This window comes from Vulpes vulpes, chromosome X (assembly GCF_048418805.1).
Source record: "Vulpes vulpes isolate BD-2025 chromosome X, VulVul3, whole genome shotgun sequence".
NCBI classification, from domain to species: Eukaryota; Metazoa; Chordata; class Mammalia; order Carnivora; family Canidae; genus Vulpes; species Vulpes vulpes.
In genome coordinates this window covers 65,076,393-65,619,702 of record NC_132796.1, presented here as the reverse complement: position 1 = coordinate 65,619,702, position 543,310 = coordinate 65,076,393, and the positions used below count along the sequence as shown (strand labels likewise).

At 37.5% G+C, this 543,310-nt stretch overlaps 1 protein-coding gene across 1 annotated transcript; it reads right to left on the bottom strand.

The window, feature by feature from the left end:
* Positions 1–155,310: 155,310 nt before the first annotated feature.
* PCDH11X (protocadherin 11 X-linked) lies at positions 155,311–491,143 on the bottom strand. Its single transcript, XM_072743505.1, is given in 11 exon segments — positions 155,311–155,383; positions 155,385–155,474; positions 155,476–155,947; positions 228,616–228,639; positions 286,443–286,638; positions 395,730–395,759; positions 452,082–452,162; positions 482,612–482,709; positions 482,712–483,722; positions 483,725–485,123; positions 491,099–491,143. Coding segments are annotated over 11 exon segments (3,519 nt in total).
* Positions 491,144–543,310: the final 52,167 nt, after the last annotated feature.

The window sequence follows — 543,310 nt, the reverse complement described above, 5'->3', positions numbered from 1 at the left end:
CGAATCCCACATCAGGCTCCCGGTGCATGGAGCCTGCTTCTCCCTCCGCCTGTGTCTCTGCCTCTCTCTTTCTCTCTCTGTGACTATCATAAATAAATAAAAAAAATTAAAAAAAATAAAAAAAATAAAAAAAATTAAATGCAGAATGATCTATTAAAGATTTCTTTTACCTTTCCAACTTCTTATATATTTATCATTCCCTGTCTGTTTTCCTGTAGTCAACAACAATAAAGATTCTTTTAAGTCAATAGATGTAAAAAGGGAAAAGTGATTTACTCTTCAGCATCCTTGAGCAGAACCCAAAGGGACATTTATAGGATCTGGCATTGTAGAGGATGAAAGTAGGGATTAGAAGTCTGTAATGGGAGGGTGACTGGGTGACGGGCACTGAGGGGGGCACTTGATGGGATGAGCACTGGGTGTTATGCTATATGTTGGCAAATTGAACTCCAATAAAAAAAAAAAAAGCAAGTCTGTATTAGGCCTTGTTTTGACTTCCAAGTTTTTTTTTAAGATTTTATTTATTCATGAGAAGCACAGATGTGTGAGAGAGAGGCAGAGACACTGACAGAGGGAGAAGCAGGCTCCATGCAGGAAGCCCGATGTGGGACTTGATCCCAGGACTCCAGGATCACGCCCTGGGCCGAAGGCAGGGGCTAAACCGCTGAGCCACCCAGGGATCCCCTTGACTTCCACTTTTATCACTTATTGGCTCTGTGACCTTACATGAATTGCTTAACCCCTCTCCTTTTTGTTTTTCATATCTATAAAATGAGGCTGTTATCTTCCTATTTCATGGAATTATTGTAAGGCTTCAATGAGATATTGTTTATCAAATACGTAGCATACCAATTGGCATGTAGTTACCATTTAAATAATATTATTGTTATTGTTATAATTAGGATAAGTGAGTTTTAGTTGGAATTCCAGGTAACGTATCACGATATTAAGATTTTACAATCGGTATTCACTCCTCCAAGTGTGTCCATCTTCAAGGAAAAAAAATGGATATCATGTAACTGCTCCTGTTCTTAGATTTTTCCTCCCTAAGTAAGTTCCTGGTAAATAATTACCTGCCTGCATCATTACTATATTTTCAGTCTTTCAAGATCATCTTTTTTATAAATTAATTTTTATTGGTGTTCAATTTACCAGTATACAGAAAAACACCCAGTGCTCATCCCGTCAAGTGTCCGCCTCAGTGCCCGTCACCCATTCCGCCCCCACCCCCCGCCCTCCTCCCCTTCCACCACGCCTAATTCGTTTCCCAGAGTTAGGAGTCTTTATGTTCTGTCTCCCTGATATTTCCCACACATTTCTTTTCCCTTCCTTTATATTCCCTTTCACGATTATTTATATTCCCCAAATGAATGAGAACATACACTGTTTATCCTTCTCCGATTGACTTACTTCACTCAGCATAATACCCTTCCAGTTCCATCCACGCTGAAGCAAATGGTGGCTATTTGTCGTTTCTAATGGCTGAGTAATATTCCATTGTATACATAAACCACATCTTATTTATCCATTCATCTTTCGATGGACACCGAGGCTTCTTCCACAGTTTGGCTATTGTGGACATTGCTGCTAGAAACATCGGGGTGCAGGTGTCTCGGTGTTTCATTGCATCTGAATCTTTGGGGTAAATCCCCAACAGTGCAATTGCTGGGTCATAGGGCAGGTCTATTTTTAACTCTTTGAGGAACCTCCAGACAATTTGCCAGTGTGGCTGCACCAGTTCACATTCCCACCAAAAGTGTAAGAGGGTTCCCTTTTCTCCGCATCCTCTCCAACATTTGTGGTTTCCTGCCTTGTTAATTTTCCCCATTCTCACTGGTGTGAGGTGGTATCTCATTGTGGTTTTGATTTGTATTTCCCTGATGGCAAGTGATGCAAAGCATTTTCTCATGTGCATGTTGGCCATGTCCATGCCTTCCTCTGTGAGATTTCTCTTCATGTCTTTTGCCCATTTCATGATTGGATTGTTTGTTTCCTTGATGTTGAGTTTAAGAAGTTCATTATAGATTTTGGAAACTAGCCCTTTATCTGATATGTCTTTTGCAAGTATCTTCTCCCATTCTGTAGGTTGTCTTTTAGTTTTGTTGACTGTATCCTTTGCTGTGCAAAAGCTTCTTATCTTGATGAAGTCCCAATAGTTCATTTTTGCTTTTGTTTCTTTTGCCTTTGTGGATGTATCTTGCAAGAAGTTACTGTGGCCAAGTTCAAAAAGGGTGTTGCCTGTGATCTCCTCAAGGATTTTGATGGAATGTTGTCTCACATTTAAATCCCTCATCCATTTTGAGTTTATCTTTGTGTATGGTGAAAGAGAGTGGTCCAGTTTCATTCTTCTGCATGTAGATGTCCAATTTTCCCAACACCATTTATTGAAGAGACTGTCTTTCTTCCAATGGATAGTCTTTCCTCCTTTATCGAATATTAGTTGACCATACATTTCAGGGTCCACTTCTGGGTTCTCAATTCTGTTCCATTGATCTGTGTGTCTGTTTTTGTGCCACTACCACACAGTCTTGATGACCATAGCTTTGTAGTACAACCTGAAATCTGGCATTGTGATGCCCCCAGCTATGGTTTTCTTTTTTAAAATTCCCCTGGCTATTCGGGGTCTTTTCTGATTCCACACAAATCTTAAAATAATTTGTTCTAACTCTCTGAAGAAAGTCCATGGTATTTTGATAGGGATTGCATTAAACATGTCAATTGCCCTGGGTAACATTGACATTTTTACAATATTAATTCTGCCAATCCATGAGCATGGAATATTTTTCCATCTCTTTGTGTCTTCCTCAATTTCTTTCAGAAGTGTTCTATACTTTTTAGGGTATAGATCCTTTACCTCTTTGGTTAGGTTTATTCCTAGGTATCTTATGATTTTGGGTGCAATTGTAAATGGGATGGAATCCTTAATTTCTCTTTCGTCAGGCTCATTGTTAGTGTATAGAAATGCCATTGATTTCTGGGCATTGATTTTGTATACTGCTATGCTACCAAATTGCTGTATGAGTTCTAGCAATCTTGGGATGGAGGCTTTTGGGTTTTCTATGTAGAGTACCATGTCATCAGCGAGAGGGAGAGTTTGACTTCTTCTTTGCCAATTTGAATGCCTTTAATGTCTTTTTGTTGTCTGATTGCTGAGGTGAGGACTTCCAATACTATGTTGAATAGGAGTGGTGAGAGTGGACATCCCTGTCTTGTTCCTGATCTTAGGGGAAAGGCTCCCAGTGCTTCCCCATTGAGAATGATATTTGCTGTGGGCTTTTCATAAATGGCCTTTAAGGTGTCGAGGAAAGTTCCCTCTATCCCAACACTCTGAAGTGTTTTGATCAGGAATGGATGCTGTATTTTGTCAAATGCTTTCTCTGCATCTAATGAGAGGATCATATGGTTCTTGGTTTTTCTCTTGCTGATATGATGAATCACATTGATGGTTTTACGAGTGTTGAACCAGCCTTGTGTCCCGGGGATAAATCCTACTTGGTCATGGTGAATAATTTTCTTAATGTGTTGTTGGATCCTATTGGCTAGTATCTTGTTGAGAATTTTTGCATCCATGTTCATCAGGGATATTGGTCTGTAATTCTCCTTTTTGGTGGGGTCTTTGTCTGTTTTCAGAATTAAGGTGATGCTGGCCTCATAGAACGAATTTGGAAGTACTCCATCTCTTTCTGTCTTTCCAAATAGCTTTAGTAGAATAGGTATGATTGCCTCTTTAAACGTTTGATAGAATTCCCCTGGGAAGCCATCTGGCCCTGGACTCTTGTCTTGGGAGGTTTTTGATGACTGCTTCAATTTCCTCCCTGGTTATTGGCCTGTTCAGGTTTTCTATTTCTTCCTGCTCCAGTTTTGGTAGTTTGTGGCTTTCCAGGAATGCATCCATTTCTTCTAGAATTCCTAATTTATTGGCGTATAGCTGTTCATAATATGTTTTTAAAATCGTTTGTATTTCCTTGGTGTTGGTAGTGATCTCTCCTTTCTCATTCATGATTTTATTAATCTGAGTCTTCTCTCTCTTCTTTTTAATAAGGTTGGCTAATGGTTTATCTATCTTATTAATTCTTTCAAAGAACCAACTCCTGGTTCTGTTGATCTGTTCCACAGTTCTTTTGGTCTCGATATCATTGAGTTCTGCTCGAATTTTAATTAACTGTCTTCTTCTGCTGGGGGTGGGGTCTATTTGTTGCTTTTTCTCTAGTTCCTTTATGTGTAAGGTGAGCTTTTGTATTTGAGTTCTTTCCAGTTTTTGAATGGATGCTTGTATTGCGATGTATTTCCCCCTCAGGCCGGCTTTTGCTGCATCCCAAAGATTTTGAACGGTTGTATCTTCATTCTCATTAGTTTCCATGAATCTTTTTAATTCTTCCTTAATTTCCTGGTTGACCTTTTCATCTTTGAGCAGGATGGTCCTTAACCTCCACGTGTTTGTGGTCCTTCCAAACTTCTTGTTGTGATTAAGTTCTAATTTCAAGGCATTATGGTCTGAGAATATACAGGGGACTATCCCGATTTTTGGTATCGGTTCAGACCCGATTTGTGACCCAGTATGTGGTCTATTCTGGAGAAAGTTCCATGTGCACTTGAGAAGAATGTGTATTCAGTTGAGTTTGGATGTAAATTCTGTAGATATCTGTGAAATCCATCTGGTCCAGTGTATCATTTAAAGCTCTCGTTTCTTTGTAGATGTTGTGCTTAGAAGACCTATCGAGGGTACAGAGAGCTAGATTGAAGTCACCAAGTATAAGTGTATTATTATCAAAGTATTTCTTCAGTTTGGTTATTAATTGGTTTAAATATTTGCAGCTCCCACATTCGGGGCATATATATTGAGGATTGTTAAGTCCTCTTGTTGGATAGATCCTTTGAGTATGAGACAGTGTCCCTCTTCATCTCTCACTATAGTCTTCGGGGTAAATTTTAATTTATCTGATATAAGGATGGCTACCCCTGCTTTCTCTTGAGGACCATTTGAATGGTAAATGGTTCTCCAACCTTTTATTTTCAGGTTGTATGTGTCCTTCTGTCTAAAATTAGTCTCTTGTAGACAGCAAATAGATGGGTCCTGTTTTTTTATCCAGTCTGAAACCCTGCACCTTTTGATGGGGTCATTAAGCCCGTTCACGTTCAGAGTTACTATTGACAGATATGAGTTTAGTGTCATCATGATATCTATTCAGTCCTTGTTTTTGTGGGTTGTTCCACTGAACTTCTTCTTAAAGGGGAATTTTAAGAGTTCCCCTTAAAATTTCTTGCAGAGCTGGTTTGGAGGTCACATATTCTTTTAGTTCCTGCCTGTCTTGGAAGCTCTTTATCTCTCCTTCCATTTTGAATGAGAGCCTTGCTGGATAAAGTATTCTTGGTTGCATGTTCTTCTCATTTAGGACCCTGAATATATCCTGCCAGCCCTTTCTGGCCTGCCAGGTCTCTGTGGAGAGGTCTGCTGTTACCCTAATATTCCTCCCCATAACAGTCAGGGCCTTTTTTTCTCTTGCTGCTTTAAGGATATGCTCTTTATCTTTGGAATTTGCAAGCTTCACTATTAAATGTCCAGGGGTTGAACGGTTTTTTTTTATTTTAGGGGGGATCTCTCTATTTCCTGGATCTGAATGCCTGTTTCCCTTCCCAGATTAGGAAAGTTTTCAGCTAGGATTTGTTCAAGTACATATTCTGGCCCTCTGTCCCTTTCGGCGCCCTCGGGAACCCCAATTAAACGTAGGTTTTTCTTCCTCAGGCTGTCATTTATTTCCCTTAATCTATCCTCATGGTCTTTTAATTGTCTGTCTCTTTTTTCCTCAGTTTCTCTCTTTGCCATCAACTTGTCTTCTATGTCACTCACTCGTTCTTCCACCTCGTTAAGCCTCGTCGTTAGGACTTCTAGCTTGGATTGCATCTCGTTCAATTGATTTTTAATTTCTGCCTGATTGGATCTAAATTCTGCAGTCATGAAGTCTCTTGAGTCCTTTATGGTTCTTTCTAGAGCCACCAGTAGCTGTATAATAGTGCTTCTGAATTGGCTTTCTGACATTGAATTGTAATCCAGATTTTGTAACTCTGTGGGAGAGAGGACTGTTTCTGATTCTTTCTTCGAGGTGAGGTTTTCCTTCTAGTCATTTTGCTCAGTGCAGAGTGGCCAAAAACAAGTTGTATTGGGAAAAGGAGAAAAAGAGAGGGAAGGAAAGAAAAGAGAAAAAAAAGAGAAAGATGAAAAAAAAAGGGAAAAAAGAAAAAGAGAAAGAAAAAGAAAGAAAGGAGAAAAAAAGGGGGTGGAGTGGGGAAGCAATCAGAAATCAAAAAGAAAGAAAGAAAAAAAACACAAAACAGAACAAGAAAAAAACAAAAAATCACGGGGGAGTATCTTCCGATTCTGTATACTTTAAGTCCCTTGACTTCCCCTGGAACTGGTCCGTGTCGCTGGTCTTCTGGGGGAGGGGCCTGCTGTGCTGATTCTCAGGTGTTAGCACTTGGGGGAGCTGCTCTGCCCCTGCCTGGTGCAGGGCTCAGTGGGCGTTGTTTACCCCGTGAGGCCCCAGGATGAACAGCCACAGTGGCTACGGCAGCTCTGGAATTCTGGATTCAGCCCCGCAGTAACTCCGGGGCTCTCAGTCTGCAGGGCCTGGAGGCTCCGGGGCGGGTCCGCTGATCTGCTCAGCTCCAGGCAGGAGCGTCCTTGTTGTCCTGGGCCCTCCCGATGTCTGCCTGTCCCGGGGGAAGGCCAGATCCTGGGCTGTGTCCCGGCGCCCTGTGCTCCGGAGCTTGCGCTTTTGGATTCAAGCTCCCGGCCGTGCAGCCGCCTCCGCGGAGCCGCCGCCCGAGTCCCTCCGAGCTGCTCCCGGAGCCGCGCCGCCCCCTCCACGTGGAGCTTCTTCCTCCGCCCGAGCCGCCGCCGCCGAGCTGCTCCCGGAGCCCCGCAGCCCCCTCCGCGGAGCCGCCGCCCGAGCCCCTCCGAGCTGCTCCGTGTCCCGCCAAGCGCTGCAGCCCTTAGGGAGCTCGGCGAACTCTCCTGCGCGCGCCGCAGGTGCCTGTTAGTGTCCCCGGGATCCCGAGAGCATCCCCGCCCTCCTGGGTCCTGCTCCAACTCCCTGCGAGCACCTTTCCGCCCGGGAAGATTGGTGCAGCTCCTGCTTTATTTCTTTTTTCCCCGCCTTCCTACCTTGATAGAAGCATGAACTCTTCTCACTGTAGCATTCCAGATGTTCTCTCTTTAAATCTCAGGCCGAATTCGTAGATTTTCAGGATGTTTTGAAGGTTATCTAGGTAATTTGTTGGGGACAGGTCATTTGGGGACCCCACTCTTCCACCATCTTGCCCCTCCCTCTCAAGATCATTTTTAATTTTTATCCATTTCTTTAGAGCCAGTACTCTACCCAATTGTTTCCTTTTGAAAAGTCTATGACATAAACTTTTTCTTTAGTAATATTGAATGCAAATGGATCATTTCCAGACCCCAGTTGCCTATTTCTATGTAAAATATGGATTTATAAACTATTTCCAGGTGAGATGCTTTCTATATAATCTCTTCTAGTTTTGCCATGGTTTCTAAAAATGTTCTTTTGGTCAGGAAGTTTATTTTTAAAAATTGCTTGCAAAAGTTTAAGAGAACATAAGAGGTGAGAAGTGAAAGGCAGTGAACATCATATCAGGTGGCATCTACTTAAAATATCTGCACCACACCCCATAAAGAATGAAATTTGAGGAAAGTAAATATACTTCATGTAATATTTCCTTTAACTATAAACACTATTTACAACTTCAGGTAAATATCATGATGTTAGATCCTAAGGCTGAAATTGGTGTTAACTTACACCAGCCTATCTTGCTTTAGGGAAAAATGTTTCCTTAAATCCAGTAACAAAGGATTATGGGAATAAGATGCAATGGTTATAATTATTTTAGTAGAATTCAAGTTTTAATAGACTTCTTCAGTTTTGGGGTTGAAAAACAAAACGGAAAAGCACTAGGACAAATGAGTCACTTAAAATTTTGGTTGTTATTTTTGGCTGGGTTCATGGTGCAAGGAAAACGTTTCAACAAATGTAATATACTTTCAAATATTGGAAGAATTGGAGTTCCATAACCTAATTACCATGTCAGCAGGTTGCCAATTAGTTGTTTGAAATTCCTTTATGCAAAGCCTGCAGCTGTATTTAATTAGGCTGAAGGGTTAGAGAAAGAACATAGCTATTTTTAAAAATCTGTAAGGAGGATGAGGCTTTAGGAAGATGAATCCTGACTTTTTGCAACTGACTCTATACTAAAGCAAGAATCCCTAAGCAGCACATAGTAATATATTAGAAATTTCTCTAGTTTGGGAAAATCCCTGGTTGATTTCTAGACAATGGTTTTAGAATTAAGTTAGGTCTTTTCAAATGTATTTACATTTAAGTTGTGTTGTTAAATATTCTCACAATTCTAATAGTGGGGAAAAACAACTTTACAAGACCCAACAAAACAAATGCAATGTCTTTTTTTTATTTATAATTTAATTTTTTTTGGTGTTCAATTTACCAATATACAGAAAAACACCCAGTGCTCATCCCGTCAAGTGTCCGCCTCAGTGCCCATCACCCAGTCCCCCTACCCCCCGCCCTCCTCCCCTTCCACCACCCCTAGTTCGTTTTCCAGAGTTAGGAGTCTTTATGTTCTGTCTCCCTTCCTGATATTTCCCAAACATTTCTTCTCCCTTCCCTTATATTCCCTTTCACTATTATTTATATTCCCCAAATGAATGAGAACATACACTGTTTATCCTTCTCCGATTGACTTACTTCACTCAGCATAATACCCTCCAGTTCCATCCACGCTGAAGCAAATGGTGGGTGTTTGTCGTTTCTAATGGCTGAGTAATATTCCATTGTATACATAAACCACATCTTATTTATCCATTCATCTTTCGATGGACACCGAGGCTCCTTCCACAGTTTGGCTATTGTGGACATTGCTGCTAGAAACATCGGGGTGCAGGTGTCTCGGCGTTTCATTGCATCTGAATCTTTGGGGTAAATGCCCAAGAGTGCAATTGCTGGGTCATAGGGCAGGTCTATTTTTAACTCTTTGAGGAACCTCCACACAGTTTTCCAGAGTGGTTGCACCAGTTCACATTCCCACCAACAGTGGAAGAGGGTTCCCTTTTCTCCGCATCCTCTCCAACATTTGTGGTTTCCTGCCTTGTTAATTTTCCCCATTCTCACTGGTGTGAGGTGGTATCTCATTGTGGTTTTGATTTGTATTTCGTGATGGCAAGTGATGCAGAGCATTTTCTCATGTGCATGTTGGCCATGTCAATGTCTTCCTCTGCGAGATTTCTCTTCATGTCTTTTGCCCATTTCATGATTGGATTGTTTGTTTCTTTGCTGTTGAGTTTAATAAGTTCTTTATAGATTTTGGAAACTAGCCCTTTATCTGATATGTCATTTGCAAATATCTTCTCCCATTCTGTAGGTTGTCTTTTAGTTTTATTGACTGTATCATTTGCTATGCAAAAGCTTCTTATCTCGATGAAGTCCCAATAGTTCATTTTTGCTTTTGTTTCTTTTGCCTTTGTGGATGTATCTTGCAAGAAGTTACTGTGGCCAAGTTCAAAAAGGGTGTTGCCTGTGTTCTCCTCTAGGATTTTGATGAAATCTTGTCTCACATTTAGATCTCTCATCCATTTTGACTTTATCTTTGTGTATGGTGAAAGAGAGTGGTCTAGTTTCATTCTTCTGCATGTGGATGTCCAATTTTCCCAGCACCATTTATTGAAGAGACTGTCTTCCAATGGATAGTCTTTCCTCCTTTATCGAATATTAGTTGACCGTACATTTCAGGGTCCACTTCTGGGTTCTCTATTCTGTTCCATTGATCTATGTGTCTGTTTTTGTGCCAGTACCAACACTGTCTTGATGACCACAGCTTTGTAGTACCAAATGCAATGTCTTAAACAACACATTCAAAGAAGTATCATCTCAGTAATTTGATTTTCATTTTAAGATAATTTTATGAGGAAGCAAGAGATCACAAATGGTATTGGCATGCCTCAATTACCATAATATTTATATGTGAAAAGAGAATATTTAGTTGTTTTATTTGATGCAGAAATTTATTTGATGTTAAATATGGCTAAAGTTCTGTATTTTCTTAAAATTTTTAGTAAATAAAAGGTGTGTATAGTAAAATGGAGTTGAGTTAAAGTTTTGTTAGAGTAGATTAACAAAATCTCCATCTACCAAGAATGTATTATGTGATATTTTTTAAAATGCCAGAATTTGTTGATGTTTAAGATCCTTTAATTGGCCTGTCTTCTCTGTCCAGCAACCTGCTCTGTGATAGTTGTTTTATGGACATCTTGCATCTAAGAGAAGGTAGAAGAGAGAATACTGGGTGACATTCCTCATCTAATGTTGGGATCTGTCTTGATATTCTCAATTTAAAACCAAACACTTTTATAAAACAATATATAAAATAAATGAACAAACTTAGGAGAAAACTACTTGTAAAAGAGTCAATTCAGAAAAATATTTTATATGTATATTAGCCTTTGGGCTAATAAATATAAAAAATCTTACCTGTACTACTAATAAAAAAGATGACAATTGAAATAACAGTGAGACACTGCTATTTGCCTGTTTTGTTGACAAAATTTAAAATTTCCCATCGTTGTTCTATAATGTGAAGAAAATTCCATGTCACATGCTGCAAGCAGAGAAGTTAGTACATATTTTCTGGAGTATCATTTGCCAGTACTTAAAACCTTTAAAATGTACCTACTCCTTGACCCAGAAAATCTTCAAGGAATTTATCTTAATTTGAAAATAATCGCAAAACCAATTATAAGAATGTTCAATTCAGTATTGCTTATAATACTGAAATGTCAGAAACAGGTGAAATATCCAAAAAGATGGGATTCAATTTATGTTATTATTTATTTATATAGTTGAATAATATAAAGGTATTTAAGGTAATAATGTAGATCTATACTGACATTGAAAGATAGCCAGGGTAAACTGTTTAATGAAAATGGTCCCAGAAATATGGAAATTTATGCATATATATGTAAATTATATATAGTACAAAAATGTTGATACTAGTTATCTATATTTAATGGGTTTTTCAGTAATTTCTTTTATAATTTTTTAAAATTTTATTTATTTATTCATGAGAGACACAGAGAGAGAGAGAGAATGAGAGATTGAGGCAGAGGGAGAAGCAGGCTCCATGCAGGGAGCCTGACGTGGGACTCAATCCCGGGTCTCCAGGAACATGTCCTGGGCTGAAGGCGGCACTAAACCACTGAGCCACCCGGGCTGCCCGTTTTTCAGTAATTTATAGTCATTTTGGGATTCTAAATTTTATATAATGACCGAAACTTAACTGTTGTGATCAGAAAAAGTATAGTGGGAGAAAGAGGAATAATTATAGACAATTATGTGCAGCTGTAGAGTCAGAAAACATAAAGAATTATGAAGGTGCTATATGGGTGCATATTTGAACTACACACTATTGGAGGCTAATCTTTAAAATAATGTATTAATATTAAGATCATTCGTGCAGTGTTTGGCTCTTCACAGTGGTTTCCTTAAGAACAAACCTGAATTCCAGTAATGTTGACACTAGCAAAATATTAAGTCAAGATTAATACTTTCTCATTTCATAGATAAGAAATCTTGGGCTCATTGTATGTAAGCAACTATCCAAGGTCACACGATAGGTCATAGTGGAAAGTTCACAAAACCATGCTGCTTTCCCTTTCGATTTTTTGGGTAATTAACAATTACTATAAAACTGAGGATTTTCTAACCTCTCTTACCTTCAGCCTTCATTCCCTCAAGTAACTTCACTAGTCTCTGCTAGTTTCCATTCCTAAGTATTACTGAGAAAACTAAAGAATGCTCTGTTCTTTGTTCCAAAAGTGTGTCTGCTTGTCACTTATCAGTGCTTTCTTAGGGCAAGTGCTTCAGACCTTTCCTCTGGTCATATTGTGCTGTCTCAAAACCACTTCTCTTTGTTGCTGCTACTTACACAAATCCACATTACATTAAAAATTAACATATCACACCAAAAAGTAAGCCCCTAAATCACAGCTAAGATCTGACTCATGCTTAACAAAATTTTACTGATGATTTGGGAATAGGAGAAGGAAATTATCAGATAGAAAAAGGAAATTTTAAAACTAGCTATCAGAGATCCATTGTCTATGTCTCTGCACAGGGATACCTTAATGACAGTCCTTCCTGATCACATATGTTGTGTCAACTTATTTCCCATTTGGAGAGTCCCCTTGACTCTTCCCTTCTTTATAGGTGACTAGAGTTTCCCATTTTTCTTGGAGATTAAAGAAAAAAAGAGTATCTTCTCTTCCTGTCAAAGGCCTATTGGAAGTCTCAGAAGGATTATTTTTAATTTTAAATTGGGTAAGATAAGTTTACCAATTAACCTAGTTCTAAAAATCCCTGCTGAGAAATGACTATCCCACAGAGATTACTGTTTTTATAGAGATACAAAATACATTAAGAGTAGCACCCGCAGTGGCAGACGATGCCTGAAAAAATTCAAACATACCCAATATAGACATCAGAATAAATTTTATTATTATTTTTTATAAATTTATTTTTTATTGGTGTTCAATTTGCCAACATATAGAATAACACCCAGTGCTCATCCTGTCAAGTGCTCATTTTAATGTTGAACATACTTAATGCCTTTTTTACATTCTTCAAGATTTCAAGTTCTCATGTTAGTAATCAGCAAGATACGTTTTCTGTAGTTGTTAAATCCTTCAGACAAGTCTATAACATTCTATTTTAAATAATAGTGAAATAAAAGGAACCCAGCATTTCTCCTGTCTACTCTCTCTCATTGCCCTCAAGATCCAATATGTCTTTACAGATTACAGCATACTTGACTATGCAACGACAAAAAAAAGGTAATAGAAAAGGAAAATTTTGTGTGATTTAGATTTCCACTGTTTTTTTTTTTAAAGATTTTATTTATTTATTCATGAGAGACACAGAGAGAGAGAGGCAGAGACACAGGCAGAGGGAGAAGCAGGCCCCATGCAGGGAGCCCGACGTGGGACTGGATCCCGGGTCTCCAGCCGAGCATCAGGCCCTGGGCTGAAGGTGGTGCTAAACCGCTGAGCCCTCCCCCCACCTGCCGCGGGGCTGCCCTGATAACTGTTTAGTCTCTTTAGAAAGTGCTAGATTGTTTTCTAAAGTGGCTGCTGAACCGTTTTATATTCCCACCAGCAAAATAGGAAGGCTCCATTTCTTATATATTTGCGAGTACTTATTGTCTGTCTTCCTGATTCTAGCCATTCTAGAGATTGTGATTTTATATAATTAAAAGTTGGGTATAATCAAGAGTCTGCACTCAGGACAAGTCAAATAACATTTGTTTTATTTTCCTCTGCACCATGTTCCTTCTCTTTCTTCCTCTACTTTCTACACACCACTGGTGTGCAATAGTTTTTTCTTGCTGTGGTAACAAATCACTATATATTTAGTAGCTTAATATATCACAAATTTATTATCTTACATTTCTGTAGGTCAGAAGTCCAGTATGGGTCTCATTAGGCATTAGCACAGCTGGGTTCCCTTCTGGAAGTGCTAGGAGAACATTGTTTCCTTGCCCATTGAAGTTGCAGGGTGATGTCTCCATGTCCTTGGCTGGCTGTCAGCTGAGGGCTGTTCCAGCTCCTAGAGCCACTCACATACCTTGGTTCATGAACCCCTTCTTCAAAGCTAGCAATTCTTCTGCCTTCCTTTTTCACTTTTGTTTTTATTTATTTTAAACCTTAGAATAGCCTTTATTTTTTAAAATTGTTTTTAAATTCAATTTGCCAACATATAGTATAACACCCAGTGCTCATACCATCAATGCCCTCCTTAGTGCCCATCACCCAGTCACCCCATCTCCCCCATCCCCTTCCACAACCCTTTGTTTGTTTCCCAGAGTTAGGCATCCCTCATGGTTTTTTACTTTTATTTTATTTTATTTTTTTAGCTTTATTGAAATACAATTGACAAAATTTTCAAATGTTTAAAACGTACATCATCGTAACTTGATATATGTATATATTATAAAAGGATTCCCACTTCTAGTAATTTATATATCCATTACCTCACATAATTATTTATTTATTTATTGTTTGGGGAAAATATTTAGGTTCTCTACTCTCAGCGAATTTCAATTCTATAATACAGTGTTATCAACACTTTTCATTTTTCTTGAAATTGTTTTTTTCTCTTTTTGTATAGGTCCTCTATTTAAATCTATCTTTTGTTTCTCTACCTTCTATTATTTTGTAGGCTTTATGTCTTATTTAAGGATCTGTATTTTTCCCTTAAAAAGTTAATTGGACACTTACTTCCTCTTGGACAGTGGTAGAGAGGAGAATGGGCTAAGCGTTTGTATTGTGGTTAGTGATAATTCTTTCAATGAGAATTCCCATTTCTATACAGGCCTTTAATTTAGGGGCATCACAGAAATTTCTGACTTCTGTGCTGCTTTAGATGACTTTTTTCCCTGTCAGTTGCTTAAGTAGTTCTGGACTATAGTAGAGGGAGGTCAGAGATTTACTATTTTTTGGTTAGTATCTTTCTAATATACAGTGTGAGGGTAAGACTCATTCTTAGAAGCAATGTTTAAGAAGTATTTACTCATACAATTCTACTGAGTCTACGACTCAGTTGGTTACTATAAGGAGCTCTGCTTCAGCAGTTCTTTATGGGAAAATATGCAGTGTCAGAGCCTTAATGGCCTTGCATCCATTATATTACTGTTCTATCAATTAGCGGTTGCAGTTTTTCCACATAACCATTTCCTACCTGGCCTAGGAGTGTTATGTTAGGAGGATTAGTTGTAGCAGCCACCACTTTAATGACTTATAACCAGTGTGATGGTTAATTTTATGTATCAACTTTACTGGATCATCAAGTGCCCATATATTTGGTCAAACATTATTCTGGCTGTGCCAGTGAGGGTGTTAGGGGATGAGATTCACATTTTAATTGGTAGATTGAGCAAAATAGATTATCTTTTCTAATGTGGGTGGGTCTCACCCAATTAGTTAAAGGATGAAAATAAAACAAAAAGGCCAACTGTGCAAGTAAGAGGGAACTCCTTCTGTCTTACTGCCTTGAAGCTGGGACATCATTTTTTTCTTGCCTTTGGGCTCAAACTAAAATATTGACTCTACCTAGGTCTCAAGACTGCTGGCCTTTGGACTGGAGTTATACCATAAGTTCTTCAAGTTCTCAGACCTTTGGACTTGGACTGAAACTATGCCATTGGCTCTTCTGGGTCTTCAGCTTGCTGACTGTAGGCCTTGGGTCTTGTCAGCCTCTAAATTGTATAAGACAATTCCTTATAATGATTTTTTGTATATATATATGTGTGTTTATAATACACACATACACATATACATGCATACACAAATATAAAATCTCCTATTGCTTCTATTTCTCTGGAGAACCCTGACTACTGCAGCCAGTATACTCATTTTTCTCTACAGTAACTCCTCTCCCCACCTCCACCTTGGGAAAACTTTTTTTTTCCCTCTCATGACTCTTATGCAACCTGTAACCACCCTTCTGATAGAGGCAAATTTCAGTGACTCTTGGAGGTCCAATATCCCCCACCCTTCTAAGGAAGGTTTTACTCTCTCTCTCTATAGAGAACTAGGGGTGGTGGAAGGGGAGGAGGGCGGGGGGGTGGGGGTGAATGGATGACGGGCACTGAGGGAGGCACTTGACGGGATGAGCACTGGGTGTTATTCTGTATGTTGGCAAATTGAACACCAATAAAAAATAAATTAATTATTTAAAAAAATTAAAAAATTCTGTGCTGGGCTCTGTTCTGAATAAAGAGACTTTTCCTCTTTCATTAGAGAACAGTGCAAAATCTTTGATGTCGCTTGGAAAACATGCATAAGCAAACAAAACATATGTCACCCTGCCTTACGTAGCCTATGTCATTATTTGTCTTAAAAAATAATACTCCAGTTCTTTTTTTTTTTTCTAATTTTTTTTTATTTATTTATGATAGTCACAGAGAGATAGAGAGAGAGGCAGAGACACAGGCAGAGGGAGAAGCAGGCTCCATGCACCGGGAGCCCGACGTGGGATTCGATCCCGGGTCTCCAGGATCGCGCCCTGGGCCAAAGGCAGGCGCCAAACCGCTGCGCCACCCAGGGATCCCAATACTCCAGTTCTAATATGCCCAGAATGTTTTGTGTTGAGCTAGTTGTTTCTGTCTCTCATTGACCTGCTCACCTGATCACCAGAGCATTTTCATCTAAGTCCTATAGCTGACTCTCCCCAAACTTCCTACTATCAGTTGATTAGCCTCTGGGGAGGATGAAAAACATAGATAGCATAAATTCCAGGGAGAGAAATTGGGATTATCTCATGTACTGAGTTAACTACTTTGATAGCTGATACAACAGAAATATTGTTATGATAAAAGAGGTGGGCAGAGGGTGCGGATGACTGGGTGATGGGCACTGAGGGGGGCACTTGATGGGATGAGCACTGGGTGTTATGCTATATGTTGGCAAATTAAACTACAATAAAAAAAGAAAATAAAAAGGAAAAAATATGTCCTAGCTAAGAATTTATTCATTTTATTTAATATCCCAGTGTGCTACAGATTTAAGATAGATAGAATGCAATTTCTTTTTTTTTGTTTTTTTTTTAATTATAAATTTATTTTTATTGGTGTTCAATTTGCCAACACAGAGAATAACACCCAGTGCTCATCCCATCAGGTGCCCACCTCAGTGCCCGCCACCCAGTGACCCCAACCCCCCGCCCTCCTCCCCTTCCACCACCCCTAGTTCGTTTCCCAGAGTTAGGAGTCTTTATGTTTTGTCTTCCTTCCTGATATTTCCCACACATTTCTTCTCCCTTCCCTTATATTCCCTTTCACTATTATTTATATTCCCCAAATGAATGAGAATATATAATGTTTGTCCTTCTCTGATTGACTTACTTCACTCAGCATAATACCCTCCAGTTCCATCCACATTGAAGCAAATGGTGGGTATTTGTCGTTTCTAATCGCTGAGTAATATTCCATTGTATACATAAACCACATCTTCTTGATCCATTCATCTTTCTATGGACACCGAGGCTCCTTCCACAGTTTGGCTATTGTGGACATTGCTGCTAGAAACATCGGGGTGCAGGTGTCCCGGAATTTCATTGCATCTGAATCTTTGGGGTAAATCCCCAACAGTGCAATTGATGGGTCGTAGGGCAGATCTATTTTTAACTCTTCGAGGAACCTCCACACAGTTTCCCAGAGTGCCTGCAACAGTTCACATTCCCACCAACAGTGCAAGAGGGTTCCCCTTTCTCCACATCCTCTCCAACATTTGTGTTTTCTTGCCTTGTTAATGTTCTCCATTCTCACTGGTGTGAGGTGGTATCTCATTGTGGTTTTGATTTGTATTTCCCTGATGGCAAGTGATGCAGAGCATTTTCTCATGTGTATGTTGGCCATGTCCATGTCTTCCTCTGCGAGATTTCTCTTCATGTCTTTTGCCCATTTCATGATTGGATTGTTTGTTTCTTTGCTGTTGAGTTTAATAAGTTCTTTATAGATCTTGGAAACTAGCCCTTTATCTGATATGTCATTTGCAAATATCTTCTCCCATTCTGTAGGTTGTCTTTTAGTTTTGTTGACTGTATCCTTCGCTGTGCAAAATCTTCTTATCTCGATGAAGTCCCAATTAGTTCATTTTCGCTATTGTATCTTTTGCCTTCATGGATGTATCTTGCAAGAAGTTACTTTGTCTGAGTTCAAAAAGGGTGTTGCCTGTGTTCTCCTCTAGATTTTGATGGAATCTTGTCTCACATTTAGATCTTTCATCCATTTTGAGTTTATCTTTGTTTATGGTGCAAGAGAGTGGTCTAGTTTCATTCTTCTTCATGTGAATGTCCAATTTTCCCAGCACCATTTATTGAAGAGACTGTCTTTCTTCCAGTGGATAGTCTTTCCTCCTTTGTTGAATATTAGTTGACCATAAAGTTCAGGATCCACTTCTGGATTCTCTATTCTGTTCCATTGATCTATGTGTCTGTTTTTGTGCCAGTACCACACTATTTTGATGACCACAGCTTAGTAGTACAACCTGAAATCTGGCATTGTGATGCCCCTGCTATAGTTTTCTTTTTTAAAATTACCCTGGCAAATATCAGGAAGGAAGACAGAACATAAAGACTCCTAACTCTGGGAAACAAACTAGGGGTGGTGGAAGGGGAGGAGGGCGGGGGGTGGAGGGGAATGGGTGACGGGCACTGAGGGGGACACTTGACGGGATGAGCACTGGGTGTTATTCTGTATGATGGTAAATTGAACACCAATAAAAATTAATTTATTAAAAAAATAAAATTCCCCTGGCTATTCGGGGTCTTTTTTGATTCCACACAAATCTTAAAATAATTTGTTCTAACTCTGAAGAAATTCCATGGTTTTTTGATAGGGATTGCATTAAAAGTGTAAATTGCCCTGGGTAACACTGACATTTTCACAGTATTAATTCTTCCAATCCATGAGCATGCAATATTTTCCATCTCTTTGTGTCTTCCTCAATTTCTTTCAGAAGTGTTCTATAGTTTTTAGGGTATAGATCCTTTACCTCTTTGGTTAGGTTTATTCCTAGGTATCTTATGCTTTTGGGTGCAATTGTAAATGGGATTGACTCCTTCATTTCTCTTTCTTCAGTTTCATTGTTAGTGTATAGAAATTCCACTGACTTCTGGGCATTGATTTTGTATCCTGCCACCTTGCCAAATTGCTGTGTGAGTTCTAGCAATCTTGGGGCGGAGTCTTTGGGGTTTTCTAAGTAGAGTATCATGTCATTGGCGAAGAGGGAGAGTTTGCCTTCTGCTGGTTTTAGGCTTCATTTGTTGTTCTTTTCTTAGCACCTTTACGTGTACAGTTAGATTTTTTATTTGATATATTTCTTGCTTCTTTAGGTAGGCCTGTATTACTATATACTTCCATCTTAGGACCACTTTTGCAGCATGTCAAAGGTTTTCGATGTTTTCATTTTCATTTGTTTCCCTGTATTTTACAAAATTTCTTCTTTAATTTACTGGTTGACACATTCACTGTTTAGTAGCATGTTGTTTAACCTCCATGTATTGTGATCTTTCCCAATCTTTTTATGTGGTTGACTTCAGGTTTAATACATTTGTGGTCACCTAGTATGCATGATATAATCTCAACTTTTTTGTATGTGTTGAGGCCTGATTTGTAGCTCAGTATGTGGATCTATTCTGGAGAATGTCCCATGTGTACTTGAAAGCAATGTGTATTCTGATGCTTTAGGATGAAATATTCTGAATATATCTGTTAAGTCCATCTGACCCAGTGTGTCATTCAAAGCGCTTGTTTCCTTGTTGATTTTCTGTTTGGATGATCTATCTATTGATGTAAGTGAGGTGTTAAAGTCCCAACTATTATTGTATTATCAATGAGTTTCTTTATTTTTGTTATTAATTTTTTATATATTTCAACACTCTCATGTTGGGTTCATAAGTATCTACAATTGTTATATCTTCTTGGATTTTACCCTCTATGTTTATATATTGCCCATATTTTTAAAAAGATTTTATTTATTTATTCACGAGAGGCAGAGAGAGAGAGAGACAGAGACATAGGCAGAGGGAGAAGCAGGCTCCACGCAGGGAGCCTGGCATGGGACTAGATCCCAGAACTCCAGGATCACACCCTGGGCTGAAGGCAGGTGCTAAACCGCAGAGCCACCCAGATGTCCCTGAAAGGAAATTTTTAAAAAGATTTTATTTATTTGTTTGAGAGAGAATGAAAGAGAGGAAGAGGGAGAGAGAGTCTGAAGCAAACTCCACACTGAGCACAGAGCTGGATGTGGAGCTTGATCCCAAAACTAGGAGATCATCACCTGAGCAAAAACCAGAATTAGATGCTTAAGTGACTGAGCCATCCAGACACCCCAACTGAAAGGAGATTTTTATTTCCTCTTTGGAATACTAAGTTTGTTCACGAATTTATTTTTTTTCACTTTAACACAATTTCAAAAACTTTAATTCCAGTATAGTTAACCTACTATGTTTATTAGTTTCAGGTATACTATATACTGATTTAACAATTCTCTACATTATTGAGTGTTCCTCATGATAAGTGTGCTTTTAAACCCCTTCACCTTTTCCACCCATTTTCACCCATTTTCCCATTTCCCCAAGATAATCCAACTACCCTCTGATTATCAACAGTTTGTTCTCTATAGTTAAGAGTCTGTTTTCTGGTTTGTCTCTGTTTTTGCTGTTGTTGTTGTTATTCACTTGTTTCTGTTTCTTAAATTCTACATATGAGTGAAATCACATAGCATTTGTCTTGCTCTGACCAACTTATTTCTCTTAGCATTACACCATCCACATCCACCCATGGTGTTGTAAGGGACAGATTTCATTCTTTTTTATGACTGCATAATATTCTAGATAGATAGATAGATAGATAGATAGATAGATAGATAGACACACCATATATTCTTTATCTATTTATTTATCAATGAACATTTGGGCTCCTTGCATATTTTCGATATTTGTGAATAATGCTGCAGTAAACAAGTGTGCATATATCTTTTCAAATTAATGTTTTCATATTCTTTGGTTAAATACCCCATGGTGGAATTACTAGATCATATGGTATTTTAATTTTTAATTTTTGAGGAACGTCCATACTGTTTTCCACAGTGGATGCACCAGCTTGCACTACCACCAACAGTGCACAAGGATTCCTTTATTTCCACATCCTCACCAACACTTGTTTCTTGTTTTTCTGATTTTAGCCATTCTGACAGGTGTGAGGTGATATCTCATTGTGGTTTTCATTTGCATTTACCTGATGATTAGTGATATTGAGCATCTTGTCATGTGTCTGTTGGCCATCTGTGTATCTTCTTTGGAGGAATGTTTATTCATGCCTTCTGCCTATTTATTTATTTATTTTTAAGTAGGCTCTATTTCCAGTGTGAATCTTGAACTCATGACCTGGAAGTCAAGAGTCACATACTCTACCAACTCAGCCAGCCAGATGTCCCTGCCCATTTTTAACTGGATTATCTGGAGAGCAGTTTGGTCTTGAGTTGTATACGTTCTTTGTACATTTTGGATACCAACCCTTCATTGGATATGTCTTTTGTAAGTATATTCTATCATTCACTAGCCTGTCTTTTAGTTCTGTTGATTGTTTCCTTCTTGTGTAGAAGCTTTTATTTTTATTTTCCTTGCCTCAGGAGATATAGCCATAAAAATGTTGCTTTGTCCACTATCAGAGAAATTACTTTCTGTGCTCTCTTCTAGGATTTTTATGACTTTAGGTATCACATTTAGGTATTTAATACATTTTGTTTTTGTCTATAGTGTAAGAAAGTGGTCCAGTTTCATTCTTTTGCATGTAGATATCCAGTTTTCCTAGCACCATTTGTTGAAGAGACTTTTCCCCATTGTATATTCTTGCTCCATCTGTCAAAGGTTAATTTACCATGTAAGTGTGGATTTATTTTTAGCCTCTCTATTCTGTTCCATTGATCTATGTGTCTATTTTTATATAGTACCATACAGTTTGGATGACTACAGCTTTGCAGTGCATCGATATGTGATTGTGATACCTCTAGTTTTGTTTTTCTGTTTCAAGATTACTTTAGCTATTTGAAATCTTTTGTGTTTCCATACAAATCTTAAGATTGATTGTTCTAGTTCTATGAAAGGGGCTACTGGCATTTACATAGGGGTTGCATTATAGCTGAAGAATGCTTTGGGTATTATGGACATTTTAACAATATTGGTTCTTCCAATCCATGGGTGAGGATTATCTTTCCATTTGTTTGTATCATTTTGAATTACATTCATTAGTGTTTTATAGTTTTTGGAGTACAGGTTTTTCACCTCCTTGGTTAAGTTTATCTCTAGGTATTTTATTCTTTTTAGTGCAATTGTAAATGCAACTATTTACTTAATTTCTTGCTCTGCTACTTCATTATTAGTGTATAGAAATGCAACAGATTCCTACATATTAATTTTGTATCCTGTGACTTTTCTGAATTCATTTATCAGTTCTAGTAATTTTTGGTGGTCTTTGGTGTTTTTTTATACATAGTATTATATCACCTGCAATTAGTGAAAGTTTTACTTTTTCCTTACCAGTTTAGATGCCTTTTATTTCTTTGTGTTGTCTATTTGCTGAGACTAGGACTTCCAGTACTATGTTGAGTAAAATTGCTAAGATGACACCCATATCTTATTCCTGACCTTAGGGGAAAAACTCTCAGTTTTTCCCTTTGAGTACGATGTTTGCCATGGGCTTTTCCTATAAGGCCTTTATTATTTTGAGGTATGTTTCCTCCAGATCTACTTTGTTGAGGGTTTTTTTTATCATGAATGAATATTGTACTTTGTCACATGCATTTATTGCATCTGTTAGAATGATCATAAGGTTTTTATTCTTTCTCTTGTTGATTTGATATATCATGTTGATTTATTTGCAAATATTAAACTACTTTCACATCTCATGAATAGATCCCACTTGATTGTGGTGAATGGTTTTTTAAATATATTGTTGGATTCAGTTTGCTAGCATTTTGTTGAAGATTTTTGCATCTACATTCATCAGTAATATTGACCTTGCTTCTCCTTTTTTTGTGGTGCCTTTATCTGGTTTTGGTACCAGGATAATGTTGTTCTCAGAACATATTTGGAAGTTTTACCTCCTCTTCTAGTATTTGGAATAGTTTGAGAATAATAGGTATTAATTCTTCCCTAAGCATTTGGTAGAATTCACTTGTGAAATGATCTTGTCCTGGACTTTACTTTGTTGGGATTTTTTTTCATTGCTAGTGAATTCCATTGCTGGAAATCAGTCTGCTAAAATTTTCTATTTCTTCCTACTTCAGTTTTGGTAGGCTGTATTTTTCTAGGAATGTATCCATTTCGTCTAAGTTGTCCCAATTGTTGACATAAAATTTTTCATAATCTTCTCTTACAATTGTTTCTACTTCTGTGGTGTTGTTTGTTATTTCCACTCTTTCTTTTGTGATTTTGCTTATTTGCATCTCTCTCTCTCTCTCTCTCTCCTTTTTGATGAGTGTGGAGGGAGGTTTATCAACTTTGTTGATCTTCTCAACTTTGGGAATTATGAGACACAATGAAAAGAAACAATATTCACATTATGGTAATTCCCAAAGTAGAGGAAAAGAGAAAGGAATAGAAAGTATATTTGAAGCAATAATGGCTGAAAACTTCCTGGACCTGGAGAGAGAAATGGACACTAAAACCCATGAGACCCAATGGACTCCAAATAAGTTGAGCCCAAATGGGGCTACACTGAGACAAATTATAACTAAGTTGTGAAAAAACACATACAAAGAAAGAATTTTAGGAGCAGCAAGAGAAAGGCAGAAGTTACCTCCAAGGAAACCCCCATAAGATTGTTAGTGGATTTCTCAAAAAAACTTTCAGGCTGGTATAGAATAGGATACCATATTCAAAATATTAAAGAAAATAACTGTCAAACAAGAATTCTATACCCGGTGAAGCTGGGCTTCAGAAATGAAAGAGGGATAAAAGCTTTTCCAAACAAACAAAATCTGAGGGAACTTATTACCAGCAGACATGCCTTACAAGTAATGCTCAAAGGAGCTCTTATACTGGAGATGAAATAATATAAAAACTTAAAAAGTTAGTTTATATCTCACTGGTAATGGTAAATCTATAGTCATAGATTCTGCAATATGATAATAATTTATAATTATGATATGCAATAAGATAATTTATAAATTATGTTGCAATATGATAATTATTCATAAGTATTATTCAAAATATTATAATTCATAATTCACTCATAAATCAAGATTAAAATAAGAACATAGTAATAACTATAATTATAATAATATGTTATTAGTTACACAATGTAAATAAAAATATGTAAATATAACAACAATAACCTAGAATGTGAGGGGGAAGAGAAGTAAAAGTGTGAAGTTTGTGAATTCAATTGAAGTTAATTTGCTATCAATGTATGTTTTTAAAATATTTATTTATTTATTTGAGAGAGAGAAAGAGCACATGTGTAAGATGGGGGAAGGACAGAGGGAGAGAATCTCAAGTAGACTCCCTCCTGAGCATGGAACCTACTGTGAGGCTCAATCCCAAAATCCATGAGATCATTTCCTGAGCCAAACCCAAGTGTCAGATGCTTAATTGACTAAGCCAAATGGGTGCCCCAAATTGCTATCAGTTTAAAATAGGATGGTATATGTTTAAGATATTTTATATAAGCCTCATATTAACCACAAGGGAAAATCCTGCAGTAATTACTGAAAGAACACAATAAAAAGTCAAATCATATTGATAGCAACAGACACCTAAAGACAGCAGGATAAGAAAAAAGTAACAACATGTCTACAAAACAACAAGGAAACAATGAATAAAATGGCAATAGTAAGTCCTTATCTATCAATAATTATTGTAAACAGATTAAATTATGCAATTAAAAGACATAGATTTGCTGAATAGACTTAAAAAATTCTAGGATATGGTGCCTGCCAAAGCTCAATTTAAACTTAAAGACACACAAAGACTAAAAGCAAAAGTAAGGGAAAAGACATTTCAAGCCAATGGTAACACAAAAAAGCAGAAGTAGCTATACTTAGACAAAATAGAGTTTAAATTAAAAATTGAAAAAGAGACAAAGAAGGTCATTATATGAGCATAAAGAGGTCAACACATCAAGAGGATGTAACATTTGTAAATACTTATACGCCCAACACTGGAGCACCTAAATATATAAAGTAAAACCTAATAGAGCTAAAATGACAAATAAATAGCAATACAATAATAGTTGGAACTTTTTAAAAAAAAGATTTATTTTATTTTAAAGAGGGGGGAAAGAAGCAAAGAAAAAGGGAGAGATTCTCAAGCAGCATATGAAAAGGATCATTCACTACGATCAAGTGGGATTTATCCCCTGGATGCAAGGATGATTCAATATATGCACTGTATAACATTAATGTGATACATCATAGTAGAATGAAAGAAAAATAATCACTGAGGGGGGCACTTGATGGGATGAGCACTAGGTGTTATGCTATATGTTGGCAAATAGAACTCCAATAAAAAACATACAAAATAATAAAAATTAAAAAAATCATCATGTGTTCATTTCAGTACATACAGGTAAAGCATTACACAAAATTCCATTTATGATAAATCCTCAGCAAATTAGGCATAGAAGAAACATACTTCCACATAACAAAGGTTATATATGACAAGCCCACAGCTAACATCATATTCATGGCAAAAAGTTGAAACATTTTCCAGAGTTCAGGACCAGGACAAGGGTGTCCACTTCTCACCACTCCTGTTCAACATAATAGAAGAGGCCCTAGATAGAACAATCAGGCAAGAAAAAAAGAAATAAAAGTTATGAGATTGGAAAGGAAGAAGTAAAATGATCTCTATTTGCAAATTACATGATTTTACACAAAGAAAATCCTAAAGGCTCAACCAAGAAACTGTTAGATGTAATCAATGACTTTAGTAAAGTTGCAGGATACAAAATTAAGATACAAAAATCAACATTTATATACACTAACAATGAATTTTTGATGAATAGATGAATGAAATGATGCAATTTACAATAGCATCAAAAACTATAAAATAGGAATAAATTTAAAAGGTAAAATATCTATATTATGAAAACTACAAGACATTGATTAAAGAAATTAAAAAAGACAGAAGTAGAAAAAGTGTCCTGTGTTCATGGATTGGAGGAAGCAATATTAAAATGTGAATACTAACAAAACCCATCTATAGATTCGATGCAATCTCTATCAAGATTCCAATGACATGTTTTATAGAAGTAGAAAAAAAACAATCCTAAAATTCATGTGGAAATACAAAATATCTTGAATAGCCAAAGAAATCCTAAGAAAGAAAAAACTGAGCAGGAGGCATCATATTCCTGATTTCAAGACATACTATTAAGCTATAGTCACAAAAACAATATGATAATGGCATTAAGCAAACAAATAGACCAATGGAACAGAATCAAGAGCACAGAAGTATGCTCTGTGGCCAACCATATATGGCCAGTTAATATTTGATAAGATAGCCAAGAATACACAATAGAGAAAGGACAGACTTTTAAATAAATGGTGTTGGTATAATTGGATGCTCACATGTAAAATAATGAAACTGAACACATGGTACATCACTCACAGAAATTAATCTGAAATAAATTAATACTTCAATGTAAGACCTGAAACTATGCAACTCCTAGAAGAAAGCATGGGAATGAAGCACGTTGACATGGATTCTGGTAATGAGTTTTTGGATATGATACCTATTATATCCAAATGACACCATCATATCCAAATAAGCAAATGGGATTACATCGAACTAAAAAGCTTTAACTGATGTGAGATACACACACACACACACACACACACACACACACACGTGCGCGTGCACCCCATGGAAAATTACTCAGCCATAGAAATGAATGAAATTTGCCACTTGCAAATTACACAGATTGAGATAGAGAGTATTATAATAAGTGAAATAAGTTAGGGAAAAACAAATATGATATGATTTCACTCATAGGTGGAATTTAAGAAATGAAACAAATGAGCAAAGGGGAAAAGAGAGAGAGTAGGAAACCAAGAAACAGACTCTTAACTATGGAGAACAAATTGATGGTTACCAGAGGGTAGGGAAGTGCAGGGATGGGTTAAATAGGTGACAGCGATTAAGGATGGCACTTGTTGTGATGAGCACTGGGTGTTATATTTAAATGATGAACCAATAGATTCTACACCTGAGACCAATGTTACACTGTATGTTAACTAGCTGGAATTTAAATAAAAACTTGAACAAATAAATAAAAATTTAAAAATTCTGCACAACAGAAGAAACTGTCAACAAAGTGAAAATAAGACAGCCTGTAAAATGGGAAATCATTTTTGCAACCCATATATCTGATAAGGGGTTAATCTCAAAAACATATAAAGAACTCCTAAACTCAATAGCAAAGAAAGTCCAAATAACCCAATTAAAAAATGAGTGAAGAACCTGAATAGACATTTCTCCAAAGAAGATACACAAAAGGCTAACAGGTACATGAAAAGATGCACAATCACACTCGTCATTAGGGAAATGCAAATTAAAACCATAATGAGATATTATCTCATACCTATTAGAATGTCAGTGATCAAAAATACAAGATATAACAAATGTTGGCATGGATACGGAGGAAAGGGAACCTTTGTGCACTATTGGTGAAAATGCAAATTGGTGCAGCCACAATGAAAAACAGTATGGAGGGGGGCAGGGCAAGACGGCAGAAGAGTAGGGTCCCCAGGTCACCTGTCCCCATCAACTTACCTAGATACCTTTCAAATCATCCTGAAAACCTACAAATTCGGGCAGAGATTTAAAGAGAACAGCTGGAATGCTGCAGAGAGAAGAGTTTGCACTTCTAACAACGTAGGAAGATGGAAAAATAAAATAAAAATGAAACCAGTGGGGGAGGGGCCCCCGGAAGGAGCCTGGCTAAGGCCAGGCTGCGATAGCCTCCAGGACAGGAAAGCCCAGTCCTGGAGAAGCAGGAACTTTAACAATATTCCCGGACGGAAAGGTGCTCGCAGGGAACTCAGGCAGGATCCTAGGAGGATTCCTGGAGCCTCCAGTCTCCCAGAGTCACTAACAGAGGAAGTGCGCCCCAGAGGAGAGCGCACCACACACCAGGGGCCTAGCACGGTAAAGTACTGGAGCGCCCGCCCTCAGGTGAAGCTCAGGCAGCGGCTCCAGGGAGTGGGAGCTACCCGGCCACAGGAGCGCAATTCCAATGGCGCAGGCCCTGGAGCCCAGAGCACGAGGGGACACAGCCCAGGATTCTGAGCTACCCCCAGGACAGGCGGACGCTGGGAGGGCACAAGACAGAGAGGATGCTCCTGTCCCCGGGTGGTCCCAAAGCTGTGCATATCAGCGTCCCCCACCCCCGTAGCTTCCAGGCCAGTGCAGACTGGGAGACTGTGGTAGTTACTGCAGGAGCTGACTCCAAGCTGAAGACCAGGCCGCCGCAAGTGGTGGTGTTCCTCCTTGTGTCACCCTGTGCCTGGACAGAGCAGGGCTGCCAGGGAACAAGAGCGACACAGGATAAACAGCTCCCACTGGGATCCCTGGGTGGCGCAGCGGTTTGGCGCCTGCCTTTGACCCAGGGCGCGATCCTGGAGACCCAGGATCGAATCCCACGTCAGGCTCCCGGTGCATGGAGCCTGCTTCTCCCTCTGCCTGTGTCTCTGCCTCTCTCTCTCTCTGTGTGTGTGACTATCATAAATAAATAAAAAATTAAAAAAAAAAACAGCTCCCACTGAGCCATGCACCTGGCATGGGGGCACGGCAGCTTCCCCAGGTGCACGCACCTGAGAATCAGCACAACAGGCCCCTCCCCCAGAAGACCAGCTGGAAGGACAGGGGAAGAGCAAGTTCTTGACCGAGCAGCGTGGGAAAGTTCCAGGGGAAGTCAAGGGACTTAGAGTATATAGAACCAGAGGATACCCCTCCTTGTTTGTTTGGTTTTTTTTGTTGTTGTTGTTTTTGGTTTTTGTTCTTTGTTTTTTGAGGGTTTTGTTTGTTTTTTCCCCTTTTTTCTCTCTTTTTTTCCCTTTCTTTTTCCAGTACAACTTGTTTTTAGCCACTCTGCACTGAGTAAAATTACTAGAAAGAAGAACTCACCACAAAAGAAAGAATCAGAAATAGTACTCTCTGCCACAGAGTTACAGAATTTGGATTACATTTCGATGTCAGAAAGCCAATTCAGAGACACAATTATAAAGCTACTAGTGGCTCCGGAAAAAAGCATAAAGGATTCAAGAGACTTCATGACTACAGAATTTAGATCTAATCAGGCCAAAATTAAAAATCAATTAAATGAGATGCAATTCAAACTGGAGGTCCTAACGATGAGGGTAAATGAGGTAGAAGAAAGAGTGAGCGACATATTTGGCAGTGTGGCAGGATACAAAATCAATGCCCAGAAATTGGTGGCATTTCTATACACTAACAATGAGACTGAAGAAAGAGAAATGAAGGAGTCAATCCCATTTATAATTGCGCCCAAAAGCATAAGATACCTAGGAATAAAACTAACCAAAGAGGTAAAGGATCTATACCCTAAAAACTATAGAACACTTCTGAAAGAAATTGATGAAGACACAAAGAGATGGAAAAATATTGCATGCTCATGGATTGGAAGAATTAATATTGTGAAAAGGCCAATGCTACCCAGGGCAATTTACACATTTAATGCAATCCCTATCAAAATACCATGGACTTTCTTCAGAGAGTTGGAACAAGTCCTCTTAAGATTTGTATGGAATCAAAAAAAAAAAAAAAAGATTTGTATGGAGTCAGAAAAGACCCTGAATAGCCAAGAGAATATTGAAAAAGAAAACCAGTGCTGGGGGCATCACCGTGCTAGATTTCCGGGTGTACTACAAAGGTGTGACCATCAAGACAGTGTGGTATTGGCACAAAAACAGACACATAGATCAATGGAAGAGAATAGAGAACCTAGAAATGGGCCCTCAACTCTGGTCAGCTAATATTCGACAAAGCAGGAAAGACTATACGCTGGAAAAAGGACAGTCTCTTCAATAAATGGTGCTGAGAAAATTGGACAGCCTTGTGCAGGAGAAGGAAACTAGACCACTGTCTTTCACCATACACAAAGATAAACTCAAAATGGATGAAAGATCTAAATGTGAGACAAGAATCCATCAAAATTCTGGAGGAGAACACAGGCAACACCCTTTTTGAACTTGGCCACATTAACTTCTTGCAAGATACATCCATGAAGGCAAGAGAAACCAAAGCAAAAATGAACTATTGGGACTTCATCAGGATAAGAAGCTTCTGCACAGTAAAAGAAACAGTCAACAAAACTAAAAGACAACCTACAGAATGGGAGAAGATATTTGCAAATGACCTATCAGATAAAGGACTAGTATCCAAGATCTATAAAGAACTTCGTAAACTCAACAGCAAAGAAGCAAACAATCCAATCATGAAATGGGCAAAAGACATGAACAGAAATCTCACAGAGGAAGGCATAGACATGGCCAACAAGCCCATGAGAAAATGCTCTGCATCACTTGCCATCAGGGAAATACAAATCAAAACCACAATGTGATACCACCTCACACCAGTGAGAATGGGGAAAATTAACAAGACAGGAAACCACAAATGTTGGAGAGGATGTGGAGAAAGGGGAACCCTCTTGCACTGTTGGTGGGAATGTGAACTGTTGCAGGCACTCTGGAAAACTGTGTGGAGTTTCCTCAAAGAGTTAAAAATAGACCTGCCCTACAACCCAGCAATGTCACCCCAATGATATAGATGCAGTGAACTGCACCCCGATGTTTATAGAGGCAATGTCCACAATAGCCAAACTGTGGAAGGAGACTCAGTGTCCATTGAAAGATGAATGGATAAAGAAGATGTGGTTTATGTATACAATGGAATATTACTCAGCCATTAGAAATAACAAATACCCACCATTTTCTTCGACATGGATGGAACTGGAGGGTATTATGCTGAGTGAAATATGTCAATCAGAGAAAGACAAACATTATATTCTCATTCATTTGGGGAAAAAATAGTGAAAGGGAATAAGGGGAAAGGAGAGAAAATGAGTGGGAAATATCAGAGAGAGTGACGGAACATGAGAGACACCTACCTCTGGGAAATGAACAAGGGGAAGTGGAAAGGGAGGTAGGTGGGGGGTTGGGGATTGGGGTGACTGGGTGACCGGCACTGAGGGGGGCACTTGATGGGATGAGCTCTGGGTGATATGCTATATGTGGCAGATTGAAGTCCAATAAAAAAAAGAAAAGAAAAACAGTATGGAGGATTATTAAAAAAAATTAAAAGTATGACTACCATATCATCCAGCAGTTTAACTTCTGGGAATATATTCAAAGTAAACAAACACACTAAGTCAGAAATATATCTGGACCTCCATGTTTATAGAATCATTATTTATAATCACCAAGTCATGGAAACAACCTAAGTGTTCACCAGTGAATGAATGGATGAAGAAGTTATGGTATATATTTATAATGAATATTATTCATCATAATAAAAAGCAGCAGGTAGTCCTATCATTTGCAACGACATGGATGGACCTTGAAGGCATTATGCTAAATGGAATAAGTCAGACAAAGGAGGACAAATACCATATAATCACACTTTTATATGGAACCTAATAGAAAAAGTAAGAGGAAAAAAAACTCATAAAAAGAGATCAGACTTGTGGTTACGGGAAGTGGTGGGTGGGGGAAGGGGGAATTAGAGGAAGGTTGTCAAAAGGTACAAATTTCAAGTTATAAGAAAAGTACTAAGATGAAATGTACAATTTGATGTCTATAGCTAACACTCCTGACTGATATAAAGTAAGCAAATCTTAAGAGTTCATATCATGAGAAGAATAATGTTTTCCCTTTTTTTCTCTTTCTTTTTATTCTATCTATATGAGAGTATGAATGTTAGCTGAACCTATTTTGGTAATCATTTCACAATATATGTAAATCAAACCATCATGCTGTACACTATACACACATACACAGACAAATATATATTCATAACAAAATAAGGAGGAAATAGTCATGAGATTTCTATTCCTCATTTCTGAAACCAGTCACTGGTCATAGCTGGTTTTTATAACTTCCTTCTTCCACCACCTATTCTGTATTCTATGTTCCTTCAGCAAGCACTTCAGTTGGTTGTTTTTCTTTACCTAGTGACTTGAGCTTTCATTCCTGAAGTATCTTGGCCATTTGTAGTTCTATCTTCTGGCACAAAGAAGGATTAAGTTGTTATAGTTTTCCATTGACTTTAATCATAGGACATGGTAATACTAAGACACTCTTTGATACCTCCTGTTTTCCAGACATAATTGTATTTATCTTTATTGTTTGCTAGTAAAGTCCAATCCCCTTGGTAGCCAGAATCAATTACCTAAACAGCACCATGACCCCCTTCTTTGCCTATTGATTCAGAAACATGAGGAGCCCAGAATGGTCAGGTCATAGTCATAACTTCCAGCTGAATGGTATCATTGTTATGTTTCTTTGTGGAAGCATTCTTCCCTCTGTAACTAAGACCTGTAGGCCATTGGAACATTAGGTCGCATGAATAGGAAGTAAATATTTTTGGTGGGTCATTTGGGGTCCTAATGGAGCTCTTATTTGCATTCCAAATTCCTCGATCCATGGATCCTGGCTGTGGGAGAAATAGCACCATATATTGGATGTTGATTGGGACTATATACAGCCGCTGGAGAACCTTTCCCCAACTCTGCAAAGTGTTTTCACCTAGCTGGTTCTGTAACTGAGTGTTAAGAAGGCCATTACATTGATCTGCTTTCCTGTCCTGGGGACACTCACCGCGTGGCTTTAACCCTGCTCCTCGCGGGGCCCCTCCCCCTTGGATGCTTTTTATTTATTTATTTTTTTTCTGTCTTCCTACCTTGATAGAAGTGAGAACTCCTCTCACTGTAGCATTTCAGCTGTTCTCTCTTTAAATCTCAAGCCGAATTCGTAGGTTTTCAGGATGATTTGAAAGTTATCTAGGTAAGTTGGTGGGGACGGGTGACTTGGAGAATCCTACTCTTCCGCCATCTTGCCCCTCCTCCCCTCTCTTCCCAATTCCTATTGCCTTTTTCCTCCCCAAGGATAACTACTACTTTGACTTGGGACACCATACTTCTGTACTGCCTGTTTTTGAACTTTTTTGAATTGAATCATGGAGTATCTACTTTTCTGTATCTGGCCTCTTTTATTCACTCCCATGTTTGTGAAAGTCATTCACAATTTTGAATGTAAGTGCAGTTTGTCATTTTATTCTATAGCCTGGGTCAGCAAACATCTACTGTAAATGGGCAGAGTAAATATTTTATGCTTTGCCCATTTTATACAAGCTGTCACAGCCCCTCCATTTGACTATTGATGCAAAACCAGTTATAGACAGTAAGTAAATAAGTGAATATGGTTGTGTTCCAATAAAACTTTATTTGTGAAAACAGGCTGACAGCTAGATTTGGCACATTGGCCATACTTTGCCACTCCCTGCTCTGTAGTGTTCCATTATATGAATATATCAAAATTAACTTACCTATTCAAATACTGACAAATATTTATGTTTTTGTTGTGAATACTGTTGTTTGTATATTTTTGTATATATATGTATGCATTTCTGTTTGGTATATAGAATTGCCGCATCATAGGTTACATACATAGGCTCACCTTCAATACTAATGCTAGGTGTTTTTCCAAAGTGATGATTAATTTATACCCCTAACAGTTGTTATGCTCATCAATTGTTGATAGATAGTCTTGTTAATAGATATTTTCTTTACTAACTTAAGTTAAAAATGTGATATTTTAGTTTTAAGAATATAAACATTAGAGACTTAATATATCAATTTATATTTAATCACAAGCTCCCAATAGAAAATTTGATATGTTCGCCTCTAAATTAGCCATTGATATTTTTCTTAATTCTAATATGCTAAAGGAGTTCCACAGCATACATTATGTAATTTTTGTATTGAACTGACTTTCATTCTCAACCAATGTTTATACTGCCATACTTTGGCCAACTCTAAGCCAAGGAGAGGGTGGGTGATGACCTAATAAGACCAAAGAAATGACCAGGAGACACAGATTGAGGGATAGGTTTATTGGGGGAACTTCCTTATCGGGAATCCAGGAGTGATGGATGGCAAGGCATCTGCTGCTAGAATCTACATTCAGGACACTTTTATAGTGTACCAAACAGCCTAGTAACTATCTGTAGCCTTTTCCCTCCTTGTGTAGTCAGTGTTCCAAGGAGATCAGGGCCTGCCATCCAGACATTACAAAAGAGACACTCTGGGTTGGCCATATCCAGAGCCCTTGAACCTGAACATTGAACAACAGGTTTTTTACAAATCCTGATAAAGGAAATTTAGAGGGAAAATAGGATCTGTACATTCTCAAGATAGCAATTAACAGGGGCATTCAGGGTGTGTTTGCCCAAACCAGTCATCCAGCATGTACCATATAATGTCTAATAATAGTATAGCCATGCCAAACAAAGGAGACTACTTCAATCCTAGATAACATAATTTCTGCACATGTACTCTAATTAATAGCCTTTCCAAGGGTATCTGTGACCCTTTTCTTAGAGTCCAATTGTGTAGTCCTTTTCTAAAATGTCTTCTTCTTCAAACTCTTTTTGGCATTTGATACCACCTCCTACCCATTCTTTCTTGAAACTCTTGTGCTTTTTATCTATCAGTACCCTGCTTCTATTTCCTAGTTTTCCAATTTCCTGACCCAATAATTTTGCCTAATCTGAGTTGTCATTTGAGGCGCTGTTTTTCTGCTAAAATTTGCTTCCCATATTGAATTCATATTATCAACCTTATGTGAGTACTCTTAAATTTATATCTTTGATCCAGACTTATCATCTGCCTTCTGGTCTTATTTTCCAGATACCTAGAAATTACCACTATTTCATCTCATCTTTTCAAATTTCATTATCTAAAATGAAACTCACAATACTTATATTTTATTCTCTCTTCTCTCCATCCCACAAATGTCTCAAATTCTCTCATATCTCACTTAGCAAACACATGTAGTAGAGAAAAGTATTTTATTAAGCTTTAATAAATAGCAAATAATAGAGTCCCTTCTCTTCTTGGTTAAATGAAAGGTAAGGGAAGGAATGAAAGTTTTATAAAACTCTTGTTAGGAAAGAAATTTGTAGCTGTGATAGAAATGATATGAGATGTGAATTTAAATATTTGTTCACCAAATATAAATCATTTTTCCAGTTATAATTGGTGAGAGTTAAGCAAGTTAATTTTGGAAAATAGTACAAAAGTAGTACTTGATCATTCTAACTGAACAAAGACCATAGTTCACTTCTCTCTGGCATCCTAGAGATAAAGCTATAAAATATGCTAAAATTTGAAAATAACTTATTCAGCATAAATAAGTGATAACTATCATCTTGAAAACAAAATTGCTTCTGGGTAGTAAGAAAAAGTATGTCTTTGCAGTGAAACACTAATATCTTCTGAATCTAAATGGAGTTAATTTAAAACTTTTGAGAAAAGCATATAATTTATCAGTATCATTTTCAAATGTGGAAGCCCTTAATCTCCTAGAGAATGAGAAGAATCACTGAAATTCTTTAATGTCCCTGACATATTGCCAAGTTGTAGGTAACACTGAAGTAGATTTCTTGATGATAATCATGGCAACATAGTAGAGTTTAATATAGTTAAAATAACATATATTTGGGTGTCTACTACACCCAAATTTGAGGCATTGTTGTAACATCTTATGAGTATATTCTAGTAAGGACACAGAGAAAAATATACATATGTATCCATATCCATACACACACATACACAGGCACATGCACACATATACACATATCACTAGCTAGCTAGCTAGAATTCGAAGTGTAAATGCTATGGTGAAGAGAACTGAAGTAGAGTAGGGATGAGGGTTGTAATTTAAAATAGGATGGTGAGAGTAAACCTTGTAGTGATATTTGAGCATAGGCAGGAATACGGTGGGGCACCTGGGTGTCTCAGTGGTTGAGCATCTGCCTTTGGCTCAGGTTGTGATCCTGGGGTCCGGGTATCAAGTCCTGCATCAGGCTCCCCACACAGAGCCTGCCTCTCTCTCTGCCTATGTATGTCTCTGCCTCTCTTTGTGTGTCTCTCATGAATAAATAAATACAATCTTTAAAAAAGGGAGGAATAAGGTAAGGGAGTGAGCCAAATAAACATCTCATATCATGTTTATTTAGTGGGTTTTTATTTCCCATTCCTGAAAGGATTTGGTGCCTAAATTACTTAGTAGATAAAAACTAGAGAAAAACATGATACATTGACATTTTCTGCCTTGGGTAACATCAAACAACCCTGGTATTATTATACCACATCTACACTGGTTGCTGACTTTCCCTATTATTTGCTATCACTATAATTCAGAAACTTGGAAAAACTGGAAAATGAAATTTGATTAGAGAGCTCTTTGTTATATTACCACTAAGTATCATTGGAATAAATACAGGTGTAATTTTATAGGATATTTGGTGATTATTCTATACAGAAACCTAATAGTTATATCATGAATTTAAATTTCAGTATTAAGAATTCTTAAATTTATTTGGGGGATTTTCCTTTTATTTTTATGTAATTTTACAGATAAATCCTCAGTTTTCCAATATGGCAGTGTATCACTGATACTCAAGTAAGAATATATGGGGCTTATAATTTAGAGAATTAAAAGTTATAAATTATATTTTATAGGTTCTAACTATATAAGTATTAACCAATATGTTTTTGCTTAGTTTCCTAACTTCTGGTTTCATTTAAACTGGGCTTGCCACTTTAACATTAAATGCATTCATATTTTTGGTTAGTTAGCTGATTTTATGTCTATCATATATATATCCAAATTATATATCTTATATATATCTAAGTTAAATATCTTATATATATCTAAATTATATGTCATATATGTATGACATCAATTTTTGTAACAGGAAAGGAGAAGTATAGACATAATGGAATCACTCGTGAAGGATACCAGGTCAGTAATAATCCAGTTAGATCAGTGGACAATGTTAAGTAAGAAGGAAATACAGGTTAATGTCATTGGTCTAGATACATCAGTTTCAGTGTTAAAGAGGAATCATTAATAGTGTACTACATTGAGAAACAGTCGGGGACCCAGAAGCATTGTCTGGGATAAGGAAAAAGTCCTAAATAGAGATGCCAGGTAGAGGACAAAGGATGCTACAAATTCATTAAACTTGATGTGGGGCTAAAGGTTTTATAAACCCTGGGCTTTCCTGCCCCAGAGCATATTAGCACGGTAGGGACACTTGGAGGAATCTAGCCCATGAAGCTCAGATTAGGTAAGAGGGTGCTCCTACATCTACTGTCCATCACAAAATGAGATTTGGTGTTGTAGAAAAACAATAATTAAAAATCTCCTGGGGACTGAAATGTATCTGCTGTTTTTGAGGTCTATTTTTTATATAATGAAAGATCACTAATTATATCTCAAAAAACAATTGATATAAAAAAATGTGCATTTTTGGCCCACTCATAATTGAGAAGATTTAGTTTCATGAACTATGCTGTTCAATTGATCTATTGGTCTGTGTTTATGCCAATACCATACTGTTTGAATTACTGTGTAGTATAGTTTCAAATCAGGGAGATACCTCCAGCTTTGTTCTTTCTTGGGATCACTTTAGCTATTCTGAGTCTTTTGTGGTTCCATACAAGAATTAGGATTGTTTGTTCCATTTGTATGAAAAATGTGATTGGAATTTTGATAGGGATTGCATTAAATTTGTAGATTTCTTTGGGTAGTGTAGACATTTTAACATTATTAATACTTCCAATCCATGAGCATGGACTATCTTTCCATTTATTTGTATTTTCTTCAATTTATTCATCAATGTCTTAAAGTTTTTAGTAGATAGGTCTTTCACCTCCTTGGTTAAATTTATTCCTGGATATTTTATTTGTTTTGATGCTAATGTAAATGAGATTGTCTTAATTTCTCTTCCTGATAGTTCCTTATTAGTGTATAGAAATGTAACAAATTTCTATATATTGATATTATATTTTGCCACTTCGCTCAATTGTTTATATATAATTATGTCATCTGCGAACAGTGATGGTTTTACATATTCTTTTGTATTTTAATGCTTTTTATTTTCTCGTAGTGAGGATTGCTGAATAAAAGTGGTTAGAGGGGATATTCCTGTCTTGTTCCTGATCTTAGAGGAAACACTTGGAGCTTTTCCCATTGACTATGATGTTTGCTATGTGCTTTTTCATATATGGTCTTTATTATGTTGAAGTATCTTCTGTCCATATACCACTTTTTTGAGAGTTTTTAAATTATAAATGGATACTGAATTTTGTCAAGTGCTTTTTCTGCATCTATCAAGATGATCATAAGATTTTTATCCTTCATTTTGTTAATATGATATATCCTGTTGATTGATTTGTAGACATTGAACCATCCTTTCATGCCTGAAATAAATCCCACTTGATCATGGTATATGATCTGCTTAATGTATTGCTGAATTTGGTTTGCTAATATTTTGTTAAGGTGTTTTGCATCTATATTCATGAGGGATATTGGACTATAATCTTCTTTTATTTTCCTTTATTTTTTGTGTCCTTGTCTGGTTTCAGTACCAGGGTAATACTGGCTTCATGAGTTTAGAAGTGTTTCCTCATTTTCTATATTTTGGAAGAGTTTGGGAAGGATAGGTATATGATTGGAAAAATGGACCAGTACAGCTGTTTGGTTTGGATTTTCATTTATTGGGAAGTTTTTGATTACTGATTCAATATTCTTGCTAGTAATTATTCTATTCACGTTTTCTATTTCTTCATGACTCAGTTTTTGGATGATTGTATGTTTTGTAGGAATTTATCCATTTCTACTGTTTTTTGCAGTTTGTTGGCATGTAAGAATTCATAATATTTTAAATCTTTACTATTTCTGTGGTATCATTTGTACCATCTCTTTCATTTTTGATTTCATTTATTTATCCCTTCTTTCTATTTTTCTTGGTGAGTCTAGCTATGGTTTGTGAATTTTATCATGTTATTTTTAATATATATATATATATATATATATATATATATATTTTTTTTTTAATTGGAGTTTAATTTGCCAACATATAGTATAACACCCAGTGCTCATCCCGTTAAGTGCCCCCCTCAGTGCCTGTCACCCAGTCACCCATCTCCCCCCCCACACCTCCCCTTCCACTACCCCTTGTTTGTTTCCTAGAGTTAGGAGACTCTCATGTTTTGTCATCCTCTCTAATTTTTCCCACTCATTTTCTCTCCTTTCCCTTTATTCCCTTCCACTAATTTTTGTATTCCTCAAATGAATGAGACCATGTAATGTTTGTCCTTCTCTAATTGACTTATTTCACTCATATTAATACCCTCAACTTCCATCCATGTCGAAGCAAAAGGTGGGTATTTGTTGTTCCTAATGGCTGAGTAATATTCCACTGTGTATACATACCACATCTTATTTATCCATTCATATTTTGATGGACACCGAAGCTCCTTCCACAGTTTGGCTATTGTGGACATTGCTGCTATAAACATCGGGATGCAGGTGTCCTGGCGATTCACTGCATCTGTATCTTCGGGGTAAATCCCCAGGAGTGCAATTGCTGGGTAATGGGCAGATCTATTTTTAACTCTTTGAGGAACCTCCACACAGTTTTCCAGAGTGGCTGCACCAGTTCACATTCCCACCAACAGTGCAGGAGGCTTCCTCTTTTTCCACATCCTCTCCAACATTTGTTATTTCCTGTCTTGTTAATTTTCCTCATTCTCACTGGTGTGAGGTGGTTTCTCATTGTGGTTTTGATTTGTATATCCCTGATGGCAAGTGATGTGGAGCATTTTCTCGTGCTTGTTGGTCATGTGTATGTCTTTTTTGGTGAAATTTCTGTTCATGTCTTTTACCCATTTCATGATTGGATTGTTTGTTTCTTTGCTGTTGAGTTTCATAAGTTCTTTATAGATCTCGGATACTAGCCCTTTATCTGATACGTCATTTGCAAATATCTTCTCCCATTCTGTAGGTTGCCTTTTAGTTTTGTGGACTGTTTCTTTTGCTGTGCAGAAGGCTGTTATTTTGGTGAGGTCCCAATAATTCATCTTTCCTTTTGTTTTTCTTGGCATCATGAATGTATATTGCAAGAAGTTGCTGTGGCCAAGTTCAAAAAGGGTGTTGCCTGTGTTGTCCTCTCTGATTTTGATGGATTCTTGTCTCACATTTAGATCTTTCATCCATTTTGGGTTTATTGTCGTGTATGGTGTAAGACAATGGTCTAGTTTCATTCTTCTGCATGTGGATGTCCAATTTTCCCAACACCATTTATTGAAGAGACTGTCCTTTTTTTCAGTGGATAATCTTTCCTGCTTTGTGGCATATTAGTTGACCATAGAGTTGAGGGCCCATTCCTGGATTCTCTATTCTGTTCCATTGATCTCTGTGTCTGTTTTTGTGCCAGTACCACATTGCCTTGATGATCACAGTTTTGTAGTACTGTTTGAAATCCAGCATTGTGATGCCCATGCCCTTGGTTTCCTTTTTCAATATTCCCTTGGCTATTCGGGTTTTTTTTCTGATTCCACACAAATCTTAAGATGATTTGTTCCAGTTCTGTGAAGAAAGTCCATTGTATTTTGATAGGGATTGCATTAAATATGTAAATTGCCCTGGGTAGCATAGACATTTTCACAAAATTAATTCTTCCAATCCATGAGCATGGAATATTTTTCCATGTCTTTGTGTCTTCCTCAACTGTAAGTCAACATAGTAATCCAAGTCCCAGCCTCAGTAATCAGACAACATAAAAGATAAAAGGCATTCACATTGGCCAAGAAGAAGTCAAACTCTCCCTCTTCGCAGATGACATGATACTGTACGTAGAAAACCCAAAAGACTTCACCTCAAAATTGCTAGAACTCATATATACCAATTCAACAATGATTTCATACAAATTCAATGCCTAGAAATCAGTGGCATTTCTATACAATAATAATGAGACTGAAGAAAGAGAAAGTAGGGAGTGAATCCCATTTACAATTGTACCCAAGAGCAGAACATACCTTGGAATAAACCTAACCAAAGAGGTAAAGGATTTATACCCTAAAAACTACAGAGCACTTCTGAAAGAAATTGTTTATCTTTTTAATGAAATAGCTCTTAGTTTCACTGTCCTTTTCTGCTGTTTTTCTTTAAGCTTTTATTTTATTTCCATTATGATCTTTCGTATTTCCTTTTTTTATTTTTTTATTTTTTAAATGTTTTTATTGGAATTCAATTTGCCAACATATAGCATGATACCCAGTGTTCATCCCATCAAGTGCCCCCCTCAGTGCTCGTCACCCAGTCACCCCCACCCCCCGCCCACCTCCTTTTCTGCCACCCCTTCTTCATTTCCCAGAGTTAGGAGTCTCTCATGTTCTGTCTCCCTTTCTGATATTTCCCACTCATTTTTCTCCTTTCCCCTTTATTCCCTTTCACTGTTTTTTATATTCCCCAAATGAATGAGACCATGTAATGTTTGTCCTTCTCCGATTGACGTATTTCACTCACCATAATACCCTCCAGTTCCATCTACGTTGAAGCAAAGTTTTGGCCTTTGTTCTTTTTTTCTAGTTCCTTTAATTATAAAATTAAATCATTTATTTTGGATTTTTCTTGTTTCTTGATGTAAGTATGTACTGCTATGAACTATGTTTACTGCATCTCATAGATTTTAGGTTGTTGCATTTCCATTTTGATTTTCTGAGTATTTTTTGATTTGCTCTTTGAATTCTTTGTTGAATCATTGGTTTTTCATTTGTGCTGTTTAATTTCCCTTTTTTGGGATTATTTTACAGTTTCCTTCTTTTAATTGATATCTAGTTCCATACCATTGTGGTTCCATACTATTGTGTGAAAAGATGCTTGATAGGATTTTGGCCTTTTTAAGTTTATTGATATTTGCTCTGTGCTAACATGTGATCTGTTCTGAAGAATGTTCCATGTACACTTGACAAGACTGTCCTTTGTGTATATTGGATGGAATGTTCTGTGTATATTAAGTCCATCTGGTCTAATGTGTTGTGTAAGACTGATATTTCCTTTATTTTTTGTCTGATTTATTCATTAAGTCAAGTGGGAAATATCTCATATTGGTATCAATTTCTCCCCTTTAGTCTGTTAAGATTTGCTTAATATATTTAGGTTCTCCTATATTGGGGGTGTGAATATTTACAGATGTTACTTCCGCTTGTTACATTGATCTTTTTAGCATTATGTAATGTCCTAATATGTCTTTATATTTCAGTTTTTGTTTTAAAGTCTATTTTGTCTGATACAAGTACAGCTATTGGAGCTTTCTTTTCATTTACATTTGCGTAGAAAATCTTTTTCTTTCTCTTCACTTTCGGTCTTTGTGTCCTTAGATCTGAAATGAATCTCTTGTAGTCAATATATAGACACTGTCCTTTTTAAAAATACATTCAGCCAGCCTATGTCTTTTGATTGGAGAATTTAGTTCATTTACATTTTACGCAATTATTGATTAGCATGTACCAATTGTAATTTCTTTATTTGTTTTTGGCTATTTTTGTAGTTTCTCTCTATCCCTTTCTTTTTTGTTCTTCTCCCTCATGGTTTGATGAATATACTTAGTGTTATGTTTAGATTCCTTTCTCCTCTTTTGTGTAACTGTTGTAGATTTTTCCTTGTGGTTAGCATGAGATTGACATAAGTTTGTGAGTGTATATTTCTGTGTGTATGTATATGTATGTGTGTACTTATGTATATGTTTATAGAGAGAGACTCTGTTTCTCTCTTTATCTCTTTCAAATTTGAATGCATTCTTAAAACCATTTAGTTATCTTCCCCAGTATGTATTTTTACATCCTATTTTACATTTTTCTTTTGTGTTTCCCTTATTATTGTAGTAATTGTTTATTTTACTGCTCTTTCTCTTTTAACTTTCATACTAGCTTTATAGCTGGTTAATCCTCTACCATTATCATGTGTTTGCATTACCAGCAAGATTTTACTTTTTGATGTTTTATATGTTAATCTTTTTTTTCAGATTAAAGAGGACCCCCTAGTATTTCTTTGAGGGCTGGCTTAGTGATGATCAACTCTTGGGTTTTTGCTTGTCTGGGAAAAAATAATTCTATTTAAATTCTGCATAATAACCTTGCCATAGAGTGTTCTTAGTTGGACATTCTTTCTCTTCACTACTTTGAATATATTATGCCACTTCTTTCTGCCCTGCATAGTTTCTGCTGAATAGTTGGCTTATCATCTTAAATGGTTCCTTTGTAAGTACCAACTTGTTTTCCTCTAGCTGCTTTTAAGATTCTTTCTTTGTCATTTGACATTTTTATTGTAATGTTTCTTGCTGTGGATATCTTTGGGTTCATCTTTTTTGGAACTGTTTGTCCTTCCTGGACCTGTATATCTATTTCCTTCTCCATGTTAGGAAAATTTTCAGCCATGATTTCTTCAAATAAGTTTTCTGCTCTTTTGTTCTTCTCTTTTCCTTCTGAGCCCCCTATAATGCAAATTTTATTTTGCTTGAGTTGTCCCATAGGTTTCTTAAGCTATTTTCATTTTGTAAAATTCTCTTCTCCTGTTTTTCTGTTCAGGTAAATTCTACTGCCTTCTCTTTCAGTCACTGATTAATTCTTCTATATCATCTAGTCTATTGGTGAGCCTTTTTTAGCATGTTTTTCATTTCAGTTATTGTATTCTTCAACTTTGTGATTTTTGTTTGGTACTTTTTACTATTTTCTGTGTCTTTGTTGAAGTTCCCACTGTGTTCTTTCACTCTATTCCTGAGTTTGTTGAGTATCTTATGCCCATTACTTTGATTTTTTATCAGGGAGATTATGTATGTCTATTTTTTAATGGTCTTTTTCTGAGTTTTTTTTGTCCTTTATTTGGGATCATATTCCTCTGCTTTCTCATTTTGCTTTATTCTCTTTATGTGTTTCCATGTATTAGGCAAAGCAAGTACCTCCCTCCCAGTGTTGAAGGAATGGAGATGGACCTTCTTTTTCAACTGAGCCCCAGCTCTTGATTGTCTCTTGAACTTTTGTGGTTGTCTAAGTAGTCTAATTTATTCTTGATAGTTCCCAGTTGTTGAGGGTGTGCCAGGACTTGTCAGTGTTCTAAAGGGAATTTTCTTAGTCAGTACATAGATTCAGATTGATTGAATGCCAAATTCTTAGGCAGTAGCTTTTAAAATATGCAAAAATTGACATTCTTGTGGGACTGCAGTTATGGACCCTGTTGATCTTCAGATCAGATCAGATCAGGGGTTCCCCTTGGTATCAGTAGCATGAACCAGGGCTTCAAGTGAGAATAGAAGGTCCTTTATTGGAGGTACCAGTGAGTTGTAGATAGATCGAGACAGGGTTTGCAGATGGTATCCTCTTGAGGTTTTCTCTAGACTTGGGATGTGTGACAAACCTGAAGTCAGTCCCTTAGAGTGATGCTCCAGGGCAAATAAATAGACCTCTTTCACATGCAGACTGGGAGGAGGACATTTTAGTTCACTGGGTAGTGCCTGTGTGTAGTGTTCGGTCCAGAATTGTGTTTGAGATTGTTACAGTCCTGTGAGGCCCAGGATTGCAAGCCTTTCTGGCCCCTAGAGACAGGCCCTTAAGAGGCATTCCCTGTCTACCCCGGGTCTGCCCACTGGTTTTAGTGAGTCTGTGGGAGAGCTTTGGGAGTGGGGCATGCTGGCAGTTTTAGTGAGGCCAGGAAAGATCCCTGGGGCCAGAGCACTCCTGTTGCTTTGTGAGAGTTTGGACAAGCACTGGGGGCCCTGCACATCATTTGTTTTAGCAAGGCCAGAAAAGAGTGTTGAGGAGGGGCATGCTCACAGTTGTAGCAAATTTGTGTCCACATGTGCCAATATGCACAAGTGAGGTAAAGGGAGAGTATAAAAAATGGTGCTCCACAGTGTCTCCATTCCTGAGTAAAACCCTAATTTATCCCAGCTCCCCTGGCAGATCCTTTAGGATTAGCAACTAAATGACATTTAAATATCCTGAATGATAGTAAGAAGCCAGCCATAGGAATATCAAGAATACCCTTTGATGCTGAGGGAAGAGGTAATACAAATGTCTTAGTTTTGAAAAGAAATTGTGGTGGAAAAACAGAAAGTTTGTGAAGTCTTGTGAGAGCTCAGTGAAGAGGAAGGCATCACAGAGTGAGGCAGGGGTATCTCAAGTAAAGTTGTTTATTTATATCAACTGTGTGAAAACTGCTATCTGTCTTTAAAAATAAAAGTAAATGCAATTCCTGAGTTGCCCTGAGAACTTTCCAGCTGCTTATAAGGCAGAAGGAAGTCATAATAATTTAGACTTCATTTAGAAGTGAACACAAGTAAACTCGTGTTCCAGTCTTATTTGTTTTATATTCTCCTTTGCTTTTTTTCTTTTTTGCATAAATAGCAGAACTCATGGACTTTTTCCTTTATGCTAGACTTCAATTTCTGATTTTCTTGAATGTGTGCACATAGAGGAGGTTGTTATAGTCCTTTATCCAGGGCAGGAGCAGGAGTATAGAGCTTTTCAATTTGCTGTGACTAATGATGATCACACTCATGTTCTCCAGGTGATGGAATCACATATTTAACTTTTTTGTTTTTTTCTTTTGGATGGATTTTTTTTTTAAGAAAGTAGACTTCATGCCTAGCATGGAGCCCAACGAAGGGCTTGAACTCACAACCTTGAGATCAAGACATGAGCTGAGATCAGGAGTTGGACTCTTAACCTACTGAGCCACCCAGGTGCCCTTTGGATGGATTTTTTAAATGCATTCTTAAAAAAGAAGTAATGAAAGATAAAATTTACATAAAACTTTTTATGTGCAAGATATTGTTTTAAGCTTTCCAAAATTAACTTTCTTTGAAGTTACAAAAACAATTGGAATTAAAGTAAATCCTTTAAGGGATGTACTTTAAAATAATGATGGTTTTGGTCCTTTTAAGTTATGTTTTGGCCAATGTGCGTGTTTTCATTCTTAAATCTGGCATCAGTCACCCACATAAAACATTAAAACTAGAGTATTTATTTCCTTCTATTATGAAGATTTTATTGCCTTTGAAACTGAGAAGCTGAATGTAACTGATGGTTTGCTGTCACTAATACTAGTATCAGGTCTGACTTTTAGCTCTTAAAAAATGTTATTTTCCCTTTGGAAACACTTTAAAAATGCATTCAAGTTTTTTTTTTCTAAGGCTTTATAATCCAGTTATGTACATAAGACATGGTGGCATAAGTCTGCTACATACAAGGTTCATAACATGCAAAATTCTATATGTGTGCTTTTGATTTTCCTGAAGAATAAATTGTTTTGGCTACTTTTAAAGCAACAAAGACATATCTGCTAGGTGTTGGTATTTTTGCCTTGACTTTTGGCAAATTTCGTTACTACCCTTTCTTAGGTTACATATAGATTATAAAGTATAGTTAAATGTTATGCACAATAATATTTTAGACATTATAAGCATACGAAGCCATTACATTTATGTTAAAGTCTACTTTCTTTTAAAAATTTTTGTACTGGGTTAATATTCTTCTAAGTATTAATCAGCAAGAAAAAATATATATATAAACAAAGGTAAATGAACACAATAAGTGCATAGTGTAAATTATATATATGATGTGCATGGTGTGTATGGTATATGGAGGTGGCCTTATGTGGGTATATATGAGTATATATGGGTGTGCATGGCTATGCATACGTTCAGGAAAAAAAAAATTGCCTGCTGAAAGCATGGGGCAATATATTAGAAAAAAAAAAGATCTAAAATAGGAGCACCTGTGTTGTTCAGTTGGTTAAGTGTCCAACTCTTGGTTTCAGCTTAGGTCATGATCTCATGGTTGTGGGATCAAGCCATGTATTGGGCTGTGCTCAGTGTGGAGCTTGCTTTGGATTCTCTCTCCCTCTCATTCACTCTCTCTCTAATTAAAAAAAAAAAAGATTTAAAATGATGATCTGATTGGTGAAGGTGCCAAGAACCATGGACTCTACTTTCTTGAAGTTTGATTTATAAAATGGTACAACATTCCCAGAAGGTAATTTAGGAGAATGAAACATATGCAATAAAGATGTTCATATTAATATCCAGCAATTCTACTTCTAGAAAAATTTACTCTTGAAGTAGATGTATAAAAATTATATTTCTACATTGACATTCACTTCATTGTTTCTAATAGCAAAAAATTAGACTGCAGATGCTCCCAAATAGCAATTTGTTAAGTAATTATTACATGATAATTAAAGCCAATCTTTTATATATTTAATTATCTTAAATATGTTCATAATATATTAAATTTTAGAAGCAGGACATGAAATATGTAAACATAATATGACATGGCTTTTTTTTTAAAGTATATACTATACATGGGAAAAAAGACAAAACTATATGCTAAAATACTAGTAATGTTTCTCAGTAAATTAAAATTATGGTGATGTTTTTGGTTAACTGTATTTTCCAAATTTCCAATGATGAGTTTGTCTTAGTTTTTGAATGAGACAAAAGGATAAAATGATTAAGAAGAGCAGGTTAAAGTCTATTTTTTCATAAAGAATGAAAGTATGTTTTATGTCTTTTCACATTGTGCGGGCAGAGGGTGAAGAAACAGTAATTCTTTTACTTACTATTTCTTACAGATATTAAAAAATATGTATAGGCTGTTGATTTGACTAAAGGAAACAAGAACATAGATATATAATATCTTTGCTTTTCCCTCTATACTCTGATCTGGTCACATCTGGATTTCAACCTTAGATGAGGCATCATATCAGTAATTTATTTTGATCATAATTGGAGGGGTTTACATTTGGGGAGATTATAATGATAATGGATTTAGTGAGAATTAATATTTACAGATAGATTCGCAGCTGAATTTTTTGTTTTCTTAAGAGTCTGGTAATCTAAAAAATGCCTTGTAAGGGAAAAAGATTACAAATAGATGAAATTTAACTGAGCACCAGACATTCAAAGTTGAAGAGCACACATGGGGAAAATTATATGTCCTTATTATCAGCTTATTGGAACAGAAGTGCTTTGGTACAGATGTGAAGTGTAAAATAAAAATGAGTCCGATAGTTGGTAACATCTTCCCATTTGCTCTATTACAAGTAGAAGTCTCAGTGTCCACACTTATGGCAATAAGCTATTACAAAACAAATGCTTCACAGTTTCAGTTTTGGATACTGTATTCAGAAAGATGATAACATCGTACGCATTTGTAAGGAAAAAATATATAGTTTAATTTACTTACAGATGTTCCTCGGGATGCTTTCCCTTGAAGTGTTTTCATTTTTTCAGAAAAGTGATCTCATGAGTTCTTTAAGAAAATGTCAACTTTTTTTGCATATGTAAACAGTTGGGTCAATGGAGTATATTATTTTATTCCTTTATTATGTATGTAACCATTTAAATTAAACACATACCACACGTTATAAATCTCTGCATATAAGCAAGGGCAATAGCTTTGCTTTCATTTATCTCTTAAGGTGACACATTTAATACTTTGTTAAGTGTATGTTTATATGTATCTTAAATAAGCTTTTTACTACTGAATAAGTATTAAATATTTTTCTAGTCAGAAAAAAATTTATTTCTTTTTTAAAAGATTTTATTTATTTATTTGAGTGAGAGTGAGAAAGAGAGAACATGAGAGGGGGAAAGAGCAGAAGGAGAGGGAGAAGTAGACTCCCCACTGAGGAAGGAGCCTCATGCAGGGCTCAATTCTAGGACCCTGGGATCATGACCTGAACCAAAGGCAGATGCTTAACTAACTGAGCCACCCAGGTGCCCCAATAAAATTTTATTTAAAAAGATGTACAATTTTGATATAAATTGTTTGATTACTATATTTCTTTATTTTTCTTCTTTCTTCTTTTACTGTTTTGCTAAAGAATATTGCGTGTTATAATTTGGTACCGTGTATATCTTCATGGAGATTTTTAAGAGTTTTTTTTAATTGACCCTGTTTGTATGGGTAGAAAATTATGCTAAATCATAAAGCTAGAAACAAGAGCTATTTCTTTCTATGTAAGCAGGTTTATTAGAATAAATCTGTATAGTTGTAATAGTCTCTTATTAAATTTCTTTATTTTTGTTTTCTTATTATATAAGAATGTGTAGTATTAGCTATACCATAATGGTTTCTTTAAGCTATGTTTGAATGGCACCTTATGATTAATGTATCTAATATAGATTCTGTCATTTTCCTTATTACCCACTCTAGCCTCCCCTAATCTGCTTTTTCTCCATGATCCTTGTCACAGTTAGTGATACCACCTTTTACTCTGTCAACCAGACCTAAGTTATCCTTCACTCATTCCTCTCCTTGTGTTTTCCAGAGTCAACCTCTCCCCAGAATCTGTTAGTTCCTGGCTGATTCTTGTATTTTCACCTTCATCTTCTTTATATTCCATCTCTGAACTCATGCTCCCAAAAGCCTTCAGAATAATTTTTATATAAAACGTGGTCTCCTCTCTATCACTTAATTTATAAAGAGTATTTAAAGAAATGTGTATGTAAATACGTTTCTTTAAATTTTGTCCAGTTTATAAATAAACTACTCTTAAAAGAGACTTGCTTTCTGAAGTCCTTTTCTCCATACCACTATTGACTTTTATTTTCATTGAAGTTTTGTATTCAAATTTACCTTAAAGTTAATATAAATTTAAAATATGGCTGTTTTAATGGTTAAAGGCCATTAAAAAATCCCTAATGGTGAAAACTGAATAATAATTATATTTGAGTTACATAGGAAGATGCACTTTACTATCAGTTACCTATATGTAGATTATCACCATTTCATAATAGCTGTGAGAGTCAAATACTGCCATTAAATTGCACATGTGTGTGTTTTGCTTCGGGGAGGGATTTTGGTGCTGACCTAGGTGAATTGTAACAAGCATGCCTAACTTGCAAAGACAGAGATGGTTGGGTCTGAAAGATATCATTTAGTCCAGTGCCCCTTCTTTGAAAGAAAGGGAAGTGACTTACTGAAGATTGTACAGTTTCTTATAGAGCTAAGTAGCTAGTATTATACTTGTTGAATGTAGCATGTGAAAGAGTTAATTTTTGTATTATTTGGAAAAATTAATGCTTAAATATTTGAAATAGAATTTTTTTTTTTACAAAATACATATTAAAAGTATAAAATATTTTCTAAAACCCATACCTTTGCTTGGACATGTTTTGTTGATTAAATATTGGTAAACCAATAGAATGTTTGATTAAAATGAAACATACTTAGAAAATAAAACTAAATAGTAGTCTATTTAATAATTGAAGACTATACTAGATCATAATTTTAATGCATTACTTTAATATTCCAAGATCTACCTATTATCTTTTATCTATATAACATTTAAAAAGATCGGAATTTGTTAACCTAAAGGAAGAGGAAAGAGCATAAAATTTGAGGAGAAAAAACAAAGGATTCCGTGAATGGCAAATAGACAGAGTTAAGTTGGCAAAGGAAAAGATGTTTATATATCTATTAAAGAGGAGTCCATGTGGAAAGGGCATGTTAAAAATGGCATTTAGGGGCACCTTGATGGCTGAATCAGTTAGGCATCTGCCTTTGGCTCGGGTGGCGATTGCAGCGCCCTGGGATCAAGCACCACATCAAGCTCCCTCTGCTTGTTGCTTCCCTTGCTTGTGCTCTCTGTCAGGTAAAAAAATAAAATCTTTAAAAAAATAAATATTAGGGAGGACATGGCAGCATAGTAGGAGGACGCTAGGGTCTCCTCATCTCATGGACATAAATAAATAACTATCAAATCATCCTAAATACCTCAGAAATATATCTGAAGACTGATTAAAAAGAACTCTACAACAAAAGAGGCCGAAGAGGGTACACTGAAGAAGATGAGAAGTGTGGAAGGGGGGCTTAAGGGAGAAACGAATCTCAGGTGCTATATAGTGGTAGAAGCTGTGGTCCCAGAGAAGGGTGAGTCAAAAAGGATCACACAGGGGATGCAGAAGGAAAACATTTCCCCAAAGCCATTGGAAAGCTTGGAAAAATGAGAGGGGCTAAGTTTCATGAGAGGAGCTGTTTTATGAATTCTTACAGTCTGCAGTTCTAAAAGCCTTTAGTTTTAAAGGTCAGTAGGTTTGGCTTGCATAGACTCCTGAGAGCACTGCCCTGTTCCTGGAGAGAAGGTAGGCAAACAACCTGGGGGCAGACAGTATGGAAACAGCTATCTGAAGTACAACTGGGGCACATAGTAGAGAGATTATTTTCTCAGAGTGCTTCCCTAAGAAGCAAATTTCATGGAGACACACCTTCAGGAATAAAGAATCTCGTTGGCACCATTTCCCTCTCATTCCCCTCTGCATAAAATCAGAGCCACCTGTGAGAATCAGTTCAATGCTGACACTGACAGCCCAGCTTGCTCATACCAAGTGCCATATCACTGCATTCCTTTGAAACTGCCTTTTTTTAGTTAGGCTTGTCTATAATCCCAGCATGGAAGGCCCCTTCCCCAGAAGACCAGCACAAACCCCTGGCCATACCCTGTCTCCTGACAACAGACTTCTGCAGGGCCTTGGTTCTGGTGGAGGTGGTAATAGGTGTCATTGGATAAGTAGACCAGAGCACACATATTTAAAACTCACCACAGTCAGTCCAGGGACTAAACACTTCCCACAGTAGGAGAGGAGAGCTTCTACATATGACTGGTCTGAAGGATAAAGCAGACAAGAGCACATGCGACACACACGAGATATTCCCTTAAACACCAGGCCCTGGACACTATATGACCTCTTTGTCATAAGGTCATTACTTTCAAGAACAGAATTCGCTTTTTTAACACAGAGAAATAGGCAGAGTCTTAGAGAAAATGAGAAGATGGAGGGATTTATTATAAATGAAAGAACAAGGTAAGGCCATGGCCAGAGATATAAGCCAAACAGGTATAAGTAATATGCCTGATGGAGAATTTAAAGCAACAATCATAAGGATAGTCACTGGACTACAGAAAGTAGAAGACATCACCACAGAGATAAATGTCTTAAAAGAATCATTCAGAAATGAGGAATGCAATAAACAAGATTGAAAATAGTCTTGATGTGGGGATCCCTGGATGGCTCAGTGGTGCCTGCCTTTGTCCCAGGGCGTGTTCCTGGAGTCCCGGGATCGAGTCCCACATCGGGCTCCCTGCGTGGAACCTGCTTCTCCCTCTGCCTGTGTCTCTGCCTCTCTCTCTCTCTCTCTCTCTCTCTCTCTCTGTCTCTGTCTCTGTCTCTCATGAATAAATAAATAAAATCTAAAAAAAAGAAAATAGGCTTGATGTAATAAACAGCATGCTGGAAGTAGAATAATAAATAAGTGATACAGAAGACAAAATAATGGAAAACAATGAAGGTGAACAAATGAGAAAAGGAAGAGTTATGCACCAGGATAATAGACTTAGGGAACTCAGTGACTTTACCATTTGTATCATAGGATTCTCAGAAGAAAAGAGAGAACATAGGGTAGAAGATTATTTGAAGAAATAATCTGAAAGTTGTTTAATCTGGGGAAGGAAATTGTCATTCAGATCTGGGAGGCACAGAGAACTCACATCAAAATCAAATAAAGAAGGCTAACATCAAGACATACTATAATTAAATTGGGAAAATATATTGATAAAAAATCTTAAAAGCAGCAAGAGAAAGGAAATCCATAATATACAAAGGAAGACCCATATGATTGGCTGTATATTTCTGAACAGAGATGCGGCAAGCTAGAAGGCAGTGGCATGATATATTCAAAGGGATGAATGAGGGAAATTTGCAGCCAGGAAGACTCTATCCAGGAAGGCTATCATTCAGAGTGGAAAGAGAGATAGGGAGTTTCCCAGACAGACAAAAGGTTATCATGACCACTAAGCCAGCACTGCAAGAAATATTAAAGGGGACTGACTCTTTGAGTCCAAAGGAGAGTTTGCTTCCCTTTGGAAGTGACAAAAAGAAGAAAGCATCAGAGAAAATCTCCAGAAACAACCGAAAAAACTTAATAAATGGCAATAAATACATATTCATTTATAATTATTTTGAATGTAAATGGACTAAATGGTCCATTAAAAACACATAGGGTGATAGAATGGATGAAATAAGAAGACCCATGTATATACTGCCTACAAGAGACTCATTTTAGACCTAAAGACACCTGCAGACTTCAAGACACCTGCAGATTGAAAGTGAGGAGATAGAGAAACATTTGTTACAGGTCAAATGAAAGCTGGAGTTGTTACACAGTTGATGTTAGCCTCCATTATTTGATTTTGATGTGAGTTCTCTGTGCCTCCCAGATCTGAATGGCGATTTCCTTCCCCAGATTAGACAACTTTCAGTTATTATTTCTTCAAATCAGTCTTCTACCCTATTTTCTCTCTTCTTCTCACTCTGCTGCTTCCCCTGATGTGTGCTCTCTCTCTCTTCCACTGTCAAATAAATAAATGAAATTTTTTTAAAAAAAGGAAATAAAAATTATGTGAAAACAAATGAAGATGAAAGCACAACAGTTCAAAACCTTTAGGATACAGCAAAAGTGGCCCTGAGAGGGAAGTATATAGCAATACAGACGTATGTTAAGAAGCATGAAAAATCTCAAATACACAACCTAAACATATACCTAAAGGAGCTAGCAAAAGAACAACAAAGAAACATAAAACCAATAGAAGGAAGGAAATAATGAAAATTAGAGCAGAAATAAATGATATAGAAATTAAAAAACAGTAGAACATACCAATGGAACCAGGCGCTGACTCTGAAAAAATTAATAAAATTGATAACCTCCTAGCCAGAGTTAATAAAAAGAGGAAGTACACAAATTAATAAAATCACAAATGAAAGAGAAGTAACAGCCAACACCACAGAAATAGAAATATTTTTAAGAGAATATTATGAAAAACTATATGTTAACAAAATGGACAATTGGGAAGAAATGGATAAATTCTTAGAAACATGTAACTTAAAACAATTAGAAAGGAAGAAACAGAAAACTTCAACAGACTGATAATCAACAAGGAAATAGAATCAGTTATCAAAAAATGCTCAACAATGCTCAAGACCAAATGACTTTATAGGGGATTTCTACCAAAAATTTAAAGAATTAATACCTATTCTTCTCAAAGTATTCCAAAAATAGAAAAGGAAGAAAAACTTTGAAATTCATCTTATAAGGCCACCATTACCCTGATGCAAAAACCAGATGGAGACATCTCTCTCTCTCTCTCTCTCTCGGCCTATACCCTGATGAATATAGATGCAGAAATTTTTGGTAAAATACTAGGAAACTGAATCCGACAATACACTAAATAAATCATACCATAATCCAGTGGTATTTATTTATTGGTTGCAAAGATGGTTCAGCAATTGCACATCAATCAATATGATATACCACATTAATATTTGGAAGATTAGAACTGTATCATTTCAATAGATATAGAAATATGATGTGACAAAGTGCAATATCCATTCCTGATCCAAACCCTCAACAAGATAGATATAGAAGGAAAATACTTCAACAAAATAAAAGCCATACATAAAAATTGCACCACTAATATTATGCTAAATGGGGAAAAACAGAGAAATTTTCCTGTTCAGTCAACAACAAGACGGGGATGTCCAGTCTCACCATTGTTATTTAACATAGTATTGGCAATCCTACCCTCAGCAATAAAACAACAAAAAGAAATAAAAGGCATCTAAATTGGCAAGGAAGAAGTAAAACTTCCACTATTTGCTGATGATATGGTACTGTGTATACAAAAACTGAAAGATGCCACCAAAAAACTGCTAGACCTGATACATGAATTCAGTAAAGTCGTAGGACACAAAATCAGTGTGCAGAAATGTGCATTTCTATACACCAATAGTAGAACAGCAGAAAGACATTATAAGGAATCCATCTCATTTACAACTGAAGCAAAAATAATAAGATACCTAAGAATAAACCTAACCAAAGAGGTGAAAGAACTGTACTCTGAAAACTATAAAAAAAACTTTAGAAAGAAATTGATGATGACAAAGAAATGGAAAGACATTCCATGTTCCTGTATTGGAAGGACAAATATATATATATATTTTTTGGAAGAACAAATATTTTTTAAATGTGTTTACTACTCTAAGCATTCTACACATTTAATGTAGTCCTTATCAAAATACGAACAGCATTTTTCACAGGGCTAGAACAAACCAAAAATTTGTATGAAACCTTAAAAGATCTCAAATAGCCAAAGCAACCTTGAAAATGAAAAGCAAAGCTGAAAGCATTACCAGTGCTGTACTTCAGGCTATATTACAAAACTGTAATGATCAAAACAGTATGGTAGTGACACAGAAATACACATAGAGATCAGTGGAATAGAAGAGAAAACCCAGAAATGAATCCACAGCTATATGGTCAATTAATGCTCAATCAAGCAAGACAGACTATTTAATGGGAAAAATACAGTGTCTTCTATACATGGTGTTTGGGAAACTGGACATCAACATGCAAAGGAGTGAAATCGGACCCCTCTTACATCATACATAAAAATAAATTCAAAATGGTTTAAATACCTTAAAGTGAGACCTGAAACCATAAAAATTTTAAAAGTGAACATAAGCAGTAACTTCTTTGACATTGGCCTTAGGAACTTTTATTCTAAGTATGTCTTCTGAGGTAAGGTAAAAAAAAAAAAAAAGCAGGAATAAATTATTGGAACTTCATCAAAATAAAAGGCTTCTGCCTTGGGAACACAGCAATCAACAAAACTTAAAAGGCAACCTACAGAATATGGGGAGATTTTTGCAAATGACATATCTGATGAAGGGTTAGTATGCAAAATACATAAAAAACTTATAAAATTCAAAATGCCGAAAGGAAAAAAATCCTGTTAGGAAATGGGCAGAAGACATTAATAGACATTTTTCCAAAGAAGATTTATAGATGGTCAACAGACACAGGAAAAGATGTTCAACATTACTTATTATCAGGGAGATGTAAATCAGAAGTACAATGAAATATCACTTCACAACTGTCCCAATGTCTACAGTCAACAACAGAAGATAGAACAGGTGTTGGCAAGGATGTGAATAAATGGGTACCCTGTTGCCCTGTGGTAGGAATGCAAAGTCGGGCAACCACTCTGGAAAACAGTATGTATGTTCCTCAAAAAGTGTAAAATAAAACTACCCTATAAGGGTATATACCCTATAAGGGTATACACATTTAAATACTAGGTATTTTTCAAACAATACCAAAATACTAATCAAAAGATATACATGCACCCTAATGTTTCTAGCGACATTATTTAAAATAGCCAAATTATGGAGACAGACCATGTGTCCATTGGGGAATTGATACACACACACACACACACACACACACACACACACACCCCGGAATATTACTCAGCCATAAAAATTAATGAAATCATGCTGTTTGCACTGAAATGGATCGAGCTAGAGTATATAATGCTAAGAAAAATAAGTGAGAGAAAGACAAATACCATATGGTTTTACTCACGTGGAATTTAAGAAACAAAACAAAGGAGCATATGGGAAATAGGGCAACTAAGAAATAGTCTTAACTATGGAGAACAAACTGATGGTTACTGGATGGGAGGTAGTTGAAGGGATATATATTTATTAAGTGATGGGAATTAAGAAGTGCAGTTGTTGTAATGAACATTGAGTGTTGTGTGGAAATGTTGAATATCTACATTGTACTCCTGAAACTAATATTATACTGTATGTTAACTATGAGGGTGTTCACAATCACCAGTAATTTGTAGTCCTTTCTTCTTTCTTAGAGTGGGGTTTAGGAAGGCAGTGTGATTTAGCCAATGCAATGAGACAAGAGAAAAAAAAAACATGAAGATTAGACAGAATATGTTAATTTTTTGCACCTTATATGACTGATAACAAAATAAATAGGTTCAAGTTAATAGCAATTCTATATTCAAATAATGAGCTAAATGATATTAATGGAAAGGAGTCCTATTATAGCAATAGGAAACATTCAGTAACATACCAATAAAAATTTCAAAAGCATTTTCTTTTGGATATTGTCAATATAATGTTAAATTTTATCTTGAAAAATAAGTATCTGGGAATAGCCATGAAAACATTTCATTGGTGCGGTGAAGGAGAACTAATCCTTCCAAATATGAAAAAAACTTTAAAGCTACAATAATTAAAATAGTTTGCTTCTGATTTCGGAATAGACAAATGGATTACTGGAACAGAATAGAGTGCAGCAATAGACTTTAAAACGTATGAGAATTTAATGTATGATGGAAGAGGCATTTGATCTCAATAAAGATTAGTTATCCAATTTCCAAACTTTGATATGATAAAAAGATCCTGCACAAAGTTAAGTACTACATCATAGTGAAATAAAACATATTTGCGACATGTGACAAAGGATTCATGCTCTTAATATTCAAAGAGTTTTTACAAAATAAGTACAAATAGATTAAAATCCCAATTTAAAATGACAAAACCCTTGAAGGGACACTTTACAGCTAAAGAGATAGATAACCAATAAATATATAAAAGTTAATTACAGCAGAATTAAACAAATGTAGATTACAGCCAGCAGTGATGTTTAAAAAAATCTAACAAATTAAAATTAATAAAGATTAAAATATCTGATAATATGATAATAGTACATGAGAGAGTATGGGAAAAAAGCACTTCTATTAACACCGCTTTTTTTCCTTTTTGGAGGGAAATTTCATGATATTTATCAATATTTGACTCAGCAATTTTAGTTTTCGGAATCGTAGGATTTGAAGTCCTACACTTAATCCTATTCAAATATGCAAAGATACATGTACAAAAATATTGGAGGCGATATGTCATAGGAGGACTGATAAAATAAATCCACTGTCCCTCTTTGTCTGGTTCACTGTGCTCCAACCACGGTTGCCTTCTGTTTCTTGAATTTACCCAGTCATTTCCACTTTGGGTCCTCTGCACTAGCTATTTATTCCCTCTGGTTTGAAAGCTTTTCATTCAGATTTTTTACATGACCTGTTTTCTTGTCATTCAGGTTTTAGCTTAAGTGTCAATTCTGAAGACATTTCTGAACTCCCGTCCGAAAGTGACTCCCACTCTCCATATTACTCTGTTTTATTTACATGATAGTAGCCATTTTACTATTTTCTATTTTATAGAATGTGTATGTATACCTTATTTCCTCGAGTATGGAGAGACTGTATAACTTGGTGATTAAAAGTGTTGACTCTGGAGAATTGTTCAGTTCAGATTCTGGCTCTGCCATTTACTACCTATCAGCACTTGAGGATACTTTTATTTTATTTATTTTATTTTATTTTATTTTATTTTATTTTATTTTATTTTATTTTTATTTATTTTTATTTTTTTTAAAGATTTTACTCATTTATTTATTTATGGTAGACAGACAGACAGACAGAGAGAGAGGGGCAGAGACACAGGAGGAGGGAGAAACAGGCTCCATGCCGGGAGCCCAACGTGGGACTTGATCCGGGACTCCAGGATATTGCCCTGGGCCAAAGGCAGGCGCTAAACTGCTGAGCCACCCAGAGATCCCCCTATTTTTAACTTCATCTCTATATGTTTGACTTTCCTCATTTGTAACAACTGTCATTGAAAACAGAATCTAGCTCACAGACTTACTGTGAGAATCAAATCAACTTTAACATCTAAAGCACTTAAAGCGGTATTTATGACATGGTAGACACCCACAAAATACTTGATATTCAAGTGTACTAAATTATCATTCATTCATGCAAAAGATTATAATGAAACCATTACAGTGAATGAGATAGTTTAGTGTGTATTGATTTGAATCTACTTCAAAATATAATATTAGGATAGATATTAATCTCAAAATCTTAGTATCTTTAAATAACAAGGCGTATTTTTAGCTCATACTACATGTTCATCATGTGTCAGGGAAGGTTTTTGATCCATGTTGTTCTCACTCTGGATTCTTGGCTCCAATATATGGCAAAAAGAAGTAGAAGATACATAATGGCATCTCAGATGCTTCCATCTAAAAGTACCACCCTTCACTCTAGTCACATTGTATTGGTCAATATAAGTCACATAGCCACACTTAAATTCAAGGAGTAGGAAAGTACAATCCTATCATTTTCCTTTAAGGAGAAGAACCTGCAATATCAGTGAAGAGTCATTACTAATGGCAACATCATAATTGAGGAAAAGTATATATGTAAAATACTTAGATTATATGAGAAAAATGGGTAGAACAACACACATAAACTCCTAACTGGGGTCTCTGAGAAGTGGAATGTCCACTTTTCACATTATACCTTTATGTATTATTTGATATATTTTTCAATGTGCACATATATTGATTTCATAACTAAAAAAATGTCTCCCAACTTCCCCTCACATATACTTTGACAATATGCCATGGCAAATACTATTAAAATTGAGTCAATATGGAATGAATTATATATCACATTGAGGAAGAAACTGATTTAGCAACAAGTGAAAATGGGTGGGAATAAATAATTTTCTGGATAAAGAAGTATTAGAATGGGGTTCCTCAAGAATGAGTGGCAATACTAAATTCCTATAAACTATCTGGTGGATGGAAATGCATGGTAGTCTTTCCAAACTTATTTGTAACTAAGTTTTCTCAGTAGTTAAGTGCCAAAGAAGTAGGAGCAAACCACAAAAAATTTTTACATCACATAGCACTTGAACAGAATTATGTCATAGGTATGTAATACATTTTTGACCTCTTAAAGTTGCTGTTGGCAGTCATTCCAGGGCTTCTCCCAGCTTGAAAATTTCTAATATTTATTGTTCTTTTAAAAAAGTAAGACAGTAGAGGATACACTTGTGCATGATTTACAAATAATGGAAAAAGTATTGACTTTAGGTAAACACTTCTCTTTAGATTTTTGTTACTTGTAACAACTTGCGTAGGTATAAATGCCTTATTATTTCCCTTGTTACTTATGTTGGCCTTCCTTGGAAATGCATACTGTTTGAGAGGGAGACACATATATTGGAAGTTCCAAAGGAAGTGCATATTTAGCTTTAACTATATGACGGTAAGTTGAAAGAATTTTGAAATTAAAAAGTTATTGAATGACTTGTAAAGTAAGAGATTTGTATACAGAAAAAACTGGGGGAGAATTTGAAGGAAAATTTTATTTTATCCTTATTTGCCTTTATAATATATTTTAGTGATTGCTGTTATACATTTATTTTAATGAATCTTTACTTAAAACCATACTTAAGGTAGGAGATTATAACTTAGTATATTTTGAATATACATTTTGTTACTTTTTTATAGCCTTCTGTTAAAATGAATTGTGAAATACTTATATTTTATATAGGAAGGGAAACACAGTCCGAATTAAGACTTGTCAAAATTTTTAAAGGATTAGATTCAGGAATGAAAGTAAGAAGTATATAAGAGGGGGTCCAGAAGAATTTGATAGGTCCACAGGTCTCTCACTTGCTTCACCTGATGATTTTTTCAAAGGGGCTTATCAGATATAATGATACACCTGAGATATACATGGTAAATCTACCTTTTGTGCTTAAATAATCTTACATGATCGTATTGAAAACAACAGGATTTTTCAGCATTACTTGCATATTCGGTATCAAGGAATGTTACAGTTTAAGTATTGCTAAAATCAGCTGCATTTAGATTGTGCTGTGCATCATATATTTCTTGGTTGGTGGTTTTTATTAATTAGTAACATGGGATTCTTGATGAAGAATTTGAGATATATCTTGAAGATGTATTTTGGAATAGGTGTCATATTCTCCCTTTCCTTAAATTTCTAGTATTTCCAAGCTTTTCCCTTTAATAATTACTCATGCATAATCAGTGAGTTTAAGAAAATCACCAGATATGGTATTCAAAAATGATATGAAAAGCAGTATGGTGGAAAATAGGAACATGTAATATACAAGCTTGCAGATCATTATATATGTAATGTAGATGAAAGGTTTCATTTAAATTTTAGTGGTATGCTACATTAGGAAAAAAGGGTGTATTTGGTAAACATTACTTTTTGATCATTATTTGCAAACTTAGTCATTCTTTTTTAAAATTTTTTTATTGGAGTTTGATTTGCCCACATATAGTGTAACACACAGTGCACATCCCATCAAGTGTCCCCCTTAGTGCCCGTCACCCCATCACCCCATCCCCCTGCCCAACTCCCCTTCCACTACCCCGTGTTCATGTCCCAGAGTTAGGAGTCTCTCATATTTTGTCACCCTCTCTGGTTTTTCCCACTCATTTTCTCTCCTTTCCCCTATGATCCCTTTCACTATTTTTTAATATTGTTGGAATGAATAAAACCATATAATGCTTGTCCTTCTCCAATTGACTTGATTTACTCAGCATAATAATCTCCAGTTCAATCCATGTGGTAGCAAATGGTGGGTATTCACCATTTTTAATCACTGCATAATATTCCAATGTATATATAAATCCACATGTTCTTTACTCATTCATCTGTCTATGGACATTGAGGTTTCTTCCACAGTTCAGTGACTGTGGACATTGCTGCTATAAACATTGGGGTGCAGGTGTCTTGGCTTTTCAATGAATCGGTATCTTTGGGGTAAATCCCCAGTAGTGAAATTGCTGGGTCATAGGGTAGGTCTGTTTTTAACTCTATGAACCTCTACACAGTTTTCCAGAGTGGCTGTACCAGTTTAATTTCCCACCAACTGTGCAAGAGGGTTCCCCTTTCACTACAACCTCTCCAACATTTGTTTCCTGTCTTGTTGATTTTCACCATTCTCACTGGTGTGACGTGGTACCTCATTGTGGTTTTGATTTGTATTTCCCTGATGGCAAGTTATGCGGAGCATTTTCTCATGTCCTTCTTGGCCATGTCTATGTCTTCCTCTGTGAAATTTCTGTTCATGTCTTTTGCCCATTTCATGATTGGATTGTTTGTTTCTTTGCTGTTGAGTTTCATAAGTTCTTTATTAATCTTGGATACTAGCCTTTTATTGGATATGTCATTTTCAAATATCTTCTCCCATTCTGTAGGTTGTCTTTTAGTTTTGTTGAACTGTTTCTTTTGCTGTGTAGAAGCTTTTTATCTTGATTAAGTCCCAATTTAATTTTGCTTTTGTTTCTCTTGTCTTCATAGATGTATCTTGCAAGAAGTTGCTGTGGCCAAGTTCAAAAAGGGTGTTGCCTCTGTTCTCCTCTAGGATTTTGATGGATTCTTGTCTCACATTTAGACCTTTCATCCATTTTGAGTTGCTCTTTGTGTATGGTGTAAAAGAATGGTCCAGTTTCATTCTTCTGCACGTAGCTGTCCAATTTTCCCAGTACCATTTATTGACTAGACTGTCTTTTTTCTAGTGGATACTCTTTCCTGGTTTGTGGCATATTTGTTGACCATAGAGTTGAGGGTCCATTCCTGGGTTCTCTATTCTGTTTCATTGATCTATGTGTCTGTTTTTGTGGCAGTACCACAGTGTCTTGATGAAAACAGCTTTGTAGTACAACTAGAAATCCAGCATTGTGATGCCCCCGGCTTTGGTTTTCTATTTCAATTTTCCCCTGGCTATTAGGGGTCTTTTCTGTTTCTACTCAAATCTTAAGATGATTTGTTCCAACTCTCTGAAGAAAGTCCATGGTATTTTTTATTTATTTATTTTTTTATTGGAGTTCAATTTTCCAACGTATAGCATAACACCCAATCCTCATCCCATCAATTCCCCTCCTCAGTGCCCCTCACCCAGTCACTCCCACCTCCTGCCCACCTCCCTTTCCACCACCTCTAGTCTTTTCCCAGAGTTAGGAATCTCTCATGTTTTGTCTTCCTCTCTGATATTTCCTACTCATTTTCTCTCCTTTCCACTTTATTCAGTTCCATGATTTTTTTATATTCCCCTAATGAATGAGACCATATAATGTTTGTCCTTCCCTGATTTACTTATTTCACTCAGCATAATACCCTCCAGTTCCATCCACGTCGAAGCAAATGGTAGGTATTTGTCATTTCTAATGGCTGAGTAATATTCCATTGTATACATAAACCACATCTTCTTTATCCATTCATCTTTCAATGGACACCGAGGCTCCTTCCACAGTTTGGCTATTGTGGACATTGCTGCTATAAACATCGGGGTGCAGGTGTCACGGCATTTCACTGCATCTGTATCTTTGGGGTAAATCGCCAGCAGTGCAATTGCTGGGTCGTAGGGCAGGTCTATTTTTAACTCTTTGAGAAACCTCCACATATTTTCCAGAGTGGCTGCACCAGTTCACATTCCCACCAACAGTACAAGAGGGTTCCCCTTTCTCCCCATCCTCTCCAACATTTGCGTTTTCCTGCCTTGTTAATTTTCCCCATTCTCACTGGTGTGAGGGTGGTATTTCAATGTGGTTTTGATTTGTATTTCCCTGATGGCAAGTGATGCAGAGCATTTTCTCATGTGCTTGTTGGCCATATCTATGCCTTCCTCTGTGAGATTTCTGTTCATGTCTTTTACCCATTTCATGATTGGATTGTTTGTTTCTTTGCTGTTGAGTTTAATAAGTTCTTTATCGATCTTGGAAACTAACCCTTTACCTGATATGTCATTTGCAAATATCTTCTCCCATTCTGTAGGTTGTCTTTTAGTTTTGTTGACTGTTTCTTTGTTGTGCAAAAGCTTCTTACCTTGATGAAGTCCCAATAATTCATTTTTGCTTTTGTTTCTCTTTCCTTCATTGATGTATCTTGCAAGAAGTTACTGTGGCCAAGTTCAAAAAGGGTGTTGCCTGGGTTGTCTTCTAGGATTTTGATGGAACCTTGTCTCATATTTAGATCTTTCATTCATTTTGAATTTATCTTTGTGTATGGTGTAAGAGAATGGTCCAGTTTCATTCTTTTGCATGTGGATGTCCAATTTTCCCAGCGCCATTTATTGAAGAGACTGTCTTTCTTCCAGTGGATAGTCTTTCCTTCTTTGTCGAATAAGTGGACCCTCAACTTTATGGTCCACTTCTGGATTCTCTATTCTGTTCCATTGATCTATGCATCTGTTTTTGTGCCAGTACCACACTGTCTTGATGACCACAGCTTTGTAGTACAACCTGAAATCTGGCATTGTGATGCCCCCAGCTATGGTTTTCTTTTTTAAAATTCCCCTGGCTTTTTGGGGTCTTTTCTGATTCCACACAAATCTTAAAATAATTTCTTCTAACTCTCTGAAGAAGTCCATCGTATTATGATAGGGATTGCAGTAAATGTGTAAATTGCCCTGAATAACATTTACATTTTCACAATATTAATTCTTCCAATCCATGAGCATGGACTATTTTTCTATCTCTTTGTGTCTTCCTCATTTCTTTCAGAAGTGTTCTATAGTTTTTAGGGTATAGATCTTTTACCTCTTTGGTTAGGTTTATTCCTAGGTATCTTCTGCTTTTGGGTGCAATTGTCAATGGGATTGACTCCTTAATTTCTCTTTCTTCAGTCTCATTGTTAGTGTATAGAAATGTCACTGATTTTGGGGCATTGATTTTGTATTGTGTCAGACTGCCAAATTGCTGTATGAGTTCTAGGAATCTTGGGGTGGAGTCTTTTGGTTTTATGTATTGTATCATATCATCCGCAAAGAGGGAGAGTTTGACTTCTTTGCCCATTTGAATGCCTTTAATTTTTTTTGTTGTTGTCTGATTGCTGAGGCTAGGACTTCTAGTACTATGTTGAATAGCAGTGGTGAGAGTGGACATCCCTGTCTTGTTCCTGATCTTAGGGGATAGGCTCCCAGTGCTTCCCCATTGAGAATGATATTTGCTGTGGGTTTTTCATAGATGGCTTTTAAGATGCTGAGGAATGTTCCCTCTATCCCTTCACTCTGAAGAGTTTTGATCCGGAACGGATGCTCTATATTGTCAAATGCTTTCTTTGCATCTATTGAGAGGATCCTAGGTTTCTTGTTTTTTCTCTTGTTGATATCATCTATCATGTTGATTGTTTTACAAGTGTTAAACCAATCTTGCATCCTGGGGATAAATCCCAGTTGGTCAGGGTGAATAATCTTCTTAATGTGCTGTTGGATCCTGTTGGTTAGTATCTTGTTGAGAATTTTTGCATCTGTGTTTATCAGGGTTATTGGTCTATAATTCTCCTTTTTATTGAAGTCTGTGCCTGGTTTTGGAATTAAGGTGATGCTGGCCTCATAAATGAGTTTGGATGTGTTCTATTCCTTTCTATCTTGTAACAGCTTTATTAGAATGGGTATTGTTTCTTCTTTAAACATTTAATAGAATTCCCCTGGGAAGCCATCTGGCCCTGGACTTTTGTTCCTTGGGAGAATTTTGCGGACTGTTCTAATATCCTCCCTGATTATTGGCCTGTATAGTTTTCTGTGTCTTCCTGTTCCAATTTTGGTAATTTGGGGTTTCCAGAAATGCATCCATTTCTTCTAGATTGCCTAATTTATTGGCGTATAAGGACTCAGAATACTTTTTAAAAATGATTTGTATTTCCTTGGTATTGGTTGTGATCTCTCCCTTTTCATTCGTGTTTTCATTAATTTGAGTCTTTTCTCTTTTGTCTTTAATAAGGCTGGCTAATTGTATATCTATCTTATTAATTCTTTCAAAGAAACAACTCCTGGTTTTGTTGATGTGTTCTACAGTTCTTCTGGTCTCTATTTCATTAAGTCTGCTCAAATCTTTATTAACTCTCTTCTTCTGCTTGGTTTAAATTTTTTTTGCTCTTCTTTCTCCAGTTCCTTCAGGTGCGAGGTTAGCTTGTGTATTTGAATTTTTTCCAATTTTTGAGGGATGCTTGTATTGCAATGTATTTCCCTCTTTGGACCGCTTTTTCTGTATCCCAACGATTTTGAATGGGTGTGTCTTCATTTTCATTAGTTATTTATGAATCTTTAATTCTTCTCTAATTTCCTGGTTGACTGATTCATCTTCTTGCAGGATGCTCTTTATCTTCCACGTGTTTGAGTTCCTTCCAAATTTCTTCTTGTGATTGAGTTCTATTCTCAAAGTATTGTGGTCTGAAAATATGCAGGGGATAATTCCTATTCTTTGGTATTGTTTAAGGTGTGATTTATGACCCAGTATGTGGTCTATTCTGGAGAAAGTTCCATGTGCACTTGAGAAGAATGTGTATTCAGTTGTGTTCGGATGTGTAGTTCTGTATATATCTGTGAAATCCTTCTGGTACAGTGCATTATTTATAGCCCTTGTTTCTTTGGTGATGTTGTGCTTAGAAGATGTGCCTTTTGCAGAAAGTGTTGTGTTGAAGTTTCCCAGTATTAGTGTATTATCTTCTAAGTATGTGTTTACTTTGGTCATAAGTTGATTGCTATGCTTGGCGGCTCCCATATTAGGGGCATCAATATTCATGATTGTTAGGTCTTCTCATTGGATAGACCCTTTAAGTATGATATGGTGTCCCTCTTCATATTTTACTACAGTGTTTACGATAAACTTTATTTTATCTGCTATGAGGATTGCTGCCCCTGCTTTCTTTTGAGAATCCTTTGAATGGTAAATGGCTCTCCCCTTTCATTTTTAGGCTGTAGGTGTCCTTAGTTCTAAAATGGGACTCTTGTAGGCAGCAAATAGATGTGTCTTGGTTTTTTATCCACTCTGAAGTCCTGCATCTTTTGATGGGATCATTCAGCACATTCATGTTCAGAGTTACTAATGAAAGATATGAATTTAGTGTCATTGTAATACCTATTCAGTCTCTATTTTAATGGATTATTTCCTTGTGATTTCTCTTTTTTTACAGTGTCCCCCTTAGTACTTTTTGCAGATCTGGTTTGTTGGTCCCATATTCTTTCAGTTTCTGCCTATCTTGGAAGCTCTTTTTCTCTATTATTCTGAATGAGAGGCTTGCTGGATATTTTATTCTTGGCTCCATGTTCTTCTCATTTATTACACGGAATATGTCCTTCCAGTCCATTCTAGCCTGGCAGGTCTCTGTGGAGAGTTCTGATCATCTAATATTTCTCCCCGTATATGTTATCTTTGGAATTTGCATGTTTCACTATTAAATGTCGAGTTGTTGAACTTTTTTTTTTTTTAATTTTCCGGGGTACCTCTCTATCTCTTGAGTCTGAATGCCTGTTTCCTTCCCCGAATTAGGGAAGTTCTCAGCTATGATTTGTTTGAATATGCTTTCTGACACTCTCTCCCTGTTGCCATTCTCTGGAACCCCAATTGTATGTAGATTCTTCCTTCTGAGGCTATTATTTATTTCCCTTAACCTTTCCTCAGGGTCCTTTAATTGTTTTTCTCATTGTTCCTCAGCTTACTTCGTGTCATCAACTTGTCTTCTGTGTTGCTCACTCTTTCTTCCACCTCATTAACTTTAGCCCTTAGGACCGCCAATTTGGAATTCATCTAATTTTTTTTAAAGATCTTATTTTTTTTTTATTTATGAGAGACACAGAGAGAGAGAGGGGCAGAGAGATAGGCAGAGTCACAGGCAGTGGGAGAAGCAGGCTCCATGCATGGAGCCCAATGTGGGACTCCATCCCGGGTCTCCAGGATTTTGCCCTGGGCTGAAGGCTACACTATACTGCTGAGCCTCCTGGGCTACCCTAAATTGTTTTTAGTTTCAAAGTGATTAGACCTACGTTCTGCAGTCATGAAGTCTCTTGAATCTTTTGTGCTATTTTCTCGAGCCACCAATAGCTTTATGATTGTGCTTCTGAATTGGCTTTCTGAAATTGAATTCTCATCCAAATTCTGTAACTCTGTGGTAGAGAGTATTTTTTCTGATTCTTTCTTTTATGGTGAGTTCTTCTTTCTAGTCATTTTGCTCAATGTAGAGTGGCTGTAGGAGTGGGCTGAGTCAAGAATATCAACCAGGACCTACGTTAATTTCACCCTAGAGTATTCTGACAAGGTCATAGACCAGAAATTGAAAACAAATTTCAGAATGAAACAAAAGGACCACTAAAGTGAAAAAGAAGTTGTAAAACAAAATAGGAAAAAAAAGATATGGCCAAGAATTCCAAAGAAGAGAAAAAAGAGAAGAGAAACAAAGAGAAAAGCAAAAGTAAAGAGAGGAAAAAAAGCAGAAGAAGGAGAAAAGGGGGGGGGGCGGGACTGGGAGTTGGTGGTGGTGACGACTTATTGACGGGATAATGTAGTCTACCTGAGGGGTCCTAGAGGGTGATTCTTTTGGAGCTGAGTATATTAGTTCTGTATATTAGAAGATATTCAGTCTGAAATTTATATAAATTAGAAATGCTTATAGAGAACCCTACCATTGACAACCAAAATATAAATGACATAAAATAGGGGTCAGAATGTGAATGAAGAGAGAATATAATCTCACTGAACGAACCAACACGGTATACCATTTGGTTCTGGGTGCAAGCGGGTCATGGTTTAGAAGTTATTAACTTCTGCTATTGTAGAGCAAAACGAGGCAGAGAAAACAAAACAAAACAAAAACACAAAAGAAGAAAAACATATCTTGTGTATCTCCCAAAATTAAGTTGAGTGTGTTGAAGGGCATTTAAAATTTGAAAATATGTCTAAGACCTGTAATTGCAGAATTATGAAATTCAAAAAGTAAGAAACTTAAAAATTAAGAGGTGGTAAAGTATTGTAGTTAAGATGGGAAAACATAAAAAAAAATTAGAAGTTTCTAGTCTGATTAAAAAAACAAGTTGTGCTGGAAGAAGGAAAAAGAAAAAAAGGAAGGGTAGCCTCTTGTTCTATATAATTTAAATCCCTTGGGGATCCCTGGGTGGCGCAGTGGTTTGGCGCCTGCCTTTGGCCCAGGGCGCGATCCAGGAGACCTGGGATCGAATCCCACATCAGGCTCCCGGTGCATGGAGCCTGCTTCTCCCTCTGCCTATGTCTCTGCCTCTCTCTCTCTCTCTGTGACTATCATAAAATAAATTAAAAAAAAAAAAAAGAAATCTTAAATCCCTTGAGTTCCCCAGGAGCTTTCCAGTTCTTCTTGGTCAATAACTTTCTCTTCCCCTTGAGAGATGCCCCTCCCCCTGCTGGGTGCCTGACTCAGTGTGAGCTATTTATCCTGTGAGGACTTTGTTCCCTGGCAGCCTAGCCTCTCTCTGGCCCAAGTTGAAACAAGGAAGAAAAAGAACAATGGCAGCAGCTAGATCCCCAGCTTTGGAGTGAGCTCTGTAGCAGCAACCAACTCAGTGTCCCAGTACGCACCGTCCAGGATGCTCCCAAGCTGGTGTGGGTGCGCTGATCTGCACAGCTTGTTGGGTGCCCAGTGGCAGGAGTGTCTCGCTTTTCTCTGTCCTCCCTGCCACTGACTGTACCGGGGGAGTGCAGGATTGTGCGCTTTGTTCGTTCGGTGTCCTAGGATCTGGGACCCTGTGATGCTAGAATTGCACTCACGGGGTGCATTGCTCCCGAAAGCAGCAGGGCACAGACCCCTCTATCTGTAGCCACCCCCCTAACCAACTGGCTTCTCCCAGATGCACCGCCGTGTTCACGCTCCAGCCCTTTACTGAGATTGGTTCAGTTTGTGGTGCACTTTCCCCTGGGCGCACTTCCTCTATTGGTGACTCAGGGTCACTGGAGGCTTCACAGCCCCTCCTGTGATTCTGCCTGATTTCCCTGCTAAGCACTTTCCTTTTGGGGAAGAATCTGGTGCAGATTTTTAAAGTTCCTGCTTCTCCTGGGCTGGGCTTTCCTGTCCTGGAGGCTTCCCTGCCCGCCCTTAGCCCTGCTCCTCGTGGTGCCCCTCCCCCACTTGATTTTTTTAAATTTAATTTTATTTTTTTACGCTTCTTACCTTGTTAGAAGAGAAAACCCTTCTCTCTGTAGCATTCCAGCCTTTTTCTCTTCAATCCTCAGGTCAAATTTGTATGTTTTCAGGATGGTTTGAAAGTTATATAGGTAAGTTGGTGGGACCAAGTGATTTGAGGACCCCTACTCCTCCACCATCTTGCCCCGCCTCCCATTTCCAAAACTTCGTCATTCTTAATAATTAAAATTTAGGTCATTGTCAACTTTTCTTGCATATTGTTTCATAGAGCAGGTAGAAAGAAACAACAAGCCTAGTATTCAAATCAATAGTTCTTTATTGAGCTCTTAATTTTTACTCAACACTACAATGTGAAGTATACAGGGGGAGGAAGTGTAAAATATCTTGATTTCAAGGAAGTTAAAATGTCCCTTCTTTGGGCGGGGGCGGGGGGCTGCTGAGAGAGGTTAAATAATATGTCTGAGTAGTTGCAGAGCTGAATTAGAGCCTTCCAACTCTAGAGGCATTTTTATTAATATGTTAAATTGCCTGTCTCAACAGCAGGAATGACTTCATGGAATAGATGACAGTGGAATCAGACTTCAAAGATGTTATTGGGAGAGGAGCAACAAAAATGGAATTTAAAAATGGTAATGAGGGAACTGGCTCAACCTAAGAATTCATGTGCTAGGAAGTAAGGAAATAAAAATAGAAATAAAATGATTATATAATGACAGATAATATTAATTTGATACTTATTTGCCAACGACTGTTGTAATTAATCTTTCAGAAAAGTTTTTATTTATTTATTATATATAGAGAGAGATTGCAAGTACGATCAGAGGGGAGAAACAAAGGAAGAGGGACAAGCAGGCTATGTGCTGAGCATGTGACCAGCACGGGGCTGGATCTGAAGACCTTAGGATTGTGACTATGGTTGAAATAAAGAGTCAGATGCTTAACTGAGTGAGCCATCCAGGTGCCCTGTAAGTGCTTTTAATCCCTGAACTAATTTCATTCTCATACCAACGACATGAGATAGGTACAATTATGATTTCCATTTTACAAATGGGAAAACTGAGGTCCGGAGGGGTTAAGTATCTTGCTCATAGTTTTGCATTTAGTTAGTGGTAGAGCCAATTTTTGAAGTTTAGGGTAGTCTGGCTTGGAGATTATACTCCAATTTTTTTGCTGTGTTGCTTCTGTGTACCTTAATAAGGAGTGATAAAACCAAGCCAGGGTAACCAGTCAGTACAGTGAGTCTGTTGGGTGTTAAGAGCCAAGAGGATTGAGAGTGAAAGCTAGGGTGAGCTCTAGTAAGGTCCTTCAGTTTCTACTGTTAATGTACTCAGAGCACTGGCATTACCTTCTATTCTATTCTCTACCTGTCACCTTCCAAATAGAGGAGAAAGTAATCTTTCCCTTCCTCCATGCCCACCTTAGCTATCCCCAAGAGGGCATTAAAAGCACCTTAAAGATTCTTGGGATGTATAGGATATCCATGTGTGGTGATTTTAAAACTTTTCCAAAAGAGAAGAGGCCAGGAACATTTTTCACCTTTCACCTTCCCCTACCCCATCAGACCAATGCCAAAGAAGATGGTAGATATGTCTATATTTTACAAATTTTAACTATTCATTTCCTTGGAAGTATGTTTTATCAAGTTTTCTTTAGGTTTTATGTTTAAAAGATTTTTTAAAATTTAGTAGATATTTGCTTTTATCCGAAAGAATGTTACTTTAGTTATAAATGCAGTTTTCTATATAGAAAATAAACTCTTTCTTTTTTTTACTGGGATGGTAGTGTCTGAGTATCACACTTAACACAAGCCTATTTTTTGCAGTTGTGCGATTGTGGTTAAGTATGGAGTCTTACTACAGTGATGTTAAGGGCCTTGAAAGCTAGGCAGGAATTTATGCCCAAAGTCTTATCTTACAGGATTCGATAATCTAATCATGCAGAGAACTTTTGTTATCTAGAGTTTAAGGTACTCATAAAATACTGTTTGGTTCTGGAATTTTTCTCTTGATAAATGACTGTTCTCAAAGGCATATTGATTTCCATATAATCATACAGCTAGTTATACTCCAGTTTATTAGGAAAACAGTTTTGGATTTTGCATAATTTAATGAATATAATTAATGAGTATTTTTTTCTGTGATAGCTTAAGTAATCAGGCTGACCTAAACTAATTATTTATACTCATTACAGATTTAAGAAAAATAGTTATAAAATACTATTTTGAAAAAAAAATACTATTTTGCATGATGCCTCTTTTTCTCAACTTCTAAACTTAGGCACTTGATTAATTTCATTTTAAAGTACAAGAATACTTACTAGAAAGGACAGAGACATTGTAGTCAAAAGAGTGGTAAAGTAAAATTCACATGTAACATAATCCTTGTGTACTTCAAAGTAAAATGATATCACTGTAAAGAACGGCACTAGTATTTTAGATATTATTTTATCATTTAACTATTAAAAAAAGTTATTTTGTGCAGTATTGATATAAAGATCTGAACTATAAGTCATATTAGATAATGGCCAGTTCCCAGAAGAATCTTATAAATAGCTTCATGGATGAATATGTTTATATCTTTTCTTATGAAGGTTACTTTGTAATTGTGTGTGTGTGTGTGTGTGTAGCTGAGAGAGTAGCTTATGAACTTCAAGGTGAGGTAGTGAAGCCTTCTGGTTCATCAAGTCAAAGTAAAGCAACTATTTAGTCAATTCTACTTCTAAAGAGCAAAAACTATACTTCCTTTTTCTATTTTCATGCCTAGAATAGTACCTGGAAATGGTTGGTGCTCAAAAATTTTGATTGTATATTGTAAGTAAAAGTGAAAATTAGATTTTAGTTATTAAAATGTAAATGCTACTTTCATGAATGTATATATTGTATCAAATACAATAATTCTGTGATTAAAATTGGAAAGACTTTTTGTACCATTGAAAACATATCAGAACCATTTTATTGAGTTTTTTCCATGTGTGGTTTCCAAAATTAATTTCCCACAGTAGAAATACAGTGTATTCATTTACTGATCCCTTACTTCTTTTTAGGCACTGTGTTAGTACTTTTACAGATTTCGTGTTATTTACTGGATATCCTCCTTATATGCCTGAAAATTGATATTACAATCTCCATTTTTCAAACTGTGAGATTCTGACTCAGAATTCAAGTAAGCTGCCCAATAAATTGCTTGGTAGTAAGTGCTAGAGCTTTTATTCAAACTCAAGTACTGCCTCTCCTGAATATCCTTGCTGATAGTAAATCTTCATCTTTTGAGTAGAAATAATTTTTCCTAAAGCAGCCAAAATTTTCTGCCTTAAATTTAATGAAAAGATAGGTGATTAATCAAATCCTCATCATAAAATATGAAGCAGTGAGACTTATTTTATTATTTGGTTGCAGACTGTCCTGAAGGTAATTCCTTCATCCAAAAACAATGTTCAGAAATGTTTTCACCAATGGCAGCATAATTATAGTGCATATATAACCCATAAGATAACTGTTATAGACAATGCACATTTGGAAGATTAAATTCTCTTTGTTAAAAAAAACCAGGATAGTTATTTTATAGTCACACTTTGCGATTTCAAACTATATCACTTTCATGGCATTATCTGATTTGTATACATTGTTTTAAGAGATGTAAAGAAATATCATATTAGAATACAAAATTATACCATTTATGTTACTCTGGGACATTTGATCGTTTCTCAGGGAAAATTTCAAAACTGTTTAGTTCATCTCAGTTTCTATAGTGTACCTCTAAAAGCCTCTAAAGTATCATTTCTTTTTTTTTTAAGTCTCATTTCTTTAACAGGGCCTTGTTGGTGTTCTAAAGGAATGATTGAAATGAAAAGAAATGAGAGAATCAAACAGCATACCATAATAGATGATATGCAAAGTAATTATGTTAATGTTGACTTATTATGAAGCTCCAGCCATTTTTACCTGTTCATTTTTGTGTGGAAACCTGTGCAGTTGAGATGCTGAATTAGAAATTCTTGTACAAATGAGCCTAGAGGCATGTTTCTAATATTAGAGCTAAGCCTGTGCAGAATTTCCCTAAGTTAGTTTTTAAAATGTTCTATCAGAGAAGGTAATTCTTCTGCCAGAAAATTTGGATTCTAATATATATATTATATATATAATATACGTATATGTATATATGTATTATATATATTTATTTATTTAAAAGATTTTTATTTATTTATTCATGAGAGACACAGAGAGAGAAAGGCAGAGACACAGGCAGAGGGAGAAGCAGGCTCCATGCAGGGAGCCCGACTTTGGACTCCAGGATCACACCCTGGGCCGAAGGGTGGGATTGTTTGTTTCTGTGCAGTTGAGATTAATAAGTCCTTTATAGATCTTGGATCCTAGCCCTTTATCTGATATGTCATTTGCAAGATCTTCTCCCATTCTGTACATTGTCTTTTAGATTTGTTGACTGTTTATTTTGCTGTGCACAAGCTTTGTATCTTGATTAAGTCCCAATAGTTCATTTTTGCTTTTGTTTCCCTTGCCTTCATAGATGCATCTTGCAAGAAGTTGCTGTCGCCAAGTTCAAAAGGGTGTTGCCTGGGATCTCCTCTAGGATTTTGATGGAATCTTGTTTCACATTTAGATCTTTCATCCATTTTGAGTTTATCATTGTGTATGGTGTAAGAGAACTGTCTAGTTTCATTCTTCTGCACGTGGCTGTCCAATTTTCCCAGCACCATTTATTGAAGACACTGTCCTTTTTCCAGCATATAGTCTTCCCTGCTTTGTCGAATATTCTTTGACCATAGAGTTGAGGGCCCATTTCTGAGTTCTCTATTCTGTTCCATTGATCTATGTGTCTGTTTTTGTGCCAGTACCACACTGTCTTGATGATCACAGCTTTGTAGTACAACTTTAAATCTGGCATTGTGATGCCCCCAGCTCCGGTTTTCTTTTTCAGTATTCTCCTGGCTATTCAGGGTCTTTTCTGATTCCACACAAATCTTAAGATTATTTGTTCCAACTCTCAGAAGAAAGTCCATAGTATTTTGATAGAGATTGCATTGAACGTGTAAATTGCCCTGATAATCCTACTTTTTAGTGACAAATAGTTAAAGTTTCTTTGTCCAGATACTATTGGAGTATTCAGTAGTCTTTAGAAAAATGTTTCGTGAACCTGAGAACAATTTTGAGTAAAATTTCCTACAAATGTAATTATTATGTTTAACTCTTACATTTTGAGGGGCTTGGATCATTGTTCTCCTAGTCATACAGGATCCATTTAAATAGGGCAGACATTCTGTTCTTTCTGCATGGATATTAGGATGCTGTGCCGAATGATTGCCTTAGTGTATTTCTTGGGTTGTCTGTTCCTTAAAGAATAATTCCCCTGGAATTATTATAAGTCGATCTACTGGTTTCTTTTAGAAACCCAACAATCATTTTTGACCAACACTACGGAAAAGTGTATCTAAGTGAGTCAGGGATGTGTATCTTACTTTTAGAGATCTAAACTGGAAGGGAATTCCTTTTAAGGTATACTCCCTTTGCTAAAAGTTAAAAACATTTCCACAGTGTGATAGTTCTTTGCAGTTTTCACGTAATGAATAACTTTTATGTTAACAGTAAGTTATGAAAATTATGCTATGCTCTCAGCCTCCTGAATGCTACATCATATAAAATATTCTGATTGTTATTCATCCATTTCTTCTATGAGTATAATCCTGTGATTCAATAGAGAACAAGATACTTATTTGTACATATTTATAGCATTGGTCGCTTTTTAAAGGAATTAGCAGATTCTTCTTATTTTGTAGTATTTCATTACTTATCATAAAAGACATATGAGGCTCAGTTGGTTCAGCAGCTGTCTTAGGCTCAAGTCATGATCCCAGGGTCCTAGGATTTGCACATTGGGTTTCCTGCTCAGTGGGGAATCTGCTTGTTCCTCTCACTCTGCCCCTGCCCCTGCTTGTGATCTCTCTCATGCTCTCTCTTTCAAATAATTAACATCTTTTAAAAAAATTAAAAAAATGGCATTGGGAAAGGATGGGGTGATAAAAAAAGATAGAAAGGTTGTGAATAAGTGGAATGTTCTCAGAGTTCTGGGACTTGGGAATTTTTTCTGTATCCAATATATCCTCTTTCCCAATTTATTCTTAATTTGGATATGATGGGTTGCCTAGATATAAAGAATCCTGATGCAGTTCCCTCCCTCTCTTTCTTTTCCTCCCTACCTCCTACCCTTTCTCTGTTTCCTCTTAGAACAGGCAATTCAGGCTTAATTGGCTGTTTTGAAATAAGTAAAGTGTTAGGATCGAACCCCATACTCCTTTCCAGGGGCAGAAAGTAGTTCTCTAAATTGTTTCTATTCAGTCCTTTGTCTTGCAATCCTAGTGAGAGGGAAAAAACTAGAGATCCATATTCAAATTACCCAGCTGCTAGGAGTGGATCCCAACTCTACAATTAGAGGAAGAGTGTAATATTTATCCCTGCAGAGATTAGGATTACAGATAGTTCTAAAATAAAATCTGTTTAATTCCTACCTGGTAGTCCCTCCATCATCTCCTTTAGCTTTACTCCAGGCTATAATGCAAAACTTACCAAATGTAGGCCTTCAAAAATGTTTACTAATTTACTATTTCCTTGGGAAAGACATAGTTTATGTTTAGAGGCTTTCTCCTTATGTACAGAGAAGAATGAAGTCTTGCTTCATTCTACTTTTAAACTAGCAAGATCTAATATAGAAGCCAAAATCGCCCATTTTTATTTTTATTATGGTTCTCCAGATCCAGGGAAATGAACTTACTGAATAACTGCTACCAAGCACACCTGCATCAAATATTCTGTATGAAAAAATAGTGAAAATGATTAAATATTTTTTCTAGGCATAAATAATTCTAAGGGCCAAAGCATGGTTCTCTCTCTGCTCTCTGTCAAACTTTACTACCAAGTAAAATGAGCTTTAGGTATATTTCTGGCTTTAAAAGTTCTAAAATCTGAAGTATTTCTGCATTACCAATAGGTGGCACTATAAGCTAAGGAACATAAACTAGTTGCTATACAAAAAATGAAGGAAGTTAATATAAATAAGGCAAATTCAGAACTATAAAGGTGATTTTTGTATTTAAATCTTATTCTCCTGCTAGATAAGGTGAAATTTTTTTCCAGAGAAAAATTCTAAGATATAAGGAAATGAGCATTTCCTTTCAGAAATTAACTGTAGTACTTGTCAAAACAAAATTTCCCTGTGCAGTGGATGTTACAACTTTGTATCTAGGACCATATTATTTATACATATCCAGAATTATATTACTTATATTATATATATAATTATATATGTAATTTCAGCAATTTGAAACACGTTGAGCTTTTGAAAATGTGGGACTATCAAATGAACACACAGAGAGACATACACAAACACACACTGTCAAAGACATTCAGAATGACTTACAAGGTAAGAAGTCCAGGTAGGAAAATGTATTGCTTAGTCATCCATTTCAGTAGAACATCTTTTCTTCCATTTATAAGAGTTCCGTTTAGAGAAAAGTTTTTGAAAAATCAGATTTGCCCACATTTATAGTCTACATCTCCTTCCTTTTCTACAAGTTTTCTTACTTGTAATCACTTTTTAACTAGTCAGCTTTGTTGATTAGTTTCAAGTTATTTCACAGAAATATTTAATCAATAGGGCTACATAGTTATAAAATTGTTTCTTGCAAATATTGTTAGAAATAATGCCATTTAACTGAAAATTATCTAAACAAAACATACTTCATGCTATAGGTGTAAGCAGGTAGCTTCTAAATAAACCAGCACTGAAAAAGAACATTCAAAACTCATTCATTGGGGATACTGATGGAAAAGTGAAGTGCTTTAGGTTAAAAACACTTTGTGTTTTTTGGTCCTGTGATCTCTTGGCTATAAGAACGATCCTTTTTAAAAGTTTTATGGGGCACCCCAGGTGGGTTAGCAGTTTAGCACCGCCTGCAGTCCAGGGCCTGATCCTGGAGACCTGGGATCGAGTCCCACATTGGGCTCCCTGCACGGAGCCTGCTTCTCCCTCTGCCTCTCTCTCTTTCTGCGTCTTTCATGAATAAATAAAATCTTTTTTAAAAATAAAAAATAAAAATGTTATGGTATGGCTTTTGAAATAGTTCTTTTTCTTTTATCTGTTGCATTCTGGAAAATTGGCATGAGAAAACAAATTAAGACTTAAATAATTAAGTGTTTAACCTTTTTAAACTCATAAAAATGCATGCAATCTATTTCTTTATATGAAGACACTGTTAAAGAGGGAAAATTTCATCCAGTTTTGGAAAGATGTGACAGAATGTTGAAAACTCAATGGTTTTATATTCCTAATCCTTCAGGTACTGGGTCATGGGAGATTACTCCCTTGGAAGTTTGAACTGAGTTGAATTAGGGTGACTAGTTTAGCTGGTTCCTTTTATCTAATGGCATCAGTCCTTGGATAAATCCTTTTATCTAATGGCATCAATCCCTGGAGGTACAATTCTGCTCTGAGAAGCAAGCAAGAAAAAGAAGTATCTTGTGTATAAATGGTGTCCCTTCTGCCTCACATTCACTAATGCAAGATACCTGTTTGAGGGCACATACTTTTATTTTATTTCCTTTTTTTAATAGAACTGTTTTTTTTTTTTAATCTTTGTACCCTCGCATTTAACACAGTGCATAGCACATAGAAGTGGTTAAGTAAATGTATGCTAAATAAAAGTGTAAATAAAATAATAAATATCTACCCATCCATAAGATCAATATTTCGTTTTAATTATTTATTTATTTATTTATTTATTTATTTATTTATTTATTTATTATAGTCACAGAGAGAGAGAGAGAGAGAGAGGCAGAGACACAGGCAGAGGGAGAAGCAGGCTCCATGCACCGGGAGCCCGACGTGGGATTCGATCCCGGGTCTCCAGGATCGTGCCCTGGGCCAAAGACAGGCGCTATACCGCTGCGCCACCCAGGGATCCCAAGATCAGTATTTCGTTGCAAAGAGCCGATGTTATAAAAATGTCCAGTGATAGCTGGACCACACAAGAAAATAAAATTAATCTGTGCACACTGAATATTTACTCAATGCGCATTGCCCTAAAACATATCCAGAAATATAAATGAAAACGGGTCATTAGAAATAGAAATGAAAACAGTGAAATTGTGAATTCTGTCAAATTGGTCTTTACCACTTCATCTTCCTTCTTAATATCAATTTCTTTCTACCTAAGGAACAAAGTGGTAGTGTGGGAAGATGTGTTGGCTTTGTGACCAAACAAGTCTGGGTTGGATTCCAGTGTTGAATTTGCCACTTACTACCCTCTAACCTTGAATAACTTAATTATCTCTAAACTTCAGATTCTTCATTTTTAAAACTAGGGAGGTTGAAATCTGTTTTATACTTTTTGTTTTTTTGTTGAGATAAAATTAGCATGTAACAGTATATTAGTTTCAGGTATACAATTTAATAATTCAATATTAGCCTACATTACCAGGTGATAACCACAATAAGTCTAGTTACCATCTCTTACAATACAACTGACTCTCTTCACCTTTTTTTGTCCACCACTCAACTCCCTTCCCTTCTGATAATAGCCATTCTGTTCTCTGTATCTATGGATATTGTTTTATCTTTAAAAAAAATCCACATATAAGTGAAATCACATGATATTTTTATTTCTTTTTGTGACTTATTTCACTTACCATAATACCTTCAAGGTCCAACTGTGTTGTCACAAATTTGAAAAAAGATTTCATTCTTTTTATGGTAAGTAGTATTCCATTGTGTATATATACAGGCATGGAAAATCTTGATCATTTGGTAGTTACATTTTTTATTTTTATTTTTCTAAGGAACCTCCATAATATTTCCTTGAGTGGCTGCACCAATTTACATTCTTACCAAAAGAGTATGAGGGTTCACTTTTCTTCACAACTTCTATAAAACATTATTTTTGTCACTTTCATAATAGCCATTCTGACAGTTGTGAAGTTATGTCTCATTGTATTTTCTTTGGCTTTTTAACTGTTTATTTTAGTCCCACTTAGTTAACATGCAGTGTTATATTCATTTCAGGTAGAAAATATAGTGATCAACAATTCAATACATCAACAAGTGCTCATCACAACAAATGCACTCCTTAATCTCCATCATCCTTATAACCATTCCTCTCCCCTTGCCCCTCTAGAAACCATCAGTTTGTTCTGTATAATAAAGAGTCTGTTTCTTAGTCTGTCTCTCTCACTTTCTCTTTTTTTTTACTTTATTTTTTTAGCTCCAACAGTGTTGTAGCAAGAGCAAGATTTCACTAATTTTCATGGCTGAATAATAATCCATTGTATACATATATACCACATCTTTATCTATTCATCAATCTATGGGCACTTGGGCTGCTTCCATATATTGTCTATTATAAATAATGCTGCTATAAACACAGTGGTGAATGTATCTCTTTCAATTAGTGTTTTTCTTTTCTATGGATAAATACCTAGTAGTGTTATTGCTGGACATAGGGTAGCCATGCTTAAACTTTGAGGAAACTCCATGCTTAAATTTTGAGGAAACTCCAAACTGTTTTCCAGAGTGGCTGTACCAGTTTCCATTTCCATAAACAGTGCAAGAGAGTTCCTTTTTCTCCTCATCCTCGCAAACCTGTTTATGCTTGTGTTGTTGGTTTTAGCCTTTCTGACAGCTGTGAGGTGGTATCTCCTTGCACTTTTGATTTGCATTTCCCTGATGATAAGTGATGAACAAATTTTCATGTATCTCTTGGCCTTCTGGGTATCTTCCTTGCAGAAATGCCTGTTCATGTGTTCTGCCCATTTTTAAACTGGATTCTCTGTTTTTTAGATGTTGAGTTAAACCATTTCTTTTTTTAAAAAGATTTTATTTATTTATTCACAAGAGACACACGCAGAAAAAGAGAGAGAGAGAGAGAGAGGCAGAGACACAGGCAGAGGGAGAAGCAGGCTCCATGCAGGGAGCCCGATGTAGGACTTGATCCTAGGATTCCAGGATCACACCCTGGGCTGAAGGCGGCACTAAACTGCTGAGCCACCTGGGCTGCCCTAGTTAAACCATTTCTTCACATATTTTGGGTCTTAACCCTTTATCAAATATGTCATTTCCAAATATCTTCCCCCATTCAGTAGGTTGACTTTTAGTTTTGTTTATTATTTCCATAGTGCAGAAACTTTTAATTTGCTGTAGTCCCAATAGTTTATCATTGCTTTTGTTTCCCTTGCCTCATGAGCCATATGCAGAAAAACGTTACTACCGCTGATGTCAAAGAAGTTACTCTCTGTGTTCTTCTCTAGGATTTTTATGGTTTCAGATACCACATTTAGGGCTTCTGTCCTTTTTGGATTTATTTTTGTGTATGGGGTAAGAAAGTGGTCCCATTTATTTCTTTTGCATGTTGATGTCCACTTTTCTCAGAATCATTTGTTGAAGAGTGTGTTTTTTTTCTTTTGGATATTCTTTCTTGCTTTGTTGAAGATTAGTTGACCATATAGTTATGGATTCATTTCCAGGTTTTCCATTTTTTCCATTGATCTATGTGCCTATTTTTGTGCCAGTACCATATTTAGATCCCTATAATTTCCTAATATAAATTTAAGTTTGGAATTGTGATACCTCCAGCTTTCTTTTCTTTTTCAAGATTGCTTTAGCTTGGGGAGGAGTCAAGATGGTGGAGGAGTAGAGGGCCCTAATTTTATCTGGTCCCTGGAATTCATCTAGTTATCAAATCATTCTGAACGCCTGTGAAATAAATTGGGGATCTGAGAAAAGAATTGCTGCAATTCTACATATAGAAAAGCGACCACTTTTTGGAAGGTAGGAGGTGCAGAGTTGTGGGTCTGGGGCAAAGTATCTGAAGATAGGGCAGATGGGCAAAAGCTTGCTTAAGGAAGCTACCACAAAGTATTATAAACAATGGAGCATAAAGCAGGAACTTTGTCTACATAGGGAGATATCCCGGGTTAAATGTGTTTAGGTGGTGAAGCAGGGCAGAATCCCAGGTGGGACAGCATGGCCTTAGGATCTCCAGGATCACAAGAAGAATGGGATTGCCTGAGTGCAGCAGAGCTTCCAGGCATCAGAGCAGGGAAGCTGGCTGAAAACAGTGACACTAGGCTCTGGCTTTCTGCTCAGTATTGTCATAAACAACTGCTGCGCAGGACGAAGTATTTTGAGATCTCTCTCCTTCCACTGGGAGGAACAGTGTGGGTCTGTGCTGCAGGAGTCCCTAAGTTTGAAGAATTGAAACTGGTCTGTGTGCCTATGATTTAACTACTCTGTCACAGAATATCATGGCTTCTCACACAGTTTGGCTATTGTGGAAATTGCTGCTACCAACATTGGGGTGCAGGTGTCCCATCATTTCACCACATCTGTATCTTTGAGAACAAAGAGATGCAGAAGGGGAAGAGAGTGAGGGAATAGGGTGACTGGGTAATGGGCACTAAGGAGGTCACTCGATGGGATGAGCACTGGATATTACGCTATACGTTGGCAAATAGAATTTAAATTAAAAAAAAACTACTCCATTACAGGCTGAGTGAACAGAGTTTGGATGGAAACCAGGGAGATAAGAGTGACTAACTACTTTTCTATGAGGAATCACTGAAGAGTGGTGTGTGGGAACTTTCACCTCTGGGGCTAGAGATTGGGGTGCCACAATTTTCACCTCCCTATTGGTGCCAAAAGCCTTCAGTGAGTAAAGTACCACCACATAGTGCAACTGGAGCCACTTACAGTGAGCCTGGACCCCTGGCAAGATGGATGCAACTCCACCAAGGCAAGGTCAACTGACAATCCGTGCAACAGGCCACTTCTCCAGAAAACCAGCAGAGAGAACTCACTAGAATCAAGTATACTGATCATAGAGAATTGGGAAATGTCAGCTCTTAGGGAAACAAATTATTTGCATTTTTTTCTTAAAGATTTTATTTATTTATTTATTCATGAGAGACACAGAGAGAGAAAAAGAGGCAGAGACACAGGCAGAGAGAGAAGCAGACGCCATGCAGGGAGCCTGATGGGGCACTTGATTCTGGGACTCCAGGACCATATCCAGGGCCGAAGGCAGGTGATAAACCACTGAGCCACCCGGGGATCCCCAATTTGTGGTTTTTAAAAAATTACTCTTTAGACTTTAAGTTTTATATTTTTAAAATTTTCTCAGCAATTTAATCATTTTTATTTTTTATTAATTTTTAATTTTTATTTATGTATAAACATGTATATATAAGCATATATATGTTTCCTTGTATTTTATTGTATTTTTGTATATATAAATGTTTTTATTTCCTTCCTATTATGGATCTAGTTTCTTTATCAAACAAAGCAAAACACACCCAGAATCTATTTTATTATTTTGTTCTGGTTTACTTCTTGTTTCATTTTTTCTTATTTTGTTTTTTTTTTTTTTTTCTGTTATATTCTGGTTAGTTGTGGGTTTGTTTGTTTTTCTACTTTTCTGGTGTTCTTGTCTTGTTTTCTCTTCTTTCTCTCTTCTATTTTCTGGACATAATGACAAGATGGAAAAACTCACCTAAAAATAATAAAAAAGAAAACAAACAGGAAGAAGTTCTTATAGTCAGGGGTTTAATTGATACTGATATAAATAAGATGACAGAACCAGAATTTAAAACAATGATTATAAAGATATCAGCTGGGCTTGAGAAAAGCATAGAAGACGTTAGAGAATCCCTTACTATAGAAATAAAATAACTAAAATATAATCAGGCCAAAATTAAAAATGGTATTACTGGGATGCAGTAAAAAAATGGAGGCTCTAACAACTAGGATAAATGAGGCAGAAGAGAAAGTGATATAGAAGACAAAATGATAGAAAACAAGGAAGCTGACAAAACAATAAAAACAACTGCTGGATAAGGAAGGGAGAATTCAATAAATCAGCAAAATCATAAAGCAAAATAATATTCAAATAATAGGAGTCCCAGAAGATAAAAATAAAGAGAGACTGATGGGCAGAAAGTTTATTTAAACAAGTTATAGCTGAGAATGTCCTGAATTTAGGGAAGGAAATAGGCATTCGAGTTCGGGAGGCACAGAGAAATCCCTTCAATATCAATGAAAATAGGCCAACACCTTGACATATAATAGGGAAACTTGCAAATTACAAAGATATATAGAAAAATCCTGAAAGCAGCTCACATCAAGAAGTCCTTAAGTTACAGTGGTAGAAACATAAAGCTGGTAGCAAACCTGTCCACAGAGATATGCTAGGCCAGAAATTAATGGAATGATATGTTCAATGTGCTAAGTGAGGGAAAATGCAGCCAAGAATACTTAATATGGCAATACTTCATCTGTCATTCAGAATGGAAGAAGACATAAAGAGTTCCCAGGACAAACAAAAACTAAAAGATTCATGAACGCTAAACCAACACTATAAGAAATACTACAAAGGATTCTTTGAATGAAGAGAGAGCCCAAAAGTAAAAAGATCAGAAAGGATCAGATAGTCTACAGAAACAGTGACTTTACAGATAATACAATGTCATGAAATTCATCTTTCAGTAATTATTCTGAATGAAAATGGACTAATGCTCCAATCAAAAGACACAGGATATCAGATTGGATAAAAAATAAGACCCATTGATATGATGTCACAAGAGGTTCATTTTAGACCCAAAGACACCTTCAGATTGAAAGTGAGAAAGTGAGGAGGTGGAGAACCATTTATCATGCAAATCAGACATCAAAAGAAAACTGAGGTAGTAATCCCTATATCAGACAAACTAGATTTCAAGCCAATGACTATAAGAGATAAAGGACAATATATCATAATAAATGTGTCTATCAGACAAAAAGATCTACCAAGTATTTATGCCCCTACCTTGGGAAAAGCAAACTATGTCAACCGATTAATAACACAATTAAAGAAACACATTGATAATAGTACAATATAGTAAAGTTCACAACCCACTCACAGCAATGGACAGATCATCTAAGCAGAAGACCAACAAGGAAGCAAGGGCTTTGAATGACACGCTGGACCAGTTGGACTTCACAGATATATACAGAGCATTTCATCCCAAAGCAATAGAATGCATGTTCTTCTCCAGTGCACATAGAACATTCTCCAGAGTAGATCACATGCTGCATTACAAATCCTGTCTCAACCAGTACCAGAAGATTGGGATTATTCCCTGCATATTCTCAGACCACAATGCTTTAAAACTTGCACTCAATCAAAAGAGAAAATTTGGAAAGAACATAAGTACATGCAGGTTAAAAATGAGTCAATCAGGAAATTAAAGAAGAATTAAAAATACATGGAAAAAATGAAAATAAAATAGGACATTTCAGAACCTTTGGGATGCAGCAAAGGTGGTCCTAAGAGGGAAGTATATAGCAATATAGGCCTTCCTCAAGAAACAAGAAAAGACTCAAATATACAATCTAACTTTCCACCTAAAGGAACTGGAAAAAGAAGAGCAGATATAGCCTAAATCCAGCAGGAGAAGAGAAATAATAAAGACTAGAGCAGAAATCAATGATACAGAAATTTTTTAAAAGTAGAATACATCAGCAAAAGTAGGAGCTGGTTCTTTGAAATAATTAATGGGATTGATAAAGCCATAGCCAGCCTTATCAAAAAGAAAAAAGAAAGGGCCCAAATAAATAAAAACATGAATGAAAGAGGAGAAATTATAACCAACACCGAAGAAATATAAACATTTATAAGAGAATATTAAGAGCAATTATATGCCAAGAAACTAGGCAATTTAGAAGAAATGGAAGCATTCCTAGAAACATATAAACTAACAAAACTGAGACAGGAAGAAATAGAAAACTTGAACAGACCCATAAGCAGCAAAGAAATGGAATCAGTCATTAAATCTCCCAAAAAACAAAAGTCCAGGACCAAATCACTTCACAGGTGAATTCTAACAGGAAAAGAAGAGTTAATACCTACTCTTCTTAAACTATTCCAAAAAAGAGAAATAGAAAGAAAACTTTGAAATTCATTCCATGAGGCCAGCATTACCTTGATCCCCGAAACAGAAAAAGATCCCAACAAAAAGAATTACAGGCCAGTAAAATCCCTGATGAACATGAATGCAAAAATTCTCAACAAACCACTAGCTAATGTGATGCAAGAGTAGATTAAAAGGATTATTCACCACAGCCATGTGGAATTTATTTTTGGGCTGCGAGGTGGTTCAGCATCTGAAAAATCAAACAATGTGAAACATTTCATAAACAAAAGAAAAACAAAAGAAAAAACATTTCAAAACAAAAAAAAAATTTCATAAAACAAAAGAACCATATGATCCTCTCAATAGATGCAGAAATAGCATTTGACAAAATGCAGCATCTTTCCTGACTAAAACTCTCTGCAGTGTAGAGATAGAAGGAACATATTTCAATATCATAAAAGCAATATAAAAGCCCACAGGGAATATCATCCTCAAGGAGGAAAAACTGAGAGCTTTTCCCCTAAGATCAGGAACACAACAGGGATGCCCACTCTCAGCACTGTTGATTTACATAGTACTAGAAGTCTTAGCCTCAGCAATCAGACAACAAAAAGAAAAAGAAGCACACAAATGGCAGAGAAGTAAGGCTTTCACTCTGAAAAAGAGAGCTGAAGGCAGATGCTTAACCAACTGTGTGTGTGTGTGTGTGTGTGTGTGTGTGTGTGTATTTAATTTGGTAGAAACTTAAATTAGAGTGCATTCTGGAAGCAACATTTTTACTTCCCCCAACATCTATTTTGTTTTTTTTTTTATGTCATGTTTTACATCTTTTTTATTTTTTGTATCCCTTGACTAATTACTGTAGAGATATTTAATTTTACAACTTTTGTTTTCTAAACTTAATACTAGCTTTATAATTGGTTATTTCACTAACTTTACTAAAACTCTGTCTTTACTAGTGAGATTTTTACTTTTTCATGTTTTCTCATTATTATTTAGTGCCTTTTCTTTTCAGTTTAAAGAAGACCTTTCACATTTCTTTTTTAATTCCAGAATACTTTATAGTTTTATATTAGTTTCAGGTGCCTAATGTAGTTATTCAACAATTCTATACATTACTTAGTGCTCATCATAAGTATACTCATAATCCCCTTCACAAATTTCACTTTTTCCCCAACAATCATCTCTCTGGTAACCAACAGTCTTCTATAGTAAGGAGTCACGTTTTTTGGTTTGTCTTTTTTTTGTCATTTTTCCTTTCTTCATTATTAATCACTTAAATTCCACATGAGTAAAATCATATTGTGTTTGTCTGTCTCTGACTTATTTCACTTAGCATTATATTCTCTAGATCCAACCATGTTGTTGTAAATGGCAAGATTTCTTTCTTCCTAATGGCTGAGTAAAATTCCATTCATCTATTGATGGACACTTGGGCTGCTTCCATAATTTGGCTATTGTCAATAATGTTGCAATAAGCAGGGGATGCACATATCTTTTTGAATTAGTCTTTTTGTGATCTTTATTTAAATACCCAGTAGTTGAAATACTGAATCATATGGTAATTCCATTTGTAATTTTTTGACTGGCCTCCATACTATTTTACAGAATGGCTACACCAGTGCACAAGTGCTCCTTTTTCTCCAAATCTTTACTAACACTTGTTTCTTGTATTTTGATTTTAGCCATGCTGGCAGGTGTGAATTAATATCTCATTGTAGTTTTGATTTGCATTTCCGCAATAATGAAAACTTATTTTATTGGCTACACTGTTTAAGTAATGTCATGAGGGTCAAGCAATGACTAGGACAATGTCAAGACTTTTTTTAAAAAGTGAAAATATTATAATTACAGGATATTAGTGCCATTATCAGGATTTATCTACTCATCTATTCTAATTTCTGCTGGATAAACCTGCTTCTGTCTCTCACCAAAATGTTATATTTCCCACCTCATTTTGTGACCTTACTTCTTTGTTTCTATGACTGATTTGTTAAAGACTAGGCGACCTCCATGAGTTCATCTAATGTCCTCTGTTAAGTGCCTTCTATCCCCTTATCCACTTGAGCCAAAGGTGGGGGCAGATCCCTATTTGCCCTAGTGTTAAATAGAATTGGGAACATGGGGAAGTGGTAACACAGCAGAAGTGAGTGATGACAGAGTGAAATATATATAGAGAGAAAGCATCATTAACAAGAATTCGATGGGGCTCCTGGGTGGCTCAGTTGGTTAAGCATCTGCCTTCAGCTCAGGTCATGATCCCAGAGTACTAGGATTGAACCTCACCCAGGACTCTCAGGGGTAATCTAACAAGAAGATATAACAATTGTAAATATTTATGTACCCAACTTGGGAGCACCCAAATACATAAAATAACTAAAAATAACTAAAAATAAACAAAAAGGAACTAACCAATAAGAATACATTCATAGTAGGTGTCTTTAACAACTCACAGCAGTGGATAGTCTAAACAAAACCAACAAGGAAAGGGCGACTTTGTTTTTTTTTTTTTTTAAATTTTATTTATGATAGTCACAGAGAGAGAGAGAGAGAGAGGCAGAGACACAGGCAGAGGGAGAAGCAGGCTCCATGCACCGGGAGCCCGATGTGGGATTCGATCCCGGGTCTCCAGGATCACGCCCTGGGCCAAAGGCAGGCGCCAAACTGCTGCGCCACCCAGGGATCCCGGAAAGGGCGACTTTGAATGGAACCCTGAACTTGATGGACTTAAGAGATATATCAGAACATTCCATCCTAAAACAGCAGAATATACATTCTTTTTCAAGTGCACATAGGACAATATTCAGAATAGATCACAATTAGTCCACAGTACTAGGCCACAAAACAGGCTTCAACAAATTCAAGAAAATCAAAGTTATACCATGTACTTTTTCTGACCACAATGCTATGAAAGTAAAAATCTACCATCAGAAAAAAATCTGGGAAGACCACAAATACATGGAGGTTATATAACATGTTAATAAAAGTGAATGAATTAACCAGGAAATAAAAGAAGAAATGAAAAAATATGTGGTAGCAAATGAAAATAAAAACACAAAAGTCCAATACCTGCAGAAAAGCAATTCTAGGAGGGAATTTAAAAGCAATAAGGCCTACCTCAAGAAGCAAGAAAAATATCAAATAAACATCTAACCATATACCTAAAGGAACTAGAAAAGCAACAAGAAATAAAGCATAAAGATAGCAAAAGAGAGGAAATAGCAGAAATAAATGATATAGAAACTAAAATAAAAAGAAAAACAAACAGAAAAAAAAACCAAGAGCTGATAAGTGAAACCAGCAGCTGGTTCTTTGAAATAATTAATGAAGTTGGTAAAACTATAGTAGACTTATCTAAAAGTAAACAGAAAGGACCCAAATAAATAAAATCACAAATGAGAGAGGAAAAATATCAACAAATCCACACAAATACAAACAAGAATATTATGGAAATATATATGCCAACCAATTGGACAACTGAGAAGAGATAAATTCCTAGGAAAATATAAACTACAAAAACTGAAAAAGGAAGAAATACAACATTTGAACAGACTTATAACAAGTAAAGAAATTGAATCAGTAATCAAAAAGCTCTCAACAAACAACAATCCAGTAGCAGAAGTCTGCACAGGCGAATTCTACTGAACATTTAAAGACTTAATACCTATTCTTCTCAAACTAATCCAAATAATAGAAAAAGGAAAACTTCCAAATTCATTTTATGAAGCCAGTGTTACCTTCATCACAAAACCAGATAAAGACCACCAAAAAGATATCTAGAGGCCAATATCTCTGATGAACATAGATGTAAAAATTCTCAACAAAATACTAGCAAACAAAATCCAACAGTACGTTAAAAAAAATTGTTCACCATGATCAAGTTGGATTAATTCCTGGGCTGCAAGTTTGTTTCAATATTCACAAATCAATCAACTTAGTATATCACATCAATAATCGAAAGGACAAAAATAATATCATCTTAATAGATTCAGAGGAAGTATTTGGCAAAGTACAATATCCATTTATTGAATAAAACAAGAACAAAGTAAGGTTAGAGGGAATATACCTCAACAAGATAAAGGCCTTATATGAAAATCCCACAGCTAATATCTTCAATCAGGAAAAATTGAGAGCTTTTCCTTTATGGTCAGGAACAAGATAAGGATGTCCACTCTCATCACTGTTATTCAACATACTACTGGAAGTCCTAGCTACAGCAGACAACAAACAGAACAGGTATTTACATCTACAAGGAAGAAGTAAAATTTTCACTACTTGCAGATGACATGATACTCTATCTAGGAAACCTAAAAGACTCCACCAGAAAACTATTAGAACTGATAAACAAATTCAGGAAATTGACAGGATACAAAATCAATATACAAAAATCTTTTGCATTTATATACACCAATAATGAAGCAGTAGAAAGAGAAATTAAGGAATCAATCCCATCTACGATTGCCTTAAAAATAATAGGATACTTAGGAATAAAATTATTCAAACAGGTAAAAACAAAACAAAATTCCTGTACTTTGCACAGTGCAAATCACTGATGAAAGAAATTTAAGATGACAGAAAGCAAAGAAAGACATTTCATGCTCGTGGATTGGAAGAACAAATAGAGTTAAAATGTCTATACTACCCAAAGTAATCTACATATTTAGTGCAAACTCTATCAAAATACCAACAGCATTTTTCACAGAGATAGAGAAAACAATCCTAAAATTTGTATGGAAAAAGCTACAGAAGACTTCAAAAAGCCAAATAATTTTTGAAAAAGCAAAGCAAAGCTTAAGACATCACAATTCTGGACTTCAAGTTGTGTTATAAAACTGTAGCGATGAAAAGAGCATGATACAGCACAAAAATAAATACATAGATCAATAGAATAGAAAACACAGAAATGAACCCACAATTATATGGTCAATTAATCTTCAATAAAGTGGGAAAGAATATCCAATGGGAAAAAAGACAGTCTCTTCAACAAATTGTGTTGGGAAACCTGGACAGCAATATACAAAAGAAAAAAAACTGGATCATTTTTTTATTCCATACACAAAAATAAATTTGGAATTGATTAAGGCCCTAAATTTGAGACCTGAAACTATGAAAATCCCAAAGGAGAAAACAGGCAGTAACCTCTTGGATGTCAGCCTTAGCAGCTTCTTTCTAGATGTCTTTTAAGGCAAGGGAAACAAGCAAAAACAAAGTCTTGAAGCTACATCAAAATAACAAGCTTCTGCACAGCGAAGGAAACAATCCACAAAACTTAAAGGCAACCTATGGAATGAGAGTAGATATATTTGCAAATGACGTACCCAATAAAGGATTAATATCCAAAATATACAAAGAACTTATAAAACTCAACACCCCAAAACCAAATAAACCACTTTAAAACAAATAGGCAGAAGACATGAATAGACATTTTTCCAAAGAAGACATCCTGATGGCCAACAGACACATAAAAAGATGATCAACATCACTAATCATCAGGGAAATGCAACTCAAAACTACAATGAGCTATCACTTCACATCTGTCAGAATGGCTAAAATTAGCAGTACATAAAACAACAGGGGTTGGTGTGGATGTGGAGAAAAGGGAACCCTCTTGCACTGTTTGTGGGAATGGAAACTGGTGCAGCCACTCTAGAAAACAGTATGGAGTTTCCTCAAAAAGTTAAAAATAGAACTACACTATGATCTAGCAATTGCACTACTAGGTATTTACCCAAAAAATACAAAAATACTAGTATGAAGTGATACATGCACCCAGATATTTATAGCTGCATTATCCTCAATATCCAAATTATGGATATAGCCCAAGTGTCCATCTCCTGATGAAAGAATAAAGATTTTGTTCATACATACCTTATGGTTTTACTGATATGTGGAGTCTAAGAAACAAATGAATAAAGGGAGAAAAAGAGAGGCAGATTAAGACAGTCTTAGCTATAGAGAACAATCTGATGGTTATGAGAGAGGATTGGAGTGAGGTTGGGATGGCTTAAATAGGTGACAGAGATTATGGAGTATCACTTGTAATCAGTACCAGGTATTGTATGGAAGTATTGAACCACTATATTGTACACCTGAAACTAATATTACACTGTATTTTAACTCACTGAAATTTAAATAAATACTTTTAAAAAGTAATTTCTAATCCATGCCATTGTAAAAAACTTGCCTGTGTTTTAAATTTAAGTTCCAGATCTCTAAAGTGTGATTCTGAGGAACAGCATCCCCATTTGCTTTCCCATATCCTTCCTGAGGTTATTCTTTTTGTTAAATACAGTGGTCAGGTCTTTACCTCCATAATTTGGTGATAGATTTGCATGAAGTTGAAGGTTTGCTTCCTTGAATCTTTGAATACTGCCCATTTTAAATAGCACTCCAGATCCCCTAGCACCATATTACAAATTATTTTTGCTACGGATTCTCCATATCTCCAAACAGTTCTGTGTGATCTCCAACCCATTCACTTCCAGCCAAGCCCTGGTTCAGACCAGTACATGGAAGAATTGATAGTCTATCCTTATTGTGCTTAAAAGTTTAGTTATACTCTATGTGTGCAAGTACATGTGTGTGTTTCTGTGTTTGTGTGTGTCTGAGGGTCTGTGTTTAGAGGCAGATGTTAATGTGTATGGGGAATAATTTTTTGACAGGCACTTTAAAAAAATCAGAGTTATCAACTATTGTCAAATGTATTCATTTTTGCTTTTCTATGCTCCCACTCATGGCTGTGCAGCAGGTGTGCCCTCCACATGCAGAAAGATATCGGGGAGTTCATAGACCTGTGCATGCTGTGGAAATGCTCTGCCAGCAGCTCCATCACAGGTACCAAGGACCATGTGTCCATCCAGATGAATGTGGCTTAAGTTGACAAGGAGACAGGAAAGTTCAACAGCCAGTTTAAAACCTACACTATCAAAAAAACAAAAAAACCTACAATATCTGTGGAGTCATTTGTAGGATGTATGAGTCAGATGATCCCATCCTCTGCCTGGCCAAACCAAAAGCATCATTTCAAAGAACTTTTGACTTGAGAAGATCGTGGAAGTAGAATATTTGTCATAAATAAACATCAAAGCCTCCCCCCAAAATGTGTTCAGTTTTACAGACTTGAAAATATATGTCCAGGTAATTCTCAGGATGCTTTTTTTCCCTGAAAAAGAATTATATTCTCTTTCAGCATCATAAATTGCTTTTTTTTTGTTTTTGAAATACCAACTATATATAGTCTTCTAATGCTCCATCTCACTTTGAGATGACAAACTAACTCATCCTTCTGAAAAGTCACATGGTTAGGTCAAATACATTGCCTAATAAAAATATTTCACTTTCTTATAGAGCACTGGGACAAAGATAAGAGGACTTAAAAAAAAAAAAAACACTGACACAGGGCATGGCGTGGATCTTCTAATTTGATTATCCAGAGTTTTAAGGATCAGAAATCTATTTTAAAAAATCAAACACTAATATTTTGGGGAAGACAGAGGAGAAACAACACAGCATTTAAGGTTGTAAACTCTGGCATCAGACAGAGCTATGTCTAAGTCACTTAACTTTTATGATTCAGTTTCTTTACCTGTAAAATGAATATAATAGTAGTATTTCACTTGCAGGGTTACTGTATTAAATAGTATAGTGCAATAAAATATCTAATTGTGTACCTGACACCTAGAAAGCAACCAATATATGCTACTTATCCCTATAAATATTATTTAGATCTGTAATCTTTTTTATTCTTTTTCATTCTTGGTTGCTTTTACTTTACCCTTGTAGCCATTTTACAATTCTGCTCCTTGCTTTCCTTGTAGGGAGATTGATGATTTCCATGCTGCACCCATTTCTGCTATGTTGCTTGAGTACATGTTACCGGTAGAGATTTATAGTTTATTCTAATATAATTCAGCTTGTGTCAAAAAAGATATCTGGTATTCGGAGGCACTGTATTGAGGCCCTAGTATGCATTTACTAGCTTCTCATATCTAACAGGATGTTAATGTGGTGAGAGGGACTCTCAATCATAATCCCATCCTTAACTACGTTAGCAAGCAGGTATCTCTCTTGTCTCTTCATTATTAACTATCTTCTTTTTAACATATGCAGCTTTTTGCTACTCCTGCCTCCCAAGTCACTGCTGATATTCTTTCTTCTTTCTTTATCTAATATTTTCTCTTTTTTTTGCATGAAATGTCTTTGGCTGATATTTTATATAAATCAGTCAACAGAATACTCCTTTCACACTGCATAGTGAATTCACTAATCATAATATAATAGTTGAAATATTTGGGTCTCTGGCACTTCTTTCCTTTGTCTATTTTTTTTTTTAAATTTTTTATTTATTTATGATAGTCACAGAGAGAGAGAGAGAGGCAGAGACACAGGCGGAGGGAGAAGCAGGCTCCATGCACCGGGAGCCTGATATGGGATTCGATCCCAGGTCTCCAGGATCGCGCCCTGGGCCAAAGGCAGGCGCCAAACCGCTGCGCCACCCAGGGATCCCTTTCCTTTGTCTATTTATTGATAGCATCTTAGAGGATATGCCTTTGATCTTAAATATGGCTTCTGTTTGTTTGGATAACTTTTAAGATATGTGATATTACAGTAGACTCAAGCATTGAGTAGACTCAAACATCTACTCTTTGGAGAGGTGAGGTCTTACCATGTTTTGAATCCAAAAAGTCTTTCCTATGATACAAATATATACTTTTAATATTCATTCATTCATTCATTCATTCATTCATTTTAATCGGGAGCTGCTCTTTCTAGGAAGATGCCAGGAAAAGGTAATATAGAATTTAAAAATGTAGCTTCTAGAGTTAGGCAGACTTGTCCTTGGAAAGGTACAGATAACATTCTTTTTATCCGTCTTCTTAATTTTTAATCTGTGATGGAATTAATCATATGGAAGCAAGGGCTTCTGAAATTATGTAGGGCTGTAGCAGCTTTATTTTCCTGTTCCTAAAAGAGCACAGAAATATTTTGAAATAAGGTTATCAAATTGGGTATAGGCACTGGTTTCTGCTTCTTTTGAATGCATAGAGAATCAGGTATATGCCTTAGTCATGCCTCAACATGAGAACTTAGAGAGGGCTTCATATAAAATAATGATTTTGATGGTGATGAAAAATAATAATGTTCCTAAAAAAGCAGCATTTATTGAGAGTTTATCACAACAAGCATTCATAAGCACATCTAGTTTTGTGAATGCTTTGAGTTATTATTATTGTCCTCATCTTTCCAAGTGAGCAAACTGAAGCCCAGATTGGTTTAACTTGTCCCAAGTCACAAAAGTAGAAAGTTGCAGTGCAAGATTCATATTTGCTGCTGTCTTACTCTAAAGCTTATGATTTTTATCACACTAGGCTGCTTATGAATCCTGCGTGAGTTTTGCATATTCTGTCCCAGTCTAGACTCACATGTGGAGAAGGAATCAGATTGGATCTCATTGCTGAAATAAGGTTCCAGATGTTTAGCAAAAAAAAAAAAAAAAAAAAAAGACACATATAGTATTCACCCACACTCAGAACCAATTGAAAAATGAACATACTGGCCAGAAGAGAGGATAAAACATTGTATTTATTACTAAGTTTTATTTTGGGGCTGTGGCTTAGCATCATACCCCCATCTTGGAATTGCCCACCTGAGGGTAAATTAGATTCTTCAGAGTATACCACTTATGTACATTGGCTGCTTTACACTGGTCTGATGTGAAGAGAGAAGGAGAATTCTTACAGATTTAGATTTTTGGCCAACTAACATGATTTTGGACCAATGACTATAACCCACTCATGAGGTAACTCACTGCACATCAGTGGAGATGGTTTAGGCATGGGGCAAGAGGCCTAGAGGTTTAATCCCTCCTCAGGAAAGCCAAATTATTGAAGAATAAACATTCCCTCTAATATCTATAAAGTTTAGAGATTTTACCCAGTGATTCATATGTTACAAAGACAGATCAAGTCTATAGTCAAACTGCAGCTTTGTTTGAAAAGAAAAATAAAGGCTACATGAAAAGATCCAAAGAATTTCTTCTTGCTAGAAATATAACACTTTCTGTGGCCCATGCAGACATGGCTTTGAGGTCAATTTCCTTTTCAAATCAATGAAACCTACATAAGTGCTTTTCTTCTAAATCCTTTAGGTGTGTATATTTCATGAATAATCCATTTTTCCAAGGAAGGCATATCCCAGAAATGCATTCTCTTGGTCTTCCAAAAGCATTTATGACCAAGCCCATGGGAATGTAGAGGAAAAACGGCAAACAGCAGAAAAGAAACCATGTGAATATGTATATACCTCTTTTGTCCATCATAGAAGTGAATGGATGCATCTGTACAAATAAATGAATACTGACCTCAATGAGTTTTAATGAATGATACTTTTTGTAAAATGGAAAAATAATGAACTTTATCTTATCTGTACATTATTAAAGAGTTTTCATAACTGTATCATTTGTATACTAAATCAGATATTGATACTAGAACAATAGTAATAATGATAATAATACTGCTAACAGTTACTGTGTGCTTTCTTGTATCAGGAACCATGCCAAGATTTTTACAAATATTATTTAACACAACATCCCTATCATGCATATACTACTGTTATTCGTATTATACATAGAAAACTAAGGGCCAGTGACTTTAAGTGGCTTGACTAAATTTACTCATCTAGGTGACCTACTAGTAAGTCATTCAAATCTCTCTCACTTTAAAGCCTTTACTCTAAATCACTATGCTGTCCTCATATGTTAAGATACATAATTCTAACTCTATAATGTTAATGTGCTTTAAAAACCTGGAGGATTTAGGTATAACTTGTTCATGTATATATTTATTATAGAGATTTATTCATATTTCCTTAAAGCTTACTATTCAAGTTCCCAGCAAATTCAGCACAATCCTTGCCTTCATGCAACTCACCATCTGGTACACTGTTGAGACTCATCTCATTCTGGTAGGACATCCTATATTACCTCTGGATTGTGGGAAGGGAGGGGCTTTGTAAAATACTACAGACTAATTCTTTAAGAGACATATATTCCCCTTATTCTTTGCTCAAATTTATATAAATTAGCTAGATTCTATTACTTTAAAGCAAATGCTGCTCTACAGGAAAGCCATTCCTAAATGATGTGGTGGGTGCAGTTGGATGATTAATTCTGAGGAAGAATGCCTGAAAATTCTGGTATAGCAAAGGAGGAAGAAGCACAGTGTATAATGACTTGATACATTTTGTCAGGGGGCACAGCCAGATTACTGACTACATCCCCAGGAATTTCCTTATATTGGTAGATGGTACACAGCCATGGTGTTCTTCAGTGTTGGACTGGAGAAGCATCTGAGCCAGCCCCAACAATGAGAGAGAATGGAGGCGAAGACGGTATTTGACTGTTGAGTGCTTTTTGTTGTTGTTATTTTTGTTAAGATTTAATTGGGCAGCCCCGGTGGCCCAGCAGTTTAGCGCCGCCTTCCACCCAGAGTGTGATCCTGGAGACCCGAGATCAAGTCCCACGTCGGGCTCCCTGCATGGAGCCTGCTTCTCCTTCTGCCTGTGTCTCTGCCTCTCTCTCTCTCTCTCTCATGAATAAATAAGTAAAAAATAAAGTCTTAAAATAGATTTAATTAATTTATTTGAGAGGGCAGGGAGAGGGAAAGGAAGAGAGAGAATCTCAAGCAGACTCCCAGCTGAGCACAGAGCCCAACACGGGGCTCAATCCCAACACCCTGAAATCATTACCTGAGCCCAAATCAAGGGTCAGCTGCTTATTGGCTGAGGCATCCAGGTGCCCTTGTTGGGTGCTGGTTTTGAGTGCCACAAGTGGAGGGGGCAAGTGGAACACAATAGATAAAGAGTTCATTTATTAACATAACTTAAATTTCAGTAGACTGTGGTTTCTATTCTGCCTTTGTCCCTCACTTAGACAAAACTGGATATATCTGCTTCTCAACTCATACCTTTGTTATAAACTTTATCTTATGGCTGGTACTACTAATCTTGTTTTCAATACTCTAATTTCAACACCAGTTCTAAAATTTTAATTTTGAATGATGGTTGAAAAGTATTGTAATATAAAGTGATTTTATATTAATTCATAGGCTATAACATTAAAGTCTATTCTTTTGGTAGATTTTAATAGTTCTGTTACCATAGAACATTTATTCCTTTAATTTCATATACACTTAAATTTTGTGGTGTTTTTTTCTCCAAAATTATATAATTCTTTTTTATCATTGAAAAGAATCACAACTATACAAATGATTATATCCAAGGAGACAAGCACAATTAACTTTGAAAGACAGGCTAATACTTTAAAAAAAGGTATTCACACTAAAGGGAATTGGACTTTTCTTAAACCTTTAATAAGAAAATTCAGTTGGTACAGATTTTAAAGGCAAGCATTTTGTTGAGACAAATTTGTATTCTCACCATAGTAGTTTTGCATTTTAATATTTATAGTTTTCTTTTTTTATCATTTTTAAAGGGATGTCTATTCAAACCTTTTGCCTATTTTTTGTATATTTTTTATTGGAGTTCGATTTGCCAACATATGGCATAACATCCAGAGCTTCTTCCATCAAGTGCCTCCCTCAGTCACTCAGTCACTCCAACCCCCCACCCACCTCTTTCCACCACCCCTTGTTCATTTCCCAGAGTTAGGAGTCTCTCATGTTCTGTCACTCTCACTGATATTTCCCACTCATTTTCTCTTTTTTCCCCTTTATTTCCTTTCACTATTTTTTTATATATGTTTGTCCTTCTCCAGTTGACTTATTTCACTCAGCATAATACCCTCCAGTTCCATCCACATTGAAGCAAATGCTGGGTATTTGTCATTTCTAATGGCTGAGTAATATTCCCTTGTATACATATACCACATCTTCTTTATCCATTCATCTTTTGATGGACACCGAGGCTCCTTCCACAGTTTGGCTATTGTGGACATTGCTGCTAGAAACATTGGGGTGCAGGTGTCCTGCTGTTTCACTGTATCTGTATCTTTGGGGTAAATCCCCAGCAGTATTTATAGTTTTCTTTGACTCTTAGTATGCTTTTTGCTCCTGGTTTCTGAAAGAAATGACTGCTTTAGCAAGTAAAAGTATGTGGGGAAAAAGTCTCATTTAGGTTTATATAACTTTGCTCAGTCTCATCATTAAGAAAACCAGGCATTAATAAAAGTTTTCAAGATATTTTAGAAAACTAAATGTGCTTATTTTTTATTCATAGCTTTTCTGAAATTAAAACTACTTTTCATTATGTTTCTTCCTGCTCCAGTTTTGGTAGTTTGTGGCTTTCCAGGAATGCATCCATTTCTTCTAGATTTCCTAATTTATTGGCATACAGCTGTTCATAATATGTTTTTAGAATCGTTTGTATTTCCTTGGTGTTGGTAGTGATCTCTCCTTTCTCATTCATGATTTTATTAATTTGAGTCTTCTCTCTCTTCTTTTTAATAAGGTTCGCTAATGGTTTATCTATCTTATTAATTCTTTCAAAGAACCAACTCCTGGTTCTGTTGATCTGTTCCACAGTTCTTTTGGTCTCGATATCATTGAGTTCTGCTCGAATTTTAATTAACTGTCTTCTTCTGCTGGGGGTGGGGTCCATTTGTTGCTTTTTCTCTAGTTCCTTTATGTGTAAGGTGAGCTTTTGAATTTGAGTTCTTTCCAGTTTTTGAATGGATGCTTGTATTGCGATGTATTTCCCCCTCAGGACTGCTTTTGCTGCATCCCAAAGATTTTGAACAGTTGTATCTTCATTCTCATTAGTTTCCATGAATCTTCTCAATTCTTCCTTAATTTCCTGGTTGACCTTTTCATCTTTTAGCAGGATGGTCCTTAACCTCCATGTGTTTGTGGTCCTTCCAAACTTCTTGTTGTGATTAAGTTCTAATTTCAAGGCATTATGGTCTGAGAATATACAGGGGACTATCCCGATCTTTTGGTATCGGTTCAGACCCGATTTGTGACCCAGTATGTGGTCTATTCTGGAGAAAGTTCCATGTGCACTTGAGAAGAATGTGTATTCAGTTGAGTTTGGATGTAAAGTTCTGTAGATATCTGTGAAATCCATCTGGTCCAGTGTATCATTTAAAGCTCTCGTTTCTTTGGATATGTTGTGCTTAGAAGACCTATCTAGTATAGAAAGAGCTAGATTGAAATCACCAAGTATAAGTGTATTATTATCAAAGTATTTCTTCAGTTTGGTTATTAATTGGTTTAAATATTTGGCAGCTCCCACATTTGGGGCATATATATTGAGAATTGTTAGGTCTTCTTGTTGGATAGATCCTTTGAGTATGAGATAGTGTCCCTCTTCATCTCTCACCATAGTCTTCAGGGTAAATTTTAATTTATCTGATATAAGGATGGCTACCCCTGCTTTCTTTTGAGGACCATTTGAATGGTAAATGGTTCTCCAACCTTTTATTTTCAGGTTGTAGGTGTCCTTCTGTCTAAAATGAGTCTCTTGTTTATGATTCTTCAGTGGGTATTGAACCAGAATTTCCCTTGGGCCTATTCTTTGGTTGCTAATTGTGCATAATGGGAAGGACTTTTACTGCTTTAAGTGGTGAAGCTCCTCCATTCACTGCATTTCTTTTGCTGCTGTTATCATTCACAAGGGCTCAAATAAGACTTTGAGGGGTATAGCACACTGCTTAAAAGCACAGATGACTTTAGAACCCAACAAACCTGGGTTCAAATCCTGCTGCTTCTGTTTATTAACTATGTGGCCTTAGGCAAATTACTTAACCTCTTTGAGTGTTAGTGTGCCAATTTACATAAAAGTTTTAATAATAGAACCTGCTTCATGAAAATTAAATGAGTTAATTTAGGTTTAGCAGGTAATAGGTACTCATTGTAATAACTGCTATTATTATCACTATCTACCCTACTAAGTACGGAGTACTCCTAAAAAAGTAACTTTCTAGTAGTTTTCTTTGGTAAAAAAGCAGAGATGGGGGATCCCTGGGTGGCTCAGCGGTTTAGCGCCTGCCTTTGGCCCAGGACGTGATCCTGGAGTCCCGCGATCGAGTCCCACATCAGGCTCCCTGCATGGGCCTGCTTCTCCCTCTGCCTGTGTCTCTGCCTCTCTCTCTCTCTCTCATAAATAAATAAAATCTTTAAGAAAAAGCAGAGATGGGATAAATTACCAAAGTTTGCACTCAGAGTGAACTTCTTAATCTGTTTGCTTACCTACAGACAGTAATTTCTGATGTTTTCAAGGGATGCAAGGAGAAAAAAAAAAGGCATGATGAAGAAATCTGTTAACAATTGCATCAAGTCATCCCAAGATAGACAAGATGCCTGCAAATGTTTATTAGTACAAGAAAATCATAAAGCACTAACCAACACACTTGAAGTGGTATTTAAATTCCCCCTGGACCTGGGCAGTTTAACTGGAAAGAATTGCGGAAGTAGACATATATGGTGGTAATTTGGCTTGGAGGCTTGATTTTAACTTGAGAGCTGTCAGGTTTTCATGGACTCTCAGGCTGGAAGATACCAGTTAAGAAAATCCAACCTGTTATTAGCCTGGGATCAGTGAGGTTGGATTCTAATTTGAAACATAAGATAAAAATTAGTGTGAGGACCAAGGGATTTAAAAGCCAGTATCAATTCTTCCAAACCACCAGTACTTCCACTAACACTTAAACAGCTCCCACTTATGCATGCCAAATCCCAGTTAACCACCATGGTACTTGGGGGTAGAGCAAATAATAAAGCAGAGGAAGTCACCGTGGGGCTGTACAACAGACTTTTCTATGGCACCAAAAATACCCTGATACCAAACCTAGATAAACACGCCAGTGAAAAAGGAACTACAGGCCAATATCCCTGATGAACATGGATACAAAAATTCTCAATAAAATTTGATGTTGTGTTTTGGCTGCTCTTTCCTTCAGGCCAGTCCTCTGCAAAGGCTCTCCTTGCCTGCATTGGGCCGTGCTTGGTTCTTGGCTAGAATGTGGTGAGCTTTAACTAGGTGTGCTCTGGTATGCTTGTTAAATGAAACCTGATAGTAATTTCATTAAAACTGAAGCCCTGCAGAATTCTCTGGTTGGAAGATGAGGTATAGCACAGATTTGTGCTGGTCTTCTGGGGAGGGGGGTCAGCTGTGCTGAGACTGAGGCAAACTTGACTGATAAGGGCATTCTCACCAGAGAGCAGATGTGTGGACTTGGTATAAGCAGGTTAGGCAGCCAATATTGGTGCTGCACTGCTTCCAGCAGGCTGTTCTGTGTTTATTCAGAGGGGTAGGGGAGGGAAATGGCATCAGCCAGCTCCTTTTTCCTGGAGAGGCATCTCCATGAATACTGCCTCTCAGGGAAGCACTCCAAGAAGATAAAACAATCTCCATGCAGTATGTCCCAGGTATTTTTGATTGCTGTCTACATGCTGTGTAACTTCAGGGTTTTTGCCTGTCTTCTCTCCGGAAGCAGTGCAATGCCTTCTGGGCTCTATCCCAGCCAAGCCTGCTGACCTTTAAAACTCCAGGCTTTAGAGACCTGGTGTGGGTAAGGGCTTGTGCTGGTGGTCTTTTGAGGGAGGGCTCGCTGCACTGGAACTTAGGCAAGATTGACTGAGAAGGGAAATTCCAGAGGTAAGAATCACAGTGTTACTATTGAACAGAACCATAAAGCTGTTTACTTGGTAGCTCTATGCTTTTATTTGTGAACTTGTTACAGTTAAGATAACCCATCTGGTGGAGTACACACCAAGGCCACACCTTTGGCTCTAACTCAATTTCAAAATAAATGACCATAAATCACTGGATATGGTGAGGATAAAAAATATGACACTCACAAACCCTAAAAGATATAAGGACAAATTCATATGAGAATTGATAAAGAATTTGAACTATCCTAGTTTGGAACCTAAATTCAGCCACTTCCAAACTGTGATTTTGGGGAAGTTAACATCTCTAGGACTCTTTTTCCTCTTCTATAAGGTGGATATGATAATAGGACCTAATTTATAATATTGTGAGGATTAAATAAAAATACATCAAATCTCTTGATAGTATATACACGTTTGTAATGTCTCACTCCTTAAATTGGATGTGTCTGACTAGTGCCACTAAAATAGCACTGCTTTGTTCTCACTCCAAATATCACTACCACATTATCTTAATATGCTCAATCACATGCTCTTTTGAGAATTTTAACTGCAAAGAGGAAGGGTATGGCAGGTGGCTCACAATCTTCAGTGTCTTGTGATAAAACTCAGGGAATGAAGGTGTGCTGAAGGCTACCCATATTATTCAGACATAATAACTCCTCATTTTAAAATATAAAATCTGCTTCTCCTAGGAATTTTTTCCCAATAAATATTCATTCTCAAGCTATCTGCATAATTCCTCATCATACCATCTCTTCATTTATATATTTGGTAATTATTTATTGAGCATATATTATATATAAGGAACAACTTCCCTCAAAGATTCTTTTTTTCCAAGTTTTTATTTAAATTCCAGCTAGTTAACATACACTGCAATATTACTTTCAGGTGTAGAATTTAGCGATTCTTACATACATATACCAGGTGCTATCACAAGTGGCCCATTACCATCACCAATTTAACCCATCCCTACATACATATATCCTCCAGTAAACAATACTTTGTTCTCTATAGTTAAGAGTCTGTTTCTTGTTTTGCCTCTTCTCCTCACCTATGATAAATTGTTTTGTTTCTGAAATTCCACATATGAGTGAAGTCAAATGGTATTTGTCTTTCTCTGATCTATTTCCTTTAGCATAATACACTCTAGCTCCATCTCATCACTACAAATGGGAAGATTTCACTGTCTTTGATGGCAGAATAATATTCTTTATCCGTTCATAAGTTGAATGGACACTTGGGTCCTTTCCATAATTTGACTATGGTTGATAATGCTGCTATGAACATTGGGATGCATTTATCCCTTCAAATCAGTATTTTTGTATCACTTGGGTAAATACCTAGTACTGCAATTGCTGGATCCTAGGCTAGTTCTTTTTTTAACTTTGTTAGAAACTTCCATACTGTTTCCAGAGTGACTGTACAAATCTTCATTCACACAAACAGTGTAAGAGAGTCCCCCTTTCTTCAAAACCTTGCACAAACCTACTATTTCCTGTGTTGTTAATTTTACCCTTCTGACTGCTTTGAGGTGATAGCTCATTGTAATTTTGATTTGTATTTCCCTGATGATGAGTGATATTGAACATCCTTTTCCGTGTGTTAGCTTTTCCCTGTCTTCTTTGAAGAAATGTATATTAATGTCTTCTTCCCATTTTTAATTGGATTATTTTACTTTTGGTTGTTGAGCTTTATAAGTTCTTTATATATTTTCGATACTAACCTTCTATCAGATATGTCATTTGCAGAAACCTTCACCCATTCTATAGGTTGCCTTTAGTTTTATTGATTGTTTTCTTCCCTGTGCAGAAGCTTTTTATTTTGATGAAGACCCAATAGTTTCTTTCTGCTTCTGTTTTCTTTGCCGCTGAATATATATCTAGTAAGAAGTTCCAACAGCTGATGACAAAGAGGTTACTGACTGTGTTCTCATCTAGGATTTTGATGGTTTCTCATCTCAAATCTAGGTATTTCATCCATTGTGAATTTTTAAAATTTGATTTAATTTAAAATCCTATTAAAATTCCAGTTAGTTAACATATAGTGTAATATTGATTTCAAGAATAGAATTTAGTGATTCATCACTTATATATAACACCTAGTGCACAACAAAATGGGTGCCCTCCTTAATATCCATCAACCATTTAGCCCATCCCTGTGTACCACACCTCCATGAGCCCTCAATTTGTTCTGTGTAGTTAAGAGTCCCTTATGTTTTTCTTCACTTTCTTTTCCCTTCCCTTATGTTCAGCTGTGTCATTTCTTAAATTCCACATATGCATGAAACCATATGGTATTTGTCTTTCTCTGACTGACTTATTTAGCTTATCATAATACATGCTAGTTCCATTCACATCATTGCAAAGGGCAACATTGCATCCCTTTTGACACCTGAGTAATATTCCATTGTATATATTTACCACATCTCTTTTTTTCTATTTTTAAATTTATTTTTATTGGAGTTCAATTTGCCAACATATAGCATAACACCCAGTGCTCATGCCATCAAGTGCCCCCTCAGTGCCCATCACCCAGACAACCCAACCCCCCGCTCAACTTCCATTCCACCACCCCTTGTTTGTTTCCCAGAGTTAGGAGTCTCTCATGTTCTGTCCCCCTCTCTGAAATTTCGCACTCATTTTCTCTCCTTTCCCCTTTATTCCCTTTCACTATTTTTTATATTGCCCAAATTAATGAGAACATATAATGTTTGTCCTTCTCCAGTTGACTTATTTCACTCAGCATAATATCCTCCGGTTCCATCCACGATGAAGCAAATGGTGGGTATTTGTCGTTTCTAATGGCTGAGTAATATTCCATTGTATACATAAACCATATCTTCTTTATACATTCATCTTTCAATGGACACCGAGGCTCCTTCCACAGTTTGGCTATTGTGGACATTGCTGCTAGAAACATCGGGGTGCAGGTATCCCGGCATTTCACTGCATCTGCATCTTTGGGGTAAATCCCCAGCAGTGCACTGGCTGGGTCGTAGGGCAGGTCTATTTTTAACTCTTTGAGGAACCTCCACAGTTTTGCAGAGTGGCTGCACCAGTTCACATTCCCACCAACAGTGCAAGAGGGTTCCCTTTTCTCCGCATCCTCTCCAACATTTGTGGTTTCCTGCCTTGTTAATTTTCCCCATTCTCACTGGAGTGAGGTGATATCTCATTGTGGTTTTGACTTGTATTTCTCTGATGGCAAGTGATGCAGAGCATTTTCTCATGTGCATGTTGGCCATGTCTAGGTCTTCCTCTGTGAGATTTCTGTTCATGTCTTCTGCCCATTTCATGATTGGATTGTTTGCTTCTTTGTTGTTGAGTTTAAGAAGTTCTTTATAGATTTTGGTAACTAGCCCTTTATCTGATAGGTCATTTGCAAATACCTTCTCCCATTCTGTAGGTTGTCTTTTAGTTTTGTTGACTGTATCCTTTGCTGTGCAAAAGCTTTTTATCTTGATGAAGTCTCAATAGTTTATTTTTGCTTTTGTTTCTTTTGCCTTATTTTTTTTTAAATTAATTTTTACTGGTGTTCAATTTACCAACATACAGAAAAACACCCAGTGCTCATCCCGTCAAGTGTCCACCTCAGTGCCCGTCACCCATTCCCCTCCAACACCCGCCCTCCTCCCCCCTTCCACCACCCCTAGTTCGTTTCCCCGAGTTTGGAGTCTTTATGTTCTGTCTCCCTTCCTGATATTTCCCAACATTTCTTCTCCCTTCCTTTATATCCCCTTTCACTATTATTTATATTCCCCAAATGAATGAGAACATACACTGCTTGTCCTTCTCCGATTGACTTATTTCACTCAGCATAATACCTTAATGGATGTATCTTGCAAGAAGTTACTGTGGCCGAGTTCAAAAAGTGTGTTGCCTGTGTTCTCCTCTAGGATTTTGATGGAATCTTGTCTCACATTTAGATCTTTCATCCATTTTGAGTTTATCTTTGTGTATGGTGCAAGGGAGTGGTCTAGCTTCATACTGCTGCATGTGGATGTCCAATTTTCCCAGCACCATTTACTGAAGAGGCTGTCTTTCTTCCTGTGGATAGTCTTTCCTCCTTTATCAACTATTAGTTGACCATAAAGTTGAGGGTCCACTTCTGGATTCTCTATTCTGTTCCTTTGATCTCTGTGTCTGTTTTTGTACCACAGCTTCTTTATCCATACATCTTTCGATGGACACTGAGGCTCCTTCCACAGTTTGGCTATTGTGGACATTGCTGCTATAAACATTGGGGTGCTCGTGTCCAGGCATTTAACTGTATCTGTATCTTTGGGGTAAATCCCCAGCAGTACAATTACTGGGTCGTAGAGGAGTTCTATTTTTAACTCTTTGAAGAAACTCCACAGAATTTTCCAGAGTGCCTGCAACAGTTCACATTCACACCAACAGTGCAAAAGGGTATCCCTTTCTCCACATCCTCTCCAACATTTGTTGTTTCCTGTCTTGTTAATGTTCCCCATTCTCACTGGTGTGAGGTGGTATCTCATTGTGGTCTTGATTTGTATTTCCCTGATGGCCAGTGTGCGGAGCATTTTTTCATGTGCTTGTGGGCCATGTCTATGTCTTCCTCTGTGAAATTTCTGTTCATGCCCATTTCAGGATTGGATTGTTTCTTTCTTTGCTGCTGAGTTTAATAAGTTCTTTATAGATCTTGGATACTAACCCTTTATCTGATAGGTCATTTGCAGATATCTTCTCCCATTCTGTAGGTTGTCTTTTAGTTTTGTTGACTGTATCGTTTGCTGTGCAAAAGCTTCTTATCTCGATGAAGTCCCAATAGTTCATTTTTGCTTTTATTTCTCTTGCCTTCACGGATGTATCTTCCAAGAAGTTGCTATGGCCGACTACAAAAAGGCTGCTACCTGTGTTTTCCTCTAGGATTTTGATGGAGGGATCCCTGGGTGGTGCAGCGGTTCGGCACCTGCCTTTGGCCCAGGGCGCGATCCTGGAGACCCGGGATCGAATCCCACGTCGGGCTCCCGGTGCATGGAGCCTGCTTCTCCCTCTGCCTGTGTCTCTGCCTCTCTCTCTCTCTGTGACTATCATAAATAAATAATAAATAAAAGAAATTAAAAACATTTAAAAAAAGGATTTTGATGGAATCTTGCCTCATATTTAGATCTTTCATCCATTTTGAGTTTCTCTTTGTGTATGGTGTAAGAAAATGGTCTAGTTCATTCTGCTGCATGTGAATGTCCAATTTTCCCAGCACCATTTATTGAAGTGACTGTCTTTTATTCAGTGGATAGTCTTTCCTGCTTGTCAGATATTAGTTGGCCATAAAGTTGGGGGTCCACTTCTGGATTCTCTATTCTGTTCCATTGATCTATGTGTCTGTTTTTGTGCCAGTACCACACTGTCTTGATGACCACAGCTCTGTAGTACAACCTTAAATATGGCATTGTGTTGCCCTCAGATATGGTTTTCTTTTTTTAAGATTCCCCTGGCTATTCGGGCTCTTTTCTGATTCCACACAAATCTTATGATTTGTTCCAACTCTCTGAAGAAAGTCCATGGTATTTTGATACGGATTGCATTAAATGTGTACCTTGCCCTGGGTAACATTGACATTTTCACAATATTCATTCTTCCAATCCATGAGCATGCAATACTTTTCCATCTCTTTGTTTCTTCCTCAATTTCTTTCAGAAGTGTTCTGTATTTTTTAGGGTATAGATCCTTTACCTCTTTGGTTAGGTTTATTTCTAGGTACCTTATGCTTTTGGGCGCAATTGTAAATGGGATTGACTCCTTCATTTCTTTCTTCATTCTCAGTGTTAGTGTATAGAAATGCCAGTGACTTCTGGGCATTGATTTTGTATCCTGCCACACTGCTGAATTGCTGTATGAGTTCTAGCAATATGGCGGTGGAGTCTTTTGGGTGTTCTATGTAGTGTATCATGTCATTGGTGAAGAGGGAGAGTTTGACTTCTTCTTTGCCAATTTGAATGTCTTGTTTCTTTTTATTGCCTGATTGCTGAGGCTACGACTTCTAGCACTATGTTGAACAGCAGTAGTGAGAGTGGACATCCCTGTCTTCTTCCTGATCTTAGGGGAAAGGCTCCCTGTGTTTCTCCATTGAGAATGGTATTTGCTGTGGGCTTTTCATAGATGGCTTTTAAGATGTTGAGGAATGTTCTCTCTATCCCTACACTCTGAAGAGATTTGATCAGGAATGGATGCTTATTTTGTCAAATGCGTTCTCTGCATCTAATGATAGGATCATATGGTTCTTGTTTTTTCTCTTGTTGATATGATCTATCCCATTGATGGCTTTACAAATGTTGAGCCAACCTTGCATCTCAGAGATAAATCCCACTTGGTCATGGTGAATAATCTTCTTATTGTATTGTTGGATCCTATTGGCTAGTATCTTGTGAGAATATTTGCATCTGTGTTCATCAGGGATATTAGTCTATAATTCTCCTTTCTGGTGGGGTCTTTGTCTGCTTTTGGAATTAAGGTGATGCTGGCCTCATAGAATGAGTTTGGAAGGACTCCATCTCTTTCTTTCCGAACATCTTTAGTAGAATAGGTATGGTGTCTTCTTCAACGTTTGATAGAATTCCCCTGGGAAGCCATCTTGCCCTGGACTTTTGTGTCTTGGGAGGTTTTTGATGACTGCTTCAATTTCCTCCCTGGTTATTGGCCTGTTCAGGTTTTCTATTTCTTCCTTTTCCAGGTTTGGGAGTCTGTGGTTTTCCAGAAATGCGTCCATTTCTTCTAGACTGCCTAATTTATTGGCGTATACCTGCTCATAATATGATTTTAAAATTGGTTGTATTTCCTTGATACGATTGTGATCTCTCCTTTCTTATTCGTGATTTTATTAATTTGAGTCTTCTCTCTCTTCTTTTTAATAAGGCTGCTAATGGTTTATCTATCTTATTAATTCTTTCAAAGAACCAACTCCTGGTTTTGTTGATCCCTTCCACAGTTCTTCTGGTCTCGATTACATTGAGTTCTGCTCGAATCTTTATTTATTGTCTTCCTCTGCTGGGTGAAGGCTTACTTTGCTGTTCCTTCTCCAGATTCTTAAGGTGCAAGGTTTGCTTTTGTATTTTGTATTTGAGGTCTTTCCAGTTTTTTTTTTTAATTTTTATTTATTTATGATAGTCACAGAGAGAGAGAGAGAGAGAGAGAGGCAGAGACACAGGCAGAGGGAGAAGCAGGCTCCATGCACCGGGAGCCCGACGTGGGATTCGATCCTGGGTCTCCAGGATCGCGCCCTGGGCCAAAGGCAGGCGCCAAACCGCTGCGCCACCCAGGGTTCCCATGTCTTTCCAGTTTTTGGATGGATGCTAGTATTGTGACATATTTCCCCCTCAGGACTGCTTTTGTTGTATCCCAAAGATTTTGAATGGTTGTATCTTCATTGTCATTAGTTTCCATGAATCTTTTTAATTCTTCCTTAATTTCCTGGTTGACCCTTTCATCTTTTAGCAGGATGGTCCTTAACCTCCACGTGTTTGAAATCCTTCCAAACTTCTCCTTGTGGTTAACTTCTAGTTTCAAAGCATTATGGTCTGAGAATATGCAGGGGACAATCCCAATCTTTTGGTATCTGTTAAGACCTGATTTGTGACCCAGTATGTGGTCTATTCTGGATAAAGTTCCATGTGTGCTTGAGAAGAATGTGTATTCAGTTGTATTTGGATGTGAACTTCTGTAAATATCTGTGAAATCCATCTGGTCCAGTGTATCATTTAGTGCTCTTGTTTCTTTGGAGATGTTCTTAGAAGATCTATCAATTGCCGAAAGTGCCATGTTCAAGTCTCCCAGAATAATGTGTTATTATCTAAGTATGTCTTAACTTAGGTTATTAACTGATTGATAAACTTGTCAGGTCCCACATATATTCATGATTGTTAGGTCCTCTTTTTAGATAGATCCGTTAAATATGATGTAGTGTCCCTCTTCATCTCTTACTACAGGCTTTGGGATAAATCCTAATTTATCGGATATGAGGATGTATACTCCTGCTTTCTTTTGAGTACCTTTGAATGGTAAATGGTTCCTCAACCCTTTATGTTCATGCTGTAGGTGCCCTTTGTCTAAAATGAGTCTCTTGTAGACAGCAAATAGATGTGTCTTGCTTTTTTTCCAGTCCGAAACCCTGCGCCTTTTGATGGGATCATTAAGCCCGTTCACGTTCAGAGTTACTATTGAAAGATATGCATTCAGTGTCTTCATGTTATCTATTCAGTCCCTGTTTTTGTGGATTATTTCCTTGTACTTCCTCTTTCTTTTACAGAGTCCCCCTTAATATTTCTTGCAGAGCTGGCTTCGTGGTCACATATTATTTCACTTTCTGCCTCTCTTGGAAGCACTTTATCTGTCGTTCTATTCTGAATGAGAGCCTTTTCTGGATAAAGTATTCTTGGCTGCATGTTCTTCTCATTTAGGACCCTGAATATATCCTGACAGCACTCTCTGGCCTGCCAGGTCTCTGTGGAGAGGTCTGCTGTTAACCTAATACATCTCCCCATAAAGTTAGGAATCTCTTGTCTCTTGCTGCTTTAAGGATCTTCTTTATATTTGGAATTTACAAATTTCAGTATTAAATGTCGAGGTGTTGAATGGTTTTTATTGATTTTAGGGGAGGTATCTCTCTATCTCCTGGATCTGAATTCCTGCTTCCCTTCCCAAGTTAGGGAAGTTCTCAGGTGTGATTTGTTCAAATACACTTTCTGGTCCTCTGTCTTTTTCGGCCACCTCTGGAACCCCTATTAAACGTAGATTTTTCCTTCTGAGGCTCTTATTTATTTCCCTTAACCTTTCCTCATGATCTTTTAATTGGTTTTCTCTTTTTTCCTCAGCTTTCCTCCTTGCTATGAACTTGTCTTCTATATGACTCACTCTTTCTTCTACCTTGTTAACCCTCATAGTTAGGTCCTCCAGTTTGGATTGCATCTCATTTAATTGATTTTAATTTCGGCCTGAGTAGATCTAAATTCTGCAGTCATGAAGTCTCTTGAATCCTTTATGCTTTTTTTCTAGAGTTACCAGTAGCTTTATAATTGTGCTTCTGAATTGGCTTTCTGACATTGAACTGTAATCCAGGTTTTGTAACTCTGTGAGAGAGAGGACTGTTTCTGATTCTTTCTTTTGTGGTGAGTTTTTACTTCTAGTCATTTTTCTCAGTGCAAAGTGGCCAAAAACGAGTTGTACTGCAAAAAGAAAGAAAAAAAAATACAAGGATGGGAGTCCTCTGATTCTACATACTCTAAATCCCTCCACTTCCCCTGGACCAGCGCTCCTCAGTCAAGAACGTGATTTTCCCCTGTCCTTCCTGCTTGTATTCTGTGTGAGGGGCCTACTGTGCTGATTCTCAGGTGTGTGCACCTGGAGGAGCTGCCCAGTCTCCTGCCTGGTGTACAGCTCTGTGGGAGCTGCTTATCCTGTATGGCCCCTGCTCCCTGGCAGCCCTGCTTAGTCCCAGGTACAAGGTGACACCAAGAGGAACAACAACAGTGGCTGCAGCCAGCTCTCCAGCCCTGGAGTCAGCTCCTGCAGTAACCACCACAGCTCCCAGTCCACAGGGGCCTGGATGCTCTGGGTGTGGGGAGCTCTGATCTGCACAGCTCCGGGTTGCCCTGTGTCATCCTGGCCTCCATCTGTCCTGGGGGTGGGTGCACTGGATCCTGGGCTGTGTCCTGGATCCCAGGGCTCCAGGGCTTGCACTGTTGGAATCACACTCCGGGGCGTAGCGCATCCTTCTCCATTCGGAGCCGCCACCTGAGCCGCCACCTGAGCTGCCCCGAGGCCCCACGCTGTGCACTCCAGCCCTTTAAGGATCTTGGCCCCCCATGTGTGGGGCGCTCTCCCCCAGGGCGCCGTTCCTCTGTTAGTGCTCCTGGGAGCCTGAGGTCATTACTGTACCTCCTGGGATCCTGCCCGAGTTCCCTGTGAGCACCTTTCCATCTGGGAAGATTGGTAAAGTTTCTGCTTCTCCTGGACTGGGCTTTCCTGTCCTGGGGGCAGTTGCTGCCTGGCCTTAGCCCGGCTCATTGCGGGGCCCCTCCCCCTTGGATGCTTTTTTATTTCTTTATTTTTTCCATCTTCCTACCTTGATAGAAGTGCAAACTCGGGATCCCTGGGTAGCACAGCGGTTTGGCGCCTGCCTTTGGCCCAGGGCGCGATCCTGGAGACCCGGGATCGAGTCCCACATCGGGCTCCCGGTGCATGGAGCCTGCTTCTCCCTCTTCCTATGTCTCTGCCTCTCTCTCTCTCTCTCTCTCTCTCTCTCTCTCTCTCTGTGAGTATCATAAATTTTAAAAAATAGAAGAAGTGCAAACTCTTCTCAGTGTAGCATTCCAACTGTTCTCTCTTTAAATCTCAGGCCAAATTCATAGGTTTTCAGGATGATTTGAAAGTTACCTAGGTAAGTTGGTGGGGACTGGTGACTTGGGTTCCCTACTCTTCTGCCATCTTGCCACCCCAGATGATCTGTACAAATTGAAGGGCTCCTAGTGGCAGGAGAATTTTCACCATCTTCAGCACTTCCCAGTCCTGCCTGTCCTGGAGGCAATGTAGAATAGCTGGCTTTGTCTCCTATGACACCCTGGGAGGAGAGCCTTGCACCATTGGACTTGTACTCTTGGGGTCACCTCTCATGGAGAGAATGGAGGACAGCCTGCTTCCACCTGTAGCTGGGCTCTAGGTAAAGAGAGCTCAGGTGCTGACCTGTGTACCTGGTCTGCTTCTCCCATATACACTAGGAGTGTTATGCATTCCAGCCTTTACCTCCATCCAACCATGGTTTGCAGTGAGCTTTCTCCTCAGCGCCCCTATTCTTACTGTGTCTCCTGGAATATTGAGACTTCACTGCCCTTCCTGTGATTCTGCCCTATTTCCCCCAGTGAGCACTTTTCACCAGGGAGGTCTCAGGTGCACATTTGTAAAGTTCCCAATTGTCCGCTGCCCTGCTTTCCTGCAGCAGCTTTCCATGGCTCACCACCCCACTGTTCATCTTCCAATATATCCCCTCTGTTTCTCTTCTCTGCCTCCCTACCTTGTTCAGAAGCTATCACTTTTCTCTCCATAGCATTCCAGCTGTTCTCTCTTTACATCTCAGGTTGAATTCATAGGTGTTCATGTTTTCAAACATGTTTTCATGTTTTGAGAGTTATCTAACTATGTTTGGGGGACCAGATGAATTGAGAAACACTATTCTTTCATTATTTTACCTCCCTCCTCCCAATAAGTTAATTTAAATACCAAAAATAAGATATTACTATTAATCCTAACAAAGACTTATATAATCTGTTCATAAAGTAATCCAAGTGTGTGTGTGTGTGTGTGTGTGTGTGTGTGTGTTGTGTGTGTGTGTAGAAAGAGAGAGAGAGATAAATTTTCTAGTAATGTAGGAACTAATCGTATGAGTTATTATCTCTGTGCTATATTATTAGGAGTTTGGGGAGAATTTGAAAGGGAATTTTACTTCAGTATTCTCTTCAGTATTTCCTCTTTTTTTCTTTCCTTCTTTTTTTTTACTATGAGCTTATATTACTCTTATTATTTAAAAAGTAGCAGAATTGAAAAAAAAGTAGCAGAAGTGGCATGCAAAATCAATGGGAAAGGAAGAATGATTCAATTACTAGTTTAGGAATAATTGACTCACTATTAAAGAAACTAACATTATTATATTGCACCAAACAAACAAAATAAAATTCTATATAAAGCCTTAATCATGTAAATAAAAATTCTCAAAATATTTGAAAGTAATATAAAAACAGTGATGGTTTCTAGGTAAGGGAGAATTATTTTTAAAACTAAAAAAAAAGCACACATTATAAAGGATAATAGTTAAACTTAACTACATAAAATTGAAAATATTAGAAAATCAAAAATGTAACAAAGATATATTTCAGGCATATTGGAGTAATAAGAACTAAATTTACCAAATTATCATAAGAAATTAGAAAACTGAGCTAAATATGTGAAACAGGTTTTAGTTTGGAGAAGGAGCAGCAAAAGACTGTAATTTCTGAGGAAAAACAAGAACTAATGAGGATAGTATTTTTGTTTCACTTTCTACTTGGATACACATTCTGGACCACTGTTCAAGGGGTAAGAACCCAAGGAGAGCCCTGTGGTCATGTTGAGTTGAGGAGATAGAGATCAGAATTGAGGAAGTTCTAACTATACAGACTGTAGAGTCCTTGCTGGAAAGCCAAGGCAATCAGTAAATATCACAGAAGTGTCATGTCTTAGTAGTAGGACTAACTAAGCTAAATAATCACCATAGCAAGACTTAAAATTATACAAGCCACAACAAGCAAGATTAAAAAAAAAATAAAAGGTATCTATGTTGGTAAAGAAGAAATTAAACTGTCACTCTTTATAGATAATTTAATAATATACATAAACCCTAAAGGCTTCACCAAAAACAACTGTCAGAAGTCATAAATGAATTCACTGAGTTTATAGAATATGAAATTAATACCCAGTAATCAGTAGCATTTCTATACACTAATAATGAATTGGCAGAAGGAGAAATTAAGAAAATAATCTCATGTTAAAAGGCACCTAAAAGAATACCTAAGAACAAACTTAACTAGAGAGGTGAAAGACCTGAACTCCATAGTATGGAAACCTGGAAAATCTATTCAAGAGTTTGTCACAGATCAGATAGTAGAAGGAGCTTTTTATTCTCTATCAAGTAGTTATAAATTAGTATGTTACTAAAATAATCTCATGCTAATTTAGTATCTTACCAAAATAATTTATTTGCATTTTATATTTATAAAATGGAATGCAGTTTGTTCAAAACTCTATGAACCAGGAATTAACTTTAACCCTGAGAAGACATAACTTAATAATATTATTTGCTAGTCTAAATTGCCTGTGTGCAAATCTGCCAAATTTATTTCATTCTTACTTGTGATTTCATCTGTAAAAACTTGGCATCTGGTTCCCTGTAACCACAAAGAAATGCATCCGTGTGTTCATATAAACAATTTGAAGCAAGGAATAAATTATCACAGAGAACACAGGCTGACATTGAAGCAGTAACATCTGTAAGAATATATGACACAAAAATAAACTATTGATTTCCCAAAAGAATTTTACAATTTTATTACTTTCAGTTGCTTTCAAAGTATTTCATATGGATTAATGTAAAACACATTTTTGACAAATGATTTCTATGCTTGAGTTCACTCTAAAAACATGAGAATCATTCTAAATTTAAGGCATTAATATACAGTTTCCACAGTAAAATGAAGCCTAACTAAATGAAGATAAAATACATATATAAAGGGTTTATTAAAATTATCCTTTGGTTTAGCTCATATATCAATCATATACTTATCTTGCATATCTATATTATTTTCATAAATATTAATTCCATCTACATATCAATATTAAAATATTTTATTTGATTAAAAAAAGACCCAACTGTAGAATTCACCAGTGACACCAATACTGGTAATAGTATTTTAAAATTCAGTGAACACAAGAAGTAATCGAAAGAAGGCCTGAAAAAATCACATTCTGGGATAAACCCAGAAGTAGTGCTACAGTTTTTTTAAGCTATGATTCTACACTTCCAGATATGCCATTATTATAACACTGACATAAGTATAATATTGATTTGTTGGATAAAATAGGAAAACTTCATTAAAATTTTAAAACTATTTTTATACTCCTTCATATTTAAGCTATTGTCCATTGTTTTTGGTTTAACACAAATGCAAGACCACTTTATTGGACATACGGCATAACAGAAGTTCGAGACTATTTACCCTGCAAGACTTTACAAGTCGTATTAAGTATCATGATCCAGAGTGTTTTATTATATATTACTTATTTATTTTTAAAGATTTTATTTATTTATTTGACAGAGAGAGGAAGCACAAGCAGAGGGACTGGCAGTAGGAGAGGGAGAAGCAGGTTCCCCACTGAACTGGGAGCCCAATGTAGGGCTCTATCCCAGGACCCTGGGATCATGACCCAAGCAAAAGGCAGACAATTTACTGAGCCACCCAGGCACCAGAAGAGTGTTTTAATTATAGAAATAATCCCTGTGTCCATAGAACTATCAGATTCTCTATTCATTAGAATTCTCAGATTGACTGGTGAGTAGAAGGGACTCTCCCAACCACACTACAAGCTGGGTGTAGTTAGGCTACATAACAGAACAGGAGAAGGTGAATCAGAAGAAGATATGATAAGGAGAGGGCCATGTGAATTATAGGGGTTATGAAATCTATTGGGCCATTGTCATGATAGTCAAAATTTGAAGAGAAGAAATGATACAGAGAGAAAATGTCTATGATGCGTAGTATAAGAAATTTTAGAGTAAATATCAACATATTTTCCATGTTTGCCAAACAAAGACGTATAAGTTATCATATAAGTTAAAGCAAGCTTGAAAGGAGGGCCAAGAATATTAGATGGAGCCGACTCCCTTGGTAAGTGAAACTACACATTTTTAAAATGCCATTCATTGACTACTTTCCCCAAATACTTCATGTCTAACTTCAATATTGTTTTATCAAGTAACTCTTCAGCAAAATTTTAGGAGTTAAACATATTTTAAACATTGTTGAAAATTCTAGGCAATTAACTCAGTGGGAGTGGATATTTCCTTTTTCCTACTGCTTACATATATGCATTATCTGTTCTGGAAGTTCCAGATATCCAAAAATAGTTCTCTTATGTAATTAAACTAGGCTGAAATGACAGACAGGCCTTGGATGGACTTGGAATGTGCAGCTCTCTTGATTCTCAGGTGTTCAGATTCAGACCAGAAACTATATCAATGGCTTGTTTGGGACTTCTGCTTACCAATGATAAGCCTCTTGATATACACATAGGGTCTCTCTCTCTCTCTCTCTCTCTCTCTCTCTATATATATATATATATATATATATATATATATATATATATACATATGTGCATACATACATATATACATACTCTAAGGTAGCCGAACAGTGTATTCAAGTAACTTACTTAAATTTGCAATAATGTAACCCTACTATCTTAGGTAGCTAAACGTTTTGCATTTTGCATACTATCATTATGTAAAGCTTTTATTCATATATCATACATATTTCTATCCCAAAACCACATCAACACAAACACACACACACACACACACACACACACACACACACACAGACACACGGATGATACTATAATAAGAGTTTTTATATGTATTTAATTCTCTATGCTGCACCCTTTCCTCAAAATCCTGGGATATTTAGAATAGTCTTAAAATAATTTTTTTATAAATTTATTTTTATTGGTGTTCAATTTGTCAACATATAGAATAACACCCTGTGCTCATCCTGTCGAGTGCCCACTTCAGTGCCCATCACCCAGTTACCCCCACACCCTGCCCACCTCCTCTTCCACCACCCCTAGTTCGTTTCCCAGAGTTAGCAGTCTTTCATGTTCTGCTCCCTTTCTGCTATTTCCCACTCGTTTTTTCTCCTTTCCCCTTCATTCCCTTTCGCTACTTTTTATATTCCCCAAATGAGTGAGACCATATAATGTTTGTCCTTCTCCAATTGACTTATTTCACTCAGCATAATACCCTCCAGTTCCATCCACCTCGAAGCAAATGGTGGGTATTTGTCATTTCTAATGGCTGAGTAATATTCCATTGTATACTTAAACCACATCTTCTTTATCCATTCATCTTTCTATGGACACCGAGGCTCCTTCCACAGTTTGGCTATTGTGGACATTGCTGCTAGAAACATGGGGGTGCAGGTGTCCCAGCGTTTCATTGCATCTGTATCTTTGGGGTAAATCCCAAGCAGTGCAATTGCTGGGTCATAGGGCAGATCTATTTTTAACTCGGGAACCTCCACAGTTTTCCAGAGTGGCTGTACCAGTTAACATTCCCACCAACAGTGTAAGAGGGTTCCCCTTTCTCCACAATCTCTCCAACATCCGTATTTTCCTGCCTTGTTAATTATCCCCATTCTCACTGGTGTGAGGTGGTATCTCATTGTGGTTTTGATTTGTATTTCCCTGATGACAAGTGATGCAGAGCATTTTCTCATGTGCATGTTGGCCATGTCTATGTCTTCCTCTGTGAGATTTCTCTTCATGTCTTTTGCCCATTTCAGGATTCAATTGTTTGTTTCTTTGCTGTTGAGTTTAATAAGTTCTTTATAGATCTTGGAAACTAGCCCTTTATCTGATAGGTCATTTGCAAATATCTTCTCCCATTCTGTAGGTTGTCTTTTAGTTTTGTTGACTGTATCCTTTGCTATGCAAACGCTTCTTATCTTGATGAAGTCCCAGTAGTTCATTTTTGCTTTTGTTTCTTTTGCCTTCATGGATGTATCTTGCAAGAAGTTACTGTGGCCGAGTTCAAAAAGTGTGTTGCCTGTGTTCTCCTCTAGGATTTTGATGGAATCTTGTCTCACATTTAGATCTCTCATCCATTTTGAGTTTATCATTGTGTATGGTGCAAGAAAGTGGACGAGTTTCATTCTTCTCCATGTGGATGTACAATTTTCCCAGCACCATTTATTGAAGAGACTGTCTTTTTTCCAATGGATAGTCTTTCCTCCTTTGTTGAATATTAGTTGACCATACAGTTCAGGGTCCACTTCTGGATTCTCTATTCTGTTCCATTGATCTATGTGTCTGTTTTTGTGCCAGTACCACACTGTCTTGATGACCACAGCTTTGTAGTACAACCTGAAATCTGGCAGTGTGATGCCCCCAGATATGGCTTTCTTTTTTAGTATTCCCTTGGATATTCGGGGTCTTTTCTGATTCCACACAAATCTTATGATGATTTGTTTCAACTCTCTGAATAAAGTCCATGGTATTTTGATAGGGATTGCATTAAACGTGTAAATTGCCCTGGGTAACACTGGCATTTTCACAATATAAATTCTTCCACTCCATGAGTATGGAATATTTTTCCATCTGTTGTTTCTTCCTCAATTTCTTTCAGAAGTGTTCTGTAGTTTTTAGGGTATAGATCCTTTACCTCTTGGTTAGGTTTATTCCTATGTATCTTATGCTTTTGGGTGCAATTGTCAATGGGATTGACTCTTTAATTTCTCTTTCTTCAGTCTCATTGTTAGTGTATAGAAATGCCACTGACTTCTGGGCATTGATTTTGTATCCTGCCATGCTGCCGAATTGCTGTATTAGTTATAGCAATCTTGGGGTGGAGTCTTTGGGGTGTTCTATGTAGAGTATCATGTCATTGGCGAAGAGGGAGAGTTTGACTTCTTTGCCAATTTGAATGCCTTTTATGTCTTTTTGTTGTCTGATAGCTGAGGCTAGGACTTCTAGTACTATGTTGAATAGCAGTGGTGAGAGTGGACACCCCTGTCTTGTTCCTGATCTTAGGGGAAAGGCTCCCAGTGCTTCCCCATTGAGAATGATATTTGTTATGGGCTTTTCATAGATGGCTTTTAAGATACTGAGGAATGTTCCCTCTATCGCTACACTCTGAAGGGTTTTGATCAGGAATGGATGCTGTATTTTGTCAAATGCTCTCTCTGCATCTATTGAGAGGATCATATGGTTTTTGTTTTTTCTCTTGCTGATATGATGAATCACATTGATTGTTTTACGAGTGTTTAACCAGCCTTGCATCCCGGGGTTAAATGCTACTTGGTCATGGTGAATAATCTTCTTAATGTATAGTTGGATCCTATTGGCTAGTATCTTGTTGAGAATTTTTGCATCCATGTTCATCATGGATATTGGTCTATAATTCTCATTTTGGTGGGGTCTTTGTCTGGTTTTGGAATTAAGGTGATGCTGGCCTCATAGAACGAGTTTGGAAGTACTCCATTTCTTTCTATATTTCTGAACAGCTTTAGTAGAATGGGTACGTTTCTTCTTTAAACGTTTGATAAAATTGCCCTGGGAAGCCATCTGGCCCTGGACTTTTGTGTCTTGGGAGGTTTGGGATGACTGCTTCAATTTCCTCCCTGGTTATTGGCCTGTTCAGGTTTTCTATTTCTTCCAGTTCCAATTTTGATAATTTGTGGCTTTCCAGAAATATGTCCATTTCTTCTAGATTGCCGAATTTATTGGCGTATAGCTGTTCATAATATGTCTTTAAATTCATTTGTATTTCCTTTCTGTTGGTAGTGATCTCTCCTTTCTTATTCATGATTTTATTAATTTGAGTCTTCTCTCTCTTCTTTTTAATAAGGCTGGCTAATGGTTTATCTAGCTTATTAATTCTTTCAAAGAACCAACTCCTGGTTTTGTTGATCTGTTACACAGTTCTTCTGGTCTTGATTTTGTTGAGTTCTGCTTGAATCGTTATTAAATCTCTTCTGCTGGGTGTAGGATCTATTTGCTGTTTTTTCTCCAGCTCCTTGAGTTGCATGGTTAGCTTTTGTATTTGAGTTCTTTCCAGTTTTTGGATGGATGCTTGTACTGCGATGTATTTCCCCCTCAAGACTGCTTTTGCTGCATCCCACAGATTTTGAATGGTTGTATCTTAATTTTCCTTAGTTTCCATGAATCTTTTTAATTCTTCTCTAATTTCCTGGTTGACCCTTTCATCTTTTAGCAAGATGGTCCTTAACCTGCATGTGTTTGAAATCCTTCCAGACTTCTTCTTGTGATTTAGTTCTAATTTCAAGGCATTATGGTCTGATAATATGCAGGGGACGATCCCAATCATTTGGTATTGGTTAAGACGTGATTTGTCACCCTGTATGTGGTCTATTCTGGAGAAAGTTCCATGTGCACTTGAGAAGAATGAGTGTTCAGTTGTGTTTGAATGTAAAGTTCTGTAGATATCTGTGAAATCCATCTGGTCCAGTGTATCATTTAAAGCTCTTGTTTCTTTGGAGATGTTGTGTTTAGAAGACCTATTGAGTGCAGAAAGCGCTAGATTGAAGTCACCAAGTATAAGAGTATTATTATCTAAGTATGTATTAACTTTGGTTATTAATTGATTTATATATTTGGTAGCTCCCACATTCGGGGCATATATATTGTTGATTGTTAAGTCCTCTCATTGCCTAGATCCTTTAAGTATGATATAGTGTCCCTCTTCATTTCTCGCTATCTCTTAGGGATAAATTTAAGTTTATCTGATATAAGGATGGCTACCCCTGCTTTCTTTTGAGGACCATTTGAATGGTAAATCCTTCTCCAAACATTTCTTTTCAGGCTGTCGGTGTCTTACGTCTAAAATGAGTCTGTTTTAGACAGCAAATAGATGGGTCCTGCTTTTTTATCCAGTCTGAAACCCTGTGCCTTTTGATGGGGTCATTAAGCCCATTCACATTCAGAGTTACCAGTGAAAGATATGAGTTTAGTGTCATCATGATACCTATTCAGTCCCTGTTTTTGTGGATTGTTCCATTGGACTTGCTCTTAATGAGGAATTTTAAGAGTCCCCCTTAATATTTCTTGCAGAGATGGTTTGGTGGTCACATATTCTTTCAGTTCCTTCCTGTCTTGGAAGCTCTTTATCTCTCCTTCTATTTTGAATGAGAGCCTTGCTGGATAAAGTATTCTTGGCTCCTTGTTCTTCTCATTTAAGACCCTGAATATATCCTGCCAGCCCTTTTGGCCTGCCTTGTCTCTGTGGAGAGGTCTGCTGTCAATCTGATATTTCTCCCCATATAAGTTAGGGATCTCTTGTCTCTTGCTGCTTTAAGGATCTTCTCTTTATCTTTGGAATTTGCAAGCTTAACTATTAAATGTCAGGGTGTTGAATGGTTTTTATTGATTTTAGGGCAGGATCTCTCTATTTCCTCCACCTGAATGCCTGTTTCCCTTCCCAGATTAGGAAAGTTTTCAGCTCTGACTTTTTGAAATGCATATTCTGGCCCTCTGTCCCTTTTGGCGCCCTTTGGAACCCCAATTAAACCTAGGTTTTTCTTCCTCAGTCTGTCGTTTATTTCCCTTAATCTATCCTCATGGTCTTTTAATTGTCTCTTTTTTCCTCTGTTTCCCTCTTTGCCATCAACTTGTCTTCTATGTCACTCACTCGTTCTTCCACCTCGTTAACCCTCATCGTTAGAGCCTCTAGTTTGGATTTCATCTCATTTAACTGATTTTTAATTTCTGCTTGATTGGATCTAAATTCTGCAGTCATGAAGTCTCTTGAGTCCTTTATGCTTTTTTCTAGAGCCACCAGTAGCCTTATAATAGTGCTTCTGAATTGGCTTTCTGACATTGAATTGTAATCCAAATTTTGTAACTCTGGGAGAGAGGACTTTTTCTGATTCTTTCTTTTGAGATGAGGTTTTCCTTCTAGTCATCTTGCTATGTGCAGAGTGGCCAAAATCAAGTTGTATTAGGAAAAGGAGAAAAGGGGGGGAGAGAAAGAAGAAAAGAAAAAAAAAAGAAAATAAGAAAATAGAAGAAAAGAAAAAAAAGAGAAGAAAAGAAAAAAGAAATAAAGGGGATGGGAAGCAAACAGAAATCAAAAAATAAAAAAACAAGTGGGAGCATCCTCTGATTCTGTATACTGTAAATCCTTTGAGTTCCCCTGGAACTTTCCAGTGTGGCTTGGTCAATAATTTGTTTTCCCCCTCATGGTCTAACTGGTCTTCTGGGGGAGGGGCCTGCTGTGCTGATTTTCAGGTGTTAGCACTTGGGGGAGCTGCTCAGCCCTCTGCCTGGTGCAGGGCTCAGTGAAAGTTGTTTAACCTGTTTATCCTGTGAGGCCACTGTGAGGTTCAGTGGGGGTTGTTTATCCTGTCAGGCCCCAGGAGGAACAACCACAGTGGCGGGGCCAGCTCTGGAGCCCTGCATTCATCTCCTGCAGTAACTACAGAGCTCTCAGTTTGCAGGGGCCTCGATGCTCCGGGGGTGGGGCCGCTGATCTGCTCAGCTTGGGGCAGGAGTGTCCTTGCTGTTCTGTGCCCTCCTGGCTTCTGCCTGTCCCGGGGGGAGCGCCGGATCTTGGACTGTGTCCCCGGCGCCCTGTGCTCTCCGGCCTGTGCTGTTGGAGTCGTGCTCCCCGCGAAGCTCCTTCTGTGTGGAGCCTCTGCCGGAGCCCCGGCGGAGCTGCTCCCCGTCCGCGCAGCTCCCTCCGTGGGGAGCCTCCGCCTGAGTCATCGCCGAGCTGCTCCTGGGTCCAGCGGCGCCCACTGCAGCCCTTTAGGAAGCTCGGCCCGGGGTGTGGTATTCTCTCCCCTGGGCACAGGTGCTCTGTTAGTGTCCCAGGGAGCCTGAGGGCATCCCCGCCCCTCCTGGAATCCTGCTCCAACTCCCTGCGAGTGCCTTTCTGTCTGGGAAGATTGGTTAAACTCCTGCTTCTCCAGGCGGGGCTTGCTTTCCTGTCCTGGGGACACTTGCCCCAGCCTTAGCCTGGCTCCTCACGGGGCTCCTCCCCCTTGGATGCCTTTTGTTTATTTCTTTTCCCCCCGTCTTCCTTCCTTGATAGAAGCGTGAACTCTTCTCACTGTAGCATTCCAGCTGTTCTCTCTTTAAATCTCAGGCCGAATTCATAGATTTTCAGGATGATTTGAAGGTTATATAGGTAATTTGGTGGGGACAGGTGACTTGGGGACCCTACTCTTCTGCCATCTTGCCCCGCCTCCCTTAAAATATTTTTTTCAACTTTTGTTATTTAATTACCTCAGACTGTGCTTTTTAATCTCAGGAACTCTCTTAGGGGGAGCTAAGAGGGCAGCATCGTAGGTGGACCATAGGCTTGCCTTGACACTGGAACATAGCTGGATAGCTATCAAATTATTCCGAATACTCAAGGAATCGACTTGATGACTGATAGAACAAATTGCCCAACTAGAAGAGAAAAGAGGTCACTTTGAGGAAGGTAGGAAGTGCAGAGACATGTTTTGGGAGAGAAATGGATCTCAGGTACTGCAGAGGAGAGGGAGCTCTGATCACAGAAAAGGATGAGGGAGAGTGGAGCACACAAGGATAGGCACAAGGAGAGAATATTTTCCCAAATCCATTGCTGGGAAGATGAGAGGGGCTGAATTTTGTGGTTTTGCAACCAGCAGAGCTCAAAGACTGGAGTTTTAGAGGTCCCAGGGCTTGGCTGTCCCTGAGGACATTGCCCTACTCCTAGAGCAGAGGCAGGCAATCAACCCCAGGACAGACCACGTAATCTGAGGATCACCTAAGGTACATGAGGAGAGACTGTTCATAATTTTGGAGTCCATCCAGAGGTGGCATGCCTCTCTAGGGACAAAAGAACTGGTGGGCACTAACTCCCTCCCCATCCCCACAGCCTAGGCACAGAGACACCTGTTGAGGCTAACTGGGACAGGGGTTATTAAGCCTACTGGCTCCAAATCCCACACTCCTGCTCTCTGGAATGACTGCCCTTCTGGGTCAAATCTGTATCAGTCCCAGTGTAGTGAGATAATTTCCCAGAGGACTACTGCAGATCTCTGCCACACTAGGTTCCTGAAGATTGAAATTTTAAGTCAGCAGGCCTAGCTATGGTAGAGTCCAAACTGTGCTATTTCTCCCCAGGCAGGCAAACAACCCAGAAACAATGTGAAATCAGTAACCTGTAAAACACTTGTGACATGCAAGAGGAAAATTTCATTCTTATGTAAGTGCTTCCCTAAGAGCAGCAAGCACAGAATCCCCTCTCCAGGGACAAAAGAGCATACTGACACCATTTCCCTTCCCCGTTCCTCAGCATAAGCCAACTTCTGTAAATAGCACACCACCAACACTGGCTGCTTAACCTGCTTACACCAAGTCCCAACCCTCTGTGCTCCTCTGGTACTGTTTTTCTCCCACAAGTGTGACTTAGAGCTAGCAAAGTAGACTTGTCTTCCAGAAGACCAGCACAAACCCTGTACACACCACATATACTAGCCATAGAGTTCTGCAAAGTTTCAGCTATAGTGGAAATATCTTCAGGTTTTTTAACAAATAGGCCAAAGCACACCAAGTTAAAATTTACCACACTCTGTTCAATGTCCAAACACTCCCCATGACAGACAAGGAGTAACTATGAAAGGACAAGTACAACTGATCTGAGGGATAAAGCAGCCAAAACTGCAGCAGAGGGCACACAGCACACAACAGAGACCCTTCCTGAAGTGCCAGATATGGACATTCTATGACCTCTTCTTCATAATGCTGTTAATCCCAGGAGCAGGAAACAAAAGTCTTTCCTAACATACAAAAGAAGACAGAGACCTAGACAAAATGCCAATATGGAAAAATTCATCCCAAAAGAAAGCATAAGAAAAAGTTATGGCCACAGATCTAATTGGCAGAGTAATAATATGCTTCATCCAGAATTTAAAACAACAATCATAAAGATACTAGCTGGGCTTGAGAAAAGCACAGAAGACATCAGGGAGACCCTTATTGCAGAGATAAAAGAGCTAAAAACCAATCAGGCCAAAATGAAAAATATAATCACCAAGTTTCAAAATCAAGTGGATGTAATGACAAGGAAAGAAGAAGCATAGGAACAAATAAGTGATATAGAAGACAGAATTACAGAAAATAATGAAGCTGAATGAAAGAGAGAAAGAAAAATATTGGATCACAAAGAATAGACTTAGGAAACTTAGTTACTCCACCAAAGATAATAACATTTGTAGCATAGGAGTCCCAAGAGAAGAAGAGAGGAGAAAAGGGTCAGAAGGTTTATTTGAAGAAATTACAGCTGAAAACCTCCTTAATCTAGGAAAGAAACCAGACTTCCAAATCCAGGAGGCACAAAGAACTCCAATAAAAATCAACAAAATCAGATCAACACCAAGACATATTATACTTAAATTTGCAAAATATAGAGAAAAGAAAAAAATTCTAATGCCCAAAAGACAAAATAAGTCACTAAAATAAAAAAAGATCAATAAGGTTAGCATCATATTTCTTCATAGAAAATTGGAAAGGCAGAAAGAGTGACATGATATACTTAACATGATGAATGTGAAAAATCTGCAGCCAAGAGTATTCAATTCATCAAGGCTATCATTTAGAATGGAAGGAAAGAATGTTTCCCCGAGAAACAAAAAATAAGAAGTTTGTGACCACTATACCAGCCCTGCAAGAAATACTAAAGGGGATTCTTTGAGTGGGAAAGACCAAAACCAACAAAAACTAGAAGGGAATAGAGAAAATCTTCAGAAACAACAAAACAAGCAATAAAATGGCATTAAACATATACATGTCAATCATTAGTCTGAATGTAGATGGACTAAATGCTTTAATCAAAGACATAGGATGTCAGAATGTACACACACACGCACACACACACAGACCTATCTATATGGTGCCTACAAGAGACTCATTTTAGATCTGAAGACATTTGCAGATGCTAATGGACATGAAAACAAAGCCAAAATCCCTGTATTTGTAGTAGACACACTGAAGATTGTTATAAGAGATGATGAAGGGAATCATATGATAATAAATGGATCATACAAGATCTAATGATTGCAAATATTTATATCCCCAACTAGGAAACACCCAAATATATAATTCAATAATAACAAACATAAAGGAACTAATTGATAATACAATAATAGTAAGGGACATTTACAACCCATTTACATTGATGGACAGATCATCTAAGCAGAAAATCAAGAAGGAAACAGTGGCTTTGAATGGCACACTGGTCCAGATGGCATAACAGATATGTTTAGAACATTTCATTCTGAGGCAGCCGAATAAACTTTCTTTTCATGTGTACATGGGACATTCTCCAGAATAGAACACATAGTAAGTCACAAACCAGGCCTCAACAAGAACAAAAAGATAGAGATCCTACCACGCATCATTTCTGACCACAAAACTATGAAATTTGAAGTCAACCACAAGAATAAGTTAGGAAAGAACACAAATACATGGAGGTTACCATACATTCTACTAAAGAATGAATGAGTAAACCAGGAAACGAAAGAAGAAATTCAAAAATGCATGGACAAATGAAAATTAAAACAAGAGGGTCTGAAACCTTTGAAATGTAGCAAAAGTACTCATAAGAGGGGCATTTCTGGCAATATAGGCCTATGTCAAGAAGCAAGAAAAATCTCAAATAACCTAACCTCAAGGCAATAGAAAAGTAACAACAAATGAAGCCTAAAGCTAGCAGTAAAACAAAATAATAAAAATTAGAAACAAAAAACCCAATAGAACAGTTCAATGAAGGCAGGAGCCTACTTTTTGGAAAAAAAATAAAATAAAATCAACAAGCCCTTGACAGACTTATCAAAAAGAAAAAGAGAAAGGAAAGAAATAAATAAAATCACAAATGAGAGAGAAGAAATAGCAACCAACAACCACAGAAATGCTATTAGAAGAACATATTATGGGATCCCTGGGTGGTGCAGCGGTTTGGCGCCTGCCTTTGGCCCAGGGCGTGATCCTGGAGACCCGGGATCGAATCCCACGTCGGGCTCCCGGTGCATGGAGCCTGCTTCTCCCTCTGCCTGTGTCTCTGGCTCTGTCTCTGCCTGTGTCTCTGGCTCTCTCTCTCCTTCTATCTCTCAAGAATAAAAAAAAAATCTAAAAAAAAAAAAAAGAAGAACATATTATGAAAACCTATATACCAGCATATCAGACAATCTGGAAGAAATGGATAAATTGCTAGAAATATATAAATTACCAAAAATGAATCAGGAAGAAATAGAAAACTTGAACAGACTAATAATGATCAAAGAAATTCAATCAGTAATCAAAAATTTCCCAACAAACAAAAGTCCAGGACCAGATGTCTTCCCAGGGGAATTATACCAAACATTTAAAAAAGAATTAATGTCTGCTCTTCTCAAAACACACACACACACACACACACACACACAGAGAGAGAGAGAGAGAGAGAGAGAGAGAGAGAAATGGAAGAAACTTCCCAACTCATTCTAGGAGGGCAGCATTACATTGATACCAAAACCATATAAAGACTTCATTAAAAAGGACTACAAAAAAAGACTACAGGCCAAAATATCACTGATGAACATGGATGAGAATATTGGAAAATATTCTCAACAAAAACTAGCAAATCAAATCCAACAATATATTAAATGAATCATTCAACACGATCAAGTGGGATATATTTCTGGGCTGCAAGAATGGTTCAATACTTGCAAATCAAACAATGTGATACAGCACATTAATAAAAGAAAGAATAAGAAATATATAATCCTCTCAATAGATGCAAAAAAAGCATTTGACAAGGTACAGCATCCATTCTGTATATAAACCCTCAACAAAGTAGGGATAGAGGGAACACACCTCAACATAGTAAAGGTCAAATATGAAAACCTGACAGCTAATACAATCTTCAATAGGGAAAATCTGAGATATTTTCCTCTAAGTTTAGGAAGAAGACAAGGATGTCCACCTTCACCACTTGCTTGACTAGTACTCCAAGTCCTAGCCTCAGCAATCAAACAACAAAAATAAATAAAAGACCTCCAAATCAGCAAGGAAGGAATCAAACTTTCACTATTTGCAGATGATATGATACTGTATGCAGAAAACCCAGAGGTCTGCACCAAAAATTGCTAGAACTGATACACAAATTCAGTAAAGTTGCAGGTTACTCAGTCAACATACAGAAATCTCTTGCATTATTATAAACCAATAATAAAGCAGAAGAAAGAGAAATCAAGGAATCAATTCCATTTACAATTGAAGCAAAAACCATAAGATACCTAGAAATAAACCTAACCAAAAAGGTAAAATATCTGTACTCTGAAAACTGGAACACCTAAGAATGAAATTGAAGATGACACAAAGAAGTGGGAAAACATTCCATGCTCGTGGATTGGAACAACAAATATTGTAAAATGTCTACACTACCCAAAGGAATCTACATATTTAATAATATCCCTATCAAAATACCACAAGCAGAGGCACCTGGGTGGCTCCGTCAGTTAAGGGTCGCCTTCCAGTCAGTCAGGTCATAGTTTCAGGGTCCTGAGCCTCACATCGGGCTCCCTGCTCAGCAGGAAGCATACTTTTCCCTCTGCTCCTCACCCAGCTTGTGCTCACTCTCTTAAATAAATAAATTAATGAAATCCTTTAAAAAAAAACAAAAGAATTTGTTACATATCTAGAATAAATAATCCCAGAATTTGTATAGAATGACAAAGACCTGGAATAACCAATGCAATCATTAAAATGAAAAGCCACACTGTAAGAATCACAATGCCAGTCTTCAAGCTATATTACAAAGCTGTAGTCATCAAGACAGTATGAGACTGGCATAAAAACAGGCACATAGATCAATGGAACAGAATAGAACCCTGAAATGGATCCACAACTATATGGTCAACTAATTTTTGACAAGGCAGGAAAGAATATCCAATGGAAAAAAACTTATTCAAAATTGGTGTTGGGAAAAATGGACAGCAACACACAGAAGAATAAAGTGGTACCATTTTCTGACAGCATACACAAAAATTAATTCAATACAGATGAAAGACCTAAATTTGATATAGGAAACCACCAAAATCCTGGAGGAGGACACAGGCAGTAACTTCTTTGACATCAGCCATAGCAACTTCTTACTAGACATGTGGCCAGAGGCAAGGGAAACCAAAGAAAAACTATTCATCAAAATATAAAGCTTCTGCTCAGTGAAGGAGACAATGAATAAACCTAAAAGGCAACCTACAGAATGGGTCAAGATATTGGCAAATGATATATCTGATAAAGGGTTGCTATCCAAAATAAATAAGGAACTTATCAAATTCAACTCCCCAAAATAAATAATCCAGTTAAAAACGAGCAGAAGAAATGAATAGACATTTTTCCAAATAACACATTCAGATGGCTAACAGACAAATGAAAATATGCTCAACATCACTAATTTTCCGTGAGATACAAATCAAGACTACAATGAGATATCACTTCACATCTGTCAGAATGGCTGACATTAACAACATAGCAAATGACACGTGTTTGGCAAGGATGTGGAAAAATGGGAACCATCTTACACTATTGATGAGAAAGTAAACTGGTGCAGCCACTCTGGAAAACATTATAGAGGTTCCTCAAAAAGTTAAAAATAGAACTACCCTATGACTCAGCAATTGCACTACTAGGTACTTATCCAAAGGATAAAAAAATACTCATTCAAATGGGCACATGTACCCCCTTGTGTATAATAGCACTATTAACAAAGCCAATTTATGGAGAAAGCCCAAATGTCCATTGACCAATGAATGGAAAAAGAAGAGGTGGTATATCTATATATCAATCTAGATATATAGATATAAAATGATATAGTACTCAGCCATAAAATAGGTCATCTGTGACCAAAAAGAATAACCAGATCCCAAAGAATAAGTAAGCCATTAAAGAGGTTATCACTAGTCCTTACACAATAGTGATATCAATAGATATGTTGAAAGATTTAGGTTCCCTGGCTGGCTTTCAGTAAAAGACCAACCCTACAAACCCTTGGTGGCAACCCAGTCGGGACCCCTCTCACTTCTGAGAGCTTTCTCCTTATCCTCACTTAATAAACTTCTATCCCCCCCTTTTTTAACCCTTTATTATTTTATTATTTTTTAAATAATAAATTTATTTTTTATTGGTGTTCAATTTACCAACATACAGAATAACACCCAGTGCTCATCCCGTCAAGTGCCCCCCTCAGTGCCCGTCACCCATTCACTCCCACCCCCGCCTTCCTCCCCTTCCACCACCCCTCGTTCGTTTCCCAGAGTTAGGAGTCTTTATGTTCTGTCTCCCTTTCTGATATTTCCCACACATTTCTTCTCCCTTCCCTTATATTCCCTTTCACTATTATTTATATTCCCCAAATGAATGAGAACATACAATGTTTGTCCTTCTCTGATTGACTTACTGCACTCAGCATAATACCCTCCAGTTCCATCCACGTTGAAGCAAATGGTGGGTATTTGTCGTTTCTAATCGCTGAGTAATATTCCATTGTATACATAAACCACATCTTCTTTATCCATTCATCTTTCGATGGACACCGAGGCTCCTTCCACAGTTTGGCTATTGTGGACATGACTGCTAGAAACATCGGGGTGCAGGTGTCCCGGCGTTTCATTGCATCTGAATCTTTGGGGTAAATCCCCAACAGTGCAATTGCTGGGTCGTAGGGCAAGTCTATTTTTAACTCTTTGAGAAACATCCACACAGTTCTCCTTGGCTATTGTGGACAGTGCTACCATAAACATTGCTAATTCTCAAACTCTTCTAAACTAAGTTAATTCTTTATATATTCTTCCCTTTCTCCTAATGTAGAGTTGTTTTTGTGTGGCAGTTAGAGAATTATTAATGCTATTGCAGTTTTTTCCTTACCCTCTCCCATATCCACACCAACCGATACCTCCTCCAGGAAAATTTGTGTTTGCCTGTATTGCTAAGTTTTGGAACAGCTTGCCCAAACAAGACAATGAGTGAAGTAAACAGATGAGTAAAGCCCACCAAGTACTACAGGTGCCGATAAAATAATAGGCTGAGGTACAATTGAGCAAAAGAGGAGTAGACTGGAATTTAAAAGTCTACTGCAGTTCTTAGAAAAGTTGAGATGATAGTGATCATAGAGTTTGAGAGATAGCATTGTGCAGAGTAAGATTTTGAGATGAGAGGTGAGTAATTTTAGCACAATTAGATGTGTGATGCTCATGCACTCCTCTGATGATATATATGATGATTTAAATTGTTTCTCAGAACTTTGCAGTGGTTGACATTGGGTTTCTGTTAAATGTTACATTATAGGGCTGACCACAGTGACTTAGACATATTTTAATTATAAATATTTTAATTTATTATTATTTTAAAATCTTTTTTCTAAGAATTAAGTCACACCTGAACATTGCACTACATGAAAATAATACAGAATTTAGAAAGTCAAAGTTAAAGGAAGTATATTACATACATATATATACATATGTATATACATACATATGTATATTATATACATACCATACAATTATGATAGCAATATAAAATGTTAAAACTATATTAGTAAAACTTCCCAGAATGATGAAAATGGTTACATAAATTGTATTATACAATATTTGAAGTGATTAAATAATGTATTGACATTGATAAATCTATAAAACTTGATAACCAAAATATGTGGCAGAAAAATATGGCTTATAAGAACTATGGTGGCAGCAGCCATTGAGATTGCCTCTAATGATTCCCACCTCCTGGTATTTATATCCTTGTATAATCCTCTCCCTATGAGTGTGGAATATACCTCGTAAATTCTTTATAATAAATAGAAAAATGGCAAAATTAATGAATTGTTACTTCTAGAGTAGATTACAAAAAGACCCTGGTTTTGGTCTTTCTTATCCTCTCTAGCTTTTTCACTTGGCATCTCTGATGTCAGCTTTTATGTTGTGAGCTGCCCTTTGGGAAGCCCATGTGGCTAGAAAACTAGGGAAGTGTGATGGTTAGTTTTATGAGTGGGCTAAAGGAGACCCTGATAGCTGGTAAAATGTTATTTCCAGTTGTGTTTGTGAGGATGTTTTCAGAAGAGTTAAGCATTTTAATTAGTAGAATCAGTAAATTAGATTGCCCTCACCAATGTAGGTGGGCATTATCTAATTTGTTGAGGGCCTAAATAGAACAAAAAAAGAAGAGGAAAATCCAATTTTCTCTCTTTGCCTCAGCTAGAACATTTTTTTTCTCTGGCCTTCAGACATCTGTATTTCTGGAAATCAGGCCTTTGGACATGGACTGAAAAACACCACTGGGTTTGCTTGTTCTCTACCTTGTGACAGCAAATCATAGACTTCATGATTCATGATCATGTGAGATTATCTATCTATCTATCTATCTATCTATCTATCTATCTATCTATATCACATGTGATATATCTTTGTTTTTCTGTTTTTCTAGATAACCTTAAAATAGTAGGCTTCTGGGCAACCAGCAATGAGGAACTGAAGCCCTTAGTTCAACAACTCACAAGGAATAAGATCCTACTAACAACTATGTGAATGAGCTTAGAAGCGTCTTTTCCCTCTGTTGAGCCTTCAGATGACACTGCAACCATGACCAATATCTTGATTACAGCCATATAAGAAGGCAGAAGCACTGGTCCATCCATGCCCAGATTCATGACCCACAGAAACCATGAAATGACACATATTTGTTCTTTTAAGTAACTAGGTTTTGAGGTAACCTGATATACAATAGAAAACTAACATAGCTGGGATCCCTGGGTGGCGCAGCGGTTTGGCGCCTGCCTTTGGCCCAGGGCGCGATCCTGGAGACCCGGGATCGAATCCCATGTCGGGCTCCCGGTGCATGGAGCCTGCTTCTCCCTCTGCCTTTATCTCTGCCTTGTCTCTGCCTCTCTCTATATATATGACTATCATAAATAAATAATAAAAAAATTAAAAAAAAAGAAAACTAACATAGCATTTATGTAAAATTTTAAAGCACATTAAATTACATTTGAGAAGCATATACTTATGTGTGATATGTAAAAACACATGAATAGGAAAAATAACACCAACTTATAAATAATGCATATTTCTTGGAATAGAGGAAGGGAAAGTGATGAGGGAGTTGTTAATGACAATGTATAGTGAGTTTCAAATCTACCTGTAACATTTTTTTCTTTTTTTGAAACATTTTATTTTTTTAAGATTTTATTTATTTATTCATGGAGATACAGAGAGAGAGAGAGAGACAGAGACAGAGACAGAGGGAGAAGTAGGCTCCGTGCAAGGAGCCCTATGTGGGACTCAATCCCAGATCCTGGGATCACGCCCTGAGCCAAAGGCAGATGCTTAACCACTGAGCCACTCAGGTGTCCCATAAACATTCTATTTCTTAGAAAGTGTTTCAGAAGGGAACATATTAAATCTACATTGCAACTAACTGGAGTGTTGTCTTTTTATTTAAAAAATCATTTTATTTTTATCTGCATTTTGAAAATATTTCATAGGTTAAATAACATAAATAACAATAATGCAAATATTATAGATATGTTTAGAAAGACATACGGTTATTTTTTGTTATTTGATTTTATACTTACAAATATAAACTGGACTAATTATAATGACATTCTGACTTAAAGTTGTAGAGTGGCCCAATATGTGGATATTGCATAATTTAGGCATGGAAATTGATAGGCATTTTAAGTGCTTGTAATATTTGATTAAGGTGTTTCTGAATATTTTTCACATTTGTACAAATGCTTTTTCATAAAAATGTTGAGAAATAAAATTAATCATTTAATGGTTTTTCAGAATTTATATTTTAATAATTCCATTGGTCTTCTGAATATTCACTACAAATTTATGCTTGTAACAACATTATATGAATATGTTCTTGCTAGCACTAGAGTTTTTAATTTTTTATTTAAATTCAATTTGCCAGCATATAGTATAACACCTAATGTTCATCTCATCATATGCCCTGCTTAATGCCTGACACCCAGTTACCCTATCCTCCCAAACACCTCCCCTTTTACAATGATTGTTTATTTCTCAGAGTTAGGAGTCTCTCATGGTTTGTCTTCCTCTCTAATTTTTTTGTCACTAAGTTTCCCTGCTTCCCTTATGATCCTTTTCATTATTTCTTATATTCCACATATGCATGACTGCTTTCACTCATCATAATACCCTCCAGTTCAATTCATGTCAATGTAAATGGTACATATCGATCCTTTCTGATGGCTGAGTAATATTCATATATACCTAATATATATATTTTTATATATTTTATATATATAAAGAAGATTATATATATGATACATATATCATATATATTTTATATAAAGAAGATATATATATGATACATATATATAAGATATATATATCTTCTTTATCCATGCATCTGTTGAAGGACACTATAGCTCCTTCCACAATTTGGACATTGCTGCTATGAACACTGGAGTGCAAGTGTCCCAGCATTTCACTACATCTGTATCTTTGGGGTAAATACCCAGTGTGCAGTTGCTGGGTCAAAAGGTAGCTCTATTTTTCACTTCTTGAGGAATGTCTACACTGTTATCATGAGTGGCTGAAAAAGCATGCATTCCCATCATATTGCAAGAGGGTTCCCCCTTTTCCATATCCTCACCAACATTTGTTGTTTCCTGTCTTGTTAAGTTTAGGTATTCTTATGGGTGTAAAGTGGTATCTCGTTGTGGTTTGATTTTCCCTGATGGCAAGTGATGTGGAGCATTTTTTCATGTGCTTGTTGGCCATATATAGGTCTTCTTTGGGAAAAAAATGTCTATTCATGTCTTCTACCCATTTTTTGCCTGGATTGTTTGTTTCTTGGGTGTTGAGATTGATAAGTTCTTTATAGATCTTGGATACTAACCCTTTCTCTGATGTGTCATTTACAAATAACTTCTCCCATTCTGCAGGTTGTCTTTTAGTTTTATTGGCTGTTTTATTTACTGTGTAGAAGATTTTTATCTTGATGAAGTCCCAATAGTTCATTTTTGCTTTTGTTTCCCTTGCCTTTAGAGATGTGTCTTGCAAGAAGATGCCATGGCAGAGGTCAAATAACTGTTGCCTGTGTCTTCCTCTAGAATTTTGATGGATTCCTGTCTCACATGTAGGTCTTTCATCCATTTTGAGTTTACTTTTTGTATGGTATAAGGAAATGGTCTAATTTCATTAATCTAAATGTGACTATCCAATTTTCCCAATACCAGTTATTGATGAGATTGGTTTTTTTCCAGTGGATATCCTCTCCTGCTTTGTCAAAGAGAAAGTGTCCAGAGTTGAGGGTCCATTTCTGGGTTCTCTATTCTGCTCCATTGATCTATGTATCTGTTTTTGTGCCAGTACCATGCTCTCTTGATTATCCCAACTTTGTATTATAGCTTGAAGTCAGGCATTGTGATGCTCCCAGTTTTGTTTATATTTTATTTTTTTTCAATGTTCTTCTCGCTATTTGGGACCTTTTCTGGTTCCACAAAAATCTTAGGATTATTTATTCCAAGTCTGTGAAAAATATCCATGTTATTTTGTTAGAGATTGCATTGTATGTGGAGCTTGGTCTGGGCAGCATAGACACTTTAACAATACCTTGATAACAGTTCATCTGAAATTATGGCTCTGACCCTTTGAGATACATCCTAGTAGTATAACTTTTAAAATATAAAGATAGCTACCATTTTAGTATTAATTAGATGCAAACTTTCCAATTTTTATGGCATTGTTTTCATTTTAATTTATAAAGAAGGTATTTTAAATGTTTCATGTAAGACCCGGACTAGTACTTAGTAAAACTATAGGTTAATATAAAGAATGATCTATTTTTTTAAATTCTGGAAAAATATTCAAAATATTTGAGTAAAATTTGTATATTTTCAGATTCTCTGAATAATTCAGATGCATTAATTTACTCTTGATTATTGTGAATCAAGATCTGAAAAAGAGTATATTTTACTTTATGATATGTGCCATGAATAATTCATTACTTCACTCACCAGTTTTTCTTTTGGGAAAGCAATAGGAAACATTCAGAGAAAGTAATTCTCAAAATTATAGATGAACAAATTCCAGGTAGACTCAGCATGGTATGAAAATCAATCTGTATGTATTTAATAAGAGAATTTAATGTTCTGACAATCACTTTTCCTATGAATTTATATTTTTTTTCCTCTGGGGTTATCTAGGTAACTGTATTTGGGTATAATTATTTTCTAGATTATGCTTTACCCTTATAGTACTCTCAGATTCAATTCAATGTTACTATGCTTCTCTAATAATTTAACACAGTTTTCATTTTATGACTCACCAGGTATACTAAATTAAAAATAAACAGTCAATTTTGTATTGTTAGGCACCTTAGTAAACAACCACAGGACATCTACAATAAACAAATTAAAAAAAAAATAAACAAATTATGTTGAATTCCACCATGAGGATATGACTCTCAACCAGTCATTTGTAACATAAACCCTTCCTAATGTGTTGCTAAATATTAATCAATGAGGAGCTTTCATTTTTGTTATAATTAACAATATATACTTCATGGTAAACTCTGTCACAAGATATACTGAGCTGACAGTTGTGAGATGTAACATGAAAGTGCTATAGCAGAACATCAAATAAATTTGGTGAAATAATTTTTTTAATAATAAATTTATTTTTTATTGGTGTTCAATTTGCCAACATACAGAATAACACCCAGTGCTCATCCCGTTAAGTGCCCCCCTCAGTGCCCGTCACCCATTCACCCCCACCCCCGCCCTCCTCCCCTTCCACCACCCCTAGTTCCTTTCCCAGTTAGGAGTCTTCATGTTCTGTCTCCCTTTCTGATATTTCCTACCCATTTCTTCTCCTTTCCCTTCTATTCCCTTTCACTATTATTTATATTCTCCAAATGAATGAGACCATAGAATGTTTGTCCTTCTCCTACTGAGTTATTTCTCTCAGCGTAATACCCTCCAGCTCCATCCACGTTGAAGCAAATGGTGGGTATTTGTCATTTCTAATGGCTGAGTAATATTCCATTGTATAATAAACCACATCTTTTTTTTAAATAATAAATTTATTTTTTATTGGTGTTCAATTTACCAACATACAGAATAACACCCAGTGCTCATGCCGTTAAGTGCCCCCCTCAGTGCCCGTCATCCATTCACCCCCGCCCCCCGCCCTCCTCCCCTTTCACCACCCCTAGTTCGTTTCCCAGAGTTAGGAGTCTATGTTCTGTCTCCCTTTCTGATATTTCCCACACATTTCTTCTCCCTTCCCTTATATTCCCTTTCTTTATCCATTCATCTTTCTTTTTTTTTTTAATTAATTTTTATTGGTGTTCAATTTACCAACATACAGAAAAACACCCAGTGCTCATCCCGTCAAGTGTCCACCTCAGTGCCCGTCACCCATTCCCCTCCAACACCCGCCCTCCTCCCCCCTTCCACCACCCCTAGTTCGTTTCCGCGAGTTAGGAGTCTTTATGTTCTGTCTCCCTTCCTGATATTTCTCAACATTTCTTCTCCCTTCCTTTATATTCCCTTTCACTATTATTTATATTCCCCAAATGAATGAGAACATACACTGCTTGTCCTTCTCCGATTGACTTATTTCATCTTTCAATGGACACCGAGGTGAAATAATTTTTTATTCAATGAAACACTAGTGAAATTTGCCTCGTGAGTATATAAGAAAGAAATGTCAAAAAAAAAGAAAGAAATGTCAAGTAAGTAAGAACTTTAATGATTGAAATGAAGCATACAGAAAAGTAAATAGAGCAATAAATGATACTGTAGACCTAATGAGGTAATATTATACTCTAGTAATCATTGCCTTAAAACTACTATTAATCTATTTAGTGTTTATTTTGACACTTTAGATTTTTGTAAACATGTCACCCATTTTTAAATGTTTAAATGTATTCTGTAAAATTTCTTAATCAAAATTGAGCACATAAGTTTGAATACTTCTACTCAGCAATTTACAATTGAAGGAAACATAGTTTCCCAAACAAAAGTTAAAGGATTTCATCACTATTAAACCAGCCTAATAAGACATATTAAAGGGACTTTCTTAAGTGTAAAATAAAAGGCTATAAATAGAGGTAAGAAAATTAAAAAAGGAAAAAATATGCATGCGTAAAGGCTAGTATAATGGCTAAAGATAAAAGTAGTAAAATCAATTACATCTAAAAAAATTATGTGATTCTCAAAACAAAATAATATAAATTATCACAACATATACATGAAATATGGAGGGGGGCAAGTAAAAATATAGAGCTTTGAGAATATATCTCAACTTAAGTCACCATCAATTAAATAAAGACTTCTGTATACTTAGTATGTTATATATGGACTACATGCTAAATGCCAACAAAACACTTATAATAAATACACAAAGAAAAAACACAAAGAAAACAAAACAGAAACTAGAAGAAAGCCATCAATCACAACAGAGAATAAGACAGAAAGTAACAGAGTAGAAATAAAAAAGAACAAGAAAATAATTAACAAAATGACAATAAGTATATACCTATTGATATCCCCTTTAAATGTAAATGGTCTAAGTGCTCCAATTAAAAGATATAGAGTGACAGAATGGATGAAAAACAAGACCCATCTATATGTTGCCTACAAGAGAGTCACTTCAGACCTAAAGACATATATACACTGAAAGTGAAGAAATGGGAAAAAACATTCCATGAAAATGAAAGTTAAAAAAAAAAGGCTAAGGTTGTAATACTTATATCAGACACAATAGACTTTGTAACAGGAGACAAACTCACATGTATGTGACCAAGTAACCTATATTAAAGGAGGCAAAATTGCACAATGGGAAAGACTGTGCAGTAAACAGTGCTGGGAAATCTGGATAGCTACATGCAAAGGCTGAAACTGGACTTTTTTTCTTACACAAAATGCAATAATAGATTTACAGAGAACAAACTTATGAAGAGGAGTGGAGGTTGGGCAAAGAGTAAAGGTAACAGAGCTCCTGTGTGGCTCAGTTGGTTAAGCACCTGACTCTTGGTTTCAGCTCAGGTCATGATCTCAGCATCATGGGATCAAGCCTGATGTTGGGTTCCACACTCATTGGGGAGTCTGCTCCTCTGCTTCTCCCTCTCTCTCCATTCCTCCCCCAACTTGCACTCTCTCCCTCTCTCTCTCTCATATAAAAGGCAAAGAAAAAAGGTAAAAAATGAGTGGAAAATGCAGGCTTCCATTTATAGAATAAGTCATGAGAACAAAAGACACAGCATTGGAAATTAGTCACTTTTATTGCAATAGCCTTGTATGCTGAGAGATGTTAGCTACACTGGTGGTGAGCATAGAATAATGTATAAAGATGTTGAATCATTCTTGCACATCTAAAACCAATGTAACATTGCTTATCAACTATACTCAAAGAAAATATTTTTTTAATTTTAAGGTGAAATTTTAAATTAGTGTATATATCATTTTATTTAATTCTATTTATTTTTAAAATTATTATATTCTGGCTATAGCTACTTATAAATAAAAACAAAGATTATAAATTACAGACTAACTTCATTTTACTAGAAGTAGAAAGAAAATTTCAGATATCTGTGCAATGAAGTAAAAATTTTAAAAAGGCAAAAAGTAAATTCAAATTGGATTAAAGCCTCCAAAGTAAAAACAACCAAAAATATATGTAGAAAAAATATAGGCATTATCCTGTAGGATATTATCTTGAGGAATACTTTTCTTTTTTTTTTTTTTGCTTTTCTTTTTATTTAAATTCAATTAGCCAACATATAATAACTCATTAGTTTATGATATAAAGTTTAATAATTATTCAGTTGGGTGTAAACCCCAGTGCTTATCACATCACATGCCCTCATTAATGCCCATCATTCAAGTATTCCATCCCTTCACCTATCTCCTTCCAAGAACCCTCAGTTTATGACCTATAGTTAAGAGTCTCTTGTGGTAGGGACGCTTGGGTGAATCAGTGGTTGGACATCTGCCTTTGGCTCAGGTCAGGATCGAGTCCCACATCAGGCTCCCCACAAGGATCCTGCTTCTCCCTCTGCCTATGTCTCTGCCTCTCTGTGTGTGTGTCTCTCATGAAAAATAAACAAAATCTTAAAAAAAAAAAAGAACCTCTCATGATTGTTCTCCCTCTCTGGTTAATTCAAATTCAGTTTTCCCTCCCTTCCCCTATGACCCTCTGTGGTGATTCTTATATTTTATATTCCATATTTTAGTGAAATCATATGATAATTATCTTCCTCTGATTGACTTATTTCCCTTATTCATCTTTTTGATGTCTGAGTAATATTCCATGGTGTGTGTGTGTGTGATATATTATATATATATATATATATATATATATATATATATATATATATATTGCATGTTCTTTATTCATTCATCTGTCACTGGGTCTCTCAGGTCTTTCCACATTTTGGCTCTTGTGGACATTGCTGCTACAAATATTGGGGTGTAGGTATCCCTTCACCCTTCAGTTTACAACATTTGTATCTTTGTGGTAAATGCCTAGTAGTGCAATTTCTAGGTCTACTGGGTTATAAGGTAGCTGTATTTTTATCTTCTTGAGAAACCTCCATACTGTTTTCCAGAGTATTTGTACCAGTTTGCATTCCCACCAACAGTGTAAGAGTTCCCCTTTCTCTGCATCGTTGCCAACATTTTTACCTGACCTGTTAATTTTTTTATTTTTTATTTTTATATTATATTTATTTATTCATGAGAGACAGAGAGAAACAGGCAGAGACAGAGGCAGAGGGAGAAGCAGGCTCCATACAGGGAGCCTGATGTGTGATTTGATCCTGGGCCACAGGACCATGGCCAAAGCCGAAAGCAGATGCTCAACCGCTGAGCCACATAGGCATTCCTGACCTGTTAATTTTAGTCATTCTGACTGGTGTGATATCCTATATCACTGTGGTTTTGATTTCTATTTTCCTGATGCCAAGGGACGTGGGACATTTTTTCATGTTTCTGTGGCACATTTTTTCAGGCTTTTAATGTTCAAACATTTAATTTCATATGTCCAAATCAATGAATCATTTTTAGATTATGTTTTATTTACTTATTTTATATTTTGTATATTTTTATTAGAGTTCGATTGGCCAACATATAGTATAATATACAGTTTAATTGGGGTTCCTGAGGGCGCCAAAAGGGACAGAGTTCCAGAATATGTACTTGAAAAATTCATAGCCAAAAACTTTCCTAATGTGGGAAGGGAAACAGACATTCAGATCCAGATCCCACGCTAAAATCAATAAAAAAGGCTCAACACATCGACATTTAATATTGAAGCTTGCAAATTCCAAAGATAAAGAGAAGATCCTTAAACAAGCAAGAGACAAGAGATCCCTAACTTATATGGGGAGAAAGATCAGATTGACAGCAGACCTCTCCACAGAGACCTGGCAGGCCAGAAACGGCTGGCAGGATATATTCAGGGTCTTAAATGAGAAGAACAAGGAGCCAAGAATAAGTTATCCAGCAAGGCTTTCTTTCAGAATGGAAGGAGAAATAAAGAGCTTCCAAGACAGGCAGGAACTGAAAGAATATGTGACCTCCAAACCAGCTCTGCAAGAAATTTTAAGGAGGACTCTTAAAATTCCCCTTTAAGAAGAAGTTCAGTGGAACAATCCACAAAAACTAGGACTGAATAGATATCATGATGACACTAAACTCATATCTGTCAATAGTAACTCTGAACGTGAATGGGCTTGATGACCCCATAAAGACACAGGGATGCAGACTGGATAAAAAAGCAGGACCCATCTATTTTCTGTCTACAAGAGACTCATTTTAGAAAGAAGGACACCTACAATCTGAAAATAAAAGGTTGGAGAAGGATTTACCATTCAAATGGTCCTCAAAAGAAAGCAGGGGTAGCCATCTTCATATCACATAAACTAAAATTTACCCCGAAGACTGTAGTGAGAGATGAAGAGGGACACTCTATCATACTTAAAGGATCTATCCAACAAGAGGAATTAACAATCCTCAATATATAGGCCCAAAAGTGGGAGCTGCCAAATATTTAAACCAATTAATAACCAAAGAGAAGAAATACTTAGATAATAATACACTTATACTTGGTTACTTCAATCTAGCTCTTTCTACCCTCGATAGGTCTTCTAACCACAACATCACCAAAGAAATGAGAGCTTTAAATGATACACTGGACCAGATGGATTTCACAGATATCTACAGAACTTTACATCCAAACTCAACTGAATACACATTCTTCTCAAGTGCACATGGAACTTTCTCCAGAATAGACCACATACTGGGTCACAAATCGGGTCTGAACCGATACCAAAAGATTGGGATTGTCCCCTGCATATTCTCAGACCATAATGCCTTGAAATTAGAACTAAATCACAACAAGAATTTTGGAAGGAACTCAAACACGTGGAGGTTAAGGACCATCCCGCTAAAAGATGAAAGGGTCAACCAGGAAATTAAGGAAGAATTAAAAAGATTCATGGAAACTAATGAGAATGAAGATACAACCGTTCAAAGTCTTTGGGATGCAGCAAAAGCAGTCCTATGGGGGAAATACATCACAATACAAGCATCCAATCAAAAACTGGAAAGAACTCAAATACAAAAGCTAACCTTACACATAAAGGAGCTAGAGAAAAAACAGCAGATAGATCCTACACCCAGGAGAAGAAGAGAGTTAATTAAAATTCGAGCAGAACTCAACGAAATCGAGACCAGAACTGTGGAACAGATCAACAGAACCTGGAGTTGGTTCTTTGAAAGAATTAATATGATAGATAAACCATTAGCCAACCTCATTAAAAAGAAGAGAGAAGACTCAAATTACTAAAATCATGAATGAGAAAGGAGAGATCACTACCAACACCAAGGAAATACAAACGATTTTAAAAACATATTATGAACAGCTATATGCCAATAAATTAGGCAATCTAGAAGAAATGGAAGCATTCCTGGAAAGCCACAAACTACCAAAACTGGCACAGGAAGAAATAGAAAACCTGAACAGGCCAGTAACCAGGGAGGAAATTGAAGCAGTCATGAAAAACCTCCCAAGACACAAAAGTCCAGGGCCAGATGGCTTCCCAGGGGAATTCTATCAACCGTTTAAAGAAGAAATCATACCTATTCTACTAAAACTGTTTGGAAGGATAGAAAGAGATGGAGTACTTCCAAATTCATTCTATGAGGCCAGCATTACCTTAATTCCAAACCAGATAAAGACCCCACCAAAAAGGAGAATTGCAGACCAATATCCCTGATGAACATGGTTGCAAAAATTCTCAACAAGATACTAGCCAATAGGATCCAAGAGTACATTAAGAAAATTATTCACCATGACCAAGTAGGATTTATCCCTGGGACACAAAGCTGGTTCAACACTTGTAAAACAATCATTGTGATTCATCGTATCAGCAAGAGAAAAGCCAAGAACCATATGATCCTCTCATTAGATGCAGAGAAAGCATTTGATAAAATACAGCATCCATTCCTGATCAAAACTCCTCAGAGTGTAGGGATAGAAGGAACATTCCTCGACATCTTAAAAGCCATCTACAAAAAGCCCACAGCAAATATCATTCTCAATGGGGAAGCACTGGGAGCCTTTCCCCTAAGATCAGGAACAAGACATGGATGTCCACTCTCACTACTGCTATTCAACATAGTTCTGGAAGTCCTCGCCTCAGCAGTCAGACAACAAAAAGACATTAAAGGCATTCAAATTGGCAAAGAAGAAGTCAAACTCTCCCTCTTCGCCGATGACATAATACTCTACTTAGAAAACCCAAAAGCCTCCACCCCAAGATTGCTAGAATTCATACAGCAATTTGGCAGTGTGGCAGGATACAAAATCAATGCCCAGAAATCAATGGCATTTTATACACTGAAAAAAGAGAAATGAAGGAGTCAATCCCATTTCCAATTGCACCCAAAAGCATAAGATACCTAGGAATAAACCTAACCAAAGAGGTAAAGGATCTACACCCTAAAAACTCTAGAACACTTCTGAAAGAAATTGAGGAAGACACAAAGAGATGGAAAAATATGCCATGCTCATGGATCGGCAGAATTAATATTGTGAAAATGTCAATGTTACCCAGGGCAATTTACACGTTTAATGCAATCCCAATCAAAATACCATGGACTTTCTTCAGAGAGTTGAACCAATTATTTTAAGATTTGTGTGGAATCAGAAAAGACCCCGAATAGCCAGGGGAATTTTAAAAAAACCATATCTGAGGGCATCAGAATGCCAGATTTCAGGTTGTACTACAAAGCTGTGGTCATCAAGACAGTGTGGTACTGCCACAAAAACAGACACATAGATCAATGGAACAGAATAGAGAACCCAGAAATGGACCCTGAACTTTATGGTCAACTAATATTCGATAAAGGAGGAAAGACTATCCATAGGAAGAAAGACAGTCTCTTCAATAAATGGTGCTGGGAAAATTGGACATCCACCTGCAGAAGAATGAAACTAGTCCACTCTCTTTCACCATACACAAAGATAAACTCAAAATGGATGAAAGATCTAAATGTGAGACAAGATTCCATCAAAATCCTAGAGGAGAACACAGGCAACACCCTTTTTGAACGTGGCCACAGTAACTTCTTGCAAGATACATCCACGAAGGCAAAAGAAACAAAAGCAAAAATGAACTATTGGGACTTCATCGAGATAAGAAGCTTTTGCACAGCAAACGATACAGTCAACAAAACTAAAAGACAACCTACAGAATGGGAGAAGATATTTGCAAATGACCTATCAGAAAAAGGGCTAGCTTCCAAGATCTATAAAGAACTTCTTAAACTCAACAGCAAAGAAACAAACAATCCAATCATGAAATGGGCAAAAGACATGAACAGAAGTCTCACCGAGTAAGACCTAGACATGGACAACATGCACATGAGAAAATGCTCTGCATCACTTGCCATCAGGGAAATACAAATCAAAACCACAATGAGATACCACCTCACACCAGTGAGAATGGGGAAAATTAACAAGGCAGGAAAGCACCAGTGTTGGAGAGGATGTGGAGAAAAGGGAACCCTCTTACTGTTGGTGGGAATGTGAACTGGTGCAGCCACTCTGGAAAACTGTGTGGAGGTTCCTCAGAGTTAAAAATAGACCTGCCCTACGACCCAGCAATTGCACTGTTGGGGATTTACCCCAAAGATACAGATGTAATGAAACGCCAGGACACCTGCCCCCGATGTTTATAGCAGCAATGTCCACAATAGCCAAACTGTGGAAGGAGCCTCTGTGTCCATTGAACGATGAGTGGATAAAAAGATGTGGTTTGTGTACACGATGGAATATTACTCAGCCATTATAAATGACAAATACCCACTATTTGTTTCAACGTGGATGGAACTGGAGTGTATTATGCTGAGTGAAATGAGTCAATCGGAGAAGGACAAACATATGTTCTCATTCATTTGGGGAATATAAATAATAGTGAAAGGGAATTTAAGGGAAGGGAGAAGAAATGGGTGGGAAATATCAGAAAGGGAGACAGAACATAAAGACTCCTAACTCTGGGAATCTAACTAGTGGTGGTGGAAGGGGAGGATGGCGGGGGGTGGGGGTGAATGGTTGACGGGCACTGAGGGGGGCACTTGACGGGATGAGCACTGGGTGTTATTCTGTATGTTGGTAAATTGAACACCAATAAAAAGTTAATTTATTAAATAAAGAAAACAAAAAAAAAGAATGAGTAAATTAATTTTACAATAATAGAAAGATAAGTGAGAAAAAAAGACAAAAATCACCAGATTATGTGCTCTATAATTTTTAATCAACTTCAGGACTAATAAAAGTGCCGAATACAATTATTTACTGATCCTGTGCAGCTTGACAGATTTTAGTGTACTAGGATTTTCTCCATTTAGCTAAGGTAAAAGTGAAGCCAAGAGTGAAGTTATGTTTTTAAATATTTTATTTATTTATTAGATAGAAGCGGAACAGTGAGCAAGGAGGAGGAGGAGAAGGAGAATGAGAAGCAGGTTCCCCACTGATCAGGGCGCCTAATATAGGGCCTGATCCCACGACTGTAGGATCATGACCTGAGCTGAAGGTGGACACTTAACTGACTGAGCCATCCAGAGGTCCCAGAAGTGAAGTTATTTAATTACACAAAGATTAGTGTCGTTCTCCAGAAATGTATTTCATTTGAATGCTCAAGGCTTGTACAAAGACATTCTTAGGTAGTTTTTTCCATTAAATGAGACAATAAGCCTATCCAGGAGTAAATAAATATCTCTTGTTTATCTTGGAAGATACAAAATAAATGTTCTAAAATATTACAATATCAATCACCAACTCTAAAAGGTAAATAAAATGATATTTAATTCAAAGAAGTATTTTGGAGTATTAGAATCAACAAAATGTAAGCTAATTCACATAAATATTCCAACAAAAGGTATATTTTACTTTATGTGAATAAAAAGAATAAACGAAATTAAAACATGAATTTTGAATGAACACACAATAAAATTTCACCTCTATTTCTCATAATTTTATTAATACCTATATCAGTGAATAAGGAAACACGCAATACAGAACCTGAAATAGAACAATTAATATACATTTGCTGCTGGACTACATACTACCAATCTGGGCCACACGATATCCAATCTTTTCACTTCCAGAGCAGGGCTAGAGCTGTTTTGGGATACTATTCACGTTCAATCATGTATGATGTCACATAGGAGAAATCTTCCCAAAATATAAAGATAAAATCATATTTCATAAAATTCTAAGTATTTTCAGCAAGGGTAGCATAAATTTCACACATTTTATTCTATAAGTATCACATACAATTGCTAAACAATTGACTTCATTTTTTTTATTTTTGCACAAACTCACATTTTTCTGAGTAGGTCTTTTATCACTAATTTTGCTATTATCAATTTACCATGATTTTAAAAATCACATTTATAGAAAGCACATGAATGGTTAGCATAAGAAAGCTACTATGGATAAATATTTTAAGGTTTCTGCATAAAAATGCTCTGATATGGTAATTGGTATATAATATCAAGAAGGTTCCCATCCAAATATAATTCAATTTCTCTAGCTCTCATATTTTCCATGGCAATTGTGCAAGTTGTAAATAGCCAAAACAATGTCTAATGCTTGTGATAAAAATTTATCTGAGATGTGGAGAAAGGGAAACACTCTTAAACTGTTGGTAGGAATGTAAACTTGTGTGACCACTCTGGAACACATTTTGGAAATTCCTCAAAAGATAAAAATAGAGCTACCCTATGACACAGCAATTGCACTACCAAGTATTTTTTTATAATTTTTTAAAATTTATTTATCAGAGACAGAGAGAGAGAGAGAGGCAGAGACACAGGCAGAGGGTGAAGCAGGCTCCATGGAGAGAGCCTGACGTGGGACTCGATCGTGGGTCTCCAGGATCACGCCCCGGGCTGAAGGCAGGTGCTAAACCGCTGAGCCACACGAGCTGCCCACTACCAAGTATTTATCCAAAGGACACAAACAGTGATTCTAGGGGGCACATGCACCCCAATATTTATAGAAGCAATGGACATAGTAGCCAAAATATGGGAAGAGCCCAGATATCCATCAACAGATGAATAGATAAAGAAGAAGTGGTATATATACTCAGCCATCAAAATGTCCATCCACTGATAAATGGATAAAGAAAAAGTGGTATACACATGTAATTGAATATTACTCAGCCTTCAAAATGAATGAAATCTTGCCATTTGAAGTGATGTGAATGGAACTAGAGTGTATAATGCTAAATGAAATAAGTCAGAGAAAGACAATTACCATATAATTTTTATGTATATGTATATTTTAAGAAACAAAACAGTTGCACATAGGGGAAGAGAAGGAAAAATAAAATAAGGTAAAAACAGAGAGGGAGGCAAACCATAAGACACTCTTAGAGAATGAACTGAGGGTTGCTGGAGTGGAGGTGGGTAGGGAAAAGGGATAATTGGGTGATGGGCATTGAGGACACTTTATGTAATGTGCATTGGATGTTATATGTAACTGATAAGTCACTATATTCTTCCTTTGAAATTAATAAAAAATAAATGAAAATTTTTAAAAAACCATCTCATTAGCTTTAAAAAAAGTTGATCTAAATGTAAGTTTATCCAAATATAACTATAAAATTGGTTTAGAACAAATATAAAAGAAGAAAGAAAAAAATGATAACCATACTGGAAAATGTAAGTCAGAAGAGTGTAAAAGAAGAATATAACCAACTAGATATTTATAAATATTAAGAGATATATAAACATTCAGTCTAAATATAAACAAAAAAATAATGTTGAAATATACATGTGGAGGGCACCTGGGTAGCTCAGTGAACGTCTGCCTTCAGCTCAGGTTGTGATCCCAGGGTCCTGGAATTGAGTCCCATATCAGGCTTCCCACGGGGAGCCTACCTCTCTCCCTCTGCCTCTCCCTCTGCCTGTGTCCCTGCCTCTTGGCCTCTCTCTGTGTGTCTCTCATGAATGAATGAATGAATGAATGAATGAATATTTTTTTAAAAAGAAATATACATGCGAATAAAGTGTACTTAGTTTTCCATTGAATGAAAGGGTTTCTTATTTTTACTTTTAAAGATTTTGTTTATTTATTTGTGAGAAAGGAGAGAGGGAAAGAGAAAGAGAGAGAGATGAGACTCAATCTCAGGACCTGAGCTGGAACCAAGAGTCGGATGCTCAACCAACTAAGCCACCCAAGCACTCTGAATAAAAGGATTTTTTTTTGGCCAGTGACATGATACATTTTTAGGATGGTACATTTTTAAATACTTTTTAAGTCTTTTTTTTTATCCATTTACATGAGAGCGTGTGTGACAAATATTAGTGCAGGAATGGAGAGACTCTTCATGACTGTCACCAGTACACAATAGCACTAGTCATTTAACAACCACATTTTCTAACCTATTTACATTAACAAAAAAAAGTTAAAAAACTAAATAGACTACACAAAATGTCGTCTCTAAATTTATTACACTGCATAATATATGTTTGTTTTTAAAATACTGGCACTGTATTAGCTGAAACTTGATAATGTTCAAGAAAATAATATGTATGCACTAGCATATAAGATACATAGTGTTTAAGTACATACTTACAAATGTAGTATATTAACTCTATGGCTATTAAATTAATAATCACATATATTTCAACATGACCACAAAATAGAATAACCAGTCTGGCTGAACATATTATTATCATACTTGTCATTCAATCTGAAACCCTAATTTCAAACTAAATCACATCTTTCTTTTTCCAAGGGAAATGTTTTTGACTGATGATAAGACTTTTAGTAGTTCTGAGACTAAACATTTTGCACATGAAAAGAGCCATGCTCTTTGAGCTTTGTCAAGCTATAGCTCTGTCCCTCCATTCAAGGAAAGAATTTGCAATGTGATAAAAAAGATCTCATCAGATCTGAAGGCTTCAAGTTACAGGTTACCAAAGGCAGACCTATTGGAAGCTTAGAAAGAAAATGCGTAGGAAAAAATAACTGGGCTCACACCCCTTGACTCTTTGACTACTCTAACCTGCTTCCATTCAAAGCCTCTCTAGTACAAACTCAGAGAAGGGTACCCAGTCATTTAATATTCTAAACAAAATCTAAGTCTGGGGCAGCCCTGGTGGCCCAGCGGTTTAACACTGCCTTCGGCCTGGGGTGTGATCCTGGAGACCAGGGATCGAGTCCCACGTCAGGCTCCCTGCATGGAGCCTGCTTCTCCCTCTGCCTGTGTCTCTGCCTCTCTCTCTCTCTCTTTCTCTGTGTCTGCCATTAATAAATAAAATCTTTTAAAAAAATCTAAGTCCAACTATAATCAGAGTTAGAAAAAGAATAAAAGCATATCTGCTCATTCCCATATTTCTAAGAAACGTATCATAATTTCATAAGTTTTTAGATATTATAATTTAAGGGCCACCCTTTATAACTCAATAAAACACACTGTATAAAAATATCACCAAATATTTAACTTATGTTCTTATTCTGATTTTCATTAAGATAGATGATAACCATTCATATTCTTGACATGGTATTTAATGATTTTTTGTTTCTACAATTTATCTCCTTTTTTATTTATTTGTTTTTCTGTAGGTAGATCTTCCCAAAAATATGGAGAAAAAAATGTGGAAATAACTACAACAGAATACAACATTTTCATTCGTATTATTTTTACAAGTTTTTAGACAAAAAATCTATTGGAAGCATTGATTTTGTCATTCTGGATTTCTTTATCTTCCTCAAGTTTAAAATTGCCATCATCAATAGCAACAATATCAATAAAAATACACAGCCTTATTTCAATACAGTTTGAAAAATCACCAGTCCTTCAGGATTCACATGCATCTGGAATATATTATGTTCCAAATTCCTTTGAACATTAACAAACACAGAGGGCAAAAAAATCTATAATACTAATCAATATGAAATTTAACTAATTCAACTCTAATAGTTAAAAGTTAAGAAGCTATTCTACACACCAAATCAAGGAGTATTTAAGAGCATCACGATGGGAACAATATACCTAAAATACTACATAACCTGCTGGGCACATGAAAAGAAGCATTCACAACATTCATTGGAAATCTTCACGAATTAAATTACACATTTACTAAAGTTTATGCTACAACATTTACACACAGTTTAAGCATAAATTAAATATCTTCAAGTTAGGGATCCCTGGGTGGCGCAGCGGTTTGGTGCCTGCCTTTGGCCCAGGGCGCGATCCTGGAGACCCGGGATCGAATCCCATATCAGGCTCCCGGTGCATGGAGCCTGCTTCTCCCTCCGCCTGTGTCTCTGCCTCTCTCTCTCTCTCTCTGTGACTATCATAAATAAATAAAAATTTAAAAAAAATATCTTCAAGTTACACATTACAAACTCACCATCTAATTTAACCAAGAAGAAATATTCACTCCCCCAACTGAACCATTAATTGTTTCTTGGCTTACTGTAATACTGAAATGAAACATTTTCCTGATTTTGCTATGGCAAAAAATTAAACTGGTGCTGTTTCTGTACATTGATGAAATATGCACATCATGGCCAAGTAAGAAGATGAAAATAGAGTACAGAAAATAGAAGCAAACCGATGTTCTCTAGGAATGCTACTATATCTTTCATTTAGAATGATATATTTTGTTTCACATATGAGATTTTGTTGTGTTTTCTTTTCTTTTCTTTTCTTTTCTTTTTTTTATTTTTTTTATTTATTTTTTTTTAATTAATTTTTATTGGTGTTCAATTTACCAACATACAGAAAAACACCCAGTGCTCATCCCGTCAAGTGTCCACCTCAGTGCCCATCACCCATTCCCCTCCAACACCCGCCCTCCTCCCCTTCCACCACCCCTAGTTCGTTTCCCCGAGTTAGGAGTCTTTATGTTCTGTCTCCCTTCCTGATATTTCCCAACATTTCTTTTCCCTTCCTTTATATTCCCTTTTCTTGAGTGTGTTATTGAGGCATTTCTTATCCATCCCAAAAAGCAGTCATGAATCTCATTTCTTCCTCTACACATCTCCTGAAAATTCTATATTGTAAAACATTTGATGTAGATTTATAATTACTTCCCTAACTTTATAGGGAATTTATAATTCCTTCCTAACTTCCATCTTCTTATCAGTGGTTTTCTTCAGTAAGTTGAACTAGAATGAAAAACATCCCCTAGTTTTACAGGCTTAGTATATAGTTTTATCTACAGTTATTATTTATTTGTTTATTTTTTTACTGAAAATATTTCTGTATCAGCGTATTCCTCTGTCAACATTTAAATCCTCCTGATATTCTCTAAGAATAGCAGTTTATGATCATAGCTGTAAAGTAATCATGCATTGAATGCATCTATATTCCTTGTGACTTTCTAGGCTGTTATATACAAACTCCAGAAGATAAAGATCCAATTAATAATGGAATCTAGGTTTATTCCTAGGTATCTTATGCTTTTGGGTGCAGTTGTAAATGGGATTGACTCCTTAATTTCTCTTTCTTCAGTCTCATTGTTAGTGTATAGAAATGCCATTGATTTCTGGGCATTGATTTTGTATCCTGCCACGCTACCAAATTGCTTTATGAGTTCTAGCAATCTTGGGGTGGAGGCTTTTGGGTTTTCTATGTAGAGTATCATGTCATCGGCGAAGAGGGAGAGTTTGACTTCTTCTTTGCCAATTTGAATGCCTTTAATGTCTTTTTGTTGTCTGATTGCTGAGGCGAGGACTTCCAGAACTATGTTGAACAGCAGTGGTGAGAGTGGTACTGGCACAAAAACAGACACATAGATCAATGGAACAGAATAGAGAACCCAGAAGTGGACCCTGAAATGTGCGGTCATCTAATATTCGATAAAGGAGGAAAGACTATCCATTGGAAGAAAGACAGTCCCTTCAATAAATGGTGCTGGGAAAATTGGACATCCACATGCAGAAGAATGAAACTGGACCACTCTCTTTCACCATTCACAAAGATAAACTCAAAATGGATGAGAGATCTAAATGTGAGACAAGATTCCATTAAAATCCTAGAGGAGAATACAGGCAACACCCTTTTTGAACTTGGCCACAGTAATTTCTTGCAAGATACATCCACAAAGGCAAAAGAAACAAAAGCAAAAATGAACTATTGGGACTTCATCAAGATAAGAAGCTTTTGCACAACAAAGGATACAGTCAACAAAACTAAAAGACAACCTACAGAATGGGAGAAGATATTTGCAAATGACATATCAGATAAAGGGCTAGTTTCCAAAATCTATAAAGAACTTATTAAACTCAACACCAAAGAAACAAACAATCCAATCATGAAATGGGCAAAAGACAGGAAGAGAAATCTCACAGAGGAAGACATGGACATGGCCAACAAGCACATGAGAAAATGCTCTGCATCACTTGCCATCAGGGAAATACAAATCAAAACCACAATGAAATACCACCTCACACCAGTGAGAATGGGGAAAATTAACAAGGCAGGAAACAACAAATGTTGGAGAGGATGCGGAGAAAAGGGAACCCTCTTACTGTTGGTGGGAATGTGAACTGGTGCAGCCACTCTGGAAAACTGTGTGGAGGTTCCTCAAAGAGTTAAAAATAGACCTGCCCTACGACCCAGCAATTGCACTGTTGGGGATTTACCCCAAAGATTCAGATGCAATGAAACGTCGGGACACCTGCACCCCGATGTTTCTATCAGCAATGGCCACAGTAGCCAAACTGTGGAAGGAGCCTCGGTGTCCATCGAAAGATGAATGGATAAATAAGATGTGGTTTATGTATACAATGGAATATTACTCAGCAATTAGAAACGACAAATACCCACCATTTGCTTCAACGTGGATGGAACTGGAGGGTATTATGCTGAGTGAAATAAGTCAATCGGAGAAGGACAAACAGTGTATGTTCTCATTCATTTGGGGAATATGAATAATAGTGAAAGGGAATATAAAGGAAGGGAAAAGAAATGTTGGGAAATATCAGGAAGGGAGACAGAACATAAAGACTCCTAACTCGGGGAAACGAACTAGGGGTGGTGGAAAGGGAGGAGGGCGGGTGTTGGAGGGGAATGGGTGACGGGCACTGAGGCGGACACTTGACGGGATGAGCACTGGGTGTTTTTCTGTATGTTGGTAAATTGAACACCAATAAAAATTAATTAAAAAAAATAATGGAATCTAGGCTTAAAATGGCAGATATAATATGGTTTGTGATGCACTTTATCCTAAACTACAAAAGCAAATTAAAACTCATACATGGGATATAAGAAATAGTGGGGAAGGAGGGGAAACTGAATGGAGAAAAATCAGAGAGGAAGACAAGCCATGAGAGACTCAACTCTGGTAAACAACCTGAGGGTTGCTAAGGGAGAGATGGGGGAGGATGGGGTAACTGGGTGATGGGCATTAAGGAGGGCATGTGAGGTGACGAGCACTGGGTGTTATGAACAACTGGTGAATTATTGAAAACTACATCTGAAACTAATGATGTAATATATGTTGGAAATTGAATTTAAATTAAAAAAAGAATAAAAAGAAAAGTAAGTTAAGTGAATAGTTGCCATTTCAGGTACAGTTATTGCACTTTATTGTCTCGAACTCTACTAAAGAGTAGAGAAGTATGTTATAGACATAAATCTGCATAGTTCATATGTTCCTTATTGAAAATGTATATACATTTTATTAAAAATGTACATATTTTCTTAAAGTAGAAAATATAAAAAACAGAAACAAAAATATCTAAGAAATATTTACACTCCCTACTATGAATTTCTGTAAAAACACTGGTAACAACAACAACAGCAACAACAACAAAACTGGAGACAAATAACAAATATCAAACAAAAAGACAAGAATTCTACCATGCTAATACTTCCTAATGATATCTGAATAAAGTTTTTTTTTAAAGATTTTACTTATTTATTTGAGAGAGAGAGCAAGAGCAAGAGGGATCACAGAGAGAGGAAGAAGCAGACTCCCCACTAAGCAGAATGTCAAATGTGGGGCTGGATCCCAGGATCCAGGGATCATGACCTGAGTTGAAGTCAAAGGCAAATGTTCAAACTGAGCTACCCAGGCACCCCTGAACAAAAGTTTAGATAAACTAAGTGTACTCTTGGAAAATAGGATATTTGCTATTTTTCTACTTGCTATGTACTTAGTCCACAAAAATAAAAATGGAAAAAACTCAATAATATTGCACATGGTAAAAATAAAATTTACAGTGCATCAGTAATAATATATACTACATGTTAATATCTGTCATGATAAGCCTTTCTGTGCAAGGGTGTGTGAATTTTTCAATTTCTTTTGTAATACACATTCTAAATTAAGAAAACTATTAATTTATTTTTAACTTCTAAGGGACTAGCTCTAGACGTTATTCTGGTATCTATTTACATAGCTACTTACAAACCTAACAATTTGAAATATTCGTTGAAATTGGATCTTAAACTTTGATTACACACATCCTATTGGAAAATGTGAAGTAACCATTTAGGTTTACAAAGGATTTCTTCCATAATGGGACAATCACCCCTAGAGTCTGGCCTATTGGCATGATGTGAATATTGTCAAGGGAATGGGTTTACTTGACTAATCACTAGTATGAAGTCCTTCAGACATGGTGTAAAGCAGATTGTACACTACCTTGCACTCCCTGATCAATAGAAAGCAGTCTATCAGGTCCAGCTCCTTGCCCCCAATCTTGCTGCAAAGTCATTGGAGGATTCATAGGGCTGTGATGGAAGGCAGCAGCCTGTGGCAAAGGAAGGCTGAAGTGGATTGCAGCAGTCTGTGCTGGGAGAGGGCTGTATTGGAGGACTGAGGCCTGAACTGGTGGAGGGCTGTGGAACAGTGTAATAACCTGAGTCACTGAAGGGCTTTGGCAGAGAGCAATGGTCTGTGCCACAGGAGGGCTACAGCAGCAAGCAGAGGTCTTTGACAGGGATGGGCTGTGGCATAGAGCAGAGATTTCTGCCTGTGAAGGGCTGGAATGGATCAGAGAAGCTGGCATCCAGCAGGTATCAGAATGGCCCAAGATGAGACATTCTTGAGTGCAGTTGTCAGAGGCTTCTTCCACAGTTGGTTGAACAGTTATCTCTGTAGCTGTTGGAATGGAAAATAAATGATAAAATTTATATTTCCAAGGCATATTTTTTTTGGCTACTTAAATCATATTGTTATAGGATAGTAAATTATATATAAATACATCAAAGACTTTCAATATTCTCACAGTTGGTACTTGATTTGCCAAGATAATTCCTAGGGAAACATAAATAACCAGAAATGGGGTAAATGGGGTCTCATTTTTATAATTAGAACTATAGACTTTGATCTAGTCTCCCAAATATAGGTATTTTTCATTGTGTTTGAATGAATCCAGGGGCATTGATCCATATACAAATCAGTTGAAATGTGGTTCCTAATTAACATGAAGAGAGGACATAAAAATAAAATGAGTGAGAAAAACAGTCATAGAAATACATAATAAATTAACCAATTATAGTTAATCATTTGGTTAAGAATATAATTAACATGAGAGCAAGCCTAAGAATAATTTGAAAACATATTTAACTGTAAGATATATATTTTAGTTTCAAGAAGGATATATAGCTATAATTATCTCAAAGATAATTGATTTCTGTATTTCTCATTTTCTGAAATCATGATAAACTACAGATCCATAGTACTTAAACTATACTACTTTCTAAAACTCTTTTATAAGGTTTCTGTAAAGTTTTCAGATACCAATAGGTAAGAAATATCAATAAGCATACCACAGAAAGACTAGCAAAATAAAGCTAGAATAGCTATATAAACATAAAATTTGACTTTAGAGTGAGGAATACCATCAGGTATAATGAAGGAAATTACATCATGACGAAAGGTCAATTTTCTAAGAAATAGAAATCCTAAAAGTTAGAAATAGAAATCCAACCTCCTACAAATCCTCAACAGGATAGAATCCAGATACTGTCATTTTCCCATCACATTTAAAATCAAAGAATATAGCATGAAATAACAGAATCATTAGAATTTACTCCATTAGATAATCACGGACTTTATTTATAGAAACTTAAAAATTGTCACTATCATATTGACATTTAAAATACCTTGTATTTTTGCACAATTATTTTTGAGAAGTAGTTGGAAAGATAGAGTTTTATGTATTTTGGGTGATATTTAATAGTAAAAGCAAGCATAGAGTATTTGAACACACATAACTATATAGTAAAACAAAATTTAAAGTCCTAGTCATCAGAAAACTACTCATCCGGTAGCCTTAAATTTTACAACAAAATAAGACATCATAGTTCCAGTAATATTTGCCTATATACGATTAGGAAATCGATACAAAGTCATTTTCACAGGAAGAAGCTATGATTTATGGACATTCTTTTTTTAAGTTTTAATTTATATTCGAGTTAGTTGACATACAGTGCAATGTTAATTTCAGGTGTACTTTATAGTGTTTTAACACTTTCATTCAACACCTGTTGCACATCACAAGGGCACTCCTTAATTCCCATCACTTATTTAACTGACACCCCATCCACTTCCCCTATGGTAACAGTTTGTAATCTATAATAAAGAGTATTTTTCTTGGTTTGCCTGCCTCTCTCTTTGCTTCACTTTCTTAAATTCCACATATGAGTGAAATCATATGGTATTTTTCTTACTCTGCCTGACTTATTTCATTTAGCATAATACTCTCTATCTCAATACATGTCATTATAAAAGGCAAGATTTCATTCTGTATAATGGCTGAGTAATATTCCATTGCATATATATATATATATATATATATATATATATATATATATATAATCACCTCATCTTTATTCATTCATCAGTCCAAGAACATTTGAGCTGTTTCCATAATTTGGCTATTGCAGATAATGCTGCTATAAACATCGGGATGCATGTGTAACTTTGAATTAGTATTTTTGAATTCTTTGGGTAATTACCTAGTATTTCAATTGCTGAATTGTGATGTAACTCAATTTTTAACTTTTTGAGGAACCTTCATACTGTTTTCCACAGTGGCTATGCCAGTTTGAATTCCCACAAAGGTACAGGAGTGTTCCCCTTTCTCTACATCTTCACCAACACTTGTTTCCTGTATTGTTGATTTTAGCCACTAACAGATGTGAATTGATAGCTTGTGGTTTTGATTTGCATTTTCCTAATGATCAGTGATGTTTAACATCTCATGTGTCTTTTGGCCATCTTTTTATCTTCTTTTTTTTAAATTTTTTATTTATTTATGATAGTCATAGAGAGAGAGAGAGAGGCAGAGACACAGGCAGAGGGAGAAGCAGGCTCCATGCACTGGGAGCCTGATGTGGGATTCGATCCCGGGTCTCCAGGATCGCGCCCTGGGCCAAAGGCAGGCGCCAAACTGCTGCGCCACCCAGGGATCCCCATCTTTTTATCTTCTTAAGAAAAATGTATACTCATGTCTTCTGCCCATTTTTACAATTAGATTATTTGATTTGGGGGTGTTGAATTTTAAGTTTTTTATATATTTTGGTTAACCCCTTATCAGATATGTAATTTGCAAATATCTTCTCCCATTTTGCAGGTTGCCTTTTAGTTTTGATTGTTTACTTCACTGAAGTTTTTTTTTTTATCATGATGACGTCCCAATACTTTAATGTTGCTTTAGTTTCCCTTGCCTTAAGAGACATATATAGAAAGAAGTTGCTACAGCTGATGTCAAAGAGGTTACTTACTGTTTCTTTCCTTCTTTAGAATTTTATGGTTTCAGATCTCACATTTAGTTCTTTAATCCATTTGTAATTTACTTTTGTATATGGTGTAAAAAAACTGGTGCAGTTTCATTGTTTGGAATGTAGCTAACAAGTTTTCCCAACACCATTTGTTGAAGAGACTGTCTTTCCCCCCTTGGATACTCTTTTCTGATTTGTATATTAATTGATCATACAATTGCGGGTTCATTTCTGGGATTTCTCTCCTGTTCCACTGATCTATGTGTATATTTTTGCGCCATACCATATTATTTTGTTTGTACTACAGCATTGAAATATAACTTAAACTGTAAAATTGGTATGTCTCCACCTTTGCTTTTCTTTTTCAAGGTTTCTTTGGGTATTACTGGATATTCCTAGCCTTAGCAATAAGACAACAAAAAGAAATAAATATCATCCAAATTGGTAAGGAGGTAAAACTATCACTATTTGCAAATGACTTGATCCTCAAATTTCAGGATAGCTTGTTCTAGCTATGTGAAAAATGCTGTTGGTATTTTGATAGAGATGGCACTACGTGTGCAGACTGCTTTGGGTACTATAGGCATTTCAACAATATTTCTTATTTCAATCCATAAACATGGGATTTTTTCCATTTCTTTGATTCATCTTCAGTTTCTTTCATCAGTGTTTTATACTTTTCAATGAATAGATCTTTCACATCTTTTGTTAGGTTTACTCCTAGATATCTTATGGTTTTGGTGCAATTGTAAATGAGATTCTCTGTTTGATTTCTCTTTCTGATACTTCATTATGGGTGTATAAAATGCACCAGATTTCTGCATGCTGATTTTGTATCCTATGACTTTACTGAATTCCTTTATCAATCTAGCAGCTTCTTGGTGGAGTATATGGGCTTTACTATGTCATGTGCAAATACTGATAGTTTGACTTCTTCCTTGCTAATTTAGATACCTTTTATTTACTTTTGTTATCTGATTGCTGAGGCTAGGACTTCCATGAGTATGTTAACACTGGTAAAAGTAGATATCCTTATCTTTTTTCCTGACCATAGAGGAAAATCTCTCAGGTTTTCCTCACTGGGGATGATATTAGCTGTGAGGTTTTCATATAAGGCCTTTATTAGGTTGAGATATGTTCCCTATAATCTACTTTGTTGAGCTTTTTATCATAAATGAATATTGTACTTTGTCAAATTATTTTTCGGAATCTATTGAAACAATCATATGGTTCTTCACTGTTCTTTTATTAATGTCATATATCATGTTGATTGAGTCTGAATATTGAACCAAAGTGCAACACAGGAATAAATCTTACTTGATCATGTGAATGATTTTTTCAATGTACAGTTGGATTCCACTCGTTAGTATTTTATTGAGAATTTTTTCATCAATGTCCATTAGGTATTATGGCCTCTAGTTCTTTTTCTAGGAGGGTTTTGTCTGATTTTGGATAATATTGACCTCATAGAATGAATTTGAAGGTTTTCCTTAGGTTTGTATTTTTTTAATATTTAAAAAGTATAGATATTCACTTTTCCTTAAATGCTGGATATAAACCACCTGTGAAGCCATCAGACCCTGGAGTTTTGTTTCTTGGGAGATCTTTTTTTTAAATTTATTTTTATTGGTGTTCATTTTCCAACATATAGAATAATACCCAGTGCTCATCCCATCAAGTACCCCCTCAGTGCCCATCACCCAGTAAACCCCACGTCCCGGCCAACTCCCTTTCTACCACCCCTAGTTCGTTTCCCAGAGTTAGGAGTATCTCAGGTTCTGGATAACTTTCTGATATTTCCCACTCATTTTTTCTCCTTTCCCCTTTATTCCCTTTCACTATTTTATATTTCCCAAATGAATGAGACCATATAATATTTGTCTTCTTGTTGGATAGATCCTTTAAGTATGATATAGTGTCCCTCTCCATTTCTCACTACAGTCTTTGAGATAAACTTTAGTTTCTCTGATATAAGGATGGCAACCCCTGCTTTCTTTTGAGGATGATTTGCATGGTACATGGTTCTCCAACCTTTTATTTTCAGGCTGTAGGTGTCCTTATGTCTAAAATGAGCCTCTTGTAGACAGCAAATAGATGGGTTCTGCTTTTTTATCCAGTCTGAAACCCTGCATCTTTTGATGGGGTCGTTAAACCCATTCACGTTCAGAGTTACTAGTGAAAGATATGAGTTTAGTGTCATCATGATACCTATTCAGTCCCTGTTTTTTTGGATTGTTTCCTTGGACTTCCTCTTTCTTTTACAGGGCCCCCCTTAATATTTCTTGCAGAGCTGGTTTGGTGGTCACATATTCTTTTAGTTTCTGCCTGTCTTGGAATCTCTTTATCTCTCCTTCTATTCTGAATGAGAGCCTTGCTGGATAAAGTATTCTTGGCTGCATGTTCTTCTCATTTAGGACCCTGATTATATCCTCCCAGCCCTTTCTGGCCTGCCAGGTCTCTGGGGAGAGGTTTGCTGTTACCCTAATACTCCTCCCCATTAAAGTCAAGGATTTCTTGTCTCTTGCTGCTTTAAGGATCTTCTCTTTATCTGGAATTTGCAAGCTTCACTATTAAATGTCGAGGTGTTGAGCATTTTTTTATTGATTTTTAAGGGGGGATCTATTTACTGGATCTCAATGTCTGTGTTCCTTCCCACCTTAGGAAAGTTTTCAGCTATGATATGTTCAAATATATATTCTGGAACTCTGTCCCTTTCGGCGCCCTCAGGAACCCCAATTAAACGTAGATTTTTCGTCATGAGGCTGTCATTTATTTCCCTTAACCTATCCTCACAATCTTTTAATTGTTTGTCTCTTTTTTCCTCAGTTTCCCTCCTTGCCATCAACTTGTCTCCTATGTCACTCACTTGTTCTTCTACCTCGTTAACCCTTGTCATTAGGACCTCCAGTTTGGTTTTCATCTCATTTAATTGTTTTTAATTTCTGCCTGATTAGATCTAAATTCTGCAGTCATAAAGTCTCTTGAGTCCTTCATGCTTTTTTTCTAGAGCCCCCAGTAGCTTTATTATTGTGCTTCTGTATTGGCTTTCTGACATTGAATTGTAATCCAAATTTTGTAACTCTGTGGGAGAGAGGACTGTTTCTGATTCTTTCTTTTGAGGTGAGGTTTTCCTTCTAGTCATTCTGCTCAGTGCAGAGTGGCCAAAAACGAGTTGTACTGGAAAAAGGAGAAAAAGAGAAAAGAGAAAGAAGAAAAGAAAAAGAAAAAAAGACCAAAAAAGAAGAGAAGAGGAGAAAAAAATGGTGAGAAGCAAACAGAAAACAAAAAACAAGGGGGAGTATCTTCTGATTCTGTATACTGTAAATCCCTCGACTTCTGGAACTTTTCAGTGCAGCTTGGTCAATAATTTGTTTTTCCCCTGTCCATCTAGCTGGTCTTCTGGAGGAGGGGCCTGCTGTGCTGATTCTCAAGGGTCAGTACTTGGGTGAGCTGCTCAGTCCCCTGCCTGTTGCATGGCTCAGTGAAAGATGTTTAACTTGTTTATCTGGTGAGGCCTCTGTGAAACTCAGTGGGGGTTGCTTTTCCTGTGAGGCCCCAGGAGGAACAACAACAGTGGCAGTGGCCTGCTCTGGAGCCCTGCAGGAAGAACAACATCAGTTGTAGCTAGCCGGCTCTCCAGCCCTGGATTCAGTTCCGGCAGTAACTACCGGAGCTCTTAGTCTGCAGGCGCCTGGATGCTCAGGGGTGGGGGTGGGGGGCGCTGATCTTCACAACTCATGGCCACCCAGTGGCAGGAGTGTCCTTGCTGTCCTGTGCCCCCCTGGCTTCTGCATGTCCCGGGGGTAGCACCGGATCTTGGGTTGTGTCCCCCGCGCCCTGGGCTCCCAGGCCTGCGCTGTTGGAATCCTGCTCCTGGCTGCGCAGACCCTCCCCGCGGAGCCTCTGCCGGAGCCACCTCTGAGCTGCTCCCGGTTCCACCCCCGCGCGTACTGCAGCCCTTTAGGGTGCTCCGCCTTGGGGTGTGGTGCGCTCTCCCCGGGACGGGACGCAGGTGCTCTGTTAGTGTCCCAGGGAGCCTGAGGGCATCCCTTCCCCTCCTGGGATCCTGTTCCAACTCCCTGCGAGTGCCTTTCTGTCCGGGAAGATTGGTGAAACTCCTGCTTCTCCAAGACGGGGCTTTCCTGTCCTCGGGGCGCTCGCCGGGGCCTTCGCCCGGCTCCTCGTGGGGCCCCTCCCCCTTGGATGCTTTTTGTTTCTTTCTTTTCTTCCCTGTCTTCCTACCTTGATAGAAGTGTGAACCCTTCTCACTGTAGCATTCCAGCTGTTCTCTCTTTAAATCTGAAGCCGAATTCGTAGTTTTTCAGGATGATTTGAAAGTTATCTAGGTAATTTGGTGGGGACAGGTGACTTGGGGACCCTACTCTTCCACCATCTTGCCCCGCACCTCTTTTTGTTATGATAGTCTCACACACACACACACACACAGAGGCAGAGACATAGGCAGAGGGAGAGGGAGAAGCAGGCTCCATGCACCAGGAGCCCAACGTGGGATTCGATCCCGGGTCTCCAAGATCACGCCCTGGGCCAAAGGCAGGCCCCAAACCGCTGTGCCACCCAGGGATCCCCTTGCCCCGACCCTCTTGGGAGATCTTTTGATTACTCTTTCAATTTCTTTGCTGGGCACTGGTCTGTTCAAGTTCTCTATCTTTTCCTGTTTCAGTTTTGGTAGTCTTTGTTTCTAGGAATTTATCCATTTCTTCTAGGTTGTCCAAAATATTGGCATATGATTTTTCATAATATTCTCTTACAACTACTTGTATTTCTGTGGTATTGGTTATTATCTATCCACTCTCATTTGTTACTTTATTATTTGCATCCTTTATTTTTTTTCTTTTTGATATGTCTGGATACAGGTTTATTAATAATTTTTTCAAAGAATCAGCTCCTAGTTTCATTGGTGTGTTGTTTTGTGTTTAGTTTCTATATCATTTATTTATGCTTTAATTTTTATTTATGTCCTACCTTCTTAGTTTTAGTCTTCTTATGTTGTAAATTTTCTAGATCCTTTTGGTGTAAGGTTGTTTATTACAGATATTTCTTGCTTTGTGAGGTAGGCTTGTATTGCTATGTAATTTGCTCCAAGGACAACTTCTGATGCTTATCAGAGATTTTGGAACATTGTGTTTGATTTTCATCTGTCTCCATGTATTTTTTTTTATTTCTCAATTGATTTTCTAATTGACCTATTCACTGTTTAATACCATGTTGTTTACCCTCTATATACTTATCCTTCCATATTTTTTCTTGTGGTTGAATACTAGTTTCAAAGTATCGAGCTCAGATATATTGCATGGTATGATTTCAATCTGTTTGTGTTTGTCCAAGCCTTATACGTGATCTAGTATGTGATCTTTTGTAGAGAATATCACATACTCACATGAAAACAATGTGTATTCTGATGTTTTAGGATGGAATATTCTGAAAATACCTATTAAGTCATTCTGGCCTAGGCTGTTATTCAAAGCCCTTACTTCCTTGTTTATATTCTGTTTAGAATCCATTGATGAGAATGAGGTCTTGAAGTTCCCTATTATTACTGTATTATTATCAATGAATTTCTTTATGTTATTAATTGTTGTATATATTTTGATGATCCATGTCTGGTGCAGAAATTTTACAATTGTTGTATCTTATTGTATTGTCTCCTTTATGATTATATAGTTCCCTCTTCATCTCTTGTTACACCCTCTGTTCTCAAATCTAGTTTGTGTAATATAATTTTTGCTACTCAGGTTTCCTTTTGACATCTGTTTGCAAGATAAATGCTTCTCCATCCCCTCAATTTTATTCAGCAGGTGTCTTTAGGTATAAATTGAGTCTCTAGTAGACAGCATATAAATGAGACTTTTGTTTTTTTAATACATTCTGAAATCCTATGTCTTTTGATTGTACCATTTAGTCAATTTACATTCACAGTAATTATTAATGTATATGTATTTATTGCCATTTTATGACTTGTTTTTCATTGTTTCCAGTGATTTTCTCTTTCTTGTCTTTATCACCTTTGGCATTTCTATTCCACTCAAAGAGATTCCATTAATATATCTTACAGGACTGATTTTTTGGTCACGAACTTCTTTAGTCTTTTTTTTCTCAGGAAAGCACTTTATCTCTTTTTCTATTCTGAATGATAGCCTTGCTGGATACAGTAATCTTGGTTAGAGAATGTTCTCATTCAACACTTTGAATATGTCATGCTACTTTCTTCTGACTTGGCCAAGTTTCTGTTGGGAAAACTCCAGCTAGCCTTATGGGTCTTCTTTGTAAGTTAATGATTTCATTTACCTTGATGCTTTTAAGATATTATTCTTTGTCCCTATGATTTTCAAATTAAATCATAATGTGTTTGATGTCTTGCTATTGTTGATTTTGATGGATATTTTCTGTAACTCTTGGATCTGGATGTTTGTTACCTTTCCCAGATTAAGGAAGTTTTCAGGGAGGGAGGGGCAAGATGGCGGAAGAGTAGGATCCCCAAGTCACCTGTCCCCACCAAATTACCTAGATAATCTTCAAATCATCCTGAAAACCTACGAATTCGGCTTGAGAGTTAAAGAGAGAACAGCTGGAATGCTACAGTGAGAAGAGTTCACACTTCTATCAAGGTAGGAAAACGGGGAAAAAAAAAAGAAAGAAACAAAAGGCATCCAAGGGGGAGGGCCCCCGCGAGGAGCCGGGTTAAGGCTGGGGCAAGTGCCCCCAGGGCAGGAGAGCCCCGTCCCGGAGAAGCAGGAGCTGCACCAATCTTCCCGGGGGAAAGGCGCCCGCAGGGAGTTAGAGCAGGACCCCAAGAGGGTGAGGATGCCCTCGGGCTCCCTGGGACACTAACAGACACCTGCGCGCCCAGGAAAGTGCGCCGAGTTCCCTAAGGGCTACAGCGCGCACGGCGGGACCCGGAGCAGCTCGGAGGGGCTCGGGCGGCGGCTCTTCGTGGAGGGGCCTGCGCGGTTCCGGGAGCAGCTCTGAGGGGCTCGGGCAGCAGCTCCGTGGAGGGGCGGCTGCACAGCCGGAAGCACAAATCCAACAGCGCAGGCCCCGGAGCACAGGGCACCGGGATACAGCCCAAGATCCGGCCTCCCCCTGGGACAGGCAGAGGCCGGGATGGCACAGGACAGCAAGGACACTCCTGCCCAGAGCTGAGCAGATCAGCGGCCCGCCCCGGAGCCTTCAGGCCCTGCAGACGGAGAGCTCCGTAGTTCCTGTGGGAGCTGAATCCAGGTTTCCAGAGCTGGCCTCCACCACTGGGGTTGTTCCTCCAGGGGCCTCACGGGCTAAACAAACCCCAATGAGCCCTGCACCAGGCAGGGGGCAGAGCAGTTCCCCCAAGTGCTAACACCTGAAAATCAGCACAACAGGCCCCTCGCCTAGAACCCAGCAGACAGACAAGTTCCAGGGGAAGTCAAGGGACTTAAAGTATACAGAATCGGAAGATACTCCCCCGGGTCTTTTTTTTTTTTCTTTTTGATTTCTGATTGCTTCCCCCACCCTTTTGCCACCTTTCTTTCTTTTTCTTTCTATTTTTGTTCTTTTTTCCTTTTTTTTCCTTTTTCCTTTTTCCTTTTTCTCTTTTCTTTCCTTCTTTCTCTTTTTCTCCTTTTTCCAAAACAACTCGTTTTTGGCCACTCTGCACTGAGCAAAATGACTAGAAGGAAAACCTCACCTCAAAAGAAAGAATCAGAAACAGTCCTCTCTCCCACAGAGTTACAAAATCTGGATTACAATTCAATGTCAGAAACCCAATTCAAAAGCACTATTATACAGCTACTGGTGGCTCTAGAAAAAAGCATAAAGGACTCAAGAGACATCATGACTGCAGAATTTAGATCCAATCAGGCAGAAATTAAAAATCAATACAATGAGACGCAATCCAAACTAGAAGTCCTAACAACAGGGGTTAACGAGGTGGAAGAACGAGTAAGTGACATAGAAGACAAGTTTATGGCAAAGAGGGAAACTGAGGAAAAAAGAGACAATTAAAAGACCATGAAGACAGATTAAAGGAAATAAACGACAGCCTGATGAAGAAAAACCTACGTTTAATTGGGGTTCCCGGGGACACCAAAAGGGACAGAGGGCCAGAATATGTATTTAAACAAATCCTAGCTGAAACCTTTCCTAATCTGGGAAGGGAAACAGGCTTTATAAAGAGAAGATCGTTAAAGCAGCAAGAGACAAGAAATCCCTGACTTTTATGGGGAGGAGTATTAGGGTAACAGCATACCTCTCCACAGAGACCTCGCAGGCCAGAAAGGGCTGGCAGGATATATTCAGGGTCCTAAATGAGAAGAACATGGAACCAAGAATACTTTATCCAGCAAGACTCTCGTTCAGAATGGAAGGAGAGATAAAGAGCTTCCAAGACAGGCAGGAACTGAAAGAATATGTGACCTCCAAACCAGCTCTGCAAGAAATTTTAAGGGGGAATCATAAAATTTCCCTTTAAGAAGAAGTTCAGTGGAACAATCCACAAAAACAAGGACTGAATAGATATCATGATGACACTAAACTCCTATCTTTCAATAGTAACTCTGAACGAGAAAGGGCTGAATGACTCCATCAAAAGGCACAGGGTTTCAGACTGGATAAAAAAGCAGGACCCATCTATTTGCTGTCTACAAGAGACTCATTTTAGACAAAAGGACACCTACAACCTGAAAATAAAAGGTTGGAGAACCATTTACCATTCAAATGGTCCTCAAAAGAAAGCAGGGGTAGCCATTCTTACATCAGATAAACTAAAATTTACCCCGAAGACTGTAGTGAGAGATGAAGAGGAATACTATCTCATACTTAAAGGATCGATCCAACAAGAGGACTGAAGAATCCTCAATATATATGCCCCGAATGTGGGAGCTGCCAAATATATCAATCCTGGTCTTCTGGGGGAGGGGCCTTCTGTGCGGATTCTCAGGTGTGTGCACCTGGGGGAGCTGCCCAGCCCCCTGCCAGGTGCAGGGCTTAGTGGGAGCTGTTTATCCTGTGAGGCCCCTGCTCGGTCCCAAGTACAATGTGACACCAGGAGGAACAACAGTGGCGGTGGCCAGCTCTCCATCTCTAGAGTCAGCTCCCGCAGTAACTATCACAGCTCCTAGTCTGCAGGGGCCTGGTTGTGCCAGGGGCGGGGTCGCTGACCTGCACAGCTCGGGGCCGCCTGTCCGCACTAGCGTCCTTGCTGTTCTATGTCCTCCCGGCCTCTGCCTGTCCCAGGGGAGTGCCAGATCTTGGGCTGTGTCCCCCTGTGCCCTTGACTCCAGGGCCTGAGCCACTGGAATTGCTCTCTCGGGCCACGCAGCCCTCTCTGCATGGAACTGCCGCCTGAGCCTCTGCCGGAGCTGCTCCCGGGGCCCGCTGGGTATGGGCTGAAGCCCTTTAGGGAGTTCGGCCAGCAGTGTGTGGTGCGCTTTCCCCAGGGGCGCAGGTCCTCTCTTAGTCCCTCTGGGAGCCTGAGGGCATCCCCGCCCCTCCTGGGATCCTGCTCCAACTCCCTGCCAGAGCCTTTCCATCAGGGAACTTTGGTAAACCTCCTGCTTCTCGAGTTCAGGGCTTTCGTGTCCTGGGGGCGCTCGCCAAGCAGCCTTAACCCGGCTCCTCGTATAGCCCCTCTGTCCTGAATGCCTTTTTATTTATTTATTTATTTTTCTGTCTTCCTACCTTGAAAGTGCAAACACTTCTCATTGTAGCATTCCAGCTGTCCTCCCTTTAAATCTCATATCGAATTCTTATGTTTTCAGGATGATTTGAAAGTTATCTATGTAAGTTGGTTGGGACAGGTGACTTGGGGACACTACTCTTCCACCATGTTGCCGGTTTTCCCCTTTTTCCCCTTTTTAAATTTAAATTAAATTAGCCAACATTTATTACATCATTAGTTTCAGATGTAAATTTCAATAATTTACCAGTTGCTCATCTTATTTTTTAATTTTCATTTATTTTTAATTCATGAATTTTAATTTACTAAAATATTAAACAGTAATTAAATAATTAATCAAAAATAATAACTTTTTATATTCTAACCAGAATACTAAACATACCAGCCACATCTTTTTCAATCTCTTCCCAGAAAGATCAATCTCTTCCCAGAAAGAACAGTCGTGGGAGTAGTGAAGCTGATGCACTTATTCTGTGTGCCACTCACTATATGTACCTGTGAATAAAGATTAAAGATGAGTTCTGGTTTTACAGAACCTGTGTATTAACTCTGATATTAATTTGAAAAAAATATATATAAAGTCATCTATTTACTTTATGCAAATTTGCCGAAAAATATTATTTACTCTCTTAACTATTCAGTTGATATATGCAAATTAAGAGGCCTTATACAGAGTGTTAAATATCTACTTGTTTATTATTTGTTCTGTACTCTTATTTATTTTCTAATCTGCCATCCCAAGAAAATGCCATTTATATTTCTATAGTTAATTTATTATAGCTCATTTCTTTTATTGAAGCTCATGTTAACAGAATATATTCATCAAAAATGATCAGACTCGAAAACAATCTAAATGTAGATTCTGAAAGAAAACCATGTATTATGGCTATGAATAAGCATCTTACCAACTAAGATGTTTGAAAGTTGGGAAAAAGGAATGTAATGTTGGAGGACTCTGTGGTAGGGGTGATTAGAAAATGGGGGGAAAGGAAGTTAAATTATGCAGGTTTCCTAATATTGAATTTGATTACATTTTTAAAATCTCCCCCTTTTCCCTGGTACCACAAGGCTAAAATGATCAGTAAGGCCACTGAATTACTTTCACACACAGGGAAGAATTGTAGTTCTTTTTTTCTAAAAATTTTATTTATTTATCCATGAGAGACACAGAGAGAGAGAGAGAGAGAGAGGCAGAGACACCGGCAGAGGGAGAAGTAGGCTCCATGCAGGGAGCCTGATGTGGAACTCGATCCCTGGTCTCCAGGATCAGGCCCTGGCCTGAAGGCGGTGCTAAACCACTGAGCTACCTGGGCTGCCTGAGAATTGTAGTTTTGTAGTAACATCTCAAAAGATTAGCTTGATTGACAATGAGTCATTTAGGTTTTCAGAAATACATTGATTCACAGATAATTACAAGCCACTAATCCATAGACTAACGCAGTCAAGTGATTCAAGTTAGACAATACATTTTTACTTTTGATATACTATCTATAATTGCATTTCATAAAATATGAATTAATACAGTTCTAAAATATGACAATAATAACTATTACCTAAGATGTTTTAGCAAGGTATGCAGATAAGAATGAACCTGTGCACCTCAATAGAGAAATCATTTTTATTGAATATGGTAAAACTTAAACTGCATTATTTAAGAATAGCAGGTATGTAATATGATTTCATTGTTATACTATAGTTCTTTCAAAACTTAAATGATTACTACTAGAGTTAAATTGATGTTGAACATGTAAAAATAGCATAATATATTGTGATATACTTCAATGAATATATAATTTTAAATGTTAATTAACTCAAAAGGAATAAAATAAAATGCACCACTAAAAATGAAATTTTACACCATAATTAATGACATTGGAAAAGCTACTGGAATAATGCTGTTTAAAAAATGGAAAAAAAGGTTTATGATCACAATGTTGTAAAACCAAACCATGAAAGCATATATTCATTTTTTCTGTTAAAAAAGATAATTTATTTCCATTTTGTTTGGTCTCCAAAAATAAAAAATTCAAGAGTCTTACACCAATTATCTCATATGACACCATGCAAAGCAATTTATAATGTACACAACAATCATTCCCCCTTCAGTTTTGCTGCTTTGTACAACTGTGATTGAGAGAAAATTCAATGGCATGTGTCTGGTTGGTAAATTTCACCTGTTTATAAAGACATACATACACACACACACACACAACTTCCTAAAAATAAATATGGAGGATAATTCCTGCTTTATGGTCGCAAGTCAATTTATAACATAATTGTTTCTTTTATTTAGGAAGCACATGGGATTGAAAAATTTAGCTGCCTAGTTTTATCCAAATGCCTCACAGAAAACACAAGTAAGTCCCAACAAAGAAATATTTGAAATAAATCATAGTATTATACCAATATTTTTATACCAATATTTTAACAGTAGTTAAGCCTAAGATTTTTCTCTTAATGTTTTAATGTTTTCTACATTTTTAATATTCCTTACAAATTTAAAGTATACACTAATGCATGGACAAAATAAATATAATTTAAATATACACATATACTTTGTGTGTGTGAGTGTGTGTGCTTTGAGACATGCTACTCAAAATACAGTCTTATCTTTCAGTAAAAGATTAATAATATTTATTGAGAATTTACTACATACCAAACCTCAGTATCTGGTATATTTTATGTGATATTTTATTTAATTATTACAGAAATCCTGGAAAGTATGTATTTTTTTCTAATGTAATGGATGAGGAAACTGAAAGTGAAGAGGTTAAATAAATAAATTCTGGGAGAAGCATAACATCTGAAGCATTATAACTATACAAAATATTTTATAATAAATGTGAGGAAGGGTAAAAAAATATTCAAAGAAAACTGGCCAGTTTTCTGAATTGGTGAATTAAACAGGATTTAAAACAAATTGCTCTTGACTTAAAGTCTTGTACTATTTCTGTTTCAGTACAATGGCTCCCCAATAACTACTGAATAAATTGTTTTAGCACTATGTAATATTTCATCACTTCTTTCCTTTAAACTAAAGATCAATAATAAGTCAGGAAGATAACTTTAACTAGTGAATAATCCATAAACAAAAGTTGAAGAAAGGCTTACACGCTCTATCTTCATTATCTTCTAATATGAGAAAAAGCGTAAGCAAATCACTGAAAATTGAATGAAATTTTAAAACTTTTCAATAATCTTATGTAGTCATTTAAATCGATAAAATGTTTTATAAATTTTACTTAGCTTCATATTGGGAATTTAGAAATTGGTAATCAGCCAGCAATATATTTAAAAGACAAGTAAATAACCAATCTTATAACACTCTAGGCTTCTTTGAATGAATCATTTTTATCCTTTCTCACTTTCATTATAAAGTATTTTGTACTGTTATAATGCTTTAGGTTGTATCTCTCTTCCAGAATTCATAATAAAATGGTGCTATCCATGATGAAATTTTATTTTAAGATTCTGACAACAGGTCCTTAAACTACAGGGGTAGACACATAAGACTGGCAGCAGATGTGTCCACAGAAACATGGCAGGGCAGAAAGGAGATGCATGATATAATCAACGTGATAAATGGGGAAAAAATATGCAGTCAAGCATATTTTATTCAGCAAGGCTATCATTCAGAATAGAAGGAGCCATAAAGAGTTTCCAAGGCAAACAAAAACTAAAGGAATTTGTTAACACTAAACAAGCCCTGCAAGAAATATTAAAGGGGACCCTTTGTTTTTTTGTTTTGTTTTGTTTTGTTTTGTTTTGTTTTGTTTTGTTTTGTTTTGTTTTGTTTTGTTTTAAAGAGGACCCTTTGAGTGGAGAGAGAGAGACCAAAAGAAACAAAGATCAGAAAGAAATAGAGACAATCCACAGGAAGAGTGACTTGACAGGTAATACAATGGCACTAAATTCATATCATTCAATAATTACTCTGAATGTAAATGATGTAAATGTTCTAATAAAAAGACATAAGGTGGGGATCCCTGGGTGTGGCTCAGTGGTTTAGCACCTGCCTTCAGTCCAGGGCCTGACCCTGGAGACCTGGGATCAAGTCCCACATTGGGCTCCCTGTATGGAGCCTGCTTCTCCCTCTGCCTGTGTCTCTGCCTCTTTCTGTGTGTGTCTCTCATAAATAAATAAATAAAATATTTTTAAAAAGACATAAGGTATCAGAATGGATAAAAAGCAAAACCCATCAATATGCTGCTTACAAGAGATACATTTTAGACACAAAGTGACCTCCAGATTAAAAGTGATGTAGTAGAGAACCATTTTCATGTTAATGGACATCAAAAAGAAGCTGGAGTAGCCATTCTTATACGATAAAAACAAGATTTGAAAACAGAAATTATGGTAGAAGGTTAAGAAAGAAACTATCATATTAAAGGGGTCTATCCAAAAAGAAGATCTAAAAATTGTAAGTATTTATGCCCCTAACTTGGGAGATGCCAAATATATAAATCAATTAATACAAACTTAAAGAAAGTCTTTGGTAATAATAAAATAATAGTAGGGGATATTAGCACCCCACTCACAACAATGCACAGATAATAAAGGCAGATCAACCAAGAAACAAAGACTTTTCATGACCCACGAATCAGATGAATTTCACAGATATATCCAAAGCATTTCATCTTAAAGCAGCAGAATATATATTCTTCTTGAGTTCACATGAAATATTCTCCAAAATAGACTACATACTAGGTCAAAAATTAAGTCTTACCTAAGTACAAAAAGATTGAGATCACACCATATGTATTTTCAAAACACAATGCTATGAAACTTGAAGTCAATCACAAGAAGAAATTTGGAAGGACAGCAAATGCTTGGAGGTTAAAGACCATCCTACTAAATAATGAATGGGTCAAAGAGGAAATTACAAAAGGATTTTAAAGAGTAAATGGAAGGAAATGAAAATAAAAATACAATGCAAAACCTTTGTGATACAGCAAAGGCAGTCCTAAGAGGGAAGTATAAAGCCATATAGACCTTCTTCAAGAAGCAAGAAAAGTCTCAAATACACAACCTAACCTTACATCTAAAGTAGTTGGAAAAAGAATAGTAAATAAAGCCTAAATACAGCAAAAGAAGAGAAATAATAATGATTACAGCATAAATAAATGATGTAAAAATTAAAAAAAAACAATAGAACAGATCGACAAAAGTAGGAGCTGTTTCCCTGAAAGAATTAATAACATTAATAAGTTCTTAGAATTATCAAAAAGAAAAGAGAGAGAACTCAAATTAGTGAAATCATGAATGAAAGTGGACAGATCATGACCAAAACAAAAGAAATACAAACAAATATAAGAGAATATTATAAACAACCATGAGCCCAAAAATTGAGCAATCTAGAAGAAATGGATAAATTTCTAGAAATATATAACCTATGACAACCGAAACAGAAAGAAATGTAAAACCTAAACAGACCTATAACTAGCAAAGAAATTGAATCAGTAATACAAAATCTCCAGCAAACAAGAGTCCAGGGCCAGATGGCTTTCCAGGGGTATTCTACCAAACATTTAAAGAAGAATTAATACCTATTCTTCTGGAGCTATTGCCAAAAGCAGAAATAGAAGCAGAGCTTCCAAACTCATACTATGAGGCCAGCATTACCTTTATTCCAAAAGCAGACAAAGACCTCTCTAAAAGGAAAATTACAGACCAATATACCTGATGAGCATGGATGCAAAAATTCTCAACAAGATACCAGCTAATTGATTCCAAAAGTGCATAAAAACAAAGTGCAATTTTTTTCCTGGGTTTCAGAGGTGGTACAATATCCGCAAAACTATTCATGTGATACATCACATTAGTAAAATAATGTATAAGAACCAAATCATCCTCTCAATAGATGCAGAAAAAAACATTTGAAAAATACATGTTTCCTTGATAAAAAAATGCTCCACCATGTAGGGATAGATAGAACATAACTTAACATCATAAAGGCAGTATATTAAAGACACACAGCTAATATCCTCAATGGGTAAAAAAAAATGAGAGATTTCCCTCTAAGGTCAGGAAAATGATAAGGATGTCCATTCTCATCACTGTTGTTTGATATAGTACTAGAAGTTCTGGCCTCATCAATTAGACACAAAAAGAAATAGATGACATTCAAATCCTTAAGCAAGAAGACAAACCTTCACTCTTCACAGATGACATGAAAACTCAAAGGGATACACAAAAAATTTGCCAGAACTGTTTCATGAATTCAGCAAAGTTACAGTTTATAAAATCAGGGTACAAAAATATTTTGCATTTCTCTACATAAATAATGAAGCAGCAGAGAGAAAAATCAAGGAATTGATCCTAAAACCATTTACATTTGTACCTAAAACCATTACATACCTAGGATTAAACCTAAGCAATGAGATAAAAGATCTGTATGCTAAAAACTATGGAAAACTATGAAATAAATTGAAGAATACACAAAGAAATGGAAAAATATCCCATGGTCATGGATTGGAACAACAAATATTGTTATAATGTCCATACTACCCAAAACAATCTACACATTCAATGCCATCTCAATCAAAATAACAGCATTTTTCACAGCAGATGAACAATTTTAAAATTAGTGTGGAACCAGAAAAGACCCAGAATAGCCGAAGGACTGTTGAAAAAGAAGAGGAAAGTTAAATGCATCACAATCCCAAATTTAAAGCTGTATTATTACAAAGCTGTAATCACAAGACAGTATAGTACTGGTACAAAAACAGATACATATATCAGTGTAACAGAATAGAGAACCCAGAAATTGACCCTCAACTCTATGGTCAACTAATATTTGACAGAGCAGGAAAGAATATCCAATGAAAAAAAGACAGTTTATTCAACAAATGTATTGGGACTATTGGACAGTCACTTGTAGAAGAATGAAACTGGACCATTTTCTTACACCATACACAAAAATAAACTAAAAAATGGATGAAAGACCTAAATGTGAGATAGGAATCCATCAAAATACTAGAGAAGAAATCCAGCAGCAATCTCTTTGACGTCAGCCACAGCTACTTTTTGTAGACACATCTCCAGAGACAGGTGAAACAACAGCAAAAATGAACTATTGGAGCTTCATCAGGATAAAATGATTTTGCACAGCAATGGAAACAATCAACAAAACTAAAAGGCAACCCTATGCATGAGAGGGTTCAAATCACTATTTTTGACGTTAAGTATTCATGAAGGTATTCATAAATGACGTACCACATAAAGGGTTAGTATCCAAAATATATAAAAAACTTATCAGACTGAACACCCCCCAAAAAAGACCCCAAATAATCCAGTCAATAAATGGGCAGAAGACTTGGAACAGACATTCCTCCAAAGAAGACATACATATAGCCAACAGATACATGAAAAAGTGCTCAATATCACTTGGCATCAGGGAAATACAAATCAAAACCACCTCACACCAGTCAGAATGGCTAAAATTAACAACTCAGGAAACAAAAGTTGTTGGTGAAAATGCAGAGAAAGGGGAACCCTATTACACTGCTGTTGGGAATGCAAACTGGTTCAGCCACTGTGGAAAATAATATGGAGGATCCACAAAAAGGTAAAAATACCTTACAAGCCAGCAATTGCACTGCTAGGTATTTCTCCAAAGGATACAAAAATAGTGATTTGAAGCATCTCATGAACTCCAATGTTTATAGCAACAGTATCCACAATAGCTCAAATATGAGAATAACTCAGATATACATCAATGGATGAATGGATAAGAAGATGTGATATATATTTTTATTGGACTATTACTCAACCAACAAAAGAATGAAATCTTGTCATTTGCAATGAAGTGGTTGGAAGTAGTAGGTATCATGCTAAGCAAAATTAGAGAAAAACAAATACCGTATGATTTCTCTCATATATAGAATATAGGAAACAAAACAGATGAACATAGAGGAACAGAGCATAGCACCTGGCCAAAATGTGTTAGCCATTATAATGATGATGATGATGATAATTATGTTAAAGGGAAAATGGGTATAATATGTTTCAAAATATATATAATGTGATTAGATCAGGAATATAAATGGTTAGCAGGAAACAACTTTACTTTGAAATAAAGACATTAAAAAAAAATCCCAGATGTCCATCGACAGATACATGGGTAAAGAGGATGTGGTATTTATGCAATGGAATATTAATCAACCATCAAAAAGTGTGAAATCTTGCCATTTGCAAATATGTGGATAGAACTAGAGGGTATTATGCTAAGTGAAATAAGTCAGAGAAAAACAAATACCATGATTTCATACATATATGAAATTTAAGAAACAAAACTGATACATAGGGGTAGGGAAGGAAGATTAAAATAAGATAAAAACAGAGAGGGAGGTAAATCATAAGAGACTCTTAACTATAGAGAACAAATTGAGGGTTGCTGGAAACGAGGTGGGAGGCTGGGTGGGGTATTTAGTTGAGGAGTATTAAGGACGGCACTTGATGTAATGAGTACTGGATATTATATGCAACTTATGAAACACTAAATTCTACCTCCAATACTAATAATACAGTGTATGTTATCTAAATTGAATTTATTTTATTTATTTTTTAAAGATTTTATTTATTTCTTCATGGAAGACACAGAGAGAGAGAGAGGAAGATACATAAGCAGAAAGAGAAGCAGACTCCATCCAGAGAGCATGATGTGGGACTCAATCCCAGGACTTGAGGTTCATGCCCTGAGCTGAAGGCAGGCGCTCAACTGCTGAGCCACCCAGGCATCCCCCTAAATTGAATTTAAATGGAAAATAAATAAATGAAAGTGAATTCAAGGAAAAGAAACAGAGTTTCAGACATTTAAAAGCATTAATATATCATTGAAGAAAGACACAGTTCTTGGATCTGACCTATGTTTTATTAATACTTGTGGCTATTTCTTAGTTCTGGTTAAGGTTGATTTCTAAGTCTAGCTTAAATATAGAATAATTCCAATAATTTTTGAAACATCATTTAAATATACAAAATACATGCTATTTTGAGAAACACCATGAAACCCAATATCAATGAAGTATAGCAACTCAACAAAAAGTTGAACTCATTTTTAAAATGGTAAAATAAAATAAATGTTTAAAGTAAAATGGAAATAATGCTCAGTTACCTAAAAATATGTAACAATAAAGTGAATTTCATTGTTTTAAATTTTTATACAGTTGAAATATAGGGACAGTTTGAAAGAAGTAAATAGGTATCATCAAGGATTAGTGTTACCCCATTCCTCTCAGTAAGAATGTATATTTTAAAGTGTAGGGAAATATTCAATCAGATTGTTATTCAGAGAGATGCCTGGGTGGCTCAGCGGTTAAGAGTCTGCCTTCAGCTCAAGTCATGTAAATGGAGTCCTGGAATCGAATCCCACATTGGGCTCCCTGCACAGAGTCTGCTTCTCCCTCTGCCTATGTCTCTGTCTCTAGGTTTCTGTGTCTCTCATGAATAAATAAATAAAATCATTGAAAAAAAACACACAACACATTGTTGCTTAAAGTCTGTGTTTCCAAATTTGGTATTCATTATTCTAAATATGATTAAACAGATGCATATGTATATGTTTGCTTAATAACAACACTTATTTGCAACTGTATTTTATATTTATTTTTTTATTGGTGTTCAATTTGCCAACATATAGCATAACACCCAGTGTTCATCCCATCAAGTGCCCCCCTCAGTGCCCATCACCCAGTCACCACCAACCCCCACCCACCTCCCTGTCTACCACCTCTTGTTCGTTTCCCATAGTTAGGAGTCTAGCATGTTCTGTCTCCCTCTCTGATATTTCCCACTCATTTTCTCTCCTTTCCCCTTTATTCCTTTTCACTATTTGTTATATTCCCCAAAAGAATGAGACGATATAATGTTTGTCCTTCTCCAATTGACTTATTTCACTCAGCATAATACCCTCCAGGTCCATCCATGTCAAAGCAAAGAGTGGGTATTTGTCGTTTCTAATGGTTGAGTAATGTTCCATTGTACACATAAACCACATCTTATTCCATTCATCTTTTGATGGACACCGAGGCTCCTTCGACAATTTAGCTATTGTGGACATTGCTGCTATAAACATCGGGGTGCAGGTGTCCCAGCTTTTTACTGCATCTGTATCTTTGGGGTAAATCCCCAGCAGTGAAATTGATGGGTCGTAAGGCAGGTCTATCTTTAACTCTTTGAGACAGTTTTCCAGAGTGGCTGCACCACTTCACATTCCCACCAACAGTGCAAGAGGGTTCCCCTTTCTCCACATCCCCTCCAACATTTGTTGTTTCCTGCCTTGTTAATTTTCCCCATTCTCACTGGTGTGAGGTGGTATCTCATTGTGGTTTCGATTTGTATTTTCCTGATGGCAAGGGATGTGGAGCATTTTCTCATGTGCTTGTTGGCCATGTCTATCACTTCCTCTGTGAGATTTATGTTCATATCTTTTGCTCATTTCATAATTGGACTGTTTGTTTTTTTGCTGTTGAGTTTAATAAGTTCTTTATAGATCTTGGATACTAATTCTTTATCTGATGTGTCATTTGCAAATATCTTCTCCGATTCTGTAGGTTGTCTTTCAGTTTTGTTGACTGTTTCTTTTTCTTTGCAAAATCTTCTTATCTTGAAGAAGTACCAATAGTTCATTTTTTCTTTTGTTTCTCTTGCCTTCATAGATGTATCTTGCAAGAAGTTACTGTGGCCCAGTTCAAAAAGGGTGTTGCCTGTGTTCTTCTCTGGGATTTTGATGGAATCTTGTCTCACATTTAGATCTTTCATACATTTTGAGTTTACCTTTGTGTATGGTGTAGGAGAATGGTCTAGTTATATTGTACTACACGTGGATGTCCAGTTATCCTTTTTTTTAACAATAAATTTATTTTTATTGGTGTTCAATGTGCCAACATACAGAATAACAACCAATTCTCATCCCATCAAGTGCCCCCCTCAGAGCCCGTCATCCATTCACACAGCCCCGCCCTCCTCCCCTTCTACCATCCCTAGTTCGTTTCCCAGAGTTCGGAGTCTTTATGTTCTGTCTCCCTTTCTGATAGTCCCTACTCATTTCTTCTCCCTTCCCTTCTATTCAATTTCACTATTATTGATATTCCCCAAATGAATGAGAACCTATAATGTTTGTCCTTCTCAGATTGACTTACTTCATTCAGCATAATACCCTCCAGTTCCATCCACTTGAAGCAAATGGTGAGTATTTGTCGTTTCTAATGGCTGAGTAATATTCCATTGTATACATAAACCACATCGTCTTTATCCATTCATCTTTTGATGGACACTGAGGCTTCTTCCACAGTTTGGCTATTGTGGACATTGCTGCTAGAAACATCAGGGTGCAGGTGTCCTGGAATTTCATTGCATTTGTATCTTTGGAATAAATCACCAACAGTGCAATACCTGGGTCGTAGGGCAGGTCTATTTTTAACTCTTTGAGGAACCTCCACACAGTTCTCCAGAGTGGCTGCACCAGTTCACAGTCCCACCAACAGTGTAAGAGGGTTCCCTTTTCTCCGCATCCTCTCCAACATTTGTGGTTTTCTGCCTTGTTAATTTTCTCCATTCTCACTGGTGTGAGGTGGTATCTCATTGTGGTTTCACTTTGTATTTCCCTGATGGCAAGTGATGCAGAGCATTTTCTCATGTGCATGTTCGCCATGTCTATGTCTTCCTCTGTGAGATTTCTGTTCATGTCTTTTGCCCATTTCAGGATTGGATTGTTTGTTTCTTTGGTGTTGAGTTTAATAAGTTCTTTATAGATCTTGGAAACTAGCCCTTTCTCTGGTACGTCATTTGCAAATATCTTCTCCCATTCTGTAGGTAGTCTTTTAGTTTTGTTGACTGTATTCTTTGCTGTGCAAAAGCTTCGCAAGAGCGAAACCCTCTTGCACTGTTGGTGAAAATGCAAACTGGTGCTGCCACTGTGGAAAACAGTATGGAATTTCCTCAAAAAGTTAAAAATAGACCTACCCTACAACCCAATGATTGCCCTATTGTACTTATCCAAAGAATACAAAAACACCAATTCAAAGTCATATATACATTCTGACGTTTTAGCAGCATAATCAACAATAGCCAAATTATGGAAACAATCCAAGTGGTCATCAACTGATGAATGGATGATGAGGAGATATATATATATATATATATATATATATATATATATATATATAATGGAAGAATCTAACTCTTAATGTCAATGAAAGAAATGAAGAAATTCAGTTTTACAAATATCCTTATCTGTTAGAGTAAATATATCTTCTGTGGTAAGATATTAGTTATCTTTGTAACCAATAATTGGTTCCGATAAAAGTGGAACAATGTACATATCAATACTCATATCATTATGACTTTTCTTTCCACTCTCATCCTTGGAGCATATCAAAAGGTTAATGGCCTTTTTATTCTAGGCTACCACAACAAAGCATGCTTTTAGATAACAGAATGGCAAATTATGCCGATACACACTTTATAGTATGCACTAAACTTTCTGTCCACTTCTAGGAGTCATGAAATATGGGTACAGTTAGTAGAAAGAGGTGACAGTATACTCTGTCTGGGCTTTGAGGAGTATGAGTCTGGATATGGACATTATAGTAGTCTGGGCTATCAGTAAAGACACATCATTTAAATTGATTCTAAAAATGTCTTTAATACACATTTCCCTTACTTTTAAAAATTGTTAGCATTATTAATTCACACCAACAAATTTTCCTCATTAAAGGCATTTGTGGAACATGATATTCAGGAAAGATTTGACTAAGGCCTTTAAAATGAGTTTCTGAAAATCTATTCTTTTTAACTGAATGTACCCAACCCTTTGAAATAAAATAAAATCATATGACTGGGTTAAACGTTAAGATTTCTCCAATGGTAACTGTTCACATAAGACAATTGCAAAATGGGGAAGAAAACATAAAACAAAGGAAAAAAATCAAAGCAAAATCTACATAGTGCTGAAATTTCAGTGTACTTTTTAGCTAACTAAATACAACATAGCTTAAACAGTTTTTCTAGACCACTATTTAGAGAAAATAAATCAAAGGCAAAGTATTTTTCCTTACTTTTTGTTAAACATAGCCAATCATTTTTCTTCTGTTCTCCAAGACCTGTGTTCTTCATAGAACTCATTTGGAGGAAATATAGTTTTATTTTCTCCAAGAGTAAATTACGCACCTACAAAAAGCTAATATCTTAAATTAATACACTCCTTTAAGACATTTTGCTATCTTAACTAACCAGTTTATAGGAAAAAATGAAATTTATGGAATCATGCCAAAAAAGGAATTTATACCAGCTTGAAAATCAAGGTTTTATTCTAATTACTTATGGAGGCCATAGTGAAGAAGGTGGTCCTCCAAACCTACTAGCTTTATACAAGAAATAAATAAAATTATCAGAAGACTGTTTCTTTTTAATTTTCCTTATTTATTTTCCTCTTTTATTCAATTTTTTGTTAACATGAAGACAGTGGGAGTTCTTGGAGGAATGACATACTCTGTCTGTCTCAGTATTTGTTATTGGGCTGCAAGTTGTAAGGAAATTTAATTTTATATACATTTGTTTTTGCCTTTATTCTGCAGGTCATTCCCTCCTGAACAATTTTGACCCTTAAATCTTTAAGGTTGTTGAGGGTGGAATTTCTTATCTTGTAACTTCTTCCTGCTGAATAGGGTCACAAAGATGTCTCTCCTTTAGAGGGTCAACATTGGTCAGTTTGGGAACTTATATAGAGGAATTAACAAAGGCAGAGGCAGCTGAATCCAAGATAGGCAATATAAATTAACATATTTGAGGAGAAAAGATCATCCATCAGTTTGAAGTTATGGCAGGAAAGGAGTCTTGGCACCAGGCGGGGAGATACAAAAAAAAATCTAAAAGTTACTATTATGAGAAAAATAAGCCCAATAAAAAAGGCCTTTGATGACTAAAATTTTCTTCCAGACCCTTTTTGTCGTTTGAAGATAAGTTTGAGGTCTTCCACAAGTTCACAGAAATAGGAAGTCACATTAGCTTCTATAATAGATTCTTGTGGGAAAAGTACAGGTTTAATTCTTGATATATGAATGATGTGCAATGTCCTAATTTTATGGCAGTGGAAGTACATAATAGAACATGGTACTGGCCCTTCCATTTTGTTTTTTTTGTTTTTTTTTAATTTTTTATTTATTTATGATAGTCACACACACACAGAGAGAGAGAGGCAGAGACACAGGCAGAGGGAGAAGCAGGCTCCATGCACCAGGAGCCCGATGTGGGATTCGATCCCGGGTCTCCAGGATCGCGCCCTGGGCCAAAGGCAGGCGCCAAACCGCTGCGCCACCCAGGGATCCCTGGCCCTTCCATTTTGGAGTTGAATCCCCTGCTGTGTTAGACTTCCAATCCTTTAAATAAACCATATCTCTTGGGTTTATGTAAGTTCAGCAAGAATAGTGGTTGATCATATAGATCTTTCAAAATCTGCTTTGCTGGAACTTTTTATAAGGAATATCTAGATTGAACTTTTAGTAGCCTCTCTAGGCCAGAAGCTAAGCCAAATACTTTCCATCAGACATTCCTGCAATACCTGTAGATTTTGGTGAATTCCTATTCTTGAGGTCCCTAAAATATTTTGAGGTTCTTTCACCTTCCAGGAAGTGAAATTCTTCATTCATCTGGTAAGACTGCTGGGAACTCTGTAAGCAAGGCATCAGGCAAATATTTCCAAGGGACTCTATTGGCTTCATGCTTCATAAAGTCAACCTTAGTTCCTTAAAGCTGTCTGGTAATATTAGAGTCTATGCATGTCTGTCAAATATGACAAGTCAAAAGCCTTGGTAAAATAACCAATGTTTTCAATGGTGTCCTGCTACAAGAAAAACAGATTCTTACTAAACTCAAGCAAACAATTGTAATTGACATGGAAGAAATAACACTGAGTTTTTGAATTTCAGAGGATTCAGGTAGAAAGAAAAATTAAATGCTTCCATTTGTTCACAAAGGAATATTTTATCATATTTTTGTAAATCATGGATATTTTAAGGGAAAATTTCCTTAATCTAGAAGAGCAAATATTAGAGAAACAGCAATGTTTCAAACATGACTCCCCAAAACTATAATCATCTTCCTTAGTTCACTTAGTTTTATATTACTAATTCTTGTTTAGTTTAAATGCAGATGTTTTTAGTTATTTCTGGAAATTCTTACCAATTTAGTTTTTTATTTTAGAGATATCAAAAACCTGTATTTTTCAAAAGCCCTTTTTTATAAATCTCCTTGAAGATGAAATATGTTTTATAAGACAATAAGAACAATAACTATAAAGGACAAAACACTCAAAAATGGACATGATTAAAGATTTGATATGAGAGTTCATTATAATATACCTAGCAAGGAAATCTGGTTATTTCTGTGACATGTAATACTTCAATAATCAGAATATCAAGTGATGGCCTTATAACAAAACATAGCATACCAAGTAAACAGGCCTAATAAGTCAAAGATACTTCATTTATAATTAAAATCTCGGAGAGGCTTGTTAAAAACCTCAAAACACCTTAGAAAGCACATGTCTAAATAGTATTACAGATCATTACAAAACTTAAAAATTAATAATTTATTTAACCAAGGTGGCAGTAAGAGTTTCCAAAGGTAAACAGGTAGGGTTATACAGTTGTTAGCAAAATTTAGTTCCTTTAAAATTGAGTTTTACCTATCTTAAGTAATCAAAAACCCAATGAAGACAAAACATAAGTTTTGGTTTCCAGGAAGACAAAAGAGAGAAAAAAGATAACTTTGTTTACATTATATTAACAAGAGCAGACGAACAATCCAAGAAAATTTTGTCTTTTTTTTTAACAGAGAGAAAAAGCAGAATTAGCATCTTATACCAGTGTACTTCCAGAATCCATTCATTTCAATATTAGTCCTGACCACATAGAAAATTCTGTTCCAAAGATCTCCATTTATAAACCTTCTACAACTTTTTCATTTCAGTTATTTCCATCAGTCTTAATTACATCTAACAGATGAATTTTAACTCTTAGAAACCTTAGTCTCCAGTGAAAACTAAGTATTAACCAATTGTGAACTGTTATACCAGAATTCTTTAGATTTGAAATTTATAAATACATTTCATAATTTAAGGAAAAATGTTTTCCTGTAGTACAATCTTGCAATAAAGCACAGAGCATGTTTACCAACAGAGCCAAGTATCCTCAGCTTCTCTGAAATATGAAGCCCAAAGCACAAACCTACATTCAGAAACCAATGTTCCAGTATCTCATCTAATTTAGAAAAGACTTAGATATCCAATCAATTAAACTCAATTTATTATCCAAGCAAAAATTTAAAGTTTCAGGTTATAAAAGTCTTTGAAAGCTATCTTAAAAGGTACCCATGATAACTTTGAGACAATTTTTTTTGTTTTGGGGTTTTTAAAATATTTTTATTATTTTTTATTATTTTTTTTATTGGAGTACAATTTGCCAACATATAGTGTAACACCCAGTGCTCATCCCATCAAGTGCCCCCCTCGGTGCCCGTTACCCAGTCACCCCCACCCCCCGCCCACCTCCCTTTCCACCAACCCTTGTTTGTTTCCCAGAGTTAGGAGTCTCTCATGTTCTGTCTCCCTCTCTGATATTTTCCACTCATTTTCTCTCCTTTATTCTCTTTCACTATTTTTTTATATTCTCCAAATGAATGAGACCATATAATGTTTGTCCTTCTCCAATTGACTTATTTCACTCAGCATAATGCCCTCCAGTTTTATATTTTTTTATTGGAGTTCAATGAGACAGACAAAATTAACCATCATTTTAAGTCATTTTGCTATCATATCGTAATAGAGATAACAGGAGCTAATTTGACCATTTAGTAAACCTTGGTAGAATAAAGTTTCATATTTAATGCTGATAACTCTAAAGACATGCGTATCTTAAAGAAGCCAAAGAACTTATATCAATTTAAATATAGAATATGTTTCACCTGGGTCCGCTTAAAAGTCAATCAATTTGTTCCCCATTGTTAATTTTTATCTGGAGAACTGATGGGGAAATCTGAAGTGAGTAGTATAAGTCCAGGGGAGTGCTCGTCACTTCGTGACAGCAAGGGTAGGAGGAGCCAATGGAGGAGCACCCAGGATGGTACAGGAGCCAGTTCTGCAGGCCACACCTAAGGTTGTGCAGAAACAAGAGGAGGGGGAGGCAGAAGAGGTGAGGTGCTGCCAGCAAGGCTGGAAGTAGACAAAAGCCTAGAGGGCAGAGAAAGAGGATTCCCAGTCCTAAAGGTTGTCATCTCAGATGAGCAGACACACGTTTATTTGTTTGTTTGTTTCCCACCAACAAATGAAAATAGGCAGTCCATGTTGAGACAGTGAAGACAGGGAACTTTCTCAAAACAAAAGGAATTTTGACAGCTGCTTGGAAATATTCCCTTAAGTCCCTGCCCCAAGGGAGACTAACCAGAGACAGTTAACTTCAATTATCACAGCTATTAAACATGAGGAATTATAGGTATGAGGGAGAAGTTCTCACATACAACAAAAATAACCTGGGTTTATTAGGAGGAGGAGCAGTGAAAGTCAGCATCTCCTTTGTTAGGGATAGTCTGTGTTTCCTCTGGCAACCTAGGTTTATTAGAAGGAGGGCTATTTAGGCAGTTATCATCCAGTATACCAGGAGGGGGTTTACTAGCCTGGTTAGCAGGCAAACACATTCTGCAACAGGCACTTAGGTTGGGGCCCTGATTTAGGGCCATGCAGAGCTGGACATGGGGTACTTCTGTCCATTTGTCAAGTTTACTGCAGAAGTGATCTGATATATCATATTGCAATTTAATGTTGCGTTAATGAGACATTTCCCCCATCTTATAAGGATTACTGAGGCCATGCAGTGTTATAGAAGATCAGTTGTCTTTTTAAATCTTGCAATCTGAATTGTTTCCAGTGGGTTAAAAGTCATCTCAAGGGAGAGTCATTATGAACCAAAGAAGCCTTAGAGAAACTCCATTTCCAAGAAAATCCACCCTCGACCCCACCCAAGCTGTGAAGTGGCATCCCACACAGGATATGCCAGAGGTATGCCAGAGGTTCCCAGTGTCAAAGCAACAGGAGGTGTCCCTCAAACAAAATCTCTATGATCATCACCCTTCCCTGTAGGAGGGATTCCAGTCTCCCCCAGCTTCCCCTTTGCATTCTAGACTATGAATGGGTGCCAGTGAATGGAACAAAGTACCATGTTGTGCTGTGCTGTGCCATGAAGAACCACTGTTTTAACCCATGGATAACACTAGTAAAGTGTATATGTATAGGTTGTCTTCAAATCATTTCTTTTTTTTTCTTTTTTAAAAAAATATTTTATTAATTTATTCATGAGAGACACACAGAGAGAGAGAGGCAGAGACACAGGCAGAGGTAGAAGCAGGCTCCATGAAGGAGCCTGATGTGGGACTTGATCCCGGGACTCCAAGATCACGCCCTGGGCCAAAGGCAGGCGCTAAACCACTGAGCCACCCAGGGATCCCCCCAAATCATTTCTTATAGATAATTTTTTTTATAAAACATATGTGGAGGGATCCCTGGGTGGCGCAGCGGTTTGGCGCCTGCCTTTGGCCCAGGGCGCGATCCTGGAGACCCGGGATCGAATCCCACATCAGGCTCCCGGCGCATGGAGCCTGCTTCTCCCTCTGCCTGTGTCTCTGCCTCTCTCTTTCTCTCTGTATGACTATCATAAATAAATAAAAAATTAAAAAAAAAATAAAACATATGTGGAGACACAATTTTGGCTCTGATGAGTTCTTAAAATATATAAAAACAATGTCTTGGGATCCCTGGGTGGCACAGTGGTTTGGCGCTTGCCTTTGGCCCAGGGCGCGATCCTGGAGACCCAGGATCGAATCCCACATCAGGCTCCCGGTGCATGGAGCCTGCTTCTCCCTCTGTCTCTGTCTCTGCCTCTCTCTCTCTCTCTCTGTGACTATCATAAATAAATAAAAATTTAAAAAAAATAAAAAAAAACAAAAAAAAACAATGTCTTTACTGTAATTTTATAATTTATTGGATACTTTCAAACATGCTTAAAATTTCTTTTTATCAAACAATGAAATATAGACTATGGTAATACAGAATATTTTTAAAGACAAGTACCTTGGGAGTCATTTGAATTAAGACTTATTTATAGCAAAATCACAAGCACCACAAAGAGCTTACATATCTCCTCATGAATCATTACTTATCAGGGTTGCCTAATATTAGTGTAAAAATATTTAATGAGTTCATTTCCTTTTGAAGTTTTTATTTAAACTCCAGTTAGTTAATATGCAAAGTAATATTACTTTCAGGTGTACAACATAGTAATTCAACAATTATATACAACACCTAATGTTCACCATAAGTGAAATCCTTCATCCTTATTACCTATTTCACCCATCCACTCACCAACCTCTCCTCTGATAGCCATTAGTTTGTTCTCTATAGTTAAGTGTCTGTTTCTTAGACTGCCTCTCTCTTTTTTATTCAGTTTGATCATTTGTTTTCTTTATTAAATTCTACATACTGGTGAAAATATATGGTTTTTGACTTTTCTCAAGCTGACTTATTTCACTTAGCATAACACTTTAGCTCCATCCATATACTTTCAAAAAGCATGATTTATTTTTTATGACTGAGTACTATTCAATTGTATATATACACCACTGTTTCTTATTCATTCATTAGTTGATGCACATTTGGGCTGTTTTGATCATTTGGCTATTTTAGATAATGCTGCCATAAACATGAGGATGTATGTATCACTTTGAATTAGTTTTTTTGTATTCTTTGGGTAAATACGTAATTGTGAAATTGCTAGATCATAGGGTACTTCTGTACTTACTTTTTAAAGAAACTTCCAAACTGTTTTCCACAATGGATGCACCAGTTTGCAATTTCACCAATAGTGAAAAAGTGTTCCCTTTACTCCACATCCTTGTCAACATCTGTTGTTTCCTGTGTTGTTGATTTTCACCATTCTGACAGGTGTGATGTCATATCTAATTGTAGTTTTGATTTGTATTTATTTGATGATGAATGATGTTGAGCATATTGGCATGTGTCTGTTGGTCATTGGGATGTCTTCTTTGGAAAAATATCTACTTATATCTTCTACTGATTTTGTTTTCTTATTCCATAGATTGCCTTTTAGTTTTGTTGATTTTTTTTCCTTTGTTATGCAGAAGTTTTTTATTTGTATTTTATTGTATTTTTTTAAAGATTTATTTATTTATTTTAGGGAGTGAGAGTATGGGGGAGGGTAGAGGTAAAGAATCTCAAGCAGACTCCCCATGGTTGTGGAGCCTGATTCAGGACTCTCTATCTCACAACACTGAAATCATGACCTGAGTCAAAATCAAGAGTCAGGCACTTAACCCAATGAGCCACCCAGGCATTCCAGACATTTTTGTTTTGATGAAGTCCTAATAGTTTATTTTTGTTTTCATTTCCCTTGCTTCTGAAGACATACCTAAAAGGAGTTGTTATGGCCAATGTCAAAGAGGTTACTTCCTGTGTTCTCCTTTAGGATTTTGATGGTTTCTTGTCTCATTTCCTTTAACCCATTGTGAATTTATTTTTGCATATGGTATAAGAAAGTGGTCCAGTTTTATTTTTTGCATGTTGCTGTTCAGTTTGCGTAACACCATTTGTTGAAAAGACTGTCTTTTTTCCCCATCGTATATTATTTCCTGCATGGTTGAAGATGAATTGATCATGTAATTGTGGGTTCCTTTCAAGGTTTTCTATTCTGTTCCATGGATCTCTGTGTCTATATTTGGGGCAGTACCATAGTCTCTTGATCACTACATCTTTGTGCTATAACTTGAAGTCTGGAATTGTGATGGCTCCAACTATGCTTTTCTTTTTCAAGATAGTTTGGCTAAATGAGGACTTTTGTGGTTCCATACAAATCTTAGGATTTTTTTTTTATAGCTCCATGAAAAAAGCTGTTGGCATTTTCATAGAGATTGAATTAAATATATAGATTGTGTTGGGTAGCATAGACTTTTAAATTTTGGGTAGTATAGACATTTTAATAATATCTATCCTTCCAATCCATAAGCATGGGGGGGAGGGGCAATATGTCCCCAAATCACCTGTCCCCACCAAATTACCTAGATAACCTTCAAATCATCCTGAAAATCTACGAATTCGGCCTGAGATTTAAAGAGAGAACAGCTGGAATGCTACAGTGAGAAGAGTTCATGCTTCTATCAAGGTAGGAAGACGGGGAAAAAAGAAATAAAGAAACAAAAGGCATCCAAGGGGGAGGGGCCCCGTGAGGAGCCAGGCTAAGGCCGGGGCGAGTGCCCCCAGGACAGGAGAGCTCCATCCCGGAGAAGCAGGAGCTGCACCAATCTTCCCGGGCGGAAAGGCGGATGCCCTCGGGCTCCCTGGAACACTAACAGACACCTGCACGTCCAGGAGAGTGCGCCGAGCTCCCTAAAGGGCTGCAGCGTGCACACATTGACCCGGGAGCAGATCGGAGGGGCTCGGGCGGCGGCTTTGCGGAGGGGGCTGCGCGGCCGGGAGCGCGAATCCAACAGCGCAGGCCCAGGAGCACAGGACGCCAGGACACAGCCCAGGATCCGGCCTCCCCCAGGACAGACAGATGCCGGGAGGGCCCAGGAGAGCAAGGACGTTCCTGCCCCGAGCTGAGCAGATCAGCGGCCCCGCCCCCAGAGCATCCAGGCCTCTGCAGACCAAGAGCTCCGGAGGTACTGCAGGGGCTGAATCCAGGGCTCCAGAGCTGGCCCCGCCACTGTGGTTTTTCCTCCTGGGGCCTCACGGGGTAAACAACCCCCACTGAGCCCTGCACCAGGCAGGGGGCAGAGCAGCTCCCCCAAGTGCTAACACCTGAAAATCAGCACAGCAGGCCCCTCCCGCAGAAGACCAGCTAGACAGACCAGTTCGAGGGGAAGTCAAGTGACTTAAAGTATACAGAAACAGAAGATACTCCCCCGTGGTCTTTTTTTTTTTTTTCTTTTTGATTTCTGATTGCTTCCCCCACCCTTTTTCCACCTTTCTTTCTTTTTCTTTCTATTTTTCTTCTCTTTTTTCCTTTTTTTCCTTTTTCCTTTTTTCTTTTTCTCCTTTCTTTCCTTCTTTCTCTCTCTTTTTCTCCTTTTGCCAATACAACTTGTTTTTGGCCACTCTGCACTGAGCAAAATGACTAGAAGGAAAACCTCACCTCAAAAGAAAGAATCAGAAACAGTCCTCTCTCCCACAGAGTTACAAAATCTGGATTACAATTCAATGTCAAAAAGCCAATTCAGAAGCACTATTATACAGCTACTGGTGGCTCTAGAAAAAAAGCATAAAGGACACAAGAGACTTCATGACTGCAGAATTTAGATCTAATCAGGCAGAGATTAAAAATCAATTAAATGAGATGAAATCCAAACTAGAAGCCCTAACGACGAGGGTTAATGAGGTGGAAGAATGAGTGAGTGACATAGAAGACAAGTTGATGGCAAAGAGGGAAACTGAGGAAAAAAGAGACAAACAATTAAAAGACCATGAAGACAGATTAAGGGGATCCCTGGGTGGCACAGCGGTTTGGCGCCTGCCTTTGGCCCAGGGCGCGATCCTGAAGACACGGGATCGAATCCCACGTCGGGCTCCCGGTGCTTGGAGCCCGCTTCTCCCTCTGCCTGTGTCTCTGCCTCTCTCTCTCTCTCTCTCTCTCTCTCTCTCTCTCTCTGTGACTATCATAAATAAATAAAAATTTAAAATAAAAAAAATAAATAAACAGGTGTTCTTGCCTTGGTTTTATCCTTGAGGAAAATGAAGTTCAAGACCAAAAAAAAAAAAAAAAAGACAGATTAAGGGAAATAAACGACAGCCTTAGGAAGAAAAACCTACGTTAAATTGGGGTTCCCGAGGGCGCCAAAAGGGCCAGAGGGCCAGAATATGTATTTGAACAAATCCTAGCTGAAAACGTTCCTAATCTGGGAAGGGAAACAGGCATTCAGATCCAGGAAATAGAGAGATCCCCCACTAAAATCAATAAAAACCATTCAACCACTCGACATTTAATAGTGAAGCTTGCAAATTCCAAAGATAAAGAGAAGATCCTTAAAGCAGCAAGAGACAAGAAATCCCTGACTTTTATGGGGAGGAATATTAGGGTAACAACAGAATTCTCCACAGAGACCTGGCAGGCCAGAAAGGGCTGGCAGGATATATTCAGGGTCCTAAATGAGAAGAACATGCAACCAAGAATACTTTATCCAGCAAGGCTCTCATTCAAAATGGAAGGAAAGATAAAGAGCTTCCGAGACAGGCAAGAACTGAAAGAATATGTGACCTCCAAACCAGCTCTGCAAGAAATTTTAAGGGGGACTCTCAAAATTCCCATTTAAGAAGAAGTCCAGTGGAACAATCCAAAAAAACAAGGACTGAATAGATATCATGATGACACTAAACTCATATCTGTCAGTAGTAACTCTGAACGCAAATGGGCTTAATGACCCCATCAAAAGGCGCAGGGTTTCAGACTGGATAAAAAAGCAGGACCCATCTATTTGCTGTCTACAAGAGACTCATTTTAGACAGGACACCTACAATCTGAAAATAAAAGGTTGGAGAACCATTTGCCATTCAAATGGTCCTCAAAAGAAAGCAGGGGTAGCCATCCTTATATCAGATAAACCAATCCATAAGCATGGAATATTTTTTTCCATTTCTTTGTATAATTTTCAAATTCCTTCATCTGAGTTTTATAGTTTTCAGAGTATAGGTCTTTCACCTCTTTGTTAGGTTTATTCTTAGGATATTATTTTTTTGATATAATTGTAATTGGGATTGATACCTTAATTTGCATTCCTCCTTCTTAATTATTGCTGTATAGTAATGCAATGGATTTCTGTACATTGATTTTGTATCCTGCAACATTACTGAAATCGTATATCACTTCTAGCAGTTTTTGGTGCAATCTTTCAGGTTTTCCTCTTCTTTAAAGATTTTATTTATTTGAGAGAGACAGATATAACAACAGAGATAGCAAGAGAATGTGAACAGGGAGGAGAAGGAGAATCAGGCTCCCCATTGAGCAGGGGGCCCAATGTGGGGCTTGATCTCAGGACACCAGGATCATGACCTGAGCTAAAGCCAGATACTTAATTGACTGAGACATCCAGGTACTTCAGGTTATTCATATAGAGTAACATGTAATCTGCAAATGGTAAAAATTTGACCTCTTCTTTGCTGATTTGGATGCCTTTTATTTCTTTTTGTTGTCTGATTGCTGAGTCTAGGACTAATAGTACTATGTTCAAATAACTGTGGTGAGAGCATACTTCCCTGTCTTGTTCCTTACTGAGGAAAAAATGTCATAGTTTTTCCCCATGGTAGATAAATAATATTAATTCTGAGTTGTTCATATATGGACTTTATTGAGACATGCATGTTCCTTCTAAAACTACTTGTTGAGTACTTTTATAATGAATGGATGCTATACTTTTTCCAATGCTTTTCTGCATCTATTGAAATGATTACATGGTTCTTATTTATTAATGTGTTGTATCACATTGATTGATTTGCAAATACTGAACCACACTTGCAGCCCAGAAATAAATACCACTTGATATGGTGAATGGAATTTTTAATGCATTTTTTTAATTCATTTGCTAGTGTTTTTTTTTTTTTTTTTTGAGAATTTTTCATCCATGCTTATCAGAGATATTGGCCTGTAGTTCACTTTTTTAGTGGAGTCGTTATCTGGTTTTTGTGTCAGGGTAATGCTTGTCTCATAGAATGAATTTGGTAGATTTACAACCTCTTCTATGTTTTTGGAATGCCTACTTCCACAGGTAGAATTCACCTGTGAAGCCATATGGCCCCGCACTTGTGTTTGTTGTGATTTTTTTGATTACTGATTCCATTTGTTTGCTGGTTATTAGTCTGTTCAAATTTCTTTTTCTTTCTGCTTCAATTTTGGTAGTTTATATGTTTCTAGAAATCTATGCACCTCTACGTTGTCCAAGTTGTTGGCATATAGTTTTTCATAATTAGTGAATGTATTTCTTTTTTAAAAAAAAGATTTTATTTATTTATTCAAGAGAAACACAAAGAGATAGGCAGAGGGAGAATCAGGCTCCATGCAGGGAGCCCGATGTGGGACTCCATCCCAGGACCCCGGGATCATGCCCTGAGCCAAAGGCAGATGCTTTAACTGCTGAGCCACTCAGGCATCCCTGAATGTATTTCTTGATTGTTATTTCTTTTCTCTCATTTTAAAATTTTATTTACTTGAGTCCTTCCCATTTTCTTTTTTATATGTCTGGCTAGAGTTATGTTTTCATATTTCAATGCTATCAAATTTATTAGTTTTAGAAAAATCAATTCCTGGTTTCATTTATCTTTTCTAGTGTATTTTGTTTTGTTTCTATATCATTTATTTCTGCTGTACTTTTTATTATTTCCTTCATTCTGCATTTTTGGTTTAGTCTGTTCTTTTTTAAGGCTCTTTTAAGTGTAAGGATAGGATGTTTATTTGAAATCTTTCTTGCTTCTTGAGGACGGCCTATATTGCTATATACTTCCATCTTTGGACTGATTTTGCTACATCCCAAAGGTTTTGCACTGTCATTTGTCCATTTTCATTTAAAAATATTTATTTATTTAGGGAAATGCCTGGGTGGCTCAGTGGTTGAGCACCTGCCTTCAGCTTGGGGCATGATCCCGGGGTCCAGGATGGAGTCCCACATCGGGCTCCACGGGAAGCCTGCTTCTCCCTCTGCCTGTGTCTCTGTCTCTCTCTCTTTGTGTCTCTCATGAATAAATAAATAAAATCTTTTTAAAAATTATTTATTTATTTGACAGAGAGAGTGAGAGAAAGAACACAAGTGGCTGGGAGGGGCAGAGGGAGAGGGAACAGGGAGCCTGATGTGGGGCTCGCTCCCAGAACCCTGAGAAGGTGTATGATATATTTCAATCTTTTTGTATTTGTTGAAGCTTGTTTTGTGACCTTATATGTGACCCCTTCTGGGGATGTCCCATTTTCAATTGAAAAGAATATGTATTCTTCTGTGTTAGAATTGAATGTTCTGAATATATCTGTTAAGTCCATCTGGTCCAAAATGTCATTGAAAGCCATTGTTTCCTTGTTGATTTTATGTTTAGCTCATCTGTTCCTTGACGTACATAGGTTGTTAAAGCCCACTACTATTATTGTTTTATTATCAATTAATTCCTTTATGTTTGTTATTGTTCCATATATTTAGGTTGTCCAGCGTGAGTTCATAACATTTACAATTGTTGTATCTTTTTCTTGAGTTGTCCCCTTCATGTTTATATAATACCCTTCTTTGTCGCTTTTTAAAGTGTTTGTTTTAAAGTCTGGATTTTCTAATATGCAGGATAAAGCAGTGACAGAAAAAAAATGCCAAGACAGAGTTATGTATCCTAAATGAAAGAACAGGATAAGGACACAGCCAGTGATGTACAAGAAACAGATATAACTAACATGCCTGGAGAATTCATTTTTAAGTTTTTATTTAAATTCTAGTTAGGTAACATATATTGCAGCATTGGCTTCAGGAATAGGTTTTAGTAATTCAACACTTACATATAATACCCAGTGCTCAGCAAAACAAGTCCCCTCCTTAAAACCCATCACCCATTTAGCTCCACACTTGCCCACCTCCCCTCCAGCAACTCTCAGTTTGTTCTCTATAGTTAAGAGTCTTTTATGGTGTTTCTCTATTTTTTCTCCCTTCCACTATGTTTATTTGTTTTCTTTCTAAATTTCACACATGAGTGAAATCATATGGTATTTGTCTCTCTCTGACTTACTTATTTCACTTAGCATAATACACTCTTCCTTCCACTATGTTCATCTGTTTTCTTTCTAAATTTCACATACGAGTGAAATCATATGGTATTTGTCTCTCTCTTACTTACTTATTTCACTTAGCATAATACACTCTAGCTCCACCCAGGTCATTGCAAATCACAAGATTTCACTTTGTGATGGCTGAGTAATTTACTCCATTATACATAATGGAGTGATATGAATATATCACTTCTTTATCCATTCATCTGTCCATGGACATCTCAGCTCTTGTCATAATATTTCCATAATTTGTCAATTGTAGATGATGCTGTTTAAACATCAGGGTGCACATGTCCCCTCAAATCACTATTTTTGTATCCTTTGGGTAAATACCTGGTAGTGCAATTGCTCGGTCATAGGGTATTTCTATTTTTAAATTCTTGAGGAAACTTCATACTATTTTACAAAGGGACTGCACCAGTTTGCATTCCCACCAAAGTGTAAGAGGGTTCCCCTTTCTCCACATCCTCACCTATACCTGTTGTTTCCTGTGTTGTTAATTTTAGCCATTCTGACAGATGTGAAGTGATATCACATTGTAATTTTGATTTGCATTTCCCTGATGATAAGTAATATTGAGCATCTTTTCATATGTTGGTGAGACATCTGTAGGTCTTTGGGAAAATGTCTTTTCATATCTTCTGCTCATATCTTAACTGGATTATAGGTTTTTAGGTGTTGAGTTTGATGAGTTCTTTATAGATCTTGGATACTAACCCTTTATCAGATATTCCATTTGAAAATATATTTTCCCATTCCATAGGTTATCTTTTTGTTTTGTTGATTGTTTCCTTCACTGTGTAGAAAGTTTTATCTTGATGAAGTCCCAATAGTGTGTTTCCGCTTTTGTTTCTCTTGCCTTAGATGTGTCTAGTAAGAACTTGCATTGGCTGATGTCAAAGAGGTTGCCTGTGTTTTCCTTTAGGATTTTGATAGCTTTGTGTCTTACTTTTCATTCATTTTTAGTTTATTTTGGTGTATAGTGTAAGAAAATGTTCCACTTTAGTTCTTTTTCATCTAGTTGTACAGATTTCCCAACACCATTTGTTAAAGAGACTATTTTCCATTGGGTATTCTTTCCTGCTTTTTTGGAGATAATTGACCATAGTTGTGGGTTCATTTCTGGATTTTCCTTCTATTCCATTGATCTATGTGTCTGTTTTGTGCCAGTACCATCCTATCTTGATTAATAAAGCTTTGTAATATAGCTTGAAGTCCAGAATTGTGATATCTCCAGCTTTGCTTTTCCTTTTCAAGATTGCTTTTGCTATTCAGGGTCTTTTCTGGTTCCATAAAAATTTCAGGATTGTTTCTTCTAACTATGTGAAACATCCTGTTGGTGTTTTGATATTAATTGCATTATATGTGTCAATTGCTTTGGGTAGGATACACATTTTAACAATATTTGTTCATCCAATCAATGGCCATGGAATATTTTTCCAATTTTTTTTCATCTTGAATTTCTTTCAAAGTTCTTCAATATATTTCAAAGTACAGATCTTTTATCTCTTTGGTTAGGTTTATTCCTAGATATCTTATCCAATTCAGAAGCACTAGTATACAGCTACTGGTGGCTCTAGCAAAAAGCATAAAGGACTCAAGAGACTTCATGATTGCAGAATTTAGATCCAATCAGGCAGAAATTAAAAATCAATTAAATGAGATGCAGTCCAAACCAGAAGTCCTAACGACGAGGGTTAACGAGGTGGAAGAATGAGTGAGTGACATAGAACACAAGTTGATGGCAAAGAGGGAAACTGAGGAAAAAAGAAACAAACAATTAAAAGACCATGAGGATAGATTAAGGGAAATAAACGACAGCCTGAGGAAGAAAAACCTACGTTAAATTGGGGTTCCCGAGGGCGCCGAAAGGGCCAGAGGGCCAGAATATGTATTTGAACAAATCCTAGCTGAAAACGTTCCGAATCTGGGAAGGGAAACAGGCATTCAAATCCAGGAAATAGAGAGATTCCCCCCCTAAAATCAATAAAAACCGTCCAACAACTCGACATTTAATAGTGAAGCTTGCAAATTCCAAAGATAAAGAGAAGATCCTTAAAGCAGCAAGAGACAAGAAATCCCTGACTTTAATGGGGATGAGTATTAGGGTAACAGCAAACCTCTCCCCAGAGACCTGGCAGGCCAGAAAGGGCTGGGAGGATATATTCAGGGTCCTAAATGAGAAGAACATGCAGCCAATAATACTTTATCCAGCAAGGCTTTCATTCAGAATGGAAGGAGAGATAAAGAGCTTCCAAGACAGGCAGGAACTGAAAGAATATGTGACCTCCAAACCAGCTCTGCAAGAAATTTTAAGGGGGACTCTCAAAATTCCCATTTAAGAAGAAGTCCAGTGGAACAATCCAAAAAAACAAGGACTGAATAGATATCATGATGACACTAAACTCATATCTGTCAATAGTAACTCTGAACGTGAACGGGCTTAATGACCCCATCAAAAGGCGCAGGGTTTCAGGCTGGATAATAAAGCAGGACCCATCTATTTGCTGTCTGCAAGAGACTCATGTTAGACAGAAGGACACCTACAACCTGAAAATAAAAGGTTGGAGAACCATTTACCACTCAAATAGTCCTCAAAAGAAAGCAGGGGTAGCCATCCTTATATCATATAAACTAGAATTTACCCCGAAGACTATAGTGAGAGATGAAGAGGGACACTATATCATACTTAAAGGATCTATCCAACAAGAGGACTTAACAATTCTCAATATATATGCCTGAATGTGGGAGCTGCCAAATATATCGGTCAATTAATAACCAAAGTGAAGAAATATTAGATAATAATAAACTTATAACGGTGACTTCAATCTAGCGCTTTCTATACTCGATAGGTCTTCTAAACACAACATATCCAAAGAAATGAGAGCTTTAAATGATACACTGGACCACATGGATTTCACAGATATTTTCAGAACTTTACATATAAACGCAACTGAATACACATTCTTCTCAAGTGTACATGGAACTTTCTCCAGAAGAGACGACATACAGGGTCACAAATCGGGTCTGAACCCATACCAAAAATGGGGATCATCCCCTGCATATTGTCAGACCATAATGCCTTGAAATTAGAACTAAATCACAACAAGAAGTTTGGAAGGACCTCAAACACGTGGAGGTTAAGGACCATCCTGCTAAAAGATGAATGGTTCAACCAGGAAATTAAGGAAGAATTAAAAAGATTCATGGAAACTAATGAGAATGAAGATACAACCATTCAAAATCTTTGGGATGCAGCAAAACAGTCCTAAGGGGGAAATACATCGCAATACAAGCATCCATTCAAGAACTGGAAAGAACTCAAATATAAAAGCTAACCTTACACTAAAAGGAGCTAGAGAAAAAACAGCAAATAGATCCTACACTCAGCAGAAAAGGGAGTTAATAAAGATTCGAGCAGAACTAAATGAAATCGAGACCAGAAGAACTGTGGAACAGATCAACAAAACCAGAAGTTGGATGTTTGAAAGAATTAACAAGCTAGATAAACCATTAGCCAGCCTTATTAAAAAGAAGAGAGAGAAGACTCAAATTAATAAAATCATGAATGAGAAAGGAGAGATCACTACCAACACCAAGGAAACACAAACGATTTAAAAAACATATTATGAACAGCTCTATGCCAATAAATTAGGCAATCTAGAAGAAATGGATGTATTTCTGGAAAGCTACAAACTACCAAAACTGGAACAGGAAGAAATGGAAAACCTGAACAGGCCAATAACCAGGGAGGAAATTGAAGCAGTCATCCAAAACCTCCCAAGACACAAAAGTCCAGGCCAGAAGGCTTCCCTTGGGAATTCTATCAAACGTTTAAAGAAGAAACCATACCTATTCTACTAAAGCTGTTTGGAAAGATAGAAAGAGATGGAGTACTTCCAAATTCTTTCTATGAGGCCCGCATCATCTTAATTCAAAAACGAGACAAAGACCCCACCAAAAAGGAGAATTACAGACCAATATCCCTGATGAACATGGATGCAAAAATTCTCAACAAGATATTAACCAATAAGATCCAACAATACATTAAGAAGACTATTCACCATGACAAAGTAGGATTTATCCCCGGGACACAAGGCTGGTTCAACACTCATAAAACCATCAAAGTGATTCATCATATCAGCAAAAGAAAAACCAAGAACCGTATGATCCTCTCATTAGATGCAGAGAAAACATTTGACAAAATACAGCATCCATTCCTGATCAAAACTCTTCAGAGTGTAGGGATAGAGGGAACATTCCTCAACATCTTAAAAGCCATCTACGAAAAGGCCACAGCAAATATCATTATCAATGGGGAATTACTGGGAGCCTTTGCCCGAAGATCAGGAACAAGACAGTGATGTCCACTCTCACCACTGCTATTCACCATAGTTCTGGAAGTCCTAGCCTCAGCGATCAGACAACAAAAAGACATTAAAGGCATTCAAATTGGCAAAGAAGAAGTCAAACTCTCCCTCTTCGTCAATGACATGATACTCTACATAGAAAACCCAAAATCATCCAACCCAAGATTGCTAGAACTCATACAGCAATTTGGTAGCGTGGCAAGATAAAAAATCAAGGCCCAGAAATCAGTAGCATTTTTATACACTAAGAATGAGACTGAAGAAAGAGAAATTAAGGAGTCCATCCTATTTAGAATTACACCCAAAAGCATAAGATACCTAGGAATAAACCTAACCAAACAGGTAAAGGATATATACCCTAAAAACTATAGAACACTTCTGAAGGAAATTGAGGAAGACACAAAGAGATGGAAAAATATTCCATGCTCATGGATTGGCAGAATTAAAATTGTGAAAATGTCAATGTTACCCAGAGCAATTTACACATTTCATGCAATCCCTATCTAAATACCATGGACTTTCTTCAGAGTGTTAGAACAAATTATATTAAGATTTGTGGGAAACCAGAAAAGACCCCAAATAGCCAGGGGAATTTTAAAAAAGAAATCCATAGCCGGGGGCATCACAATGCCAGATTTCAGGTTGCACTACAAAGCTGTGGTCATCAAGACAGTGTGGTACTGGCACAAAAACAGACACGTAGATCAATGGAATAGAATAGAGAATCCATAAGTGGACCCTGAACTTTATGGTCAACTTATATTCGATAAAGGAGGAAGGACTATCCATTGGAAGAAAGACAGTCTCTTCAATAAATGGTGCTGGGAAAATTGGACATCCACATGCAGAAGAATGAAACTAGACCACTCTCTTGCATCATACACAAATATAAACTCAAAATGGCTGAAAGATCTAAATGTGAGACAAGATTCCATCAAAATCCTAGAGGAGAACACAGGCAACACCCTTTTTGAACTCAGCCACAGTAACTTCTTGCAAGATACATCCACGAAGGCAAAAGAAACAAAAGCAAAAATGAACTATTGGGACTTCATCAAGATAAGAAGCTTTTGCACAACAAAGGATACAGTCAACAAAACTAAAAGACAACCTACAGAATGGGAGAAGATATTTGCAAATGACATATCAGATAAAGGGCTAGTTTCCAAGATCTATAAAGAACTTATTCAACTCAGCACCAAAGAAACAAACAATCCCATCCTGAAATGGGCAAAAGATGAGTAGAAATCTCACAGAGGAAGACATAGACATTGACAACATGCACATGAGGAAATGCTCTGCATCACTTGCCATCAGGGAAATACAAAGTGAAACCACAATGAGATACCACCTCACACCAGTGAGAATGGGGAAAATTAACAAGGCAGGAAACCACAAATGTTGGAGAGGATGCAGAGAAAAGGGAACCCTCTTACACTGTTGGTGGGAATGTGAACTGGTGCAGCCACTCTGAAAACTGTGTGGAGGTTCCTCAAAGATTTAAAAATAGACCTGCCCTATGACCCAGCAATTGCACTCTTGGGGATTTACCCCAGAGACTCAGATGCAATGAAACACCGGGACACCTGCACCCCGATGTTTCTAGCAGCAATATCCACAATAGCCAAACTGTGGAAGGAGCCTCGGTGTCTGTCGAAAGATGAATGCATAAAGATGTGGTCTATGTATACAATGGAATATTACTCCGCCATTAGAAATGACAAATACCCACCATTTGTTTCAACGTGGATGGAACTGGAGGGTATTATGCTGAGTGAAATAAGTCAATCCGAGAATGACAAACATTATATGTTCTCATTCAGTTGGGTAATACAAATAATAGTGAAAGGGAATAGAAGGGACGGGAGAAGAAATGTGTGGGAAATATCAGAAAGGGAGACTGAACATAAAGACTCCTAACTATTGGAAACGAACTAGGGGTGTTGGTAGGGGAGGAGGGCGGGGGGTGGCGGTGAATGGGTGATGGGCAATGAGGTGCCACTTGACGGGATGAGCAGTGGGTGTTATTCTGTATATTGTCAAATTGAACAGCAATAAAAAGTAAATTTATTACGTAAAAAAAGAGAGAACAGCTGGAACGCTACAGAGAGAAGGGTTTTCACTTCCAGCAAGGTGGAAAGGTGGGGAAAAAAATGAAAAAACCAAATAGGGGAGCTGCCCCTGTGAGGAGCCAGGCTAAGACCTGGCGGTGAAAGCCTCCCGGGACAGGAAAGCCCAGCCCCAGAGATGCAGGAGCTTTAAAAATCCGCACTGGATTCTTCCCAGACAGAGACATTAAGGCACTTAGCAGAGAACTCGGGCAGAATCGCAGGAGGGGCATTGGAGCCTCCAGTTTTCTGGAGTCACTAATAAACAAAGTGCACCCCAGGGGAGAGTGCACCACAGACTTTGGGCCAAGGGTCGTAAAGGGATCAAGCGTGTGCCTGGCAGGACCTCCGAGGAAGCTCAGGGGTGGCTCCAGGAAGAGGGGGCTGCGTCCTGCTGCCTTCTGGAGCTACCACCATGGGAGCTTGATTCCAGCAGTACAGGCCCTAGATCCCAGAGTGCTGAGTGCACACAGCCCAGAATCCTGTGTTCCCCAAACCACCCCCACCCCCGGACAGGCAGAGGCAGGGAGGGCACAGGACAGCGAGGACTCTCCTGCTGCCAGGCGCCCCAAGCTGTGCAGATAAGCACTCCCTGCCCCGGAGCATCTAGGCCAGTGAGGACTGGGAGCTGCAGTAGTTACAGTGGTTGCTGACTCCAGAGCTGGGGACATGGCCACCGCCAGTGTTACTCCTCCTTGTGTCACCATGTGCCTGGGATGAGCAGGGTCGCCAGGGAACAGGAGCCTCACAGGATAATCAGCTCCCACTGAGCCCAGCACCTGGCAGGGGGAGGGGCAACTCCCACAGGTGCACACACCTGAGAATCAGCACAACAGGCCCCTCCCCCAGAAGACCAGCTGGAAGGACAGGGGAAGAGCAAGTTCTTGACCAAGCACTGGTAGAAAGTTCCAGGGGAAGTGGAGGGATTTACACTATATAGAACAAGAGGGTATCCCTCCTTTTTCCCCCCTTTTTCCAGTACAACTCGTTTTAATATCAGACTGTAAATTTCCATTTTTCTCTTTTCCCTCCTTAATTACAATATTTTGCCACCTCTTCATTTTTAAGATTCTTCCTTTTTTACTTTCATATTTCTACAATTAGAGGTCCTAGATATATTTTCCACTTCTAGATTCCCTTCAACATACTCAACTTAATTGGGGGAAATATACAAGATATGTTTTTGTTTGTTTGTTTGTTTTGTCCTTTTTGTTTTCTTTGCCTCGTTTTGTTCTACAATGGCAGAAGTTAATACCTTCTAAAACATAACCAGCATGCATCCAGAACCAAGTGGTATACTGTGCTGGTTCATTTTGTGAGATTCCTCCTTCCCATTCTACCCCACTCTTTTATCTCATTTATATTTTGGTGGTCAATGTTGGGGGATCTCTACTAGTATTTCTGGTTTATATAAATTTGGGACTGAGCATCTTCTAACATACAGAACTTAATATCCTCAGAAACAAGAGTTTCACCCTCTAGAACCCCTCAGGTAGACTACATTCTCCCTCCACTACAATGTCTTTCCACAACCATCTCCCAGCACCCCCTTTTTTTCTTCTCCTTTCTTTTCTTTTTTCTTCCATTTTTAAATTCTCTCTTCCTCTTTAGGATTACTCCACTTTAATTTTTTACTACTTTGTTTTAATTTTTTTTCACTTTAGTGGTACTTTTGTTTTATTTTGTTCTGATTTTGTTTTCGATTTCTGGTCCGTGAATTCGGCAGAATCATCTAAGGTGAAATTTACTTAAGTCCGTGTTGGGATCCCTGGGTGGCGCAGCAGTTTGGCGCTTGCCTTTGGCCCAGGGCAGGATCCTGGAGACCCGGGATCGAATCCCACGTCGGGCTCCCAGTGCATGGAGCCGGCTTCTCCCTCTGCCTATGTCTCTGCCTCTCTCTGTGTGTGTGTGACTATCATAAATAAAAATTTTTAAAAAAAAGTCCGTGTTGATATTTTTGATGCAGCCTGCTAATACAGACACTCTACACTGAACAAAATGACTAGAAAGAAGTCTCCACAAAAGAATGAATCAGAAACAGTACTCTCTACATAGAGTTACAGAATTTGGATTAAATTTGATGTCAGAAATCCAATTCAGAAGCACAATTATAAAGCTACTGGTAGCTCTGGAAAAAAGTATAAAGGATTCAAGAGACTTCATGACTGCAGAATTGAAATCTAATCCAGCTGGAATTAAAAATCAATTAAATGAGATTGAATCCAACTTGCAGGTTCTAATGATGTGCATTAATGATGTAGAAGAAAGTGAGTGATATAGAACACCAGTTGATGGTAAAGAAGGAAGCTGAGGGAAAAAAAAGAAAAAAAGATTAAAAGACCACGAGGAAAGGTTAAGGGAAATAAATGACAGGCTCAGAAGGAAAAATCTATGTTTAATTGGGGATCCAGAGGGCACGAAGAGTAACAGAGGGCCAGAAAGCATATTTGAACAAATCATAGCTAAGAAATTTCCTAATTTGTCGAGAGAAACAGGCATTCAGATCCAGAAGATAGACAGATCTCCCACTAAAATCAATAAAAACTGTTGAACACCTCGACATTTAATAGTGAAACTTTCAAATTCAAAGATGAAGAGAAAATCCTTAAAGCAGCAAGAGACAAGAGATCCCTATCTTATATGGGGAGAAATATTAGATTAACAGCAGACTTCTCCACAGACACCTGGCAGGCCAAAAAAGGCTGGCAGAACATATTCAGGGTCCAAAATGAGAAGATGATGCAGCTAAGAATTCTTTATTCAGCAAGGCTCTCATTCAGAATAGGAGAGGTAAAGAGCTTCCAAGATAGGCAGAAACTGAAAGAATATGTGACCACCAAACCAGATCTCCAAGAAATATTAAGGGGGGCCTTGTAAAAGAAAGAGGAAGCCCAAAGAAATAATCCACAAAAACAGAGGCTGAGTAGGTATTATGATGACATTAAATTCATATCTTTCAATAATAAATAACTCTGAACGTGAATGGGCTTAATGATCCCATCAAAAAGTGCATGGTTTAGACTGGATAAAAGAGCAAGACCCATCTATTTTCTGTCTACAAGAAACTCATTTGAGACCTAAGAATACCTCCAGCCTGGAACCATTTAACATTCAAAGGGTCCTCCAAAGAGAGCAGAGATAGCAATCCTCATATAAGATAAATTAAAGTTTATCCCAAAGACTTTTGTAAGAGAAGAAGAGGGACACTATAACATACTTCAATGATATATCCAACAAGAGGACCTAACAATCATGAATATTTACGCCCCTAATGTGGGAGCTGCCATGTATATCAATCAATTAAAAAACAAAATAAAGAAATACTTAGATAATAATACACTAATACCCAGAGACTTCAACACAGCACTTTCTGCAAATGACAGATATCTTAAGCACAACATCTCCAAAGATAAAGAGCTTTAAATGATACACTGGACCAGATGGATTTCACAGATATTTACAGAACTTTACATCCAAATGCAACTGAATACACATTCTTCTCAAGTGTACATGGAACTTTTCCAGAAGAGACAACATACTGGGTCACAAATCAGGTCTTAACCGATACCAAAAGATTGGGATTGTCCCCTGCATATTTTCAGACCATAATGCTTTGAAATTAGAACTAATTCACAAGAAGAAGTTTGGAAGGATTTCAAACACGTAGAGGTTAAGGACCATCCTGCTAAAATATGAAAGGGTCAACCAGGAAATTAGAGAAAAATTAAAAAGATTCATGGAAACTAATAAGAATGAAGATACAACTGTTCAAAATCCTTGGGATACATCAAAAGCAGTCCTGAGGGGGAAATACATCACAATACAAGCATCCATCCAAAAACTGGAAATAACTCAAATGCAAAAGGTCACCTTGCACCTAAAAGAGCTGGAGAAAGAAAAACAGCAAATAGATCCTATACCTAGTAGAAGAAGAGAGTTAATAAAGATTCGAGCAGAACTCAATGAAATAGAGACCAGAGGAACTGTGGAACAGATTAACAAAACCAGGATTTGATTCTTTGAAAGAATTAATAAGATAGATAAACCATTAGCCAGGCTTATTAAAGAGAAGAGAGAAAAGACTCAAATTAATAAAATCCTGACTGAGAAAGGAGAGATCACCGCCAATACCAAGGAAATACAAATGATCTTAAAAACTTATTATGAGCATCTTTACGCCAAAAAAAAAATAGGCATTCTAGAAGAAAAGGACGAATTTCTGGAAAACCACAAACAACCAAAACTGGAACAGGAAGAAATAGAAAACCTGAACAGGCCAATAACCAGGGAGGAAATTGAAGCAGTCATCAAAAACCTCCCAAGACACAAAAATCCAGGGCCAGTTGGCCTCACAGGGGAATTCTATCAAACGTTTAAAGAAGCAATACCTATTCTACTAAAGCTGTTCTGACAGATATAAAAAGGGACAGAATACTTCCAAACTCATTCAATGAAGCCAGCATCACCTTAATTCCTAAAACAGGCAAAGACCCCACCAAAAAAGGAGAATTATAGACCAATATCCCTGATGAAAACAAATGCAAAAACCCTCAAAAGATACTAGCCAATGGGATCCAACAATACATTAAGATGATTATTCACCATGACCAAGTGGGACTTATCCCTGGGATACAAGGCTGCTTCAACACTCATAAAGCAATGAATGTGATTGATCATATCAGCAAGAGAAAAAATAAGAACCATATGATCCTCTCAAAAGATGCAGAGCAAGTGTTTGACAAAATACAGCATCCATTCCTGATCAAAACTCTTCAAAGTGTAGGGGTTGAGGGACCATTCCTCAGCATCTTAGAGGCCATATACAAAAAGCCTGCTGCAAATATCATTCTCAATGGGGAAACACTGGGAGCCTTTCCCCTAAGATCATGAATGAGACAGGGATGTCCACTCTCACCACTGCTATTCAACATAGTACTGGAAGTCCTAACCTCAGCAATCAGACAACAAAAAGACATTAAAGGCATTCAAATTGGCAAAGAAGGAAACTCTCCCTCTTCACAGATGACATGATACTGTACATAGAAAGCCTAAAAGAGTCCACCCCATGATTGCTAGAACTCATACAGCAATTTGGCAGTGTGGCAGGATACAAAATCAATGCCCAGAAGTCAGTGGCATTTCTATACACTAAGAATGAGACTGAAGAAAGAGAAATTAAGGAGTCCATCCCATTTACAATTGCACCCAAAAGCATAAGATACCTAGGAATAAACCTAACCAAAGAGGTAAAGGATCTATACCCTAAAAACTACAGAACACTTCTGAAAGAAATTGAGGAAGACACACAGAGATGGAAAAATATTCCTTGATCATGGATGGGAAGAATTAATTTTGTTAAAATGTCAATGCTACCCAGGACAATTTACACATTTAAGGCAACCCCTATCAAAATACCATGGACTTTCTTCAGAGAGCTGGAACAAATCATTTTAAGGTTTGTGTGGAATCAGAAAAGACCCTGAATACCCAGGAGGATAGTGAAAAAGAAAACCAGCGATGGAGTATCTATCACAAGGCCAGATTTCAAGTTGTACTACAAAGCTGTGATCATCCCAACGGTGTGGTACTGGCACAAACATAGACACTTAGATCAATGGAACAGAAAGAGAACCCAGAAATGGGCCTTCAACTCTATGCTCATCTAATCTTCGACAAAGCAGGAAAGACTAGCCACTGGAAAAAGGACAGTCTCTTCAATAAATGGTGCTGGGAAAATTGGACATCCACATGCAGAAGAAGGATACTGGACCATTACATTACTCCATACACAAAGATAAACTCAAAATGGATGAAAGATCTAAATGTGAGGTAAGAATCCATCAAAGTCCTAGAGGAGAACCTAGGCAACACCTTTTTTTTATTTTTAATTAATTTTTATTGGTGTTCAATTTACCAACATACAGAAAAACACCCAGTGCTCATCCCGTCAAGTGTCCACCTAAGTGCCCATCACCCATTCCCCTCCAACACCCACCCTCCTCCCCTTCCACCACCCCTAGTTCGTTTCCCCGAGTTAAGAGTCTTTATGTTCTGTCTCCCTTCCTGATATTTCCCAACATTTCTTTTCCCTTCCTTTATATTCCCTTTCACTATTATTCATATTCCCCAAATGAATGAGAACATACACTGTTTGCCCTTCTCCGATTGACTTATTTCACTTAGCATAATACCCTCCAGTTCCATCCACGTTGAAGCAAATGGTGGGTATTTGTCGTTTCTAATAGCTGAGTAATATTCCATTGTATACATAAACCACATCTTCTTTATCCATTCAACTTTCGATGGACACCGAGGCTCCTTCCACAGTTTGGCTATTGTGGCCATTGCTGATAGAAACATCAGGGTGCAGGTGTCCCGGCGTTTCATTGCATCTGAATCTTTGGGGTAAATCCCCAACAGTGCAATTGCTGGGTCGTAGGGCAGGTCTATTTTTAACTCTTTGAGGAACCTCCACACATTTTTCCAGAGTGGCTGCACCATTTCACATTCCCACCAACAAACAGTGTAAGAGGGTTCCCGTTTCTCCGCATCCTCTCCAACATTTGTGGTTTCCTGCCTTGTTAATTTTCCCCATTCTCACTGGTGTGAGGAGGTATCTCATTGTGGTTTTGATTTGTATTTCACTGATGGCAAGTGATGCAGAGCATTTTCTCATGTGTGTGTTGGCCATGTCTATGTCTTCCTCTGTGAGATTTCTCTTCATGTCTTTTGCCCATTTCATGATTGGATTGTTTGTTTCTTTGGTGTTGAGTTTAATAGTTCTTTATAGATTTTGGAAACTAGCCCTTTATCTGATATGTCATTTGCAAATGTCTTCTCCCATTCTGTAGGTTGTCTTTTAGTTTTGTTGACTGTATCCTTTGCTGTGCAAAAGCTTCTTATCTTGATGAAGTCCCAATAGTTCATTTTTGCTTTTGTTTCTTTTGCCTTTGTGGATGTATCTTGCAAGAAGTTACTGTGGCCGAGTTCAAAGAGGGTGTTGCCTGTGTTCTCTTCTATGATTTTGATGGATTCTTGTCTCACATTTAGATCTCTCATCCATTCTGAGTTTATCTTTGTGTATGGTGAAAGAGAGTGGTCCAGTTTCATTCTTCTGCATGTGGATGTCCAATTTTCCCAGCACCATTTATTGAAGAGACTGTCTTTCTTCCAATGGATAGTCTTTCCTCCTTTATCGAATATTAGATGACCATACATTTCAGGATCCACTTCTGGGTTCTCTATTCTGTTCCATTGATCTACGTGTCTGTTTTTGTGCCAGTACCACACTGTCTTGATGACCACAGCTTTGTAGTACAACCTGAAATCTGGCATTGTGATGCCCCCAGCTATGGTTTTCTTTTTTAAAATTCCCCTGGCTATTCGGGGTCTTTTCTGATTCCACACAAATCTTAAAATAATTTGTTCTAACTCTCTGAAGAAAGTCCATGGTATTTTGATAGGGATTGCATTAAACGTATAAATTGTCCTGGGTAACAGTGACATTTTTACAATATTAATTCTGCCAATCCATGAGCATGGAATATTTTTCCATCTCTTTGTGTCTTCCTCAATTTCGTTCAGAAGTGTTCTATAGTTTTTAGGATATAGATCTTTTACCTCTTTGGTTAGGTTTATTCCTAGGTATCTTATGCTTTTGGGTGCAATTGTCAGTGGGATTGACTCCTGAATTTCTCTTTCTTCAGTCTCATTGTTAGTGTATAGAAATGCCATTGATTTCTGGGCATTGATTTTGTATCCTGCCACACTACCAAATTGCTGTATGAGTTCTAGCAATCTTGGGGTGGAGGCTTTTGGGTTTCTATGTAGAGTATCATGTCATCGGCGAAGAGGGAGAGTTTGACTTCTTCTTTGCCAATTTGAATGCCTTTAATGTCTTTTTGTTGTCTGATTGCTGAGGCGAGGACTTCCAGAACTATGTTGAACAGCAGTGGTGAGAGTGGACATCCCTGTCTTGTTCCTGATCTTAGGGGAAAGGCTCCCAGTGCTTCCCCATTGAAAATGATATTTGCTGTGGGCTTTTCGTAAATGGCCTTTAAGATGTCGAGGAAAGTTCCCTCTATCCCAACACTCTGAAGGGTTTTGATCAGGAATGGATGCTGTATTTTGTCAAATGATTTCTCTGCATCTAATGAGAGTATCATATGGTTCTTGGTTTTTCTCTTGCTGATTTGATGAATGACATTGATTGTTTTACGAGTGTTGAACCAGCCTTGTGTCCTGGGGATAAATCCTACTTGGTCATGGTGAATAATTTTCTTAATGTGTTGTTGGATCCTATTGGCTAGTATCTTGTTGAGAATTTTTGCATCCATGTTCATCAGGGATATTGGTCTGTAATTCTCCTTTTTGGTGGGGTCTTTGTCTGGTTTCAGAATTAAGGTGATGCTGGCCTCATAGAACGAATTTGGAAGTACTCCATCTCTTTCTATCTTTCCAAACAGCTTTAGTAGAATAGGTATGATTTCTTCTTTTTTTTTTTTTTAAATTTTTATTTATTTATGATAGTCACAGAGAGATAGAGAGAGAGGCAGAGACACAGGCAGAGGGAGAAGCAGGCTCCATGCACCGGGAGCCTGACCTGGGATTCGATCCCGGGTCTCCAGGATCACGCCCTGGGCCAAAGGCAGGCGCCAAACCGCTGCGCCACCCAGGGATCCCGGTATGATTTCTTCTTTAAACGTTTGATAGAATTCCCCTGGGAAGCCATCTGGCCCTGGACTCTTGTGTCTTGGGAGGTTTTTGATGACTGCTTCAATTTCCTCCCTGGTTATTGGCCTGTTCAGGTTTTCTATTTCTTCCTGCTCCAGTTTTGATAGTTTGTGGCTTTCCAGGAATGCGTCCATTTCTTCTAGATTGCCTAATTTATTGGCGTACAGCTGTTCATAATATGTTTTTTAAATCGTTTGTATTTCCTTGGTGTTGGTAGTGATCTCTCCTTTCTCATTCATGATTTTATTAATTTGAGTCTTCTCTCTCTTCTTTTTAATAAGGTTGGCTAATGGTTTATCTATCTTATTAATTCTTTCAAAGAACCAACTCCTGGTTCTGTTGATCTGTTCCACAGTTCTTTTGGTCTCGATATCATTGAGTTCTGCTCGAATTTTAATTAACTGTCTCTTCTGCTGGGGGTGGGGTCTATTTGTTGCTTTTTCTCTAGTTCCTTTATGTGTAAGGTGAGCTTTTGAATTTGAGATCTTTCCAGTTTTTGAATGGATGCTTGTATTGCGATGTATTTCCCCCTCAGGACTGCTTTTGCTGCATCCCAAAGATTTTGAACGGTTGTATCTTCATTCTCATTAGTTTCCATGAATCTTTTTAATTCTTCCTTAATTTCCTGGTTGACCTTTTCATCTTTGAGCAGGATGGTCCTTAACCTCCACGTGTTTGTGGTCCTTCCAAACTTCTTGTTGTGATTAAGTTCTAATTTCAAGGCATTATGGTCTGAGAATATACAGAGGACTATCTCAATCTTTTGGTATCGGTTCAGACCCGATTTGTGACCCAGTATATGGTCTATTCTGGAGAAAGTTCCATGTGCACTTGAGAAGAATGTGTATTCAGTTGAGTTTGGATGTAAAGTTCTGTAGATATCTGTGAAATCCATCTGGTCCAGTGTATCATTTAAGGCTCTCGTTTCTTTGGATATGTCGTGGTTAGAAGACCTATCGAGGGTAGAAAGAGCTAGATTGAAGTCACCAAGTATAAGTGTATTATTATCAAGGTATTTCTTCAGTTTGGTTATTAATTGGTTTAAATATTTGGCAGCTCCCACATTCGGGGCATATATATTGAGGATTGTTAAGTCCTCTTGTTGGATAGATCCTTTGAGTATGAGATAGTGTCCCTCTTCATCTCTCGCTATAGTCTTTTGGGTAAATTTTAATTTATCTGATATAAGGATGGCAACCCCTGCTTTCTTTTGAGGACCATTTGAATGGTAAATGGTTCTCCAACCTTTTATTTTCAGGTAGTAGGTGTCCTTCTGTCTAAAATGAGTCTCTTGTAGACAGCAAATAGATGGGTCCTGCTTTTTTATCCAGTCTGAAACCCTGCGCCTTTTGATGGGGTCATTAAGCCCGTTTGCGTTCAGAGTTACTATTGATAGATATGAGTTTAGTGGCATCATATCTATTCAGTCCTTGTTTTTGTGGATTGTTCCACTGAACTTCTTCTTAAAGGGGAATTTTAAGAGTCCCCCTTAAAATTTCTTGCAGAGCTGGTTTGGAGGTTACATATTCTTTCAGTTCCTGCCTGTCTTGGAAGCTCTTTATCTCTCCTTCCATTTTGAATGAAAGCCTTGCTGGATATAGTATTCTTGGTTGCATGTTCTTTTCATTTAGGACCCTGAATATATCCTGCCAGCCCTTTCTGGCCTGCCAGGTCTCTGTGGAGAGGTCTGCTGTTACCCTAACATTCCTCCCCATAAAAGTCAGGGACTTTTTTTCTCTTGCTGCTTTAAGGATCTTCTCCTTATCTTTGGAATTTGCAAGCTTCACTATTAAATGTCGAGGTGTTGAACGGTTTTTGTTGATTTTAGGGGGGGATCTCTCTATTTCCTGGATCTGAATGCCTGTTTCCCTTCCCAGATTAGGAAAGTTTTCAGCTAGGATTTGTTCAAATACATATTCTGGCCCTCTGTCCCTTTCGGCGCCCTCGGGAACCCCAATTAAACGTAGGTTTTTCTTCCTCAGGCTGTCATTTATTTCCCTTAATCTATCCTCATGATCTTTTAATTGCTTGTCTCTTTTTCCTCAGTTTCCCTCTTTGCCATCAACTTGTCTTCTATGTCACTCACTCGTTCTTCCACCTCGTTAACCCTCGTCGTTAGGACTTCTAGCTTGGATTGCATCTCATTTAATTGATTTTTAATTTCTGCCTGATTGGATCTAAATTCTGCAATCATGAAGTCTCTTGAGTCCTTTATGGTTTTTTCTAGAGCCACCAGTAGCTGTAAAATAGTGCTTCTGAATTAGCTTTCTGACATTGAATTGTAATCCATATTTTGTAACTCTGTGGGAGAGAGGGCTGTTTCTGATTCTTTTGTTTGAGGTGAGTTTTTCCTTCTAGTCATTTTGCTCAGTGCAGAGTGGCCAAAAACAAGTTGTATTTGGAAAAGGAGAAAAAGAGAGAGAAGGAATGAAAAGAGAAAAAGAAAAAAGAGAAAGAAGAAAAAAAAGGGGGAAAAGAGAAAGAAAAAGAAAGAAAGGAGAAAAAAAAGGGGGGTGGGGTGGGGTGGGGGAAGCAATGAGAAATCAAGAAGAAAGAAAGAAAAAAAAGCACAAAACAAAAACAAAACAAAACAAAACAAAAAAACACGGGGGAGTATCTTCCGATTCTGTATACTTGAAGTCCCTTGACTTCCCCTGGAACTGGTCCGTCTCTCTGGTCTTCTGGGGGAGGGGCCTGCTGTGCTGATTCTCAGGTGTGAGCACTTGGGGGAGCTGCTCTGCCCCTGCCTGGTGCAGGGCTCAGTGGGGGTTGTTCACCCCGTGAGGCCCCGGGAGGAAGCCACAATGGCGGGGGCAGCTCTGGGACCCTGGAGTCAGCTCCCGCAGTAGCTCTGGGGCTCTCCGTCTGCAGGGCCTGGGGGCTCCCGGGCGCGGCCGCTGATCTGCTCAGCTCGGGGCAGGAGCGTCCTTGCTGTCCTGGGCCCTCCCGGCCTCTGCCTGTCCCTGAAGGAGGCCGGATCCTCGGCTGTGTCCCGGCGCCCTGTGCTCCTGGCCTGCACTGTTGGATTCGCGCTCCCGCCCCGCAGCCCCCTCCACGGAGCCGCCGCCCGAGCCCCTCCGAGCTGCTCCGGGTCCCGCCGAGCGCTGCAGCCCTTAGGGAGCTCAGCGCACTCTCCCGGGGCGCAGTTCCTCTGTTACTGTCCCAGGGAGCCCGAGGGCATCCCCGCCCTCCTGGGTCCTGCTCCAATTCCCCGGGAGGCCTTTCCCCGGGAAGGTTGGTGCAGCTCCTGCTCCTCCGGGACGGGGCTCTCCTGTCCTGGGGACACTCGCCCCGGCCTCAGCCCGGCTCCTCGCGGGGCCCCTCCCCCTTGGATGACTTTTGTTTCTTTATTTCTTTTTTCCCGACTTCCTACCTTGATAGAAGCGCGAACTCTTCTCACTGTAGCGTTCCAGCTGGTCTCTCTTTAAATCTCAGGCCGAATTCGTAAATTTTCAGGATGATTGGATGGTTTTCTAGGTAATTTGTTGAGGACAGGTGATTTGGAGACCCTGCTCTTCCGCCATCTTGCCCCTCCCCTAGGCAACACCTTTTTGAACGTGGCCACAGGAACTTCTTGTTGCTGTGAAGCCAAGGGAAACAAAAGCAGAAATGAGCTATTGGGACTTCAAGATAAGAAGCTTTTGCACAGCAAAGGATACAGTCAACAAAACTAAAAGACAACCTACAGAATGAAAGAAGGTATTTGAAAATGACGTATCAGATAAAGGGCTAGTATCCAAGATCTATAAAGAATTTATTCAACCCAACATCAAAGAAACAAACAATCCAATCCTGAAACGGGTAAAAGACAGGAACAGAAATTTCACCAAAGAAGACATAGACATGGACCACAAGCACATGTGAAAATGTTCCACCTCACTGGCCATCAGGGAAATACAAATCAAAACCACAATGAGATCCCACCTCACACGAGTGAGAATGGTGAAAACTAACAAGGCAGGAAACAACAAATGTTGGAGAATATGTGGCGAAAGGGGAACCCTCTTGCACTGTTGGTGGGCATGTGAACTGGTACAGCTACTGTGGTAAACTATATGGAGGTTCCTCCAAGAGTTAAATATAGAGCTACCCTATGACCCAGCAATTGCAGTGCTGGGGATTTACCCCAAAGATACAGATGTAGTGAAAAACCAAGACACCTCTACCCCCAATGTTTATAGCAGCAATGTCCAGAATACCCAAACTGTGGAAGGAGGCACGGTGTCCATAGAAAGTTGAATGGACAATGAAGATGTGGTCTACATATACAAAGGAATATTACTCAGCTATCAGAAGAGACGAATATCCACTATTTGCGTCAACGTAGATAGAACTGGAGGGTATTATGCTGAGTGAAATAAGTCAATTGGAGAAGGACATACAGTATATGGTTTCATTCATTCAGGGAATATAAAAAATAGTGAAAGGGATTATAGGGGAAAGGAGAGAAAATGAGTGGGAAATACCAGAATGGGTGACAGAACATGAGAGACTCTGAATTCTGGGAAATGAACAAGGGGTCGTGGACGGGGGAGGTGGGCGGCGGATGGGGTTACTGGGTGATGGGCACTGAGGGGGGCACTCGACGGGATGAGCACTGGGTGTTATAGTTTATGTTGGCAAATCCAACTCCATTAAAAAATATACAAAAAATATGATATGATATGCCAGATAGGATGGTTTAATTTTCATATTTCTGCATATTTTAAAATATAAACAATATCTTGATGGACATTAATAGATATATGCATATAAATCTATGTTTATAGTTTATCTCATTCGCACATATGCTTCATTAAAATTATAGGGGCATTCTTTTACTCTTGTTTTATTGTTTATCTTCAAGTTTTTATGTGTTGGCTACTTATAAATAATCTCAACCTACAGTTAGTTATAAGAAGTGATATCATTTTAAAAGTCAGGCAGCAACTTTGCATTTTAAAATCCATGAGTGTGTTTTATTGTCTGAAGTAAGTATCTGCTACTAAGTATTAAATATAGCATTTCCTTTCTTATCTCATCCTTTGATAATTTTTGGTGTATGAGGTATTTCAAAGAAAGATGTGAAACACTTAAATTTATTATTTTGCCCTAACAATTAGAGTATTTACTAAATATCCAAATTAAGGCATTTATTAAATTCCTTGAAGTCATACACATGAAGCTAATTTCAAACTAAATTCTCTGAGTCTTGTAGGCTTTAAATATGACATTATGATAATCCATCTTCTATTCCTTGAAAAGGACAAGGTGAACTCATAAATTAATACAGATGCATGATTATCATAATTTCATAAGGACAAAGAGAATACAATTTTGGCGCATGGCTTGTTTGATATTTCTTGAAGCTGAACAATTTATTATCTTTTACACAGACAAGTCAGAAGTAATGAATGTTTTTTTTTAATTTCTATTTATTTATGATAGTCATACAGAGAGAGAGAAACAGGCAGAGACACAGGCAGAGGGAGAAGCAGGCTCCATGCACCGGGAGCCCGATGTGGGACTCGATCCCGGGTCCCCAGGATGGCGCCCTGGGCCAAAGGCAGGCGCCAAACCGCTGCACCACCCAGGGATCCCAGAAGTAATGAATGTTAATGAAAAAATGACATTTCCTCAAAGTTTTGTAGTTTATTCCTCAAAGACACAGTTCCTACAGTGGAGAATGTGACTGTGTTGTCACTTTACCAACAGATTACACATTGGCATAAAAAAATGTCTCAGCCCTTTCATAATGTGATACAGGTATTGCTTTTTAATGATCAGAATACATATGAACAATTTTGCATTGAGGGCAGAATGAGAGTACCTAAATAGAACAGTAAAATCATAATAACTTGGATCTACAGTAAGATTATGAAGGCTTAAAACACTGAGGCGCCAATAATGCACTCTGAATAAGCCCTATATTTTTTCAGTTTCATAAATTTCCCATTTAATTTATGTAAAATATATTTTAATCTTGTACATTATACAGTTTATTTTATTCATAAGTATATATCCAACATAAAATGATAAAATTTATCATCCCCAATTATAACATACAGTGATATTGTCTCCTTTAGATTCTGTACCTTGATAATGCTACTCATTTAACATGATTATGTTTCATCATGGAAGGGGGAAAAATATAAGAAGAAAGCATTTATGTCATATATAATTTTATTTTAATATCAAGTGTTACATTTTACTATCCATAATTTTGCCACTGAAATAATCATTTTGTATTTGTTTTTGTTTAATTAAATGATTTTTAAATTGGAAGTGCAATAGTTACACATAATACATATCTAATACTATGCTCTTGTGAATTTTTATTATTTTGAATTTTTTTATTTAAAGAAAATCTGTGAAGTGAAAACAGAATTCCTGTGTCAGTGTCACCAAAGTTACCCTAATGTTAACACTTTACATAACTGGTACATTTATGAAAACTGAGACATCAACACTACTAAAACACAACTATAGATGCTATTCAAATTAAACCAGCTTTTCCAATAATTTTCTTTCTCAAAACCAGAACCCAATTAAGGATACTGCATTGTATTTAGTTGTCATATCTTCTTTGTGTTTTTTAATCTATGGCAATGTCTCACGAATTTGACACTTTTGAAGAGTACTAGTCAGAGGTATTTTCTAGAACGTCCTTTAATTTGTGTTTGTCTGGGTTTGTCTAGTGAATAGACTGTGGTTATTGTTTTTGTGAAAGAGTAATGGAAGGGTGAAGTGCTTTCCTTGTTACATTATATCAGAGGGTACATAATATCCATATGACATCACCAGGGATATTATCCTTGAACACTTCCTTAAGGTAATTTATACCAGGTTTCTCCACTGTAAAATTCCTCTTTTTTCTCTTTTCATATTCTATCTTTTAGAGTCTAGTCTCTAAGTCTGATTTATAGATAGATGATAGAGATGATAGATAGATAGATGATAGATAGATAGATAGATGACAGATAATAGATTTTATCCGCTTTATTGGGACATAATTTACATACCATAAAATATAGCAATTTAAATTACAATTTGGTAGGTTTCAGTGTATTCATAGAGTTGATGCAACCATCACCACAATACAACTTTGGAATATTTTTGTCACCCCAGAAACCTTATATCTATTAGCAGTCACCTCTGATTACTCCACCTCCCCTTGCTATAGGCAACCATCAATTGAATATCTGTCCCTACTGGTTTGCCTATTCTGGACAGTTATTATAAATGGAATGATTTAATTAGAGTCTTCTGCAATTGTCACTTTTCACGTAGCATACTTTCAAGGTTTATTCCTATTATAGCATGTGTATCTGTACTTCAGTCTCTGTTTTTTTTTCCAGTTGTGATTTAAAAAATGACATAAAATGACATCTTAACCGTGTTTAAAGTTACAGTTCAGTTTAGTAGTGTCTTATAGATCATTGTATGGGCAAACCACATACTGTTTAGCCATTCATTGCTCAATGGCTATTTTTTATATTCCCAACTTTTGGCTATTATGAATAATGCTGTTACACACATTGTTGGAACACATTTTCAATTCTCTTTGGTGTATACCTAGAATTACAATTGCTAGATTATGTGTTTGACTTCTGAGGAATGGCCAAACTGTTTTCCAAAGTAGCTGCATTATTTTACACTCCCATCAAACAGTATGAAGTTTCCAGCTGCTCCACATCTGCCCAATACTTGTTATTATCTGTCTGTTTTGTATAGCAGTCAAGCAGGTGTGAGGTGATATTCTGTGTTTTTAATTTGCAGTTTTTAATGACTGATAATGTTGAGAATCTTTTTTTAAAGATTTCATTTATTTGAGGGAGAGAGAGAATGAGCAGGGGGAAGAGCAGAGGGAGAGGGATAAGCAGATTCTGCTGAGCGCAGAGCCTGGCATGGGGCTCAATCTCACAACACCGAGGTAACGACCTGTGCTGAAATCGAGAGTCAGATGCTCAACTGGCTGAGCCATTCAACTGCCTCTGCTGAGCATCCTTTTATCTTTCTATTGGTCATTTGTATATTTTTTTCACTTTATAAATGTCTAATGAAATTCTTTACCCATATTTGTGGGTTGCTTTTTTTATTGTTGAGTTGTAGGAGTTTTCTATACCTTATGGGTACATTGCCTTATCATATTTATGTTTTGAAAATATTTTTACCTAGTATTTTACTTATTTTTGTCATTCTTTGAATGGAGCTTTACTCAAAGCAAAAAAAATTTAAATTTGATAAAACCTAAATTTGTTGTTTGTACTTTTGTTAGCATTTCTATGAAAACATTGCCAAACACCAGATTACAATTTGTTCATTGTTTTAGATTTTGTGGTTTGGTCCCAACTGCAATAAAGTGAATATTACAGCTATAGACACTATTTGAATTTATTTGCTTTCCTACTACCTATAAATGTAGTGTTTATACTATATTGTAGTTTATTAACTATTCAATAACATTATGTCTAAAAACAATGTACATACCTGAATTTAAAAATACTTTATTTCTAAATAAATGTTAAACATTATCTCAGCATTCAGTGAGCTATATAATCTTTTCTGCTGGGTGCTTTTCCTCAATGTTGATGGCTGCTAACTGGTCAGGATAGTAGTTCCTGAAGATTAGGGTGGCTGTGGCAATTTCTTAAAAGCAGACAACAGTGAACTTTGCCACATTGATGGATTTTTTTCCCTTTCATAAGCCATTTATCTGTAACATGCAGTGCTTTTTGACAGCATTTTACCCAAAGTAAAACTTCTTTCAAAATGGAAGTCAATCATCTAAAACTCTGCTTTTGCTTTATCAACTTTATTAATATTAATGTAATATCCTAAATGGTTTGATACCATTTCAACAATCTTCACAGCATTTTCACCAGGAGTAAACTCCAACCCAAGAAGCCATTTGTTTTTCTAATCCACAAAAAACAAATCCTCATCAATTAAAGTTTTTTTTTTGTTGGAGTTCAATTTGTCAACATATATCATAACACCCAGTGCTCATCCTGCCAAGGGCCCCCCTCAGTGCCCATCAACCCAGTCACCCCAAACCCCCACCCACCTCCCCTTCCACTACCCCTTGTTCATTTCCCAGAGTTAGGTGTCTCTCATGTTTTGTCACCCTCACTGATATTTTCACTCATTTTCTCTCCTTTCCTTTTATTCCCTTTCAGGAATTTTTATATTCCCCAAATGAATGAGACCATATAATATTTGTCCTTCTCTGATTGACTTATTTCACTCAGCAAAATACCCTCCAGGTCCATCCACGTCGAAGCAAATGGTGGGTATTTGTCGTTTTTAATAGCTGAGTAATATTTCATTGTATATATACCACAGCTTCTTTATCCATTCATCTTTCGATGGACACCGAGGCTCCTTCCACAATTTGGCTATTGTGGACATTGCTGTTGTAAACATCGGGGTGCAGGTGTTCCAGTGTTTCACTGCATCTGTTTCTTTGGGATAAATCCCCAGCAGTGCAATTGCTGGGTCATAGGGCAGGTCTATTTTTAACTCTGAGGAACCTCCACACAGTTTTCCAGAGTGGCTGCACCAGTTCACATTCCCACCAACAGTGCTATTGAAACATATTAATTTAGTGTCATCATGATACCTATTCAGTCCCTATTTTTGCAGATTGTTCCCTTGGACTTCCACTTTCTATTACAGAAACCCCCTTAGTATTTCTTGCAGAGCTGGCTTGGTGGTCACATATTATTTCAGTTTCTGCCTATCTTGGAAGCTCTTTATCTCTCCTTCTATTCTATTCTGAATGAGAGCCTTGCTGGATAAAGTATTCTTGGCTGCATGTCCTTCTCTTTTTTCATTTTTTTAATAAATAAATTAATTAATTAATTAATTTTTATTGGTGTTCAATTTACCAACATACAGAAAAACACCCAGTGCTCATCCCGTCAAGTGTCCCCCTCAGTGCCCGCCACCCACTCCCCCCTACCCCCCGCCCTCCTCCCCTCCCACCACCCCCAGTCCGTTTCCCAGAGTTAGGAGTCTCCATGTTCTGTCTCCCTTTCTGATATTTCCTACCCATTTCTTCTCCCTTCCCTTATGTTCCCTTTCACCATTATTATTTATATTCCCCAAATGAATGAGAACATATAATATTTGTCTCTTCAATAAATGGTGCTGGGAAAATTGGACATCCACATGCAGAAGAATGAAACTGGACCACTCTCTTGCATCATACACAAAGATAAACTCAAAATGGATGAAAGATCTAAATGTGAGACAAGATTCAGTCAAAATCCTAGAGGAGAACACAGGCAACACCCTTTTTGAACTCAGACAAAGTAACTTCTTGCAAGATACATCCACAAAGGCAAAAGAAACAAAAGCAAAAATGAACTATTGGGACTTCATCAAGACAAGAAGCTTTTGCACAGCAAAGGATACAGTCAACAAAACTAAAAGACAACCTACAGAATGGGAGAAGATATTTGCAAATGACGTATCAGATAACGGGCTAGTTTCCAAGATCTTAAAGAACTTCTTATACTCAACACCAAAGAAACAAACAATCCAAACATGAAATGGGCAAAAGACATGAACAGAAATCTCACAGAGGAAGACATAGACATGGACAACATTCACATGAGAAAATGCTCTGCATCACTTGCCATCAGGGAAATACAAAGTGAAACCACAATGAGATACCACCTCACCCCAGTGAGAATGGGGAAAATTAACAAGGCAGGAAACCACAAATGTTGGAGAGGATGCGGAGAAAAGGGAACCCTCTTACACTGTTGGTGGGAATGTGAACTGGTGCAGCCACTCTGGAAAACTGTGTGGAGGTTCCTCAAAGAGTTAAAAAATAGATGTGCCCTAGACCCAGCAATTGTGCTGTTGGGGATTTACCCCAAAGACTCAGATGCAATGAAACGCCGGGACACCTGCACCCTGATGTTTCTAGTAGCAATGTCCACAATAGCCAAACTGTGGAAGGAGCCTCGGTGTCTATCGAAAGATGAATGGATAAAGAAAATGTGGTTTATGTATACAATGGAATATTACTCAGCCACTAGAAACGACAAATACCCACCATTTGCTTCAACGTGGATGGAACTGGAGGGTATTATGCTGAGTGAAGTAAGTCAATCGGAGAAGGACAAACAGTGTATGTTCTCATTCATTTGGGGAATATAAATAACAGTGAAAGGGAATATAAGGGAAGGGAGAAGAAAAAGACTCCTAACCGAGGAAACGAACTAGGGGTGGTGGAATGGAGGGGGGCGGGGGGTGAGGGTGAATGGGTGATGGGCACTGAGGGGGGCACTTGACGGGATGAGCACTGGGTGTTATTCTGTATGTTGGTAAATTGAACACCAATAAAAAATTTATTTAAAAGATAATAATAATAATAACTGAAAACCTCTTTTTTATGATAGTCACACACAGAGAGAGAGAGAGAGAGAGCGATAGTCACACACAGAGAGAGAGAGAGAGAGAGCGCGCGCAGCAGAGACACAGGCAGAGGGAGAAGCAGGCTCCATGCACCAGGAGCCTGACGTGGGACTCGATCTTGGGTCTCCAGGATCGCACCCTGGGCCAAAGGCAGGCGCTAAACTGCTGCGCCACCCAGGGATCCCTGAAAACCTCTTTAAATTGAGTGCGAAAACAGACATCCAAGTCTAGGAAGCAAGGATATACCCTAGCAATATAAACTGAAGGAAGACCACACCAAAACATATAGTAATTCAAATAGCAAAAAGTAAAGACGAGAATTTTAAAAGCAGCAAAAGAAAAAAAAATACTTAAAAGAAAAACCCCATGAGGCTATCAGCTAATTTTTCAGAAGAAACTGCAGGCCAGAAGATAGTGGCATGTTTAAAAAAAAAATGCAACCAAGAATGCTCCACCCTGCAAAGTTAACATTTAGAATAGAAGAAAAAAAAAGTTTTCCGAGCAAAAGTTACTTTTCACCTCAGAAGAAATTTTAAAGTGGATTCTTTAAGTGTAAAGAAACGGCCATAACTAGAAATAAGTTATAAAAGGGAAAAAATCAGGTAAAAGCAAATATATAGAAAATATAGTAGGTTAATCACTTGTAAAACCAGTATAGAGGTTAACACCAAAAAGTAGTTAAAATAAACTACATCTACCAAAATTAGGCAAGGGATACATAAACTTTAAAAAAAAATGTAAAATAAGATATCACATACATACAATATAGAGGGAATAAAAGTTGAATGCTTTTAGAATGGGTTTGAACTTAAGTGAACATACTTAATATGGACTTCTATATGCTTAACATATTATATATGAACATGATGATAACCACAAATCAAAAACTTTTAATAGAACCAGAATCAATAAAGAAAAAGGAAACCAAGCATAACACTAAAGAAAATCATCAAACCACATCAAAGACAGCAAGAGAAGAAACAACAGAACTATGAAAAACAAATAGAAAACAACAAAATGGCAATGAGTACATACCTATCAATAATTAATTTAAATGTAAACGGACTAAAATCTCTAATCAAGAGACATAAGGTGACCGAATGGATAAAATATTAATTAATGAATTTTTATTTAAAAAAAGACTTATCTAAATGCTGCCTACAAAAGACTAACTTCAGCCCTAATCCATATATACTGAAAGTGAAGGGATAGAAAAATATGTACCATGCAAATGGAAGCAAAACAAACAAATAAAAACAAGAACAAAGCTGTGATAGCAATACTTATATTAAACAAAATAGATGTTAAAACCAAGACTATAGCAAGAGATAAAGAAAAGTAGTACATAATGGTAAAAAAAAATCAATCTAGCAAAAGAATACAATTATGAATATCTATACAACCAAAATTGGAGCACCTGAACACGTAAAGTAAATATTAGTAGACATAAAGAAGGAAATTGACAGTAATACAATAATAGTAGGAAACTTTAACACCCTACTTACATCAATGGATAGATTATCCAGATACAAAGTCAACAAGTAAATTAGCTTTGAATGACACATTAGACCAGATCAGCCTAATAGAGATATATACAGAACATTCTGTGCAAAACCAGCAGACATTCTATTCAAGTTCTTATGGAACATTCTTCAGGATAGGTTACATGTTAGGTCACAAAACAAGTCTTCACATTTAAGATTTTTTTAAAGATTTCATTTATTTATTAATGAGAGACACACAGAGAGAGAGAGAGAGAGAGAGAGAGAGAGAGATGTAGAGACACAGGCAGAGGGAGAAGCGGGCTCCATGCAGGGAGCCCGACCCAGGACTCGATCCTGGGACTCCAGGATTACTCCCTGGGCTGAAGGTGTGCTAAACTGCTGAGCCACCAGGGCTGCCCCACATTTAAGATTAAAATTATATCAAGCATTTTTTCTGACCACAACAGTATGAAGCTAGAAATGAATTACCAAAAAAAAAAAAAAAAAAAAAAAAAAAAAACCAAGAAAAAAGTATACACATGAAGGCTAAACCAACAATGTGCTAATAAACAATGGGTCAACGAAAAAATCAGAGGAAATAAAAAAATACATAGACAAGTGAAAAGGGAAGCACAACAGTTCAAGATCTTTGGAATGCAGCAAATACAGTTCTAGGAAGGAAGTTTATAGCAATACATACCTAACTCAAGAAACAGGAAAAAATATCAAATAAACAACTTTACACCTAAAAGTGTAAAAGACAAATCCCAAAGCTACTAGAAGTGAGAAAATAATAAAAATTATAGTGAAAATAAATGAAATAAAGACTAAAAAACAATAGAAAAGATCAATGAAACCAAGAGCTGGCTCTTTGAAAAGATAAATGAACTGATAAATCTTTAGTCAGACTCATCAGGAAAAGGAGAGAAGGCTCAAATAAATCAATCAGAAATCAAGGAGGATAAATAACAAGTGAGATCACATAAATATGAAGGATATAAGAGAATAAATTGGGCAACCTAGAAGCCATGGATAAATTCCTAGAAACATAAAATCTTCCAAAACTGAATCAGGAAGAAATTGAAAATTTGGACAGACTGATCATGAGTAATGAAATTGAATGATTAATCAAAAAAACTCCCAACAAATAAGAGTTCAGGATGAGATGGCCTCACAGATAAATTCTACCAAACATTTAAAGAAGAGTTAATATTTTTTTGTTCTCAAACTATTCCAGAAATTAGAAGAGGAAGGAAAACTTCCAAATTATTCTATGAGGCCGTTATCTGGATACCAAACGCAGATAAAGACACAATAGAAAAAGAGAACTATGGGCCAATATCTCTGATGAACATAGATGCAAAAAACCCTTACCAAATATTAGGAAATCACATTTAACATGCATGAAAAGGCCCTTTTACCATAATCAAGTGGAATTTATTCCAGAGATGAAAAGTAATTCAATGTTGACACATCAGTTAATAGGATATATCACATTAAAAGGGGAAAGATAAAAACCATATAATCATCTCAATAGTTGTGGAAAACACACATAACATAATACATTTGTTCAACAAAGTAGATTCAGAGGGAGTACATATGAATATTAAAAAGGTCATATTTAAAAAAACCCACAGGTAACATCATGCTCAATGGTGAAATACTGAAAGCTTTTATTCTAAGATCTGGAACAAGACAAAGATGCCACTCTCAGCACTCTATTCAATATAGTACTGGAAGTCATAGCTACAGTGATCAAACAAGAACAAGAAATTAAAAAGCATCCAAATTGGCAAGGAAAAAGTAAAACCACTGCTATTTGCAGATGACATGATACATGATATAGGATTTTATATATATAAGCCCAGATTCCACCAAAAAAAAAAAAACTATTCGAACTGATAAATGAATTCAGTAAAGTTATAGGATATAAAATTTACATGCAGAAATATTTTGCATTTCCATACACTAATAATGAAGTAGCACAATGAGAAATTAATAATATAATCACATTTGAAATTGCACCAAAAAATAGCTAGGAACAAATTTAACCAAGGAAGTTAAAGACTTATGCTCTGAAAACTGTTAAGATATTGATGAAAGTAATTGAAGACAACACAAAGAAATGAAAATTCACACCATACTCATGGGTTAGAAAAATCAGTATTATCAAAATGGCCATACTACCCAGAGCAATATACAGATTCATTGTAATCTTAATCATATTACCGATAACATTTTTCACAAAACTAGTACAAATAATCCTAAAATTTGGGCAGCCACCACCTTCAGCCCAGGGTGTGGTCCTGGAGACCCAGGATCGAGTCCTACGTTGGGCTCCCTGCATGGAGCCTGCTTCTCCCTCTGCCTGTGTCTCTGCCTCTCTCTCTTCTGTGTCTCTCATTAATAAATAAATAAAATCTTTAAAAAAAAAGACCCCCAACTTACTTTTAAAAAATTCCTAAAATTTGTATAAAACACCAAAAATAATCTTGACAAAGAACAAGGCTGGAGTTATCACAATCCCAAATTTCAAGACAAACTTCAAAGCTACAGTAATCAAAACACTAGTACAAAAATAGGCACACAGATCAATAAAGTAGGATAGAAATCCCAGAAATAAACCCACATATATATGACCATTCAATCTATGACAAAACAGGGAAGAAGATTCAATGGGGGTAAAGACAGTCTTGTCAATAAATTGCTCTGGGAAAATGAGACAACTACATGCAAAAGAATGAAACTGGAGCACTTATTACACCATATACAAAAAAATGCAAACTAGATTAAAAACCTAAATATGAGACTTGATACCATGAAAGTCCTAAAAGAAAATGTAGGCAACAATCTCTCAGAAATAGACCCCAGCAACATTTTTGTGGATGTATCTCCTCAGGTTAAGAAAACAAAAGCAAATTAAAGTATTAGCACAACACCAAAACAAAAAGGTCTTGCAGAGTGAAGGAAATTGTCAACCAAATGAAAAGGCAATCCACTGAATGGGAGAAGATATTTGTAAATGATGTATCTAATAAAGGGTTAGCATCCAAAATATATAAAGAATCTATACAATTCAACACCAAAAAAAAAAAACAGATTAAAAAATGAGCAGAGGACCTGAATAGATATATTTTCAAAGAAGACATACAGTTTACCAACAGACACATGAAAAGATGCTCCACATTGCTAATGATCAGGAAAATCCCAGTCAAAATCACAATGAGATATTACCTCATGCCAGTCAGAATGACTAGTATGAAAAAGACCAAAAAACTGATAAATGTTGATGAGGATGCAGAGAAAAGTGAACCCTTGTGCACTGTTGGTGGGAATGAAAATTGGTACACAGTAAGATACCGCTTTGCACCTTGTCACAGTGGATAAAATAAGAAAACACAAGAAACAACTAGTGCAGGTGAGGATGTAGATAAAAAGAAACACTTGTGCACTGTTGGTGAAAATGCAAACTGGTGCAGCCACTGTGGAAAACACTATGTATGTTCTTCAAAAAATTAAATGTAGAAATGCCATATGATCCAGTCATCCCACTACCAGGTATTTAACCAAAGAAAACAAAAAAACTAATTTGAAAAGATATATGCACCCCTCTTTATTTTAGCATTATTTATAATAGGCATGATATGTTATCAACCTAAGTGTCTCTCAATAAATAAAGAGATAAAGAAGATGTGGTATATGTATACAACCAAATATTACTTAGCCATAAAAAAGAATGAGATGTTGCAATCTGCAACAACATGGATGGACCTAGAAAGTATTATGCCAAGGGAACTAAGTCAGAGAATGAGAAATACTATATGATTTCACTTATATGTTAAATCTAAAAACCACCAGATATGTTAAATATAGATATGTTAAATCTAAAAACAAACAAAAAAATCACAAAAACATACTCTTAAATACAGAAGACAAACTGGTAGTTGCCAGAGGGAAGGTGAATGGGGGGATGGGAATAGTAGATAAATGGGATTAAGATATACAAACTTCCATTTGTAAAATTAATATGTCACAGAGATGAAAAGTACAACATAGAGAATATAGTCAATAATATTGTAATGCCATTGTATAGGAAAAGGTAGTGACTATACTTACCATGGTAAGCACTGAGTATTATATATAATTATTGAATCACTCTTTTATATGCCTCAAAATAATATAGCATTGTATCCTAATTATACTTTCATACTAATAATAATACCTTCACTTTTTTCACAACCACAAACAAGTTCCCACAACTATTAGATACTTACTATTACTGAATAGCATTTATCAGAGGATTCCTAAAAACTAATGGGAAGGAAATATACAAAATGAAAACACATGCAATTCATGCACTTTCACCTGAATGACCCTATAAACATTACGTACTCAAACTCACACAAGAAATGTTGACCACAATATAAAAAGGCTAAAGCATTAATAACATTTAAAACACACACACACACAAAGAGCATACTGCTAGTATAGATGGTGTGTCAAAATTAAAGATCAGTGGTGAGGTTCTTTACATAACAATTTAGATTTTTCTGACTGATTTAAGGAAAATTTATTTTTTGAATATAATTTCTACGTGGCCAAAATATCAAAGGACTGTAAATTACATTTTGAGATAAAAGCATATGAAGTGAAATAAATTATTGTTTTAAATAACAATGGAACAACATGTCAGGTCCATCCTCAAATATGTAGATAATAAAGATATAGGTGTGTATACACAGAGTGCAAATAGTTTTGGAGCATTCAAAATATTCTGGGGCATTTGAAAACTTTGTTGGCACAATAAAACAATATGCATTTGAACTAATTGTATAAGCTCCATAATTAAAGAAATTTGTTTTCTGTTAAGCTTAACTTATACAGATTCACATGTAATCAGACATTATAATTTGGCAAAGAAAATGCATATTATTTACAAGTTCACAAAGCATGTAAATGGATTATTTTGTTAGGTATGTAAACAACATAGGCAACTTATAATCTAATTTGAATAAAAAATATAGAAAAGTAGAATTGTATCTTGAATGCCTCCTCAGACAAAATATTGAATATGTTTAAACTGTAAAAGAATAAAAATGAATAATTAAATCTGGAGGTAATATAAAAGTAATTACATTAAGTCAAAAATGACTATAAAGTCATGTTAAATTTTCTATCTAAATATTAATTACATGTAACTTGGAAAAAACATCCAGTTTCAGTTATACAAGATACCAAACTGGCTGAATACCTTTTAAAAATATCAGTTCATGTTAAACATACTAAAAATGTGTTTGAAACAGTTGAAATCGCAATGTTTATGAGAAATGAAAAGGCTAAGACTTCTTAAAACAAACACAAATCAGCAATTTGTTTTTAAAATGAAATATACATGATTATGGTTTATATTGTTTTATACTGTACCTTTCTTTAGTCCAGGAATGAAAGCTAGAAAAAGAGTTTAATAAAGTTAAAAACAATAAATATTTTGTCTTATTCACAACATGTTATATTAATTTAACTAAACAAATATAAATTGTAATGTATTGCAATGTACTTTCAACTTCACTTGGTAAAGAATGTGACAACTGAGATAGATAAGGTAGAAAATGGATAACTCATAAAATCTGTCTCTTATAATGTTTTCTTTTCCTTAAAATCAGACCAAGCCTATGCTATTTGCTGGCCTCTTCAGTAGTGATTAGTCCATTCCCTAAAGGGAATATATTTTTGAACTCAAAATTTTGTAAGAACTCAGTGGATTTTCTAGTTTTATTGCCAGTGATAGCAAAGTAGAGTTCTCTATTGAAATTTTCTCATGGAACCTCCTACAGGAAATGGAATATAAAGAAGAACATTGTTTTTGACTTAACAGATTGCTCTGCCTCCAAATGTGCTCCAATGCAGAAAAAAAAAGAGTAATAGGAAGAAACAAAAATCAACAGACACTAATATGAGGATGACCCAATAGATGTATTCTTAACTTGATTAAGACACTTTATCTATAATACAGCTATTTTCACAACTACAATTTATTTCTCACAATTAGAGTGCTAGGGACTAGAGATCATTATCATTATTTCCCAGGAAAATAAATTTAGGCTTTGCATTATGGACTTCCTTGTAAACGCTAAGATCATGCTTGATCTGGGGATAAAACTGGAGGGTATTATGCTGAGTGAAATAAGTCAATCGGAGAAGGACAAACAGTGTATGTTCTCATTCATTTGGGGAATATAAATAATAGTGAAAGGGAATATAAAGGAAGGGAAAAGAAATGTTGGGAAATATCAGGAAGGGAGACAGAACATAAAGACTCCTAACTCTGGGAAATGAACTAGGGGTGGTGGAAGGGGAGGAGGGCGGGTGTTGGAGGGGAATGGGTGACGGGCACTGAGGCGGACACTTGACGGGATGAGCACTGGGTGTTTTTCTGTATGTTGGTAAATTGAACACCAATAAAAATTAATTTAAAAAAAAGTCGAGGGATCCCTGGGTGGCGCAGCGGTTTGGCGCCTGCCTTTGGCCCAGGGCGCGATCCTGGAGACCCGGGATCGAATCCCACGTCGGGCTCCTGGTGCATGGAGCCTGCTTCTCCCTCTGCCTGTGTCTCTGCTTCTCTCTCTCTCTGTCTATCATAAATAAATAAATCTTTAAAAAAAATAAAAAAAATAAAAAAAGTCGATTTTTATTTTTTTTAATTTTTATCTATTTAATTTTTAAAAGACTATTTATTCATGAGACACACACACACACACAAAGGCACAGGCAGAGGGAGAAGCAGGCTCCACACAGGGAGCCTGACGTGGGACTCTACCCTGGGTCTCCAGGATCATGCCCTCGGCCAAAGACGCCGCTAAACCGCTGAGCCACCAGAGCTGCCCAAAAGTCAATTTTTAAATAAAATAATTATATGTTTATAGACACTTGGATATATGCTGACCTGGGCAATTATCAAAATTATTCTTTGTTAAAATTTTAAGATCAACAGTAAAAATGATTTCCTGATGTATTTAATAATATGTATATAAATATGAAAAACTTTTGGGCAGCCCGGGTGGCTCAGCGGTTTAGCGCCGCCTCCGGGTGATCCTGGAGACCCGGAATTGAGTCCCATGTCAGGCTCCCTGCATGGAGTCTGCTTCTCCCTCTGCCTGTGTCTGTGCCTATTTCTCTCTTTTTTCATGAATAAATAAATAAAATCTTTAAAATAAATAAATAAATATAAAAACTTTAAAGATCAATATTTTGAACCTCTTTAAAAATTGGTTTTGAATAAAATTAGAATATTATTGAGTAAGGAAAAGCTTAGGTTATAGGCAGGGAGAGATAGGAGGCCCCTGACTGTCCTGAATAAGCTCAGAGAAGGCTACATGACCAGGTTCACAGAACTCCCTATTGTAGGGAAATGCTGAGGTGTGCAAAACTAGAGTTAAGGGAACAAACCAGATCACCTGGCCCTGAACGTTAAGGAGTATTGTTTTTTTTTTTTTTTTTTGTCAGCTACATTGTAATCACAGAAAATGACCAGACCTCAAAGAAGAAGGCAATAAGGATATTATCAATAGTCCTATCCAAATCAAGATGGCACAAGAATCTCAAGGTCACAAGCTTCCTAGTCAGTTCTCAGTAAAAGACTGCCACTAAAAGCCTACAGTGGCAACCCATTTAGGATCCCTCACTCTAAAGAGCTCTTTTCTCTCCTTTCTGTTCTCACTTTTGCTTAATAAACTTTCATTTCACTTCACCCTTTGTTGTTCATGAAATTCGTTCTTTGACACCATGAGACAAGATCCCTGCAATTCTGTAATATTATGAAACCCAAGATATATGAAATGCTTAGAGAGAAGGAATAGGTCAGAGATAGAAAAAGTGAAGGTGAAAGCAATATCTTTATACAAAGATAATGATTAATGAAAGAGCATTGCCTACTTTAAGTGCCATTGGCATATACACAGCACATTAATTTTTTTAATATAAAACATTTCATCCATAAGAAGTGCAACTGAATGATAACACTAGCTGAAGTATATGTATATTTAAAAAAAACAGTGCTTTCACAAGACACTTTGGGTAGAATCAGTCTTTGAAAAATTCTACAACACTCAGCTCTTCAAAAAATGATTATACTTCAGTGATAATTATCACACAGACACAATATTCTAATTTATTGTTGGAATTAATAATCAACTCTGGTAATACATAAACATAGAATTTTCAAATAAAATAGTGTGAAAAAGAAAGGCAGCTTTAGGCAGAGAGGTAATGTGCTTGCTTTCATTTTTAAGACTGCAATTTTAACGTGGTCTAAATATTAGTTCTCAAAATATTTTCTAATTTGGTAATTAAAAAATCAGAAAAAAATAAAATGGATATTGACTTATTTCTAAGGGTCAAGAGGTATGAATGAAGGAAGCAAAACTGTAACAAGAGATGAAGAAGGGTACATCTCATCCCAGATGAGATGACAACAATGAAAAAGAAAACAAACACATTTTAAAAACATATCCTAGGAGTTGTTTAGCTCTTAGGCTGAAAAATAAAAATTGATTTACAAACCATTACAATCAAATATTGATAAAATTTTGTTTAAAATTCAGGGCCATAAGCAGACTCTGCATAAAATTTCCAATACTAATTCTGAAGAGGCACACACTCATGACATGAAATGATGAAAAACTGAAACCATTTCCCTCTCTAATATACAGAGGATGAGTTAAGATGGCAGATATCTAAGAGGACCTTATGCTTTTGTTTCTCTAGAACATAGCTAGATATCTACCAAATCATTCTAAACACCCATGAAATTGACCTGAAGACTGAGAGACCAAACTGCACAACTAAAGGGAGAAAAGAGGCAGCATCATGAAAGGTAGAAGGTGCAGTGATGTGATTTGGGGGAGAAAAGAATCCCACGTGCTGCAGAGGGGAGAGAGCCCTGATCAGGGAGAAAGGAGAGATAGGTAGGGAGAAAGAGAGAGAGAGAGAGAGACAGAGAGACAGAGAGAGACAGAGAGAGATGGGGGAGATAAAGCATCATACAAGGTATTGCACAAGAAAAATACTTCACCAAAACCACTGACTGGGAAAAGAAGAAAGGCTGATTATTGCAAAATTTTACAAACAGAGCTGAAAATCTGAAGCTTTAAAAGTCAGCACCATCACCAGTGTCAAGCCTGACAAGTATAGTATTGCTCCTGTGGAGAAGAAGGGAAGAGGCAGAGGAACATGCTGGGAGAGATACATTTCCCCTTCTTGAAGTGTATTTGGGAGAGGGAACACTGCCTTTCAGGGACAAAAGAGCCAGCAGGCACTATTAAGCTGCCCCATTCATTATCATACAAGCAGAGACACCTGCTGAGGACAGCTATCCTGGATAATGTTTTTTTTCCTGTGCTTTGCCATAAACTCCAAACCCCTGTGCAGTCATGCAATTGCTTTTTTGGGACAAACCAGTATCAGCCACAGCCTGAGGAGGCCCTACCCCAGAGGATCAGTGTAGGTCCATGTCATGCTGGGTCCTTAAAATTTGGAGTTGTAAAACCCAGGCATGAGATAAAACACAGGAGCATGGCACCACTGCCAGAAGGTGGATAGTGTTGACACAGAAAGGGTGAAGGCAGGGATCTGACAGAAGCCTGAGACATAAGAGAGGAGGGATTTTGCTCTTTTGTGAAGGCTTCTTGAATAGCAGTGGGTGAGGACTCCCATCTCCAGGGAAGAGAGGGGGCTGAAGCCATTTTCACCCCTCCTATCAGAATGAATGGGCTTTAGTGAGTAGCACAGAACACAGTGGAAGCTCTAGATGCTTGCATGCACTCTGCACGTGCCTTTTTTACTGAGGTAAGTATGACTGAGAGCCAAATCAGCTGCAGGCCCCTCCATCAGAGGACGAGCACAAACCTTGCACACACAGGTCTACTGATCATAGAGTGCTACAGAGCTTCAGCTTTAGTGCATATAGGACCAGGCACAGGCTTTCTTAACACACAAAAGACAGAAATCAAAATAAAATGACAAGATGGAGGCATTCATCCCAAAAGAGAGAATAAGAAGAGGTCATGGTCAGGGATCTAATCAAAATAGATATAATATGCTTGACTAGAACTTAAAACAAGAATTATAAGGATAATAGCTGGGTTTGAGAAAAGCATAGAAGAATCCAGAGATACTTTTTACTACAGAAATAAAAGACCTAAAACCTAGTAAGGTTGAAATAAAAAAGCTATAAATCAAGATGCAAAACCAAATGGATATAATTTGTACAGTATGGAAGAAGCAGAGAATGAGTAAGTGGTGTAGAAGATAAAATTAGGGAACATAATGAAGCTGAAAAGAAGAGGGAAAGAAAAATATTAGACCATGAATGTAAACATAGGGAACTCAGTGACTCCATAAAATATAATAATGTTAGTATCAAAGAAATCCAAGAAAAAGAAGACAGGGAAAAGTAGCAGATGGTTTATAGGATGAAATCATAGCTGAAAAATTCCCTAGTCTGCAGAAGGAAACAAACATCCAAATTCATAAGGCATGGAGTACTTCCATAAAAATTAACAAATGTCACCCAACACCAAGACATATCATAAATTTGCAAAATACAGAGATAATCCTGAAATCAGTAAGGGAAAAAAATCATCAACCTACAAGGGAAAGCAAAGAAAGGTCATAGCAGTTGTCTCCACAGAAATCTGTAAGGGCAGAAGAGATTGGCAATGATATGTTCAACATATTGACTGGGAAATATATGCAAATAAGAACATTTTATCCATCAAGGCTGCCACTCAGAAAAAAAGGAGAGACAGTTTCCCAGAAAAGGAAAGATAAGGGAATTCATCACCACTAAACTACCTCTAAAAGAAATATTAAAGGGGACTCTTTCAGAGGGAAAAAAGGAGCAAAACAATGAAGACTAAAAAGGAAGAGAAAAATCTCCAGAAACGATTTTACAGGTAATACAATGCACTAAATTCATATCTATCAATAACCACTCTGTATGAAAATGGACTAAGTGCGCTAATCAAAAGACATAGGCTATCAGAATTGATAATAAAAAAAGATCCATCTACATGCTGTCCTCAAGAGACACATTTTAGACCTAAAGACACCTCCAGATTGAAAGTGAGTGGATGGAGAACCTTCTATCATATTAATGGACATGAAAAGAAAGCCAGAGAAGCCATACATATTTCAAACAAATTAGATTTTTAAACCAAAGACTGTAACAAGAGATGAAGAAGGGTACTATATCATAATTAAGGGGTCTATCCAACAACAACAACTAACAATTGTAAATCTTTGTACCCTCAATGTGGGAGCATGGGAAAATATGAATTAATTAATTACAAACAGAAACAAACTCATTGCTAATGATAAAATCATGGTAGGGGACTTAACTCACAGCAATGGACAGATCATCTAAGTTGAAAATGAACAAGGAAACAATGGCTTTGAATAACACATTGGACCACATGGACTTAACAGGTATGTTCAGAATGTTTCATACTAAATCAGCAGAATACACAATATTCTGAATGCACATGGAATATTTCCAGAATAGATCACATGCTGGTTCACAAATCAGGCCTCAACAAGTACAAAAAGTTTGGGATCATACCACGCATACTTTCAGAGTACAATGCTATGATACTTGAATTCAACCACAAGAAAACATTTGGAAAGGCCACAAATACATGGAGGTTAAAGAATATCCTAGAGGCATCTGGGTGGCTCAGTGGTTGAGCATCTGCCTTTGGCTCAGGCCATGATCCCAGGGTCCTGGGATCAAATCCCACATCAGCCTCCCTACATGGAGTCTGCTTCTCCCTCTGCCTATGTCTCTGCTTCTCTCCGTGTTTCTCATGAATAAATAAATAAAATCTTTAAAAAGAATATCCTAATGACTGAATAGGTTAACCAGGAAACTAAAGAAGAGATTAAAAATATATGGAAATATATGGAAAATATATGGAAGCAAATGAAAATGAAAACATGATAGTCCAGAATTTCTGGGATGTGTCAAAGGCAGTCATTAGAGGGAAATATATAGCTGTAGGACTACCTCAAGAAGCAAGAAAAGTCTCAAATGCACAACCTAAACATACTCCTAAATGACTTAGAAAAGGAACAGCAAATAAAGCCTAATGCAAGCAGAAGAAAGAAAATGATAAAGATCAGAGCAGAAACAAATTGTATAGAAACAAACAAAAAACCCAGTAGAACAGATCAGGGAAACTAAGAGCTGATTCTTTGAAAGAATAAAATTTATAAATTTCTAGCCAGACATATCAAAATGAAAAGACAAAGACTCAAATAATTAAAATCAAGAATGAAAGGAGAGAGATTGCAACTCACAACAAAGAAATACAAATAATTGTAAGAAAATAGTGTAAAAAATTATATGCCCAAAAATTGGGCTATCTGGAAGAAATGGACAAATTCCTAGAACATACAAACTACCAAAATTGAAACAGGAAAAAATAGAAAATTTGAACAGATTGAATAACCAGCAAAGAAATTGAATCAATAATCAAAAATGTCCCCCAAAAAACAAAAGTTCAAGGTCATATTGCCTCCCAGTAGAATTCTACCAGACATTTAAAGAAGAGGTAACACTTATTCTTCTCAAACTGTTGCAAAAATTAGAAATTGAAGGAAAATTTCCAAACTCATCATATAAGGCCAGTATTGCCTTGATTCCAAACCCATACAAAGACCCCACTAAAAAGAAGAATTACTGGCCAACATCATGGATGAACATGGATGCAAAAATTCTCAACAAGATACAAGGCAAATCAAATCCAGCAGTACATTAAACAAACCATTCAACATGATCAAGTGGGATTTATTCCTGGGCTGCGGGGGTGGTTATATATTTGCAAATCAATCAATATGATATACAACATTAATAAACAAAAGTGTAAGAATTGTGTGATCCCCTCAATTGAAGCAGAAAAAGCATTTGATGAAATACAGCAAGCATTCTTGATAAAAACTTCCAACAAAGTAGGAAAGGGATAACATAACTCAACATTATACAGGTCATATATGAAAAACTCACTGCTAACGTTATCCCCAATGGGGGAAAAACTGAGATTTCTTCCTCTACATTCAGGAAAAGATAGGGATGTCCTCCCTCACCGTTATTATTTAACATAGTACTGGAAGACTTAGTCACAGTAACAGAAAACAAATAGAAATAAAAGGCATCCAAATCAGTAAGTAAGAAGTCAAACTGTCAGTATTTACAGGCAACAAGATACTCTATAAAGAAAACTTGAAAGAGTCCACTAAAGTATTGCTAAAATTGGGATCCCTGGGTGGCGCAGTGGTTTGGCGCCTGCCTTTGGCCCAGGGCGCGATCCTGGAGATCTGGGATCGAATCCCACGTCGGGCTTCCGGTGCATGGAGCCTGCTTCTCCCTCTGCCTGTGTCTCTGCCTCTCTCTCTCTGTGTGTGACTATCATAAATAAATAAAAATTAAAAAAAATAAAATAAAATATTGCTGAAATTTATAAATGAATTTAGCAGTCACAAGATACAAAATCAATGTACAAAAATCTGTTGCATTTCTATACACAAATAATGAAGAAGGAAAGAGAAAACAAGGAATTGATCCCATTTGCAATTGCACCAAAAACCATTAGATACTTAGAAATAAGCCAACCAAAGAGGTAAAAGATCTATACTCTGAAGACGATGGAATTCTCATGAAATAAATTGAAGAGGACACAAAGAAATGGAAAAACATTACATAATCATGGATTGGAAGAACAAATAATGTTAAAATGTGTATACTACCCAAGCAATCTACACGTTTAATGTAATCCCTAAGAAAACACCATGAAAATTTTTCACAGAGTTAGAACAAACCACCCTAAAATTTGTGTAGCACCACTAGAGACCCCAGATAGCCAAAGCAAACTTGAAACACAAATATGAATCATCACTCTGGACTTGAACCTAAAATACAAAGCTGTAGTCTTGAAGATACTATGGTACTGGCACAAAAATAGACACATATATCAATGGGACTGAATAGAAAACCCAGAAATGGACCCACAACTATATGATCAACTAATCTTTGACAAAGCATGAAAGAATACCCAATGGAGAAAAGACAGCTTCTTCAATAAATTTTGTTGGGAAAACTGAAGAATGAAGCAGCCACAAGCAGAAGAATGAAACGACCAGATTCCTACACTATACACAAAAATAAATTCAAAATGGATGAAAGACCTAAATGTCAAACAGAAAACCTCAAAATTGGGGTGCCTGGGTCTCAGTCAGTTAAGCATCTGACTTTGGTTTGGGTCATGATCCCAGTGCCCTGGGATTGAACCTTATGTCAGGCAACCTGCTCAACAGGGGAATCTGCTTCTCCGTTTCCCTCTGCCCCTGCTCATGTTTTCTCTCTTGCTCACTGTCTCTCTTTCAAATAAATAAATGAAATCATTTAAAAAAGAAAACTACCAAAATCCTAGAGGAGAACTCAGGCAGCAACCTCTTCATCCTCAGCTATAGCAACTTCTTACTAGAAATGTCTCTGTAGGCAATGGAAACAAAAACAAAAATGAACTATTGTGACTTTTTCAAGACAAAAACCTTCTGCACAGGAAACAACAAAACTAAAAGTCAGCCTATGAAGTGGGAGATGATATTTGCAAATGACATATCTGATAAAGTGTTAGTATCCAAATTAATAAAGAAATTATTAGGGATACCTCAGTGGCTCAGGGCTTGAGCATCTGCCTTTGGCTCAGGGCGTGATCCCAGGATCCTGGGATCAAGTCCCGTATGGGGCTCCCCATCAGGAGCCTGCTGCTCCCTCTGCCTGTGTTTCTGCTTCTGTCTCTGTGTCTCTATGAGTAAATAAATAAAATCCTTTCTTAAAAAGAAATTATCAAACTCAACACTCAAAAATCAAATAATCTGGTCAATAAATTGGCAGAGTGCATAAGTAGGCATTTTTCCTAAGAAGATATCCAGATGGCCACCAGGCACATGACAAGATACTCAAAAGCACTCATCATCAGGGAAATATAAATCCAAAGCACAATAAGATACCACCTCACACTGGTCAGAATGGTTAAAATTAACAACACAGGAAGCAACAAATATTAGTGACGATGTGGAGAAAGGGGAGCCCTCTTACGCTGTGTTTGGGAATACAAACTGGTACAGCCACTCTGGAAAAGAGTGTGGAATTTCCTCAAAACGTTAAAAATAGAAATGCCCTATGACCTATCGATTGCACTACAAGGTATTTACCTAAAGAATACAAAAATATTGACTCAAAGCAATTGCACTACTAGGTATTTACCCAAAGGTTACAAACATACTGATTTGAAGGGGCACATGCACCCCAATGTTTATAACAGCATTATTAATAAACAAATTATGGATAGAGCCCAAATACCCACATACTGATGAATGGATAAAGACGTTGAGATATATATACAATGGATTATTACTCAGCTATCAAAAAGAATGAAATCTTGCCATTTGCAAGGACATGGACAGAGCTAGTGTATTATACTAAGTGAAATAAGTCAGTCAGTAAAAGACAGATGCCATATGATTTCACTCATATGTGGAATTTAGAAACAATACAGATGAACATAGGGGAAGGGAAAAAAAGAGGGAAGCAAGTCATAAGAGGATTTTAACCATAGAGAACAAACTGAGGGTTAGTGGAGGGGAGGTGGGTGGGAGGATGGGCTAAATGGGTGATGGATATTAAGGATAGCACTTGTTTTGTTGAGCACTGGATAATATATGTAAGTGATGAATCACTATATTCTCTCCTGAAATCAATATTATATGTTAACTAACTAGAATTTAAATAAATGTTTGAAAAAAATAAAGTATTATATGTACTATTATATACTAACTCTGAATTTAATAGATACATTCATTATAATTACAAAGGTTTTGAGGGGGGGCACAAAATAAGGTCCATCTCCAAATATGTCCCTAAATTTCAATTGCTTCTTAAAATTTAAAGGTTTTTATCATTTATATATTTTAAGCATGCACAATGCTTTAGATTTTTGCAATAAGGAGATAAGCCCATTACTTTTCCCTTGAGATCCTATAGTGGATGTTAATCAGTATAAGGAAAATGGATTTCTTTTACTAATACAATCAAATATTGTTTTATAGATGACTACATATATCATTTATATGTAACATAATGTATTTTACTAATATATAAAGTGAGTATATAATTAAAATTTGCTTTTACCAAGAAAATTGGCTTCACATTAAATATTCTGACATTAAATGTATTAGTTAATATATTTAAATACAATGATTTAAATGTCATTTGTATTTACACAAATTCAATAATGATATAAAAATCTAAATTTACATAAGTGCTTAATTTGAACTATAATTGAGTATTTAAATATATTTTTTATGTTTATGACCCAAACAAATCTTAATTAGTAATTTAGAACAATAGAAATTACAGGGATTCTTGAGGCACTTGCGTGGCTCAGTCAGTTAATCATCTGACTATTGATTTCAGCTCAGGTCATGATCTTAGAGTCATGAGATTGGGCCCACATTGGGCTCTGTGCTGGGTGTAGAGCCTGCTTGGGATTCTCTCCCTCTGTCTATGCCCTTACCCCCTGCTTCACCTGCTGATGCATGCATGCTCTTTCTCTCTCTAAAAATATAAATAAATAAATAAGAAATTACTGTGATTCGTATACTATAAAGTTTAAATTAAGGACATGTATCTTATAGTAAAAAAAAGGAACTTCTATTTAAATCACATAAAAATTACTAAAGTTTTCCATAAAAACAATATCAAAATACACCATATTATTTTATACAGCCACAATTTAATATTTCCTTTGTAATCATCAACAAATATTCAAGAACTCAACATTCTCTAGAAACATTGGCTACATGTGAAAGAATAAATAGATAGTGTTCAAATAACTTAAATGTTAACAGAGCTTACTACAAAATTGATGGTGTTGGTGTAATGTTTGTTTATCAAGTATCATGCATAGACCTAGCATTGCCATTTACTTCTATAAAGTAGTAAAAATTGCAGTAGTTTTCTCACATAATTTTTATTAAAATTTTTGAAGATTTGATTTATTTGTCAGAGAGAGAGCATAAGCAGGGGGAGCTGTAGAGGGAGAGGGAAAAGCAGGCTCCGTACTGAGCAGGGAGCTCGTGGTGGAGCTAGATTCCAGGACCCTGGGATCATGACCCGAGCCAAAAGCAGATGCTTAACCAACTGAGCCACCCAGGCTCCCCTCATGTATAATTTTTAAATTCACATTAGTTTCTTTAATAAAATTATAAAAGGTCATTATTTGGGGGATAAATAAGATTTGAAAACAGTTTTTTTTTTAAAATTTTATTTATTTATTTATGATAGTCACACAGGAAGAGAGAGAGAGAGGCAGAGACACAGGCAGAGGGAGAAGCAGGCTCCATGCACCGGGAGCCCGACGTGGGATTCGATACCGGGTCTCCAGGATCGCGCCCTGGGCCAAAGGCAGGCACCAAACCGCTGCACCACCCAGGGATCCCTGAAAACAGTTTTAAAGATATTACATTGAAAATAAACATCTTTGCCACTAGAGTCAATTGAAGTATAACTCTTTGTATAACATTCATCTATGTCTCCTTCTTAACCCAGTGCATTATAATGTTTATTATGCTTTATTTTTTAAAAGATTTTATTTATTTATTCATGAGAGACACAGAGAGAGAGGCAGAGACATAGGCAGAGAAGCAGGTTCCCTGGTGTATAGCACAGTGATTTGACAGTTCTATATATTATACTATGCTCATCACAAATGAAGCTGTTTATGTCTGTCACCATGCATGATTATGATGTCACTGACCATATTTCCTATGTTCTGTCCTTTAATCCTGTGACTTATTCATCCCATAGCTGAAAGCCTTTATGTATGTCTTTTTAAATTTCTGAACTCATTTTTCTTATTCATCACAAAATCTTTCTAATCCATAAGCTATTGGCTATATTCTTTGCTCTTTTATTTGGGTGATATCTTTGGGGCCACTATAACACATAGTACTATGGCACTTCAAATTCACTTTTTTAAAATAAATGTTGACAGTATCTAAGCACTTTAAAGGGCACAAATATACAACTTATTTACCTAGAACAAAATAAATTCACAGGCTAAAAAACAGAGCCCTTAAAAAGTCAGCTGATTCAACATATTCCATATACATATGAGGAAATGAGGTCAAGAGAGATAAAATGACTCAAAAGGTATAGGAATTTGCAACTAGAAGATGGAGATCTGAGGCACAGCATGTGATTAGAGTCAACAATATTGCATTTTGTACTTTAAAACTGCTATGAGGCTAGATCTTATTGTTCTTACCTCAAGAAAGAAATAATTATGTGAGATGATACAGATATTAGCTAAAGCTATGGTAGTAATCATATTGCAATATATAAATGTATCAAATCAACACATTGTACACAATAAACTTACATAGTGTTCTATTGTATCTCAGTAATAAATAAAATAAATTTTTAAAAATAAAAGGAAATGAAATTACTTCTCTAAGAACCACACAACTAATTAGAAAAACAAGTAGTATTAAAGCTCATGTTTTTTCTCTACCAAAGAACTCACACTATCAAATACTACTGTTTATGGATCATTTCCAATAGATGGAAACTATGTGTATCCAGAATTATTTGCCCAAAGCAAACATTTATTGTAGGGAGTATCAAAACATCAGTGCTTTTAGAATATATATTTTTTGGGGAAATTCCAACTTAGATAAACATAAATTGTAGTTTACATGTATATACCAGTCGACAAAGGCAGAACAAGAGAAAAGTATATCTTAAGAATGAAATGTTTACTTGGAAAATAAAAAAATAATGTGTATTAAAACAGTAATTTATAATTTAGCTTGTGCCTGAAAAGAAATTAAATGTGATTCCTCCCTTTCCCTAAAGATTTAAGGCAGAAAGTTTTACCTCAAAATCTGATCTTAACGTTTCAAATCCTTCAAAAAAATATGGAGTGAATCAAGTATATCATAAAAACTCATAACTCAGAAGAAACATTCTGTATAGGACTGGATACCCTAAAGAAAAAGATGCGATATGAACACATTATTTTTTCACCTATTTTCTCCCAGATTATTTGGCTTCACTAGTCACATTGTAAAAATGTCCTAAACAGCACAAATGTTAATTTTGAATCCTCCCGGTTTCTTTAGTTATTCAAGGTAAAAGAGCCTTCTTTTATTTTTATTTTTTTCTGTTTTATTTTTTCAGTATATATACATCTTCTTTATCCATTCATGCATGTAAGGATATCTGCTCTCTATCCATACTTTGCCTATTGTGGACGTTGCTTCTATAAATACTGGGGTATATGAGCCCCCTTGAATCACTATATTTGCATCATTTGGATAAATACCTAGTAGGACAATTTTTGGGTTGTAAGGTAGTTCTATTTTTAGCTTTTTGAGGAAACTCTATACTGTTTTTCAGAATGGCTGCACCAGTTTGCATTCCCATCAACAGTGGAAGAGAAATGTTCTTTCTCCACATCCTTGCCAACATCTATTGATTCCTGAGTTATTAATTTTAGCCATTCTGACCAGTGTGAGGTGATATCTCACTCTGGTTTTTATTTGTATTTCCCTGATGATGAGTGGTTTTGAGCATTTTTTCATGTGTCTACTAGCCATTTCTATGTCTTCTTGGAAAAATGTCTGATAATGTCTTTAGCTCATTTCTTGACTGGATTTTTTGGGCTTTAGGGGTGTTGATTTTTTGTAAGTTCTTTTTTAAACATTTTTTATTTATTTATTCATGAGAGACACAGAGAGTGAGAGAGAGAGAGAGAGAGAGAGAGATTGAGAGAGAGAGGTAGAGACATAGGCAGGGGGAGAAGCAGGTTCCATGCAGGGAGCCTGATGTGGGACTTGATCCCAGGTCTCCAGGATCAAGCCCTGGGCTGAAGGTGGCGATAACCAATGAGCCACGTGGATTGCCCAATTTTTGTAAGTTCTTTATATATTTTAGATACCAGCAGTTTATCTGGTAAGTCATTTGCTAATACATTCTCCTATTCTGTAGGCTGACTTTTAGATTTGTTGACTATTTCCTTACCTGTTCAAAAGCTTTATAATTTGATGAAGTCCCAAAAGTCCATTTTTGCCTTTCCCTTGCTTCTGGAAAAATGTCTAGTTAAGGAGTTGCTACAGCTGACATCAAAGAGGTTGTGAGTGTTCTCCTCTAGCATTTTGATTAATTCCTACCTCACATTTAGGACTTCCTCCATTTTGAATTTACTTTTGTATATGGTATAAGAGAGTGGCCCAGTTTCATTCTTCTGTATGTTGCTGTCCAGTTTTCCCAACACTATTTGTTGAAGAGACTGTCTTTTTACATTGGATATTCTTTCCCGCTTTGTTGAAGATTAGTTGACTGTAGATTTCGGGGTCCATTTCTGGGTTCTCTTATATGTTCCAATGATCTATGTGTCTGTTTTTATACCAGTACTATACTGCCTTGATGTTTACAGCTTTGTAATACAGCTAGAAAATCTGAATTGTGATGACTCCAGCTTTTGTATTCATTTTCAACATTACTTTGGCCATTTGAGGTCTTTTCTGGTTCCATACAAATTTTAAAATTGTTTATTCCAGCTCTGTAAAAATGCTGGTGCTATTTTGATAGGGATTTCATTGAGTGTGTAGCATAGATATTTTCATAAAGTTTATTTTTACAATCTATAAGCATGGAATATTTTTCCATCTCTTTTTATCTGCCTCAATTTCTTTCATAAGTGTTCCTTGGTTTTTAGAGTACAAATCATTTACTTCTTTCATTAGCTAATTCCTAGCTAATTGTAATGTGCAATTGTAATTGATTAATTCCTTTATTTCTCCTTCTGCTGCTTCATTTTTGGTGTATATAAGTGCAACAGACACTTGTGTGCTTTGCTGAATTCCTGTATCAGTTCTAGTAATATTTTGGAGGGGTCTTTTGGGTTTTCCACATATAGTATCACATCATCTGTGAAGAGTGAGAGTTTGACTTCTTCTTTACCAATGTGAATGCCTTTTATTTCTTTTTGTTGTCTGATTGCTGAGGCTAGGATTTTCAGTACTACATTGAACAACAGTGGTGAAAGTCTATATTCCTGTCATGTTCCTGATCTTAGCAGGAAAGCTCTGTTTTTCTGGATAATATTAGTTGCGTGCCTTTCATAATTGGCCTTATGATGTTGAGATATGCTTCTTCTATCCCTACATTTTTTAGTGTTTTAACAAGAAAGGATGCTGATCTTGTTAAATTGTTTTTGCATCTATTTACAGGATCACATGGTTATTATCCTCTTTTATTAATGCTCTGTATGACATTGATTTATTTGTGGACTTTGAACCATGCTTACTGCCCGGAAATAATTCCCACTTGGTCATGGTGAATAATCTATTTCATGCACTATTGGATTGCATTAGTTAGTATTTGTTGAGAATTTTTACATCCATGTTCATCAGAGATATTGATCTGTAATTCTCCTTCTTAGTGGACCTTTGTCTGGTTTTGGGATCAAAGTAATGTTGGCTTCAGAGAATGAGTTTGGAAGTCTTTCTTCCATTTCTAGTTTTTGGAACAGTTCAGAATAGGTATTCTTCTTTAAATGATTGGTAGAATTCTCCCTGGGAAGCCATCTGACCCTGGACTCTTGTTTATTGGGAGATTTTGGATTGTGGATTCTGTTTTATTGTTGGTTGTGAGTCTGTCCAGATTTTCTAATTCTCCTGATTCTAGGAGGAGAATTTGCATGTTTCTAGGAACTTTTCCATTTCTTCCAGATTGCCTAATTTGTTTACATATAATTGCTCATACTATTCTCTTATAATTGTATTTCTGCGGTGTAATTGTGATCTATATATAAATTTTATATATATATTTACATAAATATAAATATAAATATAAATATAAATATAAATATAAATATAAATATATATATTTCTTCTTTGATTTCCTGGTTGACCTATTCATTCTTTAGTAGTGTAATCTTCAAACTCCACGTATTTGTGGTCCTTCCAATATTTTCTTGTAGTTGGCTTCAGGCTTCCTAGCATTATAATCTGAAAATATGCATGGTTTGATCTTAATCTTTTTTGTACTTCTTGAGTCTTGATTTGTGACCTGGTATATGATTAATTCTGAAGAATTTTGCATGTGAACTAAAAAATAATTCATATTCTGCTGTTTTAGAATGAAATGCTTTGACTATATGTTAAGTCCATCTGTTCCAGTGTGTCTTTCAAAGCCCTTGTTTCTTTTTATCTTCTATTTAGATTATCTGTTCATTGCTGTAAGTGGGGTGTTAAAGTCCCCTATTATTATATTATTATTACAAATGAGTTTAATTTTTTAATAATTGGTTTATATATTTGGCTGTTCCCAAGTTAGGGACATAAATATTTACAATTGTTAGATTGTCTTGTTGGATAGACCCCTCTATTATGATAAAGTGTCCTTCTTCATCTCTTATTCTAGTCTTTAGTTTAAAATCTAATTTGTCTGCTATAAGTATGTCTATCCCAGCTTTCTTTTATGTTCATTAGCATGATAAATGGTTCTTTACCCCCTCACTTTCAGTCTGGAGGTGTTTTTAGGTCTAGCATGGCTTTGTGTCTAAAATGAGTCTCTTGTAGGGAACATATCTATGGACCTTGTTTTTATGCATTCAGATACCCTATGTCTTTTGATTGGATCTTTTAGTCTATTTACATTCAGAGTAATTATTGAACGATATTATTTAGTGCCATTGTATTACCTATAAAGTCACTGTTCCTGGAGATGGCCTGTTCTTTTTCTAGTCTTTGCTACTTTTAGTCTCTCCCTCTCAAAAGGTACCCTTCAATATTTTTGTAAGGCTGGTTTAATGTTCACAAACTCCTTCAGTTTTTGTTAGTCTAGGAAATTCTTTATCTGTCCTTATTATCTGGATGATAGCCTCGCTGGGATAGTATTCCTGGATGCATATTATTCCCATTTAGCACATTGAATATATCATGCCACTCCTTTCTGGCCTGCCAGGTCTCTGTGGACAGGTCTGCTACTAGCCTTATGTATCTACTCTTGTAGATTTAGGACCTTTTTTTCTTTTTGTGCCTTCAGAATTCTCTCCTTGTCTTTGTATTTTGTAAGATTCACTATGAAATATTGTGGCACTTTCATTGATTATGAAGGGATTTCTTCATGCCTCTTGTACCGGAATATCTGTTTCCTTCCTCTGATCAGGGAAATTCTCAGCTATAGTTTATTCAAAAATCCTCTGCCCCCTTATCCTGGTCTTTATTTTTTTCTGGGACTCCTATGATATAAATATTACTTCAATTTTTGGAATCACCGAGTTCCCTATGTCTATTTTTATTATCTAATAGTTTTATTTCCTTCTTTTCAGGTTCACCATTTTCCATAATTTTGTCTTCTATATCACTCCTGATTCATCCCTCTGTTTTGTCCATCCTCATTTTTATGGCTTCCACTTGGAACTGCATGTCAGTTATAACATTTTTTAATTTCAGCCTGACAACATTTTAGTTCTTTTATCTCTGCAGCAAGGCATTCTTTAGTCTCTTCTATGCTTTTTTCAAGCCCAGTTAGTATCCTTATAATTGTTGTTTTGAACTCTAGTTCAGACATTTTACTTAAATTTGTATTGATTAAAATCTCTGGCTATGAGTAATACCTCCTGTTCTATTTTAGGGGTGAATTTCCTTGTCTCATCATTTTGTTCAGAAAAGAAAATAAGAAAGGAAAAGAAAAAAAAGTGCAAAATGAAAAACCACAATAACAACAACAAAACAGGAGTAGATCCTGGTTATGCTTTGGTTTGCTTGTTAATAGAAACTAGATCCCAGAATAAGAAAGAATTCCTGTTGTGCTGATTATCATGTGGACTTCTCTAGTGGAAATGTTCCTCCAGGATGTGGAGCTGCAGGGCTCAGTGTAAGTAGCTCTAGCCTCCACGAGGTGGCACTGTTTTACTCCCCGAAGTCTTTTGGAGCTGATAGGTGTGATGAATATGATGGCCCCCAGCAATGTAGTCCCAGAGCTCAAAATTCACAACCCTCCACTCCCCTACCATCCACCAAGCTCTTCAGTGAGCCCTCACAGAAGAGAAATTAAACTCTTGTGGCCCTGATTTCTATCAGAACCCTGTGTTCACCCTGTGTCCAAGCTTTGTATCTCAGATGTGTGACTAGGTTTCAAAATTCCAAATTTTGGGGTGCCATTGTGCCAAGTCATGCTGTTCCTCCAAAAGAAGTTTTTTTTTTAAGATTTTCTTTATTTATTCATGAGAGACACACAGACAGAGGCAGAGACAAGCAAAGGGAGAAGCTGGTTCCCTGCGGGGAGCCTGACGCCTGATTCAATCCCAGGACTGTGGAATCACGACCTGAGTCAGACACTCAACCACTGAGCCACCCAGGTGCCCTACTCCCTGGGAGGGTTTCACCACACTTCTGCCAGTTGCTGAACCGGTCCCAGGGAAGCAGTTTCACGACCATACAACAAATTAGTGGTTTATGGCAATACAGAGTAGAAAAGCCACACCTAGATTCACTACTCTCAGCTGGTCTCCACACTCCTATGCTTGGGTACACTGTAGCACTTAGATGCCACCTATTCTTTGAACCCAGGGGATCTTCAGACCACAGTGTCACACCTGGGATTCTGGCCCACTTCTCCACCTGAAGCACCTGTAAGCCAGGTATATCCCTCATTGTAGCAGACTTCTAAAAGTTCTAATTTTGTGCTCAGCTGCTTATAATACTTGGCAGTAACCCCCATAAGCAGTCCTTCCCCCCACCGTATCCACAGTTATATCACCTAGATTCATGACTCCTTACTTCCTACCTTCCAAAAGGTGGTTGCTTTTCTACTTGTAGACTTGAAGTTTCTGTTCTCTCAGCCCCTGAATTGATTTCTCAGATGTTCAGAATGATTTGGTAACTATCTAGCTATTTTTGAAGTATGAGACAAATTTAGGTTCCCCCTATTCCTCCAGGAGCTTAACTCTTTCTCTAGCATGCAACTTACTTTGTAGAAATTTCCATGTATAGTTGAGAATGTGCATGCAGCTGTTTTAGGATGGAATGTTCTGAATGTATTTGTTAGAACCATCCAATCCAATGTGTTATTAAAAACCATTGTTCCTTTGTTGATTTTCTGTCTGAATGACCTATCCATTGATATAAGTATGGTGATAAACTCCCTTACCATTATCGTATTACTATCAATTAGAGCTCCTTCTGTTTGTTATTATAGCTTTATGTATCAGGGTGCTCTCTTGTTGGGTACATAAATAATTGCAGTTTTTATATCTTGTTGAATTGCTCTCTTATGATTATATAGTGTCCTGCATTCTTATTACACTATTTCTTATAGTTTTTTGTCTGATACTTCCTTTTCACTTCTATTTGCATAAAAAATGCTTTTCAATCCCTTCACTTTCAATATGCATGTGTCTTTAAGTCTGATATGAGTCACTTATGGGACCTGAGTGGCTCAGCCTTTGAGCACCTGTATTTGGCTCAGGGCGTGATCATAGAGTTCCAAAATCGAGTCCCACATTGGGATCCTTGCATGGAGGGAGCTGCTCCCTCTGCCTATGTCTCTGCCTCTGTCTTTCTGTGTCTTTCATGAATAAATAAATAAATTTTTAAAAAATAATATTAGTCACTTATAGGTGGTATATAGAAGAGTCATTTTTTACACATTCTGTCACCTAATGTCTTTTGATTGAGGTTTTCAGTTTATTTACATTTAATATAATTTTGATAGGTATGTACTTACTGCTACTTTGTTATTTATTTTATGTTTCTTTTTATTGGAGTTCAATGTGCCAACATACAACATAACACCCAGCGCTCATCTAGCTAAGTGCCCCCCTCAGCGTCCATCACCAAGTCACCCCAACTCCCCGTCCAACTCCCTTTCCACTACCTCTTGTTCGTTTCCCAGAGTTAGGTGTCTCACATGTTTTGTAACCCTCACTGATATTTTCACTCGTGTTATCTCCTTTTACCCTTTATTCCCTTTCACTAATTTTTATAATCCCCAAATGAATTAGATGACATAATGTTTGTCCTTCTCTGACTAACTTATTTCACTCAGCATAATACCCCCCCCCCCGTTCCCTTCACGTCAATGCAAAAGATGGGGATTTGTCATTTCTAATGACTGAGTAAAATTCCTTTCTATACATATTCCATATATTCCTTATCCATTCATCTTTCGATGGACACTGAGGCTCCTTCAACAGTTTGCCTTTTGTAGACATTGCAGCTATAAAAATTGGGGTGCAGGTGTTCCGGCGTTTCACTGCATCTGTATATTTGAGGTAAATCCCCAGCAGTGCAATTGCTGGGTCATAGACCAGATCTATTTTTAACTCTTTGAGGAACCTCCACACAGTTTTCCAGAGTGGCTGTACCAATTCACATTCCCACCAGCAGTGCAAGAGGGTTCCCCTTTCTCCACATCCTCTCCAACATTTGTTGTTTACTGCCTTGATAATTTTCTCCATTCTCACTGGTGTGAGGTGGTATCTCATTGTGGTTTTGATTTGTATTTCCCTGATAGCCAGTGATGTGGACCATTTTCTCATGTGCTTGTTGGCCATGTGTTTGTCTTTATCAGTGAAATTTCTATTCATGTATTTTGCCTGTTGAATGATTGGATTTCCTTGCTGTTGAGTTTAACAACTTCTTTATAGATCTTGGATACTAGTCCTTTATCTGATAGGTCATTTGCAAATATCCTCTGCCATTCTGTAGGTTGTCTTTGAGTTTTCTTGACTGTTTCTTTTGCTGTGCAGAACGTTCTTATCTGGATGAAGTCCCAATAATTCATTTTTGCTTTTGTTTCCCTTGCCTTCATAGATGTATCTTGCATGAAGTTGCTGTGGGCAAGTTCCAAAAGGGTGTTGCCTGTGTTCTCCTCTATGATTCTGAGGGACTTTTGTCTCACCTTTTGAACGTTCATCCATTTTGAGTTTATCTTTGTGTATGGTGTAAGAGAATGGTCTAGTTTCATTCTTCTGCACATGGCTGTCCAATTTTCCCACCACCATTTATTGAACAGACTGTCCTTTTTCCAGTGGATAGTCTTTCCTCTTTTCCAAATATTATTAGTTGACCATAGAGCTGAGAGCCCATTTCTGGATTCTCTATTCTGTTCCATTGATCTAGGTGTTGGTTTTTGTGCCAGTACCACACTGTCTTGATGATCACAGCTTTCTAGTACAACCTGAAAACTGGCATTGTGATGCCCCCCAGCTCTGGTTTTCTTTTTCACTATCTCCCTGGCTATTCGGGGTCTTTCATGTGTACACACAAATCTTAAGATGATTTGTTCCAACTCTCTAAAGAAAGTTCATGGTATTTTGATAGGGATTGCATTGAACGTGTAACTTGCCCTGGGTAGCATTGACATTTACACAATATTAATTCTTCCAATCCATGAGCATGGAATATTTTTCCATCTCTTTGTGTCTTCCTCCATTTCTTTCAGAAGTGTTCTCTAGTTTTTAGGATATAGATCCTTTACCTCTTTGGTTAGGTTTATTCCTAGGTATCTTATGCTTTTGGGTGCAATTGGAAATGGGATTGACTCCTTCATTTCTCTTTCTCCAGTCTCCATGTTTGTCTACAGAAATGCCACTGATTTCTGAGCATTGATTTTGTACCCTGGCACACTACCAAATTGCTGTATGAGTTCTAGCAATCTTGGGAAGGAGTCTCCTGAGTTTTCTATGTACAGTATCATATCATCTGCAAAGAGGGAGAGTTTGACTTCTTTGCCAATTTGAATGCCATTAATTTCTTTTTTGTTGTATGATTGCTGAGGCTAGGCCTCCTAGTACTTTGCAGAATAGCAGTGGTGAGAGTGGACATCCTGTTGTGTTCCTGATCTTAGGGGAAAGACTCCCAGTACTTCCCCATTGAGAATGATATTTGCTGTGGGCTTTTCTTAGATGGCTTTTAAGATGCTGAGGAATGTTCCTTCTATCCCTACACTCTGAAGAGTTTTGATCAGGAATGGGTGCTGTATTTTGTCAAATGCTTTCTCTGCATCTATTTAGAGGATTATATGGTTCTTGTTTTTTCTCTTGTTGATATGATTTATCACATTGATTGCTTTATGAGTGTTGAACCAGCCTTGCATCCCAGGGATAAATCCCACTTGGTCATGGTGAATAATCTTCTTAATGTATTATTGGATCCCATTGGCTAGTATCTTGTTTAGAATTTTTGCATCCATGTTCATCAGGGATATTGGTCTGTAATTCTCCTTTTTGGTGAGATATGTTTGTCTGATTCTGGAATTAAGGTGATGCTGGCCTCATAGAATGAGTTTGGAAGTGTTCCATCTCTTCTATCTTTCGGAACTCCTTTGTAGAATAGGTATTGTTTCTTCCTTAAACGTTTGATAGATTCCCCTGGGAAGCCATCAGGCCCTGGACTTTTGTGTCTTGGGAGGTTTCTGATGACTGCTTCAATTTCCTCCCTGGTTATTGGCCTGTTCAGGTTTTCCATTTCTTCCTGTTCCAGTTTTGGTAGTTTGTGGTTTTCCAGAAATGCGTCCATTTCTTCTAGATTGCCTAATTTATTGGCATATAGCTGCTCATAATAAGTTTTTAAAATCGTTTGTATTTCTTTGGTATTAGTGGTGATCTCTCCTTTTTTCATTCATGATTTTATTAATTTGAGTCTTTTCTCTCATCTTTTTAATAAGGCTGGCTAATGGTTTATCTATCTTATTAATTCTTTCAAAGAACTAAATCCTGGTTTTGTTGATCTGTTCCACAGTTTTTCTGGTCTCTATTTAATTGAGTTCTGCTCAAATATTTATTAACTCTCTTCCTCTGCTGGGTGTAGGAGCTATTTACTGTTCTTTCTCCAGCTCCTTTAGATGCAAGGTTAGCTTTTGTACTTGAGTTCTTTCCAGTGTTTGGATGTCTGCTTTTATTGCAATGTCTTTCCCCCTCAGGACTGCTTTTGCTGTATCGCAAAGATTTTGAACGGTTGTATCTTCATTCTCTTTAGTTTCCATGAATCTTTTAATTCTTCCTTAATTTCCTGGTTGACCCTTTCATCTTTTAACAGGATTGTCATTAACTTCCACGTGTTTGAAAACCTTCCAAATTTCTTCTTGTGATTTAGTTCAAATTTCAAAGCATTATGGTCTGAAAATATGCAGGGGAAAATTCCAATCTTGTGGTAACGGTTGAGACCTGATATGTGACCCAGTATGTGGTCTATTCTGGAGAAAGTTCCATGTGCACTTGAGAAGAACGTGTATTCAGTTGTGTTTGGATGTAAAGTTCTGTAAATATCTGTGAAATCCTCTGGTCCAGTGTATCATTTAAAGCTCTGGTTTCTTTGGAGATGTTGTGCTTAAAAGATCAGTCAATTACAAAAAGTGCCGTGTTCAAGTCTCCCAGCATAAGCATGTTATTATCTAAGGATGTCTTTACTTTCGTTATAAATTGATTGGCAGCTCCCACATTTGGGGCAAAAGTATTCATGATTGTAAGATCCTCTTGTTGGATAGATCCTTGAAGCATGATTCAGTGTCCCTCTTCATCTCTAACTACAGTCTTTGGGATAAACTTTAATTTATCTCATATGAGAATTCCTACCCCTGCTTCCTTCTGAGGACTATTTGAATGGTAAATGGTTCTCCAACCTTTTATTTTCAGGATGGAAGTCCTTGTGTCTAAAATGAGTCTCTTGTAGACAGCAGATACATGGGTCTTGCTTTTTCATCCAGTCTGAAACCCTGTGCCTTTTGTTGGGATCATCAAGCCCATTCACCTTCAGAGTTACTATTGAAAGTTATGAATTTAGTGTCATCATAATACCTATTCAGTCCCTGCTTTTGTGGATTGTTTCCTCGGACTTCTTCTTTCTTTTACAGAGTCCCCCTTGATATTTCTTGCAGAGCTGGTTTGGTGGTCACATATTCTTTCAGTTTCTGCCTATCTTGGAAGCTCTTTATCTCTCCTTCTATTCTGAAGGAGAGCCCTGCTGGATAGAGTATTCTTTACTGCATGTTCTTCTCATTTAGGACCCTGAATATATCCTGCCAGCCCTTTTTGGCCTGCCAGGTCTCTGTGGAGAGGTCTGCTGTTAACCTAATACTTCTCCCCATAATGATTAGGGATTTCTTGTCTCTTGCTGCTTTAAGGATCTTCTCTTTATCCTTGGAATTTGCAAGTTTCCTATTAAATGTCGAGGTGTTGACTGGTTTTTCTTGATTTTTTTGGTGTGTGTGGGGGGGAATCTCTCTATCTCCTGGATCTGAATGCTTGTTTCCCTTCCCAGGTTAGGGAAGTTCTTTTTTTTTTTTTTTTTTTTTTTTTTTTTTTTTTTTTTGGTTAGGGAAGTTTTTAGCTATGATTTGTTCAACTACACTTTCTGGTCCTCTGTCCCTTTCAGCGCCCTCTGGAACCCCAATTAAACGTAGATTTTTCCTTCTGAGGCTGTCATTTATTTCCCTTAACCTTTCCTCATGGTCTTTTAATTGTTTTTCTCTTTTTTCCTCAGTTTCCTTCCTTGCCATCAACTTGTCTTCTATGCCATTCACTCGTTCTGCTACCACATTAACCCTTGTCATTAGGACCTCCAGTTTGGATTGCAATCCATTTAATTCATTTTTAATTTTGGCCTGATTAGATCTAAATTCTTCATTCATGAAGTCTTTTGATTCCTTTTATGCTTTTTTGTAGAGCCACCAGTAGCTTTATAATTGTGCTTCTGAATTGGCTTTCTGACATTGAATTGCAATCAAAATTCTGTAACTCTGTGGGAGGGAGTACTGTTTCTGATTCTTTCTTTTGTGGTGAGTTCTTTCTTCAAGTCATTTTGCTCAGTGCAGAGTGGTAAAAGCAAGTTGTACCATAAAAAGGAAGTAATAGCAGAAAAAAAGGGGGGACAAATAAACAAAAAACAAACAAAAAAAAAAACAGGGAGAGGTATCCTCTGATTCTATATACTGTAATTCCCCCGACTTCCCCTGGAGCTATCCAGTGCTGCTTGGTTAAGAACTTGCTATTTCCTGTCCTTCCAGCTGGTCTGGGGGAGGGGCCTGCTGTGCTGATTCTCAGGTGTGTGCACCTGGTGGGCTGCCCTGACCCCTGCCTGGTGCATGGTTCAGTGGGAGGTGTTTTTCCTGTGAGGCCCCTGCTCCCAGGTGGCCCCGCTCTGTCCCAGGCACAGGGTGACACAAGGAAGGACAACACTGGTGGCAGCCAGCTCTCCAGCCCTGGAGTCAGCTCCAGCAGTAACTACCACTGTCTGCCAGTCTGCAGGGGCCTGGATGTTCTGGAGGCGGAGGTGCTGATCTACACAGCTCGGGCCGCTCAGTGGCAGGAGAGTCCTCGCTGTCTTGTGTCCTCCCAGCCCCTGCTTGTCCTGGGGGCAGCACCAGATCCTGGGCTGTGTCCCCCATCGCCCTGGGCTCTGGGGACTGCGCTGCTGGAATGGAGTTCCTGGAGACGAGCAGCCCCATCCAAAGGGAGCCGATGTCGCCTAATCCGCTGCCTGAGTTGCTCCAGGGGCCCTGTGGGGAGTGCGCTGTAGCCCTTTAGGGAGTTCAGCCTGCAGTGTGTGGAGCGCTCTCCCTCGGGGCGCTGTTCCTCTGTTAGTGCCCCAGGAAGCCTGAGGGCATCCCTGCGGCTCGTGGGATCCTGCCCGAGCTCCCTGCAAGCACCTTTCTATTTGGATGATTGGTAAAGTTACTGCTTCTCCAGGACGGGGCTTTCCTGTCCTGAGGGCACTCGCCCCGAGGCCTTAGCCTGGCTCCTCACATGGGCCCCTCCCTCTTGGTTGCTTTTTTATTGATTTATTTTTTTCCTTCTTCCTAACTTTATAGAAGCGTGAACTCTTCTCACTGTAGCATTCCAGCTGTTCTCTCTTTAAATCTCAGGCCAAATTCGTAGATTTTCAGGATGATTTGAAAGCTATCTAGATAAGTTGGTGGGGACAGGTGACTTGGGGATCCTAGTTTTCTGCCATCTTGCCCCGCCCACCTTTATTTTCTTTTAATTTTTCCTGTTCCTGTCTTCTCTCACTCTCTTCTCTAGTTATTAATTGTCTCTTTTAATGATATACTTGAATTTCTTTTTCTTTGATTTTTCATATTTATTATTATTCATATATATTACTGGTTTTTGATTTGTGGCTAACATTAGGTTTATATATGACATCTTATGCATATTGCAGTCTATTTTAAGTTGATGGTTGCTTTAGTTTGAAACCATTCTAAAAGCATGAAGTTTTACTCCCCCTAGTTTTAGGTATATCGTGTCATACTTTATGTCCTTTTTTTTGTGTGTGCGTGAATCCCTTGATTGATTTTTATAGATATACTTAATTTTGCTGCTTTCTTTGTTTCTTATTTTTGTTACTCCTGCTTATGGTCTTTCTTTTCTTTTTTTTATGGTCTTTCCTTTCCAGTTACAGAGTCTCCTTTAATATATACAGAATGGTTTAGTGATCATGAATTCCTTTAACTTTTGTTTGTCTGGGAAACTATCTCATCTTCTATTCTGACTTAAAGCATTGCTGTGTAGAGTATATTTGACTACATGCTTCCCCCTTGCCTTACTGCTCTTTGAATATATCATGCCACTCTTTTCTGGCCTGCAAATTTGTGCTGAACAATTAGCTGATAGCCTTATGGGATTTCCTTTGTATTTGTTTTTATTTTGCTGTATTTAAAATTCTCTCTTTATTACTATTTTTTGTCATTTTATTATTATGTGCCCTGGTGTGGAGATCCTTGGATTTATTTTTTGGAAATCAATTGTGCTGCCTGGATCTGAATTTCTGTTTTGTTTTCTTTTTTCACCAGATTTAGGAAGTTTTCAGATGTTATGTCTTCAAATACATTTTATCTTCCCTTTCTCTCTCTTCTCCTCCTGAGACCCCTATATTGCAAATGTTACTGTTTGTTAGTATCATTGAGTTCTATTAATAATTTTTCCCTTTTTTAAAATTTGTTTTTCTCTATCTTAGTGAGTTTAATTGCTTTCTATTACTCTGTCCTCCGCATCTCTGATCCTCCTCCTTCTTCTAGTCTGTTATTTATTTCATCTAGTGTACTTTTAATTTCAGTTACTGAATTCTTCATCTCTGATTGTTTTTTTTTTCATGTGCTCTATCTCTTTGTTGAGGGTCTCACTGAAGTTCTCCACTCTTTTCTCAAGTCCAGTGACTATCATTGTGGCCATTACATTAACTTTATATCAGGTATATTGCTTATCTCCTTTTCATTTATCTGTCTTGCTGTGATTTTGTCCTGTTCTTTAGTTTGAGATGTATCCCACTGTCTTTTCATTTTGATGCAATCTCTGTGTCTATTTTTTGTGTTAGGAAAGTCAGCTACATCTTCTGTTCTTGAATGTAGTGGCCTTATGAACAAGATGTGCTATAGTGTCTTGCACTGCCTATGCCCTCTGTTAATCAGAATCTTGTGATTCAGGGATATCTTATTGGTGTGTTCCATGTCCCCTACTGTTATTGTTTAGCCACAATTGCCTTCAGTCCAGTCATCTTCAGTGACTGTCTTTGCCTGTTGTGGGCAGGTTTTGTTCTTTGTGTTGTTAGTGAGACACTCTGGAGCCACCTTGGGCTTAAATCAAGTAATATCAGACATTTACCATAGCTGCAGTAGCACTAAACTTCAGAGTGCTCCTCCTGTGTTTTTCCCTGAAAAGTTTTTGTTGGTGGTGAGGCCTGTAGTAAAACCAGATGTTTACCTCCAATCCACTGTTGGGGCCACAGTTGGATTGGTATGTATGATTCTTTTACATTCTTCCCAGGGAAGAAGTCACTTTGAAGTAGTGTTGTTACCTGTGGAGGCTTCTTGCACACTGCTATGCTTGTGATTCAACTTTAGATACAATCCTGTCCCCAGGCATGTCAATAGGAGAACATGGTGGGGGGAGGGCTTGCAGTGTTAGCAATGTATTCCCTGATCTGCTATGGGAGGGGACATGTAGATGCCTTGAAAAATCCCTGCCCAGGCCAGTATGGAGGGAGCGAGTCCACAGAAGAGTGCAGGGGCAAGGCACACTATCAGCAAGCTAAGTAGAGAATGTTTTTGTTTTGCTGGTTCCTGAAGGTGTCTGTGCATCTAAGCAGGTAGGGAAATGGTGCCCACAAGCAATTTCATTGTTGGAGAAGTGTCCAAAGATCCCTGTTCTTCAGCACAAGCTATGAGATTACTAAGCACACTTTCCTCTTGTATACCCCAGGAATATCCCCAACGGCTGCTTCTTTGCTATATCTTAGTGGGGCTATTTTTGTGCTGTCTCATTAAGGATGGGAACTTAGTTTCCTCTCATCCTTCCAAAGCTAAGCTGGAAGTGATTTTAAAGGTGCAGGTGTTAAGACTCACTAACTGCAAGAACTAGAGAAGTTTGGCCTCTTGGTTTTCAAAGTCAAATGTTATAGAGATTCACCCTCTTACTGTGGGCCCCTGGGGTGCCTAGTGTGGTAATTGCTCTTCTCCTTTCTCAATGCTCTTGGTGTCTTTCTGTAGATAATTCCATGGTTTAATTTTGGCTCCTGACCATGTCTCCACCCTCCTACCCACTTGGATGTGGACCCTTTACATTTAGCTATGGAGAGTCTTCTCTGCTAGTCTTAAGGTTACTCTCTAGTTTATTTAAACTGATGTAGGAGTTATCCAGCTGTATCTGCAGGACAAGGTAAGCTTAGGATACTCTCCTCCCCCATCTTCCCTGAAAGTCCTATACTCACATTTTAAATGGTGAATATTACTTGATTTAAATAAGATTTAAGGATAATGGGATTTTTCTAAGAATATAGATTATCCCATAAATTGACTAAGTTAAAAATAGAATTTTATATGTGGTTTTAAATTAAATATACATAAGTTTCTAAAATTTTTCTTTAAAACTTTAAAATTTCCTATAAATAGCTAATTTAATAACATCAAAAATAGCCAAAGTGAGAGCAGCACTGTATTTTTTTCAACATAAAGCCATATACAAGTATTAAGAAACTTTGAATATCTATCACAAAACCCACTCATTTTGAAAAATGGGCTCTTTCAGAAATGTACACACAACATTCTTTACTTATCACTTTGCTCTTTGTTTCAAATAATTTAAATGAACTACATTAGAAAGAGCATATAATTCATAATTAATTATATAATCCTAATAATTTTGAAGTTATAAAAATATGTAGAATGTAGCACTGATACCAATAAATATTGCCACTAAAGATAATAATATTAATAAGTATGTGTGAGTTCTTGACAAAAATCTCTCTAGCAAATCTTTTACATACGTGAAACTATTATCAGCTCATATATAATAAAAATCCTCAGATCTGGGGAAGAAAATAAACACTACATGCAGGAGTATTTAATAATTTGCCAATATATTATCATAATACTTTTGGTCTAAATTTTTTTAAGGAGAATGTAGTGTGGTGTATTTAGGAAAAGATCACACAAAGAATAAACTGAAATAATCTGGCACTATTTAACATCTTGATGAATAATTATTAAATGAACAAAAGCATATTGAATGCTTGTCATTATGCCACAATTACTTTGTGTCTAACATTCCAGCTTAGTAAAAAAGAACAGAACTAAGAATGAAAGAAAAAAGTCTTCATTGCTTTTCCACATTTATCAGTCTTTTTAGGCAAGTTTTCTAACCGGTCTTTTCCTTAGACTTTTGAATAACCAATTTCTGTTATAATGAATATCCTTCTGTATCAGTACCCTGGTTTCCCAAGTCATGAATTTTCCACCAATAAGAGCTTCTGAAACCCTGCATTCTTTATGATCTTTAATCTTAAGAAAAAGTACTTTTTGACAACTCTACTTTGTTGGGACAGAATATCTAAATCTAAAATACCAAATAAAACATCTCTGACATTCATTGAACAGCAAAACAAAACAAAATAGAACAAAAAACACAAACATTTATTATGTATTGTATGACACTTTAGGCCTTGCTATGTATTCCGTATACTTTGGAAAATAAAAGAACATGGTCCAAGACCACATGACCAATATGTATGTGTGTATATATATTACATATATATATAATATTTATATAATATAGTGTGTGTGTGTGTGTGTGTGTATGGAAGACATGCTAATGTGCAGGCATCTGTTTAACATTTATTACCAGTTTTGTCATTTTGTAATTGCTATGCTAAATTATTTAACCTCAGTGAATCTCTTTAAAATGGGCAGATGAAGTGACATTTCCTACAGGTGATTAGTCCAGGTTAGCTTTATATAAATTTAGATACAGATCATAGAACATCAGTTCAGTGGAACTCCCAATGACACTTTAAATTTTAGAACATGATACAACAGCTAATAACTCTCTCTCTTATTCTTTCTCCATATATATGCTACAAGTGGTAAAATTATTATTAAAAAAGTAATTATTACAGAGGTCAAAGACAATAGTCCGTACAAGTTTCATCTGATATTCAGCTACTTTACAAGCTTTAACTTTAAGATGTAAATATTTTAAACAGTATTTTAAATAAAAGCAATGTCTTTTTTTGGTTTTCAAGAAACATGTAAATCATAGATTCCTTCATTAGAAACAATTATTCAAAAATAAGTTACTTACACAACAGAGAAATGTCTAATGATGTTATATGTAATGCCACAAAAAAGAAAAATAAATGTATCCTGTGGACTAAATACATGGGGTCGATTCCATTTTTATGACTTAAAATTGAGAGCGTTTTTTAAAGACTTTTTTTGTAATTCATGAGAGACACAGAGAAAGCAGCAGAGACATAGGCAGAGGGAGAAGCAGGCTCCCGGTGAGGAGCCTGATGCAGGACTCAATCCCATGACTCTAGGATCACTACCTGAGCCAAAGGCAGATGCTCAACCACTTAGCCACCCAGGTGCCCCTGATAGCAGTTTTTAAGTGTCTAAATTTGACTAGTGAGCAGAAATAAAACACTTTTTTCAAATATCTACCATTATGTTGCTTACTTGGTATATAACTTCCATTAACTTAATGTACTTTACAAGGTCAATACATGTTTATACTTCAAACAATTAATTCTTAATTTCATAGGTATATTGATTAAGATCAAATTCAGAATAAGTATTCATGAGTGTAATTTTTATTATCATTTCTCCATACTCTAGCTCCGTGGGATGCAGGTACACAAATGAAATGCTTATCACACAGCAAGAAAACTAAGTCATTTTGCCAGTTTTCATTAAAATAGGAATCAAAGAAGTCAATTGGTCTGTATCATTAATGTATAATCCCTAATTAACATTTGATATTGCATAAGATGAATCATTACCAGTCACATTTATAAAATAGTTTTAGGAAAGTAACTTGTGGAGAGGCAGGGCAAGATTGCAGAAGTGTAGGTGTCATCAACTCACCTGGTCCCACCAACTTACCTAGATAAATTTCAAAACATCCTAAACACCTACGAATTTGACCTGAGATTTAAAGAGAGATTGGCCAGAACACTACAGAGAGAAAAGTTTTCGCTTCCAACAAGATAGGAAAGTGGGAAAAGAAAGAAAGAAAAAAGAAAGAAAGAGAAGAAAGAAAGAAAGAAAGAAAGAAAGAAAGAAAGAAAAGAAAAAAAGAAGAAAGAGAAGAAAGAAAGAGAAGAAAAAGAAAGAAGAAAAAAGAAAGAAGAAAGAAAGAAAGAAAGAAAGAAAGAAGAAAGAAAGAAAGAAAGAAGGAAAGAAAGAAAGAAAGAAAGAAAGAAAGAAAGAAAGAAAGAATAAAGTGGGGGAAGGGTACGACGAGTAGCCAGGCTAAAGCGAAGCAGCAAAAGCCTCTGGGACAGGAAAGTCCAGCCCTGGAGAAGTGGGAACTTTAAAAATTCGCTCTGGAGTTTTCCAAGATGGAAAAGTGCTTAGCAGGGAAATGGGGCAGAATTGCAGGTGGGGCAGTGAAGCTTCCAGATTCCTGGAGTCACTATAAGAGGAGGGGCGCCTGGGGGAAAGCTCACCACAAACCTCGGTCCTCTATCGGTAAAGGCCTGGAGCGCCACAACCCTCGGAGCGTTTGGAAAAAGCCAGCCAGGGGGACTGGCTCCGGAAAGAGATGGCTGTGCTCCATTCCCTTCAGGAGTCTCAGCTCTGGGCAGCACGATTCCAGCAACACAGAGCCCTGGATCCCAAGGCACCACAGCATACAAAGCTGGCAATCCTGTGTTCCCCCTGGGACAGGCAAAAGTGGGGAGGGCACAGGAGAGCAAGAACTGTCCTGCTACTAGGTGTCCCTAAGCTGTGCAGATCAGCGCACCAGCCCCAGCCCCGGGAGAATCTAGGCCAGTGTGGAATGGAGACTGCATTAGTTACTACAGGGAGCTGACTCCGGAGCTGGAAATCTGGCAGCTGCCAGTGTTGTTTTTCCTCTTTGTTTCACCTTGTGCCTAGGAGAGGCGAGGCCACCAGGGAACAAAGGCCTCATAGGATAAAGAGCTCACACTGAGCTGGGCACCTCGCAGGGGTGGGACATCACTGAGGATCAGAACCGCAGGCCCCACCCCCAGAAGACCAGCTGGAAGAACAGGGGAAGAGCAAGTTCTTGAAAAAGCAGCTCTGGAAAGCTCCATGACCAAGGGAAAATCAAATCACATAGAACTAAGGGTCACCCCCTTTTTAATTTTTTTTCCTTTTTGCATTACAACTCATTTTTATATCAGACTACAAATTTCTAATATTTTTTCTCTCTTTCCACCTTGAATATAATATTTTACCAGCTCATCATTTTTAAGTTTCTTCCTTTTTGACTTTCATATTTCTATAATTACATGTCTTAGATATATTTTTCACTTCTGGATTCCCTTCAACATATGCAGTTTAATTTTGGGAGATAAATGATATATGGGTTTTTGTTCTGTTTTTTGCTTTTTTATGTTTTGGTGGTCAGTGATGGGGCTTTCTACAACTATTGCGGGATTATATAAATTTTGGGTTGAATATCTTCTAACATACAGAACTTAGTACACTAAGAAACAATAGGATCACCCTCTAGGACCCCTCAAGTAGACTGCATTCTCTCTCCACTACCACTTCCTTTCCACCACTGTGCCCCAGATGCCTCTTTTTTCTTTTTCTCTTGTTCCACTTTACTTTTTTTTCTTCTTTTTTTCTTTTTCTTCTTTCCTCTTTTTTTTTTATTGGAGTTGAATTTGCCAACATATAGCAAAACACCCAGTGCTCATCCCACCAAGTGCCCCCTCAGTGCCCATCACCCAGTCACCCTAACCCCCTACCTACTTCCCCTTCCACTACCCCTTTTCATTTCCCAGAGTTAGGTGTCTCTCATGTTTTGTCACCCTCACAGATATTTTCACTCATTTTCTCTCCTTTCCCTTTATTCCCTTTCACTAATTTTTATATTCCCTTCTTTGGGTTTTTTGGCCTTTTGTTTTTTTAATGCTTTTTTAAAAAATTTGTTTTCCACTTTAGTGGTTCTTTTGTCTTATTTTGTTCTAATTTTTTTTTTTCATTTTTTGGTCTCTGACCTCATCAGAATCATATAGGGTGGAATTTACTTAGGTCATGTTTGATATTTTTGACTCAGCCCACTCATACAGCCACTTTGTACTGAACAAAATGACTAGAAGGAAGAACTCACCTCAAAAGAATGAATCAGAAACAGTACTCTCTGCAACAGAGTTAAAGAATATGGATTTCAATTGCATGTCAGAAAACCAATTCAAAAGCACAATTATAAAGCTATTGATGGCTCTGGAAAAAAAGTATAAAGGACTCTAGAGAATTCATTACTGGAGAATTTAGATCTAATCAGGATGAAATTTTAAAATGAATGAAATGGGATGTAATCCAAACTGGATGTCCTGACTGCTAGGGTTAATGAGGTGGAAAAAAAGAGTGAATGACATAGAAGACAAGTAAAGAAGGAAGCTGAAGAAAAAGAGAAAAACAATTAAGAGACCATGAGGACAGTCTAAGTGAAATAAAAGATAACCTGAGAAGGACTAGTCTAGTTATAATTGGGGTTCCAGAAGACGCCAAGAGGAAGAGGGCCACAAAGACTATATGAACAAATTATAGCTGAGAACTTCCTTATTTTGAGGAGAGAAGCAGACATTCAGATTCAGGAGGTGGAGAGGTATCCCCCAAAATCAATAAACACCATTCAACACCTCAACATTTAATAGTGAAACTTGCAAATTCCAAACATGAAGAAAAAATCCTATTACAGTGAAAGACTAGAGACTCTAAGATTATAAGGGGAGAAATATGAGATTAACAGTAGACCTCTCCACAGAGACACAGCAGTCCAGAAAGGGATGGCAAGATATATTCAGGGTACTCAATGAGAAGAACATGCAGCCAAGAATACTTTATCCAGCAAGGCTCTCATTCAGAACAGAAGGAGAGATAAAGAGTTTCCAAGATAAGCAGAAACTGAAAGATTATGTGACCACCAAACCAGCTCTGCAAGATATTAAGGGGGACCCTGAGAAAGAAAGAGGGAGCCCAAAAAGTAATCCACAAAAAAGGGATGAAAAAAGGGGAGCTGAACATGTATTATGATGACACGAAATTCACACATTTCAGTAGTTACTCTGAACATGAATGGGCTAAAAGTTCCATCAAAAGACACAGGGTTTTAGATTGGATAAAAAAAAAAAAGCAACCCCATTTATTTGCTCTCTACAAGAGACACATTTTAGACCTAAGGACACTTCTAGACTGAGAATGAAAGGTTGGAGAACCATTTACCATATAACTGGTCCTGCAAAGAAAGCTGGGGAAGCTATCCTCATATCATAAAAATTATAAGTGATCCAGACACCTGCGCCCCGGGGAGAGTGCCCCGAGCTCCCTAAAGCACTGCAGCGCACACATGGCTTGACCCGGGAGCAGTTCGGAGGGGCTCGGGCGGCAGCTGCGGGGAGAGGGGGCTGCCCGGCGGGAGCGCAAATCCAACAGGGCAGGCCCCAGAGCACAGGGAGCTGGGGACACAGCCCAGGATCTGACCGCCCCCCGGGACAGGCAGAGGTCAGGAGGGCCCAGGACAGCAAGGACACTCCTGCCCCGAGCTGAGCAGACCAGCGGCCCCACCCCCGGAGCATCCAGGCCCCTGCAGACAGAGAGCTCTGTAGCTACTGTGGGAGCTGAAACCAGGGCTCCAGGGCTGGGCACTGCCACTGTGGTTGTTCCTCCTGGGGCCTCACGGGGTAAACAACCCCCACTGAGCCCTGCACCAGGCAGGGGGCAGAGCAGCTCCCCCAAGTGCTAACACCTGAAAATCAGCAAAACAGGCCCCATCCTCCCGAAGAGCAGCTAGACAAGTTCAAGGGGAAGTCACAGGACTTAAAGTATACAGAATCAGAAGATAATCTCCCCCGTGGTTTTTCTTTTATTTTTTCTTTTTCTTTTCTTTTCTCTTTCTTTTTTTTTTTTTTTTTTTTTTTTTTTTGCTTTTGGATTTCTGTTTGCTGCCCCCGCCCTTTTTTCCTGTCTCTTTTTCATCTCTTTTTTTTTTATTAATTTTTATTGGTGTTCAATTTACCAACATACAGAAAAACACTCAGTGCTCATCCCGTCAAGTGTCCACCTCAGTGCCCGTCACCCATTCCCCTCCAACACCCACCCTCCTCCCCTTCCACCATCCCTAGTTCGTTTCCCCGAGTTAGGAGTCTTTATGTTCTGTCTCCCTTCCTGATATTTCCCAACATTTCTTTTCCCTTCCTTTATATTCCCTTTCACTATTATTTATCATCTCTTTTTTTTTCTATTTATCATCCTTTTTTCTTTTTCTCTTTTCTTTCCTTTTTCTCTCCTCTCTTTTTCTCCTTTTCCTAATACAACTAGTTTTTGGCCACTCTGCACTGAGCAAAATGACTAGAAGGAAAACCTCACCTCAAAAGAAAGAATCAGGAACAGTCCTCTCTCCCACAGAGTTACAAAATCTGGATTACAATTCAATGTCAGAAAGCCAATTCAGAAGCACTACTATACAGCTACTGGTGGCTCTAGCAAAAAGCATAAAGGACTCAAGAGACTTCATGACTGCAGAATTTAGATCCAATCAGGCAGAAATTAAAAATAAATTGAATGAGATGCAGTCCAAACTAGAAGTCCTAACGACAAGGGTTAACGAGGTAGAAGAACGAGTGAGTGACACAGAAGACAGCTTGATGGCAAAGAGGGAAACTGAGGAAAAAAGAGACAGGCAATTAAAAGACCATGAGGATAGATTAAGGGAAATAAGTGACAGCCTGAGGAAGAAAAACCTATGTTTAATTGGGGTTCGTGAGGGCGCCAAAGGGACAGAGGTCCAGAATTTGTATTTGAACAAATCCTAGCTGAAAATGTTCCTAATCTGAGAAGGGAAACAGGCATTCAGATCCAGGAAATAGAGAGAGCCCCCCTAAAATCAATAAAAACTGTTCATCACCTCGACATTTAATAGTTAAGCTTGCAAATTCCAAAGATAAGGAGAAGATCCATAAAGCAGCAAGAGACAAGAAATCCCTGACTTTTATGGGGAGGAATATTAGGGTAACAGCAGACCTCTCCACAGAGACCTGGCAGGCCAGAAAGGGCTGGCAGGATATATTCAGGGTCCTAAATGAAGAAAACATGCACCCAAGAAGACTTTATCCAGCACGGCTCTCGTTCAGAGTGGAAGGAGAGATAAAGAGCTTCCAAGGCAAGCAGGAACTGAAAGAATATGTGACCTTCAAACCAGCTCTGCCAGAAATTGTAAGGGGGACGCTTAAAATTCCCCTTTAAGAATAAGTCCAGTGGAACAATCCACAAAAACAAGGACTGAATAGATATCATGATGACACTAAACTCATATCTGTCAATAGTAACTCTGAACGTGAACGGGCTTAATGACCCCATCAAAAGGCGCAGGGTGTCAGACTGCATAAAAAAGCAGGACCCCAAAAAAAAAAAAAAAGCAGGACCCATCTATTTGTTGTCTACAAGACACTCATTATACACAGAAGGACACCTACAGCCTGAAAATAAAAGGTTGGAGAACCATTTACCATTCAAATGGTCCTCAAAAGAAAGCAGGGGTAGCCATTCTTATATCAGATAAACTAAAATCTACACCGAAGACTAGTGAGAGATGAAGAGGGACACTATATCATACTTAAAGGATCTATCCAACAAGAGGACTTAACAAGCCTCAATATATATGCCCCGAATGTGAGAGCTGCAAATATTTAAACCAATTAATAACCAAACTGAAGAAATACTTTGATAATAATACACTTATACTTGGTGACTTCAATCTAGCTCTTTCTACCCTCGATAGGTCTTCTAAGCACAACATCTCCAAAGAAACGAGAGCTTTAAATGATACACTGGCCCAGATGGATTTCACAGATATCTACAGAACTTTACATCCAAACTCAAATGAAAACACATTCTTCTCAAGTGCACATGGAACTTTCTCCAGAATAGACCACATACTCGGTCACAAATTGGGTCTGAACCGATACCAAAAGATCGGGATAGTCCCCTGTGAATTCTCAGACCATAATGCCTTGAAATTAGAACTTAATCACAACAAGAAGTTTGGAAGGACACAAACACGTGGAGGTTAAGGACAATCCTGCTAAAAGATGAAAAGGTCAACCAGGAAATTAAGGAAGAATTAAAAAGATTCATGGAAACTAATGAGAATGAAGAAACAACCGTTCAAAATCTTTGGGATGCAGCAAAAGCAGTCCTGAGGGGGAAATACATCACAATACAAGCATCCATTCAAGGTCAACTAATATTCAATAAAGGAGGAAAGACTATCCATTGGAAGAAAGACAGTCTCTTCAATAAATGGTGTTGGGAAAATTGGACATCCACATGCAGAAGAATGAAACTGGACCACTCTCTTGCACCATACACAAAGGTAAACTCAAAATGGATGAGAGATCTAAATGTGAGACAAGATTCCATCAAAATCCTAGAGGAGAACACAGGCAACACCCTTTTTGAACTTGGCTACAGTAACTTCTTGCAAGATACATCCACGAAGACAAAAGAAACAAAAGCGAAAATGAACTATTGGGACTTTATCAAGATAAGAAGCTTTTGCACAGCAAAGGATACAGTCAACAAAACTAAAAGAAATCCTACAGAATGGGAGAAGATATTTGCAAAAGCCATATCAGATAAAGGGCTCGTTTCCAAAATCTATAAAGAACTTATTAAACTCAACACCAAAGAAACAATCCAATCATGAAATGGGCAAAAGACATGAAGGAAATCTCACAGAGGAAGACATGGACATGGCCAACATGCACATGAGAAAATGCTCTGCATCACTGACCATCAGGGAAATACAAATCAAAACCACAATGAGATACCACCTCACAGCAGTGAGAATGGGTAAAATTAACAAGGCAGGAAACAACAAATGTTGGAGAGGATGCGGAGAAAAGGGAACCCTCTTACACTGTTGGTGGGAATGTGAACTGGTGCAGCCACTCCGGAAAACTGTGTGGAGGTTCCTCAAAGAGTTAAAAATAGACCTGCCCTATGACCCAGCAATTGCACTGTTGGGGATTTACCCCAAAGATTCAGATGCAATGAAACGCCGGGACACCTGCCCCCTGATGTTTATAGCAGCAATGTCCACAATAGCCAAACTGTGGAAGGACCCTCAGTGTCCATCGAAAGATGAATGGATAAAGAAGATGTGGTTTATGTATACAATGGAATATTACTCAGCCACTAGAAACGACAAATACCCACCATTTGCTTCAACATGGATGGAACTGGAGTGTATTATGCTGAGTGCAGTAAGTCAATCAGAGAAGGACAAACAGTTTATGTTCTCATTCATTTGGGGAATATAAATAATAGTGAAAGGGAATATAAAGGTAGGGAGAAGAAATGTGTGGGAAATATCAGGAAGGGAGACAGAACATAAAGACTCCTAACTCTGGGAAACGAACTAGGGGTGGTAGAAGGGGAGGAGGGCGGGGGGTGGGGAGGAATGGGTGACGATCACTGGGGGGACACTTGACGGATGAGCACTGGGTGTTTTTCTGTATGTTGGTAAATTGAACACCAATAAAAATTAATTTATTTAAAAAAAAGATTCATGGAGACTAATGAGAATGAAGATACAACCATTCAAAATCTTTGGGATGCAGCAAAGTAGTCCTGAGGGGGAAATACATCGCAACACAAGCATCCATCCAAAAAAATGGAAAGAACTTAAATACAAAAGGTTACCTTACACCTAAAGGAGCTAGGGAAAAAACAGCAAATAGATCGTACACCCAGCAGAAGAAGAGAGTTAATAAAGATTCGAGGAGAGCTCAACGAAATGGAGACCATAAGAAGTGTGGAACAGATCAACAAAACCAGGAGTTGGTTCTTTGATAAAATTAATAAGATAGCCAGCCTTATTAAAAAGAAGAGAGCGAAGATGCAAATTAATAAAATCATGAATGAGAAAGGTGAGATCACTACCAACACCAAGGAAATAGAAACAATTTTATTTTTTTAATACAAACGATTATAAAAACATATTATGAACAGCTATACACCAATAAATTAGGCAATCTAGAAGAAATGTACGCATTTCTGGAAAGCCACAAACTACCAAAAGTGGAACAGGAAGAAATAGAAAACCTGAACAGGCCAAGAATCTGGGCTGCTCAAGGAAATTGAAGCAGTCATCAAAAAACTACCAAGACACAAAAGTCCAGGGCCAGATGGCTTCCCAGGGGAATTCTATCAAATGTATAAAGAAGAAAGCATACCAATTCTACTAAAGCCGTTTAGAAAGATAAAAAGAGATGGAATGCTTCCAAACTCGGTCTATGAGGCCACCATCACCTTAATTACAAAACCAGACAAAGACCCCACCAAAAAGGAGAATTATAGACCAATATCCCTGATGAACATGGATGCAAAAATTCTCAACAAGATACTAGCCAATAGGATACAACAAGACATTAAGAAAATTATTCACCATGACCAAGTAGGATTTATTCCCGGGACACAAGGTGGTTCAACACTCATAAACAATCTCTGTGATTTTTAATATCAACAAGAGAAAAACCAAGAGCCATATGATCCTCTCAATAGATGCAGAGAAAGCATTTGACAAAATACAGCCTCCATTCCTAATCAAAACTCTTCAGAGTGTAAGTATAGAGGGAACATTCCACAACATCTTAAAAGCCATCTATGAAAAGCTCACAGCAAATATCATTCTCAATGGGGAGGCACTGGGAGTCTTTCCCCTAAGATCAGGGACAAGACAGGGATGTCCACTCTCACCACTGCCAGTCAAAATAGTACTAGAAGTCCTAGCCTCAGCAATCAGACACAAAAAGAAATAAAAGCCATTCAAGTTGGCAAAGAAGTCAAACTCTCCCTCTTCGCAGATGACATGATACTCTACATAGAAAACCCAAAAGCCTCCACCCCAAGATTGCTAGAACTCATACAGCAATTTGGCAGTGTGGCAGGATACAAAATCAGTGCCCAGACATCAGTGGCATTTCTATACACTAACAATGAGACTGAAGAAAGAGAAATTAAGGAGTCAATCCCATTTACAATTGCACCCAAAAGCATTAGATACCTAGGAATAAAACTGACCAAAGAGGTAAAGGATCTACACCTTTAAAACTATAGAACACTTCTGAAAGAAATTGAGGAAGGCAAAAAGAGATGGAAAAATATTCCATGCTCATGGATTGGCTGAATTAATATTGTGAAAATGTCAATGTTACCCAGGGCAATTTACACGTTTAATGCAATCCCTATCAAAATACCATGGACTTTCTTCAGAGAGTTGGAACAAATTATTTTAAGATGTGTGTGGAATCAGAAAAGACCCCGAATAGCCAGGGGAATATTGAAAAAGAAAACCATAGCTGGGGGCATCACAATGCCAGATTTCAGGTTGTACTACAAAGCTGTGGTCATCAAGACAGTGTGGTACCGGCACCAAAACAGACACATAGATCAATGGAACATAACAGAGAATCCAGAAGTGGACCCTCAACTTTATGGTCAACTAATATTCAACAACGGCGGAAAGACTATCCATTGGAAGAAAGACAGTCTCTTTAATAAATGGTGCTGGGAAAATTGGACATCCACATGCAGAAGAATGAAACTAGACCACTCTTTTTCACCATACACAAAGATAAACTCAAAATGGATGAAAGATCTAAATGTGAGACAGGATTCCGTCAAAATCCTAGAGGAGAACACAGGCAACACCCTTTTTGAACTTGGCCACAGTAACTTCTTGCAAGATACATCCACGAAGACAAAAGAAACAAAAGCAAAAATGAACTATTGGGACTTCATCAAGATAAGAATCTTTTGCACAGCAAGGGATACAGTCAACAAAACTAAAAGTCAACCTACAGAATGGGAGAAGATATTTGCAAATGATGTATCAGATAAAGGGCTAGTATGCAAGATCTATATAGAACTTATAAAACTCAACAGCAAAGAAACAAACAATCCTACAATGAAATGGGCAAAAGATGAATAAAAATTTCACCAAAGAAGACAGACACATGGCCAGTAAGTACATGAGGAAATGCTCAGCATCCCTTGGCATCAGGGAAATACAAATCAAAACCACAATGAGATACCACCTCACACCAGTGAGAATAGGGAAAATTTACAAGGCAGGAAACCACAAATGTTGGAGACACTGCAGAGAAAAGGGAACCCTCTTGCAGTGTTGGTGGGAATGTGAACTGGTGCAGCCACTCTGGAAAACTGTGTGGAGGTTCCTCAAAGAGTTAAAAATAGAACTGTTCTACAGCCCAGCAATTCCACAATTCCACTCCTGGGGATTTACCCCAAAGATACAGTTGCAATGAAATGCCGGGACACCTGCCCCCCGATGTTTATAGCAGGAATGTCCACAATAGCCAAACTGTGGAAGGAGCCTCGGTGTCCATAGGAAGATGAATGGATAAAGAAGATGTGGTTTATGTATATAATGGAATATTACTCAGCCATTAGAAATGACAAATTCCCACCATTTGCTTCAATGTGGATGGAACTGGTGGGTATTATGCTGAGTGAAATAAGCCAATCAGAGAAGGACAAACATTATTTGTTCTCATTCATTTGGGGAATATAAAAAATAGTGAAGGGGAATAAAGGGGAAAGAGGAAATATGAGTGGGAAATATCAGAACGGGAGACAAAGGATGAAAGACTCCTAACTCTGGGAAATGAACTAGGGTGGTGTAAGAGGAGATGGGCGGGGGTGGGGGTGACTGGGTGGTGGGCACTGAGGGGGGCACTTGATGAGCACTGGGTATTATGCTATATGTTGGCAAATTGAAATTCAATTAAAAAATTAAAGAAATAAACATCGGGTTCATGTACGTCCTTGAATCTGGAATTTTGAAATCTCTCAGTAAATACCTACTAGTGCAATTGCTGGATCATATAGTAGGTCTTTTTTTAACATTTGGGGAACCCAGATACTGTTTTTCAGAGCTGATGCACCAGTTTGCAGTCCCACCAACAGTGCAAGAGGGTTCTGTTTCTCCACATCCTTGCCAACAACTGTTATTTCTTGTGTTGTTAATTTTAGCCATTCTCATAAGTGTGAGGTGGTATCTCATTATGGTTTTGATTTGTACTTTCCTGATGTTAAGCATCTTTTCATGTGTCTGTTAACCATGTGCATATGCTCCTTAGAAAAATGTTTATGGATTATTTGTTCCTTGGGTGTTTAGTTGGATAAGTTTTTTGTTGGTTTTGGACACAGCCCTTATCCGATATGTCATTTTCAAATATCTTCTCCCATCTGTAGGTTGCATTTTAGTTTTGTTGATTGTTTCCTTTGCTGTACAGAAGCTTTTTATCTTGATGAAATCCCAGCAGATCCTTTTTGTTTTTGTTTCCTTCACCCCTGGTGATGTGTCTACTAAGAAGTATCTATGGCTGAGGTCAAAGTGGTTGCTGCCTGTGTACTCTAGGTTTTTGATGATTTCCTGCATCCCTAAAGGAATCTTTAGGTTTTTCATACATTTTGAATTCATTTTTATGTATGTTGTAGGAAATTGGTCCAGTTTCATTCTTCTGCATGTTGCTGTCCAGTTTCCCAACACCATTTGTTGAAGAGACTTTTTTCCATTCAATGCTTTTTCTTGCTTTGTCAAAGATTAGTTGACTATAGAGTTGTCAGTCAATTTTTTTTATTGGTCCGGTGAAAGGAATCCAAAAATGAACAGTTTATCTAACATGTAATTGTAAAAATATGAACGTCAAAAAAGAAAATAATACTTAAACATGAAGAGTTGATAAAATATTATTTTTAAGACAGGAATAAAGAAAGAGTATTGGAGATTTTTAACCTGAAAGATAAATTAATCATAAGGGAAAAACCTTGAGTTCTATAAACTATTTTCTCTCAGTCCTGTAGTTTTCCAGTAGTGTTTGGTCAGTAAACCTACTGTTCCCATTTTCTTCCAGCTACTGTTCTGGGGGAGAGGACTGCTGCACTGATTATCAGGTGTCTTTGGTTGGATGGAGATGTCCCACCCCTTGCCAGGTGGCCAGGCTCTGTGTAAGCTGTTTTCCTTGTAAGGTCTTTGTTTTAGACCTTTTGTTTATAGCTTTGTAAGCTATATCGAGTAATGCTGTCATTCATAATAGAAAGAGGAATAAAGAGCTTCCAGGATAGATAGAAACTGAAATAATATGTGGCCACCAAACCAGCCATTCAAGAAATATAAAGGGGGATCCTGTAAGTGAAGAGGGAGTCCAAAGTAACAATTCACAGAAACAGGGACTGTACAGGTAATACTATGACACTAAATTCATGTTTTCACTAGTTACTCTGAACATGAATCAGCTAAATGATCAAATCAAAAGACACAGGGTATCAGACTGGATATAAAAGCAAGACCCATCTATATGCTGTCTATTAGAGTCTCATTTTGGACCAAAGGACACCTTCAGACTGAAAATGAGGGGGTGAAGAACTGTTTACCATGCAAATAGGCCTCAAAAGAAAGCTGAGGCAGCAATCTTCATATTAGATAAATTTGATTTTACACTAAAGATGGTGGTAAGAGATGAAGTGGAACACTATCTCATATTTAAAGGTTCTATCCAACAAGATCAAACCATTATGAATATTTATGCCCCTAATATAAGAGCAGTCAATTATGTCAACCAATTAATAATCAAAGTAAAGAGACACATAGGTAATAATACAGTAATAGTAGAAGAATTCAACACTCCACTCTCAGTCAAGGACAGATCTAGTAAGAAGAAGATTAGCTAATAAATAAGGGCTTTGAAAGACAGAGTGAACCCTATGGATTTCACAGTTATACACAGAACATTCCATCCTAATGCAAGTTAATACACATTCTTCTCAAGTGCACGTGGAACTTTCTCCAGAGTAGACAATATAATGAGTCACAAATCAGGTCTCAACTGATACCAAAAGATTGGGATTACCCCCTGCATATTTTTATATCACAATGCTTTGAAACTTGAATTCAAACACAGAAGAAATTTGGAAGGAGCTCAAAAACTTGGAGGTTAAAACTATCCTATTAAATAATTAATGGATCAACCAGGTAATTAGAGAAGAACTAAAGAATCATGCAAACTAAAAAAAAAAAGAACATACATCTGATCAAAATCTTTGAAATACACCAAAGACAGTCCTAAGAGGGATGTACATTTCAATATAAGCTCTCTCAAAAAATTGGAAAAAGCTCAAATACACAAGCTAACATTACACCTAAAGGAACTGGATAAAGAACAGCAAATAAAGCCTAACCCAAGCAAAAGAAGAGAAATAATAAAATTAGAGAATATTTTAATGAATTAGAGACCTGAAGAACTGCAGAACAGATCAACAAAACCAGGAGCTGGTTCTCTGAAAGAATTAAAAAGATAGATAAACCATTAGCCAGCCTTATTAAAAAGAAAAGAGAGAAGATTTAAATTAATAAAATCATGAATGAAAGAGGAGAGATCACAACCAAAACCAAGGAAATACATTACTGGTGTAGAGAGATGCAGCAGATTTTTGTACATTTTTGTACATTCATATATATATATATATATATATATATATATATATATATAGTTGTAAGTTTATTGAATTCATGTATTAGCTCTAGAATTTTTTTTTTGGTGGAGTTTGTTGGGTTTTATACATTGAGTATAATGTCTGCAAAAAGTGAACGTTTGACTTATTCTTTGCAGATTTGAATACCTTTTGTGTCTTTTTTATTGTCTGATTGCTTAGGTTAAGACTTTCAATACTACGTTAAATAGTAATGGTGAGGGTAGACATCCCTGTTGTTCCTGGTTGTAGAGGAAAATCTGCTTTTTCCCATTGAAGATACTAGCTGTAGGTCTTTCATAAAAGACTTTTATGATTTTAAGGTATACTCCATCTATCTGTTCTTTGTTGAGATTTTTTTTTTATCAATAATGGATGCTGTACTTGGTCAAATGTTTTTTTCTACATTTTTTGAGAGGATCTTGTATTTCTCATCCTTTCTTTAATGTGGTGTATCACATTGTTTGATTTGCAAATATTAACATCTGCAGTCCAGAAATAAATCTCACTTGTGATGAATAATTCTTTTAGTATACTCTTGGATTCAATTTTCTACTATCCCCTTGAGATTTTCTGCACTCATGTTCAGAGTGGTTTTAGAATCAGGGTAATACTGGCCTTGTAGAATGAGTTGTAGAAGTTGTCCTTCCATTTTATTTTTTGGAACAGTTTGAGAAGATAGGGGTACTAAATCTTCTTCGAATGTTTTGTAGAATTCCCCTGGGAAGCTATATGGCACTAGACTTTTGTTTGTTTGGAGATTTTTGATTTCGAATCCTTTTCCTTGCTGGGTATTGTTTTGTTCAAATTATCTATTTTTTCCTGTTTTAGTTTGGATGGTTTGTAGGTTTCTAGGAATTTTTTTATTTCATCCAGATTGCCCAGTGTTTTGGTTTATAATTTTTCATAATATTCTCATATAATTGGTTGTATTTCTGTAATGTTGCTTGTGCTCTCTCCTCTTTCATTTCTGATTTTATTTATTTGAGTCCTTTCTCTTTTTTCTTCAATAAGTCTGGCTAGAAGATTATCAATTTTATAAATTCTTTCAAATAACCAGCTCTTTTGTTGACTTTTTTCCTACTGGGTTGTGTGTGTGTGTGTGTGTGTGTGTGTGTGTGTGAGTGTGTGTATCATTTATCTTCTCTAATCTTTATTATTTCCCTTCTGCTGAATTTAGGTTTTATTTGCTCTTCTTTTTCTACCTTCTTTAGCTATAATGTTAAGTTGTATATTTAAAATTTTTCCTGCTTCTTTAGGTAGCTCTGTATTGCAATATACTTCATTCGTAGAACTGCCTTTGCTGCATCCAAAAGGTTTTTAACTGTCATACTCTCATTTTCACTTGTTTCTGTGTACTTTTTAATTCCTTCTTTAATTAGTTAACCCAGTCATTATTTAGTAGAATGTTCCTTCTCCTCCATATGTTTGTGGTGTTTCCTATTTTTTTTGTTGTGGTTGACTTCAAGTTTCATAGCATTGTGATCTGAACATATGCATGGTATGATCTCAATCTTTTTACTTGTTGAGGGCTGATTTGTGACACAATATGTGATCTATTTTGAATGTTCTATATGTACTCAAGAAGATTGTGTATTCCATTGCTTTAGGATGAAGTTTTCTGAATATGTCTTTTATATCCATCTGCTTCGGTGTGTCATTCAGTCATTTCCTTGTTGATTTTCTGCTTATATTCCCTGTCTGTTGCTCCAATTGGGGTATTAAAGTCCACTACTATTATTGTATTGTTATCAATGAGTTTCTTACGTTTGTTATTAATTGATTTGTATATGTAGGCTCTCTCATGTTGGAAGAATAAATATTTACAGTTGTTAGATCTTCTTGATGATTAGACCTCTTAAGTATGAATTAATGCCCTTCTTCATCTCTTCTTACAATCTTTGATATAAAATCTACTTATCTGATATGAATATGGCTACTCTGGCTTTCTTTTGTTGTCCATTAACATAGTAAATTATTCTCCATCCCCTCACTTTCAATCTACAAGTGTCTTTATGTGTAAAATTAGTCTCCTGTAGGCAGTATATAGATGAGTCTTGTTTTTTCTTTATTATTATTATTTATTCTGATACCCTATGGCTTTAGATTGGAGCATTTAGTCCATTTACATTTAGAGTGATTATTGATAGATACAAATTTAGTGCCTTTGTGTTACCTTTAAATTTGGTTTTATATTTGGTGATGTTCTTTCCCTTTCTAGTCTTTCTTGCTTGGTCCTTTTTTCCCCACTCAGAGTTCCCTTTAATAATTCTTGCAGGGCTGGTTTAGTGATCATGAACTCCTTTAGTTTTTGTTTCTGGGAAACTTTTTATCTCTCCTTCTGTGAAACACAGTTTTGCTGAATAAATTATTCTTTACTGCATATTTTTTTCCCTATTCAACACATGAATATATCATACCACACTCTCTGGCCTGTTGAGTTTCTATATACAGATCTACAAACCTTAACTGTCTTTATTGTAGGTTAAGGGTTTATTTGCTGCTTTCAGGATTCTTTCCTTGTCTGTGTATTTTTTTTTGTTTATTTTTTACTGGAGTTCCTTGTCTATGTATTTTGTGAATTTTACTATGATATATTTTGGTGATGGCTGCCTTTTGTTGAATTTAATGGGAGCTCTCTGTGCATCAAAACAAGACTCATTTTGATGTCTGTATCCTTTCGCCATTTAGGGAAGTTTGCATCTATAATTTGCTTAAATAAAACTTCTGCCACATTTTCTGTCTCTGTATTCTGGGACTCCTATGCTACGAATGCTATTATGCTTAAAAAGCCATTGAGTTCCCTAAGTCTGCATTTGTGATCCAATAACTTTCTTTCTTTTCTCTGCTTCATTGTTATCCATAATTTTATCTTCTATATCACTGATTCCTTCCTCTGCATCTTCAATCCTCATTGTCATGAGGATCATATATATATATATATATATATATATATATATATATATATATATAACATACACACACACATAATTTTAAAGATTAAAAATTGCTTTTTCTGTGTTTCAAGGAAAAAATCCCAAAGGTAACCAGATGCTATTTCCTCTAAAGCTGAAGCTTTGTAGCACGCTATGATCAGTAGACTTGGTGCATGGAAGTGGTTTGTGTTGGTCTTCTGGGAGCGGGACCTGCTGAGCTGATTCTCAGACTGACATACCTTAGTGGAGATTCAACTGCAGGGCACAGGGGGGCACTACTTCGTGTAAGCAGCTCTGTTCCCCACTTGGTGGTGCTCTTTTGCTCATTGAAGTCTGTCAGTGCTAATGGGTGGTGTGGAAATGTTCTCACCCAGTTCTCTAGTCCCTGGAATAGAGAGTTCATACCTGTTCCTCTTCAGAAAGCCCTCACTGAATTACAGACTATCACTTCTCCTGTGTTACTGGCTTCTGTCACATCCCCACCTTCCTCCTGCCTGTGTCTCAACTATGCACCTGCCAGGCAGCACAGCATTCCTTTGTTTTTTCTCACGCATGTGGCTGAGTTTCATATCTTCAAATATTAGAAACCCCGAGTGGTGTGCACCCAAACTGATCCTCTGACAGAGGGTCTTACTGCCCTGTGGCCTGTCAGCTTGTCCCAGAAATTGGTTGCATGACTGCACAGTGATTCAGAATTTATGGTAAAACATAGCAGAAAGACAACACCAAGACTTGCTGCTTTCAGCCTTGTTCCTAAGTTAGCCAAACAGGCAGCTCAATGTACCTACCATGCATTTTGCCCCCAGAGAGGTCATGATACCTGTCCCATATTCACTCCAAAACGGGGAACTGCTTCTCCCTGTGCAACCCAGGGGATCCTCAGACCACACTGTCTGCTCCTGGGTCTCTTCCCTCCTTCCCCATTAGAACGCTGCTAAGTCCATCCACTACAACACTAGTGATGGCACAGATCTCTTAAATTTTAGACTCTGCTCTCCACTGTTTATAAAATTGCAGTATTCAGCCCCTCTCCTTTTTGAAGTCATTGGTTTTGGGGAAGAGTTTTCCTTTTGCAACTCCCTGCACTCATTTTCACTCCTTTCTCCCTCACTACTCTCTCCAGTTAGGGCTCCCTTCCCATAAGAGCACCTGCAGCCCTTTTCTCCCTCAAATCAACTCTCCACAGCTTGTACCTTCCACAATGTGACAGTTTTTTTCAACTGTAGTTGTGAGTTTTTTGTTCTCTCAGTCCTCAGAACTTTATTGGGTGTTCAAAATGATTTGATTTTTATCTAGGTATATTCAAGGGATAAGGCAAGCCTAGAGTCTCCTTACTCTGCCACCTTAACTCCTCTCTTCTGTGACATCCTGTAGAAGAGTAATGGCCATTTTGTCTCCTTTATATTTTATTTATTTATTCTTAAGGTTCTTACTTTAACTTGTTAGTTAACATGCAGTGTTATATTAGTTTTAGGTGTCCAATATATTGATTCAACAATTGCATACATTACCCAGTGCTCATCATGACAAGTACACTCCTTAATTCCCATTATCTATTTAATCCATCCACCCACTCCCCTTTGATAGCCATCAGTTTTTTCTGATTATAAAGAATCTCTTTCTTGATTTATTTCTCTTTTTAATCCTTTTGTTTATTTGCTTTGTTTCTTAAATTCCACATATAAGTGAAATCATATGGTATTTGTCTTTCTCCAAATGACTCCTTTACTTAGCAATATATTCACTAGCACCATCCATATGATTTCAAATGGTAAGGTTTCATTCTTTCTTATGGATGCCTAATATTCCATTATATATATATATATATATTTAAAATATATATTTCAAAGAATATACTGAATATATATATATATATATATATATATATATTCAAAGAATTGTGGTTTTTTTTCTAGGTTTTCTATTCTGTTCTATTAATCTATGTATCTTTTTTGTGCCAGTATCATATTATTTTGATTACTATACCTTTGCAATATAACTTGAAATCCAGACTTGTGATGCCTCCAGCTTTGCTTTTTTTTGTTTTTGTTTTTGTTTTGTTTTGTTTGTTTGTTTGTTTGTTTTTTCCAGAGATTGCTTTGGGTATTTCTGGGTCCATTGTGGTACAATACAAATTTAAGGATTTTTTGGTCTAATTCTGTGAAAAATGTTGTTGGTACTTTGATAGAGATTGCATAAAATGTGTAGATTGCTTTGAATAGTATAGACATTTTAATAATAATTGTCCTTCCAATCCAAGGGCATGGAATATCTTTCCATTTCTTTGTGTCATCTTCAATTTCTTTCATCAATGTTTTATAGTTTTCAGAGGATAGTTCTTTCACATCTTCAGTTAGGTTTCCTCCTAGATATCTTACTATTTTTGGTGCAATTGGAAATGGGATTGTTTTCTTAATTTCTTTTCTACTGCTTCATTACTAGTATATAGAAATGCATCAACTTTCTGTATGTTGATTTTGTATCCTGCAACTTCACTGAATTTATGAGTTCTAGCAGTTTTTTAGTGGAATCTCTTGGGTTTTCTATGTGTAGTAGTCTATCATCTGCAGTACTCTTTCCTTACCTTTGGATGCCTTTTATTTCTTTGTGTTATCTGATTGCTAAGTCTAGCCCTTCCACTACTATGATGAATAAAAGGTATGAGGGTGGTCATCCCTCTCTTGTCATAACCTTACAGGGAAAACTCTCAGTTTTCCCCATTAAGGATAATTTTAGTTGTGGATTTTTCATATATGACCTTTATTATGTTGAGGTATGTTCACTCTATCACTAATCATGAATATATGTTGAAATTTATTACTTTTTTTGTATCTGTTGAAATAATGATATGATTCTCATCCTTTCTCTTATTTATGAGATGTATCATGTTGATTGATTTGTGAATATTGATCTACTCTTGAAAACCAGGAAAAATCCCCACTCATCATGGTGAATAATTTTTTAAATGTATTTTTGGATTCGGTTTGTTCATCAGAGATATCAGCCTGTAGTTCTCCTTTTAATAGTGTCTTTATTTGCTTTTGGTATCAGGGTAATCCTGGCCTCAAAGAAAGAATTTGATAGTTTTCATTCTTTTTCTATTTTTTGGAATAGTTTGAGAAGAATAGTCTTAACTTTTGTTTAATTGTTTGGTGGAATTTCCCTGTGAATCCATCTGGTCCTGTACTTTGGTTTGTTGGGAGTTTTAAAATTATGGATTCAATTTCTTTATGGTTATCAGTCTGTTCAAATTTTCTATTTCTTCCTGTTTCATTTGTGGTAGTTTATATGTTTCTAGAAATTTATCAGTTTCTTCTAGGTTGTCTAATTTATGGGCATATATTTTTATTAATATTCTTTTGTAATTACATACCTGTGGTGTTGATTGTTATTTATCCTAATTTGTTATTTGATTTATTTTCATCTTTTCTCTTTTTCTCTTGATAATTCTATCTAGAGGTTTATCAACTTTATTAATTTTTTCAAAGTACCAGCTCCTTGTTTGATTTTTCTGTTCTATTATTTTTTTTAGATTCCATATTATTTATTTTTGCTCAAATCTTTATTATATCCTTCCGTCTTCTGGGTTAGGTTTTCTCTGTGGATCTCATTCTAGCTGTTACTTGTAAGGTTAGGTTGTTGATTTGAAACTTTTCTTGCTTATTGATATGAGCCTCTATTGTAAAAAAAAAAAAAAAAAAAACTTCCTCTTAGAATTGCTTTTACTGTATCCCAAAGTTTTCGACTATTGTGTTTTCATTTTTATTTGTTTTTATATACTTTCTAAATTTCTCCTTTTATTTCCTGGTTGAATCAAATATTGTGTATTAGCGTGTTATTTAACTTTCATGTATCTGTGGTCTTTCCAGCTTTTTCTTGTGGTTAACTCCTAGTTCCATAACATTGTGGTCACAGAAGATGCATGGTTTAACACTGATCTTCATTAATTTGTTGAGGATAATTTTGTGGCCTAATATGTGATCCATTCTGGAGAATATTCCATGTACAGATGAAAAAGAATGTGTATTTTGCTGTTTTAGGATGGAATGTTCTGAATATATTAGTTAGATACATGTGGTCCAAAATGTCATTCAAGGGATCCCTGGGTGGCGCAGTGGTTTGGCGCCTGCCTTTGGCCCAGGGCGCGATCCTGGAGACCCGGGATCGAATCCCACGTCAGGCTCCCGGTGCATGGAGCCTGCTTCTCCCTCCGCCTGTGTCTCTGCCTCTCTCTCTCTCTCTGTGACTATCATAAATAAATAAATAATTTAAAAAAATTTAAAAAAAATGTCATTCAAAATCATTATTTTCTTTTTAAAGATTTTTTAATTTAAATTATAGTTAACATATACTGTAATGTTTTTTCCAGGAGAAAAATTTAGTGATTCATCACTTACATATAATACTCAGTGCTTAACACAAGTGCTCTCCTTAATACCCATCATACATTTAGTCCATCTCCAACCCACCTCTCCTCCATCAACTCTCAGTTTGTTCTCTGTATTTAAGTGTTTGTTATGGTTTGCTTCCCTCTCTTTTTTTTTTCCTTTCCTCTGTGTTCATCTGTTTTGCTTCTTAAATTCCACATATGACTGAAGCATATGGTTGGTCTTTCTTTGACTTATTTCACTTAGCATAATACACTTTAATTCCATACACATCATTGCCAATGGCAAGATTTCATTCTTTTTGATGGCTGAGTAATATTCCAGTGTATACATATACCACATCTTCTGTATCCATTCATCAGTTGATGGACATTTGGGTTCTATCCATAATTTGACTATTGTTGATCATGCTGCTGTGAACATTGAGGTACATGTATAAATACCTGGGAGTACAATTGCTGGGTTATAAGGTAGTTCTATTTTTAACTTTTTGAGGTTTCTTCATACTGTTTTGCAGAATGGAAAGCCATTATTTTCTTATTAATTTTCTGTTTGGATGATTGACCAGTTTAGTGGTATAAAGCTCTTTTAACTTTTGTTTATCTGAGAAACAATTAATCTCTCCTTCTATTCTGAATGATAGCCATTTTGGATAGAATATTCTTGGCAGGAGATTTTTCTCATTCAGTACTTTGACTATATCATGCCACTTTTCTCTGGCTTAGAAAATTTCTGCTGAAAAATCCTCTGCTAGCTATATGGATTTTCTCTTGTATGTTACCATGTTCTTTTGACAGCAGCTTTAAAGATTGTCTCTTTATCATTGTAGTTTGTTAATTTAATTGCAATATATTTTAGTGTGTGTCTGCTCTTATTGATTTTGTTGGAGGTTCTCTGTTCTTCCTGTGTATACACATTTCCTTCCTCACATTAGGGAAGTTTTCAGCTATTATCTCTTCAAATAAATTCTCTACCTTTTTCTGTCATTTCTTCTGGGACTCCTTTAATGCAATTGTTATTATGTTTGATGGAGTCACTGAGTTCCCTAAGTCTATTCTCTTTCTGTATAGTTCTCTTTTTTGTTCAACTTAGTCACTTTGCATTGCTTTGTCTTTTAGGTCACTAATTTGTTCCTCTACTTCTTTTAGCCTACTGTTCAGTCCATCAAACAGGTTTTTCATTTAGTTTATTGAGCCCTTTATCTCTGCTACTTTGTTCCTTATGTCTGTTAAAATTCTCACCCATGTCTTCCACTCTTTCCTCAAGTCCAGAAAGTATCCTCATGATTATTGCTTTAGATTCTCTATCAGGCATGTTACTAATATCCATTTCAGTTATATCTCTGTCAATGCCTTTGTCCTATTCTTTCATTTGGGATATATTTTTTGTATGTCCTCATTTTGTCTTCCTCTCTGTGTCTGTTCCTATATGTTAGGAAATTCAGCTATGTCTTCTGCTCTTAAAAGCAAGGACATCATGAAGAAGAGATCCTGGACTTCCCTACAGTACAGTATCCCCTGTTCACCAGAATGGTCCTTTAGGAGAGTTTCCTAAATGTATTGCTTCTGCTCTACTGTTTTGCATGAGTCAGTTTTCCTTTCAGTGTATTCATCTGCACTCTCTATCTGCCTATCGTGGGCTGTATTTGCTTTCTGTGCTGTTAGTAGGAATAAGTCAGGCTAGCTCTGAGGGGTTGTGTTCACTGAGGAATTTGGCAGCAGTGCAGCAGTATTAGCTGAATTTGTGCTAAGCCACCAGTCCTATGCTAGATCCCCTGACACATTGAGGCAGCTGGGGGCTGTGTGCCAGGGAAGCCAGAGTCACAAGGCTGGATGCAGCAGTTGGCAATGGCTGGACAAGGACAGACACACAATAGTGGCTGTGAGCACATGGCTGGGCATAGTGCAGCAGATGGGTGCCTTACAATGGTTGGGTATAGCGCATGGCAGCAGAAGTACACCCGGTAGCTGGGTGTGGCATGTGGCAGCATATTTCTTCCTATTTTAAATGTTTAACTTTTTTATTTTTTATTTTTTTTATTTTTTTTAATTTTTATTTATTTATGATAGTCACACAGAGAGAGAGAGAGAGAGAGAGAGAGAGAGAGAGAGAGAGAGAGAGGCAGAGACACAGGCAGAGGGAGAAGCAGGCTCCATGCACCGGGAGCCCGACATGGGATTTGATCCCGGGTCTCCAGGATCGCGCCCCGGGCCAAAGGCAGGCGCTAAACCACTGCGCCACCCAGGGATCCCTGTTTAACTTTTTTAGCTCTAAATGCTCTTTGAACTCTATTTTTTCCTTTGTATAACAGAAATGAGTAAAGTAAAAGATAAATTTTAACACTTTAAAATTTGATGAAATTTTAGACAAATTTTGTTATTTTAAGCTCAAATTTTAGAAGTATTTATTTATCTTCTTAAATAATCTCTACATTTAATGTGGATCTTGAACTCACAACCTCAGTATCATGAGTTCCATGTTGTACTACTGACTAAGCCAGCCAGGCAACCCCTAAGCTCAAATTTTAGAACCTAAACCAGCTGTAACATTTTCAGATAGATTGGCTACATACGTGAAGTGACTATATCCAATAAAGAGGTTTTAAAGAATGCAGAAGACATAACTATTTCAGTTGAATACAATTATAACACTGATTAAACTAAGTTCATTTCCCCCTTTGTTAGAGTTTTCTTTGAAAATGAATTGATTTATGGCAGTAAACTTAAGATTGATTTGAATCTCCTTATAAATATTCTATTTCACCATTTCTATTATAAAGAAACATGGATGTTATCTATGATCTGTTGAATTATAATATGCCAGCAGATTGCTGGAGATTTCATAGTTACTCTTTTCTCTCCAGCTTATACATAGTGTAAAAATAGTGATGCTTTCTTCTCTTTAAGGGAAAAAAACACAGAGACTTTCTAACTTTATAAGTTTGAACTATTCATAAATCTCTGAAGTTTAATACGGTAAAACTTTGATAATATTTCCATGTGTTTCAGAACATTGTCTGAATTATAATATCAGAGCAACATTTTACAATCGGAAGTTGAAAATAATTTTAACTCTTCACAAGTTATGTTTTACCTGATGCTACTTGTAAATAAGTAGATATTAACATAGGGTCATATATAGTTTACTGTACTTAGAATAGTCCCAAGGGGATCACACACCATCTCCAGACATCTCAGGTAATATTGTATCTTGATATATAAAATCACAAGCAGTATGAAGTCGCATTCTGTTCACTACTAGGTCTACACTCTTGTGCATCTCCACAAAATCCTTTGAGAAGTCAAAGATTTACCTGTACATTATCCACAGAAACTCAGCAGCAACAAATATTGCTGTTTATGATTCAGATTTCTGTTTATGCTTTTACTAAATTAGCTAGATTCAAAGAACAGGGTCAATTGGAAATGGTACACATAATTTGTTGGGGTTATGATTAAGTAAAGCTCTGGGACATAGGCTTTGGCTCTCATACCAAAAGCTAAAGTCAGGAGATTGCAATTGTGAAATTTAAAAATTCAAAATGCTTTCACATGGAATGAGACAAGATGTTTTATTAAACTTCTTTTCTGAGAGAGAAATAAATGGATTCAGTTTGCTTGTTTCTTCTTTAACTTAGAAAAGAAATTTAGTATTCTTGGCAAAATACTCAAGAGTATACATATCATAATTTTATTCTCCAATCAGCAAATTTTTATCAATCTACGAATTACATTTTAAAGGAGTATTAATAAATACCTCTAATGAATTTTGGGTAATCTTATACATAGATGTTGTATCTCTATCTTTTTTTGGTGAAATTACAAGGAATTTTCAGAACTATACTCTTTGGGGCAATTCATTAGCAGAAAAGAAAGCAGATTCAGGATGCAATGCATTTCAAAATATGAAATGGGAACTGTGTAAAATAATTTGATTGCTTAAGGGCAGCAGTTATTTCCTCTAACTTCTTACATTCCTATTTGTGGTGTTATTGACTAAAACTGCATAGTTTATTGGCATCTACTCCATATCATCAAACCCTCTTCAGAGCTGTGAGTTTCTTCTTGAACAATCAATGTGCCTTACCATCTGTGTTAGTCAAAAGAGATTATTTATTTTGCTATAGCAAATTTATATCTACTATTTTTGTTTAGTGAAAGCACACACATGTGCTAGGTTAAAAATGCCATTAGTATGGCAATATTAAGGTAATAAAGATTCATTTAAAATAAAAGAATGCAAAAAAATGAAATAGTATGCTTCTTGCACTTTAATAAGTTTCTTTGCTATATAACATAATAAAGGCCATATATGAAAAACCCACAGATATTATCATCCTCAATGGTCAAAAAATTAGTGCAATTTTTTAAATGCCTATGGTTATTATCTCTGTTAAAAATGAAAAATAAAATCTAGAAAATAATTCATATGAATTACCAAAATAATTTACATGTACTCAAATAAATAAAAGAATGTGGCTGGTTATATACACATATATACATATCTATAAGTATATAAAAATCATAAACCCTGTCTATGCCTAAAGAAAATGACTATTTTAAATTTCATAACTTTTAAAGTAGATATGATTACACATTTCATATTATAAACTGCTGCATATATGCCTTCCACCTAATTCTTTATTTTTACCTTTTAAAAATGTATTACTAGTAATATTAACATTAGATGTCCAGTGTTATTATAGCAAAAATTATTTTACTAACAAACACAATAAGCCCATTTATCCTGCTAGACTAGACAGGTATCACCTACAGGATTCAGGATCAGAGTTGCCATCCCCTTCAGTGCGGTTATTAGGTGCAATATGATCAAAGTGCTGATCCTGGAAATAGTCAAGGTGCTGGGCATAGGATGTGCTGGGTATCCCCACATCATGGCTTCCCAGTGCACCATCACTGCTACTTTCCTGAGAGCCTTCTGGTAAGTTAAATGTGACATGCCGCTGAGACTGAAATGAAGAAGAAAATTACAGGGTTTCAGTCATGATCTGAATAATTGTCTTATTCATCCAATTTAGAAAATGTATTACTTCTGCTATCTAGTGAAATCACATTAATATGATCCTGAGTTGTGAAAACTGTCAGGCTTTTATGAACAGTCATCTTTGTGTTCAAACCTGCTTCACTTGGCATTAGAGTTGCTTCTATTATTATTATTTTTAAAAAGAGTACAACCAGATGCAAAATAAAAGTTTACTTGTTATAAAGTAATAAGTTGTCAGGTTTTTTAAACATTTAAGCACATTGGAAATTCTGATCATCATTCAAATATGGACTTATTTAGCTATAATTTGATAGTAATTCATTTTTAAAAAAGAAGTATGGATAAATATAACAAAATTGTGTTGCTATATATTATATTGCTATAAGAATCTGGTGGTCTGAAACAGTAAATAATACCACAAATGTATTCAATCATGTAAGTTTAGATAACTAAAAATATAAATCATATTTTTCAAAAATTTTAAAGGAAAAATTCTGTATTGGGATAATTAATTTTGAATACTTATTTATTTTATTTCAGAGAGAGAATGAGCATGAACTAGAGGGTCAGAAGGAGAGAGAATCTCAAGCTGACTCAGTACTGAGCATGAAGCCCAACATGGGGTTCAAATACAGGACCCTGAGATCATTACCTGAGCCAAAACCAAGAGCAGAGGGATGCCTGGGTGGCTCAGTGGTTGAGTGTCTGCTTTCAGCTCAGGGCATGATCCTGAAGTTCCAGGATCGAGTCCCACATCAGGCTCCCTACAAGAAGCCTGCTTCTCCCTCTGCCTATGTCTCTGCCTCTCTCTCTCTCTCATGAATAAATAAATAAATAATCTTTTAAAAAATTACAAGAGTTGGATGCTTAACTGACTGTGCCACCCACGTACCCCTGTATTGGAATTAATTTAAATATATTCTACACTCTAAAATATAAAATGGTTGTATGGATAACAGTTGATGGAAATTATATAAGCAAACTGTAAGTATTTTAAATAGTAATTATAGCAGAATACAAAAAAATATATACATGCCAAAATATGAAGATGAAGCATTTGTTTCTAAAACAAGAGATTCATGATATCCAGTGAGGGTGTTAAATCTACCCTACCAGATGTAGTATTATTTTTGTTTGCAACATTGCTATATGAGGTAGCTACTCTCCAAAGATAGCCGTCTTAATGGACCTCATCTCTTATGTATTTCTCTACTACACTGACTATGAGTAGACCCTAGGTAACCAAATCTTGTAGCTTCTACCTTGTTCACTTGGAACACTCACTCTGGAGAAAATATAATGCATTTGAAAGACGTATGACTACTGGGAGACTCCCATGCTGTGAGGAAGCTCAAGCTGGCAATGTGGGAAGACTGTATAGAAAAAATACAACCCACGGAGGCCTAAGTGTTCCAACCACTCTAGTTCAGGTGCCAGATATGTATGTGAAGAATCCATTCCAGACACCACAGCTTATGGCCTTATTTGAGCCATCCCAGCCATCTCCAGACATTGAGCCACCCCAGAGGCACCAGTCATTGTGGAGCAGAGATAATCACTGATGTGAACAATCCAAATTCCTGACCTAAAAAAATGTAAAACATTGTTTTATGCTCCAAAGATTAAGGATAGTTTGCTATATAAAAATAGATCAACCCAAATAACTACTACTAGCAGTGTGGAAGATACAATTTAGAGATAATTAGTTAAGAAATGTATACATACCAGGGCACCTGGGTGGCTCAGTCTGTTAATTCTTTGCCTTTGGCTCAGGCCATGATCTCAGGGCCCTGGGATGAAGCCCCACATCAGGATCCCTGTTCAGTGGGGACCCCACTTCTCCCTCTCCTAGCCCCTCCCCCTGCTTGTGCTCTCTGTCAAATAAATAAATTAAACATTTAAAAAAATAAATTTCTACTTACCAAAAATCACATGTACTTAGATACTAAGAATTTCATTGTAGATGAGTTTACTTTCATAAATTTAGTATTGGCCATCAGTTACTTTTTTCAGATGGAGATATGGAAACATTTGAAAACCATTACTATAGAATGAATGTTTATGTACCCTCAATACTTGCATGTTGAAATCCAATACCCAACACGATGGTATTTGGAGGTTGGGCTTTTAGGAGATGATTAGAACATGAGAGTGGGGCCCTCATAAATGAGGTTAGTGTCCTTAAAAAAGCAGCCCCAGGGGAGTTCAGAGATGGTGGAGTGGTAGAGCAACCCTGAACTTGCCTCTTCTTTTAAATACAACTAGATCAACCTTCAACTCTTTTGAAAAGCTAGGAAAAGGATTGGAGAACAGAAACAATCTGCACAGCTAGAATGAGAGAATTTTGCAGAGGTGAGGTTTGGAGCCCTGAACTGGGGGATTGGGAAGCTGCTCAGCAGGGAAGGGGAGGAACCCTGGTTCCCAGAGCAAAGTCAGGAAGAGGGAGAATATTAGAAAGAGTACAGCGGGTTGTGACCACACAATAAGGCATGGTGAGGAGATCTGCTGAGTCACTCAGGGAGAGATTGATCCTCTCCCTAAAGGGCATTTGGAGAAACATATTCATCGTCCTCAAAGACAAAAGGACAGCTGGGGAACTCAGCAGCAGGATTAGAGAGGTCTGCAGAGGACAGAAAACCTCTTAACTTTTCAGTGAGAGCCAGAATAAACTTAGACCTCTGTGTACTTGCTCATCAGCTGCTTTTCTGGAGTTAACTGAGCAGGGCACAGAGACTAGAGAAGAATGCAGATGATCTGTCCACTGCTTTTTGCTATCTGCCACAGTAGATTCAAGCCTCTGTGATGCTTTACTGGGACAAAGGGCAGTAGGGTACAGAGTTGAGTGCAGATGGCTAATAACCTAGCTCCAGTTTTTCACTGAGTGTTACAACAAACTCTAGTCTCTCAGCTAGCAATGCACAATGGCTTTTTGGGATAGGATGGTGCTTGGCATGCCCCAAGCCTCTCTGCCAGGGGATGGGGTAGGTGCACACATTACCAGGTTCTTTAAAATTTTGGGTTTTGAATGCAAGCCACTGGCCAGAGATAAAATATGGGAGATCTGTGGCTCTTGGCATGTGAATGACCTGGGAACAGACAGGTTGGGGCAGGGAACTGATGAGGTTCTAATTGCTAGGATAAATGAGGCAGTAGAAAGAGTCAGTGTTATAGAAGACAAAATGATGGAAAGTAAGGAAGCTGAGAATAAGAGAAAAACAACTGGCTCATGAAAGAAGCCATCAAGAAATCAGTGATACCATAAAGTGCCACAATGTTTGAATAATGAGTTTCAGAAGATGAAGAAAATAGAGAGGGGTAGCAGTTAGGTGTATTTGAACAAATTATAGCTGAGAATTTCCCTAATTTGTCGAAGGAAACAAGGATTCAAATCCAGGAGGCACAAAGAAACCCACTAAAAACAATAAACATAGGTCAACAACAGGACATATAATAGTGAAGTTTGCAAACTTCAGAGACAAAGAGTAAATCATGAAAGTAACTCAGGACAAGACGTCATTAACTTACAAGTGTAGAAATATAAGGCTGAAAGCCAACCTGTCCACAGAGACCTGGCAGCCCAGAGAAGAATGGAATGATATATTCAATGTGCTAAATGAGAAAAATATGCAGCCAAGAACACTATATCCAGCAAGACTGTCATTCAGGATACAAAGAGAGATAATGAGTTTTCAAGACAAACAAAAACTAAATTAATTTGTGAACACTAAACCAGCCCTGCAAAAAATATTAAAAGGAATCCTTTGAACAAAAAGAGAGCTGAAAAGTAACAAAGATCAGAAAGGAACAGAAACAATTTACAGAAACATGACTTTATAAGTAATACAAGGGCACTAAATTCATATCTTCAAATAATTACTGTGAATGTAAATGGACTAAATGTTCCAATAAGAGGAGATAGGGTATGAGAAGTTATAGGGAAAAAAGAACCCACCTAAATGCTGTTTACAAGAGGCTCATTTTAGATTCAAAGACATGTCAAGATTGAAGGTGAGGGGGTGGAGAACCATTTATCGTGCCAATTAACATAAAAAAAAAGGCTGGAGTAGTCATCCTTATCTCAGGTGAATTAAGATTTAAACCAAATACTGTAATAAGAGATGAGGAAAGGCAGTATATCATAAGGGCCTATTCAACAAGAAGATATGACCATTGCAAATATTTACACAACTAACTTAGGAGCAGCCAAATATATAAACCAATTCATTTCAAAGTTAAAGAAATTAATTGATAATAATAAAATAAGAGTAGGGAACTCTAATGCTCCACTCAAATCAATGGATAGATCATCTAAGCAGAAGATCAACAAGGATGCAAGGGCTTTAAAAGACATACTGGATCATATGGACTTCACAGATGTATTCAGAGCATTTCATCCAAAACAACAGAATACACATTCTTCTTGAGTGCACATTGAACATTCTCCAGAATAGATCATATACTGGGTCACTAACCAGGTCAAAACCGGTACAAAAAGATTGATATTATTTCATGAATATTTTCAGGCCACAATGTTTTTTTTTTTTTTTAGCATTTCATTTATTTGTCAGAGAGAGCACATGAGCACAAGCAGAGGGAGGGGCAGACAGAGGGAGAAGCAGACTCCACGTTGATCAAGGAACCCAATGCAGGACTCAATCCCAAGACCCTCAAATCATGACCTGGACTGAAGGGAGACACTTATATGACTGAGCCACCCAGGCATTCTCAGACCACAATGCGTTAAAACTTTGACTATAAGAAAAAATTGGGAGGGATCACAAATACATGATGGTTAAAGAACATTCTATTAACGAATGAATAGGTCAACCAGAAAATTAAAGAAGAATTAAAAAATACATGGAAGTGAATAAAAATAAAAATGTGACAGCTCAGAACATTTGGGATGCAGCAAAGGTAGTCCTAAGAGGGAAGCATATATCAATACAGACCTTTCTCAAGAAATAAGAAATATCTCAAATACACAACCTAACCTAATACTTAAATAAGCTGGAGAAAGAACAGCAAATAAAGCCTGAATCAAGTAAAAGACAAATAATAAAGATGAGGACAAAAATCATTGATATAGAGATTAAAAAAACAACAGTAGAGCAGATTGACAAAACTAGCAACTGGTTCTTTGAAAGAATTAATGAGATCTATAAGCCCCTAGCCAGTTATATAAAAAGAAAAAAGAAAGGAACTAGGTAAATAAAATCATTAAAAAATTAGAGAGATCATAAGGAACACCAAAGAAATACAATTATGAGAATATTATTAGCAATTACATACCAACAAATTCAGCAATCTAGAAGAAATAGATGCATCTCTAGAAACATGTAAAATACCAAAACTGAAACAAGAGGAAAGAGAAAATCTTAACAGGCACAGAAGCAGCAAAGAATTGAAGCAGTAATCAAAAATCTCCCAACAAACACAAATCCAGAGCTTGATGGCCTCCCAGTGGAATTCTACTAAACATTACAAGAAAAATTAACATCTGTATTTCTGGAAGTGTTTCAAAATTAGTAATGGAGGGAAAACTTCCAAACCCATTCTATCAGGCCAGCATTACCTTGATCACAGAACCAGATAAAGACCTCGCTGAAAAGGAAAATTATAGGAAAACCTGGGTATCTCAGTGGTTTAGTGTCGGTTTTTAGCTCAGAGCATGATCCCAGGGTCCTAGGATCAAGTCCTGCATCAGGTTCCCTACAGGGAGCCTGCTTCTCCCTCTGCCTGTGTCTCTGCCTCTCTCTGTGTGTCTCTCCTGAATAAATAAATAAAATCTTTAAAAAGGGGAAAATTACAGACCAATATCCTTGATGGGTGTGAATGCCAAAGTTCTTACCAAGATACTAGCTAATAGTATCCAACAGGACATTAAATAGATTATTCACCATGAAGAAGTGGGATTTATTCCTGGGCTGCAAGTGGTTCAAATTCTGCAAATCAATCAATGTGATACACTACATTAATAAAAGAAAGGATGAGAACAATATGATCCTCAATTGATGCAGAAAAAAACATTTGACAAAATAAAGCATTCTTTTTTTATAAAACCTCTCTGCCATGTAGGGATAGAGGGAACATACCTCAAATTTATAAAAGGCATTAAAAAACCCACAGTGAATATCATCCTCAATATGCAAAAATAGCTATTCTCCTAAGATCAGGAACATGACATGGAGAATGTCCATTCTTACCACTGCTGTTCAACATATACCTGAAAGTCCTAGATGCAGTATTCAGACAATTAAAAAAAAGGCATTCGAATTAGCAAAGAATTCAAACTCTCACTCTTTGCAGAAGACATGATCCTCTATATAGAAAACCCAAAAGATTCCATCAAAATTTGCTAATATAGGAATTCAGTAAAGTGGAAGGATATAAAATCTGTGCACAGAAGTCAATTGCATTTCTAAACACCAACAGTGAGAAGAAAGAAAAGGACATTAAGGAATCAATCCTATTTACAATTACACACAAAAAAACCCATAAGATACCTAAAAATAAACCTAACCAAAGAGGCAAATAATCCCTACTGAGAAGACTATAGAAATAAAGAATTGTGGACAATTGGAACAGTAGGGGACCTAAACTCATCTGGTCCCACAAACTTACCTAGATAACTTTCAAAACATCCTGAACACCTACAAATTCGACCTGAGATTTAAAGAGAGAGCAGCTGGAATGCTACAGAGGGAGAAGTTTTCACTTCTAACAAGGTAAGAAGGCAAAAAAAGAAAGAAAGAAGAAAGAAAAAGAAAGAAAGAAAGAAAGAAGAAGAAAGAAAGAAAGAAAGAAAGAAAGAAAGAAAGAAAGAAAGAAAGAAAGAAAGAAAGAAAGAAAGAAAGAAAGAAAGAAAGAAGAAAGAAAAAAGAAAGAGGAGAGGAGAACTATGACTAGCAGTGATAAAGAGGATCTGCAACAGCCTCCAGGACAGGAGAGCCCAGACCTGGACAAGCTGGAACTTTAAAACTCCGCCTGAGGTTCCCCTGACAGAAAAGTGCTTAGCAGGTATATTGGGGAGAATCACATGAGGAGCAGTGAATCTTCAATTCCTGGGGTCACAATAAGAGGAGAGACACCCAGGGGAAAGCTCACTGAAAACTTTGGTAGGATCTCAGTAAAGGACTGGAGTGCCACAGCCCTTCAGGGCATTTGAGAGAAGCCCACTGGTTATGTGGGCTGGTTCCAGAGCTGCCTTTACCCTAGAGCCTGGCAGCAGATAGAGGTGGCTGTCATCAATTACCTTTGGTAGAGGCAGTTCCCAGGAGTGTGGGTACAGTTGTCCAGGGTCCTAGATCCAAGGGCACCAAAGCAGACAGAGTCAGCTATCCCCCCTTCCCCCTGGACAGGTGGAAGAAGGGAGGGCACAAGAAAGCAAGAACTCTCCTGCCACTGGGGGACCAGCAAGCTGTGAAGATCAGTGCACCCACACCTGTACCCAATATCATCTAGGCCAGGATGGACTGGGAGAATATGGTTAGTTATTGGCAGGGAGCTTGACTCCAGAGCTGGACATCTGGCTGGTGCCAATTTTTTTCCTCTTTGTTTCAACTTGTGCCTGGGAGAGGTGGGGCCCCTAGGGAGCAAAGGTGTCACAGAATAAACATCTTATACTGAGCCCAGCACCTGGAAAGGGGCAGGGCATCTCCAAGAAAGCACAGATCCCTGAGAATCCGTACAGCAGACCCCTCACCCAGAAACGCTGGAAGAACAAGGCAAAAGTAAGTTTATAGAACAAGCAGCAGTGGAAAGCTCCAGGATTGAGGGAAAAAAGTATATAGAACTAGAGTGTCCTTTTCTTTTTTCATTATGAATCATTTTTATATTTGACTAAAAATTTTTATCTTTTCCCACCTTAACTATAATATTTTAACAACTTCTCATTTTTATTTTTTTTCTTTTGATTTTCATGTTTCTAAAATTACATGTCTTAGATGTATTTTTTCACTTCTGGATTCCCTTCAACATATTCAATTTAATTTTGGTAAATATACAAGATATGGGTTTTTGTATATGTTTTCTGTTTCTGTTTTTTTCTGTCTCATTTTGTTTTACAATGGTGAAAGTTAGTATCTTCTAACACATAACCAAAATACACAAGAACCAAGGGTAACACCAGGTTGCTTCATTCTGTGAGATTATATTCTGTCTTCCTTCCCATTCTGCCCCCCTCTTTTATCTTGTTTATGTTTTTGTGGTCCATGTAGGGGCTTTCTATAAGTATTGTTGGTTTATATAAATTTAGAATTGAGCATTTTCTAACATACAGAAAAAAAATAACTCAGAACCAACAGGATAACCCTCTAGGATTCCTCAAGGAGACTACATTCTCTCTCCACTACCACTTCCTCACCACCACCATACCCCTTCTTTTTCTTTTCTTTTCTTTTCTTTTCTTTTCTTTTCTTTTCTTTTCTTTTTTTCTTTCTTTTCTTTTCTTTTCTTTTCTTTTCTCTTTTCTTTTCTTTTCTTTTCTTTTTTTTCTTTCCTTTCCTTTCCTTTCTTTTCTTTTCTTTCTTTTCTTTTCTTTTTTTCTTTTCTTTTCTTTTTTTTCTTTCTTTTCTTTTTTTTCATTCTTCTTTGTTTTTGATACTAGTTTGTTATAAATTTGTTTTTCACTTCAGCAGTCTTTTTGTTTTCTTTTGTTCTGTTCTTTTTCTTTTATTTTCTGGTTTCTGACCTCTTCAGTATCATCTAGGGTATATTTTACTTAGGTCGTGTTGATATTTTTGACTCAGCCCACTCATACAGCCACTTTGCACTGAACAAAATTACTAGAAGGAAGAATTCATCACAAAAGGAAGAACTAGAAGCAATATTCTCTGCCACAGAGTTACAGAATTTGATTTCAATATGAGGTCAGAAATTCAATTCAGAAGGAGAATTATAAAGCTACTGGTGGCTCTGGAAAAAAAGTATAAATGACTCTAGAGACTTTGCTACTGCAGAATTGAGGTCTAATCAGGACAAAATTAAAAATAGATTAAATAAGATGCAATCCAAACTGGATGCTCTAACTGCTAGGGTTAATGAGGTGAAAGAGAGAGTGAGTGAAATAGAAGACACCTTGATGGTATGGAAGGAAGCTGAGAAAAACAATTAAGAACCAATGAGGAAAGGCTTAGGGAAATAAATGATAGCTTGAGAAGGAAGAATATACAACTATTGGGATCCCAGAAGAGTCAGAGAGAGAGAGAGAGGAGAGAGGACCACAAAGTATATTTGAACAAAAAATAGCTGATAGGTTCCTTAACCTGGGGAAGGAAACAGACACTAAGATTCAAGAGATAGAGAGGACTTGCCCAAAAAATTAATAAAATCTATTCAACCCCTCAACATTTAATAGTAGAAATTGCAAATTTCAAAGATAAAGAGAAAATTTGTAAAGCAGTGTGACACAAGAGATTCTTAACTTATATGGGGAGAAATATCAGATTAACAGCAGACCCCTCCACAGAGACCTGGCAGGGCAGAAAGGGCTGGCATGATATATTCAGTGTACTAAATGAGAACATGCAGCCAATAATACTTGATCTAGCAAGACTGTCATTCACAATAGATGAAGACATAAAGAACATCTAGGATGGGCAGAAGTTCAAAGAATATGTGACTGCCAAACTGACTCTGCAAGAAATATTAAGAGGTACCATGTAAAAGAAAGAGGGAGCATAAATAAACAAGCTACAAATACAGGGGCTGAATAGAAAATATGATGACACTAAATTCATATCATTCAATACTTTGAATATGAATGGGCTAAATGATCCCATCAAAAGATGCAGGGATCGGACTAGATAAAAAAAAAAAAAAAAAAAAAGCAAGATCCTGGCAGCCCGGGTGGCTCAGCGGTTTAGTGCCACCTTTAGCTCAGGGTGCAATCCTGGAGACCCAGGATCAAGTCCCACATTAGGCTCCCTGCATGGAGCCTACTTCTCCCTCTGCCTGTGACTCTGCCTCTGTGTGTGTGTGTCTCTCATGAATAAATAAATAAAATCTTTAAAAAAAATGCGAGATCGATATATATGCTGTCTACAAGAGACTCATTTAAATTTTTTTTAAATTTATTTATTTATGAGAGAGACAGAGAGAGAAGCACAGACACAGGCAGAGGGAGAAGCAGGCTCCATGCAGGGAGCCCGATGTGGGACTCGATCCCTGGTCTCCAGGATCAGGCCCTGGGCTGAAGGTGGCGCTAAACCGCTGAGCCACCCGGGCTGCCCGAGAGACTCATTTAATATCTAAAGACACTTCCAGCCTGAAAATGAAGGGGCAGAGAACAATTTATTGTTCAAATGGTCCTCAAAAGAAAGCTGGAGTAGCAATCCTCATATCAGATAAATTAAAGTTTTTTTTTTTTATTGAGGAAGTGTTAATTTATTTTAACTCCCAAGGGGAACTGGTAGTGGAAACATCTTGTAACAGAAATATTCTATGAGGTGCTTTGGTACCCAGCATGCCTTGAAAACAGAACCTCCTAATTCTTCAGGAGGTGCCTATGGGTGTGACACTGTAGGAAGAAGTGACAGTTTCAAGTTCTGTCCATTACAGGTTTTCCAAAGCAATATATCTCTAGTTATAAAATGTAAATCCAAAAGGAAATAAGGATTCTATATACAAAATCTTAGCTTACATACGACTTTACTTTTCAGTTTTTTTGGCATGGAAAGCAATATCTCCAGAAGAAAGTGTTTCCTACCTTGAAAATTTGGATGAAACTATTGCTCTTCAGACTAAGAACAAGCTAGAAAAAAACGTTACTGACAATAAAAGCAAACTTTTCCCAGGGAAACCAAAGCCTATTTGGAAGCCATCAGAAAAAATATTGAATGGTTGAAGAAACATAACAAAAAATGAAATAAAGAAGATTATGACCTCTCAAAGATGAGGGACTTCATCAACCAACAAGCTGATGCTTATGTGGAGAAAGGCATCCTTGATAAAGAAGAAGCCAATGCCATCAAGCGTATTTACAGCAGCCTGTAAAAATGGCAAAATATCCAGGAGTCTTTAGACTGTTTCAGAAAACATAGCTTATAACACTTCTAATTCTGTGATTGAAGTTATTTTACCCAAGGATTATTACAAAGTGATGAAATTGCAGTAGTTAACCTTTTAGAAGTGGTTAAACATAGCTTTCATGCCATAAATTAAAGTTTATAAAAATAAAGTAGTAAGATATGAAGAGGGACACTATATCATATGGAAAGGGTCTAAACAGCAAGAATCATGAATATTTATGCTCCTCATGTGGGAGCTGCCAATTATATCAATCAATTAATAATCAAAGAAAAGAGATACTTAGATAATAATACAAGAACAATAGAAGACTTCAACATGGCACATTCAGCAAGTGAGAGATCTTCTAAGGTGAAATTCACCAAAGAAACAAGAGCTTTAAATGATACACTGGATGAAATAGATTTCAGAGATATATACAGAAGATTCTATCTGAACACAACTGAATACACATTCGTCTCAAGAGCACATGGAGCTTTCTCCAGAATAGACCACATACTGGGTCACAAATTAGATCTCAAGAGATACTGAAAGATTGGGATTGTCCCCTGCATATTTTCAATTAAAGTTTAAAGAAAAACTTTGAAACTAGAACTCAATCACAAGAAGAAATTTGGAAGAAACTCAATAACATGGAGGTTAAAGATCATCCTACTAAAAGATGAATGGGTCAACCAGGAAAGTAGAGAAGAATTAAAAAGATTCATGGAAACTAACGAAAATGAAAATGCAAATCTTTGGGATATAACAAAAGTGGTCCTAAGAGGGAAATACAGTGCAATACAAACATCTCTCAAAAAATTAGGAAAAAGGGATCCCTGGGTGGCACAGCGGTTTGGCGCCTGCCTTTGGCCCAGGGCGCGATCCTGGAGACCCGGGATCGAATCCCACGTCAGGCTCCCGGTGCATGGAGCCTGCTTCTCCCTCTGTCTGTGTCTCTGCCTCTCTCTCTCTCTCTCTCTCTCTGTGACTATCATAAAAAATAAAAATAAAAAATAAAATAAAATAAAAATGTATTCTTCTTTAAAAAAAAAAAAATTAGGAAAAACTCAAATACACAAGCTAATCTCGCACCTAAAGTAATTGGAGAAAGAGCAGCAAATAAAGCTTACACCAAGCAGAAGAAGAGAGATAATAAAGATTCAAATATAACTCAATGAAATAGAGACTAGAAGAACTGCAGAACAGATCAACAAAAACAGGAGCTGGTTCTTTGAAAGATTTAATAAAATAGATAAACTGCTAGCTAGCCTTATCAAAAAGAAAAAAGACTCAAATTAATAAAATCACAAACAAAAGAGAGATCACAACCAATACCAAGGAAATACAAACGATTTTAAAAATGTATTATGAGCTGCTATGTGCCAACAAATTAGGCAATCTAGAAGAAATGGATGAACTTCTGGAAAACCACAAACTACCAAAAGTGGAACAGAAAGAAATACAAAGCCTGAATAGGCCAATAACCAGGGAGGAAGTTGAAGGAGGCATCAAAATCCTTCCAAAACACAAAAGTCCAGAGCCAGATGGTTTCCCAAGAGAATTCTACCAAACGTTTAAAGAAGAAATAAAATGTATTCTAGTAAACCTATTTCAAAAGATAGAAATGCAGGTAATAATTCCAAACTTGTCTTATGATGTCAGCATGACCTTGATTCCAAAACCAGACAAAGACCAAAAAAGAGAATTTTAGACCAAAATCCGTGATGAACATTGTTGCAAAAAATCTCACCAAGATACTAGCCAATACATTAAGAGGTTTATTCATCATGACAAAATGAGATTTAGCCCTAGGATGCAAGGGTGATTCAACATTCATTAAAAAATCAACGTGATAGATCACATCACTAAGAGAAAAAACAAGAACCATATGATCCTCTCAATAGATGCAGAGAAAGCTTTTGACTAAATACAGCATCCATTCCTAATTAAAACTCTTCCAAGTGTGGAGATAGAGGGAACATTCCTCATTATCTTAAAACCCATCTATGAAAATCCCACAACGAATATCATTCTTAATGATGAAAAACTGAGAGCTTTCCCCTAAGATTAGGAACATGAAAGAGAAGTCCACTCTGACCACTGTTACTCAACAATGTACTAGAAGTCCTAGCCTCAGCAATCAGGCAACAAATAAAGGGCATTCAAATTGGCAAAGAAGAAGTCAAAGTCTCTTCGCAGATGACATGATACTGTACATAGAAAACCCAAAAGACACCACTCCAAGATTGCTAGAACTCATGCAGCAATTCAGCAATGTGGCAGGATACAAAATCAATGCCCATAAATCAGTGGCATTTATATCTGCGAACAATGAGACTGAAGAAAGTGAAATTAAGAAATAAATTCCAATTACAATTGGACCCCAAAGCATAAGATACCTAGGGAAAAACCTTACCAATAAGGTAAAGTACCTATACCCTAAAAACTACCTAACACTTCTGAAAGAAATGGAGGAAGACACAAAGAGATGGGAAAATATTCCATGCTCATGGATTGGATGAACTAATAATTTGAAAATGTCTATGCTACCCAGGGCAATTTACTAATTCAGGCAATACCTATCAAAATATCAATGTTCTTCACAGAGTTGGAACAAATAATCTTAAGGTTTGTATGGAATCAGAAAAGACCCCAAATAGCCAGGGAAATATTGAAAAAGAAAACCAATGTTGGGGACATAACAATGCCAGATTTCAAGCTGTATTGCAAAGCTGTGATTATCAAGACAGTACAGTACTGGCACAAAAACAGACACATAGATCAATGGAACAGAATAGAGAACCCAGAAATGGGCACTAAACTCTATGGTCAACTAATATTCAACAAAGCAGGAAACAGTATCCACTAGAAAAAGAGAACAGTCTCTTCAATAAATGGTGATGGGAAAATAGGACAGCCACATGCAGAAGAATGAAACTAGACCATTATCTTACACCATACACAAGGATAAACTCAGAATGCTTGAAAGATCTAAATGTGAGACAAGATTACATCAAAATCCTAGAGGAGAACACAGGCAACACCCTTTTGGAACTTGGCCACAGCAACTTCTTGCAAGATACATCTATGAAGACAAGGGAAACAAAAGCAAAAATAAGCCATTGGGAATTCATTAAGATAAAGGCTCTGCACAGCAAAAGAAACATTCAACAAAACTAAAATCAACCTACATAATGGCAGAAGATATTTACAAATATCATATCAGATAAAGGGATAGTATTCAAGATCTATAAAGAACATGTGAATTTAAGCACCCAATAAACCAAAAATCTAATCATGAAATGAGCAGAATACAGGAACAGAAACTTCTCCAAAGAAGATATACAATGGCCAGCAAGCATATCGTGAAATGCTCTGCATCACTTGCCATCAGGGAAATACAAATCAAAACCACAATGAGATACCACCTCACACCAGTGAGAATGGGGAAAATTAACAATACAGAAAACAACAACTGTTGGAGAGGATGTGAAGACAGGGGAACCCTCTTGCACTGTTGGTGGGAATGAAAACTGGTGAAGCCACACTGGATAATAGCATGGAGGTTCCTCAATAGGTTAAAAATAGAGCTACCCTACAACCCAGCAATTGAACTACTGTGTATTTACCCCAATGATACAGATGCAATAAAAAAAACAGGACACCTGCACCCCACAATGTTCATAACAGCAATGCCCACAATAGCCAAACTGTGGAAGGAGCCACAATGTCCTTAAACAGACGAATGGATAAAGAAGATGTGGTATATATACAAAATGATATATTACTAGGCCATCAGAAGAGACAAATACCCACCATGTGCTTCAATGTGGATGGAACTAGAAGGTATTATGCCGAGTGAAATAAATCCATTAGAGAAGGACAATCATCATATAGTTTCACTCATACGTGGAATATAGGAAATGGTGAAAGGGATTATAAGGGAAAGGAGGTGAGATGAGTGGGAAAAATTAGAGAGGGAGACAAACTATGAGAGCCTTCTAACTCTAGGAAACAAACAAAGGATTGCAGAAGGGGAGTTTGGTGGGGGGGGGTAATTGGTTGACGGGCACTGAGGAGGGCACTTGATGGGATGAGTATGGGGTGTTATACTATATGTTTGCAAATTGAATTTAATTTAAAATATGTAAAAATAAAGAAAATAAAACTATAGAACACTCATGAAAGAAATAGAGAAAGACAAAATGATGGCTAAACTTCCCATGCACATGGATTGTAAGTGAAGTATTGTTAAAATGTCTATGTTATGCAAAGCCATATACATGTTCAATGCTATCTCTATCAAAACAATCAGCATTTTTCACAGCGTTGGAACAAATAATCATAAAATTTGTATGGAATCAAATACACAATCCCTGAATAGCCAAAGGACTCTTGAAAAAGAATATAAAACATGGAGGCATCACAATTCCAGACTTCAAGCTGTATTACAAAGCAATAATCATCAGGGTTGTATGATACTGTGACAAGAACAGACATATAGATCAATGAAACGGAATAAAAAGCCCAGAAATTAACTCTTACCTCTATGGAAACTGAATCCTCGATAAAAGCAGGAAAGAATATTCAATTTAAAAATAATAGTCTCTTCAAGAAATGGTCTGGGACAATGGGATAGTTATATGCAGAAGAATGAAACTGGACTATTTTCTTACACTATACACAAAAATAAACTCAAAATGAAGGAAAGACCTAAATGTTAGAGAAGAATACATCAAAATTATAGAAGAGAAAATAGGCAGCCAACACTCTGACCAAGATTGCATCACCTTCTTCCTGGACATGTCTTCACAGGCAAGGGAAACAAATAAAAGTGAACTATTTGGACTTCATCATGGTAAAAAGCTTTTTGCACAGCAAAGGAAACAGTCCACAAAACTAAAAGGCAACCTACAGAATGGATGAAGATATTTTCAAATGACATATCTAATAAAGGGTTAGTATGCAATTTATCTAAAGAACTTATCAAACTCAACACCCAAAAAAGAAACAATCCAGTAAAGAAATGGGCAAAAGCCCTGAACAGACATTTTTCCAAAGAAGACATACATGTGACTAACAGACACATGAAAAAATGCTCACAATCACTCAACCTCAGGGAAATACAAATCAAAACTATAAAGATAACCACTCACAATTGTCAGAATGGCTAAAATGACCAAGTCTGGAAAGAACAGATATTGGTGATGATGCAAAGATTGGGGAATGCCTTCTACTCTTGGGAATAAAAATGGGTCCAGCCACTCTGGAAACCAGTATGGAGTTTCCTCAAAAAGTTAGAAGTAGACCTAATCTATGACCCAGCAATTACACTACTATATTTATCAATATAAACATAGTGATTCGAAGGGACACATGCATCCCAATAATTATAGCAGCAATATCCACAATAGTCAAATATACTATGAGCCCAGATGTCCTTTGACAGATGAATGGATAAGGAATAGGTATAGATAGATATATGTATTTCTCTATAGATATATCTATATATAGAAATAATATAGAACATTTCTCCCTATATATATAAATATACTACTCTCTCTATATATATAATAGAGATATATACCTAAATATCGATATATAGACATACTATATACCTATATCTATTTTTATATATAATAGAATATTACTCAGCCTTCAAGAGGAATGAAATCTTGCCATTTGCATGGATGTGGATATAGCCTGATGGTATTATGCCAAGCAAACTAAGTCAGCCAGAGAAAGACAAATATCATAGGATTTTACTGATATGTGGAATTTAAGAAATAAAACAGATTACCATAGGGGAAGGAAGGTAAATAAAATGAGATGAAAATAGAGAGACAAGAAAATCATAAGAGAGTCCTAAATCTAAGGAAACAACTGAGGTTTGAAGGATGGGAGGTGAGCGGTAAGATGGGGTAATTGGGTGACTAGCATCAAGGATGGCACTTCAGGGACCCTGGGTAGTTCAGCAGTTGAGCATCTGCCTTTGGCTCAGGGCATGATCCCAGGGTTCTGGGATCAAGTTCCGCATCAGGCTCCCTGCATGGAGGTTGCTTCTCCCTCTGCCCATGTCTCTGCCTCTCTCTCTGTGTGTCTCTCATTAATAAATAAATAAATATTTTTTAAGAAGAATGACACTTTAAGTAATGAGCACTGGGTAATGCATGTCTCTGATCAATCACTAAATTATATGTCTGAAACTAATAATACAGTCTATGTTAAATGAATTGAATTTAAATTAAAAAGAATTTTTTAAACAAATATTCAATTGATGAGAAAAGAAAAGAATTTTTTAGATTGAGAAGCGAAACATTAGTTAGAAAAGTAAAAGGAGCCTAAGTGGCTTGTAATGTACCCTCACACAGATAAATACATGCATTATTGGAGTCACAAAAGGAGAGAAAGAAAAAGGAAGAAAGCTTCATTTAAGAAATAATGGCTTAAAATATCCTAAGTTTGAGAGAAAACATGGGACAAAATATGCATGAAGCTTACCAAACTACAAGCTGGAAAATCAAAAGTGACCCAGAGAAACCTTATCATCAAACTCTAGAAAGTCCAAGGTAAAGATGAAATATTGAAAACAGCAAAAGTTAGTTCTTACCTACACAGGATCCTTAATAAGATTATAAGCAGATTTTTCAGGAAAAAAACTTGGAGGCCAGAAATAAATGAGATGATATATTTTAAGTATGGAAAGAAAAAAAACCTGTCAATTAAGAATTCTCTATCTGGCAAAACTGTCCTTCAAAAATGATGAAGAAATTTAGACATTCCTAGAAAAACCAAAGGTAAGAGGCTAATCATTGATAGATACACCCTGCAAGCCTACTATATAGAACTAGGGGTGGTGGAAGGGGGGAGGAGGGCGGGTGTTGGAGGGGAATGGGTGACGGGCACTGAGGTGGACACTTGATGGGATGAGCACTGGGTGTTTTTCTGTATGTTGGTAAATTGAACACCAATAAAAATTAATTAAAAAAAAGTATATTCACAAAGGTGGTTAACCATTAAAAAAAAAAGCCTACTAAATAGAGTGCATCAAATTGGAACAAAAGGATGTTAGAGAGTAACCTGAAGCCATATGAAAATTTAAAGTTCTCAAGTAAAGATAAATAATGGGCAAATATAAAAATCTGCATTATTGTATCTTCAGTTCATGATTCTACTTTTAACTCTTTCATAGAATTTAACAAAGAAAAGTATAAAAATAATTAGAATTATAGATCAATGATACACAACATATAATGATGTAGGTTTGACATCAGTGCCATAAAGTAGGAAGTAGAGCTGTAAAGGTGTAGAGCATTTGTATACACTTAAAGTTAATTTGTTACCAACTTAAAATAAATTGTTACATCATTAGGCTGTTATATGTAATCCCCATGATAATCACAAAGAAAATTTCTATAGAATATATAGAAAAATATTTGAAAAGCAAATAAAGGCATGCCACTACAAAAAGAAATATGAAATGAACACAAAGGTAGGTAAGAGAAGAGATAAAATTAATAAGGCAGACAGAAAACTCATAATATAATGGTAATAGTAAGTCCCTATCAGTAATTTTTTTAAATTTAACATATTAAACTCCCTAATCAAAAGACATATATCATGACAGTAATGTCAGCATCATCGGGGCCTGAGTGGAGAATTCTACCAAACATTTAAAGAATTAATGTCTTCAAATTCTTCCATAATAGTGAAGAAAATGGGACACTTCTAAAGTCATTCTACAAAGGCAGGATTATTTTGAAGCCAAAACCAGGTAACCATACCAAAAGAAAAGAAAACTATAGACCAATATCCTTCATGAATATAGATGCAAAAATTCTTAACAAGATATCAGAATATTACATTCAAGAATACATTAAAAGGATTATACACTATGAACAAGTAGGTTTTATAGCTCGGATGTAACAATCATTCAGCATACAAAAATAAGTCAATGTGATATACCACATAAACAAAATGAAAGGAAAACAAATATATGATTATCTCAATTGATTCAAAAAAAGCATTTAGAAAAACTAAACATCAATGTCTGATAAAACTACTCAACAAACTAAGAATGGAAGGAAACAATATCAGTGTTATAAAGACCATATATGAAAATCCAGCAACTGACGTCATATTCAATGGTGAATGTCTGTAAGTTCTCCCTTTAAAATCAGGAATAAGACAAGTATGCCTGTTTTCACCACTTCTATTCAATATTATTGGAAAGCCCCAGTTAGAGCAATTAGGAAAAAAATAAGTGCATCCAAATTAGAAATAAAAGATAAGACTGTCTCTGTAGATGACATGAACTTATACTGAAAAGCCATAAAGATTTCACACACACACACACACACACACACACACACACACACACAATGTTAAAATAATAAATTAATCCAGCAAGGTTTCAGGATATAAAACCAACAGATGAAAATCAGTTTAGTTTTTATACACTAACAATGAACAATCCAAAAAGGAAATTCAGAAAACAATTCCATTTCCAATAGTATCAAAAACAATAAAATACTTCTGTATCAAGTTAACCAAGGAGGTGAAAACGTACACTAAAAACTACATAACTATACTGAAACTAAAGACATAAAATAATGAAAAGACCTCCTGTACTCATGGATTAGAAGGTTTAATATCGTTTAGATGTCAATAATAGCAATGTGACCTACAGATTTAATGCAATCCCTATCAAAATCTTCATGGTGCTTTTTGTCAAAATAGGGAAATCCATCCGAAAAGTTATAGGGAATCTCATGACACCACGCAGTCAAAACAATCTCAAAAATGAACAAAGTTGGAAGTTTAGCATTTTCTGATCACAAAACTTATTACAAAACTAGTAATAAAAAATGCTATTAAAATAAAGTATAAGACCAGGAATCGAATCAATAAGATCAGAAATAAACCTCCAGGGATCCCTGGGTGGCGCAGCAGTTTGGCGCCTGCCTTTGGCACAGGGCGTGATCCTGGAGACCTGGGATCGAATCCCATGTCAGGCTCCCGGTGCATGGGACCTGCTTCTCCCTCTGCCTATGTCTCTGCCTCTCTCTCTCTGTGTGTGTGACTATCATAAACAAATAAAAATTAAAAAAATAAAATAAATAAATAAGCCTAAACATATATGGGACAAATTATTTTCAACAAGGGCATCAGGACCATTTAATGGGGAATGGACAACTTTTTCAACAAATCATCTTGGACGATATGATACAGTACATAGAAAACCCAAAAGATTCCACCCCAAGATTGCTAGAACTCCTACAGCAATTCAGCAGTGTGGCAGGATACAAAATCAATGCCCTGAAATCAGTGGCATTTCTATGCACTAACAGTGAGACTGAAGAAAGAGAAATTAAGGAGTCAATCCCAATGACAATTGCACCCAAAAGAAAAAGATACCTAAGAATAAACCTAACCAAAGAGGTAAAGGATCTACACCCTAAAAACTACAGAACACTTCTTAAAGAAATTGAGGAAGGCAAAAAGAGATGGAAAAATATTCCATGCTCATGGATTGGAAGAATTAATATTGTGAAAATGTCAATGTTACCCAGGACAATGTACACATTTAATGCAATCCCTATCAAAATACCATGGACTTTCTTCAGAGAGTTGGAAAAAATCATCTTAACATTTGTCTGGAATCAGAAAAGACCCTGAAGAGCCAGGGGAATATTGAAAAAGAAAACCATATCTGGGAGCATCACAATGCCAGATTTCAGGTTGTACTACAAAGCTGTGGTCATCAAGACAGTGTGGTACTGGCACAAAAACAGACACATAGATCAATGGAACAGAATAGAGAATCCAGAAGTGGACCCTCAACTTTATGGTCAACTAATATTCGACAAAGGAGGAAAGACTATCCATTGGAAGAAAGACAGCCTCTTCAATAAATGGTGCTGGGAAAATTAGACATCCACATGCAGAAGAATGAAACTAGACTACTCCCTTGCACCATACACAAAGATCAATTCAAAATGGATGAAAGATCTAAATGTGATTCAAGATTCCATCAAAATCCTAGAGGAGAACACAGGCAACACCCTTTTTGAACTCAGCCACAGTAACTTCTTGCAAGATACATCCATGAAGGCAAAAGAAACAAAAGCAAAAATGAATTATTGGGGACTTCATCAAGATGAGAAGCTTTTGCACAGCAAAAGAAACAGTCAACAAAACTAAAAGACAACCTACAGAATGGGAGAAGATATTTGCAAATGACATATCAGATACAGGGCTAGTTTCCAAGATCTATAAAGAATTTATTCAACTCAACAGCAAGGAAACAAACAGTCCAATGATGAGATGGGCAAAAGACATGAACAGAAATTTCACAGAAAAGACATAGTCATGGCCACATGAGAAAATGATCTGCATCACTGACCATCAGGGAAATACAAATCAAACGCACAATGAGAAAGCACCTCACATCAGTGAGAAATGGGAAAATTAAGAAGACAGAAAACAACAAATGCTGGAGAGGATGTGGAGTAAAGGGAACTCTCTTACACCTTTGGTGGGAATGTGAACTGCTACAGCCACTCTGGAAAACGGTGTGGATGTTCCTCAAATGTTAGAAATAGATGTGCTCTATGACCCAGCAATTGCACTGCTGGGGATTTACCCCAAAGATACAGATGCAGTGAAATGCAGGGACACCTGCACCCCGATGTTTCTAGCAGCAATGTCCACAATAGCCAAACTGTGGAAGGAGCCTCGGTGTCCATCAAAAGATGAATGGATAAAGAAGATGTGGTTTATGTATACAATGGAATATTACTCAGCCATTAGAAACGACAATTACCCACCATTTGCTTCAACGTGGAGGGACCTGGAGGGTATTATGCTGAGTGAAATAAGTCAATCAGAAAAGGACAAACATTATATGGTTTCATTCATTTGGGGAATATAAAAATTAGTAAAAGGGAATAAAGGGAAGGGAGAGAAAATGAGTGAAAATATCAGTTAGGGTGACAAAATATGAGAGACACCTAACTCTGGGAAATGAACAAGGAATAGTGGAAGGGGTGGTGGGTGGGGCTTGGGGTAACTGGGTGATGGGCATTGAGGGGGGCACTTGGTGGAATGAGTACTGGGTTTTATGCTACATGTTGGCAAATTGAACTCCAATAAAAAATAATTAAAAAACAAAAGAAATTATAAACATATTAGCTCTTAGTTCTTAATTCATATTTGTTAAATTCTTCATTTTAGGTTTGACTTATTGCTTTTATTCTTCCAACTTTTACAATCTAACTCTAATTATTGATTTATATATTCTACATATTTTTTATAATTATATATTTTAGGTTTATACCTTGGATGTTTTTTGTGTTTCTTGTTCCATATTAATATTTCTTCATTTTTAAAATATTTTATTGTTTTATGTTTTAAAATCTTGATTACCTTTTTTCTGATATTAAAATTATCTAGGCTTTCCTTAAAAAAAATAGAAAACCCAAAAGGCTCCAAGCCAAGATTGCTAAAATTCATACAGGAATTTGGCAATGTGGGAGGATACAAAATCGGTGCCTAGAAATCAGTGGAATTTTGATATGCTAACAATGATACTGAAGAAAGAAATTAAGTAATCAATCACATTTACAATTGCACCTAAAAGCATAAGATACCTAGGAATAAACCTAACCAAAGAGGTAAAGGATCTATACCCTAAAAACTAGTAGCAGAACACTTCTGAAAGAAATTGAGGAAGACACAGAGAGATGGAAAAGCATTCCATGATCATGGATTGGAAGAATAAATATTTGAAAATGTCTGTGCTACTCAGGACAATTTACACGTTCACTGCAATCCCTCTAAAAATACCATGGACTGTCTTCAGAGAGTTGTCACAAATAATCTTAAGATTTGTGTGGATTCTGAAAATACCCCGAATAGCCAGGAGAATATTGTAAGAGAAAAACCAGAGCTGTGGGCATCACAATGACAGATTTCAAGCTGTATTACAAAGCTGTGATCAACAAGACAATATGGTACTAGCACAAAAAGAGACACATAGATCAGTGGAACAGAATAGAGGACCCATAAATGGGACCTCAGCTCTATGCTCAACTAATATTTGACAAAGCAGGAAAGACTATCCACTGGAAAAAAAAGACAGTCTCTTCAATAAATTGTGCTGGGAAAATTGGACAGCCACATGCAGAAGATTGAAAGTATGCCATTGTCTTACACCATTCACAAAGATAAACTCAGAATGCTTGAAAGATCTAAATGTGAGACAAGAACCCATCAAAATCATGTAGGAGTACACAAGCAACAACTTTTTTGAACTTGGCCACAGCAACTTCTTTCAAGATACCTCTATGAAGCTAAGGGAAACAAAAGCAAAAATGAACTATTGAGACTAAATCAGGCTAAAGAGCTCTGCACAGCAAAAGAAACAGTCAACAAGACTAAAAGGCAATGTAAAGAATGGGAGAAAATATTTGCAAAAGACACATCAGATAAAAGGTTAATATCCAAAATGTATAAAGAACTTATTAGACTCAACACCCACGTAACAAAAAATTCGATCATGAAATGGGCATAAGATATGAACAGATATTTCTCCAAAGAAGACATACACATGGCCAACAAGCACATGAAAAAATGCTCTGCATCACTTGCCAGCTGGGAAATCCAAATCAAAACCACGATGAGATACCACCTAACACCTTTGAGAATGGCGAAAATTAACAAGACATGAAACAACAAATGTTGGCAAGGATGTGGAGAAGGGGGAACCCTCTTGCATTCTGTTTTTTTTTAAATCTATTTATTTATTCATAGAGACAGAGAGAGAGAGAGAGAGAGAGGCAGAGACACAGGCAGAGGGAGAAGCAGGCTCCATGCAGAGAGCCTGACATGGGACTCGATCCAGGGTCTCCAGGATCACGCACTGGGCTGCAAGCGGCGCTAAACCGCTGCGCCACCGGGGCTGCCCCCCTCTTGCATTCTTGGTGAGAATGTTGCTGGTACAACCACTCTGAAAACAATGTGGATGTTCCTCAAAGAGTTAAAAATAGATCTGCCCAACAACCCAGCAATTGCACTACTGGGAATTTACCCGAAAGATACAAATGCAGTGAAAAATCAGGACACCTGCACCCCAATCTTCATAGCAGCAATGTCCACAATAGCCAAACTGTGGAATTAGCCACGATTTCTTTTTACAGATGAATAGATAATGATGTGGTATATTATATACATATATATGAATATATATATATACATATATATATATACATATATAAGAATATTACTCAGCCATGAGAAAGGATGGTAACTGGGTGCCTGGCAGTGAGGAGGGTACTTGATGGGATGAGCACTGGGTGTTACACTATATGTGTCAAATCGAACTTCAATATATATATATATATATATATATATATATATATATATATAACATATGTATGTTATATATAACATTACATGTATTATATATATTATATATTCAATAAAATATATAGATATATTTATATATGTTAATATATATATATATAAAAGAATAAATACTTTTTCAGGGTACCTGAGTGGCTCAGTTGGTTAAGCCCAGTTTCAGGCTCCCTGCTCAGCCAGGAGCCTGCTTCTCCCTCTCCTCCCCACTCATGGTCTCTCTCACTTTCTCTGTTGCTATCTCTGTCCCTGTCACTAAAATAAATAAATAAATCTTCTTTTTAAGAGAATAAATTGTTTATTTTTACTACATAATATGATTATTATAAAATATTTAACAAAGTAATGTTTTATGACATCCTAATTTTATTTTGTTTTCTTTGTAGGTTCAGATGTAGAATTTAGTGACTCATCACTTACATACAAACATCCAATGCTCATCACATGTGACTTCCCTAATACCCATCACCTATTTAACAGAGTTCCCTGCCCACCTCCCATCTAACAATCTTCAGTTGGTTCTCTATATTTAGGCATCTGTTTTTTGGTTTGCCTCTCTCCTTTTTCCTCCCCTATATTCATCTGTTTAGTTTTGTAACTTACACATATGAATGAAATCATATGGTATTTATCTTTTTCTGACATATTTTCCATAGCATATTCTTTAGCTCTAAACATGTCATTGCAAGTGGCAATATTTGCTTCCTTTTTTGTCTAAGGACTACTCCATTGTATATACATACCACTTCTTTAACCATTTCTTAGTCGATAGATATTTGGTCTCTTTCCATAAGTTGGCTATTGTTGGTAAAACTGCTTATAAACAGTGGGGTGTATGTATCCCTTTAAATCTGTATTTTTGTATGCTTTGGGTAAATACATTGTAGTTCAATTCCTGGATAATATGATAGTTCAATTTTTAACTTTTTGAGGAAACTCCATTCTGTTTTCCAGAATGGTTACACCAGTTTGCATTCCCATCCACAGTGTAAGAGTATAACCCTCCCTCCACATCCTCACCAATATCTGCTGTTTCCTGTGTTGTTAATTTAAGCCATTCTGGCAGGTGGGAAGGGATACTTGCTTATAGTTTTGATTTGGATTTCCCTCGTAATGAGTGATATTGAGCCCCTTTTCATGTGTCCATTAGTTGTCTGGATGTCTTCTTTGGAAAAATGTATATTCATGTCTTATCCCGTTTCTTAACTGGGTTGTTTTTTGGGTGTTGAATTGTGTAAGTTATTTATATATTTTGGATACTAACCCATTATCAGATGTTATTTGCAAATATCTTCTCCCTTTCATTAAGTGGACTTTTAGTTTTGTTGATTGTTTCCTTAACTGTGCAGGTTTCTATCTTGATGAAGTTCCAATAGTTCATTTTTGCTTTTGTTTCCCTTGTATCAGGAGACATATCTATTCAGAAGTTGCTATAGCCAATGTCAGAGAGGTCATTGCCTGTGTTCTCCTCTAGGATTCTGATGGCTCTTGTCTCACATTTAGGCCTTTTATCTATTTTGAATTTATTTTTATGTGTGGTATAAGAAAGTGGTCCAGTTTCATTGTTTTGCATGTTGCTGTCCAGTTTTCCCAACACCACTTGTTGAAGAGACTATTTCCATTGGATACTCTTCCTCTTTTGTCAAAGATTAGTTAAACATAAAATTGTGAGTCCATTTTGGGGTTTTGTATTCTTTTTTAAGGTTTATTTATTTATTCATGAGAGACACAGAGAGAGGCGGAGACAAAGGCAGAGGGAGAAGTAGACTCCCTGTGGGGACCCCGATATGGGACTCGGTCCCAGGACCCCAGGACCATGACCTAAACCAATGGGAGATGCTCAACCACTGAGCAACCCAGCTATCTCTGGGTTTTCTATTCTATTCCATTGATCTGTGTATTTGTTTTTCTGCCAGTACCATACTGTCTTGATCACTACAGCTTTGTAAAATAACCTGAAACCCAGAATTGTGATGCCTCCAGCTTTCCTTTTCTTTTTCAAGGAAGCTTTGACTACTTGTGATCTTGTGTGGCTTCATACAAATATTAAGATTCTTTGTTCTAGTAAAATGCCTTTGGTATTTTGATATGGATTGCATTAAATGTGCATATTGCTTTGGCAAATATAGACATGTTAATAATATTTGATCTTATAATCCATGAGCATGGAATGTTTTTCCATTTTTTGGTCTCAACTTCAACATCTTCCATCAGTGTTTTACAGTTTTTAGAGTAGAGATCTTTTACCTCTTTGGTTAGGTTTATTTCTAAGTACCTTATTGTTTTGGTACATTTTTAAATGGGGTTGATTTCTTGATTTATCTTTCTGGTGCTTCATTATTGGTATATAGAAATACAACAGATTACTGTATATTGATTTTGTATCCTGAAACTTCATTGAATTTGTCTATCAGTTTTAGTGATTTTAGGTGGACCATTTCAGTTTTGTACAGAGAATATCATGTCATCTGCAAATAGTGAAAGTTTTATTACTTCCTTGACAATTTGGGTGCCTTTTAGCTTTGTTGATGTTGTAGTCTGACTGCTGAATCTAGGACTTCTAATACTATGCTAAATAACAGTGGTGAGAATGGACATCCCTGTCTTGGTCCTGACCATAGAGCAAAAGCTCTCAGTTTTTCCCCAAATAGAATGATATTCACTCTGGGTCTTTTGTATATGACCTGTATGATGTTGAGGTTTATTCCTTCTATCTCTACTTTTGTTGAGGGTTTTAACAAAAATGAATGTTGTACACTGTCAAATACTTTTTCTGTATCTATTGAGAAGATCATGTGGTTCATATCATTCCTTTTATTAATGTGCTCTATCATGCTGCTTGATTTGTGAATATTGAACCACCCTTGCAAAACCATGATTAAATATCACTTATCACTGTGAATGATTTTAATGTACCACTGAAGTCAACTTGCTAGAATTTTGTTGAGATTTTTTGTATCCATATTCCTCAGGGATATTGGCCTGTAGTTCTCTTTTTTAGTGGACTCCATATCTGGTTTCAAAATCAGGGCAATGCTGGCCTAGAATGAATCTGGAAGTCTTTCTTCCATTTCTGTTTTTGGAATAGTTTGAGAAGAATAATTATTAACTCTTCTTTCAATGTTTGTAGAATTCCCCTCAGAAGCCATTTGGCCCTAAACGTTTTCTTGTTGGGAGATTTTGATGACTGTTTCACTTTCTTTGCTGGTTATTATCTGTTTGAGTTTTCTATTTTTTCCAGTTTCAGTTTTGGTGGTTTATATGTTTCTAGGAATTTATCCATTTCTTCCAGATTACTCAAATTCTGGCATATAATTTTAATAATATTCTCATAATTGTTTGTATTTCTGTGGCATTGGTTGTGATTTATCTTCTCTCATTTGTGATTTCATTTACTTGGGTCCTTTTTTTTTTTTTTTTTTTTTTTACTTGGGTCCTTTTTATCTTCTTTTTGATACATCTGGTTAGGAGGTTATCAACTTTTTAAATTTTGTCAAAGAACCATCTCCTTGTTTCATTGATATTTTTGTTTCTGTTTCATTTACTTGTGCTCTGATCTTTACTATTTCCCTTCTCTGATGGCTTTAGGCTTCATTTGATGTTCTTTTTCTAGCACTTTTAGTTGTAAGGTTAGGTTGCATATTTGAGATTTTTTTACGTCTTGAGGTTGGCCTGTATTGCTATATTCTCCCCTCTGGAAACCATCTTTCCTTCATCCCAATGGTTTTGAACTGTCATGTTATTTTCATTTATTTCCATGAATATTTTCACGTATTTTTAAAATTTCTTCTTTCATTTCCTAGCTGTCCCATTCACTCTTTATTAGGATGCTAAATAACCACCATGTATTTGTGATTTTTCCTAATTTTTTCTTGTGGTTGATTTCAAGTTTCATAATGTTGTAGTTAGAATATATGCATGGTGTGATCTAAGACTTTTTATACCTGTTGAGGCCTAATTTGTGACTTAATATGTGATCTGCACTGGAGGATGCCCCATGTGCACTTGAGAAGAATGTGTAGTCTGTTACTTTAGGATGAAACATTCTGAATATCTTTTAAGTCCATGTGGCCCAGTATGTCATTCAAAATCATTGTTTCCTTGTGGACTTTCTGCTTCAATGATCTGTCCATTGCTATAAATGTGGTATTAAAGTATACTACAGTTATTTTATTATTATCAACAAGTTGCTTCAAGCTTGTTATAAATTGTTCTATATATTTGGATGCTCCCAAGTTGGAGGTAATTGTTTGCAATTTAGATCTTCTTGTGGGATAGACCCCTTACTTATGTTATAGTGCCTTTTCTATGTCTTGTTACAGTCTTTGTTTTAAAAATCTAGTTTACTTGATATAATTATTGTTATTTTCTTTTGATGTCCATTTGCATGGTTGATTCTCCACCCCCTTACTCTCAATCTGCAAGTCTCATTAGGTCTAAAATGATTCTCCTATAGGCAGCATGTAGAGAAATCTTATTTGTTTTTGTTTTTATCCCTTCTGAAATCCTATGGCTTTTGATTGGCTCATTTAGTCTATTTACATTCACTATAATAATTGATAGATATGGATTCAGTGCCATTATTATATGGCTGCTGTTTCTGGAATTCTAGTCTTTGTCACTTTTGTTCTTTCTTTTCCAGTTGAAGAATTCCCTTCAATATTTCTTACAGAGTTGTTTAGTGGTCAGGAACTGCTTTAGTTTTTGTTTGTCTGGGAAACTCTTTATCTCTCCTCTTTTCTGAATTATACCTTGTTGGACAGAGTATTCTTGGCTGCATATTTTTTCAGTTCAGTAAGTTGAATATATCATGCCACTTTCTCCTTGCCTGACAAGATTCTGTGAAGAGATCTGCTACTAACCTTATTTCTCTTCCCTTGTAAGTTGGGGACTTCTTTTGTCTTGCTGATTTTAGGATTTTTCTTTATCTCTCTATATTTTTTAAATTTAACTATATGTTTTAGTGTTGGCTGAATTTTGTTGATTTTTATGAAGTTCTCTGTGACACTTAGATTTGGATACCTTTTTCCTTCCCAAAATTAGGGAATTTTTCAGCTTTCTCAAATTAGGAAAGTTTTCAGCTCAAATAAACTTTCTACCCCCTTTTCTCTTCTCTCTTATTCTGGAACTCCTATGGTATGGATGTTATTACATTTTATGAATCTACTGGGTTCCGTAAGTTTACTTTAATGAGGAGAAATCTTTCTTCCCATCTTTTGATCAGCTTCATTATTTTCCATCATTCTATCTTCTATATCACTTAATCATTCTTCTGTTCCTTCCACCCTTATAGCCATTAAATCCAGCCAGTTTCAAATCTCAGTTATTGCATTTTATTTTTCATTTTAGCCTCACTAGTTTTTAGGTCTCCTATCTCTAAAGTAGTAAGGAACTCTCTAGTGTCTTCTATGCTTTTATGAAGCCCAGCTAGTATCCTTATGATTGTTGTTTTAAATTCTGGATCAGGCATATTATTTATGTCTGTTCTAAATTGTTCCCTGGCCATGACCCTTTCCTGTTCTTTCTTTTGGGATGAATCCCTCCATTTTGGCATTTTCCTCCGTCTCTGCCTGCTTTTGTGTACTAGGAAAGCCTATTATATTTCCTGCTCCTGAAATTAATGGCTTTCTGAAGAAGAAATAGTATAATGTCCAGACCCTGGTTTTTCAGGAAGCGTCTCTAATGTATGTTGTGTGCATTCTGATACTGTGTTATGGCTGCTCTATAGACAGTCCTCTGCAGAATCTCTCCTTGACTGTTGTGAGGTGTGTTTTGACCTTGGCTAATGAGATGAATTTTAACTGGGTGTGCTATGGTCTGCTTGTTCAAAGACACCTGATAGTATTTCCACTAGTACTGAAGCTTTGCAGAACTCTGTGGTCAGTAGACTTGGTGCTTGTCAGGGAGGGGCCCTCTGCACTGGTTCTCATGTACATTTTCCCACAAAAAGCAGTAGCATCAGAGCTCAGGGGGACAGGGCTTGGTGTAAGTGTTTAGGCAGCCAATGTTGGCACTGTGCTATTTACTGAATTTAGTTTATGCTGAGGGTTAGGGTAGGGAGATTACTCCAGTCAGCTCCTTCATCCCTGGGGAGGCAATGCCACCTCTCTCAGATGTGCTCCAAGAAGGGGGAACTATCTCTCCCATGAATCTCAGGCTATCCTCAATGGCACTCTCTACTCCAGGGTTACTTTCTCACCTTCTCTACAGTATCACTGCAGTGCCCTCATCGTTCTATACCAACCATTCCATGGAACTCTAAAACAGTCTTTGAGCCCTGCTGGCTGTAAAAACTCAGAAAATCAGCTCAGTCAGTGGCTTTAGGGAATTGTTTTCCTCATGTGATTTCTTGTTAAAAGGAAATCTTTCTCTCTTGCTTCCCTCAATTACCAGGGCTCTCGCTCTTCCATACCACACAAGATCCATTTCTCTTCCAAATCATGTCTCTGTACATCTTATCTTCCACAATGTGGCCTTCTCTCTCCTTCTAGTTGAGCAGTTGTTTGTTTTTTTCTGTCAGTTCTCAGATCAATTTCTTTGGTATTCAGAATTATTTGGTATTTATTTAGCTGTGTTCAAGAGATGAGGCAAGCCTTGGATCCTCATACTACTTTGCCATCTTAGCTCCTCCCCCTCTAGAATTTTAATTATAATTTGTTCTCACAGTATTATTTCTTTTTTGATGATCAACAAGCTTAAATAATGAAATACCAAATTTGACTTTATTTTTGTGATTACAAATACCCAATCCCTTCTGAACAACCCAAAAGGTCAAGATAATTTACACACACACACACACACACACACACACAATGTATGTTTATCATCCTTCATTCCCAAACTAATAAATTGAATATATTTTTTCTTTTTAAAAATATTTTATTTATATATTCATGAGAGATACAGAGAGAGAGAGAGAGAGGCAGAAACAGGCAGAAGGAGAAGCAGGCTCCATGCAGGGAGCCCGATGTAGGACTTGATCCTGGGACTCCAGGATCATGCCCTGGGCTGAAGGCAGGTGCTAAATCACTGCACCACCCAAGCATATATAGATAGATAGGTAGATAAATAGATAGATGATAGATAGATAGATATCAATATATAGAAATATATATATATATATATATATATATATATATATATTTCTTTTCTAATAAGGGCAGTTAGTATCAAATAAGACAAATGAAATTAAATGAGAAAATAGCTATCCCTGCTCCAGGCATGAAGCACCACTACTGAGCAATATGTGACAATTAACTTCCAGGGAAAGTGTATACTTTAGTTATTACCTTCTGATGGTAGCTTTTCATAGGAATCAGACTATAAGGTTGAAAGATTGCAGGTTATTGAGAATTGATGAAACCATAAATGTTCTTGCTTTTTAAAAGACTCCTTTTAAAGACCATAGAGCATAAAGTAGCAGTGCCTGGGTGGCTTAGCCGATTAAGGGTCCAACTCTTGATTTTGGCTCAGGTCAGGATCTCAGGGTTGTGGATCAAACCCTGTGTCAGGTTCCATGCTGGGCTTGGAGCCTGCTTGGGATGCTCTCTCTGCACTCCCCCTCTCTAAAAAAACAACCAACCAACAATCAAACAAACAAAAACAACTCTACAGACTGAAATAAAAACTTCCTGTAAGAAGTTTTTTATGACTAGAATTTGAAATAAACAAATATAAGAACCTGTAGATCTCATATTCTAGATGCTAAAAGAAAAAAGGAAGAACTAGTGGAGGTGGGATAAAATGTTATTGTTTGCTCAAGATCACACTTTTGCCTCTTATCTGTGAGTGTACTAGATAAAAGATTTTTTTCATGTCTGTCAGTCCCTAGATTGTCATTGACAACTTTAGATCTAGGAAGAATACGGAGTTTCTTGAATTCATAATATAAATCATGAATTATTATGGAGAAACAAAGAAATATCCAAATAATTAAATTCTGGTGTTAGTGTTCAGCAAACAAATATATCTCTCTGTGACTATCGTAAATAAAAAAAAAAAAAATTAAATGAGCCCGCAGTTTCATTATTTTTTTTGTTTTTAATAAAATGAATTATTTCCTTTTCATCATTTTTTTGTGTGGCATATAATAGGCACTTAAACTTATTTGCTAAATAAATGAATGAATATGTATACTGAGGCTCTGGTATCCTTTTCCACTGCACAACTTCAGTTATCATCTCTATCCAATAATTTTCAAATATTTAGCCAAGTCAAATGTCTCATCTGAGATTTACAGCTATTTTTTTCAACTACATCCTAAAGATCTCCAACTGACTCTTCATAGACATTTCAAAATCAACATATTCAAAAAAAGAATTCATATTGCCCTTGCCTCAGTCCTCACCCTATATTTCTTGTTTTATAGCCCTTATATATTCTTTTTCTTAGCCTCACATTACGTCACAAATTCTTGTCCATTCTATACTTTCTACATGCCCCCCCAAATCTCCCCCTATCCTCCAGACCTTTCGATTTTTTTAAAAAAGACTTTATTCATTTATTCATAGAGACACAGGCAGAGGGAGAAGCAGGCTCTATGCAGAGAGCCCGACGTGGGACTCGATCCAGGGTCTCCAGGATCACGCCCTGGGCTGCAGGCGGCGCTAAACCCCTGCGCCACTGGGGCTGCCCACAGACCTTTTGATTTAATTTTAAAGTTAGCTGCCTGTGACCAAAACTCTTTACTCAGGTAAAAATAAATAAAAAAAAAAAAGTTAAAAATTATAATACATTCCTGAAAATTAGCTTTCAAATCTTTAATTCTCTTAAGTACTAAAAAACAAGCAGAAGACTGAAAAGGTACAAAATAAAATTAAAAGATATCTATAGTTCATGAGATTAATACAGGTAACACCGGTAACAGAAACATGAGAAATATGAGATTTTTTTCCCCCAAATTCGGTAGCTTAGATAAAGAATTACATCCTCAGTTGTAAGAGTTAATGACAAAGGAAAAGCTAAGACATCAATAAGCTGTTTTTCAGTTCTTCCTGATTTTCAATTTTGGTAATTACATTAGACTGCATTTTTAGAATGAAGGAAACACTAGGAATTCTAATTAATGGCTTACATTTTCTGTTTTTAGAAAAATCTAACAAATGATGCTTTTGGTGATTAATTCGGTAAAAAAAAAATGAGTATTCTTCACTGAGAATCAAAATGAGTTTTTCAAACTCTGCTCCATCCTGAGTCACCTACTTTTGGCACTCAGTGCTTACTGCATTTTCACTCTTTCATGCAAAGGGAAGCATTTTCTGTTGTCTCTCACAGTGGCAATCTCCATTATGGTCCCTAAATCATCTGGAGTGGGCATCTTTATGTAGACCATCTTTGAATAATAGCTATATCGATGAAATTCACTTTAAGTAGATAATTAGGGGAACTGGCAAGGGCGACTTCCCCACTCTAAAGATCACAGAAATTCCCTTTTAAGATACCCTTGGCCACATTCTTGAATAGTTTGGCTACGTTTATTCTCTTAGGGTTGAAAGATATATTGCTTAAGCTACTTTTTTTTTCTTCCTCAGTAATTATGAAAACATCACCAAATGGTAATACAAAAAAACAAAACAAATGTAATTACCTAATTTATAAAAGGCAGCCCCCCAAAACAAGCTTGTTTTTTTACTTTCACTATCCTATTATATTCTTGCCACATTTGCTGTTTACAATATCAAAAAGTGGGTACATTGATTTTTAATTTTATTATTACAAGGTGATTTTGGGCTAAATTATACTGTAGCTATAGGGGAAAATCTTTGAAGAATGAATCACTTAATAATTGCAAGCCTGGGATAGTTAACTTGGTGGAATACACATAACATAGAACCAGGCATATTAGAGCTAATTTTTAAAATTATTCATATTCTCTAAATAATTATTAGGTAATTACATATCATGTTTTTAGAGACATGAATATTTTAAAAATATTTTATCTAGTATTTATTTTGAGAGAGAGTGTGCGTGTGCACAAGTAGGGGAGTGGAGGAGCAAAGGGAGAGGGAGAAGCAGACTCCTCATTGAGCAGGGAGTCCAATGTGGGGCTCAATTCCAGGACCCCAGGATCATGACCTGAGCTGAAGGCAGATGCTTAACCAATTGAGCCACTCAGGCACTCCTAAGACATGAACCTTTTTAATGTTGCTAATGGATCTTTTTTTAATAAAGCAATATAAATTGTAGCTTCTTGGGATACCTGGGTGGCTCAGCAGTTGAGCACCTGCCTTCAGCCCAGCGTGTGATCACACATTAGGCCCCTTGCATGTAGCCTGCTTTTCCTTCTGCATAAGTCTCTACCTCTCTCTCTCTCTCTGTCTCTCATGAATAAATAAATAAAATATTTTTAAAAAATTGTAGCTTCTTTGCTGGCAAAGCAAGGCCAGTCTGTGAATAAAGTAAATAAATTCTTAGTCCATCAACAAAGCAGAAAAAAAATGCTACAACTTTTGCTTTGCTTGCTAAATTATCTCCTAGGGTTTCCTCTGGAGAATAAAAGTTGAATCATTTCTCAATGGAACAGAATAGGAAACCCAGGAATAAACGCACAATTATATGGCCAATTAATCTTTAACAAAGCAGGAAAGAATATTCAATGGGAAAAAGTTCCTTGAACAAATATTTTTGGGAAAACCAGACAGCTATATAAAAAAGAATGAAACTGGACAACTTTATTTCACCATATAAAAAAATTAAAATTGGATTAAAAACCTAAATGTGAGACCTGAAGCCATAAATATCCTAGAAGAGAGTACAGGAAGTAACTTCTCTGACATCAGTTGTAGCAACAATTTTCTAGATTAGTCTACTGAGGCAAGAGAAACAAAAGTAGAAATAAACTATCAGGACTATATCAGAATAAAAAGTTTCTGAACATCAAAAGAAATAACAAAACTAAAAGACAACCCACTGAATGGAGGGTGATACTTGCAAATGACACATTCAGTAAAGGGTTACTGTCCAAAGTATACAAAAAAAATACAACTCAACACCCCCATAAAACAAATAATCCAATTAAAAACTGGACAGAAGACATGAATAGATATTTTATCAAAAAAGACATTTAGATGGCCAGAAGATACATGAAAAAATGGTCAACATCACTCCTCATCAGGTAAATGCAAATCAAACTACAGTGAGATATCACCTCACATTTGTCAGAATGGCTAAAATCAAAAACACAAGAAACAAGTGTTGGTGAGGATGTGTAGAAAAAGGAACCCTCTTGCACTGTTAGTGTAATACAAACTGGTGCAGCCACTCTATAAAACTATATGGAGTTTCCTCAGAAAGTTAAAAATAGAAGTACACTATGATCCAGTAATTGCACTACTGGGTATGTACACCAAATATACAAAAAGAAAAAAAAAACAATTTAAAGGGATACATGCACCCCGATGTTTATTATCAGGGCATTATAATATATAATCTACAAGAGCCATATAATGGAAACAGCTCATGCATCCATCAACTGAAAAATTGATAAAGAAGATTTGGTATTCATACACAATGGAATATTATTCATCCATAAACAAGAATGAAATCTTGCCATTTGCAATGATGTAGGTGGAGCTAGATTGTATAATACTAAGCAAAATAAGTCAGTCAGAGAAAGTAAAATACCATGTGATCTCATTCATATACAGAATTTAACAAAACAAAACAAATGAGCAAAGGAAAGAGAGAGAAAGAGAGATCAAGAAATAGACTCTTAACTATAGAGAAAAATGTGATGGTTACCAGAGGGGAGGTGGGTAGGGGATGGGTGAGATAAGCAATGGGTATAAAGGAGGGTGCCCAGGTGGCGCAATGGTTTAGCGCCTGCCTTTGGCTCCAGGGCAATCCCTGGAGACCCGGGATTGAATCCCACGTCGGGCTCCCGGTGCATGGAGCCTGCTTCTCCCTCTGCCTGTGTCTCTGCCTCTCTCTCTCTCTCTCTCTCTCTCTCTCTCTCTGTGACTATCATAAATAAATAAAAAATAAAAATTTGAAAAAAAAGGAGGGTGTTTGTCATGATGTGCAATGGGTGATGTATGGGATTGTTGGATCACTATATTGTACATTTGAAACTAATATTACGCTGTATGTTAAGTATATTGGAAAATTAAAATGAAAAATTTTTTAAAATGTGAATCATTTACCAAGAGCACTGATATAGAAGGACTTCCTGATGGTCTAATCAAGAGACAACAGGAGCAAAAAAAAAAAAAAAAGAAAGAAAAGAAAAGAAAGAAAGACAACAGGAGCTATTCTTTCTATGTAAAAAATATAGATGTATTACACTATAAATAACACTGATAACACCTAAGATGAAATTGTGTATAGCAGTTATAGATCTTAGAAATTACTCAAGTAGAATTTTAAAGATAGCAAAAGAAATAGAAGTTACTATTAAATGTACATTTTAGATTAAAGTGAAAGAAATTGTTGTTAATGAAATTGAGTATCATTATTCACATTAAGTTAAATTAGGTCATCCTGGAGTTGAACGTAATCTGAGTTTTATTCTTGGGCAACTTTTTCTGAAGACAAGGAAATTTGAAATTATTTGTGAGCTAACATGAAAAACTTTTGCAGAAGTAGAATTCAGTTGAAAAGATGGTTGAAAGAAAGCGAGTCTTGTAAAATAGAGAAAATTTTTGTTCTTAAAACAGATGTACCTGACTAGGAATTACTGTCTCTTAGGAATGAAAAACAATGGGCCTGTGATTACAGTAACTTACCATCATACTGAACAGAGGCTATTCAGAAGTTTGAAATCTATTTGCAAATTCTTTTTCCCCTTTGAATTGCAAAGTAGTCTATATAAGTTTAAACGTTACCAGCAGTGAAATATACCAATTTTTATTGTCTATCAGTACACAAACATTTCATGACAAAAGAGAATAATGAAAATATGAGTAGAATGTATATCTTTTGGAGTACAATAGCATAAAAATAACAACAAAATAAATGTTCACAGGTCTACAATTTTTATGCACATACTTATAAGCTATTCTGCTTCATTTGTATTTAGGTTATAAATGTAGATCTAAAGAAATGTATGAAGTACAATTTTTTATGAATTTAGGAAAAATTATCAAATGTTTTTAAACATTAATAAAATCATTATATGGACATAAATTATATTTGTCAAGCAAGATAGGTCATGATTCCGATTGCTATATAATCTATTTTTGAGTCAATTTTCAGATTTCTTTATACAATTAATCAACTAAAATTCTTTTAAAAATAATTCATATACATTCAATAAATATTTATTCAACATCTGTGTGTTAGAAACTTTTGTATATAGTGAGGAGACATCAGTTAAAAGCAAAACAAAACAGGAAATGCTGGGTGGCTCAGAGGTTTAGTGCCTGTCTTTGGCCCATGGAGTGATCCTGGAGTCCCAGGATCAAGTCCCGCCTCGGGCTCCCTGCGTGGAGCCTACTTCTCCTTCCTCCTGTGTCTCTGCCTCTCTCTATCTCTCTTTCTCTGTCTCTCATGAATAAATAAATAAAATCTTAAAAAAAAATAGAGCAAGTATTCCTGATCTGATAGAAATAATATTCTGGTGGAGGAAGACAAATAATGAACATGGACATATAACTTCATATCAATATAAGTATCAAAATAGATGTAGATATACAATAGATAGTGGCATGTTCTATGGAAAAACTAGAGGATGTCTGGGTGGCTCAGTGGTTGAGTGTCTGCCTTTAGCTCAAGGTGTGATCCTGGTGTCCTGGGATACAGTCCTGAATTGGGCTCCACACTGGGAGCCTCCTTCTCACTCTGCCTATGTCTTTGCCTATCTCTCTGTGTCTTTCATGAATAAATAAATAAAATCTTAAAAAAGAAAAACTAGACAGGAGAATCATGTAAGGAATATCAGGAAATAAAAATTTAAAATAGGATCTATAGGATAGATCTTAGTGAAAATGTGTGATATTTTTGAATAAAGACTGGAAAGAGCTAAAGATAATATATCCATTTCCCATGGCTGCTGTAAAAAAATGACCACCAAAAAAATGCCTTAAAACAACACAAATGTATTACATTATAGTTCTATAGGTCATAATTTTAACAGGGTGATCAGTGGGCTAAAATCAAGGTATCAGCAGTAGGGCTGTGTTCCTTTCTGGAAGCTCTGTGGGAAAATCCTTTTCCATCTTTTACTTTTTAAAAGTTTTTATTTTAATTCCAGTTTGTTAACATACAGTGTTATACTATTATTTTTTATTCAAAATTTCATCTTTTTAAATAAGTATGGATAAACTAAATGGGCTTTGTATTTTAATCTTTACTTCTTTCTTTTTTTCCCCAAATTTTAATTTAAATTTAATTTACTTATAGTGTAATATTGGTTTCAGGAGTAGAATTTAGTGATTTATCACTTACATATAACACCCAGTGCTCATCATAACAAATGCATTCTTTAATCCCCATCACCTATTTATTTTTTTTCAAGAGAATATTAAATCTTTTATTGATTATACATGATAATGGACAATACACAAGCTTTAATCCCATCTATAATTTTATCTGATACCATAATTCAATTTAGATATATTGCATAGGATGTGCCAACAATCATAATAACCAAATAAACTCCAGGACTTTGCTTGGGTGACCCTTTTAACGCTGAACTCCAGGTCACAACACATTAACAGTCAGTTCAACCACACCAAGGTTTGTTGAGACAATGGCTTCTGTGCCCAAGCAGATTGCAAATAAATTTCGAATGGAACCTGGCATCACCCTGAAGGAATTCTAACTTCACACTGTTGGGGTAGTTTACCAAGATGGCTTCAGAGTAGACTAACTTTACACAGCACATTTAAAAAAAGACACATTTATTCAGCGTCATGATCAGACTATTACATTTAGCAATCAACAGCATGGGTGCAAAAAAAAAATCTACTTTAAAACCCTTTGTTGGAATGCTTTACACTTTCCACAGAACAGAAACTAAAATAACCTGTTATACAATTAGTCACAAATACAGTCCTCGAGTTTTTTGCCCATACACATGAGTATTGTCTAAATCATGTCTTCTTTGTAGCAGCTAGGCTCTGCCACCACTGTGCTTGGCTGAGTTCACAAATCTGTTGTTACCTGGAACTTCCCTGTCACTTCTCTGGCTCTCCTCTCCTGCTAAGCTTTGTTTCCTTCAGTAATTAAAACCTCCTGCCACTGCCATAGGTGCTGCTGCTGCTGGAACCGCCATAGCCACCTTGGTTTCATGGTTTGGCAAAGTATTGGCCTCCACCACCATAGGGGCCAGAGCTTCTGCCTCCAAAATTTCCTCCTTTCATGGATCCAAAATTTGAGGATTGATTGCTGTAATTGCCAAAATCGTTATAGCTTCCGCCACCTCCAAAGTTGCTTCCGTCATTACCAAATCCGTTATAGCCATCCCCACTGCCACCGTATCCACCACCACCTCGACTGCCACTGAAGCCACCTCGACCACTAAAGTTCCCTCCACGACCAAAGTTGTCATTCCCACCAAAACCACCTCCACGACCACCACCAAAGTTTCCAGAACCACTTTGGCCTCTTTGGCTGGACGAAGCACTAGCCTTCTCTTGCTTCGATAGGGCTTTCCTTACTTCACAGTTGTGGCCATTCACAGTATGGTATTTTTGAATGACAATCTTGTCTACAGAGTCGTGGTCATCAAAGGTCACAAAAGCAAAACCTCTCTTTTTGCCACTGCCTCAGTCATGATCTCAATCACTTCGATTTTCCCATACTGTTCAAAATAATCTCTTAGATGATGTTCTTCTGTGTCTTCTTTAATGCCACCGACAAAAATCTTTTTCACAGTTAAGTGGGCACCGGGTCTTTGAGAATCCTCTCGGGAGACAGCCCTCTTTGGTTCCACGACTCTTCCGTCCACCTTGTGCGGCCGGGCGTTCATGGCCGCGTCCACCTCCTACACGTGGCCTACGTGAGGAACCCAAAGCCTCTGGAGTGCTTGGTGTTGGGGTCTCTCATTACCACACAGTCCGTAAGCGTCCCCCATTGCTCAAAATGGCTCCTCAGACTCTCATCGGTTGTTTCGAAGCTCAAACCTCCGATGAAGAGCTTCCGCAGCTGCTCGGGCTCTTTGGGAGACTCTGACTTAGACATGATGGTGGTGGGATGGGAGACTTTAACGATGCTTACTCGGCGGTGTCCAGGGGCAGAAAGGCCCCATCACCTATTTAACACATCCCCCCTACACACCATCTTCTGATAATCATCAGTTTGTTCTCTATAATTTAAAAAAAAAAAGAGTGTTTCTTGATTTATCTTTCTCTCTCTCTCTCTCTCTCTCTGTGTGTGTGTTTTTCCTTTGCTTAGAGGCTTCCTGAATTCCTTCACTCATGGCTTCTTTTCCCATCTTCAAACCCAATAATATTTCTGAACTTTCACCTTTGCATCTCCTGAGGGCAGCAAGAAAAGGCTTTCTGCTTTTAAGAATTCCTGCAATGATATTGAGCTTGCCCAGTTAATCCAGGGTAATTTCCCATTTTAAGCTTCATTGCCTTATTCACATCTGCAAAGTTCATTTGGCCATGTACAATAATAACATATTTACAGGTTGCAGAGATTAGGACAAAGACATTTTTGGAGTTCTATTAATTTAACTACCACAGATATAGCTATGCATTTATCTGGTGCAAAACATTCTGGGGAGAGTGAATACAATGAAGAAAAACCCTGAAATTGTGGTGTGCTTATTTTTTTAAAGATTTTGTTTATGTATTCATGAGAGACACAGAAAGAGAGGCAAAGATATAGGCAGAGGGAGAAGCAGACTCTTTGCAGGGAGCCCAATGTGGGACTCAATCCCAGGACCCCAGGATCACTTCCTTAGCCAAAGGCAGGCACTCAACCACTGAGCCACCCAGGTGTCCTGTGGTGTGCTTATTTTAAGAATAGTAAGCGACTTAGTGTAGCTGGACCTGAAAGAGATCAGTATAAAGTAGTAGAAAAGCAGGTAAAAAAAAATGGAAAGAGAGAGGGGCAAATTGTAGAGGGCTTTGTAGGTCCTGATCAAATATTCTAACTTTCTTGGAGAAGAATGGGAAACAATTGGTGGTTTGTGAACAGAAGAGTGATGTAATTTGACTTTAGTCTTTATAAGATGGTTTTGGAGGGTTTATTGAGAAATGACTAAAGAGGGCAAGACTAGAATCCCTGGGATCAGTATTATGTAAATATATTCCAAAATTTTTTACTTTTAGGTAAATAGATGAACTTCAAGCAGGAGGTACATTTTTTTAAATGACCGTTTGGAATTTTTTAAAAATTTGCCTTAGATTTCCTAATATATTCCCCAAAGTAAAGCATGATTTGTTAGATATATAAAACAACAACAAGAATTATATCTTTTTTCACAATTTAAAATTTTAAATATACAAACAAGAAACTGTCATTATTTAGGCTATATATTTTAGCTAAAGACTAATACATAAGTACACAATGGCTTTAATCATCTAAATGAATAAAATCATAAAAAAAAAAGAAAATTAAAAAGGCAGCCCGGGTGGCTCAGCAGTTTAGCGCTGCCTTTGGCCCAGGATCAAGTCTTGCATTGGGTTCCCTGCATGGAGCCTGCTTCTCCCTCTGCCTGTGCCTCTGCCTCTCTCTCTCTCTCTCTCTCTCTCTCTCTCATGAATAAATAAATAAAATCTTAAAAAATCTTCTAAATGTATATATTAATCTTCATTCCATAAAAGTCTAGGCAAAATGTTACCATATTTAAAATTCTATGAGTTATCTTTGTGAGATTTTACCAGCTATACCCACATGCACTGACCTGCAATTATGCATTCATTAATTCCCATATGTCAGATGCTTAGAGATCTTTTCAGAATGAATGATTCACTTTAGGAGAGCAAGTCTACTGGAAATTTTGAGTATTGTCAAGAAGTCAATAATGCTGTCTATGATTAGTGTCTCATACTTTATTTGTCCACTATCATTTGGTGTACTTGATTTCTCTGAATTAAAACACCTCATAGATGAATAGTCTTAATCCCTAAACTCATATTTTTGAAAGTTACTGAAAAGTAATACAAAATATCGATTGAGGGATCCCTGGGTGGCGCAGCGGTTTGGCGCCTGCCTTTGGCCCAGGGCGCGATCCTGGAGACCCGGGATCGAATCCCATGTCGGGCTCCCGGTGCATGGAGCCTGCTTCTCCCTCTGCCTTTATCTCTGCCTTGTCTCTGCCTCTCTCTATATATATGACTATCATAAATAAATAATAAAAAAAAAATTTCAAAATATCGATTGAGTTCCTGGATTTGTGAAGTCAAATAGGTCAGAATTAGAATCATACTTCTGCTATGTACCAGTTTAGTACAAACCTTGGCTCAAAATATTTCATATTTAGTGTTGTATATTGTTTTAGTTTCCTTTTGATTTTGTGAACAAGCCACAGCTGAATCACTGGTAGCCCACAGCTTTGCCAGCAGAGGTTTTCAGAGGTAAAAAAGACAGGACTTTTCCAATTATTTATACAACCTCTTTGAGTTGAGAAATCCAGGTGAGAGTATTGTGCAAATGAACAAATGTAAGAATGTGGTGGAAGAGAATGGATGCTATAAATTACCCTAACAAGAAAGCTCATGGCTCTGACTGACATCAGCCATTGTTCTCTTTTTAAATCTCTCTCTTGCTCAGATGTATAATGTCTTTTTCTGTTTCATGTGATCTCTATGACTACAACCTAATATAATATTTGGCTTCAAGGATAGCATTAAGCCCCAAAATGATGTCTCGTGAAGAAAATAAGAAAAAATATAATCTTGGATTTGCAAATAGATTAAAGATTCAAGTATTTACATGAAAACTGCTACACATCTACTACAATATAGATAATGAACATAAATTATAAAGGACTTTACTTATATAAGAATATACACATTGCACAAAAGCAGATTATAAAATAAATAAGGATCTATGAATTCACAAAGGAGGATGTGGATTTGATCCCATGATATCTAGAAGTCCAGCATCCTCAGTTGCAAGCAATAGAAAATATATTGTGACACAAACCAAGTATTATAGACCTGGGTATAAAACCTAAGTGTAAATGGTTTAAGAGTGTTCCTGAGGGTCAGCTGCTTTCCTTAATACAGATGTACATAGTGAATCCATTTCTAACAAGATGCCTCTCATATTTTAGACTGATTTCAAATGCTCTTTATTTTTTCCATACCATTTTATTTTCACTCTATCAAAAATTTTTATTGCATTAGAAGACTGTAAAGTCATCTGAAGGGGAAAAAGAACCTCTTCTTTATTATTAACTATTTATTAACTATTAATGTCATGTTTAACATGAAACATTTCATTAAGTCAAACTATGTGAATGTATAATGACATCTAATGTTCTACAATTAAATTACTGAATGGATTACTTGTCTATGAATAAGTGATTTATATGATCATTGATTAATTTGACATTTATCACTAGCAGTAAAAGGGTTGATGGCTGAGCTTGAGCACACACACACACACACACATATAATCACATATCCAAATAACTAAAAAAAAAAAAAATATATATATATATATATATATATGTATATACATATATATATATATCTTTTATAACGCAGTTTGGCTGTAATTCAATATATACTTATATTAAAAATGTAAAAGACAATTTTTAAAATATCTAAAGATAAAAAAGATTTTAGCACAAAAGACATGTATTAGAAGTAGACATTTCAAGTTAATACTTTCAAAGTGATTTAATAAAACATTCCTTTTTATCCCTCATTAACATAAAACTAGCACGAATCCAATTAGGAAGAATAATATCTTAATGGATGCTATAAAAAACATTTTACAGGGTAAAAATATGCTCTAGATCATCTTCTCTATGGTTTGAATACATATAGAAACAGACATCTTAAAAACGGAAACAGCAGTGAATTAAAACCATTATCTATGCATATAATAACTAAATTTCTATGACTGCCACCATAAGGGTGGACTACTAAGGACCCCTTGACTAAAATGAATTTTTGAACATCAAGTAAGTAAATCCCATAGAATTTTTTTGGATCATTATTCTTGTTTTGTAAGAAGTCAAGATACATAAGCATTTATTACTAAATATTGATTGTAGTCTACCATATATACTTATGTTTTCACTTTAACATATAATTCTATGTGTAAGTCATAAAATTTTTAATTCAAAGTTTTACTTTTTCAGAAGACAGTCAGATAAACTATTGCTTCTTGGATCTTTGAAGATCATATTGACATTATGGGAGGAGGAGGAGGATTGGAAAGCTACATAATGTATCTGTTATGGAGAATCCATCTAATAAACTATTTTATTATTGCAAATTTTAAAGGGTAATAAACCTTTACATGTAAAATGAGATAGAGATGCTTTGCTCCAACAGATAACCCATGAATCCCCACCTGAGTTGTTCACTGACATTAAACAGACATTTCTGTCTTATATGAAAATATGACTGATAAGATATCTATGACCTTTTCTTTTCCTCTCTCACAACAAAAATGGCTGCTTCAAAATGTCAATAGAAGGTATAATAACTTAATCTTGGAGATGCCTGGGTCGCTCAATGTTTGAGCCTCTGCCTTTGGCTCAGGTCATGAACCTTGGGTCCTGGGATCAAGTCCTACATCAGGCTCAATGCAGGGAGCCTGCTTCTCCCTCTGCCTATGTCCCTGCCTCTCTCTGTGTGTCTCTCATGAATAAATAAAATCTTAAAAAAAAGAACTTAATCTTGAATCTGTCATATCAGGTGATAGATTCAGTGCCAATAAAGCACTGGTAGTTTTTAACATACATGGAAGAAGCTCATTAATATTTGTTTTACAAATATTATTTTATTTTGAAGAAGGGGTACTTTGTATTTTGTTCTTGAGTTTCATATTTTAGGAATTTTTGACATGTTATTCACACATGATAAGTTAGTCATTTTTCAGGAAAAAAATACAGATACTGAACCTTTGATGTTATTCTGACATATGCTCAGGAATGACTAATTAACTCTCAATACCACATCTACTGTGCCCATTTATTGTGGGAAAAATAATGAATGAATTTATTTTTATGAGTCGCAGAATAACTCCAAAGAACAGATGCAGACGACAGAAATTACTTGTTGAATTTCTATAATGTGAGGAAGAAGATAAATATTTATTGACTATGAACTTATTTTATAAAGTAATTCTATTTTTATATTTCTTCTTCAGAGATTACTATACTTCAAATTAAAAATAATAAACTGACAAAATCCTGAGTTTAATAAAATCTCTTTGAGGCATCAATTAAAACATGTATTTACAATTAAAATTGGTGTTAGGAGGAAGCTGAGACTGAGAGTATGTGTGTGGTATCCTGCATTTCAAAGACCTCTCCAGAAGGTTATGTTTAGGGTTAGTGTTAGGGTTACGGTTACAGGCTAGGTTTTATGGGTTAGGGGTAAAGCTAGGTTTAGAGTTAGGGTAAAGATATGTGCCTGATACCCTACAGTTCGGAGACCTCTCCTGAAAATGAAATCACAGACTTCTGCTGGCAAAAAAAAATAGACATGGTAGAAATCCACTGAGCTGAGGCAAAGAGAAGATTTGGGGCTTTAAATATTCTTTAAATAGACATTCAATTGTGTAAAAATATTAAGACATCCAATATTCTGATCGTGTGTATTGAGATATTTGTATTGCATAGTTGGGGATACTGGAAGAAAGGGTATAAAGCTTCATATCCCAAGTGATTTTTTCTGTGTCTTTCTCTTTGTAATCCCTCCAAATCTATTGCTTTCAAGCCGGTAAGAAGTTGTTTGTGAAAGGACTACATAGTTAGTTTCCCTGGATCCAACTCAAAGTGAATTTTGGTATTATGTCCATGTGCTTTATCCATATGTGATAGTGTCTATAGTTGATTTTGGTCATGTTACTAAAAAGCAAGTAGCTAAATACAATAGGAAAATCATGCACCAAACTGAACAGATCTGTTTATTTCTGTTTTAGGTTTTTTACCAATAAAATTATGTAAGTTTACCTTCATATTTCCTACTGTTTGGTTAATAAGATGTATAAACTCCTTGTCTTTGAAAGAGCTCAAAAATGAAACTAAGTGGAACAGACTACTAAATATACAGAGACATATGGAAAAATCAAAGGAAGGAGAGTGGAAAAGGAATAACAACATAAAAGAGAAGATAAAGGTCAATCATTTTTATCCCTACATTATATACATTGAGAACAATATGTGGGCAGAATTTGTCCTACTCCTACTTCCTGAAGAGATAGTAGATAGCACTCTGTTATATTCCTGGATTCTCTTCCCAGATTTATACCCATTATTTTATTCTTTTATTTCCATTTAACATTATTAATTTCAGTATTCTTTGCCATTATTACTTCTGTCATTAATGCTCTTTTTCATTTCTTATTCAAAATTGAGTATATTATATAAACATTGATGTTGAGAGATAATACAAGAGATTCTTAAAATTTCAATGTTCTTGAAAAATACATTCATTTTATTTCCACATCAAGTGTCATTAGTTTTCTTTGCCCTGGTGATATATTTATAAAACATATAGAAGTTATGATCAATAACATTACCACAATACAATTATATAGTACAATTGTAGAAAATGTAAAGAATATGATTTTATTTTGTAAGCATTTAGCACTACAAATATATTTCTTTTGATATAATCTATACTCCACACATAAGGTGGAAGAGAATGGCAACCTATTATAAGAGAGAACTGAGACTGAGAAAAAAAGATACAAATTATGCTTCTCTATATGCCTTGACATGTTATATGTCCTTGAAAAAAATAATATAATAGCCATGTTGTTAATTGGTTTATAAAAATAGAAATTATAGTGCTGTCTTGCCTCTTACTGTCTCATCTTTAATTATATAACTTCAATTTGCTTCTTTTCTAATTTTTATTTTTTACTTATTATGTGTTTATTTATTTTAAAGAGAGAGCGAGCACAGGGGTGAAAGGGCAGAAGGAGAGAGAGAATCTTAAGTAGACTCCATGCTCAGTGCAGAGCCCAACACAAGGCTCAATCTTAGGACCCTGAAAGAGTGACCTAAACCAAAATCAAGAGTTGAATGCTTGACCAACTGAGTCACCCAGGTTCTCCCACCTTCAATTTGTTTCTAAAGTCAGGAGCAAAAGGCCATATGGATAGGATCACCAGACATCATTATTTCTTAACTTCATTCTGCAACTATGAAATTATTCATTTACTGAGTATCCTCTATACACAGAATATTGTGCTAAAATCTGTGGACCCAAACAACTTGTAGGTCAGGGACAAAAAAAAAAAAAAAAGTCATGTAACTAACATTCAAGGAATTTATGATCTGATGTAGAGGTAGAATACACAATGTAAACCTTTCTCATGTAGCTAAGTCCTTAAACAGTCAATTATATCTACATTGTTCTGACTCAACAAGATCCAACTTACTTTATACATAATGCATAATTGAATGTCCGAAAAATAAAACATATTGAATACTATTTAATTAGATATTATATTTGGAGGCATTAGTTTCTTCATTAAAAATTTTATCTTAAAAAACATTCATTATTTTTCTTGATTAAAAAACATTTAAAAATGCAATTGCTGAGAGGGAGAGGCAAAATGGTGGAAGAATAGGAGTCCTCAACTCACCTGGCCCCACAAACTTACCTAGAAATATTTCAAAACACCCTGAACATCTAAGAATTCAACTTGAGTTTTAAAGATAGAGCAGCTGGAATGTTACAGAGAGAAAAGTTTTTGCTTCTAACATGGTAGGAAGGAGAAAGTAAAAATAAAAAAATGAATAAAGTGGAGGAGAACCATGAGTAGCCAGGTTAAAGCAGAGTGGCAAGAGCCTCCTCCCAGGCAGGAAAGCCCAGCCCTGGAGAAACTTGAACTTTAAAAATCCATACCAGAGTTTTCACTGACAGAAAAGTGCTTAGCAGGGAAATCAGACAGATTCACATGAGGGTCAGTGAAGCTTCAACATTCCTGGAGTCACTATAAGAAGAGGGATACCTGGGGGAAAGCCCACCACAAACCGCAGTTCAATCTCAGTAAAGGGCTCCAGAGCCACAGCCCTCCAAGGCATTTGGGAGAAGCCAATCAGTTAGGCGGGTTGGCTCTGGAACTCCCTTTACCCTAGAGCCTGGCTTCGGATGGAGGTGGCTGTGCCCGATTCCCTTCAGGAGAGGCGTTCCCCAGGAGCGCAGGTCCAGTGGCACAGGGCTCTGGATCCCAGGGCACCCAAACAGACAAAGGCAATAATCCTCCATGCCCCATGGAACAGGCATAAACAGGGAGGGAACAGAACAGTGAGAACTCTCCTGCTGCTGGGCATCCTGCAAACTGTGCAGATCAGCACAGCCTTGCCCACCCCTGGGAGCATCTAGGCCAGTGTGGACTGGGAGACAGTGGTTTGTTACTCACAGAGAGCTGGACTCCACAGCTGGAAATCTGGCCACCGCCATTGTTGTTTTTCCTCTTAGTTTTACCTTGTGTTGGAAGAGGCAGGGACTCTAGGGAACAAAGGCCTCACAAGATAAAAAGCTCACACTGAGCCCTGCCCTTGGCAAGGGGTGGGTATCTCCACCCCAGAAAAGAAACTTGAGAATCAGCATAGAAGACTCCTCCCCCAGAAGACCAGCTGGAAGAACAAGGGAAGAGCAAATTTAGTGATCAAGAAGTGCAAGAAAGCTCCAGGACTGAGAGAAAATATAGAACTAGAGGGTCTTTTTTTGTTTTCTTTTGTTTTCATTTTTCTTTTCTTCTCTTTTCTTTTTTTTTTTTGTTTTCTTTTTCCATTATGACTCATTTTTGTATCAACTAAATATTTTCAATATTTTTTCTTTTTTCCTACCTTAACTACAATATATTACCAGCTCCTCATTATTAAGGGTTTTTTTTTTCTACTTTTTGACTTTTATATTTCTACAAATGCATGACTTAGATATATTTTTCACTTATGGATTCCCTTCAGCATATTCAATTTAATTTTGGTAGATATATGAGGTACAGATTTTTGTTTTTTCTGCCTTGTTTTGTTTTACAATGGTGGAACTCAGTACCTTCTAAAACATGACCAACATACACCCAGAAGAAAGTAGAACACCATGTTGGTTCATTCTGTGAAATTATATTCTCTCTTCCTTCCCATTCTGTCCCCCTCTTTGGTCTTGTTTATGCTTTCATGGTCAATGTTGTGGCTTCCTATTAAGTATTGCTGGTTTATATAAATTTGGGATTGGGCTTCTTCTAACATACAGAAAAAAAATATACTCAGAACCAAGAAGATCAACCTCTAGGACCCCTCAGGTAGACTACATTCTCTCTCCACTGCCACTTCTTCACCACCTCCATCACCCTCCTTGTTTTTCCCTTCTTTCTCCACTTTGTTTTATTTTTTTCTCTTTTTCCTTTTCTTCTTTGTCTTTGGTTCTTGGTGTTTTATTTCTACTACTTTGGTTTAAATTTTGTTTTTTACTTTAGTGTTCCTTTTATTTTGTTCTGTACTTCTTTTTCTTTATTTTCTGATTCCTAACCATTTTGAAATCATCTATGGTATATTTTACATAGGTCGTAGTTGGTATTTTTGACTCAACCCAGTCATATACCCACCCACTCTGCACTGGACAAAATGACTAGAAGAAAGAATTCACCTCAAAAGAAAGAACCAAAGGGAGTGTACTCTTTGCCACAGAGTTACAGAATTTGGATTTCAATACTGTGTCAGAAATTCAATTCCAAAGTACAAACATTAAGTTACTGGTGGTTCAGGAAGAAGTGTAAAGGACTCTAGAGACTTTGTTACTGCATCATTGAGATCTAATCAGGCCGAAATTAATCATCAATTAAATGAGATACAATCCAAACTGGATGCTCTAAATGATAAGATAATGAAGTGAAAGAGAAGAGTGAGTGACATAGAAGACATGTTGATGGTAGGGAAGGAAGCTGAGGAAAAAGGACAAAAACAATTAAGAGCCCATGAAGAAAGGTTTAGGGAAATAAATGATAGCTTGAGAAGGAAGAGTATATGTCTAATTGGGATCCCAGAAGAGACTGAAAGAGAGAGGACCACAAAGTATATTTGTACAAAATATAGCTGAGTACTTCCCTAATCTGGGGAAGGAAACAGGCATTCAGATCCAAGAGATAGAAAGGGCCACCATCCCAAAATTAAGAAAAACTGTTGAACACCTCAGCATTTAATAGAGAAAATTCCAAATTTCAAAGATAAAGAGAAAATTCTTAAAGCTGGGTGAAACAAGAGATGCCTAAACTATATGGAGAGGAATATCAAATTAACAGCAAACCTATCCCCAGAGATCTGGCAGGCCAGAAAGGACTGGAATGATATATTCAGGGTACGAAATGAGAAGAACATGCAGCCATGAATACTTTATCCAGCAAGGCTCTCATTCAGAATAGAAGGAGAGATAAGGAACTTCCAAGATAGGCAGAAACTGAAAGAATATGTGACCACCAAACCAGCTCTGCAAGAAATATTAAGGGGGACTCTGTAAAAGAAAGAGGAAGTCTAAGGAAACAATCCACAAAAACAGGGACTGAATAGGTACAAGGATGACACTAAATTCATACCTTTCAATAGTTACTCTGAACGTGAATGGGCTAAATGATCCAATCAAAAGACGCAGGGTTTTAGACTGGATAAAAAAGCAAGACCCATCTATCTGCTCTCTACAAGAGACTCATTGTAGACCTAAGGAAAACTCCAGCCTGAAAATGAAAGGCTGGAGAACCAGTTACCATTCAAATGGTCCTCAAAAAGAAAACTGTGGTAACAATCCTCACATCATATAAAATAAATTCATAACAAAGATTGTACTAAGAGATAAAGAGGGACACTATATCATACTTAAAGGTCCTATCCAACAAGACCTAACAATTATGAATGTTATGCCCTCAGTGTGGGAGCTGCCAAGTATATCAATCAATTAATAACCAAAGTAAAGACATACTTAGATAATAATACAGGAGTAGGAGTAGGAGACTTCAACATGGCACTTTCAGCAAATGACAGATCCAGGCAGAATGTTACCAAAGAAACAAGGTCCTTAAATGATACACTGGACCAAATAGATTTCAGAGATATATACAGAAGATCCCATCTGAACACAATTGAATACACATTCTTCTCAAGGGCGCATAGAATTCTTTTTCCAGAATAGACCATATACTGGATCACAAATCAGGTCTCAACCACTACCAAAGATTAGGATTGTCCCCTGCATATTTTCAGACCACAATGCTTTGAAACTAGAACTCAATCACAAGAAGAAATATGGAAGAAACTCAAACACGTGGGTTTAAAGAGCATCCTACTAAAAGATTAATGGGTTAAACAAAAAATTAGAGAAGAATAAAAAAGATTCATGGAAACTAATGAGAATGAAGATACAACCATTCAAAATCTTTGGGATACAGCAAAAGCCATGCTAAGAAGGAAGTATATCACAATACAAAGCTCCCTCAAAAAATTGAGAAAATCTCAAATACACAAGATGACCTTGCACCTAAAGGATCTGGAGAAAGAACAGCAAGTAAAACCTACACCAAATAGAAAAGGAGAGAGAAGAGATTCAAGAAGAACTCAATGAAATATGCACTAGAAGAACTGTAGAACAGATCAACAAAACCAGGAGATGGTTCCTTGAAAGAATTAATAAGGTAGATAAACCCCTAGCCAGCCTTATGAAAAAGAAAAAAGAATCAAATTAACAAAATAATGAATGAAAGAGGAGAGATCACAACCAATACCAAGGAAATACAAATGATTTTTAAAAATGTATTATGAATAGCTATACGTCAATAGGTTAGGTAATATAGAAGAAATAGATGCATTTCTGGAAAAACACAAATTACCAAAACTGGAACAGGAAGAAATAGAAAGCCTGAACAGGCCAATAACCAGCAAGGAAATTGAAGCCGTCATCAAACACCTCCCAAAACACAAAAGTCCAGGTCCAGATGGCTTCCCAGTGGAATTCATTCTATCAAACATATAAAGAAGAAATGATACTTATTCTACTAAACTGTTTCAAAGGATAGAAAGGGAGGGAATACTTCCAAACTCGTTTTAATACTTCCAGCATTACCTTGATTCCAAAACCAAAGACCCCACCAAAAAGGAGAACTATAGACTAATATCCCTGATGAATGCAGATGGAAAAATTCTCAACAAGATACTAGCCAATGTGATCCAATAATACATTAAGAAGATCATTCACCATGACCAAGTAGGATTTATCTCCAGGTTAAACATGGTCAACTAGTAATTGACAAAGCAGGAAAGAATATCCACTGGAAAAAGGACAGTCTTTCTAATAAATGGTGTTGGGAAAAATGGACAACCATATATAGAAGAATGAAACTACATCATTCTCTTACACTATACACAAAATTTTAAAGAATGGTTGAAAGATTTAAATGTGAGACAAGAATCCATCAAAATCCTAGAGAACACAAGCAGCAACCTTTTTGAACTTGGCCACAGTAACTTCTTGTAAGATACATCTATGAAGGCAAGGGAAACAAATCAAAACTGAACTATTGGGACTTCATCAAGATATACAGCTTTTGTACAGCAAAAGAAACAGGCAACAAAACTCAAAGACCACCTACAGAATGGGAGAATATATTTTAAATGACATATCAGATACAGTGCTAGTATCCAAGATCTATAAAGAACTTATTAAAATCAACACCCAATAAACCAAAAATCCTATCATAAAGGGGCAGAAGACATGAACAGAAATTTCACCAAAGACATACACATGGCCAACAAGTCCATGAAAAAATATTCTGCACCACTTGCCATTAGGGAAATACAAATTAAAACCATAATGAGATGCCACCTCACACCAGTGAGAATGGTGAAAATTAACAAGATAGGAAAAAACAAATGTCACAGAGGATGTGGAGAAAGGGGAACCCTCTTGCAATGTTGATGGGAATGCAAACTGGTGCAGCCACTATGGAAAACAATGTGGAGGTTTCTCAAGAACTTAAAAAATAGAGCTACCATATGACCCAGCAATTGCACTGCTGGATATTTATCCCCAAAGATATAGATGTAGTGAAATGGTAGGACACCTGCACCCCAATGTTCATAGCAGCATTGTACACAATAGCCAAACTGTGGAAGGAGCCATGATGACCTTCAACAGATGAATGTATAAAGAAGATGTGAGATTATATAAATAAATATATATATATATATATATATATATATATATATATCACAAAATATTACTCAGCCCTCAGAAAGGATGAATACCCACCATTTGCTTTGACGTGGATAGAACTGAAGGGTATTATACTGAGTGAAGTAAGTCATTTGGAGAAGGACAAGTATCACATGGTTTCACTCATATGGGGACTATAAAAAATGGTAAAAGGGATTATAATGGAAAGGAGGGAAAATGAGTGAGAAAAATTAGAGAGGGGGACAAACCACGAGAGAGTCCTAACTCTGGGAAACGAACAAAGGATAGTGGAATGGCAGGTGGGCGGGGTGTTGATGTAACTGGGTGACCCAGGAGGGTACTTGTTGGGATGAGACTGCATGGTATATTATATTTTTGCAAATTGAACTTCACTAAAAACAAATTTAAAAATGACAAAATATAAGAGACGATAAAACTGTGGTAAGAGTCAAATAAAATAAAAAATAAAACTGAGACTGTTAAAAGCATAAACAATGGATTTTTAAAATCATAGACTTACAAGATCCAGCAGATAACTCAAAACTATTTTGATAGCATTAAAAATAGTATTTAATGTGATTCTTTTTTCCCCTAAAGACAAAGTATATTATTACATGAAGGATTTTACCTAGAGTTATAGCCTTATATAAAATATTTCACGTATGTTTCATAATTTCAAATTCAATACAAGTGATTCTGAAACAGAATTTAAAATGTCACCACAGGTTTAAGAAATATTTCTTTTTCCCCACTCTTCTCTATAATTTTACCTATGCTCCTAAATAGTGAGGTAGAACTATATTCTTTGGGACACCTGGGCAGCTCAGTCAATTTAGCATCCGACTCTTGTTTTTGACTCAGGATATGATCTCAGGTTTCTGAGATCAAGCCCTGTATCAGACTCTGTGCTGAGGGTATAGCCTGTTTAATACTCTCTCTCTTCCTCTCTCTCCCTATCCCTCCTCACACAATCCCTCCACCACTCGCATTCTTTCTCTCTCTATCTCTCAAAAAAAAATCTGAAAGGAAGTCTGAATTTTTAAATGCTTTCAGTTGATTTTTAAAGTAGTAGAACATTATAGATTTATATCATTAATGTTCAACTTATTTGTGTTAAATTCTATTCTACACAGCCTTCAATAAGGCAGAACAAATTTCCAAAATGAATCCAATTTTACATCTTGGTCTTCCAACTGGCTTTGATGCAAAACTATCTCAAAATGGACTGTCTGAACTCTATCTTTTACATATTTATAATGGGACAGTTGTTGTATTTCTTTTTTTTTTTCAATCAACAACCATTTATTCAGAACATATGTGCCAGGAACATGGAAGACAACTAGGCTTATGAAGATGAATACAGGGTGTTGTCTGTGCCCAAGGAGCTCCACACTCTATCAATCAAGGGTAAGTCAACCATTAAGTCAAAGGCATCCTGGAGAAAGTTGGCCAGTTGTCCTTTAGCATGTACCACTTCATTCAGGAGTTTTCTGATTGCTTCCTTGGTGCCATTTGTTTTCTGCCTGCCTTTCTCCCCTATTCCCTTTTATTTTCTGAAAATTAGTAAGTTTAAGAAAACTTACAAAGTGGATGGAACTAGAGTGTATCATGCTAAGCGAAATAAGTCAGTCAGAGAAAGACAAATACCCTATGATTTCCACTCATATGTGAAATTTAAGAAAACAAATGAACACTGGGGAAGGGAAGGAAAATCAGGACATACATACTTTTCCATTTGTTCAAGTCTAGAGGTTTTGCTCATTTCTTGTTCATTTTATTCCAAAGAATGTTATATTAATAGCTGCTACTGTAAATGGCGTCTTCTAGGAAACTTTCTGATTGGATACTCTTTGCATATAGGAAGGCTACTGCTTTCTTAGGCTACCTTTTCATCCACTTAAAACAAATGGTCTTCTTTAGCCTGCTTGGTGTATTCATCTTTGGCCTTGGTGAGTATTCATAAGATATCTACTTCCTTGGCCTCTCCTGAATTGAGGATCATTGGGGAGTTTCCTGCTCCAGCTCCCTGATAGGCTTTCAACTGTTCATATTGAGTTGGGTTTTTCATAAGCTCTGCAATTCTTTGGCATTCTTCTTTATCATAAAACCAAATCCCATAAATGGACAATCCGGCATTTCTGTAGAGAAGGAAAGAGTCTTGGAGCTGGAAATCCAGGGCTTTAGTAATGGGTTCTGTCCTGTTTTCCATGTTCAACCTATTCATAATGGTGAATCCATGCTTTGGAGAAGCTGACCTTGTGTAAACAAATAAGGTTCCTTCTACATCAGTCTTTTCCCACTCGCTTGCCCAATGGCCAAAAGTGTACAGAGCCACCTGGCTGGCCACGTACACAATGTGGTTGATATAGGGGTCGTGGCACTGCAGGGCTGCCAGGCTGATGTCATACCCCCTCCCCACCAGGCCGCCAGCCGCCACAGTCGCCATCTTCCCTCCCTCAGTTATTGGATTTCAAACAAATGTTTTTAGCTCTAAACCAGCTTCAGTGGAGGTGGGGCAAGATGGCGGAAGAGCAGGATCCCCAAGTCACCTGTCCCCACCAACTTACCTAGATAAATTTCAAACCATCCTGAAAACCTACAAATTTGGCCTGAGATTTAAAGAGAGAACAGCTGGACTGCTACAGTGAGAAGAGTTTGTACTATCAAGTTAGGAAGCCTGAAAAATAAATAAATAAATAAATAATAAATAAATAAGCATCCAAGGGGGAGGGGCCCCGGGAGGAACCGGGCTAAGGCCAGGCCGTGAGTGCCCCCAGGACAGGAGAGCCCCGCCCCTGAGAAGCAGTAACTTTACCAATCTTCCTGGATGGAAAGGTGCTCACAGAGAACTGGGGCAGGATCCCAGGAGGGGCAGGGATGCCCTCAGGTTCCCGGGGACACTAACAGAGGAACTGTGCCCTGGGGGAGAGCACACCACACACCGCAGGCCAAGCTCCCTGAAGAGCTGGAACCTCCGGCAGCCCGGGAGAAGCTCAAGCAGAGGCTCAGGTGGCGGCTTCACGTGGAGGGGGCTGCGCGGCCTGGAAGCGGGATTCCAGTGGCACTGGCCCCGGAACCCAGGGTGCCTAGGGACACAGTCCAGGATCCGGTGCTCCCCTTGGGACAGGTGGAGGCCAGGAGAACACAGGACAGCAAGGAGCTTCTGCCACTGGGCGGCCCCAAGCTGTGCAGATCAGCATCCCCCGCCCCCGGAGCATCCAGGCCACTGCAGACTGGGACCTGCGGTTGTTACTGCTGGAGCTGACTCCAGGGATAGAGAGCTGGCCACCCCCACTGTTGTTGTCCCTCCTGGTGTCACCTTGTGCCTGGGACTGAGCAGGGCCACCAGGGAGCATGGGACTCACAAGATAAACAGCTCCCACTGAACTGTGCACCTGGCAGGGGGCAGGGCAGCACCCCCAGGTGCACACACCTGAGAATCAGCACAGCAGGCCCCTCCCCCAGAAGACCAGCTAGAAGGACAGGGGAAGAGCAAGTACTTGACCAAGCAGTGCTGGCAAGCTCCAGGGGAAGCCAAGGGACTTATAGTATATAGAATCAGAGGATACCTCTCCTTGTTTTTTTGGTTTTTGTTTGTCCCCCCCCCCTTTTTCCCCCTTTTTCCTTCCTTTTTCCAGTACAACTTGTTTTTAGCCACTCTGCATTGAGCAAAATGACTACAAGGAAGTAATCACCACAAAAGAAAGAATCAGACACAGTACTCTCTCCCACAGAGTTACAGAATTTGGATTACAATTCAATGTCAGAAAGCCAATTCAGAAGCACAATTATAAAGCTACTGATGGCTCTGGAAAAAAAGCATAAAGGAATCAAGAGACTTCATGACTGCAGAATTTAGATCTACTCAGGCCGAAATTCAAAATCAATTAAATGAGATGTAATCCAAACTGGAGGTCCTAACGACGAGGGTTAACGAGATAGAAGAACAAGTGAGTGACATAGAAAAGATGGTGGAAAGGAAGGAAACTGAGGGAAAAAAAGAAAAACAATTAAAAGATCATGAGGAAAGGTTAAGGGAAATAAATGACAGCCTCAGAAAGAAAAATCTGCATTTAACTGGGGTTCCAGAAGACGCCAAAAGGGACAGAGGACCAGCAAGTGTATTTGAATAAATCATAGTTGAGAACTTCCCTAACTTGGGGAGGCAAACCACCTTTAGCAAACAAAATCTTCATCATGATTTTTATTAAATGAAACACCGACTCTTACAATTAGCCAGTTTTTTATCTTGGAAAATGTTTAAGATAGAAATAATTCAATAATGAGATAAGATAAAGAGAATAATTGTCTTCAAATATTTTATTCAGTTTATTTTTAATTTCTTATCAAGATAAATAAATTCAAATTTGTAGCTTTTATCATCCCACTAGTGATTATGAGAAGAGAGAAGGAAAACCAGACACTAAAAGTCAGCAGTAAAACCTGGGCTACAGGACATCACCCATATGGCCCAGCCATTTATATTGCAGAGAAATTGGTAGTAATACAAACTTAACAATTTGACCTGATTCACTGCGAGTTATTTATGAGCATTTCACATGCTTTTGTGTTTCTATACTTCTACACTACTTGAAGACCAGTACAATGGGGTCTTGAACAATAATTCAAGGAAGAAGAATAATAGTATATGTGGTGGTATGCTTCCAATATTTGGTTAAAAAAACTAATTTTTTTATGTGAAATCTCGTGAATTTGGTTATGGTAGAGAAAATTAACAACAGATTCTCAACTTGAAAGTGCTTGTAGTTATTTTTTAATACACATATTTTTGTTTCCATGCCTAAATATCCATTTTTAAAGTAATATTGTGGAAGTACCCCATAGCTTTATATTCCACTCTGTCATCCCAACTTGTTTTAACTATAGAGTCTAAATCCTTTAAAATAGTAGAAGGTAATTTACTAACTTTAATTCAGAAGTGAGAAATTCATATAAGTTTAATTATGATAGTTACTTGAATAAAAAGCTTCAATGTGAAAATATTGGCAACCTGGTTTATTCTTTTATTTGAAAAAGTGATGTAATTTGAATAAAGGTCTGAGAAATTTAAATCATGCCTTCTTTGTGTGAATATAGGCTTTTCAATTAAGAACAGTTTTTATGCAAACTTCATTATACCTACATTCCTTAGTATAGTGCCTAGAACCCAATAAATACCATAAATGATGGATATAGATACATTCATTAATTTTTTCCCATAGTAAACTACGGTTTTTACATTTAACCATACTTGGCACCTTAAGAAAACTTTAAGATGATCTGTCTGGAATCAAGATCGGTTACATCAATTAATCTCTAGGAATCCAACCACTCAGACAGATTTACTTACTTCTTGCTCTATTATGGGGTAGGCTCTTATAGCAATCAATATCTCTATTACACAATTAACTCACATGGTGTTACATCTTCAAGTTTTCACGTCTTTCTCACTGGAATGATTACAAACTTCACTCTAACTGGAAATTTGTCTTATTCAGTTCTGTATCTCCAGGACTGAGAACAATGAATGCAAGAAGAACATCCAATAGTTTGTTGAATGAACAACCTATAGATGTCAGCATTTCTTTCGGTGATGTTAACAAGAACAAGTTAGTGTTTCTCTGAAAATCTAATGACTGAAGCCATAAGAAGTCTATTAACTTTCCAAAGGGAAAAAGAACTCAAGTTTATATATTATTTACTATGAGCAAGGCACAGGGTACAGTCCTTCATAAAGAACTTAAGGAATTCATCAGGAGTTCAGAAAATCATATAAGGCATTGGGATCTTGAAGAGCACAGTGAGACCTTCCTGGTGAACAAAGGCAAATTTCTTACCTTAAAAGACAAAATGTAGAAATTGCATCATCCTGCCCACAGATGCAACTTCAGTGTTCCACATATACCTAGCCTTTTTTTCAGCCATTTAAAGATAATCACAGATGTTTCTATGCACTGCCAAATATGCAGTTTAAATAAGAGCAAACTCATTATTTGTGCAAGGGCTAAAGAGTATCTTCACATCTCATTTATTTTTGGAGAAAGCTACAGTCCCCTGGGGCAAGATATCAAATATTTTGAGCCCATTAGCCTCCCTTGTGGAAAAAAAAACCCTAAAAGATAGCATTGTAATAAATGAATCCACAAGAGTGAATTATTTGGTAGAGTTGCACTGAGGTCTCAAACCCTCTATTTTCTTAAAACAACTTACAATGAACACTTTGCCAAAAATGAATTGGCTTGTAATTTTATTAGAAGAGACAGCTGTAAAAAGATAAGTACATTAATGAAATTGTTCATGCATCATGTATCTCATAAGTATACTAATGTTTGTAAAATTTGAAAAGTTTGAAAGAATTTAATATAGAGCAATTGTACAGCAGATAGTTTTAAGTATAGTACACATGGTAAAAGTCAATGAATTTATAGCTGAACCAAGAAAGATCCTAGTGAAAAACATATTGGAAATATATTCCTGAGTTCAAATGGAAAGTTTTCATATATTGTCAACAATTAGGTTTGATATTTACAAGTTTGATATAATGTGTACAATTAATCATTTATAAATTAAAGGGATTGGATATATTTGTCTTGTATATAAATAATCTTTTTGGTGCACCTTGGTGGCTCAATCAGTTAAGCGTCTGACTCTTTGTTAGCTCAGGTCATGATCTCAGGATCCTGGAATCAAGGCTCCCATCAGACTCCATGCTGAGTGGGGAGTCTACTTGGGATTCTCTATCCTCCCTGCCTGTCCCCCTGCTCTCTCTCTCTCTTTCTCTAAAATAAATAAATCAATCTTAATAAATAACTTTTTTACATTTTTATTTTAAGAATTATGAGGTACTTATGGTTTGTTTTAATAAATGTTAACTATTTTAGCATTACAACTAAATATTCCAAATATCTCAAGATTCAATCTTAATATGACCTTGAAGACAACTTTGTTTCCAAATAATTTTGTGTGTGCATGTTTTTGACAGATTTAATTGGAAAATGGGCTTTCCTTGCATGTGATAGATAAAATAAGGGTAAATTAAATTATTTTTCTTATAATAATCAATCGTATAATTGTGAAATATTTAGATGACAGTTTCATTATAATTGTAATATAATGAACACAGCAAAATCACTAAGATAAATTCTGTGGTTGTAGTCTTATGACAAGTGTCACCTACAAGCATTTGAAATATAGCTCATTAGTTAATTTCCTAATCACAACATAGCTTTGCTAATATCACCAATATTGGCTTATATGAAGATTCTAGTCTTATTTTTAAGCTATTTACTGTACAAGGATAGGTCTATTAAAATAAAACATAATGATATTAAATATAGATATTAGATATTAACTATCAAATAATAATCATTTACTTGAATGTTTAATAAACACACTCTTACACTCAGTGTTTTATCTATCTACCCATCTAAACATTTATAAGATACTAGTGAGAAATAAATGATCTCATTGTGAAGCTTTAGAATAATCAGCAAAGGTACATTTAAAGAAACTTTTCAACACAATGTCCCTAGTAAATGGTTTCTGTTACTCATTTTTAAGTGTGATTTTCACACAGTTTGGAAAACACAAGTTTGGCTTATTTCAATAATAGATGGAATGTTTTTGATCCAATACTTGCAGATTAGAGAGAACCTTTGTCACTCTTAAGACTTGCTGTCATTTGGTTGCTTCTAGTCCAACAATGGATTGGAAAAAATGCCTATGTATGCAAAGCCTGTTTAAGATGAATACATTTAAAAAAAGATGAATACATTTTTATTTTCCACAAATGTCTTGATTTTCACTTATTTTGAGACAATGTTTAGGAATTAAAGCCTAGAGCACATTATATTTAGATTATTTATTATAGGTGCAAGTATGATTTAAGTATAAGAGGCTATTTACAAGTGAACCCAATAGAAAAGTAATCTCGTATGTTGTATGAATATTCATTCCAGGTCTAAAATTATGGATTTTAGTGCTCATCTGGAATTGAAAGTAGTTGTTTTTATGTTTTGGACTCTGCAAAATATTCATTTTACAGAGAATCAAAATGGTTACATATATCCAATGATGGTAAAATAATTTTTTGGCTTCAAAATGAAAAATAGGAGGGGGTTATAGGATGCTAGGAATAGATAGTGATTTTTTTTTTCTTCACTGAAATTGACCCTAACCCCTAACCCTAAAAGACAGTACAAAATAGTCTGAAAGCAAATGTTATTTGTAGAATCTGAAATGCTGGGGCAGCCCCAGTGGCCCAGTGGTTTAGTGCCACCTTCAGCCCAGGGCATGATCCTGGAGACACAGGATCGAGTCCCATGTTGGGTTCCCTGTGTGGAACCTGCTTCTCCCTCTGCCTGTGTCTCTGCCTCTCTCTCTCCCTCTCTCTGTGTCTCTCATGAATCAATAAATAAAATCTTAAAAAAAATCTGAAATGCTCACTGAAGCTTTACAATGCAATTGACTCTCAAAAGCACAAAGTTAAAATGGATTTCAAAAAAAAAAACAAAAAAAAAATAAAATGGATTTCAAGTCCAATTTTCAGTAATGATAATAACTTGAATGTTTATGAAAGCAAATAACTTGGAGGTGGGGCAAGATGGTGGAGGAGTAGGGGGACCTCAACTCACCTGGCCCCACCAACCTAGGTGGATAACATTCAAATTATTCTGAACACCTACGAATTTGACCTGAGATTTAAAGAGAGATAAGGCAGAATGCTAGAGAGAGGGATTTTTACTTCTAGCAAGGTAGGAAGGTGGACAAAAATAAAACAAAAAAGATTCAAGTGGGGGAGGGCACCACAAGGAGCCAGACTAAACCAGGTGACGCAAGCCTCAGAGACAGGAAAGCCTAGCCCAAGAGAAGTGGAAAATTTAAAAATCCGGACAAGATTCTTCCCGGACAAAAAAGTGCTTAGCAAGGAAATCAGGCAGAATCACAGGAGAGCAGTGAAGCCTCCAGTTTCCCGGAGTCACTAATAGTGGAAGTGCACCCAGGGAAAGCACAACACAAAATGTGAACCAGTCTCGCTGGAGGGCTGGAGCACACCCGGCGGGGCATCTGGGAAAAGCCAGTTGGTTAGGCAGGTGGCTCCAGACAGAAGGGTCTGTGCCCTGTTGCCTTCAGGAGCGGCACGCCCCCAGCGTGCCATTCCAGAAACACAGGGCCCCAGATCTCAGGGCGCTGAGCAGAAAAGCCCACAATCCTGCACTCCCCCTGGGACAGGCAGAAGCAGGGAGGGCACAGGACAGCGAGGACTTTCCTGCCACCAGGCGCCCCAAAACTGTGCAGATCAGCGCACCTACACCGGCCTGGGAGCATTCAGGCCAGTGCGGACTGAAAGACTGTGGTAGTTACCAGTGGGGAACTGACTCCATGGATGAAAACCTGGCTGACACCATTGTTGTTCCTCCTTGATTCACCATGTGCCTGGGAGCGGTGGGCCTCCAGGGAACAGAGGCCTAACAGGAGAAACAGTTCCCACTGAGCCTGGCACCCAGCAGGGGGCGGGGCATCTCCGCCAGGTACACACACCTGAGAAACGGCACAACAGACCCCTCCCCCAGAAGACCAGCTGGAAGAACAGCGGAAGAGCAAGTTCTTGACCAAGCACCGCTGGGAAGCTCCAGGGGAAGTCGAAGGATTTATAGTATATACAACTAGAAGATACCCCTCCTTTTTCCCACTTTTTCCAGTATCAGACTAAAAATTTCCAATATTTTTCTCTTTTCCCACACTAACTACAATATTTTACTACCTCTTCATTTTTAAGTTTCTTCCTTTTTGACTTTCATTTTCCTACAATTACATGTCTTAGATATATTTTCCATTTCTAGAATCCCTTCAACATGCTCAACTTAATTTTGGGAGACACACGAGATATGTTTTTTTGTTTGTTTGTTTTCGTTTATTTTTATCTCTCTGCCTCATTTTGTTCTATAACGGCAGAAGTTAATACCATCTAAAAAATAACCAGCATGCACCCAGAACCAGGCTGGTTCATTCAGTGAGATAATACTCTCGCTTCAATCCCATTCTGCCCCCCTCTTTTATATCATTTATGTTTTGGTGGCCAAAATTGGGGCACTCTACAAGCATTTTTGGTTTATATAAATTTGGGACTGAGCATCTTCTAACATACAGAACTCAATATACACAGAACCAAGAGGATCACCCTCTAAGACCACTCAGGTAGACTACATTCTCCTGCCACTACAACTTTGTCACCACCACGATCTGCCAGTACCCCCCTTTTATTCTATTTTTTTATTTTTTCTTGTTCTTTTTTTTTTCTCCCCTTTTTTTTTGTCTTTTTTTTTCTGCTTCCTTGGGATTCCTGGCCTTTTATTATTTACTACTTTGTTTTAAAATTTGTTTTGCACTTTAGTGGTCATTTTGTTTTATTTTTTTCTGATCTTTATTTTCAATTTCTGATCTCTGACCTCATCAGAGCCATCTAGGGTGAATTGTACTTAGGTCGTAGTTGATATTCTTGACTCAGCCTGCTCATACAGCCACTCTGCACTGAGAAAAATGACTAGAAAGAAGAACTCACCACAAAAGAAAGAAAGAGAAACAGTACTCTCTCCCACAGTTACAAAATTTGGATTACAATTTGATGTCTGAAAGCCAATACAGAAGCACAATTATAAAGCTACTGGTGGCTCTGGAAAAAAGCATAAAGGATTCAAGAGACTTCATGACTGCAGAATTTAGATCTAATCAAGCCAAAGTTAAAATCAATTAAATGAGATGCAATCCAAACTGGAGGCCCTAAGGACGAGAGTTAATGAGGTGGAAGAATGAGTGACATAGAAGACAGGTTGATGGCAAGGAGGTAGGTGAGGAAAAAGATTAAAACAATTAAAAGACCATGAGGAAAGGTCAAGGGAAATAAATGGCAGCCTCAGAAGGAAAAATCTACATTTAATTGGGGTTCCAGAGAGCGCTGAGAGGAACAGAGGGCCAAAAAGCATATTTGAACAAATCATAGCTGAGAACTTCCCTACTTTGGGAAGGGAAACTTTGCATTCAGATCCAGGAGATAGAGAGGTTCCCCTCCAAAATAAATAAAAACCGTTCAACACCTCCACATTTAATAGTGAAATTTGAAAATTCAAAAGATAAAGCGAAAATACTTAAAGCATTGAGAGACCAGAGATCCCTAACTTATACGGGGAGAAATATTAGATTAACAGCAGACATCTCCACAGACACCTGACAGGACAAAAAGTGCTGTCAGGATATATTCAGGGTCCTAAATGAGGAGAACATGCAGCAAGAATACTTTATCCAGCAAGGCTCTTATTCAGAAGAGAAGGGGGTATAAAGAGCTTCCAAGATATGCAGAAACTGAAAGAATATGTGACCACCAAACCAGCTCTCCACTAACAATGAAACTGATAAAATAGAAATTAAGGAGCCGATCCCATTTACAATGCACCCAAAAGCATAAGATACCTAGGAATAAACCTAACCAAAGAGGTAAAGGATCTATACCCTAAAAACCATAGAACACTTCTGAAAGAAATTGAGGAAGACACAAAGAGATGGAAAAATATTCCATGCTCATGGATTGGAAGAATTAATATTGTGAAAATGTCAATGCTACCCAGGGCGATTTACACATTAAATGCAATCCCTATCAAAATACCATGAACTTTCTTCAAAGGTTTGGACAAAATAATCCTAAGATATGTGTGGAATCAGAAAAGACCCTGAATAGCCAGGGGAATACTGTAAAAAAAAAAAAAACAGAGCCAGAGGCATCACAATGCCATATTTCAGGTAATACTACAAAGCTGTGATGATCAAGACAGTGTGGTACTGGCACAAAAACAGACACATAGATCAATGGAACAGAAAAGATAACCCATAAATGGGCCCTTAACTCTATGGTCAACTAATATTTGACAAAGCAGGAAAGACTATGCACTGGAAAAAGGACAGTCTCTTCAATAAATGGTGCTGGGAAAAATGGACAGCCAAAGTGCAGAAATATGAAACTAGAATATTCTCTTACACCATACACAAAGATAAACTCAAAATGGATGAAAGATCTAAATGTGAGACAAGATTCCATCAAAATCATAGAGGAGAACACAAAGAACACTCTTTTTGAACTTGGCCACAGGAACTTCTTGTAAGATACATCCATGAAGGCAAGGGAAACAAAAGCAAAAATGAACTATTGGGACTTCATCAAGATAAGAAGCTTTTGCACAGCAAAAGAAATGTCAAAAAAATTAAAAGACACCCTACAGAATGGGAGAAGATATTTGCAAATGATGTATCAGATAAAGGGCTAGTTTCCAAGATCTATAAAGAACTTATGAAACTCAACAACAAAGAAACAAGCAATCCAATCATGAAATGGGCAAAAGACATGAACAGAAATCTCAGAGGAAGACATAGACATGGCCAACAAGCATATGAGAAAATGCTCCGCATCACTGGCCATCAGGGAAATACAAATCAAAACCACAATGAGATACCACCTCACACCAGTGAGAATGGTGAAAATTAAGAGAGGAAACAAATGTTGGAGAGGATGTGGAGAAAGGGAAACCCTCTTGCACTGTTGGTCGGAATGTGAACTGGTACAGCCAAACTGGCAAACTGTGTGGAGGTTCCTCAAAGAGTTCAAAATAGAGCTACCCCATGACCCAGCAATTGCACTACTGGGGATGTAGCCCAAAGATACAGATGCAGTGAAATGGCAGGACACCTGCACCCCAGTGTTTATAGCATCAATATCAACAATAGCCAAACTGTGGAAGGAGCCTTGGTGTCCATTGAAAGGTGCATGGATAAAGAAGATGTGGTCAATGTATACAATGGAATATTACTCAGCCATCAAAAGAGACGAATACCCACCATTTGCTTCAATGTGAATAGAACTGGATGGTATTATGCTGAGTGAAGTAAGTCAATCGGAGAAAGACAAACATATGGTTTCGTTCATTCGGGAACATAAAAAATAGTGAAAGGGATTAAATGGGAGAGGAGAGAAAATGAGTGTGAAATATCAAAGAGGGTGACAGATCATGAGAGACTCCTAACTCTGGGCAATGAATAAGGGATAGTGGAAGGGGAGGTGAGCAGGGGGATGGGGTGACTGGGTGACAAACACTGAGGGGGTACTTGTACTTGATGGTATGATCACTGGGTGCTATGCTATATGTTGGCAAATCAAACTCTAATAAAAAATATACAAAAAAATAAAAAAGAATAAAAAATAACTATTTTTTTTAGTGAACAAAAGTGTGCATATTTGTAGACCCTAGAGTTTAGGCTCTTTAGAGAAATTAGTAGAATTTTAAAGTTATTTGAGTCAAGAATATGGAAATATCCTTTATAGATTAAAATAGGATGAATAAGGAATCTTTAAAGATATATAAAACTACTTTGGCCTATCAGTATGTCTTCAACCAAATGCTACTCCGAGAGGACAGGGTTGGGGGATAATTTCAGAATAAGTGATAATAACATTTTTTCCAATTAACATTTCCTCACTCTTGTCTCTATCATATTTCTACTCTCTAATTCCAATGTTTAAAACATAGCAGTTTTACATTATATGGTCTCATTCATTTGGGGAATATAAAAAATAGTGAAAGGGAATAAAGGGGAAAGGAGAAAAAATGAGTGGGAAATATCAGAAAGGGAGACAGAACATGAAAGACTCCTAACTCTGGGAAACAAACTAGTGGTGGTGGAAGGGGAGGTGGGCAGGGGGTGGGGGTGACTGGGTGACAGGCACCGAGGTGGGCACTTGACGGGATGAGCACTGAGTGTTATTCTATATGTTGGCAAATTGAACACCAATAAAAAAATAAATAAATTTGTAAGTAAAATAAAGAAATAATAAATAAATAAATAAATAAAATAAAACATAGAGTTTTACAGGTGACTTTCTCCTCTTCTGTCCCTGACTGCCATTTCCTCTGATAGTATATATTTGCTTATCTTTGAAACATTAATATTTTGATTCTGTTTTTGCACTGAAGACCTGAATTGACCTTTTCAATGCAGAAGGACACTGAACAAACATCTATCAGAGTTGGTTCTTTGGTGACTATATAGACTTTATGAGATTAAAAATTCAGAATGAAGTTTCCATGATTCAACAGAACCAAAATAAGTTTAGGAAATTTATCACTTCTAAATCCCTTAAAACTTGAAGTATAAAGTAATCTCACTTTTCTCAAAATTCTTTCAGTTAGTGGTCTCAGAGCATTTTTGAACCCAGTAAATGTATTGTAAAGTGTCCCAAATTAAACAAACTAATAATATCTGGTCACTAACAGAAAAATCTCTTCATGATTTCGTAATTTGTTCTTCGCAATGACAGTAAAAACCCTTAATAATGTTTAGCTAAATTTAGAAATTAACTATTGGGTACATTATCACAGATAATTTTTTTTAAGATTTTTATTTATTTATTCATAGAGACACACACACAGAGAGAGGCAGAGACACAGGCAGAGGGAGAAGCAGGCTCCATGCAGAGAGCCTGAGGTGGGACTTGATCCAGCGTCTCCAGGATCACACCCTGGCCTGCAGGCGGCGCTAAACCGCGGCGCCACCGGAGCTGTCCATCACAAATAATTTTTTATGTAAATATGCTTCACATGATTTTAGGAAAAATATTACATCATAGTTCAAATTGTTTTGGATATAAAGAAGAAGATAATCTGGAAACTTCTTTTGGAAAATAAGTTTTGGCTAACTGACTAATCAAATTCAGCATTTACTATTCTTTTTTGAGAGATGTCTAATTTCTCTGCATCCTAAGCAGTTTTCTGATGGGATTATAGAAACTAGTTTCATTCAACGTGTCAGCATAGAAAAAGGATGATATATAATAAACATATCATTTCTTTGATTTATATGATATTTCTTTAAGTTAAAAATCGGAATACACCGCTAGAAGTGAGTAGAAGTCTTTCAAGATTCTTTCAAGATGAGACCTAGGTGGGATCCCTGGGTGGCATAGCGGTTTAGCGCCTGCCTTTGGCCCTGGAGACCCGGGATCGAGTCCCACATCGGGCTCCAGGTGCATGGAGCCTGCTTCTCCCTCTGCCTATGTCTCTGCTTCTCTCTCTCTCTCTGATGACTATCATAAATAAATTTAAAAAAAATAAAAAAAATGAGACCTAGGTGCACAATATTCAAATTATAATTCTATAAAGATGGTTTAGAAAAAAAAATAATAATTAAAGAATAATTCAAAAGATCATTCGTGTGTGTGTGTGTGTGTGTGTTTGTAGGGAGAGAGAAAGAGAGAGAGAGAGAGGACAGAATGACAAAGATTTTGTTTCCATCTATTCTTTCTATTTACCTCAATATGCATCCAATGAGCAAATTGATTCACTTTTATTTAATGATTATTTGGCAAATGTAAAGCATTAACTCTCTTGAAGAGCTTTTAGTACTAGACATAACCTCTATCCTCACTGTTCATCAATTGATATAACCTATGCTATTCCATATAGTATAAAGATTATTATATATTAATACCTTTATTTTTTTCTTTCCTCTATCTATTCAAATATTTTTACTTTTACTTACCCTGGTTTCATCTACAATGTCACAAAGAGAGAATATTACCCTGTTCCTTACCTCCCTCATATGCCCTCATGCACATAACTATATTGACCTCAACTGATAATAAGGCAAAATTCTAGTTAATTACAGAGTATGAAATACACTCTTATATCTCTGTTACTTTTGCTTGTAATGTCCTTTCCTCTGCTTCTTTCCCTAGAAAATGCCTAATCGTTCCTCAAACTCAACTCAAATATGCATTCTTCCATGACTTTTTAGTCATTCTCACAGTATTATTTACCTAACATTTTGCAAACTTTATGTAAAACATTTAAATATATTATTTTATTATTTATAGTTTGTCTTCCTCCCATACTACTATGGTTTGTCTAAAGGAAGCCCTATGATCTTCAGCACCTAGCATAGTTCCAGTCACAAAAGATACTCAGAAATTTTGATGATTAAATCATATAGGGTTGGGATGCCTGGGTGGCTCAGTGGTTGAGAATCTACCTTTGGCTCAGGTCATGATCCTTGGGTCTTGGGATGGAGTTCCACATCAGGCTCCTTGCAGGGAGCCTATTTCTCCCTCTACCTATGTCTCTGCCTCTCTCATTGTGTCTCTCATGAATAAATAAATAAAATCTTTTAAAAAATCATACAGGGTTCATGAATTCCATTGGGTACTAATATTTGGCCATTAATACTCCCCAGGATAGTAAAAATGTGTTCGATTAATAAAAGCAACATTTGCATTACGTTCATTTGCCAAGTACATCTCAATTAAAAGAGTAGAACTGCAATCTTATTCTAGTTGATATACTTTCATTAATTGGGTTGTTTTCTCAACTCTCCATTTGTTTTTGTTTTAGAACATATAACAATAATAAGTGAAAAATAATGCCCCCAAATTAAAGGATTCTATTATATCCAACATGGATATTATGGCTCAAGGTCTCTTCTCTGAGACCAGTTCTATGGAACTAAAATTATTTAGTGACTACAGTCAATAATTAAACAAACAATCTAGCTAGCAAACAAAACAAACCAAAAAACAACTGATAAGAGTCTGAAATACCCAAGATGCTTCTTGTTGATTAAAATTTGTCATACAGATGCCAATCCTGCACTGCACTTCATGCTATATGGATCTGACATGAGTAAATGGTACATGCTGTAGAATATTTATTGCAGAGATTATATGCATAATATCACTGTACATCAACGTGCATATATAAAAGTTCAAAGATTTGAATGTATGCAGCAATTCAATATGCTCAGTGATTTCTGGAAGGTGTATATATTGATTGTACCCTTTCTGTGGCATACCTTTCCCAAGAGCATGTATAGAAATTCACAAAATTCATGCTGGTACTTGAATGGAAAATAAACTAAACATAAACCCAAATCATGGCAAGTTATAAAGCATTCAAATTTAAACATATTGTGGACACCTGGGTGGCTCAGTGGTTGAGTGTCTGCCTTCAGCTCAGGTCATGATCCTGAGGTCCTGGTATCAAGTCCCACATCAGGTTAACCGCAGGGAGCCTGCTTCTCCCTCTGCCTATGTCTCTGCCTCTCTCTTTGTGTCTATCATGAATAAATTATTGCAATATTTAAACATTTTTTGAAGGTATTAGAACCTGAACTTACAGAAGTTTGGTTTACATAGAAGGGTTAATTTTCCCTGGTCTCCAAGCACTGTACTTTTCATTCTTCATAGACTAGAAAATGGTCTTGTTCCATATTTATGTAATTAATGTTTATTGTGTATTTCAATGTTTTAGGTATTATAAAAAACAAACAAACAATCCAGTGTTCTGAGTTGTTGTATTTAATAAGATTGTGCAAAGAACAGAATTGAGCATGTGTGAATCAGTATCATTTAAATGGAACTTATACAATTATAATTTGTTCAAGAAAAAATTACTTAGCAGGTATTCAAATATAAAGACCACAAGAAATTAGTCCTATCTTTCTTTAATGTAAAAGCAGTGTGTACTGATGGGAAACACATAGCTTTTGCCAGATAGATATAAGTGTGTCTTCTCCATCAGTCACTGACTGTGTGACTGATCTTGGCCAAGTTTCTCCATCACTCTGAGGCTCTGTTTCTTCATCTGCAAAGAGAACTAAAAGTACCTAAAACTAGGCAAAGTAGCATAAATCCAGCAGGAGAAGAAAAATAATAATAATGGGAGTAGAAATCAATTATACAGAAAAAAAAAGTAAAGCAGATCAATGAAACTAGGAGCTGGTTCTTTAAGAGAATAATGATTGATAAGATCCTAGTGAAACTTATCAAAAAGAAAAGAGGAAGGCACCAAATTAATAAAACAATGAATGAAAAAGAGAGATCACAACCAACATTGAAGAAATACATACAATTATAAGAGAAGATGATGAGCAATTATATGCCAACAAATTAGCAATCTAAAAGAAATTAATGAATTCCGAGAGACCAATAAACTACCAAAACTGAAACAGGAAGAAATAGAAAAGCTGGCCAGATGAATAACAAGCAAAGAAATTGAATCAGTAATCAAAAATCTCCCAAAAGGGATGCCTGGGTGGCTCAGCTGTTTGGCGCCTACCTTTGGCCCAGGGCTTGATCCTGGAGTCCCGGGATTAATTAAGTACCGCATCAGACTCCCTGCAGGGAGCCTGCTTCTTCCTCTGCCTGTGTCTCTGCCTCTCTCTCTCTGTGTCTCTCATGAATAAATAAATACAACCTTAAAAAAAATCTCCCAGAGGGGAGGGGCAAGATGGCGGAAGACTAGGGTCCCCAAATCACCTGTCCCCACCAAATTACCTAGATAACCTTCAAATCTTCCTGAAAATCTACGAATTCGAACTGAGATTTAAAGAGAGAACAGCTGGAATGCTACAGTGAGAAGAGTTCGCGCTTCTATCAAGGTAGGAAGACGGGGAAAAAAGAAATAAAGACACAAAAGGCCTCCAAGGGGAGGGGCCCCGCGAGGAGCCGGGCTGAGGCCGGGGCGAGTGTCCCCAGGACAGGAGAGCCCCGTCCCGGAGGAGCAGGAGCTGCACCAACCTTCCCGGGGGGAAAGGCCTCCCGGGGAATTGGAGCAGGATCCCCAGAAAGGCGGGGATGCCCTCAGGCTCCCTGGGACAGTAACAGAGGAACTGCGCCCCGGGGAGATGCACTGAGCTCCCTAAAGTGCTGCAGCGCTCGGGAGGACCCGGAGCAGCTCGGAGGAGCCTGGGCTGCAGCTCCGCAGAAAGGGGGCTGCGCGGCCCCCTGAGCAGCTCAGAGGGTCTCGGGCGGCAGCTCCTCGGAGAGGGGGCTGAACGGCGGGGAGCACGAATCCAACAGCGCAGGCCCAGGAGCACAGGGCGCCGTGGACACAGCCCAGGATCCGGCCTCCCCCCGGGACAGGCAGAGGCCGGGAGGGCCCAGGAGAGCAAGGACGCTCCTGCCCCAGGCTGAGCAGATCAGCGGCCCCGCCCTCAGAGAATCCAGGCCCTGCAGACGGAGAGCTCCTGAGTTACTGCGGGAGCTGAATCCAGGGCTCCAGAGCTGGCCGCCGCCACTGTTGTTGTTCCTCCTGGGGCCTCACAAGGTAAAAAACCTTCACTGAGGGGATCCCTGGGTGGCTCAGCGGTTTTGCACCTGCCTTTGGCCCAGGGCGCGATCCTGGAGTCCCAGGATCGAGTCCCACGTCAGGCTCCCAGCATGAAGCCTGCTTCTCCCTCTGCCTCTCTCTCTCTCTCTCTCTCTCTCTCTCTCTATCATAAATAAATAAAAATAAATCTTTTTTTAAAAAAAAAAAAAACCTCACTGAGCCCTACACCAGGCAGGGGGCAGAACAGCTCCCCCAAGTGCTAACACCTGAAAATCAGCACAACAGGCCCCTCCCCCAGAAGACCAGCTAGACGGACAAGTTCCAGGGGAAGTCAAGGGAATTAAAGTATACTGAATCAGAAGATACTCCCCCATGTTTTTTGTTTTCATTTTTGTTTTTTGTTTTTTGTTTTTTTTTTTTTGCTTTTTGATTTCTGTTTGCTTCGCCCACCCTTTTTTCCCTTTCTTTTTCTTTCTCTTTTTCTTCTTTTTTTTTCTTTTTCTCTTTTTCTCTTTTCTTTCTTTCTTTCTTTTTCTTTCTTTCTTTCCTTTCTTTCTTTCTTTCTTTCTTTCTTTCTTCTTTCTTCTTTCTCTACTCTCTTTTTCTCCTTTTCCCAATGCAACTTGTTTTTGGCCACTCTGCACTGAGCAAAATGACTAGAAGGAAAACCTCACCTCAAAAGAAGAATCAGAAACAGTCCTCTCTCCTGCAGAGTTACAAAATCTGGATTACAATTCAGTGTCAGAAAGCCAATTCAGAAGCACTATTATACAGTTACTGGTGGCTCTAGAAAAAAGAATCAAGGACTCAAGAGACTTCATGATTGCAGAATTTAGATCTAATCAAGCAGAAATGAAAAATCAATTGAATGAGATGCAATGCAAACTAGAAGTCCTAACGACGAGGGTTAACAAGGCGGAAGAACGAGTGAGTGACATAGAAGACAAGTTGATGCCAGTGAGGGAAACTGAGGAAAAAAGAGACAAACAATTACAAGACCATGATTAGATTAAAGGAAATAAATGACAGCCTGAGGAAGAAAAAATCTACGTTTAATTGTGGTTCCTGAGGGCGCCGAAAGGGACAAAGGGCCAGAATATGTATTTGAACAAATCATAGCTGAAATCTTTCCTAATCTGGGAAGGGAAACAGGCACTCAGATCCAGGAAATAGAGAGATCCCCCCCTAAAATGAATAAAAACCATTCAACACCTCGACATTTAATAGTTAAGCTTGCAAATTCCAAAGATAAAGAGAAGATCCTTAAAGCAGCAAGAGACAAAAAATCCCTGACTTTTATGGGGAGGAGTATTAGGGTAACAGCAGACCTCTCCACAGAGACCTGACAGGCCAGAAAGGGCTGGCAGGATATATTCAGGGTCCTAAATGAGAAGAACATGCAGCCAAGAATACGTAATCCAGCAAGGCTCGCATTCAGAATGGAAGGAGAAATAAAGAGCTTCCAAGACAGGCAGGAACTGAAAGAATTTGTGACCTCAAAACCAGCTCTGCAAGAAATTTTAAGGGGGACTCTTAAAGTTCCCCCTTTAAGAAGAAGTCCACTGGAACAATCCACAAAAGCAAGGACTGAATAGATACCATGATGACACTAAACTCATATCTGTCAATAGTAACTCTGAACGTGAACGGGCTTAATGACCCCATCAAAAGGTGCAGGGTTTCAGACTGGATAAACAAGCAGGACCCATCTATTTGCTGTCTACAAGAGACTCATTTTAGACAGAAGGACACCTACAACGTGAAAATAAAAGGTTGGAGAACCATTTACGATTCAAATGGTCCTCAAAAGAAAGCAGGAGTAGCCATCCTTATATCAGATAAACTAAAATTTACCCCGAAGACTGTAGTGAGAGCTGAAGAGGGACACTATATCATATTTAAAGAATCTATCCAACCAGAGGACATAACAATCCTCAATATATATGCCCCGAATGTGGGAGCTGCCAAATACATCAATCAATTAATAACCAAAGTTAAGATATACTTAGATAATAATACACTTCACTTAAACTTGGTGACTTCAATCTAGCGCTTTCTACACTTGATAGGATTTCTAAACACAACATCTCCAAAGAAACAAGAGCTTTAAATGATACACTGGACCAGATGGATTTCACAGATATCTACAGAACTTTACATCCAAACTCAACTGAATACACATTCTTCTCAAGTGCACATGGAACTTTCTCCAGAATAGACCACATACTGGGTCACAAATCGGGTCTGAACTGATACCAAAAGATTGGGATCATCCCCTGCATATTCTCAGAACATAATGTCTTGAAATTAGAACTAAATCACAACAAGAAGTTTGGAAGGACTTCAAACACGTTGAGGTACCATCCTGCTAAAAGATGAAAGGGTCAACCAGGAAAAAGCTCTTACCCATTCATTTTCAATTGAATATAGTTCAACATTCAACAAAAGCTCAAGGCCAATTTCTTATCCATCGAGTTACAAAGGATTATTGGCCATAATTATCTCTCCTGCCTCAAAACTCTCATCTGTACTAATCATGTCAGATTGGGAATCTCAAACAATGGATTGAAATTTATATATTTTGTGTTATAATAACAAGAAAAGCCACTCCTCAGGGATCCTGGGTGGCTCAGTCAATTAAACTTCTCACTCTTGGTATTAGCTCAACTCATGATCTCATGGGTGATGGGATACAGCCCCATACCAACCTCTGTGCTCAGTGGAGAGTCTGCTTAAGATTCTTTCTGTCTAAAAAAAAAAAAAAAAGATTCTTTCTGTCTCTGAGCTCTTCCCCCCACTTCTCACTTGCCTCTCTCACTCTCTCAAATAATTTTTTTTTTTTAAAGAAAATTATTCACCATGACCAAGTAGGATTTATCCCTGGGACACAAGGCTGGTTCAACACTCGTAAAACAATCAATGTAATTCATCATATCAGCAAGAGAAAAACCAAGAACCATATGATCCTCTCATTAGATGCAGAGAAAGCATTTGACAAAATAGAGCATTCATTCCTGATCAAAATTCTTCAGAGTGTAGGAATAGAGGGAACATTTCTCAACATCTTAAAAGCCATCTACGAAAAGCCCACAGCAAATATCATTCTCAATGGGGAAGCACTGGGAGCCTTTCCCCTAAGATCAAGAACAAGACAGGGATTTCCACTCTCACCACTGCTATTCAACATAGTACTAGAAGTCCTAGCCTCTGCAATCAGACAACAAAAAGACATTAAAGGCATTCAAATTGGCAAAGAAGAAGTCAAACTCTCCCTCTTGGCAGATGACATGATACTGTCCATAGAAAACCCAAGAGCCTCCACCCCAAGATTGCTAGAACTCATACAGCAATTTGGTAACGTGGCAGGATACAAAATCAATGCCCAGAAATCAATGGCATTTCTATACACTAACAATGAGACTGAAGAAAGAGAAATTCAGGAGTCAATCCCATTTACAATTGTACCCTAAAGCATAAGATACCTAGGAATAAACCTAACCAAAGAGGTAAAGGATCTATACCCTAAAAACTATAGAACACTTGTGAAAGAAATTGAGGAAGACACAAAGAGATGGAAAAAATATTCCATGCTCATGGATTGGCAGAATTAAAATTGTGAAAATGTCAATGTTACCCAGGACAATTTACACGTTTAATGCAATCCTTATCAAAATACCATGGACTTTCTTCAGAGAGTTAGAACAAATTATTTTAAGATTTGTGTGGAATCAGAAAAGACCCCGAATAGTCAGGGGAATTTTAAAAAAGAAAACCATAGCCGAGGTCACCACAATGCCAGATTTCAGGTTGTACTACAAAGCTGTGGTCATCAAGACAGTGTGGTACTGGCACAAAAACAGACACATAGATCAATGGAACAGAATAGAGAACCCAGAAGTGAACCCTCAACTTTATGGCCAACTAATATTTCACAAAGCAGGAAAGACTATCCATTGGAAGAAAGACAGTCTCTTCAATAAATGGTGTTGGGAAAGTTGGACATCCACATGCAGAAGAATGAAACTAGACCACTCTCTTGCACCATACACAAAGATAAACTCAAAATGGATGAAAGATCTAAATGTGAGACAAGATTCCATCAAATTCCTAGAGGAGAACACAGGCAACACCCTTTTTGACCTCGGCCACAGTAACTTCTTGCAAGATACATCCACGAAGGCAAAAGAAACAAAAGCAAAAATGAACTATTGGGATTTCATCAAGATAAGAAGCTTTTGCACAGCAAAGGATACAGTCAACAAAACTAAAAGACTACCTACAGAATGGGAGAAGATATTTGCAAATGACGTATCAGAGAAAGGGCTATTTTCCAAAATCTATAAAGAACTTATTAAACTCAACACCAAAGAAACAACCAATCCAATCATGAAATGGGCAAAAAACATGAAGAGAAATTTCACAGAGGAAGACATAGACATGGCCAACACGCACATGAGAAAATGCTCTGCATCACTTGCCATCAGGGAAATACAAATCAAAACCACAATGAGATTCCACCTCACACCAGTGAGAATGGGGAAAATTAACAAGGCAGGAAACAACAAATGTTGGAGAGGATGTGGAGAAAAGGGAACCCTCTTACACTGTTGGTGGGAATGTGAACTGGTGCAGCCACTCTGGAAAACTGTGTGGAGGTTCCTCAAAGAGTTAAAAATAGACCTGCCCTACGACCCAGCAATTGCACTGCTGGGGATTTACCCCAAAGATTCAGATGCAATGAAAAGCCGGACACCTGCACCCCGATGTTTGTAGCAGCAATGTCCACAATAGCCAAACTGTGGAAGGAGCCTTGGTGTCCATCAAAAGATGAATGGATAAAGAAGACATGGTTTATGTATACAATGGAATATTACTCAGCCATTAGAAACGACAAATACCTTCCATTTGCTTCAATGTGGATGGAACTGGAGGGTATTATGCTGAGTGAAGTAAGTCAATCGGAGAAGGACAAACAGTGGATGTTCTCATTCATTTGGGGAATATAAATAATAGTGAATGGGAATGGAAGGGAAGGGAGAAGACATGTGTGGGAAATATAAGAAAGGGAGACAGAATATAAAGACTCCTAACTCTGGGAAACGAACTAGGGGTGATGGAAGGGGAGGAGGGTGGGGGTTGGGGGTGAATGGGTGATGGGCACTGAGGGGGGCACTTGACAGGATGAGCACAGGGTGTTATTCTGTATGTTGGTAAATTGAACACCATTAAAAATGAATTTATTAAAAAATAAATTAAAAAAATTTGTATGGAACCAGAAAAGACCTCAAATACCCAAGGGAATGCTGAAAATGTAAACCAAACTGGAGGCATCTCATTTTCAGACTTCAAGCTGTTTTGCAAAGGTGTAATCATCAAGACTGTATGGTACTGGCATAAAAACAGACATATAGATCCATGAACAGAATAGAGAACCCAGAAATGCACCCTCAACTGTACGGTCAACTAATTTTTAACAAAACAGGAGAGAATATCCAGTGGGAAAGAACACTTCTCCTCAACAAATGGTGTCTGGAAAATTGGACAGCTACATGCAGAAGAATTAACCTGGACCACTTTCTTACGCCATACACAAAGATATATTCAAAATGGATGAAATAACTAAATGTGAGAAAGGAATTAATCAAAATCCTAGAGGAGAAAGCAGGCAACAACCTCTTTAACCTTGGCCACAGCAACATCTTTCTAGACATATCTCCAAAGGCAAGGGAAACTAAAGTAAAAATGAACTATTGGGATTTCATCAGAATAAAAAGCTTTTGTGCAGTAAAGGAAGCAGTCAGCAAAACTTAAAGGCAATCTATAGGATGGGAGAAGACATTTGCAAATGTCTTATCAGATAAAGGGCTAGTAGGAAAACCTATAAAGAACTTATCAAACTCAACACCCTCCCCCAAAAATCCAGTTAACAAATGGGCAGAAGACATGAACGGATATTTCTCTAAAGAATTCATGCAAAAAGGATGCTTGGGTGACTCAGGCGGTTAAGCATCTTTCTTCAGCTCAGGTCATGATCCCAGGGCCCTGGGATTGATCTTATGTTGGCCTCCATGCTCAGTGGGGAGGCTCCTTCTCCGTCTCCTTCTGCTGCTCCTCCTGTTTGTGTTCTCTTTCTCTGTGTCAAATATATAAATACAATCTTTTTTAAAAGAGAATTCATACAAATTTCCAATGGCCACACAAAAATATGCTAAACATCTCTCAGTTTCAGGGAAATGCAAATCAAACCCATAATGCGATACTACTTCATACCAGTCAGAATGGCTAAAATTAACAAGTCAGGAAATAGGAGATGTTGGCCAGGATGCAGAGAAAGGAGAATACTCTTACACTGTTGGTGGGAATGTAAAGTGGTACAATCATTCTGAAAAGCATTATGGTGGTTCCTCCAAAAGTTAAAAATAGAACTATCCTATGACCCACAATTATACTACTAGATATTTATTCACAGGACACAAACATTGTGATTCAAAGAAGCACCTGCCTTCCAATGTTTATAGCACAATGTCCATAATAGCCACAATATGGGAAGAAATCCATAAACAGATGAGTCTTAAAGAATAGGTGGTAGGTGTGTGTATATATATATGTACATATATACTATACATATGTATACATATGCACATATGTATACTATATGTAGACATATAAATATATATGTATACTATATTTAAGTATATACATATATACATACACCTACCACCTCTATGTATATACACATATGTATATGCATGCATATACATATATGTGTGCATACATTATAAATATATGTATATATACATACTACATGTGTATGTATATATTTACACATGTGTATGCATACATAATGGAATACTACTGAGTCATCAAAAAGAGTGAAGTCTTGCCATTGACAATAACTTGAATGGAACTAGATGGTATGCTAAGCAAAATATATCAATCAGAGAAAGAAGAATAGTATATAATTTCACTCATATGTGGTATTTAAAAAACAGAACAGATGAACATAGGGGAAGGGAAGAAAAAATAAAGTAAGTTGAAACAGAGAGAGAGGCAAAACATAAGAGACTCTTAACTCCAAGAAAGAAACTGAAGGGTACTGGAGGGGAGGGGGGATGAGGTAACTGGGTGATGGGCAGTAAGGAGGGCACTTGATCTAATGAGCACTGGGTATTATATGCAACCAATGAATCTCAAAATTCTATCCCTCAATCTAATAATAATATATAACTAAATTGAATTTAAATAAAAAATTTTAAAATAAGTCTCCATTGCATTCAAATCACTTTTGCTTTTAGTTTAGATATGCTTTGCCAGACAAATGTGAAAATCTAGGCTATTATTAGCCTAAAAGTAACATATGTAACACACACACACATCTATTTAGCTAACTATTGAGAAGTATCTAGATAGATAGATAGTTATAGATATAGAGATAGATAAAGATATATCTGAAATTAATTTGGCCATGTCAAGTCATCTAATTTGGGAATTTGGTGTATCTTTTAGAAATCATTACAGTGTCCTCGGGGAAATGACCCCATCCCTTAGCCTGCCACTTTCCAGATGTCCTTTGTCATGTTCACTGTTACTCTTTGGTCTCCAGAAAATACTCTGTCTTGGAATGCTTTTAGACTATAAGATCTAGGTTGTTTTGTTTTGTATTTTGTTTACATACACTTTGTATTTCCCTGAAAAATAAATAACATTTTCATTCTGTTTACCTGGAAAAAGTATTTTGTTTCCCTTTAATTATGAATTATTTCAGTCTTTTATTGACACATTGTTTGACATGAAATAACTTATAAAAACTATAGATTCAATCTATTTAGTATTCTTATGTATAGTGAAATTATATGATAAAATAAACTTAACCAAAAGCACATTAAGCTATAAAAGAAAATGACTGCTTTCTCTCTACTGTTCTGATGAGAATAAGCTGCACTAAATATTAACTTAAACATGATTGGTTAGTGGTTGGTATAATGTGTCCCAGGTGAAGTTGAATTTCTGGTGTTTTGTATTAAAATGTCAACAGTGATCTTGAAATAGCAGTAATATTCTCTGTCAGAAAAAGTATTAATAATACAATACTGTAAGAACTCAATTTATAATGAATATATGAAAATATTAAATATTTTACTTAAAAACTATTTTAGGATATTGTTATGTATCATGCAAAGGGGTATTATATATTAAAGTGTATGTGCTAGTCAGATAATGACACTCATTTAAAAAAGTTCTATAAGAAATTTCTTAAATCCTCAAATATACTGCAAAAAAAAAAAAACCACATCAAGGATTTCTGAGGTGTAGTTCATATTTAAACAGATTACTTGGTAACAGCCACTTGCATAATGGGTGAAAAGTAAAAGATCAAGGATTCACAGTTCACACTCATTAGTAAGAGCTATATAACCTTGGCTTTTTCCATATTTTGTAAGTGTATCAGAGTACTCACATATATCATCAGTCTATACAGATTTATCTCTTAAATGCCCAGCATTACCTTGAAATCCATTTCCTACATCCTTCTCTTGCTATAATTACCTTTAATTCACCCCCAATATCACTTTTTAGTTGGCTACCTCTTACTCATAGTTTTCCTGTAAACTTTCCTGTCTGACAAAACTTTTATCTAGCAGTACTATAATATAGCCATGGGAAGGATGAAAACTTTATTCAGCTATTATGTGTTTATAAATTTCAAGGTAATATTTTTAATACACTATTACCTTGAACTGAGAGAGTATCATAAAGCAATATTACCTCAATACTTCATTCAATAAAATCAAAATATGGAAAATTTTAGATATGGTTGTTATTTGAATCAATGTGAATGGGCATATTACTATTCTTACTTAATACCTAGACTTGAAATCAAATCTGTCAAAATTATCATAGAATCTTTCAAATATTTCTGAATTGTAAGATTGGGAAAATAATCTAAATAGGCTATATTAATCAGGAATTGTATAAACATATTTAGAGCGTTTTTGGAAGGTTTTATATCATTCACAGTCACATATGCATATTTTCAATAGGACTGATCGACCTCATTGGCAAATATGTTACTGATCATTGCTTGCCTTTTCGGGGTCTACTGGTCTTATATTGGCATGTGACCTGTATTTACATCATCACAATAAAATTATGGCATTATCTTAATAAAATTCATAAAAAGACCAACCAATCCATTTTTTCCAATGAAATTTTGGACTTTATATAGAGGCTTTGCCACAGACACAAATAAAATTTACTTAATCTAAATGAAAGCCAGTAAGAATTTAAAAAGTAATTCTCAAAAAAAAAAAAAAGTAATTCTCAAATTTGGCTATGAATTTGAAATATTTAGAGAGCTTAAAAAGCTACCAATGTCTGGGTCCCATCCCAGAGATGCTGATGTAATTGGTCTGGGATGCATACTGGGTAATGCACATTTTCAAAGGTCCCTAGGTAATTCTAACATTCAATCAGAGTTGAAATACTCTACAAAAACTTGAGAATCACTGTGCAGTGAACCACATTAACTGACAAGTATAAAGAAACAGGAAATGTGACTGGATATTTGCCATCTACTTGTTTTCATGAAACCCAACAAAAGCCAGAAAATTTACCTGCTAGGAATTTTTGTTTACTAAATTTCTCGGTTTCTGCCATGAATTATGATTTTTTTCTTATTGCAGGTGGCTTATTTATCTGGTTTTCTAATGGAATTTCCTGTTTTCAATAGCATTGCAATTTTTATGGTTAATCCAAAACATAATACTTTAAATTAATTTACACCCAGACAACTTTACACAGGCATTACAGAAATGCTATCTTATCATCAATAAAAACGGTACACAATTTGCCCCAGAAATACATAACAAATAATTCCTACCAATCACTTTTATCACAGAATATGCAACAGATATCTCAGAGACAGTTCCATTAATACTAGAGATTCATAGCACTGCATTCACAACTGCTTACTATGGAAAAGACTGAAGGCCAGTATTTGAGATTTACTATGCTACATATCTTGCTTTCATGAAAATAAGGATGTCAGTATGTCATGTTAGCAAAGAGATGCACTATTTGAAGCATTATGTACCTCAAGGAAAAAAATCCAACTCTTAAATCAATGTTTAAAGTGTTTTTGGATAACAATAGCTCTCGTTCATAAATAACAAAACAAGCTGTTAAAGGGTATCAAATAAATACTTTAGGCCAAGATGAGTCAGATATAATGGGAAGGGAGATCCAATTTGAACAAAATAAAAATAACTTATATGACTGACATAAGCCAAAAGAAGACTAAAATGTAGGTCTTCAAAACGTGAAGATAAGAATTCATTGTATTTTAAAGAAGGGTGAATTTATTGATGTTCTTACCTGAATAAGCCTGATTGAAAACCTAAATACAGGGGCAGCCTGGGTGGCTCAGTGGTTTAGTGCCACCTTCAGCCCAGGGTATGATCCTGGAGACCCAGGATTGAGTCCCACGTCAGGCTCCCTGCATGGAGCCTGATTCTCCCTCTTCCTGTGTCTCTGCCTCTCTCTCTCTCTCTCTCTCTCTCTCTCTCTCTCTCTCTCTCTCTCTCTGCCTCTCATGAATTAATAAATAAAAATCTTTAAAAAGATTAAAAAGAAAACCTAAATACATGTAAGTGGTTAGCTGTACTCAAGACAAATATTCTATAATAGGTTATTGTAAAAAAATAAATAAATTCAATATAATTGAATTTTTGGTCTGTATATCTGTTATTATTATTACATAATGGAGTCCTTGAGAAAGCCTCTCTCATTCTTTTAGGTATTTTAGTCAGCAAGCAGAGTCTGATACATATAACAATTCCATATATGAAATTATTATGGAATAGATGACAATTTTTCATTAAATATTTACTAGGTTTCAAGTTATATATTAGGCATAGGCTAAAGCAACTTATAAGATATTTTGAATGATTAATTCTCCAATCTCAAAATTAGTATGAAAGTATGCCAAAGATAATGAATCTAACCAAATGGTCACAAGATATGAGACGTTAAAATCTCAACTCCCATTTTTAAATATATGATTCAGCATAAATCTCTATTGGAGATTGTGTGTATTCAGAAGACATCTTAACTTTCTAATATAGATGTTGCTTGATAGAAAAGATATGGTAATAATAAGAAAATGCAATGGGAAAAGACAGACTCTTCAGCAAATGATGTTGGGAAAACTGCACAGTGACATGCAAAAAATAAAGCTGGACTACTTTTTTTTAAAAGATTTTATTTATTTATTCATGATAGACACACACACACACACACACACACAGTGAGGCAGAGATACAGGCAGAGGGAGAAGCAGGCTCCATGCAGGGAGCCCGACATGGGACTCAATCTCGGGACCCCAGGATCATGCCCTGGGCCGAAGGCAGGCACTTAAACTGCTGAGCCACCCAGGCTGCCCTGGACTACTTCTTAAACTGTACACAAGATTAAACTCAAAATGTATTAAAGACGTAAATATGAGACCTGAAACCATAAAATTCCTAGAAGAAAGCAGGTAGTAATCTTTTTGAATCAGTCGTAGAAACATTTTTGTCTAGATATGTTTCTTAAGGCAAGGGAAACAAAAGCAATATTATATTATTCAGACTACATCAAAATAAAAAGCTTTTGCACAGCAAAAGAAAACATCAACAATGAAGAAAGAAAAACCATTAAATGGGAGAAGATATTTGCAAAGGATATATGTAATAAAGGGTTAATACACAAAATACATAAAGAATTTATACAAATCAACACCACAAAAAAACAACACAATTTAAAAATGGCAGAAGACATAAACACATTTTTCTGAAGACATAGAGATGGACAACAGGCACATGAAGAGATGTTCAACATCACTAAATTTCAGAGAAATGCAAATGAAAACCACAATGAAATATCACCTCACACAGTCAGAATGGTAAAATGAACAACACAAGAATCAACAGGTATTGGCAAGGATATAGAGAAAAAGGAACCTTTGTGCCCTGTTGGTGGGAGTAGAAACTGGCGCGGGATTATACGGAACTATTGAATCACTATATTGTATAACTGAAACTAATATACCACTGTATGGTAACTACATTGGAATTAATTACACTAAATTAACCTAAAGAAAGAACGGTGTCTGGGTGGCTCAGTCAGTTAAGTATCTGCCTTTGGGTCAGGTCATGATCCCAGGGTCCTGGGATTGAGTCCCACATCAGGCTGCCCCACTCAATGGGCAGCCTACTTTTCCCTCTCCTACTGCTCCTCCCCATTTCTTGTTCTTTCTCTTTCTCTCTCTAATCAATAAAATCTTTTTTTAAAAAAGAAAGAAGATAAAGAAAAAACAAACAAAAAATTAAAAATAGAATTTACTATATGATTCAGTAATTATACTACTATTTACCCAAAGAAAATGAAAACATTAGTTCAAAAAGATATATGTACCCTTATGTTAATTGCAGCATTGTTTACAATACTCAATAGTTGAAAGCAACACAAGTGTCTATCCTTAGACTAATGGATAAAAAGATGTGGTATATATATATGTACAATGGAATATTAGCCATAAAAAAGAATAAAATCTTGCCATTTGAAACAATATAGATGGATCTGGAGGGTATAATGCTAATTGAAATAGGTCAGTCCAAGGAAAACAAATACAATAGAATTTCACTAATATGTGGAATTTAAGAATCAAAGCAACTAAACAAAAGAAAAAAAGAGAAACAAAACAAAAGACACTTACATAAATAGAACAAATTGGTGGCTGCCTAAAGGGAGATGGGTGAAGGTATGGGTAAAACAGGTGAAAGGGATTAAAAGAACACTTATTGTAATGAACAGAGTAATGTATAGAATTGTTGAATCACCATATTATACATATGAAATGAATATAATACTGTATGTTAGTTATAGTGGATTTAAAAAAATAATGAACATATATTTTTAAAATAGATGACTTGCATTGCCTGACTGACTTAGTAGGTACAACATGCAACTTTTGATCTCAGAGTTGTGAATTCTGGCCCCACTTTGGGTGTGGAGCCCACTTTAAAACAAAAACAAAAACAACTCCTCCCCCAAAAAACCAGATGACCCTAGGTCACTATTATTTATGATTTCACTTATATTGCACTCTTACATCCAGATATTTTGTCATAGAAATAAGACAATACTGTCACTTATTGCCAAACTTTATCCACCTCCATGGTTCCAATTTATTTACACCATTTCTCTAGACATTAATGTATGCTTGTTCCAGGCCTCAAATCATAATGCTTATGGGACATAACATGTAATAGATTGTCATTAAGATAATTAAGAAGTTTTTGATGTTTGAAAAACTCTGTGAAAATCTAATGTGTTATTATGCAGCTTTGAATACTAGAATACTAGTTAAAAAAAAAAACAACAACCCTGGTATCACTGCAAAAGAACATAGTGACTATGTTATAACTCTGACTTGTATACTCAGTAGATACTGAAAAAGACTGTTCTATACTGGTGGAAAAAGAGCAACAGATCATGGAATAGCTAAACTTTAGTTCAGCTATGAAAAAAAAAAAGATTTCATGGATGAAAATGGTTTGTTAATCTAGTAGTTCAAAAGAGAAAGGTTAGCAGTTACCTCTATATCAATGATAATAACAAACTTTATAAGGAAATATTATCTAACAAATTCCTTAGGAAATTTTCCCCTGATAATTACTTTCAGAAATCAATGATAAGAATTAAGAAGATAAAAGCAAAATGTTTTCTTTCAGAATTGAATTGTAGAGGTGCCTGGGTGGCTCAGTCGGTTAAGCGTCTGCCTTTGGCTCAGGTCATGATACTGGGCCCCCACAGAGGGCTCTCTGTTCAGTGTGGAGCCAATTTCTCCCTCTGCCCTTCCCCCTACTTATGTACATCCTCTCTCACTCTCAAATAAATTTTAAAATCTATAAAAAAAGAATTGTAATAATTACAATTTTTTGGTTGAGATCAGAGATATAAATTCTAATCAAAGCTCTATAGCTTGGAGTATCAATTTCATTGTATCAATTGTTGAGTTAGTCATAGACAGTACCAGTCAGAGCTTCTAAATTATGTAATAGCTCAAGTGGAATTAAGGGAACTGAAGCCAAAAAAAAAAGGGGGGGGGGGGAACTGAAGCAATAACTTTCAACAGTTCCTAGAGAAAAAAAAAAGAAAGGAATGGAATGGAAAACTACTCAATCTGTGAAAATGCAAAGAGTACATATACAAAAAGTTGATTTTATAACTATACCTAGCACTATTATAGAGTTAAAGACCTAGAAATAGTGGATTTAATACACAAAAGAGTGCTTTTCAAATAAAAACTGTAAACGGATTTCTTCTTTTAACTGCTTCAAATCAAATATACTTCAAAACCTTTTAAAATGTTGAATTATTTTTGTCACTGTCGTATTGTTTTGCACACATTCAGAATAGGGCATAGAGTTGAAAAGAATATGTATGATTTCATTTCAGAATATCCTCAATACTATGCTACACACAGAGTGAAAACATTTGTCCCTCAGAGATATAATGGGTGAATTTAGATGCTACAAGGTGAATCAATGGTAAGTATGAAGATTTAGAACATTTTCATGACAGGATTCGTTTTTATTAAAGGATAAAAAAATATGCAGTGTGATCACTTAGCTCTCCCCTTCTTTTTCTGCATATATGCAGAAAAAAATAACTTTAAGAAATAATAAGTTGGAATTAGACAGTTCAGTCAATAAAGACCTTACAAAACTCCTTGAAAAAATATTCCGAACATCAGAGTTTCCTTTTTTAAAAGATTTTATTTATTCATTCATGAGAGAAACACAAAGAGAGGCAGAAACATAGGCAGAGGAAGAAGCAATCTCCCTTCGGGAAGGCTGATGTGGGACACAATCCCAGGACCCCAGGATCTTGACCTGAGTCAAAGGCAGATGCTCAACCACTGAGCCACCCAGGTACCCCCAGAGTTTTAAATAGAAGTTACCTGTCAGCATTACTTTTCCCAGAATACTTCAAGACACATCAATAAAACAGAATTACAACTGACTGAATTAAGACTAAGGAGAGTTTCACCATTCATGACAGATATTTCTGCTTCACATGAAGCCAGAGGATCTTAAATAAAAGATTTTAAAATGCCTGTACAATACTTACATGCTATTAATTCGGTATAATATTTAACATTTTATTCTGGAAAATTAGAAATCGGTTTCCTTTAGATTAATTCAGTTCTGTTAAACTGTTATCAAAATTTGGAAATTAAGGGCAGCCCCAGTGGCGCAGCGGTTTAGCGCCGCCTGCAGCTCAGGGTGTGATCCTAGAGACCCTGGATCGACTCCCACGTCGGGCTCTCTGCATAGAGCCTGCTTCTCCCTCTGCCTGTGTCTCTGCCTCTCATTCTCTCTCTGTGTCTCTATGAATGAATAAATAAATAATCTTAAAAAAATTGGAAATTAAAAATAAGAAAAATATACTAAGCATTTATAAAAGATGATATATGATATTCTGCTAGGAATTGAGGAGATACAGAAGAAATATGCACTTGACTAACACGAATTCACAATCCTGGTGTCAACATGCTTATGTGTAGAAATAGATGAAGAGATTACAAAAAGCTTTGTGGAACAAAGTCTTCCAGAAAGACTAAGAGGAGCAGTGGTTAAAATGTCAAATGTTACAGAAACTTCTGGAGGTGGTAGGCAGAAGATCTCGGACAAATGACAAAAGCGTTCTAGTTTAGTTGGCAGGTACAGATAATAGATTATGGCAAGAAATGTATAGGGAGAAAATGTAGTCAATACAAGGAGATAACTCCCTCAATTTAGAAGTGAATTACAGCAACGTCTAAAGAGGATAGCCTACTTAAAAGGAGGGGACTTTTATTTCATATTTATTCTCTTTGACAAATGGTACTTCTATATTTTTAGAGGAAAAAGGGAAGTTGCATGCAGAAAGAGATTGAAGAGCCAAGTATTTCAATAACTGAAAGGGAATAAACAAAAGACTAGAAAGGAACTGAGAAATATACTGGGGTTACAAAGATGGTTTCTATCTTATCTTCACTAAAGTTGCAAGATATAAAATTAATATACAGAATTCTCTTGTGTTTCTATAGACTAATAATGAAGTGGCAGAAAGAAAAATTAAGAAAACAATCCAATTTACAATTGCATTAAAAGGAATAAAATAACTAGGAATAATTTTAATCAAGGAAGTGAACAAAGAACAAAAAAATAAAAAAAAGGAAGTGAAAGACCTGTGCTCTGAAGTACAAAACATTGATGAAAGAAATTAAAAATGACACAAACAAATGGAAAGATACACTAGGAGCACCTGAGTGGCTCAGTGGTTGAGCAGCTGCCTTTGGCTCAGGTCATGATCCTGGGGTCCTGGGATTGAGTACTGCATCAGGCTCCCTGCAGGGGAAGCCTGCTTCTCCCTCTGCCTATGTCTCTACCTCTCTCTGTGTCTCTCATGAATAAATAATGAAATCTTAAAAAAATAAAATAAAAAGGAAAGTTACACCATGTTCATGGATTGGAAGAATTAATATTTTCAAAATGTCAATATGGTTCAAAGGAACCTAAAGAGACAGTGCAATTCCTATGAAAATAACAATACTGTTGTTCACAGAACTAGAACAAGTGATCCTAAACCATAACCATAAAATAGTGATCTTAAACCTGGAACCATAAAAGATCTCAAGCAAGTTTTAGCTAGGTGTGCTCTGGTCTGCTTGTGAAATAAGAACTGTCACCCCTGCACCCGAGCTGAAGTCTTGCAAAACACTCTGCGTAGAAGAAGGGCTGTGATTGGTGGTTTGTGCTGGTCTGGGTAAGGGGCCTGCTACACTGGGACAGAGGTAAGCTTGACTGAGAAGGACAATTCCAAGTGAGTGCAGGGGTGAGGGGCTTAGTGTAAACAAGTTCAGCAGCCAGTGTTGGCACTGTGCTGTCTACTGCAGGTGGACCAATGGAAGGGTGGGAAAGGGAAAAATGATGCCATCCAGCTTCTTTGTTCCCAGGGAGACATTCTGTGAATACTGCCTCTTAGGGTCATGCTCCTAAAAGAGCAAATACTGTCTCCGCTCTGTGCCCAAGGCACTATTTCAGATTGCTGTTTACACGCTATCTTCCCCCAGGTTCTTTGCCTGCCTTTTCTCCAGGAGCAGCACAATGCCCCCTGGGATATATCTCAGCAAGTCCACTGACCTGTAAAACTACAGTCTTCAGAATACCTGGCTGGCTCAGTGGAGCAAGTGACTCTTGATCTCCAGTTCCTGAGTTCAAGCCCCATGTTGGGTATAGAGCTTACTTTAAAAAAAATAATAATAAAGAAAAAATAAATAAATATAGTTATAAATAAATTAATATGAATAAATAACTCACTCACTCACTCCAGGTGTTAAGCCCTGGATTGCATGAGCTCAGAAATGCATCCCTCTCATTTTCAGAACCAATGGCTCTTGGGAGATGTTCTTCTGCATTCCCCTGTGTGCTGCTCTCTCTTTCTCTTTCTCTTTCTCTTTCTCTTTCTCTTTCTCTTTCTCTTTCTCTTTCTCTTTCTCTTTCTCTTTCTCTTTCTCTTTCTCTTTCTTTCTCTTTCTCTTTCTCTTCTCTCTCTTTCTCTCTCTTTCTCTTTCTCTCTCTCTCTTTCTCTTTCTCTTTCTCTTTCTCTTTCTCTTTCTCTTTCTGTCTCTCTCTTTCTTTAATTTGTCTTTCTCTGCAAGCAGGGCTCCCTTCTCTCTACAGCAGCCTTGATCTGTTTCTCTCCTAAACCATGTCTTTGTACTACCTACCCTCTTCAGTGTGACTTCTTCTCTCCTTTTATTTGTGGAATTTATTCTGTCAGACTTCAGGTAAATTTCTGGGGTATTCAGGATAATTTGACAGTTATCTAGTTGAGTTTGAGGGATGAGGCAAAAATAGGCTTTGCCTACTCTGCCACCACTTTCCTGGTTCCCCTCAAAAAAATTTAATGTATTGTTGTATTTGTTTTGTTAGTATTATGTTATAGACTTTTGCATATATATTCATGTGATATATTGCCCTGTATTTCTTTTTATCTGGTGTCTTTATCATTTTTGTATTAGAGTGATACTGGTCCCACAGAATAAATTTGGAAAATTTTCTTTCTCTTCGATTTTTTGGGATATTTTGAGAAGAATGGGTTTTAACTCTTCCTTAAATGTTTGGTAGAATTTGCCTCTACATCTGTAAGGCACTGGACTTTTGTTTGTTGGGAGTTTTTATATTACTGATTCATTTTCTTTTTTTTTTGTTTATTTTTCATTGGAGTTAGATTTGTCAACATATACTATAAGACCCAGTGCTCATCCTGATAGTGCACACTCAATGCCCGTCACCCAGGCACCCATCTGCCCACCCAACTTCCCTTCCACTGCCCTTGATCGTTTCCCAGAGTTAGGAGTCTCTCATGTTCTGTCACCCTCTCTGATTTTACCCACTGATTTTCTCTCCTTTCCTCTTTATTCCCTTTCACTATTTATTATATTCCCCATATGAGTGAAACGATATAATGTTTGTCCATCTTGGATTGACCTATTGCACTCAGCATAATGCCCTCCAGTTCCATCCACGTCAAAGCAAATGGTGGGTCTTCATCATTTCTAATGGCTGAGTAATATTTATATATATACCACATCTTCTTTATCCATTCATCTTTCAATGGACACCGAAGCTCCTTCCACAGTTTGGATATAGTAGACATTGGGGTGCAGGTATCTCGGTTTTTGACTGCATCTGTATCTTTGGAGTAAACCCCCAACAGGGCAAATGCTGGGTCATAGGGTAGCTCTATTCTTAACTCTTTGAGGAACCTCCACACAGTTTTCCAGAGTGGCTGTACTAGTGCACATTCTGACCAAAAGTGCAATAGGGTTCCCCTTTCTCCACATCCTCTCCAACATTTTTTGTTTCCTGTCTTGTTAATTTTCCCAATTCTCACTGGTGTGAGGTGGTATCTCATTGTGGTTTTGATTTGTATTTCCCTGATGGCAAGTGATGCGAAGCATTTTCTCATGTCCTTGTTGGCCATGTCTATGTCTTCTTTGGTGAAATTTCTGTTCATGTCTTTTTCCCATTTTGTGATTGGATTGGTTGTTTTTGCTGTTGAGTTTAATAAGTTTTATAGATCTTGGATACTAGCCCTTTATCTGATAGGTCATTTCCAAATATCATCTCCCAATCTGTAGGGTGTCTTTTAGTTTTGCTGACTATATCTTTTGCTGTGCAGAAGCTTCTTATCTTGATAAAGTCTCAATAGTTTATTTTTGCTTTTGTTTCCCTTTCTTCCATGTATCTTGCCAAGAAGTTGCTGTGGACAAGTTCAAAAAGAGTGTTCTTTGTGTTCTCCTCTAGGATTTTGAGGGATTCTTGTCTCATATTTAGATGTTTCATCCATTTTGAGTTTATCTTTGTGTATGGTGTAAGAGAATGGTCTAGTTTCATATTTCTGCATGTGGCTGTCCAGTTTTCCCAGCACCGTTTATTGAAGACACTGTCCTTTTTCCAGTGAATACTTTTCCTGTTTTGTCAAATATTAGTTGACAATAGAGTTGAAGGCCCATTTCTGTATAAATATATCAAACATTTAAAGAAGAAATAACACCTATTCTGTGAAAGCTATTCCAAAGATAGGGTTGGAGTACTTCCAAACTCGTTTTATGAGACCAGCATTACCTTGATTCCAAAACCAGACAAAGACCCCACCAAAAAGGAGAACTATAGACCAATATCCCCAATGAGCACAGATGCAAAAATTCTCAACAAGAAACTATCCATAGGATCCAGCAATACATTAAGAAATGTATTCACCATCACCAAGTGGGTTTATCCCCGGGATGCAAGGCTAGTTCAACACTCCTAAAACAATCAATGTGATAGATCATATCAGCAAGAGAAAAAACAAGAACCATAGGATCCTCTCAATAGATGCAGAGAAAGCATTTGACAAATTACAGCATCCATTCCTGATCAAAACTCTTCAGAGTGTAGGGATAGAGGGAACATTTCTCAGCATCTTAAAAGCCATCTACGATAAGCCCACAGCAAATATCATTCTCAATGGGGAAGCACTGGGAGCCTTTCCCCTAAGATCAAGAACACAACAGGGATATCCACTCTCCCCACTGCTATTCAACATAGTATTAGAAGTCCTAGCCTCAGCAATCAGGCAACAGAAATAAATAAAAGGCATTCAAATTGGCAAGGAAGAAGCCAAACTCTCCCTCTTTGAAGATGACATGATACTGTACAGAGAAAACCCAAAAGACTCCACCCCAAGATTGCTAGAACTCATACAGCAACTTGACAATGTGGCAGGACGGATTCATTTTCATTGTTGGTAATGAGTCTGTTATTTTCTATTTTTTCCTGGTCCAGTTTTGGTAGGTTATATATTTCTCAGAATTTATCCATTTATAAATATAAATGTGGTTGTCCACATTTTTGACATATAAATTTTCTTAATATTCTGATATAAGTGTTTGTATTTCTGTGGTGTTGGTTGTTTCTCCTATTTATTTAATGATTTTTTTTGTGTCCTCTCTATTTCTCTGTCTTTATCTCTTTTGATGAATCTGGGTAGAGATTTTTATTATAATTATAATTATTATTATTATTATTAATTATTATTTTCAAGATCCTACTTCTACATTTCTGGATCTATTGTTTGTTTGTGGTTTTTTTCTGGTTGGGTTTTGTTTTGTTTGTTTTGTTTCGTTTTAATTTTATTTTGTTTATATACCATTTTTTCCTACTCAAGTCTATTTCCTTCCTTTTTGTGGGTTTGGGTTTTATTTGTTCTTTTTCTCACTCCTTTATGTACAAGATTAGTTTGTTTCTTTGAGATCTTTCTTGTTTCTTGAGTTAGGCTTCTATTCTCTAAACTTTCCTCTGAAGTGCTTTTGCTACATCCCAAAGATTTTGGACTGCTGTGTCTTCATTTTCATTTATTTCCATGTAATTTTTAATTTTTTTCTTTGATTTATTGACTGAGTAATGGATTGTTGTTTACTATGTTATTTAACCTCCATTTAACTGTGGTTGTTCCAGATTTTTTCTTTTGATATCTAGTTTATACTGTTATGGTCAGAAAAGATACTTAGTATGACTTCATCTTTTTTTTCAATTTGTTAAGATTTGTTTTATGACCTAATATTTGATCAATTATGGAGAATGGTCCTGTGCATTTGAAAACAAATGTATTGGGATCCCTGGGTGGCGCAGCGGTTTGGCGCCTGCCTTTGGCCCAGGGCGCAATCCTGGAGACCCGGGATCGAATCCCACGCCAGGCTCCCGGTGCATGGAGCCTGCTTCTCCCTCTGCCTGTGTCTCTGATCTCTCTCTCTCTCTCTCTCTATCATGAATAAATAAATAAAAATCTTTAAAAAAAAAAAGAAAAGAAAACAAATGTATTCTGATGTTTCAAGATAGAATGATTGAGGATAGCCTGGTTTAGCGATGCCGTCAGCCCAGGGCATGATCCTGGAGTCCCGGAATCAAGTCCCACATCAGGCTCCCTGCATGGAGCCTGCTTCTCCCTCTGCCTGTGTCTCTGCCTCTGTGTGTGTGTGTGTGTGTGTGTCTCATGAATAAATAAAATCTTTTTTAAAAAAAATAATAGAATGTTTGAGTATATCAGTTAAATACACCTAATCCAGTATGTTATTTAAAAACATTATTTCCTTGTTAATTTTTTGGTTCGATAGTCTGCCCATTGAGGTAAGTGAGCTGTTAAAGTCCCCTACTATCATTGTATTGCTATCAATTACATGTTTTATATTTGTTATTAATTGTGTTATATACTAAGGTGTTTCCATGTTGGGTGCATAAATACTTATAATTGTTATATTCTGTTGTTGGATTGTCCCCTTTATTATTGTTTAGTATCCTTCTTTATGTCTTGTTACAGTCTTTGTTTTATTTTTTTAATTTTTTTATTTTTTTGCCAGACTGCATGTTTTTTTTTTATAATAAATTTATTTTTTATTAGTGGTCAATTTACCAACGTATAGAATAACACCCAGTGATCATCCTGTCAAGTGACCCCTCAGTGCCCATCAACCATTGACCCCCACCCCCCACCCTCCTCCCTTTCCACCACCCCTAGTTCTTTTCCCAGAGTTAGGAGTCTTTATGTTCTGTCTCCCTTTCTGATATTTCCCACAAATTTCTTCTCCCTTCCCTTATATTCCCTTTCACTATTATTTATATTCTCCAAATGACTGAGAACATACAATGTTTGTCCTTTTCCGATTGACTCACTTCACTCATCATAATACAGTTCCATCCACCTTGAAGCAAATGGTGGGTATTTGTCGTTCCATCCACCTTGAAGCAAATGGTGGGTATTTGTCGTTTCAAATGGCTAAGTAATATTCCATTGTATACATAAACCACATCTTCTTTTCCCATTCATCTTTTGATGGACACTGAGGCTCCTTCCACAGTTTGGCTATTGTGGACATTGCTGCTATAAACATTGGGGTGCAGGTGTCTTGGTGTTTCATTGCATCTGAGTCTTTGGAGTAAATCCCCAACACTGCAACTGCCAGGTTGTAGGACAGGACTATTTTTAACTCTTTGAGGAACCTGCACACAGTTTTCCAGAGTGGCTGCACCAGTTCACATTCCCACCAACAGTGCAGGAGGGCTCCCCTTTCTCCACATCCTCTCCAACATTTCTTCTTTCCTGCCTTGTTAATTTTCCCCATTCTCACTGGTGTGAGGTGGTGTCTCATTGTGGTTTTGATTTGTATTTCCCTGATGCCAAGTGATGCAGAGCATTTTCTCATGTGCATGTTGGCCATGTCGATGTCTTCCTCTGTGAGATTTCTGTTCATGTCTTTTGCCCATTTCACGATTGGATTGTTTGTTTCTTTGCTGTTAAGTTTCATAAGTTCGTTATAGATCTTGGAAACAAGCCCTGTATCTGATACGTCATTTGCAAATATCTTCTCCCATTGTAGGTTGTCTTTTAGTTTTGTGGACTGTTTCTTTTGCTGTGCAAAAGCTTCTTGTCTTGATGAAGTCCCAATAGTTCATTTTTGCTTTTGTTTCTTTTGCCTTCGTGGATGTATCTTGCAAGAAGTTACTGTGTCTGAGTTCAAAAAGGGTGTTGCATGTGTTCTCCTCTAGGATTTTCATGGAATCTTGTCTCACATTGAGATCTTTCATCCATTTTGAGTTTATCTTTGTGTATGGTGAAAGAGAGTGGTCTAGTTTCATTCTTCTGCATGTGGATGTCCAATTTCCCCAGCACCATTTATTGAAGAGACTGTCTTTCTTCCAATGGATAGTCTTTCCTTCTTTATCAAATATTAGTTGACCATAAAGTTGAGGGTCTATTTCTGGGTTCTCTATTCTGTTCCATTGATCTATGTGTCTGTTTTTGTGCCAGGACCACACTGTCTTGATGACCACAGCTTTGTAGTACAACCTGAAATCTGGCCTTGTGATGCCCCCAGATATGGTTTTCTTTTTTAAAATTCCCCTGGCTATTCAGGGTCTTTTCTGGTTTCCCACAAATCTTAATATAATTTGTTCTAACTCTCTGAAGAAAGTCCATGGTATTTTGATAGGGATTGCATTAAACGTGTAAATTGCCCTGGGTAACATTGACATTTTCACAATTTTAATTCTGCCATTCCATGAGCATGGAATATTTTTCCATCTCTTTGTGTCTTCCTCAAATTCTTTCAGAAGTGTTCTATAGTTTTTAGGGTATAGATCCTTTACCTCTTTGGTTAGGTTTATTCCTAGGTATCTTATGGTTCTGAGTGTAATTGTAAGTGGGATTGGCTTCTTAATTTCTCTTTCTTCAGTCTCATTGTTAGTATATAGAAATGCCATTGATTTCTGGGCATTGATTTTGTATCCTGCCACGCTACCAAATTGCTGTATGAGTTCTAGCAATCTTAGGGTGGAGGCTTTTGGGTTTTCTATGGACAGTATCATGTCATTGGTGAAGAGGGAGAGTTTGACTTCTTCTTTGCCAATTTGAATGCCTTTAATGTCTTTTTGCTGTCTGATTGCTGAGGCTAGGACTTCCAGTACTATGTTGAATAGCAGTGGTGAGAGTAGACATCCCTGTCTTGTTCCTGATCTTAGGGGAAAGACTCCCAGTGCTCCCCATTGAGAATTATATTTGCTGTGGGCTTTTCGTAGATAGCTTTTAAGATGTTGAGGAATGTTCCCTCTATCCCTACACTCTGAAGAGTTTTGATCAGGAATGGATGCTCTATTTTGTCAAATGCTTTCTCTGCATCTAATGAGAGGATCATATGTTTCTTGGTTTTTCTCTTGCTGATATGATGAATCACATTGATTGTTTAACAAGTGTTGAACCATCCTTGTGTCCCGGGGATAAATCCTACTTGGTCATGGTGAATAATTTTTTTAATGTAGTGTTGGATCCTATTGGGTAGTATCTTTTTGAGAGTTTTTTTATCCATGTTCATCAGGGATATTGGTCTGTAATTCTCCTTTTTGGTAGGGTCTTTGTCTGGTTTTAGAATCAGTCTTTGTTTTTTGTCTAATTTGGCCAATATAAGTATTGCTATCTTGGTTGTCTTTTGTCATCCTTACGTATCATATAGTTTTCTCCACCCACCTCACTTTAAATCTGCAGGTGTCTTTAGGTCTGACATGAGTCTGTGGTAGGTAGCATATAGATGGGTCTTGTTTTTATTTTTGTTTTTTTGTTTTGTCTTTCAAGTCCACTCTGCCACTGTCTTTTGACTGTTGTATTTCGCCCATTTACATTCAACATTATTATCTCTACTTTCTTAGAATTAACTTTACAACAATATGATAATTAGCTTTGACTGTTAAACTGCATACATGTGTATGTTGTATACATGGAAGCATGTTTGTGAATGTGTATGGATGGATCCATATTATGTTTTCTTTGTAGCTACCATAGTACATTGGTATTGGTAAGAATCTCAATGCAGAAACTGGATTACAGTTGCTGTGTGCATATGCCTCAGGGTCTGCTAAAGAACAAGATGGTTGTTGAGATCAGGTGACGTAAAGTCTATCCAATTGGACCAGGAAACTGACTGTAAGGACTAATGGTAGCCAACTGACAGTGTGATAGGAGCCATGGTGGGCAGTTATCTTTTGGGGTACTCAAAGTCAAAAATAAAAAGTTCCAGGCAAGCAGTCAGGCAGGTAGGCTCTGGAAATGGAAGTAAGACATCACTTCAAGCAAAATCCAACTATGGTTTAAAAAGCTACCCTGAAGTGGTTTTAATAAATTCAAGGGTCGCTGGAAGCCTGTTATCCTCAAAATTCCAGACATTTAAGGCTGTATCTTCTAGACAGTAGAACTTCATTTAGTATTGCTGATTCAAACCCTTGTCCAATGCATACATTATCCCTTAGTCTATATAAACACATATCCACAATCTAAAGTTCTGTTGATATCCACCAAAGACAGAATTTTTTTTTCCTGCCCTGAGATGGGCTCCTCAGAGATGTCAGACTGAAATGTTTGACAAGATAAGGAAGGGAAAATTTTACTCTCCATAACTAGGTGATACATTTTTCAAAGGCTTCCAAACAAAAAAGAGCTGGATATTTCTGTAATTAGGAGGAAATAAGTGGGAGACTATAAAGGAATATGGAAATGTATTGTAGTTGCAAAGATGATTTCTATTTTAGAAAGTAAAACGTATGGTAATTTGCTTATAAATTGGAGGCAGGGCAAGATGGCTGAAGAATAGGGTACCCAAATCAGCTTTCTCCACAAACTTACCTAACTTTCAAATCATCCTGAAAACCTACGATTTCGGCCTGAGATTTAAAGAGAGAACAGCTGGAATGCTACAGGGAGATGAGTCGTGCTTCTATGAAGGTAGGAAGAAGGAAAAAAATAAATCAATAAAAAAATCATCCAAGGGGGATGATTGGAAAGGAGCTGGGCTAAGGCCAGGTGGTGAGAGCTTTCAGGAAAGGAAAGCCAAGTCCCAGAGAAGCAGGAACCTTACCAATCTTCCTGAAGAGAAAGGCGCTCACAGGGAACTAGGGCAGGATCCCAGGAGGGACAGTGATGTCCCCAGGCTCCCAGGGTCATTAACAGAGGAAGTGTGCCACAGGGGAGAGCACGCCACACAATGCAGGCTGAGCTCCCTAAAGGGCTGGAGCACCCGCCCAGTGGGGCCTCGAGAGAAGCTCAGGCAATGGCTCCATGTGGAGGGGCCTGCACAGCACCAGGAAGCCGATTCCAGCAGCACAGGCCCCAGAGCCCAGGGCGCCTGGGGACACAGCCCAGGATCCAGCACTACCCCGGGACAGATGGAGGCTGGGAGAGCACAGAACAGAGAGGAGGCTCCTGTCGCTGGGAGGCCCCGAGCTGTACAGATCAGTGCCCCCTACCCCTGGAGATTCCAGGCCCCTGCAGACTGGGAGACTGCAGTAGTTACTGCTAGAGTTGACTCCAGGGCTGGAGAACTAGCTGCTGCCACTGTTGTTGTTCCCCCTGGTGTTACCTTGTGCCTGGGACTCAGCAGGGCCACCAGAGAGCAGGAGCCTCACAGGATAAACGTCTCCCACTGAGCCATGCACCTGGCAGGGGCAGGGCAGCTGCCCCAGGTGCACACACTTGAGAATCAGCACAAGCAGGCCAATTCCCCAGAAGACTAGCTGGAAGGACAGGGAAAGACCAAGGTATTGACCAAGCAGCCCTGGAAAGTTCCAGGGGAAGTCTAGGGACTTACACTATATAGAATCAGAGGATAACCCTCTTTGTTTTTTGTATTTATTTGTTCCCCTCCTTTATTTTTTTTTCTCTTTTTCCTTCCTTTTTCCAGGACAACTTGTTTTTAGCCACTTTGCACTGAACAAAATGACTTGAAGAAAGAACTCACCACAAAAGAAAGAATCAGAAAGAGTACTCTCTCCTACAGAGTTACAGAATTTGGATTACAATTCGATGTCAGAAAGCCAATTCAGAAGCACAATTATAAAGCTGATGGTGGCTCTAGAAAAAAGCAAAAAGGATTCAAGAGAAATCATGACTGCAGAATTTAGATCTACTGAGGCAGAAATTAAAAATCAATTGAATGAGATGCAATCCAAACTGGAGGTCCTAATGATGAGGGTTAATGAGGTAGAAGAATGAGTGAGTGACATAGAAGACAAGTGGATGGCAAGGAAGGAAGCTGAGATAAAAAGAGAAAAACAATTAAAAGATCCTGAGGAAAGGTTAAGGGAAATAAAAGACAGCCTCAGAAGGAAAAAATCTACATTTAAATGGGGTTCCAGGGGGCGGTGAAAGAGACAGAAGACCAGAAAATGAATTTGAACAAATCATAGCTGAGAATGTCCCTAACTTGGGAAGGGAAACAGGTATTCTGATCCAGGGGATAGAGAGATCCCCCCCTAAAATCAATAAAAACCGTTCAACACCCTGACATTTAATAGTGAAACTTGCAAATTCCAAATATAAAGAGAAGATCCTTAAAGCAGCAAGAGAAAAGAAATCCCAAAACTTTATGGGGAGAAGTATCAGGTTAACAGGAGACCTCTCCACAGGAACCTAGCAGGCCAGAAACGGCTAGCAGGATATATTCAGGGTCGTAAATGAGAAGAACATGCAGCCAAGAATACTTTATCCAGCAAGGCTCTCATTCACAATAGAAGGAGAGATAAAGAGCTTCCAAGATAGGCAGGAACTGAAAGAATATGTGACCACTAAACCAGCTCTGCAAGAAATATTAAGGGAGACTCGGTAAAAGAAAGAGGAAGTCTGAGCAAACAATCCACAAAAATAGGGATTGAAAAGGTATAAGGATGACACTAAATTCTTATCTTTCAAGAGTAAGTCTGAATGTGAATGGGCTTATTGATCCCATCAAAAGATGTAGGGTTTCAGACTGGATAAAAAAGCAAGACCCATCTATTTGTTGTTTACAAGAGACTCATTTTAGACATAAGAACATCTACAGCCTGAAAATAAAAGGTTGAAGAACCTTTTACCATTCAAATTGTCCTCAAGAGAAAGCAGGGGTACCAATCCTCATATGAAATAAATTAAAGTTTATCCCAAAGACTGTAGTAAGAGATGAAGAGAGACACTATATCATACTTAAAGTATCTATCCAAAAAGAGGACCTAACAACCATGAATATTTATGCCCTGAATGCAAAAGCTGCCAAGCATATCAATCAATTAATAAGCAAAGTTAAGACGTACTTAGATAATAATACACTTGTACGTGGAGACATGAACATGGGGACATCTGTAATTGATAGATCTTCTAAGTACAACATCTCAAAATAAACAAGAGCTTTAAATGACACGTTGGACCAGATGGATTTCTCTGATATTTACAGAACTTTACATCCAAACACAACTGAAAACACATTCTTCTCAAATGGACATGGAACTTTCTCCAGAATTGACCACATACTGGGTCACAAATCAGGTATCAACTGATACCAAAAGACTGGGATTGTCCCCTGCATGTTTTCAGATCATAATGCTTTGAAACTAAAACTAAATCACAAGAAGAAGTATAGAAGTATTTCAAAAACGTGGAGGTTAAAGACCATCCCGCTAAAAGATGAAAAGGTCAACCAGGAAATTAGAGAAGAATTAAAAATATTCCTGGATACTAATTGGAATGAAGATACAGCTGTGCAAAATTTTGGGGATACAGCAAAAGCAGTCCTGAGGGGAAATACATTGCAATACAATCATCCATCAAAAAACTAGAAAGAAAGAAAAAAAAAACTAGAAAGAACGCAAATACAATGTTAACCTTGCACCTAATGGAGCTGCAGAAGGAAAAGCAAATAAAGTCTTCACCCAGCAGAAGAAGAGAGTTAATAAAGATCTGAGGAGAACTCAATGAAATAGAGACCAGAAGAATTGTGCAACAGATCAACAAAACCAGGAGTTGGTTCTTTGAAAGAATTAATAAGATAGATAAACCATTAGCCAGCCTTATTAAAAAGATGAGAGAAAAGACTCAAATTAATAAAATCATGAATGAAAAAGGAGAGATCACCACCAATACCAAGGAAATACAAATGATCTTAAAAACGTATGAGCAGCTTTACGCCAATAATTTAGGCAACCTAGAAGAAATGGACACATTTCTGGAAAACCACAAACTACCAAAACTGGAACTGGAAGAAATAGAAAACTGGAACATGCTGATCATCTGGGAGGAAAATGAAGCAGTCATCAAAAAACTCCCAAGACCCAAATGTCCAGGGCCAGAGGGCTTCCCAGGGGAATCTAGGAAACATTTAAAGAAGAAACCACATTTATTCTACTAAAGCTGTTTGGAAAGATAGAAAGAGATGAATACCACCAAACTGATTCTATGAGGCCAGCATCACCTTAAATACAAAACCAGACAAAGACCCCACCAAAAAGGAGAACTATAGACCAATATCCCTGATGAACATGGATGCAAAAATTCTCAACAAGATTCTAGCCAATAGGATCCAACAATACATTAAGAAGTGTATTCACCATGACCAAGTGGGATGTATCCCTGGGATGCAAAGCTGGTTCAACACTCGTAAAACAATCAATGTGATTCATCATATCAGCAAGAGAAAAAACAAGAACCATATGATCCTCTCAATAGATGCAGAGAAAGCATTTGACAAAATACAGCATCCATTCCTGATCAAAACTCTTCAGAGAATAGGGATAGAGGGAATATTCCTCAGCATCTTAAAAGCCATCTATGAAAAGTCCACAGCAAATATCATTCTCAATGGGGAAACACTGGGAGCCTTTCCCCTAAGATCAAGAACACAACAAGGATATCCAGTCTCCCCACTGCTATTCAACATAGTATTAGAAGTCCTAGCCTCAGCAATCAGGCAACAGAAATAAATAAAAGGCATTCAAATTGGCAAAGAAGTCAAACTCTCCCTCTTCACAGATGAGATGGTACTGTACATAGAAAACCCAAAAGACTCTAGCCCAAGATTTCTAGAACTGATACAGCAATTTGGCAGAGTGACAGGATAGAAAATCAAGGTCCATAAATCAGTGGCATGTCGACACTAATAGTGAGACTGAAGAAAGAGAAATTAAGGAGTCAATTCCATTGACAGTTGCACCCAAGAGCATAAAATACCTAGGAAGAAACCTAACCAAAGAGGTAAAGGATCTATACCCTAAAAACTACAGAACACTTCTGAAAGAAATTGAGGAAGACACAAAGAGATGGAATAATGTTCCATGCTCATGGATTCGAAGAATTAATATTGTGAAAATGTCAATGATACCCAGGGCAATGTACATGTTTAATGCAATCCCTATCAAAATACCATGGACTTTCTTCAGAGAGTTGGAATAAATCATCCTAAGATTTGTGTGGAATCAGAAAAGACCCCGAATAGCCAAGGGAATAATAAAAGAAACCAGAGCTGAGGGCATCACAAGGCCAGATTTCAGGTTGTACTAAAAAGCTGTGGTCATCAAGACAGTGTGGTACTGGCACAAAAACAGACACATCGATCAATGGAACAGAATAGAGAATCCAGATGTGGACTCTTAACTTTATGGCCAACTAATATTCCACAAAGCAGGAAAGACTATCCTCTGGATAAAAGACAGTCTCTTCAATAAATGATGCTGGGAAAAGTGGACATCCACATGCCGAAGAATGAAACTAGACCATTCTCTTACACCATACACAACGATAAACTCAAAATGGATGAAACATCTAAATGTGAGACAAGATTCCATCAAAATCCTAGAGGAGGACACAGGCAACACCCTTTCTGAACTTGGCCACAGTAACTTCTTGCAAGATACATCCATGAAGGCAAAAGAAACAAAAGCAAAAATGAACTATGGGGACTTCATCAAGATAAGAAGCTTCTGCACAGCAAAAGAAATAGTCAGCAAAACTAAAAGACAACCTACAGAATGGGAGAAGATATTTGCAAATGACCTATCAGATAAAGGGCTAGTATCCAAGATCTCTAAAGAACTTATTAAACTCAACAGCAAAGAAACAAAGAATCCAATCGTGAAATGGGCAAAAGACATGAACAGAAATTTCAGAGGAAGTCACAGACATGGCCAACAAGGACATGAGAAAATGCTCTGCATCACTTGGCATCAGGGAAATACAAATCAAAACCACAATGAGATACCACCTCACACCAGTGAGTATGGTGATAATTAACAAGACAGGAAACACAAATGTTGGAGAGGATGTGGAGAAAGGGGAACCCTCTTGCACTGTTGGTGGGAATGTGAACTGGTACAACCACTCTGGAAAACTGTGTGGAGTTTCCTCAAAGAGTTAAAAATAGATCTGCCCTTCGACCCTGCAATTGCACTGCTGGGGATTTACCCCAAAGATACAGATGCACTGAAAGGCCGGGACACCTGCACCCCAATGTTTATAGCAGCCATATCCACAGTAGCCAAACTTTGGATGGAGCCTCAGTGTCCATCGAAAGATGAATGGATAAAGAAGATGTGGTTTATGTATACAATGGAATAATACTCAGCCATTAGAAACAACAAATACCCACCATTTGTTTTGATGTGGATGGAACTGGAGGGTATTATGCTGAGTGAAATAAGTCAATAGGAGAAGGACAAACATTATATGGTCTCATTCATTTGGGGAATATACAAATTAATGAAAGGGAATAAAGGGAAAGGAGAGAAAATGAGTGAAAATATCAGTGAGGGTTAGAAAACATGAGAGACACCTAACTCTGGGAAATGAACAAGGGGTAGTGGAAAGGGAGGTGGGTGGGTGGTTAGGGTGACTGTGTGATGGGCACTGAGGTCGGCACTTGGCAGGATGAGCACTGGGTGTTATGCTATATGTTGACAAATTGAACTCCTATAAAAAATAAAATTTCAAGTGAATAAATGAGAAAACATTTCTTATAAATCAGGATTGGAAATTTTGAAAGGGATTTGAAGATGGTTGAAAAGTGTTGTGACAATCATTGAAGGTCTGGGATAGTAATGAGTATCAGATGCCAGGAAGTCTTGAATAAATATGGGGAGGAACATCCAAAAAGATCAAAGGACAGGTATTCTTCAAATTATCTGTGACTTTCTACCACTGACTAAATTTCCTGCCACTAAACAGTGAGTTAAATAATCTATTCCAAAGCAATATAAGAAACTGTTAAGGCACTATAAAAGGCATCACAGTTTATCTGTAGGAACATGTCCCTGAAGGATATCTATGGAACCTATGCCGGAGGAAGATAAATGTGTTTCCTTGTAGATAGTAATGCTAAATTAGAATTCTTAGTGAGCTTAATTTTCTCATATCCTAAAATCATAAACTGAATGTTTGATAAGGAAAAGTGATTAGTATAGAAGAAATGGCATTCACAATTGCTGTCAGTCTACTCTTATGAATTTAGTAAATCATAATACTCCCAAAAGTAATGTATGAAAATAATTATTCACTAAAGACAAGACATGTGAATACATCTCTTCAAAAATATGCCCTTAGAATTAGTTTCATTTGGACATAACCTCTTAAGAAACTCAAAATTTTTGAGAGTTTGAGAAATTTCATATTTAAACTCCTAAATTATACATTTAGGAGAATTTTTAAGGAAAGAACTTCCAAACACTTCTGCTTATTGAATCGGATAAAGAATGAGGAAATAACTTGAATACACCAGTAAAATGGTCACTTTAACATATGTTCATTCAAATATTGTCATTGCCTCCCTCTGCTTCATGTTGCCTTGGAGCAAATGATCACGCAAAAGACAGGCATCTGGATGAAGATGGGCCAATGACACAACATGGCTTTTACTTCCTTTGCTACTATAGCTATTCTTTCTGATACCTGTTAGCTTAGTTGAAAGAAGCCACTTTATAAATTCACCTCAGGTAAATAAAGGAAATAAAAATATACTCTTTTGAGAACCTCAATCATTTCTGTTTCTGCCATCTTCAGTTTAGAACTTTGGTGAGCATACTCTTTAATAAGCATAGCCATTTGTGCAAACCCTGAGGGCAATTTAGATGCAGGCTTAGCTAAAGGGTGAGGGATTCTTTTTCATGTGATTTTTTAAAATTATTTTTTAAAAGAATATTTAATTTATTTATTCATGAGAGACACAGCGAGAGGCAGAGACTTAGGAAGAGGATGGAGCAGTCTTCCTGTGGGGAGCCTGATGCAAGACTCAATCCAAGACCCTGGGATCACACCCTGAGCCAAAGCATCAGGCATCTGCTCAATCACTGAGCCACCCAGGCATCCCAATTTTTAAATTTTTATTTAAATTCAATTTGCCCATATACAGTATAACATCCAGTGCTCATCTCATCATGGGCCTGCATTAATGCCTGTCACCCAGTTACCCTATTCTCCCACCCACCTCCCCTTCTCAACTCTTTGCTTGTTTCCTAGAGTTAGGAGTCTCTCATGGTGTGTCTTTCTCTTTATTTTTTCTCCAATTTCCCCTCCTCTCCTTATGGTCCCTTGAACTATTTCTTATATTCCATATATGAGTGAAACTATATGATAATTGTCATTCTCCAATTGACTTATTTCATTCAGCATAATACCCTCCAGTTCCATCCATGTGAGATAAATGGTAGGTATTCATCTTTTCTCATGGCTGAGTAATATTCCATTATATATATATATATATATATATATATATATATATATATATATTGGTTGGAATACATGAATTAGGAATAAACATAAGAAACATCTAAAAGACATTAAGTATTATCTCTGTTAATTTTGGTAGTTCTTAGGAACACCTTAATTAGATTCTGTTCAACTCGGGCATCCATCCGGGTCGGTCCCGGTGGAACAAGGGGATAAGTAGTTCTCCTTTTCTTTGCTGTGCCTGTGGGGTCTAACAAGACACCACAGTGTCTTGTTTCTTTGTAATGAGGTGGCGGAGGGGTGTATCTCGATCACCACCATTCCAGGGCCCACAAACTGTGACGGGAGCACAGCGCATCCCACCGCCCACCCCAACCCCAACGGCGGCGGGGGTGGGGGTGGGGGTGGGTGGGGGCAAAGCTGGTCATCCGTATGAAGTGTGACGGTGATAGCTCCCAGGACACGTCTTTTTACAGGTATAGAAAGGTAATGGAAAAAATAACCAAGTTTTCATAGTTGTCCCTTTCTTACTCTGCTTTGCTTTGACCAAACTTTAGACAGGTATCTCTGTTTCTTACAAGCCCTGAGTCCTGTTTGCCCCTAAGCTATAAGCAAGCACTAATAAAGTAGAACATGTCTCCTTTTCAAGGTCTCCTGGGAATCATCTGTCTGCAGTGAGACACTTTTTTTTGGTAGACCTCACTGTTCATTTATCTTGCTTGTCCAGTTTCTTAAAATATTGTTTTCCCTTAACAACAACAACAAAAACATTCATTTATCTGTTGAGTTTTAATAACCTTGTAGGTTTCTTATATCAGAGTCTTCTCCCTATTCTGAGTAAAGTCTCTCCCTAAGTCCAGATTTGCTTTCATTTGACATATATATATATATATATATATATATATATATAATTTTCATTTGACATTTATATATGTGTATATATATATATATATCTTTTAATAAAAATAATACATTCCATTGCTAATTATATTGTGATTATGTTTTTATATCTACTATTGCTGTGTTTTGTTTTAACATTTAATGACCCAGTGTTTTCTGAACAGGATAATGAGTTCACCCCCAGAGTTCTGTAAATAGAGTCCTAATTTTTTTGAAGCCAATACATTTTCCTATTTGTAGGATAGCTACATTAGATAAAAGTTGCCAATATTTCTGTTGTTCAAAATTCTCGACTTTTAAATAACTGAACAGGCCCATTTCTAAAGTTACAGAATGGTTGAGAATGTTAGAATACTAAAATCTCTAGAACTTCTCTCCCTCTCTCTCCCTCTCTCTTATTCATTTTATATAGCTAGTAATATTTTACTACCCTTTTTTTCCTCCTTTTAATTTGAAATCTCTTTTATGATCTTTTGCTTCCTTGGAGTAGCTGACTCTCAAAAAGACATCACTCAAAAGCCACAGTGATAATTTAGACAGGCATTTGAAAACTGTCAGATATATATATTCATTGAGAATTCTCTAGTGCATTATTTTAGTTTATTTCTCAAATATTAATAAGATTTATTTTGACATTCTAGACAGGATTTATTTTCAGGTAGTTCTCACCCTTGATAAAGACATTCAGGACTAACATTTCTGACATAACCGAGACCACCCTTTGGCAAGTTCCTTTTCAAACACAAAATTTGGTCTCTTAAACTAGACTAGGATACATCCATCTTAAAGATTATGCTCCCACTTAACCTAGCATAAAGTTATGGTAACATTTTGGTTCTAATATCACAGCTTTTAACACTTGTTGAATTTAGTTTCCAAAATATCTTCCATCAGAAGCTCAGGGGAAAATTTCTTTCAACCCCACAACATGGTGAGGAAACCAATTCATAATTCTAGGAAAGATTAAATGCCAGTGAACAGTTCAAAAACTGTTTATTTTAGTGGTGTTGTAGTTTAACTAATGAGGTAACTAAAATTTAACAATATATTTGAGATAGTTTAGTTTTTAAACCGAGAAAACCAATTTTTTCTAGACAACTAGACTATCCATATATATAAGCAGAACTTAAAATTTTCATCTTGAAACATGACATCCTAAAACTTTGAATATCAATTTACTGATTAACTATGTTTAGTTTAGTTATCTTACTTTCCTTGTGAGCCTATCAGATATCATCATGCTTCATATTCACGGATTTTTGCTGTGAAAGCCAAATTGTGAATTGACAAAGAAATTGAATTTAGCCAAATTATTGCTAAAATTAAAAGTAAAATAACTATTCACAGAATATTCACAAAGTAATGCTTTAAGCAGAATGTTGTTTTGGCACAAAGTAATGCTTTAAGCAGAATGTTGTTTTGGCACAGTGGGAAAAGAAAAGTGTTGGTCAAAAATAAAATTAATTAAATTAAATTAAATTAAATTAAATTGGTTTGAAAATTGCATCCAGGACTGTGTAAATGATACAAAATGTGGATACAGTTCAGTTTGAAGATCTTTTAAGGTAGAATCACAACATATGTCATCTTAAATACTTATAGTTTTAAGGCCATGGAGTAAATACTGTGGCTTCAAAATATTAAGAAAAAATAGTACAATATATTTTGAAATCAATTTTCTTTTAAATTTATAATCTTACCTTCCCTGCTGTTTTCCCCTCAGACTTCCACTGATTTAGGATAAAATGGAGGCAAAGGAAGCAAAGGAAAACAAAACAAAACAAAATTGAAAATCAGCTCTAATTTGTTATTGCAAATATATTTTAAATGCCAATATTCTATGTCCAATAGTAAAAATTTCTGTTCTTCTGAAACTGTCTTCAACTTCTGCTTTCTTCAGTCATTTCATAAGGGGATATCACGACATTATAAATCTCATGTACCAGTATGAGAACCATATAAGAAATCTTGGATCAGCATTACAAAACTCAGTTATATATTTAGCCCACATAGGCTTTTGTGAAGAAAAGGCATGCCTCCCATTAGATATTCTCTTACTTATATTACTTATTTTTCATTAATTTTTAATGAATAAGCCTTTACCTCAAGCATGAATGCATTTCTTAAAAAAAGAACTAGGTTGGTTGGAATACATGAATTAGGAATAAACATAAGAAACATCTAAAAGACATTAAGTATTATCTCTGTTAATTTTGGTAGTTCTTAGGAACACCTTAATTAGATTCTGTTCAACTGAATTATGTTCTTTTTTTTTCCTCATTGTATCTGTGGTGTTTGGTTATTTTGTTCCTTTTTACTTAAAACTTCTTTTTTAAAATTCCCTTTCAACCTCAGGAGACAGGTTAAATTAATTTTCAAGACTCCAAAAACATTTAGGCCATTAGTCCCTTCTTCATTCTTCTTTGTAGAGGATGAATATACCATACCATAAATGATCAGATTTCTACATTTCTAGCTACTTTTGCTCCCAAAAGTCTTTTCTCCTAAAATTTTATCTCCATTTTTTGTCATTTTAACAGCTACACAAAATGTTCTCTTAGAGCCTCCTTGATTACAATGAATCACAAGAAAAAAAGGGGGTAGAGCTGGGTTGATTTTGAAATAAGGGTAAATACAAAGACAGATACAATGAACATAGCCAGAGATTGCTCTATATTTTAATAACTTATTCTCAGAAAGTATGCATTTTTTCCTGTCATTTTAACGTAACTTGTGTTCACAACATGGACATTTAAACAAGTATCTAGACATGGGCAAAAATCATTTATTCAAGAAATCAAAGTGTACTTTTTTTCACCCGTTCCATTTTGGGTATTGATGTTTACCCTAAGATATTCACACTTTTTTTGTGTTGAGCAAATTCAGCCTTCAATGGCTCAGTATTAGAATTATATTCATGAAGGGATAGCCTTAGAATGATGACTTCCATAATCTCTTTCAAGAAAATATCCATGGTTTCAATGCCTTTAAATGATAGATATCTACATCTCTTATCATTATGAATGATAATTCTTAAATAATAGGTTAAGGGCAGCCGGGTGGCTCAGCAGTTTAGTGCCACCTTCAGCCAAGGGTATGATCCCAGAGACCCGGGATCCAGTCCCACAATGGGTTCCCTGTGTGGAGCCTGCTTCTCTCTCTGCCTGTCTCTCTCTCTCTCTCTCTCTCTCTGTGTGTGTTTGTGTCTCATTACTAAAGAAATAAAAAAACCTTAAAAAATAGACGGGCACTGAGGTGGACACTTGACGGGATGAGCACTGGGTGTTTTTCTGTATGTTGGTAAATTGAACACCAATAAAAATTAATTTAAAAAAAAATAGGCTAAAATTTTCAGCTTTCTAATAGAAATAAAGTCATAAACAAAAACAAAAAAGTCTTTAAGGATATAACATTAAAATACTATTCTCTATTTTGCTGCAGCACAATAGATCTTTTTATGGTTGTTCCATTAAGATTTATTTGCAATAACAACAGATTTTATTTTTTTCTTTTAATTTTTTTTATTGGAGTTCAATTTGCCAAAATATAGCACCCAGTGCTCCTCCTCACCACAGTAATGAAAAAAGACAAGTTCAGAATGTGTTTGTTTCCCTAAATTTTATATTTTAACTAAAAGCATTTCCTGTGCCGTGCTACTTTTGCTTTTATTTGAAAATTGTTATTGTGAAAAGGTTAAAATAGATGAAGTGGGAAATATCAAAAAAGGATCGTCTTTGCATTAATCCACACCACAGATACAACACAATCTGCCACCATAAGTGGGTCCTATTTGGTAACATCTAGATGAGCATTAGAATTAAAAGTAAGCATAGAAATATATTGGCAGGCATGTTAATAGGATGACAAATTGATACCAGTTTTGATGATAGAAACATTAAAAAAATAATAAAGGCTGGAAGAAAAAAAAAAACATGCCGAAAAGCAATTCCTACTTTGACAGAGACATGGATTTTTAATCCCCTTATTTAAAAATTGACCCCAAAATAATCAACACTAAATCAACAAAATCATTGTCCAAACTAAATTATATATAGTGAGGGAGGGAAAAAAAATAACAGGTCTGAATGTTATAAGCTCAAAATTTTCCAAAAGCATATATTTGTCATGCAGTTTCATATATTCTTAACCTCCTGATGTGAACAAGTTCTTACTACTGTTGTGGAGGGAGACCTTCCTCTGCTTTATGGTCCTTCTAGCTGGACATAAAATCAAAAGACAAGAGACAGATTAATGGAAGAAAATAAAATGTAGTAGGGATAAGGACAACCCACATAGACAATGAAATTCTAAAGACAATGAGGCAACATGAAGTTTATATGAACTAAGGAGAGGGGTAGGGTCTGGATATACAAAGGGGAGAGGGCCATTAGCAGGAAAAGGAAAGGACATATTTCAAAAACACAAATGTTTCCCTATAATGTAGGTACATTTCTTACATAAAAGGGAATCTCTGTTAATAGTTCTCTTCTTGGTGCAGGCTTTCCTTTCCAAAGTAAATTTAGGCAGCTGAGAGGAGACAGAGAACTTTTTCTGCATCTGATGCATTTTGATTACTTTTAATTCAAAATAATCTTTATGCCAAAGTGGCCCATCTTGAAGCAGCCTGCCCTTGGCCCTTTACCTACTAATAAATGAATATTTCTCATATTATATCAGATTTTCTAGATTGTTAGAGATGATTGAGTATAACTGATGAAAAGTAGGAAGAAGATATATTATACAAGAGAAGTAACAAAATTTGTTAATGTCAAGAATATGATCCAACTAGGAAAACATTCCATTTTTTTAGTCTATTCTCTTTTATGTAACACAGTATTAGTGGACAAAATGGAAAATGGTGGGAGATAAATTACAATGAAGAGTGATCCATGTATACACTGAGGTAGTAGCAGTATCAGTACAGTTGAAAGAAAGTCAAATTATTTGGGTATTCTTCAATATCTATGTGCTTTTGTGACTAGTGGAAACCAGATATTATAATTGTGTCCATTTTAGGCCTGTGCATTCAGAGTGAACACAATGAGCACAAAGGTTGAGGTTAATACAAGAAGAGATCTATGGCTCAAAAGGGTATTACTACATACAGTCAGTTTCTCTGGAAAATTCTACTTCTTTTTTCCCATCTCCAGGTTTACTACTTCTCTTTTCCCTTCCCTTCCCTTCCCTTCCCTTCCCTTCCCTTCCCTTCCCTTCCCTTCCCTTCCCTTCCCTTCCCCTCCCCTCCCCTCCCCTCCCCTCCCCTCCCCTCCCCTCCTCTTCTCTTCTCTTCTCTTCTCTTCTCTTCTCTTCTCTTCTCTTCTCTTCTCTTCTCTTCTCCTCTTCTCTCTCTTCTCTTCTCTTCTCTTCTCTTCTCTTCTCTTCTCTTCTCTTCTCTCTTCTCTCTCTTCTTTCTCTCTTCTTTTTCTTTCTTTCTTTTTCTTTCTTGTGTAAAGTATAGCTGTTACCTTCACTGATTTCATGTAGGGTTTCCTCTGTATTGTTACCACTAACAGAGTAACTGTCCTCTTGAACAAAACCATTAGGAATTTCTCATCACTTAGATTAATAATAAAAGGGAGCAAGACTAGAATCAGAAGTCAAGGAAGTCACATCCTTATGCACAGGTAACAAAGAGGCAGAGCCCTACTAGAGGATCAAACATTAGAGCTTATCCTAAAACACTACTTTGCCTGCTGATTATGAAAGAAATAGAACAAAACATGTATAAGAGACAATGCACTTGGTGAACACAGATTTATTTTAAAAGTTGATCACAATTCTCATTCAAAACAGCACTTTTTTTCAGCTGGATTAAGTACAAAATCAACTTGAGATGTCCAATAATGGTCAAGATTTAACAAAAAGCACTTATCAGAATGACAGTGGTGGTATTATGATAGTACCTTTTCTAAAGGGCATGGGCAAGGGCAGCCCTGGTGGCGCAGCGGTTTGGCGCCGCCCACAGCCTGAGGCATGATCCTGGAGACCTGGGATCGAGTCCCACATCGGGCTCCCTGCATGGAGCCTGCTTCTCCCTCTACCTGTGTCTCTGCCTCCCTCTCTCTCTGTGTCTATGAATAAATAAATAAAATCTTAAAAAAAACGGGGGCGGGGCATGAGCAAAATGAAAATACTTCCCACTATGAACAGATATTACATCCTGAATAAATATTTGCCTAAAAGATGAGTGAAACTGCAGATTTTTTTTTTAATCCTTGTGTATGTGTGTGAGTATATTCATGTGTGTTTATAGCATAACAAACTGAAAGGCTATGGAGACTGTATCTACTAATACTCCACCAGTTGGAATGGCCCCCAATCTGCATTTTAAGAATATTACAACTTTAAGTATAATTTTTACTTGACTAATTCTCTATATAAATATCATGGCCAAGTTGTTTTTTGTCTTTTGTTTTGTTTTGTTTTAGTAAATTGACACATGTGACCTAGAATGCTATTGGTTTTAAAGGGAAGACATTAGTGAATGTAATAATAATAATAATAATAATAATAATAATAATAAGCCTAAGTGTCTTCCTCAACATATTTGCTTACTACTTATCTCCTTTCTAGGATATAAATAACTATTTCAAAAGAACAGACTTATGAGAATGTATCTAGGTATTTTTGTGTCCTTATTATGCTCCTAAACTTAAGACTAGCATAAATGTTGTTAGATAATATTTATGCATCAGTAAATAAAACATGAAATTTGAAATGAGAAGACATATGTTTCAGTCTTTGGTCTACAAGTAGCTGAATGATCTTATTCAACCAAAATTTAGAAAACTGTATCCTCCTCCTACACTAACCCCAGGGCATTAACTACATTGATGATGATAATCCTGATAATGATTGTGACAATGACAGGAACACTATTGCTACAACTATCACTGCCACTATTATAATTGCCTATAATTTATTGAGTATGAATCAAATTTAGTAAATGCTTTACAACTATCATTTTATTTTATTCTTATAGAGGCACTTTGATGTGGGAAAATAATTATTCCATTTTGAAGCTGCTTGATAAAAATATGGCATATCAGTTGAAACTATGTTTCATTTTTAATTGTTTGAATTTTGCATGAAAATATCTTTGCTGCTAAAGACATGTAATGACTCTAATACAATTTTAAATTACAGATGGTAAGTGATGAATCACTAGATGCTACTCTTGGAACTAATATTACACTATATGTTAACTAACTAGATTTAAATGAAAAACTTGAACATAAAAAAATAAAATAGTTACAGATGATCTTAATATGTCATTCTTGTGAAATGTGAAAGCAGAATGTTGCATTGAGTCTATTAAAGCTTATAGATGAAGACTTTTTGTTTTTCAGTGCAATAGCTACCAGACTGCTTAATCTGTGAATACTGGTTTTCATATTAGATGAAGCATAACAAAATAGATCTATCATAAAAATAAGAATTTTAAAGCTCTTATATTCTATCCTTTATATCATACTTGCAGATGGACAAAGGGTATTTTAAAATACTATTATTAGTTATTTGGATGGATCTCAAATGAAAGTTTAATGCTACTATAGTCATTTTACATAAATAGTACTTAAGCATGTAGCTTTCTGATAGAGATTTAAACCTTAGACTTAGTTGCATTATTTTTAATTTATCCTTAAGTTTTAGTTTTAATCTAATAATACCTACTTTACAACAAAGTTATAATAATTATCTGGTATCCGTTGTTATCACTTGCTTGTTTTCTAGGTGGAAAGTGATATTCTTTTCTGGGATTATCATAGTCTTCTTGAGCTCTTACTTGATTACTGATAAAGTGGGAGAACTAGGTTCTTGTCTCACAGAGTCAAAGAATGAATGTCACAGACAAAGGAGAGTGAGTAAAACAATAGAAATTTATTAAGCAAGGAGACAGAGAAGGTTCTTAGGAAGCAGAGGGATCCTGACAGGGCTGGCTTGTAGGGTTGGTCTTTTATTGAAAGCCAACAAGGGAACCTAAAGCCTTTTAACATCTCTATTGATATCACCATTGAGTAAGGAATAGTGTTAATACCTTCAATGGCTTACTTCCTTTTTAGGGTCTGGTAATTCTTTGCAAGTCACAAGTAGCTGTTATAAGACCCCACCTTTGATACCTAGGACAGGATGCCCTGGTTTGTATCTCAGGTTTCCTTTCCTCTCCACATTTTTGGGATTTTTGTGAGTCTGATTCCCTGGCCCCCTACATATCTCTCCCTACCTAGTCCTGCCACTCCCTTATGCATTGATATATAATCTCTATTTCAAACTCCTCTAGTAATTCCAAGCTGAAGTTCTACTTTCAGTGCATTTTTTGGGTAGAATTTTCAACTTTATTTCAAATCATTTAAGAAAACTGAAACTGAAACCTCTTTGTTTTTCCCCAGTTGAACTCATTGTTTTTAGGTTTCTGAGGTTTCATTAAGCCTGTCTTGACACTATCAAATGAAGTATAATGAAGTATAATGAAGTATAATGGATATAGTGAGTAGAGAGCATCCTCCAAAAATTTATGTCCACTGGAATCTCAAAATTGTATCTTATTTGGAAATAATATCTTTGCAGCTATAATTAGTTAAGGATCTTGGAATGAAATCATCCTGGATTTAGGGATGCCTTAAATTCAATGTCCAGTGTGTATATAGGAAAAAGACACACACAAACAGGAAGAAGGTCATGTGATTATGAAGGCAGAGATTGGAGTGATGGCAGCTACAAGTTAAAGAATGCAGCAGAAGCTGGAAGAGGGAAGGAATTAGAATTGCTAAATGCCAGCAGAAGGTGGAAGAAGCAAGGAATTAATCTTCCCTACAGCTTTTAGAGGGAGCATGGCACTAAGGACACTTTGATTTCAGAGTTCTGGACTGCAGAACGACAAAAGACTAAGTTTCTGTTATTTTAAGCAACTGATGTTTGTGGTAATTTGTTATTGAAGTGCTATTAAAAATCCAATTAATCAAAAGTATATACTTTCATTTCAGGAAAAAAAGCACTAGAATATAAAATGGATTGTTTTATTCTACAATTTCTCAAACCAAAATACTTTCAAAGTTTATTAACCACAAATCAATGCATTTTGTATATTTAAGTTTCTGGAGAACTGGAATGATTATAAGTAAATTTAGTACAATGGAAAAATTATCCAATTTTGAATAACCAGATGTAGGTTCCAGTCCCAGATTGTTCATTCAACTTTAAGACATTTAGCAAAAGCTTATTTGGTACTACATTCAAATTTTCTAAGTGGTAGACAAATGAATGGAATAAGACCCTTGCCCTACAGGACTTCACAATTTAACAGGGAAGTCAGATGTAGCAAGTGATAATTATAATATTTTAGATGTTATAATGGCCAGATGAATAAAATGCTATCATACCACAAGGGAGCAAAGAACTGTGTGACAATGAGCAAATCCTTTGACTTCTAAATCTCAGTTTATTAATTCTTAAAATGGAAATAACAGTAACAAATCATATCCTTTCTATTTGTAGATATTATTTTGAAAGTCAAATAAAATCTTTTTTCTTGATTATTCTTTTGGACTTTTTTCTCATCTCCCAACTATTTTTAACAGTTTGTAAAAATTTGTAAGAGTCCTATAAATCAGACACCGGGGATCCCTGGGTGGCTCAGTGGTTTAGTGCCTGCCTTTGGTCCAGGGCGTGATCCTGGAGTCCTGGGATCAAGTCCCACATCAGGCTCCTTGCATGGAGCCTGCTTCTCCCTCTGTCTGTGTCTCTACCTCTCTCTCTCTCTCTCTCTCTGTCTCTCATGAATAAATAAATAAAATCTTAAAAAATATCAGAAACCTTCAAGTATTTAATATATATTTTCTGAATTAATCATTGAAATAGTCCATCATTCTAATACAATTATTCTAATTTTACATGTGTAGAAATTTAGGTATAAAGACTTATACTATGTTTCAAAATTGTATAAGATTGTAAATCAGGATGTAAATATTCTTTTCACCAGGGATTGCTATATACCTTAGATATAAATACCCAAAAAGTAAATATACTATTATGAATTAAAGACTATGTACCCTAATAATAAACTAGATAATGAATAATATTTCAATATGCATGAATAATTCTGAATAAATATTATATATCCCTTATAGTACTCATTTCCTAATGATTATCTATGCTGATGGGGGAACAGAGGACTAGCTGAGGACAAAGCACATTGACAAGTTCTTGAAACAGAGTGTTCGACCCTGGCTCACGGGTGCCAACGTGTCCCGGTGGACGCCCCAGAGACTCAGACCCCAGACAGGCAGATGCAATTAGCAAGAGGGTTTATTGAACATTTGCCCAAAGGGGCTCTCTGCCTCCGAGGAGGAAGAGAGCCCCGATTAGCAATTGCAGGTATCTTTTAAAGGCAAAAGAAAAAAAACGCTTAAAGACAAAAGAACCGCGGGAGTCGCATAGCATTCAGGTTATCGATTTCTCAGGTCAACATGAACCTATTCAGGGACATTCCGATCAGGGAGTGGGGGGAAATGGTTTTCTTATCACAAACAGAATGCTTTTTGTTGCTAAATATTCAGGAAGGCACCTGGATGGGCTGCCTCTGGATTAGGGCTGATCCTACTTAAGGGGGGAGGGTTTCTTCATTCCCTCCTCTTTGTTTGGGCTGATTTTAACCTTAAAAATTAGGGAACATTTATTTTTTTCAGTTTGGAGGGCCCGACATTGTTGAGTTAATACCAGAGCTTGGGTAATAGACAATCTTTCTCGGACGAACTGGAGCAGCTGGTTGAGGATGCAGGGGCCGAAAGTTAGCAGCAGGAGCAGGATAACTAGATGGCCCATAATGGTAGAGATTAGGGTGGTCATCCAGGGAGACTGGTTAAGCCAGCTTTCAAACCAGCCCTGCTGGGCCTCCTGGTCCCTTTGTCTTTTATTTAGCCTATCCCTGAGTTTGGCCATGGAGTCCCTGATGACTCCAGAATGGTCTGCATAGAAACAGCATTCTTCTCCCAGGGCCGCACACAGTCCTCCCTCTTTCAGGAATAGTAAATTCAAGCCTCTCCTGTTTTGAAGTACTACTTCTGAAAGCGAGGTAAGGGATTGTTTTAACTTAGAAACGGACTGCTCTAGTGCCCGTAGATCCTCATCTACAGCTGCTTGGAGTTTTAAATAACATCGTGAGCCCTGGATCAGAGCAGCTGCGCCAGTACCCACCCCAGTAGCGACCCCTAGTCCCAACATAACAGCTAGGGTTAGGGAGATAGGTTCGCGCCGAAAACGGGTGGGATGTTCGTCATACTGATTTTCTAGAGTTTCAGCAGGGTGATAGAACACCCTGGGGTGAGGCCTTTGTTGCATGCCCACCAAGTTCCCGGCTGGGGCACCAGGTAAGAGTTAGTCCCTAAAATCGGGGCAGTAGTATTGCAGAGTTCCTGGTAACCCCGGGTGAGTATAGTTAGCCTTGACAGTGATGTAATCCCAGGAGGAGGAGGGCCTCCCATCCTGTGTCTCCCGAAGTCTCGCACCCCCAGTTTTTACAATAGAAGTGTCCCCACCCTCCACAGGGGCTTTCTCGGTTGGGGGCCCTAGAGGTGTCGAAGTATCCCTCTAGGTCCCATGGGCTGGGGGCCCCTATGGTTAGCTTACATAAGTCAGGATATAGGTTAGGCCACCAGGTTCCCACGGGAGCAGTCTTAGTTATGGACCAGACCTCGTCACCCCCAGACGTTAGTACCTGCCAGGTTAACCTTTTGGGGGCATGAGGGTTACCTTTAGAGGGGGCGAAGAGCGCTAGGAGAGGTAGGAATATAACAACTCTCATTGAACAATTTTTGAAAGTCTTATCTTGAGCGGGTTTTGGGTGCAGTGGAGCTTCCATTGGAGTGCTTGTTGATGGGGCGCACTTGACGTGTGAGGCGTGGACCCAAGCAGCAATACCGTCTACTTTTAGGACGGTTGGGATGGTTAGTAGTACAGAGTATGGGCCCTTCCAGCAGGGCTCAAGCGTCCTGGACTGATGTCTCCGGACGTAGACGGAGTCACGGATCTGGAACAGGTTGTGTCTCCGGGGCAGTAAACAGCTGCAAGGGGTTTCCAGATCTGGCGCTGGATAATCTGGAGCGCCTTTAGCCGGTCCTGTAAACCGGGAGTGTTAGCAAGAGGGTCAAAAGCAGAATCTAGTAAGCCCGTTACTGGTGGGGGACCTCCATAGAGAATCTTGTAAGGAGTTAGCCCATGGTGCGCGGGAGTGTTCCGGACTCGGAACAGAACCATAGGGAGGAGTTGGACCCAGTCTCTAGTGCCAGTCTCCAATGTCAATTTGGTTAGGGTCTCTTTAATTGTTCTATTCATTCTTTCTACCTGCCCTGAGCTCTTGGGTCTGTATGCACAATGTAATTTTTAATTTATCCCCAGTAATCTGGCCACCAACTGACTTACCTGGGAGACGAAGGTGGAGCCGTTGTCTGACCCTATTACCTTGGGCAGTCCAAACCAGGGGAAAATTTCTTCTAGGATTTTCTTGACAACTACCTGGGCAGTTTTTCGTTTGGTGGGGAATGCTTCTGTCCTTCTTCCTGTGGGCTTAGTGCAGCGGCTCGTGCTGCATCATTGGCCATCGTGTTCCCCTCTGCTACTGGGTCGTTGCCTCACTGATGCCCCAGACAGTGAATTATCTACCACGGCCACCCCAGCTTTACGTTCACCATTTTGTAGAAAGCTACTCCCCTTGGTGTACCAGGTTGCTTCAGCATCTGGCAAAGGCTGGTCCGTCACGTCCCCTCTGGTGCCATGGACCTCGGCTAGGATCTGGTGGCAATCATGCATTACCAGGGAGGGGGTCTCGGTTTCTGGAAGCAAGGTGGCCGGGTTTAGGGATGTAGCCGTTCCGAACCGTATCCGCTCGGAATTCAGTAACATGGCCTGATAATGGGTGACCCGAGCGTTTGAGAGCCATCGATCATGGGGCTGGCGGATGACTGTCTGTATGGCATGGGGGGGGGGGCCACCACAGTGAGGGGTTGGCTGAAGGCCAACTTATCTGAATCTTTTACCAGGACTGCCACACCCGCTATTATTCAGAGACATGGGGGCCATCCTGCAGCCACGCTGTCTAATTTTTTTGAAAAGTATGCCACGGGCCTTTTCCAGGGTCCCAGTTTCTGAGTTAGGACCCCTTTGGCTATTCCTTAGCGTTCATCAGCATATAGCGTAAATGGCTTGGTTATATCTGGGAGGCTCAGGGCAGGGGCGGTCAATAAGGCCCTTTTTATTTTGTCAAAAGCCAATTGTTGTTCCTTTCCCCAGTGGTAGGGGGTGTTGGATTTCGTGAGAGGATATACGGGAGCCGTCAGCTCTGCAAACCCAGGTACCCAGAGGCGGCAGAACCCGGCACTGCCGAGGAAGTCTCGTAGCCCTCTGGCACTAGTGAGTGCTGGGATCAGGGCTACAGCCTTTTTGCGGCCCTCCGTCAGCCACCTCTGGCCTCCTTCCAGGAGATATCCCAGATAGGTCACTCGTCTCTGGCCTATTTGGGCCTTTTTGGCGGAGACCCTATACCCTAGTCCTCCCAGTCTCTCGAGCAGGGCCCCCGTACCTTTTACACAATCCTGTTCTGTCTTAGCCGCTAGAAGCCAATCATCCACGTACTGCAGGAGAACGAGGTCCGGATGGCCAACTCCGAATTCTGCCAAGTCTTGATGCAAGGCTTCGTTGAACAATGTGGGGGAGTTTTTGAATCCCTGTGGTAGCCTTTTCCAAGTGTGATGTCCTGAGAATCCCATCTCAGGATCTTTCCATTTAAAGGCAAAACTAGGCTGGCTTTGAGAGCTTAACTTTAGGCAAAAGAATGCATCTTTTAGATAGAGGTCAAGTGTCCTTCTGCCTCAGTTAAAAGTGAATGTTGAGCTCCCGTATCAACCAGGAAGGTCACTGGTTGACCCCCCCACTTTAAGGGTTATCTGAGGCTCGGGGGGGGTGCTCCTGGCCCTGACACCCCTAATCTTCATCTCTAGGGACAGAACGGGAATGGACTTCTTAGGTTCCCTGCGTTTGGCCCTTTTTTTTGGACAATCTTTAACCCAATGTCCTTTTTCCTTGCAGTAGGCACACTGGTCTCATTCAACCTGTGGTTTTCTTTTGTCTCCCAGGTCCTTCCTCTGTCCTGACTTACTCTGCCCTGAGCCCTGTACTATGGTGGCCAGTATCCCAGTCAGTTCTTTATTGCGTTTCCTCTCTCTCTCTCTCTTTAAGTATACATATGGTAGCCCTCCATTAATCTTTCCAGAAAACCTGCTGGTGTCTCATCTTTTCCCTGCACTATAGCACCTACCTTTGCCAAATTGGTGGGGCGTCGCCCTGCCCCTTTGAGACCCGCTAGGAGTACCTGGGGATAGAGATGGAGCTGCTCCCTACCAGCAGCAGTGTCGTAGTCCCAGGTAGGGCGAACCAAGGGGAAAACATCCTCAATTTCATTAGGCTACTGGGGCGGCCTCCCATCCGCCCCGGGGATGTTTTTCTGTATCTGCGCTCCTCTGTGGTGAGGAGAGTCTGCAGGAGCTGATCAGGGTGTCCATTGGGTCCTGGCTGAAAGACCGGGGCTTTCACCTGCAAGATAATATCAATATTAAAAGTTCCATTCCTGGGCCATCCGACGTTGAGAGTTGGCCACTCTGAGGAGCAGAAGGTGACCCATTTTCGTCTTCTGACTTCGACCGAAAGATTGTGTGCCCGGCCGGCAACTTCTTTCCAGTGATCTAGAGTGAGGCTTAAAGGGGTGGATACAGTTTGCCCCATGGGTGTAGAAAAGAGGTGAGCGGTGAGGAGGAGGACAGGAAGAAAGACACAGAACAAACAGATGCACACAAATAACAGAACCGGTGCAGCAGATTCAGACGGGAGCGGTCGCCAACAACGACCCTCCCTGAAGAGGAGGGAGTGCCGGGCTCCCTCCCTCTTCCAGACCACTCTGGAGTCCGACTCCAGAGCGGGACCAGAAAGATACAGAACAAACAGACACACACGAATGACAGGATAGGCGTGGCAGATTCAGATGGGAGCGGTCAGGAACAATGACCATCCTTGAAGAGGAGGGAGTGCCGGGCTCCCTTCCTCTTCCAGACCACTCCGGAGTCCGACTCCTGAGGGGGACCAGGGGTCTCAGGGCATGTCTGCCTCCCCCGCTGGTCCAAATACAGAATACAGAGTCCTGCAGGCACAATACAGACCCAGCACAATACAGACCCGGCCAGTCAGACAAATGGACGAGACAGATATGACATTTAGCAAGCTCGGTCTTACCTCCTACTGGTCTTAGGATTGAGCCTGGGGCGTCTCGGATCCCGGACGAACCCCCAAATGTTGGACCCTGGCTCACGGGTGCCAACGTGTCCCGGTGGACGCCCCAGAGACTCAGACCCCTGACAGGCAGATGCAATTAGCAAGAGGGTTTATTGAACGTTTGCGCAAACGGGCTATCCACCTCCAAGGAGGAAGAGAGCCCCGATTAGCAATTACAGGCATCTTTTAAAGGCAAAAGAAAAAAACCCGCTTAAAGACAAAAGAACTGCGGGAGTCGCATAGCATTCAGGTTATCGATTTCTCAGGTCAACATGAACCTATTCAGGGACATTCCAATCAGGGAGTGGGGGGAAATGGTTTTCTTATCACAAACAGAATGCTTTTTGTTGCTAAAACTTCAGGAAGGCCCCTGGATGGGCTGCCTCTGGATAAGGGCTGATCCTACTTACGGGGGGGGGGGGTCTTCAAGAGAGAGTGACATTCTTCTACAGACTCAAATGTTTCACTGTTCATACTTTGCTAAGGGCAGAAGGCAATCTTAGCCTGTCCTCTAGGAATCTGTAAGTCTATTTTAACATATACAAATTCCTTTAAATTTCCTTTATCTCTAAACCCCCAAGGTACATGTTGGTGATCATTTCCCAAGCACATGGCCCACTGATATACATCTGAAGGGTCTTATGACTCAGGTTCTATTAGATGGTAATAAGTGACCTTTTCCCAACAATAGCTAGCTCCCTCAAGACCCTGGAAACCTTGTTTCCAAAAGTCCTTAGAAAGTATGCTATTCTCAAACCCCTCCCAACTTCCAGGTATATAATCATCCATCACTCACAGGCCCAGGGCAGCAGCTCTTCCTGCCCATGGGTCCTGTCCCTGTGTTTTAATAAAACCACCATTTTGCACCAAAGATGTCTCAAGAATTATTTCTTGGTTGTCAGCTCCAGGACTCACCTATATTCAAAAAACTTCATCATATGCTAGAGAAAAAGCATTCAGTTATGTTTTTACAAAGTAACCATTTGCATCAATTTTACTATTAGGTAATTACATTGATATTTACTAACTAGATCTAAGTTAATTTTCTTTAAAAAATTTCCAACTACATGTATATTAACTATTAGAATATTCATTGTTTTCACATATGCAAGTAACACGACCAGCTTCAGAATCTGGAGTCTTTAGTATTAGTTTATTAATTTAAGCAACTACATTATTTCTTTAATGTAAGCAACTACTAAATTTAAATATTGAGCAATTTTCCTATTCAACCACTTTAGTTCTCAGCCCAGTTTCCATCTGGTTAATTCAGATGCATTGTATGTAAGGAAAGCATTTTATGTGTGGAGAAAAGACCAAGGATTCACAATCTATCTCCTCTTCAGGGTAAGGAGGAGTATTCAGTATGAACATTTCTAACTTTACATGAATTAATTCACCAGGCTAGTTACTAAAGATAAATTGATTGCCAAGATAGAAATAGCTATCTTTGCTCTTCATAAAGAACAAGAGTATAGATAATTACAGTACTTTTGATAACAGAATAGTTTGGAAGTTTTTCTTCATTAATAGAAGTAATATGGGCAACAAAAGCAGAAGGGAATGTAAATTAAATTAAATGTCCTCACAGCCCATTGACAAATACTAGAAATAGGCAGAGTATAAAGTTTCCTCCAGGAAACTTCCAACTATCTTACTGTTAATGCTCTTTGTTAGAGGGAAAAACAACCTTAGCTTGACAATAGCAAGGCCTCCAGTATCCTGTGAATCTTTAGCATATGAAAGTCCTTGTGAACATCTCCCTCAGTCATTCCTCACAACCCCAGTGCAGCAGCTATTTCTGCCCACAGGTCCTGTCTCCATGCTTTAATAAAACCACCTTTTTGCACAAAAGACATCTCAAGAATTCTTTCTTGGCCATCAGCTCTAAACTCTAACAATAACACTGCTCCAAAACTACATCAGAAATATCCTTAGGGGTGCCTGGGTGGCTCAGTCAGTTAAGCAACTGCCTTCTGCTCAGGTCATGATCCCAGAGTCCTGGAATTAAGCACTATGTGGGGCTCCCTGCTCAGCTAGGAACCTGCTTCTCCCTCTCACTCTGCCTCTTCACCCTGCTTTAGCGCTTCCTAAGAAGTAAAAAACTGAAAAGACTAAAAAAATAATAAATAAAAAAAAGAACTATCCTTGTGAAGAAACCTCCCCCCCTTGTAAGTAGGGCCAGCCCTAATCCAGAGGCAGCCCATCCAGGCATCTTCCTGAAATTTTAGCAACTAAAAGCATTCTGTTTACAATAAGAAAACCATTTCCCCCCACACCCTGATTGGAATGTCCCTGAATAGGTTCATGTTGACCCTCTGTGAAATCAATAACCTGAGCTATGCGACTCGCGAGGTTCTTTTGTCTTTAAGCGGTTTTTTTTTCCTTTTGCCTTTAAAAGATACCTGTAATTGCTAATCGGGGCTCTCTTCCTCTTCGGAGGCGGAGAGCCCGTTTGCGCAAACGTCCAATAAACCCTCTTGCTAATTGCATCTGCCTGTCTGGGGTCTGAGTCTCTGGGGCGTCCACCGGGACACGTTGGCACCCGTGAGCCAGGGTCCAACATTTGGGGGCTCGTCCGGGATCCGAGACGCCCCAGGCTCAATCCTAAGACCGGTAGGAGGTAAGACCGAGCTCGCTAAAGGTCATATCTGTCTCGTCCGTTTGTCTGACTGGCCGGGTCTGTGCCGGGTCTGTATTGTGCCTGCAGGGCGCTGTACTCTGTATTCTGTATTTGGACCAGCGGGGGAGGCAGACGTGCCAGAGACCCCTGGTCCCCCTCCGGAGTCGGACTCCGGAGTGGTCTGGAAGAGGAACGGAGCCCCGGCACTCCCTCCTCTTCAGGGACGGTCGTTGTTCGCCACCGCTCCCATCTGAATCTGCCGCGCCAGTCCTGACATTCGTGTGTGTCTGTTTGTTCTGTGTCTTTCTGGTCCCGCTCCAGAGTCGGACTCCGGAGTGGTCTGGAAGAGGGAGGGAGCCCGGCACTCCCTCCTCTTCAGGGAGGGTCGTTGTTGGCGACCGCTCCCGTCTGAATCCGCCATGCCGATCCTGTCATCTGTGTGCATCTGTCTGTTCTGTGTCTTTCTTCCTGTCCTCTTCCTCCCCGCTCACCTCTTTTCTACACCCATGGGACAAACTGTATCCACCCCTTTAAGCCTCGCTCTAGATCACTGGAAAGAAGTCGCCGGCCGAGCACACAACCTTTCGGTCCAAGTCAGAAGACGAAGATGGGACACCTTCTGCTCCTCAGAGTGGCCGACTCTCAACGTCGGGTGGCTCAGGAATGGAACTTTTAATATTGATATTATCTTGCAGGTGAAGGCCCCGGTCTCTCAGCCAGGACCCCATGGGCACCCTGATCAGCTCCTGCAGACTCTCCTCACCACGGAGGAGAGACAGCGCGTCTACAGAAAAACGTCCCCGGGGCGGATGGGAGGCCGCCCCAGCTGCCTAATGAAATTGAGGACGTTTTCCCCTTGGTTCGCCCGACCTGGGACTACGACACGGCTGCTGGTAGGGAGCAGCTCCGTCTCTATCGCCAGGTACTCCTAGCGGGTCTCAGAGGGGCAGGGCGACGCCCCACCAATTTGGCAAAGGTATGTGCTATAATGCAGGTTTTCTGGAAAGATTAATGGAAGGCTACCGTATGTATACTTAGAGAGAGAGAGAGAGAGAGAGAGACAAAATAAAAGAGATAAAGGAAACGCAATAAAGAACTGACTGGGATACTGGCCACCATAGTACAGGGCTCAGGGCAGAGTAAGTCAGGACAGAGTAAGGACCTGGGAGACAAGAAGACCACGGGTTGAATGAGACCAGCGTGTCTACTGCAAGGAAAAAGGACATTGGGTTAAAGATTGTCCAAAGAAGGGCCAAACGCAGGGACCTAAGAAGAAGCCCATTCCAGTACTGTCCCTAGAGGATGAAGATTAGAGATGTCAGGGCCAGGAGCCCCCCCCCAGCCTCGGATAACCCTTAAAGTGGGGGGGTCAACCAGTGACCTTCCTGGTTGCTACGGGAGCTCAACATTCACTTTTAACTGAGGCAGAAGGACCCTTGAGCTCTATCTAGAAGATTCATTCTTTTGCCTAAAGTTAACCTCTCAAAGCCAGCCTATTTTTGCCTTTGAATGAAAAGATCCTGAGACGGGATTCTCAGGACAACTCACTTGGACAAAGCTACCACAGGGATTCAAAAACTCCCCCACCTTGTTCAACGAAGCCTTGCATCAGGACTTGGCAGACTTCCGAGTTAGCCATCCGGACCTCGTTCTCCTGCAGTACGTGGATGATTTGCTCATAGCAGCTAAGACAGAACAGGATTGTGTAAAAGGTACGGGGGCCCTGCTCGAGAGACTGGGAGAACTGGGGTATAGGGCCTCCGCCAAAAAGGCCCAAATAGGCCAGAGACAAGTGACCTATCTGGGATATCTCCTGGAAGGAGGCCAGAGGTGGCTGACGGAGGGCCGCAAAAAGGCTGTAGCCCTGATCCCAGCACCCACTAGTGCCAGAGGGCTACGAGACTTCCTCGGCAGTGCCGGGTTCTGCCGCCTCTGGGTACCTGGGTTTGCAGAGCTGGCGGCTCCCCTATATCCTCTCACGAAATCCAACACCCCCTACCACTGGGGAAAGTTACAACAATTGGCTTTTGACAAAATAAAAAGGGCCTTATTGACCGCCCCTGCCCTGAGCCTCCCAGATGTAACCAAGCCATTTGCGCTATATGCTGATGAACACCAAGGAATACCCAAAGGGGTCCTAACTCAGAAACTGGGACCCTGGAAAAGGCCCGTGGCATACTTTTCAAAAGAAAATTAGAGTGGCTGCAGGATGGCCCCCATGTCTCCGAATAATAGTGGCTGTGGCAGTCCTGGTAAAAGACTCAGATAAGTTGGCCTTCAGCCAACCCCTCACTGTGGTGGCCCCCCCACGCTGTAGAGACAGTCATCCGCCAGCCCCCTGATCGATGGCTCTCAAACGCTCGGGTCACCCATTATCAGGCCATGTTACTGAATTCTGAGCGGATATGTTTCAGAACGGCTACATCTCTAAACCCGGCCACCTTGCTTCCAGAAACCGAGTCCCCCTCCCTAGTAATGCATGATTGCCACCTAGCTGAGGTCCATGGCACCAGAGGGGACTTGATGGACCAGCCTTTGCCAGATGCTGAAGCAACCTGGTACACCGAGGGGAGTAGCTTTCTACGAAATGGTGAACGTAAAGCTGGGGCGGCCGTGGTAGATAATTCACTGTCCGGGGCATCAGCGAGGCAACGACCCAGTAGCAGAGGGGAACAGGATGGCCGATGAAACAGCACGAGCCGCTGCACTAGGCCCACAGGAGGATGGACAGAAGCCTTCCCCACCAAACAAGAAACTGCCCAGGTGGTTGTCAAGAAAATCCTAGAAGAAATTTTCCCCTGGTTTGGACTGCCCAAGGTAATAGGGTCGGACAACGGCTCCGCCTTCGTCTCCCAGGTAATTCAGTTGGTGGCCAGATTACTGGGGATAAATTAAAAATTACATTGTGCATACAGACCCCAGAGCTCAGGGCAGGTAAAAAGAATAAATAGAACAATTAAAGAGACCCTAACCAAATTGACATTGGAGACTGGCACTAGAGACTGGGTCCAACTCCTCCCTATGGTTCTGTTCCGAGTCCAGAACACTCCCGCACGCCATGGGCTAACTCCTTACGAGATTGTCTATGGAGGTCCCCCACCCGTGACGGACTTACTAGATTCTACTATTGACCCTCTTGCTAACACTCCCGGTTTACAGGACAGGCTAAAGGCGCTCCAGATTATCCAGTGCCAGATCTGGAAACCCCTTGCGGGGCTGTCTACCGCCCCGGAGACACAACCTGTTCCAGATCGGTGACTCTGTCTATGACAGGAGACATCAGTCCAGGACGCTTGAGCCCCGCTGGAAGGGCCCATTTACTGTACTACTGACCACCCCAACCGCCTTAAAGGTAGACGGCATTGCTGCTTGGGTCCACGCCTCACACGTCGATCGCACCCCATCAACGAGCACCGCTGACGCCAGCCGGCGGACCGGACCAGCCACTCCAATGGAAGCTCCACTGCACCCAAAACCCGCTCAAGATAAGACTTTCAAAAAATTGTTCAATGACAGTTATATTCCTACCTCTCCTAGCGCTCTTTACCTCCACCAAAGGTGACCCTCATGCCCTCAAAAGGTTAACCTGGCAGGTACTAACGTCTGGGGGTGACGAGGTCTGGTCTATAACTAAGACCGCCCCTGTGGGAACCTGGTGGCCTAACCTATATCCTGACCTATGCAAGCTAACCATAGGGGCCCCTAGCCCATGGGACCTAGAGGGATACTTGGACACCTCTAGGGCCCCTAACCGAGAAAGCCCTCCAGGGCGACTGGGATTAGACCCATGGGGAGGATGTGGCACGCCTGACAGAAGGGCCATGCTAAGCACTCTTCCCTTTTATGTCTGTCCCGGGTACCACAGAGATCGCAGGCTAAATCCCACCTGTGGAGGAGGGGAATACTTCTATTGTAAAAATTGGGGGTGCGAGACTAGGGAGACACAGGATGAGAGGCCCTCCTCCTCCTGGGATTACATCACTGTCAAGGCTAACTATACTCACCCAGGGTTACCAGGAACTCTGCAATACTACCGCCCCGATTTTAGGGACTGACTCTTACCTGGAGCCCCAGCCGGGAACTTGGTGGGCATGCAACAAAGGCCTCACCCCCTGTGTGTCAGCTAAGGTTCTAAATAGCTCAAACGACTTCTGTGTCATGGTGCAGATCATACCCAGGGTGTTCTATCACCCTGCTGAAACTCTAGAAAATCAGTATAATGAACATCCCACCCGTTTTTGGCGCGAACCTGTCTCCCTAACCCTAGCCGTTATGTTGGGACTAGGGGTCGCTACTGGGGTGGGTACTGGTGCAGCTGCTCTGATCCAGGGCTCACGACGTTATTTAGAATTCCAAACAGCTGTAGATGAGGATCTACGGACATTAGAGCAGTCCGTTTCTAAGTTAGAACAGTCCCTCACCACTTTCAGAAGTACTACTCCAAAACAGGAGAGGCTTGGATTTACTCTTCCTGAAAGAGGGAGGACTGTGTGCAGCCCTAGGAAAAAAAATGCTGTTTCTATGCAGGCCATTCTGGAGTCATCAGAGACTCCATGGCCAAACTCAGGGAAAGGTTAAATAAAAGACAAAGGGACCGGGAGGCCCAGCAGGGCTGGTTTGAAAGCTGGTTTAATCAGTCTCCCTGGTTAACCACCCTAATCTCTACCATTATGGGCCCTCTAGTTATCCTGCTCCTGCTGCTAACTTTCGGCCTCTGAGTCCTCAACTGGCCGCTCCAGTTCATCCGAGAAAGATTGTTTATTACCCAAGCTCTGGTATTAACTCAGCAATGTCGGGCCCTCCAAACTGAAAAAAATAAATGTTCCCTAAGATTTTAAGGTTAAAATCAGCCCAAACAAGAGGAGGGAATGAAGAAACCTCCCCCCTTGTAAGTAGGGCCAGCCCTAATCCAGAGGCAGCCCATCCAGGTGTCTTCCTGAAATTTTAGCAACTAAAAGCATTCTGTTTACAATAAGAAAACCATTTCCCCCCACACCCTGATTGGAATGTCCCTGAATAGGTTCATGTTGACCCTCTGTGAAATCAATAACCTGAATGCTATGGGACTCCCGAGGTTCTTTTGTCTTTAAGCGGTTTTTTTTCCTTTTGCCTTTAAAAGATACCTGTAATTGCTAATCGGGGCTCTCTTCCTCTTCGGAGGCGGAGAGCCCGTTTGCGCAAACGTCCAATAAACCCTCTTGCTAATTGCATCTGCCTGTCTGGGGTCTGAGTCTCTGGGGCGTCCGCCGGGACACGTTGGTACCCGTGAGCCAGGGTCCAACACTTGTAGAATTTTATCTCTCAGAGAATAATTTCAAATCATTTAGTGAAGAACCCCCCTCCCCTTGTGAGTAAAACCAGGCCTAACCCAGAGACAGCCCATCCAGGCACCTTCCTGGAATCCAATGAAGAACCCCCTCCCCCCCTTGTGAGTAAAACCAGGCCTAACCCGGAGACAGCCCATCCAGGTGCCATCCTGGAATCTAAACAATGGAAAACATTCTGTTTTTTCGAGATAAGAAAACCATCTCCCCCCCTCCATGCCCTGACTAGGAAGTCCCTGAACATGTTCCCGCTGACCTTCAAGGAAATCAATCATGTCCTAACCTGAATGCTATGCTACTCCCACGTTTTTTGTTTTTTGTTTTTTTTTTTGCCTTTAAAAGATGCCTGTAATTGCTAATCGGGGCTCTCTTCCACCTCTGAGGCAGAGAGCCAGTTTGCACAAACGTTCAATAAACCCTCTTGCTAGTTGCATCTGCCTGTCTGGGGTCTGAGTCTCTGGGGCGTCCACCGGGACACGTTGGCACCCGTGAGCCAGGGTCCAACATTTGGGGGTTCGTCCGGGATCCGAGACGCCCCCAAGCTCAATCCTAAGACCGGTAGGAGGTAAGACCAAGCTTGCTAAATGTCATATCTCTCTCATCTGTTTGTCTGACTGGCCAGGTCCATATTGTGCCAGGTGTGAATTGTGCCTGCAGGACTCTGTATTCTGTTTTTGGACCAGTGGGGGAGGCAGACTTGCCCTGAGACCCCTGGTCCGGCTCCGGAGTCTGACAACACAGTAGTCTGGAAGAGGGAGGGAGCCCGGCACTCCCTCCTCTTCAGGGAAGGTCGTTGTTCGCGAATGCTCCCATGCATATCGGCTGCGCCCGTCCTGTCATTCGTGTGCGTCTGTTTGTTCTGTGTCTTTCCTTTGTTCTCTTCCTCACCGTTCAACTCTTTTCTACACCCATGGGACAGACTGTAACCACCCCCTTAAGCCTCACTCTAGATCACTGGAGAGAAGTCGGCAGCCGGGCACACAACCTTTCGGTCCCCACGGCGGCAGCGCGGAGCCAGCGGTGCCCTCCCTCCCTCCCTCCCTCGGTTCACCCGACCTGGGACTACGACACTGCTGCTAGTAGGGAGCAGCTCCATCTCTATCGCCAGGTACTCCTAGCGGGTCTCAAAGGGGCAGGGCGATGCCCCACCAATTTGGCAAAGGTACGTGCTATAGTGCAGGGAAAAGATGAGACGCCGACACGTTTTCTGGAAAGATTAATGGAAGGCTATGGTATGTATACCCCCTTTAACCCCTTGGCCAAAGATCGACAACCAGATGTAATCATGTCCTTCATTGGACAATCGGCCTCAGGTATTCGTAATAAGTTACAACGGTTGGAGGGACTTCAGGGATACACCTTACAGGACTTAGTGAAAGAGGCAGAAAAGATTTTTAACGAGAGACCCCCGAGGAAAGGGAGGAAAGGATCCATAAAGAGCAAGAGGAACGAGAGGATAAAAGAGATAAAAAAAAATGCAATAAAGAACTGACTAGGATACTGGCCACCATAGTACAGGGCTCAGGGCAGAGTACGTCAGGACAGAGGAAGGACCTGGGAGACAAAAGAAAACCACGGGTTGAAAGAGACCAGTGTGCCTACTGCAAGGAAAAAGGACATTGGGTTAAAGATTGTTCAAAGAAGGGCCAAACGCTGGGACCTAAGAAGAAGCCCATTACGGTTCTGTCCCTAGAAGATGAAGATTAGGAGTGTCAGGGCCGTGAGTCCCCCTCCCCCCGAGCCTCAGATAACCCTTAAAGTGGGGGGCCAACCAGTGACCTTCCTGGTTGATACGGAGCTCAACATTCAGTTTTACCTGAGGCAGAAGGACCCTTGAGCTCTATCTAAAAGATGCATTCTTTTGCCTAAAGTTAAGCTCTCAAAGCCAGCCTATTTTTGCCTTTGAATGGAAAGATCCTGAGTCATTTCAGGATCCCATGATTCTCAGGACAACTCACTTGGACAAGGCTACCACAAGGATTCAAAAACTCCCCCGCCTTGTTCCATGAAGCCTTGCATCAGGACTTGGCAGAATTCGGAGTTGGCCATCTGGACCTCGTTCTCCTGCAGTACGTGGATGATTTGCTCCTAGCGGCTAAGACAGAACAGGATTGTGTAAAAGGTACAGGGGCCCTGCTCGAGAGACTGGGAGGACTGGGGTATAGGGCCTCCTCCACAAAGGCTCAAATAGGCCAGAGACGAGTGACCTATCTGGGATATCTCCTGGAAGGAGGCCAGAGGTGGCTGACGGAGGGCCGCAAAAAGGCTGTAGCCCTGATCCCAGCACCCACTAGTGCCAGAGGGCTACGAGAGTTCCTCAGCAGTGCCGGGTTCTGCCGCCTCTGGATATCCGGGTTTGCAGAGCTGGCGGCTCCCCTATATCCTCTCACGAAATCCAACACCCCCTACCACTGGGGAAAGTTACAACAATTGGCTTTTGACAAAATAAAAAGGGCCTTATTGACCGCCCCTGCCCTGAGCCTCCCAGATATAACCAAGCCATTTACGCTATATGCTGATGAACGCTAAGGAATAGCCAAAGGGGTCCTAACTCAGAAACTGGGACCCTGGAAAAGGCCCGTGGCATACTTTTCAAAAAAAATTAGACAGCGTGGCTGCAGGATGGCCCCCATGTCTCCGAATAATAGTGGCTGTGGCAGTCCTGGTAAAAGACTCAGATAAGTTGGCCTTCAGCCAACCCCTCACTGTGGTGGCCCCCCACGCCATACAGACAGTCATCCACCAGCCCCCTGATTGATGGCTCTCAAATGCTTGGGTCACCCATTATCAGGCCGTGTTACTGAATTCTGAGCGGATACGGTTCGGAACAGCTACATCCCTAAACCCGGCCACCTTGCTTCCAGAAACCGTGTCCCCCTCCCTGGTAATGCATGATTGCCACCAGATCCTAGCCGAAGTCCATGGCACCAGAGGGGACTTGATGGACCCGCCTTTGCCAGATGCTGAAGCAACCTGGTACACCGATGGGAGTAGCTGTCTATGAAATAGTGAATGTAAAGCTGGGGTGGCCGTGGTAGATGAAAAAAACTGTCATCTGGGCCAGTGCCCTAAAGCCTGGGATTTCAGCTCAAAGGGCGGAGCTTATAGCCCTAACTCAGGCCCTAAAAAAAAAGGCTAAGGACAAAAAGGTCAACATTTATACTGACAGCAGGTATGCTTTTGCAACTGCCCATGTTCATGGAGAAATATACCGAAGAAGGGGCCTCCTGACCTTTGAAGGTAAAAACATCAAGAACAGAGAAGAAATACTAGATCTTCTCCATTCCCTTTTTCTGCCGAGAAAATTGAGTATAATTCACTGTCCTGGCATCAGCGAGGCACCGACCCAGTAGCAGAGGGGAACAGGATGGCCGATGAAACAGCACGGGCCGCTGCACTAGGCCCACAGGAGGATGGACAAAAGCATTCCCCACCAAACAAGAAACTGCCCAGGTGGTTGTCAAGAAAATCCTAGAAGAAATTTTCCCCTGGTTTGGACTGCCCAAGGTAATAGGGTCAGACAACGGCCCTGCCTTCGTCTCCCAGGTAATTCAGTTGGTGACCAGATTACTGGGGATAAATTGAAAATTACATTGTGCATACAGACCCCAGAGCTCAGGGCAGGTAGAAAGAATGAATAGAATAATTAAAGAGACCCTAACCAAATTGACATTGGAGACTGGCACTAGAGACTGGGTCCAACTCCTCCCCATGGTCCTGTTCCGAGTCCGGAACACTCCCGCGCGCCATGGACTAACTCCTTACGAGATTCTCTATGGAGGTCCCCCACCAGTGACGGACTTACTAGATTCTGCTATTGACCCTCTTGCTAATACTCTGGTTTACAGGACCGGCTAAAGGCGCTCCAGATTATCCAACACCAAATCTGGAAACCCCTTGCATCTGTCTACCGCCCCGGAAATGCAACTGACCCACACCCGTTCCAGGCCGGTGACTCCGACTACGTCAGGAGACATCAGTCCAGGACCCTTGAGCCCCGCTGGAAGGGCCCATACACTGTACTACTAACCACCCCAACCGCCCTAAAAGTAGACAGCATTGCTGCTTGGGTCCACGCCTCACACGTCAAGCATGCCCCTTCAACGAGCACCACTGACGCCAGCCAGGACGGACCAGGCGAGCCACCCCAATGAAAGCTCCACCGCACCCATAACCCGCTCAAGATAAGATTTTCAAAAATTGTTCAATGACAATTGTTATATTCCTACCTCTCCTAGCGCTCTTCACCCCCGCCAAAGGTAACCCTCATACCCCCAAAAGGTTAACCTGGCAGGTAGTAACGTCTGGGGGGTGACGAGGTCTGGTCCACAACTAACGACTGCTCCTGTGGGAACCTGGTGGCCTAACCTATATCCTGACCTATGCAAGCTAACGATAGGGGCCCCCAGCCCATGGGACCTAGAGGGATACCTCGACACCTCTACGGCCCCCAACCGAGAAAGCGCCCCAGGGCAACTGGGATTAGACCCATGGGGAGGATGTGGCACGCCTGACAGAAGGGCCATGCTAAGCACTCTTCTCTTTTATGTCTGTCCCGGGTACCACAGAGATCGCAGGCTAAATCCCACCTGTGGAGGGGGGGAAACACTTCTATTGTAAAAATTGGGGTGCGAGACTACGGGAGACACAGAATGGAGGCCCTCCTCCTCCTGGGATTACATCACTGTCAAGGCTAACTATATTCACCGGGGGTTACCAGGAACTCTGCAATACTACCGCCTCGATTTGAGGGACTGACTCTTACCTGGTGCCCCAGCCGGGAGCCTGGTGGGCATGCAACAAAGGCCTCACCCCCTGTGTATCTGCTCAGGTCCTAAATGACTCTGAGGACTTCTGTGTCATGGGGCAGATTATGCCCAGGTTATTCTATCACCCTGCTGAAACTCTAGAAAATCAGTATGACGAACATCCCACCCGTTTTCGGTGCGAACCTGTCTCCGCAACCCTAGCCGTTATGTTGGGACTAGGGGTCGCTACTGGGGTGTGTACTGGAGCAGCTGCTCTGATCCAGGGCTCACGATGTTATTTAAAACTCCAAGCAGCTGTAGATGAGGATCTACGGGCACTAGAGCAGTCCGTTTCTAAGTTAAAACAATCCCTTACCTCGCTTTCAGAAGTAGTACTTCAAAACAGGAGAGGTTTGGATTTTCAAACAGCTGGTTTGAAAGCTGGCTTAACCAGTCTCCCTGGATGACCACCCTAATCTCTACCATTATGGGCCATCTAGTTATCCTGCTCCTGCTGCTAACTTTCGGCCCTTGCATCCTCAACAAGCTGCTCCAGTTCGTCCGAGAAAGATTGTCTATTACCCAAGCTCTGGTACTAACTCAACAATATCGGGCCCTCCAAACTGAAGAAATAAATGTTCCCTAAGATTTTAAGGTTAAAATCAGCCCAAAGAAAGAGGAGGGAATGAAGAAACCCCAACCCCCCCCCCCCCCCCCCCGTGAGTAGGACCAGGCCTAACCTAGAGGCAGCCCATCCAGGCACCTTCCTGGAATTTAAGCAACGAAAAACATTCTGTTTTTCCGAGATAAGAAAACCATTCCGCCCCCACCTCATGCCCTGACTGGAAAGTCCCTGAACATGTACATGTTGACCTTCAAAGAAATCAATCATGTCATAACCGGAATGCTATGCTAATCCTGCGGTTTTTTGCCTTTAAAAGATGCCTGTAATTGCTAATCGGGGCTCTCTTCCACCTCTGAGGCGGAAAGTCCATTTGCGCAAACGTTCAATAAACCCTCTTGCTAGTTGCATCTGCCTGTCTGGGGTCTGAGTCTCTGGGGCGTCCACTGGGACATGTTGGCACCTTGAGCTAGGGTCCAACACCAGTATATAACAAGAGTGCTTTGAGTGGTCGTAAGATTGTGAAAGGGAAAGCTTTTGCTTTGGGGTTCCATGTGAATTACTACCTCGTGAAAATGAGTTGAAAGAAACTGTGTAATTCTCATCTAATTTGCCTGAATCATATCAAGTCCGAGATTTTATAAAATAAATCCAACAATTTAATCAGCTAATGAGTAAGGTCCAAAAGTAAAAAGCTTAATTTTATTAAGGGCTTTACACATTTATAAATCTCCAGAGCCACATGATTTAATGTGTGGCAATTTATGTTAAATCAGTAGTGAAACAGGTTTGTAACTTGGGCTCATAGGGTCAGATTCTTGGCCTAAATGATGAGCTTTTTTTAAAAATTATTATTATTTTTTTAAATGATGAGCTCTTAATCATATTAATCAGCTTGTGGCTCATCTTGAAAATTATTAGATCTATTGTTAGAATTTATAAGCAATAAGGATGCAGTGATTAATAGAAAATTTGGTATAATTCTTTTAGATCTGTCTAAAGTCTCAATTGGGCCATGGACTCATATTGAGTGATTAAAAAATTGTAATTGCCATCTTTTTATTTTTTTAAAGATTTTATTTATTTATTCATGAAAGACACAGAGAGAGAGAGAGGCAGAGACACAGGCAGAGGGAGAAGCAGGTTCCATGCAGGGAGCCTGACATGGGACTCGATCCTGGGTCTCCAGGATCACACCCTGGCCGAAGGCAGCACTAAACCAGTGAGCTACCAGGGCTGCCCATAATTGCCATCTTTTATTCACATTCATCATCTAGTTAGGAATTAATAATTAAAAGCAAAGAACAGAAAGTAAAATATTTAAAATATTTTGTAACTGGTACACTGTATAGATAAATAGCAAAATTTAAAAGTGGGTACAAGAACAAAGCTTGATACAATAAAGTGCAACAAAAATAAATCATTAGAAATACTTAAATAAGGGTCACTGGGTGGCTCAGTAGTGGAGTGCCTGCCTTCAGCTCAGGGCATGATCCTAGGATCCTGGGATCAAGTCCCACATCAAGCTCCCCACAGGGAGCCTGCTGCTCCCTCTGCCTATGTCTCTGCTTCTCTCTGTGTGTCTCTCATGAATAAATCTTTTTAAAAATGCTCAAATAAAATCTGTTTTAAATTCAGATGAAGGTCAAATTTACCCTTGGGGGCAGCAAGACTCCCCCCCCCTCCACTGTTATAGTAATTATAGTCATTTCCTTTTACTTCAAGAAAGGGCAAAAAATGAATTGAATTTCGGACATCGTATTTAAATGCACATTCAGTATCCTTTTGGCAGAGAATATTGCATCAGGTTCTTTCTTTTGTAGTGAATTATTCCTTCTAGTCATTTTGTCAAATGCAGAGTGGTTGTATGAGTGAGTTGAGTCAAAAATATCAACCACGACCTAAGTAAAGACACCCTAGACGATTCTGAAGAGGTCAGAGATCAGAAAATAAATGAAAAAGAAGAACAGATCAATATAAAACCAAAGGATGACTAAAGTGAAAAATAAATTTTAAAACAAAATAGTAAAAATAAAAAACCAAAACCAGAAAACAATGATGAAAAAGTAAATAGGAGGGGGCTTGGGGGTGAGGAAGTGGTGGTGGAGAGAGAATATAGTCTCCCTGATGGGACAGAGAGGGTGATCCTCTTGTTTCTGAGTTTATGTTGGTCTATATGTTAGAACATGCTCAATTCCAAATTTGTATTAACAAGCAAAACTTATATAAAGACCCAACATCAACCTCAAAAACATAAACAAGACAGTGGGGGAGAATGGGAACCAAGAGAGTATAGTCTTATAGAGAGAACCAACACAGTGTTTCCACTTGGTTCTGGTTGTATTTTGCTCCATGTGTTAGAAGGTACTAGCTTCCTCTAGTGTAAAACAAAACGAGGAAGAAAAAACAAAAACAAAAAAACCCTGTATCTCATTTATCTACCAAAATTAAACTGAATACACTGAAGGGAATCCAGAAGTGAAAAATATATCTAAGACGTGTAATTGTAGAAATATGAAAGTCAAAAAGGAAAAAGATTAAGAATAAGGAGTTGGTAATATATTGTAGTTATGGCAGTAAAAGAGAAAAAAATCTTGGAGATTTTTGACCTGATATGAAAATGAGTCATAATGAAAAAAAGAAACCCCTCTAGTTCTATATACTATTTTCCCTCATTCCTGGAGCTTTCTAGTGCTGCTTGTTCAATATACTTGCTTTTCCCTTTTTTTACAGCAATTCTTCTGTGGGAGGGGTGTGCTGTGCTGATTCCCTGATGTCTGGGCCATGGCAGAGATGCCCCACCCCTTGCCAGGTGCTGGGCTTAGTATGAGCTGTTTATGAGTTCTTTGTTCCCTAGATGCTTCACCTCTGCCAGGTGAAGTGAGAAAAGAAGAGGAAAAAAAAATGGTGGTAGCCATATTTCCAGTTCAGGAGCCAAGAGCTCCTCGGAATACCGAAGAGCAGTCTCCTAGTCCACACTGGCCATAATTTTGCTGGGAGCAGGCTCAGATGCATTGATCTGCACAGCTTTCAGGGCTCCCAGTGGCAGGAGAGTTCTCAATTTCCTGTGTTCTCCCTACTTCTGCCTCCCCAGGGTGAACTGAGGATAGCTGGCTTTGTCCACTCCACTGCCCTCAGATTGAGGGCCCTGCACTGCTGGACTCTCACTCCTGGGGACCATCTCTCCTGAACTGAATAGAGGACAGCCACCTCTGTACATTGCTGTGTTCTAGGGTCAAGGAAGCTCCAGAGCCGGCTTGCCTAACCAGCTGGCTTCTCTCAAATGCCCTGGAGAGTTGCAACACTCCAGCCCTTTGCTGAGATGAGACCTTGATTTGTGGTGAGCTTTCTCCTGGGTGACCCTCCTCTTAGTGTCTCTGGGAACCTTGATGCTTCATTGCCCCTCCTGCAATTCTGCTGTATTTCCCTGCTAAGCACTTTTCAGTCAGGGAAAACTCAGGTGCAGATTTTTAAAGTTCCCACTTGTCCATGGCTTAGGTTTTCATACCCCAGAGGCTTTTGCAGCTGTGCTTTTGCCCGGCTTATTGCAGTTCCTCTCCCACCCTTTATTTATGCATTTATTTTCCACTTTCCTACCTTGTTGGAAGCGAAAACTTTTCTCTCTGTAGCATTCCAGATCTTCTTTCTTTACCTCTCAGGTCAAATTCTTAGATGTTGAGGATGTTTTGAAAGCTATCTAGGTAACTTTGTGGGACCAGATAAGTTGAGGACCCCTAGTCTACCTCCATCTTGTGAGAGGAAAGCTTAACAAACATTCATTTCTCACAGTTCTGGAAGCCGGGGAGTCCAAAATCGAGGCCTGGCTGATTCAGTAAGTGGTGAAGGACTACTCCTTTGTCCACAGAAGGTGCCCTTTTGCTGTGTCCTCATGATGAAAAGGAAAATTGTGCTTTCTTAGGACTCTTTTATAAGGACACTAATTCCATTTATGAGCGCTCTACCCTTATGACTTCTCACCTCCTGAAGGTCTCATCTTCTAATACCATCACCTTGAGGGGTAAGATTTTAGTATATGATTTTTGGGGGGACACCATTATTCAGATAATAGCAATTAACATTCAGGGAAATACAAATTTATTTTATTTTTTTAAATTTAATTAGCCAAGATAAAGTACATACTTAATTTCAGATGTAGTGTGCAATGATTTATTAGTTATATATAACACCCAGTACTCATCACATCATGTGCCCTCCTTAAAGCCCATCAGCAAATTGCTCCATCCCCCCCACCTCCCCTCCATCAACCCTCAGTTTATTTCCTATAGTTAACAGTCTCTCATAATTTTTCTCTGTATCTGATAACTAGGGAAATACAAATTTAAACCACAATGAGATATCAATATTCATCTGTCAGAATGGTTACAATTAAAAAAATAAGCATGACACCAAATATAGGAGAAATTACAGAGAAAGCAAATCATTCATTCATTCATCCTGATAAGAAAAAAAAATAATATAGACACTGTGGAAAACATTATGGCAGTTTTTTCCTAAAACTAAACATGTGAACTTGCACTTGTGGACATTTTTGGATATTTATCTTAGAGAAGTTAAAATTCTTCTGTGTCAAAACTTGAACATTAATGTTCGTAGAAACTCTATAATACCCTCAAACTGGAAATAACTCAGTTGCACCTTCAACAGGTGAATAGTTAAAAAAAAGTGGTATTAAATACAATGGAATACTATTTGGTAATAATAATAATGAATAATCAATTGATACATGTGATAACTTGGGTGAACCTACAGCAAATCCTGCTGAGTGAATAGCCAATTTCTAAAGGTTACAAACTGTAAGACTTAATTTATATATATTCTTAAAAATCACAAAATTATAAAAGTTGAGATAGATTAGTGGTTACCACTCATTAAGCATGGGGAGGAGTGGTGTGAGAGAGATGAGTGTGTTTATAAAAAAGCAAGAGGGTAGATTTTGCTGATGAAACTGTTCGGTATCTTGACTGTTGGTGGTGACATAAACATGCACATGATAAGGTTATACAGACCTAAAAACATGTCCTAATGAGTGTTATTTAAATCTTGTAGAATCTAAATGAAGTTGGGGGATTGTATCATGTTGATATCCTGGTTTAAATATTATATTAGTGTTGCAAGATTAGGAGAAAACAATAAAGGGTATAAGGAATATCTCTGTATTATTCCTTAGAACTTCATACAAATCTAGAATTATCTCAATAAAAATTGCAATTGAAAAAGCAAAGCCTTCTTAAGTTTAAAAGAAAGTAACAAAGGAAAAACAAATATTTTGGGAGCCAATGAGTTGCCATGTCTGGGACCAATATATTGACTATAAACATTTTCTCTGGTGCAACAGACTTTCACCAACAAATATGTCCACTTTTTAGAATTTTAACAAATTTTTAGTTCTTACTAACAGGATTTTTTAATGCCTAATTGTTTGAGAGAAGTGATAAAAGAAAATAAACGGAACATGAAATAAGATCTCATTAAGAAACTAGGAAGATCTCATCGTGGGAAGATGGTAGAAGAATATATTGTCTTTCATAAATCATTATATATCATTTCTTTGTTGATGCATTTGTTCTATTCTAATTTTATTTAGTACTTTGTTTAAAATAATATGACTCTCCAATTGTTTTTTAGAGCTATACTGATTTGTGTTGTGCCTCAGTAAACATCAGAGCCAACACATCTTTATTACTTTTTGCAAAGTGACCCTAATTTATAACTGTTCAAAATATGGAATTTGTTTGACCTAGTATTTTCATTTATATTTAAATGCATACCATTAAAATCAGTGCAAGTTTATCATTAATATTTCAGTATCAGCTCCTGAGTATCATCACATGAATATATACAAAGAACATTCTTCCTACATAGAGAAATCTACATTAAAAATGTACACACAGGGGCGTCTGGGTGGCTGTTTGTTGAGTGTCCAACTCTTGATTTCAGCTCAGGTCATGATCTTAGAATGGTGAGATTGAGCCCCATTTCTGGCTCTGTGTTGGCCATGGAGCCTACTTAAGATTGTCTCTCCTCTCTCTCACTGAAAAACAGAATCTTAAAAATATGACAATTTCAATCTAAAAAATGTACACACAAACTAACTTTTTATTCATACTTTCAAGATTTTTTGCTGATATTAATAAAAAATGATAAGCCCTAGTCCAGTATTAAATTGGTTAGCTGACATGGAAACAGTTTTAGTGTGCTTCTATTCTAGTCAAATGGCAAACTTTAAGTGATTGAAAAAATTTGACTGTAAAAAACAGTGATTAATTCTATAACAACTTCTAAAATCAGACTTGTAAAATTTTTCATTAGTAGATCCACATATTATATCAACACTATGATCAGAAAAGTTGATCAATTATTAAAAATGTAAAAGTTTAATTTAAAATGTAAACTTTCAATTTAAGATAGAATGGGTGAATTTTATTCACTTCAATGAATTTACTTCAATGAATCTATAAAAAATGTTACTTACAGGTGATGGGTTGTAGTAGGCAAAATTTGAAGCTAACCTCCAATGATACTCAACTTTTTATAACTTTTTGTATTTTGTGGGTAGAACCTATGAATATGATGATATATTACACTCATTATTATGTTAAATTATATGACAAAAAAGGGGATTAACCTGGTGGGGTATCCTAATCATATGAGCCCTTTAAAAGCAGATAATTTTTCTCCAGATGGTCAAAGAAAAGAGGTCAGAGAGATACATAGCAGATGTTCTGGATGAAAACAAGCATTCATATTGTGAACTGCCTATGTTGAAGACCACATGTCAAGGAATTTGAGGGATTTCTAGAGTTGTCCCCAGCCAACAACTAGAGGTAAACAGGAGCCTCAATCCTACAACTGAAAGCAAGGGATTTTGAAAATAACCAGTGTTTGTAGGAGGACTTTGAGCCCCGTATGGAAATTGTAACCCTGGTCGATATGTTTCAACCTGGTGAGAGCCTAAGCAGAGAATCTAGTCATACTGTACCTTGACTAATGACCTAAAGAAACTGTCAGATAATAAATTTGTGTGTTTATTTTTATGCCACTAAATAATGTGTTAGCTAGCAGTAGAAAACTAATAAATACTTACAGAAGTATTCATTGTAAAGTTATTTCAATTTTGTTGTATATATGGGCATTCTATTAATTAAATGTTGAGATAAAAAAAATCTAAAAGGGCGGGGGGAATGGGGTGACTGGGTGACAGGCACTGAGGGGGTCACTTAATAGGATGAGTACTGGGTGTTGGCAAATTGAACTCCAACAAAAAAAATATCCAAAAAAAACCCTAAGGGTGAGCAATACTGGAGAAGGGGGGTCTTAATGTTTCCACAATAAGCTTTGGCCTCAGTGAAGAAATAAAGTATACTACTTACTAGTCTTAGGTATAATTCAGTTGGGCATATGTCAGAGGGTGCAGAAATGGGTAATAAGGTATAATAAATAACTACAGTTATGGTACATAATGAAGTAGAAAGAAGTGCTCTGAGTTAAGTTACAATGTTCAATCAGACAGTTGGGTCAGTGAAGGTATAAGCTAAAGGAGGGCACATCAATCTCCCTAGTTTTCTGGAAAGAGAGTAATGTATACTTTCGGTAATTCAGAACTGCATGAGGACACCTCACCTGGGTGGCTCAGTCAGTTAAATGTCTGCTTTAAGCTCAGGTCATGACCTTAAGGTCCTGAGATCAAGCCCTTCATTGGGCTCACTACCCCTCAAGGGTCTGCTTCTCCCTCTCCCTCTGCCTGTTACTCTGTCTACTTGTGTTCTATCAAATATATTAAATAATCTTTTCAAAAACTTATTAAAATAAAAAGAACTGCATGATTCAGTGAAGATATTTTATTTTATTATTTTTTTTATTTTTTTTTTATTTATTTATGATAGGCACACAGTGAGAGAGAGAGAGAGGCAGAGACACAGTCAGAGGGAGAAGCAGGCTCCATGCACCGGGAGCCCGACGTGGGACTCGATCCCGGGTCTCCAGGATCACGCCCCAGGCCAAAGGCAGGCGCCAAACCGCTGCGCCACCCAGGGATCCCCAGTGAAGATATTTTAAAGTCTCACAGACAGGGGCAATTATTCCTTAGATCTTCTGGTATAACGTTCAAATATTATATACAATAATCATAATTTTTAAAATGACTGAAGATTTCTTCCAGTAGTTTATTTTTCAGTTACTAATCAATGAAAAAGATCTTATTTTTAATTCTTTTCTGGTACCTAAAAATGTGAACGTTTTGGGAAAAAATTAAAAACTAAAAGGCAATTTTTTATTAGGACATAATGAAGACAATTAGAATCCTCTTTTTATTTCTACTTGGGATGAAGTTGTCTGTGATACATACACATTCTCTACTAGAAGTATTTTTTGAAAACCGCTAAAAAAAAGCTATCTTTGCTCTTCATACTTCCAGATGTCCATGAAGAATTGGAGTTATTTTACTGCTTATTCCTTGTTGCCACCTTCTGAACCTCCAAAGTATATTCTATAGTTGTGGCAGATTGAAAATAAATCTCTGAAAGAGTAACTAATGTATTTCAGGCCTTTCTACATAGCCATACTCTTTAGTGATAAAACTAACAAAAAAGAATCACATTGGAATGTCCCTGCAGTGTATGGCTTCTCTGGAATATTTGCTGACAGAGGCAGAACATTTCTAAATATCTCAAGTAAATTTTACAGCAATTTCTTGTTGTCTTTTCATTACTGAAAAGCAAAGGAACAAGTTCCTTGGACATGAACTCAATTGGTCACTCTAGCAACATCTATATTTTACAAATCAAGAGGATTTGAGGGCAGAGAAATGCATTTTCATTACAACATAACATATATATATATATATACATATATATATATATATCCATATGCATAGAATGAAATTCTTTAGAACAAAATTAAGATATACAAAACAATAATAAGACAATGAGAGAACAACTTGAATTCAAACAGTTTTAAGGTTATGTTTTTACTTCATCTGGTATAAAATTACAAGAAAAAAGAGCTCATGTTTTCTGCACATAGATAATTTTCTAAAAGAATATCTATCCTTATACTTAAAAGTGGTTTTCAAATATTTTTAGTATATTTCAGAATATGGCCAGGATTTTTGCCATGCACAGGTGGGATATTGTCTCATTTAAAATTATCCAAATCTCTAGTGATTGTCCTGCATTGGCTTTAATTACCCAGTATACTCCACAGTACATTGGTTCAAAGCAATAAAGTCATCAACATTTCTGGATTTTTAAAAAATATTTTATTTATTTATTTATTCATGAGAGACACAGAGAGAAAGAGAGGCAAAAACACAGGCAGAGGGAGAAGCAGGCTCCATGCAGGGACCCCGACATGGGACTTAATCCTGGGTCTCCAGGATCATGCTCTGGATTGAAGGCGGTGCTAAACCACTGAGCCACCCGGGCTGCCCATATTTCTGGATTTTTAAATTTGAAAGTTGTTGGTTTTTTTAAATATATATTTTTTTATTTATTTGAGAGAGGGGGCATAGGGGCAGAGGGAGAGAGAATCTCAAACAGACACCAATGCAGGACTTGAACACATGACCCTGAGATTACAACCTGAGTCAAAACCAAGAGTTTGTTACTTAACCGACTGCACCACCCACATGGGTGAACTTTAAAGTTGTTTCAGTGCATTTTATAAAGTATGATAAATTGTATCTAATTAGGTATTTTTTAAAGTGTCCTTAGGGTGGCCAAAAACCTATTTTTCAATAAAGTGAGATTGTAAACCTAAAGCATAATTTCACTCAGTGACTGTATCAGGTCCTAGACTACATAGTAACAGAGGCCATGGTATAATAAATAAATAAGCTTACTTAAAAATGTCCTTCTTTTTAAATTCCAATTTATTCAGAATAAATATTAAAATTTTATTTTAGACATCAATGACCAGCTTAATAAAATTGGAAAAGTTATGCTATAATTATACCCAGAAAAAACTCATGTTAACTCTGCTACTTCTCTGATATTAACAATTTATTTCAGGTTCTGTCATGAAAGTTTCAAGTCTAGAGTTTTTCTCCTTTCTAGGCTGTTAATACATTCTGACATTATTAATGGATCCCTTATGAAATCACACTGTAATTTGAAAACATAACTCTTGAGGCATTAGTATTTATATTTCAGAATCACTTAGCAGAAAAAAAAACAAATTTAATTAACTCTTCTGTGCCAAGCAATCCCACCACTCAGTCATCTTTGGGAATTGTCTGAAAAGAAAACTGAGACCTTACTTACTTCGTGAAGTAGCCTCATTTTACCCTTATTATTTGATTGTTACTTCCATGCCTACAAGTATCATTTTTGTTGCTCCTGCTATGACTGATAACATTATTGACAATTCCTCCAGTTACAGCCTTATAACAGATTTTCCTTATTCTTTTTCTTCTATCCAAATTGTACTCATCTCTGAAGGCACAGCTCAAATCTCATCTTTTCTAAAGATTCTAATACTCTAGTAGTTTACTGAGTACTACAGCAAACATCAGTTCCACCATCAATTGTAGTCTTTAACTCATATAGTAATTAAGTCTGCAAAGCAAACTTCAGCATTTATTTAAAGCAAATTTGTGATTTTTTTAAAAGATTGTATTCATTTTTTTGAGAGAGAGAGAGGGAGGGAGAGAGAGAGATTGAGGATGAGATTGAGGATGAGTGAGGGGAAAAGGGACACGCAGACTCCCCACTGAGTGGAGAGCCCAATGAGAGGCCCAATTCCAGGACCCTGAGATCATAACCTGAGCTGAAGTCAGATGTTTAACTGACTGAGCTATCCAGGCTCCCCAGATTTGTTATTTTTAAGTTACTCTTTTCTCCCCATCCCAAACATGGGTTTGTTGGAAGAAAGAATAAGTCACTAAGGTGAAAAATACAGCATGGGGAACATAGTCAATAATATTGTAATAGCAATATTGTATATGGTGACTATATTTATGATGGGCATTGAATAATGTATAGAATTATTGAATCAATATGTTGTACCACTAAAACTAATACTCTGTCAATTACACTTATTTTTATTTTATTTATTTATTTTTAAAGATTTTATTCATTCATTCATGAGAGACACAGAGAGAGGCAGAGACACAGGAAGAGGGAGAAGTAGGTTCCCTGCAAGGAACCTGATGCCGGACTTGATCCTGGACCCCTGGATTATGCCCTGAGCCAAAGGCAGACACTCAACCGCTGAGCTACCCAGGCATCCCTATACTTAAATGTTTTTTGAAAGTGGTCTTTGAATATTGATACATGCCTTAACCTATGCAATGCATATCTAAAAATTATATTAATTTCCATGGATGGGATTCTATAAGGATTGATAAGGTCTCACATAGTGAAGGAGTTAATCACCACTTAAAAAAATATATTTATTTATTTACTTATTTTAGAAAGACAGCTGAGTGTGAGCATGGATTGGGGAGCAGAAAGAGCGGGAGAAAGCAAATCTGAAGCAAACTCCCTGCTGAGTGCAGACCCCAAAGGGGAGCTCCATCTCACAACCCTGAGATCTGGACCTGAGCCAAAAATCAAGAGTCAGATGTTTAACTGACTGAGCCACCCAAGTGCCCCTATTTTGTTTGTTTGTCTTTTAGGTAGGCTGTATGCCCAGCATGGAGCCCAACTAAGAACTTGAACTCACAACCTGAGTTCAAGAAAGACCTGGGCTGATATTAAGGGTCAGATGCTTAACTGACTGAGCCACTCAGGCACCTCCATTTTTTCAGTGGGCCAAAAAAATGGGCTATTGTCAGTTCTCAAAGAGTGCAAACAAATCCAGATAATGTTCTTCTTACATGTCAAAAAAAAAAAAAGAAGAAGATTCAAGGAATAATAGTAGGTGCTGTTTTGGAGCTTTGCTAATATCCTAATATTGACCCAATTATTTGACATACATTATTGAATTTAATCCTTCTAACAGCCATAAGCAGTAGGTACAGTAGTATCTCCATTTTACTCATAAGAAAACCAAAACATAGAGAAATTAAAAAGTTTGTCCATTATTATAGAATAATAAAAAGTGAACTAAGATTCAAACATGGATGTGCACATTTACAAAGCCCATGTTTTTTAAGCACTGAACAGGTATACTGCTTCCTGAAAGTGAAGCTGAATTCAATAGAGAGGGAGCAAATGAAGAATTAATTCTATCAAATATGCATATAGATTGTATTAGATGGTCAAATTTTAGAGATACCCTGTAGTGTGGTCTTCCTGACTCAATCTCAGTTGTTTTTTTTTTTTTGTTTTTTTTTTTTTTTTTTTGTAGTTCAAAATCAGTCTCTGAATCTCCTGAGTATGACTTAAAACATTGGCTTCTCATTTTGAAATATTTAAAAAGGAGGAAAAAGGAACTGAGGGAAATTCTTTCTGTTAAATCCTTGTTCCAAAATTAAAATAATCTTCAAAATTACTTGTTCTCAGGCTTAGTTATGCAAAAGGTTAGCAAACTCTATTGAGGCTGAAGAAGCCCCAAAGAAACAAGTAGGTCCTCATATTTCTTAGGCATTGCGTAAGATGGCAAAGGAATGAAAAGTAGTATCAGTTATGGATGTTTTCATACATGTTCTAGATATAAAAGGTTTGGATTTATGTTATAAATTTTAGATTCTATGTCTACTTCTCTTGTTTTTATATTGTCCTTTGAAGCTCTGTGCCTCTAGCAGTAAAGTGTGTGTGTGTGTGTGTGTGTGTGTGAGTGTGTGTGTGTATGTTATATTCTCAAAAGGTTATTTTGAATTTTGAGCTTGGGGTTCAACTATTTTTGGCACCTGAAAATTGAGAATGGTTCTTGAACTTCCATCTGTGTTTCTTATGTACTTATTCACTCAAATGGAAATTCTCAAGGTAGTCTAGTTCAATATAATTTTTTTTTCTGTTGATATTGAGACAACTGTTAAATGGGGCCTTATTAGCTTAGGGAGAGAAAAATGAAGAAAAAAACTGCTATGTAAAAGAGGCAATCCAGGTATGCCTGAGTGGCTCAGCAGTTGAGCATCTGCCTTTGGTCCAAGGTGTGGTCCCGTAGTCCCGGGTTTGAGTCCCATGTCAGGCTCCCTGTGGGGATCATGCTTCTCCCTCTGCCTGTGTCTCAGCCTCTCTCTATTTATTTATAAATAAATAAATCTTTAAAAAAACAGGCAATATGGTTTCCAACTCTACCACCTACTACCTGTATGAGATTAGGAATAATAACTATTACTGCTGACTGAAGATCTGCTGGATACAAAAGTCTGTGCTTTCTTTTCTTTTCTTTTTTTTAATTTTCTTTTTTATTCTTATATAATTTATTTTTTAAATTTTTTTATTGGAGTTCAATTTGCCAATGTATAGCTTAATGCCCCATGCTCATCCCATCAAGTGCCCCCCTCAGTGCCCGTCACCCAGTCACCCCACACCCCTGGCCACCACCCCTTCCACCACCCCTAGTTCGTTCCCAGAGTTAGGAGTCTTTCATGTTCTGTCTCCCTTTCTGATATTTCCCACTCATTTTTTCCTCCTTTCCCCGGTATTCCCTTTCACTACTTTTTATATTCCCCAAATGAATGAGACCATATAATGTTTGTCCTTCTCTGATTGACTTATTTCACTCAGCATAATACCCTCCAGTTCCATCCACGTCAAAGCAAATGGTGGGTATTTGTCGTTTCTAATGGCTGAGTAATATTCCATTGTATACATAAACCACATCTTCTTTATCCATTCATCTTTCGATGGACACCGAGGCTCCTTCCACAGTTTGGCTATTGTGAACATTGCTGCTATAAACATCGGGTGCAGGGTCCCAGCATTTCACTGCATCTGTATCTTTGGGGTAAATCCCCAGTAGTGCAATTGCAGGGTCCTACAGCAGATCTATTTTTAAATCTTTGAGGAACATCCACACAGTTTTCCAGAGTGGTTGCCCAGTTCACATCCCACCAACAGCGCAAGAGGGTTCCCCTTTCTCTACATCTTCTCCAACATTTGTGGTTTCCTGCCTTGTTAATTTTCCCCATTCTCACAGGTGTGAGGTGGTATCTCATGGTGGTTTTGATTTGTATTTCCCTGATGGCAAGTGATGCAGAGCATTTTCTCATGTGCTTGTTGGCCATGTCTATGTCTTCCTCTGTGAGACTTTGGCTCATGGCTTTTGACCATTTCATGTTTGGATTGTTTGTTTCTTTGCTGTTGAGTTTAATAAATACTTCAGAGATCTTGTATACTAGTCCTTTATCTGATACATCATTTGCAACTATCTTCTCCCATTGTGTAGGTTGTCTTTTAGTTTTGTTGATGGTTTCTTTTGCTGTGCAGAAGGTTCTTATCTTGAAGAAGTCCCAATAGTTCATTTTTGCTTTTGTTTCTCCTGCCTTCATGAATGAATCTTGCAAAAAGTCAGTGTGGCCAAGTTCAAAAAGAGTGTTCTTTGTGTTCTCCCCTGGGATTTTGAGGGATTCTTGTTTCACATTTTGATGTTTCATCCATTTTGAGTTTATCTTTGTGTATGGTATAAGAGAATGGTCTAGTTTTATTATTCTGCATGTGGATGCCCAGTTTTCACAGCACCATTTATTGAAGAGATTGTTTTTTTCCAGTAGATAGTCTTTCCTCCTGTGTCGAATATTAGTTGAACATAAAGTTGAGGGTCCACTTCTGGATTCTCTGTTCTGTTCCATTGATCTAAGTGTCTGTTTTTGTGTCAGTACTACAAAGTCTTGATGACCACAGCTTTGTAGTACAACCTGAAATCTGGCATTGTGATGCCCCCAGCTATGGTTTTCGTTTTTAATATTCCCCTGGCTATTCAGGGTCTTTTCTGATTCCACACAAATCTTAAGATAATTTGTTCCAACTCTCTGAAGAAAGTCCATAGTATTTTGATAGGGATTGCATTAAATATGTAAATTGCCCTGGGTAACACTGGCATTTTCACAATATTAATTCTTCCAATCGATGAGACTGGAATATTTTTCCATCTCTTTGTCTTTCAGTCTCTTTCAGAAGTGTTCTGTAGTATTTAGTGTACAGATTCTTTACCTCTTTTATTAGGTTTATTCCTAGGTATCTTATGCTTTTGGGTGCAATTGTAAATGGAATTGACTCCTTCATTTCTCTTTCTTTAGTCTCATTGTAAGTGTATACACATGCCACTGATTTCTGGTCACTGATTTTGTATCCTGCCACACTGCCAAATTCCTGTAGGGGTTCTAGAAATCCTGGGGTTGAGTCCTTTGGGTTTTCTATGGACAGTATCATGTCATCAACGAGCAGAAGAGTTTGACTTCTTCTTTGCCAATTTGAATGCTTTTTATTTCTTTTTGTCGTCTGATTGCTGAGGCTAAGACTTCTAGTACTATGTTGAATGGCAATGGTGAGATTGGACATTCCTGTCTTGTTCCTGATCTTAGGGGAAAGGCTCCCAGTGTTTCCCCTTGAGAATGACATTTGCTGTGGGCTTCTCACAGATGGCTTTTAAGATGTTGAGGACTGCTTCCTCTATCCCTACACTCTGAAGAGTTTTAATCAGGAATGGATGCTGTATTTTATCAAATGCATCTATTGAGAGGATCCTATGTTTCTCGTTTTTTCTCTTGCTGATATGATCAATCACATTGATTGCTTTATGAGTGTTGAACCAGCATTGCATCCCAGGGATAAATCCCACATGGTAATGGTGAATAATATTCTTAATGTATTGTTGGATCCTATTGGCTAGTATCTTGTTGAGAGTTTTTGCATCCATGTTCATCAGGGATATTGGTCTATAATTCTCCTTTTTGGTGGGGTCTTTTTCTGGTTTTGGAATTAAGGTGATGCTGGCCTCATGGAACGAGTTTAGAAGTACTCCATCTCTTTCTATCTTTCCAAACAGCTTTAGTAGAATAGGTATGGTTTCTTCTTTAAACGTTTGATGGAATTCCCCAGGGAAGCCATCTGGCCCTGGACTTTTGTGTCTTGGGAGGTTTTTGTTGATTGCTTCAATTTCCTCCCTGGTGATTGGCCTGTTCAGGCTCTCTATTTCTTCTTGTTCCAGTTTTGGTAGTTTGTGGTTTTCCAGAAATGTATCCATTTCTTCTAGATTGCCTAATTTATTGGCGTATAGGTGCTCATAATAAGTTTTTAAAAACGTTTGTATTTTCTTGGTTTTGGTGATGATTTCTCCGTTCTTATTCATGATTTTATTAATTTGAGTCTTCTCTCTCTTGTTTTTAATAAGACTGGCTAATGGTTTAATCTATCTTATTAATTCTTTCAAAATACCAACTCCTGATTTTGTTGACCTGTTCCACAGTTCTTCTGGTCTCTATTTCATTGAGTTCTGTTCAAATCTTTATTAACTCTCTTCTTCTCCTCGGTGTAGGATCTATTTGCTTTTTTTTCTTCAGCTCCTTTAGGTGCAAGGTTAGCTTTTGTATTTGAGTTCTTTCCAGTTTTTGGATGGATGCTTGCATTGTGATGTATTTCCCCCTCAGGACTGATTTTGCCATATCCCAAAAATTTTGAACGATTGTATCTTCATTCTCAGTTTCCATGAATCTTTTTAATTCTTCCTTAATTTCCTGGTTGACCTTTTCATCTTTTTATTTTTTTGAACTTTTAATCTTTTATCAGGATGGTCCTAACCTCCACGTGTTTGAAATCCTTCCAAGCTTTTTCTTGTGATTTAGTTCCAATTTCAAAGCATTTTGGTCTGAAAATATGCATGGGTCGATCCCAATCTTTTGGTATGGGTTAAGACCTCATTTATGACCCCGTATGTGGTCTATTCTGGAGAAAGTTTCATGTGCAGTTGAGAAGAATGTCTATTCAGTTGCATTTGGATGTACAATTCTGTAAATATCTGTGAAATCCATCTGGTCCAATGTATCATTTAAAGTTCATGTTTCTTTGGAGATGAAGACCAGTTGATTTTAGAATGCCCTACATTCAGGTCAACAAGTATAAGTGTATTATTATCTACGTGTGTCTTAACTTTGGTTATTAATTAATTGATATACTTGGCAGCTGCCACATTTGGGACAAGAATATTCATGATTGTTAGGTCCTCTTGTTGTATAGATCCTTTAAGTATGATATAGTGACCCTCTTCATCAATCACTACAGTCTTCGGGATAAACCTTAGTTTATCTGATATAAGGACGACTACCCCTGCTTTCATTTGAGGACCATTTGAATGGTACACGGTTCTACTACCTTTTATTTTCAGGCTGTAGGTGTCCTTATGTCTAAAATGAGTCTCTTGTAGACAGGAAATAGATGGGTCTTGCTTTTTTATCCAGTCTGAAACCCTGTGCCTTTTGATGGGGTCATTGAGCCCATTCACATTCAGAGTTACTATTGAAATATATGAGTTTAGTGTCATCATGGTACCTATTCAGTCCCTGGTTTTGTGGATTGTTCCCTTGGAATTCATCTTTCTATTACAGAATCCCCTTTAAAATTTCTTTCAGAGCTGGTTTGGTGGTCACTTATTCATTTAGTTTCTGCCTATCTTGTAGCTCTTTATCTCTCCTTCTATTCTGAATGAGAGCCTTGCTGGATAAAGTATTCTTGGCTGCATGTTCTTCTCATTTAGTTCCCTGAATATATCCTGCCAGCCCTTTCTGGCCTGCCAGGTCTCTGTGGAGAGGTCTGCTGTTAATCTAATATTTCTTCCCATAAATGTTAGGGATCGCTTGTCTCTTGCTGCTTTAAGTATATTCTCTTCATCTTTGGAATTTGCAAGTTTCACTATTAAATGTGGAGGTGTTGAGCGGTTTTTATTGATTTTAGGGGCAGATCTGTCTATCTCCTGGATCTGAATGCCTATTTCCCTTCCCAGACTAGGAAAGTACTCATCTATGATTTGTTCAAATACATATTCTGGACCTCTTTCCCTTTCAGCCTCCTCGGGAACCCCAATTAAACATAGATTTTTCCATCTGAGGCTGTCATTTATTTCCCTTAACCTAACCTCATGATTTTTTCATTGTTTTTCTATTTTTTCCTCAGTTTCCATCCTTGCCATCAACTTGTCTTCTATGTCACTCACTCGTTCTTCTACCTCATTAACCCTCGTCTCTAGGACCTCCAGTTTGGATTGCATCTCATTTAATTGATTTTTAATTTTGGTTTGATTAGATCTAAATTCTGCAGTCATGAAGTCTCTTGAATCCTTTATTCTTTTTTCTAGAGACACTAGTAGCTTTATAATTGTGCTTCTAAATTGGCTTTCTGACATTGAATTGTAATCCAAATTTTGTAACTCTGTGGAGGGAAGACTGTCTCTGATTCTTTTGAAGTGAGTTTTTCCTTCTAGTCCTTTTGCTCAGTGCATAGTGGCCAAAACAAGTTGTCCTGGAAAAAGGAGGAAAAGAGAGAAGAGAAAAAAGAAAAACAGAAGAAGAAGAAAAAAAAGAAGAAAAAAAGGGGTGGGAGGAAAACAGAAAACAAAAAACATGGAGGAGCATCCTTTGATTCTATGTACTGTAAATCCCTCGAGTTTCCTTTTCCAGTGGTGCTTGGTCAATACCTTGCTTTTCCCGTCCCTCTAGCTGGTCTTCTGGGGGAGGGGCCTGCTGTGCTGATTCTCAGGTGTGTGCACCTGGGGGAGCTGCTCAGCCCCCTGCCGGGTGATCGGTTCAGTGGGATTTGTTTATCCTGTGAGGCCCTAGGAGGAACAACAGTGGCAGAGGCCACCTCTACAGTTCTGGAGTCAGCTCCCATAGTCACTAGTGCAGATCCCAGTCTGCAGGGGCCTGGTTGCTCCGGGGGCGGGAATGCTGATCTGCATAGCTCCGGGCACCGGGCAGCAGGAGCGCCCTAACTGCCCTGTGTCCTCCCAGCCTCTGCCTGTACCAGGGGAGCGCTAGATCTTGGGATGTGTCCCCCAGCGCCCTGCGCTCCGGGGCCTGCACTGCTGGAATCATGTTCCCGGCGGCTGCGCAGCCCCTCTACGGAGCAGCCGCTGGAGGTGCCGCCCAAGCTGCTACTCGGCCCCACTGGGTGCTCGCTCCAGGCCTTTAGGGAGCTTGTCTGGGGTGTGCGGCGCACTCTCCCCTGGGGTGCAGATCCTCTGTTAGTGCCCCTGGGAGCCTGGGGGCATCCCTGCTTCTCATGGGATCCCGCTCCAACTCCCTGCAAGCGCCTTTCTGTCTGAGAAAATTGATGAAGCTCCTACATCTCTGGGAGGGGCTTTCCTGTCCTGGTGGCTCTTGCCGCGCAGCCTTAGCCCGGCTCATTGCTGGGGCCCCTCCCCCTTGGATGCCTTTTGTTTCTTTATTTCTTTTTCCCCGTCTTCCTACCTTGATAGAAGCCGAACTCTTCTCACTGTAGCAGTCCAGCTGTTCTCTCTTTAAATCTCAAGCCGAATTCGTAGGTTTTCAGGATGATTTGAAAGTTATCTAGGTCATTTGGTGGGTACAGGTGACTTGGGGACCCTAGTCTTCCGCCATTTTGCTCCCCTGTGCTTTTTTTTTAAAACAATTTTATTTATTTGAGAGAGAGAGAGCATGCACACATAGAGAGAGGGAAGGTGAAGCACACTCCTCGCTGAGCAGGGAGCCTGATGGAGGGCTCAATCCCAGGACCCTGAGATTATGACCTGAACTGAAGGCAGCTGCTTAACTGACTGAGCCACACAATCACTCCAAAGCCCTGTGCTTTTCTTTCTTTCTTTCTTTCTTTCTTTCTTTCTTTCTTTCTTTCTTTCTTTCTTCTTCTTCTTCTTCTTCTTCTTCTTCTTCTTCTTCTTCTTTTTTTGGTATTTCAATTTTAACAAAGAAACCATTGATCATAACCTCACTCTCTCACTCTCATCATTCTAATATTTGAATTTCACCTCTAATGCCATGACCAACCAGAAATCTTTCCTGATTCCATTCCCAGTTAAATTAGTGTTTTCCCTCATTTTTAAAATTTACACTTTTTAGTAAATTATTTTTAACTGTGGCAAAATACACACAGCCTGAAATTTAGTATTTAATTTTTTTAAATGTACAGCTTATAGTAATAAGTATCTTCATATTGCTATGCAACATCACCACAATCCAAACTCTTTATCTTGAAAAAAACAATCTTTTTGTCCTACAAATCTCAGCTCTATACTCATTTAAAAGATAAATCTATATTCTTCCCTTTTCCTCAGTGCCTGTCAGGTATCATTCTACTTTCTGTCTCAAAATTTGAGAACTATAAATTATAAAAGTAGAATCATACAATATTTGTCTTTATGTAACTGTTCTAATTTACATAAAGTAATATCCTTAAGTTTAATCTGTGTTGTAGCATATGTCAGAATTTTCTCCCATCTCAAAATTGAATAGTATCTTATTGAATATGCATATCACATATTGCTGATCTATTTATCCAATGGACATGTGGGTTATTTACATGAGTTACCTATTGTGGATAGTGCTACTATAAACATGAGTATACAAGTAACATTTTGAGTGAATCCTGCTCCCAATTCTTTTGAGTATATATATATAAAGTAGAATTGCTGGATGATATGGTGATTTTATTTTATTTTTCTTTATCTTATTTTAAATATTTATTTATTTTAGAAGGGGGAAGGATCAAAGGGAGATGAAGAAAGTCTTCAGACTCCCCATTGAGCACAGAGCCTGACACTCTCTTCTGCCTTGTTTATACTCTTGTTTAGAGCCTCCATTTGGGATTGCATCTCAGTAATAGCATTTTTAATTTTAGTTTGGGTAGATTTTAGTCATTTTATTTCTGTAGTTATGATTCTTTAGTGTCTTCTATAAAAATTTTCCTTATCCATTCATGTATTTTTTTATTTCAATTCAAATTGCCAACATATAACACCCAGTGCTCTTCCATATCACATGCCCTCCTTAGTACATAACACCCAGTTATCTCATTCCACCCCCTCTTTAGCAGACAATCATGTATATTTATGCCCCATGTGGGAGCTGCCAACTATATCAATCAATTAATAACCAAAGTTAACACATATTTAGATAATAATACACTTATACGTGGTGACTTGAATGTAGTGCTTTCTACAATCGACAGGTCTTCTAAGCACAACATCTCCAAAGAAAGAAGAACTTTAAATGATACACTGGACCAGATGGATTTCACAGATATTTACAGAACTTTACATCCAAACACAACTGAATACACATTCGTCTCAAGTGCACATGGAACTTTCTCCAGAATAGACCACATAATGGATCACAAATCAGGTCTTAACCGATACCAAAGATTGGAATCATCCCCTGCATATTTTCAGACCATAATTCTTTGAAATTAGAACCAAATCACAAGAGGAGTTTGGAAGGATTGCAAACATGGGGAGGTAAAGGACCATCCTGCTAAAAGATGAAAAGGTCAAGCAGGAAATTAGGGAAGAATTAAAAAGATTCATGGAAACTAATCAGAATAAAGATACAATCGTTCAAAATCTTTGGAATACAGCAAAAGCAGTCCTGAGGGGGACATACATCACAATACAAGCATCCATCCAAAAACGGGAAAGAACTCAAATACAAAAGCCAAACTTGCACCTGAAGAAGATGGAAAAAAACCCTCAAATGGATCCGACACACAGCAGAAGAAGAGAATTAATAAAGATTCGAGCAGAAATCAATGAAATAGAGACTAGAAGAACTGTGGAACAGATTACCAAATCCCGGACTTGGTTGTTTGAAAGAATTAATAAGATAGATAAAACATTAGCCAGCCTTATTAAAAAGAAAAGAAAAAACTCAAATTTATAAAATCATGAATAAGAAAGGAGAGATCACCACCAATACCAAGGAAATACAAATGATCTTAAAGAATTATTATGAGCAGCTTTATGCCAATAGTTTAGGCAATCTGGAAGAAATGGACACATTTCTGGAAAACCACGAATTACCAAAACTGGAACAAGAAGAAATAGAAAACTGGAACAGGCTGATAACCAGGGAGGAAATTGAGGTAGTTATCAAAAACCTCCTAAGACACAAAAGTCCAGGGCCAGATGGCTTCCCAGGGGAATTCTATCAAACATTTAAAGAAGAAACCATACCTACTCTACTAAAGCTGTTAGGAAAGATAGAAAGTGACAGAATACTTCCAAACTCGTTCTATGAGACCAGCATCACCTTAATTCTAAAACCAGAAAAAGACCCCACTAAAAAGGAGAATTATAGACCAATATCCCTGATGAACATGGATGCAAAAACTCTCAACAAGATGCTAGCCAATAGGATACAACAAGAAGATTATTCATCATGACCAAGTGGGATTTATCCCCGGGATGCAAGGCTGGTTCAACACTCGTAAAGCAATCAATGTGATTGATCATATCAGCAAGAGAAAAAACAAGAAACATAGGATCCTCTCAATAGATGCAGAGAAAGCATTTGACAAAATACAGCATCCATTCCTGATTAAAACTCTTCAGAATGCAGGGATAGAGGGAACATTTCTCTGCATCTTAAAAGCCATCTACGAAAAGCCCACAGCAAATATCATTCTCAATGGGGAAACACTGGGAGCCTTTCCCCTAAGATCAGGAACAAGACAGGGATGTCCACTCTCACCACTGCTATTCAACATAGTACTAGAAGTCCTAGTCTCAGCAATCAGGCAACAGAAATAAATAAAAGGCATTCAAATTGGCAAAGAAGAAGTCAAACTCTCCCTCTTGGCAGATGACATGATACTGTCCATAGAAAACCCGAAGACTCCAACCCAAGATTGCTAGAACTCATACAGCAATTTGGCAGTGTGGCAGGATACAAAATCAATGCCCAGAAGTCAGTGGCATTTCTATACAGTGACAATGAGACTGAAGAAAGAGAAATTAAGGAGTCCATCCCATTTATAATTGCATGCAAAAGCATAAGATACCTAGGAATAAACCTAAGCAAAGAGGTAAAGGATCTATACTCTAAAAACCATAGAACACTTCTGAAAGAAATTTAGGAAGGCACAAAGAGATGGAAAAATATTCCTTTCTCATGGCCTGGAAGAATTAATATTGTGAAAATGTCAATGCTACCTAGGGCAATTTACACATTTCATGCAATCCCTATCAAAATACCATGCACTTTCTTCAGAGAGTTGGAACAAATCATCTTAAGATTTGTGTGGAATTGGGATCCCTGGGTGGCGCAGTGGTTTAGCGCCTGCCTTTGGCCCAGGGCGTGATCCTGGAGACCCAGGATCGAATCCCACGTCGGGCTCCCGGTGCATGGAGCCTGCTTCTCCCTCTGCCTGTGTCTCTGTCTCTCTCTCTCTCTCACTGTGTGCCTATCATAAATAAATAAAAATTAAAAAAAAAAAAAAGATTTGTGTGGAATCAGAGAAGCCCCGAAATAGCCAGGGGAATTTTAAAAAAGAAAACCATAGCTGGGGGCATTGCAATGCCACATTTCAGGTGGTACTACAAAGCTGTGGTCATCAAGACAGTGTGGTACTGGCACAAATACAAACACATAGATCAATGGAAGAGAATAGAGAATCCAGAAGTGGACCCTCAACTTTATAGTCAACTAATATTCAACAAAGGAGGAAAGACTATCCACTGGAAAAAAGACAGTCTCTTCATTAAATGGTGCTGGGAAAATTGGTCATCCACATACAGAATGAAACTAGACCACTCTCTTGCACCATACACAAAGATAAACTCAAAATGGATGAAACATCTAAATGTGAGTCAAGATTCCATCAAAATCCTAGAGAAGAAGACAGGCAACACCCTCTTTGAACTTGGCCACAGTAGCTTCTTGCAGGACACATCCATGAAGGCAAGAGAAACAAAAGCAAAAATGAATTATTGGGACTTCATCAAGATAAGAAGCTTCTGCACAGCTAAAGAAACCGTCAACAAAACTAAAAGACAACCTACAGAATGGGAGTAGATATTTGCAAATGACATATTAGATAAAGGGCTAGTATCCAAGATCTATAAAGATCTTCTTAAACTCAACAGCAAGGAAACAAGCAATCCAATCCTGAAATGGGCAAAAGACATGAACAGAAATCTCACAGAGGAAGACGTAGTCATAGCCAACACGCACGGGAAAATGCTCTACATCACTTGCCATCAGGGAAATACAAATCAAAACCACAATGAGATACCATCTCACACCAGTGAGAATGGGGAAAATTAACAAGGCAGGATACCACAAATGTTGGAGAGGATGTGGAGAAAAGGGAACCCTCTTGCACTGTTGGTGGGAATGTGAACTGGTGCAGGCACTCTGGAAAACTGTGTGGAGGTTCCTCATAGAGTTAAAAATAGATGTGCCCTACGACCCAACAATAGCACTGCTGGGGATTTATCCCAAATGTACAGATGCAATGAAACCCCGGGACACCTACACCCCAATGTTTATAGTAGAAATGTCCACAATTGCCAAACTGTGGAAGGAGCCTCGGTGTTCATCAAAAGAGAAATGGATAAAGAAGATGTGGTTTATGTATACAATGGAATATTACTCAGCCATTAGAAATGACAAATACCCACCATTTGCTTCAATGTGGGGAACTGGAGGGTATGATGCTGAGTGAAATAAGTCAATTGGAGAAGGACAAACATTATATGGTCTCATTCATTTGGGGAATATAAAAGATAGTGAATGGGAATAAAGGGAAAAGGAGAGAACATGAATGGGAATTATGAGAGAGGGAGACAGACCATGAAAGAATCCTAACTGTGGGAAACGAACAAGGGGTGGTGGAAAGGGAGGTGGGCGGGGGTGGGGTTGACTGGGTGAAGGGCTTTGAGGGGGGCACTTGATGGGATGAACACTGGGTGTTACGCTAAATGTTGGCAAATTGAACTCCAATAAATAAAAATAAAAAATAAAAAAATGAGTTTTAGTGGAAAAAGGAAAAAAAAAACGCGGGGACCCTTTAGTTGTATATACTATTTTCCCTTGGTCCTGGATCTTTCCCGCCCTGCCTGGTCAAGAATTACTCTTCCCCTGTCCTTCCAGCTGGTCTTCTGGGGGAGGGGCCTGCTGTGCTGATTCTGAGGTATGAGTACCTGAGGGAGAAGCCCCGCCTCCTGCCCGGTGCTGGGCTCAGTGGGAGCTGTTTGTCCTGGGAGGCATTTGCTCTGTAGATTCCCTGCCTTTTCCTGGTACATGGTGAAACAAGGAGGAAAACCATCAATGTTGCAGACAGTATTCTAGCTCTGGACTCGAGCTCCCCACAAGTAACCAATGCAGTCTCCCTGTCTGCTCTGGCCTAGGTGCTCCAGGGGCCCATACTGGTGAACTAAAGTGCACAGCTTGTACTTCAGGGGCGCCCAGCGACAGGAGAGTTCTTGCTTTCCTGTTCCCTCCCCACTTCTGCCTGTCCCAGGAGGAACACAGGATCTCCACTTGGACACCCTGGGCCCTGTACCCCTGGACCCGCACTCCCCAATGCCATCTCTCCGGAAGGGAAAGGGGCACGGCCACCTCTGTCCGGAGCTGGCCCACCTAACTTAGTGGCTTATCCCAAATGCTCCGGAGGGTTGTGGTACTCCAGCCCTTTACCAATATCAGACTGTGGTTTGTGGTGAGCTTTCCCCTGGGCTCCTCTCCTCTAATAGTGACTCTGGGAATCACTGCCCCTTCTGCGATTCTGCCCAATTTCCCTGCTAAGCACTTTTCCACCTAGGAAAATCCAGCACATATTTATAAAGTTCCTGCTTCTCTAGGGCTGGGCTTTCCCGTCCCAGAGGCTTTCTCTGCTCTGCTTTAGCTGGGCTATTTGCGGTGCCCCTCCCCCACTTTATTCTTTTTTATTTATTTATTGTTTTCCTTCCTACCTTGTTAGAAATGAAAACTTTTTTGTCTGTAGCATTCTGGCTGTTCTCTCTTTAAATCTCAGGTCGAATTCGTAGGTGTTCAAGATTTTCTGAAAGTTATCTAGGTAAGTTGGTGGGACCAGGTGAGTTGAGGACCCCCTATTCTTCTGCCATCTTGCCCCTCCTCCACATAAATATATATACCCCTTCTTCTTTATCATCAGATAAAGATACTTTATCATCAGTAAATGTAAGTATCATGCCTTACTTTATCATCAGTAGATGGGTGTTTTGGCTCTTTCTACATCCTTCCCAACTCCTAATGTCTCCTAATGTTGCTAATTTTAGCCATTCTGACAGGTGTGAGATGGTATCTCATCATGGTTTTGATTTGTATTTTCCTGATTATAATTGATGTTGATCATCTTTCCATGTGTTTATTAGACATCTGTATGTTTCCTTTGGAATAATGTCTATTCATATATTCTGCCCATTTTTTTTAACCACTATTGTTTTCTGTGTCTTGAGTTTGATAAGTTCTTTACAGATTTTGGATACTAATCCTGTATTAGATATGTTATTTGAAAATATATTTTCCCATTCTAAAGGTTGCCTTTTAGTTTTGTTGACTGTTTCATTCGCTGTGCAGATAATTTTTATCTTGATGAAGTCCCAATAGTTTAATTTTGCTTTAGGTTTTCTTGCCTCAAGAGACATATTTAGTTAGAAGTTGCTAAGTCTGATGTTAAAGAGGTTATTGCCTGTGTTTTCCTCTAAGATTTTGAGGTATTCAGGTCTCCCATTTAGGGATTTCATCCATTTTGAATTTATTTTTTTGTGTATGGTTTAAGAAAGTGGTCCAGTTTCATTCTTTTGCACGTTGCTGTGCAGTTTTCCCAACAACATTTGTTGAAAAGCCTGTCTTTTTTTTTTACCATTGGCTATTCTTCCCTTGACTATTGCTTTTTAAGTCTTGCAAATAAATATCTTGCCAAATGAAATACTTTAGAATGAGTCATAAATGATTATTTATAAAACAATATTCCTTCATATTTTCCAAGGCAAGCACAAATTTTATCAAAAATAGTGTTGAAAAGTCCCCATTTGTATCAAATGCATAGTAATACTATACATTCTAATCCACCACTCTATGACATATTTTAATTTTCTTATATAAGACTATAAGGACACTGAAAGCTTTCAGATACTTAAAAGCCTTACCTAACTTAAACAGCCTCAAGCAAAAAGCATGTACTATATAAAGAATAATTGTGTCTCTAACAAGATTTTAAGTTCCAAATGAAAACATCAGCAATTGGCCAGAAATTAGTACAGTTAGTTACATTGCACTACATTTAGTAGAATGCAATAAAACATAATTGATTGATAAAAATACATATATATTGCTAACAGAGCATCTTCTTATTCATAGAGAAAGAGTGTTACATAATAATATCTAATTCCATCTGACTTCTATTCATCCCTGTCATACTCTGTGTCACGCTGGTTATTCAGATTTTTGAAACTTAAAGTACATTTTAAAAAAATGTTGTCTTTTCCCTCAAAACAGCTATTCTAGGGGCACCTGGGTGGCTCAGTGGTTAAGCATCCGCCTTTGGCTGGGGTCATGATCCCAGGGTCCTGGGATTGAGTCCTGTGTCAGGCTCCCTGCAGGGAGCCTGCTTCTCCCTCTGCCTATGTCTTTGCCTTTTTCTCTGTCTCTCATGAATAAATAAATAAAATCTTCAAAAATCTCCAGCTATTCTGAAGACTGTAATAGATACTTTTTTTTTTTACCTTCCTGAAGACACTTTCAAATAATGCAGAACAATTATATATAGCAAATACCTTCAAAATTTAAGAGACTTCAATAGATTCTTAATTGAGGGTACAAATATAGTCATATTACCTATATTCCACATCCTCATCCATTAGACCTAGACTTAATCATAGGTACAAGGTTTGAAAATCAGTTTGAAAATTGGGAAAACTTCACTAATTCAGAATTCAGTAATTTAAAACTTATAACAATTTGGACAGCTCCCAGTTGTAATGTTCCTTTATTTCATTAATCATTTTTCCCCCATAATTAATATATTAACTTTGTAAGTCTTCCCCAAGAGCATGAATTAACTCTGTAAAATATTGTAGAATGTTATTCTACAGAACACATGATTTTCATATATTTCAGAAACACACATGACATAATAAATAATAAACAAATGTTACTTTCTTTTCATTATGATGAGGGATAGAAGCAGAAAAATGTTCACCTTTAGCCCGGAAGGCTGATCTATAGTTTGCATAGTTTTGATAAGTATCAAATAAGTGCTAGTTGCTATATTCTTAAAGGGTTTCATGATGGCCTGTATATATATCTCACTGATAGTGAATATTGAACTGAATGATAAGCACCAGAAAAATCTTGGAAAAGTAGTTTTATGTGTAGAAATCTGAAGAGGACATTTATGATCTAATGCTCTTTGTGTGTCCCCTCCCAGTCAAGAACTAAACATACAACCACCAGTTTCATACAGAATAAGGTCAGCTCTTTTGCCCATGAGACCTGTCCCTGTGTTCCTTGAATAAACTTACTAAGTTGCACTGTAAAAGGTCTCAACAATTCTTTCTTGACTGTAATAGTCAATGATCCTGCAACAATTCCATTGGTTTTTTAAACATTGCACTTAAGCATTATTTTTCTACATCTAAATTTATATGCTTTGTAAAAATGAAAACATATGAAAATAACTTGCTAGAGATCAATTTATGGTTATTAATTTGGCACCCAAAGGGTCATATTCAGAACCCTTACTTTATTAAAAGTAGTAAGTTAACCGGTCACAAAATAACAAATAGTGTAAAAATATTTAGATATTGGTCTGCTTACTCCATTTTTGCAGTTCCCTTCAGGGTCTCTACTTAGGATAAAAGTGTGATTGGATTTGTTAGTCAAATTTTGAGCTGTCATGATCGAAATGAGTAAAAGTGTTTTGTTTTGTTTTTAAAGTATTTTATAACTTAATTTTAAAAAATCAAACAGGTTTCCACCTGAACTGATTTTAGTGAGATTTTACTAAAATTTGCTTAATGAGCATAAAAACAAATTTCCCTATATTAGATCATATTATAAAACAGTAGTTGTCTTTTTTTTTCAATTCATAATTTCAGAAGTAGACTTAACAATGAGTGGAATAGTCATTTAGAAGATACTTTTAAGGAATGTTTGTATCTTATTCAACAAATAATCTAACTCCACTAATATTAGCAAACAACACTAGGGAGAAACATGTATTTACTGTCATATTTTTACACTAGAGTCTGGTACAAAACCATTAAATAAACTTCATAGAACACACATTAAGAAACAGAACTTAAGAATATCTCTTACATTCATAAAACCAATTAAAGGGAATAGAAAGATCAGGAAGGGAGACAGAACATAAAGACTCCTAACTCGGGGAAACGAACTAGGGGTGGTGGAAGGGGGGAGGAGGGCGGGTGTTGGAGGGGAATGGGTGACGGGCACTGAGGTGGACACTTGACGGGATGAGCACTGGGTGTTTTTCTGTATGTTGGTAAATTGAACACCAATAAAAATTAATTAAAAAAAAAAAAAAGGGAATAGAAAGGAAATATGAAGTGTTTTTTTTTAATACCTGTGGTTGGGGATGAATCCAGATCTCCACAGTTGTTGATTCTTTCATGGGAGTGTGAGATCCTACAGCCTCCTTCATTGCCTTAGAAGGAAAAAATTTATATATATATATTTTTTTTCATTGGTTTGTTAAAAATGAAAAATGTAGCGCATTGCACACATGCCTGAAATACGGGTAAATAAGATAGTGCCTGGATAAATCTCTCTTTCTACATATCAGAATAATTGAAGAGTTGTAATATGACATGAAAAACTCTAGGCACTAGGAATAGAAAGAGAAAATTTTCTCATGGAGCTTAAATTTCACTGTTATTTAAGTGTTCCATTTAACATATGAATGGAAATGTGGAGGACAATTTATAATATTCAAATAGATGAAATTTAAGCTGGATATATTTTCATTCCAATGCTATTATAACTCATTGACTTCAACAGCCTGTATTTATGAATGATCTGAAATGAAAACCTGTCCTGTATTTGCCAGCATATCACAAATTTGCTGCCTACCATAAAAATATATTTATTAAGTGCCAAGAAATTTCTGAACCAGTACACAGATACTAATCTACCAACCCCACAAAACATGAGAGACTCCTAACTCTGGGAAACGAACAAGAGGTAGTGGAAGGGGAGGCGGGTGGGGGGGTGGGGTGACTGGGTGACAGGCACTGAGGGGGACACTTGACAGGATGAGCACTGGGTGTTATACTAGGAAATTCGAATATATATATATATATAATATATATATATATATAATTATTCTGGGTTGGTATATATATATATATACCAACCCAGAATAATTATCAAGGTTTTGAAAAGGTAACATTTAATTTTCTTCAGGATATAGAGTATGTTCTCTGTTTTTCTGTATGTTTGGTTTTAGTATATGGGGTAAAGGATTTGGTAAAAAGTTACCATTTGATCTATGAAAGAGAAAGATTTTTCAAGAAGATGAGAAAACTCAATGTGTCTTGAAAGTTTTCATGCTATAATAGCAGAGTTGGGTAGTGTAACAGATTTTATGTCACACTCTCAGGATTTTGTACTGCTGTTTGGTGTGCTACAAATTAGAGTAATACAATTATTACTTGACAGTTTTTTCAAGTAGAGAAGATTTTGCCACCCCAAAACTTATCTTTTGCAGAAAAATTATTTATTTTAGGCTGATCATTTTTAAGAAAGAGCAGATATCAGAAAAGCTCTGAAAAATGAGTAGAAGTTATCCTTTTGTGAGAAACACTATTTATAAGAGAAATCTCCATTTGTAAGGATGTTTCCTTCTCTGTACCTGGAAAAGAAGGGTCATCAAATTTTAGCAACTCATCAATGGAGAAGGCAACAAACGTAAATCTGCATAACATTGTTTATTTGTTTACTGTGCTTTTCCTGGTAATTTTCCTAACTGTTAGAACCAGTCCCGACATCTTTTGTATTTAGCTGAGGATGGATTTAGGGTAATGTGATGGGCCATTTCAGAGGGTTACTCAGTTTTTCTGGGTATCCTCTATGTATACAGGAATCATACATGTTATTAAACTTCTGTTTGTTTTTGTCCTGTTAATCTGTCTTTTACTACAGGGGGTCTCAGCTGAGAACCTAGAAGGCTAGAGGGGAAATTAATTATCCTCCCTCAGGGTTTCAAGTGCCCCACACATATCACCTTAATGTGACTATTTTTTTTTATCACATGTGAATATTCATTATGTCAAATCAAGAAGAGATAATCAGACTTGGAACATACACTTTTAAGGCCCAGTTGATCAAGAATTATTTTGTTATCAAATGGAATGGCAAATCAGGTTTATTATGCAATGACACTATGGTAGTGTCAAAAAGAATACAATACACACTGATATTACCAGACTGATTTCTTATCACGGTATTTGAAACCCACAGGAAAGCAACTGTCATAAGAATTAAACAATTAAATTGGAGCATCTCATCACAGAATAATTTCTTCACAAAAATTTTTTATAATAAATGAAAATTAAACTGTGACTGAAGTAAGTGTCTGAAAAGTCTCATTTATTATCCAAGCAAAGGAAACCCCTTACTAATGGTGGGTTAATTAAGTTGTGTTTGCTTACAATAGCTGAATAAATGTATCTAGAGAAAGTAACCTTAAGACATAACTTTTAGTGACACCTGTGTGGCTCAGTGGTTTAGCACCTGCCTTTAGCTCGGGTCATGATCCTAGGGTCCTGGGATTGGATCCTGCATTGGGCTCCCTGCAGAGAGCCTGCTTCTCCCTCTGCCTATATCTCTGCCTCTCTTTCTGCCTCTCTCATGAATAAATAAACAAAATAATTTTTAAAAACAGCTTTTCAACAAGTACAGTTACTCAAAAAATTGAAAATATTAAGAACATCAATACTGAATTTTAGAAAGAAAGGGTAAATAATTCAAGTGGTTTTACTTATCTTCTTAATGACTTAACATATACTGTTCTTATTGTTATTTACCTGAAACAATGCCAAGTTTGAGTGACTAAAGAATTAGCCTCTATCAATGAGTCTATGTAGACAGAAGAGGCAATAATACTTGCAATGAAGTTGAGAAAACACTAATTCAGGTAAAACTTGAAGTGGAATCTATTAAGAAGTGTTTTTTTTTAAATAAATTTATTTTTATTGGTGTTCACTTTGTCAACATACAAAATAACACCCAGTGCTCATCCCGTCAAGTGCCCACATCAGTGTCTGCCACCCAGTCACCCGTACTCCCTGCCCACCTCCCCCTCCACCACCTCTAGTTCGTTTCTCAGAGTTAGGAGTCTTTCATGGTCTGTCTCCCTTTCAGATATGTCCCACTATTTTTTTCTCCTTTCCCTTTTATTCCCTTTCACTATATTTTATAGTCCCCAAATGAATGAGACTATATAATGTTTGTCCTTCTCCGATTGACTTATTTCACTCAGCAAAATATCCTCCAGTTCCATCCACGTCGAAGCAAATGGTGGGTATTTGTCGTTTCTAATGCCTGAGTAATATTCCATTGTATACATAAACCACATCTTCTTTATCCATTCATCTTTTGATAGACACCGAGGCTTCTGCCACAGTTTGGCTATTGTGGACATTGCTGCTAGAAACATCGGGGTGCAGGTGTCCCAGCGTTTCATTGCATCTGTATCTTTGGGGTAAATCCCCAACAGTGCAATTGCTGGGCCGTAGGGCAGGTCTATTTTTAACTCTTTGAGGAACCTCCACACAGTTTTCCAGAGTGCCTGCACCAGTTCACATTCCCACCAACAGTGTAAGAGGGTTCCCTTTTCTCCGCATCCTCTCCAACATTTCTGGCTTCCTGTCTTGTTAATTTTCCCCATTCTCACTGGTGTGAGGTGGTATCTCATTGTGGTTTTGATTTGTATTTCCCTGATGGCAAGTGATGCAGAGCATTTTCTCATGTGCTTGTTGGCCATATCTATGTCTTCCACTGTGAAAATTCTTTTCATGTCTTTTGCCCATTTCATGATTGGATTGTTTGTTTCTTTGGTGTTGAGTTTAATAGTTTCTTTATAGATCTTGGAAACCAGCCCTTTATCTGATACATCATTTGCAAATATCTTCTCCCATTCTGTAGGTTGTCTTTTAGTTTTGTGGACTGTATCCTTTGCTGTGCAAAAGCTTCTTATCTTGATGAAATCCCAATAGTTCACTTTTGCTTTTGTGTCTTTTGCCTTCGTGGATGTATCTTGCAAGAAGTTACTGTGGCCGAGTTCAAAACGGGTGTTGCCTGTGTTCTCCTCTAGGATTTTGATGGAATCTTGTCTCACATTTAGATCTTTCATCCATTTTGAGTTTATCTCTGTGTATGGTGCAAGGGAGTGGTCCAGTTTCATTCTTCTGCAGATGGATGACCAATTTTCCCAGCACCATTTATTGAAGAGACTGTCTTTCTTCCTATGGATAGTCTTTCCTCCTTTATCAAATAATTAGTTGACCATAAAGTTCAGGGTCCACTTCTGGGTTCTCTATTCTGTTCCATTGATCGATGTGTCTGTTTTTGTGCCAGTACCTCACTGTCTTGATGACCACAGCTTTGTAGTACAACCTGAAATCTGGCATTGTGATGCCCCCAGATATGGTTTTCTTTTTTAAAATTCCCCTGCCTATTCGGGGTCTTTTCTGATTCCACACAAATCTTAAGATGATTTGTTCCAACTCTCTGAAGAAAGTGCATGGTATTTTGATAGGGATTGCATTAAATGTGTAAATTGCCCTGGGTAGCATTGACATTTTCACAGTATTAATTTTTCCAATCCATGAGCATGGAATACTTTTCCGTCTCTGTGTCTTCCTCAATTTCTTTCAGAAGTGTTCTGTAGTTTTTAGGGTATGGATCCTTTACCTCTTTGGTTAGGTTTATTCCTAGGTATCTTATACTTTTGGGTGCAATTGTCAATGGGATTGACTCCTTCATTTCTTTTTCTTCAGTCTCTTTGTTAGTGTATAGAAATGCCATTGTCTTCTGGGCATCGATTTTGTATCCTGCCACACTGCCAAATTGCTGAATGAGTTCTTGCAATCTCGGGGTGGAGGCTTTTGGGTTTTCTATGTAGAGTATCATGCCATTGGCGAAGAGGGAGAGTTTGACTTCTTCTTTGCCAATTTAAATGCCTTTTATTTCTTTTTGTTGTCTGATTGCTGAGGCTAGGACTTCTAATACTATGTTGAATAGCAGGGGGTGAGAGTAGACATCCCTGTCTTGTTCCTGATCTTAGGGGAAAGGCTCCCAGTGCTTCCCCATTGAGAATGATATTTGCTGTGGGCTTTTTGTAGATGGCTTTTAAGATGTTGAGGAATGTTCCCTCTAGCCCTACACTCTGAAGAGTTTTGATCAGGAATGGATGCTGTATTTTGTCAAATGCTTTCTCTGCATCTATTGAGAGGATCCTATGGTTCTTGTTTTTTCTCTTGCTGATATGATCAATCACATTGTTTATTTTACGAGTGTTGAACCAGCTTTGTGTCCCGGGGATAAATCCTACTTGGTCATGGTGAATCATCTTCTTAATGTATTGTTGGATCCTATTGGCTAGTATCTTGTTGAGAGTTTTTGCATCCATGTTCATCAGGGATATTGGTCTGTAATTCTCCTTTTTGGTGGGGTCTTTGTCTGGTTTTAGAATTAAGGTGATGCTGGCCTCATAGAACGAGTTTGGAAATATTCCATCTCTTTCTATCTTTCTGAACAGCTTAGTAGAATAAGTATGGTTTCTTCTTTAAACGTTTGATAGAATTCCCCAGGGAAGCCATCTGGCCTTGGACTTTTGTGTCTTGGGAGGTTGTTGATGACTCCTTCAATTTCCTGCCTGATTATTGGCCTGTTCAGGTTTTCTATTTCTTCCAGTTCCAGTTTTGGTAGTTTTCTACTAGAAATATTAAGTATACTTCCATTTTCACAGTAATCATTCACACCCCAGGAATGTCAGTTACTGCAGATATGTGACATTCTAAACTGTTATAGTCATCACTTAATTTCAGCTCCCAAAGACTACAAGTGAGTTTAACTGATAAATTATTTTTATTTTATTGCCATATAGCTGACATATTGACATGTTAGGGGGAAAAAGGTTTTCTCAAAGCATCATATGACACCTTTTTCAAGAGTCCTATTTAATACTTACCAAAATGATATGTACCTAAAGACATATAAGTATGTTGGTTATCTTTCTAATGATTAGTTTTACAAAAAACAGTCTCATTCTCATTTACTTCTTTGTAAGAAATCAAGATTCTTATTATGGAAATAATATCAATCAAAACTATGGTAAAATGCAGAAATATGAAGTGTAATTTGATGCTTATTTTTGCTCACAATATATTTTGTTAATGAATTTCACATTAAAAGCCATAGGGGAAAAAAGCTTTTATTTTTTATAATAAATTACAAGGCACATATTTCAATTGCAATGAATACACTTCAGAGATTTACCAAATAATCCCTTTCACTATTTCTTATATTCCAGGTAGGAGTGAAACCATATGATGGTTGTCCTTCTCTGAGATTTAAATGTGTTACTTGAAACTATAAAAATCCTAGGGGAGAACACAGATCATAACCTCTTTCACTCTGGCCATAGGAACTTCTTTCTAGATATGTATCCTGAAGCAAGGGAAACAAAAGCAAAAATAAACTGTTGAGACTTCATCAAAATAAAAAGCTTCTGTATAGCAATGAAAACAATCAACAAAACTGAAAGGCAACCTCCCAAATGGGAGAAGATATTTGCAAATGACATATCTAATTAAAGGTTAGAATCCAAAATATATAAAGAGCTTAGACAACTCAACATTCAAAAACCAAATAATCCAATTAAAAATGGGCAGAAGACAGGAATGCATGTTTTTTCAAAGATGTACACATGATTAGTAGATACATGAAAAGATGCTTAACATCACTGATCATCAGGGAAATACAAATCAAAACTACAATGAGATACCACTTCAAAATGTCTAAAATTAATAAAAGAAGAATCAGCAGCAAGGTTGTGGACAAAAGGGAACCCTCTTGCAATGTTGTTGGGAATGAAACCTGGTGCAGCCAATCTGGAAAACAGTAGGGACATTCATCAAAAAGTTAAAAATAGACTTACCCAACAATTGAACTACTAGATAATATGTATTCAAAGAATACAAAAATACTAATTTGAAAAGACATACACCTCAATGTTTACAGCAGCATTATTTGCTATAGTCAAACTATGGAAACAGTTCAAGCATCCATTGCTGATGAATGGATAGAGAAGTGCAGATTATATATATACATATATATGCATATATAAAATTTATATATGTATTATTTATATATATAAAATATTGAATATTAACCATGAAAAGAATGAAATCTTGCCATATGCAACAACATAGATAGAAATAAAGATCATATGCTAAGCTAAATAAGTCAAAGACAAATATCAAATGATTTCACTCATATATGAAATTTAAAAAACAAATCATAAGAGGAAAGGGGGAAAACAGTATGAGAGAGAGTAAACCAATAAACATATCCTTAACTATAGAAAAAAAAAACCATAGTTACCATATGAGAGTTTGGTGGAGAAATGGGTTAAATAGGTGATGAAAATTAAAGAGTGCACCTGTCATGATGATCACTGGGTGATTTATAGAAGTGCTGAATCATTCTACTGTAAACCTATAGCTATATTACACTATATGTTAACTAACTGGAATTTAAATGGTAACTTAAAAAAGAAAATAATTCTTTTTGAGTACTTGCAGGACTGAAAGTGTATAGTACATTATTGTCAATCAATTAGTCTACTTATGATTCAATAGACTAAGTTCACTAAAAGTTCCTCTTCTTTATGTATGATGACTAGTCTTAAGACTTGCTTTCCTTCTTTCTGTATTTCCTAACTACAATAAAAACCAGAAAGCTCATCAAGGACATTTCACTGGGAATATTCCAGGAGTCAATTAATGCAAACACAAGAGATGGGAAGATATCTTAGACATTGTAAGACAAACATATAACAATTACAATTATTAAATTAAAAATGCCAGCAAATCAACTGATAAAAAAGGATCAAGTAGGAAAACACATATTTTTGCTCTCTCTGGCTTTCGTGAAAATTAGTTTCAATGCTGTTCATATTGTTCTCAAATGCTAATATTATTTTCTCAAGCATGTACAAAGTATAGATCAAGTGTAGTTAATAATCAAAGGCAGAATCCATATTTATCTATAGCTCACTTTAAAATCTCAATAATCAATGGTTTATAAAGGTAAATTTTTTAGCCTCAAAGAATAAGAAAATCAATTTAGAAGTTCCTTTTTCAGGACATCTGTATGGCTTGGTGGTTGAGCTTCTGCCTTTGGCTCAGGGCTTGATCCCAGGGACACCAGGATTGAGTCCCACAGTGGGATCCCAGTAGTAGCCTGCTTCTCCTTCTGCCTATGTCTCTGCCACTCTTTGTATTTTTCATGAACAAATAAAATATTTTTAAAAATAGGTTCCCTTTTCATGAAAGTTATTGTTTGGAAGTATTGAATCAGTATATTGTATACCTGGGACTAACATATACTGTTTGTTAATTATCTGGAATTTGAATAAAAGTATTAAAAATGTTTTATTTTGAGAGAGGAAATCACAGCTTTAAAAACTAAAGTTTCTATTTTTATCTTTTGTGAAGATGACACCCATAAAACTATTGAGGATTTTTTTTTTTTTTACAGATTCTGGGTAACTATCTCAAGACATTTTCATCTTCATATATACAAAGGAGTGATTAGGAGTGTTTCTTATTACAGTCATAAGGAAAAGGATCCCTGGAGCCAAAGAAAAATGATATTGTCCATTAGCTCTCAGAGTGTGCAAAAAAGGAGAGACCAGGATGGTCTTGACACAAGAATTTAAAATGTGTATACATATATATAACATTTACATGTACAAATGGTCATGAAGCCACAGTAATTTACTGTGGACGTTTGAAATATTGATTCATTTGGGAGGGATCATCATTTTATTCACAATGAAATCAAGTCTGTGGATTTTGGAAACATTTGGAAACATTTATTCAGCGTCATGATCAGACTATTACATTTAGCAATCAACAGCATGGGTGAAAAAATATCTACATTAAAACCCTTGTTGGACTGCTTTACACTTTCCACAGAACAGAAACTAAAATAACCTGTTAACAATTAGTCACAAATACAGTCCTCGAGTTTTTTGCCCTTACACATGAGTATTGTCTAAAACATGTCTTCTTTGTAGCAGCTAGGCTCTGCCACCACTGTGCTTGGCTGAGTTCACAAATCTGTTGTAACCTGGAACTTCCCTGTCACTTCTCTGGCTCTCCTCTCCTGCTAAGCTTTGTTTCCTGGCAGGAATTAAAATCCTCCATCACTGCCATAGCTGCTGCTGCTGCTGGAACCGCCATAGCCACCTTGGTTTTGTGGTTTGGCATAGTATTGGCCTCCACCACCATAGGAGCCAGACCTTCTGCCTCCAAAATTTCTTCCTCTCATGGGTCCAAAATTTCAGGATTGATTGTTGTAATTGCCAAAATCATTATAGCTTCTGCCACCTCCAAAGTTGCTTCCATCATTATCAAATACGTTATATCCATCCCCACGCCACCGTATCCACTGCCACCTCGACTGCCACCGAAGCCACCTCGACCATTGAAATGTCCTCCACGAACAAAGCTGTTATTCCCACCAAAACAACCTCCATGACCACCACCAAGGTTTCCAGAACCACTTTGGCATCTTTGACTGGACAAAGCACTAGCCATCTCTTGCTTCCATAGGGCTTTCCTTACTTCACAGTTGTGGCTATTCACGGTATGGTATTTTTGAATGACAATCTTGTCTACAGAGTCATAGTCATCAAATGTCACAAAAGCAAAACCTCTCTTTTTGCCACTGCCTTGGTCAGTCATGATCTCAATCACTTCGATTTTCCCATACTGTTCAAAATAATCTCTTATATGATGTTTTTCTGTGTCTTCTTTAATGCCAGCAACAAAAGTCTTTTCCACAGTTAAGTGGGCACTAGGTCTTTGAGAATCTTCTCGTGAGACAGCCCTCTGTAATTTCACAACTCTTCCATCCACCTTATGTGGCCTTGCATTCATGGCTGCATCCACCTCCTCCACAGTGGCATCTGTGAAGAAACCCAAAGCCTCTGGAGGGCTTGGTGTTTGGGTTTCTCATTACCACAGTCCCTAAGCAATCCCCATTGCTCAAAATGGCTCCTCAGATTCTCATCAGTTATTTGCAAGCTCAAACTTCCGATGAAGAGCTTCCGCAGCAGCTCAGGCTCTTTGGGAGACTCTGACTTAGACATGACAGCTGTGGCGGGGGAGACTTTAATGATTCTTACTGGGCGCCATCCAGGGGGCAGAAAGGAGTAATCTCGGAAACCCCTACTTTTAGTATGCCTTGGTATCTGCAGGGTATTGATTCTAGAGGTATAATAAATTGCCTCAATTTTGACATTGCTTGGAATTATTTGAATTAAACATTTATCAGGAAGAAATTGGAGGGGAATTATAAAGTTATTATACATGAATAACTTTCACGAAGGTAAATTTTAACTTTAAATATTTTTAAGGGGATCCCTGGGTGGCTCAGCAGTTTAGCGCCTGCTTTTGGCCCAGGACACGATCCTGAAGTCCCAGGATCCAGTCCCGCATCGGCTCTCAGCATGGAGCCTGCTTCTCCCTCCTCCTGTATCTCTGCCTCTCTCTCTCTCTCTCTCTGTCAATCATAAATAAATAAATCTTAAAAATATATATATTTTGAAAACAGTTGTTTATAATTATGTAATAAAATACCATAACTTACATGATATTTTCATTACCAGCTAAATAGTTACACTCATAGTCATTATAATTAATTAAGAAATGTTTAAAAAGTCAGATAGTAAGTGTGTCCAGGAACTTAACATCATTGGAGGTACAAGAGATTCTGTATTTAGTAAAAAGAAACAGTAAATTTTAGCAGAAGCCTATTTAAAATATTACCTACCTATCAAATACCCAAGAATAGCACTAATTTGAAATGATAAAAAGAACATAATCCTCTTCTAAATATGTTTACATCAAAGAACTCTTCAAATAATACACCAATTTAATGTACATAGATAATAAACCAAATCCTACTCACACTCTGTAAGGCAAAATGGCACACAATGAAGCATTTGAATGAGAATCCAAGAAACATAGGTTATGTCATGATTGTAAAGGTTCTTCATACTCCCCTTTTTTTCCCAAGAAATCACTTAAAAAATTATGTTGGTAGTATCAGTAAGTCATAAACATTTTAAAGAATATTGCATAAAATTGAGACATGTCATTCTTTCCTCAATAAAGTATAATATACATTCAATTTGAAGCATTTAGTCATTTGTGTAGGAAATGAATTGACATACAGAGAAAAACGAGTTAATTTTATTTATTTATTTATTTATTTATTTATTTATTTATTTATTTATTTTAAATAATAAATTTATTTTTTATTTCTGTTCAAATTGCCAACATACAGAATAACACCCAGTGCTCATCCCGTCAAGTGCCCCCCTCAGTGCCCGTCACAGGTTCACCCCCACACCCCGGCCAACTCCCCTTCCACCACCCCTAGTTCGTTTCCCAGAGTTAGGAGTCTTTATGTTCTGTCTCCCTTTCTGATATTTCCCACACATTTCTTCTCCCTTCCCTTATATTCCCTTTCACTATTATTTATATTCCCCAAATGAATGAGAACATATAATGTTTGTCCTCTGATTGACTTATTTCACTCAGCAAAATATCCTCCAGTTCCATCCACGTCGAAGCAAATGGTGGGTATTTGTCATTTCTAATGGCTGAGTAATATTCCACTGTATACATAAACCACAACTTCTTTATCCATTCATCTTTTGATGGACATCGAGACTCCTTCCACATTTTGGCTATTCTGGACATTGCTGCTAGAAACATTGGGGTGCAGGTGTCCCGGCATTTCATTGCACCTGTATCTTTGGGGTAAATCCCCAACAGTGCAATTGCTGGGTCATAGGGCAGGTCTATTTTTAACTCTTTGAGGAACCTCCACACAGTTTTCCAGAGTGCCTGCACCAGTTCACATTCCCACCAACAGTGTAAGAGGGTTCCCTTTTCTCCACATCCTCTCCAACATTTGAAGTTTCCTGCCTTGTTAATTCTCCCCATTCTCACTGGTGTGAGGTGGTATCTCATTGTGGTTTTGATTTGTATTTCCCTGATGGCAAGTGATGCAGAGCATTTTCTCATGTGCATGTTGGCCATGTCTATGTCTTCCTCTGTGAGATTTCTCTTCATGTCTTTTGCCCACTTCATGATTGGATTGTTTCTTTGGTGTTGAGTTTAAAAAGTTCTTTATAGGGATCCCTGGGTGGCGCAGCGGTTTGGCGCCTGCCTTTGGCCCAGGGCGCGATCCTGGAGACCCGGGATCGAATCCCACATCAGGCTCCCAGTGCATGGAGCCTGCTTCTCCCTCTGCCTGTGTCTCTGCGCCTCTCTCTCTCTCTCTGTGACTATCATAAATAAATAAAAATTTAAAAAAAAATAAATAAAAAGTTCTTTATAGATCTTGGATACTAGTCCTATATCTGATACGTCATTTGCAAATATCTTCTCCAATTCTGTAGTTTGTCTTTTGGTTTTGTTGACTGTATCCTTTGCTGTGCAAAAGCTTCTTATCTTGATGAATTACCAATAGTTCATTTTTGCTTTTGTTTCTTTTGCCATCATGGATGTTCCTCGCAAGAAGTTACTGTGGCCGAGTTCAAAACAGGTGTTGCCTGTGTTCTCCTCTAGGATTTTGATGGAAACTTACTCACATTTAGATCTTTCATCCATTTTGAGTTTATTTTTGTGTAGAGTGAAAGAGAGTAGTCCAGTTTCATTCTTCTGCATGTGGATGTCCAATTTCCCCAGCACCATTTATTGAAGAGACTGTCTTTCTTCCAATGGATAGTCTTTCCTCCTTTATCGAATATTAGTTGACCATAAAGTTGAGGGTCCACTTCTGGGTTCTCTATTCTGTTCCATTGATCTGTGTGACTGTTTTTTTTTTTTTTAATTTATTTATGATAGTCACACACACACACACACACAGAGAGAGAGAGAGAGAGAGAGAGAGAGGCAGAGACACAGGCAGAGGGAGAAGCAGGCTCCAGGCACCGGGAGCACAAAGTGGGATTTGATCCCGGGTCTCCAGGATCGTGCCCTGGGCCAAAGTCAGGTGCCAAACAGTGGCGCCACCCAGGGATCCCTATGTGTCTGTTTTTTGTGCCAGTACCACACTGTCTTGATGACCACAGCTTTGCACTACAACCTGAAATCTGGCATTGTGATGCCCCCAGCTATGGTTTTCTTTTATAAAATTGCCCTGGCTATTCGGGGTCTTTTCTCATTCAACACAAATCTTAAAATAATTTGTTACAACTCTCTGAAGAAAGTCCATGGTATTTTGATAGGGATTGCATTAAACGTGTAAATTGCCCTGGGTAACATTGACATTTTCACAATATTAATTCTGCCATTCCATGAACATTTCTATCTCTTTGTGTCTTCCTCAATTTCTTTCAGAAGTGTTCTATTGTTTTTAGGATATAGATCCTTTACCTACTTGGTTAGGTTTATTCCTAGGTATCTTATGCTTATGGGTGCAATTGGAAATGGGATTGTCTCCTTAATTTCTCTTTCTTCAGTCTCATTGTTAGTATATAGAAATGCCACTGATTTCTGGGCATTGATTGTGTATCCTGCCACGCTACCAAATTGCTGTATGAGTTCTAGAAATCTTGGGGTGGAGGATTCTGGGTTTTCTTTTCTTTTTTTTTTAAGATTTATTTATTTATTTATTTATTTATTTATTTACTTACTTATGTTTTTATTTCTGATAGAGAGAGAGAGAGAGAGGAAGAGACATAGGCAGAGGGAGAAGCAGGCTCCACACCTGGAGCCCGACGTGGGACTCCATCCCGGGACTCCAGGATTGCGCCCTGGACCAAAGGCAGGTGCAAAATCGCTGAGGCTCCCAGGGATCTGGCTTTTGGGTTTTCTATGTATAGTATCATGTCATCGGTGAAGAGGGAGAGTTTGACTCTTTCTTTGCCAATTTGAATGCCTTTAATGTCTTTTCGTTGTCTGATTGCTGAGGCTAGGACTTCCAATACTATGTTGAATAGCAGTGGTCAGAGTGGACATCCCTGTCTTCTTCCTGATCTTAGGGAAAGGCTCCCAGTGCCTCGCCATTAAGAATTCTATTTGCTGTGGGCTTTTCGTATATGGCTTTTAAGATGGTGAGGAATGTTCCCTCTATCCCTAGACTCTGAAGAGTTTTGATCAGGAATGGATGTTGTATTTTGTCAAATGCTTTCTCTCCATCTATTGAGAGGATCATATGGTTCTTGTTTTTTCTCTTCCTGATATGACCAATCACATTGATTGCTTTACAGGTGTTGAACCAGCCTTGCATCCCGGGGATAAATCCCACTTGGTCATGGTGAATCATCTTCTTCATGAATTGTTGGATCCTATTGGCTAGTATCTTTTGAGAATATTTGCATCCATGTTTATCGGGGATATTGGTCTATAATTCTCCTTTTTGGTGGGGTCTTTGTCTGGTTTTGGAATTAATGTGATGTTGGCTTCATAGAAGGAGTTTGGAGGTATTCCATCTCTTTCTATCTTTCTGAACAGCTTTAGTAGAATATGTATGGTTTCTTCTTTAAACGTTTGATAGAATTCCCTCGGGAAGCAATCTGACCCTGGACTTTTGTGTCTTGGGAGGTTTTTGATGACTGCTTCAATTTCCTCCCTGGTTATTGGCCTGTTCAGGTTTTCTATTTCATCCTGTTCCAGTTTGGGTAGTTTGTGTTTTTCCAGAATTGTGTCCATTTCTTCTAGATTGCCTACTTTATTGGTGTTTAGCTGCTCATAATATGTTTTTAAAATCATTTGTATTTCCTTGGTGTTGTTAGTGTTTTCTCCTTTCTCATTCATGATTTTATTAATTTGAGTCTTCTCTCTCTTCTTTTTAATAAGGCTGGCTAATGATTTATCTATCTTATTAATTCTTTCAAAGAACCAACTCCTGGTTTTGTTGATCTGTTCCACAGTTCTTCTCGTCTCCATTTCATTGAGTTCTGCTTGAATATTTATTAACTCTCTTCTTCTGCTGGGTGTAGGATCTATTTGCTATTTTTTCTCCAGCTCCTTTAGGTGCAAGGTTGGCTTTTGTATTTGAGTTCTTTCCAGTTTTTGAATGGATGCTTGTATTGAGATGTATTTCCCCCTGAGGACTGCTTTTGCTGCATCCCAAAGATTTTGAATGGTTGTATCTTCATTCTCATTAGTTTCCATGAATCTTTTTAATTCTTCCTTAATTTCCTGGTTGACCCTTGCATCCTTTTGCAGGATGGTCCTTAACCTCCACGTGTTTGAGGTCCTTCCAAACTTCTTGTTGTGATTTAGTTCTAATTTCAAGGCATTATGGTCTGAGAATATGCAGGGGATGATCCCAATCTTTTGGTATCAGTTCAGAACCAATTTGTGACCCAGTATGTGGTCTATTTTGGAGAAAGCTCCATGTGCACTTGAGAAGAATGTGTATTCAGTTGAGTTTGGATGTAAAGTTCTGAAGATATCTGAAATCCATTGGTCCAGTGTATCATTTAAAGCTGTATTTTCTTTGTAGATATTGTGTTTAGAAGACCTATATAGTGTAGATAGTGCTAGAGTGAAGTCACCAAGTAGAAGTGTATTATTATCTATGTATGTCTTAATTTTGGTTATTAATTGATTGATATATTTGGCAGCTCCCACATTCGGGGCATATATATTGATTATTGTTAAGTCCTCTTTTTAGATAGATCCTTTAAGTATGAGATAGTGTCCCTCTGCATCTCTCACTACAGTCTTTGGGGTAAATTTTAGTTTTTCTGATATAAGGATGGCTACCCCTGCTTTCTTTTCAGGACCATTTGCATGGTAAATGGTTCTCCAACCTTTTATTTTCAGGTTGTAGGTGTCCTTCTGTCTATAATGAGTCTCTTGTAGACAGCAAATAGATGGGTCCTGCTTGTTTATCCAGTCTGAAACCCTGCACCTTTTGATGGGGTCATGAAGCCCATTCACGTTCAGAGTTACTATTGAAAGACATGAGTTTAGTGTCATCATGATTTCTATTCAGTCTTTGTTTTTGTGGATTGTTCCACTGGACTTCTTCTTAAAGGGGAATTTTAAGAGTCCCCATTAAAATTTCTTGCAGAGCTGGTTTTGAGGTCACAAATTCTTTCAGTTCCTGCCTGTCTTGGAAGCTCTTTATCTCTCCTTCCATTCTGAATAAGAGCCTTGCTGGTTAAAGTATTCTTGGTTGCATGTTCTTCTCATTTACAACCCTGAATATATCCTGCCAGCCCTTTCTGGCCTGCCAGGTCTCTGTGGAGAGGTCTGCTGTTACCCTAATACTCCTCCCCATAAAAGTCAGGGATTTCTTGTCTCTTGCTGCTTTAAGGATTTTCTCTTTATCTTTGGAATTTGCAAGCTTAACTATTAAATGTCGATGTGTTCAATGGTATTTATTGATTTTAGGAGGGGATCTCTCTATTTCCTGGATATGAATGGCTGTTTCCCTTCCCAGATTAGGAAAGTTTTCACATATGATTTGTTCAAATACATATTCTGGACCTTTGTCCCTTTGGCGCCCTCAGGAAACCCAATTAAACGTAGGATTTTCTTACTGAGGCTGTCGTGTATTTCCCTTAATCTATCCTCATGATCTCTTAATTGTTTGTCTCTTTTTTCCTCAGTTTCCCTCTTTGCCATCAACTTTTCTATGTCACTCACTCGTTCTTCCACCTTGTTAACCCTCCTCGTTAGGACTTCTAGTTTGGATTGCATATCATTCAACTGATTTTTTTAATTAATTTTTATTGGTGTTCAATTTACCAACATACAGAAAAACAACCAGTGCCCATCCTGTCAAGTGTCCACCTCAGTGCCCGTCACCCATTCCCCTCAAACACCCGCCCTCCTCCCCTTCCACCACCCCTAGTTCGTTTCCCCGAGTTAGGAGTCTTTATATTCTGTCTCCCTTCCTGATATTTCTCAACATTTCTTTTCCCTTCCTTTATATTCCCTTTCACTATTATTTATATTCCCCAAATGAATGAGAACATACACTGTTTGTCCTTGATTTTTAATTTCTGCCTGATTAGCTCTAAATTCTGCAGTCATGAAGTCTCTTGAGTCATTTGTGCTTTTTTCTAGAGCCACCAGCAGCTGTATAATAGTGCTTCTGAATTGGCTTTCTGACATTGAATTTAATCCAGATTTTGTAACTCTGTGGGAGAGAGGACTGTTTCTGATTCTTTCTTTTGAGGTGAGTTTTTCCTTCTAGTCATTTTGCTCGGTGCAGAGTGGCCAAAAACAAGTTGTATTGGGAAAACGAGAAAAAGAGAGGAGAGAAAGGAAAGAAAAGAGAAAAAGAAAAAAGGATGAAACAAAGAAAAAAGAAGAAAAAGTGAAAGAAAGAGAAAGAAAGGGTAAAAATAGGTTGGGTGAAGCAAACAGAAACAAAAAGCAAGGAAAAAAATAAAACACCGGGGAGTATCTTCTGATTCTGTATACTTTACGTCTCTTGACTTCTCCTGGAACTAGTCCGTCTAGTTGGTCTTCTGGGGGAGGGGTCTGTTGTGCTAATTTTCAGGTGTTAGCACTGGGGGAGCTGCTCTGCCCCCTGCCTGGTGCAGGACTCAGTGGGGGTTGTTTACCCCGTGAGGCCCCAGGAGGAACAACCACAGTGGTGGCGGCCAGCTCTGGAGCCCTGGATTCAGGTCTCACAGTAACTAAGCAGCTCTCCACCAGCAGGGGCCTGGATGCTCTGGGGGCGGGGCCGCTGATCTGCTCAGCTCGGGGCAGGAGCGTCCTTGCTGTCCTGAGCCCTCCCGGCTTGTGCCTGTCCCTTGGGGAGGCCTGATCCTGGGCTGTGTCCCTTGCGCACAGGGCTCCCGGGCCTGGATGTTGGATTTGCGCTCCAGGTGGCACAGCCACCTCTCTGCGGAGCCGCCGCCTGAGCCCCTCCAGCTGCTCCTGGGTTAATGCCTGCGTGCAGTGCAGTCCTTCAGGGAGCTCGGCGCACTCTCCCGGGCGGGCAGGTGTCTGTTAGTGTCCCAGGGAGCCTGAGGGCATCCCTGCCCTCCTGGGGTCCTGATCTAACTCCTTGCGAGTGCATTTCCCCAGGGGAAGATTGGTGAAGCTCTTGCTTCTCCAGGCGGGGCTCTCCTGTCCTGGGGACACTCGCCCCAGCCTTAGCCTGGCTCCTCGCGGGGCCCCTCCCCCTTGGATGCCTTTTGCTTCTTTAATTCTTTTTTCCCCGTCTTCCTACCTTGATAGCAGCGTGAACTTTTCTCACTGTAGTATTCCAGCTGTTCTCTCTTTAAATCTCAGGCCGAATTCGTAGATTTTCAGGATGATTTGAAGGTTATCTAGGTAATTTGTTGTGGACAGGTGATTTGGGGACCGTACTTTGCCGCCCTCTTGCCCCTCCTCCACGAGTTAATTTTTTTTTAAATTTATATTTATTTATTATAGTCACACACACACACAGAGAGGCAGAGAAACAGGCAGAGGGAGAAGCAGCCTCCATGCACGGGAGCCCGACGTGGGATTCAATCCCGGGTTTCCTGGATTGCGCCCTGGGCCAAAGGCAGGCGTTAAACTGCTGCACCTCCGAGGGATCCCCTCCACGAGTTTTTTTTTTTTTTTTAACTACTTTATTTTTTTTAAATTTATTTATGATAGGCACACAGTGAGAGAGAGAGGCAGAGACACAGGCAGAGGGAGAAGCAGGCTCCATGCACCAGGAGCCCGACGTGGGATTCGATCCCGGGTCTCCATGATCGCGCCCTGGGCCAAAGGCAGGTGCTAAACCTCTGCGCCACCCAGGGATCCCCCACGAGTTAATTTTAAGGATCAAATTATTCAAAGCAACAAATTCGGTAATTTAATGCTAGAGAAATAAAATAGATGTGTCATTATTTAGATATGACTTTATAGCCTTATATAACTTCTTGCAAGATACATCCACTAAGGCAAAAGAAACAAAACCAAAAATGAACTATTGGGGTTTCATCAAGATAAGACGCTTTTGCACAGCAAAGGATACAGTCAACAATACTAAAAGACAACTTAGAGAATGGGAGAAGATCTTTGCCAATGACATATCAGATAGGGGCCTAGTATCCAAGATCTATAAAGAACTTTTTAAACTCAACACCAAAGAAACAAACAATCCAATCATGAAATGGACAAAAGACATGAAGAGAAATCTCACAGAGGAAGACATAGACATGGCCAACATGCACATGAGAAAATGCTCTGCATCATTTGCCATCAGGGAAATACAAATCAAAACCAAAATGAGATACCACCTCACACCAGGGAGAATGGGGAAAATTAACAAGGCAGGAAACAACAAATGTTGGAGAGGATGCGGAGAAAAGGGAACCCTCTTACACTGTTGGTGGGAATGTGAACTGGTGCAGGCACTTTGGAAAACCATGTGGAGGTTCCTCAAAGAGTTAAAAATAGACGTGCCCTACGACCCAACAATTGCACTGTTGGGGACTTACCCCAAAGATACAGATGCAATGAAACGCCGGGACACCTGCACCCCGATGTTTCTAGCAGCAATGTCCACAATATCCAAAATGTGGAAGGAGTCTCAATGTCCATTGAAAGATGAATGGATAAAGAAGATGTGGTTTATGTATACAGTGGAATATTCCTCAGACATTAGAAACGACAAATACCCACCATTTGCTTCAACGTGGATGGAACTGGAGGGTATTATGCTGAGTGAAGTAAGTCAATCGGAGGAGGGCAAACATTATATGTTCTCATTCATTTGGGGAATATAAATAATAGTGAAAGGGAATATAAGGGAAGGGAGAAGAAATGTGTGGGAAATATCAGAAAGGGAGACAGAACATAAAGACTCCTAACTCTGGGAAATGAGCTAGGGGTGGTGGACAGGGAGGATGGCGAGGGGTGGGGGTGAATGGGTGACGGGCACTGAGGGGGGCACTTGACGGGATGAGCACTGGGTGTTATTCTGTATGTTGGTAAATTGAACACCAATAAAAAATAAATTTAGTATAAAAAAAAGAAATGAAAAAAATGAAGAATTCAGACTGCTCCTTATAAAAATATAAATAAATAAATCCTTGTTTCTCCTCTCATTTGATTCAAGCTATATCAGGGAGTATAGGGAACTTTACATTCTCCTTTTATTTTTATTTTTTTAAAGATTTATTTATTTATTTATTCATGATAGACACAGAGATTGAGAAAGAGGCAGAGACATAGGAGGAGGGAGAAGCGGGCTCCATGCCGAGAGCCCGACATGGGACTCGATCCCGGGACTCCAGGATCGCACCCTGGGCCAAAGGCAGGCACCAAACCGCTGAGCCACCCAGGGATCCCCTACATTCTCCTTTTAATAGATAAAGATAGAAAGAACTTCATTTTCAGTATTTTTAGGACAAGGAAATATGATTACAATAAAAATAATTTTTTAATAATCATAGCAGAACAACATGATTGCCATCAACATAAAAACCAATAAGAACATTTTATATCATCCAACTTTTAAGCATACTGGCATGTAATTATAATTACTTTCCCAACAATGCTATATTAGTGAATCTTTTCAGAGAAAAAATAACTAAAGTGTTTTTTTGTGGTTGTTCTTTGTTTTTTGTCTTTTTTTTTTTTAATTTTTTATTTATTTATGATAGTCACAGAGAGAGAGAGAGAGGCAGAGACACAGGCGGAGGGAGAAGCAGGCTCCATGCACCGGGAGCCCGACATGGGATTCGATCCCGGGTCTCCAGGATCGCTCCCTGGGCCAAAGGCAGGCGCGAAACCGCTGCGCCACCCAGGGATCCCTGTTTTTTGTCTTAAAAAAAATCTCTTACCCTGGATACCTTTCAGAAGGTAGCTCGGGTACTTCAGCTTCATTTTCAAACTCCCAGAGGTGATGTTTAAATTCTTCAGCAATCTGAGATGGCAAGTAATTCTATGCTGAATGATTGATATATTAACTCTAAGTTTGTACAAGACAGCACTGCATTATATTGCAATTGTTGGCATTTAGAGTAAGTAAATGGATAAAAAGCATGATGAAACTGTTTTACTACACTGCACTGTTTCTTCCACAAATTATAAATTTTTATGGCAAAATTATAGCTAAAATAAACATAAGGTTTATTGCAACATCATTTTTAACGTGTTTCTTTGTTTTTGTTTTGTTTTGTTGCTTGCCTTTATAATGGGAAATTCAGGTTACAAAAGCAACGATCTAGGAGGCGGGGCAAGATGGAGGAAGAGTAGGTCCTCAAGTCACATGTTCCCACCAATTTACCTAGATAACTTTCGAATCATCCCGAAAACCTATGAATTCGGTCTGAGATTTAAAGAGAGAACAGCTGGAATGCTAAAGCGAGAAGAGTTTGTGCTTCTATCAAGGTAGGAAGACAGAGAAAAATAAAGAAATAAAAACACAACCAAGGGGGAGGGGCCTCGTGAGGAGCTGGATGAAGACCCCCACGGAGAGTGCTCCATAGACAGGAAAGCCCAGTCCCAGAGAAGCAGAAACTTTACCTATCTTCCCCACGGAAAGGCGCTCACAAGGAACTCAGGCAGGAACTCAAGAGGGGCAGGGATGTCCTCAGGCTCCCAGGGACATTAACAGAGGACCTGCGCCCTGGGGTAGAGTGCGCCACACACCTGGGTAGAGGTCCCTAAAGGGCTGTTGGGTGCCCCCTTTGGGGCCTCTGGAGCAGCTCAGGCAGTGGCTCGGACAGCGGCTCTGGGTGGAGGGGGCTAGTGGCACCCGGAGCGTGATTCCAGTGGTGCAGGCCCCAGAGCCCAGGGCACTGGGGGACACAGCCCAAGATCTGGTGCTGCCCCCGGGACAGGGGGAGGCCGGGAGGACACAGGGAAGCAAGGAGGCTCCTACCGCCTGACCGAGCTCTTCAGATCAGCACCCCTCCCCCCCCGCCCCCAGCATCCAGACCCCTGCAGACTGGGAGCTGCAGTAGTTACTGCAGGGGCTGACTCAAGAGCTGGAGAGCTGGCTTCCACGACTGCTGTTGTTCCTTCTGGTGTCACCTTGTACCTGGGACTGAGCAGGGGCCTCACAGGATAAACAATTCCCACTGAGCCGTGCAACTGGAAGGGGGCTGGGCAGCTCCCCCAGGTGCACACACCTGAGAATCAACACAGCAGGCCCCTCCCCAAAAGACCAGCTTGAAGGACAGGGGAAAAGCAAGTTATTGACCAAGCAGCACTGGAAAGTTCCAGGGGAAGTCAAGGGATTTACAGTATATAGAATCAGAGGATACTCCCCCACCCTTTTTTTGTTTTGTTTTCTGTTTGTTACCTGGCCCCCCATTTTTTCTCTTTTTCTCGTTTTTCCAGTACAACTTGTTTTTGGCCACTCTGCACTGAGGAAAATGACTAGAAGGAAAAACTCACCACAAAAGAAAGAATCAGAAATGGTACTCTCCCACAGAGTTACAAAATTTGGATTACAATTCAAAGTCAGAAAGCCAATTCAGAAGCACAATTATGAGAAAAATAAAAATAAAGAAAAAGCTAAAAATAATTGTGGCTCTAGAAAAAAGCATAAAGGATTCAAGAAACATCATTACTGCAGAACTTAGATCTAATCAGGACAAACTTAAAAATCAATTAAATGAGATGCAATCCAAACTGGAGGTCCTAACAATGAGGATTAACAAGGTAGAAGAACAAGTGAATAACATAGAAGACAAGTTGATGGCAAGGAAGGAAGCTGAGGAAAAAACAGAGAAACAATGAAAAGACCATGAGGATAGGTTAAGGGAAATAAACGACAGCCTCAGAAGGAAAAAAATCTGTGTTTTATTGTGATTCCCGAGGGCAGTGAAAGAGACAGAAGGCCAGAAAGTGTATTTGAACAAATCATAGCTGAGAACTTCCCTAACTTGGGAAGGGAAACAGGCATTCAGATACAGGAGATAGAGAGATACCCCCTGAAATTAATAAAAAACACTCAAACCTCGACATTCAATACTGAAACTTGCAAATTCCAAAGATAAAGAGAAGATCCCTCAGGCAACAAGAGACAAGAGATCCCTAAAATTTATGGGGAGAAGTATAGGGTAACAGCAGACCTCTCCACAGAGACCTGTCAGGCCAGAAAGGTCTGGCTGGTTATAGTCAGGGTCCTAAATGAGAAGAACCCGCAGCCAAGAATACTTTATCCAGCAAGGCTCTCGTTCAGAAGAGGAGGAAAGATAAAGAGCTTCCAGAGAGGCAGAAATTGAAAGAATATGTGATCACATGGAACTTTCTCCAGAATAGATGACATACTGGGTCACAAATCAGGCCTAAACCGATACCAAAATATTGGGATAGTCCCCTGCATATTTTCAGATCATAATGCTTTGAAACTAGAACTAAATCAGAAGAAGTTTGGAAGGATTTCAAACACGTGGAGGTAAAGGACCATCCTGATAAAAGATGAAGGGGTCAATCAGGAAATTAGAGAAGAATTAAAAAGATTCATGGAAACTAATGAGAATGAAGATACAACCATTCAAAATCTTTGGGATACAGCAAAAGCAATCCGGAGGGGGAAATACATCGGAATACAAGCATCCATCCAAACACGGGAAAGAACTCAAATACAAAGGCTAACCTTGCACCTAAAGGAGCTGGAGAAGGAACAGCAAACAGATCCTACACCCAGCAGGAGAAGGGAATTAATAAAGATTCAAACAAAACTCAATGAAGTAGGGACCAGAACTACTATGGAACAGATCAACAAAACCAGGAGTTGGTTCTTTGAAAGAATTAATAAGATAGATAAACCATTAGCCAGCCTTATTAAAAAGAAGAGAGAGAATACTCAAATTAATAAAATCATGAATGAGAAAGGAGAGATCACTACCAACACCAAGGAAATACAAAGGATTTTAAAGACATATTATGAGCAGCTAAACACCAATAAAGTAGGCAATCTAGAATAAATGGACGCAATTCTGGAAAAACACAAACTACCCAAACTGGAACAGGAAGAAACAGAAAACCTGAACAGGCCAATAACCAGGGAGGAAATTGAAGCAGTCATCAAAAACCTCCCAAGACATAAAGTCCAGGGCCAGATGGCTTCCCAGGGGAATTCTATCAAACATTTTTTCTTTTTTAAGATTTTATTTATTTATGCATGAGACACACACACACACACACACACACACACACAGAGAGAGAGAGAGAGAGAGAGAGAGAGAGAGGCAGAGACACAAGCAGAAGGAGAAGCAAGCTCCATGCAGGGAGCCCGATGTGGGACTCGACCCTGGGACTCCAGGATCACGCCCTGGGCAGAAGGTAGGCGCCAAATTGCTGAGCCCCCCAGGGATCCCCCTATATCAAACGTTTAAAGAAGAAAACATATTTATTCTACTAAAGCTGTTCGGAAAGATAGAAAGACATGGAGTCCTTCCAAACTCGATCTATGAGGTCAGCATCACCTTAATTACAAAAACAGACAAAGACCCACAAAAAGGGACAATTATAGACCAATATCCCTGATGAACATTGATGCAAAAATTCTCAAAGACACTAGCTGATAGGGCCCAACAATACATTAATAATATTATTCATCATGACCAAGTGGGATTTATCCCCGGGATGCAAGGCTGGTTCAGCACTCCTAAAACAATCAATGTGATTCATCATATCAGGAAGAGAAAAAACAAGAACCATGGATCCTCTCAATAGATGCAAAGAAAGCATTTGGCAAAATGCAGCATCTATTCCTGATCAAAACTCTTTGGAGTGTAGGGATAGAGGGAATATCCCTCAGCATATTAAAAGCCATCTACGAAAAGCCCACAGAAAATATCATTCTCAGTGGGGAAACACTGGGATCTTTTCCCCTCAGATCAGGAACAAGACAGGAATGTCCACTCTCACTACTGCTATTCAACATAGCACTAGAAGTGGTAGCCTCAGCAATAAGACAACAAAAAGAAATAAAAGGCATTCAAATTGGCAAAGAAGAAGTCAAACTCTTCCTCTTGGCAGATGACATGATATTGTACGTAGAAAACTCAAAAGACTCCACCCCAAGATTGCTAGAACTCATACAGCAATTTGGCAGTGTGGCAGGATACAAAATCAATGCCCAGGAATCAGTGGTATTTCTCTACACTAAATGTGAGACTGAAGAAAGAGAAATTAAGGGTCAATCCCATTGACAGTTGCACCCAAGAGTATAAAATACATAGGAATAAACCTAACCAAAGAGGTAAAGGATCTATACCCTAAAAACCATAGAACACTTCTGAAAGAAATTGAGGAAGACACAAAGAGATGGAAAAATATTCCATGCTCATGGATTGGAAGAATTAATATTGTGAAAATGTCAATGTTTCTCAGGGCAATGTACACTTTTAATGCAATCCGTATCAAAATACCATGGACTTTCTTCAGAGAATTGGAACAAATCATCTTAAGATTTGTGTGGAATCAGAAAAGAGCCCAAATAGCCAGGGGATAATTAAAAAAGAAAACCAGAGCTGGGGGCATCACAATGCCAGATTTCAGGTTGTACTACAAAGCTGTGGTCATCAAGACAGTGTGGTACTGGCACAAAAACAACACCTAATCAATGGAACAGAGTAGAGAACCCAGAAGTGGACCCTCAACTTTATGGTCAACTAATATTTGACAAAGGAGGAAAGACTATCCACTGGAAAAAAGATATTCTCTTCAATAAATGGTGCTGGGAAAATTGGACATCCACATGCAGAAGAATGAAACTAGACCACTCTCTTGCACCATACACAAAGATAAACTCAAAATGGATGAAAGATCTAAATGTGAGAGAAGATTCCATCAAAATCCTAGAGGAGAACACAGGCAACACCCTTTTTGAACTTGGCCAGAGCAACTTCTTGCAAAATACATCCATGAAGGAAAGAGAGACAAAAGCAAAAATGAATTATTGGGACTTCATCAAGATAAAAAGCTTCTGCACAGCAGAAGAAACTGTCAACAAAACTAAAACACAACCTACAGAATGGGAGTAGATATTTGCAAATGACCTATCAGAGAAAGGGCTAGTATCCAAGATCTATAAAGAACTTCTTAGGGATCCTTCGGTGGCGCAGCGGTTTGGTGCCTGCCTTTGGCCCAGGGCGCGATCCTGGAGACCCGGGATCGAATCCCACATCAGGCTCCCGGTGCATGGAGCCTGCTTCTTCCTCCGCCTGTGTCTCTGCCTCTCTGTCTCTCTCTGTGACTATCATAAATAAAAAAAAAAAGAACTTCTTAAACTCAACACCAAAGAAACAAACAATCCAATCCTGAAATGGGCAAAAGACATGAACAGAAATTTCACAGAGGAAGACATAAACATGGCCAACAAGCACATGAGAAAATGCTCTGCATCACTGGCTCTCAGGGAAATACAAATGAAAACCACAATGAGATACCACCTCACACCAGTGAGAATGGGAAAAATTTACAAGACAGGAAAAAACACGTGTTGGAGAGGATGTGAAGAAAGAGGAACCCTCTTGCACTGCTGGTGGGAATGTGAACTGGTGCAACCACTCTGGATAACCGTGTGGGTATTTCTCAAATGTTAAAAATAGATGTGCCCTCTGACCCAGCAATTGCACTGTTGGGGATTTACCCCCAAAGATACAGATGCAGTGAAACGCTGGGACACCTGCACCCTGATTTTTATAGCAGCAATGTCCACAATGGCTAAACTGTGGATGGAGCCTTGCTGTCCATCGAAATATCAATGGATAATGAAGATGTGGTCTATGTATACAATGGAGTATTAGAAATTATAAACGACAAATACCCACCATTTGCTTCGAGATGGATGGACCTGGAGGGTATTATGGTGAGTGAAATATGTCAATTGGAAAAGGACAAACATTATATGGTCTCATTCATTTGGGGCATATAAAAATTAGTGAAAGGGAATAAAGGGAAAGGAGAGAAAATGAGTGTAAATATCAGTGAGGGTGACAAAACATGAGAGACTCCTAACTCTTGTAAATGAACAATGGGTAGTGGAAGGGGAGGTGGGCATGGGGTTGGGGTGACTGTGTGATGGGCACTGAGGGGGGCACTTCGCGGGATGAACACTGGGTGTTTTGCTATATGTTGGCAAATTGAACTCCAATAAAAAAAAACGGACAAAAATATCAATAATCTCTTTGCTAAATTTGATTTAGCAAATTATTGGCATTTTTTGGAAGAGGAATATTATAATGTTTTTCCTATAAAGTTGCATTTCACTACGTGTTTCAATAGTTGATTCCCTGGAATCAGTCTAGGACAGGAAGAATAACAAGATATCAAAATCAGATGGTTATATTTTAGGACTCTTATTTGCCAAGCAATATAGATGCATAAAATCAAAGTTGTTTAATTTAACAGTGCCAATCCTATTCCAAGCTAACTCAGATTCCTGCTATTATTTTGAATCCATGTGTAGTACCTACAAATGGTTATATTTATGAATTACCTTATAAATCTTCAACCATTCACTTTACCTCATTTCTGAAACTGCAACACTACTCAAACTCCAATCACTGCAATTTGTTATAAGTTTTTTTTTTTGAAATAAAGTACCTCAAATACATGTCTAATACAGTGACTAGTACATTGAAGGCCCTCACAAAATGGTACTTTCATTTTTATCCTCCTATATTTTTCAAGTGTTTAGTCTTCACAGTATTTTAATGGGAGAACTATGTAAAGATTGAAATGATTTTGGCAGTATTGCTTTTTCATGACAATTATCAAAATTGATTCTAAATTGGTTATACTTATTGTTTTTCTAGGCATAGCAACCAAATGTTATCTGCATGCTCTGTTATCTGCATCCATGTTCAGCTGTTAACTGAAGGTAAATTGTAGAATGATCTTTTAAATTTCATGTTTTTCCTTTTTTCCTACAAAATATACCAAAATACCTTCCAGAATACTTGTAAAAATTTATACCAATGAAGAGCATATTTCCAATGCATAAATCTTTTTATGAAATGGATACATTTTTTAAAAGATTTTATTTATTTATTCATGACATACACAGAGAAAGAGAGAGAAGCAGAGACATAGGCAGAGAGAAAGAAGCAGGCTCCAAGCGGGGACCCCAACGTGGGACTCAATCCCGGGATTCCGGGATCACACCCTGGGCAGAAGGCAGGCACTCAACCGCTGAGCCACCCAGGCGTCCCGAAATGGATATATTTTAATGAATATTCCATCATTTTTCAGAACATCCATTTTATAAAAAAATTATAAAAAATATTTGTCTCTGCTGAAAACATGATATTTCTGATAAATCCCCTTATATATTACAGCCTACTACAACCATTTCATTTCTTTACTTTCATTTTCTATTTAGGTGATTATAGCTAAATGTGAATATCACCCCAAAGTCTCTTTTGAAATGTATTTAACACTTTTTAAAAAATCAATTGGAACATTTTTGCATTCTACCGACAACAATATTTTATTTCATTTTCAGAATTTCCTCAAGTAAAAATGAATTTTTGTTGTGTTGGTTGACACTTTCCCCCATTTTGTGTGATGTTTCTTTAAAAAGATACCTACTGGGGGAATCCCTGGGTGGCTCAGCGGTTTAGCGCCTGTGTTCAGCCCAGGGTGTGATCCTAGAGTCTGGGGATCAAGTCCCAATTTATATATCTTAATATGTGAAAAAATAGAATAAGTCAGCTGAAAATTAATTGATAGTAAGATGGTCCTTTTACCTAATAAAAACCTAGTGATAATCAAAACATTCTAATTAGCACTTTTCATGTTTTGCATATCTCATTGAAGTTGTTTGCTCTGTGTTTAGGAAAAGATCTCTTAGCTAAATTCAAGAAAATGTCACTGTGGAGAAAGTTATTAGTTTATGTGACTTTTTAAGAATTATAAAACTATCAAAAAATAAAATAAAAAGGATATTTGGAAAATATTTTAATTTTTTCTTCACTTATGCTTTGCTTATTGTCAAGTAAAATATATTTAGCTCATAAAACATTTTCATGCCTTCAAAAACCATTGAAACCAGAATTTACTCTTCTAACAAACTTCATGAGCCAATCTATTAAAAATGATATCTCATAAATGTAATTCACACGATTCTCCTTTGTATACATTTTAAGTGAGCCACAAATTTAGTCCAGAGAAAAATGCTGTTAAGATACCTAACACACACACACACACACACACACACACACACACACAAAGATACGCAACACACACAAATTGTTCATAAAAAATAATTTCCTGTTAGAGATGTTTACAATGAATAGAATAATAGCAGTGAAAATTAGAAAATGGTAGCACCTTTATGAATTATTAACTATAAACAAAAACAAAACTTGAGGAAATGTTAGGCATCTATTTTGTTTGTCACTCATCTGAAATCCACCCAGATGGGGCTCACTTGAACTATAGAAGTAAATACTATGTTGTAAACTCATTTGAAGCATAACAGGACTCTGTACAGAGGATAGGGTTCTATTTTTACTGTCTGCAATAGCATAATTAAGGACCTATTGTAACAAAAGTGCACCCACAACAGGAGTAGTATCTTACCTTCACTGTGTGATTAAGAAAGGTTAATGTTATTGTATAAATTAACTATGCATATTCTCAAATGACCTCAATTCTTTTTTTTATGACCTCAATTCTTAAAATCATTTCCTAAATTATGGTAAAATTTCATTGTTATTTTGAATTCTGACACACTTCTTTAATATCACTAACTTTGGTGAAAAGATACTCATTTTGACTTTCATATTACAACCATTTTATTAAGCCCAAGTAGGTTTTCAAAAGTTTTTATTCACTGAAATTGAGATGAAGACCTTTTTAAAAAGTAACGTAGACAAAATAATACAATCAACATGTAATATGATTTCCAGAGACAAGATGTAGATAAATTTTATTGCCTGATTTTATTTAAGGAGTGATCTTACTTAAATCATTCAATTTACTTACGAATTTCTAGAGAAATTTGTGATAATTTCTCCACAGAATACAGATAAAAATCACTGTATAATCTCTTCTTTTCATAAGTTTGTTGGGTTTTAAATTATTATACATAGATTTCTTGGGCTTAATATGCCCATAATTTCCTTCAGGCCCATTAAAGAAAATAAACATATTTCATTTTCCAAAACTCATTATCTTTTAAGAATGTCTCCTGGAGGGCTTTCAATACCTTGCACAAATATACAAATACTTATATGGATGTCCAAAATAGAGATCTCATATATATTTCATGTTCTGGCTTGAAGATGAGAATGAGTAGCATACCTTTATTTTTCTAATCCTTGTTACATTGTGTAAATAAGGATTTTATGAAAAAGAATAATGGTGGGTTCCTAATCTAAAAATAACATTCTCTTTTCATTGTGGGAGTTTGGGATCATAGTGGGGAGGGAGGACATACTGATGCTATTTTATTTTGTTGACCAAACATAGATTTTTCCCAAGTGAAACTGGGATTCTCAACACCGTTAAGCATCAGGACCTTCTTTCAGATTTTAAAAAGCTTTACTGTGATGTATCTAGCCCTGACTGTTCTGATCTTCATGCACCTGGTGATACTAAGGACAGTGCCTGGACATTTATTTTAGTGTTTTTCTAGTATATTCTCTAGCAAGAAGTGTCATACTTCCATCTGCAGACAATATTTCCCTTATTATAATTATCACTCTGCACCCAATCTTCCTACCATCAGGAGTTGCCTTACTCTGATTTTCTACCAAACTCAAAATGAAACCATACACCTGTTTGGATACTTCTGCAGAATATAATCATTTTGATTGTTGGAGTAAATACAATAGATTCTGTAAATTTCTACTTCAACTGAAAGTAATTTTTAAAAATAAATTAAAGTTACAAAGATTAGTTAGGAACTTGAATTACCTACCAGTCTTGTGTGTACAGACACAGGAGTTTTGAAAGTTGTCACTGAATAGCTGCACTCAGAAACACTGCAAGGATCAGAACTGCTGGAGGAACACTTCTAGATGAATCACAGGCCACAAAGGTGTTATCAAGAGGCAGTCCCTGGATGATGTGGTGTTTTGAATTCAGGGGAGTTTCAGGCTGGATCTGGAAGGCAGGCTGTGGAGAGGCCGACTTGTAGTGCCTGGCCAAATCAGGGCTGTCAGGCTTGAAGGTAGTAGGTATAGTGCCCCAGTTGTACTTGCACATGGTTTGTTCTTCCAGCTCAATGGGAATGTCTAGTGTGACAGTGTTTCCATCATTGTCAGCATCATTTGCCTTAGTTTCTTCAATAGTGACAAAGTTAAGCAATAAGTTCTTCGAGGTATGCTTTTTCTTCTTCTTCCTTTTCTTCTTTTTCTTCTTCTTCATCACCATCATTATCATCTGCCTGTTTTCTGGGTTTGGAGTAACCCATTCAGAATTTTGCTTGTTTTTCTGAGCAGCCTTAAGGTGTGGTGATTGGTGGCATCTTACTATAGCAGTAGTGAAAATAACAAGGATGACAGTTATGGTGCCAGCAATAATAGCAACCATGATCTTGACATAGTCACTGGTTGATGAGGATGCATCAGTTGTCCCAATCTTTGGGGCCACTGGTACTTCGATGTTTTTGTACACCAATTCATGAATCCATGTAGCATTGGTCACTGACTCATTCACAAATAGATTAACAATTACAACATTGAAGAGAGATTCAGGTTGTCCTAAGTCCTTAGCTTTAATTATCAGTCTGTGTAATCCAAGGTCTGTAACAACACATTTCTCCTTCAGTGTGATGTTGCCTGTTGTTTGGTCAATTATAAACAGACTTTTTGTGTTTCCCCCTACAATGCTGTAATGAAGCTCTGCATTCATGCCAGTGTCGTTGTCAACAGCAAATACTGTAAAGACCACTGTGCCTGGATTAGTGGATGGTAGAACCAATTCATAGGAGTTGTTGGAAGAAGGGACAATGAAAACTGGTTTGTTGTCATTGACATCGACCACATTTATGGTCACTTTGGCAGTTGAAGAATGTGATATCTTACCACATCCTCAGCCTTTACATAGAAAGTATAACGTTCTTGTTTTTCTCTGTCAAATGAGATATTTGGTTGGATGACACCAGTCTGTGGATCAATGGTGAATTCATCATTCAAATCTAAAATGGAGAGAGTGACTGCAGAATTTTCTCCATAATCTGGATCAGTTACAGTGATTAGTCCTACCGTGACATGTTTTGGAAGGTTTTCTGAGACATAGAAGTTGTACTCATTGTGTGTAAAAATTGGACTGTTGTCATTCTGATCAAGAATGGTTACTGAGACTGTGGCATTGGTTATTAAGGATGGCATCCCCTTATCTTTTGCCAGAACAGTGAAGGAATACTTTTCCTGTTTATCTCTATCCAGTTTCTTCACTACAGTCAGAATGCCTGTATGATGATCCAGGTTGAATTCAGATGGAGCATCAACACCTAGCAGATAATTTATCTCCGCATTATGTCCACTGTCTGCATCCATTGCACTTATTTCTGTCAACTTGGTGCCAGGAGAGTTATTCTCAAGAAGAGAAAGACTTATGAGAGGCTGAGTGAAAACAGGAGCATTGTCATTTTCATCTTTCACTTTAACAAGGAGCACGGATGATTGATTCAGAGGAGGTTTGCCAACATCTGCAGCTAGTAATTTAATTGCATATTCTCTTGTGGACTTATAGTCAAGATATGCAGCAGTCTCCAGGAGAAACTGATTACTGAATACTGGCCTTAATCTGAAAGGGACTTCATGATCTGTGAAGCATGTCACCATGCCATTATGGTCAGCATCTTTATCTGTCACAGTTATGAGAGCAATTTTGGTGTTGAGTGGAGCATTTTCTGAAAGAACCACAGTGCCATTGATTGGATTAATGATGTATCTTATGTCAATTGATGGAGCATTATCATTGATATCTGTAACATTTATTAGAACCATTGCTTTTGCTGGTATCAATCCACCATCACTTGCCAAAATCAGTAACTTGTGGTTTGGTGATGCCTCCCTATCCAGTGGTTCTTGGATTGTGATAAGTCCAGTGGTGGTGTTGAGGTGAAATAGCCTCTTAGCGATGTTGGAGACTAGGTTGCTGAAATAAAATTGAATCTTGGCATTTTCACCTATGTCGGCATCTGTGGCATGAAGCTGTGTCACTGAAGTACCTACAGGAGCATTTTCTGGTATATTGACTTCAATCTCATCCTCTTTGAAGACTGGACAGTTGTCATTTGTGTCAGCAACACTTATTTGCAAAATAGCAGTACTGGATCTTTGAGGAAAGCCACCATCTTCAACCTTTACTTTCATTACATATGTATCCTTTTCTTCCCTGTCTAACTCCTTTTGAACAATCAGCTGTGGCATCTTGTCTCCTTCTGGTGTTTCAATGACATCAAGCCCAAATATACTTTGACCCTAGAAAACATACAATGAAACATATTTTAACTTATGTAATAAGACCAATTTTCAATTTATTGAAGTCATGTAACATAGGATCAGCTCAGAAATAGGTGCCAGAAGACTTAAGTCTGTAGTATTGTGACCACAAGCAAGTTGCTTAACATCTCCAAGCATTTGTAAAATTAGAGACTTGTGCTATAAGATGTTCTGAGAGCTTTTCAGTTAATAGCATTTTATGGTAATAAATGTAAGTCAGTTATGTAAAGTATTGAAGTCTACAAAAGGAAAAAGTATAAAAAGTTATTGGTATTTCACATAGTGAATGAAATTATAAGTGAATTAACCATGGCTACTCCAAATGAATGGAAATATTTTACTGTAGATTTCAGTTGCCTAGGATGCTTTTTCACCACCAGAAGTAACAATCAAGTATAAAGATATCCATCCAAGACAAGAACATACATCTGAAAATATGAGTAAAGCCTCTGATGGTGGGAGAAAATACACAAACTCTGATAAGAATAAAACTTTGTGTAAAATACACAGAATTTCTATTTTTTCTATAGAAACAGGTGTTAAAAATGAAATTTTCTTGGAAATTAACAATGCAATATTATTTAACTTTATTGTTATTTTTTTAAAATGAGCAAACACAATAGACTGAAAATCACATGTCAAAATGTCAAATCGGAAAATATGGCTTGGAAAAGTACCAATTTTCTTTTCATGTCCATGGAGTCAGATTATGGAGATCTTTAAAAAAGTCTTCTTTGGTTCTGGCTTCCATTTAAATCTCCAAGGAGGAAGTGCAATTCATATAAAATTGTAAAATATTTAACATTCATGGGCTGTCTTAAGTGCTGCTTATCAGCACACAAAGGATCTCATATTACTTTTTAAAGATTTTACTTATTTATTTTGACAGAAAGAGAGAAAAAGAGAGCAGGGGAAGTGGCAGAGGCAAAGGGAGAAGATCTCAAGCAGACTCCATGCTGAGCATGGAACCCAAAATGGGGCTCAATCTCATGACTCTGAGATCATGACCTGAGCCAAGATCAAGAGTCTCATGCTTAGTTGACTGAGCCACCTAGACACCCCAAGGGTCTCATACTTTTAACAAGTCTTTTAAATAGTCATATATCCTAATTTTGATAAAGTCCAATTTATCAAAATAATTAAATCTCTTCCTTGAAGTACAATAGGATGAGACTACACAGGTAGTTGTTTTGCTGACTGATTGATTAGTATTGCTGATTGCCTCTCACAGGCAGTCTTATCCAATTATCTGTAGCCTTTTGACAGAAATGAATGAGATTAAAAGGTACTGGAGGACGTGAAAAAATTATCAGAAGAGTACCTTAGGATTCCTATTACATGGGTGATTTATAAATCTTTACACACACACCCCACTTTATTTATTTATTTATTTATTTATTTATATTAAAAGTTTATTTATTTATTTGAGAGAGGGATAGCACAGATGGAGAGTGAGGAAGAGCAGACTACCTGCTGAGCAGAGTCGAATGTGGGGCTCTCTCCCAGGATCCTGAGATTGTGACCTGAGCCTAAGGTGGACACTTAACTGACTGAGCCATGCAGGTGCCCAACCTGCTATATTTTTAAATTATTCATAGATTTGTTTAACACAAAAGTTACTGGCATGTGGCAGGGATCAGTTATTGGTCTCTCATTTATGTGCTCTGCATTTAAAAACAAGTTAACATCTGAGGGAGTATTTTTTTTTTCACAGTTTTATCATAGCAGTTTCTAAAACATGATCCTAAATGTTAGAAACAAATAACTGATATTCAGTTAATAGGGGTCACTAGACTATATGGTGAGATTATATGGTTATATTATAGTTTTAATTACCAAAGTGTTATAATTGTGTATATATGATCTTGTACAATATTCAAATACATCTATCTGGTACCTCTTGAACCACTTGAATATATTTCTGAAAATTTCTGGATTTTTTTTGTGCTGATATTCACTTACATTTTTATTCAAATCTAGAACCATAATATATCTTGGTAGAAGAATTAGATGTTTATTATTAAATTTAAGGTGGCATTTCAAAAATAGTATCAGTTTGGGTTCTCCTACTCTGCTGCCATCTTCCTCTCTCCTTGATCTGCTTCAATGTGAATTTTAAAAAATCATATGATGTAATCAATGTGTGTTGGGTATCTTGTTTTAAATCCATACAATAGAATGAATATTTTATTAATATTTAATTCATATATACCGATAAAAATTTGCCTTTCCTTTGAATAAAGTGTTTAGCAAGGGAAACATTTTTCAAGTCAGAACTATTTAAAAGTGCAAAAGTTATTTAAAATTTGATCTAAAGGGCAGCCCTGGTGGCTCAGCGGTTTGGAGCCACCTTCAATCCAGGACGTGATCCTGGAGACCTGGGACTGAGTCCATGCAGGGAGCCCGATGTGGGATCAGGCCCTGGTTGAAGGTGGCGCTAAACCGCTGAGCCACCCAGGCTGCCCTGTAAAGATATTTTAAAAGGCTTTTACCAAGACCCTGAGATCATGACCTGATGCAAAATACAGAGTCGGATGATTAACCAACTGAGCTACATAGGCACCACTAAAACAACTCTTTTTTCCTGTTAGTGATATAATAAGCTAAAGTGTCAATCTCTGGTAAAAATTTACAACTTCAGAAAAAAATGATGAGAAATAATTTTTTGTGTAAGTAAGCCAGTGTGGTAAGTGGCCAGTACATTATTTATAAAATACAAAACTCAACATCTTTAAACATACATATGTACAAATAATAAAAATAGAAAACAAAATCTCACAGAAGAATACAACATATTATATGAATTGGATGAAATGCATTATATGTTGATTTTGGATTCTGATATCTTAAATGACATTGATCTCAAGCACAAGTTAAAATAAATTGTGGGGGGGATCTCTGGGTGGCTCAGCGGTTTGGCACCTGCCTTTGGCCCAGGGCACAATCCTGGAGTCCTGGGATCCAGCCCCGAGTCGGGCTCCCCGCATGGAGCCTGCTTCTCCCTCTGCCTGTGTCTCTGCCTCTCTCTCTCTCTCTATGTCTATCATGAATAAATAAATAAATAAATCTTTAAAAATAAAATAAAATAAAATAAAATAAAATAAAATAAAATAAATAAAATAAAATAAAATAAAATAAAATAAAATAAAATAAAATAAAATAAAAAATTGTGGGGGTACCTGGGTGGCTCAGTTGATTAAGCATCCAGATGTCGTTTTGGCTCATATCATGATCTCAGGGTCGGGTCATGTGATCAAGCCCTGAGTCAGCCTCCCCGCTTAGTGGGGAGTCTGCTTAAGATTCTCTCTCTTCTTCTTCTCCCCTTGCCCATCTCCTTCACTGCCTCTTTCTCTCTAAAATAAATAAATAAATCAGAGAAAGACAAATACCATATAATTTCACTCATATGTGGAATTTAAGACACAAAACAAACATTATAGGGAAAAAGAGAGGGAGACAGGAGCAAATCAAGAAAATACTTAAATGTAGAAAACATACTAGTGGTTATCAGAGGGGAGGTGAGTGGGGGTAGGGGTTAAATAGGTGATGGGGATTAGGGAGTGCACTTGTGATGAGCACTGGGTGTTGTATGCATTGAAACACTAAATTCTACCTCTAAAACTAATATTACACTGTTATGTTAACTAACTGGAATTTAAGTGAAAATTTAAAGAATAAATAAATAAATAAATAAATTTCCAAAGAGATTCTAAAACTGACTAAAAAAGCTGTTTACTCTGTAGATCTAAGAATGTTGGGGAAAGACTAAAATTTTACTTCTGAGCTTTACTCCTACTAGACTTATTCAAACCAATCTATTTTTTTAATCAGGTTTTCTTACTCCTGCTGATACATCTTTGAGCAAGATAAATGCAAGGACATGGTTTCCAATGGATAAAATCACAGAGATGTGATTTAATATTAGGGAAATAAATGTAATATTCTCAATACAAATATAATGGAAATTATAATAAATGTATTTTAATTTCATTATGCATGTCTTAGTTTGCTATAGACTTCCAAGAACTACTGGAGAGAATAGTAACTATTTCCTAAATATTCAATATTGCAGTACCATTTAGATTTTATGCACTATTTCTAGAACATTTCTTTCAGGTTTCATTTGTAGCACTGTCAAGGGAAAGATGATAAAAAATGAATTCCATGTAAAGTGGCCTGAGCTGTTAGTCATATATTTTAAAATAATCTTGAAATCACCATGTTCCTCCTTACTTTGAAGTTATATTAGGGAAAGGAGAGTCATGTATTTAAGAAAATATCAGCTATCTTTGAAAGAAATAAACTTACATTAAAATATTAATAGCAGTGTTATTAATTTTGGCAAAGCCATGCGCAGGGTTTAAGATATCACACACTTCTAATATTATCTATTGAAATTTAGCAAAGTCTCCTTATTAGAATAGTGATAGATGTACCATAAGGTTCTTCTTCTTATTTAAATTTCATTTTCTCTACTTCATTGAATTACAACACTAGGAACAATTTGTTTCTTTTTCCTCTTTGATAAAATGCAGGCAGTCAGTGAAAGGAAAAAAATAATAATTGACAGTATGAAAAATAAGAACATCTATAAAAATCACTCAAGGGTTTCACAAAATAAAAGGATGTAGAACATGACACTATATACCTAAAACATGGGGAGGAGAGGAGTAAAGAATGAGTTCAAACTTAAGCGATCACACTTTAGGCCACAAAACAAGTCTGAATGAATTAAAAGAGACGAAGTCATACTATGCATCTTTAGTTACCACAATACTATGAAACTAGAAATCAACCTCAAGAAAAAATATGAAGAAAACAAATATATGAGAACTAAATAACATGTTACTAAACACTGAATGTGTCAATGAGAAATGAAACAAGAAATAAAATAGTACATGGAAACAACTAAAAATAAAAACACAACCATCTAAGACCTCTGGGTCATAACAAAAGCAGTTCTAAGAGTGTAGTTTATGGTAATACAAGCCTATGTCCAGAATCAAGAAAAATCTCATATAAGCAACCTAACTTTACACTTAAAGGAGCTAGAAAAATAACAATGAACAAAACACAAATCCAGCAGAAGGAAGGAAATAACAAAGGTTAAAGCAAAAATAGAGGGGAGAGGAGTTGTGATGGCAGAGTAGTAGGAGGACCCTATGCTTGCCTCTTCCCTTGAACACAGCTAGACACATATAAAATCATTCTGAACATTCAGGAAATTGATCTGAGGACTGAGAGAACAAAAAACCAAACTAAAGGGAGAAAGAGGCCACATTATTTAAAATAGGAGGTGCAGAGATGTGATTTGGGGGAGGAAAGAATCACCAGTGCTGGTGGGGGAACATGAGGGAAAGAAGAGAGAGTGCAAGGCACAGGGAATTGCACAAGAAAAGCACTCCCCAAAATCATTGATGAGAAAATCAGAGGGGCTGGTAATTGCAAGATTTTACAAGCAGCAGAGCTCAAAGTAAAGAAGTTTTAGAAGTCTGCACCAAGGAGATCCCTAGGTGGCTCAGCGGTTTAGCGCTGCCTTCGGTCCAGGGTGTGGCCCTAGAGACCCAGGATCGAGTCCCACCTCAGGCTCCCTGCATGGGGCCTGCTTCTTGCTCTGCCTGTGTCTCTGCCTCTCTCTCTCTCTCTGTGTTTCTGATGAATAAATAAATAAAATCTTAAAAAAAAAGAAGTCTGCACCAACACCAGGTTGGAGCCTGGTGGGCATAGACTGGGTGAGACAGTTCTCTTTCTTGGAGTGAATTTGGGAAAGGTGGCACTGCCTATCAGGGTACAAAAGAGACAGCAGTCACCACTGAGCTGCCCTGTTTGCTAACATAGGAGGAGAGGCAGCTGCATAGGGCACCTAACCTGGATGCTAGCTCCTTGCTGCACTTTACCATAAACTTCAAGCCCCTGTATGTATGTGCAGCTGTCCTTCTGGGACAAATCAGTACCAAAAACAGCATGGCAAGACCTTCCCCCAGAGGATTAGCATGCATCCTTGCCATACTGCTTCCATAAAATTTGGAGTTTTGAAACCCAACCAGCAAGCCTGAGATAAAACACAGGTGCACTGCTCAGGCAGGTGGGCAGATGGTCCAGAGACAGACAGGATGAAGGCAGGGATCTGAGGAAAGCCTGGGATAAATGACAAGAGATTGTACAATCTTTTGGGAGAGCTTTCTATACAGCAGCAGCTTCCAACTTGCCTCTCCAGGTATAAGACAACAGGCTGACACCATTTTTACTCCTGCCCATCAGCACAGACATACTTCAGTGAGCAGGAGAGCACCCACAATGGAAGCTTGAACTACTTACAGCAAACCCTACCCCAGTGCTCAGCAGATTATCTAGGTAATTTGGTGGGGAGAGGTGACTTGGGGACCGTACTCTTCTGCCATCTTGCCTGCCTCACTCCATTTGCATTTGAAAAGAATGTGTATTCTGCTGCTTGAGGAAGAAACGTTCTGAATATATCTATGAAATTCATCTGGTCCAGGGTTCATTCAAAGCCACTGTTTTCTTGTTGATTTTCTACTTAGATGATCTATCCATTTATGTAAGTGAGAGTTAAAGGCCCCTACTGCTATTGTATTTTTATCAGTGATTTTCTCAATGTTAGCTCTTAACTGATTTATATATTTGATTGTTCCCAAATTGGAAGTTTAAATATGTTCAATTATTAGATCTTCTTGTTGGATGTACCTCTTTGTTATGATACAGTGTCCTTCTTCATCTCTTGTTACAGTCTGGTTCAAATTCTAGTTTTTCTGATAAGTATGGCTAATCTGGCTTTCTTTTAATGTCCATTAACATATTAGATGATTCTCCAGCCTCTCCCTTTCAATCTGCTGGTAACTTTATGTCTAAAATAAGTCTTTATATGCAGTATACAGATTCTTCTTTTTTTATCCAGTCTGATACCCTATATCTTTTGATTGGAACACTTAGTTCATTTACATTCAGGTGATTTTTGATAGATATTAATTTAGTGCCATTGTATTGCCTATAGAGTTGGTGTTACTGGTGATGTTCTCTGGTCCCTTCTATTCTTTGTTATTTTTGGTCTTTTCTTCCTCACTCAAGAGTCTCCCTTAAAATTTCTTGCAGAGCTGGTTTAGTGATCATGAAGTCATTTAGTTTTTGTTTGGGAAATGTGTTCTCTTCCCTTCTATTCTTAATGACAGCCTTTCTCTGTAAAGTATTCTTTGCTGCATTTTCCCCCATTCAGCATGTTGAATATATCTTGCTACTTTCTTCTGGCCTACAAAGTTTCCTTGGAGATATCTGCTGCTAGCATTATTTGTCTTCCCTTGTAGGTTGGGGATTTATTTTCCTTTGCTCTATTCAATATTCTTTCCTTATCTCTGTATTTTGCAAATTTTACTAATATATGTGTTGGTGTTGGTCTGCTGTTGTTGATTTTGATGGAAGTTCTCTGTGCCTCCTGGATTTGAATGGTTGTTTCCCTTCCCTGATTAGGGAAGTTTTCAGCTACAATTTCCTCAACTAAACGTTCTGCCCCCTTTTTCCTGCCTTATAATTCTGGGACTTCTATGATATGAATATTATTACACTTCATGTAGTCACTTATTTCCCTAATTCTACATTCTATTCCAATATTGTCCTTTCCCTCTTCTTTTTATTATTTTCCATATCACTTATTTGTTCCTCTGTTTTTTCCATCCTTTTGATCATTACAGCCAGTTTTGCATCTTGGTTATAGCCTTTTTTAATTTTGGCTGGCCTAGTTTTAAGCATTTTGTCTTTGTGGTAAGGAACTCCCTGGTGTCTCCTATGCTTTTCTCAAGCCCAAGCACTATCCTTATGATTATTGTGTTAAATTCTAATCCAGGCATCGTACTTATATGGATCCCTAGCTGTGACCTTTCCTTGTTCTTTCTTTTGGGATTAATTACTCCTTGTTGGTATTTTGTCTAGGTGTCTGTCTTCTCTTAAGAAAGTCTGTTATAAAAAAAAAAGTCTGTTATGTTCCTGCTCTTGAGTGTAATGGCTATTATTTTAAGACATGTTCATATACTGTCTAGGGCCTGGAACTTCAGGAAGTGTTTCTGGTATATGTTGTGTGCACTCTGGTGTTGTGTGGCTGCTCTTTCCCTCAGGTCAGTCCTCAGCAGAGGTTCTCTTTGCCTACACTGGGAAGTGTTTGGACCTTGTCCACTGTGTCATGAGTTTTAACTGGGTGTGCTCTGGTTTGCTTGGTAAAAGAGTCTAGATCTTATTTCCCCTAGAGTTGAAGCTTTGCAGTACTCTATGGTTAGTAGACATAAAAGTGCAGGTGGATTCTGCTGGTCTTGGGGGAGCAGCCAACTGCTGCTCTGACTCTCAGGCACACTTGCCCTTGTGAAACATAACCTGCTGAGCACTGGGGTAGGGTTTGCTGTAAGTAGTTCTGTATGTCAGGGACAGAGCCCAAGATCCGGCGCTCCCCCCGGGACAGGCAGAGGCCGGGAGGGCACAGGACAGCAAGGACGCACCAGCCTCCAGGCGGCAAGAGCTGAGTGGATCAGCGGCCCCCGCCCCCGGAGAATCCGGGCACCTGCACTGAAAGCTCCAGTAGTTACTGCAGGAGCTGACTCCAGGGCTGGAGAGCTGGCCACTGCCACCATTGTTCTTCCTCCTGGGGCCTCACAGGATAAACAACCTCCACTGAGCTTCACAGTGGCCTCACAGGAAAAACAGGTTAAACAACTTTCACTGAGCCTTGCACTAGGCAGGAGGCTGAGTAGCTCCCCCAAGTGCTGAAACCTGAGAATCAGCACAGCAGGCCCCTCCCCCCCAAGACCAGCTAGATGGAAAGGGGAAAAACAAATTATTGACCAAGCAGCATTGGAAAGTTCCAGGGGAAGTCGAGGGATTTACAGTATACAGAATCAGAGGATACTCCTCTTTATTTTTTTGTTTTCTGTTTCCTTCCCCCACCGTTTTTTTCTTTTCTTCTCTCTTTTTTTCTTCTTCTTTTTTTTCCTTTTTTCTTTCTTTTTCTTTTCTTCTTTCTCTTCTCTCTTTTTCTCCTTTTCCCAATACAACTTGTTTTTGGCCACTCTGCACTGAGCAAAATGACTAGAAGGAAAAACTCACCTCAAAAGACAGAATCAGAAACAGCCCCCCGCCCACAGAGTTACAAAATTTGGATTACAATTCAATGTCAGAAAGCCAATTCAGAAGCACTATTATAAAGTTACTGGTGGCTCTAGAAAAAAGCATAAAGGACTCAAGAGACTTCATGACTGCAGAATTTAGATCTAATCAGGCAGAAATTAAAAATCAATTAAATGAGAGGCAATTCAAACTAGAGGTACTAACGACAAGGGTTAACGAGGTAGAAGAACGGGTGAGTGACATAGAAGACAAGTTGATGGCAAAGATGGAAACTGAGGAAAAAAGACACAAACAATTAAAAGATCATGAGGATATATTAAGGGAATTAAATGACAGCCTGAGGAAGAAAAATCTACATTTAATTGGGGTTCCCAAGGGCACCGAAAGGGACAGAGGTCCAGAATATGTATTTGAACAAATCATAGCTGAAAACTTTCCTAATCTGGGAAGAGAAACAGGCATTCAGATCCAGGAAATAGAGCAATCACCCCCCTAAAATCAATAAAAACCATTCAACATCTCGACATTTAATAGTGAAGCTTGCAAATTCCAAAGATAAAGAGAAGATGCTTAAAGTAGCAAGAGACAAGAAATCTCTAACTTTTATGGGAAGAAATATTAGATTAACAGCAGACCTCTCCACAGAGGCTTGCCAGGCCAGAAAGGGCTGGCAGGATATATACAGGGTCCTAAATGAGAAGAACATGCAGCCAAAATCCTTTATCCAGGAAACCTCTCATTCAGAATAGAAGGAGAGATAAAGAGTTTCCAAGATAGGCAGGAACTGAAAGAATATGTGACCAGGAAGCCAGCTCTGCGAGAAATTATAAGGGGGGACTCTGTAAAAGAAAGAGGAAGTCCAATGGAATAATCCACAAAAACAGGGACTGAATAGGTATCATGATGACACTAAACTCATATCTTTCAATAGTAACTCTGAACGAGAATGGGCTTAATGACCCCATCAAAAGGTGTAGGGTTTAAGACTGGATAAAAGTAGGACCCATCTATTTGCTGTCTACAAGAGACTCATTTTAGACATATGGACACGTACAGCCTGAAAATAAAAGGGTTGAGAACTATGTGCCATTCAAATGGTCTTCAAAAGGAAGCAGGGGTAGCCATCCTTATATCAGATAAACTATGGTTTATCCCAAGGACTGTAGTGAGAGATGAAGAGGGACACTATATCATACTTAAAGGATCTATCCAAGAAGAGGACTTAACAATCATCAATATACATGCCCCGAATGTGGGAGCTGCCAAGTAGTATAACAATCAATTAATAACCAAAGTTAAGACATACTTAGATATAATACACTTATACTTGGTGACTTCAATGTAATACTTTCCACAATCGATAGATCTGCTAAGCACAACATCTCCAAAGAAATAAAAGCTTTAAATGATACACTGAACCAGATGGATTTCAGAGATATTTACAGAATTTTACATCCAAATGAAACTGAATACACATTCTTCTCAAGTTCAAATGGAACTTTCTCCAGAATAGACCACATACTGGGTCACAAATCAGGTCTTAATCAATACCAAAAGATTGGGATTGTCCCCTTCGTATTCTCAGACAATAGTGCTTTGAAATCAGAACTAAATCAGAAGAAGAAGATTGGAAGGATTTCAAACACGTGGAGGTTAAGGACCATCCTGCTAAAAGATGAAAGGGTCAACCAGGAAATTAGAGAAGAATTAAAAAGATTCATGGAAACTAATTAGAATGAAGATACAACCATTCAAAATCTATGGGATGCAGCAAAAGCAGTCCTGTGGGGGAAATACATCACAATATTAGCATGCATCCAAAAACTGGAAAGAACTCAAACACAAAAGCCAACCTTGCACCTAAAGGAGCTGGAGAAAAAATAGCAAATAGATCCTACACCCAGCAGAAGAAGAGAATTAATAAAGATTCAAGCAAAACTCAATGAAATGGAGACGAGAAGAACTGTGGAACAGATCAACAAAACCAGGAGTTGGTTCTTTGAAAGAATTAATAAGATAGATAAATCATTAGCCAGCCTTATTAAAAAGAAGAGAAGACTCAAATTAATAAAATCATGAATGAGAAAGGAGAAAACACTACCAACACCAAGGAAATACAAATGATTTTAAAAACATATTACGAGCAGGTATACCCTAATAAATTAGGCAATCTAGAAGAAATGGACGCAGTTCTGGAAAACCACAAACTACCAACTGGAACAGGAAGAAATAGAAAACCTGAACAGGCCAATAGCCAGGGAGGAAATTGAAGGAGTCATCAAAAACCTCCCAAGATACAAAAGTCCAGAGCCAGATTGCTTCCCTGAGGAATTCTATCAAACGTTTAAAGAAGAAACCATACATATTCTACTAAAGCTGTTTAGAAAGATAGAAAGAGATGGAATACTTCCAAACTCATTCTATGAGGCCAGCATCACCTTAATTCCAAAACCAGACAAAGACCCCACCAAAAAGGAGAATTACAGACCAATATCCCTGATGAACATGGATGCAAAAACTCTCAACAAGATACTAGCCAATAGGATCCAACAACACATTAAGAAAATTATTCACCATGACCAAGTGGGATTTATCCCCGGGATGCAAGGCTGGTTCAACACCTGTAAAGTAATAAATGTGATTGGTCATATCAGGAAGAGAAAAAACAAGAACCATATGATCCTCTCAATAGATGGAGAGAAAGCATTTGACAAAATGCAGCATCTATTCCTGATCAAAACTCTTCAGAATTCAGGGATAGAGGGAACATTCCTCTACATCTTAAAAGCCATCTATGAAAAGCCCACAGAAACATCATTCTCAATGGGGAAGCGCTGGGAGCCTTTCCCCTAAGACAAGGAACAAGACAGGGATGTACACTCTCACCACTGCTATTCAACATAGTACTAGAAGTCCTAGCCTCAGCAATCAGAGAACAAAAAGAAATAAAAGGCATTCAAATTGGCAAAGAAGAAGTCATCCTCTCCTTCTTCGCAAATGACATGATACTCTACTTAGAAAACCCAAAAGCCTCCACCCCAAGACTGCTGGAACTCCAACAGCAATTTGGCAGTGTGGCAGGATACAAAATCAATGGCCAGAAGTCAGTGGCATGTCTATACACTAACAATGAGACTGAAGAAAGAGAAATTAAGGAATCAATCCCATTTACAATTGCACCCAAAAGCATAAGATACCTAGGAATAAACCTAACAAAAGAGGTAAAGGATTTATACCCTAAAAACTATAGAACACTTCTGAAAGAAATTGAGGAAGACACAAAGAGTTGGAAAAATATTCTATGCTCATGGATTGGTAGAATTAATATTGTGAAAATGTCAATGTTACCAGGGCAGTTTACACTTTTAATGCAATCCCTATCAAAATACCATGCACTTTCTTCAGAGAGCTGGAAATTTAATATTTTAATATTCTAGGGGAATATTAAAAAAGAAAACTAGAGCCGGGGGCATCACAATGAGAGATTTCAGGTTGTACTACAAAGCTGTGGTCATCAAGACAGTGTGGTAGTGGCACAAACACAGACACATAGATCAATGGAACAGAACAGAGAATCCAGAAGTGTACCCTCAACTTTATGGTCAACTAATATTCAAAAAAGTAGGAACGACTATCCATTGGAAAAAAGACAGTCTCTTCAATAAATGGTGCTGGGAAAATTGGACATCCATCTGCAGAAGAATGAAACTAGACCACTCTCTTGCATCATACACAAAGATAAACTCAAAATGGATGAAAGATCTAAATGTGAGTAAGATTCCATCAAAATCCTAGAGGAAAGCACAGGCAACACCCGTTTGAACTTGGCCATAGTAACTTCTTGCCAGATACATCCATGAAGGCAAGAGAAACAAAAGCAAAAGTGAACTATTGGGACTTCATTAAGATAGGAAGCTTTTGCACAGCAAAAGAAACAGTCCACAAAACTAACAGACAACCTACAGAATGGGAGAAGATATTTGCAAATGACGTATCAGATATAGGACTAGTGTCCAAGATCTACAAAGAACTTCTTAAACTCAACACCAAGAAACAAACAATCCAATCCTGAAATGGGCAAAAGACATGAAGAGAAATATCACAGAGGAAGACATAGACATGGCCAACATGCACATGAGAAAATGCTCTGCATCACTTGCCATCAGGGAAATACAAATCAAAACTACAGTGAGGTACCACCTCACACCAGTGAGAATGGGGAAAATTAGAAGGTAGGAAAGAACAAATGTTGGAGAAGATGTGGAGAAAGGGGAACCCTCCTGCACTGTTGGTGGCAATGTGAACTGGTGCAGCCACTCTAGAAAACTGTGTGGAGTTTCCTCAAAGAGTTAAAAACAGACCTGCCCTACGACCCAGCAATTGCACTGCTGGAGATTTACCCCAAAGATACGGATGCAATGAAACTCCAGGACACCTGAACCCCGATGTTTATAGCAGCAATGTCCACAATAGCCAAACTGTGGAAGGAGCCTCGGTGTCCATTGAAAGATGAATGGATAAGGAAGATGTGGTCTATGTATACAATGGATTATTACTCAGCCATTAGAAACGACAACTACCCGCCATGTGCTTCGACATGGATGGAACTGGAGGGTATTATGCTGAGTGAAATAAGTCAATTGGAGAAGGACAAACATTATATGTTCTCATTCATTTGGGGAATATAAATAATAGTGAAAGGGTATAAAGGGGGAAAGGAGAAAAAATGAGTGGGGAATATCAGAAAGGGAGACAGAACATAAGAGACTCCTATCTGGAAAACGAACTAGGGTAGTTGAAGTGGTGGTGGGTGGGGGTTGGGGGTGACTGGGTGATGGGCACTGAGGGGGGCAACTGATGGGTTGAGCACTCGGTGTTATTCTGTATGTTGGCAAATTGAACACCAATAAAAATGAATTTATAAAAAAATTAGCTAAAGTGTTACATGTAATTGGGGTGATCCCATTCTGAATAAATGTTAATTGATCCCTGAAAAAAAATTCCAGTCAGTTAACATACACTGTAATATTAGTTTCAAGTGTACAATATGCTGATTCAATACTTCCATACAACAGCCAGAGCTCATCACAAGTGCACTCCTTAATCCTCATATCCTATTTCACCCTTTTCCCTACCCTCCCTTCTTTGGGAACCATCAGTTTGTTCTTTTTAGTTAAGGGTCTGTTTCGTGGTTTGGCTCTTTCTGTCTCTCCCTCTCTCTTTTTCTTTTTGATTGTTTATTAAACTCCACATATGAGTGAAAAAAATGCAAATGGAACCTTCTGCAGAATCGATTACATATGGGTCACAATCAGGCCTCAACAAGTATAAAAACATTGAAAACATACCATGCATCTTTTCCAACAACAACATAATGAAACTTGAACCGATGACAAGAAAAATATTGGAGACCACAAATACATGAAGGGTAAAGAACTGATGGAATGAATGGTCAATCAGGAAATTAAAGAAGAAAAAAAAATCAATGGAAGCAAATGCAAGTAAAAACATGACAGTCCAAAACCTTTGAGATACAGCAAGAAAAGTCATAAGAGGGAAATATATAGCAACATAGTCCTTCCTCAGGAAACAAGAAATGTCTTTTTTTTTTCAAGAAATGTCTTAAATACACTATCTATTCTTACACCTAAAGGATCTAGAAAAGGACAAGCAAATAAAGCCTAAATCCAGTAGAAGAAGATATGTAATAAAGATTAGAGTAGAAATGAATGATATAGAAACAAACAAAAGAAACAAAAATAAACAGTAGTACAGATCAATGAAGCTAGGAGCTGGTTCTTTGAAAGAATAATACTGGGGGCACCTGGGTGGCTCAGTGATTGAGCGTCTGCCCTCAGCTCAGGTCGTGATCCCAGTGTCTTGGGGTTGAATCCCACATCAGGCTTCCTGCATGGATCCTGCTCTATGCCTCTGCCTCTGCCTCTTTCTCTGTGTCTTTTATGAATGCCTCTGCCTCTTTCTCCATGTCTCTCATGAATGAATGAATAAAATCTTAAAAAAAAAGTCTGAAAGGCAAGGTCTAAAGCTGAGTCTCCCACTTTAAAAACAAAAACAAAAACACCCCCCAAACCCAGTAAACCCCTAGTCAGACATATGAAAATAAAAAGAAAAAGGACCCAAATCAATAAAATCATGAATTAAAGAGGAGAGATTGCAACCAACAACACAGAAATACAAACGCTTATAAGAGAATATTATGAATACTTATATGCCAAGAAATTGGGCAATCTGGAAGAAATGGATACATTCCCCAAAACATACAAACTATCAAAACTGCAACAGGAAGAAATAGAACATTTTAACAGAACCATAACCAGCAAAAAAATTGAATCAATAATCAGTGATCTCCCAACAAATAAAACTCAAGAGCCAGATTGGCTTCCCAGGGGAATTCTACCAAATATTGGAAAAAGAGTTAATACGTGAAATGCCTGGATGGCTCAGGCAACTAAACGTCTGACTTTGGTCAGGTCATGATCTCAGGGTCTTGGAATCACTCCCCCATGTCAGGCTCCATGCTCAGCAGGAAGTCTGCTTGTCTCCTCCTCCCAGCCTCATGCTTGCACTATCTCTCTCTGTTTCTCTCTCTCTCTCTAAAATAAATAAAAATAAAAATAAATAAAAATAAAATAAATAAATAAAATGAAGTATTAAAAAATAGCTAACACCTATTCTTCTGAAACTGTTCCAAAATATAAAAATGGAAGGAAAACTTCCAAACTCATTCTGTGAGGCCAGCATTACTTTGTTTCCAAAACCAAAGACTCCAATAAAAAGGAGAAATAGGACAATATCCCTGATGAATGTGGATGCAAATATTCTCAACAAATTACTAGCAAATCAAATCCAATAGTACATTAAAATAATTATTAATCATGATCAAGTTGGATTTATTCCTGGGCTGTAAGTGTGGTTCAATATTCATAAATCAATTCCATACACCACATTAAAAAATGAAAGTATAAGAACCATATGATCATCTCAATAGATGCAGAAATAGCATTTGATGAAGTAATGCATCCATTCTTGAAAAAAATCGTCAATAGAGTAGGGATAGAGGGAACATACCTCAACATCATAAAGGCCATATTTGAATGACTCACAGTTAATATCATCCTCAGTGGGGAAAAACTGAGACCTCTTTCTCTAAGGTTAAGAACACAACAAGGATGCCCACTCTCACCATTGTTAACAAGGTACTGGAAGTCCTAGCTTCAGCAGTCAGACAACAAAAAGAAATAAAAGGCATTCAAGTCAGCAATGAAGAAGTCAAACTTTCAGTACTTGCAGATGACACAATATTCTATGTAGAACACACAAAAGACTCCACCAAAAAAAATTGATAGAACCAATAGAGGATTTCAATAAAGTTGAAGGATACAAAATCAACATGCAGAAATCCATTGCATTTCTTTCTTTTTAAGATTTATTTATTTATTTATTTATTTATTTATTTATTTATTTATTTATATTTTAGAGGCAGAGAGAGAGAGAGTGTGTGTGTGCATCCAGAGGGGGGCAGACCGAGAGAAACAAAGCAGACTCCCCACTGAGCACAGACCCCCCCCCCCAACCGGGTCTCTATCCCATGTCCTGTGAGATCATGATCTGAGCCAAAACCAACAAGAGTTGGATGCTCAACTGACTGAGCCACACAGGTGCCCCTAGAAATCTGCTGAATTTCTATACACCAATAATGAAGTGGCAAAATGAAAAATGAAGGAATTTATTCCATTTACAATTGCACCCAAACCATAAGATGCCTAGAAATAAACCTAACCAAAGAGGTAAGAGATCTATATTCTGAAAACTATAGAATAGTTATGAAAAGAAAATTGAAGATGACATAAAGAATTGAAAAACAAAACATTCCATACTCATGGACTGCAAGAACAAATATTGTTAAAATGTCTATACTACTCGAAGTAATCTACACATCCAAAACAATCCCTATCAAGACTGCTCTTTCAATGGAGTCTTTCAGGTGTTCTATGTAGAGTACCATGTCATCTGTGAATAGTGAAAGTTTGACTTCTTCATTGCTGATTTGGATGCCTATTTATTTTACCCCCAAAAGCCAAAGCAATCTTGAAAAATAAAAGTTGGAAGCATCACAATTCTGGACTTCAGGGTACATTACAAAGCTGTATTGCTCAAGATGGTATGGTACTGGCAGAAAAACAAACACAGATCAAAAAACAGAAGAGAAAACCCAGAAATGGAGTAGTTGACAACTATGTGGTCAACTAATCTTCAACAAAGTAGGAAAAATATCCAATAGAAAAAAAGACAGTCTCTTCAACAAATTGTGTTGGGATGGACAGCAATATGCAGAAGAATGAAACTGGACCACTTCTTAAACCATTCATAAAAATAAATTCCAAATGGATGAAAGACCTGAATGTGAGACAGGAATTCATCAGAATCCTAGAGAACGCAGCCAGCAACCTCCTTCACCTCAGCCCTAGCTAGTTCCTACTAGAAATCTCACCACAGACAAGGGAAACAAAAGCAAAATGAACTATTTGGACTTCATCAAGATTAAAAGCTTCTACACAATGAAGGAAACAATCAACAAAACTAAAAGACAACCTCCAGAATGGGAGAAGATATTTGAAAATGACATATCTGATAAAGGGTTAGTATCCAAGATCTATAAAAGTTTATTAAACTCAATACCCACTCCCCTAATAATCCATTTAAGAAATGGGCATAAGACATGAATCGTTCTCCACTCAGAGGGGAATCTGCTTGAGGTACCCCCACCCCTCCCTCTGCACTCTCTCTGTCTCTCTTTTTCTCTCTCTTTCTAAAATAAATAAATCCTTTTTTTTTAAGTTAAAAAAAAAGAGGATGCTGTCTATGTTCTTCTCTAGGATTTTGATGATTTCTTGTCTCACATTTAGGTCTTTCATCCATTTTGAGTTTATTTTTCTGCATGGGGTAAGAAAGTGGTCCAATTTCATTCTGCTTCTTACTATATAGTTTTCCCAATATCATTCATTGAAGAGACTGTCATTTTGCAATTGGATATTCTTTCTTGCTTTGTTGAAGATTAGGTGACCATATAGTTGTGGGTTCGTTTCTGGGTTTTCTATTCTGTTCCACTGATCTGTGTCTATGTGCCAACCCCATACTGTCTTGATTTATTACAGCTTTGTAATATAGCTTGAAGGACAGAATTGTGATGCCTCCAACTTTGCTTTTCTTTTTCTTTTCTTTTTTTTTTTTTTAGCTTTTTTTTGCTTGCTTTTCTTTTTCAAGATTGCTTTGGCTATTTGGGATCTTTTGTATTCCATACAAATTCTTGGATTGTTTGTTCCAGCTCTGTGAAAAATTATGATAGAGATTGCATTAAGTGAATAGATTGCTTTGGGTAATATAGACATTTTCACAATGTCTATATTGTCTATAATGTCTGTTGATTTTGATGCAAATTCTCTATGGTTTCTGGATTTGGATGTTTGTTTTCTTCTCCAGATTAGGGAAGTTTTCAACTATAATTACTCTAATAAACCACCTGCTCCTTATTCCCTCTTTTTTTCATCTGGGACTTCTATGATATGAATGTTATTATGCTTTATGGAGTTGATGAATTCCCTAAGTTTACATTTGAAATCTCATATTTTTCTTTTCCTCATCTTTTTAGATTCGTTATTTTTCAAAAATTTATCTTCCATATCACTTATTCATTCATCTGATTCTTCCATCCTTGTGGTCATTACTTCCAGTTAGTTCTGCACTCAGTTTTAGAAATTTTCATTTCAGCCTGACTAGTTTTTAAGCCATTTATCTCTTTCTAAAGGAACTGACTCCCTAGTACCTTCTATGTGCTTCTCAAGCCCAACTAGGATACTTATGGTTATTGTTTTATATTCTGGATCAGCATATTACTTGTATCTGCTTTGATTAGATTCCTGGCTGTGGCCTTGTTCTTTCCTTTGGGATGAATTATCCCATCTTGGTATTTTGTCTAGGTCTTTGTATTCTTCTCTTTGTTAGGAAAACTTATTATGTTTCCTGCTTCTGAGAGTAATGACTTTATTGAGAAGAGGTTCTCTACTGTTCAGGGCCTGGAATTTCAGGAAGTATTTCTGGTGTATGACGTATGCCCTCTACTGCTGTGTTTTGGCTGCTCTTTCCTCAGTTCAGTCCTCTACAGAGGTTCTCCTTGCCTGCAGTGGGGAGTGTCTGGATCTTGGCCATAGTGTGACAAATTTTAAAGAGGTGTGCTCTGGTCTGTTTGTTAAAAGAGGCTGGATCCTATTACCACTAGAGCTGAAGCTTTGCAGCACTCTATGGTCAGTAAACTTGGTGTGTGTGTGGGTTTGTGTTGGTCACCTTAGGGAGGGGCCCATTCCTCTGGGTCTACGGCACACTTGCCTTAGGGAAGAAGTGCCTACAGATTACAGGGGTAATCTGCACAGGGTGTGAGGTTGATATAAGCTACTGAGGTCCCTACTGTTGCCACTATTCTGCCTATTGAAGGTGGTACATGCTGATGTACAGGAGAGAAAAATGGTGCCAGCCCTCTCCCTCATCCCCAAAGAGGGGAGTTTGTGACTGATGTTGTTCTGAGAGCCCTCACTGAAGCCTGAACAATATCCCTTCATGTGTCCCAGGCATCCCTCAGATCCCTGACTTTATCCCATCTGTGACCAGCTGTCTACCCAACCAGCAGTGCAGTGCACCTGAGTTTTATCTCAGACACACTGGCTGAGTTTCAAACCTCCCAACTTTAGGGGTCGAGGGCAGCACAGACCCATGCTGGTCCTCTGGGGGGAGGAGGTCACCATGCTGGTGCCGGTGCTGGTTTTTCCCAGAAGGGTATCACATCAATTGCACAGGAGGTTGAGAATTTAGAAAAATGGACAACAACAAACCAGCATTTGGTTAGGTGCCCTCTGCCCCATGCTAAAGAGTGGAGCAACACTATGCCACTCACTAGCTCTTCAGTTCTTTTGTCCCCTGAGAAGCATGCCACCTCCCCCAAATATAGTCCAAGAAGAGGAAAATGTCCCCAATTGCTTCCCAGGGGATCTTCAGATGTTGCTATTGATTCCCTGGCTTCTGCCCTCCTTCTCCACAGGAACATCACTGCACCCACCATTCTCTACACTGACTATGGTGCAGAGTTATAAAACTCATGTTTGAGCACCACTGATTATGAAAATGCATGATAATCAGCCCCTCTCTTTTTCAAGCCAATGGTTTTAAGAAAGAATTTTACTTGTATAATCCATGTGTAATGATACCCTCCACTCTTTATTATCATGGGCTCCTACCATTTGAAGTACCCATGATCATTTTCTCCCCTAAATCATGTCTCTGTACCTCCTACATTCCATCATGTGCCCTTTTATCTCCCTCTATTTGTTGCATTTGTTCCCTCAGTTTGAAGATCAATTTCTGGGTGTTAAAAATTATTATTTTTTGTATATATTTTTTATTGGAGTTTGATATGCCAACATATAGCATAAAACCCAATGCTCAACCCATCAAGTGCCCTCCTCAGTACCTATCACACAGTCACTCCAACCCCCCACCCACCTTCCTTTCTACCACCCCTTCCTTGTTCGTTTCTAAGAGTTAGGTGTCTCTCATGTACTGTCACCCTCACTGATATTTCCCACTCATTTTTTTCTCCTTTTCCCTTTTTTCTTTCACTATTTTTTATATTCCCCAAATGAATGAGACCATATATTGTTTGTCCTTCTCTGATTGATTTACTTCACTCAGCATAATACCCTCCAGTTCCAACCACGTCGAAGAAAATGGTGGGTATTTGTCGTTTCTAATGGCTGAGTAATATTCCATTATATTCATAAACCACATCTTCTTTTTTTTAATAAATTAATTTTTATTGGTGTTCAATTTACCAACATACAGAATAACACCCAGTGCTCATCCCATCAAGTGTCCCCCTCAGTGCCTGTCAACCATTCACCCCCACCCCCGCCCTCCTCCCCTTCCACCACCCCTAGTTCATTTCCCAGAGTTAGGAACCTTTATGTTCTGTCTCCCTTCCTGATATTTCCCACACATTTCTTCTCCCTTCCCTTATATTCCCTTTCACTATTATTTATATTCCCCAAATGAATGAGAACATACACTGTTTGTCCTTCTCCGATTGACTTACTTCACTCAGCATAATACCCTCCAGTTCCATCCACGTTGAAGCAAATGGTGGGTATTTGTCATTTCTAATGGCTGAGTAATATTCCATTGTATACATAAACCACATCTTTATCCATTCATCTTTTGATGGACACCGAGGCTCCTTCCACAGTTTGGCTATTGTGGACATTGCTGCTAGAAACATCGGGGGGCAGGTGTCCCGGCATTTCATTGTCTCACATTTAGATCTTTCATCCATTTTGAGTTTACCTTTCTGTATGGTGTAAGAAAATGGTCTAGTTTCATTCTTCTGCACATGGCTGTCCAATTCTCCCAGCACCATTTATTGAAGAGACTGTCCTTTCTGGATATTCTTTCCTACTGTGTCAAATATTAGTTGACCATAGAGTTGAGGGCCCATTTCTGGATTCTCTATTCTGTTCCTTTGACATATGGATCTGTTTTTGTGCCAGTACCACACTGTCTCGATGACCACAGCTTTGTAGTACAACTTGAAATCTGGCATTGTGATGCCCCCGGCTCTGGTTTTCATATTCAATATTCCCCTGGCTATTCGGAGTCTTTTCTGATCCCACACAAATCTTAAGATAATTTGTTCCAACTCTCTGAAGAAAGTCCATGGTATTTTGATAGAGATTGCATTCAATATGTACATTGGCCTGAGTTGCATTGACATTTTCACAATATTAATTCTTCCAATCCATGAGCGTGGCATAATTTTCCATCTCTTTGTGTCTTCCTAAATTTCTTTCCAAAGTGGTCTGTAGTTTTTAGCGTATAGAACTTTACCTCTTTGGTTAGGTTTATTCCTAGGTATCTTATACTTTTGGGTGCCATTGTAAATGGTACTGACTCCTTAATTCCTCTTTCTTCAGTCTCATTGTTAGTGTATAGAAATGCCACTGATTTCTGGGCATTGATTTTGTATCCTGCCACACTGCCAAATTGCTTTATGAGTTCTAGCAGTCTTGGGGTGGAGTCTCTTGGGTTTTCTATGTAAAGTATCATATCATCTGCAAAGAGGGAGAGTTTCACTTCTTTGCCAATTTAAATGCCTCTTATTTATTTTGTTGCCTCATTGCTGAGGCTAGGACTTCTAGTACTAAGCTGAGTAACAGTGGTGAGAGTGGGCATCACTGACGTGTTCCTGATCTTAGGGGAAAGGCTCTCAGTTTTTCCCCATTGAGAATAATATTTGCTGTGGGCTGTTCATAAATGGCTTTGAAGATATTGAGGAGTGTTGCCTCTATCCCTACACTCTGAAGAGTTTTGATCAGGAATGGATTTTGTCAAATGCTTTCTCTCCATCTATTGAGAGGATCATATGGTTCTTGTTTTTTCTCTTGTTGATAGGATCTATCACGTTGATTGCTTTAAGAGTGTTGAACCAGCCTTGCATCCGGGGATAAATCCCACTTGGTCACGGCAAATAATCTTCTTAATGTACCGTTGAATCCTATTGGCTAGTATCTTGTTGAGAATTTTTGTATCTGTGTTCATCAGGGCTATTGGCCTATAATTCTCCTTTTTGGGGGGGTCCTTGTCTGGTTTTGGAATTAAGGTGATGCTGGCCTCATAGAACGAGTTTGGAAGTACTCCATCCCTTTCTATCTTTTGGAACAGCTTTAGTAGAATAGGTATTTTTTCTTCTTTAAATGTTTGATAGAATTCCCCAGGGAAACCATCTGGCCCTGGACTTTTGTGTCTTGGGAGGTTTTGGATGACTGCTTCTTTTTCCTCCCTGATTTTAAGCCTGTTCAGGGTTTCTATTTTTTTCTGTTCCAGTTTTGGTAATTTGTGGCTTTCCAGAAATGCGTTCATTTTTCTTGATTATCTATTTTATTGGCATATAGCTGCTCATAATGTTTTTGAAATCTTTTTTATTTCCTTGGTATTGATTGTGATCCACTCTTTCATTCATGATTTTTTGATTTGAGTCTTTTTTCTTTTTAATAAGGCTCACTAATTGTTTATCTTATTAATTTGTTCAAAGAACCAACTCCTGGTTTTGTTGATCCCTTCTACAGTTCTTCTGGTCTCTATTTCATTGAGTTCTGCTCAAATCTTTATTAACTCTCTTCTTCTTCTGGGTGTAGGTTTTATTTGCTGTTCTTTCTCCAGTTCCTTTAGGTGCAAGATGAGCTTTTGTATTTGAGTTTTTTTTCAGTTTTTTGAGGGTTGCTTGTATTGCAATGTATTTCCCCCTCAGGACTGCTTTTGTTGTATCCAAAAGATTTTGAATGTTTGTATCTTCATTCTCATTAGTTTCTATTAATCTTTTTAATTCTTCTCTAATTTCCTGGTTGACCCTTTCATCTTTTAGCAGGATGGTCTTTAACTTCTACGTTTGAATTTCTTCCAAATTTCTTCTTGTGTTTGAGTTCAAATTTCAAAGCATTTTGGTCTGAAAATATGCAGGGGACAATCCCAATCTTTTGGTATCCATTGAGACCTGATTTGTGACCCAGTATGTGGTCCATTCTGGAGGAAGTTTCATGTGCACTTGAGAGGATTGTGTATTCAGTTGTGTTTGGATGTAAAGTTCTGTAAATATCTGTGAAATCTATCAGGTCCAGGGTATCATTTAAAGCTCTTGTTTCTTTGGAAACATGCTTCTAAGCATGTTGAGCTTAGAATACCTGTCATTTTCAGAAAGTGCCCAGTTGAATTCTCCCACTTTTAGTGTATTATTATCTAAGTTAAGTACATATTATCTAAGTATGTCTTAACTTTGGTTATTAATTGATTGATGTTCTTGCAACTCCCACATTAAGGGCATATATATTCATGGTTGTTACATCCTTTGTTGGATAGATCCTTGAAGTATGATATAGTGTCCCTCTTCATCTCTTACTACAGTCTTTGGGATAAACTTTAGTTTATCTGATATGAGGATGGATATCAATGATAAATTGTTCTCCATCCTTTTATTTTCTGACTGTAGGTGTCCTTAGGTCTAAAATGAGTCTTTTGTAGACAGCAAATAGATGGGTTTTGCCTTTTTGTCAAGTCTGAAACCCTGCGTCTTTTGATGAGATCATTTAGCCTAATTATGTTCAGAGTTACTGTTGAAAGATAGGAATTTAGTGTCGTCATAATACTTATTCAGTCCCTGTTTTGGGAGATTGTTTCCTCGGACTTCCTCTTACTTTTACAGAGTCCCCCTTAATATTTCTTGTAGAGCTGGTTTGGTGGTCACATATTCTTTCAGTTTCTGCCTATCTTGGAAGCTTTTTTATTGCTCCTTCTATTCTGAATGAGGGCCTTGCTGGATAGTGTATTCTTGACTGAATGTTCTTCTCATTTGCGACCCTGAGTATGTCCTGCCAGCCCTTTCTGGCCTGCCAGTTCTCTGTGGAGAGGTCTGCTGTTAATCTAATATTTCTCCCCATATAAGTTAGGGATTTCTTGTATCTTGCTTCTTTAAGGTTTTTCTCTTTATCTTTGGAATTTGTAAGTTTCCTTATTAATTTTCAAGGTGTTCAATGGTTTTTATTGATTTTAGGAGGAGATCTCTCTATCTCCTGGATCTGAATGCCTTTTTCCCTCTCAAAGTTAGGGAATTTCTCAGCTATGATTGGTTCAAAGATGTTTTCTGGTCTTCTGTCTCTTTCAGCGCCTTCTGGAACCCCAATTACATGTGGATTTTTCCTTCTCAGGCTGTCATTTACTTCCCTTAACCTTTCCTCGTGGTCTTTTAATTGTTTTTCTCTTTTTTTCCTTAGCTTCCTTCCTTGCCATTAACTTGTCTTCTATGGCACTCACTCTTTCTTCTACTTCATTAACTGTCGTGGTTAGGGCCTCCAGTTTGGATTGCATCTCATTTGACTTTTAATTTTGGCCTGTTTCTATCTAAATTCTGTAGTCATAAAGTCTCTAGAATCCTTTATGCTTTTTTCCAGAGTCACCAGTGCTTCTGAATTGGCATTCTTCCATTGAATTGTAATTGAAATTCTGTGACTTTGTGGCAAAGAGTACTGTTTCTGATTGTGGCAAAGAGTACTGTTTCTGATTCATTCTATTGTGGTGAGTTCTTCTTTCTAGTCATTTTGCTCAGTGCATAGTGGCTAAAAACAAGTTGTACTGGAAAAAGGAAGAAGAAAAGGCAAAAACAAAGAAACAAAAAAACTAAGGAGGGGTATCCTCTGGTTCTATATATTGTAAATCCCTCGACTTCCCCTGGAGTTTTCTAGTGCTGCTCGGTCAAGAACTTGCTTTTCCCCTGTCCTTCTAGCTGGTCTTCTGCAGGAGGGGCTTGCTGTGCTGATTCTCAGTTGTGTACATGGCTTAGCGGGAGCTGTTTTATCCTGTGAGGCCCCCGTTCCCTGGCAGGACCCTCTGTCCAAGGCACAGGGTGTCACCAGGAGGAACAACAACACTGGCGGTGGCCATCCTTTCATCTCTGGAGTCAGCTCCTGCTCTAACTACCACAGTCTCCCAGTCCACACAGGCCTGGATGCTCTGGGGTGTGTGGTGCTGATCTGCAAAGCTCAGAGGTGCCTGGCTGCAGGAGAGTCCTGCTGTCCTGTCCCCTCCCCACCTTCACCTGTCCCAGGGTGAGCACAGGATCCTGGGCTGTGTCCCCTGGCGCCCTGAGATCTGGAGCCTGTGCTGCCGGAATCATGCTCCTAGGGCCATGGCTCCTGAAGGCAGCAGGGAGTAGCCCCCTCCGCCAGGAAGGAGCCTTTGCCTGAGCTTCCCTCAGGACCAGCTGCGCTTGGGCTCCAGCTCTTCACCAAGATCGCCCCACAGTTTGTTTCACACTCTCCCCTGAGGCATACTTCCTTTATTAGTGACTCCAGGAAACTGGAGGCTTCACTGCCCCTCCTGGGGTTCTGCCCGGTTTCCTTGCTAAGTGCCTTTCTGTCCGGGAAGAATCCAGTGCATCTGGTGTGGATTTTTAAAGTTCCTGGTGTTAAGAATTATTTAATATATTTTTAGTTGTGATCAAGGAACACAGCAAACATGGGGTACTCCTACTACTCCACCAGTCTCAATTCTAAGAACCTATACTTTGAAGTTATGTTTTGATTGAATTATAATTGTAATAAAATCACAATTTCTCAAAAATTGTACAACTTTTATATTTTTGAAATATAGTAAAACCCTATCAATGATAGTAGACTGGTAAACATCTAGTAAGTACTGATTTTAACTTCTGAAAAAGATGAAAAAGACTTTTTTCTCTGATCCAAATGGTTTGTGATTTTGGCAATCTGCCAGGAATTGGAAGAATATAACTAATATTATAGTTAAGGATCCTAATAATAAGCAAGCTTTATATCATAACGTCATTATTCTAAAATCAATCAATGGATTATTAAACTAACTGAATGCTCTACCACATTTTGTGATTAACTTGATTTGTATTATCACCAGAATTATTTAGGAATTGTAGCAGCAATTGCTATTAATGCTATTATTTAGATACCTTAATCTAATTCAATTATTTTTATTAGGAATTATGTTAAAGTAGTCAAGCTATCTCTATGAATTCAAGGCAAATTTCAAAATAAACATACCTAGGATTTGTTTACTAATTTATTGAATTGCTTCCCTTTTTAAAAAAAATTATTTATTTAGTTTTAAGTAATCTCTATACACAGTTTGGGGCTCAAACACACAACCCTGAGATCAAGAGTTGCATGCTTTTTCAACTGAACCAGCCAGATGCTTCTGCTTTGCTTTTCATGAATAATGTGACATAAAAATAAGACATCCTGATATGCACAATTGGGTTTTTTTTCACAATTGACTTTTAAAATAGAATTCGGCATCACATCTGGTTCAATGAATCAATCCATATAGAACATTTTGGGGAGAATCTTTAGAAAAATGATCAGCTCCTCTAGAATAAGACATAGGCACTTACATCACCATTAGAATATACAATATTTGGGGATCCCTGGGTGGCGCAGCGGTTTGGCGCCTGCCTTTGGCCCAGGGCGCGATCCTGGAGACCCGGGATCGAATCCCACGTCGGGCTCCCTGTGCATGGAGCCTGCTTCTCCCTCCGCCTGTGTCTCTGCCTCTCTCTCTCTCTCTGTGACTATCATAAATAAATAAATAAAAAGAATATACAATATTTGTATGCATATTAGAGATGTAGATATATATATGTTGACTTAAGTGTCCATATTTATACTTCAAAAATATATACGTATATATAGCCTACAAAACTGAGTGAAAAATTGAGGAAAATCCATTAAGAAAGCTAAAACATATGATGGCAAAACAATTAATTGATTATTAGAAACATCATAATTTTTAATGTTAGCAATGGAGAAACAACAGAGTACAAATTTGATACTGTATTGATGGTATCAATTATTCTTAAACCAGTATAATGAAGGAAAATATAAACCATTCTGTTAAAAGTATTTTTGAGGAATATTTCTATACAGATTGAGTTAGTATTCTTCTATAGAAACTACTGAAATCTATTGATCTACAACCTAATTCTTTTTTTGGACAGAAGCTTAATAGGTTCTATAGCTCATCCTCCCTTTAGGCTATACTCAAGTGACTTCCAGATAGATAAATAGCTATTTAAAGAAAACTATAGAAAAGGAGAAACTGGGTAACACATTTAGCTTCTTGAAACTGTTGTTGTTTAGAACCTTAGCCAGAAGTCTAATCCCTCCTATTTTTTGTGAATCAGTGCATGGAAGCAATGGATAGTTGGTCTTCACATATTTGAATAACAATTAAGGAAATGTTACATACAAAATAAAATAATTTTAATGACATTACATCTCTTTTCCATGGCATTATCTTGCACATTTATCCTTAATTGACACTGCATGAGATAAGCAGTGGGAGCTCAGAAAATGATTCACCCTATGTGAATTTGATGTTAGCATGTCTGCTGTCAGATAATTCTTCATAAATTAATCTTTTGCCAGTTGAGCTAACTCAACCTTAGAGTGGTTCAGCTAAAACAAACAGAGAATGCAGCTTGAGTTTCTGCAAACTCTGTGGCTCAAGATAGTCCAGACCTTTAGGAGGAAGAGAAAATGTAAAAAGGCAAAGAGAGAACAAGTCTAGATATTTTAGATTTTATAAATTGTGACTATATATTTTATTTTACACACACACACACACACACACACATATATATATATATATACTTGTGACTGTATGTCTTTAATTGCCCCTGCTTAATTATTTAAAGGGGTATTTTTCACATTCAAAGTTGTCCTTATTTGGAGGACAAATTATGTGGTCACACTTATTTAATACAATATAAGTAGAAAACCACGTGAAGATAAAGTAGAGGTAAAAATATACACACAGTTAATATAGGCACACAAAGATAATTCTTTCTTTAATCTACAAATTTAATTCTGCAGGTCAAATCATTTGCCCACTGCTTCTGTGGAAATCATTACAGAAAACAACATTTAAAATAACTACAAATACTGGCTAAGTAACCATTAAAATAAGCAGTTACTTTTTAAAGAATTTATTTATTTATTTATTTGAGAGAGAGAGAGAGGGAGCAAGCAGGCATGAGGGGAAGGGAGTGGTAGAGGGAGAAACAGACTCCCCGTTGAGCAGGGAGTCCAATACAGGGCTCTATCCCAGGACCCTGAGAGCCTGACCTGAGCTGAAGGCAGACGCTTACTGACTGAGCTATTCAGGAACCCCATGGTTATCACTTTTTACAGTTTGTATTTAAATTCCAATTAGTTAACATACTGTGTAATATTAGTTTCAGGTGTAAAATATAGTGATTTAACAGTCCCATACAACACCCAGTGCTCATCACCAGTGCACTCCTTAATCTCCATCCCTGATAAAACCCATCCTATCTCTCACCTCTCCTCTGGTAATCATCACTTTGTTTTCTATACTTAAGATTCTGTTTCTCGGTTTAAGCAGTTATCTTTTATTTTCTTTTTTTTTTAATTTATTTATTATAGTCACACAGAGAGAGAGAGAGAGGCAGAAACATAGGCAGAGAGAGAAGCAGGCTCCATGCAGGGAGCCCGACGTGGGATTCGATCCCGGGTCTCCAGGATCGCGCCCTGGGCCAATATCTTTTATTTTCTTAAGCAGTTATCTTTTAAAGTAACAACGACAACTGAAACTAGGAAAGCAAATCCAGTTACTTGTGAAACAGAAGTTTCTAAGTATGTGTGAAAGCATAGAGTCATGCATTCAGTTTATTTGTAATAAAAATATTAAAAAATCTTTCAACATCCCAGTAGCACACAAAAGCTGTTGTCAGTAAAAAGAATTGTTAATAACTCATTGTGCCAATTCACTGCAAATATGAATGAATCAGCTATCACTAACCCATTGAAGCACTTATAAGTTTAAAAAACCTAACAATTGCATCAGATGAAACAATTGTCAATGAACTGTGTAGCAAAACATGGAGATACTTTGGAATAACACCTGAGGTTAAACAGAGAAACAGTTTATGTTTATTTACAGCTTTATCTAATCTAAGACATGATGCCTTAAGATGGGAAAAAATACATATACAAGTAATTGATTCACTAAATCCAGTTTTCTGGCAATATAAGTAGTTTTTTGGTAAAATGCTATTTTTATAGCCATCAGTACCCAAATGATGGGTAAATGCTCTATACACCCCAGCCACTATTTTGTGGGCATATAGAACATTATCTCAGATAGGAGACAGTTTTCTGCCTCAAACCTTTACTAATTTAGATTATAGAAGACCAAACATAGTTGAAATGATATTACTATTTATAAAACATCCACAAAAACAAGTGGAGAAAAAATATAAATCATTCTAATTTACTTAAATTTGCCATAGTATAATTATATATGTGTAGACTAACATAGCTCCAAAATCATATATATTAGGTAAATTATAATAAATCAAATTAATAAGAGAGTAATTAAATCCTCAGTTTTATTAATCTGATTATTTTGCATGTGAACTGGTTTTCTACATGCGATCTCTAGCTTAATAAAAATCCATACATTATATCACTTAGATATTTGACCATAAACATTGTTTCAAGGACTAAAGCAAAACTCTGGGCACTTGAATATGCCTGAAAATTTATGGTGTGATTTCTGGAAAAAATTGTCTTCAGAGAAATGGTTAGAATCATAAAACCTGCAGATGGATAAGCTAAGTCAGTTATGTACAAGTCAGCCAACAATGTTCCAACTAAGTGCCATATATATATATATATATATATATATATATATTATCCCCATTGAGGAAATTCTCATTTTTCCCAGTATATAAATACAACTAGTTTAAAAATCCATATCTATACCATTATAATTTTTAATTTTTTTTAAAATTTATTTATAATAGTCACAGAGAGAGAGAGAGAGAGGCAGAGACACAGGCAGAGGGAGAAGCAGGCTCCATGCACCGGAAGCCTGATGTGGGATTCGATCCCGGGTCTCCAGGATCGTGCCCCGGGCCAAAGGCAGGCACCAAACCGCTGCGCCACCCAGGGATCCCACCATTATAATTTTTAAAGAAAAGCTTAAAAATGATAGAGTGGTCATCACTACTGTTTCAATTTAGAGAATTATATACTGGGTTTGGAATTTAGAATAATGATGTATTTGAGAAGTGAAGGAAATGGTATGACTATCAGTAGATGATACATTAGGAATCATTTATTTCACAGTAAAATGAAAAGGTTCAAATGCCTACTGAAATAAGCAAAATATCTTAAACACTTAAATCTTCAGAGAAAAAGCAGTGTGACACCACTAAATGAGGTAGAGAGTGTAATAATCATCATCAGAATTTTTTTATTTTCTGTATATTCAATCAACATAAGTAGCCTTCATTTTATATTTATTTATTGAATGATATTTAAACTTATTTGAATGAGTTAATAATGATGGTGATGGATATTGAATATTTAGTAGTTTGTAACAATGATTGTATTTTTCCAACTTTTTGATAGCTATATGCAGTCTCATATTCATCTGTATAATCATTTAGTGATTAAAGTATTATGTTCAAATAAAAGTGATTTATACAGTTCTACACTTCTTAATTTATATATGATCTATTAAATTGCTTTCATTTAAAAAAATTTTTGCATCCCTGAATTGTTTAAAGCATCAATTTATTACTCAGTTAATCATTTACTTATTTTCATTACTGACAGCAAAGTTCTCCCTTTCTCTGACCAAGTTATTTTAAATGGATGCTTCTAACAACCTCTTATACTCAGAAAATATGTTGGCCTCCTCATAAGCTAGAAAAGCATACTAACATCCATGAAAGGCTTGTTCTAGCAAATATTCTGTTTGAAAAATATTTAAAACCGATTTAATTTAGAAAAATTAAAAATAAAAAAATTCAAATTTGTTACTGCTTATCTCACCAATAGAATCCATTGTAAAAAGAATCATGATTGGCTTACAAGAACAGAAATAAGAAAGTACAGGGCAGCCGGGGTGGCTCAGCAGTTTAGTGTTGCCTTTGGCCCAGGGTGTGATCCTGGAGACCTGGGATCAAGTCCCATGTCGGGCTACCTGCATGGAGCCTGCTTCTCCCTCTCCTTGTGTCTCTGCCTGTCTCTCTCTCTCTGTGTCTATCATGAATAAATAAATAAAATCTTTAAAAAATAAAATAGAATCTTTAACAAAAAATAACTAAATACAAAAACTTTCACTATAAAAAAAGAAAGGACAGGACTTTTTTATGGCATATGAATACGATATAAATAAACCAATTCCAGATGATAGAAGCCATATATAAGAAAATATTCACATTAGGAATATAATAGCCATCTGGAAAGCCAGGAGGAGTCCAAGATAAATGAAGAAAGAGACATTTGATTCAAGAGATGAGCTAAAGAAGGTAAGTGGAAGTTTGTTTTAAATTGAGCTAGATCCAAATATAAATGTGAAGCCAATGGTATTGATTGACGAGAATGATGCTATCATGTTTTTATCTGTATAAATTTATAAAATATATGTATTAAAAATAGCCTCAGATTATAAAATAAGCTTTTTAAAAATGAACCATAATTTCAGAAAAATTGGGGAAGCCTACAATTAAACTATAGAGTAAAATCAACAACTACTGTTTATGGAATACTTTTTAAGGCACTCAACAAATTTTATATATTTTTCTTATTTCATTACTTTTATAATATTCCTGATTGTTTGAAAAGGATAATTTTAATTTTCTCCATTATACATGAGAGGAACTGAAGGAATAGATAAGTTTGAGAACCAAGGCAACAGACTTGTGTAATTATTACCACTAGCACAGGAATTACCATTTAATCACAAATTTTAGTTCCAGTCTCACAATTGTTTTGCAGATAAATAATGTCCAAAAGTATTACTGTCATAATTGCAGAAATACTAAAAAATAAAATATCATAAATTAATAAAAGTACTGAGTGGAAATCTACTGAAAGTAGATTTGGAAATTTTAATTATTTTGAAACTATGAAGACTTAAAATAATTCCATGTAAATAACAGAATGACCAATTCAAGGTAAAATATTTATAAGACAATGGTTTTTTTTCCTCCTTACTATCATTAGTGTAAAAATATATTCCCTAAATGCCTATTATTAAGCTCTTTGGGCATTTTGTCTATTTTTCAAACATATTTAATCTCTGCAGACTTTGTGCATAGGAATTCATTAAGTGTATGTTAAACTTAGATGACTGCAATTAGACTAAGTTATTAGTAGTCAGTTACTGTTATAACTAGGACAATATTCAGTAGAACAGCTTTCTGCTCCACAGAATTTTACTTTATTCCATTGGAGAAGCTTGAAATAATGTATTTTTGTATTCAAAGTGAGAAGAAGGATGAGAAATGTTCATGAGAATATCCTCCATAAAATAAAGTTCCTGATTAAAGAGATGTCAAGGACAAAAGTAAATAGGTTAAAATAATCCAAAACATTTTATTGTATTCAAATTTTAAAACTCCTTCTTTTAATGAAACAAAGTTTAAAATTACTTTTTTTTTTTTTGCAGGGAGCCTGGATGGCTCAGTAAGTTTTAGCATCCAACTCTAGATTTTAGCTCAGATTTTAGCTTCATGATCCCACTATCGTGATACTGAAACCTGCATCAGGCACTGTGCTGAGTTTTGAGCATGCTTGGGATTCTCTCTCTCCCTCTGCTTCTGCCATGTCCCCCCTGTTATTCCTATTCCTATTCCTATTCCTATTCCTATTCCTATTCCTATTCCTATTCCTATTCCTATTCCTATTCCTTTCTCTCTCTCCAAAAAAAAGGTCTTTTATTTCTTTATTTAAATTTCAGTTAAAATATGTACAATATTATTTTCTGGAGTATAATTCAGTGGTTCATCACTTACATACAACACACAGTCCTCATCACAAGTACCTTTTTTAATACCCATCAAACCTTCACATCACTCCATCAACCCTCAATTTGTTCTCTTTTGTTAAGAATCTCTTTATGGTTTGTTTTCCTCTCTCTCTTTTTTTTTTCTTTTTTCCTTTCCCATATGTTCATCTGTTTTCTTTCTTAAATTCCACAGGTGAGTGAGACCATACGGTATTTGTGTTTCACTGACTGACTTATTTCACTTAGCATGCTACATTCTGGTTGCATCCATGTCATTACAAATGGCAAGGTTTCTTTTTCCTTAGATTTTATTTATTTGAGAGAAAGAGAGCATGTGAGTGAGAAAGCATGCACAAGTGGAGGGAAGAGCAGAGGGAGAAGGAAAAGCAGACTCCCCCACTCTGCAGGGATCCCAATGTGGGACTTGATCCTAGGACTCCGAAATCATTACTTAAGCCAAAGGCAGACACTCAACCAACTGAGCCATCCAGGTGTCCTACGATTTCATTTTGTGATAGTTGAGTAATATTACATTGTATATATACCACATCTTCTTTATCCATTCATCAGTCCATGGACATTTAGACTATTGTTGATAATGCTGCTATAAACATCAAGGTATATGTATCCCTCAAATATATATTTTTGTGTCCTTTGGGTAAATACCTAGTAGTGTAATTGATGGATCATTGGGTAGTCCTATTTTTAACTTCTTGAGGAACCTCCATACTGTTTTCCAGAGTGGCTGAACCAATTTGCATTCTCACAATAGTGCAAGAGGGTACTCCTTTCTCAGCACCCTTACCAACATCTGTTGTTTCTTAAATTCTTAGTTTAGCCATTCTGACAGGTGTGAGGTGATAACTCATTGTGGTTTTGATTTGTAATTTTCTGGTGATGAGCAATATTGAGCATCATTTCATGTGTCTGTCAGCCACCTGAATGTCTTCTTTGGAAAAGTGTTTATTCATGACTTCTGCCCATTTCTTAATGGATTATTTGGGGTTTTGGGGGGGGGTTGAGTTTCATAAGTTTTTATAGATCTTGGATACTAATCCTTTATCAGATATATCATTTGCAAATATCTTCTCCCATTCTGTAGGTTGTCTTTTAGTTTTGATTGTTTCTTTCATTGTGCAGAATCTTTTAATCTTAATGAAGTCCAAATAATTCATTTTGCTTTTGTTTCCCTTGCCTCCGGTGACATGTTTCTTAAGAAGTTGCTATGGCCAAGATCAAAGAGGTTGCTGCCTGTCTTCTCTAGGATATTGATGATTTCCTGCCTCATGTTTAGGTATTTCATCCATTTTGAATTTATCTTCTTGTATGGTCCAATTTCATTCTTCTGCATATTACTGTCCAGTTTTCCCAACATCATTTGTTGAGGAGACTGTCTTTTTTTCCCCATTGGATATACTTTCCTGCTTTGCTGAAGATTAGTTGACCACATAGTTATGCATCCATTTCTGGGTTCTCTATTCTTTTCTATTGTTCGATGTGTCTGTTTTTGTGCCAATATCATAGTGTCTTGATGATTACCGCTTTGTAATATAACTTGAAATCCAGAATCCTGATACCTCTAGTTTTGTTTTTCTTTTTCAGAATTGTTTTGGGTATTCAGGGTCTTTTGTGGTTCCATACAAATTTTAGAACTGTTTGTCCTGCTCTGTGAAAAATGTTGTTAATATTTTGACAGGGACAGCATTAATTATGTAGATTGCTTTGGGTAGTATAGACATTTTAACAATGTTTGTTCTTCAAATCCATGAGCGTGGGATGCTTTTCCTTTCTTTGTGTCCTCTTCAGTCTTTTCATAACTGTTCTGTAGTTTTCAAAGTACAGATATTTTATCTCTTTAGTTAAGTTTATTCCTAGGTATCTTATTGTTTTTGTTGCAATTGCAAACGGATTGAGTGCTTGGTTTGTTTTTCTGCTGCTTCATTATTGGTGAAGAGAAATGCAACAGAATTCTGCACATTGTTTTTATATCCTGCAACTTTTTTGAATATATGTATTCTACCAATTTTTTTTTTCTGAAATCTTTCAGGTTTTCTACATAGAATATCATGTCATTTGCAAACAGGGAAAGTTTGATTTCTTTCCCTACTTAGATGCCTTTTATTTATTTATTTGTTTTGTTTACTGATTGCTGAGGATAAGACTTCCAATATATGTTAAATAGTAATGGTGAGAGTAAACATCCTTGTCTTGTTCCTGATTGAAAGGCAAAGGCTTTCAGTTTTTCCCCATTGAAGATGACATTAACTGTGCATCCTTCAACATGGCTTTTATGGCGTTGAGGTATGTCCTATATAGCCCTACTTTGTCAGAGGCTTTTACCAAAAAAGGATGGTATATTTTGCAAATGCTTTTTCAGCATCTATTAAGAAATCGTATGATTCTTAACCTTTCTTTTATTAATGTGTTTTTTTACTTTCATCCATTAGCAAATATTGAACCACTCTTGCAGTTCTAGAATGAATCCTACTTGACTGCAGTGAATAATTCTTTTAATATACCGTTGAATTAGATTTTCTAGTATTTGAGAACTTTTACATCCATGTTAACCAGGGGTATTGGCCTGTAATTCTCCTTTTAAGCGTGGCATTGTCTGGTTTTGGAATCAAGATAATGCTGGCCTCATAGAATGAAATTGGAAGTTCTCCTTCCATTTCTCTTTTTTAGAACACGTTGAGAATAGATATTAATTTTCCTTTAAGTGTATAGTAGAATTCCCCTGTGAAGCCGTGTGGTTCTGGACTTTTCTTTTTTGGGAGATTTTCGATCACTGATTCAAGTTTGTTGCTGGCTATTGGTCTGTTTAAATTTTCTCTCTCTTCCTATTTCATTTTTGGTAGTTTATATGTGTCTGGGAATTTTTCCATTTCTTCCATGTTGCCCAGCTTGTTGGCATACAATTTTTCATAGTATTATCTTATAATTGTTTGTATCTCTAAATCAATAATTCTTAATAATTGTGGTGTTGTTTGTGATCCCTCTTCTTCATTCTTGATTTTATCTATTTGGGTTTTTTCTTTTTTCTTTTTGATAAATCAGGCTAGGGGTTCATAAATTTTATTAATTCTTCCTATGAACCAGCAGTTACTTTCACTAATCTGCTCTCCTGGGAGTTTTTGTGGTTTTTTTTAAAGATTTTATTTATTTATTCATCAGACACACACACACAAACACACACACACACACACACACACACAGAGAGAGAGAGAGAGAGAGAGAGAGAGGCAGAGACACAGACAAAGGGAGAAGCAGGCTCCATGCAGGAAGCCCAATGCGGGACTTTATCCCAGGACTCTGGGATCACGCCCTGAGCCAAAGGCAGATGCTCAACCACTGAGCCACCCAGGCATCCCTCCTGGGAGTTTTTTGTTTGTTTGTTTCTATATGGTTTATTTCTGCTCTAATCTTCAATAATTTCCTTCTTCTGCTGGCTTTAGGCTTTATTTGCTGTTCCTTTTGTAGCTCCTTTAAGTAAAGGTTACATTGTGTATTTGAGATTTATTTATTCTTTGCTTCTTGAGGTCAGCCTGTATTGCAATATACTTCCCTCTTAGGATTGCCTTTAATGCATCCTGAAGCTTTTGGACTGTGTGTTTTCATTTTCATTAGCTCCCATAAATTTTCCTTTATTCCTTCTTTCATTTTCTAGTTAGCTTATTCATTATTTAGTAGAATGTTCTTTACCTTCCATGTATTTGTGTTGTTTCCAAAATTTCTCTTGTGGTTGACTTCAAGTTTCATTGTATTGTAGTCTGAAAATATGCATGGTGTGATCTCAATCTTTTCATACTTGTTGAGTGCTAATTTGTGACCCAATAAGTGATACTTTCTGGAGAATGTCCCATGTGCACTTGAAAAGAATGTGTATTATCCTGCTTTAGGATGAAATGTTCTGAATATATCTTTGAAATCCATCTGGTCCAGTGTGTCATTCAAAGCCATCATTTCCTTGTTGATCTTCTGTTTAAATGATCTGTCAATTGCTGTGATTTGGGTGTTAACGTTCCCTACTATTACTGCATTTTTATCAATGAGTTTCTTCATATTTTTTTATTAATTGATTTATATGTTTGGGTGCTCCCAAGTTGGAGGCATATTTATAATTTTATATATCCTTGATGAATAGACTCCTTCATTATGATATAGTACCCCTTTTCATCTCTTGTTATAGTCTTTGGTTTAAAATCTAATTTGTTGGGCACCCCGGGTGGCTCAGCGGTTTAGTGCCACCTTCACTCCAGGGCATCATCCTGGAGACCCAGGATCAAGTCCCACGTTGGGCTCCCTGCGTGGAGCCTGCTTCTCCCTCTGCCTGTGTCTCTGCCTTTCTCTCTCTCTCTCTCTCTGTTTCTCATGCATAAATAAATAAAATCTTAAAAAAATTTAAAAAAATCTAATTTTTCTAAGTATGGCTACTCCAGCTTTCTTTTGACATCCATCAGCATAATAGTAAATGGTTCTTAATCTCGTCACTTTCAATCTGCATGGGACTTTAGGTCTAAAATAAGTCTCTTACTCCTAACTCTGGGAAACGAACAAGGGGTGGTAGAAAGGGAGGTGGGCAGGGGGTGGGGGTGACTGGGTGATGGGCACTGAGGGGGGCACTTGATGGGATGGGCACTGGGTGTTATTCTATATGTTGGCAAATTGAACCAATAAAAAATAAATAAAAATAAATAAATAAATAAAAATACCAAAAAAAAAAAAAAATAAACCCAGAGATTTTTATATAGAATGAAAAAAATAAGTAAATAAATAAAATAAGTCTGTTGTAGTCAGCATACAGATGTTACTTGTTCATTATTATTATTATTCATTTTATACTCTATACTTTTTGATTAGAGTACTTAGTCCATTTACATTTGGAATGATTATTAAAATATATGAATTTAGTATCATTGTGTTACCTGTAGAGTTGGTGTTTCTGGTGGTATTCTCTGGTCCTTTCTAGTTTTTCTTCTTTTGGTCTTTTTTCTCCACTCAACAAGTCTCCCTTAAAATTTCTTGCAGGGCTGGTTTAGTGGTCATGAAGTCCTTCAGTTTCTGTCTGTCTGGGAAACTCTTAATCTCTCTTTCTCTTCTGAATGACAGACTTGCTGAATAAAGATTTCTTGGCTGTATATTTTTCCAAATCAATACATTGGATATTTTTTGCCACCCTCTTCTGGCCTGCCATTTTTCTATGGACACATCTGTGGCAAACATGATAGGTCTTCCCTTGTAGGTCAAGGCTTTTTATTTGTTTGTTTTGTTTTTCCTTTTGCTGTCTTCAGGATTTTTTTCATCTCTGCATTTTGTGAATTTGACTACCATATGCCTTGGCAATGGTCAGCTTTTGTTGAATTTAATGGAAGTCCTTTGTGCTTATTGGGGTTTGGTGTCTATTTCCTTCCTTACTCTAACTAGTGCAAATAAACCTTCTGCCCCCTTGTCTCTTTTCATCTTCTGAGACTCCTATGATACAAATGTTATTATGTTTTAATAAATCACTGAATTCCATAAGTCTACCTTCCTGATTCATGACCTATTTCTCTTCTTTTCAACTACATTATTTTCCATAATTTTATGTGTCCTATCACTGATTCACTCCTCTGCTCCATCTATCCTTGTTTTTATGCCCTCCATTTGTGTTTGCATGTAGGTGATAGCATTTTTATTTTCAGCCTCACTAGATTTTAGTTCTTTATCTCTACAGTAAGGGATTTGCTAGAGTCCTCTATGCTTTTATTTCAAGCACACCTAGTATCCTTATAATCATTGTTTAAAATCTAGTTCTCACATCTTATTTTTATCTGTATTGATTATATCCCTGAAAGTGAATTTTACTTCCCATTTTTCTTCAGGGGTAAAATTCTCCATCTCACCATTTTGCCCAGAAAAGAAAAGGAAAAAAAAAAAAGAAAAAGAAAGAAAAAAAAAAGAAAAGCAAGAAAAATAACAACACAAAAACCTAGATTCTGGGTTTGTTTTGGTCTGCCTGTTAAAAGAATCTAGATCCAAAATAAAATGAAAAATAAATAAAATAAAAATAAACTAAAATATTGTATATATAAAATAAAATTTTTATTTTTATTTTTTAAAAAGATTTTATTAATTTATTCATGAGCGACACACAGAGAGAGAGAGAAAGAGAGAAGCAGAGACACAGGCAGAAGGAAGCAGGTTCCATGCAGGGAGCCCGAAGAGGGACTTGATCTCTGGTCTCCAGGATCCGGCCCTGGGCTGAAGTTGGTGCTAAACTGCTGAGCCACCCGGGTTGCCCTAAAATATTTTTTTTACAAAGGAATTGAAAAAATAAGAAAATAAATGAAAAATAATAATACAATATAAAGAAAGTAAAAAGGAAGGTAGATCCTATTTCCCCATTGTAGCTTTGTAGCACTGTCTGATCAATAGACTTGGTACAAGGCAGTTTTTGTGCTGGTCTTCTGGGGGAAGGGCCTATTGTGCAAATTCTCCAGCCAGCTTGTTTGGGTGGGAATGTGCCTCAGGGGGCGCGGGGTGGGGTGGGGGCTGGGGCTTGGTGTAAACAGCTTTGGCCTCCACTAAGTGGTGCTGTTTTGCTCCCTGAAGCCTCAGCACTGATGTGCCAAAAGAATATGGTGGTACCTTGTTCTCTCTCTAGTCCTGGAACTGAAAGTTTGCACTCCCCACTCTTCAGTGAACCCTCACAGAAGAGTAATTAATCACCCTCTTTTGTCCCTGATTTCCATCTGAAAACTATATTCACCCTGACTGTGTCTGAGGATTTTTGGTTTCTTTGTTTCTATCTCAGGTGCATGATTGAGTCTCAAAACTCCAAATTTCAGAGACTCCTATGCCACAGACCTGCATTGTTCTTCCAGGGGAGCGTCTTACCATACTTTTGCAATTTCCTGGCCAGTCCCAGGAAAGCAGTTGCACAACCATACAGCAGTTTTCAGTTTATGGAAAAATAGAGCATAAAGCCAGCACCAAGATCCGCTATTCTCATCCAGCTTCCTGGCTCTTATGCCTGGGAACACTGCATGAATTAGCACCATCCATTCTTCTTGTGACCCAGGGGATTCTCAGACCAGACCACACTGTCACTCCTGGGTTTCTACCCTGCTCCACTACCTGAGGACCTTTAAACCAGCCACATCCCCCATCCTAGCAGACTTTAGAAAGTTCAGATTGTGTACTCTGCTGCTTATTAATACTTTTCAGTAGCTTCCATAAACAAGCTCCCTCCCTGCCACTCTATTCACAGCTATATCTCCCCCATGTCAATACTCTGCACCTCCTACTTTCTAAAAGGTGGTTGCTTTTGTACTTGTACACTTGCAGTTTTTGTTGTCTCAGACCTCTGATTAATTTCTTGACTGTTCAGTGTGATTTGATAACTATCTAGTTCTGTTCAAAAGATGAGACAAGCTTAAGGTCTTCCTACTCCTCTGCCATCTTAACTCCTCCCTTGTGTTTCCTATTATATTACTTTTTACTATTTTTCTAGTTTACCTGCAAGTATAGAGATGTCTACATGTAGCATTTAAAATATACCACTAAAAATTATTTCAATGTACTGAAAAAAGCAATAGATTTCTTATAATTTGTGACCTAGAATTACATCTTATATTTCACAGCAAATAAAAAATATATGGGTGGCTATAGTTTGTTTCTAAAGGGCACATATTTGTATGTGAACACATGTGGATATTCTACTGTGATGCACTGAGCTTTCTGTTAATGAATATTTAACATTTTATAGATAAACACATTAACATATATCATAATATTGGTGGAGGTGTAATAATTTCTGCAAAGAAAGGAACAATGTATAAAGAACATTTCAAAAATAGTTAAGAAAATTAGGCTTCTGTAATTTATAACTAAATTGAAGTTAATATTTTCCTTCCTGTGGTAAATTCTACCTGCATTCAAAAACTATAAGATTCTTCAATAAAGATATACTAAAATTTATTTTGTGATCAAAGCAATGAATTTAATCCATTATGCTACTGTATTATCTAATTATTCACAGTTTTTAAATTAATTTTATGAAGATAACTATAAACTGATGAATGCAAAGGGAAAATTAATTTCCTTACTATTTGATTTTTTTGTAAATTTATTTTTTATTGGTGTTCAATTTGCCAACATATAGAATAACACCCAGTGCCCATCCCATCAAGTGCCCCCCTCAGTGCCCATCACCCAGTCACCCTCACCCCCTGCCCACCTCCCTTTCTACCACCCCTTGTTCGTTTCCCAGAGTACTATTTGATTTTTGAAGTGAGAACTTTTACAAATGCCTTTTATATTTTTTGCTAAAGAATAATTTCCTCAATAACTGGTCAAAATTCACTTAAAAGAATAAAGGGATATAATATTCTATTATAAAAATAATAGAAGCATAAAAGTATAATAAACTATTATAAAATCATAAAACTAAAAACAGGAATTTTCCACAAAATGACCTTATTCCTTTTATCATCATTTCTAATACAAAAACTTCATCAATCCATCATTTTTCTTTTTTTTGGTCTAAGATTGAATGAAAGCTCATACTACAGTTCACTAAGATAAAGACCTCATTTCACAAAGAGTTGTTAGAAAGTCAATATACAGCAGTATAGAAAAAAGTAATAATTTATGCCAAAGAAACTATCCACACTGGTATATTTATTATCTTAGAATATTAGTACTAATTAGAAGAATACAAGCCAAGCATATCTGTGTAACCAAAGCTTGTGTTTCCATTAAAGAGTTATATATCACAACATTTTAGCTTGTATAAATATATATTTATGTTACTTTTCAAGTCATTACCTTTGGAAGGAATAGAATTAATTATCAAGTTGGATTTTATTTAGATATACCAAAAAATTAAATAACTGATCAATATATAGGTACCCAATAATAATCAACATAAAATTTAGCAGTATTTCTTACAGTTAGTTGGTATTAAAAAGTGAAGGGACATGACGCGAGTAAATTAATCAGACTTGGAAACATATTTGCTCTTCAGTCTCAATTTATAAATTATAGAATTGATCTATCTCAAATATCCTACATATATGTGTTTCATTCTGGACTATCAATAACAAGAGTATTTAATGAAAGACATTTGTGGACTATGAATATTAACCAGGACTCTGATAACAGTAAATAAGACCAAAAGTTACTAAATCCTTGGTGAAACAGAAAATAATGCAGCTGGGAATATTTTCCATCCAGCTGGACTATGCCTGGGTCCGTCACCAGCTGCTCGGGCCGGGCCACCCGTGAGGCCAAAGCTCCAGGAAGCGGTTCTCCAGCCCTGTCCCATTGTGCTCAGCAAGTGACTTTTTTACTAGAAGTGTGATTAAGAGCCAGAGCAGCAGCAGGCACCTCACCCAGAAGACCAGAACAAAATCCCCACATACAAAAGGTGTGCTGATCACAGTGTTGTGAAACTTCAGCTCTAAAGAAATAAGACCAGACACAGGCTTTCATAGATCACAAAAGGTAGAGTCCTAGACAAAATGTCAAGATGGAGGAATTCATCCCAAAAGAAAGAACAAGAAAGGGTCATGGTCAGGGAGCTAATTAAAGTACATATAAGTAATATCCCTGAACTAGAATTTAAAACAACAACCATAAGGATACTAGCTGGGCTTAAGAAAACCATAGAAGAACCAGAGACATCTTACCACAGAGATAAAAGACCTAAAAACCAATCAGGCCAAAATTTAAAAATGCTATAACCAAAATGTAAAACTGACTGGATGTAATGATCACAAGGATGGAAGCAGCGGGGGAATGAATAAGTGATATAGAGGATAAAATTATGGAAAATAATGAAACAAAAGAAGAAGAAAGAAAAAATATTGGATCATGAAAGTAGAATTAAGAAACTCAGCAACCCCACAAAATGTAATAACATTAATATCATAGGAGTCCCAGAAGTAGAAAAGAGGGGGAAGGGGACAGAAGGTTTATTTGAGGCAACTATAGCTGAACACTTCCCTAATCTGGGGAAAGAAACAGACATCTAAATACAGGAGGCATAAAGAATTCCCATCAAAATCAACAAAAGCAGGCCAACATCAAGACGTATTATGGTAAAATTTGGAAAATGCAGACATAAGGAAATAATCCTGGAAGAAGCAAGGGAAAATAAAACCCTAATCTACAAGAGAAGACAAAGTTAACAGCAGATCTGTCCACAATTACCTGGCAAGCCGGAATAGAGTGACATGATAAATTCAAAGTCCTGTATGGGAAAAATATGCAGCCAAGAATATTTCATCCAGCAAAGCTGTCATTCAGAAGAGAAGAAGAGATAAAGAGTTCTCCAGACAAAACTAAAGGAGTTCATGACCACTAAACTAGCCCTACAGGAAATAATAAAGGGGACTATTTGAGTGGTAAAGTAGAACTAAAATCAACAAAAACTATAAAAGAATAGAGAAAATCTCCAGAAACAGCAATTTTACAGGTAACACAATGGCACTAAATTCATATCTGTCAATAAACACTCTGAATGTAAATACTCCAATCAAAAGACAGATGGTATCGGAATGGAGAAAAAAAAGAACAAGAAGTATCTGTATGCTGCCTACAAGGGACTCATTTTAGACCTATAGACACTTGCAGATTGAAAGTGAGGGTATGGAGAACCATAGATCATGCTAAAAGACATCAAAATAAAGTTGGAATAGCCATACTTATATCAAACTAAATTTTAACCAAATACTGTAACAAGAGATGAAGAAAGACACTATATCATAATAAAGGGGTCTATCCAACAAGAAGATCTAACAAATGCAAATACTTGTGCCCCCACGTGGCAGCACTCCATATATAAAACATTTCATAACAAACATAAAGAAACTCACTGATAACAATACAGTAATATGATACTTTTAACACTCCACTTACATCAATGGGCAGATTATCTAAGCAGAAAATCAACAAGGAAACAATGGCTTTGAATGACATATTGAACTAAATGGACTTCACAGATAGATTCAGAACATCTCATCCTAAAACAGTAGGATACACTTCCATTTTGAGTGCACATTGACATTCTTCAGAATAGATCACATACTAGGTCACAAATCATGCCTCAACAAGAACAAAAAGATTTTTGCTTGTTTGTTTTGCTTCTTTTCTGACCACAATGGTATGAAACTTGAGGTCAATTACAAGGAAAAAAAATGGAAAGTCCCCAAATACACGGAGCATAAAACAATATCCTACTAAAGAATGAATGGATCAATGAGGAAATTAAAGAAGAAATTAAAAACTACAGGGAAACAAATTAAGATAAAAGCACAAAAGTCGGGGATCCCTGGGTGGCGCAGCGGTTTGGCGCCTGCCTTTGGCCCAGGGCGCGATCCTGGAGACCCAGGATCGAATCCCACATCAGGCTCCCGGTGCATGGAGCCTGCTTCTCCCTCTGCCTGTGTCTCTGCCTCTCTCTCTCTCTCTCTCTCTCTCTGTGACTATCATAAATAAATAAGAAATTAAAAAAAAATTTAAAAAAGCACAAAAGTCCCAAACCCTTGGGATGCAGTAAAAGCGGACTTACGAGGGAAGTATACAGCAATACAAATCTACCTCAGGAAGCAAGAAAAATCTCAAATACACAAGATAATCATACATCTAAAGGAGCCAAAAAAATAACAACAAATGAAACCTACAGGAATTGACTGTTTCTTAGTCTCACTGCAGTGGGAAGATCCTGTAATTTTGCAATTGCACTGTTGGGGATTTACCCCAAAGATTCAGATACAATGAAACGCCAGGACACCTGCACCCCGATGTTTCTAGCAGCAATGTCCACAATAGCCAAACTGTGGAAGGAGCCTCGGTGTCCATTGAAAGATGAATGGATAAAGAAGATGTGGTCCATGTATACAGTGGAATATTACTCAGGCATTAGAAACGACAAATACCCACCATTTGCTTCAATGTGGATGGAACTGGAGGGTATTATGCTGAGCGAAGTAAGTCAATCGGAGAAGACAAACATTGTATGTTCTCATTCATTTGGGGAATATCAATAATAGTGAAAGGGAATATAAGGGAAGGGAGAAGAAATGTGTGGGAAATATCAGAAAGGGAGACAGAACATAAAGACTCCTGACTCTGGGAAACGAACTAGGGGTGATAGAAGGGGAGGATGGCAGGGGGTGGGGGTGAATGGGTGACAGGCACTGAGGGGGGCACTTGACGGGATGAGCACTGGATGTTATTCTGTATGTTGGTAAATTGAACACCAATAAAAAATAAATTTATTATTTAAAAAAATAATAAAAAATAAAGGGTTAAAAAATGAAAAAAATAAATCAGTATTTATTAAGTTTGAATATTAAGGAAATAACTGAATCAAATTTTTGGCAGAGACTCAGAAAAGCACAAAACATTCATCATGACCTTACTTTTCTGCTGCACTGAGTTTTACAATCTATATTTTAATGTGATTCATAGATAATGTCATCCATCCTCAATGGAGAATAATTGAGAGCTTTTCCTCTGAGGTCAGGAACAAGACAGGGATGTCCACTCTCATCATTGTTATTTACAATAGTAGTGGAAGTCATAGCCTGAGCAATAAGACAACAAAAAGAAATAGAAAGTATCCAAATTAGCAAAGAAGAAATTAAACTTTCAGTTTTTGCAGATGACATGATACTTTAGGTAGAAAACCTGATAGATTCCACCAAAAAATTGGTATAACTGATACATGAAAACATGATATAAAGTTGCAAGATAAAAAACAATGTACAGAAATCTGTTTCATTTCTATAAGCCAGTAAAGAAGGAGGAGAAAGAGAAATCAAAGATTCAATCCCATTTTATAATTGTACCAACAACAATAAGATACATAGGAACAAACCTAACAAAATAAAGTGAAAGATCTGGCTCTGGAAAGTGTATAATAGTTATGAAAAGATTGAAGAAGACACAAAGAAATGGAAACACATTTCATGTTCATGGAGTGGAAGAACAAATATTGCTAAAATGTCTACACTACCCAAAGCTATCTACATGTTTAATGCAATACCATTAAAATACCATCAGCATTTTTCACAGAACTAGAAAAAACAATTCTAAAATTATTATGGAGTAACGGAATACCCCAAACAGCCAAAGCAATCTTGAAAAAGTAAAATAAAGCTGAAATCATCAGAATTCTGGACTTCAAGCTCTATTACAAAAGCTGTAGTCATCAAATATGATAGTGTCATGAAAAGAGACACAAAGATCAATGGAACAGAAGTGAAAACTCAGAAATGGACCCACTACTATATGGTCAACTAATCTTCAATAAACAAGAAAGAAAATTAAAAAAAGACCATCTCTTCAACAAGTGGTCTTGGGAAAACTGGACAGCTAGATGAAGAAAAAAGGAAATGGACCACTTACTTACACCAGATATAAAAATAAATTAAAAATGGATAAAAGATCTCAATGTGAGACAGGAATCTGTCAAAATCCTAGAGGAGAAGACAGGCAGCAACTTCTTTTACCTCAGCCATAGCAATTTCTTATTAGATACGTTGCTTGAGGTTAAGGAGTCCAAACCAAAAATGAACTATTGAGACCTGATCAAGATAAAAAGCTTCTGTGCAGCAAAGGAAACAACAAAACTAAAAGGAAGTGTATGGAATAGGAATAGATATTTGCAAATGATATATCTAATAAAGGGTTAGTATTGAAATCTATAAAGAACTTATCCAACTCAACACCCCCAAAACAGATAACCCAGTTAACAAAATGGGCAGAAGATATGAATAGACACTTTTCCAAAAAAGATATCCTGATCCTACCAGACACATGAAAAGATGCTCAGCATCACTCATCATCAGGGAAGTACAAATCAAAACCATGATGAGACACCACCTGAAACCTGTCAGTATGACTAAAATTAATAACATAGGAAACCACAGAAGTTGGTGAGGATGTGGAGAAAAGAAACCTTACACTGTTGGTGTGAATGCAAAGTGGTACAGCCACTCTGGAAAACAATATGGAGTATCCTCAGAAATTTAAAAATAGAGCCCCCCTATGACCCAGCAATGCATTACTGGGATTTAAAGGATACAAAAATACTGATTTCAAGGGGCACATGCACCCCAATGTTTATGGTAGCATTATCAACAAAAGTCAAATTATGAAAAGAGCCCAAATATATCCATTCAGTGATCAATAGATAAAGATGTGGTGTGCATGCGTGTATAATATTACTCAGCCATCAAAAAGAATGAAATCTTGTCATTTAAATGATATGGATGTAGCTATACTGTTTTGTCCTGAGCGAAACAAGTAAGTAGGAGAAAGTCAAATGCTGTGTGATTTCATACATATGTGGAATTTGAGAAACAAAACAGATTAACAGGGAAAAGGAGGAAAAAGAAAGTAAACCATAAAAGAATCTTAACTATACAGAACAAACTGAGTATCGATGGAAGGGAGGTGGGAAGCGGATGGGATAAATGGGTGATAGGTATTAAGGAAGGCACTTGTGTTAAGTATTAGCTGGTATATGTAAGTGATGAATCACTAAATTTCACTTCTAAAACCAATATTAAACTATATTTACTATCTAGAATTTAAAAAAAACTTCGAAAAAATAAAGACATATAATGAAGTAATAAAATAAAATAAAATTACTGTAAGTAAAAATAAAAGCAATAGACATTACAAGAGAATAAAACATAAAAGCACTATTAACAAAATTACATATAAAATGAAAAATTGGAAAAAATAATAAATAAAATAAAGCCAGAGTAGCATTCCTTATACAGGACAAAATATACTTTAAAATAGAGAATGTAAAAGGGGCACCTGCGTGGCACAGTTGGTTAAGTGTCCAACTCTTGGTGTTGGCTCAAGTCAATATCTCAGGGTTGTGAGATCCAGTCATGTGCTGAGCATGGAATCTCTTTTAGATTCTGCCCCTCTCCCTCTTCCCTTCCCCCCACTTGTGTATCCCTCTCAAATAAATAAATAAATAAATCTTTAAAAAAAACCCACAAAAATGTAAAAAGTGACAAAAAGGGCACTATATAATAAGTAAGAGGACAATACAACAAGAGAATATAAAAATTGTAAACATTTATGCATCCAACACAGGAGTACCCACATACATAAAACAGTTAACGACAAACATAAAGGAATTAATATTTAACAATATAATAACAGTAGGGGACTTTAATACCCCAGTTATGGCAATGGACAGATCACCCAAACAAATAATAAAAAATCAACAGAGACTTTGATTTACACACTGGACCAGATGTATTTAACAGATATATTCAGAACATTCCATCCTAAAACAGCATACACATTCTTTGCAAGTACTCATGGAACTTTCTCCAGAATAAATCACATATTGAACCATAAAACCAGCCCCAACAAATTCAAAATGATCAAAATCATACCATCTATATTTTCTGACCACAATACTATGAAACTTGAAGTTAACTACGATAAAATATCCGGAAAGACCATAAATACATGGAGATTAAATATCATGCTACATAACAGTAAATGGGTACACCAAGAAATCAAAGAAGAAGTAAAAAAGTACATGGAAATAATAAAAAAATGAAAACACAAAGAACCAAAACCTTTGGGATGCAGCAAAAAAAAGGTTCTAAGAGGGATGCACCTAGAAATAGGAGCCTATCTCAAGATGTAAGAAAAATCTCAAATAAACAACCTAATCTAATAACTAAAGGAGCTAGAAAAAGAACAAACAAAAATAAAACCAGCAGAAGGAAGGAAATAATAAAAATGAGAGCAGAAATAAATGATAAAGAAACTAAAAACAAAACAAAATAAAAAACACAATGGAACATATCAAAGAAATCAGGAGCTGGTTCTCTGAAAACACTAATAAAACTCTACCCAGACTCCTCATAAAGAAAAGAGAGGGACATCTAGATGGCCCAGTGGTTTAGCATCTGCCTTTGGCTCAGGTCGTGATCCCGGCGTCCTGGGATCGAGTCCCCCACATGGAGCCTGCTTCTTCCTCTGCCTATGTCTCTGTCTTCTCTCCCTCTCTGTGTCTTTCATGAATAAGTAAATAGAATTAAACAAAAAAGAAAGGACGCAATTAAAGAAAATCACAAACGGGAGAGGAGGAACAACAAGCAATACCATAGAAATGCAAGCAGTTGTAAGAGAATATTATGAAAAATTATATGTCAACAAATTAGACAAACTAGAATAAATGGATAAATTCCTGGACGCATATAACCTTCCAAAACGGAAGTTGGAAGAAATAGAAAATTTGAACAGACTAATTACCAGGAAGGAAATTGAATCAGTAATAAAAAAATAAAACCCTAACAAAGTAAAGCCCAGGACCAGACTGCTTCACAGGTGAATTCTACCAAAACATTTAAATACCTTTATTCTCAAAGTAGTCCAAAAATAGAAGAAGAAGGAAAACTTCCAAATTCGTTTTATGAATACAGTATCATCCTGACAACAAAACCAGATAAAGACACCACACAAAAAGAGAAGCACATGCTAATATCTCTCATGAAGAAAAATGCAAAAATCCTCAACAAAATATTAGCAAAAGAAATTCAAAATATATTTAAACAACGATCCACCATGATCAAGTGGGATTTATCTCAGGATGCAAGAGTGACTCAATATTTGCAAATTAATCAATGTAATACATCACATCAATAAAAGAAAGGATAAAAACCAAATGATAATTCAATAGACACAAAAACATTTAAAAATTACAACATCCGTTCAGGATAAAATCTTTGACAAAGTAGTTCTAGAGGAAACATATCTCAACATAATAAAAGCCATATATGAAAAACCTACAGCCAATGTCATACTTAATGGGGAAAAACAGAGCTTTCCCCTTAAGGTCAGGAACATGCCAAGAAAGCACACCCACACTACTTTTGTTCAACATAGTACTGGAAGTACTTAGCCACATTGATTAGACAACAAAAAGAAGCAAAAGGCATCGAAATTGGTAAGAATGGACTGAAACTTTCACTTTTGCCGATGACATGGTACTATATGTAGAAAACCCAAGATCATGGAAAAACTACTACAAGTGATAAATGAATTAGGTAAAATCATACAATATAAAATCAATGTCAGAAATCTGTTGATTTCTATATACAAATAATGAAACAGCAGAGAGAGAAATTAAGAAGACATCTCCATTTGCAATTGCACAAAAAATAATAAGACACCTAGGAATTAAACTAACCAAAGAAGCGAAAGACTTGTTCTCTGAAAACTATAGGATACTGATTAAAGAAATTCAAGACAACAAAAAGAATTGGAAAGATATTCCATGATCATGTATTGGAAGAACAAGTATTGTTGAAATGCCTATACTACCTAAAGCGATCTATAGATTTAATGCAGTCCCTATGTAGAGTTTAAGAAACAAAACAAAGGAATATGGGGTGGGGAGAGGAAAACCAAGAAACAACCTCTTAACTACAGAGAACAAACTGATGGTTAACAGATGGGAGGAAAGTGGGGGGATGGGTTAAATAGGTGATGCAGATTAAGGAGGGCATTTGTTGTGATGAGCACCAGGTTTTCTATGTAAGTGTAGAATCACTATATTTTATACCTGAAACAATATTACACAGTAAGTTAACTAACTGGAATTTAAATAAAAACATAGCACAGTTGTAGTAATCAAAACTGTTAGGTAGTGACACAAAGGAACAGAATAGAAAACCCTGAAATAAACCCACAGTTAAATGCTCAATTCATCATTGACAAAGCTGGAAATAATATACAATTGGGAAAAATCTGTTTAAAAAATGGTCTTGGGAAAACTGGTCAGCTACATGCAGAAGAATGAAACTGGACCATTTTCTTATGCCATACACAAAAATAAATTCAAAATGGATTAGATACCTAGATGTGAGACCTGAAACCATAAAAATTCTTGAAGAAAGCACAGGTAGTACTGTCTCTGACATCAGCTGTAGCAACATTTTTCCAGATATATCTCCTGAGGCAAGGGGAAAGAAACCCAAAAAAATAACTATTGGGACTACATCAAAATAAAAAGCTTCTGCACTGCAGAGGAAGCAATAAAAAACTAGAAGGCAATCTACTGAGTGGGAGAAGATATTTTGTAAATGACATATCCAATAAAGTATTAGTATCAAAAATATACAAGAAACTTATAAAACTCAACACCAACCCCCCAAATAATCCAACTAAAAAATGAGCAGATACATGAACAGACATTTATCCACAGAAGGCACACAGATGGCCAACAGACACATGAAAAGAAGCTAAACATCACTCATCATAGGGAAATTAAATGAAAATTACAAGATATCACTTCACACTTACCAGTATGGCTAAAATGAAAAGCACAAGAAACAAGTATTGCAAGGATGTGGAGAAAAAGGAATTCCCTTGCACTGTTGGTGGGAATGGAAACTGGTGCAGGCACTGTGGAAAACAGTGATATATACATATCCTTTTATAGCTGAATAGTGTTCCATCATATATATATGTGATCATCACATTATCTATATATGTGATGGAATACTATTCAGCCATAAAAAGATGAAATTGTGCCATTTGTAACATGGGTGGAGCAAGAGAGTAGAATGCTAGGTGAAATATGCCAGAGAAAGACAAATACTTTATGATTTCAGTCATGTGTGTAATTTAAGAAAAAAAAAAAAAAAACAGGCAAAGGAGAGAGAGAGAGACCAAGAAACAGACTCTTAACTATAGAGAACAAACTCATGGTTACCAGAGGGGTTGTGGGTGTGAATATAAGTAAAATAGGTGGTAGGGATGAATGAGTATACTTATCATGATGAGCACTAAGTGATGTATGGAATTGTTGAAACACTACATTGTACACCTGAAATTAATATACCACTGTATGTTAACTATACTGGAATCAAAATGAAATGTAAAAGATTTTTCAGAAGATTTAGTAAATGTTACTTAATCCTATTATTGCCGAACTCTCATTTTAATTAGAACTGAGAACATTAATAAAGATCCACTTATGAAGAAAAGAGTTTTATGTTTTCACTTTTCCCCACTGGAGGTGCATTTAAAAAAAAAGATTTTATTTTTTTATTCATTTGAGAGAGACAGAGAGACAGAGATATTGAGAGAGAGAGAGAGGGGGGGGGGGAGAGCGCATGAGCAAGGGGAGAGGAAAAGGGAGGAGGAGTAGATTCCCCACTAAGCTAGGAGCTGATCCCAGGACCTGGAGATTACAAACTGAGCTGAACGTAGATGCTTAACCATCTGAGCCACCCAGGCACCCTTGGAGGTGCATTTTGATAATGACTCTCAGTTTTCAGGAACTTAATAATCATTAGCATTTGATTTGTATTTTAATCTGCACACCACATAAATCAGAGAATATAAAATTGAGTTATTTTAACTTTGAAAGGATAAACTTCTAGTTAAAACTAATCTCATAGTTGAAAAAATGAGGAAATCACTATATTCAAACTCCTTTCATTCTTTTAGAAGCAACTATGCTAAGACAAACACATTGTTATAGTCTGCATGTTGTGCTTGCAATAAAATTAGTGAATCACTTCTGATAGATTATTGCACACAACTTTGAGCTATGGTTACCAAGAAAAAGTAGTTCCTTTCAGAATAATAAGTTTGTTTGTTCTTAATCCCCAGTATATATTCTTGGGTGCCTCATTATTGGCGATTTACTTCAAGATTACTAAATCTATAGTAGATGAGATTTTCACAATTTGGATTTTCTTTCTTTTTCTTTTCTTTTCTTTCTTTCTTTCTTTTATTTTTTATTGGTGTTCAATTTGCCAACATATAGAATAACACCCAGTGCTCATCACATCAAGTGCCCCCTACAGTGCCTGTCACCCAGTCACCCCACCCCCCGCCCACCTCCCTTTCTACCACCCCTAGTTCGTTTCCCAGAGTTAGGAGTCTCTCACGTTTGGTCTCCCTTTCTGATATTTCCCATTTATTTTTTCTCCTTTCCCATTTATTCCCTTTCAATATTCTTTATATTGCCCAAATTAATGAGGCCATATATTGTTTGTCCTTCTTGGATTGACTTCTTTCACTCAGCATAATACCCTCCAGTTCCATCCACGTTGAAGCAAATGGTGGGTATTTGTTGTTTCTAATGGCTGAGTAATATTCCATTGCATACATATACCACATATTATTTATCCATTCATCTGTCGATGGACACCGAGGCTTCTTCCACAGTTTGGCTATTGTGGACGTTGCTGCTATAACCATTGGGGTGCAGGTGTCCCGGCATTTCACTGCATCAGTATCTTTGAGCTGAATCCCCGGTAGTGCAATTGCTGGGTCGAAGGGCAGATCTATTTTTAACTCTTTGAGGAACCTCCACACAGTTTTCCAAAGTGGCTGTACCACATTCCCACCAACAGTGCACGAGGGTTCCCCTTTCTCCACATTCTCTCCAACATTTGTTGTTTCCTGCCTTGTTAATTTTCCCCATTCTCACTGGTGTGAGGTGGTATCTCATTGTGGTTTTGATTTGTATTTCCCTGATGGCCAGTGATGAGGAGCATTTTCTCATGTGCTTTCTGGCCATGTCTATGTCTTCCTCTGTGAGGTTTATGTTCATGGCTTTTGCCCATTTCAGGATTGGATTGTTTGTTTCTTTGCTGTTGAGTTTCATAAGTTCTTTAGAGATCTTGGATACTAGCCCTTTGTCTGATATGTCATTTGCAAATACCTTCTTCCATTCTGTAGGTTGTCTTTTACTTTTGTTGACTGTTTCTTTTGCTGTAAAAACGATTCTTATCTTGAGGAATTCCCAATAGTTCATTTTTGCTTTTGTTTCTCTTGCCTTCATGGATGTATCTTGCAAGAAGTTACTCTGGCCAAGTTCAAAAAGGGTGTTGCCTGTGTTCTCCTCTAGGATTTTGATGAAATCATGGAATCTTGTCTCACATTTAGATCTTTCATGCATTTTGAGTTTATCTTTGTGTATGGTGAAAGGGAGTGGTCTAGTTTCATTCACATGCAGAAGCATGTGGATGTCCAATTTTCCCAGCACCATTTATTGAAGAGGCTGTCTTTCTTCCAGTGGGTAGTCTTTCCTCCTTTATTGAATATTAGTTGACCATAAAGTTCAGGGTCCACTTCTGGGTTCTCTATTCTCTTCCATTGATCTATGTGTCTGTTTTTGTGCCAGAACCACACTGTCTTGATGACCACAGCTTTGTAGTACAACCTGAAATCTGGCATTGTGATGCCCCCAGATATGGTTTTCTTTTTTAATATTCCCCTGGCTATTCGGGGTCTTTTCTGATTCCATACAAATCTTAAGATAACTTGTTCCAACTCTCTGAAGAAAGTCCATGGTATTATGATAGGGATTGCATTAAACGTGCAAATTGCCCTGGGTAACATTGACATTTTCACAATATAAATTCTTCCAATCCATGAGCATGGAATATTTTTCCATCTCTTTGTATCTTCCTCAATTTCCTTCAGAAGTGTTCTATAGTTTTTAGGGTATAGATCCTTTACCTCTTTGGTTAGGTTTATTCCTAGGTATCTTATGCTTTTGGGTGCAATTATCAATGGGATTGACTCCTTACTTTTCTTTCCTCAGTCTCATTGTTAGTGTATAGAAATGCCACTGACTTCTGGGTGTTGATTTTGCATCCTGCCACACTGCCAAATTGCTGTATGAGTTCTAGCAATTTTGGGGTGGAGTCTTTTGGATTTTCTATGTACTGTATCATGTCATCTGCGAAGAAGGAGAGTTTGACATCTTCTTTGCCAATTTGAATGCCTTTAATGTCTTTTTGTTGTCTGATTGCTGAGGCTAGGACTTCCAGTACTATGTTGAATAGCAGTGGTGAGAGTGGACATCCATGTCTTGTTCCTGATCTTAGGGGAAAGGCTTCCAGTGCTTCCCCATTGAGAATGATATTTGCTGTGGGCTTTTCGTAGATGGCTTTTAAGATGTTGAGGAATGTTCCCTCTATCCCTACATTCTGAAGTGTTGTGATCAGGAATGCATGCTGTATTTTGTCAAATGCTTTCTCTGCATCTAATGAGAGGATCATCTTTTTCTTGATTTTTCTTTTTCTGATATGATGAATCACATTGATTGTTTTATGAGTGTTGAACCAGCCTTGTGTCCCACGGATAAATCCTACTTGGTCATGGTGAATAATTTTCTTAACGTACTGTTGGATCCGATTAGGTATTATCTTGTTGAGAATTTTTGCATCCATGTTCATCAGGGAAATTGGTCTGCAATTCTCCTTTTTGGTGGGGTCTTTGTCTGGTTTTGGAATTAAGGTGATGCTAGCCTCATAGAACGAATTTGGAAGTACTCCATCTCTTTCTATCTTTCCAAACAGCTTTAGTAGAATAGGTATGATTTCTTCTTTAAACGTTTGATAGAATTACCCAAGGAATCCAACTGGCCCTGGACTTTTGTGTCTTGGGAGGTTTTTGATGACTGCTTCTATTTCCTCCCTGGTTATTGGCCTGTTCAGGTTTTCTATTTCTTCCTGTTCCAGTTTTGGGAGTTCGTGGCTTTCCAGACACGCGTCCATTTTGCCTAGATTGCTTAATTTAATGGAGTATACCTGTTCATAATATGTTTTTAAAATCGTTTGTACTTCCCTGGTGTTGTTAGTGATCTCTCCTTTCTCATTCATGATTTTATTAATTTGAGTCTTCTCTCTCTTCTTTTTAATAAGGCTGGCTAATAGTTTATCTATCTTATTAATTCTTTCAAAGAACCAACTCCTGGTTTTGTTGATCTCTTCCACAGTTCTTCTGGTCGCGATTTCGTTGAGTTCTGCTCGAATAGTAATTAACTCTCTTCTTCTGCTGGGTGTACGATCTGTCTGCTGTTTTTTCTCTAGCTTCTTTATGTGTAAGGTTAGCTTTTTTATTTGAGTTCTTTCCAGTGTTTGAATGGATTCTTTAATTGTGATGTATTACCCATTAGGACTGCTTTTGCTGTTTCCCAAAGATTTTGAATGCTTGTATCTTCATTCTCATTAGTTTCCATGAATGTTTTTAATTCTTCCTTAATTTCCTGGTTGACCCTTTCATCTTTTAAAGGGATGATCCTTATCCTCCACGTGTTTGAGGTCCTTCCCTAAGTCTTGTGATTTAATTCTAATTTCAAGGGATTATGGTCTGAGAATATGCAGGGGACGATCCCAATCTTTTGGTATCGGTTCAGACCCGATTTGTGACCCAGTATGTGGTCTATTCTGGAGAAAGTTCCATGTGCACTTGAGAAGAATGTGTATTCAGTTGAGTTTGGATGTAAAGTTCTGTAGATATCTGTGAAATCCATCTGGTCCAGTGTATCATTTAAAGCTCTCGTTTCTTTGGAGATTTTGTGCTTAGAAGACCTATTGAGTATAGAGAGAGCTACATTGAAGTCACCACCTATAAGTGTATTATTATCTAAGTATTTCTTCATTTTGGTTATTAATTGATTTAAATATTTGGGAGCTCCCACATTCGGGGCATATATATTGAGGATTGTTACATCCTCTTGTTGTATAGATCCTTTAAGTATGATATAGTGTCCCTCTTCATCTCTCACTACAGTCTTCGGGGTAAATTTTAGTTTATCTGATATGAGGATGGCTACCCCTGCTTTCGTTTATGGACCATTTGAATGGTAAATGGTTCTCCAACCTTTTATTTTCAGGCTGTAGGTGTCCTTATGTCTAAAATGAGTCTCTTGTAGACAGCAAATAGATGGGTCCTGCTTTTTGTCCAGTCTGAAACCCTGCGCCTTTTGATGGGGTCATTAAGCCCATTCACGTTCAGAGTTACTATTGACAGATATCAGTTTAGTGTCATCCTGATATTCAGTCCCTATTTTTGTGGATTATTCCACTGGACTTCCTCTTTCTTTTACAGAGTCCCCCTTAAAATTTCTTGTAGAGCTGGCTTCGTGGTCACATATTCTTTCAGTTCCTGCCTATCTTGGAAGCTCTTTATCTCTCCTTCTATTCTGAATGAGAGCCTTGCTGGATAAAGGATTTTGGTTGCATGTTTTTCTCATTTAGGACCCTGAATATACCCTGTCAGCCCTTTCTGGCCTGCCAGGTCTCTGTGGAGAGGTCTGCTGTTAATCTACTATTTCTCCCCATAAAAGTTAGAGATTTCCTGTCTCTTGCTGCTTTAAGGATCTTGTCTTTATCTTTGGAATTTGCAAGCTTCACTATTAAATGTCGAGGTGTTGAATGGTTTTTATTGATTTTAGGGGGAGGATCTCTCTATTTCCTGGATCTGAAAGCCTGTTTCTCTTCCCAGACTAGATAAGTTTTCAGCTATGATTTGTTCAAATACATATTCTGGACCTCTGTCCCTTTCGTTGTCCTCGGGAACCCCAATTAAACGTAGGTTTTTCTTCCTCAGGCTGTCATTTCATTCCCTTAATCTATCCTCATGATCTTTTAATTGTTTTTCTTTTTTCCTCAGTTTCCCTCTTTGCCATCAACTCGTCTTCTATGTCACTGACTCGTGTTCTTCTACCTCATTAAACCTCGTCGTTTCGACCTCTAATTTGGATTGCATCTAATTTAATTGATTTTTAATTTCTGCCT